The sequence below is a fragment of the Macrotis lagotis genome, chromosome X, assembly GCF_037893015.1.
Source record: "Macrotis lagotis isolate mMagLag1 chromosome X, bilby.v1.9.chrom.fasta, whole genome shotgun sequence".
Lineage (NCBI taxonomy): Eukaryota > Metazoa > Chordata > Mammalia > Peramelemorphia > Peramelidae > Macrotis > Macrotis lagotis.
Window position 1 is genome coordinate 256,130,342 of NC_133666.1, and position 552,950 is coordinate 256,683,291.

The 552,950-nt window shown below is 35.7% G+C and overlaps 3 protein-coding genes, 1 long non-coding RNA gene and 1 pseudogene across 7 annotated transcripts; 3 read left to right on the forward strand and 2 right to left on the reverse strand.

The window, feature by feature from the left end:
* Window positions 1–37,495: 37,495 nt before the first annotated feature.
* CWC27 (CWC27 spliceosome associated cyclophilin) lies at window positions 37,496–348,773 on the reverse strand. 4 transcript variants are annotated; one of them, XM_074206902.1, is made up of 15 exons: window positions 348,622–348,764; window positions 337,964–338,054; window positions 334,533–334,629; window positions 329,216–329,328; window positions 320,918–321,061; window positions 318,959–319,057; window positions 317,141–317,244; window positions 314,845–314,914; window positions 305,766–305,845; window positions 304,164–304,221; window positions 303,422–303,576; window positions 172,297–172,403; window positions 84,950–85,059; window positions 77,843–77,946; window positions 37,496–40,095 (listed from the first exon to the last, which is right to left on the reverse strand). In XM_074206902.1, the coding sequence occupies exons 2-15, from the start codon at window positions 337,973–337,975 to the stop codon at window positions 39,933–39,935; spliced, it is 1,416 nt and encodes a 471-aa protein (XP_074063003.1). In that variant the 5' UTR covers window positions 337,976–338,054; window positions 348,622–348,764; the 3' UTR covers window positions 37,496–39,932. The 4 variants fall into 4 exon arrangements, with proteins under 4 accessions (XP_074063003.1, XP_074063001.1, XP_074063002.1 ...); XM_074206900.1 differs by lacking the exon at window positions 337,964–338,054 and having other exon boundaries at window positions 348,622–348,773; XM_074206901.1 differs by lacking the exon at window positions 337,964–338,054 and having other exon boundaries at window positions 304,182–304,221; window positions 348,622–348,772.
* LOC141502253 (uncharacterized) lies at window positions 115,020–199,531 on the forward strand. Its single transcript, XR_012472474.1, has 3 exons — window positions 115,020–115,533; window positions 119,864–119,937; window positions 199,394–199,531. It is a non-coding gene; the product is annotated as an uncharacterized LOC141502253 (long non-coding RNA).
* SREK1IP1 (SREK1 interacting protein 1) lies at window positions 348,662–394,048 on the forward strand. Its single transcript, XM_074201989.1, has 6 exons — window positions 348,662–349,239; window positions 349,274–349,515; window positions 355,398–355,445; window positions 369,138–369,281; window positions 388,347–388,425; window positions 393,146–394,048. Exons 1-6 carry the CDS (start codon window positions 348,662–348,664, stop codon window positions 393,336–393,338), a joined length of 1,284 nt encoding a protein of 427 aa, XP_074058090.1. The 3' UTR covers window positions 393,339–394,048.
* Window positions 394,049–400,572: 6,524 nt separating this feature from the next.
* SHISAL2B (shisa like 2B) lies at window positions 400,573–436,411 on the reverse strand. Its single transcript, XM_074201672.1, has 3 exons — window positions 436,221–436,411; window positions 426,037–426,191; window positions 400,573–400,744 (listed from the first exon to the last, which is right to left on the reverse strand). Exons 1-3 carry the CDS (start codon window positions 436,409–436,411, stop codon window positions 400,575–400,577), a joined length of 516 nt encoding a protein of 171 aa, XP_074057773.1. The 3' UTR covers window positions 400,573–400,574.
* Window positions 436,412–514,329: 77,918 nt separating this feature from the next.
* On the forward strand, window positions 514,330–514,995 carry LOC141502279 (vacuolar protein-sorting-associated protein 25-like; annotated as a pseudogene).
* Window positions 514,996–552,950: the final 37,955 nt, after the last annotated feature.

Sequence of the window (552,950 nt, forward strand, 5' to 3'; positions counted from 1 at the left end):
ATGGATACTATTTGTACAACTATTCTACAAAGGTTCTTCTTAGGGGAATTTAATGAAACTAACAGTCTATTTGTTCATGGGTTCTAGTGAGTCTTTTGTATCTTCTATATCTTTTGGGGTGGAGGAAATAAGGGTTCTTTGATATCTGAGTCCCATAATATATTTAAAATATATTCTAGCAAGATATTTAGTTACTCACACCTGAGAAGAACTAGATGGAAGCCATATGTAAGCTTTATTTTACAGATTTCTTTGAATTTTTAACTTTGGAGTGGGGCATAAGGAGCAAAAGAAATAAAATGAACCTTCTAGGTCACAGATGATGTGAACCTAGAGATCCTTTAGATACTTAACCAAAGAGTACCTTAAATCTATATTTAGGTTCTAGGGTATTATATTGATGAAAATATGTATGTCACTGAAACAAATCAGAAGAATTTTCCATTGCTAGTCTCCCCATACTAGTAGAAAGAGGTCATAATGCTCCTTTGTGAGGGACATTGAAGTTGGATGAAGGACTGGTAATTAGAACTCCAAGACTAAAGACCCTGGGTCAAGTTTCTAAAGGTCATTATTGGTTACTTCGCTTTTTTCTTTCAATCATCTGAAGAACCTTGGTTTCATCGATGAATCTGCCTTCCAGATTGTTACCATCTCTATTCCTTAGTGGATAGTCTTTAAGCCTTATGGTAGAGGTCATGAGATAATGAGTTCATAGTTAGCTAAACTGGTACTCCAATAACCTTCTAGTACTAGTTCCAATCTTAAAGTCTTTTTTTTTTTAGATTTTTCAAGGCAATGGAGTTAAGTGGCTTGCCCAAGTCCACACGGCTAGGTAATTATTAAGTGTCTGAGGTCGGATTTGAACCCAGGTACTCCTGACTCCAAGGCCGGTGCTCTATTCACTGCGCCACCTAGCTGCCCCCCAATCTTAAAGTCTTGACATTTGTGTTTTCCTAGTAAAGCCTTTGAGAGCCCAGGGTTAGTCACTCCCATGCCATAATGAGGGGCCCAAATAGGGATTTACTAGAGGGACCTTTTCTGGGTTTTTTTTAATGGTAATTAAATCTTTCATTATTGTTCTATCTAGATAGTTCCAAATCATTACAGAATGCTATTAGAGAAACTTCCTCTACATGCAATGATACTAACTCATATTTTTATTGTTTTTAGTATAGTCAGTTACTAAAACAGATAATCTGGGGTCATCCTTGACTCTTTACTCTCTTCCTTCAAATCCAATCATTTGACACTTCCTAGCAGATCTACCTTCACAATAGCTCTTATTTGCATACCTTCTCGCCTCTAAAATTGCTACTACCCTGGTACAGGCCCTTGTCACTTCACATTTGAACTATTGCAATACCCTTTGGCCTTCTGTTGGGCCTTCCTACCTCAAGTCTCTGATCTTCCTAAAAGGATAGGGTTAACCAGGCCACACTCCTATTTAAATAATTTAAGTATCTTCATATTCAATCTTGCAAAGTCCTTTCTTTGTAACTTGCTCCCTGACCCCTTACCTCTTCCAACTCTCTTACCACCCTCTCCCCACCCCCACTCTGTGACCAATGGCCTTGCTGTTCCTCCATCTTCAGACTCTAGGTGTTGCACTGGTTCTGTCATGTCTGCACATGTTCTGTCATCTCCTTTTGGCTTCTAATTATTTTGAGTCTTGGTTAAAAGTTTCATTTTTACATGAATCTTTTCCTGGTCTCCTTAATCTTAGGGTCTTCCCTCCATTGATTACCTCCAATGACAACAATCCAGCTTTTTTCCCTTCTGAGTTGGTGGAAAAGGGGAAAGTTTCAAATTTGGGGTAAAGGAGAAGAAAAGGATGCTATAGCTAGTTCAGAGGAATAATCAAAAGGATTGGTGACTGAAAGTGACTTCAGGGAAAGTTAATCCTTCATGAGAAACATGTCATTAAATCAAAGATTTAGAACTGAATGGGCCCTTGAAAATCAAGTGCAAGGCCACCATTTTACTGATGAGAAACTGAGGCCTAGAAATGTTACAGGACTTGTCTAGGGTCATACAGTTAGTAAGTATCTGAGGCACAATTCAAACTCAGGTCTTCCTGACTCTAGACCTGGTATGCTTTTCACTTTATGAGGATGAATGAACTGCTTTGAGGTGATAAAGAAGACAGAATAACCAAAGCTAGAATAACTGAGGGGGGTTGAAGCCTGGCATTTCTCTAATTAAATGCATGAGACTACCAGCAGGTCAAAGTAGTAAAGCATTTGAAAGAGCAAGTCTATTTGCTCTCTCAAAGAAAATGATCTCACTCCAAAGGAAAAAGTGCTGATTAATTATGGAATCCAGATTAATCCCTGGAAAGACAAATCCCTTGGCTGAAAAGAAGAGCCTTGGTGCACTGGGCTTGATGTGAATCCTGGACTCAGCCAAAGCTGACAGCAGGTTCCAAATGGTTTGAATCTGATGTTCTCTGTGGTGGCTGACAGACTGAACTTGATTACCAGGATGAATGCAGTGGAAAGGTCTAGTCACTGGCAAGACCAGCAGCTCCCCATCAGCCTAGCTAAGAAATAGGTCAGCCCTCCCCTTCCCCTCCTCCTCCTCTTCCTCCTCCTCCTCCTCCTCCTCTGCCTCACCAGAGCAGGTCCATCCTGTTACTGTCTTGTGGTTGAGAACCAGACAAACAAAGCTCTTAAAGATTACTATCACCACAATGGTGAGACAATCATTGGGCTTCAGCCTGTTCCAGTCCTGGAGCCAAGAAGGGTAATTAGATCCTGGACAATAATTGGAAAGTGCTTCAGGAGAGGCAGTCCTCCCCCCCCCTTCTTTTTTTCTTTCTTTTTTTTTTCTTCAAGGGATAGGGTTTCTACGATTGCCTAGGTGTGTGAAAATGCAAGTTATGTCATTGCATTATTAATTATATTGGATTTTAAATACCTTTTTAAGGCATCCTTTTGCCATAAGGCTATAGTCATCTCTGAGACAATTTCAGAATACTTGGCAAGGGCTAAATAGGCAAAGTTCATTAGCACATTGCTGGAGAATGTCAGTGAGGCCGAGATAAGAGAACAATCTGAAGATGGACATTTCTAGACTAATCCTTGACCTTGCTTTGGGAGGCAATATTAAAAAGCCTTGATCTGGGATTTAGAACTTCAGTGTTTAATATGGATGCTAATATCACAAGAGGATCTCTGAGCAGCTAAGGAAATGCTTTAACCTATCAGGAGAATTAATTTGCACAAACCCTGTTCCCCAATCCCCTGACTGAAAGCAATCAAAGCTTTTAATTATCATAATCAAATAAACTGTGGGTGAAATCAGGAATCTTCTCACCTATCTCAAGGGATGACTATGAGGATCAAAGGAGATTTATGTATATATATATATATATATATATATATATATATATATATACATATACATATATATATGTGTGTGTGTGTTTATAAATATATAATGTTTCGTACATTTAATATTCTGTGTAAACATTAGCTACTGCAATTTTTCTCAGACACATCAACCTTAAGAAAAGGATGAGGAGAAAATTTCTGGAATGGAAAAGGGTATAGAGATGGATAAAAAAAAATCCTTTATTGGGTACATATATGCTAAGCACTAAGTATACAAATAGAAAAGTCAGACAGTCCCTTCTTTAAGAGAGTTTCCATTCTAGTTGGAGAGACAACAGAGATAAAGGGACTGCAAATCTGGGTGAAAAGATCCATGATCCTTAGGGTACAACAGCAAAGGGACCTCTTCTTTAATGTCATATCCATAAGTACAACCTTATCAGTTCCTGATTTGACCTAAGGACTTTGGGGTTGAGAATTTTTTGTCCTGAGCGGCTTTGGTGCAGCACCTGTGGACCACAAGGATTGCTTCCTGAGATGCCCCTGTTTGGAGGTAGATCCATTAGGGGAGTGGGGGAGTGGGCTGCAGTTCTTGGTTCTATCTGTCTATTGGAGGTAGGTGGCCGGCAGTTGGTGGTAGTAGTGGTGTCAAGGAAGGAAGATCTCTTCTTCATAATGAGTAGATAATGACTCCATATCTGGGTCTGGTGATCTGTAGGGCACGTGAAATTCTTGGGTTCAGAGTTCTGTGCTTCCTCAATTAGAGTCTGAGGGGTAGAGAGAGAGAGTATAGGATCATAGGATTATAGCTTTACAGGTAGAAGTATAACTTCTTAATTTTACAGGTGAGGAAATTGAATCCTAAGGAACTTAAGTGATTTGCTTAAAAGATCACACAGGTATAAGTGAAAAAAACAAAATTTGAACCCTGGGCCTCTGATTTTAGAGGTTATGCTTTTTCAGTTGAAGTGTCCTTGTTTAGGATAATAGGCTCATCAGATTTCCCAGTGGAAGAGATTTTATAATTTTACTCCAACCCTATTTTTTGCAAGTTAGGAAACTGAGACATTTGAGCTTCCTAGGTCACACAATCTTATATGATGCTTTGTTCCTTTGCTCATATCATTGAATTTTTCCATAACCAAATTAAACAAGTGGTTAGAGTATGACAACAATGCATGATATGTGGAAAATATGTTGAAGTCAAGTACTATCTCTGAGCTATGAGACCTTGGACAGTAACTTAACTTCTGTGAATCTTTATTTCCTTATTTGTGAAATGGAATCTCACATGTGCTTCTTCAAGGCACTCATATATTGATTTTGTGATGTTCAGGGAATGGATCTTCTTTAGGTCAGAAGATCATAAATTGGGAGACTGAAGCAGAAATAGAAAAAGGATAGTAGAGCAAAGGAGAGACTGAATCTGATAGTGGGGCCCAGACAATCCTTTTGCATATTCTACATAAGATTTGGAAATTGTATACCCTGGGTATGTACAATGAATTTGGAAGTAGAAGACCTGAGTCCCAATCCTAGTTTTGCCATATACAACTTGTATGACCTTTAGCACACCACTTCCCCTGTAGGTCTTAGTTTCCTCACCTGTAAAATAAGGACTGGATTATGTGATCTCTGAGGACCCTTTCAGTTCTAGATCTAGTATTATGAGCCTACTCTTTAAATCTAGCCATTGAACCCATTTTGAATGCATTAATTTCATTATTGTCTAATCTAGTGCTCTCCTTCACAAGAATAGTAGAGAACACTTTAAAATTTTATTACATCACATCTCTCTCATATCATTTCCCTATTCTGCCAGTTCAGTAACTTTGACCAAAAAAAAAAAAAAAAGGAAATGAGGTTAGTTTGGGACAGGCTTATGCATGAGGTAGTCACTCTGGCTCACTGTTATCACTACTTCCCTTTTTGGATGTTCACTAGCCATCTCTTTAATGATCCTTTCTAGAATTTTCTTTGGAACTGAAATTAGGCTCATTGGCTCATAATTTTTGGACTCTGTTCTTTTCATTTTTTGAAAACTGGAAACTTTATCTTTTTTAAGTCTTGTAATAACTCTTGTAATAATCACAAAGAAGAGTTATTACATTACCTTTCTAACAACAATAATATCTTATCTGTCTACCCATCTATCATCTATCTAGACACATATAAATATACACATTTAATTACACATATGTACTTGTATGAACTTATTTATTTGCATACTATGCATTAGTTATTATACTAAACTTATGGAGAAGATATAAACACATATCTATATACATACACATACATACATATTATATATGTGTATATATAGAGACAGAGATAGAATATTTTAAGGTTTGCAAAGTACTGTACTTAAAATATATTATCTCATTTTCTGATTTGAGTTTCACAAAATCCATTTCCAGTTCTGTGTGATCCTATGAAATGTTCTCACTAGCTTTTCCCCAAACTACAATTTCCCAAACTTCCAGGGAAAGTGGATGGTCAGTCCTTTTGCATTGATTCAAAGGGCTGGCACTATTTAGCTAAGAGAATGACAAAAACATTTTGCTGCATTCCTAGTGCTACAAACTACAGCAATCTAAGGATGGATAAAGGGTGCGTTAACAAATTGGCCTGTAATTAATTAAGTTCAAGCGGTTCTACTACTTAAAATAGTTTCTCGGGACAAAACACTAGATTTGTAGAAAGAAGTCCTGAATTCAAATCCTATCTAAGTTATTATTTGTATGACATCCAAGTCTCAGTTTCCTCTTCTGTAAAATGGAGTAATGGTGGTGGATTAGACAACTTCTGAGGTTCTATCTGGCTATAAATCTGTGACCCTATGTTAGGAACCAAAGAGGGGAAGACATCTTTCCATGCAGAAAGGGATAAACCTACTGTTAGTAGCAGTAGGTATCTGACTTGGATATGGTGGCATCCATTTTCCTCCCCTTTTTCTGCTCCTCCAATATTCCATCTCACAAGAATTTGCACCTGAGTACTCACCCTGCAAATGGTCCCATCCAGTGAGAGCCTGGGCTGGAGTAACATCATCACCTTCTGTGATCTGCACAAACTTATTGTTCCCAAGAATAATACATCTCTCCTACATCAATAGTAAAAGTGGAGCTGAGATCTGAAGTCAGGTGAATGAGAAGAGCTGAGTTAGGGTAAATACAGGCCTAGAGCTAAGAGTAATTAGGTATATTAAAAAAATGCATTCATATAATTGCCTACTATGTATCATATGATGGAGATAAAAAGATGAATAGTTCAATGACCTTGCCTTCCAAGAACTTTATTCAGTCATCTGTGTCTGACTCTTCATGATCCCATATTTAATCTCAGATACTCACTTGGGCATATCACTTACTCTCTCTTTGCTTCAGTTTCAACTGAAATAATAGTACCTACCTCCTAGGGTCATTATGAGGATCAAATGAGATAATCATGATAAAGTGCTTGGTAGAGTGCCTGGCCATAAACACAAAGAAATGCTCTTTATTATTAAGCCTTAACTTCCTACATAAATGTGAACCACTACAATCTGGATGAACCCTTTTATTTTTAAATTGAGGAAACTGAGACCCAGAGAGGTTGGTTTATTTGCCTAAGGCCCCCTAATAATAAAGACTCAGAAGAGGTTTAGCAGACCAGGGGCTGAGGGGACAGTGAGAAATGAACAAAGGCTCAGAGGCTTAGTGAGAAAGGTCAGCAGAAGAGTGACCAAGGAACCCACAGATGGAAGTCCACAAGGTCCATAAGCAGAAGGCCCATTGCCTTCCACAGAAGGCATCCTGTAGGGACCACGGAGTATGAGGACTTGTCTTGTCAGTTCTACCCCCTTACCCTTTTGTTCCCACTGGCCAGAATTGACATCATAACTGTTGATTTAGTTTCCATGATTAAAACTTTTTATGTCCCTAATACTTTGAGTGAGAGTCTCTGCATTCAAGGGATAATCAATTTCTCTTTATCCTTCTTGAATAAAGTCTGATTTTAATTTAAAATACCATCAGAAAACTCAAACTTAATTTATTTTGGATGGAGCTTGGGATGGAAGGTACCTCACTCCAACAGAAAAGCTTTTTCTTCCAAGGGTTAATTGCTTGGGAGTCTGTTCTTAGGAGGTAGAATGCAAATGCATGTATTATCTACATTCTCACATGGAGCATTTTTTTTTGTATATCAGCTAGGGCATCCCAGCTTAAGCCAAGGGTTTTTCAGTCGGTCTTATTCAGATGTCAGAAGTGCTCTCTTCTGAAGTCATGTCATGTTCAATGTCACTAGCACATTAAGGTCCCTCTCCAGCAGTTATAACATTATCTAAGATTATGACATGCTACATGTCTTTAGGAAGTAAATGTCTCACTTCAAAAAGTATCTGCTATGCTGATAGCAAGATCAGTCTTTTTTCAGGCGGGGCTTAAGGGGATTGAGGGGCTTCTATCTGCTTTACACAATTACCATGTCAGGTTCAATCTCCTCTGTGGGAGATGGACTTTCTATAATAACTGGACAAGCAGGGGATAATGGAACAGGCTCAAGCTTCTTAGGAGTTATAATTTCTTTTATATCAGGGCCTGAATATAAAGATCTTCTTTTCTTCCATTTCTCCCTCCCCCATTCCTTCCTTCTTTCTTTCCTTTTCCTTCCATAATTCCTTCTTCCTCTATTCCTTCCTTCCTTCCTTCCTTCCTTCCTTCCTTCCTTCCTTCCTTCCTTCCTTCCTTCCTTCCTTCTTTCCTCTCTTCTTCTCTCCCTCCCCTCTTTTCCTCCTTCCTTCCTTTTATTTTCATTATATCATATATCAAAACATTTTTAAAACTTGGTAAGAAATTTTATCAATACTCACTGAAGATTATTCTGAGAGCTCCTCCCATAATAGCTATCAGTTACAGAATGTCTCTAAGTACTCTAAAATCCATATGAAAATTGCATTAATTGCAATCTGCACAGGTTTATAAGGACTGCAGTTTCCTCTTATACTCACTAGACATACTCACCTTCATGCAGGTTCATAGTAGGAGGGAACCTGTTCCTTATTGAAACTAAATTACCTTTAAGGGCTCTTCCAACTTGGAATCAATGATTCTAGGAAGGAGTGATAGAGCAGTTCCAAAAAACTCTATTTTCCTGCCCATAAAGGAAAGAGGAGAGGAAGATTAAGTGACTTTAGGCCTGCTTCTTGAAGTCCTTTAAATACTATGTCTATTCTTGACAGGTCACACATGAAGTTGTAAGCCTAATTATCTGTACCCTTACCATAGGCTTGATTATAGCATGTGCTGTGTGCCAAAGTCGACTTTTATGTCTAGAAAATGGATATTTTATGTCTCACTTTTAAAGCTTTTTTTAAAATTTTGAGTTGCCAATTTAAAAATTAGAAAAATTTTAGCTTGATAAATAATAAAATAACATCCTTTATCATTTCTCTACATTAAATAAATCACATGATCAATCTCTAATTCTATCCCTTATTAATAAATATTCATATTTTAAAAAATTACTCAGGGGCATATTGTGATGAAATATGTTACATTTGTAAAAGCCATCTTCATTGTACTTTCTAAGTGAAATTGTAGTTAGACCTGATTTTAATATCAGTGATGTCACTTATCCACCAAATCAGCTTTGAATCAATTGAGTTCCATCATATTCACAACAGAATGCTGCCTCCTGAATCCCCACTATGGGGGATTGGGGGATGGGGAAAAAAGATTGTTTTTCCACCTTTCCTAAAATCATATTCTTAATGAATCAAAGAGGTTGTTTTTTTGTTAGTAACAAAAAAATCTGCCTCCTCAATCCAGATGTCACAAGACTCTTGGAATTTAGTTTCTTGAAACCTATTGGTGAAACTGAATGGAAGAAGGTAGAAGGATTATCATTTCTTCCCCCAATTCCAAACAACTAGAAGGCAACTGGCCATCAAGTGCTAATTATAATATTGCAAAGTTTGACCAACAGCTAGGCTCCTTAAGGATACGAGCTATATCTTGATAGACATCAACCAAAAACCTTAGCCTCTTTTGGCTCATTTTTGATGACGAGAAGGATTCAGTCTTTATATAATCCTGGACCTCCATGATAAAGTAGGAGCAATATCCTAATCCTGTCCACATGCAAGCAAGACTAGCTTTTTTTCCCCTTATAGAGGCATAGTTTTCATCTATGGAGGCATAGACTTGTTCATTTCCCATTCACTTGAGTTAAAAACAGGCAAGAAACACTCCAGGCAAGAGACTTTCACTCAAATTGAATCAATCTGAGGTCTATTCAATATCTTTCTTTTTTGAATATCGTTGTCCTGATCTAAGTAAATATCCTTTTATTAACTGTTGAAAAACCTATGAGTGTTTCAATTTGTTACCACATTGATCTTTAATTACCAGAGACCTGGCCTGAGTCAGACTTAATTCAGAACAAATGGTGATAAATGTCCTGACAATAGGAATGCCAAATTTCTGAGAAGGCAAATATGCTACTCAAGAAGTAAATGTTATTTCTGTCATGCAATTATATGCCTGTTTCTAAGTAGGTGGAAAGGCAATCATAAATGCAACAAGTTTCTAAGTAAACTAAGGACCAAACTGAATTAGGGTAGAGTTTTTCAATTTTTTTTTCTTTAACAACTTCCAAGTCAATACTAAGGTGGGTCAAGTGCAACTAAGAGGGAGTGATTAAATATATTTGCAATTGGTCATCAGTTTCTCATATTCAGAACTAATTACTATCACCATGTGTATCCAAAATCATTATCTCCATGTGGCTCCAATCTGGTCTGCCTAAGCAATGATGCTGAAGTGAGATGACTGAGTTTCTTAAGGAGAGAGGGAACTGCAAAAAACCAGTTAGTGTATATTCTGCCTAGGCCAATAGGGTACCAGAACTGTCTCCACTTTCCACTGATTTTGTAAATTATATTGCTGAGGTGTTCCCCAGGTTAATTTGAGAGCTTAGCTGTCATTTGGAATATGTGAATTCTCAGAGATGCCACAGGATGAGGCCCATTAACATAGAGTCCATGCAGGCATACAGCATTGAATCCTAGATTTCCTATACTCTTTGAAGCAATGTTCCTACAGTCTAACAGAAATTATAGAAGGTTCCTGTGCTGCACTGTTTTCTATCATAATGCTCATATATACACCAGTGTCAAGGACAATAACAAGCCCATCTGGAGAGGAAAAAAAAATCTGAAGATTCTCCTTCCATCCATCCACCTGCCCAAAGAGGGCAGATTCCCAATTTGCATGCACCACAAGCTAACCTGCTGTGACTCTATGAATAAGCAACCTAGTTTGCTGTCCCAGAAGCTGGACTGCAAACTAGGTCCCAGAAGCTAGACAGCAGTCCCGGTCTTGGCTCAGCTAGATAGCAGGTCAGTAGGGAAGGTCTCAACCCAGATAAAGTCTGGGCAAAAACAGGACTGGGTAAGGAACAAACCACTGCATAGGCAAAGCCTGGAAATGAAGGAGGAAACAAACCTCTGAAAAGGCAATGTCTGAACTGCACAGGCAACATCTTGGAAAGCAATAAATCACCTAGCATCAAAAACTTGGGGTGTATATTTCCTATACCCTAGGTGTAGAGTTCAACTATCAAAATGAGCAAAAAACCAAAAAGAATGCTAACCATAGAAAGCTACTTTCAGATAGAGATTGATAAAAATGTCATCTCAGAAGAAGGAGGCAGGGGTGGCTAGGTGGCACAGTGGATAGAGCACCGGCCCTGGAGTCAGGAGTACCTGAGTTCAAATCTGGCCTCAGACACTTAATAATTACCTAGCTGTGTGTCCTTGGGCAAGCCACTTAACTCCATTGCCTTGCAAAAACTAAAAAAAAAAGTCTCAAAGGAGTTTATGAATTGGCCTCAAATCCAAAACTTCATTGAAGAGCTTTAAAAAAAATTTAAAAACCAAACAAGACAGGAAGAAAAATGGAAAAAGAAATGAGAACAATGCAGGAGAATTATGAAAAATTGACTGAAGAAATCAACTCCTTTAAAAGTATAAAAGATCAACTGGAAACAGAATGTAACTCATGAAAAAATAAAATTGTCTAACTGGAAAAGGAGAACAAATCATTTAGAAGTAAAATTAATCAATTGGAAAAGGAAAGACAAAAGCTAACTGAAGTAAATAAAACACTAAAAATTAGAATTGGGTGAATAGAAAGTAATGACTCCATGAGACACCAAGATTCCATCAAACAAAATCAAAAGGCTGAAAAAATTGAAGAAAATATAACGTACCTTTAGAGAAAAACAAAAATACTGGAAAAATCCAGGAAAGATCTAGGAGAGATAATTTACCCATTATTGGTTTACCTGAAAGCCTAGATCAAAAAAAGAGTCTGGAAAATGCCTTTCAGGAAAATACCATAAAAAACTATCCTCAAGAAAACAAAATAGTCCTTGAAAGGATACTCAGAATACCTACAGAAGGAGACACTAGAATAAAAATTCCAAGGACTATCATTGTCAAATTCCAAAATTCTCAACTAAAGGAGAAAATACTGCAAACGGTCAAAAAGAAGCAATTTAAATACAAAGGAAGCATAATCAGAATTACATGGGATTTATGATCTTCAACATTAAAGGACCATAGGGTCTGAAATATGATATTTTGGAGGCAAAAGACATTGAATTATAATCAAATTAACTATGCTGCGAAATTCAGAATATTCTGTTAAGAGGAAAGATGGATTTTCAATGAAATAGAGGACTTCCAAAATTTTCTGATTAAAAAGACCAGAACAGAAAATTTGATATTCAAATGCCAGACTCAAGAGATGCATAAAAAGGTAAACAGAAAGTGTGTGTGTGTGGGGGCATCTCAAAGTCTAGTCAAGAATATTAAAGTGCAAACATCCCTATAAGGGAAAATAACACTTGTAACTATTGAGAATTGTATTACTTTTAGGATAGTTAAAGAGTTGAATGTCTTTGAAGGGACTGTATTTAGAAGATGTGAACACCTGGGTTGTTTACTCTAAATTTACATATCTCATATTTCCTTTGAGGTGCTTCATTTCTGCTTGCTCATAGAGTGCAGTATCCCCTCTGATGAGGGCACATTATGCTGGGTGGTCTTGTGCCAGTGTCTCTGATGCCCTGAATACCATAGAGACTGGTCATGAAAACATCATGAAGCAATTTTGCTTTGCTTGGCTACAATTGGAGAGAGTGTGTTTGGGGATGGGAGGACGTATAAATAATCCATGAAATGATTTGGCTTTGTATGATGCATGGTTCATGGGGATTGTGTTCCCTGTAGGGTACTTGAAAAGAAGTGGTGGTATAAATGAAATAATTAGATGTGATTTATGACTCCTGAGAAGTGTATTTCTAAAGTGACATTAGAGGGGAAGGTACTTACTGACTATGAAGCAATGCTGCTTATCATCAATAAAGCAATCAATCTGGGGGCAGCTAGGTGGCACAATGGATAGAGCACTGGCCCTGGAGTCAGGAGTACCTGAGTTGAAATCCAGCCTCAGACACTTAATAATTACCTAGCTGTGTAGCCTTGGGCAACACTTAACCCCATTGCCTTGCCAAAAAAAAATATAAAGCAATCAATCAATCAAGCTTTGAGAATAGTACTTCTATCAGGACAAATAAGTGGAGTACATTTTGACAAAGGTATTATAGATACAAAACAGGGCTAAACCGATAAAGACATAAAAGGAAGGATTATACTAGGAGAAGGATTGGCATTAGTGAATAAATAATACCAGTTGAAGAGGCACAAAGACCTATTATAATAGAGAGAAAGAAAGTAGGGTGTGAATACTGATTAAATCCCACTCTTGTTAGAAGCAGCCCAGGGAGGGAATAACATACATTCTCAATTGGGTTTAAAAATATTTCCTAACCTATAGGGAAGTGGGGGGGGGGAAGGAAAGAAAGGGGGAAGAAGGGACTTATAAAAAGAAAGGCAAAGGTAAAAGGAAAAGAACAGTTAAAATTTGAAAGGAAAATTAAAGGGGAAAGGGAGCAAAACATTGGTGAGGAGGAAAAAAGAGTAAAGAAAAGTCTAAACAGTGAAAGATGATATGGATGGAAATACAGAATTATTAATCTAAACTGTAAATGAGAATGTGATGAACTCTAACATAAAACAGAAGCAGAAAGCAGAATAGATTAAAATCATAATCATACAATATATTGTTTACAAGAAAGACTTTTGAAGCAGAAAGATACATAGAGCATAAAGGTAAAAGGCTAGAGTAAAATATATTACACTTCAACAGAAGCAATCCTGATCTCAGACAAAGCAAAAACAAAAATAGAACTCATTAAAAGGGATAAGGAAGGGAACTACAATTTTTTAAAAGGCACCAGGCAGGGTTATATCAATAAAGCATATGTGTACCAAATGGTATAGCATCCAAATTCAGAGGAGGAACTGAATGAATTACAAGGAGACATAGACAGCAAAACTATAATAGTAGGGGACTTCAACTTCCTTCTCTCAGAATTAGATAAATCTAACTATAAAATAAACAAGAGGGAAGTTAAGAAGGTAAATAGACCTCTGAAGAAAACTGAATAGTGATAGAAAAGAATATACCTTTTTCTCTGCAGTACAAGGCATCTAAACCAACTGACCATGTACTAGGACTAAAAACTTACAATAAAATGCAAAAAGGCAGACATAATAAATGCATGCTTTTCAGATCATGATGCAATTAAAAATTACATATAATAATGGACCATGGAAAGATGAATCAAAAATTCACTGGAAACTAACCTAATTTTAAAGAATGAGTAGATTAAACAACAAATCATAGAAACAATCAACAATTTCATCCAAGAAAATGACAAGAATGAGACATCATGCCAAAATTTGTGGGATACAGTCAAAGCAATTTTTAGGGGAAATTTTATATCTCTAAATGCTTATATGAATAAAATAAACAGGAGATGAATGAATTGGGCATGCAACTAAAAAAGCTAGAAAAAGAATGAAATAAGATCCCTAATTAAATACCAAACTAGAAATTCTGAAATTCAAAGGAGAGATTAACAAAACTGAAAGTAAGAAAACTATTGATCTAATATATGAAACCAAAGAGTAGGTTTTATGGAAAACCCCCCAACAAAATAGATAGACCTTTGATTAATCTGATTTAAAAAAAAAGAAACAAATAGCCAGTTATCAAAAATGAAAAGGGCAACCTCATCACCAATGATGGGAAAATTAAAGAAATAATTTGGAGCTATTTTGCCCAACTATATGCCAACAAATTTGACAATCTGAAAGAAATAGATGAATATTTTAAAAATATAAACTACCATATTAAAAGAGGAAATAAAATACTAAAATAATCCCATTTCAGAAAAAAGAAACAAAGAAATCATCAATAAACTTCCCAAGAAAATATCTCCAGGTCTAGATGGATTTACAAGTGAATTCTACCAACATTTAAGGACCAATTAATTCTAACTCTATATAAACTATTTAAGAAATAGAAGAAGAAAGAGTTCTGCCAAATTCTTTTTATGACAACAACATGGTGCTGATACCTAAACCAGGAAGAACTAAAGAAAAATTATAAATCAATCTCCCTAAGGAGATTGATCCAAAAATATTAAATAAAATATTAGCTAAGAGATTAAAGCAAGTTATTACTAGGATACTACACCATGATCAGGTAGAATTTATATCAGATAGATAGGGATGGTTCAATATTAGGAAAACACTCAACATGATTGAACATATCATAACAAAACCAACAGAAATTATATGATTATCTCAATAGATGTCGAATAAACCTTTTACAAAATACAACATTCATTCCTTATTAAAAATACTAGAGCATTTAGGAATAAATGGAGTTTTCCTTAAAATAATAAGTATTTATCTAAAATCATCAACAAACATTATTTGTAATGGGAATAAACTAGGAGCATTTCCATTAAGATCAAGGGTAAAATAAGGATGCCCTTAAAATCACCATAGCTATTCAATATAGTATTAGAAATGTTAGTTTTAGCAATAAGAGAAGAAAAAAGAAATTGAACAAATTAGTATAGGTCATGAGGAAGCAAAACTTTCACTTTTTTTTGCAGATGATATGATAGTATCCTTAGAGAACCCAAGAAAATCAACTAAAAACTCCTTGAAACAGTTAACAAATTTAGCAAAGTATCAGGATTTAAAATAAACTCAAATAAATCATCAGCATTTCTATATAAGAACAGCAAAGCTCAAGGGCAAGAGACAGAAAGGAAAAATTCCATTTAAGTAACTGTAAACAACAAAAATACTTGAGAATCTACCTCACAAGATAAACCCAGAAACTGTATAAACACAATTACAAAATAGTTGTCATACAAATAAAGTCAGATCTAAACAACTGCAAAAATGTCAATTGTACATGATTAGGTCAAGCTAATATAATAAAAATGACAATTCTATTTTTTATTCAGTGCCACAGTGATAAGACTACCAAAAGCCTATTTACAGAGCTAAGCTATCAAGGGAACTGGTGAAAAAAAAATGTAAAGAAAGATGGTCTAACTGTATCAGATCTAAAACTATAGTATAAAGTCACAGTCATCAAAAACTGGTTGATACTAGAAATAGAGTAATGGACCAGTGAATTAGAATGGTTATAAAAGATACTGCTATCAATGACCATAGTGATCTATTGTTAAACAAACATAAAGACTAGAGGTTCTGGGATAAGAACTCACCAGCAAACACTGCTGGGAAGACTGGAAAATAGTATGGCAAAAACTAGGAATAGATCCACATCTCACACCCTATACTAAAATAAAGTCAAAATGGATACAAGATTTATATATAAAGGGTGATACCGTAGACCAATCAAGAAATACTCTGTTGGATCCATGGAAAGGGAAGAAATTTATGACCAAGCAAGAAAAATAGTACATTATAAATTGCAAATAGATGATTTTGACTATATTAAATTGAAAAGTTTTGCACTAATAGAACTAATGCAGCCAAGATTAGAAGGAAACCAATTTTCACAGCTAGGGGTTCTGGTAAAGGATTAATTTCTAAAATATATAGAGAATTGCCTCAAATTTATAAGGTTACAAGTCATTCCTCAATTGAAAAATGGTCAATGGCTATAAACAGTTTTCAAATGAAGAAATTAAAGCTATATATATAATCGTATGAAAAATTTTCCAAATCATTAACGATTAGAGGAACTATGAGGTACCACCTCACACTTATCAGATTGGCTAAGGTGTATAAAAGGGAAAATGATCCATGTTAGAGAGGTTGTGGGAAGATTGGGACATTGTTGGTGGAGTAGTGAACTAATCTAACCATTCTGGAGAGCAGTATGGAACTATGCTCAAAGAACAATAAAACTCACCATACCCTTTGACCCAGCACTATCCATCCTTGGCTTTTATCCAGAAGAAATTATAATAAAATGTGAAAAATTCCACTTGATCAAAAATATTTATAGTAGCTCTTTTTTTAGTGGAAAAAATTTGGAAATTGAGGGGATGTCCATTAATTGGGGAATGGCTGAACAAGTTATGGTATATAAATGTTATGGAGTATTATAGTTCTATAAGAAACCATGAATGGTCAGACTTTAGAGAAGCATAGAAAGAATTACACAAACTGATGCTGAGTGGAATCAAGAGAATATTGTACACGTTAACAACACTGTGAGTTGACTAGCTATGATGGAAGCATCTCCTCTCAGAAGTTCAGAGTCCTAGGACAACCCTGGGAGACTTGATATGGACAACACCATTAACGTCCAGAGGAAAACAAAATAAATCCCCCCAAAACCAACAACCCATAGAATTTGAATGGCTATTATGTTCACTTTAAAAATTTCTCATATTTTTCCTTCCTATCCCATGGTTTTCCTTCTTTATCCTTAGTCCTAATTCCTCATACACAAAATGACTAACATGTAAACATGGTAAATACAAATGAATATGTACAACTTTTACTAGACTGCTGCTGAGGGGAGGGTGGTGGGAAGGGAGGGTGGTAGAAAAATGTGTAACATGAATATTCAAGTGAACATATAATTGGAAAAATAAAAATCAATGAAAATCAAAAATAAAATATCAATAAAAAAGAAGAGGATGGTGAAAGATTACAAATAGTGTAATTCCATGAAATGATGAGAAGTGGAGGAAAAAACAAAAAAAAGACCAAAACAACTAAAAAAACACAACATCTGGAGCATGAACCAAAGTATCTCAAGATATTTAAAGATGAACCTAAAAGCAAGGAAGTCAATATACATTTTCAAACAGATGAAAAATGAAAAAAATTATATCTTTTTTGGTTAATTGTTCACAGTTTGCAGACCTATTTGATCATTCTTGTTAATCACATTGTTAGATAGGATATAATATCTCATTACATAACTATGGAGTGCCTGTAGGATGAAGGAGGTCAACCAGTAGGTAAAAATTTGTCAATATTTTTATAATAAACTAATGACAGCAAAGTCACCAAATACAGACTCTAGCATCTAGTCCTCTTATTATCTTCAGAAAGTATAAACTGTATCAAAGAAAAAAAAATGGGAAGAATACCTAGATCAAAGCAATTGAATTCTTTAAAAAAGGTCTGTATTGGAGGCAAACTATGTTTCTGAAGTGGTAGAGGGATCGATTCTCAAAATACTTATATAATACCTAACTGCAATAATTAGTTTATCCTAAAACCTAGGGACAATATGATGTTGCTTATTAACTACATGGGGTTCTCTTCTCTGTTGTTCTAGTAAGTTTGTATTAGATAAAAAGTTAGAAGTATGGTTACAATCACTCTAAGCCCCAGTTAGAAAATTTCTATCATTTAAGCATATATTTAACTTTCTACTTAAATTTATATTTATATCTGTCTTTAGTTAACTATTTGTGGATGATTTGTAAAAAAATCATGTTATTGGAAATTTTGGATAAAGGGGTAGGTGGCATGTTCTCTTGTTTTTCATTCATGTATGACTCTTCATGACCCCATTTGGGGCTTTCTTGACAAAGATCCTGGAAGAATTTGCCAATTCGTTCTCCAACTCATTTTACAGATGAGGAAACTGAGACGAAGAGGGTTAAATGACATGCCCAGCTAATAAATGTCTGAGATCAGATCTGATTCTAGACAAAGGTTCTAAAGGAGAAAAATACAGACTTTTTGCAAATCATATTCAAAAGCATACTACATCCTTATGGTTGTGGAGTTGTTTAAAAAGCACACAGAATGGGGCGGCTAGGTGGCACAGTGGATAAAGCACTGGCCCTGGAGTCAGGAGTACCTGGGTTCAAATCCAGTCTCAGGCACTTAATAATTACCTAGCTGTGTGGCCTTGGGCAAGCCACTTAACCCCATTTGCCTTGCAAAAACCTAAAAAAAAGCACACAGAGTACAAAATCACACTGCTTTGTAGGCTCAAAAAATTCAATAGAGCAAACTGACCTTGTAAAGACTCTACTCCATTGATGTCTATTTCCCTTGCATATGTTAAAATAATTCAAGAGTCATTGAAGGATGCAATGCTTGAGACATCTTTGAAAACCCTCTGGGTATTAATGCTGACAAGGGATTAAAATAGGGAGATGTATGCTTTCCAAAGGTGTTTGTCACTGTCATGGAGGATGTTCAGCACACCATTCCAATGTTCAGTGCAGAGTTCAAATGGAAAACGGATTTCTTATTGATGAAGAACTTCTCCAGATGCTCATGTTTGCAGGACATTGTGCTGATTGTATCGAGTCCCTGAAAATTTCAGCTCATTCTTTCTTATTAACCTTTTGAGATCTGGCTTCTGACCTCATTCAACTAAAACTACTCTCTTCAAAGTTACTATTGGTCTCTTGATTCCCAAATCAAATGGGCTTGTTCTTAATTCTCAGCCTTCTGGGTCTTTCTGTAACCTTTGCCATTGTCAATCCCCTCTTCTGGATGTTCTCACCTCTCAAGGTTTTTTTGACATTGTTCTCTTCTTATTCTCCCAACTACATGAGTGCCAATTCTGTCTCCTTTGCTGAAGCTTTGTTTTAGTCATATCCATTGTCTGTGGAGGTCCTCTACAATTTAGTCCTGGGCTCTTTTCTCTTCATCTTCCAAATTATCTTACTTGGAGATCTCCTAAGTCCCATGGTTGTAATTTTGTCTTTGCAGTTTCCTCAGCCTGGATATTCAGCATTAGTTTCTCTTCTGAGCTTCAGTTTCACATCACCAATTGTCATTAGGTCATCACTGGCACCTAAGGCATTTTTAATCTCAAATAGTCCAAAATAGAATCTATTATCTTTTCTTCCAAACCTCTCATCTCCTTGACTTCCCTGTTTCATTGGAGGTACCATCATTCTCCAAGTCACCCAGGCTTAAAACTTTGGTATCAATCATCCTTAACTCCTTACTCTTAAATCCATCCACATAGTCAATCCATTGCCAGATTTTGTCACCATTTCTCATATGTCTCCTTTTTGCCATTTCCATGGCCACTCTTCTAATTTAGGTCTACAATGCCTGTTGCCTAGACTACTACAGTGGTTTTCTAATTAGCCTTTCTGCCTATGTCTTTTCCCATTGAATTTATTGGAGTTCATCCTCCACCCTATTGCCAATTCAATAAACTCAAGTGTCTCCTAATATTTCTAGGATCAAATATAAAATATTCTGTTTAGTGTTTCAGGGTCTTCACAACCTGATCCCTTCCTACCTTTTCAGGCTTCCTATGCCTGAAATCCTCTCTATGTATTTTATGCTGGCTTATTTGATGCCTCTTGCACATGACGTTCCATCTCTCATCTCTGTGGCTCTGCACTGGCTATCTTCCAGATTTCTGCCTTTTTGTTTCCCTGCATTCCTTCAAACCTCAATTTAAATCCCTCTTTCTGCAGGAGGTCTTTCCTGGTCTCCCCAGATGCTAGTGTCTTATTTTCTGAGATTACTTTCCAGCTACTCTCTCTATACATATCTTATGTGTCCCTGGTTATTTTCATTTTTTTCTCTCCTGTTAGAATGAAAACTATTTGAGAGCTGAGAATGTTTTTGCCTTTTATTGGAACCAAAGCATTTACTCTATTGTTCAGTTCTTCTTTACTAACATCTAAATTAGATCCTTAATAACTCAAAAAAGTTCAGCCTAACAGTTTAAATGTGAAAAACTCAGTGGATGATAGAATATCCATTGTTTATATTGTCATATGCAATCATTTGATCAGTCCATATAATGTGCCCACCAAAACATAGATCTTTAATAAACATTATGTATATTGACAATGAGCTGAATTCAGCATTGAATAGGAGGAACAAAACAATTATACATTGGATTTGGGAAACTGTGATATTCTTCAGACAAACTGAAACTCTGATATAAAGCAAAAAATCATCTTGTTAGCACCACTATTGTTCTGGTATTGCTTAATGGCTACAAGTCCTGGAATATGGCAAGCTCATTAGTGTCAAAATTTGGGTCATGCAACAGAAACACAAGATGGCAAGGAGATGGAATATGACTAATAATGATTTGTACAAAAGAAGTAGTTAAAATATGGAAAAAGGCATTTATTAAACATTTATTATATGTGGCCTTGGGCAAGCCACTTAACCCCATTTGCCTTGCAAAAACCTAAAAAAAAATTTATTATGTGTCAGCATTATGCAAAAGCATTTAACAAATATCTCATTTAATCCTTAGAGCAATACTGTGAGGTAGTTTCTATTATGGCTCCCATTTTAAAGTTGAGGAAACCAAGGCATACAGAGGTTAAGTGACTTGCCCCTGGTCACAAAGCTAGGAAATGTCTGAAATTAGATTCAAACAGAGATTTTCCTAACTCTGGGTCCAGAGCTCTATAAAATGAACCACCTGCCTTAGCTGCCTTAGGACATGATTAGTGAGCTTTTGCAGTGCTCTGGTAACTTATGGAAAATTCTTAGTACTTTTAGTGATGAGCAGCCCACTCCTTTCATGGAATATATTTACCAGAGGCTATGGACAAACCTACCACAGGATGAACAGTAAACTGCACTACTGGAAGACATGCTAACAAGAATGCGATCACCAATCTATTCCAGTTTTGAAGTATATAGCTTACATAGGCCTGACCTGTCTCTCTGCTGAATCTCATGATCTTTCCCCTCAAATCTTCCCCTCTTCCTAACACCATTATTACTGCACCACCCTTCCCTCAGTCACCAGGCTTCCATTCTAGGTGTCATTCTCAACTCTTCTCTATCTTTCACCCCCTCCCCCATCTCCAATCTATAGGTAAAGTTTGTTGATTTTATCCTTGTAATACCTCTCCCATATGACTCCTTCTTTCCTCTGACACTTTCTGTTATAGACTCCCATTATTTCACCCCTAAACTCTTGCAATAGTCTGCTGGAAGTGGGCAGCCATCCTCCTCTCAGCTATTAAAGTGATTTTCCTAAAGTGCAGGTCTGGACACACAATTATCAGCAAATAAGAGTCCACAGGAGCTAAAGGACAGGAAAAGACGGGGGGGGGGGGTAGAAGCTTAAGCATCAGGCACAGACCTAAGGTTTCACCAAAGGGAAACTTTCAGAGGTCAGGTGGGAGGTATCATGGACCAGAATCTGATATTTTAGGAAATCCCCTATGTCAAGATAAAAATCCAATGGCATAACTTCTACTGACTTTTAGCTGAGGGAAGAGAAGTCAGCTTAATTGTTTATTCAGAAGGTAAATTTGACTAGAGAGGAGAATTGGGACAAAGATGGACTCAAAGAACTGTTGCTATTTGTGGCTTGAACCCAACACAGTCTCCTGCCCTCAACTATCTCTCTCTCTCTCTCTCTCTCTCTCTCTCTCTCTCTCTCACAAACACACACACACACACACACACATACACACACACAAACAGACATACACTCACTCACTGACATATACACACTTACATCACACTCATTAGCACTTTCCACTTGTTCCTGATGATGCCCATTCCAGATGGCCCAGGCACTCTTTTCCTCAGTTTCAATCATATTTGACATCTACTAGGACTTGGACATGCCCAAATGATGATATTAAATCAATATTAGGAGTCCCCTACATGGGCTGGGGTTTATCTTCTCTTAGAATCCATTTCTATATATCTAATGCCAAGTCAGATCTCAGGGTTCATGCTTGAACCCCCTTCCTTGCTTAGATTCACTTTCCAGACTTCTCCATTTACTATATACCTTCAACAACTAAGCCACAGTGGATTCTCTCACCTTCTTTTTATTCATTTAAAAAATGCTCCATGTTTCATCACAGACACATCCAAGTTCTACCTTCAAAATCGATATAGGCATAAGGCAGGAGGGGACATTATTGTGAGCTCACATATGAAACTGGAACCTTTTTAATCTGCCATCATTATGTGACCTACATACATGCAACAGTTACCCCTTTTTTCAACACATTCTCCCAGTCTCCTGGGCAGAATCAAGACAGCTCTGAGTAGAGAGAAGGTACTTTACTGGTTTCCCAGATGCCCCTGATCCAAGGTCTAGTCATTGCTTGTCACCCCACACTCAGGATACAGGAGGGAGGAATGGACCCATCATCAAGAATGAATTGCTTTTCCATTTGTGAAACCAACACCCACTAATCACTGTGGCTCAGGAGGGTGGAGGAAGTTTGGGTGGATCAAAGAACAGTTGTCACTACCTTATCCTGGTCCCAGTCTCAGAAACAAACAGGGATGTGGGTTGAAGTTCTCTTCAGTATATGGTTCTTTGTTCTTATGCTAGGTGGCACAGTGGGTAGAGCACCAACCCTGGAGTCAGGAGTACTGGAGTTCAAATCCAGACACTTACTAGTTGTGTGACCTTGGGCAAGTCACTTAACCCTGATTGCCCCACATCCAGGATCATCTCCAGTCATCCTGATCCACCTATGGCCACTGGACCCAGATAGCTATGGAGGAGAATGTGATTTAGCATAGCATCCCCCCACTCAAATACAGTTCACATGCTTGTCATGGCATCACCTCCATGATGTCATGGTCTTCTTCAAGAATGAAAAACAAACATCATCATCATCATCATCATCTTCTTCCTCTTGACCCTAATATAAGACCCTCACAAAGAATGGGATAAAGAGGGACAGATGAGTCCCTTTGATAGCTCTTGAAACACACTAACTAGAACTTTGGCTTTCATCATCATGATTTTCATGACTAAAAAGATCATTGTGCAAATTGACCTCCTAGCTCTCTCTGCCTCACACAAGGCATTTCATCTTCTGTCTCATTGTCTTTGCTCAGGTTGTCTGCTGTGCCATTCATTTTCTCTGTTCACCTCTGTCTCTTAGAATATCTAGTTTCCTTTGTGATGAAAGGATGATCAGTGAAGGCATAGTTCTTAAAACATGTTCTTTTTGATGACTTCTACAGAGCACGCACAATATTCCTTGTCAGTTACCAGTTAAAAACTGGAAGTCAGTTTTGGCAATTATGCTTCAGGATGTGATGATGAAGTCTTCTGGTTGGCTTAGGAGCTAAAAGAAATGACAGTTCAGGACAGGTTAAGACAGAAATGAATTGGCATATAATGGGTCTGTGTAGATAATTTCTCTCTTTGGAAGTTTCCTAGTGAGGAAAGTTGCTGTGAGTGGCTTGGTAGGGGAAAAAGGCAATCTTTTGCCTACTTCCTCTCTCTCAATGAAGACATTGAAGTTTTGAACTCTTTTATGTTTATTTTTCCCAAATTTAGGATTACATATATCTGGAGACTCATTTGACCAAGATATAACCTGTGAGTTTTTATTTCAATTTTAAAAAATATTTTTATTTGTTTATTTGTTATTTTATTTGTTTTTCCAAATAACCATTCATCAACCATTTTTTTTGCCAGATTTTGAGTTTTTCCCTTCCCTCTCCCCTACCACTGACAGAAAGCAATCTGATATAGATTCTACATTTACAACCATGTTAAACATAGATCCATATTGATCATGTTGTGAGAGAAGAATCAGATCCAAATTGAAGAAAGAAAACATTAGAGAGAAAGAAAATGACATTAAAATGACAACTTTTAAAAATTGAAGATAATAAGCTTTTACTTTGAGAATTTTGAAAGGTAAAGAACCATTAGGGTTTCTTTATTTTAAATTTTAATTTATTTTAAACTTATGCAATAAAACAAGCACTTCTATAACACAGTATAATAGCACATGAAACTGCAAATTTGCCAACTTGCTATTCTTTTTAAATATATATAATAAACTTATGTAAATTTCTTTATCTCTCCTTTTTTCTTCTCTCCTGTCTCTCTACCCTAGAGATTGCTACCTTTAGACACAAATTTCTATCCATCCATCTATCTATCATCTATCTATCTATCTGTCTATCCATCTATCTACAAGCACACATATATACATACATATATATATGTGTGTGTGTGTGTGTGCAAAATCATTCTACACACACTTTTATTTTTCAGTTCTTTCTCTGGACTGCAGATAGTGTTTGCCTCCATGTGTTTCTTGTAATCAATTTGTTATAATAATAGTCAAAATGACTTAGTCGCTTAAAGTTATTCTTAAAACAATATTGTTGATCATTTTGCTCATTTTGTTCTTCATTACTTCATGAAAAGCTATTCATGCTTTTCTAAGGTCAATGAGTTCATAATATCTTGTAGCTTAGAAGTATCATAAGCATATCTCACAATTTGTTCAGTCACTCCCTGACAGGCAATCCTGAAAATTCCAGCTCTTTGACACTACAAAGATTACTGTTTTAAATGTTTTAGAAAAGGTATAGGCAGTTAGAAGTAGTGGTATAGGTTGGGTCACACAGGTCACTGGCTTCCGGTGGTCTCTGCTAGTCTCCAGTGTTGAGGGTAAGCCTAATGTTGGGATGGAGGGCACAGGCAATTATTAAACTTAGCCCAGCCGTAGAATGACCCATCAGCTGAGATACTGTATAAGTCGGCAGTGATTCAACAGTTAAGGTAGCTGGAACTCCCAAAAAAGAAAGAAGGCTTTTCAGATCCAAGAGTCTTAGTGTTGAGGTACCTTTCTGCTCCACATGTCTCTTCATATGCTTGATTATCTGTGTAGTTTCAGCTTGAGCCCCCTTTCCCCTAAAACCCTGTCTATGCAAGGGTAGAGTTCATTTCTAGTTTGGGAAATATTTTAGTAATTTCTGTCTTTGCTAAATATACCTGTATAAGTTTTAAAATGACTTTTTAATTTATATTTTTTTATTCATTGGAAATCTACTTTTTTCTTCCCCTCCCACTACCACACAGAAACACACACATACACACACACACACACACACACACAAACACACAAACACACAGACAGTATGTATTGACAAACAAAACAAATGACCATATAGATTGTGTCAAAAAGTCAATCTGTACCTTGATTCCATCACCTCTCTGTCAGGAGCTGGGCAGTATGTTTCATCATGGGTCCTCTGGAATTAGTCATTGGGATCAGAGTTCCTATGTCTATGTGCTATGTCCTATTATTGTTTAAGTATCCATTCTTTTTCTGGTTGTATTTACTCTCTTTGTAATTCTTCCCAGGTTTTTGAAAAACTATGTCCTTTAACATTTCTTATAGCACAATAACATTCCACTACAAGTATATACTATAACTAGTTCAGTGATTCTCCAGTTGATTAAATGTTCCTTTGGAAAGGCTTATTCATGTTTACCAACTGATTGAAATTGTAGGTATAAATCCTATGTAGATAGAAATCCTATATAGATATAAATTCAAGAGTGACATTATTAGAAAAATCCATTTTCTCAGGGTTGCTTCATGATAAAACCCTAAGGGAAGAAGGAGCTGAGTTAGGAGAGTGAATGCAGAAAGTTTATCTCTATGACCTCTCCTTGCAAAGTATTCTCTTTTCCAGGTTAAATGTCCTTAATGCCTAGAGCATGCTCTCCAGCCCTTCTGGTCACCTTTCCCTGGATATGCTCCAGATTGTCAATGCCCATATTAAAATGTAGTACCCATAACTGAACACAATAGGCAAAATCTCTTGAGGGAAATGGGCATGGAGGAACTAGCTTTTAGTACTGTTAGTCTAAAAGGATTGTTTAAAAAAAAATTTATCTTTATTCTTAAGAATGTTTTAAAAGGAAAAGTCTGCTTGGAGTGATCCTTATGTTTTAATAATGTCTCTGTTTAGGGATTGTATATGAGAAGGAATAAGGCTGGCCATTGCATGAATTCTTCTAAGAAACTGGAAACCATGTCAGAGCATCTCTTTAATGTAGCCCTGGGAGCCAAGTATGGGAATAGTGAAGGAAATTACAAAGCCTCCTCTGTAGAATGATGACAGAGTTCCATGTATGAAAAGAATCACACCATGGGGAACACCGAGGGTCCACAGGAGCTTTAATTATTACTCACCAGTTGTAAGATATCCCAGTTTTAATCCATCTTGGCAGCCAGGAGGACATTACCAAATGCCTGCTTTGCGCTCTGGCTTGCTCTGAACCCCTGGCTGGAAAAGCAAGCTAAGTGAATATTCACTATGAACAGAGGAATGGTTTCCTGTGTTGAGTACTCGTCATGGAGGTCCTTTGGGTGAGCAAACTGGAAACTCACATTTTCTTCTTCTCTGGATTCCATTCCCAAAAGTCCAGTGTCTCAGTCTTGAATTGGAGGCAGTTGTCCTGAAGGCTGGAGCAGAAGCCACCAGCATCAGTGCCTGTCTGTCATGACAATAGGGCATTATGCATGCCTCAGACCTTGAGCCTAAGCCTTCTGGAGAGAAAAGGAGGCAACTATTTGATTTTCAGAAGGGCATCAACTCTTCATGGTAAAAATCAGTAATTCCATTGGTGAAGAAGGCTTCATGGGCCTTTAAAGCAATTCATTTCTTCCTTCTTATTGGCAGGATCAGACTCATGAAAAGATTTTCTATGAGCTTAGTAAGAACAATAGCATTTGTGTAGCACTCTAAGATTTACCAAGTACTTTAAAAATATCTCACTTGATCATTACAACAATCCTAGAAAGTAGCTAAGATTAATATTACCCTCATTTTGCAGATGAAGCCACTGTGGTCAACAAAGATGAAGCATCTTGCCCAAGGACCCAGAACTGCTAAGTATCTGAGGACATATTTAAGCTCAGGTCTTCTTGATTCCAGTCCCAACTGTTCTATCTGCTGCACCACCTTAAAAAGAGATGCTTTCAAACTTACAACTTACAAATTAGTGGAAACTGAAAACAAAGCAAAACTGAAGAAAAGTAAAGAGAATAGATTATATCAAAGAGGGTCCCTGCTTTCATGGAGTTTATAGTCTAGTGAGGGATATATTACAAAGATCATCACCACCACCCTCATCCTTCTCCTCATCCTCATTCTCAATCCTCATCTTCTTCATCATCATCATTATCATCAGTATTAGAGAAGAATAAAACAAAATACTTGTAAAGTCTAAGGGGGAAGTCCATCATTCAGTGATCTCACACTCAGAGAAGGCTTAATGAAGCAAGTGACATCTGTATTTGGCTGTAAAGGATGGATTGGGATTCAGCAGAGGAAAGGGGAGGGGGAGGTGAGGATAGACTATTACAAGCACATAAGATCATAGTGAAACAATGAAAGTTATTTTCATATTAATACATTTATTATTTTCATTGTCATTTCATTCTAAACTTGGTATTTCATTAGTGTGAGGAATACAGGTGTGCCATTGATAAAGCTCAAAAATTTGTCTATAATTTACAGTCAAAGAGTTGCCCTTAGCATTGAGAAGGTTAATTCACTTTATTACACAGTTAATGTATATTATTGTGACAGTTATTATGATAAATTCTTATTAAATAATTAATTGCTAAATATTGCATAGTTATCTTAAATATATTAATATATTACTAATAGTCCACATTTCCATGCTGCCATCAAAGTGCTTTACCTAGGATATTCCTGTGTGATAAGGAATTTTAAAAAGGAAGAAACAGAGACCAGACTGATAAAGTGATTTGAAAAAGATCACATGGCTAGTCAGCAAGGGAGCTGAGGCTTTAGCTTGAATTTGAGTCCAAGTTTGGCATTCTTTTTACCACCCCATACTGATTCTCAAAAACTGGGTTGGACAAATCATAATCCATAAAGGTGAAGTCTATAGGACCTGTTTGGGTACTATATTCTAACTTCCTTCTTCACTCATGTCAATATTGTTCTTGATCTAGAAGCACAGAGGTTAAAATTCTAATTTTGACAAGATCCATGCAATGAATCTCTCATTCTCTTTCAGTCTGCCAAAAAACCAGGATATTCAAATGAGGTTCAAATATTTTGGAAAATCAAAAGTTTCTTCTTTCCTTCCTTTCTCTTTTCCTTTGAATACCATCCCTCAGACCAATATAGATGGATTTGTACCATTTCTTGGCATTGTTGTAGTATCTAATGGCATTTTAATAGGAGAGACTCGCCATTTGGGTTTGTAATAATTGAGTTTTAGTTTAACAATATTTTGCTACATTGTTAAAACATGTAAGGTTGACATAAAAGAATGTTTAATAAAATAGTGGATAGTGAGGTGGTACATTGGATAGAGTGCCAAGTCTGAAGTCTGGAAGATTCCTCTTGGGTTCAAATCTGATCTTAGATACTTCCTAGCCATGTGCCCCTGGCCAAGTCACCGTGTTTGTCTCAGTGTCCTATCAGTAAGGAACTGGAGAAGGAAATGGCAGCCACTCCAGTATCTTTGTAAAGAAAAATCCTAATGGGGTCACAAAGAGTTGAATATGACTGAAACAACTGAACAACAACAATAAAATAACTGAACTTATTCATCCTTTTCTGACCCTTAGAGAAAAGGACATTTTAGGGAGAGTTGACTTTAAGGGAATGTTTGTATCATGTTGATTTGGATATGGCTATTCTTCTTTGGATATAGATGCCTAACAATTGGTATATACATACAGATATATATATATATATATATATATATATATATATATATATGGAACTGACAAATTTCTCAGGAATTTTTCATGTATATATTTTCTGAACAACTGGTTACTATCTACATGCTTTAGGAGATATTGTTTCCCAAATGAGAGATATAGGAAGGGGCTATCCAGACACCTGGAGAAATCTACACATTGTTTTGGAGAACTCAACTCTTTTTCTATCTGATAAAAGCATGACTCACTAACCCTTGAGCACTGAAGAGAATTATAAATGATCATTAATAACCTTTCTCTACTAGGTAAACATTGTCTTCAGGATGGACTGAAGCAGCCAAATGGAAATTTATCATAGACAAGCTGCTTTTCTTTTTATCTTTCAACCCATTCTCTTCCCCTACCCCTACCTAGAAGTACAGGTGTGCCTAACTTTGTGCCATATTGAAAAAGCTGTTTGTTGGGTGAATCAGTTTTGTGCAAACCAATGCTATTTTAAGTGCACTTGTGGACCTCATTATTTAAAGGTGCCCACCCTTTTGTAAAGAGAACACAGCTTGCTCAAGGATTAGTTTTGAAAGATCCAATTTTAGTCCTCAGAGGCCCTCAGCAATCACAGATACAGTTTCTCAATTAGAGGGCCAAATTACAGCATGTGAGAGAGAGATTAGCTCCTGGGAGGTGTTCCCTTAATAACACAATCAGAACTGAGAGGACATCTGGAGAGGGAAGTTGTGACCTTGGCTCTGTAAAGTTATATGATCATAAGATCATAGATTTATAGAGCTGGAGGAATCTTAGAGGCTATGGGGTCCAACCCCTACATTTTGCAGATGAGGAAACTGATGAGGACTTTTAATATTTTATCTATCCTCAAAAAAATCCCTGAGAGATTCTAGAGGTATTAGTGTTCACTGAATACTAATGAGGGACTCAGAGGCCTGACCAGGCCTTGACCACACAGTCTACAGGGTTCAAACTTAGGTCTAGGTTGACTTCAAGTCTAGCATTCGTTTTCCCTTCTTCCATGTTACTTGAATAGGAAAAACTATTTGATTATCACTTCAATGAAATTTGTGATTATTCCAAATAGGTATGAAGTTTAAAGGAATGCTTTATTCTGTGAACTATCTAGATCTTATGGGCAAAATAGATCTATTTTAAACCACTGATGTCAAAGTCATTTAGAAAGGGAGGTCATTAAACCATATATTTGGATCTCTATGAACTACATATCAACTTAAAAAAACCACATAATAATATTATCTATGTTTTATTGTATTTTTATTTATTTTGTTAACTGTTTCTCCATTATATTTTCATCTGGTTTCAGGCTACATTCAGGAAATATAGGATACATGTATTTGACATCTCTGCTTTAGATTTCAAAGGAAACATCTCATATCAAAGATTCAATGGATTTCTATAGCTCAGTTCTAGGTTCCAGGATTTAATTCTTGCATACTATTAGGCATTAAACATATGTGTTTATTATTACATTATTGTACACTCTAGGAGTATCATGAATTTTAACTTTGATAAATTCATTTCAATTTATTTACCAGTGCTTTTGAAAGTTCTTCATAAAACATATTTGGAGTTGACAATTAAGATGGTTCACGGAGGTTGTCTGTACATTAGAAAACTAGCTTTAACTTGAAAGAAACCCACAAATGATTAAAAATGGAAATAGCCTGAGACAGGTGATTATTAAAATGATTAAATAATTCACTGAACTCTTTGGGTTTCCGGCTGCTTCCTTGTGTTCTTTCTGATTAACTCTCAGTAGTACTAGAGCTTCTAGGAGTTTCTATGGTTTCACAAGGAAAACTTCTCAGTTTTCTTTCAGGATCCACACAATAGCAAGACAGTGTTGCCTCAGAGACCAATGACTACTTTTTGAAGGTTCTCTACTAGGCTACTGACAAGATCAGTAGAGTGAACAATAACCTTTTCTCTATTCCCATATGTTAACTCTCTATAGCTTCTGATAGTATTGATCATTCTTTTGTCACTTGGTATTTTCATGGTTCTTCTTTTCCTTATTGTTATTTTTTCCTGGGAAATTTTCACTTCATCATCCATTTCTGGACACTAGTGAAGAATAATCCCCCAACTTTCCATTCTGAGTCTTCCCTCTCTTCTCTCCCTTGGTAACCTCATCAGATCCTGTGGATTCAGATATTGTCTCTACACTAATCACTTTTAAATCTACTCAGCTTAAAATCCCCAAATGTCAATTGTCTGGTGGCTATCTACATCTGGAGGTTCCAAATAGAAGTCATATTTTCTTTAAAATCTGCCTCTCCTTTAAAATCCACTATGTTGAGGATACTTCCATTTTCAACTTTGAGTCAACCTTCTCTCTTTTCACTACTTTGCACCTCACCTCCTGCCCATATCCATTTGTTAAGTTACACTAATTTTATATTCACATTATCTGTTGCTTCCCTGCCCTTCTCTCCACTTACATGGTTATCCTCTTAGGATATGAAGTCCCTTTGAGACTTCATTAATAGTACTATTGTAATGGTTTCCTAAATTGACTTGCATGCTTCCATTTTCTTCTCTCCCTAAGACCTTAAAAATTTCTTTCATAGTGCTAATTCTGCTCATGTTATTTCCTGCTCAAAAACTTCAGTTATATTGGTTCCTTATCTTCCTTGGAATTTAAAAAAATACAAACTCCTCAACATGGCATTTAACATCCTCCACAGTCTGACTTCAGTCTATCTTTCTAGTCTTATTTAATATTATTTTCTATTTACATATTGTACATTTTAACCAGATTGGAATACTAGCTACTTTCCAACCTGGGCATTCCATGTCTTCCTTCTGAGTATTTTCCGAGTTCTTCTCCCTATCTGAAATCTGCTCCTTCTTCATTTAAGGTTCCCAGAATCTTTCTTTTCCTTCAAGGCTCAATTCAGGTGCCACTTCCCTGATTAAATTTCCTTTACTCTGTTATTAGCTCTCTCAATTCCTCAAATTACTTTGCATTTAATGATCTGGGAACAAATTATCTTCTTCAATTTAAAGTAAACTCCTTTACAGCAGTGACTGGCTTCTTCTTGTTTTATCCCTGTTGCCCAAATAATGTTTTGCAACCATAAATTTTTAATAAATGTTATGTTGAAAGGGAGTTTCCCTAATCCTCTAAGCCCAGAGTGATGTTAGACTTCAATTTCCTTCACCACCGTATTTCCTGTGATACCTGGTTCTTGCTTTGCTTTAGCATTGCTTGGACCTGCCCTTTCCTAGTTATTTCCAATGATATTATCTCCACACCTGGGCTATTATCATAGTCCTTCTCTTGCTTAGAATTTTGCCTTCCAGTATAATTGATGTGCTATTTTTGACTTGGTATATATATGGATCAAATGCTATATACCTTCCCTGAGTATGTTTCTGTGCCCATCTAAGGAATATACTGCTCTATGTGTCCTTTCCCCCTCCCACAATCTCCCAATCTCCAGTCTCCTTGACTCCTTTGAATAGCTTTCTTGGTCTCCTCTCCATTTAGGGATAAATCCCTATTGTTCATTCATTTTCTAAATTATCTATCATAGGAGAGGTCCTTAGACTTCTGTACTCACTAGATAGCTTCTCATACTTTCGTTGGAGAGATGAGTTTCTAGTTCTCATTCCATTATGTAGGTGAGGGCTCCTGACTATTCCCTTGGGGGTCATATGGTCAACTCAATTCACTTCCTCAGGTACTTATTAAGCTACCAATTGTGCTTGCTGAACAAATGGATGAATTTGTGCCACACACTGAGAGGTGGTGGCGGTGGTGAAGTATGTACCCAAGTAAGTATAGTACAGGAAAAGTGAAGAGGGAGAGAGAAATCTGGGAGGAGAGGGCAGGGAGGGCTTCATGTAGCAGGTTGCACATGAGTTGAACTTTGGACAAATGCTCATAGGAGAAGATGGAAATGGAGTATTGATTAGTCAGAGATTTTTGAGCTCATTTAAATTTGCTTGTTTCCATAAATTCCACTTTTTAACTTCATTATTTCAGGGTCTCTAACCTAAAAATATCATTAATGGAAGTGAGGGAGAAAAGGAAGATCTGCTGCATTGGAAAAAGAGAAGTATGATAAAAGCCACAAAGAAGCTGAGAACTAGGAGAAAGAAAGAAGGGTGGGGGTGAGGAAGAGGAGGAAGGAGAAGATGGAAGAGAGTGGAAAGGGAGAGGGATAAAGAGACACAATTGTACTGAAAATTGAGCATAAACTAAAGAAGAGAAACACAGTTGCTAGTGAAAACAAAGGTAAAAAAGCATTTTCCCCAACTGTCCTTTGGCCTCTGAGGATTCATTACCATCGACTGGGCTCTTGCTTATCATGAGACTCATCCCCAGGATTTTATTCTCACTTCCCTGCCCTGTTATAGTCAGGGGGTGAGAGGAACTCCTCTTTATCCAAATGAGGCTTCACCTAAAACCATCAGGCTCATAGCCACTCCTAGATGCTTTTCGTTGTTCCATAGGCCCCAAAGGAGCCCAGTCTTTCCTCTACTTTGCTATGCGATCCAATGTGAAGTTGCGGGAATAATTTACCTAAGTAAGATCTTGATGATGTCTCTCCCAGAATGGTTTTCATTCCCAACACTCACCCCAATGCCCCCCCCCCCCCCCCCCCCGCCCGCCTATTCCATCTACTTCTCTTCCCAGCTGGATGCTGCTCTAGCCAATCACACCTACTCAAACTATGTCTACATGATGCTGTGGCATCTGGTCAATCCAGTCAAATATTCATCTAGATGTTTTGTCTACATGAGGCCAAACATCTGGATTGGCTGAATATTTTACTACACTGACTAAATTTAAAAAAAAAAAAAGATTGAATCGACCAGATGTTTTGGCATTGTGTAGACACAGCTTTACTATCTTCCGCATATGACTTCATAGCTTTTCTTGAAGAACGGGATTCTCCCCACCTGGAGAAACCTCCCTCTTCATACCATGTCCCTCCCTCTCCTCTCTTGTCAGAACTCCCCAATCCTAGACAAACATTACTGGGTTCTGGTCATCGATTCTTCTTTGGCACTCACTCAATTTTATTCATGTAAATATTTGTAGCTTTTATTATTATTATTTTTACATTTTAAATGAGGTTCCAAGTTTCTATGATTTTTTTTCTCACATGCAGTGTTATTTTAAGTGCCTAGAGGTCAGGGATTTATAATACTATTAATAAATTAACACCTGCAATGCAGGTGTTATTTCACCTGAGTCATGGGAAGCAGGTAGTATACATGTTCAAAGCCCACCTTGACAGATCCCACTTAAGACCTGAGCTGTTAGTGTTGGGTGAGGTGGGAAGAACAGGTATTGGTAATATTGTTGTTTGTCCTTCATTCTCAAAGATGACCATGGCATCAGGGAGATGATACCAAGAAAAGCATGGTACTTTGCAAAGTCAAAAGCCTCACTTTCTTCTCCAGAGTCAGCAGGAACCAGTGACCAGATATGAATCAGTACAACTGAATATTGTCCTGGATGAGAGGCAATCAGGGTTAAGTGACTTACCACACAGCTGCTAAGTGTTAAGTGTCTGAGATTGGATTTGAACTCAGGTCCCCTTGACTCCAGGGTCAGTGCTCTATCTACAGTACCACCTAGCTGTTCTCTATTGGTAATAAGATTGAACTGAGTTATACAAATGATTCGCAATATATTTCCCCATACATTGACTTTCTGATCTTCTGGCTTTGAATATATGCCTAAAAACTTGCTTCTCAAAGTTCAGTCCTAGGATCTCAGGGCTCTGTCAACATCCAGGTGCTAACCCAGCCGGGATTTTCAGTTCTCATCTGAAGCTGACTCTCCTGCTTGAAGCCAGGCAGGGAGTGACAGGTAGGATAGATATGATTATTCCCAATTGGCAGAGAAAATCAAATTGAAGTGAAAAGATAAAGGGAAGAGTGCACATGAGTTCTAGTCCTGTCTTTCACAACCATTCGCTATGTCACTTAGAAGTTGCTTGACTTCTCTAGGCCTCAGTTTCCATGAAGCATCCATTTTATGATTTAACTTCAAAAGTTGCTGGGCCTGAGATATTTATCATTTTACAGCCAAACTAATGATGAACCTTTTCTTAATATGAGCAGACAGGTTTTTGATGACAGGTATAGATGTCCATTACCATAATCATATTCTAAGCCTTTCCAACATGGTAGGATTTATCAGAACTTGGGGTTTGTTGTTGTTCTTCCTTAATTTTTGAAGAGGACTAATGACATTATGAAATAATGTCTTGACTTTCATGTGAACTGACTTTGAGGGAGGTAGAGTTGCATGTACAAAGTTGTCAGTCCCACTCTCTCTTCTAGAGTCCCTTAAGCTCAACGGCAAGACAAAAGTCAAGATGATATCTTGGGGATGCAGTGGATGACTTTGTTTTCTTTCATATTTTACTTTAAGCACTCCACAGTGCAGGCCTGCATCATTTACCTTCATGGCCTTGGAACAGTGTTCTTATCTGCCCATTCCACCAGGGGAGGTCTTTACATGATTGGCATAGACATCCCCATAACTCACTGATGGGTCTGTGATTCATCTTTTTTTTAAATAGTTTTTGCAAGGCAAATGGGGTTAAATGCCTTGTCCAAGGCCACACAGCTAGGTAATTGTTACGTGACTGAGACCGGATTTGAACTCAGGTGCTCTTGACTCCAGGGCCAGTGCCACCTAGCTGCTCCCATCTTTTTTTTTTTCCCCACTAAACAAAGCTAGCTTCGTAATTCAGAAATACATACTACTACAATAAACCTCCTGCTTGGCCTACCTACTTAATCTTTCTCTACTCCAATCCATCCTGCATATGGATTTTGCCATAATACAGGTATTACCATTTCATTCCCTTTTTTGCTCTCCATTACTTCAAGCAGTGGTGTTAACTTTTCAAAATCTAACCCATTTAGCAGTCTGGTGAAGCACATGAACTTTCCAGAATAATATTTTTAAGTATATAAAATAAAATACTTAGAATCACAAAGGAAACCAATTATACTGACATATAGTTATCAAAACATAAAACTATTTTTTTGGCCCCAGAAGTCTTTAAAGATGAAATATAGACTTTTCTGTTTGGCATTTAAAATTCTTCACACAGTCTGTCCCACTAATTTTATTACACAATAGTCTACCTAAGTGTGTTATGGTCATACCAACCTGAACATCTTACTATTCCTCATATGAAACATTCCATCTCCAGTCTCCACACCTTTCCCTTTTAGGCTCCTTAGCTTCTTTCAGGGCTCTCAGCTGCTTGTTCCTTGCTCTACAAATGACCTCTCAATTACTTTGCACCTATATACACTCATATGCATATACATACAGAGGTGTATGCACATATTTCTACTTAGGCATGTATCACATGAATGTGTGTGTGTGTGTGTGTGTGTGTGTGCATGCAGGTTGTCCCCTCTGCTAGATCATCAACTACTTGATGGTTCAGGGTATCTTACTTTTGTCTCTATATTCTTGGTAATAAATGCTTGTTGTTAGGCCAGATATAAATATATGAAATGTTGTCAACACAGGACATAAATATATAAAATGAAAGATTCCAAATGTTACTTTATCCAACTATTTTTCCAACAAGTGTGAGGAACACTAAAAGAGACAGGCATAAAAAACTCAATTGTTAGATTACCTATATGTTTATCTTCATTCTGTTCAATTATTTAGTATTAAAATAATGACTTACCACAGGAGTTTTTCAAATAGACCTTTTATGATTTATATTTTGAGTACTAAACAACAAAATCGGCAACCTTATCAATTGTAAAAAATTACAGTGAGTTTTTGGTAAAGATTTGCGATTCTAAGATTGAACATCAGTAAAAGGTCAGAGGTTATATGGAATATTTGAAAAGACTATTGTTCATCAAACAGTGAAAACAAGCCAATCTGTTTCTACAAAGATCTAGTGAATTATTGTTTGGTTGCTGTCAAGAAGGTGACTTTAAAAAAGATATTTTTGTGGATCAGGTAAAATGAGTTAATATTATGATCTAATCTAAAAGGAAAAAAAAGTTAAAGGAATAATATTGAGCAGATGTGGAAGAGAGAGACCAGACTGCTGTCTGCATTTAATTACCTAGAGAGAAGATTTTCTTCCAGTCTTCTCTCCAGGTAAGACTCTCTCCTCGTCTTTCTTTTCTCTGATATATTCTGTACTTGATTATTTAAAGGCAGTAACCAAAGGAAATGGAATTTACATTTGTAGACCTCTTTTCCCTGTGAGGTCTAGCTGCATCTTGGAATGTAGATCTATGATGAATTATAGAAGAGAGAGAGAGAGAGAGAGAGAGAGAGAGAGAGAGAGAGAGAGAGAGAGAGAGAGAGAGAGAGAGAAAGAAAAAAGCAGAAATAAACAGATGAGCCAAGGAGCTAAGGGAAATGAAATCAACAGAGGATTGGATATGTTGAAATTGCTACAAAAATGCATAGAGATTATTGCTAGGGCTAGTCCAAGTCATTCTTAGAATACGAGAAGACTTAAGGATAATTATATATCACAAATATTTGGCAAGGTGATTTATCTCATTAGGTATGTGATCCTGGCAGAAGGTTAAGTTCTCAAAAATCTTTTCACAAGTTGATGGCATACATCTTTAGTGCTAACAAAAGGCATTCAATAAGCATTCAAAATAGTTACAAAAATGGAACTATGAATGGATCTTACAAGTAAACTGTAAGATTTGCTAATTAAGGGAAAATGTGATTACAAGTACGTGTATTTAAAAAAAATGAAAAATCATGATACACAAATGAAACAGACATCAACCTAATTTTATGACAATTCCAAATACTCTCTGGAATGTTTTCCAGAGTATTAAAGAGTACAGAGGACTGAAATCAAAATGTAAAGAATCTTTGTGGAACTTCCTTATAGCTCATACACAAAAGCTGTCATGGACTTTGTCTCAATACTTTTTTTGGTGTTAAGAAAAAGTATTCCTCGAAAATTTAAATTGTTTCAGTCCTTTGCTTTATTAAAGCAGCTAAAAAAAGGAATCCAGGAGATGTGCTCAGGAGAGGATAAGCATTCCCTGCTTTCTAGTAAGCAGAAATGGCACCAGCAGATAAAGATAGACAGTCATGGAAACAGATTCAAAGAACTGAAATCACAGACTTGCTTTTTTATGAATGATGGTTTGAGAATGTGACCCCCCTGCACTTCTCCACACCCCAACATATGAGCTGTTTCCACCCAGACAAGAACAGCCACCAGTTTCTACAGGAACTCACTTCACACCTCTCTTTCTTTCTCGTTATCTTACGAGATTACAAAGCACATTTCAGCAGTATTTTACATTCATCTAACCTCTGCCACACAGACCACATTATTGTAGAAAGGCAGGTTTATGTAGCTCACACATCAGACCCTATCAGGAAACTTGGTAGTGGCTGTTGGATAAGGACATCATACCTTACTGAACTTGTTCTAAAAACAACAGCAGCCAAACCACCTGTCTTCTGACACTTCTGAATGACCTTGGCCTATGGGAACCTCATTTTTAGATGCAGCAGAATATGTCACTGTAGGTGCAGTTTGCATCACACAGGGATGGGCTGTCGGGCAAATCATACATTTTAATAATGTATGAAATATAGATCTAACTAGATCTGAATGGACTCCCAATGTCTATTGAGGAGAGGAGAAACCAAGGTGCAGTGATTGACTTTAACTGTATAATTGCCTTTTAGCAAGCAGACTAACAGTTTAGCTGCCAGAAAAAAAAAATTAGTAGTCTTCAATGGTGTCTTTCTAGAACACCGAGTATATGAAAGACATTCAAATAATATAATCAGAGGATTTTTAGTCTGGTACTACAGAATAAAAGCTTCTTAATATAAAATTAGTTTTACTTATGAAATTCAAGGAAGAATTTCCTGATGTAATAATTCTCATTTTTTCCCCTTGGAATTACTTTTTAAAAATAAACCACAATGTTCTATTTTTTTTTTTGAGGTCATTGCTTCCATTCAAACTGGAGGATGATAAGGCATACTTAGAAAAAACTCACTGAGGCCCAAACATGCTGTTCCTATCTTACTTTCAAGGTTTTCTACACAATTACAGTTTGTACAGAGCAAGGACTTTAACCTCAACTTAAAATGAGTTTTTAATGTAGTTTTGACAGCATTGGAATCAACTGATCATCCAGTCAGTGCTGACCTTCTCAAAGTGCACCTCTCTTTTCTAGAGTTTAAGACATGGTGCTACTGAATTTCATTAGTACAGAAATGCTCTCACATATATGTGCTGAACTAAAGCTAAATATCATTACATTCAATCATCTTATTAGCTTTTATTAGCTCTCAAAAATCACTAGATGTAACCACAGATTTTCAAGAAGGCTTTCTTTGGATTTTTATTTTCAACTTTTGGGGTTGAAAAGACAAAACTGGGTACATCATGCAAGTGGTTACATGCAGAAGGGGATAAGGACTATTTAAATTCAGAATCAGTCATACAAAATGTCAAGTTAGGAAAAAATCATGGAAAACTTGGACCACTCAATAGCATCCAGATCATTTACTTCATTGCACAATTTATAAAAAGAAAATGGTATCTCAAAACCAGACAGGTTCATAAAATACTTTTTTTTTTTTCAAACCCTTGAGAGATGCTTTCAGGAACAATGACTTTTTATAAGGCCATTTAGACAGTCATCACTTTTACAGGGAGTTTTGGTAAGCAATACTCTTTTTTATCTTCTTTCTTTTTTCTCTCGCATGATCTTTTTGCTTTCTTCTCTTCTTCTCTTATTCACTGGATTCCTGGGATCATAGATTTCAAAAGTATCTTCATCCTGCATGCTTGCATCTTTCACCTTTCTGCTTTTATCCTCAAACTGAAGCATATGGGACATCCTACAGAAAGAGAGAGAGAGAGAGGGAGATGGTTCAATGATTTTGGCGTGACAGAATTGAAGTCTGAAATTCTACACTACACTATCCTTGGCATAACACTCTGCAACTATACTGGCACAGAACACAAAGATGGGCTTATTGTTTACTGGTGCTTCATACCACATGGCAACCAACTTCTCTAAAAACACTTAAATTTAAAAAATATGTCTGGAGCTTGTTCCCCTGGTTTTTATTTCTAGCAGTGACCCCTTTTGCCTCATTTTTCATTTGAGGCACCTTCCCTGCTGGAAAACAAAACAAAACAAAACCTTCCTCTCCTAGAAATGAAACTGTCCACTGTCCTCTTTTTGAGAACTTCCTTTAAAGGCCACATTCAGACGGGCACATGTAGACTGTCCACATCAGAGCCTTCTCTTTCAATTGTTAATTGGGTCAGAGGTAGGGAATGTACTATAAAAATTCAAAACTGATGCCCAAATTTAAGAACTGGGCAACACTGGTTTTATTATGACTTCCTTTTAAGGGGAAATGTATTTTTCTCATGTAAAAGGAGACTAATTTATGTTTTAACAATGCTTTCTGGGATGATTTCCTCTTCTTAGCATCAATTAAAGCAAATTCAACATCCTGATATTTTTCTACTTTATCAAATTCTAACTGATTTAAGGCATCAACACATGCTTGAGTTAGAAGTACTTTATAAGCTGGCTATACTTAGCAGCAAGGAAGTTTGCAAGAATTCAACTTGCCCATTAGGAAGTGATAGTGCTCTGGAAAGTAATAGGGAAGAAGTCAAAAGTCCAAAAGAATATATATTTTTGGAAAGACAATGTCTCCCTATCTCATGTAGACTGGAAGTGCAGTGAGCACTCCATAGGCTGGTCCTTGAGTCTGATTGACTCAGAAGCTTTGGTCATTCTGTTTCTGCCCTGGGAAATCTTGTTCCTCTGTAGATAGCCCGGTGGCTCCAGGAGGAGGCTCATCACCCTGAGACCAGACAGTGCAGACACCTCTCTGATCAGCCCAGAACAGCTGTCAGCTTTAGTCTCTTCCAGAGCAGGAATTACAGGTGTGAGCTACCATGTTCAGTACAAGGGGCCAAATCCGAGAGTAGTAAAACAAGCATTATCAAATGTAGAGTTTTTAAGATATTTTTGATAGTTATCTAAGTGATGATTTTTACCTTTACTTTTACATGACCCAAAAAGCTGGGACAGAGGAAGTGTAACATTATATTTTCAAAACTGCCCGTGAGATTCCAATACTCATGATGCCCTCTGTGACTTGAGATAGAACCTTCCAACTATATTAGATGTATTCCATCCTTCATCATCCCCACCCCCAAGAAGAGAGATCATCAAGACAGTGCTGCTGACAGTATTGCTAACATCATAAAAAATAAATTTATTTGGAAATGGTCATAATGTTTATTGTGTCCTGACTTACTAGCCACCACCTCCAAATGTGGACTCATTACCAATAAGGGATGATAAGCCCAAGAACCCAGGAAGCGTTAACATCATAAAAAATAAATTTATTTGGAAACAGTCATAATATTTATTGTGTCCTGACTTACTAGCCACCACCTCCAAATGTGGACTCATTACCAATAAGGGACGATAAGCCCAAGAACCCAGGAAGCGTGTACCTCCTCCTCCCCTCCTTCCAACCACAAGCCCTGCTTCTTTTACTAGACTTGCTACCAAGGGAGCTCCAAGGGAGCAACCCTTGTGGTAATTCACTAATTCAATTAAATAAACATTTTTTAACAAGGCAATGGGGTTAAGTGACTTTCCCAAGGCCACACAACTAGGTAATTATTAAGTGTCTGAGGCTGGATTTGAACTCAGGTACCTCCTGACTCCAGGGCTGGTGCTCTATCCACTGTGCCCCTAGCCGCCCCTCAATAAACATTTTATTGAGCACCTTTTATGAATCCTGGCAACTACATCTGCTGGTGATGCAGTCCCATCTCCCTAGAAGTCACATTGCTCAAGACTGAAAGAAAGTTCTTAACACCAAGGTTCATGATAATTTCAAATGGCTCAATGTTAGAAACAGATATGATTTTATCAATGGAAATAAATAATATCAAAGAAGATTCATTAGCATCTGTTTTGTTAGTGTGGACCCTAAGTACCATAGGACCTATATACTATTTCCTATACTGGAATAAGAGTTCCATGAGAGTAGTCTTTCTTGCTTTTTAATTTGTGTTTTCAGAGCTTTGTACATGATAAGCAATTCATAGATGGTTTAACACTCATTCGTTAGCTTGTTTTTCAGACTTCCTGTAGTTTCATTGTTCTGAATTTCCCATGCCTGGTATTTGCTTCTCAGTATAGTCAATGGATCAAGGATCTCTTTGATGCTCATGTTTCCTCTAATAATGCAGATCCAAATCCATCCATGCCTGCTTAGAAGTCCTTGATAAATGCCTCTTTTGGTGTGAAATTTTTAGATAGGCATGATCAGTACTTCATCAATGGTTCCCCAGTCCTGACCTCAGATATAGCTATTGGTTACAAAGGTCCTGAAGTTCTGTCTTGGTGCTGATGAATCTTTCAAGCATCACTAAGGACACCATACCAAGGGGATCTGGGCTGAAGCCATGGTTAAGGAGAGGACCAGGTTAAGGGTCAGGATAAACTTTGCATTGATAAGGGCAGGTAAAGTCTGAGACTGTCTTGAAGGACCTGAGATAAAAGAAAGGAGGATAAGGCCCTGCCCAGCTTTCACAGGTCCCTTAGGTTTAAGTCAGATGGCTGTCTCCCAGGGTGTCTACACATATGACTCTGAGACTCCTTAAAATATAAGTCTGGAGGGGCAGCTAGGTGGTGCAGTGGATAGAGCACTGGCCCTGGAAATCCGACCTCAGATACTTAATAACTGCCTGGCTGTGTGATCTTGGGCATGTCGCTTAACCCCATTGCCTTAAATTTAAAAAAAAAAAAAAGAAAAGAAAAATGGAAGTCTGAGGTTAACAAATTTCCTTCTGGCACTTGGGCTCCTGTCTTGATATTGCTAGAGCTTCCTGAATTGTGATAAAAAAGCTCAAGGATGCCTCAGTTTGTCTTTCTTGTCAACAAGCCTCAGTTCCAACCTGTGAGCTTGCCTGCATCCAGTTGATTGCTCCTCCTCTACCTCCTTTCTCCCCACAACTTCCTCCCCAACTGCCCTGGACCTGTTCTGGCCTTGGCCTTGGCTGACTCCAATTCCCTTGGTATCACCTTCCACTATATCTAACTAAACTCCTATTTAAATCCCTCTCAGCCATAATTCCTATATGCTGACCTTCCACTTTGGCCACACTTCCTACATGACACCTTACCTGCTGGACTCAGCTTGCCCTGTGGAGGGCAAGTTCCAAGTCAGCTCCTGGGCCCAGCCTAAGTGAGCTCAGCCCCTCCTGGGCTCTAAATGAATGCTATAATTTTTATAAAAATATCTGCCATAGCTCCTCTGTAATAATCTCACATTTACAACAAGATATTAGTAAGAGATTGTGGCAACTTTAGAGAATATAAGGACATATAACTTCTCATGTGGGGCTTGAAATGGCTGATATAAAATTTAGTCTAACAAATGCAATGAACTATTCTGAGACTCAAAGGTACAATCTTTTATATCTGAAAATATTAAATATTACTTCTAACAGAGAATAGTTATAACAGTGAATCAAATAAAGGAGTTACTTGCTATAATCTACCTCTTTACAAGGTGTCACTGATTGCCCGGATAAAGAAAATCTTACAGTGATTTCTTTTCTCAGTGTCTACAATTTAATATTACTTTTGGGATTAGAGACAAGCAATATCCTAGTTAATTTATTAATTTTTCTCACTTTCTATTTTCCCAGTATGTAAAATCTGGGAAGCACAAAAAAACTTTACTATAATACCAATTTACACCAGGGAATTGTCTTGTTAAAAAAATGATAAGTGTACCAATTAAATGTAAAGCAAGACATTCCTCAAAATATGGTATTGCTTCTCACATTGGTTAGATTTAGCTGGCTCCTGAACAAAACAAGAAATCTAGAAGCACAAATAGCAGCACAAGGTCCACAAGGGGAAAAAGATTTTCTCATACTACCTGTAAAAAAATACAAACCCCTAAATTAAAGTAGCCTTCTTTTTCAACTGTTTCTTTCATACATATCCAACATTTTGATTAATAACAAACCTAAGCCAAGAGGAAAGTTGGGGGGCTATCAGCTTACAGACTACTTCAGGTTTAATATCATAATGCTTAGAATGGATGATTACTTTGCAATAATATTTAATCTTTTCCTTAATAAAAATAAAAACATAATCCAAACGGCTTCATGTGTTCTATCTTTCAACATGTTTGGGTCACTTCATTTTAAAAAGCCAAAACAAAATTGCTATTATTATTTTCAGCATAATAAACTCTTGCTCTGTGAGTCTTTATAAATCACAGACACAGTGAATTGTAAGCACACCCACATTTTACAATCTCCTAGGAGAACACATTTGCAGACTAGCTATTGAGATTTGTTCTTAAACATAAAGATCTAGTAGTTTACTTGTATGTACCAATAACCCAATCCTACTCATAAGGGGTTCTGAAATGGCTGATCTAAATTTAATCCAACAATAGCAATTAACTCTTTTGAGAACCAAAGATACAAATCAATTTTTTTACTTCTAAAAATATATGAACTACTTCTAACAGTGAACAACCTATTTAACAAGTGACCTGTTCTTTTTTTTTAAACCACAGGTAATAAAACCCTCAAAACTTGGATACTTTTTTCAAACCAAGCACAAAAAAAAATGGATATTATGATCTCAAATTCTCAGTGAGGAAGTACAGCAGAAAGTAGAAAGAACTGGACTCAAGCTCAGGAAGACATGGTTCACATAAATGCCTCTGGCACATTCTATCTGACTTTGGGGAAGTCATTTACTAAGTGATACAGGCAGCTCTCTAACTCTAAATTAAAAAGGGGTGGACTGGGACTGGAGAAGGATTTCTTAACCCTGGAGTTCCATCTAGCAATAATATCATAGGTCCAGGTCCTATAATCTTTAAATTCTCAACCTTCTACTTGGAAGTGAGTGTATCATAACAAAGAGTGCTCCAGATTTTGAAAGATTCTCTTTGCTACAGTGAGTGAAAGGGGCTGACTACTTGAAGATTATCTAAAGTCTCAGAAATAGACTCATAAGCAAGACAGTATTTCTCTAAGAAGCAGAGGGTCTTGGATAGCCTCAAAAAGAGTCTTGTCTAATTTTTGAGGTCACCCACAAAGACTATAAAATAGATTGGAATAGGAAGATTAGTATTAATGGAAGAAAATGGAGAGGCATACATGGGTTACCTTTAAAATATTTCAAGGCTCTTATTTCTCTTATTTTACTTCCTTAGCTGAAATTACCTTTATAAGTCACTGTGGCAAAAAAGAAATAAGAGTACATTATAAATTACAAAATGGATGATTTTGACTATATTAAATGAAAAAGTTTTTTCACTAATAAAACCAATGTTGCCAAGATTAGAAGGAAAAAGAAAACTGAGAAATAATTTTCACAGATGAGTTCTGATAAAGGTCTCATTTCTAAAATATATAGAGAATTGCATCACATTTATAAGATGATAAATCATTCCCCAATTGATAAATGGTCAAAGGATATGACCAGGCACTTTTCTAATGATGATATTAAAGCTATATATCATCTTATGAAAAAATGCTCCAAATCTTGTTGATTAGAGCAATGCAAATTAAAACAACTGGGAGGTTTCATCTCACATCTATCAGATTGGCTAAGAAGACAAAAAGGAAAACAATCAATGCATAGAGATTGTGGGAGGACTGGGACATTGATGCATTGCTGGTGGAGTTATGAACTGATCCAACCATTCTGGAGAGCAATATGGAACTATGCTCAAAGATCAATAAAACTGTTCATACCTTTTGAACCAGCAATTCCAATTCTAGGCCTATATCCAGAAGAAATCATAAAAAATGAGTAAAGTTCTATATGTTCCAAAATATTCATAGCAGCTCTTTTTGTAGTAGCAAAGAATTGGAAATTGAAGGGATGCCCATCAGCTGGGGAATGGCTAAACAAGTTATGATATATGAATGTTATGGAATACTATTGTTTTATAAGAAACCGTGAAAGGTCAGACTGTAGAGAAGCATGGAATAACTTACAGGAACCGATGCTGAATGAAGGCAGCAGAACCAAGAGAACATTGTATACATTAACAATAACATTATGAGTTGATCACTCTTGATGTATGCAGCTCCTCTCAGTGGTTCAGAGTTAGGACAACCTAGGAGATTGACTATGGACAATGCTATCCATATTCAGAGAAAGAAAAATAAAACAAAAACGAAGAACCCTACAAAAAATTCACTTTCTAGATTCAGTTTTTTAAAAATTTCTTTTTCTTTTCTCTCCTATCTCATGGTTTTCTTTCTTTTCCCTTAATTCTACTCTTCATATAGAAAATGACTAATCTGTAAACATGTTAAACATAAATGTGTATGTACAATGTTTACAATACTGTTCACCACTGAGGGAAAGGTAGAAGGAAATTATGTAACTTAAAAATATGCATATGCATGTGGATGAATGTGGAAAAACTTTCATAATATGTAATTGGAAATAAAATAAACTATCAATTAGAAAAAAAAGAAAAGGTGGTATTTGAGCTGAGCCTTAAAGACTGGGTAGGACTTTTAAGAGGTAGTGATGTGGAAGAAGGAAATTTAAAGCTCAAGGAAATGGTGTGAACAACTCAGAAATAGGAAAGCGTGAGTTCTGGGAATACTGTTGAATTGTGAGATAAGGGTGGAAAGGGAAACAGAAGCCAGGCGTGGAGAGTCTTGAATTTAAGGTAGGACAAAGCTACTAGGTTACTTACTTGTATTCCCTGATGTATGATGTGTAGGGTACAGAACTCAATGAGAGCAAATGCAAATATGTTTAATTCAGGATATACTTTCTTAGGATAGTTTAGAACTTTGGGATACTTTTAAATTGAAGTGTTTTATAATTTCTTTGGCTTTGACCCCCCCCCCCTCCCCCAGATTCCCAGACCTAATCTGGTACACTGAGGTTTTTATTGGCTCTTTTGCAGGCAGCAACAAAATGAAGGTTGAAATTATATTTAGAAAACATTGGTAATAAGTGTGTAGTATAAAAGTTCTAAGGATAATTAGAAGAGGGTTTCTAATCTTTTATAAATAAAAGTAAAAGATACTACAATTTCCCACATTCAAATCAAATGACTTCATAAAAAATAAAGTCAGATAAAGAATTTAGGTATCAATACAGCACAATTTCACAACTGAGATTTTTTTTGACTTAATAGTTTCTGTCACTCTTAAAAAGTGAAAACAGCTGTGTTTAAAAAATGACCTTTGCTGCAGTAATTTTCAGAGCATGCTTATAAACAACATTCTGATGACTTTACATTTCTAAGTTTTGACTATCAAAATGTAATTTGTTAGGTAAAACCTCATGAACTTTTTCATTTAACCATTATTTATACAGCTTTTCACTACTACTAATTGTGAGAATTTGGTTCTCCCTTAAAATTTCCAAAACTTTTGCAGTATCTAAAGAAAATTTAAAACTAAATGACTTTTTTTTAGATCATATAGTTTAACATGTTAATTTTTTTCTCTTGAGGAAATTGAGGTCTATTAGAGATTTATGTGAGTTGTTCAGAGGTCACAGTAGAAAAGATGGGAAGATATGGGTTGAATCTACAGCATAACATGAAGTACCCACATTTGTCCACTCAATTATAGGAAGAGCCAGTCTAGAGACCAAAGCAAGCCTAGACAATAAAGTGAAGTCTAAGTTTGGAATCCAAAAAAGAAGAGTTCCATATTAAGCAAGGTCAATAAAGGTTGCAGTGTTTTGGTAGTATCTACTTTCATTTAAATTTGTTCTAAATGTGTAATCATTCTTCAATGACCAAGACTACATAAATATGGTCTATAAGAGGAAAAACAGTGTTGAGTCCCTTTTCTGAACTCTTTAACTTTTTCCCCAGGTGAGCATTGAGGGGGCAGGAGACAAGGAAGACAAGTGCTTAAATATCTTCCCCAGTCTCTAACCCATTCTCACTCCCATGGCACTTAGTAAAACAACATGCTCAAGGGCACCAGGTAATGAAGATTTACAGTATTCCCACACACACAACAGTACCTAACAAAACATGAACCATGTTTTTAGGGAAAAAAATATGTGCTACAAAGAAATCAACCTGAGGTTGATAACAGTGGTTATCAGACAACAAATATTGATTAAGTACCTACCCTCAGACTCCAGGCTGGATTCTGGGGACACAAAGAAAAAAATGAAATGTCTGATTTCAGTGGTATAACTAAGACAATAATCTAGGTATCTGGATGGCCAGGTAAGTGCTCCTTCCACTATACCATTTACAACTACAATATTACAACAAGAAAGTCCTACTTAAACAAAACCCCAAATCTTAAGAAATTTAAGGACTGGGAACCCAGTCAGGAAAGGATACTGTATTCTTAATGGGAAACCAAATTGCTTTAGGAATCAATAACAACTATAATTGGTTTCATCCTTTATACACAATGTATACAGTAGGATTGAGGCAACATTTTAATATCATAATCAAAATGTGAAACCTGCACCCTGCTATCATGGTTTACAGCTACATTATCTTCAATTAAAATGGTGCTGGGGCAGCTGAGGACTGGTGAGATGAGCTGGCTAGTCTACTTCCCAGCTCCAGGCTTTTTGCCAGTGCTGTCCCCCCATTCCTAGAAGACATTCTATCTTCAAATCCACCTCTTAGAAATCCTCTGCTTCTTTAAAGCTCAGGTTGAGCACCATATCTTCTGTAAGGTCTTTCTTGATCCCCTCAGCTAAAGGATGTCTCCTCCACTCTTAAATTACTTTAGATAGAGCTAAATATGTTCACATTGCTCCTCTTAAAAGAATGTAGCTTCTGTGAAAGTAGGGACATCTCATTTTTTCTTTGTGTCCCCAGAATCCAGCTTGGAGTCTGAGGGTAGGCACTTAATATTTGTTGTCTGATAACTACTGCTACCTCAGGTTGATTTTTTTGCAGCATATATTTTTTTCCTAAAGATATGGTTCATGTTTTTTCCTCTTATAGACTATATTTATGTAGTCTTGGTCATTGAGGAATGTTTGCACATTTAGAACAACATTTAAATGAAAGTAGATACTACTAAAACACTACAATCTTTACTAACCTTGCTTGATATGCACCTCTTACTTCCTTTTTGGATCCCAAACCTAGACTTCACTTTATTGTCTAGGTTTGGTATAGACTGTTGTCTTTGATCTCTAGACTGGCTTTTCCTATAACACTTGAATAGATAAATGTGGGTACTTCATCTGTTGCTGTAGATTCAACCCATACCTTCTCATCCTTTGTGATTTTTTTATGCCTTTCTATGAATCCTCCACAGAAGACCTATACAATACACTATAGGTTTTTTTTCTGGTTATTTTATTGTTTTGTTTACACTAGTGTAATATTTGAGCTGATTAAATGTTATTACTTCCTCTTGCTAAGTGATTAATCCATCTCCTATTTTGGTAATTCATATCCATTACAATATTTATGATGCCACTCTTGGCAGAGTATTGTTGGTATAATATTATATTATTTTACATATACATTCATTGTCCTTTGAGTCATATGCAATTTTGATTCTTTTGGAATCATGCTGCTCTATGATTGAAAGCTATATAAGTTCAAGAATGTGGCACAGTGGAGAAAAGGCAGAGTCTTTGGGGGTCAGGAAGACATGGGTTCAAGTTCTGCCTCTGACATGCTACTGTGAAATTAGCTGCATATCATTCAACTTTTCAGTTCCCAGGAACTGTATTTGATTCACAGGAGCTTATTTGCATTAGAAGGAGATATATGAGGAATTTACCATACTAATGAAATTATAGCTTTAAACCCAACTTCCAAAAGGTATTACTGGAAGTTTTTAAAAAGTGTTTTAAAAAAAGAAAAAAAAGATGACATTTTGTGAGAAAAGACAGCTTGGGATCAGTTAATTGGAAGTGATAGTCAGTCTCTAAGGTTCAATCTATTCTCTTCTTTCTACTTGATTCTATTCCCAGTTCACTGGACACAGGCAGTGTCAAACAAAAGTACCAATACTAACGGGCAGACTCATTGGCTTGTTTATACAATTTATATCTTACATTATCTTGTTTCTGTGTGCTTTTTGTTCACTATGATGTCACTGATGTCAATTTTTGTAATCTGAGAAAAGGTCTATGATTTTTTTCTATTCTTTCACTTAGATATATTGAAAATTGAGCCTAAATTACTACTTGTGTTAAAACACAGCACATATTTTTTTCAAAAGACTAGTTCATGTTTTTCTTTTTATAGACTATATTTATATAGTCTTGGTCATTGCAGAAAGATTTCACATTTAGAACAACATTTAAATGAAAGTAGATACTACCAAAATACTGCAACCTTTACTAATCTTAGTCCTGTCTTCTTACTAACCTTCTGTGCCCAACACTGCAAAAGTAGAAAAGGGGATAAACAGGACTAAGGACATGGTCAGTCATCACATCTTCCAGTTTAGGAGAACCTGCCAAAGCTTGTGCTCTACTGGCATAGCTGTTTAAAAAAAAATATAGGCTCTGCTCCAAGCCACACTGAGGCATTCTTCTCTGTGTATCCCCAGGTAATCTAGATCTTGCACAGAGCTCTGGCTTTTACTATAAGATTTGAAACTTAACTTAAGCCTCAATACTTCTAGGATCCAGGCTTTCACCATCATTTTGCATTAACTCACTTCACGAAATACATGGCCTTTGTGAATAACTGCAGTTAAAAGGAATGTATCACTTGGTGACCAACTTTCTGATAATGAACCTTTGTGAAGTTAGGGAGGCTCCTCATTGGGAATGGTACCAAGCCCACACTAACTCTCCAATTTAACAGGAATTGTCAGAGCACATGCTTTCTTGTATGGTCTTCTGAAACTTACGTGTGTGTATGGGGGGGGGATATTATCTCCATATCATAATAAGGTATTAGACAGGACTTTGATGAAGGTGACTTATCAATGCTTTTTAAAACTGCGAAAAACAAATTTTTAAAAATTCAATCCACAATCTTCCTGACCTCTATGCAGCATGATATGAATGACCACTTTCTTCCTTGACGTTTTCTTATCTTTGAGTTTCTTGTGCTAAATCATCATCCCTATCTAAACTCCTAACCTTGGTTAAACCCAAGGCTCTTACCTGAATGTTCTTCTCTTTTTTTACTTAAATGACCTTTAGTTTCCATGTGTTCAATTATCTCCATGCAGATGACTTCTAGATCTACATGTTCCCCTAGATCTGTACATACTGAACTCCAATCCTAAATCACTTAAATAAATTATTGATTGAAATAATTATAGTTTATGTGAATAGACAGACAAAACATATGATTGCACTCAAGGTATCAGAGCAAATGCAATTTTTCTTTACAAGGAAAAAAGTGTTCCAGAAAAAGAAATCACACCTAATTGACCTTTCATTCACAGTGAGAATAGGGTGGCACAGGAAAACGTGAATAGAAGAGAAACAGCAAATAAATTGAGGAAGAAAGGTGAGGATGAAAAAGAGATTAAGAATGAGAAACAAAAACATACAATGAAGGAATGATAAAAATGGAGATAAAAGAGAATATCATACAGAACTGGAAAAAATGGAGAATAGCAGAGACATCATTATAAAATTTAAAAATGTTTAAAAAAATTAAACAAAGGCTAGAAAATGTGTAAATGAGATAATGAGTAAAATGAGATTTCCTCCCCTTCCTTGCCTGTCCCCTCTAGCACCTTCTTCTCTAAGGCTATCTGGTATTTGACTTTTAACTGTCTATATATATATATATATATACACACACACACACACATACATAAAGACACACACACACATATACACATATACATCTCCCTTACCAACATAAATTCCTTAAGGGCAGGAATTGTTTTCTTTGCATCCCCAGTGCAAAGCACTTAAATATCTCACCTATGGAACATCAAAATGATGTAAATCAAAAGAGTAAAAGAGATTCTGGCATATTGAGAAAAAAACCCAGGAATAACAAGTGGATTTTGTTTACTGTTCATCAACTAAAATGGCAGAATAATTTTTGTCCTGAACTTTGAAATAAGATTAATATTGTCTCTTCATTTAGGAGTTTTAAATGTCAATTCTCAAAAAAATTTTCTTTTCCTTTTGCTCTCTCTTGCCTATTTTATAGCACATGGTAATATTTAATTAGTCTGTGATAACAAAGAGAAAAATCATATAAGGAGATGGAAACATATAGGATGCACCCTTAAAATGCTTAAGTACATTTACAAAGAAGCAAACAAGTAGATATACAAATCAGCCCAATTTAATCATCATGGATGTCCTTATTAAAATAATGGCACACAATACATCCCTTATTATGGGTCAGTCCTTTGATCTTAAAGACACTCTCCTATCCTGCAAAGGTCCTCTGCCTTTTGATTTACAAGAGGACCCTCATTTTCTGAATCAATATTTGGAGGCTTTGTTCAGTGTACTTGATCCATGATCTGAAAGGAACAGGATTGAGAGCTGGCAGGGATCTCAAAGTTGCCATCTAACCCAATTCCTTTGTTTTATAATTGATAAAACTGAGATCCAAGGGAGATGAAATGCCTTTTCCAAGGGTCACGCAGGCAGAAGAGGAATTTGAACTGATATTCTTTGATTCTAAACAACATAAATTCATGGAGGGACTAACATGAGGAACATTGATTTGAATGTCACATCTTTTCAACCTGATAAACTCTTTTGTTACCTTTAGGATCAAATATAAACATTGAAATTTAAACCTCAACAACCTGGGCCCTTTCCATCTTTTCAGATCTTTTTTATGCCCTTTAATAGTCTAGCTGTTATGACTTTCTTGCTGTTTTGCACATACAACACTGCATTTTCCATGTCCTTGAATACTCTCTCTTGACCTTTGCTGCTCAGAAACCCCAGCTTCCTTCAAGATTCAAGTTAAAAAAATTTTTTTTTTCCAGGAGAAGATTCCTTCCACTTCCTTGCCTGTCCCCTCTAGAAGCTAGAGCCTTCTTCTCCAAAGTTATCTTGTATTTGACTCTTAAGTGTCCTTCCACCCACCCCCCTCCCAATATTCATCTCCCTTACTGACATAAATTCCTTGATGGCAGGAATTGTTTTCACCTTTTCTTTGCATCTCCAGTGCAAAGCACTTAAATATCTCACCCATGGACACATAAAATTCATGTACAATTGAGTTGTGACTTATGGGAGGTTAGACAAAGGGCTTGAATAGTAAAAAATTATTCTTCCTCTAAAACAAGGTATATAAGATGAACTACTGCTAACAAGTTGGTAAAGGACCTTCAGGATTAAGGTCAACTGAGTTAGAGCCCAAAGTGAGATTTGACACCAACTACAGCTCTTTCTTTCTATTCCATCTATTTTTCTTTGCTTTGAATTTGCTGGGAAAAATCACATCAGCTGCTGGGAAACAGCTTCACCTCTTCCATTCTCCTATTCACCTTGGAATCTTATGCTTCTTTGTTGAAATGACAAGTGGAATCCCTCATACTATTTCAATGCTCTCTCTCTCTCTCTCTCTCTCTCAATGAATGTAATGGAATTTGCATTAATCAAAAGACAAATGATAACAATTTACTGTAACCCCTGGTTCTAGAAACAGAATTTTCCATCATACTGCAGTGTGTGTTTTCCTCATTTGAAAATGGGGGTAAGGGGCAGCTAGGTGGCACAGTGGATAGAGCACCAGCCCTGGAGTCAGGAGTACCTGAGTTCAAATCTGACCTCAGACACTTAATGATTACCTAGCTGTGTGGCCTTGGGCAAGCCACTTTAACCCCATTGCCTTGCAAAAAAAAAATATGGGGGTAAGTAGTATCTATTTCACCAAATGCTTTTAGGATCAAAGGAGATTTTATATATACACATACACACACACAAACATAATACATATATATAAAATCTATACATATATGTATACATATGAAACTATAAATCTTAAAATGCTATGTGTTGTCAATTATTATTATGATTATCATTAGCATGGGATTTTTGGTACTATGCTTGGAGTCAGTAGGATCTGAAATCAAATTCAGCCTCAGACACTTTTTAGCTGTATGATCTTAGGCGAGTCACCCCTATTTGCCTCAGCTCCTCATCTATAAAATGGAGATACCCAAGAGAAGCAATCCATTCCTATATTTTTGTTATGAAAATCTCCAAAAGAGATCATAAAAGACATGATTAAAAAATTTAATGGGGGTAGGTGGTGTAGGTTGATAAAGTGCTGGACCTGAAGTAATAAGGAAGACTCATCTTCTGAGTTCAAGTGTGGTCTTTGATACCTGCTAGTTATATAATGATAATGTTTGTCATTAATTTTTTTTTTTAGGTTTTTGCAAGGCAAATGGGGTTAAGTGGCTTGCCCAAGGCCACACAGCTAGGTAATCATTAAGTGTCTGAGACTGGATTTGAACCCAGGTACTCCTGACTCCAAGACCGGTGCTTTATCGACTACGCCACCTAGCCGCCCCTTGTCCTTAATTTTCAAAGTAGAGTATGACATCAGGAAGATGATGCCACGACATGCTCATGAACTGGATTTGAGTGAGAGGTGCTATGCAGTCACCAGCCTCACTTTTTACTCCAGTGTCATCTGGGTCTAGTGGCCAGATATGAATCAGGGCAACTTGGAGAAGGTCCTGGATTTGAGGCAATCAGGGTTAAGTGATTTGTCCAGTTAGTAATAGTCAAGTGTCTGAGGCTGGATTCGAACTCCCATCCTGACTCCAAGTCAGGGCTCTATCCATTGCAACAAGCACTTAACCCTATTTGTCTCAGTTTATTTATTTGCAAAAGGAGCTAAATAAGGAAATGGCAAACCCTTACAGAAAACCAAAAATGGGGGTTATGAAGAGTTGGATAATATTGAAAGGAATGAATATGATGTTTGTTCTTCGTTCTCCAAGAAGCCATAACATCAGGGGAAATGATGTCATGACAAGTACATGAAGTGGATTTGAGTGAGGGGTGCTGTGCTAAGCCACCAGCCTCACTTTCTCCTCTAGAGCCACCTGGGTCCAGTGGTCTGATATGAACCAGAATAACTGGAGATACCTGGATGTGAGGCAATCAGGGTTAAGTGACTTGTTAGGCTTGTCATTCATAGTCAATGTTGATTGCTGATAGTTTTCCTAATATTGGACCAATCCTGCATTCCTGGTATAAATTCTGAATCACAGTATATTATTCTAGCGATAACTTGCTGTAATCACTTTGCTAATACTCTATTTAAAACTTTTGCATCCATATTCATTAGGGAAATTGATATAATTTTCCAGAGGTTTTCTGAGCTCTCTGAACTGCTAAGAGGAACTGCTTCCATCAAGGTTGATCATCTCACAATGTTGTTGTTAATGTGGACACTGTTCTTTTGGTTCTGCTCCCTTTGCTCAGCATGAGATCCTGTAACTCATTCCATGCTTCTCTAGAGTCTGACCATTTATGGTTTCTTATAGAACAAAAATATTCCATAGTATCCATGTACTTGTTTAGCCATTCCCCAATTGAGCACACTCACTTCTTTAAAATTAGGTTATTTAGTTTCCAATTAATTTTAGGTCTCTCTCCATGGCCCTTTATTGCATATGATTTTTATTGCATCATGGTCTGAAAGGGATGAATTCAATATTTCTGCCTTTTTACATTTGATTATGAGGTCTTTATGCCCTAATGCATGATCAATTTTTGTGCAGGTGCCACATACTACAGTAAAAAAAGGTATATTCCTTTCTATCCCCATTTAATTTTCCCAGGTCTATAATATTTAAGTTTTCTAACATTCTATTCACCTCCTTAACTTCCTTCTTATTTATTTTATGACTGGATCTAATTCTGGGAGAGGGAAGTTGAAATCCCTGGTAGTATAGTTCTACTGTCTTTGTCTTCCTATAACTCATTTAGCTTCTCCTCTAAGAATCTGAATGCTATACCACATGGTGCATACACATTTAGTATTGAAAATACTTCATTGTCTGAGGCACCTTTTAGGAGGATGCAGTTTTCTTCCTTTTCTCTTTTAATGAGATCTATTTCTATAAATGCTTTGAGTTAAGTATTGCTCCCTTCCTTTTTTCACTTTAGTTGAAGTATGATATATTCTGTGCTAGTCTTTTACTTTTACTTTGTAGGTATCTCTCTGCTTCAAATGTATTTCTTGTAAGCAGCATATTTGTAGGATTCTGGATTTTATTCCACTCTGCTAGTCACTTCTATTTTAAGGAGAATTCATTCCACTTACATTCATAGTTAAATTACTAACTCTTTCTAATGGGGAATGCCAGGCCCTCCCAAAGGAAAGCTGGGGGCTCCTTTGGAAATGCCAGGGGCTCAAAATTCAGGCAGTTCAGACCAGCAGTCAGGCTGGCCAAATGGGTATCCTGGGCAGCCATGCTAGAGCTCTTGCAGTTCATCTGTTGTGCACACAGCAAAGGCTTCTGCTCCCACCACTAAAATTCTCATGTTAGTCCCTGCACTTCACCCTGCCTCCTGTGTGCTGGGTCTCTGCTCTCTGCCTTGGACATGCCCACATTCCCCCATTACAGATGTTGCTGGAAGATTTCTCAGTCTGTTCTTTTGTAAGTATTGATGCTCCAAAATCTGTTAAGAGGCTTAAGTCATGTTGGTTCTAAAGAAAAGTCAGGAGAATTTAAAACAATGCTTGGCTTCTCTCTACTCTCTTGCTTGGAAATGAGCATTTTCTTTTTCAAATACAAGCCTTTTTCTCTCTGTGTCAATCTGTATCTCTTTCCTTCTTTAGTTCCTTAAGATTACTTTTCATTCTACCAAACTCCACTTTCCCTCCTAACTAAGATCTATCATCCTACATTGGGAAAGTTAAAAAAAAAAAAGACTTGTTATAAACATGTATAGTCAAGCACAGCAAATTCTTGCATTGGCCTTGTCCAAAAAATGTCTCAATCTGCATCTTGAGTTCATCACCTTTCTCAGAATGAGAGTAGCATGTTTCATCATGAAAGTTGGTCACTGTGTTAATCAGAGTTCCAAGTCTTTCAAAGTTGTTATTCTTTATGCTATCACCTTAATATAAAGACAGTGCAACAATATTATCTGATTATCTTGGTTCTGTTCATTTCACTCAGTATTGTTTCATATAGTCTTCTTAAGTTTCTGTTAGCATGATAGTATTCTATAACATTCATAAACTATTACTCAATGAAGGGGCAACCCATAATTCTTTGTCACAGCAACAAATATGGTACATATGAGTTCTTCCCTTCCTTCAAAACACTGCATGATGTTTATCTCTTTCAGAAGGCATTCCTTTATCACCTGTTTTCCTGTATCTGAAATTTTAGAGAACAAAAGGACCTGGGAGATAATCTAGTACAACCCAAAAGAGGAGAAAATTCCTCTACAACATCTTTGAAAGTGCTTAGGCAGCTTCTGCCTAAAGGCCGACAGGGATGAAAAGTTCACTGCCTCCTGAGGTTGCCCTTTATACTTTTTGACCATTATAAAGTATAAATGTTTCTAGTATTCTAAACCAAAATGTTCAAAAATACTACTTTACTGACTACTCCTGAGTCAAACAACAAGGTGAACAGCTTTCGCCCATGGCAGTCCTTCAAATACATTCATACTCATTCTCACATTCACTATTGTTCTTAAGGCTACAAAACCTTAGATCATTTAGTATTGCATGCTTTTATAAATAAGTATCCTCATCCTTGGTAACTCTCCCCAGTGTATATTCTCTGTGTCAGTGTTTTTCTTAAAAGGCCCCCACCATGAGGGATCACAATATTTCTTATGTATTCTGATGAGAGCAGATTATAATACGTTTACATTTTCCCTGTTCTTGCCAGAATATAAATATAGCTCTAAATCACATTTTTCACTGCCCCAACACAATGCTGACTCATATTGAGTTTAAACTCCACAGAACTTCTTGTATATTTTTTAACAAATCATCATAGGTTTAGAGCATGTCAGATGTTTGAGACATTGACAAAAGAAAAATAGCTTAATGGTCAAGACTGCCTATTACTCAAGTCAATTTAAAGGCATCAGGAAATAGGTTTAGGGCAAAAGTTGGTTGTCTTGGGAGGTTGGAAACTGGTCTAGGCATGATGAAAGTAGGGGTAGGGCATCTTGTTCCATGAAGGGAAGCATATATAAAGTGGAGTGAGTTATTCCAGTCATGAGTCCCTTTTTGTTTTACATTATACACACACACACACACACACACACACACACACACAGATCAATAGATATACACACATTTGTATATATATTGGTAAAGATACTGGCTGCTGCCTTTGCTGCCCAAGAACACATAGCTGGTAAGTATCTGAGACAAGATTTGAACTCAGGAAGATGAATTTTCCTTACCTCAGGCCCAGCACTGTACCATCTAGCTGCTCTCAGTGACAGTTACTGAAGTAGAATTTTCTTGATTGTGTTACGGTTTTCTAGTTTATCCTGACTTTGCTCATTTGTATGGACTTTATAGTTAGATCTCTTTTTTGATATTGTCTCTCATAAATTAAGTCTTTACTACTTTCTTTGTTGTACTTAATAGTTCCTTTAATATTCTGCTGGGCAGATATAAGCGGACAACTTTCTTTTTCTTTTTCAATTTAAAATTCTCTTAATCACATTTATAAATCTCTAAACAAATCTCTTATTATTGACTTTATTTAGGTAAGTTCCATATCTAGCCCAGAGATCCCATTATTTTCACATTCTCAACCACAGTGCAGAAAACCAAATCCAATTCTCTGGCACTTTTTCTTACTTAGCTGTTCATTTGCCAAATTTGCCTTTCTCAAGTGTCAGTAGTGGTATCAGTACCATCTTGAATTCCTTTCTCAGTACTTCATAATTACTAGTAATGCTTTTTTGAGATCCTTCTGGCAATATGATTGGTACCCAAATTAATCAGCAAAAACAAGACAACTCTTAGGAAGCTGTCATATACTGGATGTACATTCCATTTCTTTTTCCTGTTTGTGTCAAACTGACAGTCACTAGTCACCATTATTTGTGTCTTCTTTAGATCATTACTAACATGATTCCTCTTAACTGATAGCACCTGATGATCCAGAGTCTCCTTCCCTAGAGAAAAATAAAAACAAAACCTCCCCAAATTCTTCTGAATATTTCCAGCTAACTCCTCTAAAGGAAGACTTCAATTACTCAGCATCAAATGCTCAGCTGTGACACAGGTTAGAATTCTTCTTTGTCTCCCCCTGCTCCCAAACCAGTTATTCATTCTTTCAAAGAAAATTTTATTCTTCTTGTTCTGGAGAGAACAGAGATGCTCTTCTAATCTTCATCTCCTCTAGGCGAGTCAAGTCTTTGCAAAATTCTCCTTATTCACCCGCCTTACTGGATCCTAATCCTCAAGAATCACAGTCTCCTGTCATTGTTTTTGGTATAGATTGTGAATAGATCTTGTATGGAAGTGCCAAGCCAAACTGCCTATTCCTTGAGCTGGGGGCCTCAGATGCTGGGTGTTCCCATCTAAAGTTTAATTTATTTCTTTTAGGTTTCCTGCCTTTTTGAGGATGCACACACACTAAGCGGCCTTTGATTAGCAATTAGTAGATCCTTGCTAAACCCTGATACAAAGATAAACTGTCCTTACATGCCTGTGCCAGGGCTTTTAGCAGGAACCAGATTACCAGTAAGGCTTTATCTAAGTCAATATCATAGCTGCTTCCTCCTTTTCTTTTCTTACTAATATACTTTAATTCCATGTATTTCCCTGGTGGTAACATTTTTCCAAAAGTGTAGGAAGCACAATGACATATAATCTGGCAATTCTTTTCTACAAGTTTATTGGACTTAATTTTTAACCAAGTCTTTCATTGTAAATCAGCATGAAGTATTTTCACATAAGGTTCATTACACTGAGAGGACATTAGTTTTCCAAAGGAAGTCTCCCTTTAAATCAGGGGTGGGATAATCTCCAGTTATATTGGTCTGGCATTGCCATAGCAATGGCAAGCAGGGACTTGAAATTCAATAATTCTGGGAGCTTTTGAGGAGTGAATTAATATTTAATCATATAACCCTCAAATGATGGTATAAATGTTCAAATGACCCTTGACAGAAAAAAAGATTCTCCACTCCGTGCTTTAGAGGAATGTTTTGTTGGAAAGAGAGATTAATTCTAAAATTTTATTCTAATTCTTTCAAAATATATTTTTAGTTTTGTTATATATTTCCCAATTATGTGTAAAAATTTTTTAACAGTAATTTAAAAAAATTGAGTGTCAATTTATTTTTCTCTTCCTTCCCCCTCTCCCTTTCTTGAGAAGATAAGCAGTTTGACATTGATATGTGCGAAGTCATGCAAAACATATATCCATATTATTTATGTTGCAAATGAAAACAAACCAAAAAACCCCCCAGAAAAATAAAGCTTAAAAATACAATTCAATTTGTTTTCAGAGTTCATCAGTTTTCACTTTGGAGGTAGATATCATTTTTCATCATGCGTCCTTTGGAATCATCTTTCGTCATTGTCTTGATCAGAATAGTCTTTCACAGTTGATCTTACAATATTGCTGTTATTGTTTACAATGTTTTTGAGGTTTTGCTTACTTTACTTTGCCAAGAGAAGATGAAGTTCATATAAATATTGCCAAGTTTTTCTGAAATTACCTTGTCATTTCTTAAAGTGCAACAGTATTCCATCAGAATCATCAAACACAACTTGTTCAGTCATTCTTCAATTGATGGGCATCTTCACTTCCAATTCTTTGCCACCACAAAAAGAGCTGCCATAAATATTTCTGCACAAAAACATCCTTTCTCCTTTTCTCTGATCTCCTGGGTGGGAGGGGGTGCAGATCTAATAATGATTTTGCTGGGTCAAACCCCAGTCTTATATAGCTCTTTGGGCATATTTACAAATTATTCTTTATGAATGGTTGGATTTGATAACAATTCACCAACAGTGCATTAGTACCTCAATTTTTCCATATCCTCTCCTACATCTGTCATTTTCTTTTGTTGTCACATTAGCCAACTTGAAAGGCATTTGGTGGTATCTTAAAATTGTTTTAATGTTCATTTCTCTAATCAGTAGCTTTTCTCTTCTTCTGAAAATTGCCCAATTATATCCTTTGACCATTTATCAACTAGGAAATGAATTTTATTTTGATATATTTAAGAAATGAAGGTTTCAGTGAGACTTGCTGTAAAATCCCTCTCTCCTATCCCTCAACCCTGCCAGCTTCCTTTTTCCTTCTAATTTTAATTTATGAGATTAAACTATTGATTTTGCTTCCTGGGATTCTCTCTCTCTCTCTCTCTCTCTCTCTCTCTCTCTTCCCTTATCTATAGATTTGATAGGATTTCCATGCTTCCCTCATTTGCTTATGATGTTACACTTTATATTTGAATCATTCATTCATTTTGATTTTATACTGGAATATAGTGTAAATTGTTGTTCTATAGCTAGTTTTTGTCTAACTGCTTTCCAGTTTTCCCAGCAAAATTTTTTCAAATGGTACATTCTTATCTTCAAAGCTTGGGTCTTTGGGTTTATAAAACAATAGATTACTATAGTCATTTATTACTGTATAATATAGTTTGAATATAGAATTGCTAGGCTGTCTTAAACTTAGCATGTTTTTCAATGATTTCCTTGATATTTTTGATCTTTTGTTCTTCCAGATGAATTTTGTTATGTTTATCCTAATTCTTGAAAAGTATTCAAGTAAAAAATATCTAGTCATACTATTTTTCCTCTACTATCTCAACATTTTTTGAGACATTACCATCTCTTGGATATGATATACTAATAGCCTAGGCAGCTTTCAGGTAATGTACAGACAAAATCATAATCATAACTATCCTTAACTGATTTGTTTTTTGCAATCAATTCTGAATTGATCAACGTATTATAGTTACCACAGAAAGACTGGAATATGGAATTTTGTTTAAGCAGATAACACTGTTTTAGCCCTAGAAAAATTAAAAGGCATATTCTCAAACAGCTTGCTTTTCATGAGAGAAATGTGAATTAAAAACTACCTCAACCTAAGTTCCAAAAAAGCTTTGGCTTTCAGGGAGGCCAATAGGAAGGGGGTGGAAAATGAAATACTCCCTAGTGAGAATCTGTTATGTACAAAAGTTATCTCGCCTCCTCTACTGACTTCTGCATAACTAACACCTGTTGGTCTGGAGAAAGTCCAGCAATACCCTGATGTCATGACTGAGCACTTGGAGTCACGGACAGTTGTGGACTGGAAAAATTCTCTAAATGTTGCTTTCCAGTTCTGATTTGTACATTTTTTTTCTAATTTTGAAGTAGCACTTCTATTCTATCAGAATGGAACAAATTTTAATGACTTCCTTTGTGTAAGGCTGAGTGAAATGAGGGAAAGATTGTGGCATAAAGCTAGGAAAATGCTTAAGACTTGCTTCAATGATTTAATACAATTAGATGTGGTACCCCTTTTCTGGTACAACAAGCAGTTCATGAATATAAATTGGAACTATAAAACTTACTTCTATGGAATTGATGAAAATGGAAGAGTTGATTCATTTTGAGAAACAATGAGTAAACACTTTCTACAGCTGCATTATCACTATTCATTTATTCCCTAAAGAAGACAAAGCAAAGTATGCAGGATGTTAAGCTTATCATTCAGGAAAATGAAGTTGAATCTCCAAAAACCAATAAAGCATCAATTCACTTCCCGTTCTTGGAATGCACATGCCCTACTGTCCACATATATCAATCCTTTCCATCTTGAAAATGTGCTTTATGGGAAATTCCATTTGAAAGTCTCTTAACAAAGTGAGAGAGGGTAAAGTCTGTGGAAAGTTGCTACTTACACCCTGATGTCTATCAGCTGTCACAACCTTAGACAACTACTGTTGGCCCTCTCTTTTTAAAAAGGAAGTAATTGAGGCAGTAAAAATAAAATCAGGTAAACTGTTCAAGGCCATTGTATTTCTCTGGAAGATCAAATTCTCTTGTCCATTCTTTGGCTCAAAGCAGAAATCCCCTTACCTCCTTGAGGAAAAAATATGTAACTTGGTGACCCAATACCATCACTTCTACAGGAGGTAGTGTTATGCTGCAAAACAAACAAACAAAAAAAAAAAAAACACCAAAAAAACCACTTATGGAATTCAGATTCCATTTGAATTTGAAGTTTCCATTCTGCCACCTACTACTTAATACCTATGTGATTCAAATCAACCAACAGACAACCCAACCTGGATGTCCCAGAAGCACCTCTAACCTAAGCATTCCAAAACATCTCATCAGCCTTTCTCCCTGAACCCCCACCCCCCCCCCCCCCCCCTTTTTGGCAAAGTTCCCTATTACTGTTGAGGGCAAAATCATACTTTCAGTTACCCAGGTTTTGCAACTTTGGTATCATCCTTGATTCCTCACTGTCATTAATACCACATTTCTAATCAACTGCCTTATCTTACAGTTTCTCTCAATATATCATTTCCCCAATGCTTTATTTTTTTCAATTCATATGGTCATTGTCCTAGCCTACACCTTCAACACTTTTCACCTGAACACTTCAATAGCCTTCTATCTGTTTTCCCTGTTTCAGTCTCTCCCCACTCCAACTCATTCACCAAAGTGATTTTCCTGAAGCACAGATTTAAACACATCACCCCACCACTCAAAAAAATTTAGGGACTATTACCTTTAAGGTCAAATATAAACTCTAAAACTTTTACAACTTAATTTTTTCTTACCTTTCCAGTCTTCTTACTCATTATTCTCTTCTGAGCACTCTTTTCTATAGGCACACTGGTCTAGATGCTTTTCTTATACAAAATGATCCACTTCCTGTCTACATACCTTTGCCTAGGCTGTGCCCCATTTCTGGAATGCCTTCTTCCATACCGCCTTCAAGAATCTCTAGGCTCATTGAAGATTCAGCTTAAGGGCCACTTTCTACAAAAATGCCTTTCCTACTCCTACCAGCTTCTACTGGTTTTCCCAAGATGGTTTGTGTATGAGTTGTATATATACCTACTTAATGTGCATATTTTCTCTCTCATTAGAATGAAAGCTGCTTGAGGACAGTTAGTATTTTCTATTTCTTCTTTTTGCTATTTTTAGTACTTGGTACAAAGCTTGGTATCAGATTTTAGGCACTTAATGCTTGCTGACTGATCTACAAAATTAGGATGCTGGGCTAAGATGACCTCTATGATCCTTCCCACCCTAAATCTGTGATCCTCCACATGCTAAATTACTATCTTGTATCCTGACTGGAGTCTTCATTTTATGTACTCTCATTGTCACTCCATTAGTCAGATGCTTTCTAACTTAGACTCACACATTTTAGAGGCTTAATAAATATTTGTTCTTAACTAAATTCCTACTTGAGAGAAATTGAGTGGCAGTTAATAGTAGAGATCTATAAACATAAAAGGGTGCAGTTCAAGTGTTAGTGAATGTTTTTAACAAATATAGTGCAATTATAAAGCACAGGAGTGGGAAAAAAGTGTGAATTATGTATAATGTGATTATGTGAACAAGTTCTGTCCTCTTGAGTCTTTCCAAAAATGAGTAGTGTATTTGTTTCCTATGGTTATGAAGCTCTGGGCATTAAGAGTGTTCTGACACAGTCCTGAAGGTATGTGAAATGTGTTTTAGGAAACACTTAGGATGAATAAGGCCATGGAACACGGCATGGAAAAATGTCCATATTGGACTTGAAGATCATGCCCTTTGGGACAGGAAAGACTACTGCGTAGAATGCCACTCATGAGTGGCAATGAGTATTGTCTTAACTACTCCTTGGGATGGCTGCCCCTGTGACAAACATATTAGAAAATACCTGGAACCAGGTGCTAAACTACTCCCCAAGAACCACCTTTGTCTAACCCATTATGGAAATTTATTTAAGCAGGGTCTTCTGAGTGGAACTCTCTTTTTCTTTTCTTTTCTACTTTGTAGGACAGTCACTTCCTCTCTAAGCCAGAGCATGTGCTACCAGCCTAGGCCACTGGAGCAATATGGCCCCAGTTACACATGGTCAGATTATGTTGATCTAAGCTTTTCTTCTCTCCTCTCCTGGGCTTCCCTGTCATTTCCTTCTCTCTTCTTTCCTTTAAGTTCTTTCCTATGTTGTTTCCTAGGCTTGTAACTAAATTCTTTCCTGAGTCTATGTTATTTCTTTGAACTCTGCAGTTTGTAAAATAAAAATCCTGAGCTTTTCCAACGCCAGGGCTAGTTGTGAGTTTTTCACTTTCAAAGAACTCTCTATTTATGGCAGCATCACTCATTTCCCCATCATCAGCCATACCATTTTTATTTTTTCCTGATCTGGAAATAAGGATAAGAAAGAAAGGTGCTGGAGTATTGTGTTTTAGAGGCTTGGAGTCATCAGAACAACTCAGCCAACAAATTTAATCAATGAAGAATAATTGATTGTTGTTCAGCTACTCTGTGGGATACAAATAAGTTTATGACATAGCCTGTGCAGTTTAAAGAGAAAACTATCCACTGAACATGTGTTAAATAACACTAAAATTTAACACTAAAAAAAAATAAGAAAATTGTTAATCAGCAAAGACAATAAAGAGCTATCAGCAGGCAGTACAGGATTAATTTCCAAGTAAGTGGCATAAAGAACTTCAAAGAAGGAAGGGAGATCACTATGGACTGGAGTAGTTTGGGTAATCTTGATAAGGGATTTGAGCTGGATATTGAAAAATGGGTAGGATTTCTGATTAGATAAAGAGCATGGATATTCCGTTCTCATTTGTAGAATTAAGAGGCTGGACTGGCTAGTGTCCGTCTGAGGTCTAAATCTGTATAATCACAAAAAGTTTTTCTAAGCTCAAATGTTTTTGAAGAAGAGGTTAGAAACTGCAGAAGGTCATTGCTGCTTAATGCAAAGCAAAACTTTGTAACAATCAGAATTATCCCAAAGTGGAATGGGCTGCCTCAGAAAGCAATCTAGAGCATTTCCTGTATCTGGAGGTCTTTCAGAAAAGGCTAAATTACTACTGGTTATGTAAATTGTAAAGGATTTCTTGTTCAGGTATGAATAGATGGATGGTATCTGAGTTCCCCAACCAACTCAGACTTATTTGTGAGAAGAGTATGCTAGGCTGAGCAGGAGAATAAATAATTTTTTTTTCCTGGGGTGGGGGATTGGGAAATGTAATAGGCAATTAAATACTTTTCAGAGGAGTAATGAGAGAATAGAAAGGTAGGTTGGAATCTGATTAGGAAAGGTCATTTGGATTTCATCATGCAGGTTAACGGGGATCCAATAAAGGTTTTGTTTTTTATTATTCTTTTTTAAATCAGGAGAGTCACATGATCAAAGCAGTGCTTTGGTAATAATATTTTGAAGGAGAACTTGGAAGAGAAAGGTTCTAAAAGTAATAGGACCAGTTAGGAAACTACTAAAGTACTTCAAATGTAAAATAAGGACTAGGTATTGAGTGGTGGTAGTGGGTATGGAAAGAAAGAGATGAATATCACAGAAGGTATGTCATGTCTTATTAAGAAATAGAAAGTATTAAAAAAAAGTTGAATTCAAAGACTGGATACTATTAGATATGTTGGTCTTGAGAAAAAAGTTCAAGATTTACAATGCCACTAAAGAAAAAAAAAAGGTGTGAAAATGAAATTCTGTTACAGAACTTTAATGGGACAGTGAGGAAGCTGCTCTGGGTCACCATGCACAAGAGATATGATTTTATCTCTAGGATAACCAAGACAATAGAATAACATTTCTATTTAATGGCCGTGAAATCTTGCAAATGATCTCAACATTCCAATTCGTGATGAGAATGGGTACTTCCTCTATCACTACAGACCACAACCAATTTACACCTTTACAACTTGTATGATTCTGGTCTGATTCCATAGGGGATACAGCAATGCACCAGATGGTACTTAATATTTTCTCTGGCTCCTTTAGTATTTTTGTAGCTAACAATGCAATATCTGTGCTATGTATCTGTGAAATCTTACTCACGTCCTCCTGACTCCAGGGCTGGTGCTCTATCCACTATGCCACCTAGTCACCCCTATCTGTGAAATCTTAGATCTCACTCTTATTATGTAATTGGTCTACCTTTTCTAGTTATATATGCCCTTGTTAGAGGCTCTGTATTAGAGATAGAAATAAATTTCAGTTAGTGTTCTTCTGAAGTATGCCAACTGTGTCATGTAGAACTGACCTATCCCTAATCTAATAAGACACTTCTCATGTATAAGCCATCACTAGTAATATGATAAACCCTGATTTTAACCATCCTGCTACTTTTCCACATCTCCCTGTAGACCAAAGATGGTAACTGGGAAGATCTTAATTTTTATCAGCTATGGAATGTGTGCTTTGTAGCCTGAGCTGTCCTGAGTGGTGCATATCTTACCTTGCCTATCTCATACTGGTCTCAGCAATGTTTTACTTCATTGTTGTTCAAGTAATTTTCAGTCTTGTCCAACTCTTCATAATTCCATTTGGGGAATTCTTGGCAAAGATACTGGAATAGTTTGCTATTTCCCTCTCTAACTCATTTTTTACAGACAAGGAAACAGAGGCAAATGGGATAAAAATGACTTGTTCAGTGTCACATAGCTAAATGGCCAGTTTAAATTCATGAAGATGAATCTTCTGATTCCAAGTCTTGTGCCCTATCCACTGTACTACCTCATTACCCTAATACTCCACTTTAACTACAGCCATTTTTGTGCCTGCCATCACATATATTCTACTGGAAAGGGTATCCCAATCTCGTTCTAGACAACATTCCTGTTAGTTTTCCAAATCAAAACACCTCTCTTTGGACACCATTCTCCTTGAGGTGCTACCTCTCCCTGTTAGAAAATGGTGCTTACTCTAAGTACTTAATAACTGTTCATTCACTTATTGATTGATAGATTGATGTTCTATGATTTACAATCACATAGAAATACTGGGAAACTATTAGTGTAAACAAGATGGACATGGAAGCAGATCAAGATTCCCAAATGAAACCTATTCTGCTCTTACCCTCCTATTCAAATCTGGGTCATCTGCACTTTCCATCTGCAATTACTGTCTTAGATATATGTACAGATGGATTAACTCATTGTATTATGTATCCAGCTTCGTGTCATAATGTAGACAATATGTATTCTTCAACCACTTGTCTTTCCTGTGTTATTATGAGGTTGATCTCTTTTGGAGGGTGATGGACTTCACCAAGAAAACTTCTCATGTTATTATAGACTTGAGGTGAAATGCTAATTAGGAAGAGATTAGTAATTGCCACCCTATATGCTGACTTTCATAAAATACTATCCGGAAGGTAACTCAGGTTATATTCTCTGACTTCTTTCTTTTATAGATGAAGAAATTGAGACCAATAGTCACAAAGAGTTTTGCCTCAAGGAGGCAAAGAGCTGAACCAGGTTTCAAACCTGAGTCTCTGGTTACAAATCCAGTTCCATTTCCTCTGCATTATAGGTTCCTCAGCATCTGTTTCCTCTCTTCTAATTTACCATTCCCCATTAGTCTTTCTTAAATAGTTTTGGAATGTCACTGCCCCTAGGTGACACAGGGGGGAGAGAGCCAAAGCCCTGGAGTCAGGAAGACCTGAATCTTACTAGCCTTGGGATCTTGGGCAGGTTATTTAAAATATAAAACAAAAGAAAACAATAACAACACATTAATGTTTTCCTCAGTTTTCCCAATTGTAAAATCAGTAACAGCACCTACCTCTCAAGAGTTGTTGTGAGGATCATATGAGATATTTGATAAATGTTTAGCAGAGAGCATGGAACATAGTATGCATTAATATAAATGCTTATTCTTTTTCCTTGTCTTCTGAAAAACCTTTGACAGCTCTCTACTGCTAATGGGATTAAGTCCAAACTTCTCAGTCTGGGGTTCAAGATCTTCTATAGCCCAGTCCTAACCTTTCTTAGTTCTTCTCATATTACTACTCTATAAGAAGTCCCTACCACACTTACAAAAGCCATGTGCCTTAATATTTATTGCAACTTGACTCTTTACTATTTTTATTACAAAGATTAAATCAACAGCATTTATTAAGCACCCAGGATAACTAGAGAATGAAACAATTTCTACTTTCAAAGAATTTACATTTTTTGAGCTACATAGAGTGGTATATATGAAAAGACCTCCAAAAGTTGTTTTTGTTTTCATTTTTCACAGAGAGGGCAATTCCTCGTCTATTTTACTCCCACTACCTCAATTCTGTACACAAAACTGATTTCAGCAAGAATGGTCAACATTTCAGAGGCAGTGTATTGGTCATCTTGACAAAAAAGGGAGCAATGAAATAGAGGGCTTTAAGGTTCGACAAGTACTCTACTTATGTTCTTTTACTCTGTGAGCTATGTCCCATGAAAGCCCATTTTACAGATGAAGAAAAATGAGGTCAAGGGATGTGAAGTGATTTGCCCAGGATCAAACATCTGGTGAGTGTCTGTGGAATTCAAATTCAGTTCTTCTTGATGATAATACTAAAGTTCTAGGCACTACACTAAATTTGCCTCTTTGTACTGTTGTCTAAATGTTTCACTTTTGTGAAATTTGTGCCCCTTGAGAACCACAAGGTTCTCAAATAAGCCTTTATAAAAATCATACATGTATGTTTTTTTGCAAGGCAATGGGGTTAAGTGGCTTGCCCAAGGCCACACAGCTAGGCAATTATTAAGTGTCTGAGGTTGGATTTGAACTCAGGTACTCCTAACTCCAGGGCCGGTGCTCTATCCACTGTGCCACCTAGCCTCTCCCCATACATGTATTTTTCAAGGAGATAAATGGTGAAAACATGAGTGAGAAAAGTATCCTGTTTGTGTTTTGTATTGTGGCAGTAGTAATTGATGACATTAAAAAAAACCTTCCCCGAAGGGAGGTATTAACTGACACTAGCATTTGGGAGAATGTTAGACAGGAAGTCTTAGAGCACTGCATGACAAGAAAGTACCATTCTGATATATGTCTGGGTTATAAGCCTTCCAAATCCATGACTATTCCAAAACAGCAAATGGAATATTTGAGATGGAAAATGTGGATATTGATGAAGGCTCAGATAAGAATATCAGATCAATACTGATTAATTAAGAAGAACTTGTTTGGAGTTCCTTTGATTGCCCCTGTAGTAAGTATGGAGGGGCTGCTTCCTTTTAAGTTTCTTAGGCTGAACTAGGGCAGGGCCTCTAGGTTCAGTTTTGAAAAGACTCACATCCTTAGAGTTACCCTGGAATCTCTACTAAGTGCCAAGGACAAAAAAGTCTTTTCTTTTAAGAGAATGTCGGACTCTTCGAGCTCAAATAGGCCTTAGAAAGAATTTAGTCTAAGCCCTCCACTTTATAATGAGCAAAGTTAAAGCCTGGAAAAGTCAGATGACAAAGTTGGGCCTGGACCCCAGGACTTCTGACTCCATCTGATGCCGACCTAGTTAATTCATATTGGCCGCTCCGATGCCTCCGCTCTCACGACTAGGGTTTGTGCTGTGTAGCCCATCCTATTACCCCTGCTAGGCAGTGGAATGTTTGACTGAGGTGGAAACTAGAATTCAAATTCAATGTTTTTTTGTCACAGTACGTCATACAATGCAATACTGTACCACACACAAATTATACTGTTACATGCAAAAGATAAATATTTAATGCTCTGCCAGCATTTGCAATGGGACAAGGCAATGTTCTCTAATGATATCTTATACTGTGGTCTGAGCACGTCCAGGACTCAATATTTTTTTCCATCTGCACTATTAAGCCATAGTGCTCTGGGTGATGTGGCACATTCACTTTAACTCCTGGTACTTGCTGCTTCTACAAAATTATGTATAAGTACAAGATTACTATGGTAACTCTAATGAAAGGCTTTAAGATTTCTCAGTGCCAAATCCAAAATATTGGCACCAGTGTTCTAGCCCAGCTAGGCCCTCCAAACCTCTGGCCCAGATAAATTGGATAAATGGTAGATATTGCTGGCTGCTGAAAAAAAATCAATGTATAGTAGCTAAATTTGGAAAACCAGGCCATGAGTATAGAAGTTGTCACAAAGTACAGGAAACTCAAAGTTAAAATGGAAGTGGCATATATACTCTACTAAATTGTTCTAATTTACAGACGAAGACTGAAAAGAGTGGCATACTGAATGGCATAAGGATTATTTAAAAAGAAGGAAAATTACACCCTATTTTTATTTTCCAAGAGTTTACAGTGACAAAACATTTGTTCTATGAGGATCTTTTCTATACTTAATGAGGTTCCTTGATTAATACCTATGATCCTAACAAACTTCACTTAAGACAAGTTTTTAAAATGATATTTACTTTGGACAATTTCTCGAATACAGTTTTTATAATTTTTATGATATTCTATACTATATGTACTATACAAGAGAAAGCTCAACTTGATTTTGAGAAAGAATATAAATGCACAGAACTTTACATACTTTATTATTTAATTTTTATTATTTGGGGCTCAGGATCATTCCTTCTTCAACTTTTGGTTAATCAAAAGTCTATCTTCTGTTAATATTAATCTCACATGACCAAAATCTGTCCTGTGGCATGTGAAAATTTACCTAAGGCCTTAAATATTCTTTAGATAAGAAGTCAGAGGAAGAATCTCAACTGTTCCTGACTCCTTGGTGACATGTAAATCTTATCTCCCAATCAGCTTTGTGAATCATCTAGCTGTGACAGTTTAATCTGTAATATGATTTAGTTTACCTATAATGTATATTTAACCAGGTTTGTTTATGTGTTTTATTTAGTGAAGTGCTCAACTTTTATGATGTTGAAGGAAGCAAGGGATTATGAATCCGTCTTTTCTGTAATTTTTATAGTCTAAGAGGAATGAACACCATTATAATGTAAAAGAATGATTTCTTTATCACTTCAATGTAATTTTATCTTCAAAAGGGCTTGTTAGAATTATTTATATTTATTGTTTTCTCTAAGGATCGAATGTCATCTATGCTTGAGTACAAAAACCTATGTTTTTACCTCTATAATTATTACATTGTGGTATATATTAGGTGAACTCACTGAGGAAATATTTCTCTGATAAGAATTTCAGCATGAACTTAGGCTATAAATGTTGAGATAAAATGTAGATTTAAAAATATAGAAAGAAACCTGTAATGAAACAATAGGGTGAATGAATGGTTAAGAATGTCTAAGATTGAAGACTTTTCTATCATTTTTCAATTATCTTTTTCTCCTATTTTTTTTTATACACTGGCAATTTGGTACTATCAGCAACATGAAGAAGTGAATTCCTCCATTAAACAGGCATTAGGAAATTCTGCAGATATTTAAAATAACATTACATTATCTAGTGACTAAATGTAAGATTTTTCAAAATTTTGCAGCAGTTTGAATGGTCTTTCCTATTTTGTTTCTTCCTGTGTTTGATACTGGATATTTACTAAGTGGGTCTGAAATCTTTGAGTGGTTTTTCAGGAGAGCTTTATGTAAATTGCTATGGGCTTACAATTTAATTATCTCATGTCTCATCATTCACACAATAAACTCTTACTCTATAACCATTCAGATTAGTGGGACATGAGATTAAGAAAAATGAAATGAATGAAGGGAAAGGTGAATGCTTCTCACAAATCTTTAGAATAATAAAACAGTGTGGTTTTAAAAAAAATGAATACTTTCCTTCAAAGTCTTTTTTGGCTGCTAAATTCTGTTTTATTTCTTTGTGTTCCTTTATAAGAAACTTAGTATGTTACGAATTGCTGAATGACATTAGATATTCCCTAATATCCACTCTCCGAAATGCCCATTTTGTTGTGTAAGGAGCAGGTGGTTTTCTTTTTAATAAAGCTCTCCAATTTGCTGTCAGACACAAACCTCAGAGTTTTCTAAAGGCTAACCATGCTTTATCTGACCAAACACAAACTGGCATATGGACTTCATCCATACAGTCATATGAGTCCCTTGGCTGTAGCCTTTTGACATGTGTCTAATCAGTTTTGCAAATTCCAAACTCAGGGAAGGATTCTCTGGCCATTACAATATATGATGCTGTGAGACTCAAGGAACAGAATGGCAATGAGGCCTAAAACAGCTGCTTGATAGTCTGCTGCCAGTCACTGCCATCAAACATTGGCACCATCTCTCCCAAGAAAGAATCTTAAAAATTTTTTACTTAAAATCTTCTATCATGTGCTTCTGCTTAGATATCCTAATAACACTTCCTCAAATGCCTTGTTACACAGTGAAATCTGGTAATAATTATCAAGCACCATACCCACTGTTTACAATAGAATCATATTTCTTTTTCTTCTTCTCTAGACTCTCTCTCCTTTTCTTTTTTTGCATAAAAAAGTAGAATGCTGCTGAATAGTACCCAAATGTCTGTTGTACATCATGCCAATAAAGCAGCTCAGCCAAAAATGTGAAGGGAAAAGTTTGCCAAGTAAAAGAAAACATAACAAATTGGTAATGGTTTCTATCTTGACAGAAAATGAAAATGATCCCTCAATGTGTGGCCACTCATGTGGACACATAAAAATGTCTTAGAAGCAATCATTTTACCTCAGATAACAGGCCCTGACAGTATAGTACAACACACTAGCTGATTTTTCACTTCTCAGAAAAGCAGCAACCATGACCTACCAAATAGTCTAGGAACCATGTAATTTATGCATAACACACACGCACATGCCATGCCCTCATAATATTTGCTACAAATCATTCTAAGCACATGACTTCTTTTTGTTGTACTGACATACACTTCATAAGAGAGGTCCAAGTCAAAAGAAGTTTCTTAAAGCTGAATTAGCTTAACTTGATCAAACTTCCCAAATCAACTGAGGGAACTGAAGGAAGAAGAAAGTGATTCCATACAAATAGTGATAAGCATCATTTCTTTTTATGTATGTAATTTATACTGTAAATGAAAAAGAGCTTGTAAACTCTATTAACAATGCTAACCTCTTATTGCTTCATGGAAAAATTCAATTATCTTCCTTCGGAACAAGTTAAATTATGGACACCATGTAATTCATATGGATCTAAAAAAGACTATACATATCACAGTCACTTACTATGTGTTAAGTAATTCTGAAAGAAGAGTTTGCTAATGCTTCCACATGTTACTATATCCTATGAAGTAGGATACTTAGATCATAATGGAAGTTAGAAGGTATACTTATTCAAGATTTACTAATGACTCCCTTAAATTATTTAATTCTATTTCTGAAGATCAGAGAAAATTACCTAACATCAAGGACCCATTTCTGTTATACTGATAGTTTTATATTTTGTTTAAAACACTAAAGAAGGCACTGAATTGTAAATTTTATTGTGAAAACATCTTACTCTTAAAGAAACAAAACTGATAATCTGAAACTTATGAGGAATAAAAAAAATGGAGATCACAGAATAAAAGAGTTAGGAAGAACCTTGAAAGGGTATATGTTTTGCCAAGTTTCAATGTCAACTTGAATTCTGTGAGTTATAATTTTCAAATGAAGCTTGTGGGGTTTGAATTTGTTGGTGACTCTCCTGTTCAATAAAAAAGGACTTAAATGGCTTATAAAAAAGTCAAAAAACAATTATGGGGCACCAAACAACTTTTACCAAAAAAAAATATTTTGATGACTTAAGTGTAAATGAACTAGAAACACATGGATCATATTTCTCTTAAATAAATATGGATTTAAAAATATGAGGAAAAGCCATGGCATATTTTGTGGTGGGCTGAATCCAAAGCATTTGAAAGATATTTTCAAACATTCAAGAAATTGAGATGAAGTTAAACTTGTCTGGTCATAATACAAACCAACTATATGGGTTGCCTATACAATGTACAATGATTACAATGATCTACTTACACATAGATATTCATATAATCAACATTTACTGAATCCTCACAATGTAGACAGAACCAAGGAGAGAAATGTAGGACATAAGATATAATTCTATTACCCTTGAAAAACTTATAATCTGATGAGACAGATATGATCAACTAAAGTGTATTTATGTACACACAATATACACTCATGACAAATATGTGCATAAGCTACATATGAACAGACATGCACAAATGCTTTCAATTTGAATGGAGTGATTGGTTTGACTTCATGAATGAAGAAGCTTTTATTAAGGGCATATTGTCCATAAAGAACTACCCTAAAGGTAAAAAGCAAAAACCATTTCTCTTCTGAAGAAGCAAACATTATATTTATACACACACACACACACATAGTTTCTGCATATATATATATATATATATATTTATACACACACACATACATACACACACACACACACACACACACAAGTGGTTTCTGCTGCAAATCAGAGGGAAAGGGATTCAATGATCCTTAGAGTTCATGAGCAAAGAAGATGGTAATACATCTATTTTAATGTCATTTCCTCTAGCAAAAATCATATCCTTTTCTGATGTTGAACTTTTTGATGATGACAAAGACTTTGGTGGGGAAATTTTCTTTTTTTGAGTCCTTTGGGACCTATGACTGCTGATCTGTACAAGGACTGCTTCCTTGCATAATTGGTTGTGAGATGGGTTACAGAAAACTGGCTGTAGACTTTGGGCTCTGCTCTTCCCAGGGCTCTTAGGCTCTCTATCAAAGTCTGAAGGTCCTCTGTCAAAGTCTGAAGAGAAGTGGTGGATGAGGTGATAAGTGATTTGACTTGCCTGGCAGATGCTGTCTCTAGTCCCACCCTCAGGGACTTGCTAAATCAAGTAGGATTAATCTTTATCATTTCATTTGAACCAGTATCTCCAAATAAGTATCAAGTTCCAAATATCTGTCAAGTTTGCACTTGTTTGAAGATATTCTTATGGATTTTAAAAATGTAGATTCCTTCCATGTTTCCCCACTGTAAACTCTGTAGACTATAAACTCTTTTTTGAGGTCAATGGACATTTGTCTTTGAATTTTTTAGTATCTTGTCCACTTTCAGGATTCATAATTTGCTGGTGCTCAACAAACCTTTTTATTGACTAATTTTATGAAGAACTTGAGTCAAGAATAGGATGCTGAAAGAGGGAGGATATTCAGTTTGGCAGAGGAGAGGTATTATTTCATTTCAGGCTGTAGTTATGGCATATGGAAGACTCAAAGGCTAAAGAGGTGAATCATGGCTGTGGGAGGTTAATTTGGCTAGTCTGTTGAAAATAAATTGATCTAAGGTGTAGTACAAGAAAAGCCTAGTTAAGTTAGGGAGAGCTTTGTATACTACATATGAAGCAAAGCTAGGGAAAGAGCAGTTTGATAATGAAAAGAAAAATTCTCATTTTTTTTCTTTTGGTCAGCACTGATAATTTGATTTCATGAGTATGTCAGTAATGCCATTTACCCCACTTCTGCCCCCCACCTCCATTTACTATAAGAGGAATAAGTAGTATGATGGAGAGAAAGTAGTACTAGACCAATGATTAAGAAACCTGGGGTCTAGTCATGGATCTGGAGCTCAGTCATTGTACCTTATGAGCCAAGTGACTTCTCTAGGTCTTGTTTCCTTTTCCTGCAAAATACATGTTTCAACTATATTTCATGGGAACTTGGTGTTCTAAGCAAAGTGAATATGGGTTCCATGAAAAAATTGCCTTCTAAAAGATCAAATATATAAAATAGAAACAATATAAAATATATAAAAATGTTTTCTACAGAAGGTGGTAGAAGGATATGAAAATGGTTTTTAGGGGTGGCTAGGTGGTGTAGTGGATAGAGCACCAGCCTTGGAGTCAGGAATACCTGGGTTCAAATCCGACCTCAGACACTTAATAATTACCTAGCTGTGTGGCCTTGGGCAAGCCCTTAACCCCATTGCCTTGAAAAAAAAACAAACCTAAAAATAAACAAACAAAAAAACAAGCAAACAAACAAATAAATAATGAAAAAGAAAATGTTTAATTTTTTTCAGGGGATTGTCCATAAATTCCATCGCCCCAACCACCAGCATTTGAGGATTCATTGATACATTCCAAGCTCAGAAATACTTTGTAGCCAAATTGGTCTAGGAAACATTGGAGTAGATGAACCAACACTGGCTCATCATTTGTTATCTAAAATAGAAGATTTTTCTAGGTGTCAGAAAGAAAGTCAAAAGCAGAATTTAATGTTGCCAATTCAACAAATAAGGCATGAGTAGAAACATCCCCTAAGGGAAAAAATGTTCCAAAAGCTGCTTTAGCTCAGAGGAGTGTCCTCTTCTTTTCCCCTAGTCAAACTCTACACATTCACTTCATGTTGATTTACTGATTTCAAGTCTTTGTTCACACTATTTCTAATGCTTTGAATTCCCTTCTTCCTCTTTATCTGTTGATTTTCTACATATCTTTCAAATCCCTCACCACAAGTACAATTCCCTAAAGAGGTAATGGCTTTTTCCACCTAGGCCCTCACCAATATCTCTCATGCACTTAACAAATATTATTTTGTCCTGCAGTTTATTCACATGTTGTATCACATTTTCTCAGTCTGCAAATTTTATGAAAACAGGGACCATATCTTATCTAACTATATTTTTCCCAACAACTCGGGATAGCATGGTGGTAATGAACATTGTAGGTGACTGATACATGTTTGTCGCATTGGATTAAATTTCCAGTAAGCCTTTTTAAATACTTAATTTCAACAAATCAAAACTCTTACCATCCTTGATCATCTTCCACTTCAGTTTCAGAAGTTTCATCTTCAGGAGTTTCGGCAATGGCCTGAGTGAGTTTAGATTTAAACCGGTTCAATAATGCCAGTGTCTGAAATAATAATAAAGTTTTGTTACTTTTCAAACAATGATATGTGCTGCTTTTAAAAGTATATTATTATTATTATTATTATTATTATTATATGAGAAAATGACATCAGGTACAAATAGAATCCTTATGGTGATTTAACACCTACATACATTTCTATTTGGTACACAGCAGGTGATTAATACATGTTATTTAATGAATTCATTCATTCATGCATAAATTCATTCATTCATTGATAAAGTACTTTGAAATTGAGAACTAGATAGAAGTTATGAGATGTACTATGAAGCTCTTGCCTACATGAATTCTTTCTGAATTTGTACTGAGAATTTTCAGTTCAGACTGATGGCTCTTCTATATAATAAACTTTCCTCTCTTGATCTAATATTTTGAAGCGGGACGGGGAAGGGACAATTCTCAATTTGGGGAGTTTCAATATCTAAAATTTACTCTGCATAAATGGAAAATTTAAAGTTTTCTACATTCCTCATATTCATGTCAATCAACAACTTCAATAACAGACAACTATCTTTACATATATATAAATATATACACACATACATATACATGTATATATATGCAGTTTTACTAAGAGATAAGCTTATCACATATATAGCCAACTCTCAGTGGTCTACCATTAAGGTGATTAGACACATATTCATTAAAATAATGAATTATTTCACTTGACTATGGGATATTTTTAGAAATAGATATAACTAAACATGCACCCATTTATTTCCCCTGCTTTTTGGCTTCTGCCTCCTATCTTCTTCTCTTCTGCCGGAGTCCTAAGACCTGGCTATGGAGTGAGGAAGTCACAGGAAGAAATCTGTACAGATTCTATCTCATCTTTTATCCTTATTTTTTGAAAACATTTTTTTTTCTTGTGTGATTTTATAACAGCTCTGAAAAGTAAGTAGGGGGTCTAATTATCACCAGTTTATTTTTATTAGGGAAGAGGGGGAAGAGATAGGCAGGCACAGTGAGCAAACTAGCTGCCTGTGATAGCAGAACAAATCAGTATCAATGCTGAACTAAGACCCAAGTTTTCTGACTGACAGTTCAGTGTTCTATAGTGCCAGAAACACGAAATGAAAATATAGAATCCCACATCTACAAGTCTTTTTTTTAGGTTTTTTTTTTTTTTTTTTTGCAAGGCAATGGGGTTAAGTGGCTTGTCCAAGGTTACACACAGCTAGGTAATTAAGTGTCTGAGGCTGGATTTGAACACAGGTACTCCTGACTCCAGGGCCAGTGCTCTATCCACTGTGCCACCTAGTCGCCCCTACAAGGTTTAAGTTAATGAAATTTAAAAAATATTATAATGAATCTGATTCTCCAACTCATGCTAGACACTAAGCTTACATAAATCTGGAATGTTCTTAGTGTCTTCTTGTGCACATTGATCCTATATATAATTTCTGGGGTGCTGAAGAAGTTGTGACTAGTCAAAGTGATTTATTTAATTCCTGGCTAGTCATAATGGATGCATGATTTATAATTTAACATTTTTCTACTTTACAGGTATAAAATTCAATTTGAGGAGAAAATCTTTTCAATAAAAGTTAATGGATACTTTGTTGTGCTTCTTTTGCATAATCTGAAACAAAAACTGGAGCAGGGTAGCCACAGACAAGTAATTAGACTAAAGGATACAAACCCAATTTTCAAAAGAGGAAATGCAGACTATCATAACCATAAAGAAGAATGCTCCAAATTTTTAATAGTAAGAGAAGTGAATAGTAAAACAAATAGTAAGTTTTACTTTATACCCATTAAATGGCAAAGACAACAATGGAAAACAGGGCAGATGTTGCAGAAGTTGTGAAGATGATACACTAATATACTGATGGAATAGTTGTGAATTAGGTCAACTGTTCTGGAAACAATTTGAAATTGAGTTTTGAAGAATATGGCCTTTGGTCCAGTGATATCAATACTTGGCCTATATCTCACATACACCTCAAAGAAAGAAAGGTCCAGATATATATCTATCTTAAAAATATTTATACTTGTAATGTTTTGGGAGTAAAGAACTGGAATGAAAGTTGAATGTTCACTGATTTGGGGATGGCTGAACAAATGATATACGAACAAAATGTAATGTTACTTAACAATATTATTGTCAGAAATGACAAATATGAAGAAATGAGAGAAATTTTGGAAGATGAGAATGAACTGGTAAAGAAAAAAGTAAACCAAATCAGAGGAAATAGAAAAGATTTTCAAAAAACACTTCAACCAACTATTATCAAGTATCATGGAATCTTAATTTCCTAAAATTCTATAAGACATAGAAATGACAGTAAAGAGAATGAAGATGGAAAAAAGTAGCCAGCTAGGATTAAATATAAAAGAGATTCATAGATAGGCATTGCAACAATGAGGGCATGGATTCAATATATAAGATAGCTGAAAGAGAGGAAGATAACAAAGTTCAGAAAAATTTCCAAACTTATTGGAGAAATAGCTGATTAAGAGAACATTAGCAATTGATGACCTGTAGGCTTTCTCTTACATTTATAGAAAATCTTAAGGGGAATTATCCATTATTTGAGGACATTCTTAGGACATTCTTTACAGAGGATAAACAGACTTTTGTCTATTTATTCAAAAAGGAACCACTTCTTACCCATCTTACAATTAACTGAAAGATGTCAAAAATATCAGATCCTTATTTATTTACTATTGTCAAATATGAAAAAACTGACTCAGTAGAACAAAATGATGACATTCATTTACACTAAAATGTCTCCCATAGGGGCGGCTAGGTGGCACAGTAGATAGAGCACCGGCCCTGGAGTCAGGAGTACCTGGGTTCCAATGTGGCCTCAGACACTTAATAATTGCCTAGCTGTGTGGCCTTGGGCAAGCCACTTAACCCCATTTGCCTTGCAAAAAAAAAAAAAACCCTAAAAAAATGTCTTCCATTTATAAATATCAAGATCATTCATGATTCCTCAACTACTTACAGAAATAACCCTATTTAATCACTCTCATGATACCAACATTTCTGTAGAACTAAATTTGAATTTCACAGAAAGAACAATGGGAAAGCTAACAGTGGATATGAACAGACTGAAATATATAACCAATGTAGAATTTCAAAGAATAGTAGTTTTGGGTTTTTTTGTGTTTTTAGGTTTTTGCAAGGCAAATGGGGTTAAGTGGCTTGCCCAAGGCCACACAGCTAGGCAATTATTAAGTGTCTGAGGCCACATTGGAACCCAGGTACTCCTGACTCCAGGGCCAGTGCTTTATCCATTACACCACCTAGCCACCCCAAGTAGTAAAGTAAATAAAAGGATTGCATGATAGAAAGATGAGCTGATCATGTGATAAGTGTGAAAATGAAGAGAAGCAACTACTTGTTGATTGATTTCAAACATCCTCTTACTTTTAGTCAAATCTGTTCCTTATCAAAATGGGTATGGATATATTGATAAACAAAATAGAATTTAAATGGAAAGTCAACATTTAGATTGATCTGGGAAACATTTTTTTTATAAAAAATAAAATCATAAAGAATTGTGACATCACCCTAACTTTCCTGAAATACCTCACATCACCCAATCACTGAACAGGACTTTATAAAGTACATACAATGTGCAAGGCAATATTCTAAACAAATAAGGATTGAAAGATAGAAATGAAACAGTCCCTGTCCTCAAGAGGCTTATATTTCATTGAGACAGACAACACATGCATATAAAAGTGCATATAAAATAAATACAAAGTAATTTTCAGTGCCTCTGGGCAACTCTCTAAGATTATAAGTAACAGATGAACTACTGAACTGTATTCTTGGAGTGAAGTTCTACACTGAGACTTTGTTAAACTAATAAAATCCTATGTTTGGATCTAACTCCTCTCTCTCTCTATTTTACACTGTAGTCAAATTAGAATAATCCATTGTTTTAAACTCTATTTTTAAATAGCAACATTCTCATACACCTGAAAGCCTCATATACATGGCGCATGGAGAAAGCTGTGGAGGCTCCTTTTTTGGCAGATGCAAGATTTGAGACTTCCCCGGAAAATGAAATTAAACAAGTTTCTTTTGTCTTATATTGATAGATGTGGATTGTGTGTGTGTGTGTGTGTGTGTGTGTGTGTGTATGGGGAGGGGGGCTCAGAGAGATGGGGCTGTAAGGAATGAAAAGCATCCACCCAGCCTTTGTTAAAGGTCTCCTAAGTTCAAGACTTGCCTCCTTCTGGCAGCCTTAAAAAGGCAAGAGGAGAATGGGTAGAAATGCAAATAGAGTTGGAAAAATAGGGTAGATTGAGGCTGGGTTGGAGGAACTGCATGGAGTCATCTATACTTGGCACCAACAAAGGAATCAATTGCTCCATCTTTTGGCTTTCCCAGAAGGAACGAATGATGAACCACTTGCAGCATGGTTCTTCAGCATGACGAGATCCTTCAATGCTGTTAGAAATATGCCTTAGAAGGCTATAGGCATTGTGTCAACAAAAGTCCCCTCTGAATAAGTAAATTGCAATGGTAGAATCACCATCTTCCTAAAATAAACCATTTAATGGATTTTACTCCCATCATAATGGACAACCATTTATGGTGACAAATGCCATAACATGCAGTGTATACTGGACTGGATCTTCATAATGACTCTGTGAGATTGGTAGTGTGTTATGAGCTTTATTTTACAAAGGAAGGAGCTGATACTTGCATGATTGTCTAAGGTCACATAGTAAGCTAGGGGAATTAAGGAGGAATTGCCAAATGGTATGAAGTGAGTCAGCCTACTTGCTTTTGGATGCTCTGGATGGGTTGGAAAGGATAAACTATGCAAATCAGAGTGGAAATAATCTGGTGGGATTGGATGAGTGTGTACAGGTAAGTGGAAGAAGGTCCACCTTTAACTGATATAGTGGAGTTGAACAGAAACTATTGCTTTTTCCTGCTTTATCCCCAATTGTGTCAATATATTTTGACCTCCTACCTAGCACTCTATCCACTAGACTAGGTGGCCTCTTCACTCTTAATGGGAACAAAGCAATGATGTAGGTTTTGACAATTCCATTTGATGTGCTATTTCTTTTTCACAAATGAGATATAATAGGTTAATTCTCTATAATTATAATTTTGTTTGATTTTTTAATTGAAATTTTTCCTTTGATTGATTTCACACTTAATCAATGAAACATAACATTTTCTCAAATGATAAGCATCATTTATCATGTAGTTTCTGATTAGATTAAATTATTAAAACTGATTAAGTTTACTTCTGTCTGCTTTATCTATGTGATGTAAAAGATGTGCTTCTTCACCTAGAGGAAATTGAGAAGAGAAAAGCTGGATATACACAAACAGTGAAAATAAACAGCTTTTTGAGTGCTGTTGAGTATTTTAGTTAAAGATAATAACCTAACATGATGCATAGCAGGAGAAGTCTATTCCACTAAGCCCTAAATATCTCACTGAATAAAGTGCTATGCTAGCTGTGGAGATGATGGATTCATTTCCTATCTCTCTTTTTTTTTGCCTCTAATATTTCTGGGCTTCATCAAAAGTCACCTGCAATGGGGAACAAAAGTATTTTATACTGATGTTACTGTGACAATTTATGATCCCAAAACCTATTTAGATCAGAAACCTAAAGAGATGTTTACTGGCTATGTGGATAAGGCAAGTTGACAAATGAAGGGTTTTAAAAGTAGAATCTTCATTTAATTACTCTACACATGCCTGTCCACTGGCACTAGACAGAAGTGATTCCATAGGATATGACAATCTATGGTTTTACAAGGCTGTCAAACTGTAAGCCAAAATTGACACACAGATATGTATATTTACATGCACATGGGTATGATCTTTCTTTCTGTTCTTAACATCCTCGGGAATTATGATGTTAAGGGTGGAATCCCCAAACCAAAAGTTATGGACATATTACTAATATTTTAAATGTAATTCTGAATAGTTTTGCAGAATAGTTGGACAATTCACAACTTTATCAACAGTTAATTCAGAGCTTCATCAATGAAGCATTAATTTCCTTGAGTCAAACATTTATTCTTTCCAGTTTTCTGGGTATAAGATATGACTAGACTTAGATTTCCTTTACTCTGGAGCAGTTTTAAATATGGTTGTTAATAGTTGGTGATTATTTGTTAATTGTTTTCATCCTTAGACTACTTATTTTTACATGAAAATTTTGATATCTTTCATTTTGATGTTGTATATTTAGGCTAATTCCCAATTTATCTTTGAGATCAAATTTCATCAAATATTTTTTGAAAAGGTTTCTCCTCAATTATAGTTTCCCTTATTATTGTATATATATACATACACTGATTTTGATGATTAAATAGTTTTTCAATGACAGGTAATCAACATAACTTTTCTTTCTATGCTTGGTATAAATAAATCTTGCTTACAATGAATGATTATTTAGATTTGAAGTTGTAGACTTTTTGTTAGGATTTTTCTTTTTCCTTTTTACATCAATATTCATTAGTGAAACTGGTTTATGAAATTCTTTCCTTGGTTTAAGCATAATAATTGTATTTGTCTAATAGCAAGAGATTGGCAAAATGCTTTGTTTTTAAGCTACTGAGAAAAATTTGCACATTATAGGGACTAGGTGATCTTTAAATGTTTTATAAAAATTCATCTATAAATCCATCTACACCAGAGTTTGGTTTTTCCTTTCATAGTTTCTTTTCAGAGAATTAAAAAAAAAAAAACAATTTGGTTCAGACTTGATTTAATTGTAATGGGAACTAATCCTTTTTGCCAATACAGAGTGTACTGTGAAACTTACTGAGACTTTGAGAAGTTAAGACTTGTCTGAGTCACATAACCAAGATGTATTAAAAGCAGAACCTAAATCAAGGTCTTTCTGACTCCAAGTCTAGCTCATTAGCTACTTTCTATATCATGCTACTTTTCCATAATCAAATTAAGATAAATTTAACATAAAATCAAGATTAAGTCATTAGTTAACACCTTCAGGCACTTCTCTGGGAAGGATCAAGAGTTAGTTACCTGTTCTTCTCGGGATGATCCTTTCTTTGGCTGTTGCTTCTTTAAAGCTTCATATTTTTTCTTTTCTCTTCTATATTCTGCAACAGCATTATCTGAAGCATCATCTTCCTCTGAGGAGTAAATAGATATTTAAAGAAATATTTTAAAGAAACAGTTTAAAGAAAAAAAAAGATTTCCACTTCATAAGATTATTTTAGGATTGCTTAAGCCCACAGAAACAAGAAAGAGGACATGGCCAACAAGATATAAATCTACCTGACAAATACAGAGAAGCTTGAAAAGATTTATATGAACTGTTGAAAAATGAAGTAAGGAGAACAAGGAAAATAACAAAGTCAATGAGTAGAGCAATGTAAATGGAAGGAATGATAAAAACTAGATAACTGAAACTAAATGTAGGGTAGCTTAGGTGCGGCAGTGGATAGAGCACTGGTCCTGGAGTCAGGAAGACCTGACACTTAATAATTACCTAGCTGTGTGACCTTGGGCAAGTCACTTAAGGCCAAAGCCTTAAATAAATAAAATTTAAAAAAAGAAAGTGAATATAAGCAAAATATATATTGATCATACTTGGTTCCAAAGAAATGATAAAGAGGAAGTGGGTTCAGAGGTATAGAACAGTGCTTACTACATCAAACTTTTTCAATAAGTTGATCAGTTTTTCTGATACTCCCCCCTCCACTTTTTTCTATTCTTTGTTAAGGCCTGTCTTTATGCAGGGGGGAAGGTGAGAGATACAGAGAGAAATTTAGATGATGTAAAAAAACCCCAAAGGATGTCAATATAAATCTATAAATCTATTAAATCTACAAACTGCACCAGAGTTCTACTTCTTCAGAAGCCTTTTCTCAACTTGCTTGAAATTTTCTCTTAGTTACTATTGATTTTATGTTCAAGTGGTTGCTGGCTTTGATATTTATAGCCAACATGTCATTAGTGAAAAAAAGATGAGGAGACCCATTCCCTGATAAGTGACTAATATCATCTGGTATTTGTTAAATCATTTGCTACCCAAAAACAACAAAAAGAAAAATGAGGCCATTTCCCTCAGGCCCCTCTTCTCTACTCCAGATTTCAAAAGTCACTGATACCATTTTCCATTCTTTGCTCCAAATCTGATGGAAGTGGGCCTTCTTATTGAGTCCATCATCTCACTCCTGTTGTCTTTTAGCCCCAACAATAATCATCTTCTTTCTAATCTCTACTAGCTCTTTCAGTCACTTAGAAACATGCTTAGCTCTCCAATTTTCTTAAAAACTCTTCACTTGACCTTACATAGTCTAAAGCTATTATCCCTTATCTCTCTCTTACATTATTTCCAAACTCAGAGATGGACCTGCTTCTATTCTTTGCTTACCACTTTCTTTCCTCTCACTCATTTTTAAATCACTTCAGATCTGGTCTCAAACTTCCCTCACTGAAACTGCTCTCTCTAAAGTTACCACTTATCATCTTTCAATTGCCAAATCTGATATACTTTTCTCAAGTCTCATCCATTTTGATCTCTCTGAAGAATGTGACATTGTTGACTACTCTTTCTTCTTGGGCTTCTGTGACTATTCTCCTAACCATATTATCCCATTTGGAGAAAAAAAAAAAACCCAAAAATAAAACCACTTGACCAAGCCACAATAACATGCACATAGTAGGTATAGTATTTGATTCATTAAACTGTAATCTTAAAGTTAATTTTAAGTTCTCCTTTTATCACTTCTGCACTGCAAGAGAATTGCACAAATGTCTGGATTCATTAATTACTCTCTACTTGACTACTTACAATCTAGCTTCTCTTTTCACAATTCAACTAAACTGTTCTCTCCAAGATTTTTAACTTTTTTCTCTTCCTTTCTTTTCATTTCTCTTAGCTTTTGTAACTAACCCTGGTTTTCCTGTTATCTGCTACCCTAACTTCTCAGTGTGCTTTATATCCTTACCATTCTGTCATTCCTTTAGCATGGTATATCCTATCTCTGTTAGTCACTATTGGTGTGAGGTTGGGCTAGATGTATAATTTTATTGGTCCTCAATTCTTTTGTATTTAAGCGAGGTAGCTGGATTAGATGACCTTAGAAATCCCTTATAGAGCCAAACCTATGATCTCTGGGGTTAGGGTTCTGTCCTGGGCCATCTTTTCTTTTTTTATCCTCTTATTGTTGATGATCTTGTCTGCTCTTCAGATTTAAGGATCTCACATCAATTAATCTAATTCTTGTCAAAGGCTTTTGAACATCTATAAAGATAATCATATGATTTCTGTTAGTTTTGTTATTGATATGTTCAATTATGTTAAATGTTTTCTTAACATTGAATCATTCCTGCCTACCTGGTTGTAAATCCTATCTGATCATGGAGTATTATCCAAACAATAACTTGTAATCTTGTTGCTAAAATTTTATTTAAGATTTTTATATAAATGTTCATTAGGGAGATTGGTCTATAATTTTCTTTTTCTGTTTTGACTCTTTCTGGTTTAGGTTTCCGAATCATATTGACGTCATAAAAATAATTTGGTAGAATTCCTTCTCCTATTTTTTAAAAATAGTTTATGTAGAATTGGAATCAATTGTTCCTTAAACGATTGGTAAAATTCACTTGAAAATCCATCTGGACCTGGAGATTTTTTCTTAGGGAGTTTATTGATGGTTTCATCAATTTCTTGTTCTGAAATGGGGTTAAATATTTTATTTCCTCCTCTGTTATCTGGGTAGTTTGTATTTTTGTAAATATTCATACATTTCACTGAGTTTGTCAAATTTATTGGAATATAGTTCAGTAAAACAGCTCTGAATCAACTCTTTAATTTTTTCATTGGTGGTGAGTTCATCCTTTTCATTTTGATTCATTTTTATAATTTGGTATTCTTTTTTAAATCAGATTAACGAAAGGTTTATTTAATTGCTTTTTTCATAAAAAAAACCCAACTCTTAATTTTATTTATTAGATCAATGGTTTTTCTTGCTTTCAATTTTATTAATCTCTCCTTTGATTTTCAGAATTTCTAATTTGATATTATTTAATAAGGGATTTTTAATTTGTTCTTTTTATCCTAGCTTTTTTTTTGTTGCAAACCCAATTCATTGATCTCATCTTTCTCTATTTTATTTAAGATTTAGAGATATAAAAATTTCAACTAAAATTGCTTTGGTTGATTCCATAAATTTTGGTTATTAACATTTTCTTAGATGAAATGGTTATTTCTATGATTTATTATTTGATGTACTCATTCTTTAAAATTAAAGTATTTAGTTTCCAATTAATTTTTGGTTTATCTTTCCATGGCCCTTTTATTACATGTAATTCTGATTGCATCATGATATGAAAAGCATTTTCAAAAATATCTACAGCAGCTCTTTTTGTAGCACAAAGAAATGGAAATTGAGGAGATGCCCTTCAATTAGGGAATGGCTGAACAAGTCAGGGTATTTGAATGTTTTGGAGTATTACTGTTCTATAAAACATCTTCACTCTGGAGATTCATGGAGAACACTACATGAACTGATGCTGAGCGAAGGGAGCAGAACCAAGAGAACATTGTATGCATTAACAACATCATTGTAAGTTGATCAACTGGGATGGATGCAGCTCCTCTTAGCAATTAAGAGAACTAGGAGAATCCTAGACAATGCCATCCACATCCCCCCCTCAAAAAAACCCAAACCAAAACCACAGAATCTGAATGAATATTGACTGTATTCATTCTTTTAAAAAAAAATTCTCTTATTTTTTCTTTCATATCCTGGGGTTTTCTTTCTTTTCCCTTAATCCTAATTCCTCATACACAAAATGACTAATATGTAAACATGTTTAAACAAATGTATATATGAAATGTTCACTAAACTGCCACTGAAAGGAGGAAGGCAGGTGGATAAATGCTGAAAAAGTTTCATAACATGTAACTGGAAAATTAAAATAAAATATAAAAAAGATAATTCTTAACCTACACATCCATCCCTAATACTCTATTTGAACTCCTATCCCACACCATCAACTACTTACTACATTATTTCTTTCTTAGTATGGCATATGTACCTCAACACAATTTGTCTAAAACTAAACTTTTTCTTTCCCTTACTCCCAACTGTTTCTCCTCCAGTCTTCCCTTTTTCTGACATCTCCCAAATTACCCATGCTTAGATTTTTTCTAAACTCTTTCATATCCCTCTCCCTATCAGTTTTTCAAAGTTTTGTTTCTACCAATTAGTGGTCAAATTTTGTTGACTGAACCTCTGCTTACATAGCTACCTCTTAAGTTCAGAAATTTAGAACTTCTCTTTTGGATTACTGTAATAGTCTCCTAAGTGATTTGTCCTGCTTTTAGTTTCAGCCTGGTATCCCCCATCTGACTCAGGCTTTTTTCATATTATTGCCCTTTAAAAACTTCATCTTTTACTATTAGATATTCCTTCAATGAGATACTGTCTCACTTGAGTGTTTTTGTACAAATTTTTCCCTATGGCTAGAATGGTTTCATCATTTGCCTCTATTGTTTGAGATTCTTACTTGCTTTAAGACTCAGCTTAGTGGTGCAGTGTATAGAGTACTGACCCTGGAGTTTAAATCCAGCATGTGTGGCCTTGGGTAAGTCACTTAACCCCACTGCCTTGCAAAAAAGAAAGACTCAGCATAGGGTCCTTTCTTTCATGATGTCTTTCCTGATCCTCTCAGTTATTAATTTTCTCTTTAACCAATTTTTCTTGTACTATATGTATGCTGTAATAAAAGCCCATTGTGGATTGTTTTGTTTATTGTTCTATTCTAAGTCAAGCACAATATCTTACCGAATATATGTTGAATTGAAACTATTTAGTCTTAAAGTTAATTTTACAGTAAAGTGTCCTAAAAGAATGATATAGTCCAGGGGTTGGCAAACTATGACCAAGGGTCAAATCCAGCCTATTACTTACTTGTGTATAGTGAGTGAGCTGAGAATAGTATTTACATTTTAAAATATAATACAATTTTATTTTAAAATGTAAAAACCTGTCTCAGTTAATAGGGTATACAAAATCCAATGGTAGGCAATGCCTAAGGATTTGCTGCTTATCAATACCTGATAAAGTGATATAGGAAACAGTATCAGAAACTTAGATTCCTGGCTTCAAATACTACATCTGACATTTACTAAGGACAAGCAATTTAACCTTCAAGTCTCAGCTAGCTCATTTACCAAAATGAAATAAAGCTTATACTACTTACTCTATAAAAAAAGTGTTGTTGTGAGATTATATACATATTGTATATAAAAATGTTTTGGAAACCTTAGAGTACTCTATAAATATTATTATGAAATATGATTATAGATTCTAGAAGTAGCTTGATAACAAACATTTCTTTTGTGGGTTGGAGATTCTCAAATATAGTGACATTTTTCTTTCAGTTGTTTTTCCCCCTAGTTTTATTTCTCATACTACCTAATCTCTACTAGAAGGGTATATAAAAATGGTTTTTAAAAAAACACATTTCCTCAGGATTTAATAACTAACACTTCTATTCATTTTTGGAATTGTGTTTATGAAAAAGGTATGGGTATACGAGGATGTAAACAATGACATTAATATTTTAATAACAATAATCAAGTTACTATGAAGCATGTAGTTTTGGCATGTTATACAAATGTGAAGTACAAAGTAACTAGTGATTGTGATAGGAGGCACCTTGACAAAATCATAAGTTTCACTTATAAAGTTTTGTAATTATTTACTCTGTGCCATGATTGTTATGGTGACAGCCAGCAAATTCAAACATAGAAGAGAAGTTAGAGAAGATTTCTATTGTTAAACTACAGTAATAATTAGTTTATAAATCCATTTATGAAATAAAAAGGGTTTTTTAAGGGAACAATCTGGGGAGCAGATGGATGTTGCAGTAAGATAAAACATCAACCTTAGAGTCAGGAGGACCTGAGTTCAAATGTGGCTTCAGATCTTGATACTCTTAGTAGCTACGTGAACAAATCACTTAACCCCATTGGCCCACAAAAGCAAGCAAAGAAACAAACCAAAAAACTGAAGGAAAAAAAAATTGGCAAATAATGGGATTTAGAACTATGAAAAAAATTTGTCAAATAGAACAGAAACCCTAGCTAAGGTAACTAATAAAGGTTTTTCCTTTTTCCTTTTTTTCTTGCACCACCACATTCTTTATCATAGGATTTCTTAACTTTTTTTTAAGCTGATTTTTGGCTAGCTAATAAAATCTCTTCTCAGAATATTTTTTTTTGTTTTTTTAAACCCATAATTGAAGGAAATGCTAAATTTCAGTTACAAGTTAGTGAAAATAAAGATGTAATTATTTTCCTCCAAATTCCTGGATTCCTGAAATTTAGTAACAGATATAAATCCCTAGGTTAAGAACACCTGCTCTCAAATTTCTCTCTCCTCAGTTCAATTCACTGAACACTTTCAAGGCCTCTACTACATGAAAGACAGGGAATTTATAATCTAGTGGTCAGAAAAGATTTGCAAAACTATGTTACAAGTTAGGAAAAGATTAAGTGCTCTAATATTGCTCTACACTAGAGCTATATTTATATCAATCTATACACATATATATGTATATAATTAAGTGCTCTAATATTGCTCTACACTAGAGCTATATCTATATCTATCTATACACATATATATGTATATAATCTATCACTAGAATAGGGATTGGAGCTGGCCTTGGGATTTCATTGTTGAAGGAAACTTCTAAAGAAAAACTCCCTCTGCCAAGTCAGGCTGGCACCTTTCTGAAATTTATTAAGAAACTCTAAATCATTGGGGAGCTGAAAGGGGACAAGAAAGTAGCATCATTTTTACATTTGGTTTACCTCAAATGTTTTAGGAAAACTTGGACTTTTGAATTCTAATAATGGATCTGAACACTTTTGCCACAGGTACATTGAGGAAGGTGTGTTTTTTGATAAATGCCAGAGTTCAAAAGAGTTGGTGCTTGAGGAATAAAAGATTACATTCATTTCAAAATGATTTGGCACTTATATAGGAACAGCTATTAAGGTTATTACAGCTCCTTTTATTTCAACTACTTGGATGCTAAGGATTTTCTTTTCAGTGGAGTTATTAAAAATTCCGCTCTAATTTGATTCATAAGATTTCTTCAGCTATGCTGGATAACTGGGTGGGAGAATTCCATTTACTTCAAGCCCGAGATATATAAAGATAGAGGGGTGGGGTGGGGGAAGGAGTAGCAATGCAATGGGAGTCTGGGTGTATTAGTTAGTACACATTAAAAATTTCTTGGAGATAGTCTCACTAATTATTCTATTGCATTAATATACAATCTTATTAGTAAAACATGTAGAAGTTTGGCTTGTGCTGATTTTTATCTTGTGATAATTTTCTCACAAACAGCTATAAAGTAAAAACACATGTTCCCAAGACTGATGAAGAGCAACTTGAAGCTACTTTATGTCTGCATGCCCATATGTATGATTAAATTGATACAACTCCAAATAATTAAAATTCCACACTACTGGACATGCAGTGATACAGCACAGCAAATATTTGATTCTTTTTTTTTACTAGAGTAAAAAGGGTAGGTAAATCTTACAGAAAATGCTTACATTTGAGCATTAAAAAAAGCCGGCATGCAAGAGAAAGAGAGATCAAGATTTTCAGAGATTTAGTCCTCCAGTGGAATTATATCAGTTTGTAAAACTTATGGAGTTGTCCTGTCCAAAGAAATAGTCAATATTATTTTACTATTAACAGAATTCCTTCTTAGCTGTGCCACACTTGCTGATGAATTCAGTCAAATTTTATAAGATAAAATTCCAAGATCTAGAGGACAAAATTCATAGAAATGAGAGGGAGAAAAAAGACCCATTAGATCATTTATCTTACCCACCTGCAAAAGCTAATGAAAAGTTGAAAAGCACAAGCCAGTTTTCCATCCAGAATTAAGATAACAGTATTTACAACAGGAAGACTGACTTGATCCAGAAAAATCTTTTTGAGGTCAGAAAAAAATCTGGCTACTAAAGTGTTTCACAAAGTACATTGATGTAGTCCTTTACCAAAATGGAAAACATCAGGTAAGAACAGAAGCAAAATGAGATTCATGGTATAACTATTCTCTACCTCTTCCTCCCCCCCTCAGAAAAAAAATTGACATAAATTCTCAAGGCAAGGGCCAAATCCCAGGAGTCCTAGACCACCTGCTTACTATGTGGCCTGCTATTTGCATGGCTTTTGGCTTTTCAGAGAGTTTTAGTCACCAGATTTAAAAGGTTCTCCTTTACCCCAAAGTTTTTACTTTCAGCCAAATGAACAAGCAAACAGCTTGAGAACAGCTGTGAGGTCTGCTTAATTTTCATTATGTACATCTATGATACTGGCATTAAGTCCTATCTAATTACTGAAGTGCTTTTACATGGTTCAAACACAGCAAATGCAATGAAATCTGCTCAAATCTAACTGGATGGAAAATCTGGTCAACTGCTGTATTTTACTTGTATTAGAATCAGAAGGTAAGAGACTGCAAGTCTAATAAAGGTAAATGCATAGAATTTGGAAACTCATAAAAAAAAAACCCCAACCATCCGAAGTTGAAAGGAAAGAAAAAATCAATATAAATTAAGGGACATTAGCCAGTTGCAGAAGTAATTAGCACTTAAGAGAAAGAGTGTAAATTGGCTACTGATGAGATTACATTTTTTCCTAATGAGGGTGTTTCCTCAACTATCCTCAGGGACAGACTGATTCCTAGTGTATCTAAATTGTGATCTACTTAATTAGATTGTAACAGGACCAAGATAATGTCATAATCTCTCTCAACTTCAGTTTCCTTATCTATATAATGGGGATAATAACAGCATTTGTCTCACAAGGATGTTGGGAGAGTCAAATGAGATAAATATGTAAAGAGCTTTGCAAAGTTTAAAATGCAATACAGTGGCTATTATAATGAGCTTTTTCTGTTGAAGTACAGATAGAAATCTGGCTCTGGGACAAGTTGCCATTTATCTTTTACATTTAACATTATTCTACAGACTATTGCTTTGTACCACATGGAGGAAAATATTTATTAAGGCAACTTTTATTAACAATGGGTCAAGGTTATTGTCAAGATACTGGGAATAATAATTCAGTAAAGTTTTTTGATTGAATTATTAGATATTTTGAAGTGTTATATGTGTGTGTGTATATATATAGAATACAAATATAAAAGAATCTATAGGTAGATAGTTATAGACTGGATTTGTCATTTGAAAGACAGGGAGTTTTTAATATAATTGTAGCCACAAAATCTTTTTCTTAGTTTTTTTACAAGGCAATGGGGTTAAGTGACTTGCCAAAGGTCACACAGCTAGGTAATTGTTAAGTATCAGATCCTCCTGACTCTAGGCCAGTGCTCTATCCACTGTGCTCAACAAAGTCCTTTCTTGATGGGTAATAAGAGATGTTAAAATTTTATGGCCTTCATTTCATAGTTTTTGGAAAGGTGGATAGAGAGCTGATCTTGGGGGAGGCAGATATGAGTTCAAGACTCACACTCAGACACAAATGGCTGTGTGATCAGTCTCTTAATATTTTAGTATTTTAAATAATTACTAAGACTATAAGAGAGAATGCCTGTATTGGTATGGGGAATTTCTTCATTTGGGAATTCTTTATACTATTGAAATTGAAATTCCCTATCCAACAGGACAATCTTTTGATAGTTTGTGGAGGAAATGACCAAGTCCTAAATTTCCATCAGACAGACAGAATTGCTGGTTTCACAAACAATTAAGCATGGCGTTTATTTGATGTTTCCTTGTGGACATGTCTGAGTTCATGTGGGTATTTTCCATGTAGTCTTATGATTCCATTATTGGATCTGAGCTTTTTTCACAGATTTTTATGCAAAGGCCAAGTTTGTCTCCCATGCAATAGTCTGTGGAATAGTAAATGTTTGGTTACATTCTACAAATCTAATGTTGTTTATTATTAGCCTATTAGTAGTGTTACTGGCCTTTACTATTACATTGTGAAGTGGTATTTTTGTAGGTTTTTGACCTGTTTTTTTTGTATTGTAAGATTTCCATCAATGTCTGAATGTGAGGCCTACAACCAGGTCTATTGACTTTTTAAAAAAAAACTTGAATCAATCAATAAACATTTAAGTGCCACATTTTGTCAAGCACTTAAATAGGAAACGTTTAGTAAGTGCTTTATCTAATCTAGATCTCTAATTTTATCAACTAGATCACTAAAATCTAAGAATAAATCTACCTACAACAATCTCCTTATCTAGGTTAGCAGACAAGTAAAAAAAATGAAGTATGGATTACTTACTAATGATTTCTCTAAAAACTGATCAAATTTTCCCCAGAAATAGAAGTAAAACTCACTTTCTTATACTTTTCAAACTTATCTTTTTCCTTTTTTTGAAAACTGGGACGTTTGCTTTTCTCCAGTCCTGAGGGACCTCTCCCATTTCTTGCAGTTCTTCAGATTTCACCGAGAGTGGATCAGAAAGCACATACACCAGTTCCTTTGGGATCTCAAAATGAAATTCACCTGTACCAGGTAACTTGAATTCACCAAGGGTAGTTAAATATACTCTTATAATACAAATAAATATAAAACAAATCACTAAAATCTTTATCAATTTAAACTGAATTTTGATTCCCTCTTAGTCCTATTTTTGCTTTGTCCTTTTTAATTCAAATGCTATTGTCCTTACAGAGAAAACAAAGCTTCTCTCTGGTGTCAGTTATGTGATTTGTCTCTTCTACAATACTTCTTTTTCTTCTAAAATTGCTATCTTTAATTTTTATGAAATTTAAATAATATTTAAGCTGAAATGAGACAGAATACACTGGAACTATACTTCTTTATTTTATTATCACAATCTATGATTGATGCTGAAATCATTTATGATCGCCTAAGTCTTCTTTAATTTGTACTTCTGTTAAGTTGTCTTTTTTAAAGTCAACTGCAACGTTTATGATTATTCCTCTTAAAGTTTATCTTGGTCAGTGATGTCCATCGTTCTCTCTGTTGAAATCTATTTTTCATTACAGCATGACCACATGACATATAAACTATCTCAGCTTCATATCACTCCCAGATTTCATAAGTATGTTATCTATATCTTTATCCAAAAGTGGCAAAATGTATTGTACTGATTAGGATTGAGGATGAACTCCTAGACACTGTAGACCTCTTTTTGGTCAGGTTCAGTCAAATGACATTGACAAATCAATCAATTAATCAACCAATAATCTTTATTAAGCACCTAATATGAGTCAGGCACTGTGCTAAGCAATGAATAAGGTATGACTAGGATTCTGAGGGTCAAGAACAATTATAAGTTGAATAAAGTAGGAAAATGGGTATGAACTATGAATAATGATGGACAAAGTATGGGACCAGGGTTTAAATCAGAAATGTCAAATGATCACAGATCATAAAAAGGAGAGAGGTTTGAAAGAAAAGGGCCAAAGAAGAAATGGGAACTATAATCTGAAAAATATTTTTATTTTAGGGTATAAAAGAGAGGAACAGGAGCTGAGTTGAGAACAAAGTATCAAGAAAAGTAGGATATTAATAAAAGCCAGAAAAACCTAAATAGATATAACTTGTAGGTACCAACTAAATAAATTTTTTACTCAACACACATCCTCCTCTAGTGTTCTTTTAAGGAAGGATATGCTCATGCTTCATATCCAGGGCCATCTCCAGTTATCCTGATCCATAGCTGGCCACTGGATCCAGATGGCTCTGGAGGAGAAAATGGGGCTGGTGACTTAGCACAGCATCCTTTCCCTTGATGTCATAGTCTTCTTCCAGAACAAAGGACAAAGATCACCCATACCACTGATCCCATTTTCAGTTTATTATTGAAGTCGCTCTACTTTACAGTTTGAATTGATTCAACTAAACACTTTTTTGCACGTACTCATTTAACCACTTATGAATCTACTATCCAGTGATCTGACATTTCTGTTTTTGTTGCCAAGGATATCATGAAAAGCATATCAAGTTATTTGTTGAAATCTATGTATGCTGATGACATTTCATTATCTACCGACTAAGGAGAGAGGCACAGTATTAAAAGCAGATACAGAGTTGATCCTAGAGTCTAAAAGATGTAGATTTAAATTCTGTTTTTCATATGTAATAGCTTTCACAAACAATAGTTTAAGTAACCTTTAGGGAGGTGCTTAACATCTTGGGGCGGCAGGCAATTTTTTAAAACTCTAAGTTACAAGTAAGCTGCATGTCTTCACTAGTTACAGAAAATATTCTACAGTGATGAAACTACAGGTCAGGCTAAATCCCTCGGTTCCATGCTTTCCACCAATCAAAACAAAACCCCCAACATTGTGAAACCTAACCTAAATCCAAAGCAAAAATAAAAATTGGTCTAGAGTTCTTGTCAAAGAAGAAAATGGAGTTAGCATGGCATGAATTGTTCTTAATGATCTTACATTGACAACAAATGATTCATTGTTTTCCTTTCTAAGTGCAATAAATTGTCTGTTTAATAATACATCCTAGAATTTTTCTCTGTGATCTCATGGTTCACTGTTTTTTAAGTTGATCCATTTTCTCTGCCATTTAAAAAATGAGGATGTTATCAACTTTCTTCTAGCATTTTTCTGAGATTTTTTTCAAAGATCACAATCAGTAGGCATACTGATCATATCTATGAGTACTTTCAACAGTGAGGGTGTAATTCATCTTGATCTAGAGACATAAACTCATAAAAAGCAGCTAAGTGCTCTTCTCCATCTTCTTGCTATCTTTGGTCCCAAATGTTTCTTACCCATGTTTATTTTATCATTCTTAGTCTGTTCTTCTCAGTGAAAGATAAGATGGAAACCAAAAAGCAGTTCAGTTTAATTTTCTTTTCCCCCATGAAAATATTCCTTTGCTTTCAATTTTGTATATATCTTTTTATTATATAATCCACGAGCATGTTATTGTCCCCCAGTAAGATCTGAGTTCTTAGAACTCAGGAACTGCCTCACTTTTGCAGCTTTCATGTCTAAATCTGCCTGCCACAGAGGAGATATATGTTTTAGTTGAGACTGATCTCTTCAAACAACAGTTCTTTATTTTCTTGTTTCTCTTGGCCAAAAGATAGCTCATATTCATCTTTTACTGTCTTTAGGATTTTATTGTAAGCCTTGGCTGAGTCTAGACTTTGATTTTCTTGCTGGGGCTATCCCTTGGTTATATGGACTCAACTCAACACAAAAGCCTTTGTGTATCTGTGTCAGTCTCTTCAGTTCTTTTCCCCTTTCACAATACTTAGAACCAGAATAGACCCTAGGAGTCATGTGGTTCAACCCCTTCACTTTTCATTTGAAGAAAACAAAAGATCTAGAGGAGATCAAAATTGGGAAAAGGTGAAGTGGCTTGTGCCAGCTCACATAAGTAATGAAAAATAGACTGAAAATTGGAAACCTAAGTTTTTTAACTCCAAAGCCAAGGCTTTTAAGGGTTTTTTTTTTTTTTAAACTCTCTGCTTCAAATGCTGCCTTTTGGGGTGGGGGTGGGAGATGGAGGAGTAATGAGAAGATGAGAAGTTCTGTGATCTACCTTTTGGTTGGCTGGATTGTGCAGCCAATTTATGCCAACCAATTTATAATTATGCAGCCGGATTTTCTAGATTTCTTTTTAGAATCTTTTTAGAATTCTTAGATTCCCAGATACTATGATAAATAACAAAACTTTGTGTCAGAGATAATTGTTAAACATGGCAAGGGATATAAGTCATCATCGAGCAAAATAGAAACACATCCAAAAAGAATCTTTCCAATAAACAGGTGTTCTCTTTTAAAAATAATCTCCTCAGCTTGATCTAAATCTTTCTCTGTCACAAAAGGTATGATTTTTACCAATGATTTTCTATAATTTATACCATAAAGAGAATCACAACATTATATAATATTGAGGTGAGAAGAGATTTAAGAATTCCCAAGATCCAATCAATACAAATTATCTTTAGGATCCTGAAAAGAAATAATGATCTTTAAAAATATAAATGCTTATGAATAAGAAAACATTTTAAAGATTTTTTGAGTTTTTCCTATATGTACACATTTATAATTAATTCTCAATTATAAGGAATATAGACAATGGAACATATAAATATAGATGTACCTTCATATGTAATGTAGTATTTAAGTTGTACAATTAAATTCTCAAAAACTAAATCTTAGATTAAATGGGGATTTTGGTATGTAATGAGAAGGAAACTTTTGCAAAGAGAAAAGCACACTAATCTGTTTTATATCTTTGTATCTTTTCTAAGTGTCATTTCAATCAGCTTCACAGGCAGACTTGAATTTCCTACCAAATTCCTCTCTCATTTCCTTTCAGAATAGCCAAAGGACACTCAGTAAGACGAGAGGAAAAAATAGCCAAGATCAGTTGAAGTGAGATGACTTAATACCACATCTAGGAAGTACATGAGAGAAGAGGAGCCAGAAGGAGGAAGATATTGCTCTTCAGAATCTGAAGGGTTTGTGGTAGAAAGAGGTCTATTTTTCTCTGGCTCCTTTAAAAATGAACTGTCAGAATTTCATTCTCTAAAAGCTTCTTATACTTCAAGAGATGGTTTCCCTTCTTGAATTTCCAGGGTTATAGGATCACAGGATTGAACTGCAAGGGATATTAGAGTTCATTTAGTACTCCTTTCTTATTTTACAGATGAGAAAACTGAGACCTAGTCATATTGTAATATATATTCACAGATAGTAACTAGAGATGGATCTTAACACAGATTCATTGACTTCAGCAATAATACTTTAAGTGATCATACCTACCTTTTTTCTTGAATCTGTATACACAATAAGATCATTTTGGCAGAGTTTGGATTGCAGTAGGAGACCTGGAGGTTCTTATAGTTAAGAGGCTATTATAATAGAGTTTAGTGATGAAAATGGGAACTAGGGTTGGGGAAAGGATATAGAGAAAGTAGCTAGCAATTGCTTTGATATGGTGAGAGACAAGGAAGTCAATGATGAAATCTAAATGGCTTGTGAAGTATAATATCACTAAAAGGAGAGGAAATTAGAGGAGGGATGGATGTTTTTTAAGAAGATGATGAATTTTACTTTAGACCTGTTAAATTGAAGGTTTTCACAGCACATTCAGGAGGAACAAGAAGGCAGTTGAAAATCTGGTTTTGGAGCTTTCCTACTAAATGATTAGAGCAGGTAGTGAATCTTATTTAAAATTTGGGGGGCTTTCCCAGAGCTTAGCACAGTCCTGTGGACTAAATATATATTTTTTTGAAAGGGTAAAAGATCCAAGAGGTATAAAAATATTTTTAGCAGCTCTTTTTATAGTGGCAAAGAACTGGAAATTGAGGGGATGCCTATCAATTAGGGAATGGCTGAAATTGTGGGATACGAATGTGATGGAACATTGGAAAGACTTGCATGAAATGATGCTGAATTAAGTGAGCAGAATCAGAAGAACATTATAACTTAGCAGTAACATTGAGTGATGATCAACTTTTGATAGACTCGCTCATTTCAGTAGTACAATAAAGACAAGCCTAAAAAACTGGTGATGGAAAATACCATCCACATCCAGAGAAGGAACTGTGTAGTGTAAAAGTAGATGAAAGCTTACTATCTTCTATTTTTTAAAAAAGAATTCTTATTTATTGTATTTTTCCTTCTCTAATGTTCCCCCCCCCATTTTAATTTGATTCTTCTTTCACAACATGATTAATTTGGGTCTATGTTTTGCATGGTTATGCAGCTTATATTAGATTGCTTTTTTGTCAGGGAGAGGAGGGAGGGAGAAAAATGTGAAATTAAAAACCCTGAGAGAAAATGACTGTGGAAAATCATCACTGCATGTAGTTGGAAAAATAAATAAAATAAAAAACACACATCTTTTTCCAGTTATCACTGAACAGAATAGTAACTGACCTGTCTTTGGATGATGATAATAACTGTGCACCATAAGGGAAGATATTAGTAGAAATGTAGATAAAATCTAAGGATTTACCAAAAAAGTAATGTAAATTCAAGGAGAATTTATTAAACATTTATTATATGCCAGATACTGTTCTTAGCACTAAGGATACAAAGAAAGTAAAAATTAAAAAAACTGTCCTGTATCAAGGACTTCACAATTTAATGGAAGGGGACAAAATTCACAACTTTGTTGTAAAAGCAATGGCATGAGTCTTTATTTACAGCTCGTTACATATAAGACACTAAGCTAGGTATTGGGGATATAAGACAAAAATTAAACAACCCCTATCCTCGAGGAGATTTGCAACATTTTACTAGGGCAAAACACAGATAAGCAAAGACAGCATGGCCATGTGGAAAGAATGTTCATCTTGGAGTCAGGTTTAAGTTTTACCTGTATTAGCTATGTGATCATTGATAAGACTAAACATTTTGGATGGAAGAGATTTTATACTAGGTGTTCCTTATAGCAGTGAAATAATGTGTCTGGATTCCCACCCCACTGTACAACCCCCTCCCCCCAATACTACCATGCTGCAATATATTAAGGCACAGAATATGGAAAACAAAGAATAATAAGTGATAGTGCCTGCTTTCCTGAAACTTCTAAACCACAGGACTAAGGACACTCTACTAGATTCTTTGGGACACTTAAAATTATAAATATATAATTTTTTAAACCTGGCAAGCTGGCAAAGTGAATAGAGTGAGTATCCTCCAACAGAGCTCAAATAGCATCTCAGACACAAAGTGATCCTGGGACAAACTATTTATTCTTTTAATGCTCTGGGGAAAAGAAGAGAAGAGCATAAGCATTTCTATAGTGTCTACTATATGGCAGACAGGATTCAAAATGCTTTACAAATATTAACTCATTTGATCTTCACAATAACCCTAAGAGATTTTGGTATCATCATCATTTTACAATTGAAGAAACTGTGGTAAACAGAAATAAATGATTTGCTTAAGGTCACATGGCTATTAAGTGTATGAGACTGGATTTGAATTCCAGTCTTCCTGACTTCAAGCACTCTATTCACTTCATCAATTATCTGCTTTTAGGCAAAATTTGTCAAAATTTTGTTGCCCAGGAAGTTCATCAGTATTGTATGTCAATTTCATGACAACATCTTGCTTGGGTTCTGGACAGTGGATGATGTCCTCAAGATTTCCCAGTCACCAATGGAGTAAATATAAGGATGTGTCCTTGCTTCCATGCTTTTTAGCATGATGTTTTCACTGAGGATGAACATGGCTTTAAGGTCAGCTACTGTACTGATGGCAAATTCTTCAACTTGAAAAGAGAGAGCGTTGGTCCATGATCTTCTGTTTTCAGCCTCTGAAGCTTGGGGTGCAACAAAGTATGGATCGATTCTCTGGTGCTTATGCTAATTTTGTTCTAACAATTAACACCAAGAAAACACAGGTTCAATCACCCAGCACCACACCATCCATATATGGAACCATCAATGACAGTAAATAGAGAGGTTCTGAATTCTGTGGACAAATTCACTTACCTTGGCAGTGTCCTATCCAAGGAGGTACACATTGACAATGAGGCTGACAGGTGCATTGCCAGACCTAGTTCAGTATTTGGGAGACTCCAAAAGAAAGTGGAAGAGAAGAGGTATTAGACTGACTACCAAACTGAAGGACTACAGAGCTGTTGTGCTGACCCCATTGCTATATGCCTAGGAAATCTGGACAGTCTACCAGTGCCACATAAGGAAAATGAGTTACTTCCATTGAACTTGTCTTAGGAAGATTCTGAAGATCTCCTGGCAGAAGATACCAGACACTGAGATCCTTTCTCGAGTTAAACTGCCTAGCATTATAGCATTACTACAACATTAATACAGAGGTGCAACTACAATGGGCTGGACATATTAGAATGCCAGACATATGACTGCCAAAAAACCTATTTTATGGAGAACTCACAGGACAAGTGTTTACAGGTTAGGGGTGGAAGAAGCAATATTGTAACACCTTGAAGGTCTCATTGAAGAACTTTAGAATTGATTTACAGCATGGGAGACACTGGCACAGGCTGAGGGTGCTGCACTTTATGGAGAAGGCAAAATTGAAGAATCTCAAAGCAAACATGATGTCCATAAGTTTGGAGTACCGACCCCCAAGTGTTCACAAGGACTATTTGTGCCCAAACTGTGATAGAGCATTCCAACCTCATATTGGTCTGATCAGCCACAGTTGGACACACTGTAATTTGTCTCAAATATAGTGATGTCATTTTGATCTACTTCAATTATGAAGGACAACCTACAGCCTTTAGACAATTTTCTAAGATTATAAATTTAAAAAAAGATGCTGAAGGACAAAAGAAAGTTTTCTTATACAGAAGTCTTCTCTACCAGTGAAATCATGGGCACTAATCCTGTGCCACTTTTTTTAACCAAATAAGAAGTGGCCTATCAACAGCAAATAAAAAAAAGTCTAAGCTTTCATATCAAATAATTGTTTTCATATTGAAGGAAGGGAGAAAAATGCACTACAAAGAGTGAGAGAACTTGGAGCCAGACATCTTGGGTCAAATCTTGGCTTGTGATCTCTGTAGTGGTAGGCAGGTCAGTTATTACATTTCCCCAGGTTTCTGTTTCCTCTTCTTCAATATGAGGAAGTAGAAATTTTTAGGTCTCGAAAGCATAGGAAAAAGTACTATCATAAGGTCTAATTTGCAAATATTTCTGGCTGTATGATGACCTAAAATGAGGGACTGGTATTCATTCTAACTACTTAATTTTAATCAATTTTCATTTCTGTCATTATGAAAACTGTACAGAACATGATGGGCTCCCTCTGGTGGTTAAAATAAACTTCTATATTTTCACAGATACTTATCTAAGAAAAAAAATTTAGGACATGCCTGTATTTTTTGGCTATTTTAAATAAAAGATAGAAGAACTGGAATTATATAGCATTTGAAGATGTGCTTTACATATTTGATCATCCTAATACCTTGTGAGGGAGGTGTAATTATCAATCCTACTTTACAGGTGAAGAAATTTCAGCTAAGAGAGGCTATGTGATTTAACACATAGGTTAACACTGGTTCTTGTCCTTTGTTATTGAAGAAGACCAAAATGACATCACTATGTTTGAGACAAATTACAGTTTGTCTGACTGTGGCTGATCAGACTGATACGAGCTCAGAATGCTCTACTGCAGGTCAGGTACAAATAGTTCATGTGAACAACTTACTTATGTTATGTTTCCTTTGAGTTGCTTCAATTCTCTCCTTTTCATAGAGTGCAGCACCCTCACTGATGAAAGCACGACATGCTGGATGGTTCTATGCCACTGTCTCCTATGCTGTACAATCAATTCTAAAGTTCTTCAATGAGACCTTCAGGGTGTCCCGGTATCACTTCTGACTCCCTTTTGAGTACTTGCCCTGTGTGAGTTCTCCATAATTTTTTTTTTTGGCCACTGTACATCTGGCATTCTAACAATGTGTCCAGCCTATCATAACTGCATTCTTTGTAGTACGTTGGAATGCTAGGCAGTTTGAGGAAGGTCTTCAGTGTCTGGTGTCTTCTCCTGCCAGATGATCTACAGAATCTTCCTAAGACAATTTAAATGGAAGGGATTCAGTTTCCTGACATGGCGCTGGTACACTGTCCAGGTTTCACGGGCACATAGCAATGAGGGTCAGCACAATGGCTCTGAGGACCTTCAGTTTGGTAGTCAGTCTAATCTTCTCTCCTATACTTTCTTTTGGAGTCTCCCAAATACTGACCTAGCTCTGGCAATGCATCTGTCAACCTCATTGTCAATGTGTGCTTCCTTGCAAAGGACACTGCCAAGGTAAGTGAATTTGTCCATAGTACTCAGAACTTCTCTATTTGCTGTAATCAGTGGTTCCACATATGGATGGTGTGATGCTGGCTGATGGAGCACCGGTGTTTTCTTGGTCAAAACTAGCACAAGCAGCAGAGAAGCAATCTAGACTTTGTTGCATCTCAGCTTCAGAGACTGCAATGAGTATACAATCATCTGCAAACAGAAGATCTTGCACCAACACTCCCTCCACTTTGACCTTGGCTTGTAGCCTTTTTACTTCTTTACAAGAATTTGCCTTCAGTGCACTTTCTGACCTTGAAGCCATGATCATCCTCAGTGAAGGTGTTTTATAATATAGCTGAAAACATTGTGCTAAAAAAGTTGGAAGCAAGAACACATTCTTGTTTCACTCCATTGGTGACTGGAAAATCTCAAGAGCTTCGTCCACTACCCAGAACCCAGGCATGCATGTCATCAGGAAACTGATGTACAATACTGTTGAACTTTTCTGGGCAACCAAATTTTGACAGAATTCTCCATAAACTCTCATGACTGATGTCATCAAAGGCCTCAGTCAGATCTATAAATATTGTATATAGTCCTCTGTTCTGTTCCTGGCATATTTCCTGGAGTTGTTGGGCAGCAAACACCTTACTGAGTGTTCCTCGACGCTTTCTGAAGCCACATTAGCTCTCAGGAAGGTGACCAACTTCCAGGATCAACCTATTGAGGAGGACTCTGGCAAGAATCAGCAATAACTGTGATTGTCATAGGGCAATCTATTCCCTTCACCATTACAGAGATGGACAATGAAGTCATCCTTGAATTCTTGGGACAACCTCTTCATGCTATTTAACCTAGAAAATTTCAGTCAGTTTTTAGAAGAGTAATGGGCCCCTCAACTTGTAGATCTCAGCTGCAATAGAATCAGCACCAGGTGCTTTGCCATTTGAAAATAGCTTAATGGCATTCAAGACTTCTTCTTCAGTTGGAACTTCAGCTAGGGTCTGATTGACTTCAACTTGAGGTAAGTGGTCAATGGCTTCTGCATATCTTTTGAATGAATCCTATAATTAAGTTTTTGAATATCAATTTAGATCAAATTGTATTTTTTGGTATTTCGCAAAGTAATTTTTTTCTAATTTATCATACTCTGTGATGTAAATTGGTTTTTATCAGCAATGTTACTTCAACTGTTAAACCATGACAAATTTATTACATAAAAATTATTAATTATTGATGGAAAGGAAGGCTATTTCGTTCTTTGAGGAGCTCTGCTTTACCTTTCAAGTCATTGGTTATAATGTAGATTTTTTTGTCCCAACACTGTTGTTCCCATCCAGTTAGATTTTAAGATGATCATAGATTGTTTCATGATGTGGTTTCTGGGTAAACAATAGTGAGGTTACAAAAAAAGTAACCTGGAAAGTTTTGCCTTTCCAGTGCTTGTGAAAAACAACTAGGTAGCATTTGTCTGATGGCTGTTTTGACAACATTCCTACTTTGTACTGTCACTATGGATGTGGTAGATACAAATTTTATATTCTTAAGAATAGAGTGATTTCACTCTTGTCAGAAGTTACTTCAGAAATAAGAAAATGCTATCTGAAATTATTCAAGACAAAAGTCAAAGTTGCTTGAACAATGTCTTGTAGAATACTAGGGTTTCCAATAAAGCTTTAAAAAAACACCATTATGCTGTAGCATTTATGTTTATTATATCAATACTGTATTTAAATAGTATTTTTCTCCAAGTAGCTCTTGGTTTAAATATTTGATCTCATGACCCCTTAACATCTTTAAATACCCCCCCACCCTGTGATATATATATAAATCTAAGTTCAGGTAAGGTCTTTCTGTGTCTACCAGAATATTGTGAACTAAGTGTAAAAATATGTTAAACTTTGTGAAAACAACATGGCTGCTTCTCTTTGGCTCTGTTTTACTGTATCAATTAACATTCTTGGTTGTCCTCTTATGCTATTCACATTCTATCTTTATCCCAACCTCCACTCCTCTGCAACCTGATTAAAACCCTGGGGTAGAATAAGTATAGAAATGAGTCAATCATTTTAAAAGAGATTTGTCAAAAACCAATCTCATTCCAAAGAGAGCTTTGAATGGTTACAAATCAGAGCGCCCCCTAGTTATTAATGCTATGATTTGCAGGATAACACTGACTTGGTACCAAATGGATATCAGGCACCTAAAAATGGTAATTTTTAAAACAATAAATGTAGCTTGAGGGTCTTAAAATATTTTTAGATAGTCAAAAACACACAAAGTGATAACTCTAGGAAGGGCAGTATGGTATAAGGGAAAGAGCACTTTTATCTAGCATTAGATAGATCCAGGTCCAGTTCTGATTTTGTCACTCACTAGCTGTGTACCCATGGACAAGAAATTCTCTCAACTATAAAATGGGGTAAAAAATATTTGTAGGTAATGTCTATCTCAAAGGATTGTTGTGAAGATATATTAGAATCACAGATCATGAGTTTGAAGGAACCTCACTGATAATACATATAAAATGTTTTCTAAGTGTTAAACACTATAAACAAGTTAATTAATATTAATCTTCAAAATCAGAGTAATTATAATTTATATGATATTTTTACATCATATTTAAAATGCAAAAGAAACATGTAAAGGTAATTTGTAAAGCAAATAGTGAAATCTCTAGATTTTTATAAATAAGTTTTGCTTAACAGTTTTCATTTATATTCTTCCTTATGCTAAAACTGGAACAAAGATTATATGTATGGATATACAGAAATTAAAATTCAATTAAACATTTATCAAGCATTTATATCATATATGCCATTGGGGATAGAGATATGAAAAAATGATAGAGTTCACATCCTAAAATATCACAGATAGTTTGATCCATTCATTTAGAATGGAAATCATTACAAAGCAAGTTAATGCAAGGATAGGTCAAAGTGACAATGCAAAAAGAAATATTTAGATATTTGGGGAGGAAGGGATCACATCTATTCATTCAGGCAAGAGCAGGCTGGCTTCATGGAAGAGACAGCTAATCAGGTAGGTCTTAAAAAAAGGAAGAGTTCCAATAGATGAAAGAAAACATTCTATTACTGTATCATAGATATTATGTTTATTATCTGTATGTATTATTGGTACACCAAATGGATGCACAAATATAGGTGAATTGAGATGAATTCTGGAAGTGGCTAATGGTGCAATTTGGTTAAGATATAGAGAAGGACAGCAGTACAAAAAAAGGTTGCAAAGATAAGGTTGAGCTCTACTATATCCTAGCCCTGAGCTTCAGAATAATGATGTTTTAAAGAAAAGCCTATGATCCTGGACAGCAGCTGAAGAATCCTGAATGGGGGAAAGACTATATTAGATGGGCATATGAGCAGATTATTGGAAATATAGAAACAAAAGAAATTGTACTTCCTACTCTCAAAATGTATAAAGGGAAAAAAAGCTATAGCTGTAGGCAACAGGTCATTTGGCTTAATATCATAACCAAAGATGAAAGCCTTATATAAATATGGGAGAAACTGTACTTTCTGGAAGAGGGAAAATTATGGAAAATGTACATGATGAGAGAATGTAAACCCAGTCCAGGCGGGCCATAAATTAAGTTATAACTGAAAGAAAAACAATCCAAAGTCAGGTACAGAAATTTATAATGAAAAAAAGTCCAAAAGTAAAGGACATATTCTTCAAAAGGTAAAAGAAAGGGGCAGCTAGGTGGCACAGTGGATAAAGCACTGGCCTCAGAGTCAGGAGTACCTGGGTTCAAATCTGGTCTCAGATGTTTAATAATTACCTAGCTGTGTGGCCTTGGACAAGCCACTCAATCCCATTTGCCTTGCAAAATCCTTAAAAAAAAAGTAAAGGAGAAGCAGAGATAGAAATTAGGAACTACAAGGCATTGTGATATAGAAGTCCAAGCTCCTGACTCCAAGGTCGGTGGTCTCCAAACTTCTTTAATCTGAACTTTTAACATCTATTACAGTAGAGCTTTTCACATGTACTATACATAATTTTAATGACTCTAAGAATATCAGTTATGCTACCTAAAGCCAAAATAATTCATAGGAAAAATATAGAAGATAAAATACATTCAAGAAAACAAAAACATGAGTTAATGTTCAATGTATTTACTAATTGAATGAAAATTACTTGCAATCCATGATACAACTGAAATGCTATTCTCTATAGAAAAAAAGATAATATAATCTTGAATCACTTTTTAAAGTGTACCTATTTTGAAGGAAAATGATAGAAGTTAGTCCTGTGATTTTATTAGTATAGTAAACTTCCAGGGTGAATAAATTCCCTTTATTTTTTATTTTTTTTTTTGGCTTTTTTTGGCAAGGTAATGGGGTTAAGTGACTTGCTCAAGGTCATACAGCTAGGTAAGGTCACTTCTGAACTCAAGTCCTCCTGACTCCAGGGGTGGTGCCACTGTGCCACCTAGCTGCCCCTATAAATTTCCTTTATGAATGAAAGTTCATACCTTCTTCGCCACTTATCTTAAATATCTGCCTAAAGCAGTGATGTCAAACAAACAGAAAACGGGGGTACTAAGTATATATATATATATATATATATATATATATATATATATATACATATACATATACATATATGTATATACACACACACACACACACACACACACACATATGAATTTCTGTTGACCCATAATGATTTCATTTTAAAATATAATCTTACTTATATTTAATTGTATTTTATTTGTTAAATCATTCCTAATTATATTTTAACCTGGCTCAGACAGTGGTAGGCCATGTGTTTCACACCTTTGATCTAGCATATTTTTGAGGTGAAGTAACCTGCCTAGGGTCACACAGACAAAATGTATCAGACAGGCGTCAGTTCAGGTCTTCCTGATTGTGGACCTCTTATTCCTTCATCTATGCTTCCTTTTATACTAACTCGAACACTGCCCATTCTGAAATGACAAATCCTTTAATACATTAAGTTTATCTTAGGTTACTTGACTAGTTCCACAAACTGATTTAGTCACTGAAGTAATCTTACACATCCTCCTTTAGTGAAGTGAAAAATTTCTCACCCTCTTATTTCAGATTAGAACATAATTATGGACACATTCTCACTGATTAATCTTTTTTTATCCTTTGGCTCATTTACAAAATATAGAGACAACACAGCTGAGTTGACTGTATACAGAATTGGGGGTTACTCACTCTAAATTCTATTCCCAATTATACCATTCAATGAAAGCTGGTAGGGACTGAGAATTATGATTGAAAGAGATAGGGAGTAGAAATTGAGTCACATATATTTATATATGTTTTACCCAATTTTGAGATAACAAACTATATTTTAGATATATGATATAGAAAATTAATACAACATGCTCTAGAAAATAATAAGAATAATTATAAGTACTGATAATAGGAATATCCATAATTTCTTGATTTAACATAAAGGGGAAGGTCAGTCATCCACAAAGTTTTCAGGGAGAAGTCATCATCTGTTAAAGTGAACTATTTCTAATTGCTCTCTTTGTCATAATTTGACCTTAGAGAAATCACATTAGCTCTCTAGGTCTTAGTCTCTTCTTTTGTAAACTAAGAGGGTTGGGCCAAAGTCCTTTCTAGCTCTGAAGTTATGATTCTATTGCTTGTGGATAGGGAAAACACCTGTTTTTGCCTTGCCAGAACACAACTCATAGGTGAATGGATTTCATTACCATTAAAAAAATTAAAAAAAAAAATAAAGTAGCAGAATGATCTCATTTAACCCTTATGAATCTACTGTTGGTTTTTTTTTTTAAAAAAAGTACCAGGAAACAGGGAAAAGGTAGTAAGGAAGTTCATTTGCACATAGCAAAATTAAACTTTAATATATATATATATATATATATATATATATATATATATATATAGAGAGAGAGAGAGAGAGAGAGAGAGAGAGCAAAGCAGTGGGGTTAAATGACTTGCCCAAGGTCACACTGCTAGATAATCAAGTGTTTGAGGCCAAATTTGAACTCAGGTCCTCTGACTCCAGGACCTGTGCTCTATCCACTGCACCACCTAGCTGCTCCTAAACTTTAATATTTTTAAGAGCTTCTAAAATATTTATAGATATCACCTCACTATTTCTCAAAACAATACAATAATATAAAGAACATTTAATCAAAGGCATTATTCAGGGTATCAAAGATTTAAAACTGGATAGTGTACCTTGTGTTGTCATTTGGTTAACCTTGTTCTTACAGATGAAGAAACTATGGCATAGGGAATATATTACTTCCCTGAGGTCATTCAGATAAGAACCATAGGCAGGAGTAAGAACTCAGGTACTCTGATTCTACATTCCATCCTTTCCCCACTATCCCTATATTATCTCTGCATGCAGCTATTAGTAGATCATTTACTTTTTCTGAGCCTTAGTTCCCTAAGGAAGTTAGATTATAGGACCTCTAAAATTCTATCACTGTGCATCAGCAGTGACTCACCTATATACCTCCTAAGACAAGTGAGGCCAAGATGAGTTATATATTCCATAATCCATCCAAACTGACTATCTGAAACCACAATCTCTTGTAGGTTTGAGTCTAAACCACAATGTCTTTTATAAAATGTCTCCATAATTCATAAATAAGTTTAGTTTGATGGTACTGTGACATTTTTATGAATAAAAGATACCAGGTGATTACAGAATGCTAGAAGAAGCTATTTCTGAGCACAGGAACTTAAAGAGTCTTTATTGTCATCTTAGATGTTCAAATCCTTTTTACTAAAACAATAACCAGAAACAAATAAACAAAAATACACATAAACGTTCAAGCATGAACACAGATACATAAAAACAAGGAAAAAGATCATGACAAGCAATGTGATAATTAGATAATGTAATGGAAAGACTGCTTGTCTTAGGAGGCTGGTGAATTGGGTCATTTGCTTGTGACTCAAGACAAGCTACTCTGACTCTGGGTCTCAGTGCCCTCATCTATAAAATGACAAGACTAAATGTGCTAAAGGTTCTTTTCAAACTTTGAAATGTTATGATTCCTGACATCCAACTAGTCTCAGCTAATCCTTCTGTGTTCAAGAAGCCTTTCCCAGTGTTCTTTAATCTTAGTGCCTTTCTTCTGAGATTATTTCCAATTAATTATGTATATTGCTTTTCTAGTCATAGTCATTTGCATATTAGACAGTGAGCTCCTTGAAGGCTAGAACAGCCTTTTTTTTTTTTTTGGCCTTTTTTGAATCTTTAGGATTTGGCAATACCTGGCAAATATGAGGAGCTTAATAAATAAATGTTTATTGATGGCCCAAGGCCTGGGATCTCATGACCACAAAAAAACATAAATTTTATTGAAAAAGTTAAGTACATAAATCTAGTGTGATCAGACTTTGCATTGTGAATTTAATTTCCTCCCCAACTCTCTAATTTTTTTTGATGTACTGTCACTTTGATCTATCCTTGCACTAAGTTGCTTTATAATTTTTTCTATTCAGGGATCAGACTATATGTGATATTTTAGGATATGGCATTTGTCATTTTTCATCTATCTCCAATAACTTGCACAGTATACATGTTTAATAAAAGTTTAATTGAATTTAATTTATGTATGTTCATAAATAATTGTTTATTTTAGTTTCGGCAAGAGGGAAAATGTGAATATAAGCTGTTGTAAGCATTATTCTATTCTGGAATGTTTCTTTATGGTTTGAGTAGATTCTGGGTCTTCACAGGTTAGGCAATGGAACACAAACCCTATTAGGTCATAGTTTCAAGCACAATCCCAGATACATGATATTTATGATTCCCAAGGAACAGCCTACCTGAGAGGTTCATCATTATAGTAGCCACAGAATAATGTTTTTGGCCATTGCAAGTCTTGAAGCCTGACTATTAAGTTATAGGGGCAATGTCATCTGCAGTACAGCGAGTTTGCCACACTAACAATGTGTTGAGGTACTGAGACTATCAATTTCTGATTACCTCTCCAGGACACTGAGAGTTCATAGCACATAAAACAGGTGAAAGAAATCTTAAAGTAAAAAAAAGAAAACCATAAAAGCAATATCTTCCCTAATGTAGGTTTTTAAAGACATAAGCTAATTTATAAAGCATTAAAGTAGAACTTCAGAGGAAGAGGACAAAAACCAAAGAGTAATCAAAATTATTCTGGATACCAATAATACATTATTTAGTAGTTCAGGAACATTGTAAACACAATAAAACTTTTTCTAGTATTCAGTGTTTAGTGGTTTAAATTTAGATATAATAATATCTATAGGTTGTGTAGGCCTGAGAATAAAGATTCAGGGAAAGTCAGGCTGGACAGGAGCTACAAGAGAATTATTTTCTGATAATATCCAGAATTAAGAGATTAACTCTTTTCAATTGGATTTTTTTTAAAAAGGTAAAGCAACCTATCCCTCACCAGTGTTTGAGAAATGAACTTCAAGGTTAAGTGTATGTATTTGGAGACACTGCTCCCTCTTCACAAAAATAACACCAGGTATTTGGGCAACAAGTCTTCTCAAAGGAATGATGTTGAAGGTTCCAGGTTCTTTGGTTGATTTTGGAATTTTGAAAGCATTTTCATTTCCCAAATTAAAATAAGTATGAGCAGTATAAAATATAAAATGTTTCTGAAGTGGTAAATTCTAAAAATTTGAGATGTTCTTCAAATAATTAAATGTAACTCCTTTTTCTGAACAATCAAGAAAATAATAGAGTAATTCAAGTTGCTTGGGGGTTCCATAACAACTTCTAAAGAAGAATTTAAAATCTCTTCAAGGGTGTTTGTAGATCTTTATAAGTCATGTTGAAAATTGTGACTTCCAACGTGGAAACTTTTCAAATACTGTTTCAGGGTAATGTTGTTCAGTACTTTGAATTTTCTTTTCTTTTCTTTTCTTTTTTTTTTAAGGTTTTGCAAGGCAATGGGCTTAAGTGGTTTGCCCAAGGTCACACAGGTAATTATTAAGTGTCTGAGGTTGGATTTGAACTCAGGTTCTCCTGACTCCAGGACCGGTGCTCTATCCACTGTGCCACTTAGCCATCCCTGAACTTCACTTTCTATGACAATCATCATTATTACTGTCTTTATAACTTACATTTATACAGCATTTTCTTCACAACTATATGTGGCATATAGTAAAGGTCTAAGAGGTGCTTTTTCATTCATTCATTCCTCAGTCCTGTGAAGTGGGCACCTTAAGTATCACTCCGATTTTTTACAGAAGAGGATACTGAGGTTCAGTATCCCATGATTTGAGTGATCTAGAGAGTATCTAAGGCAAGATTCTAATTCAGGTCCTCCGTCTCCAGTCCAGGGATCCATAAAATATGACAGGCAGTCATTCCAATCTTCCTGCCTTAGCTTGGGGATATTCCTCACACAGAGCACTACTTTTTTCCCCCTAAACATCTAACAAAATTCTTTAAAGCTATTACTTCTATCAAGTTTTCCTTTATTTATTTAGTCTTTATTGTTATTCTCTTCTCTGAACTTACAGATATACAAAACAATTGGGTAAAATCGTGTGCCACTGTCTTACTATTATTTTTAATTTTCTATTTAAGAATAGTTGCTTTTCTGTTTCTCCTCTCCCTTTTCTTCATTTAAATCTGTTGAATGTGTAATTCCAGAGTCCATCCTCTAATAAAGGTGGCCTCCTATCTTTTTATGTCTGATGTTCTATTGCTCTCTGTCCACAAGACTTTGATTAAGTTGGCTCAGGCCAAGGAATCAATGTTACAAAACATTTCCTATGAATTAAGTGTTTCATGACCTAGAATGAACATAATTTTAGTGGCTTTATCCTTTTCATTTCTCTCATATCGAATACAATTAGCGAAAGAGTGGAATGATAACAAATTTTCTTCCTTAATGATGGATTGTAGTTATTTTTGTTCATCCTCTGATTGAAGGGCTTATAGTTCTTAAAAAATGTTTTAACAGTCTTACTACACATAGATTTGATTGAATGCTCATATTGTCTGGTAAGCAGAAATCAAGAAATAAGGATTCTTCCCCTTCTGATTACACTATGAGGAGATTTAAGAACTTTTCCTCTTGATAGTAACAATACTGGCACTTATACTGGCAACAAAGGTAAGGAAATGTCATTGTCAACATTTAGGTGAGCTAAACAAATCTGGTCAAGCAGCAGCAGCATTTGGGCTGCAGTAGCAATTGTGATTATGATGAAGACTGAGGTGCATGTACTGATCACCATCACACACACATACACACAAACACACCCATCATTGTCATTGTCATGTCATCATCATCATCATCATCCTTTACAGTGCTAATGTTATCTGATGTAGCAGTGTTAACAAAGCTTGAACTGGTGCCTATCCTTTTGATGAGGTGGAATGGGTGTTAGCTGGAGGGAATAAATATTTCCTTTTTAGGAGGCAGAGAAGTAAGGCTATATACAAAAACAATGTTGAGTAGCATAGCTTAGGCTGCCAGTGTGGTCAAAGTTTTCAGCTTCAAGATAAGAGAAAAATCAGTAAGATCAATGGTCACTGTGGAAGAGGCCACTCAAGCACTTGAAGTAAAGAATCCATTTCAGAGAAATAACTTGGTGGGCACAGATTGTGGCCACTGAGCCAATTTTAGCTGTAGAAAGACTGTGTTCTGGCTTTTTGTGTTTGGCAGATTAAGTGCAAGAATTACAGAGAGGACAGGAATGAAATTGATCTAAACAGTTCAGAGGCCTGAATGCTGATCATGCCAATCAGAAACCACAGACAGCCACTGATGCCAATATTAAAACCACATTGAAAAGAAAAGCAGGAAATAGAACATGGTACTTGTCTAACCACAGGAGAAAACTGTAACCAGAGACAGGTAACTTTTTTTTTTAAACAATTGGAGGAGGTGATGAAAGAAGCAGTGTGAGTAGAAGTTTCATCCATGAGAGCATTTTCAATACTCTGAGAAGATATATTAGAGCCAAGGGCACAGGCAAATAAATATTCCTTTTTATTATAGCTCACTGCATTATTTGGTGACCTCATGGTCTAATGAGTGGTTATTTACCTCATCTTATTCTTATAGTTAGGCTAGGAACTGGACTTGGTATTTCACTGGTATTTGATGAGGTCAACTTTTCTGCAAATGACAGTCTTAGAGTTGAGAGCACTGAGAGGTCTGGGCATTCTACTAAATCTGTTCATTCTGAGAATGGGAATCTCCATGTAACTACACAACAATACTGATTGATGATCATGATAATAATTACAATAACCCCAAACCCTAAAAGTCTTTTGAATAAAAGATATCTCTCAATTGATTAATCAATCAATAGATAGAAAAATATTTACAGTACAATACAATCAGTACAATTTCAAGGTCAAATATTTTAAATCATATATTAGGAAACAAATAATCCATATGCAACTTGTGTATATGTTTATATAGGTACATGTGCACATAATCACATGTATACAAATATATGTGTTTATATGAATGAATATACATTAAGGAAGAAATAATAATGAAATTTGTGAATGTATAGATGCATATATATAATATAAATGGCAGTGGTGATTATGATGAAGACTGAGATGCGCATATTGCTCACCAACACACACACACACACAAACACACAAATCATCATCATCATCATCATCATCATCATCCTTTACAATGCTAATGCTGTTATCTGATGTAGCAATATTAACAGAGCTTGAACTGGTACCTATTCTTTTGAGGAGGTAGAATGGGTGTTTTAGTTAGAGGGTTAGGGTATGTGAATGTTTTAATGAGTATAGATACATGAAAAAATATATATTATATAAATCTATATATTTCTCTATATAATCATATACATATATACATATATGTAAATATTATATGGCAACTTTATGATGACAAGCGTGCTTGTGTTCTGGAGAGTGGATGATGCTCTCAAGATTTCACACCATTGGAGTGAAACAAGGATGTGTCCTTACTCTCATACTTTTTAGCATAATGTTATCCTACATCTTCACTGAGTATGAACATGGCCTCAAGGTCAGCTACTGCACTGATGGCAAATTCTTCAACTTGAAAAGGCTACAAGCAAAGACCAAAGTGGAAGAAGTGCTGGTGCATGAACTTCTGTTTTCAGATGATTGTGCACTCAATGCAGACTGAAGCTGAGATGCAACAAAGTATGGATTAATTCTCAGTGAGGGTGCTGCACCCTGAGGAAGGCAGAATTGAAGCAGCTCAAAGGAAATGTGACCTATGTTAAATTTAGAGTACCCACCCCAGATGTTCACATGGACTATTTGTGCCTGACCTATGGTAGAGTGTTCTGAGCTCCTATTGGTCAGATCAGATACAATGGGACATACTCTATTTTGTCTCAAACATAGTGATATCATTTTGATCTTCTTTGATAATGAAGAACAGAGCCAACCAACAAGCCATATGTAAACAGATTATTTTCATTCATCTTTACACATACTGGTTCATTTACTTCAACAAAATGGCCTACTCAATATGATTAAATTCAATACACATTTAACTAGAGTTTGCTATCTAAAAGCCAATGTGCTAGGAAGTGGGCAAACAAAACTAAAAAGCAAATAGATATAGGCTTCAAGGTCCTTCCTTCTCCAGAAGATATAACATGCAAATTGAGGAGTAAACACAAGATAGTTTAAAGAGGGAAGAACACATAAACAATTGGGGACAGAAAAGAAGAAAAAATTCATAAGAGGAGGTGGTATCTCAATTGAGTCTTGAAAAAGGAATTTCGGATAGTTAACAGATTTTTCTTTAGCATTATTTAATTTTAATTTTTTTTTGCTTCTCTTCTTCTAGACTATCCTTTGCATTGCATTCTCAATCTATTATTCTCTTTAGTTTTTTTTTTTTTTTTTGGTGAGACTTGCCACCACAGACTCCAGTTTTCCTCTTCTTCTATTATTTTTCCTCTAGGTCATAAATTCTCATTTCTTTTTTGAACTATTTGGGAGGGTGTTATGGATTCATATTCTTCTCATATTGCACAAGGTCCTTAGTCTCATTGCATTAGATCACTTTCCTTTCAGTATTTACTCATAGATACCTAAACTTGTTTACTGGATCTGTTGGTTATATTTTGTTTTATTAACATTTTCCCTTTTGATTAATCTGCTTCTTTCTAAAATCTTTGATAATTTCAGTCTCTTTCCAGTTTCTCCTATTGTTCACTTTCTGACTACTTCCTCCTCTGATGGTGGTTTCCTTGAAGGCTGGATCTCAAAATGTCTCAGCTTTCTCCCATATTGGGCAATTCTTGATTCATCTGCCTAAGTCACTTCTCGAAGCAACTTTTGGGGTTCCAGTTGATGCTGATCTCCTTCCCTCTGCATTACTAGAATGCTGCAGAGCTTGTTCCCCATGGTCTTGCTGCCTTCTCTCTGTTTCTCAGTTTTCTTCACTAGCTTTTTAGAGCACTGGTAATATGGGACTGAATTATGTAGTCTGAATCTCAGAGGCTATAGGAGGAGGTAAAGGGGGCTTGGTGTTCATGTTCAGACACATGTCCTGCTCCTCTCCCTCTGTTCTTCCACTCCATTTTGTAGCACAGATCACTGTTGAGCCCAAACAAACTTCTAAAACCTGGGGTTGGACTCCCCATGGCATTATAAAGAAGCCAGGAGGATAGGAGCTGGGGGAATGGTGAGAGAAGGGTTCGGTTCTGTTTTAAGTATGCATTGCAGGATCTATAATCAGCTAATATTCCCTGACTACTGGTATGGAGACAATAGGGGAGGGATGCTGATTGAGATCAAGATAAGCATCTGTTCATTTTTAAAAAAAATTTCTTTTGAATTCTGGATGTCCTAGACCATAGAGAAAGTTTAAGAATATTTTATTTTTGGCACATAATTTCTGTTTTGAAAAGGTCTGAGAGGTTATGGGAATCAAAGAAAATGTCTAGGTAGCCATCTTAGTTATCTGATCTAGAAGTCTGATGGAAAGAATGCCAAATAACAGAATTTACTGTATACCTTTAATTGTGTATTCCTTGATCCCCAAGTAGAATAATTATATATTCATTCACCTAAGAAGGTTAATTTAAAATAACTACTTAATGTTTAAATTGTACCTTTAAAATTCTGATAACTGATGAATCTGGAAAAGACAACTAAGGTCCAGGGAGATACAAAAGAAAGGAAGGAAAAAGCTAAAAATGGAGAGTGTTAAAAGTATCTGACAGTGTAATACATGTCATTATGCAACATAATCTTTATGATATCTAGATTAGCAGCAAATGGCAGATAAATAACAGAAAGTCAATAAGTAAATAGAGTGAATAATATGATTTGTCAGTAGAGTCAGGATATTCAGCCCAAGCATTGAAAATGAGTCCTTTTCCTCAATATACCTTAGCTTCTTAATTTTGAGAAGATATTAAAAAATTGTGTATTCTTTCAAGAATACTTTAATCTTCTGCTAATGAAGAAATTATACTACTAAAGATTCCCCAAGTTAGTGACTATTATTGTTAAGAAAATGAAATGTGTACTTAAGGGTTAGAAGGCCCCTGTTCTGGTTTTTACCTCACTCTTGATTGGTTTTATGACCTTAGACAAAGTCATTTAACTTCTCAGAGTCTTAGGTACATCATGATTAAAATGGAGATATAAATCTCTGACCTGTATTTTTCTTTGGTGGACCAAGTGAGACAAGCATTACAAAAGTTCTTTAAAAAGATGAAACATATTCTTGTCTTTAGATAAGAAAAATTATTCTTATAATTGCTTTTTGGATTATAATAATCTATTTCTATTTGTTAAACAAACATGTGGCTTCCTATTTTGGTTAAAATGAACTTAGAATATGGATGTTTTCCTTAATAAATTTTAAAAATATAATTTTTATATTAGCTCTTGCCCTCCAAAGTTATTGCTAATTGCACCAGGAGGGTATAGACTACACTGTTTAATAAGGATGCAAATAAGAATACAGAATAACATTTGTTTTATTCATCAGTCTCTTTTTTTCTTGCCTTCATCTTTTTTGACCTAGGATTACAATCACACTGATGAAACACTTTACCACAGCTATCATCAGTTTTTATTGAGAAGCATACAGGATGCCCTGTTTTAAACATTTAAGAATTTGAATGTCTGCTTTTTTCTTTAGAGGGGTTATATTTCTATGTTCCATGCCAGCACTTTTTTTTTCATTTCCACAGATACCATTATCTTCTTTCTTTGAGGCTCACTTTTAGATACCTGAATACAATGAACTCCTTTCACTGAACAAAAGGTAAACTATTAAAAATCTTAATACAGGCACTTATATAGCATCATATGCAGAGGCATAAAATTAAACTTGAAGTTTCAGATGATTAAACTAAAATTTCACTTGTACTGCTGAAAGCAAGAAATATTATTTAGTCTACAGAAACCTGTAAGTAGTAGCAAAACAAATATTTGGTTGACTTTGGAGCATTAATGTTTTTATTACTTGTGACAAGCATGGAAAATAAAAACAGTCTGACCAAGCATATTCCAGTCTGCAAATAACACACCTATTAGTCAATTTTGTGATGCATAGTAAAATATGATTCTAAACTTGAGGATTCTCATAGTGTGGAATATAAGTTTTTCCATATGAGTGATACAGATTCTATAATATATAATAGTTAATAATTTTACTACTTAATTTAACTGGGAAAAAGATGAACTACTTTTGAAGTTTTTCTTTGCTAGTATTAAGAAACAAAAACCTCAATTCCAACCAAGCAAAAATCTGTGGGTGTTGTCATATGATAGGCTCAATTCCATTAAAAAATTTAAAGCCTATATGGTACAATGGATGCAATAACTGTTCATGTACTTATAAATGGAATATGTCTGGGCATTTTAACAATCACTTTGATCATTTGCATTATATTGCTTAAGTATTATATGGAAACTGAATAAGAACTTAAAACTGGGATAAGAATGAGGGAGATAGAAGCAATTCTAAAGGGATAAAGGCCTCAAACAGTGGACTGTTATGTGATACCATGTCTGGATGCTCTAGAATGTTAAGGTTTAGGTTACCACTCAAACTTCTACATTAATAGGAATTAGGTAAGGTAAACTGAAAGATTTATGTAGATATCTAATGGTTCCTCAGGGTGAGACTAAAAGATTAAGCAATACATTACTTTAGATATCCTAAAGCCATTATGGAGCTTGTCCTAAAAGAGAACAGGCATCAATGGTTTTATTGTTTGAGTTCCTTTAAAAAAATAAATATATCTGTTAAAAACAACAACAATAAACAAATAATTGTTATTCTATTAATCTCTACCCTTTTTGATAGGGTAAAGGACTTATAGCTTAAAAAAAACCTGGGTAGGGTAGCTAGGTAGCACAGGTGATAGTGTACCAGCCCTGGAATCAGGAGGACTGAGTTCAGATGTGACCTCACTTAAAAATTGCCTAGCTATGTGATCTTGGGTAAGTCACTTAACCCTATTGCCTCAAATAAAAAAAAAATTAATTTGGGTTAATTATCTTTTGCTCTACTACAAGAACAACTTCACAGTATTGTGAGATATGACTTGATTTGCTAACTCTAGCAGTTATTATAAAATGTGTAAAACACTGAGGTATATGTATACCAAAGGAAGCACCTTTGTCCCTTTTACAGAAGGGGTCTTAGATCAAACTTGGATTTTTCCCTAAGGCTAGTAAACCCAGACACTAATCTCTGTGGATGACATTATGCTGATTGCAGCCCTGAATCTTTGCAGAGGCTAAGGAATAAGATCTGAATCATTCAGAAGAATCTGACTTAATTCTCCACAATGGAAAAATAAAGTGTTATAGACAATGCCTATTGTCTGGAGCACTAGTGTCAAGCTAAAAAAAAAAAAAAAAGGAATCCATGCAGAGCCATTTATTAACTTTGAAAATAAAAAATTTATATTACCTATGTGACACAGAATTCTTATTTATTTTGTTAATTATTTCATAATTAAATTTTAGTCTGGTTTGGGCCACACTGGCCTGTAGCTCATAAGTTTGATCTCTGATGAAGATAATATATACTTGCATGGAAAACCTATAGCGGTAGTCCAACAGTACAGTTATTTTAGACAGACACTGCAAATGAACAATCAGCTAGACTTAGAAGTGAACAGAAAGAAAAATGAACTGGTTTGCCTTTGGGAAGATAAATTTTTCGTTTCATTTTTTTTATACCAATAGTTTTCTGGCGATGATAGATGGCTATTAGTAATGGAATACTATAGTTGCCAAAGAACTGAGGATAAATCACCCAAAGGACAATGATGGGTATGAGCAAGTTGCAACACATTTGACAAATGAGAATTTATAGAGAAGCATGTTAAGGGATATTATCAGAAAAAATGGCTAGTCATATAAGTGAGGGTGAGGAACAATCCAAGGACAGGTTATGTTCCAGAAAGGAAATCTTTACATGACAGCTTTGGTGTGGGGCAGTTAGGTAGCACAGTAGATAGAACACTGGCCCTGGAGTCAGAAGGACCTAAGTTCAGATATGACCTTAGACATTTGATACTTAATAGTTCTGCAAGTTACTTAACCCCACTGATTTGTAAAAACAAACAAACAAAAATGATTGCATCTGTACAATCTGCATTGTTGGAGGGTATACCAACATATATTATCAATCTATAACCTCTAAATCTCTCTTATTGCCTGATGATACATTTATTAGACTACCTTATACTACAAAATTGGCCATAGGAAATTCTTTTTAAGATTCTAATATTTTTCACTTATGTTAATATAACCACTTTCTTTATTCGTACAAATGATGATTCTCACCTTATCTTCATGTTATCTATGAATAGCTAAATAAAGCTTTATTCAAATCCCACTCACCTTTCAAGATTAAGTTCAAGTCCAGCTTTAACTTTCATTATCTTTATAAAACCTTCCCTAGCTATTCCAGTCAAGTTTTTCTTCTACCTCTGAGCTTCCATAGTATTTATTGTTTAAATCACCTAATTTATTTAATAAAATAATGCCTTCTCCACAAAATTGAAATACAATCCAATTTCCCTTACAAAATCATATGCTTTCCACAGGTGAACTGTCATTTTAAAATTCTTTTGTTTGCTCAAAAACCTCCATTGCAAGACTGGGTACAATAATGCTTATTTATTTCTTTATTGCTAATAACTTGGTATAAAAAAATTAAAATCTCTTATCTACTCTATCAACAGTAAACATGTGAAATTTCACATTGCCATTTTGGATATCTTATCTACGGCAGCTAGAATGAGAAACTGGTAAATCTTTCTAATAATATCTGGTGCACACTGTCTAGATCTTACAACTTCATTAGGAAGTGATTTGCATCATGACACATCAGCCATATAACAGAACTATTGCGTTTTGTCAACTGAAATTATTTCTTGTTAAAAGCTGCTACGATCAGAGATGATACTACTAAAATTAAAAGAAATGTTATTCACAATTGTGGTGGCAAGTACTTGAGTATAACATAATATAAAACTATATATATATATATATATACACACACAAAAATTTATGTATGAATGTTTATTTATAAAATTCAAATAGTCTTTTAATAGCATTTATTTTTGGTGCTAACACTAAAAGCAAAAACCAAACTAAGGCAAACAGTTATATCTATTATATCAAAACTTTAAGTATGTATATGGGTATTCTCTCAATCCTCCTTTGATCTCACTGTGGTTAACAAAAAAATGACAAATGGCTAGCGGAGAGACTTTTGCTAGAATTTGCTAAAATTCTATTATCAGCTTTCCCTTAAATTAGTATTTCCTTAAGAGTTTTTTGTCTTTTTTGTCTATCTCCCCCCCTAACCTGCTTCCCTCTCTCCTATAAATGTTTTTGAGTAATTTGCAATGAGTAAAACATTCTGTTAGGAGTTGGGGGGCTGGGAGGTTGAAAGGTAGGGGAGAACAACACATAGTATAGTGAAAAAAGAGTCCTCAATCAGGAAATTTGAGTTTTAGGTAGGGTTCTGATATGAAATAGCTGCTTAACTTTAGGTAACTATGCTTTATCTTGTGGCCTGAATTCCTCTATCAGTAGTAAGATGAATGATTTAGACAAGATCATTTCTAGGGTTCCTTTTGACACTATAATGCTAAGATTTTATGAATAACCTCAAAGTTGCTGACCACAAGGAATCAACATTTGGTATAGATAAGACATGTAAATCCATAAATATTATTAAATACAGGGGGAGTTTAGAGGAGGGATGGATCCCTTAGGGTTGGTGGAGGAGGGAAGAAATAAAGGAAAATTTAAGACAAGCAGCAGTATTTGAACTAACTCTTCTTGAAGAAATAGATAGGATTTGGGGTGGCTAGGTGGCGTAGTGGATAGAGCACCGGCCCTGGAGTCAGGAGTACCTGAGTTCAAATCCGGCCTCAGACCTAGCTGTGTGGCCTTGGGCAAGCCACTTAACCCTAACTGCCTTGTTAAAAAAAAAAAAAAGAACAGGTAGGATTTATTTGAAGGTATAGATAGGAGGCATGAGAGGGTGATTCATATATAGGGAGCATAAGAAAAAACTTCAGAAAAGGTATTTTAGGAAGACAACATCTGCTTTGGCAGACATGAAGGGTTATGTGCCAGGAAGCAGTAAGAGACAAGATTGGAAAGTCAGACTGGGGCCAAAAGCTAAGGAGAATTGATTTGGTTTGGTGGAGTGAGTGCTTGTCAAAGATTTTTAAATAATACTTTGGGAAAGTCAATCAGATGGTATTATGCACAGTGAATTAGATGATATTAAATTGGTTAAGAGACTGCTGTAATTGTTCAAATGAGAAATATGAAGTATGTAAAATATAATGCCTTCAAGGAAAATGGAAAGGTAGTCAGATGGGAAAGACATTAGGAAACAGAAGTTGATAGAACTTAGAAGAATCACTTCGAATTGAGAATTGGAAGGGACCTTAGAAATCCAACTTCATTTTAGGAAGGAAAGTAGTAGTCAGAGATTAGTTAACACTGCTGATTCATAATTTTATAATCTCTTAAAATTTCCAAATCTTTTTTCAGACACACTACCATCAATCATTTCTCCCCTATTTTGTGAAATGATTACTTGAATTCAAATGTAAGAATCTATACTTAAATCATATCAAATTTTGTCTTCTTAGATTCATTCTTCTATGCTGTTGAAATCTTTTTGAATCTTAATCATCAAAACATTAGATGTCATTGGTAAATTTGATAATAAACCATTATCAGCCACATTTTAAAAAGCCAAGATGGCAAAAATAGAGAAGCACTCATTTCAGTTCTCACAAATTTCCCTTAAAAAAAAATTAAAATAGTGCTTCAGGTCAAATTCTGGAGAGACAGAACCAACAAGAGTTTGAATGAAGGAATTTTCAGCCCTCAATAACTTAGGACATCAGCAGGAAAGATCTTTCCTGACCAAACAGTAGTTAAATCTTGAGCTCAGAGCATTCTATGAACCCAGCAGAGGACCTTGGAAGTGGCTGTATTGGTGGGGGGCAGCAGGAGAGTCAGGAGCTTGTAGCCCATAGATGGTAAGTAGGTTGGACAATTAGAAGATTACCTGAGGACCTTTGTTGGTGCTGGGTTCAGTATTCTGTTGCACTGACCACATGCAGTTCTGGGTCTCAGGCCCAAAAAAGAATTGAGAGTGATGTAAAAAAAATTGTGGGAAAAAGTCAACAGCTTGATAAAGGGGGCATAAAAAAATACTGAAGAAAAATAACAACTTAAGAAACAGAATTGGCCAAAAGTTAAGAGGCACAGAAAAAGAAGAAAACTGAAGAGAAAAAAACCTTAAAAAGTATAATTGGCCAAGTGGAAAAAGGTATAAAAGCCCACTGAAGAAAATAATTCCTTAAAAATTAGAATTAGACAATTGAAACTAATAACTCATGAGACATCGAGGAACAAGAAGACAAAGTCAAAAGAATGAAAAATTAGAAGAAAATCTGTGAAATATTACATTAACAAATTGAAAACAGATTGAAGAGAGAGAGTTTGGGAATTGCCAGATTGTCTGAAGGCCATGGTCAACAAAAGAGCCTAAACATATTTTTCAAGAAATTAACAAGAAAATTGTTAATTTCCTGCATCCTAGAATTAGAGGGTAAAATGGCAATGGAAAGAATCTACTGATTGATTACCTCCTATAAGAGATTCTCAAATGAAAACTTCAGGAATGTTCTAGCCAAATTCCAGAGCTCCTACGACAAGTAGAAAAATATTGTAAGCAACCAGAAAGAAACAATTTTCTGGAGCCATAGTCAGGATCACACGAGACTAAGCAGCTTTCACATTAAAGGATTAGAGGTCTTGAAATAGTATACTCAAGAAGGCAAAGTAGCTAAGATTACAATCAAGTATAAGCAATCCAGCAAAACTGAATATAATCCTTTAGAGGAAAAATTGATATTTAATGAAATAGAGGATTTTCAAGTATTCCTGATGAAAAAAGCAGAGATGGATAGAAAATCTGACGTTCAAATACAAAGTTCTAGAGAAGCATAAAAAGAGAAATCATAAGGGAATGAATACAGTTAAAATATTTACATTCCTTTTGGGAAGATAACTATAACTTCTAAAAGCTTTATTATTATTAGGGCTGTTAGAAGGAATAGATATTAGATAGATAGATAAATAGATAGAGGTATGGATGTGAGTTGACTATGATGGGATGATTTCAGAAAAATAAAATTAAAGTGTCAGAAAGAGGGATATACAGAAAGAGACGAAGGAAGAGAGAAGAACAAGGTAAATTATTTCACATAAGAGGTGAGAAAGGAAAAGCTTTTTACACTGGAAAGGAATGATGGGCAATGTTCGAACCTTACTCTTGTCAGAATTGGCTCAAAGAGAGAATAACACATATTCAGTTGGGTATAGAAATCCATGATGGGAGGGGCAGCTAGGTCATGTTGTGGTTGGAACACCCACTCTGGAGTCAGATGGACCTGAATTCAAATATGGTCTCAGATACTTAATAATTACTTAGTTGTGTGACCTTAGGCAAGTTACTTAACCCTTGTAAAAACCAAAATAAAAAAAGAAATCCATGTTGGGATAACTAGATGGTATAGTGGCTAGAACACTGGTGCTGGAGTCAATAGGACTTGAGTTCAAATCCAGCATCAGACAACTGACAATTACTAGCTGTCTGATCCTGGACAAGCCACATACTTCAAAATTGTCAAAACAAGATAACTCAAAATAGTCCAAGTCACCCTACAAGGAAGTAGAAGAGTAAAAGAAGGGGAAGGAGATATTAGTAGGAAGGGTAGATTAAGGGAGAAAATGGTAAGAAACAAAACAGACTTTTGAGAAGGTTCAAGGTAAAAAGAACAGAATAAATGAGGAAAAAAAGTATGATGGAGGAAAATAAGGATTTATATTCATAATTGTGAATTTGAATAGGATGAACTCACCCATAAAACAGAAGTAGAAAGCAGAACAGATTTAAAACCAGAATCCAACAATATTTTGTATACAAGAAACATATTTGAAACAAGAGATACACAAAGAGAAAAAATAAGGGGTCAGAGCTTTAACTGAGGTGTAAAAAGCAGTGGTATAAATCATAATTGAATCAAAACCATAATGAATCATAAAATAAAAGCAAAAATAGATTAAAGTTATTGTCAAGAAAACTACATATTGCTAAAAAGAACCTTAGACAATGAACCAAACAGCATAACAGACAAATTCTTAAGGGAAATGTTAAATTAGATACAGGGTAAAATGGATGGTATACTACTAAGGGACCTCAACTTTATCCTGGTAATTTTTATCAAATAGTGATTTCTTGTCCCCAAATCTTGGATCTTTCAGTTTGTCAAATTCTACATTGCCAGCTAATCTATTCCACTGATCCATCTCTGTTTCTTAGCCAATACCAAAATGTTTTGATAATTACCCCTTTGTAATAGTTTGCTATATGGTACTGCGAAGCCACCTTCCTTCACATTTTTTTCCATTGAGTCCCCTAATATTCTTGACCTCTTCTTCCAGATGAATTTATTAATATTATTTTTAGCTCTATAAAATATTTTTTGGTAATTGGTGTGGCACTGAATAAGTAAATTAATTTAAATAGATTTGTCTTTTATTATATTGGCTCAGTCTACCCATGAGCAATTAATATTTCTCTACTTGTTTAGATCTGACTTTATATCTGAAAACTGTTTTGTAATTATGTTCACTTAGTTCCTAGATTTGTCTGGTTAGGTAGACTCCTGAATATTTTATATTGCTGGCAGTTATTTTAAATTGAATTTCTCTTTTTATCTCTTCTTACTAGACTTTGTTGGTAATATACAAAATGTTGGTGATTTATACGGATTTATTTTATATCCTGCAACTCTGCTGGAATTGTTCATTGTTTCAACTAGCTTTTTATTTGATTCACTCTCCACAGATGCCATGATGATATACTAAAGAGTTTTGTTTCCTCATAGTCTATTTTTATTCCTTTGATTTTTTTTCTTGTCTTATTGCTATAGCTAGCATTTCTAGGATTATGTTGGTGATAATAGGCATCCTTGCTTTATCCCTGATCTTACTGGATAGGCTTCTAGCCTATCCCCATTACAGAAAATCTTGTTAATAGTCTTATAAAGATGCAACTAAAGATTTTAAGGAGAACTCCATTTCTCCCTATACTTTCTAATATTTTTGTAGAAGCAAGTATTACATTTTGTCAAAAGCTATTTCTGCATCATTTGAGATAATCAAGATTTTTGTTGGTTTTGCTATTGATATGGTTGGTTATGCTGATAGTTTTCCTAATATTGAACCTGCTCTACATTTTCTGGTATAAGTTCCCCTTGTTATAATGTTTGCTTTTTTGATACATTACCATAATCACCTTGTTAGTACATTTAAAATTTTTACATCAATATTCCTTAGGGAAATTTGTCTAGTTTTTTCTTTTTGCTTTTTTCTGGTTTAGGTATCAGAAATGTATTTGTGTCATAAAAGGAACTCCTTCTTTGCCTATTTTTCCAGATGTTATATAATTTTGGAATTGTTCTTTAAACATTTGGTAGAATCCATTTGTGAACATATCAGGGGATTTTTATAGAGTGCTATTTGATGATTTGATCCATTTTTCCCCTAAAATAACTTTATTTCCTCTTCGACTAATCAGAGCAATTCATAATTTATTCATTCGTTTCACCTAAATTGTCAGATTTACTGGGATTAGGTGAAACATCTAATCTTTTAATTTCCTCTGCATTGGTGGTAAATTTATCCTTTTCATTGTGATACAGGTATTTTGGTTTTCTTTATTTTTCATGAAATTAAATATTGGCTCATTCTTTTTTATCATACCGAATCCTGGCCTTTTAAAATTTTTTTAATATTTGGGGTTTTAATTATTTATATTGATTATATTTTTATTATTTTTATTACTTAATGAGTTTTTTACTTTCAATTTTATTAATCTCTCTTTTGATTTTTCAAGATATCCAATTTGGTGTTTAATTGGGTTCATTTTCTGGTTTTATTTTCATTACATACTTTGATCTAATCTTTCTTTTTGTTATTGATATGTTTAGAGATATTAATTTTGTTCTAAGAACTGCCTTGGCTTCATCTCATAAATTTTAGCATGTCTTCTCATTGCTATCATTTTCTTTAATAAAAGTATTGTTTTATTTCTATTATTTGTTCTTTGTCCCATTCATTCTTTACGATTACATTGTTTAAGTTTCAGTTAATGTTTAGTCTGTTTCTCTGGTCCTTTATTCAATTTAATTTATAGTGTGTTCTGATATAAAGAGAATGAATTTAATATTTCTCGGTTGATGGTTTTCATGACTTAATAGTCAGTTTTCGTAAAGGTTCTATGTATAACTGAGAAAAAGATTATATTTCTTTCTATTCCCAATCAGTATTCTCCAGAAGTCTTTCACATCTAACTTTTCTAACATCCTACTTGTCTTCTTAACTTCTTTCTTATTTATTTTTGTGGTTAGATTTCTCTTGTTTTGTGAGGAATGCAGATTGCAGTATATTTTTAAAGGCTTTTTATTCTTGGTTTTGTTTTTGTTTGTTCTCTATTTTATTTTGCAAGATGGCTAATATGGAAATGTTTTGCAAGACTGTGCATGTAAAATATATATCAAGTTGCTTTCTAAGGAGAGAGTAGGGAAGAGAGGGAATATGGAACTCACTATTTTTAAAAGTGAATGTTAAAATTTTTTTATTTACATGCCATTAAGAAAAAATTAAATTAAAAAAACAACAACAACAGAGAGACAAGTTCAGATCCTTTGGACACACCACTGGAGACATCTTTCCAAGCTGACAAACAATGAATTATCTTTAGTGAAAGGAAACTCACAACTCCCCAAGGCAGCCCTAGCTTTTAGGAAGGTTTTCTGTCTATCTAGTCTACATTTGCTTCTTGGAAGCCTTCAAACATTGTTTCTAAACATAACAGGACACAGTACATAGGTTTGGAGATTTCAGAGTTTCATAAAAGCTCAGTAAGAGAAAAAGAAGACAAGTTATATAAAATGGGGGGGGGGTAATGGAAACAACAAAGGGTTAGAAGTCAGAAAATGTGAGCTCTAGTTCTGGTTCTAGGATCTTTTGCAAATCACTTACTTTACTGTATTTCTGTTCCTTACTTGTAAATATTGGGATTTTACTAGATGACTTTAAGTTCCTCTAAGGTCTAACATTCTATACTTCTGTAAAGAGGGAACAGGATGCAATCACAGGTTGACAGGTTAGATTTGGAAAGAAATGAGGGCTTTTGCCGCATGATATAGCTGGAAGAAAAGAAGACAGGATGAATAAATATATACAGAAATTTTAAGGAAGAGAGGAGTAAAGTTGAAATAATTCCTGTTTGATGGTCTTCCCTAAGTAAAACCGGTGGTGAGGTCATCTGTTGAGAGGGTGGGGATCAAGGGCTTATGGAGTATAAAAAAAGATCTGGAACAGGCACTGAGGGGAATGGATTCAGCACTACTGGCACAATAAACTTCCAATCTGCAGTTTTCTTCAATCTAGAATTTCCTCAGCTTTTAGAATTTAATAATGTAAAATACATCTACTACCTACATTAAAATAGGTGACATCAATGCAAAATAAACAATTTTGATTTTTTTCTACTTTAACAGCAGAATAGTTGCCAGACTTACTAAATGATGTAACTGTTATGAACCTGTTGCCATTCTACCACTATTGGGCTAAAAGTGAAAAATTATGCTATAAAGACACAAAACAAAAATATACTTGAAACTAAGGCAGAGTTTGGGAAAAATGCATTTAAACATGTCAAATGTGCTCTCTCTCTCTCTCTCTCTCTCTCTCTATATATATATATATAGTATATGATTGTTTTAATGTAAAATTAAAAAATTTAATCTATTTATCTTCCTCATTATCAGCGAATTTAGTTCTACTATTATGAATACTTTAAAAATGGGAAGATTCAAGAATTAAATTAAATCTAAGTATGCTATGATATAGTAATAATTACAATAATAATTTCATTATTTTTAGAAACATTTTTACAAAAAGCTATCAATTACCAAATTCTAAATAAATGGAAGGAACCATATAAATACACACACACACACACACACACACACACACACACACACACACACACACACACGAAATAAAAAGTTAGATTTCCATTATGGCTTTTCATTCTGCCAAAGTGGGGCCTGACTCCTGGAATCAGAGTGATCAATGAATAAGAAAGAGGAAACTGAAAGGGCATTTTCTATATGATATAATATTCAAGGGGATGGAAGGAATGATAGACATAGACATTTCCTTTTCTTTCTTTGATGTATGACCTTGAATGACCCCTTTCCCCAATTTCTACTCTTTCAGCTGCTAGAAATTAACATTCTTTACTGACAAATGAAAACCAATAGAAAAATTTAAGAGTATTGTCAAAGCAGAGCAAAGTAATGGAGAGGAGGCCTAGAAAGGAAAAAATGCCATAGACTGTGGAAGAGGGGAAGCTTGAGTTGGAGAAGATCTTTCTCAGAAGAGTTTGATACGTTTCAACAGTCAGTTCAGTAAAAGTTTGTTAAGTGAATGAAAATGTATTTAGAGCCTACTATGTACAAAGTACTGTGCAAAGTGCCAGGGGAAATGCAAAATTTAGAGAACATGATCTTGTGGGTTCATAGAGATTATGATCTAATAGAATGAAGAAGCCTTCATGTAGTTGAACAGGAATTAACTGTAGAGTATTTGGATTATGTAAGGATTAAGAGATGCTTCTTAGGGAACAATTTTGTAATGAGGAAAAAATAAATTTACATACATATCAAGTATTTGATTTTAATGTGACCTCTTTGAGGTATGTGAACATATCAATGAATCACTATACTATACAGAAATAGGAAGTTACTATACATTTTCCTACAATGAAAAGAAAAATATTTTAGAATAATATTGAGTTTTTGATTTGAGAGTTGAGATCTATCTTGAGTCCTTAAAACAAACCTTTACTAGATTTTACCTTTGCCAGGATTTAAGAAAATGACAAACACCCCAGCACCAAATGGGTTAACACTTGGCTTGAAAATAAAGGCAAGGAAAACCTAACTCTTCAGGCCTATAGAAGCAGAATACCAGAAACACTTATAATTTTAAGTGATATAATAATTAAGTCTCAAACTTTTCAGGAAAATATAAAGGAATATAAAAGCAAAAATAACTTGTATTTATGTACAGCTTTTCTCCATGGGACTTTTTACAGACATCTCATAGTTTTCCAAACTGTTACGAAACAATTGGATACTTATATAACACCATCATTCATTCTTAATGATCCCAAAGTACGTTGCTGACTCTAGTAGAATGACTTTCCTCATGTTTGGTGACGGTTGGGGCAGAGAATGTGGAAGATTATTCTAAGAAAGGCAACAACTGTTTAAGAAAGATCATGTGGATTACCAGATGAAATGAAATTATAGGGGGAAAAAGGCAGTAAAGATATATGTTTAAGTCTTAACTAAATTAGAATTGTTAAAACTCAGGGAAGACTTAATGATTCCAATTGACTTGAAATTCATTTTTCTATCCATTAGAAAAATAATAGTTTATATGTAATAACAATAGTTTCTGCTTTGTTTCATATATCTACATCTATAATTTAGATATATGTATATATGTATATATATATATAACTGTGAATCTATGTATACATACATATATATATATATATATAAATATATGCATATACAAACATTTCTATTATAAGGCACAGCTCACTGGATAGGCACAATGGGAGGAATGATATTAAATGATACTACAAAATCAGCAATAAAAACTTTTATAAAAAGTAGTTTCCAGTAGTAGTAGTCTCCTAATACTACATTTTCTCAATTACTGAAAAGTGAATTTAAAAAAACTGTTTGACACACAACCCCAGTTTTCCCAACACAAGAGTCCAGGGAAGGTTTCTCTTAGCTCTACTGTTGCCTCCCATATGTGTGATTTTGGGCAAATCACATTACCTCTTTAAGATTTGGTTTCTTCACCAGTTAAATGAAGAGTTGGATGGGATGCTCTCTGAAATCATTTGATATAATGGACAATGCCCAGAATATCATAGCAGTCAAGATAAAGGGTTCCTCCCCTCCCAATACCCCTCCTCACCCTATTCCAATTTTTAAAAGATTCAGTCTTTTTTCTTCAAGGGCATTTGAAATTTTGGACAGCGACAAATAGGCTCTCAGCTGGCAAAACAGAAAAAGTAAAACTTAGCCTTTTTCTTCTTTTCACACTAAAACATTGTTTCTGTCCTACCTGATAGGATTGGTTAAAACTGCCCAGAGTTTGCCCAGAACCGTTTTTTAACAATAACTTATTTGCTTGAAAGAAGTTATGACAGCTTTTTTTAATTAGGGAACTATATGCAGGAACTGGGTCATTTATAGGACAAGTGATACTAAGGTAGGGAATACGAATTTTCCAGAATATCCATCCCTATGCCATACAAAGTGAAGGCAGTGGGCAACTCCCAATGCTACAATTATAGCATCAAGTCATTTCATAACTGCTAATGACTCCCCAGTTTTATTTTTTGCATATCATACTTCCTGGAATTATTAAAGTAGAAAAGGAAACTCTTTTACTAGCTGGTATTTCTGAATTCTCTTTAGCAAGTTGATGGCGGAAAGAAAGAAGTATCTTTAGTCTGCTACCCTTGTTGTAATAAGTTTGCTGAGTTTCCATAATTGGAGTGCTCTTATTAATTCTTAACTAATATGGACATTATTTTAGTTACAGTAGCATTCCACAGCTTCCTTTCCTTTCCAATCTTTATTTGACTGAATGAATTCTTAGAAATAACATAAAATTGGATGTATCTTCTCGTCTTTGTCAACACAAATTCTTTCCAGTAAGTATTTTGGATGAGGTCTATCTTGTAGATCTTTTCTGACCCATTCTATCTCTATTCCAAGTTTTTAATTAGCTAAAATGTATTTTCTTTGGTCATCAGCCAATAAATATTTAGAAAGGATAGCATTAATTCCATACACTGTAAGGTCACCTTTGGAAGGAATTTCAAATGGGATCTCTTTTGGATTCATGAAACTTATGAGTTAATTATATTTCTCACTTTATGAATATACTTAAATTGTGCTTGGAATCTTCTATTTACATCCTTATTTGATGCCTCATCCCAATATGGTGATCAAGTCAAGTCATGTCAAATGTGTGCCAGATGGAACCTCAAACACAAAAGAAAGTTAGTCTATCCAGAGGATAGGGAAAGAGATGGAGAAATCTGAAGATTGTTCCAGAAAGGAGAAAGAGTAGAACTGGGTAGGTATAAAGAAGGGGTGATTCTGAGTTCTTGAAGGGCAAAACTGGAAAGTCCTGTCACACTCTGGGACAGCAAGGTGGTGCAGTAGTGCTGGTTCTGCAGTAAGGAATAGTCCTCTTCCTGAGTTGAATTAGTCACTTAACCCTTTTTGCCTCAGTTTCCTAATCCATAAAATGAGCTGGAGAAGATGGTAAACCATTTCAGTGTCTTTGCCAAGAAAACCCCCAAATAACTCAAGAAGAGTCAGACAGTACTGAAAAAGACTGAACAAGAAATAACATATTAAACTATCAAGGACTTGAATATAGTCCTAGCGACAAATGAAATATATATGTATAGTTTTCTGAGGTTCAGTCTCCTTATTTCTGAGAGATTTATAACCAGAAATGTGTACCACTGGATGATAAATTATTTTTTCCCTAGCAATTCACTGAACCACAGATGAAGGGATAAAGAGCCTGGGATAGACTCCGATAGAGCAGTAGTACTACACTGATCAAATCAAGGTGTTTGCCTGTAAAATCTAATTCCATTATATGGAATTTGCTGAAATCAAGAAGCATTCACTCAGGCAAAAACAGGCCCCCTTCATGGAGCACCCAACTTAATGGGTACAGGCAGAGTTCATCTCAGAAGGAGAAGAACCTGAAAGACTTCCTATAGAAGGCAGCATTCTAGCTGAGACCTGAAGGAAGCTAAAAGGCCCAGAAGAGGTGAAGGAATGTTGAGAAGCATAGGGAAGAATTGATGAAAGCACCCAGAGTTGGGAAACTGTGCAAGGAATAGCAGAGAAACCACTGTCATTAGATCAGAAAAGAAGGAAAGGGGAATCAGGTATAAAAAGTCTTTTTTTTTTAGGATTTTGCAAGGCAAATAGGGTTAAGTGGCTTGCTCAAGGCCACACAGCTAGGTAATTATTAAGTGTCTGAGACCGGTTTTAAACCCAGGTCCTCCTGACTCCAGGGCTGATGCTTTATCTACTATGCTACCTAGCTGCCCCAAGAAGTCTTGAAAGATAGGGAAAGGTCAGGTTATGAAGGGTTTCTAAAGTCAAACAAAAGATTTTATATTTGCTATAACATAAAATATAAAGGATGGCAGTAGGAAGGCAGGGAATATGCATTTATGTAATGCCTGCCATATCCTGTGCTAAAGTGCTGTTTTACAAATAGAATCTCATTTGAGCATCACCACAAAGTAAGGGAGGAGCTATTATTTATCCCCATTTTATAAGTATTGAGAGATTAAGTGACCTGCCCAGGCTCATACCATTGAGTACGTGCAGGAGATCAGATTTGAACTTAGGTCTGTCTTCCTGACTCTGGGCTCAGAACTCTGACAACTGAACCATCCATCAGCTGTCTCTACATACTGCATCCTGGAGGCCATTGGAAATTACTGAAAGTTACTGAAAATGATGATTACACCATCAAACCTGCACTTTATACCAGTTTACTTTTGTGGGATTGGAAAGAGCTCTTAGGAAGGTTTAGGTTTTCCAATTCAATAAACATTTATTAAGAATCTACTCATTCTCAGGTCTGGGGTTACAAAAACAAAACTGTCCCTGTCCTCAAGGAGTTTCCATTTTACTATGAGGAAACTGCACATATACACTTAAATAAAAAGAAGATACAGTTTCCTTTCAGGGGTTTCAGGATTACAAAAAGGCTCTTATACAGGGTGGCCACTGCACTGAGTCTTTGATAAGGAGAATGGTCACCTCTTTACTAGAGAATAGCTGGAGGTAAATTATAGGGGGGGTTAGTTTGGAGATTAGAGACAGAAAAGCTAAAATTAAACACCTTTCCCTGGGCATTCACCTCAAAAAGAAAGTAAGATTGGAACTTTAATCCTAATAGCGACCTCAAGGATAATCTAGTTCAAATCTTTCTTTCTGAAAATGAGGAAAATGAGGCAGAGAGAATTAAGTGACTTGTCCAAACTCACAGGCTAATGTAATAGAGTGAGACCTTCAGGTCAGATCTTACGGCTCCAAGTTCAGTATTTTCCTACCATAGATAAGAAGAGAAGGTGACAACTTCTTGCTTTAGCTTTTATTGGCAAATATTAATGTTTTTCTACAATCTCTCTCCCTTTTATTTTGTCCTGCCTGTGCTAGTACTTTTATGTAATTAGATGACCTGAGTTAATAAAAAAAGTTCTCTTCCACATGATACATGTCTAAGGTGATATGTGAGGGATGGTCATTTTAGAGAGAGTACTAGGGTCAAGTGAGTTGACCAAAGGAGAATGAGACAAGAGTGTGAATAAGGGCAGAAAGCCAGGGATCTGTCTGCAATTGGACAGGAAGGCAGAGAGCTGTCCAGAATGGATAGAAGGCCAGGCATCTGTCTGGAGAAGATGTCAGGGATTTGTCCCCTAGTGGAGAGGATCCAGAGAACTGTCCAGAGAATGCATAGAACTGCCAGGGATCTGTCCCCAAATGAATATAAGGCCAAAATGGCTGTAGGGAGGATTAGAGGGCTCACTTGGGAGAGAAGCATTGTGTTCCCATTATATATTAAGGGCATCCGTTATAATGTGAAAGTGAGAAGGAAGTCCAGCAAATCAGTAGTTTTGAACTGAGGGGAACAGAACAGTGTGTTCCCAATGTATGTTCATGGGGCATAGAGCTAGATAACAAGTCCAACAATTTGGCCCGTAAGAAGGGAGTTAGTTGTTTTAAGTATATACAAACTACTAGGTGCAGGTCTATGTGTTACTGATCATGAATATCCTAACTCTACCATCAATGTAAAAAAAAAAATCAAGCATTTTATAGAGCAAATTTTATATTTTCACCTAACCAGATCTGGATGCTGGCAATTATTATAAAAGTTTACTCAAGACCATTTCAAGACAGAAGAGTTTGGCTAAACTAGGAATGACAGCAGTTTATCTGATTCATTTACTATCACTAATAGTATAAAGCAAATTTGCAGAATGTGTCTCATTTTATTCAGTCTTATCATATGCAGCCATGCTTGATGATGTAAAAAATGAGCTAGATGTTGATACCAAGCTACATATTTGATTGGATAGGGAGCTTTTCTGTTTCAAGAAGTCATAAAACTCCATAATAGTCCGTGATGAAAGCATTCATAAAACTATAAAACATAGATTCAAAGAGTTGTAAGGGCCATTCAGAATCATATAGTCCAACCTTCAACCAATTCAGGAATTCCTTCTTTTAACATCTCCAAATTGACAACTTTTGTTAACGTGACAGAAAACTTACTATTCTCTTAAAAAAAAACCAAAACCTCAAAATTTTATTGATATCTTTTATTTTTCAGAATGGTAACATCTGGTTAAGGCATAATTTTCATGCAGTATTGAACTCTACCTTATAATGAAAACCTGTTAAGAAAATAACCCCCAAATTGACCATATCTGACAACATATGCAATGATGCGCCTCTTTGTCTCTGACCTCACTGATGAGGGGAGCAGGGCAAGCTTTATGTTCTCTAGGATAAAAATGGGCCTATATAATTACTCAGAGTTCAGTTTCCTTTTAGTGTTTCTTTGATTCAAATTACCAGTCATTATGTATGGTGTCCTAGTTTTGCTGAATCTGTTTGCATACAAATCTTTTGATATATATATATCTGAATTTCTCCTATTCATCATGTCTTATTTTACAATAATACTCTACCATAATTCTATTAAAAACAATAGCTTGTTTAGAATTACTCAATCAAAAGTTATCCACTCTATTTCCATACAGAACTCATGACTTTTTGAGGTATTTCATTCATTTTGGAGATATCTAATGTTGGAAAACACTTCCTTGTGCTGAACTGAAAAGTGCCTCTATATAACTAGATTGCTGATTGCCATGTCCTAGAAGCACATGCCCCAAAATAGATCATTGCATCTAAGTCACATGATTGGATGTCAAACGGCTTACTGGAATCATTTATCAGTATATACTAGTCAAGTTGAAAGAAAGAATTATCCACAGAAGCAGAAACAGCAAATAAAATTTTACTTCTTACAAAAACTACCATATTTCCCTGAAAATAGGCCCTAGCATGATTTTTCGGATATAATATAGTATAATATGACATGAAACAATATAATATAAGCACTATTCCCAAAATAAATCCCAGTAAGATCATCATCAGCAATACCAGGACATCATACATTATGTCTATGGTCAGACAGACTCATTTAGTACATCCCTTGCAACACACAATGAATGTATTGAATTATAAAATAATAATATTAATATATAGCATTACAATTGCTTATTTGAGTCAGAACACTCAAAAATATTGGTTTCATGAAAATGATGGGGGGAAAACGAGAACTCCACAGGTTTTAGCAGCAAGATAGTTCATCCATTTCTAAGAAGGCAGCATTTAATTCTATCAAAAGTAAAGTGCAAGCAAAGCTTAGAGAGATGCAGGAATTTTGGTTTAGTAAGAAAGGAGATAAAATTCAGTTTTATGCAGATTGTAACAAACCAAAGTGCTTTAATGATGTTCTGAAGGTTATCTATGGACAAAAGATCTATGGTACATCTCAATTATTCAGTGATGATTAATGATAGGGACATGATCCTAGAGATGGACTGAACACTTCCACAATGTTCTTTGTTTTTTTTTAATTTTTAAAATTTAAGGCAATGGGGTTAAGTGACTTGCCCAAGGTCACACAGCTAGGTAATTATTAAATGTCTGAGGCCACATTTGAACTCAAGTCCTCCTGACTCCAGGGTATTGCTCTATCCACTGCGCCACCTAGCTGCCCCAATAGCATTCTTAACAGAATGCCAACAATCAATGCAGAAGACACTGATCATTTACCTTAAGTTGAAATCAATTCAGCCCTAGCTGAAGCTCTTACTGAAGAAGAGGTTTTGAATGCAATAAGGCTCCTTTCATAAGGCAAAATACTTATGATTCTATTCCAGCTGAGATTTACAAGATTGGTCTATTAATCAAAAGCTGACTGAAATTTTCCAGGTTATATGGCATAAAGTGGTTATCCCCCAGGAATTCAAGGATGCCTCCATCATCCATCTCTATAAAGATAAAGGGAATAGATTGTCCTGTCTTTTTTAGTCATTGCTGGTAAGATTCTTGGCGGAGTCCTTCTCATTAGGCTGATCCTTCACCTGGAAGATGCTCACCTCCACTTGGCTTCAGAAAGTGTTGAGGAACAGTCAATACAGTTTTTTTTTTTGGACAACTTCAGGAAAAATGCCAAGAGCAGAATAGAGATCTGTAAACAACATTTGTAGATCTGAAACAAGGTCTTTGATCCTATCCATCTAGAGGGCTTATGGAAAATTGTGTCAAAATTAGGTTTTGTATGTCAGTTCTAAGACAGCATGCTTGCCTAGGTTCTGGATAGTGGACAATGTTCACAAGATTTCCTGGTCACCAGTGGAAAGAAACAGGTCTGTGTCCTTGCTTCCATGTTTTTTTTTTTAGCATGATACTTTCAAATATATTATCAGTTGCCTTCACTGAGGATGAACATGACCTCAAGGTCAACTCTTGTAAATGATGGTAAATTCTTCAACTTGAAAAGGCTACAAGCCAAGATCAAAGTGGAAGGAGTGTTGGTTCATGATCTTCTGTTTGCAGATGGTTGTGTACTCTGTGCAGCCTCTGAAGCTGAGATGCAACAAAGTAGGGATCGATATTCTGCTGCTTTTGCTAATTTTGACCTAATAATAAATACCAAGAAAACAGAGGTACTCCATCAGCCAGCACCAAACCATCCATATGTGGAACCGTGGATTATGGTAAATGGAGTTCTGAATACAGTGGATAAGTATTACCTTGGCAGTGTAGTTTCCAGGGAGGTAGATGTTGACAATGAGGTTGACATAAGCATTGCCAGAGCTAATTCAGCATCTGGGAGTCCCCGAAAGAAAGTGTGGGAGAATAGAGGTGTTAGACCGACTACCAAATTGAAGGTCTACAGAACTTTTGAGCTGGTTGCATTGCTGTAGGCCTATGAAACCTGGATAATCTGCCAGTGCCATGTCAGGAAACTTAGGAAGATTCTGAAGATCACCTGGCAGGAGAAGACACCAGACACTGGAGTCCTTTCTTGAGCTAAACTGCCAAATATCCAAATGTTACTACAGAGAGGACAACTATGATGGGCTGGTTATGTTAAGAATGCCAAATGTATGCTTGCCCAAAAGACTATTTTGTGGAGAACTCATACAGAATATCCACCTAAACATGGACTATTTGTTCCTGACCCAGGATAGAACAATCCAAGCTCCTATTGGTCTGATCATCCACAGTTGGACACATAATTAATCTTGAATATAATGATGTCATTTTGATCTTCAGCAAAGAAAGACAAGAACCAACCAACCAGCAACTTCTAGTTATTCACTAATGATCCTAAGCTACTGATAAAAAGATGTGAAGTCTAATTTATCTATTGGCAGCTACCCAAAATTACAGTGGGAGCTTTACCTCTCAAATAATTTTGTTCATAGTATTGTATGTGATTTGATGTGTGATTTGATGTGATTTGATCAATGTGGATACTGCCTTCATCAGTACAGGCTACAAATCTAAGGGCGTTAATTCTCTGTAACCCTTGTCCATGTATCCATCAAACCCACTATGGTATTTGGTAAACAGTAATAAGACAGAGAAAAGTAAAGTAGTCACATAAGGTAACCCAGAAAGTTACTTTCAGACTCTAAACTATAGTCTGATCTTTCTTCTTTCAAACAGGAACTCAGACTCATGGTAAGCAGTTTAATGCTGCATTATGCCACTAAAATCATTCTATGCAACCATTTTAGATGGACATATAATCAGATTAATAAAATTTTGTGAAGAGAAAGAACTTAGCAAATTTTAAGTAGTGCAAATATATAAGTGATTTAGAGTTTAAAAACAAATCAAGCAATTTGAGTTTGAGACTACTGCTGTAAGACACACTGCCTTTATCATCACTTTGTTCAACTTTGGACAAAAAGACAAGAGATTTTCTTGTTTCACTCCCAATATTATTTCTATTTCTATATCCCCTGTGGGGGAAATTCTAAAGTTCTGTTATATGCCATATTTTCATTTCTCTACCCTCTCTTACTTGGTAACCTTAAAAGTTCCCATGCATGTAACTGTCATCTCTTTGCTGATGAACTATCTAGACCTAGTCCTTCTCCTAAGCTTGTTAGTTAGTCAGACAGTGAATCAACAAGCATTTATTAAGCTCTTTTTATATAATAAATACCATACTAACACAGATATTTCAAACAATATATTTTAACATCTCAAACTTTGTATGTTCAAAACAAAATTTTACCTTTCCTCCCAAATTCAGTTTTCTTCCAGACTTCTCTATTTTTGTGGGGAGTAATCTTTCCAGGTTTCTTCCTGGAATTCAGGTTTACCAGTCTTGGCATTGTCCATGATTTCTTACCTTACATGTCCAATCAGTATCCAAATCTGTCATCTCTATCTCTCCTGTATCCAATCCCACATAAGTCACATTCTTCCATTTCTTGTGACATTCTTTGACTTTTTGGCAAAAAAGCAAATGTCCTTATTTTTTAAGAAAGGAAAAAAGAATATAAACTGCCAATCTATAGGTCAATCCACTTGACCTTTCATTACTGATATGATTCTAAAACTTAAGATCCAGTGTTTAATAGATGCTTATTGACTGGCAGATTTATCAGGAGAAGACTATGTCAGTCTGATGTTATTTTCTTTTTGAAAGGATTAATAAATTAGTAGATGAAAAAATGCCATGGATAAAAGTTACCTAGATTTTAGTAAGATTTATGACAAAGTGTTTTATACTATTCTTGTGGAGATGCAAAAATATGATAACAGAATCATATGAATAGTTGTTAATTGTTCAATATCAAGATTGTTGGAAGTCTTTGGGCAAGTATCCCACAAGGATCCATGCTCAATCCTGTTCTGTTTAACATTACTATCAATGACTTGGCATAAAGACAGATGGGACACTCATCAAATTTTCATATGGGAGATAGTTAATACAGGGAATGGCAGAGTCAATATCTTGATTTTTAGAAAATGCAATTCAACAGGGAGAAATGTTCATGTAATCTTGGGCTGTATTAAGAAGGGCATAGCTTATAGGGAAAGGGAAGTAATATTCATACTGTACTCTGTTCTTACTCATCTGTAAGTATCATGTGCAGTTTAAGGCACCACAATTACAGAATACTGATAAAGTGTTGAGTGTCTTGAGTTCATGTCATATGAGGATTGACTGAAGGAACTTGGCATATTTAGCCTGGAGAAAAGAAAACTTCAGAAAGAAAGATAACCATCTTTAAGAATTTGAAAGGTTGGGGTGGCTAGGTGGTGCAGTGGATACAGCACTGGCCCTGGAGTCAGGAGTACCTGAGTTCAAATCTGGACTCAGAAAAACTAAAACAACAACAACAAAAAAGATTTTGAAAGGTTGTGTCATGGAGGGATTAGATTAGACTTATTCTTCTGATCCCAGAATGCAGAACTCCCAGAGGAGTAAGGGGTAGAAGTTGTAAAGAGTAGAATTTAGACTTGAGGTGAAGGAAAAATGCCCAACAGTTAGAGCTGTTTAAAAGTACAATAGACTGGAGAAGGGATACCATCCTTTCTTGAAAGTCTTAAAGCAGAAGTTGAATGAAAAATGGAAGGTTAGGCTATTTTTTTATAAAATACATTAATTTCATAAGTTTTGAGTTCTAGGGGCACAACCAAGATGGTGACCTGAGGACAGGATTTCCCAGGAACTCTCTTCCAACATATTCCAAAAACCTTAAAATTAGGACTTTTAACTAAATTTTCAAAAGAAAAACCCACAGAAAGACCTAGTGAGGCAATTCTCTAGCCTAAGGTAACATGGAAGATCCTAGGAAGACTGTTCCATGGGGTTGGAGGGGGCAGCAGCACAGCCAGGATAACCTTGCCTGAGCAAAGGAGCTCCAGCCTTCTGGGAATAACCTGTGGGATGTATGGGTCCCTGGGGTTCCTGGCAGCAGAAGCAGTTTCCAGATCTCCCAACCCAGGAAACAAGCAATATAAGCAGAAAGATCAGCAGGGAAACCTCTGCCAGAGTGAACCTTGAGCCAGGTCAGCATGGCCCTCAGTGCAGCCCAGATCCCAGGAAATGGAAGCAGGTCCATGGAGCCATCCAACAGGGAGCCACAGGGCAGCTGCTCACAGACTGTTCAGCCCAGGGAAGGTAAGGGGGGGGGGCTGTCAAGCTCTCTCCTCTGTCCTTGGGACAGAACTCTGGTGCTTTGTCCATATTCAGACCCTGGTCTTAATCTGGGTCCCGCCCCCCCCCCCCATTGCCAAAGAGCAGGGACTCTCCTCACAGCTCTGGGGCAGAGGGGAATGCTTATGGTAATCCACAGAGCACAGCACAGGCAGGAGAGGAGTTAGAGACTCTCCTAAAGGTATTGAAGGAACTGAGGATCTTGTGGAGGGGTGTCCCAAGAACAACTCAAAAACTTGGGAAGCATCTTAAAATCTGCGCAAAGGCTAGGGAAATGAATAAACAGAAAAAAAAAAGGAACCTGATCATAGACAATTACTTTGGTTCCATGGGGGAATCAAAACACACACAAGCTTCTATATCCAAAGCCTCCAAGAAAAATAGGAATTGATCTTAGGCTATGGCAGGGTTCAAAAAAGATTTTGAAAATCAAGTAATGGAGCTAGAGATAACACTGGGAAGAGAAATGAGTGATGCAGAAAAAATATGAAAATCAATAAGCAGCTTAGTCAAAGAGATACAAAAAAAAGCTGAGGAAAACAAGATGTTAAAAACCAGGTCAAATGGAAAAAGTAGTCCAGAAAGTTAATGAGGAGAAAATACTTTAAAAAGCAGAATTGGTCAGATGGAAAAGGAGATAAGAAAGCTCTCTGAAGAAAACAACTACTTCAAATGTAGAATGGAGCTAAGGGAAACTGATGACTTGGCAAGGAATCAAGAAACAATAAAACAAAATCAAAAGAATGAAAAACTGGAAGAATACATGAAATATTTCATTGGAAAAGCAACTGACCTGGAGAACAGATCCAGAAGAGACAACTTTAAAATTATTGGGCTATGTGAAAGTCATGATCGGGAAAAGAGCCTTGACTTCATTTTTAAAGAATTTCTACAGGAAAAATTGCCCTGATATCCTAGAAGCAGAGGATAAAATAGAAATTAAGAGAATCAACCAATCTCCTCTGGAAAGAGACCCAAAAAACCCCCCAAAACCCAAAACCTCAGGAATATCATAGCCAAAATCCAGAACTCTCAAGTCAAAGAGAAAATATTACAAGCAGCTGGAAAGAACAATTCCATTATCATGGAGCTACAGAAAAGATTACACAGGATTTAGCAGCATCCACATTAAGGGTTTATAGGGCTTCGAATATATTATTCCGGAAGGCAAAAGAACTTAGAATGCAACCAAGAATCAACTACCCAGCAAAACTCAACATCCTCTCTCAGGGAAAAAGATGGACATTCATTGAAATAGGGGAATTTCAAATGTTCCTATTGAAATAGCCTGAGCTGAACAGAAAGTCTGATTTCCAAGTAAACGACTCAAGTAAAGCATAGAGAGAGTAGTGGATGGGAAAGGTTAATTATGAAAGATTTAATGATGTGGAACTGAATGTATTCCTGCATGGGAAGATGATACTGATAATACTCATATGAACCTTCTCACTTAATAGAGCAGTTAGAAGAAGCATATATATATATATATATATATATATATATATATATATATATATATATATATATAGAGAGACAGGGCACAGGAGGGAGCTGAATATGAAGGCATAATGCATGTAAAGATGGACTCAATGGGAGAAAAGGGAATGTAATGGGAGAAAGGGAAAGGAGTGGTAGAATGGACTAAGATATTTCACAGAAAAGAATCAAGAAAAAGCTTTTGCAGTAGCGTAGAAGGTGAGGGGAAATGAGTGAGCCTTCATTCTGACTGGAAGTGGCTGAGAAAGGAAACAACATACACACTTAATGGGTATAGAAATCTTTTATCCTAGAGGAAAGGGATGGGAGAAAGGTTACAGGTGGATGGGAGGGAGAGTGTGGGTGATAGAGAAGAGTGTAGATCATGGGAGAGGGTAACCAGATAAAACACATTTTTTTTTTGCAAGGTGGTGGGGTTGGGTAGCCTGCCTGGGACCACACACTGGGTGGTTGCTGGGTGTCTGGAGTGGGATGTAGGTTTGGGGTCGCCTGGCTCCAGGGCAGGTGCTCTGACTGCTGGGCCACTTGCCTGCCCCACAGCACACTTTTGAAGAGGGAGCTGGAAGGAATAGGATGGAGGGAATTACAATCAGTCATAGCAACTGTGGGAAAAAATATGGAAGTAACTTCTCTGATGGACTTATGATAAAGAATGTGATCCACCCCAGAGACAGAGTTGATAATATCTGAACAGACTGAAGAACAATTTTTTTTTCTCTTTCTTTCATTTTATTTCTCATGAGGTTTTCCATTTTGTGTGACGGGGAGGTGGATCATGTTTACTCTTACACAAGACTATTTTAGTAATGTGTAAATGTATAAAAATACATTAATAATAAATAAATTAAATAAATAAAAAATAAAAATGCAATAAACCTAAAAAAACCCTAAAAAAACAAAGTTTTGAGTTCCAAATTCCCTACCATTCCTGTGACCCTAAGGCAAGCAATTTGTTATTGATTATACATGTAATGTCACACAAAACATTTTAATATGGGCCATACTTGCATAAGAAATCACAGAACATAAAAAAATCCAAAGAAAAATAAAGCAAAAACAAAGCATGCATCAATTTGCATTCAAAGACCACCAATTCTTTGAGGGATATACTATAATAAGGATTCTTTTTGTGTAATAGACTAGATGGTTCCTCTCAACTCTCATATGTAATTATTATGTAGCTTCCATCCCTACTGCCTAGCCTCTGGTGCCTCCCAGATTGAATATTTTGAATTTATTTTATTCTTAATTTATATATACTTATACTAATTGTAGTACTGGATATCAATTAATCAATCAAGAAGCATTAATTAAGCAGCTTCTATTGTTACCAGGCTCCATGCAAGGCACTGAGGATAAAAATGCAAAGAATAAATGACTCACAAAGAGCTTACATTCTAATGAGGGGGATAATAAGGACATTTTTTTAAAGCTGTAATGGCATAAATCTAAGACTTGGGACAACTGTGTAAATTAAAAGTTTATTAAAATATATCAAATGATCTTTTCAGTGATAACTCATTTATGCATAGGCTTCTGTTTTCTATGTAGCTGCAATAGGGCACAGAACCTCCAAAGTACTGTTTTTCTGAGATATAATGGGAATGTATAGAGATAATAATATATCTGAGTGTATGTAATATACACACATACATACATATGTATGTATGTATGTATGTATGTATGTATGTAAGGAAAGAGAGAGACAGAGACAAAGAGAGAAAATGTGAGAAGATTCAGTTGCTTTTTATCCCCAGCAATTAATACAATGCTTAGCACACTTGGTATAGATATACTTAATACTTTTTGATTGACTAATTGATTGACAAATATATTGGGAACTTGTATGTATCAAGGAACAACAAAACACAGAACTACAATGTAGGGGATGAAATCCAGGTCTTGCCCTTTTCTTCAAGTAAAGTAGACTATTTGGTTGGAAAGATGGACGTTATAGTAATCCTGAGTGAAAAGGAATCCATTTTTTGTTTTTTGTCATGTTTAGGAAAAATCTCTTACATTTGATATCTTATTTGACAAAAAAATAAAAAATAAAGACCTTTTAGACAGAACAAAATGAAATAATGACATTCTCGGGTTTTTTTTGTGAATGTGGGGGTTTGAACCAGAGATCTTATTTGTTACATACTCTCTTAACTGGAACTAGTCTAGCATTTCAGGGGCCAGAGGCCAACTGACACCAAAATGGAAAAATTAAAGTTTGATTCACAGTAAAACCTTACTTATTCTCCTTTTAAAATTAACTTAGAGGTCTTTATTTGTAAAACATTTTTATGATATTTTATAATTTAAAAAATTTACAACTATTTTTATGTATTATTCAGTATGATGAGCTACAATAATTTCTTAAAAAATTTTATTTATTTAAGGCAATGGGATTAAGTGATTTGCCCAAGGTCACACAGCTAGGCATTTATTAAGTGTTTGAGGTTGGATTTGAACTCAGGTCCTCCTGACTCTAGGGCTGGTGCTCTGTCCACTGTGCCACTTAGCTGCTCAATAATTTTTATATAAAAAGTAATACCAACCTTCATCTATCTTTTTTTAAATATTTAAATTTAAAAATTTAAATTTTTTGGGGGGAGGATTGCTACTCAAGTTTGATATTATCTTCCTCTGTTGAGGAATTTGGTGTTAGTGTTACAGAAGTTAACTATAGGGCAACACACAGATTTAAATATATTCTAGAAAGACAATGTTCCTTTTTAAATTTGTATTTTTTAAAAGGATAAAATACAGATGAGCACAGGACTGAAGAATTTAGACTTGTTTTCCTATATTAGAGCTGGTTTAAATGGAATTCACTTTAATCAAAAAAGAATCAAACTGCTGAAGTGCTTTTATATAGAACCCCTTATGGTCCTACTTCAGATATTTATGATGCAGAAATGAAATGGACCCAGAGATCCTAATGAAGAACAAAAGTAGTTTGAACCAACATGGTATTTTCTAAAAGAAAACTCGGTTAACTAAACTCTTGCCCTTTCTTTCAATAGCTTTTAAAATAATACCTCTTAAGACTTCTCTAACTAATTAGCAAAAAGGTGGTATTTCTTTCCTCAGGTAATCCTGTGTGTAGTCCTTTTCAAGTATTTCCATTGTCCCATTAAACAGGATACCCTTTTTCTTTCTGGCCCATATTAGAAGAATAACTAGGAGCTCTTCAACTCTGGATCTGTCCCCTCTCTTCCCTGGTTCCTCTACTCAGTTCCTAATGCTCTCTAAGTCCAGTCAAAGATAAAACTGTCCCCAAAATAAACTGATCAGTTCAAGCATTGAGAAAAACTTTTTATTCAGGTTGGTCAGGGTAAATTTGTCTATTTGCAGATAAAGGAATCCAGGTTCATTTGTAAAAGGCTATTTATTAGTGAATAAAAAGATATATATATATATATGTATACATGGGTCACAGCACAAATACTTGAGTTACTTATGCCTCTATTCATGAATCCATTCAATAAATGTTAATACTTGATGTCTTTATCTGTTCCAAATGGCTTTAATTATCATTTCTATGCAAATGATTTCCAGGTTTATATTGCTAACCTCAGGTCTCTTAGGAGCTCCTGTTATATATTTACATATGCTTATTGGACAAACTGTAGACAATCTAAACTCAACATATCCTGTCTCCAAAACTTATCTCTTTTTTCCTGCTTTGTTTTGGTTCACCACTTTGGCATAATCCTCAATTTTTCACTCTCCTCCCACCTATTCAATGACATTTTGTCATTTCTCCTTCTACAACATTTCTCCTATCTCCCTTTTTCTTCATTTACAAGGACAAGATACTAGTTCAGACCCTTTTCAACTTTATCCTAGATTAATAGTCATTAATTGGTTTCTCTGCCTAAAGAGTCTATCTACTCAGTCTTCCATTTACCTGTTAAATGACTTTCTTAAAGTATAGGTCCTTACATAACAGTTTTTCCCCCATATAATTTTTATTTTTTTCTTGTTTTTGTTTTTCAAATGTGTCAATTATGTCTGACTTTTCATGATTCTATTTGGGATTTTATTGGCAAAGATTCTAAAGTAATTTTCCACTTCTGTTTAGTTTTAAATGGCAATTTATTTTTATTTTTTTTTTAATTTAAGGCAATGGGGTTAAGTGGTTTGCCCAAGATCACACAGCTAGGTAATTAATAAGTGTCTGAAGATGAATTTGAACTCCAGTCCTCCTGACTCCAGGGCTAATGCTCTATCTACTGCACCACCTAGCTGCCCCTTAAATGGTAATTTCTAAGAATTTCCAAAAATATCAACTCTAAGCTCATTTGCTTAGCTTCCTTTTATGTAGCACTTAGCTTGGTACCAAGCAAAAACATGATACTTTCTGTATCAAAAAGGTAACATTAGCATTTTCCTTGAATGTTGGGGATTAGATGTGGCATGCAAATCTAAGAAATAAATACAAGATAAACTCTCAGTTTGGGGTAAAAAACATTATGATCTCAGGTGATCAAGAAAAGTTCTATGGAGAATGTCACATGTTTCTGGAGTCTTAAAGTAAGGTAAGGTTGTTAGAAGAAGTTGAGGAGGTAGTATTTTTCAGACCTATGTGATGATGATGATGATTTTTTTTGTCCTTTGTTCTTGAAGAAGGGAGGTAATACCATGACATGCACATGAACTGGATTTGAGGAGATGCTATGCTAAGTCACCAGTCTCACTTTCTCCTCCAGAGCCATCTGGATTCAGTGGCCAGATATGAATCAGAATGACTGCAAATGGGTTTGGATGTGAGGCAATCAGGGTTAAGTGACTTGGCCAGGGTCACTTAGCAAGTTATTTTAAAGTAACTCGGGCTCCTGTTTCTCCTGACACTACCTAACTGCCCTGACCCATGAGAATAGGTGTATGAATGCACAGGCAACACTGAGTTTGGGAAATCTTGCATAGCATACCATGGCAAGAACATGAAATGCCAAAAGTGAGGGAAATACCAGAAAGTTAACAAAACACAGACTATGGAAGAACACAAACACAATACTTTCAACTCTATTGCTTGCCTTTCTTTATATGCCTGTCTGGCATCTGTCTACCTATCTATCTATGTGTATTTATTTATCCATTCTATTGGCTGGCATAAGTTTTATTGAAGAAGCCATGGGGATAGAGTAGTACAAAGGATCTGGGTACTATGGCTATTTGCATATTTCTTAAAACATGAAAGGTAATGTTTCTCTGGAAATCCTGTTTTTCTGGAACATGCTTTAATTCTTAGTCCTGTCTGATTTTCATACAAAATATTAAGTTTTTTTCAGTCATTTAATGATTGTATCCTCATTTCCAAAAGGTGCCCCCATTTAAGTAATAATATGATCACTTCAAAATACTAATTTTTGTTTTTAAGATTTGACTATATAGCTTCTTCTGCACTGCATCATGTTTAAAAAAAATTGGTTAAAAGAGTATATAGTCTTTACACATGTTAACTGTTGTTTACAATAAAGGCTTGATGATGCAGCATGAAGGAGACTAGGTTGGGATGCAGGAGGTCTTGTTCTGGCACCTTATACTGGAGGAAATGAATCCTTAGTTTCTGTGCCCCAGTTTTCTCCCTCATCTATTTTTTAAAATGACAGGATTGGGACTAAATGATCTAAAAGGTTCTTTCCATCTGTAGTATTCTGTTACTCCAAGTGTGATTATGGAAGATTTTGAACCTGAACTATCAGGATCAGAATTTCTAATGCCCATTACAATTTTTTGTGTGCATATTTTCACATTTTAACATATTGAAGAATTAGTGTTTAAAAAAGTCATAAACTCTGATGTTGTGATCTTTTTAATAAATTGATGCAAACGAGTTTATGCTTTACCATGATTCTTAATATTTTGACATTTGTTAGTCTGAAGATAGTCCTTTGGGGTATTTCCAACTCCTTTAATGTAGCCTTTAATATAATTTGGGGATTATCAGATTCTTCTGTAAAATGCTAACACCAAAAAGCTGCAATTAGAGCAAATGCAATGAGTTTATATGAATACTTTTAAAAAGATAACTTTTAAACTGTCAGCAAATTACATTAACCATTTTTAAAAGCATATTCAAACCATTGCCCCATTCCCCAATGAAGCAGATTAAACTTGTCCAAAGTAACTTTCATAGCAACATATTCACAGGTTTACACTACAAAGTTGTGAAAAGAATGATATCTTTTTCAAATATTTGATTAAGTGCTGCAAGATGTTGAAGAAATTCAGTGCTCAAATGAATTATGTGTTTGATGTCATTTTTGGCAACACCACAGAAAATGTCACATAAAAGAAAAACATCTTATTTAAAGGAAGGTCTTGACAGCAGTCTGGCATGGCTAACAGTTTCATCCCCAAATGGGAAGACTGGTTATAATCAAACTTGTAATGAACAAATTAGTACCCCCCCCCACTTGAGACAATGTAAACACTTAAAAAATTCTTTTACTTAATGACTTCTAAAGCCTTGGACTTGGAACAAAAAGTAAGTATGCAAATATATAATATGTTCAATTTAAAGATTAAATATCAGATGTGAGTCTAATATTTCTTGGAGAGCTGTCAGAAGCTGTTAACAAAGACAAGTGGTGGTAACAGCACAGCCAACAGGTAGTTCACCTTTTGGATATTATTTTCCTTTTGACTGAAATAAACCAGCCATTCATTGTGTCAATGGAAATGAAATTCTCAGGTGCCAGAGCACAGACATCTTCCAATAAGCACCTAAGTAAGAAGTTATAGGGGTTTTACTTTTTTTTTAAAACAAAAACATTTTTGTTTGTTTGATGGAAGAATAAGAATAGTTTTTCTCCTCCCTTTTAATACATTCATCTTCCTTTTTCTATCTTTTCTGTGACAGAGTGAATGAATGAATGTCACTAAGTCATGGAATGAATGTAAAGTGGAAAGAACTGGCTTTTGAGTCAGAGGATCCAGGCTTGATTCTTGGCTTTGCCATTTAGAACCTGTATGATTTAGATAAGTCACTTCATCTACCTTGTCCTGTTTAATGACAAAGTGGTCCTGAATAATAGTGATATCAGAAACAATAGGAAAATGTTTTAGGTTGTTAAAGTATTCTACTGCTCTGAATATAGGTTGCTCCCCAAAATAGAAAGCATCACTATATTGAGATCTTTTTGGAAGGAAAAGAAAAACCCATGTTATAAAAATAATTACAAAAAATTAGGGATAGAGACTGGACCTCTGATTTCACTATATAGAGAATTAGGAGATGGTGAAACTCCTTTGGCTAATGCAGATTGTCATTTTCTCTTAATTTTCTTCTTAGTGAACTGCTTAGGGCACCAAACTTGAAACTTGCCCACAGTCACAAAATCAGAACTCTGGAATCAATGGTGAGACATGGGAGACACTGGCACAGAACTGCCCAGCATGGGTGCCTTCATTAAAGAAGGTATTTTACACTATGGGCAAAGAAGAATTGTAGTTGCTAACAAAAAGCAAACAAACAAAAAAAATCCCATAAGATATGCAAATTTAGAGCCATCTCCACTCCAAATGTTCATATGGACTATTTGTGCCCAAGCTGTTGTTTCTGGAGTTCATATTAGTCTGATCAGTCACAATCAGACACACTATAGCTTGACCCCAACACAGTACATTTTGATCTTCTTCATGAACAAAGGGAAACTACTATTGTATCAGAACCCAGCTCTTTTCTGGCTCCAAGGCTGATTTTCTGTGAACTATGTTGGGCTGACTCTCTATAAAATATTTCCATATAAAAATAAGTTAGAGAAAAATCTGGCTTACTTTTTGAAAATGCAAGGAAATAAATCAGCTTCTGTTGAATAAAAACATAAGATATAACAGCAAGTTAACGGAAACCTCCCCAAAAAGTGGAGAAATTGAGAATGGGAAAGTACAAATAGAAAATAGGGAAGTAGCATACACAGAAATGAGACACCTTTTACTGTTCTACCTTCATTTTCACTAGACCCTTTTCTTCACTCCCACAAGCTCTTTGCTTACTTGCAAAGTTTGGAAACCTCATCAGTCTGTGGGATCCTGCTCCATTATAGTAAGAGGCCTAAACTCTAAAGTTCCTACTGCTTTAAATCCTATTGCTTTAGAGCTTAAAGGCATTCATTCCACATAATCTTGAGCACAAGGCAGTCAAGGAACTGTTGAATGAAGAGGGGATTTAGGGGAGCCTATGCATTGTTGTGGAGTTTAATGCATTTGACACAATGTTACCCTAAATAGCAGGATCTGGATGACTTTGCCAATTATAGGGATTTCCTCTTCCATTTGACTCGGGGTGGGGGATCCTTTAGGATGGTAGTGAATACCTTTGGCAAATATGCTTCCCTCTTTTATGCCTTGCTTGATATGGATTATCATTAAGAGGGTATTAAATCTATCCTTCCTATTTTATCATTCAAGAAATTTACACAATTTTATCACATAAAAACACCCTTTTTTAATAACAAAGAACTAGATAGAATCAAATGCTTTTCAAAAAGTTAACATATGGGGTAGCTGGATAGTGCAGTGGATTGAGCACTGGCCTGGAGTCAGGAAGACATGAGTTCAAATATACAGTCTCAGACACTTAATACTTATTTGCAGAATGAGAGCTTATGTCATTTAATCACTTGTAAGACAGTCATGATGACTGCAAAAGTCATCTTGCAAAAGAAACACTGCTTGTGAAAAACCTGATTTTTTTTTCCTTCAAAAACCTTTATCAATGTTGGAAGCGATGTGGGAAATTTGGGACACTAATGCATTGTTGGTGGAGCTGTGAACTCGTCCAGCCTTTCTTGAGAGCAATCTGGAATTACACCCAAAGGGCAACAAAAATGTGCATACCCTTCGATCCAGCAATAACACTATTGGGTCTATACCCTGAAGAGATCATGAAAAAGGGTAAAAACATCACTTGTACAAAAATATTCATAGCAGCCTTGTTTGTGATGGCAAAGAATTAGAAATTGAGTGAAAGTCCATCAATTGGGGAATGGCTGAACAAATTGTGGTATATGTTATGGAACACTATTGTTCTATTAGAAACCAGGAGGAATGGGAATTCAGGGAAGCCTGGAAGGACTTGCATGAAATGATTCTGAGCAAGATGAGCAGAACCAGAAAAACATTGTACACCTTAACAGCAAGATGGGGGTGAAGAGAACCTTGATGGATTTGCTCATTCTATCAGTGCAACTATCAGACACAATTTTGGGATATGTGTGATGCAGAATACCATCTGTATCCAGAGAAAGAATTGTGGAGTTTGAACAAAGACTAAAGACTATTACCTCTAATTAAAAAAAAAAAGCAAAGAACAAAAACCGTGATCTTATTATGTAATTTTGCTATCGTTTACACTTTATTTTTTCCTTAAGGATATGATTTCTCTCTCAACACATTCAATTTTGATCAATGTATAGCATGGAAACAATATAAAAACTATCTGACTGCTTTCTGTGGGGGATGGGGAGGATATCAAGATGGGGGAAATTGTAAAATTCCAAAATAAATAAATTAAAAAAAACCCTCTTCATCAAGGATGCTCTTGCGACTATTATAAGTCAAGGATGATAATGAGAAATATATCAGAAGGGATGCAATCTCTAGCTCATGACTATAGCCAGAGAAATTCCTACAATGACAGTATCTGGTTCTTTTTTTGTCTGTTTGTTTGTCTGTTTTTGTATTTTATTCTTCCCCCAAAGTTCCTAAGTTGAAAGGAGATACCCCTAATATATTGGTTTTTCAGAAGCATGTTATTCAATTCACTGGTGATTTCTGAAATACCCTCTGAGGAGTACAGGCTCTGATCTTTAAAAGTCAAGTTACACATCCATAAAATATGTGGGATTTTCACCTCATATTTTCACAGTAGATTTTATTTGTAAAAGCACAAAAAAGCACTCCCAATAAATTGGGCTTGCACTAGTCACTTCCTCAGGAAGTAGTTCTACATTAAGTCTGTGTCTATGATGGCAAGCAAAAAGAATATGGTAAAGGGACCAAGGTAGGCTATAAGGTATATAACTTAACAGTTGAAGGATTATAGTTTTAAATGACAACAAATTAAAGTAAAAAATCACCAATCATAATAGTTTTGCCAGTTTTATTCTGAAAAAAAGTAAAATTAATGTTGTAGGACAAACATTTAAATAGCCTAGGGACTGATTTCTGGTAAAAAGACCTAATAATTTTCAGGTTTGATTAAATTACTTCTCAACATTCTGACCACCAACCAAAATGCTTCAAATATTGGCATCATTGGAAATGAAAGGTCTTACATAAGTCAATTTTCTAGGTTTTCAACACCAAATTAAACTTTTTAAAATATATTTTCTCATGCCTTCCAAAATAGTATATACCAAACACAATTAAACATATTCTTGATGACTGGGAGAGATCACTATGAACAATAATTGTATTTTACTAAAGTATAGCAAGTGAGGCCTCAAGAGCTTCTTGAGACTGTCTGCTTCAAAGCATCTTGGACTTTTTTTTAATGTGTTCCTTCACTATCTGTTTGTCAGCTACCAGTTATTGCTTTTTTTTTGTTTGTTTTTGTTTTGTTTTTGCAAGGCAATGGGGTTAAGTGGCTTGCCCAAGGCCACACAGCTAGGTAATTATTAAGTGTCTGAGGTCACATTTGAACTCAGGTCCTCCTGACTCCAGGGCTGGTTCTCTATCCACTGCGCCACCTAGCCGCCCCCTGCCAGTTATTGTTAATGTGATTATTTCTAGCAGTTCCTTCCCTGAGCCCAGTTTACTGTAAGCATGTTAGAATTATAACTCAAAATGCACTTTGCATGGGGGCTTGAGAGACTTTCCTATTAACAAAGTGACTAAGTTTTAGTTCATGGATTTTGTGTCTTCTGTTTTAACTATTCAAAGGACTTTTTTGCTTCCTTGTTGAGTTGAGTATATTTTCAACAATTTCAACAATTTAAACACTTCTGTGGCACAACTTTCCACTTACAAATGACTATTTCTGCTCACAAACTAGAACCTGGTACTATTTCTTCTGCTGCTGAAATTTCTACTTAGAAATAGGTATCAGACACAGATGAGGCATTTAGTGTACTATTTAGTGACTAAGATAAAAGAGAGGGAAAAGGGAAAAATAAAGAAGAGGTGGGAAAGAGAAATTGAAAAGGCATACTAAAGGGAAAAAGGAGTGAAGGAGAATATAGAATTCAAAACACATTTGAAGAGATTTTGATTATGTTAAAGCACAAGTCTTTACCATAACATTAAATAAAATAAACTGTAACCACATAACTACATTTCCCCTCACTTTCATTATCCAAAGTATATAACAATAAAATTGAGTTTACAGAACCATAATAATTGGTGAAAAAACACAAACACAAAAACAAAACAAAGTTGGTCACTAGCTACCATTTCTTATGCTGGACAAGATAATGCCTAAAGGGTGCCAAGAAAGGGTTAACTGCCTTTGAAAAGAAGAACAATATTAAAAAAACACCAGGGAAATCAATTGATCCTAGCAGTATCAGACTTAAATTCTAAGAGTCTCTGTTTCACTAAGGAAGGAAACCAAGATTAATCTTGTCTAACATTATATATTAGATAGATGGAAAAGTAGTCACAAATTATATACTTCCTCAACCCTACTATGTTAGGAAGGCCCCAATCTGACTTAATCCATTATTCAAAGAGAGTTTGTAGAGATGTTAAATGGCCCACTGGTAACTTGAGAGGTATTATGCACTGCAAAGAGATCTTTCACAACAACTTTTAAAATGCTTTCTTGATTTACTAGCTCAGATTGTCCTTCCTTCTTTGAATTCTGGCACTCTTCACAGAGAAGGTATTGTCCACATAGTACTCTGAGAAGGGAAGATAGGATACCTTATCTACCTAAAATTGACTGAGGAATTTGTTCCAACCTCTATCTCTCTATTTGGCTTACTCCTGGTTTTGACAATCTGATCAAACTTAAAGGAAATTGGGAGGGGGAAGGGTTACAGTTTAATTTAACAATCAAAACTACAAAGTTTATTAAAATGAGACAAAGTCAACTCAGAAAAGTGACTTTGCCCCACTTACTGTCAACTTTAGGCAGAAATGATTATAAACTATAGCAATTCTACATAGTTATAGACAATTGAGTCAGGAGACTAAATAGTTTCTACTGATGCAAATGATTATCCTGAAGTACATCTCTTTTTGGTATCTGGCATTTTAAACCATATTCCTTGTTTACTAGATTTAAAATTGAGGGCTTACTATAGAGTTTGGATTAAGCTAGTTTGATTTTCAATTTTGTATGTTCAAATTTCATATGGACATTTTTTGTTTTGAGTTTCTGCAAGGCAATGGGGTTAAGTGGCTTGCCCAAAGCCACACAGCTAGGTAATTATTAAGTGCCTGAGGCCAGATTTGAACTCAGGGACTCCTGACTCCAGGGTCGGTGCTCTATCCACTGTGCCACCTAGCCTCCCTTCATATAGACACTTCAATCTATATAAATAAGTGTTTTAGAACTATCCCTTAAAGTTAGACTCTTCAGAAAGCACCTAGTTCAACCCTAATCTATATTGCAGTGGTCATCTAGTCTTTACTGGAAAACCTCCAGTAATTATTAACTTACTACCGCCATAGTCACTTTTAGATACATTCTCTAATTGTTAGGAAACTTCATTATATTAAGGTGAAATCTACCCCTTTGTAATTTCCACTTCTTATTCTGCCTTCTGGGCAAATTTGCTCTTACCCAAAACAGTCCAGTGAATATTTGAAAATGGGTATCAGGTTGTCATTCTCCTCAATGATACCCCACCCCTCTCCCCAGTTTTTAAATTTTTATTTTTCCTTAGATTAAGCACTATCAGATTTTTCAATCTGAAATTTCTTTGGTAGTTTTGAGAACCCTTATCATCCTGAATGCCTTCCTCTAAATGAACTCTAACTTACCATGTCTTGTCAAAAAGTAGGCACTTAGGACAGAACACTGTTCCAGGTCAAGGTGCAACAGGGCCATAATTTCCTTTTGGATACTTCTACTTCTACTAATAACTCATTAGCATTTTGGCTATCATATCATAGTACTGACTCTCCATTTTTCTGTCTACTAAAATTCCAGATTTTTTGAAAAATAAAAACATGAACTACTTAGTCATTTTATCCTTACTCTGTACTTAACTAATTTTTGGGAACTCAAATGAATGATTTGAATCTTTCTTTATTTCTGCAAAGGGCATCACCATCCTTCCAGATACCTTTCTAGTATGACTTCCTAAGAACTTTTTCAAGTACTGTCCAAAAGGCCTATATTAGCTTATAACAGTAAGGACTAGAAAGTCATTGAATATCAAGTCTTTATGGTCTTAGAGAGGTTCACACATCTTCCACAGAAATCCCTCTTAAGTATTTTTATTCCAAAAAATGTAATACTAGAATTATAATCGTGAAATATGTAGAGAAACTATAATAGAATTTATTATATTCACATTTTTGGCCTTTGAACCAAATATGTTCATAGGCTACATGTGCTATATCCTTGAAGTACATGTTGCTTGAAATCATATTCTCAGACTGAAAGACTAATAAAACATAAAACTGATGAAAATATCAAAAGAAGTACTTGCAAGTTCAAAAAGAAAGCATGTGCCATCTCTACACTGTTCAATATGCCATTCTTCTCTTCTTCCTCCTTAATTATTTCTGAGATTTTTGTTTGCTTTAGTGAGATTTGGGGATCTTGGAGGAGGGTTAAGGAAGTAGCTCCATTAAAAGCTACTCAACTCCTTGAGGTAAAAGAGGCAGATCACAGTCTCAGAGATCAAGAACTATAAGATAATAATAATAACATTTATATACTGTTTACAATGTGCTAGGCACTGTGCTAAATGTGTTACAATTATCTTATTTGATCTTCATAACAATCTGTGAGGTAGGTGCTACTATCATGCTCATTTTTCAGATGTGGTAAGATAAATAGAGCTTAAGTGACTTGCCCAGGGTCACACAGAAAGTTTCTGAAGCCAGATTCCTAACTCCATTCCCTATATACTGCACCACACAACTCATAAAGTAGAATATCCTTTAGCCTATACTCCAGAATACCCCACTCCTCTACAACCCTACTCTTAACTTCATCTTCCTTTCATGTAGCAGAAATAGCACGTGTCTGTCACTAGAGAGAGAGTGTCTTCAATACAGGAATCAGAGAATGCACTCTTGAAAACCAATTATTCTGTGTTGAGAATAGATTCTAAGTAGGTCAAGGAAGTAGGACTACTCAAAACCAGTGAAAACAGTTTTATCTCCTTTATAATAAAATTTTACTTCTCTACATTTTTCCTTCTCACTCTTTTTATATATTATTTTATATATCCTTTTCATTCTTTTTTATATATCATTCTAGAGTAAGAGAACAGTCATATACTATGTTATGGGAATTTCTGTTACAAGACTTCCTCTTTAAATATTAAATGTAAGGTTATTTGCTTACCTTATTTTTTTCCACTTACCACTTAGTTTGTTACCATAAACATTAATATGAGGTTTTAGGTTTTATTTGTGTATTAATCTATCTAGTGTGACAAAGAAAAGGTGGATTTTCAAACACATATACATGCAACTTGAACTGTGCAATAAATGTAAAATACTTTATTGATTGAAACCATCAAAGTAAAATGCTCATACATAGACTTTAAATCATATGGAATAAAAGTAAATTCTTAATTATGTAATCATCAAATAAAAATTATCTAAAATATTTTCACTGACATAGGGGTTTTGTTCTATATTATGCTCAATGGATATTCCTTTTTATCCTGAAAGATTCATTATTAATTAGTTCATGGTTTAAAGAAGGAAAAAAAGTTATTTAGTGAATTCATTCCATTCTCACAGTTGTTAGGAAAGAAAAAAAGAAAGGAAACAAACCAGAAGAGTCTTCTAATGAGGACAGTCTGGTTTATATCAGTTGTGAATGTTGATTAATTCTTTCTGATCCTTTCTTAAGGTCCATGATTTTATTTATTCATTCAGGGTTTTAGTCTCTGGCATTGAGCTTAACAAATTCGGATGGTTTGAAGGAGAATATATATTACTGAGTTTTATCCTACCATAAACCAAATCTCCATTAGCTTCACTAAGTATTTTTACCTAGCACATTTAACATTAAGAAAGAAAACTAGAGATAACTAGTTTTTCAGTTTTTTTTTGTTAAGATCATAGTCTTTTAAAGATTTGAATTATTAGTTCATCTTTATTAGCTGGTTTTGCACACAAAGAAATGGAAAACCATATGAAAGACAAGTTTATATTACTGCAGCAATTTGCCTTACTAAGTGTGCAAAAGGATCTGGATATTTGAAACATCTGGGTCTTTTTAGGATCCATTTTCAACTCTTATATCCATTTGAAAATTAAAGTGCCAGATATATAGCACATAGTGTTCGAAGGACCAAATCACTCAGAGTTGCCAAAATACTCAAATATTAAAATACATTAAAAATGGTCTCAGACTAAAATAAAATGGTTTATCAAAGCCAGGTATGTAACCACACATCCCAGTTAAGAAATCTTTCCTGAATGGATTCAACAGGGTACTCAGACCAATTGATGCATAAAATTATAGAACCAAGGTCAAATAAAACTTTCCAAATTCTTTTCATGCAATGATCTTACTCAAGAAATACACATATGAACCTCTGGATTTATCCTCAGAGTTCATGAAATCCTAACATTCAAACATTTCTGAGCAAAGGAAATTTTCGAGGTTCTGGCATTCATTCAAGGACACCTCTTGTTCTACTTTGTTTATATAATGGTTCTGCATTGATAGCACATGTTATCATTTTTCATTTAATGAGAAAAGAAACACAATTAGCTTTAAAAGCTACATATTGTAGTCATTAGAAATCTGTAAAATTCTAAGTAAAACACACTGCTGATGCTCACTAATCTGCCATAGTCCAGTATATTTTCCTATCACTGCTTCATTATGATACTTGTCTATTTAGTTATTTTTTTATAAAAAAGAAAGATGAAAGTCTTATTTAGTTAGTCAAGAAATTCCAAGGAAAGAATTGGAACAAAGGATTACAAAATAGCAAACTATGGCAGATTGTAATTTTAAAAATAAAGCATAATCAATAATAAGGTCACTTACTCTGTAAGATGTTCCCCAGAGTCTCTTAAAAAAATGTAAGCATGTGTTCCCAAGAACCCAATTAATGTAGACAGTATGTTAATTCAATTTGATAAACATAAGCACTCACTATTTACAAAGCACATACAAGGAATTATGGTCAACAATCCAAAAGATATTTGCTTAAATATTCACTGTATGCAAGACCCTACATGTAAACTTTAGATCAAAGGTGATTTCTACCCAGGTTCTAAGAGACACAGGCAAAACTGAAGAAGTATCTTAAAAACTGAGCTGGAAGAGCCCTGAGAAATCACATTATATAATCATTACATTTTACAAATGAGAAAACTTAAGTCCAAAGAGGTTAATGACCTAGCAAAGGTAATATGCATCTGTACGTATATGTATATATTTCTGTACATGTATATGTATACATACACAGCAGCTATTAGAATCTCTTGATTCTTAGGCCAGTACACTTTGGGTTTCATTTAAAAACCCAGTTCAAACCCCCTACTTCCTAATTCCTTAATCTCCTTTCCCCTTAAACTTTCTACTCCATAGTTTGAACCAAACATCACTTTGATCTTCTATTGGTGCTACCTGGAATGCTTGTTTCATAGGTATCAAATTCCCTTAACTCTTTTTTCCTTTTCTACTCCTTCCATCTACTATTACTGAAGCCTGGCTCATCTCTGATGTCATGGCCTCCCTAGCCACTCTCCCTTCATTTCTCCTCCTCAGCTCACTGATCAGAGTAGGGGAGGTAGAAAACTAACAGTTATCTGAGACTGGATTGGAATTTAGGAAGATGAGTCTTTCTGACTTTGGCCTGGTACTCTGTGTACTGTGATACCACCTAGCAGCCCCCAAATCACCTAATGCTTAGAGAAGTTATTTCAAAAATGGATGTATGTGAGACATCTGTAATATAACATGGCCCAAACTAAGCCCATTATATTTTTTCTTAATTGAAATTTTATTTTTGAATTTCATGTTATGAAAGTTTTTCATCATTTATCCACATGCTTCTGCATATTTATAAGTGACATAATTTCCTTCCACACTCTTCCCACTTCCCTCCTCTCAACAGTGAACAGTCCTGTGAACATTGTACATATACACTTGTGTTTAACATGCTTACAGATTAGTCATTTTTTATATGAGGAATTAGGGTTAAGGGAAAAGAAAGGAAATCATGAGATAAGAAAGGAAAAAAAGAAATTTTTTTAAAAAGATGAATACAGTGTTCATATAGATTTTGTAGCCTTTTGGGGGATGTTTTGTTTTGTTTTGTCTTTCTTCCTCTGGATATAGATAGCATTTATCCATAACAGGTCTCCAAGGGTTGTCTCTAGCTCTCTGAACTGCTGAGAGAAGTTGCATCCATCAAGGATGATCAATTTACAATGTTGCTACTAATGTGTACAATGTTCTCTTGGTTCTGCTTTCTTTGTTCGGCATCAGATCCTGTAATTCATTCCATACTTCTCTAGAGTTCAACCATTCACGGTTTCTTATAGAACAAAGGCACTCCTCAGAGCAGCTAGGTGGTGCAGTGGTAAAGCATCGGCCCTGGAGTCAGGAGTACCTGAGTTCAAAATCCAGCCTCAAACACTTAATAATTACCTAGCTGTGTGACCTTGGGCAAGCCACTTAACCCCATTGCTTGCAAAAAACAAAAAAAGAACAAAGGCACTCCATAACATTCATAAATCATACCCTGTTTAGTCATTTCATAAGCAATGGGCATCCCCTCTATTTCCAATTCTTTGTCACTACAAAAAGAGCTGCTATGATTATTTTGGAACATGTGGGACATTTTCCATTTTTTGTGATTTCTTCTGGATATAGGTCTAGTATTGGTATTACTGGATCAAAGGGTATGATCAGTTTTATTGATATTTAAGCATAGTTCCATATTGCTCTCTAGAATCGTTGTGGATCAGTTCACAACTCAACCAAACAATGCACTAATGTCCTGATTCTCCCACAATCTTTCCAACATTGGTTGTTATACCTTTTTGTCATCTTAGCCAATCTGATAGGTTTGAGGTGGAACTTTAGAGTTGTTTTAATTTGCAATTCTCTAATCAGTATTGATTTAGAGCATTTTTTTCAAATGATTATATATAACATTAATTGCTTTATTTTCAAACTGCTTATTCATATTCTTTGACCATTTATCAATTGGGGAATAACTTGTAATCTTATACATTTGAAGGAATTCTCTATATATTTTAGAAATGAGACCTTTAGAACCCTGAGCTATGAAAAAATTGTTTACCAGCTCTTTGTTTTCTTTCTAATCTTGGCAGCATTTGTTTTATTAATGCAAAAACTTGATATTTATTATAGTCAAAATCATCCATTTTGCAATTTATAATTTTTTGCTTGTTCACAAATTTCTCCCTTTACCACAAAAGATTATTTCTTGATCTATTAATTGGTCTATGGAATTGCCCTTTATGTCCAAATACTAAATACCATTTTGACCTTATTTTGAAAATACAGTGTGTGAGATATGGGTATATACCTAGATTTTACCACACTATTTTTCAACTTTCTGAACACTTTTTATCAAATAGTGAGTTCTTATCCCAGGAGGAAATGTCTTTGGGTATGTCAAACATTTATTACTATTTCTTTTGAACCTATCCTTATCCACTGATCCATTGCTCTATTTCTTAATTAGTACTAGGCAGATTTGCTGACTGCCACTTTATAGTATGGTTTTAGATCTGGTAGAGAAACCACCTTTCTTTACATTTTTTTCCTTCAGTTTCTTGGTATTCTTGGTCTTATGTTGCTCCATATGAATTTTGTTACTAGTTTTTCTAGCTTGGTAAAATAGCAGTTTATGACTAAGGAAAAGTTGGAGAACATCACCAAGATGATTTCAATTAGATTAAATTAAAAAGCTTTTGCACAGATAAAACTACTATAACCATGATCAAAAGAAATGTAAATTGGGAAACAATCTTTACAACTAATGATTCTCACAAAGGACTGATTTCTAAAATATACAGAGAACTAAGTCATATTTTTAAAACAAAAAGCCATTCCCCGATTGACAAATGGTCAAAGGATATGCAAAGACAATTTACAGATGAGGAGATCAAAGCAATACATAGCCATATGATAAATTGCTCTAAATCATTATTAGAAAAATGCAAATTATGGGGCAGCTAGGTGGCGTAGTGGATAAAGTACTGACCCTGGAGTCAGGAGTACCTGGGTTCAAATCCGGTCTCAGACACTTAATAATTACCTAGCTGTGTGGCCTTGGGCAAGCCACTTAACCCTGTTTGCCTTGCAAAAACCTAAAAAATAGAAAAAAAAAGAAAAGAAAAAAATGCAAATTAAAGCATCTCTGAGGAACCACCTCACACCTCTCAGACTGGCCAATATGACAAGAAAGGATAATGATCATTGTTGGAAAGGTTGTAGGAAATCTGGGACATTATTATACTATTGGTGGAGCTGTGAACTCATCCAACCTTTCTGGAGAGAAATTTGGAACTATACCCAAAGGGCAATAAAAATGAGCATACCCTTTGACCCAGCAATATCTATGTACCCTGAAGAGATGATGAAAAAGGGTAAAAGCATCACTTGTACAAAAATATATATAGCAGGCCTGTTTGTGGCGGCAAAGAATTGGAAATCAAATAAATGTCCTTCAATTGGGGAACGGCTTAGCAAACTGTGGTATATGTATGTCATGGAACACTATTGTTCTATTAGAAACCAGGAGGGATGGGATTTCAGGGAAGCCTGGAGGGATTTGCATTCACTGATGCTGAGTGAGATGAGCAGAACCAGGAAAAACAATGTATACCCAGCAACACGGGGGTGATGTTCAACCTTGAAGGACTTGCTCATTCCATCAGTGTAACAATCAGGAACAATTTTGGGCTGTCTGCAAAGGAGAGTGCCATCTGTATCCAGATAAAGAGCTGTGGATTTTGAACCAAGTTCATGGACTATTCCCTTTAATTTAGAAAAAAAACCCCACAGATATCTTATTGTCTGATCTTGTTATCTATTAAGACTTTTTGTCTCTTCCTTAAGGATATGATTTCTCTCTCATCACACTCAATTTGGATCAATGTACAACATGGAAACAAAGTAAAGACTGGCAGATTGCTTTCTATGTGGGGGGGGTGGAGGGAAGTAAGATTGGGGGGAAAATTGTAAAACTCAAATAATTTCTTTTAAAAAGGAAAAAAATAGTTATTTGGTAGTTTGATTGGTATGGCACTGAATAAGTAAGTTAATTTGGGTAGAACTGCCATTTTTATTATATTAGCTCAACCTAACCATGAGCAATTGACATCTTTCCAGTTGTTTGGATTCATTGTGTGTGTGTGTGTGTGTGTGTGTGTGTGTGTGTGTGTGTGTGTGTGTGTGTGTGAAAGTGCTTTGTAAATGTATTCATACAGCTTTTGGGTCTGTCATGGGAGGTAGATTCCCAAGTAATGCTGTCTGCAGTTACTTTAAATGGAATTTTTCTTTCTATCTCTTCCTCTTGATTTTTGTTGTTCATAGAGAAAAGCTGATGATTTTTGTGGGTTTATTTTATATACTGATACTTTGCTGAAACTGTTGTTTCAAATAGTTTTTTGGATGATTTTCTTGGAGTCTCTGAGCATACCATCATATCTGCAAAGAGTGAAAATTTTGCTTTCTCATTTCCAATTCTAATTCCTTCAATTTCTTTTTCTTCTTTTATTGCTAAAGCTAACATTTCTAATATTATATTGAAGAGTAATGGTGCTAACAGGCATTCTTGTTTCATCTCTGATTTTTTTAGAAATGTTCCTAGTTAATCCTCATTACATATAATATTTGTTGATGGTTTTAGATAGATACAGCTTATTATTTGAAAAATGCTATTTATTTCTATATTCTCTAGTAGGAATGGATGTTGTATTTCTCTTGGTTTTGCTTTGATATGTTCAATTATGTTGAGTGTTTTCCTTTTTTTAGTTGCATGCCCAAATCACTGATCTAATCTTTTCCTATTTTATTCATATAATCATTTAGAGATATAAAATTTCTACTAAAAACTGCTTTGAATTTTGGTAAGATGTCTCATTCTTAGCATTTTCTTGGATGAAATGATTCATTATTTCCATGATTGGGTAATGGATCTACTCATTCTTTAAAGTTGTTATGTTAAATAACAACAGTTAATGCTAGTAATTTTTGGTTTATCTTTCCATGACCCTTTGTTACATGTAATTTTTACTGCATCATGATTTGAAAAGTATACATTTATTATTTCTGCCTTTCTGTATTTCATTGTAAAATTTTTTATGCCCTAGTACATGGTCAATTTTGATATAGGTGCCAAAAGGGACATTCTTTTCTGTCCCCTTTCAATTTCTACATCTTCTATCACGTCTAAGTTTTATTTTATTTAGGTTTTTGTAAGGCAAATGGGGTTAAATGGCTTGCCCAAGGCCACACAGCTAGGTCATTATTAAGTGTCTGAGACCGGATCTGAACTCAGGTACTCCTGAATCCAGGGCCTATCCACTGAACCACCTAGCTGCCCCCATGTCTAAGTTTTTTTTTTTAATTTTATTCATCTTCTTAACTTCCTTCTTATATACAATATGGTTAGATTTATCTAGTTCTAAAAGAGGGAGGTTGAGGCTCTCCCATATTATAGTATTGCTGTTTATATCTCCTTCTAATTCATTCAGCTTCTCCTCTAAAATCTGGAAAATATATCAACTAGGTGCATAGATGTTTAATGATATAACTTCATTGCCTACTGTACCTTTTAAGAAGTTGCAGTTTCTTTCTTCATCCCCTTTTAATGATATCTATTTTTGCTTTTGCTTTGTCTGAGATCAGGATCACTAAATGTTAGGGACTGTTGTGTGTGGGAATACTGTAAATCTTCATCACCTGGTGCCCTTGAGCACCAGAACATTGTTTTACTATGTGCTATGGAAGTAGGAGTGGATCAGGGACTGGGGATATTTAAGCACTTGTATTTTGGTAAATAAATGGAGACCTTGGTGTACAAAGGAAGAACTTGTCTTGTCTCTTGCCCCTTGAATGCTAGCCTGGGGAAGGATAAGCAAGCCCAGAAAGGAATTCAACAGCTAATCCTGATTTTTTTTACTTCTACTGAAGCATAATATATTTTGCTCCAACCTTTTACCTTTACCTTGTGTGTATCCCTCTGCTTCAAATGTTTCTTATAAACAACATATTTTAGGATTTTAGTTTTTAATTCATTCTGCTATCTATTTCCATTTCATGGAAGAGTTCATCCATTCATTTACAGTTATGATGACTAATTTTTTATTTCCCTCTATGGTAGCTTGCCCAGTTTGTACTTTTCTCTTTTCTTTCCTCTTATTCCTCCTCACCAATGTTTTGCTCCCTTTTCCATTTAACTTTTCTTTTAAATTTTAACTTTTGGTTTACTTTTACTTATACCTTGGTCCTCCTTTTTATCAGTCCTTTCCTTCTGTTTTTCTATCCCTCTTCCCTCTTGCCCCTTCCCTGGTTACTTCCCTGTACAATAGGATAGATTTTTGAAGCTAAACTGAGAATGTATTTTATTCCTTCTCTGGGCCAAATCTATTGAATAGAATTTACTCAGTGTTCACACCCTTCCTTCTTTTCCTCTACTGTAATAGATTTTTGTATCTCTTCACCTAGTGTTATTTATCCACTAATGCCTAGCCTTCTCCTTCTTATATATATTTTTGTCTTCCAAGTACTGTCAATCAAAATACAATCAATCCAAAGTTTATTGATTGTTGATTGATAAGCAGTATTGCCTCATAGTCAATAAGTGCTCTCCCCTCTTCTATTTAATTAGTAATATACTTCTCAAGAGTCATATATCACATCAAATTATAATCACTTCATACATTAGCTACTTTTCAAGTACCCTCCATGGACATACAATCCTCATGAGCCAAAGTATCATGCAAAACTAAGTTATTTGATGAACCATTTGTACCCCACCCCCAAGCATACTTTCCCATACTCCTCCCTCCCTTTAGCTTCCTAACCATGGTATTTAAACCCTAGTTAACTAAAGTAAAGATTAAGATAAGATCACTTTCTAATCTCTTTATGTCCAACCCATCCTCTGCCCCAAGGAAATAAAAACCTATTAAGTGTCTAATAAAGTCAAGTCAATCCTGATTTAATTAAGTATAGAGCCTCTAACTACTCTAAGTCTAGGGACACTGAAGGTCTTTCTTAAGAACTTTACAACTGATTGTAAGGTATGGGAGACACTGGAACAGGACCACCTAGCATAGAATGACTCATCAGAGAAAGTGTTGAACTCTATGAGCAAGACAGTATTAAAGTAGTTCAAAGGATACAAGAGACAGCTGAAGTTTAGAGTATTTAGAGTAAACATCCCATCTTTTCACCTGGATTTTTTGTGCAAGGTCTGTAGTCAGGCATTCTAAGCTCATATTGGTCTGATCAGTCACAGTTGGAAGCCCTATAATCTGTCTCAAACATAGTGGTCTTCTACCAACCATTGTATTTCTCTTAGTACAATATTTTTAACTATATTCAATCCTTTAACTATCCTAAGAGAAATACAGTTCTCAAGAGTGACAAGTATTATCTTCCCTTTCAGAGCTGTATATTATTTAATGTTCTTGACTAATTTTTGTTTTCCCCTTTTCATTTACCTTTTGATGCATCTCTTGAGTCTTGTATTTGAAGATTGAATTCTCTGTTCAGTTCTGGTCTTTTTTTCAGGAAATTTTGGAAGTTCTCTATTTCATTGAACATCCATCTTTTCCCTTGACATAATATGCTGCATTTTGCAGGGTAGTAATTTTTTGGTTGTAAATCAAGTCTTTTGCCCCTTGAAATACCATATTCCAGGCCCTCAGATCTTTCAATGATGAAGCTGATAAGTCCTGTGTAAGTCTGATTGTGTTTCCTTTGTATTTAAGTAGTTTCTTTTTGGCTGCCTGCAGTACTTTACCCTTTATTTGAGAATTTTGGAATTTGGCTATGATAATCTTTGGAGTTTTTATCCTGTGGTCTCTTTCTGGAGGAGTTCTGTATATTCTTTCAGTGGCTATTTTGTCTTCTTATCTAGCAGATTTGGATAGTTTCCCCTGATAATTTCAGAAATATATATTTTTTTGTTTTTGTTTTTGTTTTTAGGTTTTTGCTAGGCAATGGGGTTAAGTGGCTTGCCCAAGGCCACACAGCTAGGTAATTATTAAGTGTCTGAGACCAGAATTGAACCCAGGTAATCCTGACTCCAGGGCCAGTGCTTTATCTACTGCGCCACCTAGCCACCCCAGAAATATATTTTTCAGGCTCTTTTTTGATCTGGGTTTTCTGGAAGAATAATAATTCATAAATTATCTCTCCTGGATCTATTTTCTAGGTTGTTTATTTTTTCCTAATAAATATTTTAAATTTTCTTTAATTTTTTCAGCCTTTTTACTTTGTTTGATGGAATCTTGGTGTCTCACAGATTCATAAGTTTCTGTTTGTTCAATTCTAATTTTCAGTGTTTTATTTTTTTTCAGTTACCTTTTGTATTTCTTTCTCTGACTGGTTAATTTTCCTTTTTGCTGAGTTACATTCCCTTTCCAGTAGGTTAATTTGAGTTTTACCTTCCTTTTCCATTTGGTTGATTTCATTTTTTGAAGAGTTACATCCTTTTTCCAGTTGCCTATTTTTACTTTTAAAGGAGTGGATTACTTTAGTCAGTTTTTCATAATTTTCCTGCATGGTTCTCATTTTTTTCCTATTTTTCTTATTCCTCTCTTCTTTGATTTTTAAATTCTTTTTTTTTTAAAGTTCTTATAAGATGTTTTGGATTTGAGTCCAATTCATGGTCTCCTTTGAGACTTCCCATTTAGATAATATTTCACTGCTTTCTTCTCATCTTTCTCTGCATAGTAGCTTTCTATGGTTAGCACTCTTGATCATTTTGATTGTTTGAGTTCTGTTCCTGGGGTGTATGGTGCATAGACCCAAGCTTTTTGTGCTGGGGCTGATCCCTGGATTATCACTGGTCAAGATGTTGCCTATGCAAAGTTTTGTTTCCTCCTTTATATCCAGGCTCTGCCTATGCAGTGGTTTCTTCCCAACCCAGTGTTGTCTTTTGCTTTGGTGTTCCCAATGTTCAGATTTTGTTTGAGGTTTGGACCGTCCCTTGCTGGCTTGTTATCTAGCTGCTGGGACCTATGCTGTTGTCAAGCTGCTGGGATTTGGGACTGTACTGTGGGTCACTGGGCTTTATTTCACCTTCTCCCCGCCCCAAAAAGAGACAGACCTTCACTGAAGATCCTTCATGATGTCTACAATTGAAAACTTGTTTCAAATCTCTTTTTGGGGTAGGATCTGTAACTTTTAATGTCTATGTAGAGGCCTCATTTACTTTAGGGAAAAGCTCTGGGACCATGCTGTCATTTTGGCTCTACCCTAGAAGTTCCCAGCCCATCATCTATGCCCTCTTTCCAAACCTATTTCTTTGAGGGCACCACCATCTTCCAAGTTTGAAATCTCAGCACAGCCCTCAACTTCGTACTGTATCTCCTTCCATATTATTCAATCAGTTGCCATAGCATCTCTCCCATGTGACCCTACCCTTCCTTCACACAGTTGCCTTCTCTGATTTTCTCTAATAAGCCTCCATATGCCATCTCCCTGCCTATGCAACAACCACCCCTCATGTCCAGAGTTCACTCTCACCTTATATCTACGAAGGAGAGTTCTTCTTGTTCTTGTCAGGCTTTGTCTTCTGCATGAATCCTTACCTGAGCCCTCCAACTGTTAGTATCTTCTGTCTCAAAACTAACATATTTAACTACATTGTATATATTTTATCTATTCACTTTATAGTCATACTATTTCATTCATTCATTCATTCACATGTACTCATCTTGCTCATTTTGTTTCATTCTCAGAGTCTAGCAAAGTGTCAGACATCTAGGGACTAGGTGGTACAACAGATAGAAAGCCAGGACTGGAGTCAGGAAGACTCATTTTCCTGAGTTTCAAACTGAACTCACATACTTTATAAGTCATTATTCACAAGTCATTAAGTCATTGCTTGTCTCAGTTTTATCATCTCTAAAAGGAGTTAGAGAATGAAATGGAAAAGTACTCCAATATTTTTCCTAGGAATAACAGAAGGGGGTCACAGAGTCCAACAAGACTGAAAACAACAATAAATAATTGCTGACTGCTTATTGACTTTGTATAAATCACTTAATCTCTTGAGGTCTCAGATTCATTTGTAAAAAAAACATTCTAGTAACTTCTTTTATGGATTATAGATGTGTCTTAATCATGGGTAAGATTTAAAAAATCATCTATTAATAAATAAATACTAATTCATTTAAAAGACATTACTTTCACTGACATTTCATTTAGAATGTATCATGACAACAAGAGGGAAGTGCACTTTAGGTAATATTCCACCTTTGAATTCTACATAGAAAAATATTTTGGTCTGTAATTTGGAGGTCTATATTATATAATATTAATCATTTTACAAGACTTGAGATTAATGAGGTTTTTTCGACTGCTTTTTACACTGTTGACAATTATTCATGATTACTTTGGTTCAAAAATAAATTCTGATGACTTGTCATGTCCTAAATATCAAGACCATGGTTTCTTCACTGATCATATTGTATATTTCCCACTCAGTGAGCTAAACAGCAATAAACATGACTGAACTATGAGTTATGATGGCTCTTTAAAACTTTATCATTTCACTATTTCAAAATTACCAGGAAGGACTCCATTAACAAGGATGATAGTTATTTATAATTACTTTGACTTTCCAGGAAATACTAGATATAGAGATTTCCTTTATAGAAACCTTTTTCTTGCTCATCAACCAAACAAGGTATAAGAATATTTGAACTTTAAGACATCTAAAGTATTAGGCAAAAATTTGTAATTGATACTAGTTCTTACCTTCCATTCTCTTTTCGGCTTGTTTGGCAAAAGTGTCATCTTCTTTCTTTCTTTTTGCAGCTAAGAGTTCTCGCTTTAGGAGTCGGACTTCTTTCTTGAGTTCCTCACTATGAAAAATAAATATGCATGAGTTTAAAGCAATATTGAGGAAGTACAATTTTTGTAGGGAAAAAAACCAGAACTTCCAGTTAATAGTTATCAAATCACTGAAGTAAATGACAAATGAATCAGAGCAATTCACTCATTCAACTATAGGCTGGGGAAAGAGTAAGTAAGCTTAAAAGTAAAAAAAAAGTACAGTTCTTTTATGGAAGCAAGAAAAAGAGACATTACAGAAACAAAGTTTAGGCTCAGGTAGTGTGTGGTCAATCCAAAACTTTCTTAATAAGCATTAACAAGAATGTTTAAGAACCTACAAGATATTAAATATTGTGGATATAGAAAAGATGAAACAATTTCTATGAGTTTACATTCTGCTGGGAGAGACAACAGGTATATATATAAGGTATATATAAAAATATATATAGTACCATAAAGTGAATTAATACCAATATATGTTATATAATTAAATACAAGGAAGGATAGAAGACATGAGCAGTTGAATGGATCAGAGTTTTCATGCAAAAGATATTGTTCAAGCTACTTCTTAAAGAACAAGAGGAATTTTCTGAGGCAGATGTAAAGTGAGAGTGAAACCTGTCCAGGAGGGATGATTAGTGCAAAAACATGAGGATATAAGATGGAATACTATGAAAGAAGATCAAAAAGAAGGTCAATTTGACTGAAACTCAAGAGTGCAAGATGGGGAGTCTTGTCCAATGCTACTGGAAAAGCAGACTGGTACAAGATTGTGTAAGGCTTTAAAAGCTAAAAAGGGGTTAATATTTAATCTAAAAGAAAATCAGGAGCCACTAGAGTCTATTAGTAGCATAATCAGAACTTTACTTTTAGAATATCAATTTGATAGCTGAGTGAGGTGAAAATTGAGGCAGAGAGATCAATAAGCAGGTTATTGCAGTAATCCAGGCTTGAGGTGATAAGGGCCTGCACCATGTTTGTGGAAGTGTGAGAGGAGAGGAGACTTATAAGAGGGATATTATGAAGGCAAAAATGAAAGAACTTAATATCTTTTGATTATGGAACTGTGAGAGAATGAGGAGTTGAGGATGATATATCTTAGGTGATTGGGAGGGTAGAAGAAGCAAAAGCAAAGCTAAAAAGAAGAAAGGCCTTGGAAGGGGAGATAATGAGTTTTGGTCAAGTTGAGTTTAAGATGTCTATGGAAATCCAGTTTGAGCTACCTAACATGAGTTGGAGATACAAGGCTAGAAGTGGAGAGAGAGAGAGAGAGAGAGAGAGAGAGAGAGAGAGAGAGAGAGAGAGAGAGATTAGATCTCAATAAGTAGATCTAAAAGTCAATTGCATCAAGATAACTGAAACTATAGTAGTTGATGAGATCACCAAGTGATCCAGAAGAGAAGGGCAAACAGAAAAGGGTACAGGACAGCCTTGGATGAACATCTAGCAGAAGAGACAGAGAAGAAGTGGTCAGATAAGTAGGAGGAGAACTTGGAGAACAAGGTGTTATGAAAATTTAGAGACAAGAGAATATCAAGAATAAGACTGAAAGACTGCAGAGAGGTCAAGAAGGATAATTGAGAAAGGGTCTTTAGATTTGATAATTATGAAATAATTGGAAACTTTGGAGAGAGTAGTTTTGTTTAAAAGATGATTTCAAATCTGCAGAGTTAAGACAAGGAGAAGAAAGGAAGGAGAGACATGTGTTCCTGAAGCATCCACTATAAACTCAAGGAGCTTAGGCCACAGAAAAGAGGGGAGATTTAGAACAATGACAAATGAGGATGGGCAGATCAAGTGAGTGTTTGAGAGCAGGAGTCCTTGAAGGAGTTACTCTAAATGGTGTTATCCCCAATGTGTAGGAGATTGGGTTGTATAGGTGGTCTCTGTTCCATTGGGACCTCGAAAATCAGGATATGGGGCAGGCATGCAATATTTTTCCAGTCTAGCTTTTTCCTCTCTTTATTAGACTGGTATAATCTTGTCATTCTTCCCCAATCTCCAAGGAATTACTCTTCATTCAGACTTTGAATTGTCCTCTTTTATGGAAGATAATTCTTCAACTCTTCCATGCTTTAATTCTATAGTTGGCTAAGAAAATCTAAATCCTTAATAGGGATCAAAAGGAAACTTTTCCCTCCTTGGTACTAATTTGCAGAGTAGCAGATTGCTTTGTCTGTCTTTTTATATAATTATTTATTTTTTCATTAAAAACATTTTAGCTTCAATTTCTTTCTCTCTTGCCCCTTCCCTACCCATAGAGAAGTCATTCGATATGAAAACAATTATACATGTGAAGTCATGCAAGACATATTTCCATATGTCATGTTGCAAAAATAATTATAATAAAAATCAAAAATATAAACCAATTGAAAAAAGTATGCGTCAAGCTGAACTCAACAGTTTACCAGTTCTCACTCTGAGTGTAAAGAGCATTTTTTTTTATTGTGGATCCTTTGGAATTATCTTGGATCATTTTTTTGGTAAAAGTAGCTAAGTTTTTTACAGTTGATCATTTTAACAAAATTATCGCAATGTACAATGTTCTCCACATTCTGTTTATTCATGTTACATGAGTACCTCTAAGTCTTAAGCTAAAATGCTTATTTGGTTTTTCAGAAACCATTCTATTTGTCATTTCTTTTAGCACAACAGTGTTCCAACACAATCATACATCCCAACTTATTCAGTCATTCCCCAATCAATGGACATCACCTCAATTTCTACTTCTTTGTTATTACAGAAAGAGCTACCATAAATATTCTTGTACATATGGGTTCTTTTTCCATTTTCTTTTATCTCTTTGAGATTCATACCTAGTAGTGGTATTACTCTGTCAACAAGTATGGTCAGGGGTGGCTAGGTGGCACAGTGGATGGAGCACTGGCCCTGGAGTCAGGAGTACCTGAGTTCAAATCTGGCCTCAGACACTTAATAATTACCTAACTGTGTGACCTTAGGCAAACCACTTAACCCCATTGCCCTTCAAAAACCTAAAAATAAAAAATGGTCAGTTTCACAGCCCTCTAGGCATAGCTTCAAATTGTTCTCCAGAACAGTTGGACCAGTTTACAACTCCACCAACAATGTATTAATGTGCCTATTTTTTCACACTACAGCATTTATTATTTTCTTTTTGGGTCATATTAGACAATCTGATAGGTGTGAGGTAGTGCTTCATAGTTGTTTTAATTTATTTCAATCAACTGTGATACAAAGTTTTTTTTTTACTTTATGTGAATTTTGATAGCTTTGATTTATTTTTCTGAAAACTGGTTGTTCATATCCTTTAGCCAATTATCAACTGAGACGTGGCTCTTATTTTTGATAAATTTGGCTCAATTTCATTGATACTTGAGAAATGAAGCCTTCATTCTGGGCTCCTTGTTTCCTTCTAATTTTAGCTTCATTGTTTTAATAATGCAAAAATGTTTTAGTTTATATATATTCAAAATTATTGATTTTACTTCCCATAATTCTATCTCTTGTTTGTTAACAAGTTTTCCCCTTATTCATACATATGACAGGCAAATTTTTCACACTTCTTGTGATATCACCCTTCATGTCTAAATCACTTACTTTTTTAATCTTATTTTGGTAAACAGTGGCAGATTTCTGCCAAACTGCATTACAATTTTCCCAGTCATTTTTTACAAAAGGTTAAGTTTTTGTCCCTTAAATTTAGATATTCGCATGTATCAAACACTAGATTACTATGGTCATTTATGATTGTGTTATTTAACATTATTTCTTAAATCAGTATCAGATTGTTTTGATGAATACTGCTTTATAACACAGTTTGAGATCTGGAACTGCTCAGTCCTGCACTATTTTTTATTGTTTCCTTTCATGTTATTGAGCTTTTCTTTCTAATGCTATAAAATAATTCTTTAATTGGTATGGCAGAAGTAAATTAATTTAGGTGTCATGTCATATAGATGCTGCCTACCCATGAGTAACATTACTCCAATGGTTTGTATGAAAAGTATTTTGTAATCCTGTTCTTGCAGATTTGCAAATATTTTTACGTCTGCAGTTATTTTAAATGGAATTTTTATTTTTAGATTTTCATACCCAATTCAGTGTGATTCTCTCTCTCTCTCTCTCTCTCTCTCTCTCTCTCTCTCTCTCTCTCTCACACACACACACACACACACACACCCATACCTCCACACCTATATCTATACCCATTTGTGATTTGTAGGATCTTTCTTTCATGGTCTTCAGACTCTCCAATAATTCTCAAATTATCTCTCCTTAATCTATTTTTAGATCATTTATTTTTCCATTGAAATATTTCCCATTTTCTTCAATTTTTTCATCATTTTGGCGTAAAATTTGAAACTTCGTGGAGTCATTAACTCCTACTTGTCCAATCCTAACTTACAAGGAATTACTTTTTTTCATTCAACTTTTGTTCTCTTTTTTCATTTGGCCAATTTTGCTTTGTAATATACCTTTTTTTACATTTAGCCAATTCTATTTTTAAGGTGTTATTTTCAGGAATACATTTTTGTGTCTCTTGCAGAGCTGTTGCCTTTTCAAATTTTTTTTGGATCACTCTCATTTCTTTTCCCAATTTTTGCTCTAAAATGCTTAAATTGGGGCAGCTAGGTGGCGCAGTGGATACAGTAGCGGCCCTGGAGTCAGGAGGACCTGAGTTCAGTCTGACTTTGGATACTTAATAATTACTTAGCTGTATGACCTTGGGCAAGCCACTTAACCCCTGATTGCCTTGGAAAAGCTAAAATGCTTAAATTATTTTTAAAACCATTATTTTTAAAGCCCTTCCAAGAATTTTTGTTGGTTTGTATCTAATTCAGAGTTTTTTGAAACTTGGATTGTAGTTGTTTTAATATTGATTTACTTTCATGCCCTACCTCCATTATAGATTTTTATGGTCAAGTTCATAATGTTTGCTAATTTTTTTTTCTCCAGCCTATTTTGGGACAGTAAGGTTGGGTTTTGTTCCCCAAATGTCAGATTTTTCTACACTGCTAGCTTTCATTTATTTTATTTGTTTATTTATTTATCTATCTATCCATCTATTTACTTACTTATTTTAGGTTTTTGCAAGGCAAATGGGGTTAAGTGGATTGCCCAAGGCCAAAGAGCTAGGTAATTATTAAGTATTAAGTGTCTGAGGTGGGAAAAGGAACTCAGGTACTCCTGACTCCAGGGCTGGTGCTCTATCCACTGCAACACCTAGCTGCTCCCAACACTTCTAGTTTTCAGAGCTAGACCTGGGGGTTTGAAGTTTTTAGTGCTTTCTGGTATGATTTAGAGAGGTATAATGACTGCTTTTCTGATCTGTGTTCTGGTTCTTAGCCAAAAAAGGTCCTAGGTCCTTTGAACCTACAAGGGATACTTTTCCTCAGGGTTCCTGAGGAGTTCATTCCTTGTGATTAAAAAATGATACAGCTTCTCATGACTCGTGATCCTTTGCAACTGCAAACACTTTTCTCTGCCCTAAAGCTGTGACTTGAAAATGGGTATAGTTAATGGAGTTGCCAAACATTGTCCAGTCCTCTGTCCAGGTCTAACACAGGGTTCCCCTGGAATCTCTTTTTGATTATTTACTAGATCCCCTTTCCATCTTTGTCTTAAGAGTTCCTGAAGCTGCTGTTACCACTGCCTTCAATGCCCACAGCTGGTGCTTTTGCTTCAGGCCAGTTTTTGCTTCACCCCACTACCATAGAGTTGTTTTTGTTATCTCCAAAGTTGCCTTGGGTTGGAAAAATGTCTCACTGTAATCCTTTGTTGGTTCTGCATCCCCAGAAATCTTTCAGGAATTATTTTAAAGTTGTTTAATGGGAAATGTTGGGAAAGTTCAGCTGCTTCCTCTACTCTGCAGCCTTGGCTCTGTTTTGTCTTTCAATGGTTTGAATGTATTGGGATTCTAAAGATTCACTATCTAGTGTTTTCTCTGGATGTCAAGATTTTGGAGGAAACTATGATTTGACTGGAGTTTCTGATGGTAGATACCATTTTTATTTCTTCCTCATGCTTGTCTGAGCCAACATCAGAACTAGATCATAGACTTCTATCAATTGATCTCTCATCTGAGTGACATACTGGATACAAGTCTTTAAATTTTCCTATTATTAGAGACTCCAAAAAAGTATGTATGGAATAAAATTTATGGTATAATTTTTGTAGCATTATTGTCATTCATTAAAAAAGGCCATGTAATAATTTCAAGCCCTCTTTTTATGCATCAGAAGGGTCTTCATAATGTAATAAAAATGCTCTAATTATGGCTTTCCTTGAGGCTGGTGTGGTATAATTGAAAAGTACTGATCTTTGTTAAATTTCTCCTACAGTAGCCTACTCTCAAAATCTTGACTTTGATCTAAATGAAAATAGATCTAAATGATCTAAATGAAAATTGCCTCTAGAATAGCCTACATTTCTTCTCTAAAACAATGGTGTTTGGACTTGATATCCTTTTAAGGACCTTTCCATCTATAATTCTATGATCCTGAGACTTTGGTGATTAAGGAAGCCTTTTGGTTCTGAGTTATAAAGTTTGGTGTAGACGGGATAAAGAAGCCTGTTACCATTAGGAATTTGCTTTTTTTCCTGCAAGCTACTTCCAGGGACAAGAAGTCAATGCACATGATTTCCAAAAATGTTCAGGTCTGGTTGTTTTCCAAATAAGCAGCTCAAGTTGGTAGCACTTTCCTTTGAAATTAGACCTTGTCATTCTGGTAAAGATCTGTTACTATCCTAAACTAGCAAAACCTGTTCTGTTCCCTATCATATCCAGGTTTCTTATTCCAGGTGTCCAAAGTCATCGTGCAGGGTTCTCACAGCTGTGAAATGCTAGTTCTGAGGCAGCACTGCACCTCTTATCTCATGTAGTGTCAAGTAACATCAAATACAGGATTGTATTGCAGAGCTCCAATTTTGGCCCCTCCCTTAACAGTAGTTCACTCATTTGAGAAAATAAGCTTGATTCCCAAGGATTATACCCTTTTCTCTTGGCTATACCACTTCTCATAAACTTTTAATACTTAATTTGAGCTTGATGTCAATCATCTACAATCAATTAAAATACAGCAGATTAGTTTAAAGCTACATAATTTACTTCTATTAATAACGTGCCCTGAAGAAACCTCAACACTCTTGCATTAGTAGGTTTGTTTCTTATGTAACATGACCAACCTCCACTTGGGGCATAAAATTAACTTTTCATGAAAAGATCCTATGGAGTTAGGAATCAGTATTTCATTTGTCCTCCAAGATCATAAATGTACCCTGAGTATCTGGTTGATCATAGGCATTATCCTGCTCTTGATGGCTGTATCTGTTATAATCAATCAATCAATCAATCAATCAGCAAGCAATTATTAAGTGCCAGCTGTATACCAGGTGTTGGTCACAAAAAGTAAAATTGCCTTAAAGTAGAGAACATAAATTCTGTCAGAAAGACATTTACACAAATGAGAAAGTCCCAACATAAAACCTGATATGTATAAAATCAGAGCTTTAGTATGAGACATGTATTACATACATTTTGTACAAGCTACTCAAAAATGGCAGGATCCCAGAAATCCCTTGGAGTGTGTGTGTGTGTGTGTGTGTGTGTGTGTATACATACATACATACATACATATATATAAAATTAAAGTGTATATATATATAGAGTATATATATATATATATACATATATACTCTAATTAGGCAGATGAAGGTTTTCTTCATATCTTCTTTGCTATGGAATTTTGTTAATACCCTCTGAATAGGACTAATAGAAAAAACCATTGGATACTCCACAGTTAGGCCTGAGGATCATGAACTTTTGTTTTTTTCATGCCATTGATTCACCTTCATTCTTTTATGAATAATCTGATAATCCAGGCACTTATATCTTCCCAATCTTCTTCTCAACCACTGCTAAGGTTAAGACATATAGACTTCAGTATGATAACATTCCCCAGATATTCCTACAGGTGGTCCCTGAAGTCTTCATCTCTAAAAGTGACTGCTCTTTAAAAGATCTGCTATCATTATAGGATTACCATGGTTTAGTACTGGAAGTGAAAATTTCTATACATGAAAATCAAGAATACTAAGCACAGAAAATTTATCTTAGGGGTAAGACAAGAACTTTAAATAGAAACAATAAGTACTTTTCAAAAAACAAGTGTTTCCATCTATACTGGTAGTTTTAAAAAACTAATTATAATTGATAATTATAGGGTGAAAAATGAAATAAATATGTTTAGTTTTTGTATTTTATCACCTTTGAGTTATGGCAGGAAAAAATACTTTTATTCCTAAGGTGATAAACTATTGAGCAAAAAAAAAAAAATTACCTGGAAGAGAAAGTAACTGATTCTTGATTTAGAGTTTCTTTGCGAATTCAACATTCATTCTCTATTTCAATTTTGGCATTCAGAGATGGTTTTAAATGAAGGAGTACTTCCTGTAATATGACAGACCATAAGAATGCACAATGTCAGCTTGCCCTGCTGTCCATGCAACTATAATTCCATTCCCTTCTCTTGCTCTTTTGCTGTTGTTTCTCAAAATTTCACGCTTATATAAAACTTAGTTTAAAAAAAGACTGTAGTAGAATAAGGAAGGAGATTATTGAGATAAATATTCTATATAATATAGGTAATCAATTGAATTGATGTTTCTGAATTATTTGCAGAAATTTCCTCCTTTGTTTATAGGAAAATCTTAGAAAACAGTTGGGGTAAACTGAGCATTAGTACAAATAATATGACACGACAAAGTAGCAGTAAATGATAGGGAAATAATTCCATTCCAGGAATTTGTAAAAAACAAAAACAAAATCAAAGAGCAAACCAATCTTCTTCTCATTGTATATATCATCCTGATGACCTTTTTACTTTACCTGGGAATAAGTTGGGTCTCAGGGTTTTGAGAGCTGCTACTTTTAAGGAAGTCAGGAAGTCACCTGATGTATATTTTAGTCTGAAGAAAATTAAGGCTTAGGGAATCAAGTGTTCTCTACACGTGTTCTCAACTCAATTCAACAATTATTTATTAAGTGCAGACTACTTTTCTAGGTACTGAGGAAGATAAAAGGTTTAGACAGAGGAGAAAAAAGTCTGGTCAACAGATAGTTGGTGATGCATTCCTAGAGCTTAGGAGAGAGATTTAGGCTAACATTTATTAGATACTTATGATATACCAGACACTAAGCTAACTACTTTTTAAATATCTCATTTGATTCTTATTATGATCTTAGGAGGTAGGTATTAACATAACCCTCATTTGATAGTTGGGGAAACTGAGTCAGCAGTCAAGTGATGTGACTTGATCATGATCACACTGCTATTTATGCCTGACTTGAATTTGAACTCTAGACTTTTTGATTCCAGGCTTAGTGCTCTATCCATGGTGCTGCCTGGTTGTCACTAAATATTTTAATCAATTATAATGCAAGTATTATATTCAAATGAGCTAATGTATTTATATCACTTGTAAACATTAAAACACTCCATAAATCCTAGTTATTATTATTATTATTATCATCATTATTACCTCATTATAGCCAATAAGGAGTCACTGGAGCTGATTAAGTGGGAGAAGTAAGGTAGTCAGATGCATATCCATAAGGAAAATTACTTTGGCAGCTATGTTGAGAATGGTTTGGAGTGGGGACAAACAGACTTAAAGCAGAGAGACCAATTAGGAATCTGTTGCAATAGTCTAAGCAAAAGGTGATAAACTCAGACCACTTCTACCTCCATTCAACACAATAAAATATAAATTGTTAAGCAAAAAACTGAGTTTTAAATGGACTTAATTTTAAAAACCTATATTTGGGAAGATGATCAGACATATGAGACTTTTCATTTCCCTTTGGCTAAATTTCCACATCTCTGGCAGAGACATTTTGTAAATGGGGAAATGGCACATCTGTTAACCCAAACGGTTATACCAAGCAAATTAAGATCATTTACAAGTGTTAAATCTTATTGAAATTAAATGGAAATCTTGGCACATATTAACAGTATGGAAAAAGAAACTAGCTGGGTAAATGCCAGAAATAATATGATGGTGAGACTATACTAGTAGGAGTTACTGTTAAATATGTATGTGGATCTGTGTGTTTGTATGTGTATGTTTGTGTATCTGAAATCAACAGAAAAAAATGAGTAAATTACTATGTTAAGATTTTAACCTTTACACTGTGATGATAAAAACAATTCTCATCTTTTCATCTTATTTCAATATATTATTGCTTAATGGCACTTGATAAAAATGTCTACAGAATTTAAATGTATGTTGAAATCAACTGACTTTAAAATAATGAGAAAAGGCTGACTGATGAGCTCTAAGACAAAGTATGAAGTAATACTGCAAGACTATTAGAGTAAGAATGTATCTTAGAGATTATCTCTTTTTTACTTCTTACTCCTCCACATCCGAACCTATACTGAAATCTTTTATTTCTTTCAAGATACAGTTCAACCGTTTTGCCATTTATGAACACTTTTAAAATACTCTTTTCTATAAGCAAGTCTCTCCTCAAAGTACTCATGTATCTTATGACAGGGCCTTTCCAATGTGTTTCAGCTCCTGGAAACAAGAGGAAAAGAAAAACAAGCAAGAACACAGAGGATATGGCTTTCCATAAGACTCAGTTTACATGTGTCTGTGTCTGTGTGTGCAATAAATTCTAGATATGAGTTAACTGTATAAAAATTAATTTACATTTCTCCAATCCTTTGGAAATCTAAAATAGTGTAAAACAGAAAACATATTAACTGTTCAAAAGTTTGATAAACTATAGTAATCAGGAGCCCATGTGACAGTAGAATATTGTATAGCATAAATTTTGAGATTCATTAACTGTTTATATATTAAGGTAACTAAAATTCTGTTACTATTAAAACATTGTATTAAAGGTGATAGCATTTCACTGTGACAGCTGGATTCTTCATCATCTTACTCGAATGAGTTTTATACTTTACAATTTATGGTTCAAAAGGATGAATTTATAAGGCTTGGGGAAGGCAACACATATAATGGAAAGAACACTAGTAAAAACAAGCTCTACATAATTGAAATTTGAAGTTTCATGTAAAATCTTCTGTTTTACAACATATATGGAAACACTCACTTTACTTGATGTTTGTAAAATTCAGAATAAAAACTTTTTTTAAAGAAAGCTAACAAATTATAAAACTAAGCTTATATTTCTATTTATCTTAGTTGAATCCAAGGACATTAAAGTATTAACATCCAAACAGAAGATTGTGTCTTTGATTGAAAAAAAAACTGAAAATAGATTTAGACAAATTGGAAATCATTAATTCTAGTCCTGGCTTTGCTGCTGTGTCACCTTAAGCAAGTCACAGTCTCTCTGGATCTCAGTTTCCTCCTCTGTAAATGAAAATGCTGGTAGTGTGATTTGGGTTACATCTACCCAGGTTTTAAGTGCCAGGAATTATATCTATTTTTCAAGATTATATAAGGGGAGAAGGCTACTCGTTAGAAAACACATCCAAGTAACAGGTATTTTTGGTTGTGTTTTTGTTTTTTGTTTTGCCTTTTTGAGTATATCAACAGAGTAATGAGTTTCATAATAATAACATTGAAATAATAACTACTGAAGTGCAAGTAATAGAGCAAGTAATAGATTTCAAAGTAAACAATTAGAATTGAGGTCAAAACAGATGGTGCAAAATTGCCTACTTTTTTGATATTGCATTTTTCAAATAATAGATTTGTAACCTTGTCAGAATATTAAATTCACTCAAACACCACTTGGAAACTGTCTTGGAATGAAAAACAAGATTTATAAGCTGGCCTTTAGATCAGTCTAATTTTAGGGTTCAAGAATCTCATTTTCTCTGTTCTTTGGCACTGGAAGACATTTAAGGTTGTTAAAATGAGAATGAAAACTATGCATTGCCTTTTGCTGTCAAATTAAGGGTTGGCTTTATAGGTTAGACAAATTTTCTTTCCCCCTAGGTGGTACATAGTTCTACCTGAAAGGACTAAGAAATGGCTTTAGAAATGTCTGATACTGGGACCTTTTCCTATAAACTGTTCCTTACTAGGGTATAAGTAACTGCTTTTTTGTTAAGTCAGTGAATGCTAAATTGGGTTTGATCAAATAAGATTATACATTTTTACAGTTATACACAATTAATCCTATAACTGGACTGCAAGCATTTCATTTATATTCTTTTCCTCTAAATTGGCTATGTCCATGTGGATATAAATATTAATTAGTCTTATGTATTTCAGTAGTCTTCATATACTTATCAGTGTCAAAGGAATTATACAAATTATAACAGTGAGAGCAGAAAAATTCAGTGTTCTAGGAATTATAGTTTCGTTTTGACAAGATTCCTTCTTATCCATGCCCTGTTTTTTTCCCTAGATTAAATTTAACGTTTTAAAAGTTTTTGCCTTTTAATGACCAATTCCTCTAATTGGGAGGAATGGACTAAAGTAAAAATTTCAAGGGGGCAGCTAGATGGTGCAGTGGATAGAGCACTGGCCCTGGAGTCAGGAGTACCTGAATTCAAGTTCTGCCTCAAACAATTAATAATTGCCCAGCTGCGTGGCCTTGGGCAAGCCATAACCCTATTTGCCTTACAAAAAAAATAACTAAAAAAACTGGTTTCCAATATTTTTTAAATATGGGTTAAAAGTTTGCCCACTGTCCAGTTTACTGATAATGTGACTGCACAGACCAAAAATCATTATTACTTCACTCTTGATGATAAAATTAGTTAAAACCATGTTAATGTACTTATTCAAAAGATTCTGTTTTGGTAATAGGGATGCAGTCCTGTTAAACTGCCTGAAATATTTGCTAACAAGCTACTATGAGAGATTAGCTACCTATGGTTAATAAACAACCATGTTATTGTAATGGATGTTCATCTCTCTTGAAGATAGGGTTTTATTGTCTTATATCAGGACACATAAGAAATAGCTAAATAAGTCGGGAAAGGGAGAAGGTGAGAGAGGGAGAGGAAGAAGAGAGAAAGAGTGATATAAATAATGTCAAAGGCTGCAGAGCAGTCACAGAAAAAAAGGAATGAGAAAAGATTGAAAATAAAGGACTACAGAAAAGGAAATCTGTTAGAGAAGACAGGATGTATTAGGATCATTTGAATAAGTAGTAGAGGGGTTAGTTTTGGTAAGGGGTAAGACCACCTCATCATGGGAGACGAGAATGAAGAACAGGATAGTAGCAGAGGTATATGAGTAATATGAGATGGGGAAGAGAGAAGAGGGCAAAATGCCCTCATTTTTTTTTCTATACAATATGAAGCAAGGTCCTCAGCTGAGAGTACAGAGGGAGAACCATGACAGATCTGAGGAGGGACAACAAGGTTTGAGAGAGTTTCTGTGGAAAGTGGGAATGCCTAGCAATAGTGAAGACCCCACTGAGGTTTAAATAATGAAAATTGTGGTGGACCCAACTAAGATGATTCTGTGATTTTCTTCACCTTTATTCAGTAGCACATGTACAATGAGGATAATGAATGGTGGGAATGATTCAAGGCTGAAGCTTCACAGGGTATAATTAGTAATATGATAAAGGGGCTAGAGATTCAAGAAAAGTGTTGAGTTTAACTGGTTCACCAAGGAATAATATGAGGAAAATTTGAGAAAGTGGCTAATGCAGGGAATCTGGGAGAGAAATGAAGAGTGTCAAGGGATTGGAGGTACAAAGGATGGGTTTTTTCTTTTTTATTTTTAAGGCATTTTGTAAGGCAATGGGGTTAAATGGCTTGCCCAAGGCCACACAGCTAGGTAAAAATTAAGTGTTTGAGACTGCATTTGAACTCAGGTACTCCTGACTCCAGGGCTGGTGTTCTATCCACCGAGCCACCCCATGCTCCACCAAGCCACCCCCAAAGGATGGGTTTTGTAAGGGAAGGCAGAAGAAATAGTTTAAAAATACCCAATAGATTATGATCAAATAAGTGAATTTTGGAATTCTTGAACCCAGAGGTACATATGAGTGATGGCGAGACAAATTACATGACCCATTGGAAGAGGGAGTCAGAAAATAAGAAATGTGCTAAGGCTTGGTTCTGGTGGTCTGATGGCTATTTTATATTTTTCCCTGTGCTTTGTTTTTGTGTAGTATCTGGCTGACAACTCTCTGAGAGTGAATTTAGAAGAGACAATCAAGAGACTGTGACATATTTATAAGTAGTTAAGAGATTTTTACTGAAATCAGACTTATAAAGGACTCTAAGCTTATCCACACAACTTCTGGCCCTCAAGGAATAGCTGCTTCTGTCACTGTGGGCATGCAAGCCTTGTATCTATATTAACTACTGATGTGTGGCTCCAATCCTCAAGGTCAATAACTCACAAAAATAATTGTTGGCTTGAGAAGGCAATCATTCATCACTTTTGATTCAACACAGTCATCCTGAGGATCAAATGAATAGCGGGTCAAAAGACAGACGAAAATGGTCATTTCCTGGGGCTTAGGTTGGTCATGTTCAGTTTCTCCTTTCAAAAGATTTTAGGAAGGGAGAGGAGAATGGAGAATGATGTCAAGAGATTTTTAGGTGTAAAGAAGAACCTTATGGTGGAGGGCTTCTATTTCCTCATTAAAACATTAAATGAAATCCTCAGATGAGAGTGGTACTGGTAGTGGTGGTGGTGGTGGAAGTAGTAGTAACAGTAGTAGTAACAATAGTAATAATATTACAAGATGAATACTAAATAACAGCAACAACAAATATATCAGCACTGTGTTAAGACCTTATAATTGGGGGCAGAGCCAAGATGGCAACAAGAAAGGATCAAGTCTTAGGAGCTCTCTGACAAAACTCATAAGCTAAGGACTCTAACTAAACTTTCGAGAGACAGAACCCACAGAGGGACCCAGTGAGGCAGTTCTCTTACTAGAGGTAACCTGGAAAAGAGCAGAAAGTCTCTGCTTTCTGGGGTTGGAGGGGCAGCCCGCCAGAGGGTTGGCCCACCAGAGCAGAAGAACTTCAGCCTCCCAGAGGCAGCACCAGGGCGCTGGGAGTCACAGCTCACAGCAGCAGGGCAGTCTCCTGAGCTGCACCCCGAGGAGCACCAGGCACAAAGTGGGGGAACATTGGGGGACCTCTGCCAGAGCGAGCTCATGGAGCCCAGCCCTCAGGGCACACAGCAAGCAGCTTGGTCTTTCTGCAGCCCAGATACTGAAACAGAAGCAGGCGAAGCCAGTAAGCAGGAGACCCCAGGGCATGAGCCCATTGAGCTGAGGGAGGGGAGTGAAGAAGAGAGAGACTGCAGAGCTCTGTCCTCTGCCCCTGGAACAGGACTCTGGGGCTCTGACCACATTCAGATCCTGATCGCAGTCTAGGCCCCCCCATAGAACAGCAGGACCCCCCCCCACCTCGGGCCCCATGGCAGAGGGGGGCACTTATGGTCATTCACAGACCAGGAGGGAGGACAGAGCCTCACACAATGAGACCCTTGTGGGAGTGTCCCAAAAGCTCAGGAAGCACCCCAAAACCAGCCCCAGGCTGGGAAAATGAGCAAGCAGAGAAACAAAAGGAAGACTATAGAGAAATATTTTGCAAATGAGCCCAAGAAGGACCAAAATACTCAGTCTGAAGATGAGGAAGCACAAGCTCCTGCATCTAAAGACTCCAAGAAAAACAGAAATTGGGCTCAGGCTATGACAGAGCTCAAAAAAGACTTTGAAAATCAAATGAGGGAGTTGGAAGAAAAACTGGGAAAAGAAAGGAGAGAGATGCAGGAAAAACATGAAAATGAAGTCAACAGCTTAGTCAAGGAAATCCGAAAAAATGCTGAAGAAAACAGTATGCTAAAAACCAGCTTAGGTCAAATGGATAAAACAATTCAAAAAGTTATTGAGGAGAAGAATGCTTTAAAAAGCAAAATTGGCCAGACGGAAAAAGAGATAAGAAAACTCTCTGAGGAAAACAAATCCTTCAGACAAAGAATAGAATTCAGGGAGATTGATGAATTTAACAGAAATCAGGAATCAATACTTCAAAACAAAAAAAATGAAAAATTAGAAGAAAATGTGAAATATCTCATTGAAAAAACAACTGATATGGAAAAGAGACTTAGGAAAGATAATTTAAAAATTATTGGAATACCTGAAAGTCATGATCAGGAAAAGAGCCTTGACATCATTTTCAAAAAATTACTACAGGAAAATTGCCCTGATATTCCAGAAGCAGAGGGCAAAATAGAAATGGAGAGAATCCACCGATCCCCTAGAGAAAGAGATCCCAAAAAACCAACCCCTAGGAATATTACTGCCAAGTTCCAGAACTCCCAAGTCAAAGAGAAAATATTACAGGCAGCCAGAAGGACACAGTTCAAATATCGTGGAGCTGCAGTCAGGATCACACAGGACTTAGCAGCAACTACACTGGAAGCTTGTAGGGCTTGGAATACAATATACTGGAAGGCAAAAGAGCTTAGAAATGCAGCCAAGAATGAACTACCCAGCAAGGCTGAATGTCCTCTTCCAGGGAAAAAGATGGACTTTCAATGAACCAGGGGAATTTCAAAGGTTCCTTTTGGAATGGCCAGAGCTGAACAGAAGGTGTGATCTTCAGATACAGGACTCAGGTGAAGCATGGAGATTGGAGGAGAGGGGGGAAATATGAGGGACTTAATGAGGATGAACCTGCATGTATTCCTGCATAGAAAAATGACACTGATAATACTCATATGAACCTTCTCAGTTAATAGAGCAGGTAGAGGGAGCTTTTATAGTTGAAGCACAGGAGAAAGCTTAATTCGAAGATAAAATATGGTGTAAAAATGGAGTCAATAGAAAAAAGGGAAATGGAATGGGAGAAAAAAAAAGGAGAGGGGGAATAGTCCAAGATATTTCACATAATAAGATTGTTTTTATTACAATGAGCTATTGCAATGATATGGAAGGGGGGAGGCAAGGGGAAATGAGGGAACCTTTGCTCTCATCAGAGATGGCTAGGAGAGGAAACAGCATATATACTCAATGGGGTATAGCCATCTGGAGTAAGAAGGAGGGGGAAGGGGTGGGGATGTGAATAAAGGAGGAGAGGATGGACCATGGGGGGACAGTGGTCAGATATAACACATTTTCTTTTTTTACTTCTTGCAAGGGGCTGGGATTGGATGGCTTGCAGAGGACCACAGGGCCAGGTGGATTCTGGGCCTAAGGGGTGGTATGGGGGCTCAGGGCTTCTTGGCCCCAGGACCAGGGATCTGTCTGCTGTGCCACTCAGCAACCCTACAGCAGAGTCAGAGTGAAAGGAGAGAGAAAATATAGTACATGGTAGTGGAGAAATACGAAAGGAGGGAGTTGCGATCAGCAATGGAAACGTTGGAAAAATATGGAACTAACTTTTGTGATGGACTTATCATAAAGAATGTGATCCACTCACAACATAGTTGATGGTGTTGGAACAAAGACTGAAACACATTTTTTGTTATTATTATTTGGGGGAGGGTGCAGGGCAAGTGGGGCTGGGTGGCCTGCCTGGGGTCACATAGCAGGGTGATCTTTGGGTGTCTGGGGCCGGATTTGGACCCAGGTGCTCCTGGCTCAAGGGCCAATGCTCTGTCTGCCACCCAGCCACCCCTACTATTATTACCATTTTATTTTATTTTGGGTCTTTTTTTTTTCTCTTCTTTTTGGTTTTTGCAGGGCAGTGGGGATCAGGTGGCTTGCAGGTCACACGGCTGAGTGATTGCTGAATATGGGCTCGGGTACTCATGGCTCCAGGGCTGGTGCTTCGTCCATTGAGCCACCTACCTGGCCATACCTACAATTATTACTATTATTTTTTTTATTTTAATATTTTTCTCTCCCCTTTACTTTTTTTGCCCCAGCAAGTCTATCTATATTCATGGGGGAGCAGGGGTATTTTGTTTACTTTTACACAAGAATATTTTATTAATGTAAAAAAAAATTGTACAAAATGAGAATTAAAAAAAAAAGACCTTATAATTATATCATTTGATTCTCACAACAACCCTGAAAGGAAGGTGCTATTATTACACTTGTTTTACAGAGGATAAAACTAAGGCAAAAAGAGGTTAAATGACTTGCCCAGGGTCACACAGCTAGTACCTTTGAACTCAAAATTGTCTTTACTCCAGGCCCATCACTCTATTTACTGTGTTACTACCTAGCTGCCCAGGGCCTATCCCAGAATCCATTTGCAAAGGCACAGAATTATTCATTTGGGCTAGAAGAGAAGAGGGTATAGGAAAATTCTTTAAAATCCATGTAGCTATTATAAAAATGATTTATATGCTAAAAAGCTACTTAATCACTATTTCTTGGCCCCTTGGAAATTTGTTCATAATAGTTTTATTGAAATTATCTTTAAGAAATTTTGGTGATGTTTATATATGAATTAGCAACTGGAATGCCCAACCTTAATGGAGATAAACTTGGTTTCCTATCTTTCTCTACTAAACAAAAAATACAGAACATTTGACCTAGTCTTCCCCTGTGCTTCCTTAAATCAGGCCTCTATTATCTCTAGATCCTAGTGCTTGTATAAGGACAGAAAAAGTTCCTCATCTAAGACATTTTTGACTCAGAAAGGTATTAGAGTTGTCTTCATTGTCTGACCAGATGGTAAGGATGTGGGCAAAAGCAAAAGCAGTCACCAGCACATTATCTATCTACTTATGCCCAGAGTGGTGGAGGTCTTCATTGACACTCTCTAGCCAAGGCCAAGGAAGCCCTTAGGGGATATGTGGTGTCTACTGCTGCTTTTAGTGTAGCTGTTTTCCTGACAGAAAAGAGAGCAGCTGCCAGGAACTGTTCACAGCTGGAGGAACAAGAACATATTTTCTATTGATTAATTTTCCCTAAACCTAATCTTTCATATCTTCTCCACTTTTCTAATTCTGGAGTTATCTTTGCTCTTTCCTACAAACCCTCAGTCATGATCATGAGAAATACTACTTTAGAATCAAAATTTTGAATTCAAGTACTGACCTTTTCTTAACCTTTACTTTCCAAAAATAACTTCAGCTCTATAGATTTAAATGTTTTTGGAGAGTATAATAATCATCAAGAGTAGAATTTATTGACTCAGGAGGAATTAGCTACAGATCTTGTTAAACAAGCCAATAGCTATGCATATGACATCACATATCACTGAGTATTCTTTGAATGAGGAAGTAGCACTTGTGATTAGCATATACCCATTGTTTCCCAACATCTCATAATCAATTATAACACATGGAAACCACTCTAAGTTGGAGAGTATGTACTTCATTTCTTTATTCTGCTGTTTTAATCCCAAACATATAAAACTTGCTAATAATGAAACCAGAGCTCTGTTATTGATGAGATCGTGGAATAACTTCAATAAGAGCCTTTTATAGTTATGGTAAAATAGTCACTACATAAGTTTATCATTATCTTTGGACTTACACCTTATAATATTGTACTTACCATTCCATTACTATTATTTAAAAAAAAAATTTCACTTGTGAAAAAAACATGTCTAGACAAAAAAAAAGATAGTAGTTGCAAGGATTAAAAACAAAGTCATTAGGGAAATATGTCCAAATGTGTATAATTACTGCTCTTAATTTAGGGTCAACTACTTGGGGAAAACTCACTTCAGTTAAATAAGAACTCTAAAAGTTGTCAATCTTTTTTAAAAAATTAATTTATTTTAATTTTAATTTTTCCCTCCAGCTCCATGCAAAATTAAGTTTCATCATTTACTTCCAGAATCTGAATTCCAAAGTCTCTCCCTTCCTCTCATCCTACTTCACCCATTGAGAAAGTAAGGTAATTGGTATGGGTTAAAACATCACTTCAGTAGTCATGTTGTAAAAGTAAATATAACCCCCCCACACACACACACACAGGAAAAAACCTCGAGAAAAATAAGGGGGAAAAAATATGCTTCAGTCTGTATTCAGACACCATCAGTCTGTCTTTGTGATGGATAGCATTCTTTATCATAAATCCATCAGAGAAATTGCTTCAACATTATTTTTTCTTCCACAATTGCTACAGCTATTTCCATCAATTCTATTCCTCCCTACTCCTATTTATTCTGTTCTCTCTCTCTCTCTCTCTCTCTCTCTCTCTCTCTCTCTCTCTCTCTCTCTCTCTTTCACACCTCAAAAGTGTGTTGTATTTGACTAAGCTCTCTGACAATCGTCCCTCTCTTCACCCCCTTCCCCTTTCTCCATCCCTTTCTTCTTTTTTCCTCTAGGTTAAGATAGATTTCTGTCCCCAATTAAGTGTGTACGTTATTTCCTCTCTGAGCCACTTCCAATGAGAGTAATTACCCCTCACCTTTCCCTCTTCCATTCCACTGAAAAAGTTTTTTGTTTCTTTTATGTGAAAAAATGTATCTCATTCTACCTCTTCTTTCCCTTTCTCCCAGTACATTCCTGTCTTCCCCATTAATTACATTTTTTAATATCTTATACCTTCAAATTGAACTCCCTCCTGTGTCTTGTCTATATATGCTCCTTCTAACTGCCCTAATAAATGAGAAGATTCATGAGTTGTCAGCATCATCTTCCCATATAGGAACAAACAGTTCAACATCTTTAAGTCCCTCATGATTTGCTCTTCCTGTCTCTCACTATATTTCCCCTAAGTCCTGTACTTGAAGATAAAACTTAATGTTCAGCTGTAGTCAGTTCAACAAGAAAGTTTGAAAGTCCCCTATTTTATTGAAGGTCTCTCTTTTCTCCTGAAAGAGTATGTTCAGTTTTGCTGGGTAGTTGATTCTTGGTTGTAATCTAAGGTCTTTTGCCTTCCAGAAAATCATATCCCAAGCCCTAAAAACCCTTAATGTAGAAGCTGCTAAATCTTGTGTTATCCAAATTTCAGCTCCATGATATTTGAATTGTTTCTTTCTGTTTGCTTGAAATTTTTTCTCCTTGACTTGGAAGTTCTGAAATCTGACTGTAATCTGACTAGCAGTTTTTATTTTGGGATCTCATTCAGGAAGTGATTGGTATATTCTTTCAATTTCAAATTTACTGCTTCTGTGATATCAGGGCAGTTTTCAATGGAGAATATCTTGAAAAGTAATGTCTAGTCTCTTTTTTTTTTGGTCATGACTTTCAGGTAGTTCAATAATTTTTAATATCTTTCCTGGATCTGTTTTCCAGGTCAGTTGCTTTTCCAATGAGAGATTTTATTCTTTTAGTTTTTCATTCTTTTGGTTTTGTTTTATTGTTTCTTGATTTCTCACAAAATTTCTCACAAAATCATCAGCCTCCCTTAGCTACATTCTACAAGTGAAGGAATTATTTTCTTCAGAGAGCTTTTGTATCTCCTTTTCCATTTGGCCATATGTTTGTTTGTTTTTTAGGTTTTTGGTAAGGCAAATGGGGTTAAGTGGCTTGCCCAAGGCCACACAGCTAGGTAATTATTAAGTGTCTGAGATCAGATTTGAACCCAGATACTCCTGACTCCAAGGCCGGTGCTTTATCCACTACGCCACCTAGCCGCCCCCATATTTTTAAGGTCTTCTCCTCAATGCTCTTTTGAACTGGCTTTCTATTTGAACCAAACTTGTTTTTAAGGTTTTTCTTCAGTATTTATTCACCAAGCTGCTGATTTGGTTTTCATGATTTTCCTACATCTCTTTCATTTCTTTTCCCAATTTTTCCTCTACCTCCCTTATTGATTTTCAAAATCTTTCTTGAGTTCTTCCATAGACTGAGACAATTCAAATTTTTCATGAAGGCTTTGGATGTGGAAGATTGACTTTGTTGTGTTTTGAGTGTGTATTTTGATCCTCCATAGAACCAAAGCTATTGTCTATGGTTGGATTTTTTTTCATCTATGGTTTACTTATTTACCCAGACTGTGACTTGATTTTAACTCTTTTTTAATTAAGATGGGCATATGCTTCCATGGTGGAGGATGCAGTGTCCTAAGCTTTTGATTTTTTGTAGCTGTTTTCAGGGATACCCACCAGGAACCTGCAAGTTCTCCTCTAAGGTCTTATAAGGATCTATGGCTGCTCTCCTGGACTGTGCTCTGGTCTGTCGATGACCATAAATAATACTTTCTGCCCTTGGAACCACAAGAAGAGTCCCTGCTCCACCTCAGGTTGGGATCTGAGTATGAATGAAGTCACAGAGTCCTACCTCAGGGATAGCAAAGAGACCTCTACAATCTCTCTTGACCCCCTTATAATCCATGGACTGAGCACTCTGGAAGAAGCTGGGTGGTTGCTCCCTGCCAAGTGACTTCTCAGATCTGCTTCTGGTCTCCTGGGGCTGGATCTCTGCTGGTCTGTACTTCACTCTTCTCTGGTAAGGCATAGTTTTCCTGTGACTTTCCAGGTTGTCCTTGGCAATCCCTGGGCCAGGATGTCTGGAAACTGCCACCTCTGCCACAGATCCAGGTGCCCCAAGGTCTGCTCCTGGATGGCTGGCGCCCAGGTTGTGCTGTGGGCCCTTTCTAACCCTGATGCAGCAGACTCTTCCATTGGATCTTCCAAATTGTCTTGGGTTGGAAAATTATTTCACTTAATCATTTTGTGGGTTCTACCACTTTAGAATTTGGTTAGTCATTATTTAAAGCTATTTGGAGTGGTTTGGGGAGAGCTCACAGGAGTCCTTGCCGTTACTCTTTCATCTTAGCACCTCCCCAAAGATGTCAACTTTAACCTAATTTTTATAAAGTTAAAAGCTTTAAAATTGCCAATAAATGTTAATATTTATGCCTTGACACATTAAATATAACGAGCAACAAAAAGGAAATATTATGATGCTATAATATTTTAGCAGTTAGAAGATACTAAAGGAAATAATGTAAACCTGTACATTGCACAGTCACAAGTTACTTCCTCTTACTATTTCATAGTTCACAAATAATGGGAATTACATAACTTCTTTCCTAGTTCATTAGTCATTACAATTTATTATGTACTGAATAACTCTATACTTTTATAAGAAACTACTAGCATTTTACAAACCAAACGAAAGACCAAGTCCCTGCCCTTGAGTGCAGGTTGTCCTTTGGTCTTACCCTTCCACATAAAGGATTTATTTTTTCTTTTGTTGTTGATGTTGCTGCTATGGTTTTTAGTGTTTCTTCTTTTTTCTTTTCAATAAAGAAAAAATGGTATAAAGTAGTTGAAAGAACACAGAATTCCAAATCATAGAAATAGTTCTCTTTTTTTATGTCCTGCATTAAATTTAGTCATTTTGACTCTCAAGGGTTTAGTTTTCTCAGAATTAAAATTAGGCCTTTTATACCTAAAAAAACTAATTTGTTTATATTTCAAACACAACTGTGAAACTTACATGAAATCATGAAATTTTATCCCTAATAGTGTATGACAGTACCATCTAGGATGTCTTTTGAATGAGGCATATCAAAAGTAGACTGCTATTTCTTAAGAGATATCCAGTTCAGCCACATGCCATAATGTGAAATGTGAATATGGATTTAAGTTTACCAAATATTTATTAAATGCTAAATTCAACATCCTTTTTTAATTCAATAACCTCGAGCAATTTTAAACAAGGTTAATTATTCTTTTCCTCTTAGACACTTTTTTTCCTTCCTTGGCTTCTGTGACTTGAATGATTCTTAGTTATGCTCCTACTCAATCTCCCTTGTTGCACCAACCTTCCTTTTCTACACACTAAGTTCAGACATCTTTGCTGGTTCTGAGATCTCTTTTCTTCTTTCTCTATATTCTCTTCTTTCGTGATCTCATAAGCCTCTACAGATTTAATTAGCATAGCTACAAGAGATGATTCTCATATAAATAAATGTGTGCACATATACATATATGTATATATGTATATACATTTCTAATTTTTCTTCTGCACTCCAATCCTGTTATCAATTGCAAAATATTTTGACATCAATATCCTATAGGCATCTCTAACAAAACATGTATAAACTGGAACTCATTATATATTCCTGCCCAACACATCCCTTCCTCAAATTTCTCCATTTTTATTGATGATATCACTATACTCTTGTCACTCAGATTTTCAATCTCAGAATTATAACTTTTCACTCTACTATCCCCAAATACAACTGGCTGTGATGGAGGAAATAATGGACATAGGGAACATTGTAACTGTAAACAAATTTGTGATCTTTTACACTGTTACATTCTGTTTGAGTGGGGAATATGTTAGAAGGAGGAAGAAATATCTGTCTAGATGGTTGGTTTTTGTCCTTAGTTATCAAAGAAGACCAAAATGACATCACTATATTTGAGAGAAATTACAGTGCATCCTACTATAGCTGAGAATGTGGAGCTCAGAATGCTCCACTGCAGGTTGGGCACAAATGGTCCATGTGAACATTTGGGGTGGCTACTCTAAACTTATGTATGTCACATTTGCTTTGAGCTGCTTCAATTCTATCTTCCTCATAGAGTGCAGCACCCTCACTGATGAGGGCATGCCATGCTGGGCAATCCTTGTCCCAATGTCTCCCATGCTGCACAATCAATTCTAAAGTTCTTCAATGAAGCCTTCAAGGTGTCTCAATATTGCTTCTTCTGACCCTCCCCTGCCCCGTGAGTGCTTGTCCTTTGTAAGTTCATAAAATAACTTTTTTAGCAAGTGTACATCTGACATTCTAATGTATCCAGTCCATCATAGTTGCACTCTCTAGTACTGTTGGAATGCTAGGCAGTTCAGCTCAAAAAAGGACCTCAGTGTCTGGCATCTTCTCCTGCCATGTGATCTTCAAAATTTTCCTAAGAATTTAAATGGAAGTGATTCAGTTTCCTGATGTGACGCTGGGTAGACTGTATAGGTTTCACAGGCATATAACATTGAGGTCAGCACAACGGCTCTGTAGACCTTCAGTTTGGTAGTCAATCTAATATCTCTTCTTTCCTACACTATCTTTTGGAGTCTCCCAAATACTGAGCTAGCTCTGGCAATGTGTATGTGTCAATCTCATTGTCAATGTGAACCTCCCTGGAAAGGACACTGCCAAGTGTCCAAGTGTTCACAAGTGAACTTGTCCACAGAATTCAAAACTTCTCCATCTGCTGTAATCGATGTCCACAAAAGGATGGTGTGGTGCTGGCTGATGAAGCACCCATGTTTTCCAGTTGTTAATTGTTAAATCAAAATTAGCACAAGCAGCAGAGAATGGATCCATACTTTGTCGCATCTCAGCTTCAGAGGCTTCATTGAGTATACAACCATCTGCAAGCAGAAGGCTATGCACCACTGTTCCCTCCACTTTGGTTTTGATTTCAGTCAAGTGGGGGGGGGGGGGTCCAAGACTATAAAGTCTGGAGCCCAGGCAGCTCTCCTGGCTGCTTCTCTTTTCACTCTCTTTCTCAGGCACCTTGCCTAGCCTTTTGTTATTCAACCTATTCTCAAGCAGTTTACTGAGTCTCCAGGAGGAGAAATATTTTAATCTGTAAATTTGGCAGGCTTTTATAATAAATTCTTAGTGGTTTTAAAACTCCAGGGCTGTGTGTGAATTCCTTTCACTTGTGGGAACTCTCAAATCTAAATTATCAACACCAATCTTCAGGCAACAGTTGTATTCCTGTCTCTTCTCACTCTCATCTCTGTCTCTTTTCCATTAACCTAGTCTCTGGTTTTGTTTGTTATACAACTTCTTGAATAGTCTAATGAAATTAATTGGTCTCTAGTTTCTTTTCTCTTCAGGTTATACTTTACTATGCTTAATATCTAAACATTCATTTAAAAAAATCTAATAATTACATATCAGACTTTCAATAATTAGGCATTCAATAGCATAAACCACAAACACTAATTCCTAAAATATTAAAATTTCAAAACATGAAATATTAAATGATGATAAAATCTTACACTTATCTAAAAAACAATTTCCACATGAGTGGAATTAAATTAATTAGATACTCTTTATTTGAGGATACATTAAGGAGGAAGAGATCTTTTAAATTAACATGAGTTCCTATTCAGGTGATACTCAATTATCTCTTCTAATATATGACAACGTAGTATAGTGGCAAGTATACTGAAAATGGAACTGGGAGAAAGCTGAGTTCAAACTCCATTTCTGACACTACCTTATCATCTTCTTCATTTGCAAAATCTAAAAGAGTTGGTAGAGGAACCTGTCTTGATAGCATTAAAGCAGTCTATAAATACAAGTTATTACTAAAGATGGGATAATCCAAAACCAAAGAAATCATTATTAGAGACATTTCCTCAAATAACAATCTAATGCATATAATGTTTCGGTTATAAAATACCAAGGAAAACAATTTATTCTTTGGTTTTGCTTTGCTCTGGTCTGGTACTTTTGGTTTCTTTAAGGCAGAGCTCCAGGGGAAGGAACATTTTTTTCAATCAATGCTGATCAGGAACTTTTCCAAGATTTTTTCCAAGAACTTTTTCCAAGAGTTGCCTGGGGGTTAAGTGACTTTTCCAGGATCACACAATCAGAAGGTGTCAAGAGATGAGATTAGGTAGATGTCACTTTAAATTAACAGAATTTTAGCTGAGGTGGCCTGGGCAGTCTGAGAGATTTCAAGAAGGTGTGCTTCCTACTACAGAAGAGACTGTTATTCTTGAATTTCTTTACTTTTTCAGTCTTTTGGGGGTAGGAACTAAGAGACTGAGAGTGAAGGGAAATAGGATCTAAGAAACACATCAATAAGCACAAAGCATAGAGGGAAAAATTTGGAGACAGAGCCAAAAAAATTTTGACTACAGGAAAATTCCTGAAGCCTTTTATAACCTGATCCCTTCCTACCATTCTAGTCTTCTTACACTTTACCCCTCCATTTCCTCTAACTCTGGGCTCCTTGCTTTGACTTAGACAAACATTTCATTTGTCTCTTCCTATATGTTTTCATGAGTAGCCCCAATGCCTCATCTCTGACTCCTGACTTCCTTTACATCTTGGGTCAAAGTTCACCTTCCATCAGGGGCCTTTATTTCCCTCAGTACTGGTGCCTTCCCTTTGAAATTATTTCCAATTTACCATGTCTATGCCTACAATGTACATGACTATTTGGATGCTGTTTCCCCCCATTAAATTGTGAGATCCTTGAGAGGAAGGGTTATTTTTGCAGTTCTTTTTAATCTTTAGCTAGGAGATGGAGACTGGTCATCTGGAAGAGATTCATAAATGCTAATGGACTTGACCAACTTGACATCACCATGCAGATGAGGTGAGAAACACGCTGGAGGTCTTCAGTTTGGCTAGAGAGTAATATGCAAGGAGAATGAAAAGGTAGGAAAACACCAAACTTTACTGGGCCTTGAACTTTAGAAAAGTTTACCTAAAGTGTACTGGGTGGTTTGAGAGATTCCAGGGAGAAGGTGTGTTTCCCATTATAGAAGAGACAGTTATTATTGAATATTTTTAACTTTTTCAGTCTTGGGAGGGAGGGGCTAAGAGGATGGGAGGGAAGGGAAATAGGATCTAAGAAACATATCAATAAGCACAAAGCCTAGGGGAAAAAAAAGTTGGAGACAGAGAATCAAAAACATTGTGACTAGGGAAAAATTCCTGTTCAATCAACTTTAAAATAACATTTCTAATAGAATTCTGGAGTGGCAGAGTCAATAAAAGATCTGAATGAGACATTCATCCAGACCAAGACAACTTAGGATGCCAGAAAGGAAGATCTGAGAAATGGCAGTAGAGACCGGTCCAGAATTCACATGATGAGCACCAGTGGTAGAACTAACTGATAGTGACAGAAGCATTTTGATTAAGAGAGAGTAGAAGTCCTGAGGAGTATGCTTTGGGTCACAAGAGATAAGGGAAACCTGAGAAAGTATTATTTCTAACCCTATGGGAGGGGTCTGAGAAATAGTACTAACTTATATCCCAAGGGCTCAGGGGCCATGCCTGGGTAAGGACCTGAGTATAAACTAGGAGAGCAATGACTAGACCTCTCCCCAGATCACACCACCCTGGAAGCACCAAAAACTTCCAAACCTCCAGAGCCAGCTTTGAAAATACTGGTTCAAAAAAACTGGTAGTTTAAGACAGTGCCTCTCCTCCCAAAACAAAAGGAACAGAGTCTAACTTTAACATAAAATTCAAAATCAAGAATTAGGGTGGAAATATGAACAAACAACAACAAAAGCATTTGACCTTAAAAAGTTACTATGGCAGTACTTCTGGGGTAGAGTCAAGATGGTGGTGTGATGGTGGTGTTCTCAGAGCTTAACCTCACACAACTTTTAAAGGAAACTATCACCATAATGGTCATAGTTAATGGTGATGTTTGTCTTTCATTCTCAAAGAAGACCATGACATCAGGGAGGTAATGCCATGGCAAGCACATTCGAGTGAAGGGTGCTGTGCTAAGCCTCACTTTCTCCACTGGAGCCATCTGGGTCCAATGACCAGATATGAATCGTGATGACTGGAGATGGCCCTGGATGTGAGGCAGTCAGGGTTAAGTGATTTGTCCAAGGTCACACAACTAATAAGTGTCTGAAGCAAGATTTGAACTCAGGTTCTTCTGTCTTCAGGGTAAGACCCACTGGGCCATCTAACTGCTCTCAAATTAAGTTTCCACACAGACCTTAAAGCTACAGATCCCACCAAAAAAAAGAGCAAAACAAGTTCTCAAGAACAGCAGATGGGACTGAGTGTAAAGAAATCACTGCATAGGCAGAGCCTGGACATAAAGATGGAAACAAACCAGCAACAACCCAGGGACCAGATTTGCCCCCCACACACACACACATACACAAAAAAGCTTGGGTATACCACAGGAGTGAGCTCAACTATCAAAATGAATGAAAAAACAACAAAAAGAACATTAACCATCAAAACCTACTATTCAGATAGGGAAGATAAAAATGCCATCTCAGAAGAAGAAAGCTATAACACATTGCCTACATATGAAGCCCCAAAGGAGTTTATGAATTGGCCTCAAATCCAAATCCTCCTGGCAGTACTCAAAAAGGATTTTAAAAATCAAAGAATGAAAGGAAGTAGAAAAATGGAAAAAAAATGAGAACCATGCAAGAGAATTACAAAAAACTGACTGAAGAAATAAACTCCTTTAAAAGTAAAAATGACCAACTGGAAAAAGAATGTAACTCATCAAAAAATAAAATTAACCACATGGAAAAGAAACATAATTCACTTAAAAACTAAAATTAATCAAATGGGAAAGGAAATATAGAAGCTAACTGAAGAAAATAAAACTCTAAAAGTCAGAATTGGAAAAAAAATAGAACCTAATGACTTTATGAGACACTAAGACTCCATTAAACAAAAACAAATGGTTGAAAAAATATAAGGAAATGTATAGTATCTTTTAGGAAAAACAAATGACTTGGAAAATAGATACAGAAGAGAAAATTTACAAATTATTGGTCTATTCAAAAGCCACCATCAAATAAAGAAAGTAGAAAATATGTCAGGAAATTATCATGAAAATAGCCCTAATATTCTAAAACAATTAAGATAAAAATCATCTTTGAAAGAATCCACAGAACACCAGAAAGAGACCCCAGAATAAAAATTCCAAGAAATATTTTAGCCAAATTCCAGAATTCTCAGCTAAAGAGAATATACTAAAAGAAGCAATTTAAATACCAGAAACCACAATCAGAATTACACAGTACTTACCAGCTTCAACATTAAAGAATCCAGGTGGCCTGGAATATAATATTCAGGAGGACAAAGGACTTTGGATTACAATCAAAAATCATCTACCCCGCAAAATTCAACATATTCTTTCAGGGATGTTCACTGAAACAGATGAACTCTAAAATTTTCTGATTAAAAATATGAGAACTGAACAGAGAATTTAATGTTCAAATACAACACTCAAGAGAGATGCATAAAAAAAGATAAATGAAAAGGGGGAAAAAACTCAAAAAAATGTTGTCAAGAACATTAAACTGTATACAACCCTACAAGGGAAGGTAACACTTGTAACTCTTGAGAATTTTATTTCTCTTAGATAGGTAAAGGGTTAAATATAGTTGAAGAGATTGCATTAAGAGGAAAGGGGGGGGGGCACAGCTAGGTGGCCTGGAGTCAGGAGTACCTGGGTTCAAATCCAGTCTCAGACACTTAATAATTACCTAGCTGTGTGGCCTTGGGCAAGCCACTTAACCCTGTATGCCTTGAAAAAAATTTCTAAAAAAAAAAGAGGAAATGGGTATAGTTGGATCTTGTTACTCTATATAAATATGATCAAAATGATATTACTATGTTTGAGACAAATTACAGGGCTTCCAGCTGTGGCTGATCAGACCAATAGGAGTTCAGAATGCTCTACCACAAGGCTTGCACAAATAGTCCAGGTGAAAAGCTGGGATATTTACTCTAAACTTAGGTGTCTCATGTTTCCTTTGATCTACTTTAATTTTGTCTTGTACACAGAACTCAGCACTTTCTCTGATCAGGGCATCCATTGCTGGGTTTTGTGTCAGTGTCTCCTATACCTCACAATCAATTGTAAAGTTCTTAAGAGAGACCTTCAGAGTGTCTCAGGACTTAGAGGTTCTATATTTAATTAAATCAGGTGTGACCTGACTTTACTAGATACTTAGAGGTTTGTAGAACCACAGGGGCAGAGAGTGGGTTAGACATAAAGAGATTAGGAAGTGATCTTATCTCAATCCATACTTTAGTTAAGAAGGGTTTTAGGGCAGCAAGGTGACCCAGTGGATAGAGCACCGCCCTGGAGTCAGGAGTACCTGAGTTCAAATTCCACCTCAGACACTTAATAATTACCTAGCTTTGTGGCCTTGGGCAAGCCACTTAACCCCATTTGCCTTGCAACCACCCCCCCCCCCCCCGAAGGGTTTTAGTTCTCCATAGTTGGGGAGCTAAAGGGGAAGAGTGTGGGAGAAAGTATGCTGGGGGAAGAGGGTACAAATGATTCTTGAAATGACTTGGCTTTGCATGATGCTTTGACTCATGAGGATTGTGCATCCATGGAGGGTACTTGAAAAGAAGCTAATGTATAAAGTGATTATAATTTGATGTGATACATGACTCTTGAGAAGTGTATTTCTAATGAGCATTTGACAAACAACATCTATTCTTTTAAAGAAACACTAGTGAGGGGGGCAACTAGGTGGCGCAGTGGATAGAGCACTGGCCTTAGAGTCAGAAGGACTTAAATCCAGCCTCAGACACATAATTGCTTGGCTGTGTGACCTTGGGTAAGTCACTTAACCCCATTGCCTTAAATAAAAATGAAAAAAAAACTAGCAAGTATAGTAATAAATGGAGTTTTTCTTAAAATAATAAGCAGTATCTATCTAAAACATCAACAAATATCATATTTAATACAGGTAAACTAAAATCATTTACAATAAGATCAGAGGTGAAACGGGATGCCCATTATCACCATTGCTATTCAGTATAGTATTAGAAGTGTTACCTTTAGCAATAAGGGAAGAAAAAGAAATTGAAGGAATTGGAATAGGCAATGAGGTAGCAAAACTTGCACTATCTGCAGATGATATGATGGTATATTTAGAGAACCCAAGAAAATTGTCTAAAAAAGTACTTGAAACAATTAACAAATTCAGCAAAGTATCAGGATATAAAATAAATCCACATAAATCCTGGGACTGGTTTAGAAATAGAGTAATGGACCAGTGGATTAGGGTAGGTTCAAAAGAAAAAGAGAAATTGACTACAGTAATTTACTCTGACAAACCCAAAGAAATTTGTTTCTGGGATCAGAACTCACTATTTGACAAAAATTGTTGGGGAAACTGGAAAATAGTATAGCAAAAACTAGACATAGACCCACATTTCATACCCTATGCCAAAATAAGTCAAAATGGGTAAAGGATTTAAATATAAAGGGAGATACCACAGACTAACATCAAGAAATACTCTTATCTGTCAGTCCTATGGAAAGAGGAGAAATTTATGTTCAGACAAGTACATTATAAATTGCAAAAGGGATGATTTTGACCATATTAAATTAAAAAAGATTTTCCACTTATAAAAGCAATGCTGCCATGATTACAAGGAAAATGCAAAGCTGGGAAACAATTTTCACAGCTAGGGGTTCTGATAAAGGTCTCATTTCTAAAATACACAGAGAACTGAATCAAATTTATAAGGTTACAAGTCATTCCCCAAATGATATATGGTCAAAGCATATGAATAGGCAGCTTTCAAATAAAGAAATTAAAGCTATATATATATATATATATATATATATAATCATATGAAAAATACTCTAAATCATTACTGGTTAGAAAAATGCAAATTAAAACAACTCTGAGGTGCCATCTCATACTTATCAGATTGACTAAGATGACAAAAATGATCAAAGTTGGGAGAACTGGGGCATTAATGCACTATTAGTGGAGTAATGAAGTGATCCAATCATTCTGAAGAGCAATATGGAACTATGCTCAAAGAACAATAAAACTGATCATACTCTTTGATTCAGCAATACCAATACTGGGCCTATATCCAGAAGAAATTATAAAAAAGGGGAAAAGTCCCATATGTTCCAAAATATTCATAGCAGCTCTTTGTTCCAAAAAATTCATAGCAGTGAAGAATTGGAAACAGAGGATGCTCATCAATTAAGGAATGGCTGAACAAGTTATGGTATATGAATGTTATGCAGTATTATTGTTCTATAAGAAATCATGAATGGTTAGATCCAAGAGAAGCATGGAATGAATTACAGGAATTTATTCTGAGCAAAGGGAGTAGAACCAAGAGAACACTGTACACATTTACCACATTGTAAGCTGATCAACCTTGATGGATGCAGCTCCTCTTAGCAGTTCAGTGAGCTAGGATAACCCTAGGAGCCTTGTTATAGACAAGGCTATCCACATCCAGATGAAGAAAAACAAAACTAAACTAAAAAAACCATAGAATCTGAATGAACACTGTATTCACTTTTTTAAAATTCCTCTTATGTTTTCCCTTCCTATCTCATATTTTTTTCTTTTGCCTTAGTCCTAATTCCTCATACAGAATATGACGAATTTGTAAATGTGAAAGACAAGTGTACATGTACAACGCTTATCAGACTATTTGCTGCTGAGGGGAGGGGGATAGGAAAGAGGGTGGGGTAGAATATATAACTTATAAATATGTATTTGCATGTGGATGAATGCTGAAAAACTTTCATAACATGTAATTGGAACATAAAATCTCTATTGGGAAAAAAGAGGGTGCAGTATAAATTGATTATAATTTGATGTTATTTATGACTCTTGAGAAGTGCATTTCTAATGGAACAAAAGAGGGGAGCATACTTAGTGACTATGAAGCAATGCTGCTTATCAATAAATCCTTGGGAAAGGTACTCTATCAGGACAGATAAAAAAATAAAGACATGAAAAAAAGGATTATACTAAGAGATGATAAATAACACAATATCAGGAGGCTCAAAGATCTATTACAGTATAGAAAAGAAGTAAATCCTACTTTCAACAGATTTGGTCCAAGGAGGGAATGACATACATACCAATTGAATTTAAAAATCTATCCAACCTTACAGAGAAGTGGAGGGAGGGAAAGAAAGGGGAAGAAGGGACTGATAAAAAGGAAGGTAAAAGAAAAGTTAAAGTTAAAATTAAGAAGAAAAATTAAAAGAGAAGAACAAAAGAGAAAAGTATAAATGGGGCAAGATAAAATGGAGGTAAATACAAAGTTAGTAAACTTAACTATAAATATGAATAGGACGAATACTCCCATAAAACAGAAGCAAAGAGTAGAATGGATTAAAAACCAGAATCCAACAATATGATGTTTACAAGAAACACATTTGTAGCACAAATTTACACAGAGTAAAGGTAAAAGACTGGAACAAAATATATTATGCTTCAGCGGAAGGGGGGAAAAAAATCAGGGGCAGAAATCCTGATCTCAGATAAAACTAAAGCAAAAATAGATCTAATTAAAGGAATAAGGAAGGAAACTACATCTTCATAAAAGGAATCATAGGCAATGAAGTAATAGCAATATTAAACATGTATGAACCAAGTAGTATAGGCAGTCAGATTTTTAGAGGAGTAGCTAAATAAGTTATAGCAAAACTATCTTAGTGGAGGACCTCAACCTTCTTCTTGCAGAATTAGATAAATCAAACCACAAAATAAACAAGAAGTTCAGAAGGTGAATAGAGTAAGAAAAATTAGATATGATCAACCTCTGGAGAGAACTGAATGAAGAAGAGAAAGGAATATACCTTCCTTGCAGTTCATGGCACCTATGCAAAAAACAAAACAAAACAAAATGACCATGTATTAGGGCATAAAACCCTCATAATTAAATGCAAGAAAGCAGAAATTTTAAATTCATCATTTTCAGATTATGATGCAATAAAACTATATCTAATAAAGGGTAACAAAAAATATAAACCAAAAATTGGAAATCAAATAACCAAATTTTAAAGAGGAGTGGTTCAAACAACAAATCAAAGAAATAATAATTTCATCTAAGGTAATGACAATGATAAGACAACAGACCAAAACTTGTTGGATGCAACCAAAGGAGTTATTAGAGGAAATTTTATGTCTATAAATGGTAGCAAGAAAGAGGAGATCAATGAATTGGGCATATAACTAAAAAAGCTAGAAAAAAAAACAAATTAAAAATTTCCAATTAAATGCCAAATTAGACATTCTTAAAATCAAAGAAGAAACACAAAATTTGAAAGAAAAATATTGAACTAATAAGTGAAACTAAAAAAACAATAAAATGGACAAATATTTGGTTTATCTCATTTAAAAAAAGAAAAAATCAAATTACCAATATCAAAAATGAAAAATGAATTCACCACCAAGGAGAAGGAAATTAAAGTAATAATTCAGAACTATTTTGACCAACTGTATTCCAAAAAGTTTGACAATCTAAATTAAATGGTTGAATATTTAGAAAAATATAAATTCCCTAGATTAACAGAAGAGTAAATAAAATACTTAAATAACCCCATCTGAGAAAAAGAAATTGAGTTCCCTAAGAAAAATCTCCAGGCCCAGATGGATAAACATTTAAGGAACAATTAATTTCAATTCTATATAAACTATTTGAAAAATAAGTTGACGAAGGAATTCTGCCAAATTCCTTTTATGACATCATCATGGTGCTAATTCCTAAACCAGAAAGAGCCAAAATAGACAAAGAAAATTATAATAAACCAATCTCCCTAATGAATATCAATATAAAAATTTAAAATAAAATTTCAGCAAAATGATTACAGAACATTATCACTAAAATAATATACTCTGATCCAGTAGGATTTATACCTGATAAACTGGGATAGTTCAATATTAGGAAAACGATCAGCACAATTGACCATATCAATAACAAAATAACAAAATCATATGATTATTTCAATAGATGCTGAAAACCCTTTCAAAATACTGCACTAGGTCCTATTAAAAATACTGGAGGATACAGAAATAAATGGAGTTTTTCTTAAAATGATAAGCAGTACCTATCTAAAACCATCAACCAATACTATATGTAAGGAAGATAAACCAGGAGTATGTCCAATAAGATCAGGAAATGTTAGCTTTAGCAATAAGAAAAGAAAAAGAAATTGAAGGAATTAGAATAGGCAAAGAAGAATGAAAACTATCACTCTTTGCAGAAGATATGATGGCATACTTAGAACCCTAGAAAATCAACTAATAACACTACTTTAAACAATTAGAAACTTTAGCAAAGTTGAAGGATATTTAAAAAACTCAAATAAATCATCACCTTTTCTATATATGACCAACAAAACCCAACATTAAGAGATACAAAGAGAAGTTCCATTTAAAATAATTGTAGATAACATAAAATATTCAGGAGTATACTTGCCAAGACAAACCCAGAAGCTATATTAACACAATTACAAAACATGTTTCACAAAATAAAGTCAGATCTAAATAATTAGAAAAATTTCAATTGCTCACAGGTAAGCCAAGATAATATAATAAAAATGACAATGCTATCTAAATTAACTTATTTGTTCAGTGTCATATCAATTAAAGTACCAAAAACCTATTTTACAGAGGTAGAAAAAATATAATAAAATTCATTTGGAGGTAAAAAAAAGTCAAGAATATCAAGAGAATTAATGAAAAAAATGCAAAGCAAGTGATCCAGCCATACCAGATCCAAAACTATTTTATAAATCAGCAGTCATCAAAACTGGTACAAGATAAGAAATAGTGGTGGATCAGTGAAATAGATTAGGCACAAAAGAAACAATATTAAATGACAATCATCAATTGTTTGATAAATCCTAAGGCTCTAGTTTCTGGGATAAGAACTTACTATTTGACAAAACCTTTGTTCAAAAGTACACATGAAAGGAAAAAACTCAACAAATATATTAGTTACCACAGCAAATAAAATTTTTTCCTAATTTAGCTCATCTAATAGTAGTGAAAAACATCAGATTAAAACAAAAATGAAATCTGCTAATAGGAAAGTTGGGGGGGGTATTTATTTCATAAATGAACAGACTGCCAGAAAAGTAGAATCAATGTAAGAGGAAGAATTAAAAGGGCAAATATTTCAAAGGGCAAATATTTCAAAATTATTATCCCTTCATTTCATCCTGTGCTGAAAATATTTTCAAATATACATGTAATAAAGCATATAGTAATACAGTATTTTAAAACTTGATTAACAGACCAGGGTAGTACTTGGTGATGACAGTCACTTTTCTTTTGAATTGTTTTATATTGCCATTTTTAGTTATCATAGAAGGATAAAAACATACTTTTGGCATTTATAAAATGACTTCTTTCTTATATTAGCATATTTCAAATGATTTCCAATTAATATCTTTAAACTTGGCAGGTGTATTAAGCCTAATTCTATTAATCTTGGGTTTTTCTCAGGCTTGAAAACTTAGATGAGAAGTTAATCAAAACAAATTGAAAATACTGTATCATTTAATGCATGCAGTAGCACATAATTTTCTTAACTAATTTTAAAATGTAGCTGTGAAGATTTCCAGAGCCACACAATGATCACAAATTGAATTCCAATGATCTTACACATTCTGATGCAAACACCTTAATTCAAAGGGGAAAAAAATACATCTAGAATCCTGCACCTCTGAATATCACATTGCACTCATTTTCTTTCTTTGAGCATGAATTCTGTCTACAATTCCACTTTCCTGATCCCACTACAGGACTTTTTTTTTTAAATTAATAAAGTATCACATAAAGCCATGCCTTTGCAATGTCACTTAAAATTTTAAACAAATAAATTTTAGTTCTAATTCCCACTGAAATCAATACAAGGGATAAGCAAACTTGCTAGTCTTTTGAATTTGAACAAACTCGTTTTCCACTAAATGCTGAGGATTCAAATTAAATAAACTAAAAAAAAATACTCAATTTTATGTCATCTTTCAAAACTGAACATTTAAAAAATACCAATAGGTTTTTGTTTCATGGTCTTTTTGTCACTAAGTGATTGGTTTAGGAAAGCGGGTAGTTGTAAGGCCATTTTTAACTTCTTTACTAAGAGACAAGGGGGTGTATTTGTCTGTGGGGAAGATGGAAGTAGGAAAGAAAGCTATTTTGCAATTTTTCCAATAAACAGCAAAGCTCCAAACTGAAAACAAGCTGTTTTCCTCTACTTCTATCCAGAACCTGAAAAAATTACAAAAAAATGCTGTAATTTAAGGATGAGATGACACATCACATACTGAAGTGTAAGTGCCTGGAGGATGCATGAGAACATGGAACTATAGCAGGAAAAAAAAGGTTGGTACTGTTTGATTGCACATCCTCTGAATCAAAGAGTTGTAGTAATAATATTTCTATATTGATACCCAGGTACTCTATTTTAGCTGGATTTGCAATCTTGAATGGAATCCAGTAAGCTGAATCTTAGGAGTCACTTGAAATTGAATATAAGAGCTGATTCACTCTCTAGTTAATAATACCCCAAAGGAAAAGGAAAAAAAAAAGTCTTCTATTCCTACTTCCTCTCTGTCACTTTCCCAATTTCCTTATTATTTGGCAGACTAACAACCAAAAAACCTGCTTTAACTGTACTAGACCAACCCATCAAGCAAACACGGATGAGATGAGAGCCAGGAAAAGCACTTTGGAAACCACTTGCACCTAATAAAAGCATATTTTTAATTTAGCTAATATGAAACCCAAAGTAATTCTGCCCATGAAAAAAGATGCTTTATTGATATTTCTTTGCATGGGGGTCTTAATTTAGACTGGATTTATTTCTCATGAACAAAATTGCTATTTTATAGACTAGTATGTACATCTGTACCCCAAAGGCTCCCCATACAATTGTGGTAGAATGTCAAGAATAATTAGCAACAACAATTCATGAAAGCCACACAATTAGGATTTTCTTTGAATAAACAATATGAATACCAAGGTTCAAATCTTTCTTGGATGGTAGTGAGCAGAGTTACTGAACTTGAGAAGATTCAAATTCAAATTCTGCCTCAGAAACTTACTTGCTATTTAACCTCGGACAAGTCACTTAACTTGTCATAGCTCTCAGCTTTAGCATATGTCAAATGAGAGGGTTGGACTATTTGGGCTCTCTTGCCATTTTCATCTCTATTATCTATGATCTACATAGCAGGTATTAAGATTTAATATTAGGAATAACATTGTGAATAATCAGAAATTTCTTTTTTGGAAGCAAATTTCTAGAATCTCACACTCCTAGACTACATCAGAGATGGAACGAAACCTGGAAACCATTCAGTCTAATCCCCTCGTGTTATTGAAGAAGAAACTTGAGGCCTGGGGAAATTAAGACCTAGAATCACTTAGGTAGTTTTAGAGAGGACAGAAGCAAAATTTGAGCACAGATCCCATTACCCAGAGATAGTACTCCTGTATTACTCTGTCTTTACAAATAAAGGAGATAGGGAGTAGTGGAACAAAGGGTTAGTAGATTTAGAAATTTGGTTGCTCACTTTTATTTTTTTTCCCTTGAAAGGTCATAAGGAATCTAAATGGTGACACTAGACTTAACATGAGATTCCTATATGAACTGTTTGTAAAAAAATAAATAAGATCAAAATTTGTTTGTAAACAATTCTATTAGAATGTTACTTTTAAAAGAACCTATTATGAGGTAGACATAGTAGAATTAGAGGAATTGAGTAGAATACTCAGCTCTCTTTTTAACTTGTGTCCTTGGTCAACTTATTAACCTCTGTGCATTTGTAAAATGAGGGAATTGGACTGTTATTGTTTAGTTCTTTCAGTCTTGTTTGATTCTTTATGACCAAATGTGGTGCTTTTTTTGGTAAAGATACTGGAGTGGTTTGCCATTTCCTTCTCCATCTCATTTTAGAAATGAGGAAACTGAGGCAAACAGAGGCTAATTTGCCCAGGGTCACTTCAGTAAGTATGAGGCCAGAACTGAACATAGGCCTTCCTAACTCCAGACCTGGTGAATCTACTGCATCACCTGGTGGATCAACTGCTACAAGAGGAATGAAGGAAATCACCTCAAAGGTTCCTTCCAGACCTAAATCTTTGAGTCTATAAGTAACATAAATACTGAAAATATTTTCTAGTAAAAAAAAAAAAGCAAAGTCAGAAGCTTAGATACTACTCCCAGATTTGCACCTGATGTGATGTCATTTAATCAGTGTGTTTGAGTAATAATTGGACATGACTGAATAACAATCACTTTGGACAGCTGGGAAGAGATTCTTTTGTAGTCACTGGCCAACACTTCCTTGATTTAGAAAGTACTAACAACTTATTGGTCAGAGGTGGGAAGGGAGCACTGTGATCAACTCTAAGACATAAAGTAGGCAATGATTAACTTCTCATGCCTCCTGTATCAGCTATTTGAAAAGGGCAACATTTAAGGTAATAAGATCTCACTTCACCTCAGCTATTTGAAAAGGGCAACATTTAAGGTAGTAAGAGCTCACTTCACCTCATGTGAATAATGAGACAAAATGAGTGAGAGCAAAAGATCTTAGAGGATATTGTGATTAGCTAAAAGGAGTATTTTCCAGCTAAAAAAGTGAAGGTTCTCTGGCAGAAGAGATCTGACAGGAAACATAATGTGGAGGTTGCAGCTTCATTCCCAAGCCTCCAGAGTAGGAAAAAAAATGCAGTTTTTGAGTTTTGCAAACAAATAAGCATCAGAGGCAGGACACAAACGTCTGCCCTTACTCCAGTTCTAGGGCTTTTTCCACTATCTCATGTCAGATGGGAGGAGGAGGTCACAGAGAAAGAGGTGACCATATAACCTTTGAATCATAGTCAGAAGACTAAAATGAGAAGACTTGGCCATTCCAGACTATTTCTTTGCCTCTGAGCAATGCTCAGCTCTCTTTTGGAGTATTACTGAGTGAGCATTGTAGAGTGGCCTCATTTACATATTGATATCTTAGCATTTGGATTTGAGAAGAGATAAGCAATGTGATCAATCCCTAAAGGTATCATGCTTACTATGTACAAGGCATTCTGTTGAGCATTACAGATACAAAGACAAATTTGAAATAATTCCTCTTGATGTCAAGCATTGCAAGCCTTTCATATATTAGAAATTTATCTCCTTCTGGCTGCCTTTTCTCCTTCAAGTTAAATATTCCTAATCCTGTCCTGGTCCTAGTCCAGTCTTCCTCTGCTTGAGTTCTTCAATGTTACTCCTCAAGTGTAGCATCCAAAACTAAACATCCTATGACTGAAAGGATCTGACCAGCACAGGCTACAGAGATACTTCCTTTTTTTCTGGACTGCTATTATGCTGAAGTAGCATAAGATTTCAAGAGCTTTTTTGGTCTATCATTTTATCTTTGACTCAGAATGGAATGAACAGCACTAAAACTTCTAGGTCTTTTTGATGTGACTGGCTGTTTTAGTCTTATCTCCCTACCCTGTGCTTTGTACAACTGTTCTTTTTTTTAAATGAAGTCCAGGGATTTACATTTATGTGTATTAAATTTAATCTTCCTAGTAGTGACCCATCATCAGAGTATGTTGATCTGTCATCCAATGTATTAGTTAACTGACCCCAAAGTTTTGTGGTTTGAAATTAAGAAATGTGGTTCAGCACTATTATTCTATTAGAAACCAGGAGGGATGGGAATTCAGGGAAGCCTGGAAGGATTTGCATGAACTAATGCTGAACGAGATGAGCAGAACAAGAAAAACATTGTACACCCTAACAGCAACATGGGGGTGATGATCAACCTTGAAGGACTTGGTCATCCCTTCAGTGTAACTATCAGGGATAATTTTGGGCTATCTGCAATGGAGAATACCATCTGTAACCAAAGAAAGAATTATGGACTTTGAACAAAAACCAGACTATTACCTTCAAATTAGAAAAAACAAAACCATTATCTTATTATGTAATTTTACTATCTCATACTTTATTTTTCTTCCTTAAGGATATGATTTCTTTGTCATCACATTCAACTGAGATCAATGTATAACATGGAACTAATATAAAGACTAACAGAATACCTTCTGTGGGGGGGTGATAAGAGGAAAGCAAGAATGGGGAAAAATTGTAAAACTCAAAATCTTTCTAAAAAAAAGAAATGTGGTTTAGGATTTAAAAGAAAAGGGTCAAAGGCTTGAAGACAACTCAAAAGCCTCATTTAGTTCAATAATAAGCATCTACATTTCAGGTCCTCTGATAGATGGTGGGGATTCAAGGAAGAAATGAAGTATTTTCTCCCACAAGGAACTTATAGTCTACAGAAGAATATTAAATTGTTCACATATAAGAAAATATGAGGCAATTTGAGGATGGAGAGAAGACAATCAAGGGGAGTAGATAAGGAAAGGCTTTGTTCTGGAAGTACCACCTGTCTTAATATTTTTTGAAAGGGTAACAATGACAGTTGCTGTTGGGAGAGTAGTTCAGAATTAGTAATCTAACAGAAATTTCTATTTGAATCAGCTTGGCCATTTCACAACTTCATCAATGGGTACCCCAAGACATTCAAACAACACCATAATTTTCCTGTGATGCACCACGGAGAAACCACTGTCACATCTAGAGCATCTTTTGATCCATCAGATTTTTCTCAAGTCTAGAAAAATTATTTTCCAGGAATGATTTCCTGAATATAGCTGGTATGCAATTTGTCTCAACAGATAATATGAACTGGCTGTGAAAAAAAAACCCAGATTTCAGATGTCTATAGCCTCAATTAAATTTTCATGTCACCTTCTGTTCTATCCTGAAATGACTACTTTGGGGCATAAGGCTTCAAGTTTGGTTTTCTGCAAAGAGGGATGGTCACTTGCCTGTAATCCCCTGAGCTGAATACTATTCACTGAGCTGCCCACAACTTACCCTCTTTAGCTCTTGGTGACTTCACTCCCACCTGTGGGTGTCTGCCTAATGGTATGGTTATTTTTGAGAAGTTAGAACACATGAAGGAGTTGAAAGGTTATCCTCATCATGAATGCATCAATTATTACAAGGATGCCCCAGCACCCCTAGAGATCTTGAGATGGAAATTTATAGGCTGAATGACTTAATATCTAGATACTGCCATCACTTGTTGGATCCAGGTCTGAGTTTAATTGTTGCCCAGTAGAGCTCCAGTGATTCCTTTCCTAAGAACACTAATCCTAATCACCATAGAAACTCCAAAAAATGCCTAATTTCACCTGGGTGACCCCCCCAAACAAAACACATCCTTCAAGGAGACTCCAAAGCGGCTCCTAGGCCCTATAGAAACCATACTACTATGCCCTCATATATAGCATACCCTATAAAAAGACTTGCTCTCCCCACTACTGCTGCTGGCATTATCCCTTTCTTCAATAAACAGCTTTGCATTCACTTTTCCATTAATAGTGCCATCTTCCATTCTTCCATTTTTACCAAAGGTTCACCTTTTGACCTTTTACTACCATGTGATAGAGTGGGTCCATATCCCTATGTTTTTCCTGAGGTTGGCTGTAAGTGTATTACAATAACATATGCAGCAGTTCTTATTTAGGGAGCATGAATTGTGCCTAATTCTCATTATCACTATAACAGAAAAATCCAGTGGTCAATTCCTTATATATTTTGACTCTCCATCCTCAAATTGCCTCATATTTTCTTATATGTGAATATATTTAATATTCTTCTGTAGACTGTAAGTTCCTTGAGGGAACTTCTAGGGAGCTGCCCTAGAAGAGTTAAGTTTTTTTGGTTTGCTTTCCCCACCCCCCAATCTTTTTTTTTTTTTGTCTTCAAACCCCCATTTGGGGTTTGATGGCAAAGACACTGGAGTGGTTTTCCATTTCTTCCTCCAGCTCATTATACAGATGAAGAAACTGAGGTAAACAAGATTAAGTGACTTGCCCAGGGTCACAGAAGTTAGTATGTTTTTAAGGCCAGATTTGAATTCAAGTCTTTCTGACTTCAGGCCTGGTGCTCTATTATTGTACCATCTAGAGTCCATGGACAGAAGAGGAAAATATTCACATGGAGAGAGAACCCAATCCATGACTATACCTCTGAGAGTAATATGCATGCATTGACCACAAACCGGTCAATTAAGATTAATAAAAGCTTAATGATGGATGGAGAATATTTCACTCTCCCTCCAGCTGCTGACTGACTTTCATCTGGAACACGGAGTACAATGGAGTGGAGATTTTCCCATTCAGTGGGAAATATATTTCCTCCCCAAATGATAAACAGTCAAAGGAAATGAACAGGCCCTTCTCAGATGAAGAAATTAAAGCTATCTATAGCCATATGAAAAAAATGCTCTAAATCTGCCCTGATTAGAAAAAATGCAAATTAAAACAACTCTGAGGTGAGACCTCACACCTATCAGATTGACTAAGATGACAAAAAGAAAAATGATCAAAGTTAAAGGGGTTATAAGAAAATTGGGACACTAATGCATTGTTGGTGGAGTTGTGAACTGTTCCTATGATTCTGGAGAGCAATTGGAACTATGCCTAAAGGACATTGAAACTGTGCATACCCTTTATTCCAGCAATACCCAGGTCTGTAACCCAAAGAGAGCATTAAAAATAAAGGGAGAAAGTACCCATATGTACAAAAGTATTGATAGTAGTTCTTTTGTAGTGACAAAGAATTGGAAATCAAGGTTATATCCATCAATTGAGTAATGACTGAACAAGTTGAATATGAATGAGATGGAGTATTATTGCTCTGTAAGAAATCATGAATGGTCAAACTTTAGAAAAACTTGGAAAGACTTCCATGTATTAATGCTGAGTGAACAAAACCAGAAAATCACTAAACATATTAAGAGCAACATTGTGTGATGATCAACTATGATGGACATAGCTCCTCTCAGCAGTACAATGATCACAAAATTTCTGAAGGGCTTGTGATAGAAAATACCAGCCACATCCTGAGAAGGAACTATGGAGTCTGAACAAAGACTAAAGCATATTATTATTATACTCAATTTAAAAAGTTTGTTTTATACTTTAATTATTTCTCCTCTCATTTTTTTCTCTTTTGTTCTGATTTTTCTTTCACAATATGACTAATATGGAAATATGCTTAGTATAGTCATATATATATAACCTATATCAGATTTCCCACTGTCAAGGGAAAGGGGGAGGGAAGGAGGGGAGAAAGAAAAATTTGGAACTCAAAACTTTAAAGAAAAATGAATGTTGAAAACTATCTTTGCCTATACCTGGAAAAATAATTTAATTAAACAAAAATTAATACTAAAAGAAGGGGGAATAATCAAGACACTGTAACTTTTTCTTATCTTTATAAAGTTTTTATGAGAATTAATAAGTATATATATTATATATATATATATATATATATATATATATATATATATATATATATTTGAAATTCCTTATAAAGAAACAAGGAAAGAGAACAGGCAGGTATATGATTTTCTACAAAAGACAACATCTTTCCATGAAATTGATTAAAAGATAAAGACAGTAGAATAACCTTTTGTCTATAATTTGTTGATTGCACCTCCCCTCAAAAATAATTCCCTCAGTATATCAAAATACAGCCCTAGAGTCTCTTCCCTCTGAATGGTCTCCCATGGATATATTAAGAGCAAAGAAAGTTCATGGACAGATGCAGCCAATGTAATCATTCTGATAAATCTATATCATTACTCCCAAATCCACTGATACAGATTGGGAAATTGCAGAAAAATAAAGTCTTTATGTCCCTGGGAAATGTTTCCAAGATTTAAAACTTAAAGGAATTGACTCAAAGGTCTAAAAGCAAGGGATTAATTTTACCCTACATGGAAACTTTTATCTCCTCTGAACACATTAATTAAAACTTCAAAGACTCAGTGTTTTTAACAATATTGTACACATAGTAGATACAATAAACACACACACATTCCATATATTACAAACTTTATATACAAATATTGCATATTGGATATACATACAAGTATATATGTGATATATCTTCTATGCACAGCTTTAACATATATGCACACAAATATATATATATATAATATATATATATCTCAGGATTAATAAGGCAAGTTTCTGACACAAGGTATTGCTACTTGAATGATATTAATGCTATTATTATATGCTAATATTAATGCTAATTTAATTAAGAGAAACAAGAAAACACTCATTAGTCAATTTATGGGATCATATATAAAACAAAAAATAAGAATCTTATGATTTACTTAATTTACATAAATGAGAAGGCTTCAACTATAGATCAAGGGGGAATAGGAAGGGAGAATCATTGATTAACTCCCTCCTGTGTGACAGGTACTATATTAAGTGCTTAACAAAGATGTTCTCCTTTGATCCTCACAACAACTCTGAAAGGTAAATGCTATTATCAACTACACTCTACAGGGGTGGAAACAGAGTAATGCATAGTTTCGGTGGCTGGGTGTTCAAGGTCTGGAAGGAACTTGGGTCTTCCTGACTCCAGACCCAGTGCTCTATCCTCTGCAATCCCAGCATGTCCCACTGGCTTACCAGTGGTCACTGGTGTATTCTCACATAAGACACCAGCTTGTACAATTTCTTTGTTGAAGGCCCCGTGCAGTTTGGGATATATGATTCAATGAATTCTGTGCATGTCTGCCTTCCATGCTAAAAACTCTAAGCAAACTTAAATCCATATAAATGAGTTACATTTTACTTTCATTTTACTTTCAGTGCTTACACTGTCAAAATCACATATCTTAAGGTAATAAAGTATACAGTATTGAAGAAAGTGCAAAAGTAGAGTGTTACAAAGGGATAATATAAATGAAAGCGAAAATAAAAACTTTGTATTGCACATATTAAGCTAAAAGCAAGAACTTGGATCTTGGGCAGCTAGGTGGCACAGTGGAGAGAGCACAAGCCCTGGAATCAAGAAGACCTGAGTTCAATCTGGTCTCAGATGCTTAATAATTGCCTAGCTGTGTGACCTTGGGCAAATCACTTAATCCTCTTGCTTTAACTAAATAAAGAAAATTTTAAAAAAAACTTAGATCTTGGGAATCTGACACTTAATTACTTCTGCAATCCCCTAATTCTTCTAATTCATGCATTAAATTGAATAAAAGGATCATATGAAAAATAGAAGTGGGTATCTAATACTCCTCTTTAACTTAATGAGTACCCACTATGTCTCCAGGACTCTTAACAGAGGCCAGAAAGTTGTTTTTGCCTTTCTGATAGCTATCAGGATTAACAGTAGTCTTGGTAGTAACAACAGCAATTGACATTTATGGAGATCTTGAATGTTTACAAAGTACTTTATATAACACAATCTTATCTGATTTTCAAAACAAGCCATGACATAGGTAGGAGGACTTGAAAATTATACACACACACACACACACACACACACACACACACACACACACACACACACATTACTCAGGCTCAGTGAGATTAAGTGATTTTGACTATGGTCTTATATCTATGGTATTATCATACAATCCTTACAAATCATATGTGTTAAAATCCATGGAATTATATAGACACTCAGTTTTAATTCTTTGTAATGAAAATTCTACTCAGCCTTTTAACATTCTTCTACAAATTCTTGAGGTTTCATTTAACTATCAAATAATTGTTTTTTAGTTGTAATCAGTTTCGACATTTTCTTATATATTTTTATGTCTGGAGAAAAATCTTAATTTGGTTTTGTATACTTTTAGCTCATATCATATCTTTATATCAGCTGTCACATTTTGAGTGGAATTAGATATTTTTGTCTTAATTTCACTACAAAATTCTAAAATCTATTAATAAAGGGGCTCTATTTTGTTCATCTCTATTTACTACCACTGCACTTAGCATCTAACAGAGTGGTGAATAAGTACTCAGTATTTGTGTAATTCTCCCATCTTGCATTTGGTCTGTTTTCTTTAGTCTCTGAGTTAGTGCAATGCAACTGCTTTTGAAGGGAAGTAGAGATTTCTACAAAAGAGAATGAACAGCCAGGAGATGCAGAAAAGAATAGATCTTTATTTGACAAGTTCCCTCTAAACAAGGGAAGACTTGTAGATTAATTTGAGACACCCAAGGGAAAAGGTAGAGAGGTGGTAAATGAAGAGGGGGCAAAGATACATTCAGATCACTGTCACTGGAGGTATAGAATACCCAACAGAGATTTATCCAATCCTTGGGTAAAATGATTTTCAGGCTACAACTGGAAAGAAATTGAGAGTTATCCTCTGGACTCAGCACTCACTCTTCTCAGTTAAATATGTAAATGGATGGGTTCTAATTCATTCTCAAAAGTGTATTCCCTAAATCAATTGAGAATCAAGTATTTTATGGAGGTGGGGGAGTGGAGTGTGCAATTTCTTACCAGTCTGATTATTTCTCCTTATTAGAACAAAGTGGCACCAATTAAAATCATATTGAAACTTGTTTGCTCTGATTTCTGGACTTGTTTACAGATCAGTAAGCTATATAGCCTACTTTATTATTATCAAATGATCCTTTTGGCTGACCTGACTTTGCTCAGTGAAATTCTCTGCTATTTAGCCTCCTGCTTACTGGGTTGACATCTATCTGTGATTACCAGGGCACCTTTGACAAGTCTGGGATTAAAACCTGTTTTAACATATGCTACTATTTTTTACATGTCTTTTTTAAAAATTTATTTTTTCATTTATATGCACATGTATATTTTTAAATTACAAAATTTACTTCCACCCTTCCTTCCCACCCCATCCCCTCAGCAGGGAACAGTCAGGTCAGCTCTGTACATAAATATTTTTGATAACCATGTTTACATATTAATCAGTTTTAGCATGAAGAATTAGGATTAAGGGAACGAGATACATAAGAGATAATTTTTATAAAAATGTTCATCTGATTCTGAAGGGTTTGTCTGTATTTTTGTTTTGTTTTGTTTTCTTCTTCCTCTGGAGGGGTTAACACTGTCCGTGCCACTTATTCTTAATGGCAAAATTCTGATACATGCCTATACATACAATGCTGACTTTATTTGTTTAGACATGAGCAAAAAAAAAATCATCGAATAAGCAATTAAAGATAGTGAATATAGTATGAATCTTTACTAAGTCATTAACAAACAAAAAAGCAAGATGTAAATCAATATAAATGAGGAGTGACTGTACAACAGTCTTTCAAATTATACTTCTCATTGAGGATCTCATTCAAACTTTAGATCAGGTAACTTTAGTGTTAATTTCATTCTTCTATTCATTTGCAGACATTTACTCAACACTTCAAATTGTTCAGAGAGCATTGGGGCAGTAATTGCTGGAGATACAAGGTTCAGATATAATACAGTCTCTGACCTAATGGAGCTTACAGTTTATTAAGGAGATGAGATGTCCATGTGGCTAGCTATCTTTTTTTCCTTAGGTTTGTGCAAAGCAAATGGGGTTAAGTGACTTGCTCAAGGCCACACAGCTAAGTAATTATTAAGTGTCTGAGGCCACATTTGAACTCAGGTACTCCTGACTCCAGGGCTGGTGCTCTATCCACTGAGCCACCTAGCTGCCCCAATATGGCTAGCTATCATGAGAGAGTTTTGCAGTCTATTCAAATTACTATTAAAATTTTCTAAGGGGTTTAAAGTATTTTAATCCTTACCTAATGCATGTAAGTAAAAGTATTTTGGATTCTTTTCATTTCCCTTTTCAAAGCAAAACAACTTTAACTTTCTGCTCTGGGAAGTTAAGTTTAGTGGCATTTGAAACAAAAACAAAACCAACAGATGCAACAGTTCACTTTTGATTTCAGAAGTGTTAAACATGGAATGCATTATCAATAAATATTGAATAAATTAATATAACATTCATGAAATAAAGATTGTAAAAAGCTTAAGATATAATTTGATCAATTAACTCACTTAGATGGTTAAATACAGTACTTATCTTGCATCAGGGGGAGTGAATGAGATAAACTTGAGTTTCACTTTATTACAAGGATTCTATTATAGGAATTAGCTAAATCAGGAAAAGAAAATGGAAATGTACTTGTTTATTTTGTTTCTTTTCTCATTAGTCTTAGTTTAAAGCAGAAATAATAGGTTAAACCATGACATATATTGATCAGGTTTTATTCACCCAGTATCTAATGATCCAGTCATTAAAAAACTGAGCCTTAATAGATGAATTAACCACCTGTCTGACTGCCTTGAATAAAGTAGCCATAAATAAAAAAGGGAGAGGAGAAAATAGGGACAAAGTGGTGGAAAGTAAAGGAATGTGGGTTCTATCAGCAGCAAATGATCACTAGCGAGCCTGGTTTTGATATTTTGATAGAGATCTCTTTTATTCCTTTAAATATATTGATTTTAACAATACAGTATTAAGACTGTCAATCTATTGATTCTCATTCTTATTCTGTGATTGGATCATCTTATTTTTCAGTCACATATCTCAATGATATATTTAATGCCACTTCTTGTGGACAAACGATCATGGTAATGTTTCAGCACATCACATAACCTTTCCATTAGCTTCTTTGTTATCTAGTTTTACATTTCTGAGATCATGTGGTATTTCATGATTTGTACTCACATAGCACCATGAAGCTAAATACTAGTGTTAAAAAATTGGCATGGGAGATTAAATGGCCTGGTCTACTATTTATAACTTTGGTTAAAAAAAAGCCCTAGATAATCTTAGATTCTTATCTATTCTGCTTGAGAAATGAATGTTCCTACAAGTAAATTTAATGCTAAAATAATTATCATTAACCCAGCATTTTATCAAGTAAGGTTTTAATAACTTAACATTTTGGGATAATCAGATATAAATTATCAGAAATTATTTCTGTCCTGTGAATTTTCAGGATTTTATGAATTTTGGAAATAAAAGGTGTCCCACAAGTTATAGTGCAATTTTATGGTTTTGATGTTTAAAAGAGCAGTAAGACTACCTATTCAAGACTTTTTTCATTAATACTCATTTTTATGGATATGATCTATCATGTTCAAATTATCAAAGGCAATTTTAAAAATAAAAGAATGTACTGCTACAAATGTCCTTTTAAGTTATGTAACATAACTCCTCCCCTTTTACAAGTGAAGAAACTGAGGCTAGTAGAGGTTAAGTTACAGGTGGGAACTTACAAAGGGAGTAAGTGGCAGAACCAAGAATTGAAATGAGGTCCTCTTAATTCAAATCCAGCAATGTTCCATTTTTCCAATGTTACACACACACACACACACATTTGACAAACACTACAGAGGAGTGAACTGAGACCAATACTGAATAAGAAAGAAAGCAGGGTTGGATTTGAGAAACTGCATAATAATTTCAATACTTCCTTCCTCCTTCCACCAACTTCTCTCTGAAGCAAAATCCATCCTTTTAAATATGAGTCTTCCTGTCATGGCTCTTTATGGTTGTAAACTATGGGAAACCTACAATTTCCAAGGAAATAAAATTGTGGTTCACTTGAAGAGCAATGGAGGGATATGTGCTCACAGCATGGATGACAATTAAAAAGAAAGAAAAATTCAGTCACGTAGAATGAAGGATAACAGATGGAAAGACTACATGATCCACTGTATTTGTGGAATGTCAAGACCCAGGGGGAAACTCCCTGTATGTTGAGGGGACTCACCATGAAGGACTAGTGAGAGGCTGTAAATTACAGTTGCATAGAATAAGGCAAGAGTGATAAAATTTCTATTAGAAACTTATTCACCCATATTGACACAAACACACACCGCTCTTTTTTCTTCTTGCTTTTCCCTTCATCTTCAGTAGGAAATTGTGATTTTTTTTTCTGAAAACCCTTCATTATTTTGATTTTGCTAGTTTTATTGGATACATGTTTTTCTTAGGAGTACACTAATTACTAGTTACTTAATATTTTTACTGAAGAAAGTATATAGATAGCTACCACTTTGTTGAACTCTTTCATACAACACTGCCTAATGCACAGCTACACTTAATTTTCAAAGACGTAGATAACTTATATATGTCAGTACTTCCAAAGTCCAATAATAGTCAAGTGAATAGTGTTTTTTACCTAGCAATCTGTCTTTTTGCTGAATGGAGATGATAAGTGGTACTTGAGAATTTATATTTAAACAAAATTGTATGGAAGTCAAAATGATCCTTTTCCTTTTTCATTTTCTAAACATTGTTCATAAAAGTATTGTTTACAAGAATGAAAAGTAGGACTTCCAGCCAAGATGGTAGAGAGAAGACAGGCACAGTTCTAAAGTCTCCTGATCTTTCCCCATCTATCACATGAAACAAACCTCTTAACAGAAATCTGACCCACAAAACCCAGGAAGAAAAGCCAGGAGAAAGAACATCTAGCTCAGGATTTGTCTCCCGCAGCAGCATTGGGCAAATTCGGGTGGGTGAGTCTGGGCACAGAGGGCAGATCAGCCCTGAATCAGCCCTGAATCAGATTAGTGGCTGAATAGGAGCCAGGAGTCTGAGGGCTCAAGAGCCAGACCTGCTGGATCAGCTGTGGAGCTAGACAGCAGGGGCTGGAGTCAACTAGAAAGCAGAGGCACTGGGGTTGGCGCTGACCCTCTGGAGCTTGCCAATAGGGCTGGGGGGAGAGTTCTGCTGCAGGAGAACTGTGGACACCATCCCTGGGCTCCTCTGGTCTGAGGAATTCTGAGTCCACAACACCATTGCTGCTGAGGCCTCTTCCTGGAACAAACAATTGCAGACCACTTCTGCCTCAGGCACAGGAGTGTGAGCAGAAGAACCAGCCCAGCTGACAATAGGAAGAGGAATGACCACACCCCAGGGTAAAGGCCACCACTGATTGAAGGCAAAAGGATTCAATGGCTCCAACCCCTCCCCTCAAGCTAAGGGAGAAGGCCTCTCAACCAAGGTCACAGACACTCCAGAGAAAACAACCAGCACTTCCTACTGGCCAGCCAGAGAAATTGCATTCAGTGAGTAAAGCCTCTAGTGATCCCAACACCAAACCCCTGTGAACCAGCCCCTCCCGAACTCAAGGTCATAGCAAAATGAAGAAGGGTCAGCAGAAAGGTGGATCCATATAAAAATTCAAGGAAAAGATTGTAGCTCATCAGAGAGACCTAGAACCTCTGAGGACAATACGATCTGGTCTCCAGCACAGAAAGACTTCCTTGAAGAAATAAGGAAGGAGTTTAAAAATCAACTGGAACATTTGGGAGAGACAATTAATACTTTGCAACAAAAAAAAAATCCTTAGAAATGCAACTGGACAAATATAAAATGAGAATAAATCTCTCACATCATCGATTGGACAAATACAAAATGAGAATAATTCTCTCAGATCCTTAATTGGGCAAATGCAAAAAGAAAATAATTCTCTCAAAACCACAACTGGTCAAATGGAAAGCTCTTTCAAAAGTAGAATTGACCAACTGGAAAAGGAGCTGCAAAAGGTTAATGAAGAAAACTCCTCCCTAAAAAAAAAAAAAAAAAAAAAAAAAAAAAAAAAAAAAGGTGTCTGCAGAAACTAATGACTCCATGAGAAAGCAAGAGCCAGGTAAACAAAACCAAAAAATATAAAAAAATAGGAGAAAATGTAAAATACTTCACCAGCAAAACCACTGACCTTGAGAATAGGTTGAAGGGGCAACCTGAGAATTATTGGACTTCCCGAAAACATTGAAGAGAAAAAAAAAAGCCTGGACTTAATATTACAGGATCTAGTGATGGAAAACTGCACTAATATCACGGAAACAGAGGTCAAAGTAATTACTGAAAGAATACATCGATCCCCTCCAGAAAAAGATCCTAAAATGAAAACACCAAGGAATGTTGTGACCAAATTCCAGAACTATCAGGTAAGAGAAATCCTACAAGCAGCCAGAAAGAAACAATTTAAATATCAAGGAGCCACAGTAAGGATTAAACAGGACCTGGCTGCATCAACATTAAGGGATCAAAGAGCCTGGAATGAGATATTTCAAAGAGCAAGGGAGCTTGGAATGCAGCCAAGCATCCATTATGCCTCAAAGCTGAGCCTTCTCTTCCAGGGAAAAAGATGGACATTCAACAAAATGGAAGAATTTCAAAATTCCTGATGAAAAGACCAGAGCTAAATAGACAATCTGGACATCACACAAGAGTTTCAAGAGACACATGAAAACATAAAAAAAAGGGGGGGGTAAAAGAAAAAAAAAAAAACTTTTATCCAATAAGTTGAAACTGGCTATATCCCAGCATGGGGGAAAAGATTCTCATAAATCTTGAGAATTTTAACTCTAACAGAGAGAATATATACCTAGCCAGAAGTGATGGACATTCATGACCTATCCATGAGACTGCTATCCAATGGGATGTAACAGACTTTAACCCCACTTAGGAGAAAGACTGTAATAACTCTCAAGAACTGTAACTCTATTAGAATACTTAGCTAGAAGTGACAGATAATCAGAATTTTCTATGATTCAGACAGAATGATCTAAAAAACACTACCTCCTTAAAAAGGGGGACAGGAAGGAAATGGGAGGAGAGAGGGGATTGAATGGGGGTAAACCTCATTACACTAAGAGGTACAAAATACCTATGGTAAGAAGGGGAAGATGGGAGGAGATGAGAAACACCTAAATCTTCTTCTCATCAGACCTGGCTCAAAGTCAAATTACACATACTTAGTTAACTTAAAAAAACATCTAACCTTTCAAGTATTAAAAGGGGAAAGGGGGAAGGGGGACAAAGAAAGGGAGGGGGAGTGGGGAAAAAGGGAGAACAAAAGGAAGGGAAAAGGGAAAAAGGGAAAGGGGAAAGAAAGTGGAGGGGTGATATAAGAGGTCAAACACACTATAGGGGGTGGTATTCAGAAACAAAATATTGGGGAATATGGATAAAGGGGGGAAGGGGGAAAATACAAACAGAGGGAAGATAGCATGGAGGGCAATAAAGAATTAGTAATCATAACTTTGAATATGAATGGGATGAACTTTCCCTTAAAATGTAAGCAAATAGCAGAGTGGATTAAAAATCAGAATCCTACAATATACTGCTTGCAAGAAACTCATTTGAAGCAGAGAGATACATATAGAATAAAGGTAAAAGGTTGGAGCAAAATATATTTTACTTCAGCTGAAGTAAAAAAAAAGCAGGTGTAATAATTCTTATCTCAAACAAAGCAGAAGCAAAAATAGGTAGCATTAAAAGAGATAAGGAAGGAAATTTTATCCTCCTAAAAGGTACCATAGACAATAAAGTTATTTCAATACTGAATAGATATGCACCCAGTAGGATAGCATCCAAATTCTTAGAGGAGAAGCTGAAAGAACAACAGGAAGACATAGACAACAAAATTCTACTAGTGGGAGACCTCAAACTCCGACTCTCAGATCTAGATAAATCAAATCATAAAATAAACAAGAAAGAAGTTAAGGAGGTAAATAGATTGTTAGAAAAACTAGATATGGTAGATTAATGGAGGAAATTGAATGGGGATAGAAAGGAATATACCTTTCTCTCTGCATTACATGGCACTTATACAAAAATTGACCATGTACTAAGACATAAAAACCTAATGATCAATTGCAGAAAGGCAGAAATAGTGAATACATCTTTCAAAGATCACAATGCAATAAAAGTCATATGCAATATTGGGCCAAGGAGATATAGACGCAGAACCAATTGAAACTTAATAACCTAATTTTAAAGAATGGACCAAAAAACAAATTATAGAAAGAATTAACCATTTTATCCTAGATAATGACAATAATGAAACAACATACCAAAACCTATGGTATTCACTCAAAGCAGTTCTCAGGGAATGTATTATAGGTTTAAATGCTTACATGAATAAATTGAAGAAAGAGGAAATCAATGAACTAAACATGCAACTAAAAAAATTAAAGAACAAATTAAAAATCCCCAATTAAATAGGAAATTAGAAATTCTAAAAATAAAAGGAGAAATTAATAAAAGCAAAAGCAAAAAAGGTATTGAATTAATAAATAAAACCAAAAGTTGGTGTTATTAAAAAACCAATAAAATTGATAAACTTCTGGTCAATTTGATTAAAAAAAAGAAAGAAAAAACCAAATTGCTACTATCATAAATGAAAAAAGTGAACTCACCACCAATGAGGAGGAAATTAAAGTAATAATTCAAAACTATTTTGCCCAACTCTATGCCAATAAATTTGATAAGCTAAGTGAAGTGGATGAATATTTACAAAAATATAAGTTACCCAGGTCAAATGAGGAGGAAATTAAATACCTAAACAACCCTATCTCAGAAAAAGAAATTCAAGAAGCTATCATTGAACTCCCTAAGAAAAAATCTCCAGGGCCTGATGGATTCACAAGTGAATTCTACCAAACATTCAAGGAACAACTGGTTCCAATTCTATATGAACAGGGAAAGATGGAACTCTGCCTAACTCTTTCCTATGAAACCAATATGGTGCTGTTACCTAAACCAGGAAGAGTTAAAACAGAGAAAGAAACTATAGACCTATCTCCATGATGAATATAGATGCAAAAATCTTAAATAAAATCTTAGCAAAATGATTACAAGTTATCACTTGGATAATACATTATGATCAAGTAGGATTTATCCCAGGCATGCAGGGTTGGTTCAATATTACAGAAACTCTTAGTATACTCAATTATATCAACAACAAACCTATCAGAAATTATATGATCATATCAATAGATGCTGAAAAAGCTTTTGACAAAATACAGCATCAATTTCTACTAAAAACACGAGAGAATGTAGGAATAAATCGACTGTTCCTTAGAATAATTGGCAGTATCTATCTGAAACCATCAACAAGCATTATTATCAATGGGGATAAGCTAGAGGCATTCCCAATAAGATGAGGGGTGAAACAAGGGTGCCCATTATCACCACTACTATTCATTATCATATTAGAAATGTTAGCTTCAGCAATTAGAGAAGAAAAAGAAATTGAAGGAATTACAATTGGGAAGGAAGAGACAAAACAAAACTCTCACTCTTTGGAGATGACAAGATGGTCTACCTAGAGAATCCTAAGAAATCATCCAAAAAAGTACTGGAAACAATTAACAATTTTAGAAAAGTTGCAGATTATAAAATAAACCCTCATAAATCCTCAACTTTTCTATATATGTCTAGCAAAACATAGCAGGAAGAGCTGGAAAGAGAAATCCCATTCAAATTAACCTCAGACAATATAAAATACCTGGGAGTCTATTTGCCAAGACAGACTCAGAAACTTTTTGAAAACAATTATAAAACACTTCTCACACAAATTAAATCAGATTTAAATAACTGGGCAACTATCAACTGCTCATGGATAGGTAGAGCTAATATAATAAAAATGACAATTCTATCAAAACTAAACTACCTGTTTAGTGCCCTACCAATCAAAATTCCAAAAAATTACTTTAATGAGTTAGAAAAAATTGTAAGTAAATTCATATGGAGAAAGAAAAAGTCAAGAATTTCCAGGAACTTAATGAAAAAAAGTGCAAAAGGAGCTTAGGCTTACCTGATCTAAAATTATATTCTAAAGCATCAGTCATCAAAACTGTTTGGTATTGGCTAAGAAATAGAGTGGTGGACCAGTGGAATAGACTAGGTGCAAAAGCAGGAGATGATTATAGTAATCTGCTGTTTGATAAACCCAAAAAAGGCCAGCTATTGGGATAAAGAGTCCAGCTACTGGGATAAAGACTCCCTCTTTGATAAAAACTGCTGGGAAAATTGGAAGTTAGTATGGAAGAAACTTAGATTAGACAAACACCTCACACCCTTTACCAAGATAAGATCGAAATGGTTATAGGATTTAGACATAAAAAAAACAATGCTATAAGCAAATTAGAAGATCAAGGACTAGTTTACCTGTCAGATCTATGGAAAGGGGAGCTGTTTATGACTAAGGAAAAGTTGTAGAACATCACCAAAAACAAACTAGATGATTTTGATTACATTAAATTAAAAGGCTTTTGCACAGATAAAAACCACTATAACCAAGATCAAAAGAAATGTAGTAAATTGGGAAACAATCTTTACAACTAATGATTCTTTGTTAAAATTTAATATTTATTTATTCTCATTTTGTACAAATCATGTTTTTTATGCATTAATAAAATATTCTTGTTTAAGAGTAAACAAAATACCCTCTCCCCCAGAAAATATAGACTCACTTGAGCAATAGAGGGTAGAGAAAAAAATTAAAATTCAAATTAAAAAATATAATAGTAATAATTGTAGGTATGGACAGGTGGCTCACTGGACGGAGCAATAGCCCTGGAGCCAGGAGCACCCGAGCCCAAATCCGGCCCTGTACACCCAAAAATCACCCAACTGTGTGACATGCAAGCCACCCCAGCCCCACTGCCCTGCAAAAACCAAAAAAAAAAAAAAAAAAGACCCAAAATACAAAGAAATAGTAATAATAATAGTAGGGGCAGCCAGGTGGTGGCCAGAGCATGGGCCCTGGAGCCAGGAGCACTTGGATCCAAATCCAGCCTCAGACACCCAACAATCACTCAGCTGTGTGGCCCCAGGCAGATCAACCAGCCCCCAAACCACACCCCCCCAAAAGTAATAGTAATAAAAAATGTGCTTCAGTCTGTGTTCCAACTCCACCAGCTCTGTAGCGGGTGGATCACATTCTTTATGATAAATCCATCACAAAAGTTACTTCCATATTTTTCCACCTTTGCTACTGCTGATCACAACTTGCTTCATTTGTACTTCTCCACTATCATGTATTATATTTTCTCTCTCCTTTCACTCTGACTCTGCTATAGGGTAGCTGAGTAGAGAAGCAGACAGATCCCTGGCTCTGGGGCCAAGAGGCCCCAAACTCCCATAACACCCCTTAGGCCCAGTATCCACCTGGCCCTATGGTCCTAGACAGGCCATCCAATCCAAGCCCCTTGCAAAAAGTAAAAAAGAAAATGTGTTATATCTGACCACTCTCCCCCCATGGTCCATCCTCTCCTCCATCATTCACATCCCCACCCCTTCCCCCTGTCCACCCCCCTCTCCTTCTTACTCCAGATATCTATACCACATTGAGTACATATGCTGTTTCCTCTCCTAGCCACCTCTGATGAGAGCGAAGATTCCCTCATTCCCCCTTGCCTCCCCCTTCCATATCATTGCAATAGCTCATTGTAATAAAGAAAAATCTTATTATATGAAATATCTTGGCCTATTCCCCCTCTCCTTTTCCTTTCTCCCATTACATTTCCCTTTTTTCTATTTACTCCATTTTTACACCATATTTTATCTTCAAATTCAGCTTTCTCTTGTGCTTCATCTATAAAAGCTCCTTCTACCTGCTCTGTTAATTGAGAAGATTCATATGAGTATTATCAGTGTCATTTTTCTATACAGGAATACATGCAGTTCATCATCATTAAGTCCCTCATATTTTCCCCTTCTCCTCCAATCTCTATGCTTCACCTGAGTCCTGTATTTGAAGATCAAACCTTCTGTTCAGCTCTGGCCATTCCAACAGGAACATCTGAAATTCCCATGGTTCACTGAAAGTCTTTTTCCCTGGAAGAAGACATTCAGTTTTGCTGGGTAGTTGATTCTCAGTTGCATTCTAAGCTCTTTTGCCTTCTGGTATATTGTATTCCAAGCCCTACGAGCTTTTAATGTAGTTGCTACTAAGTCCTGTAAGATCCTGATTGCAGCTCCAAAGTATTTGAATTGTGTCCTGGCTGCTTGTAATATTTTCTCTTTGACTTGGGAGTTCTGGAACTTGGCTATAATATTCCTGGGGGTTGGGTTTTTTGGGTCTCTTTCTCGGGGAGATTGGTGGATTCTCTCCATTTCTATTTTTGCCCTCTGCTTCTAGGGTATCAGGGCAATTTTCCTGTAGTAATTCTTTGAAAATGATGTCAAGGCTCTTTTCTTGATCATGACTTTCAGGTATTCCAATAATTTTTAAATTATCTTTCCTAAATCTGTTTTCCATATCAGTTGTTTTTTCAATGAGATGTTTCACATTTTCTTCTAATTTTTCATTCTTTTGGTTTTGAAACATTGAGTCCTGATTTCTTGTAAATTCAGCAATCTCCCTGAGTTCTATTCTTTGTCTAAGGATTTGTTTTCCTCAGAGAGCTTTCTTATTTCTTTTTCCATCTGGCCAATTCTACTTTTTAAATCATTCTTCTCCTCAATAACTTTTTTTTTAATAGGTTTTTGCTACGCAATGGGGTTAAGTGGCTTGCCCAAGGCCACACAGCTAGGTAATGATTAAGTGTCTGAGACCGGACTTGAACCCAGGTACTCCTGACTCCAGGGCCGATGCTTTATCCACTGCACCACTTAGCTGCCCCTCCTCAATAACTTTTTGAACTGTTTTATCCATTTGGTCTAAGCTGGTTTTTAACATGCTATTTTCTTCAGCATTTTTTTGGATTTCCTTGACTAAGCTGCTAACTTCATTTTCATGTTTTTCCTGCATCTCTCCCATTTCTTTTCCCAGTTTTTCTTCTATCTCCCTCATTTGATTTTCAAAGTCTTTTTTGAGCTCTGTCAATTTCTGTTTTTCTTGCAGTCTTTAGATGCAGGAGCTTATGCTTCCTCATCTTCAGACTGAGTGTTTTGATCCTTCTTGGGCTCATAGGCAAAGTATTTCTCAATGGTGTTTCTCTTTTTACTCTGCTTACTCATTTTCCTGGCCTGAGCCTGGTTTTGGGGTGCTTCCTGAGCTTTTGTAACACTCCCAAACGTATCTCAGTGTGTGAGGCTCTATCCTCCCTCTTGGTCTGTGAATGACCACAAGCACACCCCTCTGCCACAGGGCTGGGGAGGGGGGGGCTGCTCTTCTATGGGGGAGCCTAGACTGCGATCAGGATCTGAATCAGATCAGAATCCCAGCATCCTGTTCCAGGGACTGAGGACAGAGCTCAGCAGTCTCTCTCCACTCCCTCCCTAGTCTCAGTGAGCTCATACCCTAAGGACTCCTGCTTACTGGCTTCTGCTTCCTGTTCCTGGATCTGGCCACAGTGCTCACTGTGTGTCCTGAGGGCTAGGCTTCACGTGCTCGTTCTGGCAGAGGTCCCCCGCTGTTCCCCCAAGTTGTACCTGGTGCTCCCCAGGGCATAGGTTAGGAAATTCCCCTGCTGCTGTGAGCTGCAGCTCCCAGCACCCTGAAGCTGCCTCTGGGAGGCTGAAGTTCTTTCGCTCTGGTGGGCCACCCCTCTGGCAGGCCACCCCTCCAACCCCAGGGAGTAGAGCTTCTCTGCTCTTTTCCAGGTTACCTTGAGTAGGAGAACTGCTTCACTGGGTCCCTTTGTGGGTTCTGTCTCTCAAAAATTTAGTTAGAGTCCTTAGTTTATAAGTTTTATGAGAGAGAGCCTAAGAGATAATGCCATCTTGGCTCCGCCCCACCCTCCCACAACTAATGATTCTGACAAAGGACTGATTTCTAAAATATACAGAGAACTGAGTCATATTGACAAATGGTCAAAGGATATGCAAAGGCAATTTACAGATCAAAGCAATCTATAGCCATATGAAAAATTGCTCTAAATCATTAATTATTAGAGAAATGCAAATTAAAGCTTCTCTGAGGTACCACCTCACAACTCTCAGAATGGCCAATATGACCAGAAAGGATAATGATCGTTGTTGGAAGTGTTGTGGGAAATTTGGGACACTATTACACTGTTGGTGGAGCTGTGAACTCATAGAACCTTTCTGGAGAGAAATTTGGAACTACACACAAAGGGCAACAAAAATGAGCATACCCTTTGACCCAGCAATACCACCACTTGGTCTATACTCTGAAAAGATAAAAAAAGGGTAAAAACATCACTTGTACAAAAATATTCATAGCAGCCCTGTTTGTGGTGGCAAAGAATTGTAAATCAAGTAAATGTCCTTCAATTGGGGAATGGCTTAGCAAACTGTGGTATATGTATATCATGGACACTATTGTTCTATTATAATCAGGAGGGAGAGGATTTCAGGGAGGCCTGGAGAGATTTGCATTAACTGATGCTCAATGAGATGAGCAGAACCAGAAAAACACTGTATACCCTAACAGCAACATGGGGGCGATGTAGACTCGCTCATTCCATCAGGAATAATTTTGGGCTGTCTGCAAAGGAGGGTGCCATCTGTATCCAGATAAGGAGCTGTGGAGTTTGAACAAAGTTCAAGGACTATTCCCTTTAATTTAGAAAAGAGACAGATATCTTATTGTCTGATCTTATTACCTCTTAGACTTTCTGCCTCTTCCTTAAGGATATGATTTCTCTCTCATCACACCCAATTTGGATCAATGTACAACATGGAAACAAAGTAAAGACTGACAGATTGCTTTCTGTGGCGGGGGGGAGTAAGATTGGGAGAAAATTGTAAAACTCAAATAATATCTTTAATAAAAAATGAAAAAAAAAGAATGACAAGTGAATATTTCATACGTGTTGTGTATGTATGAAAAGAGCATAAAAGGTAGTAAATTATCTACTTAAAAGTTTCCTTTTCTTATACAAAGACATCTGGGTTTATCTATAGTTGTTGGATAAATTCAAGTGATGAAACTCTTGTTTTAATATTTTTTAAGTCTTATCATTTAATTATTTTTCAAAAAAGTAGAATGAAAAATGTGTGAATGTACAATTTCTTAAAAAGTGTAACATGGCAGCTTTTCTGATTTACTGAATAAAAACCTGAAGCAATTACTATCTTCCTGAGTTGTATAAAATCTTCTCAACTGTCTCCTCCCTCATCAAGGTTTTCACTTTCAGTAGAATTTAAAATTTGCTCTTTTAGCTTCAGTAAACAATTACTAGTTTAATTGCTCTACAGGTTTCAATTCACTTTTAAATTTCCACTTAAAATTCATTTACAGAATACAAAGGAGTCCACTTTGAAAATATATGTCAATATGCTTTTGTAAATTCAAATTTTTCATCAGAACTCCCCTGAAAACATGGCAATAGATCTTAATTGTCTCTGAATCATGCCTAATGTTTGGTTTTTAAACAGGATTCCTGATATAATCAACATTAAAACTCAAAATGTCTGGAAAGACATTTTGGAATAGAATAATGCTCTGGTCCAAAGGTTGAATCAATTATTTAGAAGACAGGAAGATGGCAAAAATATTACCAACATCAACTTTGGTTTCTGAAGTAGTCTTAACAAGTCTCTAACAAAAGAACAGCTTTACTATGCTAAAAGTCAGCATAAGGATCTGAAATGAGCTTTATTAATGAAAAAGGACAGAAAATAATCCTAGAAACTTTTTCATTGACTTGACATTTCACCACAACGCTCAAAAGTGGGTACTCAACTCAAAAGGATGTACTAGATTATTTCTAGACCTCTATATGGTAGAAAGTCCAAGTTTTACTAAACATAAAGAATCTACTTTAGCACCTAAACCTTTATCAACTTAATTAGAGCCCCATATTGCCAAAAAATTAGAGTTCTTAAAATAAATAAATAAAATAAAAATTTCAGGTCTTAAGAGGCTCACCTCATATATTCTCAGTCAACTTAAGATTTGAAGGCAAAACTGACAGAAATTTCTGGCAACAATTTGTAGTTACCATAGAATCTACTACAGATCACTTAAGTCATGCTATTAAATGGAAAAAAACACATTACCATAAAATATACCCTCCACATTCTCTTTAATAGAGTTATGTCTACAATAACCTGTAGGGGTAATAACAACACCTGGCATTTATATAGTGTTTAAAGTTTACAATGCTTTCTGATCATCACCATCATCCTTTGTGGTAAGTGCTAGCTAGTATTCCTGATTTTACAGATGAGAACACTGCAGCTGAGAAGGTAACTTGCCTAGAAGATTTGAAAGTAATCACACCTATGTCTTCCTCACTCCATATCCAATACTCTACTATGTCCAATACCCTCACATATGGATCTGTCATGGTATACAATGTGTGAATATAAAACACTGATGATACTACATATTGATAATATGATCTATTCTAGTTATACTAAATATGTTTTCATTTCATTGTGATTTTTATTCATACTCATGTACTTCAATTGACAGCTGAATTGCCATTTAAAGATTAGCTGGGGAAAAAAGCATAGGTAATGGCATTTCTGAATAATCAATTCTCCTGTCTTTTGTTAATATTCAGTTATTCATTATACTTACATATTTTAAAAATATGTAAAAAGGATCAATAAATATTCTGTCAGATCTATGGAAAGGTGAGAAATATGTAACCAAGGAAGAAATAGGGTACATTATACATTGTAAAATGGATAGTTTTGACTATATTAAATTAAAAAGTTTTGTACTAATAAAATTAATGCTGCCAAAATTAGAAGGAAAACAGAAAACTGGGAAACAATTTTCACAGCTAAGAGTTTCTGATAAAAGTCTCATTTCTAAAATACATAGAGATAATGCATCAAATTTCTAAGCTTACAAGTCATTCCCCAATTGATAAATGGTCAAAGAATATTAACAATTTTCAAAAGAAGAAATTAAAGTTATATATAATCATATGAAAAAAATACTCCAAATCATTACTGATTGTAGAAATGCAAATTAAAATAACTATAAAGTTCCACCTCAAACCCATAAGATTGGCTAAAGATGACAAAAAAGGGAAAATGATCAGTGTTGGGAGAGGTTGTAGGAGTATTGAGACATTAATACATTGTTGATGGAGTTGTGAACTGATGCAACCATTCTGGAGAGCAATATGGATCTATGCTCAAAGAGCAATAAAACTGGTCATATACTCAGATCTAGCAATACCAATAATAGGCCTATAACCAGGGGAAAAAATCATAAAAAAATGGAAAAAGTCCCCCATGTTCCAAAATATTCATAATAGCTCCATTTGTAGTGGCAAAGAATTGGAAATTGAGGAGATGCCCATCAATTGGGGAATGGCTGAACAAGTTATGATATATGAATGTTATAGAGTACTATTGTTCTATAAGAAACCATGAATGGTAGTACTCTAGAGAAGCACGGAATGAATTATATGAGCCAATGCTGAGCAAAGGGAGAAGAACCAAGATAAATTGTACACATTAACATCAACACTGTCAGTTGATCAACCTTGATGGATGCAGCTCCTCTCAGCAGTTCAGAGAGGTAGCACAACCCTAGGAGACCAGCTATGTACAATGCTATCCCCCCCCGCCCCACCCCATCCAGAGGAAGCAAAACAAAACAAAACAAAAAGCCTACAGAATAGGAATGAACATTACATTCACTTTTTAAAAATTTCTTATGCGTTTCTTTCCTATCTCATGGTTTTACTTCTTTTCCCTTAATCCTAATTCCTCATGTGTATGTACAATAGTCACCAGACTATTGGCCACTGAGGGGAGGGGGGTGGGTGGGAAAGGAGGATGGAATGTGGATAAATACTGAAAAATTTTAATAACATAACGGGAAAACAAAATATCAATTGAAAAAACATAAAAAGGAAAATTTAATATCATTCAGCTCACATCAAAAATCTAAAATTGGACAAAAATCAGCCAATCAAGTTATTAAGAGTTATTAAATAGGGGCAGCTAGGTGGTACAGTTAAGAGCACCAGCCCTGGAATCAGGAGGATCTGAGTTCAAATACGACCTCAGACACTTAAAAATTGCCTAGCTGTGTGACCTTAGGCAAGTCAATCTTAACCCCATTGCCTGAAATAAAATTTAAAATTTTTTTTTAAATTATTAAATGGGAATGTATCCAGAATTGTGCTAGATGAGGAGAATATGGATACAGAGAATGATCAAAACCTGCTTTTGAGGAGCTTACTTTCTTGTGGGAGAAACAAGCATATGTTTCTATAGAAACATGCATACATAAGTATATACAAACTATAAAAAGAATAAACAGGCATATAAAACATATAGACATATAAAATGTATATATTATCAGGCTGTTAGGGACAAGGGGAAATCAGTAAAGAAAAAGAATTTCTGAGGCAGAAATCACGGGAGAGTGCATTTCAACCATCAGGGATGACCAATATAAAAGCAAGGAAATGGAAAATGCAGCATTGTTTGTGAGGAACAAAGAGAAGGCCAGTTTGAATGAACCACTGATTGTAGGGAGGGGAATAAATATCTAACAGGTCTAAAACTGTTGGAGTCTGGATGGAAAGGGACTTAAAAGTTTATTTTGAGGAGTTTATTTTGGTCCTAGAGACTATAGGAAGCCCCCTGAGTTGAATGTGTAAGGGAATTACATTGTCAGAACTGCAATTAAGGAAAATAACTTTAGCAACAGTATGAATGATAAACTAGAATGGTCAGAGATTAGAAGAAGGAAGACCTTTTGAAGATTGTTGCAGAAATCTACATGAGGTGATAAGGACCTGAAATATGGTGGTAGTTATATAAATAGAGACAAGGTTTTGGACATAAAAGGAGGCAGAAATGACATGATTTGGCAAATGATTTGGATTTATGGTGAGAGAAAAAAGAAGGCTTGGGGGTAATGCCAATTTTATGAATCTAGGAGACTGGAAGACAGAAAAAGAGAAGTTTAAAAGAGGGGTAATGATGGGAGAAAGATAATGACCTCAGTTTGGGACACTGAAGGTTTTAAACATCTCTGGGACATCCAGTTTGAAATGTTCAATAAACAACTGGAAATAGGAGACTGAGTTTCAGGTTAGTGGCTGGGAGTGGATATAAAGATTTCTGAGTCATCTGCAGAAAGATGATATCTAAATTCAAGAGATAAGGATATAGCACATAAACTTGGATAACACCCAGAGTTTGGGGGCATGGTATGAATGATGAGCCAGCAAAGGAGAAGAAAAGGAATTGTCAGATATGGAAGAGAACCAGGGGAGTGTAGTGGTATGACAACCTAGAGAGGAGAAAATATACAGAAGGGGAGGGTAATCAGCAGTATCAAATAGAGCAGGTGGATCAAGGAAGATGAGGACTAATTTAAAAAAAAAAGTTCAGTGAAGAGAATGGGAGAAAAAGAAATTCATGTTGAATGGTTCCAATATGAAAGAGATGGGGAAAGGGAAGATGTGAAAGGCTTGAGGAGGGGAAAGAAAGGTTTGAGAAAGAACAGCTTCTGTAATAGTGAGATAAGGATTCAATAGGAATAAAGGACTGCCTTATTAAGGCAAGGCCTAGTTGAATGAATTTTTTAATGTAAGAGTCGGCTTGGTTGTGCAACTTCCTTCGGGTCTGGAGGAGGTGGAGGATGGAAGTAATGCAGGAAGTGCTGATATGAATTCATTGTCACTGGAAACAGGCTGCTATATAGAGAAGAACTCTATATCTCCCTCAGGTATATTCCAACATAAGAGTCTACAGGGAGGAAATCGGAGGAATGATTCATTATGAGGGAATCTTATTTCTGCATAATGGTTCCATATTTCAGCAATTGTTTGATTGCTATAAAACCAATTGTATAAGAACTGGAAAATCTCAATCAAAAAATGCAGTGACTAAAAGTTTTGGCTAACTTGAAAAATGAAGCTAATTGAATTATAATCATTAATATATTGAAATGTAATCAACTTTATGATCATAACTGTGTCTATCATTTATCTACTTAGGAATCATCTTCAATTTTCATAAGTTTTGTACTCTAACATTATTTCTCATGAAAAGTACTAATAGCAATTCTTTCCATAAACATAATTTAGAATGAATTTTAAAAAAATTGTTTATGTATAACTGTTTCAATTCAGCTGATGCTGGTGCTTGTCAACAGAGGATGAAAAATTATTATAGAGCTTGGACAAACTTGTATTGCAATAATTTTCCAGGTAGCTTACTTGTAAATAAAACTTACTTCTTAGGTTAGAAATCAGCTCAAACAAATACCATGTTGACTTGAAAACTGGCTTTTCCAAATACATATGATATTTATTTTAAATGAGATCTTATTCTAGATGTGTATTCTGTTCATGGAATCTATTGTAATATTATATATTAAGACATGTTTAAATTTCTAACTTACTAATAATCACTGAGGGGGAAGCTAGGTGGAATAGTGAAAAGAGTGTTGGGCTTCTAGTAAGGAAGAAATCATCTTCATGAGTTCAATTCTAGCCTCAGACACTTGATAGTTCATAATCCTGGGCACGTTAGTTGACCCTTTTTGTCTCAATTTCTTTATCTGTTAAATGAGTTGAAGAATGAAGAAGGAAATGGAGAATCACTCCACTATCTTTCCTAGGAAAACCCCAAAATGGAATCATAAAGAGTCAAACATAACTGAAATGACCCAATAAAAACACAATAATATGGCACAACTAGTTTAACTTAAAGATAATGTAAGGAAAATTTGCTTAATGGTAAAAACAGGGGTCAAAGAAAGTTGCTTAAATAAAATCTTCAGAGTAAAAAGTATATAAACTTTCTATGATTTATAGGTCATTTAGAGATATAAAAATCTTTTAAGTATTACAGAACAGTTGCTTTACCAATAATGAGGGGTAGGTCAAATTATCTTGGAACAATTGTTATTTATCTTTTATCTACTACTGAGGATATTTCATGGGCATTTTATAAACTCTAGGAGCTGCATGGGAATTTGGTAAATAACTAGTTTAACCCTCTTCCCTTTACAGATGTGAAAACCAAGTCCCAGAGAGGATAAGTAAGGTTTAGTGATCTGCCCAAAGTGTCAAAGTTACTAAATAACAGACATTTAATAACTGCCATACCATAACTCCAAGTCTAATGTCTCATTAACTTGGTTTGAGAAAAATACAGTAACAATGGTAAAAACTGATATGCATTTAGCATTTAAAATTTTATAAACAGCTTACTTATATCATTTGAACAACTCAGTAATCCTATAAAGATAGGTATTATAGATAGTATCTTCACTTGACAGATAAGGAAACTGACTGACAAAGGTTAAGTGACATGCCCACTATCACAGAGCTAAGAGGTTTTGGAGGTGGGATTCAAGTCTAGGTCTTTGGGAATGCAGCTCTTACTTTTTCCACTAATACTGCCTTTTTGTTATACTTGAAACATTTGTCAGAAAGAGGATAACTATCTTTTTAAGGGGTACATCGTGGATTGTTTGTGAATCTCTCATAAAATTTCATTCAATGGACTTTTAGTTTTAGAGAAAAGACATGGTACAGGAACTCTTCATTCCTCTTGGCTCCTCAAGCCCATATTATTCATCACTGTCCCTTACTTACTAGCTCTCTCCTCCTTCACTTATTAGTTTTCTGAGAAAGATGCCTCCATTAGACATTAGGTATTTAACAGAAAATAAAAAGGCATACTCTTTCTATTACTTCCTAAAAACATTTTGCACCATTTATGGATCTAATCAGGTAAAGTATAGAGAATAATTAAAGAACTCTGGCAATTTGTCTCACTATTGAAAAACCACCAGCAATGAAAAAGAACAGACATTAAATAGCAGCAAGATGACTTTTTGAGCTAGATTTTTCCTATTGGCTTTCTGAATAACTTTCTGTTGTTGAAATCAAGGAGACTGAGGGCCTTTTATTGCTGTTGGTTTGGTTTGGCTTTTCAAAGCTCTTGTCCCTGGCAACCCCAGGTTTGTCTCTTGTTATCTCCTTTCAGTTCTATGACCAGTTGACCATGGCAAAGTATGATGCACATCCTTTATTATGTGCTTACTATATGCCAAGTACAGGAGTTACAAAGACTAAAAGCAAAAAAACCATCCATGCTCTCAGAGAATTTACATTCTAATAGGAGACATATAATACATATAGAGTATTGTATATCTCTCATTAAATGGGAGATATTAAGTGACTTACCCCCTAATGGCAGCTAGGTACTAACTAACAGAGTCAGGACTGGAACTTGGAGTTCTCTAATTCAAAAATTAGCATACTTTCTACCAGACCAATCTGCCTCCTCTGTCAAGTTGTGCTATTCAGGTCTATTTCTGAAAAAAATGAATTACACTCAATTTTGTTCATTCATTTTCTTCATTATTTCAATTATATACTAACAATTTTTAGAAACACAGAAATAAAAATTCAATTCAGTATCTGAAAATGTAATTTTTAAACGTCCCCAAAGGCTTAAGAGCACCTGCTTATTATATATGAACTAGCAAATACTGGAATTAAGACAGCATGATATCATCACTTAAAGTATTGCTTATGTTTCCAGGAATAAACTAGTTTCTACAACTAACACACAAAAAAGACTTCCTCACAGGTAGGTAATACATGGATATTGGCTCAAGCTATGGCACCCTCTCATAAGGCAATACTAGTATACTAATGCTGGGATACTGGTGAACTATAAGATCACAATGACAATCAGTATTTGGTTTATGGTTGATTGACTAAGGCTTTTCGAGTAAATATCTTAAACAGTAATGTGGCAGAACGTTAAAAGCATAGGAAATGTCTACAGCAATATGTGCTGGCAGATAGCCTGTGCATGTCCCTGGACAAAGCTAATTAAACTCAAAGTCAGAAGACCTGGGGGCTCGGGGTCCTGGCTCCACACTAGAAATGCAACACAACCTTTCTGTCTTTCTTTTATCCATCAAATGGCATAATTACTACCTGTCCTAGCTATCTGACAATATTTTCACAAAGATCACACAAGAAATAATATATGTGAAAATATTTTTAAGTTGTAGATAGCAAATGGAAGTTCCTTCATCCCAAATTCCTTAGAATAATGACCTCACAGAATTCTATTCTGCCTTCAGAATGAAACTCAAGCATTACCTTCCACAGGAAGTCTTTGATTTCCCTCAATTGACAACCTTCTCTTTCCCAAATGACTACTCTACATTGGTATATTCTGAACATGTTTCTGTATATTTTTTGTAGTTTTCCCCATAAAAAGAGTAAGCTCCTTACTTAGAATATTTTATTTGCTGTAGTAAAATATCTGTATTTAGGTGTTTGGCACATTCAAGAGCTTCATAAAACTGGGTGATTGGTTTGATATTACAGCCAAAAGAGACTGCAATGATTCTATATTACAATGCACTCAATTTATAGGTGAGGAGATGAAAATGAAGAGAGATTAAAGGAAATGCTACATTCAATACAACTCAAGACTAAAATCCATCTCTGCTGAGGTCACTTGGAGAGAAATCTGACAATTGCTCACTTGAATGAAAAATTATTTACCTGTTTCTGAGACAATTTCTTCTAGGGAAGGATTTCACATACCCCACCCACCCTAGAAAAAGAAAAAAAGTCCCCTTAAACAAATTTAGTAATAAATATTTTAGTAAATTATAGCCCTTTCAGTTAATCAATGGCCTCTTTCAATTTGGTTTTATCTTTAACAGAAAATAAATGAAAATCATAAACAACAGCTTAAAATTAATAATTATATTGATTAAAACTTACAATGTTAACAATGTCCAGGGGCAATATTTTGATAGAAATATAATAGAACTGTGAGAGCTTCCAAGGAGGACTTGGCCTTCTGAATAATCCACTCCTTTGAGCAATCTACTCATGGGTTTACTGCCAGAAACTTTGTTTCATCCTCTCTTATGTATTTTTTTTTATTATACATTAAATTTATGAGTCTATTTATCTTACCTCTCCTACTACATTAGGAGCTCATTGTGGGTAAGGGCTAGGCCTTAGTATTTCCCCCAAGCCCTTATAGATGGCACATAATAAATGCTCTATGGAACTAAATTGAAGGAAAGGGCCACAAACATTATCCTTAGTCACCATTCCCTCAGAGTATGACTGGGCTAAAAAAAAATGGAAGAGGGACTAGATTTGATACCTCAAAGTCTCAGAGGCCAAAATAAGGCAAAGGGGCTGATGTGACCAAGTGGCAGATTTCAACTAGACATGAGGTAAAAATTCCCGAACAATGAGATCAATTCAAATAGGGAAAAGTGTGTTTCAGGAAAGTGTTAAGTTTTCCATCTCTGATCTTGGAGCAGAGCTGGGTGGCCTATTATTGGTAGTAAGAATTGTAGATGGGATTTTGGCTTTATGGATAAGTTGGACTAGGTCCCTTGCAACTTGGACATTTCATCACAAAATAGTAATTGATGCCCTATTAATCTGCCAGGTTTTGTGCAAGGCAATTATCTTTTCATCTCTAATTCTTGGTCTGAATTTCATATTTGGACACTTATATTACCTATTTCTTTAAAGATCTGGAAAGGAAAATAAAAAAGAATCAAATCACCAAGTTGTGACTATTTTGACTATTTTATACTTTTCTATCTCAAAATTAGCTTCCTGTTTCTCTCAACTCAGGCTTTTCCTGAAATGACTCAGGTGAAAGATGAATAAATTGATCCCTCTGAGGATTAGTGATTGTTTAGTACATACAGGGACCAAAATTTTCCAGACAAAAAAAATAAAATAATACAAAACTAAAAGTCTTATTGACAAGCAAAAGCAGTCTGAACTGGTAAATTCAGAAATGTTTAGTTTTCTCTCTCCTCTTTTTCCCTCCTCTGCAATGCTCACAAGCTGATATGACATCACTAGCACACACTAAGCCAAGTTTACATTTAATATGATCATGCTTAAACTTTATCTAGAATAAATGGTTAGTAACTGCAACATAACTGATTAACAGTTGTGAATCTGTTTGAAAGTCAGCTGAGTATTAGTTCTAGATGTGAAAAAAAATGAGATTATTTATTTAGAGAATCAATAAGATAACTAAACAACGTCATCAGCAGAGAACTATTTTACCAAAAATCATTGAGAAAATAAAAGCTAAGTATACTTTTTTACCCTTGGATTTTGCAAGGCAATGGGTTTAAGTGACTTGCCTAAGGTCACACAAATAAGTTAATTTTAAGTGTCTGAGACCATATTTGAACTCAGGTCCTCTTGACTCCAGGGCTGGTGTTCTATCCACTGCGCTAACTAGCTGCCCTTAAATACACGTTTATTTAGAAGACATCCATTAAAATTCATCTCTGACATCCCACCATGGCATGGGTAGAACCCTGAGATTTCAAAGGTCATGATCCTAGAATCCATGCTCTGGCTGGTCATACCAAGTTGCAAAGGTTTCAGAATGATCCAGGCAAAAGACAATGCCTATCATCTGAATAAGAGTCAACTTAAAGTATGGAAATCCTCATCCATAAAAAGTTGGCTTCTTTGGACACACTAAAATGAGGAAGGGTTTTGCAGTTCAATGATGGAATTACATATACATATACATATACATGTATATATATGTATATTTGTTTTGAAAAACTGAAGTAATGTTAATTAGCAATATACAGAAACCACAATCACCAAATAGTACATTACTTGAAAAAAGGGAATTATTTCTGAAAATCTGCCACTATAATAGTCAGGTTCCCTGAAGTCATTTTGCCTTAAAAAGAGATTCTATCAGATGGTTTTGATTAGATCTATATTTAGCAGAGTCAAGATTCAGTTAAGTTATTACTCACTGGAGAGGCATCTAAGAAATAGGTAGGGCACATTCAATTGCTTTCAATGAAGAATCAAAACCAAGTAAGGATAGGTTCAGAAATCATTTGGGGCTAGATTTCTTAGAACCTGCATTAACCCTTCTTGAAACAAGATATAAATTATATTTAAATTAATTACCCAAGTAAATGATCACTGCAACTAGTTGAAGAATACTTTTACAAACTTGAACTTAGATAACATCAGAACAATACAAAGAATGATTTTCGATAGAAGCACACTAAATATTTTATTTCTTATCCCAGGGGTTGATGTCTTTGGGTCTGTCAAATAGTAAATTGCTGTAGTCATTTATTGCAGTTTCTTTTTTGTTTGTTTTGTTGTTGTTGTTTTAACAAGGCAATGAACTTAAGTTACTAGTCCAAGGTCACACACCTAAGGTAATTATTAAGTGTCTGAGGCCAGATTTGAATTCAGGTGCTCCTAACTCCAGGGCCGGTGCACTATCCACTATGACACCTAGCTGCCCCTTAATATTTTATTTCTTCTATGATATTTATCTTTTCCCCTTGATTTCTTGGTTTCCAATAGGCCTGATTAGATAGGTAAGGATAAAAGACAGAGGCAAAAAAGGCTATATGGGACTGTGTGAGGTTTTATGAAATTATTTTCAAGATATAATGTAACTATATACTATATATAATACAGATACTCCTACTCAGGCTTCTTTCACAAGAGTTAAACTGGTTGAATGCAATCTTGCTTTATTCAAAGGGAGAGGAGACAGAGAGTGGTGTGATGCTAGCAATCTACAACATGAACAGTTTAAATTCAACCCCATCTCCAAAGTAGGATTGGAAGGAAAAGTACCATTAACAACAACTTCTTCATAAAGCAAAAGGAGAGGCCAGCTAGGTGGTGCAGTGGATAGAGCACTTACTCCGGAGTCAGGAGGACGTGAGTTCAAATCCAACCTCAGATACTTAATAATTAACCTAGCTATGTGACTTTGGGCAAGTCACTTAAACCCATAGCCTTGTAGGAAAAAAAGCAAAACAAAACAAAAAGAGAGCATGGATGGTGTATTACTGACCAAGGTTATGACTTGTTTGGTTGACCCATTAACTTCAAGACTTATTCCTGGTGTTTAGCAAAGATTTCATAGTTTTCTTCATAGACTTGATTCTGTTACTTCATGGCTCAATTCCATCTCTAGCAATTCAATCTAAATTCCCCTTACACTTCTAATAGGAAGAATAAAATACTGATTTCTGACTCCTCCAGTGCTATTTGGCAGCTCTGTATTAAACATCTGCTGCCTTTCACCCCAGAGGGATCTGCATTTCAGTAGCAGATACAGATCTCCCTAACAGAATTTGTTGAGTGTTTCAAGATGAAATGAGCTATAACAGAAAATCATCACAATACATTCAGGATGACATGAAAACAACAATTCTTTACTCAGTGAATATATAAAGAACATAATAAACAATTATATTAAAGTCTTGAAATAACGCTGTTATCTTAGGGATCGAAATATTAAAAACTAAGAATTTATTTATAAAATATTTTCTACCAGCACACTAGCACTGAGAGAATCTTAGATTAGTTTCTATTTTCTATAACCCTTTTAGTAATTATTAATGTTTTAAAATTGTTTTACTTTTTAAAGTAGCAGTATATTTTGTCCCTTTAAGGAACACATTCAAAATTGAAAGTAAATACATTACATTGTTTAAACAGACATTATGATTACACTTATTCACATGCCTTAAAATCCATCTAGAAATACTTTCATGATTCCACCTACACCTTTACAAGTTGGTTTCTTGTACATTTTCAACTGAACATGGTAAAGAAAGGAAAACAAGGCAGCATCATACTGAAAAAAAATGCAGAAAAATGTAAGAAAATAATTTAGGGCTTTGATCTTTCAGTCACATGGTCATTAGAACAGAAAAAATCAAATTAAGTCAATGGAAGCTCTCAAGAAGTTACTGATGGGGCTAAAAAGCAAACCCTTAAGTGATAAACTTGGGAGGGAGTAGTTTTAGTTGAAAGCCTTATCTAGATTCTAGATTCCATTGCTTTGTTGATTACAATGTGTGACAATATATATTTATTTCATATTGTGAGGAGGATCCCCCTAGAGGGGGCACTTTAATAAAGTGCTATTCACTCAGATCTGAGTCACTTTTATTGAAAGTGGGACAATTTTAATCCCAAAATATCAAACTTAAAAAGGAAAAAATCAAATAAAGGGAGAAGTAGAATGGTACTGCAGATAAAGAAGATATAGTTATGTAAGGAATTTAACAAAATGTAGTGAAGAGAAAATTTGGGTAAGAAACAATGGAGAAAAAAATCAAAGTCATATTTTGGCAGAAGTATAATAAAGATCACCTGACCACAGGGAGGAAATGTTTCATGGGTTCTAGAAATAAAAGAAAGCTGGCACTGACATGAAATAGTGGTGAAGATAGACTTCAAATATAGAGAAATCTACTGGAGATTCTCTCTCAGTCTCTCTCTAGCAGAGTCACTGTTGAATTCTGAACATTTAACTTACTTTAATAACAATTTCTTCTCTAAAAGGTTGAAGAAATGAGAACTATTATTTTGAACTAAATTCTGACTAAAGAAAAAAACCCGAATTACTGAAGTAAAATTGATACATAAATGCTGGGACACAACTATTGTAGAGATAAGAAAAGTTCTGCAGGGGATAATCTGGCATGAACTCTACATGCCACTGAAAAAAAACCATCACTTGTACAAAAATATTCATAGCAGCCCTGTTTATGGTAGCAAAGAATTGGAAATTAAGTGAATGTTCTTCAATTGGAGAATGGTTTAACAAACTGTAGTATATGTATGTCATGGAACACTATTGTTCTATTAGAAACCAGGAGGGTTGGGAATTCAGAGAAGCCTGGAAGGATTTGTATGAACTGATGCTGAGCAAGATGAGAAGAACCAGAAAAACATTGTACACCCTAACAGCATCATGAGGGTGGTGATCAACCTCAATGGACTTGCTCATTCCATCAGTGCAATAATCAGGGACAATTCTGGGGTATCTGTGATGGAGAATACCATCTGTATCCAGAGAAAGAATTATGGAGTTTGAACCAAAGACTATTACCTTTAATTTAAAAAAAAAAAAACCACGTTATCTTATTATGTAATCTTGCTATCTCTTATACTTTCTTTTTCTTCCTTAAGGATATGATTTCTCTCTCATTACATTCAACTTATATTAATGTATAGCATGGAAACAATGTAAAGACTAACAGACTGTCTTCTGTGGGAGGGGGAGAAGGGAAGCAAGAGTAGGGGGAAAATTGTAATTGTAAAACTCAAAATAAATAAAATCTTTTATTAAAAAAAAATACCCATAGACTAAGATTCTACAGAAACAATCTGAACAAAGGGGATTCAATAAAAATTCTGATAGTACAAAAACAAATGGTTTCAAAAAAGAAGACAATAAAGCCATATGAAGAGAACAACATGCATGCACAGGGAACTCCACTAACAACTTGTAGTTTGCAAAATTACATACTGAAGATGGGATTAACACAAAGAGGTCAGGAAGGGATTCACCTCAGCTCTCCTAAATTCCAACAAATTAAAATCAGACCTCAAAATGGATTCCTGAGGGGCAGAATAACATCAACAAGGAAAAACTGTCCAGTCCTGTACACCTGAGAAGGTTGACCAGAAAGGTGTGTCTTTCTGAGCTAAGAATGGAGGCAGTTTAGTTCTGGCCCTGTCCTGAAAGCCAGCAGGGACTGTGTTTTGGCTCAGTACTTAGTACAGTGGCTAGAACATAATAAATGCTTAGTGACTTACTGATAATGAAAATAAATACAAAGAATAGCTCATGGGGTAGCTAGGTGGTGCAGTGGTTAGAACACCAGCCCTAGAGTCTGGAGGACATGAGTTCAAATCTAATTTCAGACACTAAATTACCTAGATGTGTGACCTTGGGCAAGTCAATTAATCCCCATTGCCTTGCAAAAAAAAACAGAAAGAAAAAAAAAGAATGGCTCAGCTACAAGAAAAATATGAGGATTGCTAAAATCCAGAAGGAACTCAGGTTTGTGCTGAATATTACAGAAGACAAAAAAGGATGTTTATACTATTGTGGGACAAAAGTAAAATCAAAGAAGGAACAGAACTACTATTTAAGCAAATGTTAATGAAGGACAGAGAGAAAGCAGACTGGACTTGTATTTTGCATTTATTTTCTATCCTAGAAATGAAGTATGAAATAATGGATAGAATGCTATATTAAAGTCAAGAAATTGTGTATTCAAATCTCTATCAAATACAGACTAGCCATGCTACAAGTTACTTCATCTCTTTGAATCTTACAACACATCTCTAAGACGTCAGAGACATGTTAAATAATTTGTTAGTGGAGGGAGTTCCTAAACTAATGAGATTACATATTGATATTTCTCTACTGAGAAAGAATGATTTTTCTGACTGGGAGAATAAATAAAAAAATTAATAAAAAAATAAAATTAACTGTAAATTTAAATATGACAAGTGAAATGGCAGCACCCAAATTTCAATTGAGTACTGAAAGATATCTCATATGAAACATTTGGAGGTCTTCAAAATAGATTCTGGAGTGGCAAAACCAACACCACAGTGGAAAAATTGTAGAAATGTAGAAAAAGAGAAATGTCAGCCCTATATATCTTTGGCTGTACTCAATCTGAAGTATTACGTTTAGTTCTAGGTGGCCATATTTTAAGAAGCATACTGATAAATTGGAGAGCAACCACAGGAAAGCAATCATAATGGTAAAGGTTCTTGAAAAACAACCCCATGAGGAGTAATTAATCAAATTGGAGATAGTCAGCAAGAAGAGATGACAACTTTTTTAAGTTGTCTTCAATACCGTATATGTAGGACTATCATCATGTGGAAGAAGAATGAAACATTTTCTTAGAATGAAGAAGATGAAACATTTTGCCTTAGAAGACAGAAGAGAAACAATGATGGGAAGTTGAGAAGACACAAATGTAGGCTTTTCCATAGGGAAAAACTTCTCAAGGATTAGGGGAATGGCTGAACAAGTTGTGGTATATGTGAATATTATTGTGCTATAAGAAATGACAAGCAGGATGATTTCAGAAAAAAACATGGAAAAGTTTACATGAACTGATACACAGTGAAGTCAACAGAACCAAGAAAATATTGTACACAGTAACAGCAATATTGTATAGTGAACAAATGTCAATGACTTAACTATTCTTGCAATACAATGATCCAGTACAACCCAAAAGGATTCCTAATGAAAAATGCTATCCACTTCCAAAGAAAGAACTGATGTCACCTGAATACAGATTGAAGTATACTATTTTTTCTTTTTTCTTTATGCTTTCTTTCTTTTCTTAGTTTCCTTGCACAAAATGACTAATATAGAAATGTATTACATGACTGTACATGCATAACCTTTATCATATTGCTTACTATCTCAAGGAGGGAAGGAAGAATAGAATCTGGAACTCAAATTTTTTTAAAAATTATTTCTACATGTAATGGAGAAAACATAATTTAAAACAAACAAATAAACAAACAAACTTAAGAGCTAGCCCAAAGTAGAAGAGGCTGCTTCAGAAGATATTAGGTTCCTTTTTGCATTGGTAGCTTACAAATAAAGCATTTTATTTATGTATGAGTTGGATTGGGTGATATGGAAGTTTCTTCCAGTTCTCAGATTTGATGAGATCTGGAGATCTGTAAATATTTTCATCATTTTTTAAAAGATGATACAGTAGGTCATGTTAGTATCTCCATTATAATCTTATATAGAATGCCAGCTTCCTGAACACCAGGATTATTGTATTTTTAATCTTAAATTCCTAGTGCCTAGCACAGAGTAGGCATTTAAAAAATATTTGTTGAATGGCTGAGTGAACCTTTCTTGCACTGAATCATTACTTTCCACTCACAACAGTGACTGGAACATAATAAATGATTAGTGACTTATGATGACCTCATTGCTAGGCACAGTGGATACAGCACTGGCCCTGAAGTCAGGAGTACCACAGTTCAAATCTAACCTCAGCCACTTAATAATTACCTAGCTGTGTGGCCTTGGGCAGGCCACTTAACCTCATTCACCTTGAAAAAACCTAAAAAAAAAAAGCTCTATGCAACTGCTCTAGCCTATAGATCTGGATGCCAGATACAGCAACCATCTGACTATGCCACTGCCCTTGCCCTAAATTTTCAATGATCCCCACTGTCATATGAATATGATTAAAAGTTTTAAGATTCATATCCAAGGTCCTATAAAAGTTGGTCACTTTTCTAGTTTTATATCTTTCTACTCTCCCCTAATTATTTCTTGTATATTCCACCCAAACTGAACTATGTAGTTGCTATTTCATGACCAAACAAACATGATTTTGATCACATAGAACTCTCCACTTGGAGATACCCTCTCTCCCAGTTTCCTCCTCTCAAAATCTTGTAATTCAATGATGTGCTCAAGGATTAACTCCATTGTACAGTCTTATAACTGAAAGTAATCTCTTCTAAAAATCTGATTGTGCTTTAAATCTATTTTATTGAATTAACTATATGCTTTTTTATGTTACTATGTTTTGTTTTTATGTTTAAGTTATTTAGTTAAAAGTTATTTGCTCAATAAATATACAGTGAACACTGTCTATCTGTAAGATACAATTGTAGATACTGTGGAAAATAAAGAATAAGATTATAGATCCTTGCATTCACAGAACATACAGTCCAGGGCATAATAAGTCACAACCAATTGTTTGTAAACATGTTTAAGAAAAAGCTAAGGGGGGGGGCGGCTAGGTGGCACAGTGGATAGATCACCGGCCCTGGAGTCAGGAGTACCTGAGTTCAAATCTGGCCTCAGACACTTAATAATTACCTCGCTGTATGGCAAGCCATTCAACCCCACTGCCTTGCAAAAAATCTTTTTTTAAATTTTTTTTAGGTTTTTTTTTTGGCAAGGCAAACAGGGTTAAGTGGCCTGCCCAAGGCCACACAGCTAGGTAATTATTAAGTGTCTGAGACCGGATTTGAACCCAGGTACTCCTGACTCCAGGGCCGGTGCTTTATCCACTGCACCACCTAGCTGCCCCAAAAAATCTTTAAAAAAAAAAAAGAAAGAAAAGAAAAAGCTAAGACCCAAGAATGTAAACAAAAGTCTGTCCATAAGTGAAGAATATGTCAAAATAGAAACAGAAGGGTTTATGATGGCAGTTCAGGACCAGGTTATTACAACCAGAAATTATAGAAGGGTTATCCTTATGTAGTCCAGACTTAGTGATTACTGAAGATCATGCAAAGAAATGGTAGAAACTGCAACATATCACTGTAGACTATAAAATTTCTGCAGCTATTGAAGCATTAACAAGACTTAGTCTGATGGCTACAATCATAGATCAGAAGGTTTATCATCTCTCATGGATTGAAAAAGAGCAAGTAAATATACTAAAAATAAAGATCTCACATTATTATAAAAAAATCAACCACATATTACATATACAAATATTTATAGTAACTTATAGTAATATTTATAGTAACCTGAAAACTAGAAATTAAAGAAATGTACAACAATTGGATAAGAAAAATTATGGTATATATGAATGAAAAGGAATATAATTGTTCTATAAGAAATGACAAAATAGGCAGTTTCATAGAGGAAGAACCTTTTGAAATGATGTGGAAAGAAGTGAGGAAAATCAAGAGAACAATTTAAAAGGTAACATTATAAAAAAATTTTGAAAAACTTAAGACTTTGATCAGTGCAAGAAGAAACCATGATTCTAGATAGCTTTGAATGACATGTAACTTACTTCATGACAGAGAGATGATGGACTCAAAATGCCAAATGATATATAAACTTCTGGACATAGTCAATGTGGGAATTTGTGTTGATTGCAATTGCATATTTCTGGAGTTTTGGTTTTTCTTTTTGGCTGTTGTTCAATTGACACAGAAAAAGGGGCAGTGAGAAAGAGAGAGAGGAAAGAAGAGATAGAAAATATATTTTTGTTAACTTGAAAAGTTATAAAATTAAATCAAATCTTGTTTTTTTTTAATTGGAATATAAAAAAAGTTATTTTTTCCTCTTATACAATGTTTGTAGAAAATAAAGTACAAAAGATATTAATAGGATAGCAACTTATTTCAGAACCATTTTTACATGAATTACTTGGGAGAAGATAAAAAAGATCATTGTCCTTTTATAAAAAAATCTGAGATTTTCTGTGATACAATGGAAATATAGTGGTAAATTGTCATTTTGTCACTGACTAAAAGAAAGTATGTTGCTCTATAATGCAGATAAAAGCTGTTGCTTAGTATTAAGCTCTATGATTTCAATGAGAATGCATTTGGTTTTTACAAGAGGGGGAAAAGGCTGATTACAATCAATTTTTCACAAATTCCAAAACCAAATACGACACTTCCATGTCAAAGTAAAGATCATGAAAAATCATATGAAATACTTACCAGAAGCAAAATTTTTATGAAGCTTGTTTCTGAATCAACACCCTTGAGCCCAAGAACCAAAAATATAAGGAATGCCATATAAAACTACATATGCTAATTAATGCAGTAATGTGACTTCAACACAATGCTATCATAATTTTTTTTTCCTGAAATAAGAAGAATGTTTGGCAATTTGCTTTTAGTTTAATAAATGCTTGTGGATTGATTGTTGATTGACTTTAAATTTGTGAAGATATATACATATATGTTTAAATTACATTTTAAAATCTGACTTGGCTCCAAAAAAGTTTGGGTAAGACTAATTTTCAAAGGCTCTATGTAGTTGTACCTAAGTAAAGTCTTGACAATGAATTTGTCTATGAATCTCAATGACTGAGTGCCCACAAATGGCCCAGGGCAGATATAATTCTTTATAAAATTTAATGGCAAGTGGAAAAGCCACTCTTTTGCAATTTCTCCAGGAATACGGAAACTCTTAGCTTCTCATTTATGTAAACCAGTCCTGTAACTCAGATAAATACAAGCTTTTTAGAATAGAAACATTACAGCATCCTTGCTTTTACTTAGCTAAACTTAGAGCACTCCATGATGGGCACATTTTCTGAACCCCACCTTCTGCAAACAAATTTAAAAGTTCTGAAAAGCAACCAAGGCTCTACATCAGAGAGCAAAAGATTTAGGGAACTAAGACTGGAGAATATTACAAACAGTACTGTTACTCTGTTAGTTGATTTAAACAGTAAGATTTACTGTCTCCTGCTCCTCTAAATTTTAAAGGATGGATTTTTCTCAAAGGTTCATACTAATTCACTTCAAATTAGAATTAATGTAAATGTGTCAAACCACACCTAACCACATACTGAAAGAAGAAAAAAAATAGGCTTTTTATTTTTTTGGGGGGGGGCATGTTACTCTCCTCCAAGTCTCTTCTTCTTATGACAGAAAAAGAGCACTCAGAAAATAGTTATATAGAGTTCTGAGTATATTCAAAACAACTGAATTGAGTAATAGCTTAATTATCTATTGATAGGAAAATATAGATGAAATAAAATTTAGGAAAAATAATAAAGTTTCATACTGACCAGCAAATTTAATCTCCTGTTCTACTAATGCATTAGTCACTTTTCATAGTAAGAAGTAGAAGTTGTTGCTAATCAGTGAATGTTGTTTGTGACTGATTTGAGATATATATACTTCCTTTTACCTGCCTCCTGTTTTAGATATCATAATGAATATTATACCATATCATAAAAAGATAAAAGTGCAAAAAGCAAAGGAGAAGCAGAGTGACTGAATAGATCTATGTTGAATGATGCTATTCTTTTTAAAAATACATTCAGGAAGTAAAGGAAGTATAAGATTCACAAACACTTTTTTCCTATAACATGAAATATTTTCTCTTTAGCCCAAGAGTATTGGTGATAGATTTTTATTTTTTAACTATCATTTTAGCACCATTAAGATTTAAAAATAATCTCTGTAAAGTACATTTGACCATGTCATTCCCTTAACTAACAATGTCTGGTAACTTCCCATTGTCTTTAGGATAAAATAAAACTTCTTTGGTCTTTAAAGTCTTTCACAAATCCACATTGCCATATTTATTTGATGTTATTCTTCCTTATGAACTGTACATTTTGGCCCAAACTAGTCTATTTATTGTCCTTTGTATGTGATATTCCTTTTTTGTAACTCTTAAGCCTTGGTACAGCTTGTCTTCCAAGCTGAAATGTCCTCTTTCTTCACCTTTGCCCCCTGAATCTCTAGCTCCTTTTAAGAGTTTGGTCAGCTATCACCTCCTAAGCCCCATGCTGCTTCTCTCAGTTTTTATTCATTTTATATATGTAAGAGAATGGGACACTAAAGACAGACCTAATCACAGAAACTAGGTCTAAAAGGAGGAGTTTTACTAACTGTAAATGATGTGGTAACAACAGCAGGTGATCTCTTTATGGAATATGAATTAGTACCATGAATGAACGAAAGGAAATAACCAGATAGGATGAATAATGATAGAATGACTAGTCTGAGTTCTAAAAGCAAGTTCAATAAGCCTAGGACATAGACTCAGAGAAGAACCCAGCTCTTGGACTCAATGAACTGATTTCTGAAAGTCACCATGAAATATGTTTTATCATTCTTCATCCATCATTTTTTTCTAAGTCATTCAAGGGATTAATTTGCACCTCTTAAAAAGATCACTTGGAATGGCCACATCTTTTATAGTTATTTCAATACTACCTTGTGGACTCCTTTTCAAGGACCACTCTTTAAAATGTGAATTTTTTTGTTTATTTCTGAAATTTTTTATCTCCCTGGAACAATATCAAAAGACTCCATGAGAGCAGGAGCTATTTGGTTCTTGTCACTGTCCATATAGCACAATATCCAGAATACAGTAGGCACTTAATCTATGGCTGCTAATTAGAAATGAATTAAAATGAGAGCTGAGATAGAACACGCTCATAAGGGAAAAACAGTCTTAGAAGCAGTAAAGATGATGGAATGATTCCAGAAGTTTCTCCTGAGCCAAGGGAATAATACTTTAGTCTCATTAATAAAAATGCCAATTGTAAAGACAAAATGATCAGGGAATACTGACTGCTCTTTGCCAGAGACATATTTTTGATCTATTAAAGTTAATGGAAGAAGAATAAAATGTCCAAAGTAATTTGTTTACATTATACCTATTTTATAATAAAAAAAACATGAAAATCAGAAATTTTGTTATAATTACCCCCAAAATTGAATTTTAATGAACAGCAAGTTGTTATTTCTAATAAGAATAATCATTCATTTAGAAAGATAATACCACAAAAAAATATACAGCTATTTCCACTGCTAATTTACATAATGGAAAGTGGAAAAGTTTCACATGCTGTTTCCATGCCACAAGCCAAAATATATAATTATGCTTGCCAAACATTTAGGAATCAACAGAGTTTGAATGCATCCAACTTCATAGCCAAGGATACATCTGCTTTAGGGACTTAAATGTAAAGAGATGATCACAGATTTCTGATATACATTTTTTAGTTAACACAGAAACAATTCATACATCTATCCAGTAACATTTTTTATAGTCATCTTTACTGATTATGTGTAGTAATCTTTGGAAGGATTTTATTTATAGGGAAAATTAGAAAGCTCTATCATAATGCTTTCTCAACAGATTTGAATTTTTCCTGTCTATGCTATTATGAAACATCTAAAAGGACAGCTTTTTGATTTATTTGATACTAATACTTCACAGGATTTAAACAAGAAAATACTTAGGGAAAAAAACTTTCTCATTTCCACTGTGTCAAGTGAGACTTAAAAAGCTATTATACTTTTGCATCTATTTAGAAAGAAGGGCTGTATATGAAGCCTTTGCTATTTCCATAAGAGAAGTCAGGTATATCTCTAGAAAAAAAACTCTTTTCTAGTCCTATAACTAAATCCAAGGTCAATTTTCAGAAACAATTCTGGCTTCATCTAATAGGAACCTATACTTTTGGAGATGGCTTAGGGAAAGGATTAAGAGCTTAGATGTACAAAATTTTTAACAAAATAGCACAGAATAAGCATATCAATAGGAAATTTTTGAACACTAGGTATAGAATCCATATGTGTAATGTCTTTGGAGTTTACAATGAAATATATATATATATATATATATATATATACACACACACACATAGCATAGTACAGATAGCAGTATATAAACTGCTGAAAGGAAGTCTTTCCTTTGAATTGTAAATTGCATGGACCTCTATTCCTTGGCCAGGTGTGAAGAGCTATTAGTTCAAATGATGCTAATTTGTAATGGCAGGGCTGGTTCTCACAAAATGCTAAAAATCAAAATAACTTCTTAAATGCCTTAAAGGTCCATAAATTTGAGAGTAATATAGGCCATTCTCTTCACAGTGCTAACTCCAAATCCCCTGTGTCTTATTAGAAAGTTTTTTTGAACTGTTTTGCTTGAAACAAATTATCATCTGGTAGCCAATTCTCAAGTGATGTAGCCCTTTGAAGTTAGACAGGATGGGACTCTGTCAAAAAAAGTGAGGGTCCATGTTCAAAGTCTTTGGAATTTGGTCAGTTTTGTCAGAGCTAATATTGGTGATGGCACTACCTGCAAGCATCCAGAGCTATCACCAACAAATCTTTAATGATGAGAAATTACTGGAAGAAGAGAGAAATTAGCAACATATAAAATTATGTGTGTATATGTATATAAAAACCTCTAATTTCTCTTTGTAGGGTATTACAAAACTTCCAGTTTCTCATTTTTATTTATACCATATAAAATTAAGGAAAAGGTAATTGAACACTTTACATGTCAACTGTATTAACATGCTCAACAGAAACTTAGATAAGAAACAAATAATTTCATAATTATATTTTCTGACCACAAAGAGAAGAATGTGTCCTATTACACCTTTATACAAACTGAGGAAATTAATGTGAAATCCAGGTTTGGCATCTCCAATTTTGTACAATTTCAATAAAATGAAGGAATAAGATTTGCATCAATAGCAGATTATGAGACTGTTTCCACATACACAAAAAATTCCTTATAACACCTTCATGCTCATGATCAAGAACTCTTGTTCTTCACTATTCCAAAAAACTATTTCACCCAGAGTAATTATATCCCATAAGTCCTTATGTTTAAGGATAAATAACATGTCAAGGACAGATAACAGTCATAAATCTATTTAAACCATCATTTATTTTTCAACATGTAAATACAAGAAAATGATTTAAAGATATATACCATCAGCAGTTTGCTTATGTTTGTATATATCAAAGACTTATTCCAAGGAAATGAAACTCTTACTTCTGCCCCAAAAGCAAAAGTAGAAAAAAAATGCCCCAAATTCTCATTCCACATTTTGTGGGAGAAGTAACCTGGTCCAAAGATCTAAAAATCTGTTAAAATGGCAAAATTTATAACAGTTTACTAGGTTGAGAGAATCTGAAACAATAAAACAAGGATGAAAATAATTATTATGGTAATTGTAGGAGGAATAAAGGGAAAAAAGAATCAAACTTAGTCATAAAAAAAGGAAAATTCAGGCTGTTAACCACAGTCCACATTGTTGTGCAGCTATACAGTTGTTGCAGTCACATTTGAGATTCCATTAGAATTTTTCTTGACAAAGATACTGGTGTAGTTTGCTATTTTTTTTTCCTCTACCTTATTTTAAAGATGAGGAAACTGAGGTAAACAGAAATAGGTGATTTGCCCAGGGTCACAAAGCTTGTTAGTATCTGAGTCAGATTTGAACTCAGGAAAATGAGCCTTCCTGACTTAAAGTCTGGCACTCCATCCACTGTACCATCTGGCTATCCTGAATTCCTCCTAGACACTCCCTAATTCTGTTGAAAGTCAGTCAACATCTATTAAGACCTGTAAGGTGCCAGGCACTGTTCTAAGCACTGAAGACACAAAAAAAGTACCAGGTCTCAAAGACCTGGGGGAGCCAACATTAAAACAAATAAAGAAAACAATGTTCTGTAAAAGCAAGAGAGATGCTGGATAAAGTGGGGGAGAGGGGCAGGTTAAGAAAGAAGGTACAAAGATTAAGGAGGATGAACAAGACTTTTTTGCAGAGGGTGGGAATTTAGCAAGAACTTGAAGGAAACCAGGAAAGTTAGAAGTGGAGGGAAAGAAGGAGAATATCCCAAGTACAGAGGACAGCCACTGAAAATGTCCTGAGATGCAGTGTCCTGAGTGAGGTAAGTATGGGTGAGGGAGTAACAGATAAGATTAGACAGGTAGGAAGGGCTCTAGAGTTTCTGCTTCTGAATCCCCAAACTTAGTCAAGGTCCACCTCCTCATTAAACACCCTGGATTTTCAGCTCTCTTTTCTATATTGTCTTCTTCCATTAAAATGGAAGCTCTTCAAAGGAGGGCAGGGACTGAGTTCCTCTTTGTGTCTCTGGAGCTTTAGTATAGAGCTTGGCACAGAGTGAGCATATAATGAAGGCTTGTTAACTTCTAAACATTCTTTCTTGCACAAAGCGGGCACTGAATAAGTAATGGTTAATTTCAATTAATCAATAAGCATTTATTAAATGCCTACTATGGCAGGGAACTGGACTAGACAAAAATAGAATGTTCTCTTCCCTTAGAAAGCCTACCTTTTTAATTCAAAATTTTAAATAAACTTCCCAGAAGTTTTATTTTGGAGAATGCCAAAAGACAGGAACCATCATTTCAGCAATCAACCAACACTAAGCCTACACCTAGCCTAACAGTAAATTTCTGTTTCAATTTTTTTCTGAAGACTACAGTTTGTTACTTTCTAAAATATAAATTGCCAAGTCCCTTGCAAGGAATACTAAAATAGCTTTGAAAGAAAAGCACAAAGAGGTACTTTGTTCAATGAATAACAAAGAAGACAATATAGTTATTAAATCAGTTCAAGAATAGTATTTTCATAATTACACTGAACAAGATTGTCTATAAATTTAAATATTTCTGCAAATGTATCTATATACAAAACATATAAAGTTTTTGACAGTATGTAATACTATAGTATCATACCTGTTCAAAAAATAAACTGTTAGTGTTAATTTTGCTGGAAATATTTTTTGACTAAAGCACCTTGTCCTCTCTTCTAAAATGTAGATAATTTCAGCTCAATGTAACAGAAAAAAAAATCTATCGTTATAATTAGTCAAAATTGTATAGATTAGGATGTAGTCATAATTACTGGAAATCTTTATCCCTGGAAAGGTTTTAGAAGGGAATTCCTATTCAAATACAACTTGTCAAAAATAACCTCCAAAGTTCTTATGTATTTACCAAGTTAGAAAAATCAGTAATTAGACATCACAATTTGACTACATTAATATTAAAATTTTATTAGAAAAAAATAACAAAAAATGCTACCTGAGTACCCTGAATAGATTTCACAGTGTCTGTGAACTTGGAAAAGCAAGAAAAAAAAATTCTTTATTTTCAGTAACTTCTAATTTAAAATTTTCATTACCTCCAATTACAAATTTATTTTATTAATTATAAAGAGATTTATTTATTATTTAATTTATTATTTTTGAGGAGATGTCCACAAATTTCATATATCTACCAAAGGGGCCCAAGGCTGGAAGAGGGATAAATGTATTCAATACAGATTATTTAAAATCTTTCTAGAAATTAATTCAAATAATAAACTTCTTAAAAGCTACTTTTTTTCCTCATCAAAAGAATTCCCTAAAATATATAAACTTCAAGAAATCTCAGTAAAGGGAATTGTATGAATTATTTTAGTATAACTTCAATGTTAAAATGCAGATCAAAGATGCAATCACAAAGATAGGCAAACTTTTTGAGCATTTTTATGTTGATTTCCTCTGAAAAGGATTCAGTAGAGTTTATAGTTAAACAATTTTCATAAATCTTAAAAATATTACTGCAACTCTACTATCTGCTTGTAATAGGAAAAACTATCCATTTTTTAAAATGTAGATCAATTTATACATAAATTATTCATTTAAAAAAAGCTTTAGGGCCTTCTTACTTTGAAGCCAAGGAGGTCTGAAAATAAATATTTTATGTTTTCATTGTGTGAAGATGAAAAGCTGTCATGGTTTTGAACAGATAGTGTAATAACAAACATCACATAGACAAATGCACAAAATATGCTCAAATTAGGCAAATATGGTTGTGAAATATCAGCAAATACTATTTTCTAAACAACAAAAGCAAAGTTATTTTACTATAATAACTCTCTATAAAAAGTGGAAAGAAATCAAACTAAACTGAGGTACTAGAACTTTGCAAGTTAGGATTTTTCTCCATTCCTTGGTCTCCAAATAAACAAACAAACAAACAAAACAAGTATCAGAGTTCTTCATTGGTTTTCATCTTTTAACACTTGATTTTTGAAACTATTATGAAGTTAACAAGTGACAGGTACATCCAATTAATTACTGAAATTACATCATTGACTTGCAAGTCTTGAACAGGAGTACTGAAGGGGGAAAAAAGTGATGCTTTTTTCATCAATGAGCTTAGTATGGCTTATTCATCAACAAGAAACTGCACAAATCTTTCTACTACTATAATTCTCATTTAAAAAGCAATTTTGGTATGAAATTATCTAGCTGTGTATGCAGTATGCTTTGTTGTTCTTAAATTTGGAACGTTGTCAAATTTAGTGTTAACACATTCTCTCCAGGATCACTGAAAATTTTCACTAACAATTCATATTAGTATTGGTTATGACCATGTTAAAATTTCATCCTCTCCTTAAACACCAGAGACTGTTCAATCTTTAACCTGAAGGTATAAACTTTGCTTTGCATGTCACCCATTCCTGGAATATTATTTGCTCATCTTTATCTCTTAGTTTACCTGGCTTTCTTCCAAACTCATCTAAAACTCCACCTTCTGGGGCAGCTAGGTGGTGCAGTGGATAGAACACTGGCCCTGGAGTCAGGAGTACCTGAGTTCAAATCTGACCTCTGACACATAATTAACTAGCTGTGTGGCTTTGGGCAAGCCACTTAACCCCATTGCCTTGCAAAAACTAAAAACAAAACTCCACCTTCTGCAAGAGGCTTAACCTATACTCCACTCTCACTTCTACCAACTCATCCCAAAAGTTACTAATCCCTTTTCCTTTGAGACTACCTTTTATCTACTTTCTATATTATTTTGGATGCATAATATGATCTCCCTGTAGAATGTAAATACCTTGAGGGTAAGAACTGATCCCCAGTGCTTAAGGGAACTGTTTCTGAAACATAGTAGGTCCTTAATAAGTGTTTATTAACTGACTGACTTTAACCTAGTCACCTGTTCATACAAATGATGAAATTACCAGACCAGATACCAAAATGAATTGATCAGATCATTCTGCAGTACTTTAAAATGAAAACAACAGTCTAAATTAAAAAAAAAAAACATTTAAAATACAGACACAAATCTTAAAGCTATGAAATGAAATAGAGTTAAATTATGGTATTAGGGTAATTTACCATTAGATATAACTGATACATGACAGCAAATAGAAAACTTAGTTCTTCCTTTCCTTAAAAGTTTAAAGGAAAACACTAGGGACAAAACAAATAAAATGAAGCTTCCAGATCGCAGGTGACTAGAGTAAATTTGGACTTAACAATTCAACTAAAATAAAATAAAAACAAAACAAAATTCAACTAGATGCATATATTCCATAATTCTTATCTGATATCCACATATAAATGCCACCCCACTAGGGCATTTTGCCACCTAGTTGTCTGCAGTTTCAACAATCTGCTCAGCATGCTTTAGCTGGTCTCAAAAGGGAAAGACTAGACAAGACACAGGGTTTTCCTGAGGCTGCCATGCTGGAGACAAGCCCTAGAATTCCTGCTGGATGTGTGTTGTGCTCAATGACTTGTCCTGCCTGTCAAATAAGAAATAAAGAATAGTAGACTCCCTGAGCGGCAGCCTGGGATGTCAAGCATCTTGCTTACCATAGCAAGCTAAGGACCATAGCCAAAGCAACAGCCTGCATGCCAAAGGGGAGCAGAAGTCTGGTCTACAAAGACAATCTCTTCTTTTGCTCTTTTGGGCAATGTGGAACAAAGAAAGAATGATCACAAACATTTCAAGGCAATGGGATGGACAACCATCTTTCCAAATGGGATTAAAGTTATTTAATGAAAAGGGATAGACTGGACTTCCCAAGACTCCTTAAAAGTTAGCATTTCTTTGTTTTAAAAAATTAGGTGTATGTGTGTGCATATGTACATGTTTGTATACACATATACTATGGGGATGTAGTGAAAAATGAATAAACACAGTAAACTAAACTCAGGAAATTCTCAAGGTCTAATTTTCAAAAATATCAAAAATAGAAAAGATATTTGACACTATGATTAATGATGACACTGATTTTCAGGAATGTTCTACTACTTTGGATCTTGGATAAGCAAAACAAAAAAATATGATCTATCCATACAATGAATACCTCAAAATATTGACTAGCTAATCCAAAGATGATACCCATTATAATTTCTGTTTTTAAAAATTCATCTATTCAGATAAATTCTAGTCTAGTAATTCACTTTTGGTGTTTTAAAATCATTCTTTTAAATGTCTCAAAGCAATGAAAGGGAATCATATATTAATAAGTAAGTATGACACACACATACTACCAGTCAAATAAGGAGGAAATTTTTCATTTAGTCTCAAATGGGATGAGTATCTTAACTACAAACAGAATGGGATAAACCAATGGACTGTCAGATGTAGGAAGGATTTCGTTCTTCTGAATATCAATGAATATTGGATTTAATTGTTCATTTTTAGGCTAGGTTCTTCCCAAAGAGGGTCTGTGAACATTTTATATTAAAAAATTAAGGAGATGTCTTCTTTTGGGAACAAGTTATGAATTGATAAATATAAACTCTTAGTGACTTTGATTTATTTATAGCTCTGAATATTTACCACACAAATAAAACAGCATGACATGGTATATAGAGCATTTTATTTATGAATCAGGAAGACCTGAGTTTAAATCTTACTCTCAACATTTAATAGCTAAGCAACTTGAGGCATATCACTTAATATCTCTCAACCTTATATTTTTTTATCTGCAAAATAGATAGAACAGTACATATTTTACACAAATGAGACAATATGTATATATATTTACATATAATGCTTTGTAAGCCTTTATGCATTGTGTTAAATAATAACTATTATTATCATCACCATGAAAATTATTTGGAGTCCCAGATACTCCTGAAGATTTAATTGGTGCTAGCTGCTTACCCAGCACTGCAATGGGCACTGTGGGACAGGAGGTATATCAAAGTAGCAAAAGAAATTCTTCCTCCTTTTACATTCATATTTGAGCAAATTGAAGAAGAGTAATTAATTGTGGAAAGGGAAAGTGGTGGTACTTTAGAATTTTGATTTAAATATTTTTCTTTATAAGTCAATAAATTTAATTGAAGTTTACAAACATCCTCTTTCAAATCATAAAGGATATTCAGCAGATGGTCAGGATCTTCCAAGTGCTTACACTTAAAGGCAATATAGTATTGATTTTATCAAGCCCTCTAACATGGCAGGACCTTCTAAATGAAATCCATAATTACACCAGAATTTATCCTAACTGGAAAAAAATAAGTGGACGAAGAATACTCATTATTCAGTTAATGATAAGCATTGGAACTGACAATCTATACAGATTATATATCTAAGACATATAACTGTAGATGTAGGGTCAAAACTAAGTGGGAAGAGGAGATTAGGCTCAATTGCTTTTAATATCAAGATTCTCTGAGTGATGCTGCATTAATATAAATCATAGGATACCTCCAGTCTCCACAAAATTGAAGTTGCAATCACTTAAAGGGAAAACTGAGGATACTGACATATATGCATGTTTTGCAATATATATGAGACTGCAATATATCAACAATGGAAAAAATATAGCAGCATAATTGCTACCACAAAAAAAAAAACCAGAGAACCAGTCATAAATCAAGTACAAAGAATAGCAGGAGCTCAAGTAGTATAATAACAACAAATAGTATTTATATATTTTAAATTTTGCAAAGTCATTTTCTGTCTGCACAAAAATTCTGGAAGGTTGGTGCTATTTTTATTCCCATTTTTGAGATGAACAAACTGAGGCCAAGAGAAGTTAAGCAACTTGCTCAGGGTCATAAGGCTAGTGTCTAAGGCTAAATGTGAACTCAGCTTTTCCTGACTTCAAGATTCTTTTCTGCCCACAATAGCAATCAACACAGTGACAGAGATTTAAAATAAGACATCTTAGGAAACTAAGTGGATTCATTTTAGAGAATTCATGGAAGGACATGGACAAGAATCACAGGATGACATAGTGGATGGACTGTGATCCTCATCAGGGTAAAAAAGCATCCTGAAAAAATAGATCAATTACAGCATGGAAATACATCTATATTAATCATAGGATCATAGATAGCTCTAGAAGCTAGAAGAATCCCAGAGATGATCTAGTCCAGTCCCTCATTTTATAAAGAGGACCAGAAAGGTAAAAGACCATTCTTGCTCAAGGTTACATGGGTAGTAAGAGGAGAGAGGAATGAACCAAGACTAGCATTCTCTCCACTATGCTGTTGTCTTTCACAACTCAAATTAATAATAAAGCTTTAACCTTTACAAAATGCTTTGCCACAACTACCTTGAAAAGGAATTAGTGAAGATATTTATTGTCTGCATTTTGTGAATGAGAAAACTAAAGATAAGTGACTTGCTCAAAGTACCTAGCTGAGAAAGTGTTGGAGCTGAGTTACAAACCTAGGTTTATTCTGAATCTTAAGACCAATGCTCTCGACCCTTTAAGCAAAATTTTAGCCAAGAGATTATAAATTATTACTAAGATAACACACCATGATCATGTAGGATTTATACCGGATAATCAAGGACATTTCACTATTAGGAAAACAATAAACATATTGACTATATCAATAACAAAACAAACAGAAATCATATGATTATTTTTAATAGAGGCTGAAAAGCTTTTGACAAAATACAGCACCCATTCCTAGTAAAAACACTAGAGAATATAGGAATAAATGAAGTTTTCCTTAAAAAAGATAAACCATCAGCAAGCATTATATGTAATGGGGATAAACTAGGAGCAATTCCAATAAAATCAGAGTTAAACAAGGATGCCCATTATCACTACTACTGTTCAATATTTTAATAGAAATGTTAGCTTTAGTGATAAGAAAAAGAAATTGAAGGAATTAGAATTGGAAATTAGAAAACAAAAACTTTCACTCTTTGCAATATGATTGTAGACATAAAGAACTCTAGAATATCAACTAAAAAACTATTTGAAACAATTAAAAACTTCAGGAAAGTAACAGGATATAAAATAATACCATATAAATCACTGACATAGCTATATATGTACAATAAAACCCAAGAGAAAAAGAGAAAGAGAAATTACATTTAAAATAACTGGACAACATAAGATACATGGAAATCGACTTCCCAAAACAAACCCAGAAACTATATGAACACAATCACAAAATACTTTTCATACAAGGTTAGATCCAAACACAATGGAAACATGAAAGCTACTCTTGGTTAGGCTGAGCTCATATAATAAAAATCACAACTGTACCAGATCTAAAACCAGATTATAAAGTGGCAGTCATCAAAACTGCTGATACAGGTTAAGAAATAGAGTAATGGGCCAGTGGATTAGAGTAGATACAAAAGAAATAGTAGCAACTGATTATAGGAATCTACTTTTTGATACACCCAGACACTAATTTCTGGGATAAGAACTCACTATTCAACAAAATCTGCTGGTAAGGTAAAACTGGAAAATAGTATGGCAAAAACTAGGCATAGACCCACATCTCACATCCTATACCAAAAATAAAGCAGAAATGGGTACAAGATTTAGACATAAAGGGGGATATTATAGATCAATTAAGAACAAGAAACACTGTCAGATCTATAGAAAAGGCAGAAATTTATGGGAAAAAATAGAGAACATTAGAAATTGCAAAAAGGATTACTTTGAATATTAAATTAAAAAGTTTTTGCACTAATAAAACCAATGCAGCCCAAATTAAAAGGAATGCAGAAAGCTGAGAAACAATTTTCACAGATAGTATGAAAGAACTAATTTCTAAAATATATAGAGAACTGAATCAAATTTATAAGATTACAAGTCATTCCCCAATTGATAAATGGTAAAAGAATAGGAACAGGCAATTTTAAGATGAAGAAATTAAAGCTATTTATAGTCATATGAAAAAATGCTCCAAATCATTACTGATTAGAGAAATTAAATTAAAACAACTATGACATTGTTTTATCAGATTGGCTAAAATGACAAAAAAGAAAAATGATCACTATTGGAGAGGATGTGGGAAAGTTAGGACACTAATGCACTGTTGGTGGAGATGTGAACTCATCCAGCCATTCTGGAGAGCAATCTAGAATGATGCCCAAAGGGCATAGCCTTTAATAACTTTTGATTTGGCAATAACAATACTATAACTATATCCAAAAAAAATCATAAAAAATGGGAAAAGTTTCCCATATTCAAAAATATTTATAGCAGCTCTTTTTTTGTGGTGGAAAATAATTGGAAATGGGGAATGACTGAATGAGTTATGGTATATGAGTATTATTGTATAAATTAACAACATTTTGAATTGATTAAATATGTTGGATGCAGCTCCTCTAAGCAGTTCAAAGATTAAGGACAACACTGGGAGACCAAAGGGAAAAAAAACATACCACTGAACCTGTATGTATACTATCCAGTTTTTCAAAATTTGTTTAATGTTCTCCTTCCTATCTCATGGTTTTCCCTCTTCCTCCTTAGTCTTAATTGCTCTTAAACAAAATGACTAAAATATAAATATGTTAAACACAAATGCACATATACCACTTTTACCAGACTGCTTGTTGTCAAGGGGTGGGGTGGGGGAGGTAGAAAAATGTGTAACTTAAACATCTGCAAATGGATGAATGTCGAAAAACTAAAAAAAAAGAAAAAAGAAATCATGAGCTGTTGGACTTTAGAGAAAAAAAACTAGAGTTTGATTGCAGAGCAAAGCATACTATGATCACTGTTTTAAAACTTCTTTTGTTTTTCCTTTCTTTTCCCCCCCTCGGTCTTTTTCTTTCTACTTATTCTAATTCCCCTTTCACAACATGATTAATAAGATTGTGCATGAACAAATTTTACCATATTTTTCACAGTGGGGTGGAGGGGAGGGTGGTTAAAAAATGTGAAATTCATAAACTTGCAAATGGATGAATGTTGAAGATGACCTTTGCAGATAATTGGAAAAATTAAATAAAATGTTAACAAAAAATGAAAGAGTGAAAAACTTAAGATGGTCTATCAATGTCAACTATTATTGTAATGGATTCTCATTATTTTAGGATACTTTCTAGTAAATCTGTCTATATACAGATAATACAGATAATATGTAAATATTCATATAGTACTATAAAAGCTGCAGAACACATATTTAAAACTGAGACTCATTAAATCTTTTTAAAAAAATTTCCTCTAAATCCAATTTCTGCAGGGCTTGCCACTATATACATATTTGATGATTCCCCTAGTCCGAATAATCCATTCATCTATGATACACAAAGAACTGACTTGGCTATAGTCCATATCTATCCTGCATTGTTGAGTGTTCTTATTCAGTGAACACTTCCTGGGTTTCTTTTTTTGCTTTCCCAGAAGTCATTCATTGTATTTCATTGCATTATCAAACATGGTTTAAGTAACCTGTTCTCATTCAGTCTTGGCACACAACCAGTTTATCAAGGCTGGGATGAAGCCGGTATAGCTTTAAAGCTGAATGACTCATAGAGAACCAAGGTCTCAAAGCTAATTATTGTTTTACTTTAAAGTTTAGCATCCTGTGTAAATGGTACTGAGGAATATAGTCAAGAAACTTAATAGGACACCTTTGGTGGATCTGAACTTATTACTAAACAGAACACAAGCTAGGCCTGGGGCCAGAGATGGGGGAAAAAAAAACAATAGCACTGTCTGCTGGCAAATTTCCCAAAAGGGAGACAAGTCATACACTTTTCTCTTTGTTTTCACTGCTTGCTAAAGTAGCATAATTCCACAATTGTTTTCAGATCTTTTATAGTAGATAACAAAATAGGTTTTTCTGGTTCACATTGTTCTTCCACATGACCTTGGGCTTATCACAATCTCTCTGGGTTTCAATCACTTAAATGTAGAGGTTGAACTAAATAATCTCAAGGCTAAAATTCTTTATTTCTACATTTTTTAGTGCTTTTTAAACAGGCAGAACTGAAAAAATTAATTCTGAGAAACTAAAAATTCTTATGAGAGACCTAGAGTGTTAAAAAAAAAGTTATGACATTTTATATACTGAAATTATAGAAAATATAATTACATAGAAATTTCAACTAGTTTGAAAATTAATATTGTTCAATACTACATGATTTAAATGAAAAAGACATTATCTAGTATTGGAAAAAGACTATTTAGATAAATCAAAAAAGAATAGAGAATTCCAAAATAGAATGTAAAAGTACATAAGGATCTTAATAAATCCACTTTTAAAGATGTAACTGGGAAATGATTTTAATTTGGAGCTATTTATAATTCATACCATGGGACCATAATAAACTCTAATGTGATCTAGGACCTAAATAATAAAAGTATTTAAAAAGTACTTTCAGATTTGAAAAATATTTCACATATATAATGTCCCAAAACTCTTAGTGAAGTTTTAAATAGTAATAATAATACTTTTAGGATAGCACAGTGATTGAAAAAGAAAAAGAAGGTGCTAAGAATTCTGGTTTTTAAATGATCTATAAGCATTAACTTATTACTTGGCACTCTAAATATAACTGTGGACATGAATAATATTAATCTTGACATATCTCCCTATGAGCAAAACCAAGAGAAAGAAAAAATCTACACCAAAATGGAAGGATAATTAAGCTTTTCCTATGAGAGGCATATAAAGGAGTTGGCTTTATCATGCATACAAATGCAGCAAGAAACATTTACTGGGTCTTTAAGTTACTTTGTACTGCAATATTCATATTCAGGACTTGTCAAATGACTATGATAAAAATAACTACAAATTAGTGTGTCAGCATTTGTTGTAGAGGATGAAATGATAGAAAAAATTCCATGAAGATCATACAAAGTAAATCAATGTACCACATGCTTTGGGAATTCAGTGACTTCAGTGCAGTGGTAGGAATAAATAAAGACAAAGCAAATATGTTAAAAAATACAAATGGGGACTTTCACATGAAAGGTCAAAGATTTGCAGACTTCAAAGAAGCCTCATGCCTATAAATTATAAGTTTTCTCTGAGAAAAAGAATGAGTTGAGAATCAAATAATACCAGAAGAAAAGTAAGAGGGCAGTGGAGAGGTCATTCTTGAATTGGCTGTCTGTGTACAGTATGACTACCAACTTTTTCAATCAAAGATAAAATTTAATATAAAGGTAGTGGAATAAAAGCAGGAAAAAAATGGCATGGGTAAGTAAAACAACTCCATTATGATGTATCTAAAAACGTAACCGACATTAAAAAATGAGAAATAGATGGACGAAGAACATTGATATTGATTACAGGACTTTCATACAAAAGTTTAATTGATGTTAAAATCAATTTTAATAATGACCAGATCAAAAACCAACTTTGAAAGCAAATGAAGATGCTAACCTGACTGTTCACTGCTGAGGGGAGGGGTTGAAAAGGAAGGATGGAAGGAAATTTTGTAATTTAAAATATGCATATGCATATGGATGAAAACAAATATTTTTTTTAAAAAAGAAAGTAAATGAAGATGTTATCCAAGAGCAACTTTAAAATATAAAGTTATTTGTAAAATCTTACAGAGGAGAACAGTAAAAGATTTTGAGTAGTGAGAAATAAAGAAGGGGTTGGGGGGAGTTTATAGTTTAAAAAAAAAAAAACTTGGTGAAAAGCCAAATAAGCAAAAGTAAATTGAGGAGAGGACATTTCAAAATGAAACTGAAAGGTAGTACAACGAACAACAAAAAACAGCTAATATATTTAATAATACCTCCTTTTCATCATAAAGGACAACAGAGTAACCACACATGGATTCCATCAACAAAGTTCTTGATGTACTCATAAAGGAAATGAAAATGATACTGAAGAAGCCAAAGATGAGAAAAGCAGCTAAATGAGAATGAGTAAAGGCAGACAAGATCCATGTTGGAGAAGATAATTGTGACAGCACTGAGAAATAAAGTCTCAAGATACCAAAGACAAGGAAAAAAAATTTTGACCTTATAATCTAAGGTAACTAAAAAAATTAACTACTAATCCATATGCCTGTTTTCCCATTAAAAAAAATCAATTTAACAATCTACATGTGTATCATGTGCATCCTTTCTAAGAAAAGGAAGACTTTCTTGAGTAAAATTGAAAGTAGTCCCCATCTTTACCTTTAAAAAGGTAGAAAATGCAATATCCCATTGTTATTATTATTTACTAACTATAAAAATCATGTAATTTTAGTAAAGTAAAATGTCACCTTAAAGGCTACCCTCAACAAGAGTATTTCCTGTATAAATGTCAAAATTATAAAAACTTTCTTGAATATTATAAAGGAATAATCTTATTCAACAATCCTTTGATCATTAATATCAAATAAGGTTTAAAATGAGGACATATCTCTCTAAACACACACACACACACACACACACACACACACACACACAGATGTCAAAGGTATTCACCAATAAGGGTAGAGATCCAATGTAGAATTCAAGTTAAGGAGATTGTCAAGAGATGGGGAGGTTTTTCAGATACTCCTACTTATTAATGACAACATACTGATTACATCCAGTACTGGATCATGATGAGTCTCCTAAATGAAATTCATAATAATAAAAAGTCAGCATGGTATAGTTCATAGAGTTAACAGACTAGAGCCAAAGATTCTTACCTTTGACATGTTCTGGCTGTATGAGCCTAGAAAATTAGTCATTTAACTTTTCAGTGTTAACTCTTAAGAATAATTTCAGAGAAGATAGTGATCTGCATTAATAGAGTAAGTTTCTCAATCAGAGTTCACTATACCAATGTAATAAACATGTCTGGTCTTAAAAATAAAACAAAACAAAACAAAAAAGAAACATTCAAAAAGCTTGGTCTCATTCTCTACAAAGGAAAAAAAGTAAGCTCATAAATAATGTTAATTTTTAGATCATGCTATATAGTTGGACGGACAAAAACTCCCATGATCAATGTATATCATAGTGAGCATGACAAAACAGAGCATGACAAAACAACAAGTTGTTACAAAGAATTATGAACATCTTCAAAGAAATTTATGAAAGAAAAAAAAGGTGGGCTTATCTCATGGTAAATGCTCTTCTGGCAATCATACTATGTCAAGAGAAACTAAGTTCAAGGAAAAGTTACAAAAGTTACATGAATTGGTTATGATCCTCATTGTTTAAGCAAATGCTCATATCAATGAGTACATGGTGCCATTTAAAATTTTTAATACAACCACTTTAAAGTATAGAAAAAAATGTGGAAAATTTATATGAAGTGATGCCCTCCAAAATTATCAGAACCAGAATTACATGGTATCCATAATGAAAGGAAGATAAGAAGAAGGAAACAAAAGATTGAAGGGGTAAAATTTCAGGGAGATTTTGAAGGGGATACATAGAGTAAAACATTTTTGCATGCTCATAATTTGGTTTTATTTATTAAATGTTAACAGTATTACTTAAGATTTTTATACTTTTATATATATTTTTATGATTAAGTTCATTAATATGGTCATGCCTTCTCATAAAATATTTAATAACATCAAATATAATTGATCTGACTGAAATTGGGGGGGGTGTAATAGGGCAAGGAAAAACATTTGTTAAAAGGAAATACCAAATTTACAACTACTCCCTACTTATTAGTCTCCAATTTCATGAGGCTATTAATATCTACTAATTAATTGCTTTACTTAGTGTTCATATCTTTTTTCTTTTCTTCCCCCTTTGGATACTCTAAGAAAAAATTCATACTGGAATTATTTTGGAAGTATTTCAATTCATTTGTGATTCAAAAGAGGCAATCTACAACACATTATACCATGAAATATTCTAGAAAAGCCTGGAATTAAAAACTTTTGAGAGCTGTAAGGGAGGTCATTTAGGACAAATTTATCATTTACAGAACAGGAAACTGAGGTGCAGAGGTGACCTGGCCAAGGTAATAGAAATAGTTATTAGTTATCAAGGCAAGAATGAAAACACGAATTTCACTATTCTGCTTCACCATACCTACTCTTCACTACACTGCTCTCTACATCTTAAAAACTGAAGCAAGGTGGTGGTGGGGTGTAAATTGCCTAAGGTCATTTAATAAAGGAAAAGTCAGGACAAGGAACAAGGTCTCCAGTCTTTCTTCCATTACACCACTCTGCTTTTCAATTTCTACATTTGAATTATTTAATGAGACTTCAGGAGTTCCTATTCGTGTTTCTATTAATAGGAGACATTTGGTGATGGAAGCAAAAAGGAAGGAAAGAGAAAGAAGTAAAAAGGAAGGAAAGAGGGAGGGAAGGGAAAAATTTGTAAAATGGAATGTTTTCTCTGGGCAGTACAAATCATTACTGAATTTTCAACAAAAATGTTCATCTTGCCAAAACCAAGTTATACATTGAACAGTTCAAGTTAGTATTTCCATTTTTTATCCATTTTTTTCTCTAAGAGAACACGTATATCAGTTACACATAATTACATTTGCAGACAAGAACTATTTTTATGTTTCATAAAGTTCCACAAAAATGTCCTGCAGTCTCTCAATGCCTATACTATTCCCCAATATCACTATCCCAAAATGATTTTTTTAAATATAGAAGCCATTCTTTGACATGAACCATTTCTATAGTCTGACATATCTCCTCCTGGTAGAGTCTCATCTCAATTAATGAGGTTACCTGTTTACTGGTCCACACTATCACAGTTGTTATCAATAATGTAAATTTGGGATATATAGTCTCCTTTCTTTGACCAGTGATTACTGGTTTCCATGGTTTCAGGTGTATTATTATAAGAGACATTTTAGTTTTTAGAATTAAACGTAATTTACATTCCATACCATATTCATCTTGCTATGCTCTACTGTTTTCTTAGTTTCTTGGATCATAGATTCACTTGGAATTACTACAGCTAAAACTGAAAGGGGCCTAACAGTCATCATATCTCTATTCAGTGAAATTCAACAGAAACAATAATAGAGTTTTTAAGAATATCAAGGCTTTATAATAGGCAAAACTAAGTTGGCTTTTTTGTCATTGTTATTAACGATAAGCAATGAAAATGCTGAAAAAAAGAGCTACTCATAGAATTTTAACATACAAAGAGGAAGTTGAAAGAAAAACTCACCATGACATAAGCAATTTTTAGATAATTAAGGGTTTGCTAGAATACATACAGTAATCAAACAGGAGAGTCAAGAACAACCCAGGAGAAATCTGACTCATTATGGATCGATCGTTCAATAGGAATCCTAGAGGCAGTATTTCAGTAGAAACTATTCAGTTTCAGAACTTAGTGAAATTCATCCTTTGTCTTAAATCCAGTTAAGTCAGACATACAGATTTCAATTAAATTGGATAATATATAAATCTGTCCAAATAGTCATTCCTATCTGTAAATTCTGGGGAGAATTCAAATTCTTGAGTTAACAAGGCTTACGATAATTTTGAACTAAGGATCCTGTGATTTTGTTTTCCTTCATTTCTAGTAAATTTCTCCAATATAAAAATTAAAAAATCACCTTTTTTGAGGTGAGTTATTCTGAATCCCCTCCCTACATACCATGAAGATCAGATTAATGTGATATAAAGGGTTCATGGAGGATAGGCAATTATGGGAGCTAATAGGGAAAGAATAAATATAGCTAAGTTGAAAGGTGGGAAGGGGGGAAGATGGGAAAGATAGAAGATAAGTAAGAAATGTAAAGGAAAATAATGCAGTTACTCATTTTTTTATTCAATAAAGTAAATGAGCATCTATGTGACAAGTTTAGATGCTAACTGCATAGTGAAAAACATTTTGAAGAATGTAGGTTATTGGGAAATCATTCTATATTGGCTAATCCTATTAAATTTAATGAGTTAAGAACAAATACTTTTGGAAATGAAGGAAGAAAAATCATATTGTGCAGTCAGAAAGCATCTTAGAGAATAACTGATGACATTTCCAGATTTCCCTGAGATCCAGATTTCCTTATCTTCCTGTAAACAGGAAGATCTCTTTCACCATTTAAACTGTTTTATAAATTGACCATACTGTACATGCCATTCTCAAGAGATTCAGCGGAAAAGTTTTCAGAGCATAACTAAATTCACTGTCAACCCAACAATATAAAGTCAATTCTTAACCTACAGTATAAAAGTATAGAAACATAAAATTGTAGAACTAGGAGACATAAAATTCATCAAGTCCAACTTTTTCACTTTACCAACAAGAAAATTAAGGTCTGCTAAGGCTAATGATCTGTGATTAAAAAAAAAAAAATTCCCTACCTAAATTCATTTAATTTTACTTTAAAAAGTTATAACCTCTGCTTTGGCATGTTGAATTCTGTCCAATAAGGTTCTAAACTACAGAAATAAAAAGTTAAAATGACTGCAGAAATAATCTTATTTGATTCTTATTTTATAAATGGAGAAACAGTAATATATTAATATCATTTATAGGCAGATTGACCTTGAATATCAGAAAGGTACTATGTATCAACCACTTGGTAGTTGGCATTTGTTAAGAAGCAGAGACTATTTTTCTTCTTTACAGGAAAGGAAAAAACTAGAGGGAGTGAGAGGTGAGAGGAGGAAGATAAGGGTAAGGCTGCAAATTGTCAAAATGAACTGATTCCTGACATAGTTGGGATCCAAAATATTGTCATCAAGGATTAATCTGTAAAACCTCACAAAGGAAACTGGACTTTCTGACCAGAGTAGTCCATCAAGTATATGCAAAAGTAGATATATAACTGAAGAGGTAAAATACAGACAATTCCCATATAAACCAGACCTCTTAATAGTAGTCCTTCTAGTGGCATGAAGAGTAGAAAACAAAGTAGGTACATACAGAATGAACTAAAAACAAAAAGGTAAATGAATGTAATGGGATATTACTGTGCCATTAGACATGAAAAATACAAAGAATTCTGAGAACCAGAGGAAATACTTGAATGAAGTGATGTGATGTACAATAAGGCAAATCAGGAAAAAAAATACATAAATATTATAATAATTTAAATGAACAAAACAATAAAAACAATGCCAATGATTGAAAAGAGTCAGAAAATGTAAATACCTCACTTCTTTTCAGAGGTGGCTGACTATGGTTATGGAATAGTACATATAATAAAAGCCATAACTGAAGAGTTCCCTACTTTTGCTGACCTTTGTTTTCTTTTAAAAATCTTTATAAAGGAGAAGGATTGTTGGGTAAGAAAGGGGTAGGAAGGCAATGATACAATGACAAAAGAATTTTCAAAAAAATTTTAAAGGCATTGCAATGATAACCTACAAGTATACATGCAAAAAAGATTGAAATGCATTTAATTTTTGTAAAATTATAGCAAAAAGGGAAGGGGAAAACATTTATAAGTGTCTACTATGTTCTGGACACTGTACTAATTGCTCTTACAAATATTATTTCATTTGATCCTCACAAAAATTATGAAAGGCAAGTGCTTTTATTATCCCCATTTTACAGTGGAGGAAACCAAGGAAGAGAAGGCTTAAGTAATTTGCCTGGAGTCAAACAGAGAGGAAGTGTCTGAGACTGGAATTGAACTCAGGTCTTCCTGAGTTTCAGTGCTCTATTCACTGTCACCAGATACCTGTAAAATAATAGGCACCCAAACCAAATTGTAGGGCACCAATTGTTAGGTACCACCTTTTATTGTTTAATTGATAAAACAGTTAAGTACCACCTGTATTATTTAATTAATAAAACTAAATTTAATAAAGCATTACCTCATCTAATTTTCTAACAAAAAATTTGGAAATAATCATGAGTTTCTATACTATTAAGTTGCACCTAGTACTCTTGTCTACAAATAGGAAGATACCTCAGCATCCCAAATACACAAACATCATAATTAGAGATCAAGTCAATCACCTTGTCTGCCTAAGACAGTTAACTTTTTTCATATTTCACTTTGCTTCAATATAGTCCAGTAAAGGCTTTTGTAACTCAGATATACACTACAATGAATCAGAGATATAAAAGGAAAGCAGGTATGTCAGGGTGAGAGATGGGGGTGGGAAGAGAAGAGAAGGAAGGTAAATGGTAAAGGAAAACTGTAAATTCCATCTCTTCCCTAGACATTTATAAAGCTTTAATTTGTTTTCCAAATTTAGAATCATCCAAAAGCTGCTAGTTCTTTAAAGTTGGCAAAGTTCAATTAGATCTTAACTAAACTTACTTTGTCCTAATTTTTCTATACTTTGGCTAGAATTTTCTCAATTCAAAAATAGTTTTGTACTATGTACATACATAGTATTCCACTGAAATAAGAAAAAAATAAACTGGTCAGTAGTTCCTATGTTGTAGATGCATGATAGGAAAAAATACTTCAACTGCTATAGAATTTGGAAGAATTAAAGGAGGGGAAAAACCTCAAGGATGCAATGAATTTCTAAGAAACAATATAATTAGTAGATTTTTTTCACTAAGTTGTAAGTAACCACTTAAAACAATTAGGCTTTGAAAAGCCTACAGTAATTGTTATGCTGATGGGCCATAACTTAGATTTTTGTTGTTGTTACAGAATAATCTATCTTTAAATGAAATTAATATAGTTTTCCTTTTTAAAAACCATAAGTGTGTACAAAATAATTTAATGAAAGCAAATTGGTCTTAACTTCACTGCTGAAAAAAAATGAAGGTAAACTCCCTAGTATTTCTTTTCTCTCCTCAGTGTTGCATGCTGTAAAAACTAATAATCCTAATTTCTATATAATTATACCTACTTGTCACTTACTTTTCACATAAAACCTTTGAAAGAACTGTCTAAATGTGAGAAAACAGTCATTCTATGACAGGGAAATAAAAATAATAATGTTTGTCTTTCATTTTTGAAGAAGACTACAACATCAGGGAGGTGATGCTATGACAAGTAAGTGAATTGGATTTGAGTGTGGGGGTGCTGTGCTAAGTCACCAACCTCACTTTTTCCTCCTGAGTCATCTGGGTGCAATGGCCAGAGATGGATCAGAACAACTGGAGATGGCCCTGGATGTGAGGCAATCAGGGTTAAGTGATTTACCCAAGGTCACACAGCTAGCAAATAATAAGTGTCTGAGGCTAGATTTGAACTCCCATCCTCTTGAATCCAAGGCCAGTGCTCTTATCCAATGCTCCACCTAACTGCCCTAGGGAAATAAAAATAGTTGTCAAATCAAAATAGTAAACTAAAATTATCTGCAGTAATGGCAGATACATGGGATCCTCCAGATGTGATACAGGCAGGTGTCACATTGAGAAGTGGTAGTATTCCATTGTTTTCTGTTGGGAACCTTTGTAAATTATTATTATCATCACCTGGTGTCTTTGAATATCAGAAGGTTGTTTTCCTAAGTACCATGGGAGTGGGAGTGGATTAGAGACTGGAAAGGTATTTAAGCACTTTTATTCTGGTAAATAAAGGGAGCACATAGAGATCTTGATGGAATACTTGTCTCCTTTGTATTCCTTGTCTCCCACCCCTCCAAAGTTCACCTGGGAAAGATAAGGGAGTTCAGAAGTGGCACTCAACATAAGAGTCCAGGGGAAAGGGACTCTACAGATTTCAGTCCTGTCTAATTTGTCATGGATGCCATTTGGGGTTTTCTTGATAAAGGTATTAGATTGGTTTGCTATTTCCCTCTCCAGCTCATTTTTAGATGAGAATTCAGTCTCAGATATTTATTAGCTGTAAGATAATAGCATCTACCTCCCAGGAAAGGGAAAAAATAAGATAATATTTGTAAAGCATTTTGCTTTAAAGTGCCATTATTGTTGTTGTTATTGTTAGGACAGTTCTAAACTAATAGAAAATTTTGGAGACCTAAAGAAACTCTCCAAAAAGCCATTCAAAACAACACTAGTCCTTTATCAGCTAGGTATCTCAGTGGATAGAGCACCAGACCAGGACCCTTGACACTAGCTGTGTGAACCTGAGCAGGTCACTTTAACCCTGATTGCCTAGCATCTAGCACTATCTCCAGTTGTCCTGATTCTTATCTGGCCACTGACACAGGAGGAGAAAGGGAGGCTGGTGACTTAGCACAGCACCCCCCCCACTCAAATTAAATTCATGCGCTTCTTATTATGTCATCTCCCTGATGTCATGGTCTTCTTAGAGAAGGAAGGACAAAAAATAACAGTAACAGCTTCTTGTCAATGGTATTAAGCAATAAAAAAGTAAAGCCAAACAAAGGACTTGCTCCAGTATTTTTAAATCAAAAAGTTTACGTGGGACAAGCCTGCTTGGCACTGAAAGAGGGCTTCTTTTTCTTCTTCCATGCCATGACATTTAGCTCTACTGTTTATTTTTTTACAGTCAATAAAGTAAACTGAAATTCAGCACTACATGAAAATGTGAAAAATTTGGATTGAAAATTATGTATAGTATTTTCAAACCCTGAAAAAAAAGTAGCCTTAAGTCTTTAGTAAAGTTAATTTTTCTACATGTGAAGATGCCTATTCATATTTAAACTTGTTCAAGCATAATTTCCCTGGCATAAGAGAATACTGAGACATTCAATCTACAACACCCCCACCCCACTTCCTTTAAGAAAAAAAAAAACTACTTAAATTCAGACAACCTGAATTCAGAATTCATGGTAATTCAGACAGTCTCTCAAACCTGAAGGAAGGACAGATTTTCACAAGGAGACAATCCTCAGTGGTATGGAGGATGTCGTTTATTTACCTTTATCTTTCATTGCAGCCACTACCAAAGACCTCACCCACCTCTGAAGGCCAGGACTGGTAATGCTATATCCAGACTATGTGTAGAGGCTGTGGTACAGCTTCAGCAACAGATGACAGACAGTCTTCCTCACTCTGAATATGGCTGTCACTTATTACCACAGTCTAGACACAGGGCTTGCCTCCACTGGGAGGTTAGCCAGCCCTCAATCTTGCTGTCAGTGCCACAGCTGGAGCTGCTGCCTCTCTCTACCTTCAAACCTTTCCATCTGGAATGGAAGGCCCTCCATAACTGAGATCCAGTTTTCCTATCTAACCTTACTTCCCACTAGTCCCCATCATGCAAATCAATCTTTCTACTGATTCTCACATTAGTTTTGTTCATGCTTGTCTGAGTAAGTTTTACTAAACTTTCCTTCTTAGAATATAAATCTTTCAAGGCTCAATTTAAGTTTCAGTTCCAGTATGAAAACTTCCTCAACTACTCTGGCCCATCATGATCTTTCTCTAGACTGAATATAGAATACTTATATTTTGTTCCACAGAATTTTCAGTTGTAGTTTTCTATTTGTTTAATTTAAGTTGGTTATTTTTCTCCCCAGGGATATGATATTATGCAATCAATGAGAGGGCAAAGAACTATTCCTTTTGCTTCTTCTTCTTCTTCTTTTTTGGGGGGTGGGGGAGAGGAAATAGTAGGTGCTTTACCTGTTGATTTGATTTCTAGATGGTCCTCCTCTCCTACCAGAGGCACAGACCATGTTCAAGAAGATTTATGGCAGCTCAAGGGAGTAAAAAGCAAGCAGTAGCATCAATATTCAAAGCAGGTGGTGGGGAGGCCTTATTCACTCTCATGCTTCACTAATAGTTTTTTTTGGCCATGTCCAGCTCCCCTCAAAGCATTACAGCTACAGCTTTGGGGGCTGTTGCCAAAGGAGGTCCCTTAGAATGAAGTAACTGTGGTCCCACTAACAAATGACTATTAGCAAGAACCTAAATGCCTTCTCTATAACAACAGGAAATGTAGTTTAAAATTGAGTCATATAATAAATTCAGACAAAGTCTCCTTTGGTTGCGACTTCATACAAATAAGCCAATACTTCCTATACCATATTTAAAAGTCTTAATTAAACTCAACTGTAAATAATCCTGACTGGATACTATGGAGGCTAAAGAGACGGCTAAGACAAAAATCCCTGGTCTCAAGTAGCTTATATCTATCTCTTCAGGGTGACAAAACACAAGAATATAAACATTAAACTGCAAAAGATCCTTCAGGACCCTAATTAAAAATTCAGTTTGGGTAAATATAGGCAAAGGGGATTTAAGGGTTAAATAAAACTGTGCTCACAACTTTTGTTTTAACAATCTAGATTATGTAATGGATATTACACACTCTTTCCTTCCATCCTGGTAAATGTACTTTTACATTAGCAAAGAATTCTTTTCCCAGTTGACTAGATAAGTATAAATAAACTTTATCAAAAACTTTATTGAGTCTTATGATCAAATAAAAATAGATAGAGCTACATGATATAACAATCCAGATTTTGTTCTTAGATAATATTTCTTAGATGCTTTCAAGTTCAGAAAAGGAAAAAAAAACCTTGTAATCCAGTTTTATGCTAAAACTAATGGTACTTATATTTGATATTTTTGGCTACTGCTAGTCAACCATCACAATAATTAGTACATCTGATAAAATTTAATAAATACAAATTGTTAAGATAGTAAAAAAATCTGTTGATAGGAACTGTCAAGAAGAAATCTTTATTATGTAATTGTTATACTTCATGCTTTATGTTTCTTCATTAAGGATATGATTTCTCTCTCATCACATTCAACTTAGATCAATGTATACCATGGAGACACTGTAAAGACTACAGACTGCCTTCTGTGGGGGGTGGGGGAGGGAAGCAAGATTAGGGGAAAATTTGCAAAATTCAAAATAAATAAAATCTTTCTAAAACTTAAAAAAAGGAAGAAATCTTTGTGTAGCCTTTCAAGTTAAGAAAATATTCTTTAAAAACACAAGAAAATAAAATATATGACTAAAAGACAATCTTATTTCATACATTTTAGGTACATACTTTTGCACTATTTAATTTCTTGAATAAATTGAAAATACATATTTAAAAAAAGTGATATTGGCAGCTTCAATTTATATAACACTTTAAAAACTGCTTTTGTTTCAGAAAAAGGTCATCTTAGTGGAAACCAGAAGACTTTACATAATGAATTCAAGAATGTTTAAATTAGTTAAGTTTGAAATAAATGACCAAATGAATTCTACCAATTTCTAAATACAAAGCAGACAAACTTAACAGTCAACTAAATTACATAGTAGTAAACAGATATAACTGGATTCAGGAAAAAAAGGATCTGGTTTTTCCTGAAATTATTTGTATAGCTACAAAAATTAGAATGAAAAGATAAGGTGATTAAAAGTGATACTATTAACCATAAATGTAAATAAGATCATAAATGTTAAATACATAGCAATGTAAAAATTAAAGGGAAAAAACTGAGTCAAAAACTTGAACATTCATCAAAGTACACTAAATAGAAAATATTTTAGTATAAAAATGTTGAATAAGAAACTATTTAATATTTTGAGACATTTAACCAAAAGTTAATAAACATGTACATTTGATGTACTATGATGAAGTTTATAAGTGCCTTATAATAATCTGCTTATTTGCTTTAATAAATATTCAAAAAAGAATTCCCCTAAAGCCCACAAAATATAAAAAAAATATAGCTAGTAATAGTGTTTTATGAATCTCTCATTTTAACTTCACAACAAGCCTGAGAAATAGGTTCTATTAAAATTCCAATTTTACAGATGAAGAAATTGAGGCAGGCAAGGGTTAAGTGATTTGTGCAGGGTCATTCAATTAGAAAGTGTCTAAGATTAGGTCTTCCTGACTCCAGGTACAATACATTATCTACTGCCAATTATTTTATTGTTATTGTTATTCATCTCTTAGATATAACCACATTTGAAAAATTCAAATGACTCAGGTTTAAAATTTAAAGTAATCAGAAATGAGCAAGAATGTGATTGTTCTCCTTCCCCAACACACATTGGTCTCAAAACATCTCAAAGTGTCTTTAAGTATCTGAAATGATACCATGAAATGAATTTTTAAAAATACATACATTTATAGTGAGAGCTTGCTCTCTCAGGATTTCCAAATACTAGTGAAATAATAAGTTTAGTACCTCCCCCCAATCCCTAAATCACAAAGTACTTTGAAGAAATAAAGAGAGCTGGAAAGAAAGGGCACATAACATGCTAAAATTACAAACAAGTTGGAAGTAGTGGACTCCAGGAGACCCTTTTCTAATGTGAAAGATTATGAATATTCCTTGTTTAGAATGTGAGGTTCATCATCCTTTTAAGCACAAGCTCCAAACGGCTTTCAAACATGAACAATCCCTTGCAATCTTCAGAAATTTATATTTGGGGGGGGAAGAAAAGAGGAAAGAGGGAAGAGGATGGTGCTGCTATTGCTATTTAGTCATTCTATTATTTATAACCTTCATAAATATCAGGGAACAATTATTTATTTCCAAATACTAGTTATATGGGAAAATGGTTATTTTCCATTATTTAATACAGTAAAAATAAAAAAAAATATTCCCTGGACAAACCTCTTTTTCAATGGAAGAATATTTATTACATTCAATTGCCCAGCCTCACTCTCACACCTATCCCCCCCCCCCCATCTCTCTTAGAGAATTACTGGCTTTCAGAGAGGCTGAACCCATGACCCATATGTAAAATCTAGATATGAGGCACCCACAGGGATTTGCAGGTCCCAAAGGAGAATTGTTAGGTAAGTAAATGTTTTCTGGAGCTTTGCTTGTGGAATTAGAAAAAGTTTCAAGTGACAAGGGACCAGTTTGGGTTTGCCAAAGTTAGGTAGTCTTTGGCTGTACCATTACTGCCACCAAAGCCACACCTCCATTTAGAGCTTTATCCTTTTCAAAGTATAATACAATTTTTAAAGTCAGAAGCTTCTAATGTAAGGGAAAACAAGGGAGGAACTAGAGTTTAAGAGCTGAGTGGATAACAAAGAGAATGAAACAAAGGGAGACTTGGAATTACTAAATACTGGTCTGTGGACCTATAGAATGGGAAATGCATTTTACAAATGCAAAATAAACAGCAAAAAATAAACTAAATATTTTTGGATCTAAAGAATTAAAGAGGAGCATAAAATAGATTTATTTATTGAAAGAGTGGAGGTGTGTGATTTTAACAGTGTTGGGAATACTCAACTTCTTCCAATGACTATTTTTTTTTTTTTGCAAGGCAAATGGGGTTAAGTGTCTTGCCCAAGGCCACATAGCTAGGTAATTATTAAGTGTCTGAAGCCATGTTTGAACTCAGGTACTCCTGACTCCAGGGCCAGTGCTCTATTCACTATGCCACCTAGCCGCCCCTCCAATGACTATTAGTAACTTTTCTTTAACTTGAGATTTTCAAAGAGTCACCCGGAAGACTGAAATATTAAATATTTGACGGTCACACTGCTTGCACTTGTCTGAGGTAGGACTTACACTTTACAATCCTACCTCTCCAAGATAATGCTTGCTATTAAGCCAGTTACAGTGCTAAACACTAGAGCTACATAAAATAATTTAAACAGTTCTACCCTGCCTTCAAGGAACTTGCATTCTAATGGGGGAAACAAGAGGGTCAATTGGTCAGTTTGGCAGGACTATAAAATACAGGTAGAAGAGTAATGTATACAAAAGCTAGAAAAGTGGGTTTGGATTAGGCTATGATGAGCTTTAAAAGGCTAACAGAAGAGTCTATATTTGATCCTAAAGGCAAGGGGGAAATCACTGGAGTTTACTGATATGGGAATGACAGGGTCATATCTGTGCTTAAAAAAAGTCATTTTGGCACCTGCATGGAGGACAAATTAGAAAGAAGGGAAACTTGAAGCTAGGACACCAATCCTGACATGTTGAAGTCTGAAGGCATGGAATGGAACAGAGCAGATAAGATTTAATATAAAGGTCTGGGGAAATAGAGAGCTCAAGTGTCCACTAATTTTTTTTTCCAATTTAGTTTTCCAGGGATCTTGAAAACACTTAATAAGGTCTTTGCCTTCAGAACTAGACTCATAGAGTAGCACTATGAGCAAGCAGAAGGACTAGACATATTATTTCACATATTGATTACTGTCAGTAATCAAAGCAAAGCACCTAGAAGAGTAAAGGCAAAGATGTGCAGGAGTCCCAGAAAAAATATATAAGATGAAATTCAACTCTTTTTTGTTTTGATAGAAAAAGGGGAATGGGAAGCAAGACAGCCCTGGATATCTAACAAAAAAGGAGGGAAGATTACAGAGAAAGTAAAAGGAAAAAGAGAAACTAAAGACACCAAAAATAAACATACTGGATCTGGCCTCAACCTATCTCAGTTATGAATCAACAAGAAGAAGTTGCACATACTGAATGGCCCAGGGAGGCATAGAGTTTTAATGCAATAACTAAGTTCAGGTGAAATTTACTATTGAATTTGTTCAGTATACCAACAATCTAAAACTAGTACCTCAAACCAAGAATTACCCTAAAGATAAAGCAAAAATGAGTCTTTCCCTTTAAAGAATTAAGTTTCTCAACTATGACTGCTTCTTTCAGGGTAGATTACATTTAAAATGTGGAATGATTTTTTTAAAAAAAACTTTTATATAGTAGTAATGGGGGTGCTACAAAAATATGATTTTACTCTAAATAATTATATAAATTTTAGGTTTGGAAAGCATTTTACATATGATATCTAATTCAGTCCTCACAAGATTAAAATAAACAGAATATTATAAATCTCAAAAATTATATAAATAAGCCTTCAGAGAAGTAGGAATAGGGATATGTAATTTCACTGGTGTACAGAATTTCCAGTGAGGAAACTCTTTTTAAAAACAGAGATGCCTAATTCTTCTATTGTGTAGTCTTAAGAGTATTGGGGGCATAGAGGGATAAAAAGTGACTTGCTTTAGAATTTACAGTCAAAATGTGCCAAAGGTGAGACTTGAGTCAAAGGCTTCTGATTCTAGGGCCCACTCCCTATCACTTGACCACACTGCCTTCTCTAAAATATTATACACAAATTAAGACAATTGCTTCTATATTTTATAGGCAATTTTTTCCTATGTATATTTCTGTGTATTCTAGCTAAAAAACAAAATTTAATGATAAAAATAGTTACTTCTATAAATAATCACTCTTTATATACAGTTAGAAATATGAACAAAGTCTAAAGCTTTTTGTTTCTGAAATGTCAATTCTCCCACCCCAAAACCCTCAGCTTGTGAATAGGTTGAGATTAATAGAGAAGTCACATTACCCAAATTCTCTATACACAAGAAATATGCTGTCAAGACTAAAATAGAATAACATGAAAGCTGACAGGTTACCTACAGTAAATCTAAATTTATAGTATGCTTTCTACTCTTCAAATCAACTATGTCGACTATTCTATTTTGGGAGATTCTGCAGGTCCAATTTTAAAAAAGCAAGTACTTACTAGGAAACAGTACTCAATCTGATACTAGAAATGTATTTCTAAGCATAGCCACTCCACAAAACTGTTTCTTCTAAGAATACACAAGAATTTTTCCATTAGGTTTTTTTTTTATTTATTTTGGAAGAAAAACATTTAGTTATTTAAAAACTGAAGTTAAAATAAATTGGAAATTAAAAATGTAAAGGATAAAATGATACTATAAATTAAAATGAATTCTCAAACAAACAAGTTTCAACAAAAGAGAACTAGGTCAAAGCACTGCACAATATTTATATTTTAAGCTCAAATAATATCTAGAAAACAAATAAAATACCAACAGTTTGAACACCATCACCATACTCAAAAAACAATTATAGTCCAGTTTTCATTATTCAAAGGCAAATAGCCCAGTGTAAAGATTTCACACACACACACACACACACACACACACACACACACAAAAACATTTTCTCTTAGTTTTTATTAACTGCTCAAATCATTTAACTGGCAATTTATTTTCTATTCTCAAAGAATAAAGAGAAATTTAGGCTTTTTTTTTTTATTTGAGTCATTTTCCATTAGTCAATCTCATCCCTCAAATCCAAAGGTAAGCTTAGCATGGTAGTGAATAGAGTGCTGGACATGTAAATGAGGAGTTCCAATCTTTACTCAAAACCTTATTATCTATGTGACTGGCTTCTAATCTTGCCTCAAATACTTTTTAGCCATGTCACTCTGGACCAGTCACTCAATCTCTCTCAATTTAAATATCTGCATATGTAAGGGAATAATGATGGCACTTAGCTCATAGGGTTATGAGGATTCAAAAAAGATAATATATGTAAAATGCTTTGCAAATTTTAAAGTGCTATCAATGTTTATTATATCCAATCAGTTGTCACTTCTATATCTTCACCACACCTAAAGCAACCAACCTCTTCTTTTCAAGCAGGTATAATCCTAGGTCTGTCCCCTCATCACCTCTCAGTTGGACTACCACAATTGCTTCCTAATTAGTCCAAAGCCCTCTTCTCTTCTTTAACTAGGTTCTCTCAGGGTTCTCAATCACCATATCTCTGTACCTCCACAATACCTCATTCATAAGTTCTCTTCTTTCCACACACTCTCCACCTTTATTCAGATCCTTATAAGCATTCACCAGAACTAATGACAATAGACTCTCAATTGGTTTCCCTATCTCAAGTCTCTCCACTCTTCATTTCATCCTCCACACAGTTGCTAAAGTAGTATTTTTAAAACACACATCTGAACCAAATTGCTTATCTTCTCACACTATAGCAGCTTCTTATCACTAAGATAAAATATCAACAATGAAGTTTAGCATTTAAATCCTCACAACCAGGCTCCAAACTACTTTTTCAACCTTATACATTATCCTCATTCACATACTTCACTGTCCCATAAAACTGGTCTTTCCTCCTGATTATCAAACATATTATATTGCTTTATCTTCAAGTCTTTGCAGATCTTTCTCATTTCACTTTTTAAAATCCCTAATTTCTTGCAAAGCTCAGTGCAAGTCCTTCTTCCTTACACAAGTCCTTTTTTTGATATTCCCAGCTTCTCTCCATTACTCTATTACTGTCTCCCTCTCTCTCATACACAAACACACACATATACATACAATATACATATGTGTATACTGTCTCCCCCCAACAGAAGTTTCTTGAGGTCAAAAATTGTCTTCTCTACCTTGAACTTGAGAGTATCTGGAACACAGTAGAAAGACCCTTAATCAATACTGATTGATTAATTAATAATATTCTTTTACTCAAGAAACTTTAGCAGCTCCCTATTGCCTCTAAGATTAATTACAAACTCTTCTGTTTGACATTTACTGCCCTTCATAATCTGGCTCTAACCTATCTTTCCAGACTGATTATACATCACTCCCCTTCACATACTCTATTTTCCAGCCAAATTGGCTTACTTACTGTTCCTCCTACACAACATTCCATCTCCCACTTCCATAATATTGCACAAGCTGTCCTCATGCCTGGAATACTCTTCTTTATCACCTTTGCCTCTTGGAACTCCTAGCTCCTTTATAGATATGGTTTACATTTATTTGCTTGTTTATTTATCTGTTTATTTTTTTGTTTGTTTGTGTGCCATTTCCTCACAGTAGAATATAAACTTCTTGAGGGCAAGGTCTAGCTTGTTTCTGTTCCCTTTGAAGAATAGTGCCTGATATATAGTAGGTACTTTAAAAAAAATACTTTGTGAAGTAAATGGCCAATTCACTTCTTCAGTTCTAATTCTGGTTTCCTAAGTTTTCATTAGGGTTTGGGAGGAACTGGAAGAAAGGAGAGATGATTCTAATGAGTAAAGTTAGTTTAAAAGCTTGTGTATTTCACTCTTCTGCTCTAATTTGCCTAATTTTCACAATCACAGTTTGTAGTTTTAGACACAACTTTAACTTCTTAAGTTTGAAAATGAAGTAAGGACAGCAATAAAAAGAAAGCATCATGTGAGAGTCTATTCCCTTTTCTGAGAAAGCCTAGAAATACAGGGAAGAAAGCATCATAAGTCTTGCAAGAAACCGTGTTCTCATATTTCACATCCAAAGTAGGCAGACTTAAGAGGTTAAAATTAGCAACAACATTTCTGGGTGCTTATCCAAGCCTCTGGAGGTATGAAAGCCATTACTTATGGCTATTTATTATTTCTTGCTTCATAATATTAAGTTCAATCCAATTTCTTAGGAGATCTTAACCTCTACTTCAATGCTCATATTTTATAACAATACTGTCTTCCAGTTTCCTGGAATAACCAGTCCAGTAAGTCATTTTGCACTTGTTGATCAATGTAACATAATTTGTATGTGGTTGAAAATACAAATTCCATTAAACACTGTCAACCAACAAGAAATAAACGGCATCATATCTTATTGAAAATAATAGGAAGAAAATGACCTATGGACAGAATGTAATTATAACCACACTGGAATGTGCCCAAGTCCCCAGGATTCACATCTCTGCCATTAGAAGATTTATACCAAATATTTAAAGAGCAGAGGATAAAGTCTCTTTGATTTAAAGTGGATTTTGGAAGAAATAGAAGTCATAAGTGAGAAAAAAAATCTGCTGAATTCTCACTTGAAATCAAAGGGCTACTTCTTGCTGTACTTCTGTTAAGTATTCTAAACAAACTTCTCCTGGCATTAATGAGATTGAAAAAAAGAACACCTGTAACGTTTTTGTTATCACAATATTTGATATGTTCTTACTATCTATTCTATCAGTACAGCATCTTGATACATCTTGCTGTCCAGCAAATTTCTGTCAAATACCTATATACTCAGAGAAAGATAAAAAAAGCAGGAAAGAAATTGGAACTGATTTACTTTAAAAATAAAGTATAGCAAATGAGCTCCACCTACAGGATGAAAAAGATAAATTTTCTCTAAGAATTTTAAAAGATTTAGCCATCAGAAATGGCTGTGAAAGGTTGCAATTCCCAAACAAATAATGAGCAATCTATTTACATATCTACTACTAAGCTCCTGACATTTTACACTGAAGGAAATCTAATATGATGCAAATTTCCTATTTCCTCCCTTCCCACATATTGTCTAATTCTTACTGCAATGAATAGAAAAGACTACCTGTCTCTTAAGGATATTTAAATATGTAACTAAATTCTTCTTTTACACATAATACATTTTTCAAATCCTATAAAAAAGATTTAGTCAATGAATTAAGAGTGATATGGGAAAAAGTCACAAAATAGAAAAAGCTATCTGTCATTTTTAAGTTTTTACACCCAACTTGCTATGATTAGTTAACCTTCAGTAGGATAAAAACAACAACAAAAATCTATTGAGGATAAGTTATTAGAGGAAAACTTGACTGTCTATAAATTTATTGAAAAAATTACATTATTAAAACCATTCCCCAGATGAATCATGTAAATACTTATTCAATCTACTTGTATATTTAAACATCATCCTGAGTGAACAACTATAATGGATTCCAGATGTTTCTTATAGTTGGAACAGTACCACAGACTATTAGTGAAGATATACTTTGCATGGCCCCAAGCCCAAAGTGATGGAAAGTTAGTATGGTCCCCACCTGTTCTATTCAAAAATAGACAATACTATAGTAACAAGGAAAAAAAAAACCCAAAGAAGAGAGAACACGTCAAATATACCTAAATGAGAAATATATGACACATGTACTCATCTGGAACATATACTCATTTCACACAGCTAATTTATTTGATTGGCATCAATAGCTATTTTAATTCATTTTGAATTGACCAAATGACTAACTCCTTCACATCATTTTCATATATTCATTTTTTCCTCTAATTTTTGAGACCAAAAATGTTTGGAAACTGAGATAGGGAAGGAAAAAGAAAAGAGAGATTTAATTTTACCAAAAGTGGATTCTAAAAACTAAAATTCTCATAAAGCAAGCATACTTGAAAAAAGTAACCACGATTATTGATAATTCTTAAAAAATAAAATAGTGAAAAACATTAGATAATAAATTAATAAGTTGAAGAGACAAGAACATCAGCTTCCTTTTGAAACTTATAGTTTTCCCCATAATCTTCAAACGCTGTTTTGCTTTTTTTGTTTAAATGAGAGAAAAAAGAAAAGGAGGGAAGGAAGGAGAGTAGGAAGGAAGGAAGTTGGAAAAAAGAAGACAGTGAAGAAAAGCCTTGGAATCCTTAAAAGGCAGCAAATGCTAAGTTCTTTCATCATTTATATATGAGTGGGATGAGTGGTTTCTGACAATTTGTCTTAAAAGAATTCAATACTGATGTGCTTACCTCACCCATGGAACAAATTAAGCAAGAAGGAATAGCTGACAAAAGAATTCCCCTTTGAGGACTAGTTAAACACAAAACCAAGTGCTCTTAAATTCTAGGGTCTTTTTAAAGAATGAATTTGCAATACAAAACTCAGTCAAGCTTCCTGCTTATAAAATAAGAAAAGGAAAACTGTTTATGTAAGGAAAAAGTCAAAATATCTGAGCATTTAAAAACATACATATATGTATAGCTAGGATGTATGTATATATGTATATATCTCACATACATACAAAATTATCTTCCAAGAAAATGTTATACAATACATATGTCATATAAATTAAACTGTCCACCCAAGTAAAAAGCACTTCAAAAGGACTATTCTGCAAAGTAGTTTGAATATTATAAGTGATATCATGACAAATCTCCATTGAAAGTTATATAGTGTCACTTTTATTTATTCATACAATTATCAGAGGAATAATCTTCATTGCTGTTCACTTGTTTCAATGATATCTGGCTCTTCATGATCCCATTTGGGGGTTTTCTTGGCAAAGCTATTGGAGTGGTTTATTATTTCTTCCTCCAGTCCATTTTACAATTAAAGAACTAAGGCAAACATGATTAAGTGACTTGCCTAGGGTAACACTGCTAGTTAATGTCTGAGGCAGTTTGAACCCAGAAAGATGAGTTATCCTGGGGTGGCACAGTGGATAGAGCCCTGGCCCTGGAGTCAAATCTGGCCTCAGACACATAATAATTACCTAGCTGTGTAGCTTTGGGCAAGCCACTTAACCCCACTGCCCTTCAAAAAAAAAATGAGTTATCCTGAATTCAGCCCAGCACTCTATTAATTGTACTCCTGATAATCATCTAGGGATGAACTTATGGTTTTACAAGGATGAACTAGTTTTGATAAGTTTCAGTATGATCTGTTTGGTCATATAGTTTTCACTGAATCATTTGAATAAAATGCACTTTGTATTTAAGAAACTGTAGAATCATAGAATGTTAGGGCTAAAAATAATCATTCACTCCAATGACCTCATTTTCTAAATAAGGAAAAGGAAGTAGAATGAGATAAAGAGACTTGCTCCTCCTAGAAGGGAGTGACCCTTTCCTAAAATTATTACATTATAAAGGTCTTTGTAGGTTATCTAGGACAAAGCCTTCATTTTACATAAGAGGAAACTCAAGTAAAATAATTGGCCTAAGGTTTGCAAAACCAGTAAATGGTAGAGCTGGGATCTAAATTTTAACTGTAGACTTCCAATGCAGTCTTCTTTCCACAATCCCAGGTTTAAGATAGTTCTAGATTATAACAATAACACAATTTCCATTGGTGATATGAAAAGGATCACTTTATACAGTGCTCTATATAAACTGAAAATTAAGTCCTGGGGAAGCTCTACCTGAGCATATAATATTTCTCCTGGTGTCTCATAAGGAGGACTGTGCTCTGTGGCCAGACTCTGGACTCCACAACCTCAAATGCTATTTTTTTTTAAAGGAAAGTGAAGTAGAACAACCCTGACAGGTCATTTTGTTCTATTTACATTCACTCAATAAAAATGAACGCATTTGAAAAGCAGAAAACTAATAGCTATTTAAGTCAGGTACATTTATGAGCTGTATGTTCAAAAATAAGTTTAACTAGACCTGAAAGAAAATTTAGTCTAGTTAAAAAGCTCCATGCTAAATTAAATCTATAATTTATGCAAAAATACAAAGTTTAGGAATTTCAAGGATTGTAAAGATTTATTTAAATTAAAATCACATTTTTCAAAGTTTATTCTCAATTTTTATTTTAGATAAATTTTATATCACATGATTAATTTGTTTTCTATTTTTAAAATGGAGTTTAAGCAATAATAAAAAAAAATAACAGAATAAATGAAAGCTTATAGAAAAGTCAGCATTATAGAAGTCTTTTGTTAGCTTGCCTGAAAACACAATTGTCCTTTACAAATAATGACAGGAGTAAATATATCCTTAACATAGTTGACTATATTCAAGATACTGAAAAATTTAAGAATTCTTCTTTTTAGTATAGTGGATATGGCCAAAAATATCAGTTTCATTTTACTGTTATATTGAATTACTTAACACAGTGACATAGGCTAGATTTTAGGCAAACAAGGCAGAGAAATAACATTTTGAGATGAATTTTCTTATATAAGTATACTTATAAAATCAAGGTTTTATTAACATGCTTAAATTATCACTGACAAAAGTAAAGAATTCTATTTACATTTCTCTAGATGGCACTATGCCTTCAATGCTGTGAGTCTTCTCTTAAATAGTAAAAATTCCAACCTGCTCCAGGTCTTTTAATCCTCTGTAATTTTTACTAAAGTCTTCATAAAAGATCCACCCAATAATCTGCAAGGTTTCCTCTGGCTGTTTTGCTCCCTTGGGAGTTCCTATATAGTACTCAGATTATCTAACAGTTGTCTCTCTCATTCTCACATGCTGTTATGGTCATGTGTATTATTGGCATATACATAACAACACATATCTTTGATAAAGTCCTACCTACTACTATGCATAAGCCATTTTCAATGAAGTGTTGTTGCCTCCTTATAGTTACTACGAAACTTTCCAATGTCTTAAGGATCAACTGTAATTTGGATCATTCTAAAATCATGGTGTTCAATGACTGGTAATACTTTTGAACCAATGAGAGAATATTAAAGAGGTGAGAACTGACAGTAGAAGCAGCCAACAAATAATTAAGGTTCATGGAAAGAGCTTCAAAGTTATTCAAATATGATTCAAAACAGGTTCATTATTCTAGTGAGTTTTGGGTCAAGTTCATTATCTTTCATTATCTACCTTTGGTGTTTACTTAAAATATAGTTATTAGTTATTTAGTTATTTTTAAAATACTAACATGTACACTGCAAATCCAGCTGCATGTCTTAGCCTGGAAAATATACTTTTTTAATTTTACACACAAAAGATATGTAAGGGCAAGGTCTATTTTTTCTTTTTTTCTCTGTATCCTTAGTGCTTAGGCTAGAGCCTGGCACATAGTACACACTTTAAAAAATGTTTGCTGAATGATGAATAATTAGATCAATCTTTTGAATTATTATAAATTTTACTGAAAACTTGAAATGATCTTATTTAGCAGGATGTCATGCCAAACCATCTAACAGTTCATTTTCTCAAATGCTTTTCTTATTTTGTGAGGAGATATTACTGTTTGGAATCGTCAATCACCGTTCTCTGTAAGGTATAAAAATGATTAAATATCCTAACTGGTGCTGCCTTTTACGTCCCTCAGTTTCTCAAGGACTTTAAGTACTGAGGGAATTTCAGGGCTCTTTATATTTCCTAAATGACCAGGCTAAACTTCTCTATGAGATGTTCATGCTGAATTAAGATGCCAACAGGAAAAATCATAGAGAAGTCTAATTTTCCCACATAAACCACAAGCAGTTGAATCCTGGAAATCTGTAGGGAAGCAGAAATAAGCTTCTACATCTAGTCTAAGGGTGGTAGGTGAAGGGGCTTTACCAGGGAAGCCAGGTAGAATACAAGTGAGAGAGCAGTTTAGAAATGGAGAGCATGAATGCTTTTCATGAGGTTGGAAATCGTGACAATGAAGGAAAAAGTGAGAAGGTACTTACCATTTTGTGTAAATTAGGAATAAGAGAAGAACATACAAAATGGAGGAAAGAGTCAGGCATCTCATGACCTCACTCTTCCCTGAACAAGATAAAGGAGAAAAGAACACACACACACACACACACACACACACACACCCTCAATGAAGATATAAATGGGAGAAAGAAAGAAGGAGAGTTGGATGATAAGAAGAGTAGAGATAGAGAGGAAAAAAATGTGTAAGAAAATAGTATACAAGGTAGAACATTTTCTACTTCTCTTCAGCTAGGTCCATCTTCCAATCTCTCCGCATCAATACCCTCTCCCTACATCCAAAAAAGCATTAACTATATGGCTAGGATGTGCCAGATCTTGTGCAAATGCAAAAAAAAAAAATATGCAAAATAATTAAAAAGCAAATTCAGAAGGGAGGAATAAGCAGTTGGTTAGGAGTAGGGGAGAGCTGAAGGTGAACAGGAAGTTCTCATGTGAAGTGGCATTCGAATTGAGCTCTGAAGAAAGCAAGGGATTCTAAGAAGCAGGCAGGAGGCATATAACTGGAACAACATAAACTGAAGAGTTCCCAAAATCCAAGTCCATTCCCTGCACCCCCCCCCCCAGTCCTGGTACATTTAAGTATGAGTACAAAACATCCACAAAGAGTTTGCAATGTTGAATTCTGGAGTCAAGAAACAATATAGATCTACTGTTCCAAGGATGTGATAATAAATTCCCTCATGTGCAGACTTCATGCATGCTCACTTTAAGTAAAATAATTTTTGCTTTTATTTGAATTTCTATTTGTTCTAAATCTCCTGCAAAATCAAGAGTCCAATCAGAGCTCTTGTTGTCAAAAGTGGAATTTCATACACACACACCTTCTACACATGAACATGCATGTGCACATATGCACACATACACATACACACATGAAGAAAAGTATGAAAGAGGATTCTGGATTGATCATAGCACTATCTGGTCAATGAATTTTTCCATGTCACTGAGCCTAAGCACAGAAACAAAGGTCAAGGTCCCACAGATTCTGATAGCATCAGTAAGTGGGTTAGTTGAGAACTGGAGATTTAGAAAATGTAAACAACAGGCAATAATCCCTAGTTGTTGTGCTATATAACTGAGAAATTGGTTACACAAATAAAGACAATCAAATGATACTGATGAGACATAACACAAATGGTGGAAATTTGTAAAATTGATTTAAGAAAGCTTTCTGGATTCTTCAGAATTCAAAACTATGACCTGTTTCCTGGAGAAATGCGTATTATAAATGTGGGATGCCTTGATCCCAAAAAAGAAGGCAAGCTCAGTTAATGGTTAGAACTTATAATAAATTGTGAATGAAACATGTAAACATAGGAGTCAAATGGAGTTTGAAGAAAGAGATTTTAGAACAGATGAGAAAAGAAAGATTTGGAAAGGGCATCTAAAACTTAATTATCCAAGGCAGTAAATCTATAAAAAGACAATTTCTCTCCGTAGAGATCAGGAGTTTATTATTTGATTGCTTAGAAGACATAATTTAGAAGCAGACTTAGAAAAAGTAGTTGCAATCACCCTATTAGAATAAATATTGAGACATGGATGTGTGGTTGAAATTCTGAGTGTCATTTTAAACTCAACATGTCCAAAACTGAACTTAGGATTTTCCCCTCCAAACTCATCCACCTTCCATGCTCTGATATAACACACCAGCCTCCTTTCCATTCCTTACACATGATATTCTATCTCCTGGCTGTCATTCATACTTCAATGCATGCCTTCCTTACCACTTGCTTTAGGGTCCCTCTTCCCTTAAGACTCAGCTCAAGCACTATCTTCTCAGTAAAGTTTTTTGATTTCCTCACTACTTAGTGCCACCCTCCAAAACTATCTTGCATGTACTTGTACTTGTTTTCTTTATATCTATTCTGCATATACTTATATATTTTTGGTTGCCCTCTCTCCACCTGCCAAAGGCAAAAGACCTTATAATATCTGATTCTGACTGGGAAGGGATAAGGATTGTGATTAACTACTTCATAAGAAAAGAAGTTGAAGAAAGTCCATACAACTAAAATTCAGGACTCAAAAATTCTCTGAATTCAGCAGTTTATGAAATTTCAGATCATAAATCAAGAGCCGGCTTATCTCCCTTCTAGTCACCATAAGGGGGTAAATTTCATCTTCAGTGTCGAGTGTTGCATAGATTTTTGTGAGTTTCTGCAAAGTGTATAAGTAAGTCTATTTGAGGGCTATGCTTTCAGGAAAAAGAACTGGAGTTATTTCATCACTCTTTGGGATTTACATTTATACAAATGCCTTATAGTGGGTACATGAAATTCCATGCTAAATAAGAAAATGCACACCTACAAGTTTTCAAAAAGTAACTAAATTAGACCAAGACTGAATTGGCTATATGGAATGGAAGAGCAATCTATTAAGCATTTATTATGTTCACAGGTACTATGTTAAGCACTGGAGCTATGAATACCAGTAAACAGGAAAGTCCCTTAACTCAAAGAGATCTAATTCTAATGGAGGGAGAAAATAACATTCTAGACAGTGACAAAGGAGGAAATGTTTAGGAAATGTTGATTTGATGAGTTGTCAGAATTAGTGTAGGGAAATAAGTGGGGAGATAGAAGTGGCAAAAGAGAGGGTTTGCTTGGTCTTTCTGGGTCCAAGCAAAGTAAGGTGAATGCTCATTAGAGTTTTCATAAACTTTATGCTTCCCAATCAATATAAAAATATTATTGTTGTTCCAAGTCAAACCTTTTGCTTGAAAAATTATTTCCAAATATTATAGTATTACTAGTGTTTAAGTCAAGGTGATATTCCATTTAACTTAATGGTATGTAATCAATGGCACTTAGATAAGAGGCATTCATTTCCCCACAAGAGACTACAGTCAGACATAAGAGAATGCCCCTAGGAAACAATATAGATCACAAGAACTAGGGATGGTTTGGAATGTAATAAAAATGCAAAAAGTGGAGAATTTTAATATTCAGAAACAGTTTTTGGCACTAGCATAAAATTAGACTGAATTAGATGATTGTCATCTATGTAGTTTTGCTGTGGGCTAAAATGTGAACTATTTTTAATTTTGCAACTTGTTTTCTAGAAATATGAATGTATATCAGATAATAATAACTAGGCTTTTTTGGAGAGTATACAATGAAGGCTATCGGTGGTGAGTAGATAAATGTCTTTGATTATTCTTATAATTAAATTTTTTTTAAATTATTTCAACCATTCTACTTTGGTGTCTCCTATCAATTTAACTGTTCTACTTATTGATATTATTAATGTGATTACATGATATAGCCTCTATTAATGAGATATGGGGCTGAGAGCTTCTTAATACATAAAAACATGATAACTGTATAAATTTTATGGGTAATTTCACAATGTAATTCATCCAGCCTTTCTGGAGAGAAATTTGGAACTATGCCCAAAGGGCAACAAAAATGTGCATACCCTTTGATCCAGCAATACCACTACTGGGTCTATACCCTGAAAAGATGATGAAAAAGGGTAAAAACATCACTTTTACAAAAATATTCATAGCAGCCCTGTTTGTGGTGGCAAAGAATTGTAAATCAAGTAAATGTCCTTCAATTGGGGAATGGCTTAGCACACTGTGGTACATGTATGCCATGGAACACTATTGTTCTATTAGAAACCAGGAGGGATGGGAATTCAGGGAAGTCTGGAGGGATTTGCATGAACTGATGCTGAGCGAGAGGAGTAGAACCAGAAAGACACTGTACACCCTAACAGCAACCTGGGGGCAATGATCAACCTTGATGAACTCGCTCATTCCATCAGTGCAACAATCAGGGGCAATTTCAGGTTGTCTGCAATGGAGAATACCATCTGTATCCAGAGAAAGAACTGTGGAGTTTGAACAAAGACCAAGGACTATTAACTTTAATTTAGGGAAAAAGCCTGATATCTTATTGTCTGATCTTGCTATCTCATACTTTATGTTTCTTCCTTAAGGATATGATTTCTCTCTCATCGCATTAAATTTGGATCAATGTACAACATGGAAACAATGTAAAGACTGTTAGATTGACTTCTGTGGGGGTGGGGGGAAGGAGAAAGATATAGGGGAAAAATTGTAAAACTCAAAATAAATAAAATCTTTAAAAAAAAGAATTTCGCAATGTAAAAACTATCAAATTGTGGGGAAAATTATAAAATTCAAAAAACAAAAAAATTGTAAATAAAAGATAATTTCTTATTTCTTGCAATAATTGTAACAGTGGAACTTAGTGTATTGGGTAGAACAAAGAACCAATACTCTATGTTCACAATGCTATTTTTGTTGTAGGATACTGTAATAGATCAGCTGCTCAGGGCACATAACCCTAAGTGGTAGAGGTAAACATAGTATACCAGGAGACCCAGAATGAAATCAAACAGGACCTACCATTATATCCAAAAGAGAAGCTGGGAGTGGATTCTGGCTCTAGTACAAAGTGCCAATTTAGGATACAGCTGGCAAGATTATTAAACCAAAGAAAACAACAACCAGTATGTTATTATAAAACTACAGATACCCCCCCAAAAGGAATAAGTAATTGTTAATAGTCTTATTAATGTCTTATTGAGTTATTAATTTCTGGGATTAGTATTTATTTGACTGCAAAGGAAGCAAGGGATAAAAATCAAATAAAATATAAAAAAGAAAGAACTGGAAGGAGGAAAAGAAATAAGCCTTATCCAAAAAATGGACTCCCTGAAAATGAGAACAGACAAATAGAAATTAGTGACTCTATGAGACAGCAAGAAATATTAGAACATAATCAAAAGACTAGGAAAAAAAGAAGTAAATATAAGATATTTTATACCAAAAACAACTGACCTAGAAAACTAGTTAAGAAGAGATAATTTAAGAATTACTAGACTACCTAATATTCAAGAGCAGACATAGGGGAATGGTTAATGGGAGTTAGGAGTTAAGATTTGGTTGGTTGGTTCTTGTCCTTCATTATTGAAGGCAAACAAAATGAAATCACTATATTTGAGATAAATTACAGTATGTCTGACTGTGGTTGATTAGACCAATATAAGCTTTGAATGCCAAAAGTTGGACACAAATAGTACATGTGAACAGCTGGAGTGGGTACTCTAAACTTATTATGTCACATTTCCTTTGAGCTGCTTCAATTCTGCCTTCTCCATAGAATACAGCACCCTCACTGATGAGGGAACACCATTGCTAGACATGGTGCCAGTGTCTCCCATGCTGTATAATCAATTCTAAAGTTCTTCAAAGAGAACTCCAGGGTGTCTCGGTATCACTTCTCCTGACCCTCTTGTGAGCATTTGCTCTGTGTGAGTTCTCTGTAGGATAGTTTTTTGGCAAGTGTACTTCTGGCATTCTAATAACATGTCCAGCCCATCATAGTTGTACTCTCTACAGGAATGTTAGAATACTAGGTAGGGTGCTCAAGAAAGGACCTCAGTGTCTTGTATCTTCTCCTACCAGGTGATCTTCAGAATCTTCCTAAGGCAACTTAAATGGAAGTGATTCAGTTTCCTGACATGGTGCTTTCCAGGTTTCACAGGCATATAGCAATGAGGTCAGTGCAACAACTCTGTAAACCTTCAGTTTGTAGTCAAAACCTCTTCTCTCCCACACTTTCTTGCAGCGTCTCCTAAATACTGAGTTAGCTCTGGCAAATCACCTGTCAACCTCATTGTCAATGTGTATCTCCTTAAAGGACACTGCCAAGGTAAGTGAACTCATCCACAGTACTCAAAACTTATCTCTTTGCTATAATTGATGGTTCCACATATAGATGGTGTGGTGCTGGATGATGGCGCCTGTGCTTCCTTGGTGTTAATTGTCAGACTAAAATTAGTACCAGCAGCAGAGAATCAATCCATACTTTGTAGCAACTCAGTTTCAGAAACTGCAAACAAAAGATCACATATCAATACTCCCTCCACTTTGGTCTTGGCTTGTAGTCTTTTCAAGTTGAAGAATTTGCCTTCAGAGCAGTTGCTGACCTTGAAGCCATGTTTATCCTCAGTGAAGATATTTGATAACATGGCTGAAAATATGCTAAAAGTATGGGAGCATGGACACATTCTCCATTGGTGACTGGAAAATCTTGAGAGCATCGTCCATTATTCAAAACCTGGGCGTGCATGTCGTCATGAAACTGCTGACATACAATACTGATGAACTTCTCTGGGCAACCAAATTTTGACATAATTTTTCATAAGCCCTAAAGACTGACAATATCAGAGGCCTTGGTCAGATCTACAAAATTGAATACAGACCTCTGTTCCATTCCTGGCATTTTTTTTTTGGAGTTGTCAGGCAGTAAACAACATATTGACTGTTCCTCTACCCTTTCTGAAGCCACACTGGTTCTCAGAAAGGTGACCATCTTACAGGTGAAGGATCAGCCTATGGAGAAGGGCTGTAGCAAGAATCTTACCAGCAAGTACTAAAAGAGAAATACTCCTGTTATTGTCACAAGACAATCTATTCCCTTTACCTTCATAGAGATGGACAATGAAAGCATCCTTGAATTCTTGGGGAATAAACTCTTCATGCCATATAATCTGGAAAATTTCAGTCAGTTTTTGGATGAGCAATGGACCCCCCCCCTTTGTAGATCTCAGCAGGAATAGAGTCAGCACCAGGTGCTTTGCAATTTAAAAGGAGCCTAATAGCATTTAAAACCCTCTTCTTCAGGTGGAATTTCAGCTAGGGATTGATTGACTTCAATGTAAGGTAAACGAACAATGGCTTCTGCATTACTTGATGATGGTCTACTAAGAACACTATGGAAATGTTCAGTCCATCTCTCTAGGATCATGTCCCTATCATTAAGCAATGTAGATTCATTAGCACTGGGCATCTGAGATGCACCAGAGGTCACTGGCTCATAAATAGCCTTCAGGGCATCGTAAAAACATTTTGGTTTGTTACTGTCTTCATAAAATTGAATTTCATCTGCCTTCTTACTGAGCCAAGAGTCCTGCATCTCTCTAAGTTTCATTCGTGCTTTACTTTTGATGTAATTAAAAGCTGCCTTCGTAGACATAGATGAATTATTCTGATGGTAAATCCTGTGGAGTTCTCGTTTTTCATTTGTATTTCCCCATCATTTTCATAAAACTAGTCTTGGTGTTTGGGAGTGTTCTGGCCTAGCTGAGCAAATGCAGTGCTATCTACCAGATCTCTGAAAGTTGCCCATTCTTTTTCTGCTACACTACTGCCAACTATGTGTTGGCATCAAACTGTTACCGCTTAGAGAGGTGCTCTAATCTCTTGACATTAATTCTTCCAGTATTCATTTTGTCTTGGGGCTGCCATGTTGGTTGAATATAAATATTTAGCTTAGAAAGGATGAGTCTGTGATCAGACCAGCACTCTGCATCTATATTGGCTTTATGTATGAGGAACAGCTAGAAGGCCAGTATTTACCTGGATTGAACTGTATGTGGGAAGGTATAAGGTGTAAGAAAACTGGAAAGGTAAAGTGTGAAGTTGCAATTGTTCCTTTAGAACCTCAATGTCTTCAAAGGGAATTAGGGAGTTAAATAAGAAAAACAGAGGATATGAGAGTAGATTGGTTCTATTTTGCAGTTTTTCAAAAGAGGGAGAAAAAGGGAAAGTTAAAAAAAGAAATTGCTATTTTTCATAATTATAATAAATATGGAGAAGAGTATACAAACATAAAGGAAGGAGTGGGAGGAATGGGTATTGCATAAGACATCTGAAATGAAAAAAGAGAACACATATATACAAATATTTTAATGAAGAAATATATCAAACTCAACAGGGAAACAAACAAGGCTGGGAAAATAGGGCAATATGGAAGACAATACCAGGAAAAGAAAACCATCAACAAAATGAATTTCTTGATCTTGAAGGGGGGGAGGGGAGCAGTAAAAAGGGATTTAAAAAAAAAGAAAGAAAAAATTGGAATCTAAAGTTATTTTGGAATGGTTGAAGAAATCCAGGTATATGAATTAATTAGAATATTATTCAATGGTAAAATGACAAGAGATGGTTTCAAGTAAATTCTAGATACTATGAATTTATACAGAGTGAAGTGCAGGAAAAAAGAACAATGTATACAAGTTCAATAACCTTGTGAAGAAAATCAATTCTAAAAGATTTCTCTCATTAAAGCAGTATTATCAACTATATCTCCAGAGAATACAGGATAAAATAGGTTACTTACTTCTTGACAGAGGGTACTCAAGGAGCATAAAGACACATATATTTTTAGACAAGGCCCAAATATTGCTTTTTTGTAATAAGGTCTTTTTCGGTGTTTTGTTTTTGTTTTTGTTTTTTTAGGGAGGGGTTCTTGGTTTTTGGTCTTAACTTTGCATTTTGTGGGGTGAAAGGTTTAATAAATATTTACTGACTTGACAGGCATGCAGGGCACCAACACTAAATTAGCAAAACATATAATTTTCAATGAGACCATACACATGTGTAAAAAGGCAATTCAAAGATCCAATCATTAAAATAAGATATTTCTATTGTCTTATAATATATTCAGTTTTATTTGAAAATGTTATCAGAGAAAGAGAGAGAGGTTTTATAAAAATATACTGAAATCATGTTTGACTCACCTGCGGGTAGCTGATTTCTTCTCTGTTTCTTTATCTATTCCTTTAGCAGAATTAACATTTTCACTTCTATCCTTTTTCAACTTTTTGGCAATTCGTTCTTTCATTAGATTTTTTTCATCACTATCATCTTCATCTTCTTCACATTCATCTTCATTCTGGAGAATAAAATTTAACATCTATCTAGGTAACAGTTACCCCAACAATCATTGAGAAAAAAAGATTAATATTTTACAAACTGGTCATTTCCTATATACATTGTATAACATTTCTCCACTATTTTTAATGACTATAGGTTTATGTTGTTTCATTGATGGCTACAAAACACAAGTTCATTCATTTTACAAATAGTCACTAACTAATGACAATGCTAGCAATGCCATAGATTCTGTCTTCCAAGAACATATAATTTATACTTCCTGCTCAGGCACAAAAGAATTTTCTACTTACTAAACAACTGCATATCACTAATTTAATATGCTTTGTCTGCTAATATATTAAAAGAAAAATGACCTTCACAAATTTTTAATCATATAGTCATTATCAATTCCTTTTAAAAACTTAAATCTTAATACACTCCTGCATAACATATTTATAATGCAAAACTATGTGTATGCAAATAAAATGATAGCTTAAAGAAAAAGCAGTGAAGCTATTATTTCTCACATTTATTTTACTAATACTTCAAGTAAAACATCTAACACATGAAATTTAAGCTACTTACAAATTGGGCAAAACTACTTACATAAAAGTTATTACTCACATCATCTGAATCTCCTGTAATTGAATCTGCACCCTTTTCACTAAAAGGAAACAGAAAACCCACATAAATTTCAGATTCTCCCTGAAATTAATAAAAATAACTAAACAAGTAAAAAAAGTATAGTCTACTTTCCAAACACATCAGATTAACTGCATTCATTTTACTTGAGTCTTCTTTTTGAACGCCCAAAGTGAAGCTGATATACAATTTAAAAAGCCATATTAAGTTATTACTGTTCAATGATAATCATTATTTATACAAACGAAACTGGTTGACTCATGAGAAGAAATGCATACTTTCGAACAGATTTATTATGTCACTGAAGCTGATTACAGGTCCAGGACACTTCTAATCTTTAGGAAAAATGATGAAATGAAATGAAAAAATCTTTAGGAGAAAGTTTCTATTGTATCAGTTCTGGCTAAAGAATATTACTTAATGGACGGCTAGGTGGTGTAGTGGATAAAGCACCGGCCTTGGAGACAGGAGTACCTGGGTTCAAATCCGGTCTCAGACACTTAATAATTACCTAGCTGTGTGGCCTTGGGCAAGCCACTTAACCCCATTTGCCTTGCAAAAACCTAAAACAACAACAACAAAAAAGAATATTACTTATATTCATTTGGGGGGGGGGTTGCAAGGCAATGGGGTTAAGTGGCTTGCCCAAGGCTGCCCCCCATATATTCTTAAAATTTTTGGTCCAAGTAGAACTTCTTAAAAATATGCTATTCTTAAGAAATTAGCATTTTCTTTTACTCCCTCTCTCAATTGTAGGCTTCCATCATGTCATGCTATCCTTCATAAAATTCACTGACCATATGTAAATAGATATATTGAACTATTCCTTTGCCTATGTTCCAGAATTTCTTGGACTACAATCCTGTGAATGAACAGAGTAACAGCATAATGCTTATTAAGGAAGAATGTATTTAACAGAATCCCCAAAGCAAGATGTAAAAAGAATAATTCTATTCATAGAAAAGCAGACTGAATGGCCATTCAACTAATGAAGTACCAACTAATCAGAGAGAACCTAATAAAAAGCTACCTTTCATCCCCAAAGAGAAGTAACAGAGATCATAATTGGTTGTATTACAGGGAGCAAAAAAATATTTAATGATTATCAGACCAAAACATGACTGCTTGTTCTTTGAATAAAGATTCAAGTATTATATGTTGATAAAAATTTTAATATAGATATAGCTGGATCTATTTCTATGAAAATATTTAGTCCAAGTACATCCCCACTGTGGTAAACTAGATTTTAATTAAAGATCAAATTGGATGAAAACTCCCAATAATGAAAACATTTTCAATTACAAAGCTTAAAATTAAAATTTAATTTGTTTTTAAGTTCAACAACAATAGGAAAAGCATTTAGGAGGTTTCTCCCCTCTATGCTGAAATTCAAACACAAGCTTAATATTTGCTGACAAGTGAAGAAACTAAATTTAAGATTACATGCAATTGAGGGATCAATGACACTACAAAAAGGGAATTATACTATGAAAAACAACCTTCCACCAACCCCACTCACACCCAAAAAACTCATGAACTTGAGAGTGCACTAATGTAATAACTAACCTTTCAACAACTGGAACTGAACTGAGATGTGGATCATCCTTGAGCAAGTCATGACTACTTTTGCTTTTTCCCTTCATGCTCTGAAAAATAACATTCAATAAATTTTCTGTTATGAATGGGGAAGCAGAACTTTACCACCAAAAGTGTAACATGGTATGGTACCTAGAGTGCTAGACTTGTCATCATAGTTTCAAATCCTAGTTCTGTCACTTATTAGTTGGATAACCCTGAACATCTCTAGGATAACAAACTCTTTGGGCTTTGAAAACTGTTCTCAGCCTGGCTCCAATCTCTTTCCAGTATCATTATGCATTACTCCCCTTCCCACATTTTATTATGTAGCCAAATTGGCTTCTTCTCTATTCCTCAGGCACAGCATGCCACCTTCATTGCTGTGCTTTTGCTTTGGCCATGGCCCATGCTTGGAATGCACTACCTCTTCATCTCTCTGAATCAAAGAATATCTTCTTTCAAGGTGGAATTCAAGTATAATTTTCTAAATGAAACTTCTCCTGATCCCTCTATACTTCTAAAGCAACTATACAGATTATTAAATAAACGCATAAATTCAAATGAATGTCCTTTCTGACTTTGCTGACAAATTGTTTATATTTGGATTCTCATTCCTTTGTAGCAATCATATTCTTCTGCCTCCACATTATCAATTCTTTTTATTTGCTCTGGCCAGAAGATCCAATACTGTACTTAAGTTTCCCATTAGGGAAATACTTTCCTGCTTCTTTGAATTCCTGAAGGTACCAGCAACCCCAAAATATCAATCCAGAGTCAGAGAAATGGATATTAATTCCATAGAGTCCCTTGTGTTATATAATGGGAGCATTCTCAAAAATTGTGCCACAAAAATGATTCTGTCCTCTAACCAGCAGGAACAAAAGTGATGAAGTACAGTTCCTATCTTTATCCTGTTTTTTCCAGAGCAATATGCTGGGGAAATTTCTATCCAGAATTAAACCTCATTCTCCCTCTTCAGAAATTCCTCTCACAATGGCTGGAAGGAAGGAGGAAGACAAAGAAGAGGTGACACAGGCCTTAATACCTTGTTTAAGTTATTTGTATTTCTAAATTATCTGAGATGGTTAATAAATTTTAAAAAGTTATTTTTGTGTAAGAGTATGTTTGTGGTTCTACACTGAGAGAAGAGAAATTATTCCATGGAGGAGAAAAAAGAATTTCCCTGGTTTTACTCAAGGATAGGAATCACACTGGTTACAGAAAGAGTTTTGGCAATTTTGGTAATTAATTGAGAATATTTCATAGCAACCCACTAGATTGCCTCTGAACCCAGAAAGAGATAAATAAATAAGAAGAAAAAGTCAGTAGCAGAAGAGGGTAGCAATTAGTTTGGTTATCAAAGTAAACTGTCCAAGTATAAAGTACTTGATATATTAGATGCTTAATAAATACCTGATGAGTGATATTAATTTTATATATGCAAGTTAAATTTTTTGAGATAATAAATTCTGAACATTTTATTGAGGTAATAAATACTTACATTGCAATAATTTCAAAAGAACTTTCATTTAAACAGTTATTTGAAAATATGGCATTATTCCTTAATACTCAAAAAATTTCATTAGTACATGGAAATCCCACACTAATAAGCTTTATCTATTAACACTTTTTTTTCATTTTTATTACCCCTTTAGTAAGTGATCTTAGAAGAATTAGGATCATTAGAATAAAAATTAAGTCCTGGAAGAAATCTTTGAGATAAAAAAGCCCAACTTACTCATTATAGATGAGGAAATTAAGGTTCATAATAGTTAGTTGATTTGCCCAAAGTCAGAGGTGGCAGAGCCAGAAGTTGAACCAGGTCCTGTGAATCCAAATCTAGTATTACACTATTATAAGGAAAGTAAACCAGAATGCAGAGGCCAGCTTCTTGGTGCCATATCTCTGATTTTATCCAGGCTGTTTTGCAATCAACACACATGGTCTGATTAATGGTAACAAAAAAACAAAACTTGGCTAACATTAGCAGGGAACTTGAAAACTATAATGGATTTAAAGTGAATTTTTTATTTTTTTTAGGTTTTTGCAAGGAATGGGGTTAAGTGGCTTGCCCAAAGCCACACAGCTAGGTCATTATTAAATGTCTGAGGCCAGATTTGAACTCAGATACTCCTGACTCCCAAGGCCAGTGCTCTATACACTGCGCCACCTAGTCAACCCAAATACAATGGATTTAGATATAATTTTGACATCATATCTCAACTTGGCGGTGATGAAAAGAAAAATTATCTTTGAATTATTTTCTTTTTTTCTTAAGGTTTTTTGCAAGGCAAATGGGGTTAAGTGGCTTGCCCAAGGCCACACAGCTAGGTAATTTTTAAGTGTCTTGAGACCGGATTTGAACCCTGGTACTCCTGACTCCAGGGCCTGTGCTTTATCCACTGCGCCACCTAGCCAGCCCAAATTATTTTCTAATTATAAAATATTAATTGTCTAATTATACACCACTAAATAATGGAAAAAAAATGGAAAAATGTTCATTAAATTGTAAAAATAGTTAATGGAAAAGGCAGCTGCTACTCCCAACTCTATTAGTCATCATGTGACTTTTGGAAAAAGGCACTTAATCTTTCAAAGCCTGTTTCTAAGTTTGTTAAAAAAAATGGATCCACCATTATTCCTCTGTAATTTTAGGGGTCACCTTAAAGTCAAATCAGAAGGATAGGAAAGTGCTTTGCAAATTATGAGGTGCTATAAAAATAAAAATTTTTATAGTTGCAAATATGTATGTTGGTGTATATAGGTAAAATATGTAATTTACAACCCATATACAATATTGCCATACCTTAGAGATATTGCAGATTTACTTCAAGCCCTCCACAATAAAGCAAATATCACAATAAAGCAAGTCACACAAATTTTTTGGCTTCCCAGTGAATATAAAAGTTATGTTTACACTATAACATAGTCTAATAAAGTGTGTAACAGTATTATTTCTAAAAATCCCAACATACATACCTTAATTTTAATATACTATATTGCTAAAAACTGTTAACTATCAATAAAGATTCAGTCAATAATGACTTTTTTGCTGGTTGAGGTCCTGCCACAATTTGATGACTGCTGACTGTTCAAGTTGCTAAAGGATGAGATGACTTGTGACAATTTCTTGAAATAGGACAACAATGAAATTTCTTACTTAGACCAACTCTTTCTTTCACTTGAATACTTGAAAATAATTGTAGGGTTGTTATTAACTGGTCTAATTTCAATATTTAATATCAAGGAATAGGGAAACCTGAGGAAAGGGGTTGGGGGGGAAGGTGGGAAATGGCAGGTTTGTGGAGACTCAGAACATATACAACATTTATCAATTAAATTTGCTCTCATATGGACACAGTTTGTGACAATCCTAAAAAATTACAATAGCAATCACAGATCATATAACAGATATGATAATGATGAAAAACTTTGAAATATTATGAGAATTACCAAAATGTGACACAGAGACACAATGTGAAGACATGCTATTGGAAAAAATTACAAACAATAGATCTGCTTGATACAGGATTGCCACAAGTCTTTAATTTGTGAAAGCAAAACGAAATCACAACCTTCCAAAAATCCAATAACTCCATAATATTTGTGAAATGTAATAAAGTTAGGTGTAATAAGACAAGGTATGCTTGTACATTTGCAACTGTTATATGTGTGTATGCACATATGTATGTAAATATATGTATAGTTATATATCCCTATACACACACACATGCATCCATGTAAATCTTCACTAGGATAATGAAAACATAAAATCTTGACATTTTTCTTCATGTCATTTTCCCCACTAAAATTCCATTCTCTCTTATCAACAATGATCATTGTTTACCATTTCTTTTAAGACCTGCCTCAAACTTTCTCTGACTCAGTTCACCCCACTCTGAGCTCTCTTATGAAGAATAGTCACTGACAAAAATGTCAATGAGGGTCTTGCAGAATGTCATTCAAGGTTTTCTGTCAAGATGTCACTGATTCATTAAATCAAAGGACTTCAGTTCAACTACCTCACAGTTTTCTGAGAACATTTTATCTAGCTTTATCCTTTTTCCTTAACATATTAAACATATCTGTATAGGTAGCATAATTTCCCATCTTCTTATTGGTTAGTTGTGTCTGACTCCCTGTGGACCACACTGTCCATGGGGTTTTCTTGACAAAGATACTATAGCAGTTGGTCAAACCCTTTTCTAGTGGATTAAGGCAAACAGAGGTTAAGTGACTTGCACAGGGTCACAGAGTTAGTAAATGTCTTTCAGCACTATGGTGCCATCTACCTGCCTCTAACTTCCCATTTGTTCTCATCTAATAGACTGAGGCTCTAAACTCTGATGGCAGGGACTTGAGTTTTCTTTTCTCTGTCTTCCCAGTACCTAGCACAAAGCCTTATATATGGAAGTTATAGTTTCATCAGCAATAGGGAGTTTTTATATCAGAAAGTTCCTCTTCTGGGAAATCCTTGAACCAAAGCAGATCATAACCCACCTATAGTTTGGTAGTTAAGTCTTGGGGTATTGACTATGAGTTAAGTGACCTATCCAGAGTTGCATAGTTAATAATGTCAGATGAGATTTAAAACTGACTCTAAAGTCTACATTTTTATCGATTATTAAAAAATAATAAAAACAACAACAAAAACCCAACACATTTTTACAGATTGAGTAATAGATAAATGTTTGAATTGGTAGTTCATATTTACAGTTAATATACATTTTAACAAGTCCATTTTACAAATGAGGTACCTAAAGTTTAGAAAATATAAGAGATCAATTCTTAAACACCAATTTAATGATTTTTCTGATCCCAGGTCATCTTACTCCAAGTCTAGTGCTGCTGTTTTATAGGAACCACACCAATCTTTCTCCATGTGCTATTGCCCCCTCTCATTAAAACCAACCTATCATTGAGGCATTTTCTCTTTTGTTCATAAGAATATCATAAAAATATCAAAAACCTTGTGAAGTTAAATATATGTTTATTGCATTCCCCGATATACTCATTTAGTAAGACTATTAAAAAAATAAAAGAAATGAGATCAATTTGACAAGTCACAATGACTTACAACTTTAGTCTCCTCACTTATAAAATGATATAGATGAAATCTCTAAAATCCCTTCAAGATCTAATATACTATATAAAAACCATTCTATACCAAAATATTCTATACAAAAAAAAATATTTGAGGTAGTAGAGAACAGGGTAAAGAATGGGAAAAAAAACAGGGATTCTAAAGATAAAGGAAGGCAAACCATGATATGGGAGCATCAGATGAAGTAGTTCTTCAAACAAAATGTTGAATATTCCTATATCATCTTTCTTATTTTTTAATACAGTAAAGTCTAGTTCAAGTTACACTCATTCTTAATTTGTGAGCATTCAGAGAGGGTCTGTGGGCAAATATTTACCTCAAAAATGAGCTTTCTAAATTAAAAGAATGAAAAAACTTATCTCAAGTTTTTCTGAAATATCTGTTTATGACCAAACAATATAATCTTAATTACAGCAAAGAGCTTTAAATGAGATTAACTAAGAAAACATTTTAACCAACTCCAAAACATTAAGTAATCATTTTTTACAAATCTATTTTATGGGAATTCCTGGAAATACAAAGACAAAAATGATTCATTAAAACTAATATTTAGTTTAGTGTAGATATTTTTTACCATAGCTACCTGAAAAAGAATATAGCTGAATTAAAAAAAAAAACATTCTTAAGACTTTTCATAAATTCAGGCAGAACTTCTCTCCAATTACAGTACACATACACACCTATTCATACACACAAACCCATGTTTCTGTGGTGGTCACACTTTGAAAAAAAATGATTATATTAATTCTTCCTTCCATCCATCCCTTACGAAAACAGTCCACACAAAAATATCTTTCTTCCTCCTACACCACATTCCTTCTACTTACTACCTCTTGGTTTCCATTAAATTTCTATTAGTTGTGACTAGTAACAAAATGATAAAATGATTAATAATGACTTCTCTAGAATAATGCCTTTTCATCAGTATTCACACTAATATTCATGAGAATGAAAAATATGATAATAGGATAAGCTGACATGCCAATCATTTGCTAAATCATTGACTTTTTTTTTTTTTTAGGTTTTTGCAAGGCAAATGGGGTTAAGTGGCTTGCCCAAGGCCACACAGCTAGGTAATTAGTAAATGTCTGAGACCAGATTTGACCCCAGGTACTCCTGACTTCCAGGGCCGGTGCTTTATCCACTGGGCCACCTAGCCGCCCTTAGATCATTGACTTTTAATATCCTTAGTGAAGAAGATTGATTGAATTCAATCTTTCAATAAATTATAGTAGTTTTTCAAATTTTTAAGTAAGAAAATAATGTTCTAGAGTTTGGAATTAAAATGCCATACATGCAAAGCAGCATTCTTATCCCCTTTAAGTTTAGTTAGGATAAATTGCTTTTGTATGCAGTTGTAACTGTATACAATATTCAGAAGACCATAGGTATACTATTATTTTTTTTTCCATTTCATGGAACAGAAACCAAGAGTAGCAGGAAAAGGGAGATAACTTCTATTTCTAAACATATGCTATTATAGCAAAAAAACAGAATATGAAGGTAATTTTCTAGTGAAGTCATTTCTGAAAAATAACTACAAAATTTTTTTATTATAAATATTTTTTAAAAATGAAATTAACTTATATTTGAAGTAATTAAATTTCAAATTCATGATTTAAGTTTACAGAAATCAACTTTTTAAGTGACCAAATAATTGGAAACTTTTTTGGTAAAAATCCCTTTCTACCTCAATATTTCAATAAATCAGAGATCTAATCACAAGTCCAAAGGTAAAGAGCTAATTCATACTTTCTTATTTAGTGGAACTTATTTAATTCTCTTCCACAGAGCATTTGCCCAGGTTGGTCTTTGAAAATTTCATGGGCACTAGTAGAATCATTCAGATTTCAAATCCATTTATCCTATCCAAAACAGATGTACTGATAAGTTAGTTCATGAATCATAAGCTTGGATCAGAAGGTCAGTCTCTTTTGACTGAACTGAACAAATTCTGCATTATTCATTTCATGCAGTGAACACAGAATCATCTAGAAGCAGGTGAGCTCAAGGAAGAAAGAAGAAAAAAAGAAAAGGACGAAACTTAAAAAACATCCACAATTAGAGGATGTCAATGAGAACAATATCATCAAAGATCAGGAGTATTTGGGAGCAGTTGAGATCATTGAGAGAAAAGAAAGAGAGACCAGGATTAAAACTCTTGGGGACACACAACTACAAGACAGAAAGTAGGTGATGACTCAGCAGTATCATAGCTGACAAGAATATATAGAAGATGGTCAGTAGCATCAAAAGCTGCAGGAAAGTCATGGGATGGCTAGATGGCGCAGTGGATAGAGCATCGGTCCTGGAGTCAGGAGTACCTGAGTTCAAATCTGGCCTCAGACACTTAATAATTGCCAAGTTGTGTGGCCTTGGGCAAGCCACTTAACCCCATTGCCTTGCAAAAAAACCCTAAAAAAAAAAAACCTGTAAGAAAGTCAAGGAGAATGAAGACTAAGGAAAGTTAAAGAATTTAGTCATTAAGTTTTAGCAGATGATCTCTAAAAGAGCATTTTCAGAGCTGGAAGCCAAATCTCAAATTACAGAATGCATAGTTAAGAGTGCAGAGGCAACTAGTGAAGATTGCTTTTTATAGGAGTTTAACAGGTATTGAGTACTGAAATTAAGACTGCTGGAATCTGAGTTCAAATCAAAGCTTTGCCACTTACTTCTTCACATGACTCTGAGTAAAATATTTAATACACATCTTAGGCCTCAGGTTCCTCACCTGTAAAATGATGATTATGGAACAGATAACACTTCCAAGTATGTTTCCAGCTTGAAATCTATGCTCTCCAAAGAGAAAGCAAATAGATATATAGGAAAATAGCTTCTGCGTACATTAGGCTCAAGTGAAAATTCTTTTAAGGGCTGGGAGATCTAAGTATAGAAAGAACAAGTAAATAGAGAATGAAAAATGAGAAATATGTGAAAGGAATCATTAATACTGGAATCTGCTCCTCAAGGGAGAGAAACTGGGATCAACTGGATTGAGATGAGGAGAGATTAAGCCTTGACAAGAAGAGCCACTTCATCCACAGCAAAAGCAAAGGGGAAGACAATTAGAGAAGAAGTTTTTTTGTTTCTGCAAGGCAAATGGAGTTAAGTGGCTTGCCCAAGGCCACACAGCTAGGTAATTATTAAGTGTTTGAGAATGGATTTGAACCCAGGTACTCCTGACTCCAGGGCCGGTGCTTTATCCACTGTGCTACCTAGCCGCCCAGAGAAGAAGTTTTGAGGAGAATATAACAGAAAAGAAATGACTGGAATTTCTCCACAAAGTAGGGACAAAATTATCAACTGACAGATGGGGTAAGAGACATACACTGACAAATATGGTTGATATGTTTGATGATAAAAAGGATTACAAATTACAATTACAAATGGCAGTGATCATTTAAGAACTGGCATCAATTGTTATTATTTTAAATAGGAATGGAGTTTTAAATTAGTAAGACTTTCGGAGACAGACAAAATTAAAGTAGACATATTTTTAGAAACTTACCACAAGTTCACCTATTCACTGAGAGAACATCCAAATACACACAACACACACACACACACACACACACACACACACACACACAAACAAGCACAGAAGATCTACCATGGGATAATAGAAAAATCAATTAAGCAAAGGAACAAATCATTCCCATTTTTAATTTACATTAGTTAAGATTCTGAAAGAATCTGAAATATATTCAAAATACTATCTTAAAATTTTCTATCTTCTATTACAATAAAGATACTAGAACAAAATTCCTAAGGGTAATGCAAAATAGAGTACAGAAATCTTATGAAGTACAAATCAGTGCTGTCTACCTAAAAAAAAACTGTTTAAGAAACTCCATTAAATAGAAAGGGAAAAAAAGTGAGAGACTAAATAGATTTTAAATTTTCCAAAAACTACCCCAAAAGAAATATCTAACAAGTCAAAAGAAAAAACAATTGCAATTTCACCTGACTAACTCGGTTTACTTCTTCTTCTTCCTCTTCAGCTTCTTCTCCAAATGAAAGTAAACTAAAATTTCTAGTAAAAGAAAAAGATTCATAAAACAGAATTCAAAAGTATTTTGTTTTTATTTCCAAGAAATATACCTAAATTTTTAAAAGCAAATACCTGCTATTTGATAAAAATAAAAGTTATCCCTTTTTTTTTGATGAAATACACTATTACTGAATTTGTTTTACTAAGCACTTCCTAAATGAAAGCAAAAAACTACGGTTTTTGCCACAGAGTACAGAAGTACTGAGGTTGGTAGTTCAATTTGCAAAAATTAAAACAAAATTCACCATAGGATCTACATATTCAGATTTTTAGACATCACAGTCACTCCAAGAGAGAATTAAAAATCTCTGACCTTGCCAAATGGTTAGCTGCATAACTGAAATTTCTAAAAATATTGTAAATGTCTATTCTGAAAACCCTGAAAGGATAAAACAATGTATTATCTAACTAAATAGTCTGTAGCATTTCATTTTACTTATTAAAATCTGCTATGCAAAAAACAATATACAAAGATGCCATGTGAAAATGGATAATTGGAGGAAACGGCAAATTGTTTGATTCTTCCTTAATTCTTCAACCTAAAATGAGAGGCAATTGAGTTTAATGAAATAAAAAACGGAAAAGTCAGAAGATACAGATTTTAGTCTTAGCCTGGCTTCTTACTAGTTTTCTAACTTGAAAAAACTCACTTCACTCTTTCTAGACCTAAATTCACTAAATTGTAAAATGAAGGGGTTGAATTACTCAGTTGTTCTTAACTGGGGTCCCCAGTCCTTGCAGAGATTTGTAAATAGATTTTGGGAGATCTATGAAATGTGACAGGGGAAAAAAAATTACATGCTTATTCTACTCTAATTGTTTTCCTCCATAATCCTATGGATTTTATGATATGCATTTAAAAATATTAATCTAAGAAGGGACTTATAGGTTTCATCAGACAAAATATGGCTAAGAACACATGGATTATATAATCTCTAAGGTCCTTTCTAATGTTAATAACACTCTATATAATTCATAGGCCAAGTAAAATAAATGGCAATTTATCATTCTTTTATCTCAACTTGTTTTACTGAACTATTGAAGAAAAATAATTTAAAGAAGTGATTTGGAGAAGGTGTGACAGATCATCAGGAGGGAATGCTTTTTTTTTTTAAGATTTTTCAAGGCAATGGGGTTAAGTGGCTTGCCCAAGGCCACACAGCTAGGTAATTATTAAGTGTCTGAGGTCAAATTTGAAATCAGGTACTCCTGACTCCAAGGCCAGTGCTCTATCTACTGCACTACCTAGCCACCCTGGGAGGGAATGCTTTTGCAACATATGGATGCAGTGTAAGTATCTATTCTGTAATTTATAAGTTGACTGATTTAGTCTGGGTCTGTAATTTTTCTGGTATAGGATATGCCCTTTACCAATTACAGCAAGGCAGCCATTAAGCAACATTTAATCAAAGAGAGTTGCCTTTAGCAATGAGAAGTTATATGGCTTGTCCAGAATCTGTCCCCTGAACCAGTTCTTCCCAACTGTGAGACAGTTCTTTGTCTCATAAACCAGAAGACCTCTTGCTGATTATCAGAAAAAAATTAATTACAATTATTGTCATATTGTCCTGAAAAATCAATCTAAATTCAATGATGGAGAGATTTCATACAAAACACTATCCAGAAGAGATAAATTAAATTCCAAATTCCAAACTAGATATGAGTTTATCTTGCAATAATGGTCAATTTTATAATTCGATTCCTATTAATATCTACGGATTATTAACTTGTTTTGCAATATATGCAGAAACATAAAAGCTAATAATTTAGAATACACTTATTCTGAATATGTGATGAATCCTAGAAGGAAGTTTATCTTTTTAATATCAATTAAACAAAGCCAAAAAATTTGCTAAATAAATTAAGGATACAGAATGCACTGTACAAGAAAATTTTAAACTGATTAAAAGCAAAACTGCTTTCAAACAAATTACCTATATCCCTTTACAGAGTTTGTTATAAGCCATAAATTTTTACTATCTAAAAATTAAAAGAGAATTAAAGAGAATTCTTTAAGTATATTAGGCAACTTTATAAGCTTGAATTTAAACTATATATTTGAAAATATTCAATTTCCATTTTAATATATTCTATAATTCAGACTTCTAAGTAATTCAAACTAATCTTCCACCAACCAAAGCAAATTAGGAAAGCTGATGAATTAATGGTACGTTTCACATTTGAGCAAAATGTTTATAATGTAATTACTTTGTGCCTTTAGTTGTCAATTTCTTTACTTCATCTTCTGGTTTGTCCTTTTTTGGCTTCTTACTGTCTCTTGGTATGATGTCATCAAAAGGATTAAACAAAACCTAGGAAAAAGTAATATTTATTATTTAACTATTTAAAAATATTTCTTAGTTTGCTCCCACTGCAATGTTTTTCCATTCTTCAGTCATCTGTCTTATTTCTCTTTAGACCAATTTTGTTTTCAATTTTAAGAAGACTCAAGAAATAAATAAAGCAATAAGCTGAATAGAACTAAATATAGTAAGATGATCTAGTGCTCTCACATATTTCCACCCTTTCTTTAAGTCACAAACAAGCATTTATGTGGATTTATTCTATTAACTACACTTATTTATTATAAGTTTTTTTTTCCTTTTCCCCCCCTCTTTGTCTTAGTTAATACAGCATGTGTCAGTAGGCAAGGGGTTAGACAATGTTACTCAACCTGCCCCCCCAAAAAATGGTAGAGATTGAAAAAAACCATTGAATATTTCTTTAAATGTACAGAAGCAAACAAAAAAGAAGTTCAGAAGGAAGGACAGACTAGGACAGCTTTAAAATGTGTAGAATTTACTATACTTTTTTAAAGCATATTGTACAAGATGGAGATTCAAAGTTTCATACAAAATCCTCATTTTGTATTCTGCTAATGTATATGATGCTGTGTTTACATATATAGATATGTACATATACATATATAAATGCATGTATATGTATGCATGTATAAAACAAAATGTGGTAAATCACTACCTCTAAAGAACTAAAGATGAGTATTAGACCAAGGAGAGTGGTGAGTCATTTGGAAGGTGTGAGAAAGACACAACATATAACCAATGGAGAACTCTAAAGGAGTAAAGAATATATATTAAGGAATATTATGACATGAAGAGAAAATAGTCTGATCACATAGCAAGAGCATAGAATGACAAGTAGTCAATCAGAATGGCTCTACTGGTACCCTTATGATGAGAGGATAAAGGCCCCTCATCACACCAGATGGACTGGATCCCCTGTAGAAAACTTTTGGGGGAACATGGAAAGAGTAACATAGGATAGGCACACATGGACAGGTTGAAATATACAACATTGGAAGGAATTCATTAAATGATAACATCAGAGATCCATTTGAGTATTTAAATATTTTGTAATGAAAACTAAAGAAACCCTCAAAATGTGATGGTTATGTTTCTTTAATAGATCATTACAGAAAAATTGGCAAATCTTTTCCATTTTATATCTGTTATGCCTCTATCAGTTGCATCTAAGAAGTTTCATAAAGAATGATATGGCTCACATAAGTCTCAAGCCAAACTTTATTTTTTGCTTTTGTTTTAAATACAATGGAAATATAAAGTGTGATTCTTAGCCCTCCTTCAGCTTTGTTCTACCAATCTACCACAATCACTGAAGCAGAGAGGTACAGAATTAAGAGGTTTTTTCCCCCTTGGATTTGGACAGACCAAAGAATTCATCACCTGGATGACAAGTTCAATATATGTATATACATATGTATGCACATATATGCATCTATTTATATATATATATATATACACATTATATATACATATATTATATACATATACATTACCTAGATGTCAAACTCAATATATGTATGTACATGAATATGTAGACATATGTATGAATTTATCATATACACATATATATAGCATCTGGAACCATTACAAATATATATGTATGTGTAATAAAGGAAGGCATACCTATCAACCAAAGGTTTCAAAGAATTGATGATAATTAATTCAAGCTAAAAACTTCATCAAGAGCATCCTGAATATTTACCTCACAATTTCTTATTTTATGAGGATTAAGTGGTCTTTCTTCTTCATTAATGTCCACTTCTGTCAATCTCAGCATATTATATACTGTGTCTCCTGTTACCTATCAAATAAAAATGTTTAAGAGTTTAAAATATACTTCATAATGTTTAAAGTTTTTTCAAATATTCAAAATAAAAGGATATGTAATACTAGAATATTGAAGTATATGCATAATTAATAAGGAAAAGAAAACTATTTCCTCAAAAAAACTATATAAAACAGAATAATTTAAAAATCTTAAAGGAAGTTGCCTGAGATTTACTAAATATTAGTTCTCATTTGCAATAGGATTGACCTCTTCAATGACCTTCTCCTAACTAATGCAGGAGTAAAAACATCTTGTACATCTCATTTCCCACAGACAGTACTTGCTTTGCACCTTTCTGGATTCTCCAGAAGTACTCATTTTAATCCTCTCCGACTCTGTCACTACACTCCCACCCTGAGTTTTGTCTTCTCCATTTCTTTGGTTTTATTTTGTGTATGTGTTCCTGTTAGACTATGAGCATTTTGAGAGTACAGCCTGCATTTCTTTTTTTTTTTTATATCCCAATGTTTAGCACAGTGCCTGGCACATAATAAGCGCTTAATAAATGTTTCCTGACTGGCACAGTCTTTTTTTAATGCTTAGGTATCTGAGAAAAACCTGCACACAAGGTAGATTTAGAGCAATTTATAAATTTGCATGTCAGATGTTCAAGTATACAACACTGATCTGCTCACCACTGAAATCCAGTATTCCAACAAGATTAGCAAGTCATAGGCACTTTATAAAAGAAAACAAACAAATAAACTCAAACCTATAATCCCAAGTCCCTCTCCAGTAGTCAGTGCAGAAGATTCTAATTGCTGATTTTCTAGGCCACCTGGCAACATTCACTAGAACTAATAACTTTATTTGAATTTTCCAATTTCCACGTGTTCAAAAACACGTGACATTTATCTGGGATTTCTAATTTAAGTTAATTTTAATAATAGTTTATGTGACTTTCCTCGGCTGTGATCATAAATTGCAGCTTTGATCAAAAGACGGGCAAGTTCATCACAATGAACCAGCAGAGGGAGCTATAGCCCTGAAAAAAATCTAAAAAGACAGTTTTTTTTTTTGTTTTTTTGTGGTAAAAGAGGAGATGGAGTTAGCAGGTGGTTCAGAGACTACATTCAAAGAAAACGTTAAATATAAGCTAATGAATTCCAAATAAGAATTCGTTTTGGTACAGAAACCAAACATGCTGAAAGGAAGATATATCAATCCACTTAAATAAGCCTCTTCCATTTTAAACAACAGTAATACAAGCAGTTACATTAATTATAAACAGTCAAATTCTATTAATCAATAAACATTTCCCAAGTGTCTACTCTGTGGGCCGCAGCATGCTGAATGCTGGGAATACGAAAAAAGGAAAAAAATCCTGTCCTCAAGGAGCTCACAATCTAGTAGGAGAGACAACAAGACAACAAATATGCATAAAGAAGCTACATAAAGGACAAATAGGAAAAAAAAATAACAGTGAAAGCACTAAGAGGGGATGGGAGAAACTTCCTGAAGAAGATGGGATTATAGCTATGACTTTAATTTCATTATTAAAAATTCTCCTAGGAAAAGGGACTAAATTATAACATAAGTAGTATATGATTACTTTTCATTTAAACCCCAAATCCTTTAGAAGCAAAAAATCTTGAAAGTCCTGGCCATTTGTCAATTTCACTTGTGTCAACAAAACTTCTGTACAATTAAATGAACTGAGTTTTAAAATTCATTGTTATAGGATTTTACCATTTGATAAACCCTGGTGGGAAAAAAAGGTGAATAAAAGGAAACAATAACAAATTCACAAATGTAGGAAAACCAAAAATTTTGGAGATGTCAAACTTAATGAGAAACAAAAGTGGATTTTTGAAATGAAAATTGAAAACTGACCTTTCCAAAAATGGTATGTTTATTGTTAAGTTCATCTGCACGACCCAAGGTAAAGAAAAACTGGCTGCCATTATCATGAGATCCAGCATTTGCCATGGCAACCAATCCCCTTCGATTAAAACGCAATCTTGAATGAAATTCATCCTGTACCATGAAAAAAAAAAGATTAAATGGGTAAGTTCTGTTTAGTCAGTGTTCACTTTGACTGGCAGATTCCTACACATATTTTATTTTCTATTCAAGATTTCTTTAAAAAAATAAAAAAAGAAATGACAGGGCATCTAGGTGACGCAGTGGATAAAGCCTTGGAGTCAGGAGTACCTGGGTTCAAATCTGGTCTCAGACACTTAATAATTACCTAGCTGTGTGGCCTTGGGCAAGCCACTTAACCCCATTTACCTTGCAAAAAACTAAAAAAAAAAAAAAAGGAACTGATTTTCAAGTATGACAATGTCTATATTTGCTTATCATTAGTAACAAAATCTCTTGGAAAGCAGGAAGAAACTAAATTGACAATAATTTTAAATACAAGGGATTCTAGATCTGTAGTAATTAGGAATCACTGGAGTTTACTGAATTGGGGGGGGGGAGAAGAAAGAAGAGGTGACATGATCAGACCTACTATATACTTTAGGAAAATCAGTTAATCAGCTGAGTGACAGTAAGATTGGAGTGGGGGAAAAAAACTTGAGGCTGAGAGACCAACCAGAAAGCTATTCTATAGTCCAGACAAGAGATTATAAGGGCCTGAACTAATATCTATATGAGTGGAGAAACAAGGCAATTTTAAGAAACATTAAGAATATAGAAATGACACAATATGTCAACAGATAGGAAATTTAGTGTGAATCAGTATAAGGAATCTAAAATGAATAAGGCTGTAATCCTGAGTGACTGAGAACTTAGTATCCTTGAAAGTAATGGGAAAATTCAGAAAGAAAAAAGTTTTTGGGGGGGAAAATAATGAGTTCTGTTCTGGAAATATTTTGAGATGGTAATATGAAAGTAAAACTCAAGTGAAAGTCACCAGTTGGATGAATAGCTCTGGGAATCATCACCATGGAGATGCTAACTGAAATATGATGGGATGAGATCACCAAATGAGAGAGTACAAGGGGGAAAAGGAGAGGAAACTGAGGAGTGGTTAGGCAAGTAGAAAAGAGAACTAGGAAAGACCAGGGTCATAAAAATCTAGAGTTTGAAAAAAAATCTGAAAAAGAAAAGTGATAAACAGTGTGAAATGTTGCAGAGAGAACAAGAAGGATTAGATCTGAAAATAGGTCATTAGATTTGATGATAAGAAAACACTGACAATTTTGGAGAAGACAATTTCAGTTGACGTCAGAAAAAAAGACTATAGAGCATTTCAACTGAAAGAAGAGAAATTAGAAACACTCTAACTTATACTGGGCTTTCTCAAGGAGTTTAGCAAAGAAATGAAAGAGAGATATAACAAGATACCTACCTGGCACAGAAAGAAGGTCAGATCAAATGAGTTTTTTTTTTAAATCAGGAGAATGCTGGGCATACTTGAAGGAAAAAGGAAAAGAGTAAATAGTGAAGAAGAGATTGAAAACTGTAGGGATGGAGATAAGATAAAGAGAGTAATCTGCTAGACAGGATGAAAGAGGATTGTAGGAATCCATATTGGAAGAGTTTGTCAAGGAAGGAGGATCATGCCTTTTAGAGTCTTCTCACTAACAAATGCAAATACTTTTAGGGAACCTACCCAACATCAGTTTGTTATATATTTAGGATGCTCAAAGTTTTGTGGAGAATACATGGGCACCTGAATACATTTATCAATTCACTCTGTCATCCATGTAAGTGAAGCATTTGCTTCTACCCTATTTCATGCCAACCCCGAAACTTTTTGGGGACCCAAGAAACTGTCTCTTCTTTCCTTTTTCCTCTATTTACAATGGCAAAAGAGAAGTTGATTTTTTTTAATGCAAATATAGCATTTATTTGTTTAAAACTTTCTATTCTCTTGGTATGATCTCACCCATCAGTATTCAGATGGGTCAGTTTGTTTAAAAATGAGACTTTCTAAATGGATTTCATTTATTTCATTAACCTAATAGTAAACAGGGAAGTAATCAAATTCAGTTGAACAAAAGTGTTAAGTAATGTATGCAAAATTTAACTGGGATTACAAAAGTAAAAGTAAAGCAGCTCTTACTTTTAAGGAATTTACACTTTATGGGGGGGGTGTTTAGGAGCAAAGGCTCTGAGGTTCATTAATAGCAAGTGTTCTTCAAAGGGAAGTTCTCTGTGAGAAATTAAATAGTTCTCAATCTACCTCAATAATGTTCAATTCTGCAATTCTGTCTGAAAAAATTACATCATAAACCATAAGATATTACTATTTGTACAGACTGACAAGATAAACAATCACCTGTAAATAGTAACTAAAATTCAAATATGATGTCAAATTTGTCATGTCCATCTCATGTGTTATACTAATTCATGTCAGAAGACATAAAAACTCCCTTCTATACAATAGATTCCAAAAACATCTTACTACCTATAAGTGTTTCAGAGAAGTCTGAAGCCTTGCTACATCTATTCCACACTCTTAAAAAGTAATATTATTAGAAACTCTGGCAAAATTTAAATATTTTTTAAAAGATTTAAAAATGAATGACAGCATAAAAAGGAAACTATTTGAGAAAACTAATAATGTTGTTCACATTTCTACAGCCTTTAAGATGCATTGATAATAGCTAAATTACTATTTTTGCATGTTATCTCTTTTCATCTTCATAACTACCCACTTAGGTGATTAGTAAAAGTATTATTACTCTTATTTTATAGACAGACTGGAAATAAGGATCTTTCCACATTCATTTGACTTGTGAGGGCTGGAGGTCCTCAAGGTCTAAGGGATCTAAGTACAATTATTGTCCCATGGAACTCTCAATACAAGGATCTCATTAAGGATCTCACCAAAAAAAAAAAAATAATGCTGATCCTTCCCCTTAGGAGAACTATGGGAATAATATGAGAATAGAACAAACTTTTAAGTGATTCTACATTCTCATTCCCATAAATATAAAGATCATCAATTCTTTTCTCTTAAATTTATTAGTGGTTTCAAAAAAAATCACCAATCTTTTCCTGATCATCATTTTATTTTTCTTTTCAAATTCAAGTTTGAGGTTTTTAATCCTGTCATAGGCTTTATTTTTCTTATTCCATTTCTTTTTTTAGCACATAATCTGTGTTAAAATTAGTAATGTAGAATAGATGCACTTTAAATTTTAAATAAAGCTGATGAAAATGAAATGTCATATGCAATATCTAAAAACCTTCCATTTTATTTCACTTAAACAAATGAATCCACATTTCACTGCAATTGATACAGTCTTCATTTCTGAACCAGCATCATGTCCTAACATCACCTTGAAGCTAGACTGTACCTAGGTTTAACTCCATCTAACCTCAAAGAATCAAATAATTTGCCTCTAAGAATAGAAAAATTTTGTCAATTTAAACACTACGGTGAAGCAAAGTTACAAAGTTACTACAACAACAATATTACAAAGAGAAGATAGGTTTCCCAGTAGCCTAAGTACCATCACTGATAAATCATTTAACCACTTCAGAGTGTTTTCTCATCTGAAAAACAGAGATAATACTTGAACTGTAACTACTTCATAAAATTATTAGTGAGTTACTGCAACTCTTATATGACTACATATACATTGGAGTTATCATTACTATAATTAATTTTTCCAAATATCTATCAACCTTTCAAAGTATTTCATCTCCAGAAATTCCAGTGAGTCTTAAGAGTAAAGATTGCAACTATACTCATTGGGTAACGTTAGTAATTAATTGATGTTCATATTAGCAGAGTAAGATTATTGCTAGGTAAACAAAAATAATCAATACCACGCACAAATCTAGGAATGGGTATGTGCAAGACTATGCCAATTAAATTTAATGAAAATAAAAAACAAAAAAGGTTGGTTATCCTGCACAATTGTTTGATTAACACTTGGAAAGGGATGATGAAATAGTAATGCATATGAACTTAAATAAGGATGAAAGATTAGTCTTAATGAAAAAAGAAATTTGTACGTTACTGAAAATGTATTCCCTATAGCTACTAGCTCTGATTATATAAAGCACTTAGAAAAGTCCACGTTTCATCTATAGTACTTAGGATCTTAAAGTCAAGAAAGACAAGGGATCATGTTATAGAAGCAGCCATATGGAAAAATTCACCTGATACCATTCTTTCATAAACCGATATGTGTTTATAAGACAGTAGTTAACATCTTCTATAGCTCAGGAAGGAATATCTTTACAAGTCACCACCTCTTTGGCTCTCAATTCCTGCATCTATAAAATGATGGGGTAAAAGGAACTTCTGACTGAGATAATAACCAGAAAGAAGCAGTTGTGCAATTAGTCCCCATACATCTACTCCAACAAAGAACATGAAAATTGCATAAGATCAAATAATGATCAAGAAATCCAACAAGAAAATATAGTGACTTCTTTTGCAACAGAACTTCACATACATAATGAGCCAATAGACCAAAGGTAGTAACAAAAGGGGGTTAAGAATAAGTCCAAGAAGGGCAGCTAGGTGGCGCAGTGGATAAAGCACTGGCCCTGGAGTCAGGAGTACCTGGGTTCAAATCTGATCTCAGACACTTACTAATTACCTAGCTGTGTGGCCTTGGGCAAGCCACTTAACCCCATTTGCCTTGCAAAATCCTAAAAAAAAAAAAAAAAAAAAAAAAAGGAATAAATCCAAGAACTCCCAGGGTGACCAGATACTGGATTAAAATATTAAAATGTAGCCTAAAGGGTTTAAGGGTTTTTAGGTAGGAGGAAACAAGAGCAGAGAACTCACTCAAGAAAGCAGCAACTTGCTCATAAACATACAGTGGGGACAGCGTGGTGTTTAAAGAGGACATTCCAGATCCAGATCCAGAAACTCCCAATTTCTTAGCATTTTGTCCTGAGATGCTACAGAGGATCCTGAAAATCAAGTGCCTAAAAGATTCCAATGTGAACAAACCTTGGGAGCTAGAGATCAGCACTGGAGACCAAGAGACTTAGACTAAGGTCAACCACTCAAAAGAGCAGCTAGAAGTGAGGGCTGAGGGACGACTAGGTGGTGCAATGGATAGAGCACAGGCCCTAGAGTCAGGAGTACCTGAGTTCAAATCCAGCTTCAGACACTTAATAATTACCTAGCTGTGTGGCCTTGGGCAAGCCACTTAACCCCATTTGCCTTGCAAAATCCTAAAAAAAAAAAAAGTGAGGGCTGATCAAAATAAAATCCTAAGCAAGCCAAAATTAGAGAGATGAATAAATCAAATCCAATGTGGACAGATGTTTTTAAAAAACCCAACTATTATACTTCTAGAGATTCATAAAAGGGAGAGAGAAACTCCATAGCAACTGCAAGTAATGACTCAAAGCAAAAAAAATATTTTCCACAAAGACAACATGAATAACTAGGGAGAAAAAAATGAAGCAATAGTTAAAAATGCAATAAACGCTATGAAGGATTTTAAAAGAGAAAATGCAAAGTATTCACAATCTCATATGAAAGAATGCTCCAAATCACTAATAGTAAGATAAATAGAACTCAAAACAATCCTGAGGTTTCAGTTCTCATTTGACAAATTAGCAAAGATGCCAAACAAGGGCAACAGTTTATGTTGGATGAGTTCTGAAAGGGTTACATTGTTAGAGGAACTATAAAAATGGTATAGTCATTTTAGAAAGCAACTTGAAATCATGAAAATAAAACACCAAAATGCCCAACCAGACTCCATTACTGGGCTTATAACCCAAGGAAGTAATGATAATTATAAGAAGTTATGGTACATGAATATTATGGGATATTATTGTTCTATAAGAAACCATAAATGGTCGGACACTAGAGAAGCATGGAATGAATTATAAGATCTGATGCTGAATGAAGGGAGCAGAAAACCAAGAGAACAATGTACATATTACCAACAATACTGTGAGATGAACAACTTTGATGGAAGCAGCTCCTCTCAGCAGTTCAGAGAGCTAGGACAACTGTATTAGACCAGCTATAGACAATGTTAACCCCATCGAGAAAGATAGAAAACAAAACAAAAAGGAAGAAAAAAACAACAAAATAAAAACTCCTTCAGAATCTGATGAACACTTTATAAAAATTCTCTCTTATGTATCTCTTTTCCTTAATCCTAATTCCTCATGCCAAAAATGACTAATCTGTAAACATGTTTATCAAAAACATATATGTGTAATCATTTTTTTTTTTGCAAGGCAATGAGGTTAAGTGGCTTGCCCAAGGCCACACAGCTAGGTAATTATTAAGTGTCTGAGGCTGGATTTGAACTCAGGTACTCCTGACTCCAGAGTTGGTGTTCTATCCACTGCACCACCTAGCCGCCCCACGTATGTGCAATATTAACTTGACCGTTTGCCTCCAAGGGGAGAGGGATAGGAACAGTAGAAGGAAATTTTGTAACTTAAAAAATATACCTATGCATATGAATAAATGTTGAAAAAGTTATCATAACATGTATTTGGAAAAATAAAATATCAATAAAAAAGAAATAACATTTGCAACAATATGGCTCTGCAAGAGGAGGAGAGATCCTGGTAACTATGATGATTTACATATATTTTTTAAAGTCATCAATAAAAATTTATATAAAAAACCATGAAAACATATATATATATACAAACTAATATAAAATGAAGTGGAGTCAAGGAAAAATACAACGATAAGAAAAATGAAAACACAAAGAACCAGACATATGTGCACAAAATAAAAGAATGTTACAAAATTACACAGAGCAAGCACAAATGCTGCATATTAATTGCACATATTTTTAGACTTTTTTGATCAGTTAAGCTTACATTTTCCTTAGAGAAATTATTTATAATATAGTATTGCTCTCTGGGAGAGGTAGGGAAGGGATACTGGGGGAAAATAATCTGATGTTAAAAAAAATGCAGCACAAACACATTTTTACATTAAGGTGGAAAGTTGAAGAAAGAATTAGGAGAAGAGTAATTAAATTATAGAGGTGGCTAAGTGGTGCAATGGATACAGTGCCAGGCCTAAAGTCAGGAAGATTCATCTCTATTTGGGAAAAGATAAGATTTATAACCAAAAAAATAAATAACTTTCTCTACAAACCTAATATAATCCAAGTAATGGGGGGGGGCAGTTGTTAATGGGAGAAAAGGGAGATTGCAGGAGGGGGAACAGTCTTTTAGTAGAAAAAAGAATTTTCAAACATTTCTTTTTTTTAATTTAAATTTATTTTTATTAAAGATATTATTTGAATTTTACATTTTCCCCCAATCTTGCTCCCCCCCCCCACAGAGAGCACTCTGTCAGTCTTTACTTTGTTTCCATAGTGTACCTTAATCCAAATTGGGTATGATGAGAGAGAAATCATTCAAACATTTCTAATGAGAAGACAAGAACCAAGTAGGAACACTGAAATATAAATATGAGAGTCCAGAGAAACCCAGAAAGCCAATTTCATCCAAGGAACTGGAAAGTGATGTAATTAATGATAGTGTTAACATTCTACTAAGAGAAAAGAAATCATTTTAGGACTTTAATATCCTCAAAGGATGATATTGAAGGAGTTAAATACGAAAAAGAGATGACCTCTACATGAATTGGTTCTGTTCTAAAGGTTTGCAGAGGAGTAATAGAAAGGTAAGCTTAAAAAAATGCCCCAGTATAGAAAAAAAGGCAAAAGAGTGGAACTTGCTAATTCTCATAATTGCAAGTGCTTGAGAAGATTATATAATATAAAGGGGAGAAGGGGGAAAAATAGGCAGAGGCATCATTACTCTTATCTGAAGGAAGGTTGAAAACAGAGACATTCATACAGACCCAGTTTGAAGTAGAAATATATCAAACTCACCAGCAAAAGAAGTGCGGATGAGAGAAGGGGCAAAGTACAGGTAATATAATATTGAAAGTAGAATTTCTATAAACAAAACAAACTTCCTGATCCAAATGGGGTGATTAGAAGGAAAAAAGAAAAGGAAAAGAATATAAGGGAATGTCAATCAAATAGGGAATGGTTGAGCAAATGGTGGTATGTATATGTAATGGAATATTGTTATATTGTAAGAAGTAATAAAAGAGACAATTTCAGAGAAATTACATTAAGATAACCTGATGGTGAGTAAAGTAAGAAATAGGAATAATGGCAGAGACCTTTAAATCTCATATTGAGGTAGTAGTAGATAAAGGATGCTCTAGAAAATAATAATCAAAATAAATAAATCAAAGCTCACCTTGAAAGGTGTTCCATAGATAGATTCTCCACCAGTTCCAGTACCAGTGGGATCTCCTCCTTGGACTATAAAACCAGGGACAACCCTATGAAATATTGTGTTGTCATAATAACCTGAAAAGAAATTTAAGATTTTACCAAGATGACCTTTTAAGATTCTTTCTTTCTCTTTTATCAGGTACAGTTGTAGAGGTAATTCTTGTTCATAAAATTATTGGACTAGAAAGCCACTGAGGGGCTGGATGATTTCGCTCCCACTTTTTTTTTTGTAATTTAGGTTTTTGCAAGGCAATGGGGTTAAGTAGCTTGCCCAAGGGCACACGGCTAGGTAATTATTAAGGAGAGTCATTTAAGGTCCCTGAGTCTCATAATCAACTAGTTGTTATGTCACTTATTTTACATTCATCTCCACTGCAAAAACTCTAATTCAGGCCTTTGATCCTTCTTATCGAGCTCATTTCTTAATTACTACAATAATTTATCCCATTTCTAGTCTTTACATCTTTTCAATTATCCATAATACGTCCTACACACTGCTCTCCAATTTTATGCTGACATAAACATATCACAGTTTCTTTTAGGATCTAGTGAAGGTGGTGAATCAATCCCCTGATTACCTTTCAAGCAAGCTGATAATAAAATGAATTTCCTAAAGTTACTAGATAAATGAACAGATATTAGAGCAGAGGTGACCACATCAAAGTATTCCCAGTCAATGAGACTCTAACCAAGCAACCACTCAGTCTGGCTCTGTCAGGGTTTACCCAAATTATAAGTAATCAATTTAAATTCTACAAATTCACAATTAATTTTATTTTTAAACTATTTTTTCAGGAAATCATTTCTTTTCCTCTTTTTTTTTTAAGGTTTTTTGCAAGGCAAATGGGGTTAAGTGGCCACACAGCTAGGTAATTATTAAGTGTCTGAGACCGGTCTTTTCCTCTTTTTCACATCTCCCCATCAAAAAATAAGAAAAAAAATCATTATAACAAATACACAGAGTCAAGCAAAACAAAAGTCCTTCCATTGATGATATTGGTCACTGCATTCATCAGAGTTCTAAAGTCTTTCAAAATGGTTCATTTTCACAATGTTACTATGTACATTTATCTTATTTTTTTTTTTAGGTTTTTGTAAGGCAAATGGAGTTAAGTGGCTTGCCCAAGGCCATACAACTAGGTAATTATTAAGTGTCTGAGACCGGATTTGACCCCAGGTACTCCTGACTCCAAGGCCTGTGAGTTATCCACTACGCCACCTAGCCACCCTACATTTATCTTTAAACATAAAAGGACTCTATGCTGATATTCTGCTAAGTCCTGTTTCAATGATTTATCATTTTTATTTCCATATTTTATTATTTATACTGTCTCCTTTATGCCTCTGCTCTTTTCTTTTTCTCAAGACTTATTTTTGTATGTACCTTATAAATCAAAGGATTTCCTTTTTTTGGGGGGGTTTTGCAAGGCAAATGGGGTGAAGTGGCTTGCCCAAGGCCACACAGCTAGGTAATTATTAAGTGTCTGAGATCAGATTTGAACCCAGGTACTCCTGACTCCAAGGCCTGTGCTTTATCCTCTGTGCCACCTAGACACCCCTGGATTACCCTTTTTCTAAAGGGTAATTTTTCTAAATCTTTTTTTATTTTAAGTAGGAAGAGCTTACAGTACCCACCAAGATAGTGGAGGATCTTTGAATGCAAGGATTGGCTGGTTCATGTCTGGCTATTCTCTAAAAGAGTGTCTTGAATACAGTAGGAACTTAATAAAACTATGCTGAATTAAAAGAGAAGTCAAATAATAACAGAAGCAATCATTATAAACTTCTAGAGTTACATTATTTTACTTAATTTCTCCGTTTTTCATATTAGATTCCATAGAACATCCTCTAATTCTATTATGTGTTGTACGACACAGTGGACAAATAAGTAACCTTGAATCTCTAATCTTTGGCAATTCCTAGCTATATGATCATGGAAAAATCAATTAACATCTTAGTACCCAATGTGATTCTCTAAGTCTATAAATTACAGTTGAATATTCATAAAATATTCATCAGTGCAAGGAATTTTCATTGTGGGAATTCCCTTCACTGATGAAACTGCAAGTCTGAACAGAAAAAAAAAATTGTCAACTGCTACATACTTTCCCAAAGTTATTGAAAATGTATGTGAAGGTGCCCCTTCTAGGGGTGGTGCAGTGGATAGAGTACTGGCCCTGGAGTCAAGAGTATCTGAGTTCAAATCCAGCCTCAGTCACTTAATAATTACCTAGCTGTGTGGCCTTGAGCCACTTCACCCCATTTGCCTTGCAAAAAAAAAAAAAACCCTAAAAAAATAAAAATAAAATGTATGTGAAACCAAGCAATTATGGCTGATGCAAATTTTATTGTAAACATTCTAAGAATAAGGTCATAGGATCAGAGATTTAGAACCATAAGGGGGCAGCTAGGTGGCGCAGTGGATACAGCAATGGTCATGAAGTCAGGAGTACCTGAATTCAAATCTGACCTCAGACACTTAATAATTACCTAATTGTGTGGTCTCAGGAAGCCACTTAACCTCGTTTCCCTTGCAAACCCCCCCCCCAAAAAAAAATGAATGCTAGAACTATATGGAACTGATACAATCTCTTCACTTTACATGTAAGGAAACTGAGGTCACTTTAGAGGAGGATTTGAATTCAGGTCCTCTTAATCAAAAACCAGGCCCATTTCTATCACATCATGCTACCTGAGGTTAGTATTCAGACAGACCTACTGCTGCTTCCTTGTTTGCTTCTCCTTTTTTGCATAATTTCAAAGAATGAGAGAAAGAGATTATTTTTCCAGCATTTATCACTTTCCTTTTCTATCAAGGTAGGCAATCTGATAGGTGTGAGATCATTCTTCAGAGGTGTTTTAATTTACATTTTTTAAATTACTGGTTATTTAAAGCATTTTTTCAGATGAATATTGATAGTCTTGATTTTTTTTCTGAAAAGTGCTGTTCAGATCATTTGCCCATTTATCAATTAAGGAATGGTTCCAATTTTGTAAATTTGTTTTTACAAAAGTTTTCTAAGTAGTTCAGAAATGAGACCTTATTTAAAGAACCTTGCTAAAAAAAAATTTCCCTAATTTTCTGTTTTCCTTCTAATTTTGGCTGCATTGGTTTTGTTTGTGGGTTTTGATGCCTTCATTTAATTTTGTTAATATTCCTTTGTACAATGTTTTTCAGTTTTCACATGTGCATTGATTTTGAAATAAAATTTACATTAAGAAACTTTCTAGTATTATTATGCTTGTGTATACATGTATGTATATACATATATATATATATATCTTTATATGTATATATTCATGAAATTTTACAACCCCCTCATTTAAAGATGAAGAAACTAGATCTATTTGATGTGAAGTCTAAATGGGAAGGTCAGGGAAACAATGTCTTTATGAAGGAAAATTACTGAGTAAGTCTAAAAAAATAGGTAGAAAATGTGTAAGTCTGTAGAGGTGAGATAGAAGATATTTTGGATATCCATTCAACAAATACTCAGTAGTTATATATGTCCAATATCATTCCAGAGACTGAGAGTAAAAAGACAAAACAGAAAAAAGTTCCTGCCCTCAGGAAGGAAATATTCTGCTGGGGGATAGAATGGCAAGATATTGGGGTAGAAGAGGCCGCCAACTAGGGGTATCACAAAAATCACAGTTTTATAAGTTGGAAGAAACCTCAGCAACTATCATATTCAATCCATGCACAATGGAAACATCATTATGAAGATCTTCAAGGAAGAATCCATCACCTTTAAAAGCAATACATTTCACTTTTGAATTGTTCCAATAATTAGGGAAATTTTCCTGACATTAAGAAAGTCTTCCTACAGGATATGGCTTCTAAACTAATCAGAGGATTTCCAGGAGAAAAACATGAGATAAGATTGAATTACACATGTATAGAAAAGCATGTCAAAGGTACAAAGATGGGAGAAAGAAGACAGAGTATAAGAAGCAACAAGGAAACCAGTTCACCTGGAAACTAGAACATATGAGAGAGAGAGAGAGAGAGAGAGAGAGAGAGACAGAGACAGAGACAGAGACAGAGACAGAGACAGAGAGAGACAGGGAGAATAAGGTGAAATAAAACTGGGAAGATAGATTGGGAAGAACTTTCAATGTCAAGCAGGGAGTTACTTCATATTTTATCTTACAGGTAATAGAAAGCCACTGACAATTCTTTTTTTGTTGTTGTTGTTTTGTTTTTTTAGGTTTTTGCAAGGCAAACGGGGTTAAGTGGCTTGCCCAAGGCCACACAGCTAGGTAATTAAGTGTCTGAGATCGGATTTGAACCCAGGTACTCCTGACTCCAAGGCCGGTGCTTTATCCACTACGCCACCTAGCTGCCCCCTCTGACAATTCTTAACAAGGAAAGAGACATATTAGCTTTTTCAGACTATCACATTAGAATCTCTACTCCCTCTCATAAGCTTCAGTCCTACACCATGTAGACAATACTTTTATGTATTAAATGCAGTTTTGAAACTCAGTCTTTAAAAATCAAACTAGTTAACTTTCTCTGCATTCCTGTGCTATTCTTCCATGCTTGCCTTTTTCTATTGAGAACACTATCATCCTTCTAGATATCTAAACTCATGCCTCAAAGTTATCCCTAACTCTTCTTCTCACAACATATAGCCAATTAACTGCTAAATCTTGTCAATTCTCCTTCTACAACATCCTTCCCAACTATCCCATTCTCTCCACCCTAGAGCTACTACCCTAATTCAGGCTTTTACCACCTTTTGCCTGGATTATTAAAATAGCTTCCTAATTGGTCTTTTTGTCTCCCATTTCTTTCCTCTCCAATTTATCTCACTGAAACAATAAAGCTAAGTACTATTAGTATAATACTATAGACTATATATATAGTTCAAATAATCTTTGTGGGTGTGCTTGGAAATATAATAATTGATCTATAATGTTTCTACAAAAAATGTCTTCTGAATGTCTAGCAATGACTTTTATATAAATAAACTTGGGGAAATGAATTTAGTCTAAAACTAGAGACTTCCTTAAACTAGAGTTTTTGCAAAATCTTCATTTCTATAAAAGGATAAAAACTGAAATTCAACAAACATTAATTAATATTCTACTTATATACAAAATATTGAGCTGGCCTCTGGAGCATATGGTTAAGTTTAGCTAATATATAATCCCTGCTATCAAAGATCTTACAGTTTAGCAAGGGAGTAAGACACAGAAAAGATAACTGATTTTCTATATTAACAATTATTAATTTTTCCCATAGGAAAAAACTTTAGAGTAATAACTATTACCTTCCATACAGAGTTGAATGAAATTTCGACATGCTCTGGGAGCCTCTTTTGACCATAGTTCTATGTCTATATCACCAGCTGTTGTTTTCAATAAAACCTAGAAAAAAATTAGATTAAATTTTGACTAAATAAAGTATAAAGTATAACAATTATTCTGGTCACAGTATTACAATGACATTCATTTATTCATTCAATCATTCACTTAACAAACACCTATCAAATACCTACCATGTATAAGATACTGACAGGCATTGGGGGATACAAATATATATATATATATATATATATATATATATATATATATATATATATATATATATATAATCCCAATAAACTTATATGTCTTTGCCCATTTTAAAAAAATAAAAATCAGAAAGTTTGGCCTTTTCTGTTGCAGTCAATGAAACTTTAAATGATTAATTACTACTTATATGGCAAATTAATGTATCTAAGATTGTTCTAAGAAATAACTTTTGGATTGATTGAAAAGTTAATAAGTTCATTTATGTTATAGGAAAAACTAGTTAATTTGAATTCTACTGATTTAGAATTTATGCTAGAACAAAGATATAATTTGTTATTTAAATGGATGAGTATTTGTACTCTCTTACATTAAGCACTTTATTTTAGTTTAAGTATTTTTCTACAACAGGCCTCTAAGATATTATCTAATATATTTTGCAAATAATAGTAATAGCTAACGTTTTTTATAATGCTTTAAGGTTTGCACAGAACTTTACATGCTGATTTAGTCTTCTCAACAACCCTAGAAAGTACATGCTATTTTTATCCATATTTTACATATTAGGGAACTGAAGCTGAAAGAGATCACAAGGTCATACAGCTAGTGTCAGAGACAAGATTTTAGTTCAAATCATCCTGACTCCAAGTCTAGCATACTATCTATACTGCTACACCCAGTTTAAGAAAATTTAGGCATGGAGAGATTGACTTGACTAGAATCATATTACTAGGAATTGGGACTCAGTTCTTTGATTCCTCATTCAATGGCATCTTGTTTTCTCTGCAAGTTTATAGAAAAGTGTGTGGGAAACAACCTTTTTAAAAGAATAAATTGTTTCCCAATATCTTACAATTACTCTTGTAATATAAATAATTGCTGCATAAATTCCAAATAATTTCATACATTAAAATTAGTCCTCTAAGGGCTTTGAAGTATAAAATTTAAAATGAAGTTCTCTTAAAATGTTCTATAATTCAAATTGTTTCATTATTTCAAGTTACCCTTCTCTGTCCAAGACTAGGAAATTTTACTATGTACTAAACTTCATACTGTAAAATTTACTTTTACTATTTTACTATTTTTTGAATAGAATTTGAAACATGACAAAAAAAGGGGATGGGGTGCTTTGATAATTTTCAAGTGATTAATCTCAGCAAAGTAGAAAAGTTAATTTAAAGAAAATTTAAAATAAATATGTTAGGAGATAGGGAAGTAGGAGTGAATACAAGAACCATGTTTTATTAACTGAAACTTAGACAGGCAATTTAACAAATTGTGCTCTTTCTAAAAACACTTCCTTAAAAATATACTTTCAAAAAAGAAAAGAAGAAATTTAACACTGTAATTATCATCCTACCATGCCCTCCAAAAAAGAGATGAAAAATGTACTTCGCTCCCTTCTTTGAAGAGGTGGGAAACCATAGGTGATCACACAGATACTAAGTGGCAAGGCTAGCATTTGAACCAAGATCCTTTCAATGATGATAATAACTAGCATTTATATAGTACCTTAAGGTATACAAAGTCCTTTTCAAATTTTTATCCTTACCACAAACCCTGCAAGGTAGGTTCTATTATTATTATTACCATTTGCACATAAAGAAACTGAGGTACAGAGAAGTTAAATGACTTGCCTAAAGTCATTTAAGCTAGTCTGTAAAATGGGGATGATAATAATTAGGACTTACTTCACTAGGTTGTTGTTAATATATGAAAAACCCTTTGAAATCCTTAAAGTATTATATAAATGTCAGCTGCTATTATTTTTTTTTGTTTTTTTGCAAGGCAATGGAGTTAAGAGTTAAGTGACTTGCCCAAGGTCACACAGCTAGGCAATTAAGTGTCTGAGGCCGGATTTGAACTCAGGCACTCCTAACTCCAGGGCTGGTGCTCTATCCACTGCACCACCTAGCTACCTACCTAGCCACCCCCTACTACTATTTTTAGTAGAACCAGATTCAGACAATATACAAAGTTAATTTTTTAAGTATGATAGTAATAACAGTAACAAATACAAAATTATTAACATAAAAATTCATGAAAAATTCAGAAATTTTACTGACTTCTATGTAGGAAGTAGAGTTAAGTGAGTTTTTTTTTTACATAAAAAGAACATATTTGAACTGATCCAACACAATCTGGAGAGCATGTGGAACTATGCCCAAAGAACAATAAAGTTATGCATATCCTTTGATCCAGCAATACCACTATTAGATCTTTATCCCAAAGAGATCATAAAAAAAACAGGGTAAGTCTCATATGTTTAAAAATATTGATAATAGCTCTTTTTATAGTAGCAAAGAATTGGACGTTGAGGGAATGCCCATCAATTGGGGAATGGTTGATCAAATTGTGATATATGAATATGAGAAAAATACTATTGTTCTGTAAGAAATCATGAATGGGGGGGGGCAGCTAGGTGACCCAGTGAATAGAGCACCGGCCCTTGAGTCAGGAGGATCTGAGTTCAAATCCAACCTCAGACACTTAATGATTGCCTACATGTGTGACCTTGGGCAAGTCACTTAACCCCATTGTCTTAAATAAATTAAAAAAATTTAAAAATCACGAATGTTCAAACTTTAGAAAAACCTGAAAAAAACTGCATGAACTGATGCTGAATGAGGTGAGTAAAACCATGAGAACATTGTACATCTTAAGAATAGTACTGTGAGATGATCAACTATGAAGGATGCAGCTTCTCTCAAGGTTCAGTGATCAAGGACAATCCTGAGAGACCTATTATGAAAAATATCATCCATATCCATAGAAAAAAACTATAGAGTCTGAATGCAGAACAAAGAATGCTATCTTCACTTTTTAAGACTTCTTTTATATTTCTTTCTTATGGTTTTCCCCCTCTTGGTTCTAATTCCTCTTTCACAATATGATTAATCTGGAAATATGTTAAACATACGGTCGAACTTTAGAAAAGCTTGGAAAGACCTGCATGAACTGATGCTGAATGAAATGAGTAGAACAAGGAGAACACTGAACACCTTAACAACACTATTATGAGAAGTTTTAAAAAGTGAGGTTTTAAAAGTGGTTTTAAAAAGTGAAGATAGGTGGTACAGCACTAGCCCTGGAGTCAGGAGGACCTGAATTCAAATCTAGTCTCAGATACTAAACAAATGAAAGAATGAATCAATAAATAAATATTTTTTTAAAAGTGAAGATAGCATACTTTGCTCTTCATTCAGACACCATAGTTTTTCCTCCAGATGTGGATGGTATTTTCCATAATAGGTCTCTCAGGATTGTCCTTGATCGCTGAACTGTTGAGAGAAGTTGTATCCATCCATCATTATGTACTTGCATAACTTTGACCAGATTGTTCACCACCATGGAGAGGAGGAGAGAGGGGGGGAAGGTAGTACAAAAATGTTGAACTCATAAACTTGCAAATGGATGAATGTCGAAAATTATCTTTTCATGGAATTGGAAAAATAAAATGAAACTTTTTAAAATGTATATATTTAATAATATCCTTATTATAAGTAAATATGCAGTTCTCACTTCTAAGTTGACATTTTTGTTCCTTCATGAAAAAAATATCTGAAATACCTTTATAGAAGGGGCTAATGTAACTACTTCACTTGAATCAAAAATGAAAAGATAAGATAGATTCCATTAAAAATATATTAATCTCAAAATGTAAATGCAAAACAGAGGATATATTTGTACTCTAAATTATCTGAAGAATGATATGTATGTACAAAATAAATTGTCTGGGACAGCTAGGTGTCACAGTTGATAGAGTAAGTCACTTAACCCCATTTGCTTTGCAAAAAATAAAAAAAAAATGAATTGTCTTTTACTTGGTTATTGAAATTATAAAGATTTAAAAGAAAAATATTTCACTAAATCACATCCTGTTACATGAAAAGCGACAATTTGACCTTTTCCTTTACATCTACTGCAAAAAAAGGATGTTTCTCAGTAAGTTGTCAGTGCTAGCTTAGACTAAAAAGAATCCTGTCATACATACATACATACTTTTAAAAGTCTTGATAAGACCATTTAAAATTTTAATAATCTATTATATTATTTATAAAGTAAATGAAGATAGATTTGAACAATGACAGTCTTTTTAAAAGGTAGTTATTTATTTCATCAATATGAACATGTATATTTTTAAGCTACAAAATTTCCTTCCAACTTCCCTTCCCATCTCCCTCCCTTAGGGGCAGTCATGTTAACATAGTATACATATTTTAATAAACATGTTTACAGAATAGTAATTTTCGGTATGAGAAGTTAGGAGTAAGGGAAAGAGCTACATTAAGAGATAATTGTAGGGGCGGAGCCAAGATGGCAACAAGAAGGGATTCAGTCTTAGGAGCTCTCTGATAAAATTCACCAGCTAAGGACTCTAACTAAACTTTCGAGAGACAGAACCCACAAAGGGACCCAGTGAGGCAGTTCTCCTACTCAAGGTAACCTGGAAAAGAGCAGAAAGGCTCTGCTCCCCGGGATCCGAGAGGCGGCCTGCCAGAGGGGTGGCCCGCCAGAGCCAAAGAACTCCAGCCTCCTGGAGGCAGCCCCAGGGCACTGGGAGGCTCACAGCAGCGGGGGAGTCTCCAGAGCTGCACCCCGAGGAGCACTGGGCACAAAGTGGGGGAAGGGGGGGGCAAGATGACCCTCTGCCAGAGCAAGCACATGGAGCCCAGCCCTCAGGGCATGCAGGGAGCAGCTTGGTCTTTCTTCGGCCCAGATGCAGGAAACAGAAGCAGGCAGAGCTGGTAAGCAGGAGCCCCCTAGGCATGAGCCCATTGAGCTGAGGGAGGGGAGTGAAGAGAGAGAGACTGCAGAGCTCTGTCCTCTGCCCCTGGAACAGGACTCTGGGACTCTGACCACATTCAGATCCTGATCCCAGTCTAGGGCCCCCCCCCCCCCATAGAACAGCAGCCCCACCCCACCTCAGCCCCGTGGCAGAGGGAGGTGCTTATGGTCATTCACAGACCAGGAGGGAGGACAGAGTCTCACACACTGAGACCCTTGTGGGAGTGTCCCAAAAGCTCAGGAAGCACCCCAAACCAAGCCCAGGCTGGGAAAATGAGCAAGCAGAGAAACAAAAGGAAGACTATTGAGAAATATTTTGCAAATGAGCCCAAGAAGGATCAAAATGGTCTGAAGATGAGGAAGCACAAGCTCCTGCATCTAAAGACTCCAAGAAAAACAGAAATTGGGCTCAGGCTATGACAGAGCTCAAAAAAGACTTTGAACATCAAATGAGGGAGTTGGAAGAAAAACTGGGAAAAGAAAGGAGAGAGATGCAGGAAAAACATGAAAATGAAGTCAGCATCTTAGTCAAGGAAATCCAAAAAAATGCTGAAGGAAATAGCATGCTAAAAACCAGCTTAGGTCAAATGGATAGAACAGTTCAAAAAGTTATTGAGAAGAATGCTTTAAAAAGCAAAATTGGCCAGATGGAAAAAGAGATAAGAAAACTCTCTGAGGAGAACAAATCCTTCAGACAAAGAATAGAATTCAGGGAGATTGATGAATTTAACAGAAATCAGGAATCAATACTCCAAAACAAAAAAAAATGAAAAATTAGAAGAAAATGTGAAATATCTCATTGAAAAATCAACTGATATGGGAAACAGACTTAGGAAAGACAATTTAAAAATTATTGGAATACCTGAAAGTCACAATCAGGAAAAGAGCCTTGACATCATTTTCAAAAAATTACTACAGGAAAATTGACCTGATATTCTAGAAGCAGAGGGCAAAATAGAAATGGAGAGAATCCACGGATCCCCTAAAGAGATCCCAAAAAACCAACCCCTAGGAATATTATAGCCAAGTTCCAGAACTCCCAAGTCAAAGAGAAAATATTACAGGCAGCCATTGTAAAATATTACAATATACCGGAAGGCAAAAGAGCTTAGAATGCAGCCAAGAATGAACTACCCAGCAAGGCTGAATGTCCTCTTCCAGGGAAAAAGATGGACTTTCAATGAACCAGGGGAATTTCAAAGGTTCCTTTTGGAATGGCCAGAGCTGAACAGAAGGTTTGATCTTCAGATACAGGACTCAGGTGAAGCATGGAGATTGGAGGAGAGGGGGCAAATATGAGGGACTTAATGAGGATGAACTGCATGCATTCCTGCATAGAAAAATGATACTGATAATATTCATATGAACCTTCTCAGTTAATAGAGCAGGTAGAGAGAGCTTTTATAGTTGAAGCACAGGAGAAAGCTGAATTCGAAGATAAAATATGATGTAAAAATGAAGTCAATAGAAAAAAGGGAAATGGAATGGGAGAAAGAAAAAGGAGAGAGGGAATACTCCAAGATATTTCACATAAGATTTTTTTTTATTACAATGAGCTATTGCAATGATATGGAAGGGGGGAGGCAAGGGGGAACGAGGGAACCTTTGCTCTCATCAGAGATGGCTAGGAGAGGAAACAGCATATATACTCAATGGGGTATAGACATCTGGAGTAAGAAGGAGGGGGGGAGCAGGGGGAAGGGGTGGGGACGTGAATAAAGGAGGAGAGGATGGACCATGGGGGAAGAGTGGTCAGATATAACACATTTTCTTTCTTACTTCTTGCAAGGGGCTGGGATTGGAAGGCCTGCCCATGACCATAGGGCCAGGTGGATTGTGGGCCTAAGGGGTGGTATGGGGGCTCAGGGGTTCTTGGCCCCAGGACCAGGGATCTGTCTGCTGCGCCACTCAGAGACCCTACAGCAGAGTCAGAGTGAAAGGAGAGAGAAAATAGAGTACATGGTAGTGGAGAAATAAGAAAGGAGGGAGTTGCGATCAGCAATGGCAACAGTGGAAAAATATGGAAGTAACTTTTGTGATGGACTTATCATAAAGAATGAGATCCACCCATGACAGAGTTAATGATGTTGGAACAAAGACTGAAGCACATTTTTTGTTATTATTATTTTTGGGGGGGGGTACAGGGCAAGTGGGGCTGGATAGCTGGCCTGGGGCCACATAGCAGGGTGATCTTTGGGTGTCTGGGGCCAGATTTGGACCCAGGTGCTCCTGGCTCAAGGGCCAATGCTCTGTCTGCCACTCAGCCACCCCTACTATTATTACTATTTTATTTTATTTTGGGTCTTTTTTTTCCTTTGTTTTGGTTTTTGCAGGGCAGTGGGGATCGGGTGGCTTGCATGTCACACGGCTGGGTGATTGTTGGGTTTACCAGGCTGGATATGGACTCGGGTGCTCGTGTCTCCAGGGCTGGTGCTTCGTCCATCACGCCACCTGGCCATACCTACAATTATTACTATTATTTTTTTAATTTTAATTTTTTTCTCTCCCCTTTACTTTTTTCGCCCAAGCAAGTCTATCTGTATTCATGGGGGAGGAGGGGTATTTTGTTTACTTGTAAACAAGAATATTTTATTAATGTAAAAAAACATTTGTACAAAATGAGAATAAAAAATAAATTAAAAAAAGAGATAATTGTTATCAAGTGTTCATCAGATTCTGAAGGGGGTTTGTTTGTGTGTGTGTGTGTGTGTGTGTGTGTGTGTGTGTGTGAATTTGGGTTTGGTTTGTTTTTCTTCCTCTGCATGGGGATAATACAGTCCATAGCCAGTCTAATATGGTTGTTCTAGCACAATGGACTGCTGAGAGGAGCTGCTTCAATCAAGGATGTTCAACTCACAATACTGTTGTTAATATGTACATTGTTCTCTTGGCTCTACTCCCTTCACTCAGCATCAGATCCCGTGAGTCATTTCATGCTTCTCTAGAGTCTGACCATTTATGGTTTCTTATAGAACAATAGTATTCCATAGTATTCATGTACCATAACTTCTTTAGCCATTCCCCAACTGATGGGCATCCCTTCAATTTCCACTCCTTTGCCACTACAAAAAAGAGCTATGAATATTTTGGAACATGTGAGACTTCTCCTTTTTTCTATAATTCCTTCTGGACATAGACCTAGAATTGGAATTGCTGGGTCAAAGGTTATGAACAGTTTTATTGCTCTTTGGGCATAGTTCCATATTGTATTGCTTTCCAGAAAGGTTGGATCTGTTCACAACTTCACAAGCAATGCATCAATGTACCAATCCTCCTACAACCTCTCCAACATTGATCATTTTCCCTTTTTCTCATCTTGGCCAATCTGTTAGGTGTGAGGTGATACCTCACTGTTGTTTTAATTTGCATCTCTTTAATCAATAACGATTTTGAGTATTTTTCATATGATTATATATGTATATATATATATATGTAGCTTTAATTTCTTCATTTGAAAACTGTCTATTCAAATCCTTTGAATTTATCAGTTGAGAAAAGACTTGTGACCTTATAAATTTGATGTAATTCTCTGTATAGTTTAGAAATGAGCCTTTTTTCAGAACTCCTAGTTGTGAAGATTGTTTCCCCAGATTTCTGCCTTCCTTCTAATTTTGGCAGCATTGATTTTATTAGTGAAAAAACTTTTTTAATAATCAAAATCATTCATTTTGCAGTTTATAATATACAATAATTCTTGTTTGGTCATAAATGTATCCCCTTTCCATAGATCTGATAGATAAAGTATTTCTTGGTCTATTAATTTACCTATGTTATCACTCTTTATGTCTAAATTCTGTACCCATTTTGACCTTATTTTGTATAGGGTGTAAGATGTGAGTCTATGCCTAGTTTTTGCCATACTATTTTCCAGTTTTCCCAACAATTTTTGTCAAATAGCAAGTTCTTATTCCAGAAGCTGATGTCTTTGGGTTTGTAAAATAGTAGATTGCTGTAGTCATTTACCGCAACTTCTTTAGAACCTATCCTAATCCACTAGTCCATTACTCTATTTCTTAACCAATACCAGGCAGTTTTGATGACTGTCACTTTTTAGAACAGTTCTAGATCTTGTAGAGCTAAGCCAGCTTCCTTTACATTTTCTTTTTCATCAATTCCCTTACTATTCTTGACCTTTTGTTTCTTCAGATGAATTTTCTTACTACTTTTTCTAGCTCAATAAAGTAGTTATTTGGTAATTTGATTGGTAAGGCACTGAATAAGTAATTTAATTTGGGTAGAATTGTCATTTTTATTATATTAGCTTGGCCAAACCATGAACATTTGACATTTTTCCAATTATTTAAATCTGACTTTATTTGGGTGAGAAGTACTTTGTGTTTATATGGTTTGTGTCTTGGAAGGTAGATTCCCAAGTATTTAATATTGTCTATAGTTATTTTAAATGGAATTTCTCTTTCTATCTCTTGCTCTTGGGCTTTGGAGTTTCTTATATAGAAATGCTGGTGAATTATGTGGGTTTATTTTATATCCTGCTACTTTGCTAAATTTGTTCATTGTTTCAAGGAGTGTTTTAGATGATTTTCTTGCATTCTCTAGGTATACTATCATATCATCTCCAAAGAGTGAAAGTTGTGCTTGCTTGTTGCCAATTCTGATTCCTTCAATTTCTTTTTCTTCTCTTATTGTTACTGCTAGCATTTCTGTTACTATATTGAATAGTAACGGTGATACTGGACATACTTGTTTCACCCCTGATTTTATTGGAAATGCTCTGAGATGGCGCAGCTAGGTGGAGCAGTGGATAGAGCACTGGCCCTGGAGTCAGGAGTGTCTGAGTTCAAATCTGGCCTCAGATACTTAATAATTACCTAGCTGTGTGGCCTTGGGCAAGCCACTTAACCCCATTGCCTTGCAAAAACTAAAAAAAAAAAAGGAAATGCTCTGAGATTATTCCCATTATATATAATATTTGATTTTTTTAGATAAATACTATTTATTATTTTAAGGAATAGTCCATTTATTCCTAAACTTTCTAGTTTGTTTTTTTTTTAAATAGGAATGAATATTGTATTTTATCAAAGGCTTTTTCAGTACCTATTGAGATAATCCTATGATTTTTCTTTGGTTTTGCTATTGATATGCTTAATTATGTTGAGTGTTTTTCTAATGTTGAACTATCCCTGTCTACCTGATATAAATCTTACCGGATCATGGTGTATTATGCTAGTAATAACTTGCTGCAGTCTCACTGCTAAAATTTTATTTAAAATTTTTGCATCAATATTCATTAGGGAAATAGGTCTATAAATTATTTTTCTCTGTTTTGGTTCTTCCTGGTTTAGGTATCAGCACCATGTTGATATCATAAAAGGTGTTTGGCAGAACTCCTTCCTCTCCTATTTTTTAAAATAATTTACATATATATCTGACCATAATCTATTAGTTTTCCACCATTCTCTCTGTCTTCACTTACCAAAACCTACTCTTTGGCCAAATCATGAACCTTAATCCCTTTACCCTACAATTCCTTCCCAGGTCATCTTCCCTGCGTTAGACACTATACTTTTTGCCCCCATCTTGACCCTTTGGTGAGGCAATTCACTCTACATCATCTTCTTCACTCAACTCTCTACCACCTTCAGCCTATCTTTGATTGTGCCCTGCCAAGCCTCAGTCTCAGTTCACTTCTACCATCCACCTCCTTCACAACTACACATACCTACACATGTGCTACTGAATGATGGTGGAGAAAATCTCATGCAACCATTCTGACTAGATTCATTAAAAATTTATGTAGCACAAGCTCAACTGGATTCTCACCTAGAAACCTTAACCTTTAACTGTTGCAAGGCAATCCTTCTTTACCTGCCTTACTAATCCTAATTCTCCACATCAGTCCTTCCTGACCTTTTCATTCCTCCTCAAACCTCCCATTGTTCCCATCCCCACCCCAGCTAAGAACCATGTTTAATACTTCAGAGTAAAAATTGAGTTCATCATGTGCTCCTTCTTCTCCCCTCTTCCTCATATCACTCATATGTTTTCTGCTACAAGGTATTACCTTTTACCTACTTAAATAATTACATTTTTATCTCAGTTCTTCCAACTAAGGGCATTCTTCTCATCTTAACTCTTTCACTTAGTTTCAGTCTCTATAGAATAATTCCTTCCCTACTGGATGGAATAATATTTACGTCTTCCCCAACTTCAAAAACACCTCACTTGATCCTTCCATCCCTCTTTCGTCTGATATCTCTTTAGTCCTTTGTGGCTAAATTCCTCAAAAAGTCCATGTATGTTAAGAGTCTCTACTTTTTCCTCCTCTCATTCTCATTTTAACTTAATTTATAATCTGACTTCTGACCTTATCATTTTATCAAAACTGCTCTCTCCAAAGTTACCAATAAGTTCTTAGTTCTCAAATTCAATGGCAAAATTTTCTCAAATTTCATTCACCATGAGGTCTTGGTAGCCTCTGTCTGTAGATCACCTTCTTCCTGACACCCTCTTCTATAAGGTTGAGACATTACTTTCTCCTTTTTCTCATTCTACCTATTGGATCACTCTTTCTCTGTCTCTTTTACTACCTCTAGATAACACTTCACTAGGTGATCTCATCAGATCCCATGGATTTAATTATTATCTCTTTGTGCTGATGATTCTCAAATTTGCCCATTTTATTCAATCTCTCTTCTAACCTTATACCTCCAGCTTTTAGACATTTTAAACATAATATTTCCAACCTGGAATTTGTTATCTTTTGTCCTAAACCTTTCCCTCCTCCTACCTTCCTTACCCTTTGGGCAAAGTCATGCTCTCACTTCTCAGGTTTACAACCCAGGTGTTATGCTGGACTTCTCACTTTCCCTCCCTCTAGCCCTCCCATTTCCAATCGTTTTGCCAATGGCCTGTTGATTTCACCTGTACAACATGTCTCAGATATACTTCCTTCTCTCTTCTGACACTATCATTACTCTAGTGTAATTCCCTTACCACTTCATGCCTGGACTACTATAAGAGCCTGCTGGTAGGTTGGCCTAACTCAAGTCTCTCCCAAATCTGATCCATTCTTCATTCACCCACTAAAGTGATTTTCCTAAAGTACAGGTTCACCCATGTCACCCATTCAAGAATCGCTTGTCTTTCAATTATTTCTTATTTATCTTGTAATACAGCTTGTTATGCATTTATTTGCATGTTTTCTCCTCCATAGTTTTAAGTTCCTTGAAATATGAAATGGTTTCTCTTTTTTGTTATCACCCAGTACTTAGCAAAGTACCTGGAATATTAGTAGCTTAATAATTGTTTACTGATTGATTTTTTGATAAAACTCCCAGGGTTCCCTCTCCCTTCCAGAACCAAATACAAAACCCTCTATTGGTCCCTAGTACCTGGAATATTAGTACTTTAATAAATGTTTAGTGACTGAGTTTTTGATAAAACTCCCAGGGTTCCCTTTCCCTTCCAGAGCCAAATACAAAACTCTGTGCTTGGCCCTTCATAATCTAGACTCCAGCCACCTTTACAGTTGTCTTGCATCTTATGCCCAGAAATGTACTCATCCTCTCCTATTCACTGGTACTGGCCTCCTTGCTGTTTCAGGAACAAGACTAATCTCTCAGCTCAAGATATTTTCTCTAATGGTCTCTGATACCTGGAATTCTCTCCCTCTTCAACTCTGCTTAATGATTTCTCTGTTTTCCTTTAAGTCCCAACTAAAATCCTAAAATCTCATCTTTCCTTGACAGTCTTTTTCAACCCCTCTGAGGTCTAGTGCCCAAACACTCTCTCTCTCTCTCTCTCTCTCTCTCTCTCTCTCTCTCTCTCTAATTTTTTCAGGTTTTTGCAAGGCAATGGGGTTAAGTGGCTTGCCCAAGGTCACACAGCTAGGTAATTGTTAAGTGTCTGAGGCCAGATTTGAACTCAGGGACTCCTGACTCCAGGGCTGGTGCTCTATGCACTGTGCCACCTAGCTGCCCCCCAAACTCTCTCTTAATTATTTGCTATTTATTTTGTATATAGCTAGTTTGTGCATTTATTGTCTCCGCCCCCCCCACCCCCCCAGACTGAATTCCTACAGGGCAGGCCCAATTTTCAGGACTTCCTGAATCCCCAAGGTTTACCACAAGTGCTTGTCAAAGAGGTTGTAGCAGGTGTTTAATAAATGTTTGACTATTGCCCAATTTCTAACTAACTTTTTCTAACTTTCTAACCTTTTCCAACTTCCTCTCTTTTTCCACATCTATCATAGGAGGGGGCCGGTCCTCCTTGTATCTCCAGTCTCTGGATCCTAAGTGACACTTAATGCCAACTTGATTGCGTGCCTTCTGTCAGGCATTTCCTTACCTTTCATACCTTCTTTACCTGGGGGGCTTGTACAGAGCTTTGGGGGGGAGGGCAGAGTGAAGAGGTTTCCGTAAATTTGGATGAAGGGGGCGGGGAATTACATCCTTATTTCAATAACCAATTACTCAAAACCCTTCTTCTGAGAGAAGACGCAGAGGGGCCGATGGGCTCCAGGGCCCACCAAGAAGGGGTTTACAAGTGTGAGACGGGCGGGTGGAGCCCCGGCCCCGGAGTCGGGTTCCAATCCGGCCTCGGACACTTCGTAACGACCTGGGACAAGCCGCTTGACCCCACTGGCCTTGCAAAAAAACCTCAAAAACAAAGTTTCGAGCTCCAGAGAGGTTGGGGGGGGGGGGGTGAGGGCGGCCCCGGCGGCTCGTGTGCACAATCCGCGGCTGCGCCGGCCCGGCGGCCCGTTCCCCGGGCGGCGCGGGGCGGCCCCGGCTCCCCCGGGCGGCGCGGGGCGGCCCCGGCTCCCCCGGGCGGCGCGGGGCGGCCCCGGCTCCCCCGGGCGGCGCGGGGCGGCCCCGGCTCCCCCGGGCGGCGCGGGGCGGCCCCGGCTCCCCCGGGCGGCGCGGGGCGGCCCCGGCTCCCCCGGGCGGCGCGGGGCGGCCCCGGCTCCCCCGGGCGGCGCGGGGCGGCCCCGGCTCCCCCGGGCGGCGCGGGGCGGCCCCGGCTCCCCCGGGCGGCGCGGGGCGGCCCCGGCTCCCCCGGGCGGCGCGGGGCGGCCCCGGCTCCCCCGCGCGCGCTCACCTTGCCGTTGGTGGGCGGCTCCTGGATGTAGATGTTGCTCATGGCGGCGGCGGGGGGCGCGGGGGGGGCGCCCGGCCGGCTCCTCCCGGGGTCAGGGTTAGCCGCGGTCTGGGGGCGGCGCGGCGCGGCGGCGGCGGAAGGGGGCCGGGCCGCCGCAGCCGCCGGAGAGGTTGGGCTCGGCGCCCCGGGGCCGCCGCCGCGCGCCCGGCCCGAGCACGGCCCGCCCGCCGCGGGGAGGCGGCTTCGGCCTCCTTGTCCCGACGCGTTCCCCGGCCGGCGAAGGCGGCCTCCGAGGCGCCGGGCAGGCGGCGCGGCCGCACGCCCGGAGCTTGGCGCAGCCCGCCTGCGCGGGCAGGCGCCCCCCGGCTCGGGGCTGGCGAGCCCGACCCGCTCACCCCCCCCCCCACGACACCGCCGGAATGGTTTGGCCCGCCGGCGCTCACTCCGCCGCCTCCGCCCGGGCGCCGCGCTGAAGCCGCCGCGTTCCGCAGTCCGCCGCGGGACGCCGGGGCCTCCAGGACGCCTGCGCCCCCCAGGCGAGCCGGGGACCCCTCCGACCGCGCCATGGCCCTGCCAGGTGACTCCCCCGGGGCGGCGTGGGGGACGGGCGCGGGAGATGTGCGTGTGCCCGCGGGCCGGTGTGCTCGGAGAGCGGGGCCGCCCCGGGGCGGGTGTGCGTGTGCGTGTATGTCCGGCCGCGGGAGGCGGGCGCCGCCGCCGGACAGAGGTGCGGGCGGCCCAGACACGTGGCTGCCACCTCCCCCTCCTCTGTGAGACCGGGTTCTAACTCATCGCCGGGCCCCCTCCGCAGCATCTCACAAGAACAAACTTCTGCTCCGACTCACTTTCAGCAGCTCGGTCCATTTAGCAAGCAAATCACACACATACACGCACGTATGTGAATGTTAGGTTTCTATGTGATCTTATATGAGTGTGAGCATGGATACGAGGTGTCAGTGTCTTGTGTGGGGTGTTCACAAATGTGGCACACACGTGTGACTGCACATGCGTATTGTAAGTATGGGCTATATGCGTGTACGTGGTTCATGTGCTTGAAATGTATGTTGGGTACATTTTACATGGGTGTATTTTGCCATATAGGCTATGTACATGAGTGTGTGGGTGTGGCTGTGTTTGCATATGGTATACATGCATGTTTTGTGTGGTGTGGTTGTGGTTGTGTGTGTCACATGAGTGTAAGAATATTTGTGCCATTTGTATTTCGTATCCAGGGATGTGTTTATGTGGTATACATACAGATGTCCAAGAATGGACACATGTGGGGTGTCGCATGTGTTTGTATGACCTATGCATTTGCCATGTGTATACGTTTGATGTGTGTTGTGTGCATTGATCTATGCATTTGGTTAGTTATATCAAAATGAATCACTCTGCTAGTCAAGTTACAGTCCAACTATGACTGATTAGACCAATACACACTCAAGATTCTCTACCACAAGTCACTCACAATAGTCCATGTGAATATTTGGGGTAGATTCTGTAAATCTTTGCATTTGACATTTTGCATTGCTTTTTTTCCTCTTCCTTCCTTCCTTCCTTCCTTCCTGCACCCTCTCTGATACCGGACAGATGCCAGCGTACCACACTAGGTTTCCCATGTCACCCAATCAATTCCAAAGCCTTGAAAGACCTTGAGAGTATCCTTTACACATTTTTCTAACTACAGCATGAGCACTTACTCTGTGTGAGTTCTCCATAAATAGGGGTTTTTTTTTTCAGCAAGAATATGAATTTGACATTTGAACAACATGGTCAGCCTGTCAAAGTTGTGCTCTCTGTAGTAGATTTGAATGCTTGGCAATTTAGTGCAAGAAGGGACCTCAATGTCTAGTGCCTTAAAATCTTGTCAGGTAAGCTTCAGAATCTTCCTAAGACAAAATCAAATGGAATTGATTCAATTTCCTGCTATGGCCCTAGTACTGTCTAGCTTTCACAGACAATGAGATCAGAATTATAGCTCTATAAATTTTCAGTTCGGTAGTCAGTCTAATAATAATTTCTTTCTCCCATACTTTTCCTTCAGAGCCTCCCAAACAAAGAAGTTATAAGATGTGATGTGTGACCTAAGCTTTGCATGAATCTGAGGGTTCTGAGAGAAAAAGCTGAAAAGAAAGTATATTTCAGACATGATAGTGGGGAGGGGCAGGGATTGGAGGCGAGCTATTCAGAGGGATAAAATAGAAGATGAAATGTTTGTATGAGGAGCAAAAAGGCCACTTTGACTGCACTGAAAAATGTGTAAAAGAATCATGTATAATAAGGCTAGAAAAGACTAGAAATAGATTGTGAAGCATTTTAAGTATGTATCAGAAAATTTTGAATTTGACCCTATAGTTAAAAGGTAACCACTGGATCTGTCCATCTATCTCTGCTTTATCAACTATCAGTTTTTGAGCAGGAGATTAATATGCTCTAACTTGTGTTTTAAAAATTTTAATTTGGCAACTAATCATAAATCTGAAAGTTCATTCCAGCAATTGTAACCCATCTCTGTCTTCCCGTTCTATCAACTCTTATTTATGTCCTACCCTACATCCTCACTTTCTCCTGACATTTCACTGGAATACTTTGAATTTCTAATTATTCCTCATCCTAGTAACATTACTACAACTTTATTCTTCATATCATATAATAGCTTGATAATATATTTTTTCCTTTTCTTCTTTAAAGTTCATCATTGATTATGTATTATAGCCTCTTCAGGCTCTGCTTAAACTGTATTACATTACTTTTCATGTTATATTCAATTTTAATTCATTAGACTCTTAAAGTGATTTTCTCACTGCCATACCAGTAAAATGCTGATATTGCTAACATTTATCTTACTCAGCTCCTCTCTGCTTTCATCATCCTCTACAAAATTTTACAAGTATGAACTTATATTCTAACTCAGTTTTAGCCTTGGCCAGCCAGCTTATTCCATTTGGCAAGTAAATCACTTTCTGAGCCCTTTTGGCCTCTTTTTGTGGTAATTTTCTGTTTTCTATTTTTAATTGTCATTTTCTTATTTAAATTGTTCAGGGTTAAATTGTTTCAGTTATGCACCATGTCTTTTCTACTGATATGTTTTTTAATGAATTCTGATTTTAACTCTGAATCAGTGATTGATGTGGCTATACACAAAATCCAACTCAAGGATAACTCATCACTATTAAAACTTTTTTTGTCTATTAATATATAATGTCTTTTGTTTTGGATATTGTTATTTAGTGTTTAATGATGAAGAGTAACTAATCTTTCTTGGATAATATATATATATATATATATATATACATATATATGTATATATATATATGTATATATTTTTGTTTTGTTTTGTTTTAGGTAGTTTTTTTGTTTTTTTTTTGTTTTTTTGCCAGGCAAAAAGGGTTAAGTGGCTTGCCCAAGGCCACACAGCTAGGTAATTATTAAGTGTCTGAGACCAGATTTGAACCCAGGTACTCCTGACTCCAGGGCCGGTGCTTTATCCACTACGCCACCTAGCCATCCCCTTGGATATTGTATATTATAAATATCAGGAGACTTTGGTATAAACTAAAAATCTTGGATGCCTCTCATGCCTTATTTATGAACCACACTAATGTTATTTATTTCTCATCCTTATTGCCTTTCACATCTTTGCACTGATGTCACCAAGTATCATTGATTTAAGTGGGAAGGTCTTAATTTCTTTGCAGAATTTCTCTACTTCTTAATCCTAAGTACTAATGGTATATAAAGTGCAGTTATTCTTGTGATGATATTTTTACAAATCCTTATCATTAATACTAACACAACCTAGTGATCAAAAATTCCATGAAATAAAGTTTCTGGTACATGGTAAAATCCACTCCACCAATTCTTTCTTGGTATCTCCTAGAAATACCAATGAGTCATCTTTTTATTTAATTTCAGCTTCCTTCCTCTGATTTCACTTATAGCAAGAATGTCAAGATGAAAACATTAAACAAACACTGTCCTCTAAGAGCTTAAAGCAGTGTGCTAATATAATACCAAGTACAAAATACTTCCATTGTTACAAATAATATTAGCATTTACGCCTTTCTTTACAATTTACATTGTACTTATCTAAAATATCTATTTCCAAATTGGAGTTTTAGGGAGGAATTGAACAGATGAGAAGTTTGAGGGGCAAAGTAGACTTTCCAAACTTTCCTTGCTTTCATATTTTTAGAACAACTTCATTATTTTCTTTGACATGAATCCCCAAAATATCAAACAGCCCCATTTAAAAAATGTTAGGTGCAAAGATATATCCCTGTACTACCTGAAACAGACAAGTGTGTGTGTGTGTGTGTGTGTGTGTGTGTGTGTGTGTGTGTGTGTGTGTGTGTTTCAGACATGAGACTTATTTTTTTGGAACTAAAACTATAAGTATTAATAATTGAAAATTCCAGCTCAAGACCATAAGCAATGAAACTGAAATTCAGTTAAAATATTTTGTGTGGTAGACAGTATCCCCCTTTGATTTAAAAGTTGACTGTTCTTTTTTAGTCACCTGTACAGCATATACAGTTATATTTGGTGCTTACTAAAAGTAACAGAAAAGTAAGATGAGTAATTCAGTGTCCTTAGTCATAAGTTTTTCTAGTAATTATTCTAGTAATAGAATAATGTATGGCAATGTAATACTATTTTGTGTCCTTTATATTTTTTACATTATATTATGAGTAGCAGTAATTGTGCATTAGGGCACCTTTTCCCCAGTTTTATTCAGCATCAATAATTTACATAGAGACAGATTACATTGACCCTTATTTATACTGAACCTTTAAAAAATTTTGTGTAATACACAAATTTTCAAATTGCAAAGAGTCTATACATCAGTTCAAGTGTGGTCATATTTTGTTGTAGACAAAAGACATTATTTATATTGTATGACTATGGTTAAGGAATATATATTAAAGAGTATTAGAAATTCTAATCTCATGCAAATCATAATGGGTATCAAGTTAGAGTAATCATTATTGTCAAATATGTCAACAAATATCCTAAGTGGGTAAATTTTGTGTTTCCCAAACAATATAAGAATTAGCTTGTATTAATAAGTGTATTGTTGTTCAGTCATCTCTGACTGTGATCCAGATTTGAGATTTTTTTTCGGCAAAGATACTGCAGTGATTTGCATTTCCTTCTCCAATTCATTTTGCAGATGAGGAAACTGAAGCAAAGTGACTTGCCAAAGATCATGTAACTAGGAAGTATTTGAGGCTAGATTTGAACTCAGATCTTTCTGACTAACCACTATGCCTTGCCACCTAGTTTATATGTTAGAAGGTTTCTTCTCTCTCTCTCTCTCTCTCTCTCTCTCTCTCTCTCTCTCTCTCTCTCTTCTTTTTTGTCTGTGGAATAAAGGGGTCATAGTAATTGGTAGATGTCAGAATATCAAAAATCACATTGCACACAACTTAGCTTTAATGTTACAGTACATTTTTTGTGCATTACTCAAGGTTTAGAAAGAATAAGTGACTTGCTTTCTGCGCTGCCCAGAAGAGGGGTCCATACGGCATTGTTCACAGTCCATTGTAACTTTAAAGGGAATCTTTCACAAGGTCTGGAGCCCTAGATGTCTTGCAGATGAAGGAGGAAGATGTCCTCAAATTCCGCACTGCAGGGACCCATTTGGGTGGCACCAATTTGGACTTCCAGATGGAATAGTATATCTACAAAAGGAAGGGTGATGGCATCTATATCATTAATTTGAAGAGAACTTGGGAAAAGCTTCTGCTGGCAGCTTATGCCATTGTTACCACTGAAAATCCAGCTGATGTTAGTGTCATCTCATCCAGGAACACTGGCCAGAGAGCTGTTCTGAAATTTGCTGCTGCCACTGGCGCCACACCTATTGTTGGACGCTTCACCCTGGGCACCTTCACTAACCAGATCCAGGCAGCTTTCAGAGAGCCTCGCCTCTTGGTGGTCACTGATCCTCATGCAGATCATCAGCCTTTGACTGAAGCATCATATGTTAACCTTCCAACCATTGCACTGTGCAACATAGACTCCCCACTTCGTCATGTGGACATTGTCATTCCATGTAACAACAAGGGAGTTCACTCAGTGGGTCTGATGTGGTGGATGCTGCCCTGAGAAGTTTTGCGAATGCATGGTACCATCTCCTGTGAACACCCGTGGGAGGTCATGCCTGATCTTTACTTCTACAGAGATCCATAGGAGATTGAAAAGGAAGAGCAGGCTGCAGCTGAGAAGACAGTGACAAAGGAGGAATTTCAGGGTGAATGGACCAAACCTGCCCCAGAATTCACTGCTGTTCAGCCAGAGGTGGCTGATTGGTCTGAGGGCATCCAGGTGCCATCTGTGCCCATTCAGTAGTTCCCTACTAAGAGTGGAGTGTTCCGCCAGCTACTGAGGACTGGTCTGCAGCTCCTACTGCTCGGGTGACTGAATGGGTAGGAACTACCACAGAGTGGTCCTAAGTTTTACCCACATGCTCTAATAGTGTTGGAAAAATGCTGATGGAAAATAAACATTGGTTTCTTAAAAAGAATAAGTGACTTGTCCATGATATCCAACCATTCAGTGTTTGAAACAAGACTTGACCTTAGCTCTCCCTGATTCTCTCCACTATGCCACATTGCTTGTCTATAGATATAGATATAGATATGTATAATATATAGATATATATGATTACTTTTGATATAAAGGCATTTTTTTTTACTTTTTTTCATTTTAAGACATTCTTGGGTTCGTTACATGTTTGTATGTCTCCTGAACTCTGTCTGATTTCATTTCAGGTGGTAACAAGGACAATATCAGAGCTGGATGTAAAAAATGTGGCTATCGTAAGTACTACTGTATTATTTCATGGTGCAATTTTTGGAACTGTGATCATATAGCTCTGTTTTATTTAGTATACTGGAATCTGACAAAAAGGGAATCTGATAGCATTTATTAATCTTATTTCAGCTTTGCCTTTTCATAGGTCTAGTGATTGGAACAAAGAGAATTTTACCATATCAATGAGAAATCTTATGACTAGCCAAGAACTGAATAAGCAGGATTCTAGTATTTAGTTATAAAATATAATTTCGGGGTGGCTAGGTGGTGCAGTGGATAGAGCACCGGCCCTGGAGTCTGGAGGACCTGAGTTCAAATCCAGCCTCATTCTTCCATGGCCATGCCTAAAAGATTTTTGACTCTATCTGTACCCTGAGCTCATTACCTCCATTAGGAGGTAGGTAGCATGCTTTCATACAACTTTCAGTTTGTTTTTCCTGTGTTGATATTGTATAAATTGCTCTCCTGGTTCTGTTTACTTAGGTTTTATTCAGTTCATTCAAATTTTCCCAGATTTCTTGGGAAAACCATCCTTTTTTATGAAGCATAGTATTCCATTATATTCTTATATCATAATTTGTTCAGACATTACCCAATGTCTGGGTATCTCTCCCTTAGGTCCTAGCTCTTTATTACTGTAAAAGAACTACTATAAATATTTCAGCACATATGGGGTGGCTAGGTGGCCTAGTGGATAAAGCACTGGCCTTGGAGTCAGGAGTACCTGGGTTCAAATCCGGTCTCAGACACTTAATAATTACCTAGCTGTGTGGCCTTGGGCAAGCCACTTAACCCCCATTTGCCTTGCAAAAAAAAAAACTAAAAAATATTTCAGCACACATATGATTCCTTTTCTTTTTTCTTTGATCTCTTTGGAGTGTAGTCCTAATAGTGATGTCACTAGGTCAAAAGGTCAAAAACCTTTTAGTAAATTTGGGGGGCATAGTTGGAAATTGCTTTCCATAATGAATGGACCAATTCACAACCCTAGCAGTAGCACATTGTTGTGCCTATATTCCTGGAGCTGCTCCAGTTTATTTTCTTTTTTTTTTTTGTCACCTTGTCCAAGTCTGAAAAGTGTGAGGTAGAAGATTATACTTTAATTAAAATTTCTCTGGTCCTTTTCAATGTAAAGTTGTTTGTTTTTTTATATATGACTATAGATAATTTTGGTTTCTTCCTTAAAAATCTGGAGTGGTGACAAGATGGCAGAGTAAAAGGCATAAACTCATCTGACCACTCTCAAATTCCCCTCCAAACACATTTGAAATAATGCTTCAAATCAAATTATAGAATGACAGAGACAACAAAAGGTTGGGTGATGCATTTTTCCAGACCAAGACAACTTAAGAGGTTGGTAGGAAAAGTCTGTCTCACTGGGGTGATGGTCAGACCTGGAGAGCCATTCAGTGCAAGCTATGCCCACCAGGCAGTAATAGGTCTTAAGCAGCTGCAGCAACAACTTGGGGAATCCTCAGTCCACACACAGGAAGTGAGTCAGACAGCTGATTAGAAAGCAATTACATGGGACCTTTGGTACAGCAATTTCATTGCTTATTCACGATTTCCAGGTCACAATTCCAAACAGGGGGTATCTTCAGAGAACAGAGACGTGATCATAGGTCCAGGGCAGAGAAAGTGCTTACAACCACTCATGAGGGAATGAGGATCCTGGTTTCTGATCCAGGCTTGTGCACAGGACAACGGGGCCCAAATTGAATTTCCAGTGTCACAAAGAGTGAGAGCACTTGCTACTGCAAGATAGGAGGAACCGTGGTCACAGTTCCAGGGCAGAGAAGAGTGCTTATGATTGCATACAAGCCAGAAGAGCAATGACCACACTTTACTTAAAAATCATACCACCTTGAAAGACAGAAAAACTTATAGACCACCCCATCCACCCCCGAACTAGCTCTGAAAACAGCAGCATGAAACCCTGAAGCTTGAAAAAGTGTCCCCTCCACGGTAGGAGCAGAGTTCCACTCTAAAGGTTAAAAAAAAGTCAAGAAAAATACTGGGAAAATGATAAAACAATTTAAAAAAAAAAACCTGACCATAGAAAGTGATTATAGTGATGGAATACTAAGACACAGACTAAGAAGAAGGCAACTAAATCAAAACAACTACATGCAAAGCCTCAAAAAAAAAATATGAGGCCCAAATTGATCACAGTCCCCCCCAAAAAATACTTTGAAAAGCTTAAAAAGAATTTGAAAATTCAAATAAGTATATAGAAGAGTGTGTGGATCAGTGGGGCTGGGGATATAGAACGGTATATAAGGGAGAGATTCTTGGAAGAGCAGTAGATTAAGGAACAGGAGAGCAAGGTATCAAATAGAGAAGTGAAGAAGGGTCGTTTTCAGGAAATGTTCTATGAATATTTACGTATCTATGTTTATATAAGCGATTAAATGCTTATATATGGAAATATAAATGTGTGTATATATAGATGGTATATGTGTGTATGTGAGTATGTATGTTTAGGGGTATATACACATATATATATACATATATATATATATATATATGTATATATATATATATTTAGATGTATGTATATAGCCATGCTTAATTGTAGCCTTCTCAGGTTGGGGGAGAGGAAAAAAGTAAACCATGTATAGCAGAGAGCAGAAGAAAACATAAGGAAGGAAAATAAAGTGGGACAGTTTTGGACACATTGTGTAGTGTTTACTGTATAGGCTTTCTTGAAGTGGAAATTTTTGCCTTATAAATCCTCTTTCATGTCTTGCTACACACATGACAGTGTTTCCCCCCCTATTTTGTATTTTTAAAAGAAAGTAAACAAAAAATAATAGTGCACATTTATCAAAAAAATTAAAATAAAGCAAGTAATGAGAGGTGAAGGAAAATTGGGGGGAAAAAAAGAATGATGCAAGAAAATTATCAATTGGTAAAAGAGATACCAAAAATACTTAAGAAAATAAATCTTAAAAATCAAATTGGCCAAATGGAAAAGGGTACAAATATATACCAATTAATTGGACGTGCTACTAAAAAAAAAAAACCTAAAAACTAAAAAAGATACAAATTAAAAACTCCCAAACATCAAATAGGAAATCCTGAAAATCAAAAGAAGATTCATTGAAAGTAAGAAAGTCATTGAACTCATAAAAGTACTGACTAAGAAATAGATTAGTGGTTCAATGGAAAAGATAGACACTACAGTACACTGTAGGAAATGATCATAGTAATCTAGTGTTTGACAAATCCAAAGATCCATGTTTGGGGGACAAGAACTCACAATTTGACAAAAACAAAAAATTACTATTGGGGAAACTGGAAAACAATTTGACACAAACTAGATGTAGACCCAATACTTATCACTATATGCCAAGATAAGGTCAAAATAGGTTCATAATTTAGATTTAAAGGGTGATATATAAGCAAATTAGGGGAACATGGAAAATTTTACTCATCCAACTATGGAAAAGGGAATAATTTATGACCAAATAAGAGATAGAGAACATTACAGGAAGTAAAATGGATAATTTTGATTATATTAAACTTAAAAGGTTTTGTACAGACAAAAGCAGTGCAGCCAGCGTTAGAAGAAATACATGAAACTGAGGGGAAGAAATTTACATTTTATATTTACTCTGATGAAAATCTCATCTGTCTAATAGCTAGAGAACTTGTCCAAATTTATAATATTGCAAATCATTCCTAAGTTGATGAAAGGTCAAAGGATATGAACAGACAATTCAAAAAAATGAAAGTAGCTTTAATCATGAAAAATGCTTTAAATTACTATTAAATTACTATTGATTGAAGTGTGAATTAAAACAACTCTGAGGTACCACCTCACACCAATTAAAACAGAAAAAGGAAATGAGAAAATGTTGGGGGAAGTGTGGAAAAATCGGGACATTGATACATTATTAGTGGAGTTGTGAACTGATCCAGCCATTCAGGAGAGCATTATAAGACTGCACATACTCAGCACTATCACTACTAGGTCCCCAAAGAAATCAAAGAAAAAGACAAAAAGACCTATATGTACTCCTCTTGTGGTGGCAAAAATTTGGAAATTGAAGGGATGTCTATCAATTGGCAAATAGCTGAACAAATTGTAGTATATAATTGTGATGAAGGATTATAGTGCTATTAGAAATAATAAACAGAATGTTCTCAGGAAAACCTGGGAAAACTCATGAACTGATGCAAAGAGTGAACAGAATTAGGAGAACATTGTACATAGTAACAGCAATGTTGTATGATGATCAATTATGAATGACTTAGCCATTCTCAGCAATATAATGATCCAAGACAATTCCAAAGAACTTTTAATGAAAAATACTAGCTGTGTGGCCTTGGGCAAGCCACTTAACCCCATTTGCCTTGCAAAACCCCCCCAAAAAAAAATACTATCTACCTCCAGTAATAGAACTGATGGAGTCTGAATGTAGATTGAAGCTTACTTTTTTTGTTTTATTTTTCTTGGGTTTTTTAATCTGTTTTCTTTTGTAACATGGCTAATAGAGAAATAAGTTTTGGATTGTGTGTGTGTGTGTGTGTGTGTGTGTATTCTATGTCAAATTAATTTTTTCTTCTCAAGGCAAAAGAAACAGGGAAAGAATTTGGAACTCAAAATTAAAAATTAATGTTAAAATTGTTTTTACATGAAATTGAGGGGGAAGGGGGTGGAGCCAAGAAAGCAGCATAAGGACAGGCTTTCCCAGGAACTCTCTTCCAAAATATTCCAAAAACTTTAAAATTATGGCTCTAACTAAATTTTTGAGAGACAGAATCCACAGAAAGACCCAGTGAAGCAATTCTCCAGCCCAAGGTAACCTGGAACATTGTGGGAAGGCACTGTTCCATGGTGTTGGAGGGGGCAGCATTGTAGCCAGGATCACTGGGCTGGAGTAAAGGAGCTCCAGTCTTCTGGGAACAGCCTCCAGGGTGCCTAAGAGCGTCACTCATGGCAGCAGAAGCAGTTTCCCGACCTGACAACCCAGGGAACAGCAAACACAACTTGGAAGATCAGCGGAGGAAACCTCTGCCAGAACAAGTGGAGCCCAGGCTAGAGTTGCTGTCAGTGCAGCCACAACCCTTGCTGCAGCCTGGGGCCCACACAGAAGCAGGCCCACAGAGCCACACAGCAGCTGCTCCCAGAGTGCTCAGCCCACAGTAGGTAGGGAGACTGTCATGGTCTCTCCTCTGTCTCTGGGACAGGACACTGGTCCATGTTCAGATCCAGGTCTCATTCTGGGCCCCATACTACCAAAGAGGAGCAGAGACTTTCCTCACAACTCCAGGGCTGAGGGAAATGCTTGTGATCATCCACAGATCAGAGCATAGGCAGGAGAGCAGTCAGTCTTTCATAAGACCTTGAAGGAACTTGAGGAGCTTACAGGGGTACCCAATAACAACTCAAAAGCTACAGAAGCATCTCAATACCAGGGCACAGGCTGGGGAAATGAATAATCAGAAAAAAAAGGAATCTGACCATAGACAATTACTTTGATTTCCATGGAGGATTAAAACACACACTCAGAAGATAACAAAGTCTAAGCTTCTGTATCCAAAGCCTCCCAGAAAGATAGGAATTGTGCTCAAGTTATGGCAAAGCTCAAAAAAGATTTTGAAAATCAAGTAAGGGAGGTAGAGGAAAAATTGAGAAGAGAAATGAGAGTGATACAGGAAAAACAAAGTCAGTAGCTTAGTCAAAGAGATACCAAAAATGCTGAAGAAACCAACACGTTAAAAACTAGTTTAGGCAAAATGGAAAAAGCAGTCCAAAAGTTAATGAGAAGAATATCTTAAAAAGCAGAATAGGCTTTTGCAGAAAACAACTCCTTCAAAGGTAGAATGGAGCTAAAGGAAACTGATGACTTTGCAAGGAATCAAGAAACAGTAAAACAATACCAAAAGAATGAAAAACTAGAAGAATATGTGAAATATTAGAAAAACAACTGACCTGGAGAACAGATTGAGAGAGACAATTTAAAAATGATTGGGCTATCTGAAAGTCATTCATGATCAGGAAAAGAACCTTGACTTCATTTTTAAAGAATTTCTACAGGAAAATTGCCCTAATATCCCTAAAAGCAGAGGACAAAATAGAAATTGAGAGAATCCATCAATCTCCTGAAAGAGATGCCCCCCCCCAAAAAAAAAGCCCAGGAATATTGTAGCCAAATTCTAGAACTCTGAAGTCAAAGAGAAAATATTACAAGCAGCCAGAAGGAAACAATTTAAATGTCATGGAGCTACAATTAGGAATATACAGGACTTAGCAGCCTCCACATTAAGGGCTCATAAGGCTTGGAATATAATATTCCAGAAGGCAAAAGAGCTTGGAATGCAACCTAAGATCAACTACTCAGCAAAACTGAACATTCTTTTCCATGGGAAAAGATGGACATTCAATGAAAAGGGGGAATTTCAAACGTTCCTGTTGAAATGGCCAGAGGTGAACAAAAGCTTGATCTCTAAGTATAGGCCTCAGGTGAAACATAGAGAGGTGGGACGGGAAGGGCAAATTATGAGGGGTTTAATGATTTGAACTGTATATATATTTCTGCATGGGAAGATAATACTGATAATTCTCTTGTGAGCTTTCTCATTTAATAAAGCAGAAGCATATTTAGAAAAGGCACAGGAGAGCTGAATATGAAGGCATAATATTTTGTAAAAATGGAGTCATTGGGTGAAAAGGGAATGTACTGGGAGGAAAGGGAAAGAAGAGGCAGAATGGGCTAATATATTTCAATGAAAACAGTCAAGAAAAAGCTTTTTCAATGAGCAGAATGGGGGGAGGTGAGGGGAAATGAGTGAGCCTTCATTCTCAGCAGAAATGGCTCAGAGAAGAAGCAACATACACACTTAATAGGGTATAGAAATCTATCTTAGCCCAGAAGAAAAAAGGGGGATAAGGGGAGTGGGTAGATAGTGGGAGAGGGTAGTCAGATACAACCCTTTTTTTTTTTTTTGGTTTTTTGCAAGATGGTAGGGTGGGATGTGGGCTCGGGACCTCCTGACTTTGCCACTTGGCTGCCTCAGCACAGAGGAACAGAGTAAGAGGAGAGAGAAAATAGAATAAATGAAAGTGGAGAGAAATGGATGGAGGGAATTACAATCAGCAATAGCAACTTAGGGGAAAAGTATGGAAGTAACTTCTCTGATGAACTTCTTTGTTTTTATTTTTTATTTATTTTTGTCAAATGGTTTTTTATACATTATTAAAATATTCATTTAAGAGTAAACATAATACACCTCCCCCCCAAAAATATAGACCCTCATGAGCAATAAAAGAAAGAAGAAAACATTAAAATAATAATAATAATAATAATAATAATAATAATAATAATAATAGGGGCAGCTAAGTAGCACATTGGATGGAGCACTGGCCCCGGAGTCAGGAGCACCCAAATCCAAATCTGGCCTCAGACATCCAACAATCACCCAGCTCTTCGACCCTGGGCAAGCCACCCAACCCTATCTGCCCCACAAGCCCCCCTCCCAAAAAAAATAGCAATAATATAAAATGTACTTCAGTCTGGGTTCCAACACCACCAGCTCTGTTGCGGGTAGATCACATTCTTTAGGATTAGTCCATCACAAAAGCTACTGCTATAATTTTCCACTGTTACCATTGCTGGTTGTAACACCCTCTATTCATACTTCCCTACTACCATACACTATATTTTCTCTCTCCTTTTATTCTGTCCCTCTTCTGTAATGTGCTGTAGGGTAACTGAGTGGCACAGCAGACTAATCACTGGCCCTGGGGCCAAGAGGCTCCGAGCCCACCTACTACTCCTAAGGCCCAGCAACCACCTGGCCCTGTGGTCCCAGATAGGCCATCCAATCCCAGCCACTTGCAAGAAGTAAAAAAGAAAATGTGTTGTATCTGACCACTCTCCCCTGTGGTCCACCCTCTCCTCCATCACTCACATTCCCCCCATCCCCCTGTCCCTCTTCTCTCCTTCTTATTCTAGATGTCTATACCCCATTGAGTATATATGCTGTTTCCTCTCTGAGCCACCTCTTGCCTTCCCCCCTTCCACGTCATTGGAATAGCTCATTGTAATAAAAGAAATCCTATTGTATGAAGTATCTTAGCCTATTCTACCTCTCCTTTCCCTTAATCCCATTACATTTCCCTTTTAGCCATTGACTCCATTTTTACAATATATTATATCTTCAAACTCGGCTCTCTCCTGTGCTTTATCCATAAAAGCTCTTTCTACTTGCTCTATCAAATGAGAAGTTTCTTATGAGTATTATCAGTATCATTTTTCTATGCAGGAATACATGTAGTTCATCATCATTAAGTCCCTCATATTTTACCCTTCTTCTCCACTCTCTGTGCTTCACCTGAGTCCTATAGCTGAAGATCAGACTTTTTTTTTAGGTTTTTTTTTTTGCAAGGCAAATGGGGTTAAGTGGCTTGCCCAAGGCCACACAGCTAGGTAATTATTAAGTGTCTGAGACCGGATTTGAACCCAGGTACTCCTGACTCCAGGGCCGGTGCTTTATCCATTTCACCACCTAGCCGCCCCAAGATCAGACTTTCTTTTCAGCTCTGGCCATTCTAACAGGAACATTTGAAATTCCCCTGGTTCATTGAAAGTCCATCTTTTTCCTTAGAGGAGGACATTCAGTTTTTCTGGGTAGTTGATTCTCAGTTGCATTCCAAGCTTTTTTGTCTTCTAGAATATTCTATTCCAAGCCCTATGAGCCCTTAATGTAGTTGCTGCTAAATCCTGTGTGATCCTGACTACAGCTCCACGATATTTGAATTGTATCCTTCTGGCTGCTTATAATATTTTCTCTTTGACTTGGGAGTTCTGGGACTTGGCTATAATATTCCTGGGGGTTATTTTTGGGGGGGAATCTCTTTCCAAGGGAGATTGGTGGATTCTCTCAATTTCTATTTTGCCCTCTGCTTCTAAGAGATCTGGGCAATTTTCCTGTAGGAATTCTTTAAAAATGATGTCAAAGCTCTTTTCCTGATCATGACTTTCAGGTATCCCAATAATTTTTAAATTATCTTTCCTGAATCTGTTTTCCTGATCAGTTGTTTTTTCAATGAGATGTTAAGCATTTTCTTCTAATTTTTCATTCCTTTGGTTTTGAAGTATTGTGTCTTGACTTCTCGTAAAGTCAGCAGCTTCCTTCTGCTCCATTCAACATCTGAAGGATTTGTTTTCTTCACATAGCTTTCTTATCTCTTTTTTTCCATCTGGCCAATTCTGCTTTTTAAAGCATTCTTCTCCTCAATAACTTTTTGAACTGTTTTATCCATTTGGCCTAAGCTGTTTTTTAACATGCTATTTTCTTCAGCATTTTTTTTTTTGGATTTCCTTGACTAAGCTGCTGATTTCATTTTCATGTTTTTCCTACATCTCTCTCATTTCTTTTCCCAATTTTCCTTCTATCTCCCTCACTTGATTTTCAAAATCTTTTTTGAGCTCTATCATATCCTGAGCCCAATTTCCATTTTTCTTGGAATCTTTAGATGCAAGAGCTTGGACTTCCTCATTTTCTGATTGAATATTTTGATCCTTCTTGGGACCATAGACAAAGTATTTCTCAAAGTATTTCTTTTTTTTCTCTGTTTACTCATTTCCCCAGCCTGTGCCTGGTCTTGGGGTGCCTCCTGAGCTTTTGAATATTTTTCGTACACTCCCCACCATACACAAGGATCTCAGTGTATGAAGCTCTGTCCTCCCTCCTGGTCTGTAAATGACCATAAGTGCACCCCTCTGCCACGGGGCTGAGGTGGGGGGGGGGGGGGGCTGCTGTTCTATGGGGGGCCTAGACTATGATCAGGATCTGAATGTGGTCAGAGCCCCAGAGTCCTGTTCCAGAGACAGAGGACAGACCTCAGAAGTCTCTCTCTACTCCCCTACCGAGGCTGAGTACTCAAGGCTCAGTTGCTGGGCTCCTGCTTACCAGCTCCACCTGCTTCCCCTTCCAGGATCTGGGCTACCACAGCCATGCTGCTTGCTGAGTGCCCTGAGGGCTGGGCTTCACAAGATCACTCTGGCAGAGGCCTCTGCTGATCTTCCAAGTTCTGCCTGATGATCCTGAGTGTAAGTCAGGAAACTGCCCCCACTGCTGTGAGCTGGGGCTCCCAGTGAGCTGGAGCTGCCTCCGGGAGGCACTCTGGCAGCAGCCTTTCTGCTATTTTCTAGGTTACTTTGGGCTGGAGAACTGCCTCACTGGGTCCCTCTGTGGGTTCTGTCTCTTGAAAATTTAGAGCCCTTATTTTATGAGTTTTGAGATTGAGCACCTAAGAGAGACTCTTCTCTTGTTGCCATCTTGCTCCACACTCCTCTGATGGACTTTTGATAAACAGTGTGATCCACCCCAGAGACAGCTGATGGTATCTGAACACAGACTGAAGGACATTTTTCTTCTCTTTCTTTAATTTTTTTTTTCTCATAAGGCTTTTTTTTATGGGCTGGGATTATATTTATTCTTACAAGACTATTTTAGTAATAAATAAATTAAAATATAAATTTTTAAAAACTGAGGAGAAAAAACAAATTTTAAAAAAATCTGCCTGTTCATACTCTTTGATCACTTATCAGTTGGAGAATGATTCTTACAGATTTAAATTAGTTCCTTATATTGGAACTTGGAAAATGTGAAAAGTGAAGCTTCTTCCAAAGATTTTTTTCCCAGTTACCAGTTTCTGTGAAGTATTTTCTTTGCAAGAATTTTGTAAGGTTTGTAGTACAGGTATTATTAGTATTTTTGTTATTATCATTCTACATGTAAGAAAACAGTCTCTGAGAAGTTAATGGCATATCACATACCACAGTAATTGTAGTAGCTAGGATTCAAACCCAAGGTCCTGACTCAAAATTCATTGTTTTTTCAATTGTAGCATGCTGTTTTAGCTTTAATATTAAATGTACTTATGTCAAAAAATGACAAAGAATAAATTTGCTCTCTACATACTAAAATTCTATTGAGCTTAAGAGGTCAGATATGTAACTCCACATTACTTTTTATTCCATTTTTTATTGCTTTTCATACAATTCTGTTGCTTGAGGGTTTAGTGGAGACCAAGTAGTATTGCTGTAGCCATTTGAGAGTTTAATAATCTAACTGAAATGATATTATGATATTATCAAAGAATAATTCCCTGATACTATAAATTGTTTTTAGAATTTCAAAACATAACTTGTATGAGGGTAGAGAGAAGCAATTAAAAAAAGTATACACTATTTATACTATTTGATACAAATATCTAGTAATATACAAAGTAGCATAATTGCATACACTCCCCAACTATTTAGATAATCGTGCATATATTTAAATCAGTTGCCCTCTTTTACTTTTCTATGAACCTCTGAAATAAATTTACTGACATTTAAAGGAAATAATCCTTTTAAAAATTCTGTGTTGATTTCCTTCCTCTTATAAAATGTATTTTTTTTAAAACACCGGCATTCATTTTATGTCTTTCATCAAAGTACCACTTTGAACAGATTAGAAAGTAAAATAACTAAATGAAAGAACTCTTTTTCCAGCTGCTCCTCACACCATTACAATTCTCTCATTCATTTTCTCCTTATATACGCTAATTGTTTTGCCAGGTGCAAAGTGTTCTCAGTGGGGTAAGCTGTTATGTTCCAATGCAATTGTGTTAAATTATATATTATGTTTGAGTTTTCTGCAGATGATATTTTTAAAATTTATAATAACGTATGATGGGTGCCAGATGATGACAAAAGGCCAAATTCTCTCAACCTTCAAAAAGAAAGTATTAGAATTACAATAAATTTGCCTTTCAAAATTAAAACTATTTTTAAAAGATTTTTATCTTATAAAGTAGCATATTAATAGAGATGCTTTATAATAAAATGGATGAAATATTTTTATTTCAACGATTAAAAAATTTAAGCTTTAAGAAAAATGCCTTAATAATAATAATATATATCATTATTTGTTCAATCAGTCAATAAATATGTGTCTTTCATATGTCAGGCATTATGAGTACCAGAAATACAAAGAAAGTTAAAAGAAAATCAGAAAATCATTACTTAACAGTTGTTAAAATGAGGAAATTTCTTGGATATTAAAAATATTAGCTGGTGTTAATACTTCCAGCAATAAATAACCTATTTCTAACTCCTGAAAGAAAATCTTACTGAATTTTGAAGAATTCATTTTGTATATATAAGCAGTTTGATTTTTCTGACTCACCATAATTTAAGGTTCAAATAAGTTATTTTTATTATTTGGCCATTTTAATTACTTTAATTTTATTTTTAGCTAGTTGTTATATTTTCATTTAATTATTATATTTCAGCCTGAAGTATGTTTAGCCAGTTTCTTTTCATATAGGAATCATCTGTTTTTTTAAACTCATTGTCTTAGCTGAAAAAGATGAGTTATCATAATTCTATTTCTAGTTCCTACTTGTTTCTGGCTTCTCTATTTCCCCTCATTTATAAAACATTCCATTTTCATGAGTTTCTTCCTATTGATAGGCAACTTCTTGTTTCCCTTTCCTTTCACTTTCATAGAAAGGTGGGTACAAGGCTCCTTCTTATTTATCCTGTTCACTGCTGAGGTATTTTTGCAAATTTGTCCTATAGTCTCAGTTGTTCCTTGCCTATGCAAGTTTAACTTGGATAAAAAGAATCATTTGTCCCATAAATAAAGTAGGTAACTATTACAGGTCAAACAAAGCACAAGGTATTGTTCTTTTATTTCACTTAAAAGATTATTTGCTATAGATGGAGATCAAGGTGATACTTACAAGTGGTCTTCAAGGTAGCCTAAAGAAGACCTCATTAAATATTGTTAATGACATAGTGAGCCAAGGGCATCTAAGTGGCACAGCAGATAGAGCATTGGCCTTGGAGTCAGGAGGATGGGAGTTTGAATCTGGCCTCAGACACTTAACTAACTAGCTGTATGAACTTAGACAAGTCACTTAATGTTGATTGCCTCGTATGCAGGGCCATCTCCAGGCCATATTTATTCATATCTGGTCACTAGATCCAGATGGCTCTGGAGGAGAAAGTGTTTCTGGTGACTTAGCACAGCACCCCCCCCCCACTCAAATCCAAGTCACATGTTTGTTATGGTTTCATCTCCCTGATATCATGGTCATCTTCAAAAATGAAGGATAAACTTTATTATTAGTATAATCACAATTTAGAAGCTGCTGAGTAAAAGTTTTTTTCATGATTTTAACAGCTTAATGAATATGAATATAGAATATAGAAAAGTTTGACATGCAGAAATCAAAGAAGAGCCTACTTGTATATGTACAAGAAGAAAGCACAGCACAGAAGAAAAATTTTTTTAAAAAAGAAATGTTATGGAAATTAAGATTTTCATTAAAAGAAAAAGATGCCTCTTCTCTCCCAGGATATCCTGGTAAATATAGAAGTAGCACTGCAGCAAAAGTCAGATTCTAAGTTCATTTACCTCTAGCTAGTTCAACTTGAACAAATAATTCTCTAGTCTAGGAGCTTCATAGGCTCAAATAAGATATTTTGTTAATATTTTGTTAAACACTAGAACTTTAATGTAATACAGCCTCCAGTCTTGTAAAAGTTAAGACATTCTCATTCTATATTATTAAAATTATGGTTTGCCCTAATTACATTGAATATTTATGTTTTTCAAACAAAAAATAATCTGATGTTTCTATTTCTACATTCTTGTCATTTAATTGTTTTTGTTGTTGTTTTATTCAGCTGGTCATCTGACTTTTGAATGCCGTAATTTTCTTCGAGTAGATCCCAAAAGAGACATAGTTTTAGATGTCAGCAGCACAAGTAGTGAAGACAGCGAAGAAGATGCTGAGGAGCTCAGTAAATTGCAGACTTTACCTGAGAAAAGTAAGCAAAACATCTTAGGGGTCATACTAAGAAACTTTTGTAATACTTTCAGGCATTTTGTTTTTCATTTTGTGCATAATTTGTCATAATATTAAAGTCACTTTACTGATTTTTTTAAAAAGTACATTCAAGGGAATATCTATAACTATTAACCTAAAAACCTACTTTCCCAACTTTATAAAGTCTTTTTTAGAATGTCCTTGACAAAGGTATGAATGGGATCATCATACTTTGCATTTTATAGCAAAACACATATTTATAGTAATAGTTGATTGAAAGGTAAAGAGAATGATTTTACTATGCTTATTTGGTTACTGTAAAAAAATTTTTAATTCAAAAAAGCAGGATGGTACCTTAAAAGTATGCCTCAGGGGCAGCTAGGTGGTGCAATGGATAAAGCACCAGCCCTGGAGTCAGGAGTGCCTGAGTTCAAATTTGGGCTCAAACACTTGATAATTACCGAGCTATGTGGCCTTGGCAAGCCACTTAACCCCATTGCCTTGAAAAAACCTAAAAAAAAGTATGCCACAACAAAGTATCTGTCTTACAGATGTTAAAATCATACAAGATTCCTAAAAAGATAATACAGCAAAAATTGTAACATAGATCAAATCATAAAACAAGAAGATATATGCTATTGAGTGCAGAGTCTTAGGTTGATACTTTATTGATAACCATGGGTTGAATACATTAAGTCCTAGAACACTTAGGAAACTCTTAAATGAACTCTGTAATATCTCAAAAGAGTTTGACCTACCATGAATTGGAAGTCTAATGACTACAAGGTGGGCTGCAGTGCCTTTAGAAAATTGCACCATGTTTTCATGGCTCCAGTCTTCTCCGTAAAGTACATGCCATCTTTATTATATTAATACTCTTCTTTTTTTTAATTTAAATTTATTTTTATTAAAGATATTATTTGAGTTTTACATTTTCCCCCAATCTTGCTTCCCCCCCCCCCACAGAGAGCACTCTGTCAGTCTTTACTTTGTTTCCTTGTTGTACCTTGATCCAAATTGGGTGTGATGAGAGAGAAATCATATCCTTAAAGAGAAGAGAAGTCTAAGAGGTAACAACATCAGACAATAAGCTATCTGTTGTTGTTTTTTTCCTAAATTAAAGGGAATAGTCCTTGAACTGTGTTCAAACTCCACAGCTCCTTATCTGGATACAGATGGTACTCTCCTTTGCAGACAGCCCAAAATTGTTCCCAATTGTTGTCCTGATGGAATGAGCAAGTCCTTCAAGGTTGAACATCACTCCCATGCTGTTAGGGTGTACTGTGTTTTTCTGGTTCTGCTCATCTCACTCAGCATCAGTTCATGCAAATCCCTCCAGGTTTCCCTGAAATCCCATCCCTCCTGGTTTCTAATAGAACAATATTGTTCCATGAAGTACATATACCACAGTTTGCTAAGCCATTCCCCAATTGAAGGACATTTACTGGATTTCCAATTCTTTGCCACCACATACAGGGCTGCTATAAATATTTTTGTACAAGTAATGTGTTTACCATTTTTCCTCATCTCTTCAGGGTATAGACCCAGTATGGTATTGCTGGGTCAAAGGGTATGCACATTTTTGTTGCCCTTTGGGCATAGTTCCAAATAGCTCTCCAGAAGGGTTGGATGAGTTCACAGCTCCACCAACAGTGTAATAGTGTCCCAGATTTCCCACATCGCTTCCAACAATGATCATTATCCTTCCTGGTCATACTGGCCAATCTGAGAGGTGTGAGGTGGTACCTCAGAGAAGCTTTAATTTGCATTTCTCTAATAATTAATGATTTAGAGCATTTTTTCATATGGCTATAGATTACTTCCATCTCCTCATCTGTAAATTGCCTTTGCATATCCTTTGACCATTTGTCAATTGGGGAGTGGCTTTTTGTTTTAAAAATATGACTCAGTTCTCTGTATATTTTAGAAATGAGTCCTTTGTCAGAATCATTAGTTGTAAAGATTGTTTCTCAATTTACTACATTTCTTTTGATCTTGGTTACATTGGTTTTATCTGTGCAAAAACTTTTTAATTTAATGTAATCGAAATCATCTAATTGGATTTTGGTGATGTTCTCCAACTCTTCCTTAGTCATAAACTGTTCCCCTTTCCATAGATCTGACAGGTAGACTAGTCCTTGATCTTCTAATTTGCTTATAGTATTGTTTTTTTATGTCTATGTCCTGCAATCATTTGGATCTTACCTTGGTAAAGGGTGTGAGGTGTTGGTCTAATCTAAGTTTCTTCCATACTAACTTCCAATTTTCCCAGCAATTTTTATCAAAGAGGGAGTTTTTATCCCAATGGCCAGATTCTTTGGGTTTATCAAACAGCAGCTTACTGTAATCATCTCCTGCTTTTACACCTAGTCTATTCCACTGGTCCACCACTCTATTTCTTAGCTAATACCGAACAGTTTTGATGACTGATGCTTTATAATATAATTTTATATCGGGTAGGGCTAAGCCATCTTATTTTGCACTTTTTTTCATTAAGCTCCTGGCAATTCTTGATTTTTTATTTCTCCATATGAATTTACTTACAATTTTTTCTAACTCATTAAAGTAATTTTTTGGAATTTTGATTGGTAGGGCACTAAACAGATAGTTTAGTTTTGGTAGAATTGTCATTTTTATTATATTAGCTCTACCTATCCATGAGCAGTTGATATTTGCCCAGTTATTTAAATCTAATTTAATTTGTGTGAGTAGTGTTTTATAATTGTTTTCAAAAAGATTGTGAGTCTGTCTTGGCAAATAGACTCCCAAATGTTTTATATTGTCTGAGGTTACTTTGAATGGGATTTCTCTTTCTAGCTCTTTCTGCTGTTTCTTGCTAGACATATATAGAAAAATTGAGGATTTATGAGGGTTTATTTTATAACCTGCAATATTGCTAATTGTTTCCAGTGGTTTTTAGTTGATTTCTTGGGATTCTCTAGGTAGACCATCATGTCATCTGCAAAGAGTGAGAGTTTTGTCTGTTCCTTCCCAATTCTAATTCCTTTAATTTCTTTTTCTTCTCTAATTGCTGCTGCTAATATTTCTAATACAATATTAAATAGTAGTGGTGATAATGGGAATCCTTGCTTCACCCCTGATCTTATTGGAAATGGCTCTAGCCTCTCCCCATTGAATATAATTCTTGTTGATGGTTTCAGATAGATACTGCTAATTATTTTAAGGAACAGTCCATTTATTCCTACACTCTCCAGTGTTTTTAATAGGAATGGATGATGTATTTTGTCAAAAGCTTTTTCAGCATCTATTGATATGATCATATGATTCCTGATAGGTTTGTTGTTGATATAATTGAATATACTAACAGTTTTCCTAATATTGAACCAACCCTGCATTCCTGGAATAAATCTTACCTGATCATAATGTATTATCCTAGTGATGACTTGTTGTAATCGTTTTGCTAAGATTTTATTTAGGATTTTTGCATCTATATTTATCAGGGAGATAGGTCTATAATTTTCTTTCTCTGTTTTAACTCTTCCTGGTTTAGGTAACAGTACCATATTGGTTTCATAGAAAGAGTTAGGAAGAGTTCCATCTTTCCCTATTTTTCCAAAGAGTTTATATAGGATTGGAACCAATTGTTCCTTAAATGTTTGGTAGAATTCATTTGTGAATCCATCAGGCCCTGGGGATTTTTTTTTAGGGAGTTCAGTAATGGCTTGCTGAATTTCTTTTTCTGAGATAGGGTTGTTTAGATATTTAATCTCTTTTTCATTTAACCTGGGCAACTTATATTTTTGTAAACATTCATCCATTTCACTTAGATTATCAAGTTTATTGGCATAGAGTTGGGCAAAATAATTTCAAATTATTACTTTAATTTCCTCCTCATTGGTGGTGAGTTCACCCTTTTCATTGATGATAGTAGCAATTTGGTTTTCTTCTTTTTTTTAATCAAATTGACCAGAGATTTATCAATTTTATTGGTTTTTTCATAATACTAACTTTTGGTTTTATTTCTAAATTCAATAGGTTTTTTTGCTTTCAATTTTATCAATTTCTCCTTTAATTTTTGAATTTCTAATTTGGTACTTAATTGGGGATTTTTGATTTGTTCTTTCTCTAATTTTTTTAGTTGCATGTTTAGTTCATTGATTTCTTCTTTCTCCAATTCATTCACATAAGCATTTAGAGCTATAATATATCCCCTGAGAGTTGCTTTGAATGAATCTCATAGGTTTTGGTATGTTGTTTCATTATTATCATTATCTAGGATAAAATGGTTAATTCTTTCTATAATTTGTTTTTTGGTCCACACATTTTTTAAAATGAGGTTATTCAGTTTCCAGTTTGTTCTAGGTCTGTATCTCCTTGGCCCTGTATTGCATATAACTTTTATTGCATTGTGATCTGAGAAAGATGTATTCACTATTTCTGCCTTTCTGCAGTTGATCATTAGGTTTTTATGTCCTAGTACATGGTCAATTTTTGTATAAGTTCCATGTACTGCAGAGAAAAAAGTATATTCCTTCCTATCCCCATTCAGTTTCCTCCATAAGTCTACCATATCTAATTTTTCTAACAATTTATTTACCTCCCTAATTTCTTTCTTGTTTGTTTTATGATTTGATTTATCTACATCTGATAGCGGGAGGTTGAGGTCTCCCACTAGTAGAGTTTTGCTGTCTATGTCTTCCTGTAATTCTTTCAGTTTCTCCTCTAAGAATTTGGGTGCTGTCCCACTGGGTGCATATATAGTCAATATTGAAATGACTTTATTGTCTATGGTACCTTTTAGGAGGATAAAGTTTCCTTCCTTATCTCTTTTAAGGCTATCTATTTTTGCTGCTGCTTTGTCTGAGATAAGGATTGCTACTCCTGCTTTTTTTACTTCAGCTGAAGCAAAATATATTTTGCTCCAACCTTTTACCTTTACTCTATATGTAGCTCTGCTTCAAATGAGTTTCTTGTAAGCAGCATATTGTAGGATTCTGGTTTTTAATCCACTCTGCTATTTGCTTACGTGTTAAGGGAGAGTTCATCCCATTGACATTCAAGGTTATGATTATTAATTCTTTATTGCCCTCTGTGCTATCTTCTCTCTGTTTGTATTTTCCCCCTTTCCCCCCTTTTATCCATATTCCCCAGTCTTTTGTTTCTGAAAACCACCCCCTTCAGTGTTTTTGCCCTCCTATATCACACCCTCCCCTTTCTTTCCTTTTTCCCTTTTTCCCTTCCCTTCCTTTTGTTATTTCCCCTTATTTCCCCCACTGCCCTTCCCTTTCTCCATCCCCCCTCCCCTTTTCCCCTTTTAATACTTGAAAGGTTAGATGTTTTATAAGTTAACTGAGTATGTGTAGGTTGACTTTAAACCAAATCTGATGAGAAGAAGATTCAGGTGTTTCTCCTCTGCTCCCTTCTTCCCCACTATTACCATAGGTTTTTTTAGTACCTCTTAATGTAATGAGATTTACCCCCATTCAATCCCCTCCCTCCTCCCGTCTCTTTCCTATCCCCCTTTTAGGGCGGTAGTGTTTTTTTTTAGATCCTTCTGTCTAAGTCATAGAAAATTCTGAGTGTCTGTCCCTTCTAATTCTGTACATTCTGTCAAATATAATCAAAATTCCTGAGAGTTATTAGAGTCTTTCTCCCAGGTGGGGTTAAAGCCAGTTACATCCCATTGGATAGTAGTCTCATGGATAGGTCATGAATGTCCATCATTTCTGGTTAGGTGTATTCTCTTTTTTAGAGTTACTTTTCTCAAGGTTTATGAGAATCTTTTTTTTTTTTTTTTTTTTTTTACCCCCATGCTGGGGTTTCGCCAATTTCAACTTACTGGATTGCATTTTTTTTTCTTTTACCGCCAGCGCCCCCACCTTTTTTTTTTTTACCTTTTCATGTGTCTCTTGAACCTCCTGTTTGATATCCAAATTTTCTGTTTAGCTCTGGTCTTTTCATCAGAAATTTTTGGAATTCTTCCATTTCGTTAAATGTCCATCTTTTTCCCTGGAAGAGAAGGCTCAGCTTTGCAGGAAAGTAGATTCTTGGCTGCATTCCAAGCTCCCGTGCTCTTCGAAATATCTCGTTCCAGGCCCTTCGATCCCTTAAAGTTGATGCAGCCAGGTCCTGCGTGATCCTTACTGTGGCTCCTTGATATTTAAATTGTTTCTTTCTGGCTCCTTGCAGCATTTTCTCTTTTATCTGATAGTTCTGCAGTTTGGCCACAACATTCCTTGGTGTTTTCATTTTAGGATCTTTTTCTGGTGGGGATCGATGTACTCTTTCAATAACTACTTTGCCCTCCCATTCCATGATATCAGGGCAGTTTTCCATCACTAGATCCTGTAATATTAAGTCCAGGCTTTTTTTCCCCTCAGTGTTTTCAGGAAGTCCTATAATTTTCAGGTTACCCCTCCTCGTTCTATTCTTGAGGTCAGTGGTTTTGTTTATGAGGTATTTTACATTTGCTTCTATTTTTTCTATTTTTTGATTTTGTTTAACTGACTCTTGCTGTCTCATGGAGTCATTAGTTTCTGTAGACTCCATTATTTTTGGGAGGGAGGAGTTTTCTTCATTAACCTTTTGCAACTCCTTTTCCAATTGGTCAGTTCTACTTTTGAAAGAGCTTTCCATTTGACCAATTGTGGTTTTGAGAATTAATTTCTTTTTGCATTTGACCAATTGAGGTTTTGAGAGAATTAATTTCTTTTTGCATTTGCTCGTTTGAGGATCTGAGAGAATTATTCTCATTTTGTAATTGTCCAATTGATGATCTGAGAGATTTATTCTCCTTTTGTGTTTGTCCAATTGTACTTTTTTTTTTTAGATTTTTGCAAGTCAATGGGGTTAAGTGGCTTGCCCAAGGCCACACAGCTAGGTAATTATTAAGTGTCTGAGACCAGATTTGAACCCAGGTACTCCTGACTCCAAGGCCAGTTCTTTATCCACTACACCACCTAGCCACCCCCCCCAATTGTACTTTCTAAGGTATTAATTGTCTCCCCCAAATTTTTAAGCTCCTTCCTTATTTCTTCAAGGAAGTCTTTCTGTGCTGGAGACCAGATTGTATTCTCCTCATAGGTTCCAGGTCTCTCTGGGTTGGGGTCTTTCCCTTCCAGGAATTTTTCTATGGATCCACCTTTCCGCTGACCCTTCTTCATTATGCTAAGACCTTGAGTTGGGGGGGTGCTGTTTCACCTGGCCTTGGGATCGCTAAAGGCTTTACTGAGTGCAGTTTCTCTGGCTGGCCAGTAGGAAGTGCTGGTTGCCCTCTCTGGAGTGTCTGTGACCTGGGTTGGGAGGCCTTCTCCCTTTGCTTGAAGGCAGGAGTTGGAACTATTGAATTCTTTTGCCTTCAATCAATGATGGGCTTTACCCTGGCCTGAGGTCATTCCTCAGCTGGGCTGGTTCTTCTGCTCACACACCTGGGCCTGAGGCAGAAGTAATTTGCCTTTGTTTGAGGAGAAGCCTCTGTGCAATGGAGATGTGCCCTCAGAGTTTCTCAGACCCTAGAAGCCTAGGGATGGTGTCTGCAGCTCTCCTGCACCAGAATACTTCACCTGGCCTGGTCCCTGAGCTCCAGGGGGACAGCACCAACACCAGCGCCTCTGCTTCCCCGTGGACCCAAGCCCCTTTCATCCAGCCCCACCACTGATCCAGCAGGTCGGCTCTCGGGCCCTCAGACTCTCAGTTCCAATTCAGCTGTTAATCTGGCTGATGGGGCAGATCCTCCCTTGTAGCCCAGACTCACCAAGGCTGCTGCGGGAGACAAATCCTGAAGTAGCTGTTCTTCTGGCTTTTCTTTCTGGGTTTTCTGGATCAGATTTCTTTTAAGAGGTTTGTTTCATGTGATAGATGGGGAAGAGATCAGGAGATTTTAGAACTTTGCCTGTCTTTTCTCCGCCATCTTGGCCGTCAATATTCTTCTAATAATGCAAAATGTATCAGCTAAAAGGTAATGGAGAGGTATGTGGTAATAACTGTACCAAAGAAGCAAAAAAAGGATAGCAGAAAAGAAGGGAGGGGTTTGTTGTAGAGTACCATGAAGGGATGTGATGTGGAGAGCACACTCCCTCATACCATGGCCAACTTCTTCCCCTCATCCAGAGAGGATTACTAAGAGCACGTGGATGGGAAAGTCAGTGGTGGGCTGAGCAGGTCACACAGCACAGCAGGAAGAGCCTGGGTACAAGAGTTAAAGGCCCAGGGTTTATGGCAAGTCTAACTGAGGAAGTGAGAAAACAAGAGGGAGGAAAGGCAGCAGTGTAGCCTGGAGAAGAATGAAGTAATGCCCAGACTGGAGATCTTGAGAATGACTAGCAACTAGAAAAGATCTTCAAGGGCAGAGACCAGTGCTGGAGAAGATAAAGGGCCATCTGGGCCTCCAAGGGAAGGAGCAATGAAGAAATGGCTTGTCTGCATGTTTCCATTAAGTGTAGCTACCAGAAGGAGCCAGCCACAACATAGCTCCAGTCTGATAGGTGAGTAGGCATCGCCAGCAGGCGTGGAGCCACAGAGGATTGACAGCTCTCCTGCACTTATGTGACCCTGAGCAGTCACGTGATCTCCACAGGCTTCCATTTTTTTCCTCCATGAAGTGAAGTTGAACTTTATGATCCAGTTAACCACCACTGAATGAAGTGCCCATATCAAGGAAATAGCACTTTCATTGGAGAAACTCAGTTCAGTGGGTGGATGTCTTCATGCTTTTATATGGACTAGGTGCTAAACTCTTTCTACATTTACATGGGGTTGGGTCAATGCGCGTGCGCGCACACACACACGAGCACAGGCAATTTTCCATTGTTTAGCACAGGTCCTGGCACAAAGTAGATGCTTGATAAATACTGACCAAGCTTGCAGACATGCTGAAAACCGAGTACATTTGACAAATTATCACAGAAAACAGAATCTGTGTCCCAAAAGAAATAATCCCTTAAGAAGAACTTTGCTTATCCCAAGATCTTCTAATCTGAATATATCCGCAGATATGTGCTGCAGCAAGCATATTTCAGCAGTTCTACTACTGTCTTCCAATTTACTTTTCTTCCATTGGTCTTTTTTTTTTTTTTTTTTTTTTTGCAAGGAAAGGGGGTTAAGTGGCTTGCCCAAGGCCACACGGCTAGGTAATTATTAAGTGTCTGAGGTGGAATTTGAACTCAGGTACTCCTGACTCCTGGGCGGTGCTCTATCCACTGCACTACTTAACTTCCCCACCATTGTTCTCTTGATCTCATCTAGTGAGGATATTTAGAGTAAGAGAGGATATGTACTTGATTGGTTTTGGCCAAATAATAGCCAGTCATTTTTGGTAGGTAGATGGATAGATGGATAGGTGGATCTTGTTAATATAGTAAAACACACAAAACTGCAGTTTGACAGAAAAAAACTTGATTAAACCTTATCCATCCAACAATAGTTGATCAAGGGTAGGAAATCAGGGGAAATGTGATTTAGTGGCAAGAGCCCTGAAATAGGAATAAGAAAAAATAAATCTTATTTGAAAGAACTCTGGTATCATTTATCTGATTAGATTTGAGTCCTGATTATGAAATTTAACATAGATTGTTATTGTTATAGCTTTAACCTCCTTAGTTTCTTCAATTATAAAATGAAAGCACTAATACTTGCTTTTTACTGTGATGGACAAATGAATAATGTATATGCAGATACTGTGCTGTTCTCTGTAGAGGGCCAGCCCCAGGGAGTGATATTCATATATCCTTGGTGATCTTCTTCATCAAAGGTATGTGTGGATTATTGCTCCTTGTATGGATCCGTTGGCTCACCAGTGAACCTTGACCTAGGATAATCTGGGGCTCCAGGATGGTTGTAAAAGGTTTCTTTGATAGAAAAACATACATTTTCTAAGAACAAATATTGTAAATTTACCCAAGAACTTGTAAAACTGGGCCTCCTTTAGCCCATCATTCCTGAGATAAGTTTTTGCTATAAAAAATCTGAGTTTCCAAAAATAAAGTTGGTAGATTTTCACTTCCCAACCTTTTGTGTTTGGATATGTTTGTCTACCCAACCTGACTCTCGGAAATTCATGTCCAGACCCACACCAGATCTATTGCAGGCGATATTTCTCCATGGAAAGTAGGGTGTATTTGAGGAAGACTAGTACATCTAGTGTGAGGGCTGCCCATCTATCTTTGGTATCCCCGTGATCCTAACTCTCCCTTGTGACACAGTGACCAGAACCTGATTAACCATTTTGGCAGACAAGCTAAACTAGATGAGGGTGACCAAGGGGGTTGTAAACCCATCAATGAGCTGAGAAGGATGTCTACTCCAAGCATATGAAGACTTCCCCTACTGGAGGGGAACAATTTGTTCCAAGGGCCACAAAGGCAGCTGAAGCTGGACTGTGGAGCTCTTAGAGCTTGGTTAGACATCCAAGACACAAAGGTCATCTATTGCATGAGCCATCATCATTTGCTTTGATTGTCTTTCCACTGAACTGTGATGACTCAACGTGGGGGTTGATAACTTCTTGCCTCACTGAAATTCAATTTATGCACAAATTAAACCATTTTGCCATAGAAATGCAAGATGCTAAAACTTAGAGAATCCACTCCAGGTGTTCACATAACTTATTTGTGCCTGACCTCCAGTGGAATATTGTAAGCTCATATTGATAGATCAACCACAGTTGGACACACTGTAACTTGATTCTAGAATGGTAGTGTCATTTTGCCCCCTTCAAGAACAAAAGAAACAACCAACTCATTATATTCATAACAATGTACCTTAGACAATTCAATGAGTACAGCTTCCAGTGGAGCAGATGACAACTTTTCTGAGCCTTTTTATCTGCAGCTTGGCCTGCATCCTCTTGTAAAGTTACCATGGGGAAGTCTCCACAACCTGTTAGAGGTCTTCCTTTAAGGTTCTTATCATTAGGCAATGACAAGAAAGCTATTCATTGGTTATCACTAATTATTTGTACATCACCAGTCAGCCTCCTTTTCAGGATCTGCTTAGTGGACTCTTTGGGGGGGGGGGGTAGGAAGGAGAAGGTGGAAGAGTATAGTAATCACCCTTTGTTTATATTTTACTCATTCTCATTATGCTTCTTTCAACTGCCCTTTGGAAGATCTGCCACTAAGTATTTTGAGACTGTGACAATCACAGCATTAAAGCATCACTGCAAGAAGATTGTCATTGAAGTGCCATTAAACCACTCTGTAGTTTAATAATCTCTACAGTATTTATAGTTTGATGAAATAAGCACCATTTCTTTGTTATTCTCTGCCAGGAACTATAGGATATCCCCTTTCAGTTTGGACTTGGGGCTGTACATAGAGACAGATATTTTTTGTAAGCTCATGTGTTTTAGTTTCATACTAGAATGGATAATAATAATAATAAATAGAAATTCAAAATTATTTCATTAAATTTTTGAAGGGATTTTATAAGAATTAACATATTCGTGAGATACTTTTTTTAGCAGTGCCTATATGGCAATATCTTATTCTTGTTGAGGCAGGGTTTTTTTAATAGTCAATAAACTAGTTTATGGAACTTTGAATTATCTTTACCTTTTACTACTATAAAGAGGTGAATTGCTAAAGAACAGAATTGACCAAAACCAGTCTTGGATCATCTATTGTGTCATTCCTTCTTCATCAAGCACACCTTTGATATATGTGTAGACTAAAGATTTTTCAGAGTTAAGAAAATTCTGTTAAATGTGTAGGTCATTAGTTAATGATGTTTTATTAATCTTCATGTTTGAAGAGGATAAATATCTATGATTATTTTTCAGATCCTTTACTGTCCTTCCATTTTTCATTTATCATGAAAACTAATCCTTTAACTCAAAAGTCTTGTTTCCTCTAACATTGACCTCCTCTGTATATAGACTTGGTGTGGTCTAGATGCTTTGCCCATACTTCTTCCTATAGTTTATCAAGGATTATGATATTAGCCTATGTGGGTAGCTCCATTATTATTGATGCAGGGAAAGGTCTAACTATGGTGTCAGATGTCTGTCCAGTTTTATCCATAAAAGTTTGCCAGATAAACCAGTTTCACTGGGTCTCTTGCCAAAATTTTCAAAATCTTATTTTCTCCATCATTACTGTTTGCTGTTTAATGAATAATGCTGTTTGCAACTTTCCACCATCCTCCTCTAAGATTTTTATAAATAAGTCTATATTCTGAACTGAATGTTGTCCTTGACTGCCTAGTATTTCTATTTTCTAAGGAGATGAGGTATGCTAGCCAAGGCAGTTTCTCAATTCTTGTTTTTGAGGTTTTGGGGGGGTTTTTTTGGTAATAGTTGATTTACTAAAACTTCCTTGGGAAATAGTGATTGTAAGTGATTATAAATGTTGATAATCTATGTCTTTATTTCCTATTTTTCAGCATGAGCCAATTGACAGACACTTGTTAAATTCCATCTAGGTACCAGGCATTTGTGAAGTGCTTGAGATAAAAATACAAGAATATCAACCTATTGATCAATTGAAGATGTTTAAATTATCATATCACATCTCATTTTTACTTTTCTAATCTGATTTTAATTTTGATCTTTCCTCTAACAAGTAATGGTCTAACTCTAAACAAATATGATTTGAAAACAATTCCTAAGACATAATTCAGTTCATTTCCTGTGGATTTATTTTGTGCTTGCCATGTCTAGCACCTCCCACATTTCTTCTGAAAGTATTCCTTTTTCATAGATAGAAGACTTCTGGTTTTTTTTTAACTAAAATCTATGTCTTTGACTTCTTTTGTTTCTTAATCCTAAGTCATGTTTTCCAACATATTTTTCACAGTTCTCTTTTATGCTCAGCTTGTATTGAAGTCAACAAGTATTAAAATATACATTAAATCAGTTTAGAAAATTCATGGTAGTACTTGAAATCCCTATTTTCTTTAACATAAACTCATTTATTAGCTACATTGCCATTTATATTTCTTCCCTTCATAACTCTCCAGTTAAATTGATCTACTATTTGCTGTATACATCATTCCTTTACCCATCCCCATGCCTTTGCCATAGGTTGCTTCCCATGTCTGAAATGTACTGTTTGTTCATCTTCATCACTTTTTTAAATTTTTTTTGTCTTTTTTCTCATAGGTTTTTCCCTTTATTCTTCTTTCACTGCATGAATAATAATGGAAATATGTTTTAACATGTATGTATAACCTATATCAGATTGTTTGCTGTCTTGATGAGGGGAGAGGAGGGAGAAAAATTGAAACTCAAAAATCGTTAGAAAGAATGAATGCTGTAAACTGTCTTTACTTGTAAATAAAAATAAAATACAAAATCCTGTCCCAAGTCCAACCTATTCTTTCTTAATTTTTTTAATTTTGGATTTTTTTTTTTTTTTGCAAGACAATGGGGTTAAATGGCTTGCCCAAGGCCACACAGCTAGGTAATTATTAAGTGTCTGAGGCTGGATTTGAACTCAGGTCCTCCTGACTCCAGGGCAGTGCTCTATCCACTTGCGCCACCTAGCCACCCCCCAACCTATTCTTTCTTAAATTTATTTGTATTATATATACACTCTTCATACTTATCTTTATATTTTATGTGACCCCTCCTCCTCTGCTCTCTTCCAGAATATAAATTCCTTGCAATCAAGTACTAATTTTGGGGGGGGGGGAGGTTTGTGTCCATGGCAATTCTTAAAATGCCATGCATGATAAATATCTGTCAAATTTAATTTAATGAAATAATCTTCATGGAGGTCTTTTTATGTATGCCCATCTTAAGCACCTCAAGGCAGAATAGTTAAGGTTTCCCATTAAATGATGTTTCTTGGGCGGCTAGGTGGTGCAATGGATAGAGCACTGGCCCTAGAGTCAGGAGTATTTGAGTTCAAATCCGGCCTCAGACACTTAATAATTACCTAGCTGTGTGGCCTTGGGCAAGCCATTTAACCCTCCTTGCCTTACAAAAACCTAAAAAAAATTTTTTTTAAATTTTTAAAAAATGATGTTTCTTGTTGCCATTGTACTTTGAATAAAACCATTTCTTCTAACTCTTTATTTGCTTCTCTGGGACTGGATGACTGTGAGCAAATCACTTGATCTGGAACCTCAGTTTCCTCTTTTCTGAATCAGGAGTTGAACTGAATAGAATCTGAGGTTCCTTCCAGCTCTAAATTTATAATCCTATTACCTATGAGTCATTCTTCCATTTAGCTGCTTTCTGGTTTGTTTTCTGGTTTGATTTATAACAATGCCAACATTGTTATCATTCAATTCCTCTTGTTGTATGTCCAGTTGCTTAAACTGATCCTACTTAGTTCAGGTGTTCCTCAGAAAGTAGACCTAGTGTGTTGCCAGGATGATCTTCCATGTGATACCACATGATAAATACTGTAGTAGTTAGTAGTTAGACTGCACAATAAGCATCTTTGTTCAACAAATATTATAATACCTCCTCTGTGCAGGGTATTGCCAAAGATGCAAAGATAGGTTCAGTACTGGAACAAAATGAGGTACTTGTCATCCACTGAGAGTTAACTTTTAACAGGAGGCTTGGGAGGGGACTGGTATTCAACAAAGATAGTCATTGAAGATAAGGCATTGATTCAGGTGAATGAATCTCCCTGTTAATCATACTATTCTTTCAGCATCTGAAATCAAAGGAAACTGGAATTACTCATAGCCATTTGTACTTGGGCACATCAGTTAGCTAAGCTACTCCCCTTAGCCCGTCAAGGAGAATTTCAGTACCTCTTAAGGAAAAGAACTGCCCTAACCTGCACTGGTTAAGAGTCTTGTGAAAGCTAGTCCAGCCTACATGGCAGAGTTCTAGGAAATATTACTTCTATTACAGATGTTAACTCGATTCTCTACTCAATAGAAAAGGAATCCTAAAATGGGATTTAAAATTTTGATTCTGAGCAAAAAAATTAGAAAAACCCATTATAGACACTTGAGAAAGCCAAGACTTATTAAGACCAGGCGAGGTTTGTGTCTTAGGAAGTTGTGTCAGAAAAAATTATAAGCTAGGAAAAAATAATGAGGATAAAGCAGTACAGTATGATAGGAATTTTAAAGTGAAATCTGTGGCTTTGGGGTTTATTTATATTTCTTTCTCCAAGAGAAAAAAACTGGTTGTAATGGAATATATTACATTGGGTAAAAATAATCTCCATTGTGCTGCTTAGAAAAAAATTTTCCATCTTTTTCAATTTGTTGAGTTATTGAAAATGAGAGGACTGAAAGGGAGGGTCAGCTGAGGATAAGCAACTGAAAGTTTGCATTCTTAAGGTATCTTAAACTATTTGTTAAAGCCTAAGATAGTTCACCTAATAGTATTGGAGAAGAATATATAACCAAAATCACAAGTTATCATTTGCCAACCAGAACACCTCAAGACTCTCAGATCTGAAAGGGCAGTATTTACCCCTTCTCTGACTGTGATTTTATTTTAAAACTATTAAATTTGTGGTATAAGGGTGGGATGACTGATTTACTCCACCTCTCTCAATTTAAAATAAGTGATAAAATGTCCAGTAAATTCTATTACCAAAACATTTCAAATAAACTTATTTTTTCTTCAATGCCCAAAAAGCCAAGTGTTAATTAAAGATAAATATACATGAAAGGGAAGACAGAGTCTAGCCACTGTCTAAATGTTAGGAATTTTCCTAATCAGGTACTCAGAATGATTATGATTAACTCTTAACCTTTCATCTAAATGAAAATTTCCGAAGTTGAAGAGGGAATCACATGGACCTTAGGGGCCATGATATTGCCCCCTAAACCTAGGTTAATTATTTGTAATAGGATATTGTTAGACTGTTAGTTCTAAAAGGGACTTGAAAGATCATCTAGCTCACCCCTTTATTTTACATATAAAATTGTTGGGACCAAGAGATTGACTTTCAGAGTCACACAGTTTGTGGCAGAACTAACAATAGAACCCAAATCTTATATCTTGTAGTTTATTGACTTTTTATTACCTATTACCATCTCTCATTGTCAAAATAACAAAACAGTAAGGCCAGGTAAATCATTTATTAATCACTTCTTATACACAAGTTTCTATGCTAGATGCTCAGATATAAAGCCAAAAATGAAACTATCAGCAAGCTTACATTATACTGGAAGAGAAGGGACACAGTTTACATGGGGATAAGTATATTCCAACTGGAAAGAGTCTGGAGATTTAACAGAGGAAGTATGCTTAAGCTAAGCCTTGGAGGAAAATGAGGATACTAAAAAGCAGCTATAAAGAGGAAGTACATTCCAGGCTTTGAGGACAGCTTGTATAAATGCAGTTTGACATTTGATGAAATGTCAAGTTCAGGAAATTGTTCCAGTTTGGCTGGATAGCATCTGTGAAGGGAAATAAAATGAAATAAATGGAAAGAGAGAGATTGGAACCAGACAGCAGAGGGTCTTGAATACCATGCTGGAGAAATTGTATGTAATTCTAATGTCAACAAGGATCCATAAATGTACTAGACTATAAATTCCATATGGACAGGGACCATATTTTCTCTAAAACTTCATATGGCCCCAGCTCACCTTAGCATTCTGTACATAGTATTTGTTGAATGAATGAGTATAGCCCCTAACCTTAACAAATTCATAATCGTTATTAAGTATTTATCCTGAGAAACAGAAGTTGACATTTATTATGCACCAACTCTGTACCAGCTACTTTTATGTACAAAGATCAGCAAGCTTGCATTCTTTTGAAAAATAATATATAAGAAGATTAAAAGTGTACATCCACAAAAGTAAACACATTGTAGTTGATGGGAGCTACTAGCAATAGAGAAATCATTAAAAGCTTCATAAAAATTAGTACTTGTGCCAAACCTTGAAAGAATCTAGGGGTTCTCTGAGGTTAGGGTTATAAGGGACTGCATTTTAGACATTAAGGGACAGTCTGTAGAAATTCTTCGCAATGGGAGGAGGACTGTAGGGGTCGGGGCATGATTGCTGGGGCATTGAATGTTTGAAATGGAGTAATGTGTAAAAAATCCTGGAGCCAGGTTATGAAGGTCTTTAAATGCTAAAAGAGAAGATTCTAGTTGATCCTTGGGGCAGTGGAGAAACCTGGGCTGTAAGAATATCATTTTGGCATCCATAGGAAAGATGGTGGCACAGGGGAAACTGGGGCAAGGAGACCAGTAGAAATGGTCCTCAGAAAAGGTGGTAAGAGCTTAAGCTCAGATAGTAGAGGGAAAAGGATAGGTGGGCGTGAGAGAGATGGTGTATACAAGATGCTGTTAAAAAAGACTTGGTGTTCAAAGATGACCCTGATGGTGTTGGTCTGGGTGACACCAAGGAGAGTGGCCTCAACAGAAACAGAAGTTTGGAAGAAGGAAACTGCTTTGAGGGTAACCATTTACAAAAGTTCAGTTTAGGTTTTCTCCAGGCCAGTCTGTTTGAAATGCCCAGTAGAGCACAGAAATGAAGATGAAAGTTCAAGCAAGAGAATAGGACCAGATAGAGGAGAGATCTAAGTGGTCTGAATGGAGATGAGAGCTAGACCCAATGAGGTCATCAAGAAAGGAGAAACAGAGCCAATCATGAGTTGTTAAGGGAAGGACATGGATAATAAGTTCTCCCTTAGCAGTTTCTGTCCCTACATCCCCAGATTCAGAGCTATGGTTAATTCTTCATTCTCACTCATGCCCCACAGATCCAATCAGGTGTCAAGTCCTTTCATTTCTGTCTTAAAATCTCACATATCCATTCCCCTTTCTCTACTAGTATCACCTTAGTCTAGACCCTCATCACCTCTTGCCTGGACTAGTAGATTCCTTATTGGTATTTTCACATTCTGACTTCTCTCCAATCCATTCTTTATACAGCTGCCAAATTGATAATCCTAGAGCACTTCTCTGATTCTCTCTCTCTCTCTCTCTCTCTCTCTCTCTCTCTCTCTCTCTCTCTCTCTCTCTCACACACACACACACACACACATACACACACACACACGTTTCATCAACTCCTCATAGACTTTAGTATGACATATAGCATGATATTAGGCAGTTCTAAAATCCTTTACAGTGTGGTTCTAGCCTGTCTTTCCAGGCTGACTGTAAATTATTTCTTCCCCCCCCCCCCACATTCAATAAGTCAGCCACTACTTGCTTTTCCTGTGATCAAGACAGTCTTCCTTATTCCATGGCAATTTTTAGATTTTTACACTTACCTGGAAAGGTCTCTGCTTTCACTTCCATTCTTTAGAATCTCAAATACCTTCTTTTTCAGGATATCAGGAAAGGACTATTTCCTGATTCCCCTTACTTGTTAGGCATCCTACTCTAATTATTGTCTGTTTATTATTTATACTCTTCATTTATTGCTCTGTAAATTTATTTCCCATCACTACCAGAAGATTGTAAACTCCTTAGGAGCAAGAACTGTCCTTATGTCTATATTTTTATTCACAATCCTAGCCCAGCTGGGTGAACTTACAGAAGCATCTAAGATGCTAAGTATGGCTGATTCTACCTCTCCACCATCTTGTATCTGTCCCCTCTTACTCAGATGTAGTCCCTCCTTACCTCTCCTGTAGCCTCCTAGATTCATCAGCTCTCTTCTCTCCATGCCATTCTCCATATCCATTGCCAAAATCATATTATAAGAATAGGTCCAAGTATGTTTCTCAACCCTGCCCAAACTCTGGGGGCTTCCCAATTTTCTCTGAAATCAGATGCAAATTCCTTTCACTGCCCATCTCTTGGCTGAATGTACACAGCTCCCCATCAGATGGCCTGTCTGGGTGCTTTTGCCCATGCTGTTTCCCCTCACCTCCCATCCCTGTCTACCTTTTAGCCTTCCTCCCCACAATTGTCTTTGCATTTACTTATTTATGCGCATGTTGTTTCCGCTGATAAATGATGTAAACTCTCTGAGGATAGGGACTGTTTCATTTTTATTTTTGTATCCTATGTCTAGTCCAATTCCTAGAACATGGTGGAAATGATTGTTGTTGAAGCTCTGAATATTTTTCAGTGTATTTCTCTTTCTTTGATAGGTCTTATATTTTTTCTTCCACCATACTAATTCTCTACCAGATCTGAAAAAAAATTTCCTCATTGAAAATATTAATATGACTTAAATTAATGTGTGGTATGATGACAAGACCTTTTTATTTCCACAGATACAAATGAGGAAGAAGAAAAGAAAAAACAAAAAAGAAAAAGCAAAGAGAAAATTAAATTGAAAAAGAGAAGGAAAAGGTATCCTTTAATCTTATAAATAAAACAGAAGAGTAAGATTTTCTGGAATGTATTTGAAAATTTTAAATTTATTTATTTAAATGGATTTGCCAGCTGTTAGAATTAGGGTCCAGGAAAAAAAGTCATACTCTCTTGAATTATTATACATTTGTGAACAAAACCAGAAGGGTAGATTGCTAGAGAGAGAGAGTTCTAGAATTAAAAATGATATAAAGCATCTCATTTACTGAAATTTGTGACTGAAAACTGACACAATTGACAGAATTTTGGATCGTAGCCACCTCTTAAATGTTCTAAATTAGTCTCTTTTCAATTAGATCATTAATGAAACAACACGATGATGTAATGTCAAATCTTTCTGAGCATATTTTTCTCATATTTGTGTGCCTTTTCTCAAAATATATGTCAAATATATGTCTGCATCTTCAGAATGGCACTGAATTGAAAGAGGTCATGGATTTTTCTAAAACTTTCTTAAAACTTACTCTAGAAGATGGGATTTTTACTTGTGACTTGAAAATAGTGAAAATCCTAGAGCCTATAGATGGGAATGTATTGTGTAAGGAAGAGCAAGGAAGCCATTATCACTGAATGACAACATATTGATAGATGGGGGGTGGGAGACGACTCTGTAGGAATGAAGAAGACTTGAAGAGTTCCTAAATGGCCAGGTTGTGAAGGGTTTTGAATGCCAAGCAAGATTTTATATATGGTTTGGGAATTTGTTGAAAGGGGAGGGGGGAGGATTACATGATTATAGATCTGTGCTTTAGGAAGATTAATTTGACAGCTAAGTGGAGAATCTACTGAAGATGGAAAGAAACTTGAGGCAAAGAGACCAACCAGCAAACTATTGGAATAATCAGGATCTGAGATCATGAGGGCCTGCACCAAAGTAGTAGTAGTATTAGAGGAAAGAAGGGGGCATTATATAGTAGATATTACAAAGATAGAATTTGCAGGACTTGATTGGATATTGGCAGAAGGCAGGGCTACTGAAGAATTAAGGTAGACATCTAGGTTGCAAGCCTTGATTACTGGGAGAGTGATAATATACTCAATAATAAAAAGGAAGTTTGGGAGAAAAGGAGGTTTTGAGTGAGGAAGTGAGTTTTATTTTGGACTTGTTGAGTTTTAAGATATCTTCAGAACATTCACATAGAGATGACAGACAGTTGGAGAGTAGTAGAGATCAGTTTAGAGGGTTGGATGAGTAGATTTTAGAATCATCAGCATAGAGATGATCTCTGGCACTATGGAAGCCAATGAGGTCACTAAGTGAAATAGTATAGTGGGAAAAGAGAAGAAGGACAAGGGCAGAGTGACCTCGACCAAGATTCAACAAAGGAAACTGAAAAGGAGCAGTCAGATAGACAGGAAGAGAACAACAGAGTAGTGTCAACAGATACCCAGAGAGAAGACAGAATCTAGAATACAGAAGAGGGTGGACAAGTGTCAATAACTGGAGGAAAATTGAAAAGCATGAGAATTGAGAAAAGCCCATCCTTTTGTAATTGATTTTATTATAATGTTATATTGAGCAGTAAGAAAAGAACCTTTCCTGCTTAATTAACATAGTCCCATTCATAGAGTAAAAGTAATATTGTGTTTAAAAATAGTTTTTAATGTGTTTCATACATTTAATCCTTTATTTCAACTGTAGATTGAAACATACAGAAAGCATCATGAATTTTTAAGAATTTTGCTTATATTTCTCTAAATCCACAAATCTTGACATCACAAATTTTATGTAAAAAAGTGTCAAAACAAAACTAATGTAAAATTGGAACTCAGAACTTTGAATTAGTATATCTTTAGACTTTAGTTAAGTCATTTAATCATTCTCTAAGGTCTTTACCAGCTCTAGAGCTATGAATCTGCTTCTGTACTAACATAAAGAAACGTATTTGCAGAATATCTAACTGAAATTTTTTGCTCCTTGGTAGGGAAGAGTGAAAGAATGAATAATATTTAGTGACTAGTTAGGTTTTAAGCATAATGGAGAGGCAGTAACCAAAAGTGAATAAATTAGCATATGATGGAAGAGCTGAGGATAAAGAACAGAATCTGGGAGCAGGGAAGGGAATAGAAGTTGGAGAAGGCAATAAAAAGGAATCAGTAGAACTGAAGATGTTGTATGATGATGATGATATTTGTCCTTCATTCTTGAAGACCATGACCTTAGAGTGATGATGGTATGGCAAGCTCATGAACTGGATTTGAGAGAGGGGGTACTATGCTAAGTTACCAGCCTCCCTTTCTCCTTCAGAGCCATCTGAATCCAGTGGCCAGATATGAATCAGAACAACTTGAGATAGCTCTGGATTCAAGGCAATTGGGGTTAAATGACTTGTACAAGGTCACACAGCTAGTAAGTGGCAAGTGTCTGAGGCTGAATTCAAACTCCTGACTCCAAATCCAGTGTTCTATCCACTGTACCACCCAGCTGCTGTGTAGAAAAGGGGAAAATGAGGGAATAAGGTCACAGAGGAGACATATAAAGGGATGAGATTGTGGTCACCTGTGGTCCAAAATTGATTTTTTTTCACTGTCCTTTGCTGTTTATACCCATACTGCTAATAGCAGCAATCCCAAAATTCACCTAACAGAGATGTTAAAGGCCAACAAAATTCCCAGTGAAGCAAGAACCAAATTAAATGTAATTGGGAAATGTTTAACAAAATAAATAAAAATACAACATAGATTATGTTAATATGTGGTTTTATAAGTAAAAATTCAATCTTCAGGAACCTATTCTATTTGAGTTTCATACCAATGATCTAGGATACAAAGTTCCAATATAATTATCTCAAAGTAAAGACCCATCATTCCCCTAAGTGAACTCATGTGAGCATGGGCACAAGCATGCACATGCTCTCGCTCTCTCTCTCTCACTCTCTCTCGCTCTCTCTCTCTCTCTCTCTCTCTCTCTCTCTCTCTCTCTCACACACACACACACACACACACACACACACACACACACACACACACGCTCAATAATATTTAGATCTAAGCAAAGTTCTAAGATATCAAACACTGTGCAAGTAAAATATCTAGGTAGTTACAAATGTATATACAGAAAAAATTGCTGTCATTCTTATGTAGGTTCCAATTTTTAGGTATCTCTCAAATCTGACACCTAAAGCTTTGTCCGTCTCTATTCAGCCTAAACAATTAAAACAGAGAGGACCTAGATCTTGTTCATTAAAAGACAGCGTTTTCTTTATGTGTCTAGGTTTTGTCTTTGGGATTTGGGGTTCTTTTTTCTTTTTTGCCTATTTCAAGTTTTCTCTTTTTGTTCCATATTTCACTGTAGTTCATTAACTTATTGGGGAGGATGTGTGTTGTGTCTGTGTCTGTGTGTGTCTGTGTGTGTCTGTGTGTGTGCATGCACACATGGGCATATAGGTGTTATCTTGCAGTCTTTTCTCATATCATTTGAGAGCCAACATGTTGTACATATTGTACAACTTTATTATTTTGAAGACTTGGTTTTGATGTGTGAGTTTAGAAAACCTGCTCTCATTTATGTATTGATAAGCAGAAAAAATAAAGCAAGGGGTAAATGATCTTGTTTCATAAATACAGTTTCTCAATATACATAAGTGGGTTATTCTGCAGATTTCTGCTTAAAGTGATTTTTATTTAACGTTAATTTGCCCACAGATGTGAGAAAGAGGTAGGTAGGAACCCACATGTCCACAGAGGGAAGCATCTAGTACAGGGTTCACAGTGTATGGGAGCCAGGGATAGAGAAGCGAAAGCAGGAAGAGGAACATACAAGATTGGTGCCAGCCACATGGTCCCCTGCCTGAAACCTAGAGGAAGAACACATTGGGGCCAGAGAGGTGGAACCAGCAAAGGACATAGACAGGAGAGATTGGGTGACACATGGGAGCTGAGGACAGGCATGTGGTTCCTGAGAGTAGATGGAGGACAAGACATACAGGGACTAGACACTCAGACTAGAGGGCAGAGCAGCACTGGAGGTCTAAAACCAATGTGACAAAGGCAGTAATGGTCTTCCTACTTATCTGTTACTCTGCTTTCACATGGAGGGATTTCATTTCTATTGTTTATTTTCATCTTTGAGTCACCCTTACTCATGCAAAATTATAACTATCCAAATCCAATAAGACCTGGATTCAAGTTTTACCTGCCTCTCACACATATTAGTTATTTGATCCTAGACAACTCTCTGACATCTTAAGTTGAAGAGAAAGTGCTTAGTCAGAAGTTCCATAAATAGAAGGTAATCAAATAATGCTCCCAAGTGCTGCAGCTTGTACCAGAATGAAATGTAATTGGGAAATATTTAACAAAATAAATTTTAAAATGCAATTAAAGCAAAAGAAAAATGCCCAGTTTACAATTTAGAATCTTCTGTTTCTCTTTGAGTTTGACACCACTGCCTTGGACCAGTAGAATCAAGTCTAATTCCTGTGGTTGTCCCCCTGGCTCTTGGGGGAATATGCTAATTTTGTAGTGAGTTTGTTTTTGTGGTAATGAATTAGATTTTCTATTTTAAAATTTTATGTTTTTATATAATAAAGTTAGTTATAGAATAAAAAATAAAAATTTTAACTTTTTACTTCACTAGGTTTAAAATATGTTGATAGATTGGAACTGAGAAGTTTATATTTTGTCACTGTCTCTAAAGTAAACAAATATAAATTCTTGTTCAAGTTGATTTGATAACCTATATTCATATTACCCGTAGGTCTTATTCATCTAGTTCTACTGAAGAAGATACTTCAAAACAAAAGAAACAGAAATCCCAAAAGAAGGGGAAAAAAAGGGAGAAAAAAAGTAAAACAAAAAAAGGAAAACATCACAAAAAGGAGAAAAAGAAACGAAAAAAGGAAAGACATTCTTCAACTTCTGATAGTTCAGACTCCTCTAGTAGTAACTGAGACATCCACCCATTCTTCTGACATTAAGAATTTTGAACTTGCTTCAGCAATCAAGCTTTATATTAAACTCATACCTTTCAGGCCAGCATTCCTCCATGTACAAGGCAACACTGCTACCTATCCAGACTGTGACTATGAAGTAGTCCTAAGATTTAAAAGTCAGTCTTGTTAAAAACAAATCTTACTCATTCTCCTTAATGGTTTTCTTTTTTGCTATTAGCATTGCTTTAGAAATTTATTGTAAGGCGGCTATGTGGTGTAGTGGATTAAGCACCGGCCCTGGAGTCACAGGAGTACCTGGGTTCAAATCAGGTCTCAGACACTTAATAATTACCTAGTTGTGTGGCCTTGGGCAAGCCACTTAACCCCGTTTGCCTTACAAAAACCTTAAAAAAAAAAAAAGAAAAATTTATTGTAAAGAGTCATCACAATCGACAGAAAAAGAATTCTCAATACATGTAGCCTGTCTGACTGTTACCAGGTGCTGTTACCAGTTGTCTGTCCACCTTCCCAGGAAAGAGATCCCTGTAGACATTCAGTATCTTCCCATAGACACTGGAAAATCAAAGAACCTTATAATCTGTTTTGTAAGTTGTAATGTATGTTTTTATAGGACAAGACTTTTTGAATGTTAGGAATAACATTGCCTTATGGAGTTTTTTTTTTCCTTTAAATAAATGAAATGTACAGAAAAGTACTAAATACAAGAACCTTGTTTTCTAAGTTTTACTCTTATTTGAAACTACCTAATGCAGGTTTTTTTTCTTCCCAGTTGTTGCAACATTTTCTTCTCTCATTAAAAACCAGTCCAATTTATGCCTAACATTGCTGCTCTATAAAAGACTTAAATATTCCATTGATCAGTTTTTATAAAAGTAACAGCTATGTGAATGTGCCACATTGGCATATGTAAAAGTGATATCTCAGATATCAACATTTGTATTCTTAGGGAAGATGGAATTGGGATTGGGGGTTTTTATCAGGTGAAATATCAAATTTTTATGAAGTTTGTTTCTATTAGAGAAGAACAGGAATTTTTTATAAATTTGAAATTATATTTGCATTTTTTTAAATACTTTTGAAACATTTGGCATTAATTCTTATGCTTTCCTAAGTGGTCAGTTGGGACAGAAGGGATTTGATTTTTACTTTGTCCATTAACTTTAGTAATCCATAAAATAGTTTTAATTAAGTTGTCAATGAAGAAAGACTGAAGATCTTTACTCTGCCATATATTTGGGGAAAAAATGCTATGGTTTTTAAAAATAATTTGTCCTTGTTGGACTTACATTTTTTCAAATATAAATTATAAATTATATAAACTAGCAGACTTGGATCACCTGTCCTAGATTTTTCTTTTCTTTAATAATTACCAACATTCTTTGTAGTTATGTCAATAAATTAAATATTTACCTTCTTGTATCAACATTTGAAATGTGAGCTTATTGGCAGCTAGGTTTATATCCTGAGCACCCAACCAATGATTCCTGGAGCTGCTTCAGTTGAGAGTTCTGACTTCAGATAAGTCAAGTCAATGATACTGGAGATGAAGGGATCTTTGTTAGAAAGGTACCTGATGGAGCTCTTTTCATTCACATTACTTGAGATGGAAGTAACTTTTCATATTTTATATTCAAAGACTTTTTTTACCTTATATCATGCCCTGAATTTCCACAGTGCCACACTCTCGTGTGTTTCTTCCAGTTTAGTGGCCATGGAGACTTAAGGACTTTTAGCTTCTTTCAGATTACCTTGACCATGATGATTCAGCTGCTGTCAGTCCCAAGTCAATTTGTTGTGCAAATTTCATTCCTAATTAGTCTGTCCTGGCTCCACTCAGAAAGAAATTCAGAAACACTAGCCAAGGTGACAAAGAAATTGGAATCATTAAGAGTAATTTCTTTCCACAAAGACCTAGAAAATACAGACTTAAAGGCTGATTAGGAAATAAAGGAAACAACACAGGGTCAATTTTTTCCTATTTTAGGATCATGTTGAAGGGCAGAGGATTATGGCATTAGGGTCTAATTGGGAAACACGAAGAAGTATGAAGAATGAAATGGGGCTATTCCCAAGGACAAGAAGAGGTCCTGGATCCAGCATGCAGGACCAATGCCAACTGGAAGGTCTAGGGATCCAATGCTGTTTTGCATGGCCAATGATGGCAAAGAGGAGTCCTGGGCATGCATGATACCTGAACAGAAGTGACTTGCAGCCATGGGACTCTGACTTGGGGAGTGGAACAAGATCTCAGACCCAGTCTCCTGCCCAGGCTGTAGGCTGTATAGTAGGATAACCAGTCTAGGGTGCTCAGATTCCCACTGAACTTTAGTGACTTAGAGCTAGCTGATAGTGATTGTGTTTAGGAGCAGTCTGTGGAAGCTCCAACTGGGGCAAACCCACTACTGTTTTTCATGTTTCAGGCCCTTGTAAAGCTCAATTTAGGAGGACATAAGTCAGGTCTCTTATCATTTTGGGAACACTGAAACCTGATAGGTTCCCAGCCTGAGCTACCCAAGGAGCCCTTGAAGAATGCAATATTCATTGCCTAGCAAAATCAGCAAGATCCAAGAGAATACAAAACAAACAAGTTCCCAGACATTTCTTACAAAAGGGTACAGAGCCTGAACCTGATGTCAAGTTCATTTTGGTAAGACTGGAACAAAGTGTAAACAAAAATCCTATCATAAAAAGTTAACCAGAATACCCTAGACATAGAGTCCCAAAGAAAAAACAGTTCATGCATAAAATCAACAGAATTCCCAAAAGAAATTTTCATCTAAAAGTTTAAAATGATTTTATAAGTGAAGTGGAAGTGCTAAATGAAAGACATGGGAAGGAGAATTAACATCTTAACACAAAAATTACAAAAATAATACCTAAGCAAAAGATTTTTAAAACGAAGTTAATGCCTCCATAAAACAAATATTAAAACAAGGTCAAAAAACAAAAAATGTAAGATACCACATTTTAAAAACAATGACCTGAAAAACATCAAGGAGAGATAATTTAAAAAACATTTGGACTACCTCAAAGCCATGAGTGTGTTTGAAGAAATCATGAGAGAAAAAAGCTCAAGATTTCTTAGGAGTGGGGAAAAAAAAGTGATTGACACAAGCACCAGAAAGAATCCAAGGCAACACAGGTTGATCATAGTTTAATGGCCATCATTATATAAAGAAGCAAAATGAGGATATGGTATATGGGCTTACAAAGAATTACCTACCCAGCAAAACTAATTATAATCCTATAGGGGAATGGGACCTTAATAAAGAAATAAATCACTTCCAATAATTCCCAATAAAAATACCAGGGGTTGAAATACAAACATGGGAATGAAGAAACAAAATAAATACAAATGCTCAATCATAATGAACTGAATGAAGATGAAAACATTCTAATGATTATAAAAGAGGAAGAGGGAAAGGAAAGGCAGAAAAGGGATGAGGAAAAGGTGAATATAAATTGCTTCAGTGTGCACACACACAAAATATATATATATATATATATATATATATATATATATATATATATAAAATTTGTTCAGGATGGAAAGAGTGGGTGACACCTGAAAATCACTTTGAAAAACTGGTCAAAGGAGGACAGAACACACACACACAGTTCAGTGCAAAATACAGTTCACTAAGACTGAAGAGGGAATAGATAAGAGTAGATTCTGGAAAGCATTAGTCATAACCAAAAACAATCTCTTAATAAGAGGTTAGACCATATAAGTTTTAAAGTATCCAACTCTCAAAGATGCTTGATTTTTTATTTTACTGTTGCCCAAAATTTCAAAAATTATAAATTGAATATATATGAAAATATTCTTTGAATTTCTGGCATGGTTGACATAATGATGAACTTGGAGCAAAGGGAAAATGTACCTAATTATTGACATGATTACCTTAAACCACCTCATTACAAATGTTTCTTTATCTCTTATATTGTTACATTGAATAAATTAACGAATTAGACTGATTTTCTAATAGATGACCACATTTTGATGAAAATTTAGATATAAAACAATACAGGTTTTTAGTCTGATCAACCAAAAGTATATCTAATACCACTACTTGCCAGCCACATGTTGTTCAGTCATTTTATTTGTGTCTAATTATTTGTAACCTCATTTGGAGTTTTCTTGGCAAAGATAATGCAGTGATTTGCTGTTTCCTTCTGCAGCTCATTTTACAGATGAGGAAATTCAAATAAGTAACAGTCCTAGAATCACACAGATGGTAAGTGTCTGAGGCTAGATATGAATTCATGAAGATGAGTCTTCCTGATTCCAAGCCTGGTATTCACTGCACCACTTACCTGCCCCAACTTTTTTTTTCCTGCTCCATGTAGCTTTAGTTAATTATTCCTAAGTTTTTCAGGTACAAATTCCAATTAAAATATTTTTTTCTGTAGTGAGCCTATGAGATGCTTTAAGGAAATGAATATTTATTTAAAGTTGTCATTATTTCTGTTTTTTAGCAGTATATTATACCACACAGTAATCAAGTGTTATTCTTTTGCATTGTGTTGTGGCAGAAAATGTATTGGAATGAGAGACCTGAGTTCTGCTTTTAAGTAACTTTATGACAAGGCAAATCATTTCATGTCACTGGTCTTCAGTTTATCAGTAAAGTTTAGAGGGTTGGAGTTTGCAGTTATCCCTAACTATAAACTATTCATTCATTTAATATAATATAAAAATTATATGCTATTTCAAATAAATTACTGCCATTCAGTAATAGTAAAGAAAATCCTGAAGATTTTGATGGTGATGTTTGTCCTTCATTCTCCAAGAAGACAATGACATCAGGGAGGTGATGCCATGACAAGCAAGTGAATTGGATTTGAGGGAGGGAATGCTGTGCTAAGTCTGAAGCCAACTGAGTTAAGTGGCCAGATATGGATCAGGATCACTGGAGATAGCTCCTGATGCAAGGCAATTGGGGTTAAGTGACTCAAATCCAGCCTCAGACATTTAATACTTACTTAGCTATGTGACCTTGGGCAACCAAAAAAAGCTTGCTTCTATATAGGCAGACCTGCTATCTATGCAACTGCTTCCTTTTCTCCCATTCCAACTGTTGGCTAAGAAATCTCACTAGTTCTTCTTATCCCATTACACATTTTCATCACAAAAATTCCATGGTCTTTTTGTGAATCTAAAACTTTAAGTAACTGGAAATAAACAAAAGAAGTCCATGTGCATACTTAATACAATAAATATTGCCCATAAATCTTTGTAAAAAAAATTAAAGATTCATGTAGGAAATTTATCCCAAAAAATTAAGCTTGTTTTTTTTAACATAATCACAATATATTGTTTCCAATTTAATAAGAAAAATTGCCTCAACCAAATAACATACAGGATTTGTATAATATGTTATTTGCTTATTTTTGTTTTCTCATTTTTACGTTTTTTTGTTCATTCTAAATCTTAATTCCAAGTAAAGAAAATAGTAAGGAACCTAATTGAAAAACCACATAATGACTAAAGCATATAAAAATAATAAAACAGAGTATTTACCAAGGCTGTGTGAAAAAATAATTACACAGCTGTGCTTTATTTGACATTCAAAATTACTCTTATTGACTCAAGCTGCCAGATCCTGATGCTTTGTCTCAATAATCTATGTAACATAGTGACTACGTACAAAATAAAACCATACCAGTGTCTTAACTAACCTGTCCCTCAACCCAAATATTCATCAGAAGTAATATCAGACTATAACTGTTAAAAACCTATTTTCTGAATTTTTATCCTAAAAGCTTAAAAATCAATTCAAAATGTACTCTCAGCAGTATTATAAATAACTGCCATAAAATTTCTCCCTTCACAAATATGAACAAGTACTTAGTACTCTATGTTCATGCAAAGTATCATTCTTATGGAAATTTGTCAACTTTCAGGCTTTCAGGTACTATTAAAAGGCAATTTTGAAGTTTAAACTGAAACAAATTTAAACTATTTGAACTTGAAAAGTAGTTCAGTGCATTTATTTTATCCATAACTTTAATTCATGAGCCATTACATTGAGGCCTGTAAGATTGCTCAGGTTTTTTTTACTAGGAATTTTGGCAAAGCCTAATAAATGATGCCTCCCTAAATCTGTGTTTACCTAAGCAGAGGAGTGAATCTTTTTTTATAAGCAAAAAGGTCAAAACAATATCCTCACTAAAGAAAATAAACATGCCCCAAGTAAAATTGTCTACAAATTGAATCCTATTACCAAATTTATAAGTTCATAATTAGAAATACTGAGATAACAATTGAGAAACAAATGTTTGAAATCATATAATTAAGGAAAAATAGATAACTTTATGATAATACTTTACTAACAATATTCCAAATATTAGCTAACATACTGTACTAAAATCACAAAGTAGATTTACTATATGGTTTATGCCTTATTAGAAGTCCTACTATGTCCTTTTGCCTGTAGTGTAGGATTTAGAGAATCATTTGATAAGAAGTAGTGGAAATAATTTGTGGTACCAAATTAAGGTCAGAGACCCAAACCAGGAAAGTATTTCAGAGGCCAATTAGTCTGTTATTCCTTATTTTACAGGTGAAGAAACTGAGATGGAGGGAGGTTAGTAAGTAACTTGGCCAAGGACTCATCAATAATAAGTACAAAGATGGGGAACCTAGTTCTTCTGATTGCAAAGCTAGTCTTCCACTAAATAACATGAAAACTCCTAGTACTTACCATCGAGACCCTTGTAATCAGATCAAGGAAACAGGAGTTTTGGAACATAAACCAGCATTTGTATACAGACATCTTTATTGTAAATGGGTTAAGAAGCAAAACTTAATAAACTTAAGTTGGTCTAAGAAACCTCAGGAAACAATAAATTTAGTTTTTCTTATTTCATGCAAAATGTCATTCCATGTTAAAAGAGGCTCCAAGACTTCTAAACTGAATTATCAAACACTTGAAATACAGCATAAACTTTATGCCTTCATCATATACCATAGTAGATTAATAGGTATTTTCTCCCATGTGTAACAATTTAACTATTGCTACCAAAGTACTTCGGGAACCTGATTTCCTGTTACACAATAAACATGACTTTCTTAGGGAAGGCATTCAAGTCACAAAAATTTCAGTTACTCAAAAAACAACTAAATTATTTGGGAAATGTGATGCAGGGGGTGTGTGTCTATGTGAATTTATGTCAGTTGACTTGTGGAAAAATTGCATCTGAAATTGCAAAGATATCTAAAATACGTTTTCACTCTCGTTCTTCCACAAAATTTCTAAAATGCAGTATTTTGGGCAAATGTTGATTTGTCATATCCATCAGTTTTTCTTGAATGATCTCTTCCATGTCACATGATGTTTCATTTGTTGAATTTGAAACTGCATTTTGATTAGTAGCTTTGGCTTTTCTACTTGAGTTACCTGTAAGCAAATACACAAAATACAATTAAGTAACCATAAGAAATAAAAGTCAGGCTTTTGAAATTTTGCTAAATTTTAATGGTATAATCATTTTGTCTAGAGAAAAAAGATTTTATAAAATAAAAGCATGATGCTAGAAATCACTTCCTATGCTGTGAATGAGATATAATTTATTTTTTTGAGTTAAAAAAATGTTATGAAGGTAAAAAGAGACAATGGAATACTACATCAGGAGTCAGGAAGTTTAGAGTTCAATTCTGGTTTTTTTTGCTGTTCATTTTTAATTTTAACATGATTAAAGAGATGAAAATGTTTAAGTTGTAAAGGGTGTTATTAGTTGTGTCTTCTACCTAATACTATGTAAATGAGTTTATACACTAAACCATTGTTATCCTGGACTGCCATATTTTCATACTTGGCAAGGAGATCAAGTGCTTTAGGGAAGACGTGGTTTCTGTGGGGGGGGGGGGTTAAAAATTATTAAAAGTTGGGGCAGCTAGATGGCTAAATGGATAGAGCACCGGCCCTGGAGTCAGGAGGACCTGAGTTCAAATTCAGCCTCAGACACTTAATAATTACCTACCTGTGTGATCTTGGGGCACTTAACCCCATTGTCTTGCAGAAACAAACAAAAAAAAGGATTAAAAGTCATCTTTGAGGCTTAATTGATGTAGGAGTATAAGACTAAGACTCAGGCCATTGATTATTCCTACCCCCTTAAGCTTTAGTAGTGCTTTATTAGGGTCAAAAACAAAAGTAATTCAACTGAATCAATGCAGTATCCCTGTTGAGTATACTTTCCCCACCAAGGCTAAGTGATACTCCTAAGTGATGCTCCTTGTGTGAACTGTTAGGTGATATGTAGATATCTCATTTTGTTTCAATTCCAAAGTTGAAGCACACAATCATTCCAGACCTGTACTATTGAACACAGTCTCTTTATTGGGTGTATTATATATTGACTAAACTTCTGTGGAACACAATTGAGAAAGTTTATGTTGCATATAGTTGTTCTGTTTCCTCTGTTTACTTTTCTTTTTAATAAGGGAGATAATTCTAAATTATAAAGGACAATGGAACAAAATACAATTGAGTGCTGTTTTAGACCTAGTAAAGTTTTCTTAAATCTTAATAAACATCTGAAGCACTCTTTTTAAAAGAAAATAAATATCTGTACTTTGTTTGCTTTAAATAATGTTCCCTATAAGTCAGTGATTGGTTAGGTCTCCTCCTATTTTGCTTATCCTGACATGCTTACAACATTTTGCCCAATCATATTCATAATAGAGGTGATGATGTTTGTCCTTTATTCTTGAAGAAGACCATGACATAAGGAAAGTGATACCATGACAAGCACATAGTTTGGATTTTTTTTTTTGGGGGGGGGGTACTGTGTTAAGTCACCAGTCTCACTTTCTCCTCTGGAGGCCAGATATGAATTAGGACAACTGGAGATGGTCCTGGATGTGAGGCAGTCAGAGTCAAGTGACTTGCCCAAGGTCACACAGGTAGTAACAAATTTGAACTCAGGTCTTCCTGAAGTCCTCTTGACTTCAAGGCTAGTGCTCTATCCACTGTACCACCCACCTGCCTCAAAAATGTGTTATTCATGATTAATCATTTGTTTATTTTCTTTTTCTTTCCATTCTGGGGATTGTCCAGAACCAATAATTCAATTTTTTTTCATTATGTTCTTTTATATTTGGTGTTAATATGTAAATATCAGCCTTATCTTTTGCTGTGTGTGTGTTTTTTTTAATTGTGCATATTTAAATTCAGTTAAGTAAGTAAACTGGAAACATTTTTTCACCTATCATCATCTGAAATATGGCCAACACACCCCTTCTTAAAATTGCTATAATTTCTTTCACCTTTTTTTTCTAATTACTTTCACTTTTAAAATCAATCTTCAAGGATAGCTATAATCCTAAAATCCCTCCTACTCAATATCTTTTCACCAGAATGTTCATGGATCTTTGGAACTAAAGGCATTTAGTCCCCTGTTATCAGGCAAAACTAGAGCTAAAATTTTCTTGCATTATCTGCTCACTAAAGTGCTCCTCTGAGGAGATGTGAGTCCCTCCCCACATCTCAGTATTCATGGTATGTCACAGAACCATGCCTAGAAGGAGCTGCTCCATTCAGCTGTCCAAGCCACAAAGAGACCCCTGCTGGAAATGGGTTTAGTGGCGAGGAGTAAAAGGGAATTTCTCTATTCCTATACCACCAACATCAGCTGTCCTTTGGAAGTTTGGACATCTTTGTCAGCTTGAATAGGAATCACTAAACCAATAGGAAACCCTGCAGCCAGCGAAGAGTACATAATCTACTAGATGCAGCTATAGAATGAGACCTAAGGAAGAAAGCATCTTCCAAGAGAATGACTCCTAGCAGAAGAAAAGTCATACTATAGTGGGAAGTAAACTTTGTGAGACCAGCTGCTCAGCAAAGTCACCCCCCAGGAATGTTGCATGAGAATCTCACAAAGAGAATAAAGATCTTAGGCCATGCAATACTAGGACTTCTGAATATAGTCTTTGCTACATGTGTATCCTACATGGACGCCTCACTAACGTTATGATTATGTTTGAACCCACTCTTATAATTAATTGTGTGTGTGTTTCTAGGAGGGTACCCCAGTTTTAAAATAGGAATCTTTCTGTAGCTACTGCTCTTTATTCCATATGAGTAAAAACTTTGGCTAAAAGGTAACTGTTTCTACTGGATCGTTGCTAAATGAAAATATAGCAGTCAGAGTATATGAGGTAGTAGTGTTGACTAGACTATAATACCTCAAGACAGTAACTGGTCTTCTGAGGACCTGACTTCCAAGTACAAATTGGAAATAATTACCTAGAGGGATTAACTAAAATTTATTATGGGATCAGGGTGACCTTGGACTCTTGAAAAATAGACCAATGTAATTCAAGTTCTAACTAGTACTATCAATCTGGGAAAGACTTCAAGTACTACCCAACAATATTATCTTAGGACCAGCCTAGCTCATCCAACTAGATGTAAAACCAGAAGGTTAGCCATCAGTTGATATATTTGAGAGTGGTGTGAGAGAAGGGAGATGCCTGATTGTTACAACACACAAAAATATCCTCTAAGTCAGGGAAAGGTTATGACCTGCATTGGCAGAGGGAGTACTCACAACTATGAAATCACAGATTTACAGTCTCCTCACAACATCCTATCTTCTTTCACACTGAATCGCTATTTTGCTTCCAGTTAGCAACTTAATTATCTGCATTATATGGAAAATCTCTAAGTCCTATTAGTACTAAATTTGTTTCCGAGATAACTATTTATATCATGATTTTTTTTCTGTCATTCAAAATCTATATCTTGGACAACCACTACAGGTAAACAGTAAGTCAGGTCGGAGCAGAGCCAAGAAGGCAGTATGAGAACAGGCTTCCTCAGGAACTCTCTCCAATGATAACTTTAAAATTAAGACTAACTAAATTTTTGAAAGACAGAACCCACATAAAGATCCAGTGAGGCAATTCTCCATCCCAAAATAACATGGAAGATTGTGGGAAGGAACTGTTCCATGGGTTGGAGGGGGCACCATTGCAGCCAGGATCACCATGCCAGAGCAAAGGAGCTCCAGCCTTCCCAGAACAGACTGCAGGGCATTTGGGTCCCTGGGAGTACGGGCATCTGGCAGCAGAAGCAGTTTCCTGACCTTCCAACCCAGGGAACACCAAGCACAACTTGGAAGATCAGTGGGAAAACCTCTGCCAGAGCAAGCACAAAGCCCAGGCCAACTTGACCCTCAATTTAGCCGTGGCCCTCAGTGTAACCACAGCCCTCATCACAGGCCAGATCCCAGGAAAAGGAAGCAGGCCCACAGAGCTGCCCAGCAGAGAGCTGCCTGGCAGCTGTTCCCAGAGTACTCAGTCCATGGAAGGTAAGGGGATTGGGGAGACTGTCAAGGTTTCTCCTCTGTCCCTAGGACAGCACTCCAGTGCTTTATCCATATTCAGACCCTGGTCACAGTCTAGGGCCCCCCATTACCATAGAGCAAGGACCTCCTCACAACCTCAGAGCAGAGGGGTGTGCATGTGGTCATCCACAGACCAAAACACAACCCAGGAGAGCAGTCAAAACCTCTCATAAGACCTTGAAGGAACTGAGGTCTTTGTGGAGGGTGTCCCAATAATACTCAAAAGCTCAGGAAGCATCCCAAATCCAGGGAACAAGCTAGGGAAATGAGTAATTAGAAAAAAAAGAACCTGACCATAGACATTTACTTTGGTCTCATGGAGGAACACACACTCAGAATATGAGAGAGTCCAAATTTCTGTATCCAAAGCCTCCAAGAAAAATAGGAGTTGGGCTCAGGTATATAATAGAGCTCAAAAAAATTTTTGAAAATTAAGTAAGGGAGGTAGAGGGAAAATTGGGGAGAGAAATGAAAGAGATGCAGGAAAAACATGAAAACCAAGTTAGCAGCTTGATGGAAGAGAGCCAGAAAAATCTGAAGAAAACAACATGTTAAAAATCAGTCTAGCTTAAATGGAAAAAGCAGTCCAAAAAGTTAATAAGAAGAATGCCTTAAAAAGCAGAATTGGTCAGATGGAAAAGGAGATAAAAAAGCTCTCTGAAGAAAACAGCTCCTTCAAATGTAGAATGGAGCTAAAGGAAGCTGATGACTTTGTGTGGAATCAAGACACAATAAAGCAATACCAAAAGCATGAAAAACTAGAAGAAAATGTGAGATATCTCATTGGAAAAATAACTGATTTTGAAAACAGATTCAGGAGAGATAATTTGAAAATGATTGGGCTACCTGAAAGTCATGACAAGGAAAAGAGTCTACACTTCATTTTTCAAGTCAGGATTACACAGGACTTAAAAACATCCACATTAAGGGCTCATAGGGCTTGGAATATAATATTCTGGAAGGTAAAAGAGCTTGTAATGCAACCAAGAATCAACTCCCTTACAAAACTGAGAACATTCTCTTCCAGGGGAAAAGATGGACTTTCAATGAAATGGGAATTTCAAATGTCCCTGTTGAAACAACCATAGCTGAACAGAAAGTTTCATCTTTAAGTACAGGACTCAGGTGAAGCATAGAGAGGGTAGACAAGAAGCGTAAATTATGAGGGATTTAAAAATTATGAACTTCGTCTATTCCTGCATGGGAAGAAGATATGATAATATTCATTTGAATAGAGCAGTTAGAAAGAGCATATATACGCCAGGCACAGGAGAGAGCTGAATTTGAAGGTATAATATATTGTAAAAATGAAGTCAATGGGTGAAAAGGAAACATACTGGGAGAAAAGGAAAAGAGGTAGAATAGGTTAAGATATTTCATGTAAAAGAGTCAAGAAATAGCTTTGCAATGGTATGGAGGAGGGGAAGGTGACGGGGAGTGAATGAGCCTTAATTCTCATCAGAAATGGCTGAGAGAGGAAACAACATACATGCTTTATATAGAGTATAGAAATCTAGAAGAAAAAGAGAAAGAGCATGGGAGAAAGGGGACAAGGGGAAGGGATGTAGCTCATTAAGGAGAGGGTAGATCTTTGTGAGGATAGTCAGATGCAAAATGTTTTCTTTTTTACTTTTTGCAAGGTGGTATAGCCTGTCCAGGTCCATGCAGCTGGGTGGTTGCTGGGGTCTTTGGAGCAGATGTAGGCTTGGGGCCTCCTGGCCCCAGAGCCAGTGCTCTGGCCACTGCACCACTCAGCTGCCCCACAGCACACTTTTGAAGAGGGATAGAGTGAAAGGAGAGAGAAAAAAATGTCATAAATGGTAGTGCGGAGCAATGGATGGAAGGAATTACAATCAGCAACAGCAGTTGGAAGTAACTTCTCTGATGGACTTATGATGAAAAATACAATCCACTCCAGAGACAGAGCTAATGGTATCTGAACACAGACTGAAGAACATTCTTTTCCTCTTTCACTTTATTTCTAATGAAATTTTTTATTTTTGTTGGCGGAAGGGGGATTATGTTTACTCTTAGAACAAGACTATTTTAATAATGTGTAAATAAATAAAAATGTAAATTGTTAAAAAAACAATAAACCATGTTTCACAATTGAATTGGAAGAAGATAGATTGAATTGCATGTGGAAAATTTCATAAAACTCTCAAAGATAGAAGATGCTTCACAATTTTTTTAGGTTTTTTTTTTTTTGCAAGGCAAGTGGGGTTAATTGGCTTGCCCAAGGCCACACAGCTAGGTAATTATTAAGTGTCTGAGGCTGGATTTGAACTCAGGTATTCCTGATTCCAGGGCCAGTGCTCTATCCACTGTGCCACCTAGCTGCCCCCACACATCAATCTTTTTAACTTTAATGTTTGCTAAGGTCATTTTCAATTGCTTATTGTTAAACAATTCAGGGTTCAGTCATTTTAATTGCACTCCATATTTTTTCTTCTTTCTTGTTTTATTTTTACTTTGGTTATTTTAAGCTCAGCTGACAAAGAAAATTCTCATAATAATAATTAGTCTCATGTACAGCGGGGCGGAGCCAAGATAGTGACAAGAAGTGATCCAGTCTTAGGCGCTCTGTGCTAAAATTTGAAACTAAGGACTCTAACTAAACTTTCGAGAGACAGAATCCACAAAGGGACCCATTGAGGCAGTTCTCCCACTCAAGGTAACCTGGAAAAGAGCAGAAAGGCTCTGCTCCCCAGGGTCGAAGGGGCAGCCCGCCAGAGGGGTGGCCCGCCAGAGAGAAAGAACTTCAGCCTCCTGGAGGCAGCCCCAGGGCACTGGGAGGCGCAGCTCACAGCAGTGGGGGAGTCTCCTGAGCTGCACCCTGGAGAGCACCAGGCACAAAGGGGAACAGCGGGGGACCTCAGCCAGAGTGAGCATGTGGAGCCCAACCCTCAGGGCACACAGCAAGCAGCCAAGCCAGCACAGCCCAGAGCCAGAAACAGAAACAGAAACAGGCGGAGCAGGTAAGCAGGAGCCTCCAGGGCATGAGTCCATTGAGCTGAGGGAGGGGAGTGAAGAGAGACTGCCAAGCTCTGTCCTCTGCCTCTGGAACAGGACTCTGGGGTTCTGACCACATTCAGATCCTGATAGCAGTCTAGGCTCCCCCATAGAACAGCAGCCCCCCCCCCCACCTCAGCCCTGTGGCAGAGGGAGGTGCATATGGTCATTCACAGACCAGGAGGGAGGACAGAGCCTCACACTCTGAGACCCTTGTGGGAGTGGCCTAATAGCTCAGGAAGCACCCCAAAATCAGGCCCAGGCTGGGAAAATAAGCAAGCAAAGAAACAACAGGAAGACCATTGAGAAATATTTTGCAAATGAGCCCAAGAAGGATCAAAATGCTCAGTCTGAAGATGAGGAAGCACAAGCTCCTGCATCTAAAGACTCCAGGAAAAACAGAAATTGGGCTCAGGCTATGACAGAGCTCAAAAAAGACTTTGAAAATCAAATGAGGGAGCTGGAAGAAAAACTGGGAAAAGAAAGGAGAGAGATGCAGGAAAAACATGAAAATGAAGTCAGCAGCTTAGTCAAGGAAATCCAAAAAAATGCTAAAGAAAATAGCATGTTAAAAACCAGCTTAGGTCAAATGGATAAAACAATACAAAAAGTTATTGAGGAGAAGAATGCCTTAAAAAGCAAAATTGGACAGATGGAAAAAGAGATAAGAAAACTCTCTGAGGAGAACAAATCCCTCAGACAAAGAATAGAACTCAGGGAGATTGATGAATTTATGAGAAATCAGGACTCATTACTTCAAAACCAAAAATTAGAAGAAAATGTGAAATATCTCATTGAAAAAACAACTGATATGGAAAACAGACTTAGGAAAGATAATTTAATAATTATTGGAATACCTGAAAGTCATGATCAGGAAAAGAGCCTTGACAACATTTTCAAAGAATTACTACAGGAAAATTGCCCTGATATTCTAGAAGCAGAGGGCAAAATAGAAATGGAGAGAATCCACTAATCCCCCCAAGAAAGAGATCCCAAAAAACCAACCCTTAGGAATATTATAGCCAAGTTCCAGAACTCCCAAGTCAAAGAGAAAATATTACAAGCAGCCAGAAGGACACAGTTCAAATATAATGGAGCTGCAGTCAGGATCACACAGGACTTAGCAGCAACTACTTTGGAAGCTTGTAGGTCCTGGAATATAATATACCAGAAGGCAAAAGAGCTTCGAATGCAGCCAAGAATGAACTACCCAGCAAGGCTGAATGTCCTCTTCCAGGGAAAAAGATGGACTTTCAATGAACCAGGGGAATTTCAAAGGTTCCTTTTGGAATGGCCAGAGCTGAACAGAAGGTTTGATCTTCAGATACAGGACTCAGGTGAAGCATGGAGATTGGAGGAGAGGGGGCAAATATGAGGGACTTAATGAGGATGAACTGCATGTAATTCCTGCATAGAAAAATGACACTGATAATACTCATATGAACCTTCTCAGTTAATAGAGCAGGTAGAGGGAGCTTTTATAGTTGAAGCACAGGAGAAAGCTGAATTCAAAGATAAAATATGGTGTAAAAATGAAGTCAATAGGAAAAAAAGGGAAATGGAATGGGAGAAAGAAAAAGGAGAGGGGGAATAGTCCAAGATATTTCACATAAGATTTTTTTTTTTATTACAATGAGCTATTACAATGATATGGAATGGGGGAGGCAAGGGGGAACAAAGGAACCTTTGCTCTCATTAGAGATGGCTAGGAGAGGAAACAGCATATATACTCAATGGGGTATAGACATCTGGAGTAAGAAGGAGGGGGGAGCAGGGGGAAGGGTTGTGATTTGAATAAAGGAGGAGAGGATGCACCATGGGGGGAGAGTAGCCAGATATAACACATTTTCTTTCTTACTTCTTGCAAGGGGCTGGGAATGGAAGGCCTGCCCAGGACCATAGGGCCAGGTGGATTGTGGGCCTAAGGGGTGGTATGGGGGCTCAGGGCTTCTTGGCCCCAGGACCAGGGATCTGTATGCTGAGCCAGTCAATGACCCTACAGCAGAGTCAGAGTGAAAGGAGAGAGAAAATAGGGTACATGGTAGTGGAGAAATAAGAAAGGAGGGAGTTGCAATCAGCAATGGCAATGGTGAAAAAATATGGAAGGAACTTTTGCGATGGACTTATCATAAAGAATGTGATCAACCCATGACAGAGTTGTTGGTGTTGGAACAAAGACTGAAGCATATTTTTTACTATTATTATTTGGGGGAGGGTGCAGGGCAAATGGGGCTGGGTGGCCTGCCTGGGGCCACATAGCAGGGTGATCTTTGGGTGTCTGAGGCCGGATTTGGACCCAGGTGCTCCTGGCTCAGGGGCCAATGCTCTGTCTGCCACCCAGTCACCCTTACTATGATTACTATTTTATTTTATTTTGGGTCTTTTTTCCCTTCTTTTTCATTTTTGCAGGGCAGTGGTGATCAGATGGCTTGCATATCACACGGCTGGTTGATTGTTGGGTCTATGGGGCTGGATGTGGGCTCAGGTGCTCATGGCTCCAGGGCTGGTGCTTCATCCATTGAGCCACCTGGCCATACCTACAATTATTACTATTGTTTTTAATTTTAATTTTTTTCTCTCCCCTTTATTTTATCCTCCAAGCAAGTCTATATTCATGGGGGAGGAGTATTTTGTTTACTCTTAAACAAGAATATTTTATTAATGTAAAAAACATTTGTACAAAATGAGAATTAAAGAAATAAAATATATAAAAAAAGAAATATGCATGTACAAATGGATGAAAATATAAAATGGAGAAAAAAACTAAAAAAAAATAATAATTAGTCTTTAGTGGACAACAGAAATGACATCAACCCAACTATAATGATTTTATTTAGATGGTTAAACAATATGTATATAACCTGTGGCTCAAAAACAATTTGTATAAGATTCTTCTCATTGGTGGACATCCAGACTCAGTGCTTTGTACTTGCCTGAAGAGCAGAGTTTGTGAAAGCATAGTACAAATTCTATTGTTCTGACTTCCAACTTTGAGAGAAAAAACATTCATACTCTCTTCATAATTATTTGCCACAAAAATGAATTCAAAATCCAAAAAAAAAAATCTCATACAGAAACATCTGACTTAATTTCCAGTGGAGAAAGACCAGTGTCAAAGACAGTACCAGATTTTGCCATAAATACATCTGTAAAATTTTATAAAAAGGGAAGTAGATAAAGTAGAACAAGTGGAAGGTAACTATTTCAAAGAAAAGTGTGAATGAACAAAAGGCAAAGTCAAGATAACAGAATAGAAAAATAGTCAAGCTCTCAAATTCCCATCCAAACAATCCTAAAATTATTCAAATTCTGTAGTGACAGAGCCAGCAAAAGTTTGAAAGAAGCAATTTTTCCAGTCCAAGACAACTTAGGAAGTTAGCAGGAACAGTGCAGACAGTAAAGGTCTCACCTTAGGGATAAGCTTCATTGATGGTAGCAGCAGCATTCAAAGCTCACAACCCACAGATGATAGTGGGAGAATAGAAGTAAATCAGATAAGTGATCTGAAAAAAAGATTGCAGTGGAACCATTGCTGGTTTCCTGCTGCATTGACCACACACAGTTCAGGATTGCATTCCCAGAGCCAAGAGGAGCAATAGCATTTATAGGGCAGAGGAGCTGGGGTCCAGGTCAGTTATAGAGATAAGAGTGCTTGTAGGCACTCACAGAGCAGTAGGAAACAAAGTGGTCTGAGTCCCAGGACTAGTAGTACAGCTAGTATTGGTGGCCAAGGAAATAAGGTCCCTTCCTGGGTAAAGACCTAATAGGAGAGCAATAACCACAACTCTCTTTAGATCATGCCTCCTTGAAGACACCAAAAACCTACAGAGCAAACCCAGGAAAACAATCCTAGAATTTGAAACAATGACTCCACCTCTGAAGCAGAACCTAACTTTAACTTAAAGTTCAAAATCAAAGGATAAGCTTGAAAAATGAGCAGACAACAAAAGAGAAGTTGATCATAGCAAGTTACTTTAGTGATAGAGAAGATTAAAATACAAACTTAAAAAAGATATCAGAATAGCTACAAGCAAATCCTCAAAAAAAATATACAAAACTGATAAGAATTCCTGAACCAGCTCAAAAATGATTCTAAAAGAGACAGAAAAAGAAATTGATAAAAAAAAAAAAGCAACCAAGATTAGAAGGGAAGTAGATAAGTGAAAAAAAGATTTACAACATTTCTGACAAAAGGCCTCATTTCTCAAATATATAGAGTCATTCTCCACTTGATAAATGGTCAAAGGATATGAACCAAGTAATAAAAGAAAATTGTGGGAAAAGAACTAACAGCCTGTTAGAGGCACAAAAATCCACCTTAAAAAAGCAGTATTGGCCAAATAGACACAAAAGTTTACTGGAGAAAATGACACAAAAACTCTTTTGTTATGGTAACATGCTGAAAAAAATACATGCTTTCTGCAAGTTTTGTTATTTAATTGTTTTAGGTTCATTTTTAGGGTAGTTAGGAAGAAACTAATGTAAACTATACTTATTGATCCCTTGTGAAATTCATATTTTGACCCAAATTTGACACAAAATAGTCAGCACTGGGACAAAAGGGGAAAAAAGTTTTCATCATAGAGTTAAGCAAGTGGAAGTTAATGAATCTATGAGATACCAAGAAGCAATAAAACAAAAAGAATGGGAAAATAGAAAAAAATAGGAAATATCTCATTAGAAAATATTATTATAATATTATTATAATTATATTAGAATTATTATATATTATTATATTATATTAATATTATATCATATATTATATTTAATATATAATTATATTGATTATAATATAATTAATTATATTGATTATATTAATTATATTGATATTATATAATATTATATATTATTATAATAATATTAGAAAATTAGTGTTTGACAAACCTGAAGATGAAAGGTTTTGGAAAAAGAAATCACTATTTGACAGAAATTTCTGGGAAAACCAGAAAGCAATTTGGCTGCCACTGAGCATAGACCAACATCTCACACTGTATACCAAGATAACATCAAAATGGGTGCATAATTCAGACATAGGTGAAATAAGCAAATTAAAGGATCATTTTATAAAGAGAAGAATTTATGACCAAACAGTGTAATTTAAAAGTATCTACCCAAACAAAACCAATGTAACCGAGATTAGAAGGGAATCAGAAAAAAAATTTACAGCATTCCTGACAAAGGCCTCATTTCTCAAATATATGGAGTCCTCCAATTGATAAATGCTCAAAGGATAGGAATAGACAGTTTGAAGAAGAACAATTAAAGCTACTTATAGTCTTATAAAATGTTCTAAATTACTATTGATTAAAGAAATGTAAATTACAACAGCTCTCATGTGCCACCTCACATCTATCAGATTGACTATTATAGGAAAGAAAAATGACAAATGTTGGAGGGGATGTGAAGAAATTTGGACACATACTTGGTGGAGTTGTAAACTGATACAACAATTTTGAAGAGCAATTGGGAAATGTGTTCAAGAGCTATAAAATTGTACATACACTTCAACCTAGTACAGATCCACTTGAAGGTCTATATCCTAAAGAGATTTTTTTAAAAGGTAAAAGGATCTATAAGAACAAACATATTGATGGCAGCTCTTTTGTGGTAACAAAGAAGTGGAAATTGAGGGGATATCCTTTGATTGGGGAATGACTGAACAAGTTGTGGTAAATGGTTGTATGGAATTCTCTTGTCCTATAATCAATAACAACAGGATATTTTCAGAAAACCTGGAAAGACTACGTGAACTAATGCAAAGTGGACTGAGAAGAACCAGGAGAACATTGCACACTGTAAGAACATTATCAAACAATGATCAACTATGAATAACGTAGCTATTTTCAGTATTATAGTAATCCAACATTTCTGAAGGAATTATGATTTAATATAATGCTATTCCAGCTCCATAGAAAGAACTGGTGATGCATGAATGCAATTTGAAACATACTTTTAAAAAACTTTATTCTTGTTTTTAGGTTCTTCATTTTCTTTTATAAGGTGACTAATATGCAAATATTTTGCGTGACTACACTTGTAGGATCCTTGTCAAATTGCATGCCTTCACAAGAATGAGGGAGGAAGAATAGAATTTGAAACTCAAAAAATGTTAAACATTTTATTTATATGTAATTGAGAAAAATTAAAAATTAAATTAGAGATAAAAAGAAAGTGGCAAAATATGTAGCCTAGCAAAACCATCTCAAAAGCATTCAATGAGAAATATAGAAGGACTACAAATAGAAGAAAAGTAGAGGATTTTTAAAAGCCACTTTAATAAACCTTTTTCTATCAAGGAGAGTAGAACCACCATACCTGAACCCTGACATTGCAGTAGTTAGAAAGATAAAAATGGCACAAAAGAGAATACAAGCAGGAAAAACAGCTAGAAGCGATCCATGCTGGAAATGATAAACAACTGGTTGGTCTTTGAGGACAAGGAAGGACAAAGCCAAGGAGGTAAAGATACCAAAAAAGGGTAGAAGCTAAAAGGAGACCAAAACAGTTAACAGCATATGGTCAAGTTTATTATTTTTACCATGGTCTCAGTTTGTTCTCCAATCCTATAAACTGATGCTTAACATGGAGTTTTTCCCTCTATTTTGAGAAAGAGGGGAAATTGAGAAGAGTTAGTTACACTAACCCACAGGCAGGGTGATTATACCACCTCTTGAGATTCCCTCCAAACTCTGGATCCTTGGTGCAGTGCATTTTTTATTCTAGATGTCTTGGGCATGATGCTTTATTGCTGTAATTCCCCACCTATCTTCAATGTAAGTGAATACTATTTGTTATTACTAAAGTGGCCAGTAGACTAAAATCCACAGTGTCTCACTACTACTCGGTAGTTATGTCTTCTTTTTTACATCTAGAACAAAGCATTCTCTCTTTTAGCAGTCTCTTTCACACATAGAGATTTAACTACAATCCCTATATAAATGACTCCTCAGTCTTAAACTCCAGCTTTTATCTCTCTTTGAAGCTCCAAACCTGCATCTCTAGCTCCTTTAGGACATCTTTCCCACAATGTCCCAGCTGCATCTTAGGAATAAAGTATACCAAATAAAAGTTCTTCTATAAAAATGTATCTCCTTTTCACTACTTTTTCAGTGGCACCATCATTCACTTTATCTTTTAAGTTTGTGACCTTGAAGTTGTCTTATTTCTTCCCTCTCCTTTACCTCAGTTTCATATTTTGTTCATTCTATTCCCAGAAAAACTTCTTGAACCTGCTCCCCTCCTACTGATATTGCTACCACCCTCACACAAATTTCCATTATCAGCCACTTGGACTATATTACATTCATTTCCTAACAGATCTTCTCAACTCTATATTTTCTTTCTCTAATCCAACCTTTATATCACCAGCAGAGATTTTCCATTATGCCTCAATCTTGTCACATCATGTTGCTTTGAAAATCTTTAGTAGATCCCCTTTGCCTAGGAGGTAAAGTTTCTATGCTTGAAATTCAAAGCTCTAACAACTTATTTTTTTTGTCATTGTGTCAAATTACTGCTCTTTAGATAGGACTTTACTTGCTCTTTTCTGTTGCAGTTATGGGATTAAAGGTAACTATGTATGCATCTCTTCCACCCAGGCAGAAATGTAGCAGTAAGAACAAAGAATTTTCTTTAAATTCTTTCTCTCAGTGCCTTTCATAGTGCCAGGTTAGTAGCAGGCACTTTATGAATGTTCATTGGATTTAAATATGAATTTGAAAGCCTCTCTACTACACCCAGCAATTTTACACCAAGTTGATTTTAGTAAGATCTAGGTTCCTTTATCAACTTTTTTTTCCTTCTACATACTATGACATTAAAATTCAGTATTTATTAAAAGTTCAGTAGAACAATGAAGAGATTCTTAGGAAGATGATTGTGTTCTTACATCCTCTTTTTGGATATATTCACTTGTGAAATTAATAATTTAACAAACAATTATTGGGTATCTAATAAGGAACTGTAAATCTTTATATAATTTATAAGATTATAGGATGTTAGGTCTTAAAAGGGCCTTGGGGGCCAGCTAGCCCAAGCTTACATTTAACAAATGAATTAAATGAAGTTAACAGGTCATGCAGGTAGAAAATAAGAGATCTGGGATTTCAACCTAGACCCTCTGACTTCAAATCCAGTGCTCTTTCTTCACGGAGTGCTAACCACCTTGCTCACTTTTAACAAACTATGGAATTTTTACAGTGAAAGTTTTTAGACACAATGATTTACAATTATTATAGCATGTTCCTTTCTAACAAAAGTTAAAATGGAAGAAAATTACTAGAGACAAGACTGAAAGATCAATCAATTGCTCAGCAATAGCTCTTTAGGTATGGAGAAAGAAAAACTTCCCAAGAGGCAGCTCTAAATCCTAGGATCATATAAAAGGCCCATTCTTTCAAAGCCATTGTTAGAAGACTTAAATTATATGCTACAAGAAGAATGAATATATATATATATATATATATATATATATATGTATAATGAACTGAAGAAAAATCATTGTCAAAAAGATCCTTAATAGACTTAATAGTTCCAGGAAAATTTTGCCACCAAAGATCATAGAGGAAGGAAATGTCCAAGGTCCTGAAATTCATTCCTATCTCTAAATAAATATTAGTTTCCCTAAAGTTCTTTAAAATTTTTATAATGAATTAGAATTTCAAAATTAGCAATCCTAAGTATGGTAAATTACCTTTCTTTTAAGAAGAGATTATGGGGGTGATATCAGTTGCTAAAACTTGTTTTATTTGTTTTTTGGAGTGATTGAAGTATTAATTTATATGTTTTTACTATGATTTTGATTCTGAACTGGAAATCATGCTTTTCGCCTTGTGCTCTCAAAAGACACAACTTCATGTTTCTATTTCTTGATAAACATATTAGACACATTTTGAATATGTATCTGACATATATTAAATGTTTAATAAATGCTCATTGCTTGATATTTGGCTACTGGCATATCAGCCTCCAGTTACTGATTCAACTGAAACTTCTCAAGGAAAACAAATTATATCTTAATAATGAGGATTTATTCCAATGATGTTGTTTAGCAAAAAAAAGAATATTAAGCATTTACTATATGTCATTCACTTTGTTAAGTGCTAGGGATACAAAGTAAAAAGAAAAAATAGTTCCTTCCCTCAGGCAACTTATATTTTAATGGGGAATACTACACATACATAAATACTGTATGTCACTCTTTCATTTGTTAATATCAACAATAGAGTCAAAATTCAGTTGATATTTGGCTCTTTGAAAGCAGAGACTTTGTATCATACATAGTTTCTAGAAGAATAGAATATAATATATATTAAAAATATTTGCTTAATTAATAAATTTTTCAAATGGGAAGGTTGGAGCAGCTAGATAGCACAGTGGATGGAATACTGACCCTTGAGTCAGGAGAACCTGAGTTCAAATGTGACCTCAGACACATTATTACTGGCTGTGTAACCCTGAGTTAACTTAACCCTGATTGCCTCAAAAAAAAAAGGTGGAAGGTGTTAGTTATCTAGATAAGCACTATGTGCCTAGTAGTATAAGTAATAATATGGTAGCAAAGTCACAAACAATGAATCACCAAGTCATACAAGTCTGTTGTTAGGTCTTCAGAGCAAAAATGAAGTAGAACTTTGGGACAATTACTTATACAGTTAATTGAATTGCACATAATGACATGAGGAAACAAATTACAAGTCTGGCATGGAATTATCAAGTTGGAAAAGAGTATTTCAACTATCTAAACATCTGCTCTAGATCTTTCTCTGCCAAAAGTAAAACTAACAGTCTTTTCTTACTGATAACTTCACTCTCCAAAAGGTGGAGGAAGTGATAAATGAACTGTTACTCTGAACTCTATTTCTGAAGTAAAAATGAGAATATTAATGACCTCTCATCTTAGAGAAGGGACATAGTCTGATGCATGCCCTAAACTTAGAGAAGGGACATAGTCTGATGCATGCCCTGAGTTTAGAGAAGGGACATAGTCTGATGCATTCCCTAGGCTTAAGAAAACTAGATTTAAAAGAACTCACAGAAAGGGCATTTCTGCATGGTATAATTTTTTTAATAGATAGCTCAAAAATATAGCTCTTAATAAGGAAACTCTAATGGCAAACATTAAAGATTCAGATGAAGATGAATACAACAAGATTAAAGTATTTGAGAATTAGATGATGCTGTAGATATTATCTAACCTTCTCATTTTATGGATGAGGAAACTTAAGTACCCAGAGAATCAAGTGATCTACCTTGTGTCAGACATATAATAAGTAATAAAGACAGAAATATAATATTTGGATTTGACTCATACATTCAGGAATATACTGGTAAATATTTAACAACTAGTTCTCCAAAAATAAAAAAGTACACAAGACACATTTTTATTTATTTATTTTTTAGGTTTTTGCAAGGCAAATGGGGTTAAGTGGCTTGCCCAAGGCCACACAGCTAGGTAATTATTAAGTGTCTGAAGCCAGATTTGAACCCAGGTATTACTCCAGGGCCAGTGCTCTATCCACTGCACCACCTAGCCACCCCCCAACTAATTTTTTTAAAAGAAGAAATTTAGTACAGATAAATGTAGACTCTTACACTTAGATTCACATTTATTTAAACACATTTAAGGAGGGAATTGTGGTGTGGTAGGGTAAAAGAATATTTTTCAGAATAAGAGATTGGGTTTTTAGCATACAGTAGGTACAAAATAAGACAATTTCACTTTTGGATCACTCTCATTGTTAAAACATTTCTTCTTTTGAAATTTGCCTCTACAATTTTCCCCTCTCCATTCTACTTTGGGCTTCTGGGGATAAAAACAAGTTTAATCTCTCTTTAAACTAATAACCCTTCAGATATTTTAGTTTTCTCTTTTCCAGACCAAACATCCCCACATCTTTCAACTGAGTCCCTGTAGAACGGTTTCCATGCCTCCCTCTATTCCGATCATTTTCCTTTTATATACTTCAAATCATCTGTGTTTTTCCTAAAATGCCCAGAATTGAGGGAAAGAAATAGATATTTATTAAGTGCTCAGCATTGTCTTCTGAAATCCCTTCCAAGTCTGATATTCTGACCCTATGGATCATTTTTAGACCACAAAGAAAAGACAAAATATGACTTAAAGATAATTCAATTTAGGAAATGTCGAGAGTGCCTAGTACTTCCTTTTTTGTTTTGTTTTTTGTTTTTAGGTTTTTGCAAGGCAAATGGGGTTAAGTGGCTTGCCCAAGACCACACAGCTAGGTAATTATTAAGTGTCTGAGACCAGATTTGAACCCAGGTACTCCTGATTCCAGGGCCGGTGCTTTATCCACTGCACCACCTAGTTGCCCCCAATGCCTAGTACTTCTAACTGAGTTTGTCTGCTACTCTGGATGAATTATGCCCCTGAGAAGTCATATAACCTTTTTAATAAATAAAGACCACATCACAGTTGAAAGAGTAGTGGATCAATGACAGGGTTTAAGCAGAAATAGGTGACCACTTGTTGGAGATGTTATAGAAAGATTGCAGGTAAGCTTGGCATCATTGCATGCACACCTATTTCCTACTACTGGATAGCTGAGGGAGAAACCAAAGGAATTACTTGAGTTCAGGAGTTATGAAGTACAATAGAGATAAAGTCAATCAGGTATTGCCAATATGGTGTGTCCTTGGAAGTAACAGTCCACCAGTCTCTGCGATGTGGGAAAAAAAAGTCAAAAGCTTCTGTTTCAGTCAATCACAGTGAGATCAGACCAGGAGTGGCAAATTCCCCAAAGCCTCTTCCTACTCTCAGATTCTAGGTAATTGAGATAAAATTATGTTTATATTCTGATTGACTGCTGTCTTAACCAACTGCTTTGCTTTATCATGTAGAGCAACTGTGTCTACACACTCATAAAGATCCAATTTGATGATTCAAACCAAAGTTTGTCTCAATTTTGTGATCTGTAAGCCCTGAATTCCAAAAAAGGACTTTGAGGAGTTCTGAGACTAAGGAACCTTCTGGCACAATTCCCATAAATTCTACCCTAGCCTTTTATTCAGCTGCTGCTGTTGCTGTGATAATCTAAATATTAAACATGCAAATTTTCCTCTTCTGCCCTAGAATCCCAGAGTATCCACTGAGATACTTGCCACTGTGGTATAGAGGTGGGAATCAAAGTTTGTATATTTGTATGAATTAATAATTTTTAGAACTAATTTATTGATGATCATTGTAAAGGAATTTGAGGACGAAATGGGGAAATGGGTTTTTTTTGATACAAGAAAATCTCAATAAAGGAAATCCATTTTCATCTCCATGTGTTTGCACTGGTTTCTCGGATGCTTGGAATTTATTCTCTCCTTACCACTAACTGAAAGGTTTTTTTTCTCTTTAACAGGCAATTCAAGCAACATATTTTATATGATACTCCCAAATACTAGTGTCCTCATACCACAATACATTGTATTTAACTGTTTTGATTTTATTCACTATAAGATTATAATATTTATACATATACATACTACATATGCGTATGCATATATAAAGTGTATGTATATGTTATATATATGAGTGTTTTTATATGTAGAAATAATTTAAATATACTATATAGGCATATGTATTCTGTATATGCATGTATATATATATACACTATTTTGTATATATCTACATGCACAGATATATATGTGTTTATATATATGTACATTTTCTCCCCCATTAGAATGCTGTCTTCTTGTGACTAGGGATTGTTTAATTCTTTGTACTTGTATCCGTTGACTTACCACAGTCTAGCACAGATCAGGTACTTTATAAACACTCAGTTAATCATTGCCCAAATCAACACCTGCTCTGATACTGAAAGCCTTAGAAAATTAGAAGTGGGAAGGACGCACGAGATGCAAAATTTGCCAATGGATTTAGGAAGTAGGATATGAAGCCAGTTCCTTAAGGCCCCAACTCTACCATGGTATTCTATCTACCTCTTTTAATTTTAGCATTCGGTCAAGGTTCAGTAAATAGCTGGATCCCAAACAGTGTGAAAAATGAATCCTATGAAGTGATCATATTATTTCAATTCATACTACATATTTCCTTTGGGCTGAAACCAATAATTGGACCATACTTTACATAATTATTACTTCAAAGAGTGTGAATTCAAATACATGCAACCACTTCAGAGGATTAATTATTTGCATTGATTCTTAGTATAGACAAGGTTTTCTTGCAAAAAACATAATAAGGAAAAATTAAGGACCTACCACATTTTATGTGGGCTTCATTTTTATTGTATGTTCCTCTCCCAAAACATTACTCATACCTAGAATAGAAAGCAAATATAGTGGGAGTCAGGAGACCTGAGCTATGATTTTAGCTTCTGCCCCTAATGCATTATATTACTGTGAGCAAGGCACTAACCTTTCCTGGTTTTCTTATCTGTAAAATAACATCATAGTATTTGGAACTAGAGGATTTTATTTTATTTTTTTAATTTATTTTTTTATTCTCATTTTGTACAAATTTTTTTTTACATTAATAAAATATTCTTCTTTACAAGTAAACAAAATACCCCTCCTCCTCCCCCATGAATATAGATAGACTTGTTTGGGCGAAAAAAAGTAAAGGGGAGAGGAAAAAAATTAAAATAAAAAAATAATAATAGTAATAATTGTAGGTATGGCCAGGTGGCGCAATGGACGAAGCAACAGCCCTGGAGCCACGAGCACCTGAGTCCACATCCGGCCTCATAAACCTAACCCTAACCCAGCCATGTGACATGCAAGCCACCCGATCCCCACTGCCCTGCAAAAACCAAAAAAAAAAAAAAAAAAAGAGAGAGAGACCCAAAATAAAATAAAATAGTAATAATAGTAGGGGTGGCTGGGTGGCAGACAGAGCATTGACCCTTGAGCCAGGAGCACCTGGGTCCAAATCCGGCCCCAGACACCCAAAGATCACCCTGCTATGTGGCCCCAGGCAGCCCATCCAGCCCCACTTGCTCTGCACCCTCCCCCAAATAATCATAACAAAAAATGTGCTTGAGTCTTTGTTCCAACACCAACAACTCTGTCATGGGTGGAACTCATTCTTTATGATAAGTCCATCACAAAAGTTATTTCCATATTTTTCCACCATTGCCACTGCTGATTGCAACTCCATCCTTTCTTATTTCTCCACTACCATGTACTCTATTTTCTCTCTCCTTTCACTATGACTCTGCTGTAGGGTAGCTGAGTGGCACAGCAGACAGATCCCTGGCCCTGGGGCCAAGAAGCCCTGAGCCCCCATACCACCCCTTAGGCCCACAATCCACCTGGCCCTGTGGTCCTGGGCAGGCCTTCCATTCCCAGGCCCTTGCAAGAAGTAAGAAAGAAAATGTGTTATATCTGGCCACTCTCCCCCCATGGTCCATCCTCTCCTCCTTTATTCATATCCCCACCCCTTCCCCCTGCTCCCCCCCTCCTTCTTACTCCAGATGTCTATACCCCATTGAGTATATTTGCTGTTTCCTCTCCTAGCCACCTCTGATGAGAGCAAAGGTTCCCTCATTCCCCCTTGCCTCCCCCCTTCCATATCATTGCAATAGCTCATTGTAATAAAAAAAAAATCTTGGACTATTCCCCCTCTCCTTTTTCTTTCTCCCATTCCATTTCCCTTTTTTTTCCTATTGACTCCATTTTTACACCATATTTTATCTTCGAATTCAGCTTTCTCCTGTGCTTCAACTATAAAAGAAGCTCCCTCTACCTGCTCTACTAACTGAGATGGTTCATATGAATATTATCAGTATCATTTTTCTATACATGCAGTTCATCCTCATTAAGTCCCTCATATTTCCCCCCTCTCCTCCAATCTCCATGCTTCACCTGAGTCCTGTATCTGAAGATCAAAACTTCTGTTCAGCTCTGGCCATTCCAAAAGGAACCTTTGAAATTCCCCTGGTTCATTGAAAATCCATCCTTTTCCCTGGAAGAGGACATTCAGCCTTGCTGGGTAGTTCATTCTTAGCTGCATTCTAAGCTCTCTTGCCTTCCGGTATATTGTATTCCAAGCCCTAGGAGCTTCCAATGTAGCTGCTCCTAAGACCTGTGTGATCCTGACTGCAGCTCCATTATATTTGAACTGTGTCCTTCTGGCTGCTTGTAATATTTTCTCTTTGACTTGGGAGTTCTGGAACTTGGCTATAATATTCCTAGGGGTTGGTTTTTTGGGATCTCTTTCTCTGGGGGATCGGTGGATTCTCTCCATTTCTATTTTGCCCTCTGCTTCTAGAATATCAGGGCAATTTTCCTGTAGTAATTCTTTGAAAATGATGTCAAGGCTCTTTTCCTGATCATGACTTTCAGGTATTCCAATAATTTTTAAATTATCTTTCCTAAGTCTGTTTTCCATATCAGTTGTTTTTTCAATGAGCTATTTCACATTTTCTTCTAATTTTTCGTTTTTTGGGGTTTTGAAGTATTGATTCCCAATTTCTGTTAAATTCATCAATCTCCCTGAATTCTATTCTTTGTCTGAAGGATTTGTTCTCCTCAGAGAGTTTTATTATTTCTTTTTCCATCTGGCCAATTTTGCTTTTTAAAGCATTCTTCTCCTCAATAACTTTTTGAACTGTTCTATCCATTTGACCTAAGCTGGTTTTTAGCATGCTATTTTCTTCAGCATTTTTTTTGGATTTCCTTGATTAAGCTGCTGACTTCATTTTCATGTTTTTTCTGCATCTCTCTCCTTTCTTTTCCCAGTTTTTCTTCCAGCTCCCTCATTTGATTTTCAAAGTCTTTTTTGAGCTCTATCATAGCCTGAGCCCAATTTCTGTTTTTTCTTGGAGTCTTTAGATGCAGGAGCTTGTGCTTCCTCATCTTCAGACTGAGTATTTTGGTCCTTCTTGGGCTCATTTGCAAAATATTTCTCAATAGTCTTCTTTTTGTTTCTCTGCTTGCTCATTTTCCCAGCCTGGGCCTGGTTTGGGGTGCTTCCTGAGCTTTTGGGACACTCCCACAAGGGTCTCAGTGTGTGAGGTTCTGTCCTCCCTCCTGGTCTGTGAATGACCATAAGCGCCCCCCTCTGCCAAGGGGCTGATGTGTGTGTGTGGGGGGCTGCTGTTCTATGGGGGGGGGGGCCTAGACTGTGGTCAGGTTCTGAATGTGGTCAGAGCCCCAGAGTCCTGTTTCAGGGGCAGAGGACAGAGCTAGGCAGTCTGTCTTCACTCCCCTCCCTCAGCTCAATGGGCTCATGCCTTGGGGGCTCCTGCTTACCAGCTCTGCCTACTTCTGTTTCCTGGATCAGGGCTGGGGAAAGAAGATGCTGCTTGCTGTGTGCCCTGAGGGCTGGGCTCCACGTGCTCGCTCTGGCAGAGGTCCCCCGCTGTTCCCCCACTTTGTGCCCGGTTCTCCTCAGGGTGCAGCTCAGGAGACTCCCCCGCTGCTGTGAGCTGAGACCCCCAGTGCCCTGGGGCTGCCTCCGGGAGGCTGAGGTTCTTTGGCTCTGGTGGGCCAGCCCTCTGGCAGGCCACCTCTCGGACCCCGGGGAGCAGAGCCTTTCTGCTCTTTTCCAGGTTACCTTGAGTAGGAGAACTGCCTCAATGGGTCCCTTTGTGGGTTCTGTCTCTCGAAAGTTTAGTTAGAGTCCTTAGCTGATGAATTTTATCAGAGAGCTCCTAAGACTGGATCCCTTCTTGTCGCCATCTTGGCTCCGCCCCCCAAACTAGAAGATTTTAGATCAAAGATTCATCATCTTCAATCAATAATCATCTTTATAAACCTCATAGCATTATGTAAATAATTTACAAGCTAGAAAGACCTAAAAAAATTATGTGATTTGCTCAAGCTCACACAAGTAGCCATGTTAGAGACTGAATTTGAACCTAGGGCTTCTGATTCTAGTTGTTGTTTAGTCATTTTTGATTATGTTTGATTCTTCATGATTCCTTTTGAGACTTTCTTGGCAAACAGTCTGCCATTTCCTTCTCCAGCTCATTTTACAGATATGAAATGACTTGCAGAGTCACACAGCTAGCAAGTGCCTGAGGTCTGATTTGAACTCAGGTCCCCCTGACTCTAGACCAGCATTCTGTCCACTGTGCCACATAGCTGCCCCTCTGATTCTAATTCCTGTGCTTTTTCCAATGTAATAGATTGTTATTATTTTAAAGATGAGGAAACTGAGCCCCAGTGATATTGTTACAGATAAGAGAATAGCAAAAGGATTTGGACTCAATTAGATTCTCATAGAGTTTCAACATTATACAGTCTTTAACTTCGTAATGTCAGTTTGCCATGCTCTGACCTTTAATTCTCTTTTATTTATTTAGTTATTATCTCCAAAGTTATATCTTTGAAGATAATATATTCTTTGTGTTCTTGACTTCTTTATACTTTGGGGGAAATAAATGGGAGTTTAATGAAAAGTCATTGTTCCTTAAAAGATAAATATATAAAACATACATATTGTATTTAGGCACTGTAAAGAATTAAGATTGATTTTTTACCCATGGCTTACTATTGTCAAACTATTTCCTAGTCACATCACAACATGAATTTTCCCACAGGCATATATGCCTGTCTGTACCTTTAGTTACACCTCCACACAGGTGCAGAGATCACATTTTTCATGTTTTTTTGTTTCTCCTCCCAGCATCTGGTAGCATCCTCATGCCCTCCACACAACAAGCACTCAGAGAATGCTTATTCACTCAGCATTGCCTTCCTAAACTATAGTGATGATGTTTGTCCTTCATTCTCAAAGAAGACCAAGACATCAAGGAGGTGATGAATTGGATTTGAGTGAGAGGGTGCTGTGCTAAGTCACAAGCTTCAATTTCTCCTCCAGAGCCATCTGGGTCCACTGGCCAGATATGAAATCAGGACCATTGAATTGGAGGAAATCAGGGTTAAGAGACTTGTCCAAGGTCCCACACCGGTAGTGTCAAGTATCTGAGGCAAATTTGAACTCAGGTCCTCCTGACTCCAGGGTTTGTGCTGTATCCACTGTACCACCTAGCTGTAAACATGACAGTCATAGTCCTGAAAATTAGATATCATGCCTCTGGTTGCTCTGTTTATTTGATTCTATGACTTGGTCCAGAAAAAGTGATCTTAAAAAATCAGAAGTGATAAACCATCTCATAGATTCATTCCTTCTCCTGGGAACTCTCCTTGATTCAGCTTCATTTCTTTAAGATAATTTCTCAAAACTGTTCCTTCATTAAAGTCTTGCTTAATATGGATTTGAAAGGAAAGATAATGATTTGGAATTTAAAAACTAGTGTCTTTAAGCTAACAGTCTGACTTGATACTGTTCATTAATTTTCTTATTCAGAGATAGCATAAACACATTGTCACAATAATGACTGCTGATTACCTTCTCCTGAAGACACCTCCAGGTGCTGGAGTTTGAGTCCAGTATCTAATCTCTGAGGTTTTGAATAAAGAAACAAGTAGCATAGGACACAGACGCTGATGACAAAGGCAAGTAAAACAAGGGCAGCAATTCCCAGTCCAATCAGGGCACCGATGCTAGGGGGAGGGGAGAAAACAAACATATTACATGTACTTGATTGGTACAGACAAAAACATCTGGTCTGAAATCCAGGAGGGCTAATGTGCCACCATACCATACCAGACCAGACCATATCATATCATATCACATTATATAACATTATTAAATATATCTTCTTTTATATTGACTTATTTAAGGAACAGGCTTTTCCCCCGGAGATTAACCAAGGAGATTGCAAGGTCCCAGAAGGCAGGACCTATTTCACCTGGGAATACTAATCCAGTACCTGGCATAGAGTATGTGCTTAACTGATCTCCATAATCCCCTTCCTTAAGCCTGGTACCCCCCAAATTTCTCCAAGTAAAATTTTATCCCAGATTGATATTCCCTGCCTAGTCTACTGAGCTCCATTAATACTGCAGTGAAGTCCCTGGGAATATATTGATGACCCAGTCATTTATTTCAGAAGTCAGAAGAGGATAGTTAGGGAAGAAGTACAAAGTTCAGCAAAACAATTCACCCTCTTCTCCCCCAACCCAGACCAGTCATTTCATTGGTGTGGAAGATGCCCAGAATATCCTCTACCATTGGCACAGCTGAAAAAGTCCAGACTCTGGAATCAGAGATTCTGGATTCAAATTCTAGCTTTACCAAACTTGAAATATACTTTATATTTAAGCATAAAAGGATCATGACTGAACACAACCTCTAGGTAACAGCAACATAAATTTCATTCAGTAGTTCAGTTAGATCTGCACACTACTTATGACAAAAGTACCTATTAAGATCCCCTTATAAACAATAAAGACTCATCCAAGTTTGAGTTTCTGTGCTTTAATCTAAAATAAGTGATTTTGTCATGTTGACTCTTCATTTACAGAAAATAACTTTTTTTATAAACTTCTTTAGGTTTTCTATAAACTTGTACCTTTCATGTTTATAAATCTTATTGAAGATATGTTACTATTTCAATGTTTAAATCATGTTAGAGGGTTTAAGTTGCTTTACTTTCAAAGTACTAGGTTTTTTTGCTTTTATTTTTTAAGTGTTTGAAAATATTAATTAAATCTATATTTTGTAAAAAAAAAATTCTAGCTTCAATGTTTGCCTGTTGTGTAACTGACTCAGCAAGTCCCTCGCTAAGCCTTAGTTTCCTCACCTATAAAGTGAGGGAAGAGGGTTTGGCTGAGTCTTTTCTGTGGTCTCTTGCAATTCTAGATTTATGCTTTTATATTCTTTAAGAGTAGCCAGTCCTGAGGCAAGTTAAGAAACTTGCTCAGGTTCACACAGTTAGTTTGTGTCAGAGATAGGATTTGAATGCAGGTCTTTCTGACTTTGAGACAACCCTCCCTAGTGATTGTGCCAAATTGCCACAGTAAAATAAATTGAATAGAAAATACTTGTCTTATATGATTTTATATGATTGTTTTATATTAAATGAGGTGCTTGCTGAATACCTAGAAGTAAATATCAACATAAAGATGTCCTCTTGGAGATAAAATAAACAAGATAATTCCAAGCATGCTACAATGGAAAGAGGACCTTATTTGGAATCAAAGGATATCAGTTTGAAGTCCACTTCTTCTGCCCCATTACCTGTGTGACTCTGGAAAATCATTTAACCTCTATGGTACTCAATTTGCTCATCTAGATAAAGAGGTTGAACTGAGCATAGTAGGGTCATTTATGACTTCTGTGATCCATTTCAGTTCTAAATTTAGGGTCTTGTGGTTTTAAAAAAAGGAAGATACCTACTCTACAAAGATAATTTCTTACTTTAGCTTCACCAGACACCAAACATGCTATTATTATGAAGGAAGAAGACAAAAAGAAAAGATAGAGGTAAAAGGTAATTTAAAGATAAAGGAAAGAGGGAATTTAAAAATTTAAGCTCAAGAATCATATTTTACCTAATCTCCCATTTATGATTTGGAAAGATATAACTGTCCCTTGGAACCAGGCACAGAAGAATTTGCTCTCAAATCACTCATGTGTAGAGTTTGCTGTATATTGCTGTTGTTCAGTCATTTCAGTTATGTCTGAATCTTCAAGATCACACAGAATATCAGAGTCAAGCTTTAAACCCAAGTCTTTTGATCTGCATCCAGCTCTCCTATTATTTCACCACCTTTTAGGGGCAGCTATCCTTTTCTTATGGCAGTAGTAGAGTCTAAGGTGACTCTTGGTATAATTTTCCGTCAGACCTAACTTCATAATGACATGAAAACTCCAGATTTACTTACTGAAACATAGGCATGATGGATCAATTTTTCACTTTCCTAAAGAAACAAAAATAATAGAAATATTTTGCTAGACACTGAATATTTATCATTACTGGAAGATATGAGGGAGCTGTTCTTTGGCTTCCACATGTCCTAATAAACCTTTTCTGAGTGACACTTGGGAGCTTTTTGGAGACCTTAGAGGCCAAAATAAAATTTTCTGTGTTATCCAATATAGAACTTTCTATTTGAAACTTTGCCATCATTACTCAGAGTCCTTTTTATACCAGAATAGCCTACTATATGCCAAGTAATATGGTGCATACTGTACCAGCCAAAGCATAACCATTCTGAAGAAATCCATTATATTATGCCTAAATCACCACACTGTCTGACATGTTGTCATAATGTTGTCAAGTTATCAAGATATTAGGAGACCCTGTTTTTCAGAGCTAAGGCTGAGCAAGCAAACTAAGCCCTAAATTTGACATAATAACCATTCTTTGTGTTCACGTTCCATTTGATCTCAGACACACAAAAAACCCAGAATTGTTTCATATAGTCACTATTTGGCTTTGAACAGCACCAGGTAGTCTCTGTTGCTGTCACCCCTCCTTGTCAGGACTACTCCTGAATGTACTACCATTGGTATAAGTATTTAGATTTGGTCACACTAAAGTGGGTCCCCTCCACCAGGGGTGGAACCTCAGCATATGTGTCCTTGCTTGCAAGCCATTTCTATTACTTTGAAATTAAATTTGTTTGATTCCTGACTTTCCTATCTCTAGCTTGTCCTTTTTAGCTCTGGCTATCCACAGGTTAGAGATAGGTTTGATCCAGTGACATTGATTGGTGTCAGAAGTGGGACTGCATACGGAACCAGGCTGTTGAACTTTTTGGTACCAAGGAAAATAGATTAGGTGCCATTAAAGATTAATTTCTCTAGAGTCTAACTCCACTCTCATCTGATGAGTTCTCTGCCCTTGTCCCAACTCCAACTCTCCAAGGTCCTGCCTTGGTTGAACTTATTTTTGTAAGGAAAACTCCAGAATATTTCTGGTGACCCAGTTCATTTTCGATCATTCTGGGAAGGATATCCTTTCTTAAACTGTACAACTCTTAAACTAAGACAACTTCATTGTCTTCTCTGCATTATTCTGCTGGTGTTTTTTTTTTCCTTCATGCCTTGATAAGAATTATAACTGCATGTCTCCTATCCCTCTGTGTGCCTCTTTTGTTTTTAAACTGCATTCCCCTGTAAAGTTGAAACTTCATGAGTTGGTAACCATGTACCTCTGTATGAATTATAATTGCATGCTTTGTTAAAACTATCTGTGTCTGTATCTGTATTGTCATTTTTGTCTGTGTGTGAATCTTTGTAAAATGTAAAATATCTGTGTTGTGGTTGTCTAGCTATATTCTGTCACTGTGAAAGATTTAAAACGCAACCAGTTAGAAAAACCTCTAAGGAGTGTAGCCAGATTGCTTAGACAATGGGAAACATTAATGAGCTTTCATAGTTTAAGGAATTGTCCCAGGAAGCAGAACTAATTCCTGCTTTAAGCATTCTGGGAGGAGATTAAGTTATAAGACAAAATAAACCTGCAGAACACTTTTTTTTTCTGTAATTTCAACTATAATACAATTACATTAGAATGGTAAATTCTGGATCTGAAATAAAGTCAGATAATCAAAGTTTGTTGAATAATCAAAAACATCTTAAGGAGTTTGAAAATTAATCATTTCAAAATTGCAGGGGAGAACTCCTGGGACCTTGGCGAGGTAATTCTAGGAACTTACTCTCTTCAGAAATATCTTAGTAAGTTTGTAGAGTTCTATTCTGTTGATTTTTTTGAGGAAAAATAGAGATTAGATTATATAAATGTTTTAAAAATAAATGGCAGTTAATAGTTTCATTGTTCTAGGGCAGTAAAAGAAGGCAGTTAGTTTAGAAGTAATCTCAGAGTGAAGAAAAAGAAGAATAGAGGTCTGAAACTATTGTTAACAATTCCTTAACATTTCTGACAATGAAAAGAGAAAAGATTGTTTAAACCAAAGAACTCTTTTAACTCTCCCAGATCAGAAACACTTTCTCTCTTTCTGTATACTCTAATCATCTCAGATCAGATTCCCAAATAAAGGTGTTTAAAATGTTGAGAAAATGTCGGGAACCTTGAATTATGTCCTGGTTGCTTATCTCTGTTTGCTTGAGTTTCCAGATCTAGAAAGAGAAAAATAAAAATGATATCTACCTCTTAGGGTTGTTGTCAAGATCAAAATAATATAATGATTATAAATACTTAACACAATGATTGACACGTAAGCATTAAATTATTACTATTATTTCTACAATTGAATATAATTGTTCTATACCTGTTGACTCTAACTGTGGTTTTAAAATGACAAAGGAAATAAGATTAATAATTTTTACATGTATAATTTGTTATATGTTATAATTTGGAAATCCAATTGAGGTCATCTGAGACCTGGCTTAATGTTTTAAATACATGGTATTGTTTGTATTATCATTGTATTTCTAAATTCTCTTATATTATAAAATTTAAGAGATCATTGTGATAGAAGTGCTGTTATATAAAACAACTTTTTAATTTGGATATTATTACACATAAATTGTACTTTTAAAAGGATGTGATGAAAAGATATTTGAAAGCTTATTTTAATAAGGTATATTTTATTATGAAGCAGATGATAATAATAACATATAACACATTTTTATTTAAAATCCTTGGCTGTTACAAAAGTATATGGGGTAGTTCAATGGTATAGCTTCAACATATCAATAATGAGTCAACATTAAGGTATTTGCTGTACATCTGAAGCCCCAGAATATGATTAGTTTTAATTTATAAGTAAAGGATTAATGAAGCTGTTAGGGAATGATCAGGACAGGAGGTATGGATAGTAAAATTTGAAGGTAAAAATTCTTCAGATTGTAATGTAGTATTGTTTTGAACTTTGATTATATGGATAATTGGATGACTTAGCATGAAGAGAATAGTAGAAAATGGCATATGCTGCAGTCTGAGAAATGCTAAAGGTGATGTTTTTGCATGCAGAAAGTTTTGGGGATGACTATGGCATGGCCTGGATATTATTCTCCTGACTCTGTTTCCCAATTGTGCTATTTCCTTTCTGGAAATGAAAATTTCCAGCTAGTCAATCACAAGTCTAGCTTTTAATATCCTGTGATTATGTGATTGGCTATCAGAGGTGACTCATGCCTAGAATCAAACAGAGCTAAGAAAGTTTTCCCCTTTGTTATGATATATGACACTGTAATAACTATGTCCCTCTTTTTCCTTTTATAGCAAATTTCTATAATCTAGAAGTTATATAAGTACAATACTAAATCTATTAAATAATAGATTGATAAGGGTAGCCAGGTTGTGCTGTGGATAGAGCACTGGCCCTGGAGTCAGGAGGACCTGACAGTTCAAATTCAGCCTTAGACACTAAATAATTTCCTAACTCTGTAAACTTGGGCAAGTTTTTTAACCTCATTGCCTTGCAAAAACCAAAATGTGTATATATATATATATATATACATATATATACATATATATACATATATATGTGTGTATGTGTGTATCTATATCTATATCATCTATATCTATACCCATACCCATACCCATATCATATATCTATATCTATATCTATATCTATATCTATATCTATATCTATATCTATATCTATATCTATATCTATATCTATCTACATCTACATCTATATCTATACCTATATCTATATCTATATCTAATCATCTATATCTATCATCTATATCTATCTCTCTCTCTCTCTATATATATATATATAGAGAGAGAGAGAGAGAGAAAGAGAGAGAGCTTGATACTAGAATCTCAGTTACTATGATAGGCTGCAAGTATAAACATCTTTCAATTTGAATTAATATTTGTGGTCAAATTATAATACAGTGATGATATCATCTTAAGGGAGAAATGATTAGACAAGAATAAAACAAAGATGTAGAAGTTTTCTAATAGAATAGTAAGTTTTGAGAAAGTAGCAGGATTAAAAAAAAGAAAGTATCAAGATTAGACTTTTTTTCTTAGAACTATATATAAATGTATATCATTGACTTCCAAATTTATTTATCATGGAAATTCAGGCTTTGAGTAGTCTTAATAATAAGCCCTCAACATTGATTAAGGATTAAGGATTTATTGATTAAGGATTAAGGAAGTTACATATAAATCATGTTGATAATGGTAAAGAAAGTGAAATTATTTTAAAGTGTCTGATAATTTTAAAGAAGAAAAAAGTTCATTTTACAATTAGACTCAGAATTTTTAAAAGATTCTTGTATCAGGTACAGGATTTAAATAAGGATAGAAACTATAAATAGCATATAAATTGAAATTCTTTAAGTTTAAAAATTGAAGAATCAAATTTATTAAATTATATTAAGTCAGAATTATCTAGATTTGCAACTAGAGAAGCAAAGTCCCTTTTAGAATTGTCCTGAGAATAAAGTCTATTGTCCAAGAACAAATACATGAGACATCTGGAACTCAAAATGTGCTAATTAAATGGAATTTGAGAATGGGTTACTAGGAGACAAGGAGATAATGTTAATATTGGAGATAACTATGTATTGCTTGGGTTTTTTGTTTTAAGATCTTTATGCTTAAATTTTCTTGGTCAATTGGGTGACATGTAAATCTCCCTTCTCAAAACAAGTCTTTTGTGAACCCTCTAAGTCGTTTGATCTGTAACATGACATTAATGTGACATGACTTCATGTAATTGTGATTATAAGTTTATGAAAAACCTTATTGCATTACTGAACATAGCCTTGCATGACTGAAAAACTAGACCATCTCTATATGCTGAGATTGACACAAGGATTTTTCTCAGAATTATACATCTAAAGCAACCCGTATGTCTTATCCGAAAACTAACAATCAATCATTCATTTTTTCTGAGGACCCCTACCAGGTCAAACTTGTGGATATAAACTCCTGTAATAGCTGAAGAAAGCATCTGCTCCTGAATTCATTCAGTATGAACCCAAAAGCAGCTAACACCCAGATGAAACAGTTGCTCCAAGATTCTGGACAAGAGTTGAGTATATTGTCCTAGGATTTTATTCTATTTCCCCTTTTGTTATATGCTCAACCAAGACCATCAGTCAAGAGTGAATTGACTTCTTCTCTGGATACATTTTTGGCCCCTCTCTTTTCTGCTTGCGAGCAAACAATGATTAGCAATGGATATCTGAGTCACACTTCCTCAATAGGTCCACTCAAGGAATTGACCTCCTAGAATAAAAATACGGCCTCTCGTGGCACCTTGGCTTATATCTGCCTCTTCTTTATTTGGCCAGAAGAGTAGGGATTCTTACAGAACCCCTCCCTTAGGCCAAAAGGGGGAAATGTCAAGATATTGGGAGTCACCCTAATTTCTAGCACAAAAGCCTAGGGGGAAAAAATCTGTGTCCTGAGTTTGAAAAGCAACAATCTTTTGCACTTACACTCTGGATGATCTTAACCTCAGCAAAAGCCCAGAATTGTTTCATAGAGTTATTGTATTGTTTTGACCAGCACCTGGGACCGGAGTATGAGCTGAGAAAAGCACCTGTTGTATCCATATTCTGGTCTTGAAAGGCTGCTGCGAATTAAACTTCTCACATTGTTACTGTTATCCCTTATCATCAGGACTTCAGCTGACTGTATAACCATTGGGATAAGTATTGAGACTTAGACACACTGAAGTAGGTTCTCCCCTGCCCCCCCCCCCGAGGTGGGGTCCCAGACATGTGTCCTTGCTTTTAAGACACTTCGCTCACTTTGAAATTAAACTTCTCTGATTCTTGACTCTACTGGCTCTAGCTTGCTCTGTTCAGCTCCAGCCATTTACATGATTAGAGCTTGATTTGGTCCAGTTTACACAGCCTTGTGAACATGCACTTCATCAGAGAGAATACTCCCTTTCTGAAATGAACAAAAACATTACATATAAAAATGAAGTTTTATTATTTAAAGAAGTAGCATTTTTCCATTTAACTGTGGATTCTGTTGGTGCTGCCTCTCAAATCATGTAAGGTAACTGAGTGCTGAGGATTCAGCCAAGTTAAGGCAGACAATCTAAGAATACAAAGGGTGCTTTTCTTTGCCAGAAAACCCTGAGGAATTTGCATTTTCCCAAATGAATAAATTGACATACACCACTAAATGCAAAAGCTTTTTAAAGAAGAAAAAAGCTTTTTATAAGTAAAAGCGATGATCATATTTCTGTTGTACTGCTTTTAATGGGAAAAGCAAAATACTGCCTGAGGTCATATCATTTGTCCAGAATAGGGAAGGCACATTACGTAAAATCTAAAGCAAAACTGGAAAATAGGTTGAAGTGGCATACAAACTTTCTACATAATAATGATGACATCTTAAGGATTGAACAAAACCATAGGCCATTCTGTTGAACTGAACTAAGGGAAGGTATCAGAACATCTTTAAAAAAGGCAGAAAGGGAGGGAAGGAGAAAGAGAAGAATAGGGATGGAAGGAAGGAAAGAGGGAAAGGGATATAGTAGGAAAGAAGGAAGGGAGGGAGGAAAGGAAGAGAAGGAAGGAAAGAAAAGGGAAGGGGGAAAGGATAGAAGAAGGAAGGAAGGGAGGGAAAGAGGAAATAAAAGAGGGAGGGATAGAAAATAATGAGATTTAAAGAAGTAGCTCTTGATTTAAAGGAGGAAAATAAAACAGCAAAGCAATTTTGTAGCATTGATCAACAAATAACTTATTAGTGCATCATCACCTTTTCCAATTTAATATATCAATTGTTTCTGCATTAACAATGAACATTTTTCTGAAAATGGAGAATAATTTCTCTTCCCTTAACTTAAAGAATTTAAATTCAGGAGACTTTCTCTGACTCTTAAATGGACCTGTTCTTTTTATCCCTACTTTCCAGTGATTAGAAGCAAACTTGGAAAGGGTTTGCATAGCCTGTATGTGGGGAAATGTGCCTATACTTTTTTCCTTTTTGTTTTTTGGGGGGATTTTAGGGTTTTTCCAAGGCAAATGGGGTTAAGTGACTTGCCAGAGACCACACAGCTAGGTAATTATTAAGTATCTGAGGTCGGATTTGAACTCAGGTACTCCTGACTCCAGGGCCATGGTCTATCTGCTAGCTGCCCCAAGTGTGCCTATTCTTGTGCCCTCAATGTTCTCAACTTAAAAAATAGATACAATGGCTCGTTATCAGGTCAAATATTTATCTCCTTCCTTCTCTAACAAGACTTGCTTCTGAAGAACTGAACTCTTCACTTTGCAAAGGTCCAGGATAATGAAGAAAGAAAATAGTTTTTCCCTAGCTCAGTAAGGGGATACTGAGGAGGGAACCAGTCTCCAAGCCATATTAGGCAATGAAAGGATACAGACAGATAGATAAGGGATGGAGAAGGTGGAGAGTATGAGGAAAGGGGGAAAATGAGTATGGAAATGGGATGGAAAGGGATAAGTATGGAGGGCAAGGGGAACAATAGAATGGAAATAGGGGTAATGGTGAGCTGGAAATGACTATGGAATTGGGGACAGGACCTTTCACTCTGAGACCAATGACTGCTATTTCCAAGGTTGGAGAATTCTCTAAGTGCACAAAGCAAACAGCCTGCTTCTTTCCCGTTAGTTTCTACAGGTGGCCATGTCTCCCTGACTTTGGGACTAGGGCAAAGGATCCGAGGCGTGGATGCCGGGGTCCCTGGTGGAGGATGCTGCAGATCGCGCCCCAGTCTGGTGTCCCAGTCCCTTCCAGCCCCATCCTCCCCTCTCGGTTCCCTCGCCCTCACCTTAGGCTCCACATGTAGCTGTACTTGTAGGGGAAGTAGCTACCCGGCTCGCTGCAGCAGTACTTGAGGTCGGCGAAGCCACAGCAGTAGGTGAGGGTGGCCCCCTCTCCTTGTCGGGGACACTGGAAGGTCTCCACGAAGGTGCGGTTCAGGCTGTAGTATCCCGAGCAAACCTGACTGGCCTCAATCATCTCTACCGCACACCGAGACACCGAAAGATCCCCGATTCTGGACGGTGGGCTTCCAAAGCCTGCTCCCGGCCCCGCCTCAGCCCTGACCCTTGCTCTCTTTTCCTCCCGATCCCGGCGCCCCAAGTCCCGGTGTAGCCTCTGCTGATGAGGGCTTTGGCAGCTTACGCTTCCAGTCCCCGTCCTGCCCTTCCTGGTCCTTCTGCTGCCTCTCTCCACCTGGAGCTCAAGCCTGGCATCTCTCTTGAGCTCCTTGACGGTCTTTTTTTTTTTTTTAATCTGCCTGCCTCTGTCCCTGTCACCATGACCCTTATCTGGAAAGTCTCTCTGTCTCTGCTTGTGCTTCTCTCCTCCCTGCTCTTTCCTTCTCTTACTCATTTTATTCTCCAAAGAGATCTTTCTTTCCCTGATTAAAAAAGACACAGGATAAAGGAAGAAACCAAGAGAAATTGGGGTGCTTGAAAAGACTTTGCAATCTAAACATATAGAACAAAGTTACTATGAGCTCTGAAATAATGGAAATTCTGGGAATAGTAAAAAGGGTTGGCTTTCCTCTGTCTCTTTCTATCTCTCTTTTCCATCTCAAGGATCATTAAAATGTGTGGGGGTTCCTTGGGGAAGGGGGAGAAAGAGAGAGAAGTCAAAGGTGATAGAGAGGTAAAAGGGAGCTTAATTTAACAAGATTTCCTTTTCATTTTAGACACATTCATAAATTTTAAACGAAAGTCAAACAGCCTAATAAAAATTAAGTATATATTATTAAATATAAAAAAATGCTTTAAACTATACTTCACTTCTATGTTATGGAGAGAAAATGAAAGGAAGAGGAAGTAAGGAAAATAGGGAATGAGAATCAGAAATAATTGATACTTATATCATATATTTGTATATAAAATACTATCCTTATTATCACATAGCTTAATCTACAATTCTATAACTAGAGACATCTTTATTTTCATATAAAAATTTTTGAGATATCTTGTAGAGTACTGAAAATTTTATGAAGCTCTTTACTTACATACATACATATCTCATTTGAGCCTCACAGTAATCCTATTAGACTGACATTACTCTTCCTTTCCTCCTATAGACAAGGGAAGGAGAGAGAGGGAGAAATAGAGATGATATAGAGATAGAGATAGAGATAGAGATAGAGATAGAGATAGAGATAGAGATAGAGATAGAGATAGAGATAGAGATAGAGATAGAGATAGAGATAGAGATAGAGATAGAGATAGAGATAGAATCAGAAAGAGATATTGAAACTTGTCAGTGGTAGCAAGGTAGGAAGTTCCCAAGGTGGGATTTGAATTCTCTGGTGTTTAAAGAGTAGAATAACAGGAAGAGAGATTTAAACTATTGGGGGGGGGGGGGAGAAAAAGAAAAAGGACAGAAAGTGAATGAAAGACACAAAAAGGAGTCCCAGTAGATTATAGCAAGTGTTAGGTTGTCATTCTTCAAGTTTTTCCTTGGGCTCATCTCTCCCTACTACTGAAGGAAATGACTACTGATTATTTCTTGAAAGAAATGTGAGTCTCCTACAACAGTTCTAGTCACAGACAGATTTGAAATCTTCCTTCACCAATTTTATTTCAGAGGATCACATATTTAAAGATGGAATAGGCCATTTAATCCATCTTTTTCATTTTATAGATGAAGAAATGAGAAACTAGGTGACTTGCTCAAGTTAACTATGACAAAAGCTAGAATTCAAACTCAGGGTCTATGACTTCTATTCCAGTTTTCATTTCACTGCAACATGCTACCCTTCCATATACCCCTTTGCTGCTACCCCTACTCTAACAAAAAATTTGAACTCAGTTAATTATTTCCTCTTAATATTTATCTTGCTTATAGCTTACTTTGTATATATTTGTTTGCACATTGTCTCTACTATTAGACTGTAAGCTTCTGGAAGGCAGAGATGAACTTTTGCCTTTTTTGCATACTGAGTGCTTACTACAATACCTAATAGTAATGTAAACATTAATAAATGTTTAATGTTTGATTAATTGACTGTAGGAATTCTAATCTCTCTGCTCATCACCAGGAGTAGATATGATGACTATAAATCTTAGATATTCTTTCTCCCTCAGACACCAGGGAAGGGTATCCCTATCTCCTAAGTCTCAAGAAATCTTTTAGAGACAACTTTACAATTTTTTTTAAAAATCACTGAGCTTATAGCAGACCTAAAGTGGAATGATTGAGAAAAGCAATAACTCCTAAAGACAAGCTATGATCTCTTGTCATATCCTGTTATTGACTTAGGCTGCAGATATCTACTTTATTCTTTCCCTCCTCAAGAGCCTTCAGGGATTTCATATTACTTCCTACTGCCAGATCTAAACTGATATAGTACAAATTATAGCAACATTCAGTTTGCCTTCTAAGGTAGAAGGTAATGCTGTGAGTTTAACTGGCAGGTCCTTCCAAGTTAAAGATTATCTGTTTGTCTTCCATTTATCTATTATCCTGTTTAGATTTTCATCTTCATCTTCCACAACTAGGTCCAAAATAATATAGCCAACACAAACAGCTACCTCAGGTTTCAATTGTTTTACTGAAATGATGAAAGGTGTTAGGGCTAGAAATGTTCATAGTCTAAAGAAAACTAATCATTATTAAATTCAAGAAATAGATTTGTGCCTATTTATTTCTCTGTTTCTCTAACCAAAGTCACATCTTAGACTTCCTAAATAGTTGGAATATTCCTACATAGTCAAGTCCCTCATCTCTTGAAGTCCACTTTTGGAATTCAGAGAATCTCACAGCTTACAAGTATCATTAGGAAATAGAATATAATTTCTATCATAGACTATCAGTATCTATTTTCTGAGCCTTAGTTATATTTTAACACACTCCTACAAATATTTCATGGATTATATCAACCTGACACATCTTCTTGATTAACTACAATAGGACAGGAAAACATGTTTTTAATCAAAATCTGAGATAAAACAACAAAATGTGTTGCATCAAGTTAAAAAAATTTGTGAAAAAAAAAATTGAAGAAAACAAAGATTAGATAACACCTGGGTCTCTCTGCCTTCAACGAGGTTTCAAGTCTCAGAGAGAAATACATATACACATGTGACCAACAGATGGAGCTGCTGTGGCAAGCTTTGGAGGTTTAGATGAAAATAGTGAAAGGAAGAATCCTTTGTTCTCTTTTCTAACTCCAGCCTTCAGAGTTGTAGAGTGTGCCTGCTCTGCAAAGATAACATATCTTTCTTTTCCCACCGTGTGACCTAAGGAGAATGACCTTACCTGGGTTCACACTTCCCATTGAAATTGAAAGCCTCACTGGGGAAATTTTGACTTGATTTGGGCTTCAAAGTAAGATTAGGAATTATCAATTTGGGAGATGTAATGGATACTTTTTCAGGCAAAGAAACCAAGATTAAAAAAAAAAAACCCGCAAGCCATATACCTGGGACATCTCTAATGCTATGTGTTGAGTTCTTATGCCTATGTGTCTCCTTCATTTACCACCAATAACTAGGTCCCTTGTTCCATTTAACAAATTAGCACCATTTTTTCCCTTTTTCAAAGGGATATTTAATTTGAAGATATAGCAAAATATAACTAAAACAATTTTCCCTCTTTTCAAAATACATTGGGGAATACTGTCCTCAACCTCTGAGGATACTCGGCTCAAAACAAACAGTTTCTATGTGGTATTGGCCCCATTAAGCCACATCCAAATGAAGAGAAACCATCAGATAAGTTTTTGTTTTAGCTACTGTTAGAAAGTCACTCCTCTAGGCATCCTTGGCATCTCTGCTGTAAAATCTTATATGTACTCAACTCCCAGATTTCTGGACTTCTGGACCTGCAGATGTTTCAGCTTCCAATTTCCTTTGCCTAAGATAAAAGATCAAATTCCAAAGCAGTAAATGAATCAAGGCCCATAATCCTAGGTCACCTGTTGGTGTTGAATAAGAAGGCACAAGATCTCTCCCCTTACATCACTATCTCTCACTGAACACTATCATCTAGATAGAATAAGTCAAATGAAAGGGAACAAACCAATAAAAGAAAGAAAATCTTAAGCAAAGTCTTTTGAATATACCTCCAATTCTATTTCTATAACTATAACCATTAAAAGAGGTTGATATAAATACCATGTTATTAGCAGACAAAAACAATTACAGAATGTTTGTTGCTGCTACACCTCTCCCAGCTTCATACTAATTTCTCTAGGTTCCTAGAGGAGACCTCCATCTAATAGCTCCATTGCTATCTTAATTCATATTATTATTATCTTATCTATTTTCATTGTTATTAGATCATTTCAGTCCTATCCAACTGTTTGTGATCCCATTTGGGGTTTTCTTGTCAAAGATACTGGAGTGGTTCCCATTTCCTTTTCCATTTTATTAAGGAACTGAGGCAAACAGGATTAAGTATCTAAGTAAGTGTCTGAGGCCATATTTGAACTCATGAAGAGGAGTCTTCCTTATTCCAAACCCAGTGCACTTTCCACATGCCACCTAATTGCCATAGGATCTTTTAAAGAATGACCCTCCAAGGCACTTTCATTTTAAGTCACTATAACTATATTGGAAGAGGACTCCTTAGTCTTAATGGTCCTATACATAATCATAGAGACTGGGCTTTTTGGCTAGTCTAACGTTGTATTTTAAAGTTTTGAGGGTACTTTCCTCCTAACATTCCTATAAAGTTTGGATTTTATAAATAGTTATTTTCATTCTTAAGTGAGGATATTGTGATTCAGAAAGATAAAGGGGATTTCCAGGTTTACACAGCTAGTAAGGGTTGGAGCTGAGATATAAACTTGGGCCTTCCTGACTACTGCAATATTTGTTCCATTACATTATGATGCATCCCAAGGAATAAGACAGAAAAGGTAAGCTAATGACAGATGAAGGAAATAATACTTATAACATCAGACTGATTTTAAAGCTTACTTAATAATCTAAATGGAGCCTTGTAAAGGTTTTCTTCAAAGGAACAAAGGATCTCTTTACCAGGAAGAGGTCTAAAAGTGGTATAAAGAATGGATTGGAGGAAAAGAGAGTAGAGGAATGAAGATCTATCTATCAAATGGCTTATTATAATAGTTCACATGAGATGAGAACAATACTGGAGAGTTTAAAAGTGAGAGGCATTGCTGAGGTAGAATTTATAGGTCATTAGAACAGATTGGATAAGAGAGGAAAGGAAAAGGAAAGAATAATGATCCACTAAAGTTCTGAATGGACAAGATGGCAAATAATAGTAATAATAAAATGAAGTCAAAATGAGGGGAAGGACTGGTAGTTTGGTAAGCATTAGTAGCACTTCGTTGGAAGTCAGAAGCACTAGATTTGAAGACCTACTTTGCTTAAATTTGGGGGACTAATTTCTTCATTTGTAAAATAAGTGGGATTTGGATTACTAGATAGTTTCTAAGACTTCTTCTATTTCTAGATCCTATGTTAAGCTCAGTTTGAAAAATCCTAAAATGAATTAAGATGGCAGTGAAACAGTCAGATGGAGTAGCAGGTATGGAGTTTGAAAGAGACATAACATGAAATCTAGGCAGAGATAATAGGTTTTGGATTTTTTTTAAGGTTTTTGCAAGTCAATGGGGTTAAGTGGCTTGCCCAAGGCCACACGGTTAGGTAATTATTAAGTGTCTGAGACCGGATTTGAACCCAGGTACTCCTGACTCCAGGGCTGGTGCTTTATCCACTGCACCAACTAGCCACCCCCGCCACCTAACCGCCCCAATAGTTTTTTTTAATTCAACTTTGTTTTTATTTTTAATTCCAAATTCACTCTCTCCCTCTACTCCTCTCCTGCCTATTGAGAAGCCAAGAATTGCCATACCCATGAAACATATGAAGTCATGCAAAAACATTTCTGTATCAGTTGTGTTCTAAAAAAAAAGAGGAAAAAATTTGCTGCACTGTGCACTCTGAATCCATTAGTTCTCTATCTGAAAGGAGACAGCATTTTCTGTCATTAGTTCCTTGAAAATTGTGGTGGATTATCATACAGTATTATATATGATTCTCCTGGTTCTTCTCACTTTATTATGCATCAATTAATGTAAGTCTTCCCAGATTTTTCTGAAACTATTTTCATCATCATTTCTCACAGCTCATAAAACTTCCAACACATTTATGTACCCATATTGTTCACCCATCCCCCAGTTGATGCGCATTCCATCATTTTCAAATTTTTTGAATTTGATACAAAATTGAATTTGAATACAAAAAGAGATACCATAAATATTTTTGTATATATAGATCCTTTTCCTTTTTCTTTGATTTCTTTATGATATTGAAAACAATAGTTTTCAGCAATGAGAATGAATAAGATGAGAGATGGTTTAAGTAGAAAAGAGATCCAAGGATAGAAACTTGGAGAACATGCAATTTAAGGATTTGTGTATTATGTTTACATAGTAAATTCATTGTTTGCTGTTAAGTTATCTTGTAGTTTTTCATCTTAAAAATCATTCCTCTATTTAGTCTAGCAAGAGTAGTCAGAAGAGTAGCAAAAGCTCGCATTTCTAAAAAATTTAATGTTTACAGTTCAATAATTAATCAATGAATCAATAAGAATTTATTTGGCAATTACTATATCACCCAACATGGTATGCCCTCATCAGTGAGGGTCCTACACTCTATGAGGATGGCAGAATTGAAGCAGTTCAAAGGAAATGTGACACACATAAGTTTAGAGTATCCATCCCATGTGAACTATTTTTGCCCAACCTGTGGCAGAGCATTCTGATCTAATTCTGGTCTGATCAGCCACAGTCCGGGTAGTGATGTCATTTTGGTCTTCTTCAATAATGAAGGACAAGAACCAACCAACCAGCCATTTGGCATTTACTATATCCCAAAGACTATGCTAGGTTTTAGGAGTACATGGGTAGATAAACTCTACCCATCAGGATATTACATTCTATCAGGAGTCACAAGAAATACATATGTAATTATATATGGAAAATAAGGTATGTCCAAGGTAGCTAAATACAAGGTAGTTTGGGAGGGATGTCACTAGCAAGTAGGGAGATCTGGAAAAGTTTTGTAGATGATGATACTTGACCTTTTTCTTGAAGGAAAGAGTGAGATTCTCTGAGGTAGAAGTTAGGAAGGATGGAAGTACAGATTTTGGGAATGGTCATGGAGGCATGGAAACTAGAAATGGAATGTCATTTATAAGAAATAAAAAAGATGAATTTGACTGAATTACAGTGTTTATTGTAAAATGACATTCTAATCTAGGTTGTGATCAGGTTATGAAGGATTTTAAGAGCTAAGCAGATGAGTTATCTGTTATCCTAGTGGCAATAGTGATCCACTGAAGTTTTTGAGTAGAAGAATGATGTGGTCGGTTCTGAGATTAAGGAAAAAAGACTTTGACATATGTAGATAGGGAGGGCTGATATGGGAAGAATCTTGAGACAGAAAAACTAATGAGAAGTTTATTTTTCAATATTCTAGGTTTATTTTTCAATAATCTAGACAAGAAATCCAAAGACCCAAGACAATCCCAAAGGACTAATGATGAAGCACAATATCCATCTTGAGAGAAAGAATTGATATTGTTTGACTACAGACTGAGATAAGCTATTTTCACTTTCTTCTTTCTTTCATTCTTATTCTTTTATTCAATTCTTCTTGTACAAAATGAATAATATAGAAATGTTTTACATGATTGCCTATGTATAACCTATATCTGATTGCTTATTGTCTCAAGGACAGGAGAGGAGAGGGAGAGAGGTAGAAATAGAATTTGGAATTTAAAACTTTTTAAAGATCTTAAAAAGTTATTTTAACATGTAATTGAAAAAATATAAAATATGTTAAATTAAAAATAATCTAGGCAAAAGGGTCTGAACTCAGTGGTTAGGTGAATAAAGAGAAGTTTTAAGCAATGCTGTGGATAAGCAATGTTGGTAGCTAGTTGGATGTGGGGGATGAGAAAAAATAAGGAGTTAAGATAAACAGTAAAATAAGAAAACTGGAAGAATGGGGGGGATGGTGTTGCCTTTGATAAAAACAGGGAAATTTGAAAGGGGGTGGATAAATAATAGCAATCTTTAAAAGTATCTTAATCTTGGACAACCCTGAGAAACCTGCAATGGACAATGCCATCCATTCCAGAGGGGAAAAAACTGGAATCTGAATGTATATTATGTTCATTTAAAAAAAACTTTTCTTATGTTTTTCCTTCCTAACTCTTGGTTTTCTTTCCCCTTAGTTCTAATTCCTCATACACAAAATGACTAATATGTAAATATGTAAAATACATATGTGCATATACAACTTTTATCAGACTATTCACCCTCATAAGGGAGGGAAGGGAAGGGAAGGTGGTAAAAAATGCATAACTCATAACTTTACAAATGAACGAATGTTGAAAAACTACCATAGCATGTAATTGGAAAAATAAAATAAAATTTCCATTAAAAAATATATATATTGATCTTGAGATAGGTGTTCTCAACAAAGAGATGATCAGACAATGTTTAGTCATCTCATAAAAGTACAAATAGTACCAGCTCACAATAAAATAAAATTTAAAGTACCAATAAAGGAAAAGAAAGTCTATTTTTATTATTTTCTTTTTTATTTCTGAAACAATCATTTGCTTTCATGGTTTACAGTTCATAGTTCATGGTTTATGACAGGAATAGCTATTGAATTTAATCCTACATGTTGCTGACTATAATTTTACTCTTATTGCAGCCATGATAATGACTGCAATCGTTCAACAAGTCAATTAAGTCATTATATGCCAAGAACTGTTAAAACAATTAGGAGTACAAATGTAAACGTGAGTCAGTCCCTGCCCTCAAAGGGCTTACACTCTTAGCATATGGTGGCTGTGACGTAAAAGACATAATATAGTCCAGAGCTTTAATGCATTATATTTATGTAATGAATAATTAACAAAATTTAATTTTCTATTCTCTTGGTAGATATGGAAAGAACTGGAAAAATTTACATTCCTGAAAAATAATGGTAAATGTCTAGACTTTTGAAAGATTTCTTGTAGTGTTGTTTCACTGTCGTAGAACAATTCCCTTTGAAATACCAATGAACATTTTTTTGAGCTATACATTAGGATATATTCACATCAAGCACCCATGGTAAGTACAAGATATAGGACAATGGTTTAACAATATAGTTGAGATGATAAAAATAAAATAGCATATACATTTATATAATGCCGCTTAATAAATGCTACTAAGTACCAAGGACTTGGGCTACTAGCATTACCCAAAATATCACACACTGTACCTTCAAGGAGTTTATATCCTATGATCTTATATTAAAAAATACAAATATCAGGCATTAAATGATAAGTGACAGGTTTACTTAAGTGCTGTAGCATTTCAGAAACAGGAAGATTCAGTTAAAGCTAGGCTTTCCAGAGGAAGGTTTCACAGAGAGATAGAGATTGATCTAAGCCTTAAAAGATTAAGAAGAACATTCTAGAAAGGGAAAGTGGTGTGTGCCAATTCATAGAGCTGGGAAAAAAAGAGAAAGCATGTCTGAGAGATGGTGAGGATAGTAATTTGGCAGGAAATAAGGTTTGGGTGGGGAATTTACAAGGAAATACTTCACAAAAGTCTGACTTCAAGGTTTCATTGTGGTATGGAGGTGAATCTACAGTCACAAAAGTTATGCCTGCATTGGACAAGCTCTATTAGTTTCCACAGGCTAAAAAGGCTTCAGATGTGGTCCTAGAGACTGTTTTGTTGGGTAAGGATCAGTTTAACAAAGTTTGAAGAGGTTCATTAGAGTTTATCGGATAGGATCAGTATTTACTCAGGTTTCCCCTTCTGCTCACCTTCCCTAGGAAGGGATAGGTGGTATAGGGGCTAGAAAACCAGCCCAGGAGTCAGGAAGAGCTGTGTTCAAATTTGACCATAGGCACTTGACGTTTACTAGCTGTGTGACCTTGGGCAAGTCACTTAACCTTTGTTTCCTCACATCCTAGGTCTTCTCCAGTTGTCCTGATATCTGTCCACTGAACCCAGATGACTGGTAGGGAAAAAAAGGCAAACAAACAACAATAACAGTATAGTTAGGCTAGATTTTCCCTAAAAGTTTACAAATCCAGGATTTGATTGTATGGGAGTAAGGCAAGGCTCTAGCTTTCTTTCCCTTGCTTCAACTTTCTAATGACCTCTTGCTTTATTGATGTGATTTCTTGGTTATCGAGAGTCAAAAAAGTTCTCATCTACATGAATTCAACCCTAAAAAAGAGAAAGCATGTCTGAGAGATGGTGAGGAAAATAATTTGGCAGGAAATAAGGTTTGGGTGGGGAATTTACAATTTACAATATGTTAGGGTTAAATATATCATCATTTGCTCACTAACCATTGACCTATGAATATTTCATTTAATCTAAGCATTGAACCTGAACTATTTAGCATCAGACCCTCCCTTATAGCAAACCTAGAAACATATAAAATGCAAATTTGGTTCTGAGAAGGGCAGTATTATAGAAGAGAGCAGGCAGAAGGTACTAAGAATCATAAACTTTAGACTATCTCAAGGCATTTAATTGTTGGAAAATGAATTCATCAATGTTACTCACAGTAGACAAAAGAGGAAAGAAATTGGAGATGAAAAGATCATTTAGGAGATATTGCAATAGCAATTGTCTAAATGTGAATAAATAAGCAACTAAATTTTTATGGCATCCTTTGCTATAGGAAGGAGGATATGATTTCAAGAGACATTTTGAAGGAAAATTGACAAACCTGGGCATCAGAATATTATGATTAGAAAGGGCCTGGGCATTAAATTTTAATAGGAAATAGTAGGCATTAGGAAATACTAGTCTAATAATCACTTAAAATTTTGAATTAAGTGTTAAAAATAGTATCATCAGTCAGTGGAATAGACTAAGTACATTAGCAGGAAATGATTATAATAATCTGCTGTATGATAAACCCAAAGAGTCCAGTTATTGGGATAAAAATACTCTCTTGGATAAAAACTGTTAGAAAAATCGGAAGTTAGTATGGCAGAAACTTGAATTAGACCACCACCTCATACCCTATACCAAGATAAGATCAAAATGGATATAGGATTTAGACACAAAAAACAATATTATAAGCAAACTAGGAGTTCAAGGAATAGTTTACCTGTCAGATCTATGTAAAGGAAAGCAGTTTATGACCAAGGGAGAGATGAAGAACATCATTAAAAACAAACTAGATAATTTCGATTGCATTAAATTAAAAAGCTTTTGCACAGACAAAACCACTGTAACCAAGATCAAAAGAAATATAGTAATTTGGGAAACAAGTTTTACAACTAATATTTCTGACAAAGGACTCATTTCTAAAATATGAAGAGAAATGAGTCAATTTTTTGAATTATATTTTATATATCTTAAGTTTTACAATTTTTCCCCTAATCTTACTTCCCTCCCCCCACACCCCCCCAGAAGGCAGTTTGCCAGTCTTTACATTGTTTCCATGGTATACATTGGTCCAAACTGAATGTGTTGAGAGAGAAATCACGTCCTTAAGGAAGAAGCATAAAATATAAGAGATAGCAAGATCAGACAATAAGATATCAGTTTTTTTTCTAAATTTAAGATAATAGTCCTTGCTCTTTGTTTAAACTCCACAGTTCTTTCTCTGGATACAGATGGTATTCTCCATTGCAGACAACGCCAAATTGTCCCTGATTGTTGCACTGATGGAATGAGTGAGTCCATCAAGGTTGAACATCACCCCCATGTTACTGATAAGGTGTACAGTGTTTTTCTGCTTCTGCTCATCTCACTCAGCATCAGTTCAGGCAAATCCCTCCAGGCTTCCCTGAATTCCCATCCCTCCTGGTTTCTAATAGAACAATAGTGTTTCATAACATACATAACCACTGTTTGCTAAGCCATTCTCCAATTGAAGGACATTTACTCCATTTCCAATTCTTTGCCACCACAAACAGGGCTGTTATGAATATTTTTGTACAAGTGATGTTTTTACCTTTTTTCATCATCTCTTTTCAGGGTATAGACCCAGTAGTGGTATTGCTGGATCAAAGGGTATGCACATTTTTGTTGCCCTTTGGGTGTAGTTCAAAATAGCTCTACAGAAAGGTTGGACAAGAGAACTGAGTCAATTTAAAAAAAAAAACCAAGCCATTCCCCAATTGACAAATGGTCAAAGGACATGCAAAGGCAATTTACAGATGAGGAAATAAAAGTGATCTATAGTCATATGAAAAATTGCTCTAAATCACTACTTATTAGAGAAATGAAAATTAAAGCATCTCTGAGGTACCACCTGACACCTCTTAGACTGGCCAATATGATCAGAAAGGACAATGATCAATGTTGGAAGGGATGTGGGAAATCTGGTACACTAATAAATTGATGGTGGAGCTGCAAACTCATCTAACCTTTCTGGAGAGCAGTTTGGGATTATGTCCAAAGGTCAACAAAAATGTGCATACCCTTTGATCCAGCAATACCAGTACTGGATCTATACCCTGAAGAGATGATGAAAAAAAGTTTAAAAACATCATTTGTACAAAAATATTCATGGCAGCCCTGTTTGTGGTGGTAAAGAATTGGAAATCGAGTGAATGTCCATCAATAGGGGAATGGCTTAGCAAACTGTGGTATATGTATGTTATGGAACACTATTGTTCTATTAGAAACCAGGAGGGATGGGAATTCAGGGAAGCCTGGAGGGATTTGCCTGAACTGATGCTGAGTGAGATGAACAGAACCAGAAAAACACTGCACACCTTAAGGGCAACATGGGGGTGATGATCAAACTTAATGGATTTGTTCATTCCATCAGTGCAACAATCAGGCACAATTTTGGAATATCTGTGATGGAGAATAGCATCTGTATCCAGAGAAAGAAGTGTGGAGTTTGAACAAAGATTATTACTTTTAGTTTTTAAAAAAAACCGTTATCTTATTATGTAATTTTACTATCTGTTATACTTTTTTTTCCTTAAGGATATGATTTCTCTCTCATCACATTCAACTTAGATCAGTGTCTACCATGGAAACAAAGTAAAGACTAACAGACTGCCCAGGGAGGGAAGCAAGGTTAGGGGGATTAGGAGGAAAATTGTAAAATTCAAAATAAATACATTTTTAAAAAATAATATTATCAGGCAAAGTCATAAGAATGTTAGAAAAATGAACATTTTAAAAGGCATCTTCAAAATAAAAAGTAACTTATCAATTACTTAGTTGCTTACTAATGTGTTTTAAAATATGAAAGTCATTTACCTCAAAGTAAGAAAAAATCTGTTACCATTTCCAAAAGCCCTGACCCTTCCAAGATCAAAATGGACAAAGATGTTTCTTCAGATTCAAAGAAATTTAAAAATTAGTATTTTAAGCTAGCTATTGAAAAATTCTCCAGTCAGTGGAGTAAACAAAGATAAGGCCATGAATCATATAAAAATAACCCAGAAGATGATAATCTTCGAGAGTAAAGGGTAAAAATCTGAAAGACTTAGTCCATTGCAAAAAGTACTTTGATCAGTTAGATTTAGGGAGCAAGCCAACAGCATTCTAGATAAGCCATCTAAACAACACCAAACCAGCTCTGTCTCTGTCTGTTTTTCTGTCTCCTCTCCTTTTCTCTCCTCTCCTCTTCTTTTTCTGTCTTTTGGTGTCTCACAGTGTCTCTTTTCTTTCTCTATCTCTGTCTCTGTTTATCTCTTCCTCTTTCCATCATTCCCTAAAAACTGTAAATATTGTAAGCAAACTGATCAGAGGACTTGCAGAAGAGACTGACCAGGACTCTCCTTCCCCTCTGCCTCTTATTTTTTTTTTCCTTACTAGTAACTATGTATTAAGCCTGTATTCTTTATCAAAGTAGTGAATGACATGTCTTTTAGTCCCATTTCACTGAGTATTCCCTCAGGTCAAAATCAGATCTACAACTTACAGTCCTATAGCTTGCCTACAGACTCTCTAAGGAAAAGTACCCTATCTGAACCTGAGGGTTCAGGTAAACAATGACTTTTCTTAATAAGGGTGCAAATAAGAGCATCTCCCCAGGGGGTTTTGATGGCAAAGCTAACTTGAGTTGCATCCCATCTTCATCATGGGTTCTGGTCTATAACACTGACCCACAGGGAAAATAAAAAGTGATCCAAGTCCACAAATAAATATAATAAAACTTTTTAAGTAACATCAAAAAAATAATTTTAGGTGACTACCTAGCTATTATGAATCAGAGGCAGGATTGGAACCCCAGGTCTTCCTCATTCAGAAACTCTTTCTCTATCTCCTGTGCTATACTGTAGAAGACAAAATGATAACTATGACTTGCTTTTTCATGATATTTGTCACTTAGCAGGGGTAAGGACTGACTCATACTACATTATATGTGTCATAATGTCATTGTCGTTTGGCCTTTGTTCTCAAAGAAGACCAGGGCCTCAGGGAGGTGATGCTATGACATGCACATGAATTGGATTTGAGTGAGGGGGTGCTGTGCTAAGTCACCAACTCACTTTCTCCTCCAGAACCATCTGGGTAGAGTGACCAGATATGAATCAGGACATGTCACATCATACAATAGTTATAGAACTGTAGGGTATAAAAATCATAATAATAGCATTCTTACTCTGAGAAAAACATCTCATGTAATGTCAGAAGAATGATGTGCCATTTCTAATTGAGGTAGTCAAGAACCTGTAGGAAGCATTTGACTTGGGCCTTTAAAAATCAGAATTACCTAAGGTGAGAGAACATTTATCATAATCTCCCCTAGGTTTATTGTAGACTTTTTTAAATTGAGGGTCCTTGACTGTATCAGAGGGGTTCCTGATCTGAACCTGAGGATTCAGGTAAACAAGGATTGAATAAGCCAAGGTACAAGTGATTGTATCTTCCCCAGGTGGTCCACACCTGATTTTCAGGAAAATACACCAGGAGGCAGAGCTAATTCAACCTACATACCAAGTTCAGCATAGCCTCTGGCCTAATACAACATTGACATAAAGCAGTCTGGAATACAAATATAATAAAACTAGTCCAGTTAACTTTGATTTCTTTGGCTTTTTAAAAACCTTTTTATGTATTTTAAACTGCATATTCCAGTAAGCTTTTAAAATTGAGAACAGAGAACATAAAATACCATTCAGTAACTGCAATAATAAAAACTAAAGTTCTAAAATAATAGCTAGTATGGTGAGAGAGATGGGAACTGAGAGTACAGGAAAAGAAAAACAGACAGGAGAGGATCAGAAGATACACAGAAGAGAACAGAAGAGGAGAAGAAAAGAAAAGAATTGCCATAACCCTGAAATTATTGTGTCATTAATTCAGCTGAGATATGGGTATCATAGTAAATTGAAATTTCAAGTCCTGTTTCATAAGCTTTCCACATAAAGAAATGACTTGTTGGTTTTTCTTTCAAGATTCAAAGTTAATTTGAATAAAGTTTTGTTTTCCCTAGAAATGCTAGAGGTTTATATAGTGGATTGACTTAGCTTACAGAAATTTCCTTTGGAACTTTAGAAATGATAATCAATTCACTGAGTTATCCAGGGGAAATCTATTTGATACTGAAAAAGTTGTCTGATTAACAAGCAACTTCCATGAATATTTCAAGTAGTAATTAAACACACAAATTAGAAGTCTTACATAAAAAAATTGGGAAAAGAAATAAAACTATAATAATGATAACAATAACTCATATTTCTATAGTACTTTAAGATTTTATAACATGTTCTATTCACACACACATTCATATATATGTGTATATATATAATATATGTATATTATATATATATATATATATGGGAAATCTCATTTGATCTTGATGCAAAAAATCTGTGAGACAGATGCCATTACTACCCCTATTTTGCAGGTAAGGAAACTCAGAATCAGAAGTGAAATGACTTTCACTTGGTTACAGAGCTCATATATGTAAAGGACAGAATTTGAACTCAGATTTTCCAGAGTTTGACCTTTTAAACCAAGTCAAAGTATATATGTGTATATATGTATATATATATATATATATATATATATGTATATATACTTATGTATGTATGGGTGTGCATATTCATATATGTGTATATATGTATATATGTGTGCATACAGATGCATAATAATTTAAAAGTCCCTATAATTGCAGGAAATTCAAATAAAATCAGTCAAAACAAAGTATCACTATGTTCCCCAAGTTGAAACAATAAAAAATAATACTAAACAATATTGGAAACAATTCCAAATAGCAATACCATTTCATAATTTGTGGACATATAATAGGAGCAAGCTGGTGGAAAAAAATTGGACTCGTAAAATAAAAGTTTTAGTGGAGGATGGCAGAGGAAGAATTAGACTTAGCCTGCTAGGAGCTCTGGATTTGAATCCTATGATATTAACTAGCCACATGAACTTTAGGCAAGTCATTTAACTGAGACTTGCTTGCTTTACTTGTAAAAGCAATGAAGTTATATTTACACTTCCTCCTTCAAAGAATTGTTGAGAAGCCAACACTATGTAAATCTTAAAGGGTCATCAACAGTTGTATCACTATCTACCACCACCAACTTTTATACAGGGCTTTAAGCTTTCCAATGTATTTTATACACATTATTACATTGGAGACATAGAGATAATAACCCTGTGATAAGTTGCTGCTAGCATTTTCCCCATTTTGCAGATGAGAAAAAAGCCTCAGAGAGAGAGATTAAATGATTTGACTGTCACACAAAGTATCATTGGCAGGATTTGAACAAATGGCTCTTGATCCCATTTCCAATGGACTGCAGATGATAATGATGCAAATAGTTATTTTTCTCTAAAAATAGCTTCCTTGGGGGATTATGACCAAAATAAATTTAAGTCCAAAAAAGTAAAGGTAAGAAAATGTGTTTTGGGTGCGACTAGGTGGTGCAGTAGATAGAGCACTGGCCCTGGAGTCAGGAGTACCTGAGTTCAAATCTGCCCTCAAACACCTAATAATTACCTAGCTGTGTGGTCTTAGGCAAGCCACTTAACCCCATTTGCCTTGCAAAAATCTAAAGAAAAAAAGAAAATGTGTTTTCTATAAAACTGCAGAGAAGAGATAGCTGCATTGTTTAATAAACTGTAGTTTTTAATAACCATAGAAAAATGCACTGATACTAGAAACAATAAAAAATGAAAAGAAAATTGCTTAGATATGGAATCCCACAATCAACATAATGAAAAAGGACAGTTTAGAAAAATTACATGAAAAAATGCAGTTTTCATAAGTACTGGATATGAAATATAAGTAACTTAAACAATTGTCTCTTCCTTCATAATGCAAATAGTATAAGAAAAACAATAAAATAATATTTTTGAAAGCTAACAAAAACCTCTTTCACCTCATTTGAGTTGGAACAGGGCATGCTTAACTTAAGGCAATATTCTTACTGCATAGAAAAAGGATGAAGGGTGATTAATCATTTAAAGTTACTTGCAGGTTATAATCTCGATAGGGATTTTTTTAGCATTTTAATAGAAAGAAAGAAAGAAAGAAAGAAAGAAAGAAAGAAAGAAAGAAAGAAAGAAAGAAAGAAAGAAGGAAGGAAGGAAGGAAGGAAGGAAGGAAGGAAGGAAGGAAGGAAGGAAGGAAGGAAGGAAAGAAGGAAGGAAGGAAGGAAGGAAGGAAGGAAGAAGGAAGGAAGAAAGAAGGAAATAAAGAAAGAAGGGAGGGAGGGAAGGAGGGAAGGAAGGAAAGAAGGAAGGAAGGAAGGAAGGAAGGAAGGAAGGAAGGAAGGAAGAAAAAAGAAAGAAAGAAGGAAGGAAGTAAAGGAGGGAAAAGGAAGAAAAGCATTAAGGAAGAAAGGAAAGAAAGGAAGTAAAGGAGGGACAGAAGATGAGGGAAGGAAGAAAAAAGTAGAAAAAAGAGTGAGAAAGGAAGAAAGGAAGGAAGAAAAGAAGGAGAGGAAGGAAGGAAGGAAGAAAAAAGGAGGAAGAAAGGAAGTAATGAACAAAGAAATAAAAAAAGGAAGGAAAACACATAATGTGTTAGTTTTTTGTTCTTAGGGAGAACAAATGCCTATTCTCAATTCCTGAAATTTATAACTGAAAGTAAATTCTTCCTAAGTTTGTTAAAAGTCAGAACTAGCCCATAGGTGGAGCTACTCTTAATTAAAATGCTGTTTAAATTGATGTTCTGAGGGAATTGATGGCTAGCTTCAAGAGAGGACAAGTCATCTTCTACCTTGCAATTTTTAAGAAAAGCATAGATTCAAAAATGAAAGAGAACATATAGTTGAACCATCTCATTATCCAGATGAGGAAATTGAGACTTGGAAAGATTTCCTCAAGGTTTTATATATAGGCAATAAGTGGTAGAAATGAAATTTGATTTCAGATACCTTAATTACAATTCCAGTCTGAGTCAGGGAGCAGGCAAGAGTTCATTTTTCTTCAAAGAAAAAGGGCACATCTCCATTGCAAAGCCAGTAAGTGTGTCAAGAATAATAATTTGCAGGTCATTTTTATAGTAATTAATAATCCTACCTCTAAATTCTGTCTTATCCTACCATTGGTGGGTAAGACAAGCTCATAATTTTCTTGCTAATATTACCCAACCAGCACAGAGCAAAATCAATCCTCCTTATCCTAATTATTCATAACTCATCTCTATCTTATTTAAAAGTCATAGTTTTCAATCACTTATTATCATAATTATTCAAAGCTAATCTATACCCTATAAAAAGTGAAGTTCCACAAAACTTTATCATGCATTTCCTTTGATCAAATTAGAAGTTACTCAATCAGAAAAAGGAGTCACTTCGATTTTCTTAAAATTACATCATTTTCCAAGAAGTGAAGGTGCTAGGGAAATCAGATAGTGTTTTTCTTTGTACTTTCTCAGTAACCCCCAATGATAAGAGAAAATTTAAATTGAAGGTCATGCTAACCACCTGCATAAGAATGTTTTCTTTCTATATATATGATCAACAAAACCAAGGGCAAGAGATAAGAAGAGAAATTCCATTTAAAGTAACTGTAAACAACATTAAATCCTTGTAAATCTACCTTCCTAGGCAAAAACCAGAAACTGTATGAAAAAGGTTTTTATGAAGAAATTTCACAGGAGACCATCTCTCACAATGCTGCTTCTCTGAAGAACAGACCTCAGTGATGATCAGGCTGCAAACATTATCATTAATTGCAATTATAGCATCAAGTTATTGGGAATTAGGTTGGGTTGAGCAAGAAATAATGTTAGAGAGTGAGTTCAATTTAGCAATTATTAAGAATCTTTAGGACAGGCTGGTTACAACAAGACTGTAAACCATTTTTTAAAAAAATCAACTTTTTGATAGTTATCAGAATAATGACATCCAGCTGGACTATTTTCCTGTTTTATCCTTAGAAAACAAAAAATTCTAAGCTAACTGTAAGTCAATCAAGACTGGATTGGAGAATAAATTATAGGTATTTTTTCTACCCACAATATGGTAATCAAATTATCCTGATGCCAAAGTTTTATCACCACAGCAACTGGAGAGGACATTGGTGGGTCTTTGTAACAACAAAATTGCAAATAAGAATATCTATAACCAAAATGATGACTTACTCTTGTTCATTGAATCACAGAATAAGAAGGAGGAAACTCAGAAACAATGAAAGTAATTTTCCTTTGCAATTTGATCAAGAGCTCTCTCTACTACACCATTAACAGGTAGTTATCTATCCTTTTTTTTATCTAAGACCTTTAGGGAAGGGGAAACTATTACCTCCTGAGACAGCTTATTGAAATTTAAGAACTAAGTGTTTAGAAAACTTTTCCATTTATCATTTATCTTTCTATCAAGCTTATATTTCTCTCTAACTTCTATACATTACTCCTAATTTTGAATTCTAATCTGTCTTTCATTTGACAGACCTTCAAATAGGAGCTAGCTAATAAAGCTGAAGCAGGTACTCTGGAGTGCTTAGAGTTTGGTCAGATATCAAAGATATCAAGTTCTTTCACTCCATCCTGGGCAACCAATTGTCCTTACTTTTGTCATGTCACTGAAGTTCAATGACTCTGGAAGAGAGAATGAGGCTGACGACTTTGCTCACTCAAATCTTATTCACATGGAAGTCACATCATGGTGTTGATGTCAATGGTTCTTTTTGCAAAGGAAGGATAAACAACAACAGTAACAACTATTATTACCTTTCCCTCACTTTTCCAAGATCTTTCCTTCTCCAAGTTAAGTATACACAGTACCTTCACAAATCCTTATTTATTCTGGTCTCCAGTAGTCAGTCACCTAGTATTTCTGAGAATTTACCATGTTTCCTCAGGCAGTGGGGCTAAGTGATGGGGGTACAATGAAAGAGGGGGAAAAAACCTGAATCAGTCTCCTCTCAAGAAGTCCACAGTCTAATGGAGGAGACAACATGCAGATGATTATGTGCTAACCAGGTATACATACATATACCTGGTTAGCACATAATGGAAATGGTCTCAAAGAAAAGGTACTAAGATTAAAAAAGATGTACAAGGACATTTTGTTGAAAGTGAGACTTTAACTGAGATTTGAAGAAAAGGAGGTGGGGAAGCAGAGATGAAGAAGGAGAAAATTCCAGGCATATGAGTGACCAAGGAAAGTGCTAGGAGTTAGAAGCTGGAGGAACAACAAGAAGGTTAGTGCCACTGGATAAAAAAATATGTGTAAGAGGCAACAAGGCAGTACAGTACATAGAGGACCAGCCCTGGAGTCAGGAGGAACTGGGTTCAGATCTTATTCTTATTAACTGTGTGATCTTGGTTAAGTCACTTAACCCCATTGCCTTGCAAGAGCAAAACACTAATAAAAAGTATGTGAAGAGGGGTAAGGTATAAGATTGAAGGGCTTTGAGAACCAAACAGAGGATTTTATATTTGATCCTGGAGGTAATAGGGAATCACTGAAGTTTACTGAATACAGAAATAACTAGAGTTCTGGATTTGGAGTCAGAGGACCTGGTTTTATATTCTGAATTAGCTGCTTGGGCAAGTCACTTAATCCCCATGTGCCCAGTTTCCTCAGTTATAAAATGATAAGGTTCAAATCCTACCTCTCATAAGTGAACATCTACATATTAGATACTATGTGCTAACACTGTGCTAATTGCTGGGGATAAAAAAATACAAGCTAAAGGAAAAATAATCTTGTCATTGGTGGGATTCAGTTGGTTTGCACCTAGTTGGGCAGAACCAATACCTAATTCCATGTTGAGTTTGGCCAACTGGTTGTTTAAATGACACTTGTAATCAAAGTTCTCTCTAAAGTGATGCCTGGGCAGTCAACCAATGTGGAAATCACAAGTTTACATTCCTTCTTTCTAACATTCATCTACACTATGATGTTTTCTAAGCACCCATGGTAATGTTCATTCCAACCAAAGGTGAAAAAAATAGATGGAACTATGCCTGTAATATTTATTTATTCATTTCTTAAAACTAATTATACCTTTGATGAAACACTACATTTAAATTCCCTCATTTTTGTTACTTCAGTAAACAAACATATAATGTCAAGAGAAAAAAGTTCCAATCAGGGGATGACAAGCTGTCACTTGTTTTCTCTTTGTGTTACATCCCAAATTCCCCTGAAATATTATGAATGCTCTGTTTTTCCCTGAATGATGAAACCAATAGGAAGCTGGGACACAATGAATCAATGGAAAAATAGATTTTGAGGGTTATTTTATTGTCCATTTTGGAAACCATGGAAATAGAAGACAAAAAGAGTTGGAATAGGGAGAATGAGTTTTGGTTCTGCTCCATAAAGATCCATTTGCTTACTGTGTGTAATATAATATTATCTAGTATGTGCTTATTTTATTTTTCTTATTTGTATATTAAATGTCTGAAATATTAGACTACCTTTCAGTATTTCTTTTTGTATACTTAAAATGATCATTAGGGCAGAACACAAGTTGTTAATTTATTTGGATCCTACTACTGATCCCTGCATTCAAGAAGCTTACATTCTTTTAAAAAAGATTAATAGTCTTCTGTTCTTGCATCATCATGGTTATTCTAAGTATTCCTTCCCCTTTTAGAGATACATCTCATATTTCATATGGTACTTTTAAAAGTACTAAAAACCAACACAATTGAACATTACATTGAAAAAGTCTGAAAAAGTACAATTAAAATAACTATGGACCTCCCTCCTCCACAAAGGAGTAGACTGGCAGTGTCTTATATCTCCATTGAATTCTGCTTGATCTTTATAATTTTATGATATTCATTGCCAAATTTTGGTGTGTAGTTGTTCTTTCCACATACTTTTTTTTTACTGTGTATATTATTTTCTTGGCTTTGCTTACTGTACTCTGCATCCGTTCATATAAATGTTTTCTATACTTATATGTATTTATTTTTTCCTGTCATCTTTTAGCAGTACTCCATTACATTTTTCCTGTCATCTTTTATTTTTTAATATTTAGTATTTATTCTCATTTTGTACAAATTTTTTTTATAAATTAATAAAATATTCTTGTTTAAGAGTAAACAAAATACCCCCTCCCCCCCAAAAAATATAGACTCACTTGAGTGATAAAGTAAAGGGGAGAGAAAAAAATTAAAATTAAAAAAATAATAGTAATAATTGTAGGTATGGCCAGGTGGTGCAATGGACGGAGCACCAGCCCTGGAGCCAGGAGCACCTGAGCCCATTATTGGGCCCCATACACCCAACAATTACCCAGCCATGTGACATGCAAGCCACCCCAACCCCACTGCCCTGCAAAAAGAAAAAAAAAGAAAAAACCCAAAATAAAATAAAATTGTAATAATAGTAGGGGTGGCTGGGTGGCAGACAGAGCATTGGCCCTTGAACCAGGAGCACCCAGTCCAAATCTGGCCTCAGACACCCAACGATCACCCTGCTATGCGGCCCCAGGCTAGCCACCCAGCCCCATTTGCCCTACACTCCCCCAAAATAATAATAATAAAAAATGTGCTTGAGTCTGTATTCCAACACCACCAGCTCTGTCATGGGTGGATCACATTCTTTATGATAAGTCCATCACAAAAGTTACTTCCATATTTTTCTACCATTGCTATTGTTGATCGCAACTCCCTCCTTTCATATTTCTCCACTACAATGTACTAAATTTTCTCTCTTCTTTCACTCTGACTCTGCTGTAGGGTAGCTGAGTGAGTGGTGCAGCAGACAGATCCCTGGTCCTGGGGCCAAGAGTCCCCAAACCCCCCATACTACCCCTTAGGCCCAGCATCCACCTGGCCCTGTGGTCCCAGACAGGCCATCCAATCCCAGAAAATATGTTATATCTGACCACTCTCCCCCCATGGTGCATCCTCTCTTCCATCACTCACATCCTCCCCTTCCCCCTGTCCCCCTCTTCTTCTTACTCCAGATACCTATATCCCATTGAGCATATATGCTGTTTCCTCTCCTACCCACCTCTGATGAGAGCAAAGATTCCCTCATTCCCCCTTGCCTTCTTCCCTTCCATATCATTGCAATAGCTCATTGTAATAAAGAAAAATCTTATTATATGAAATATCTTGGCCTATTCCTCCTCTCCTTTTTCTTTCTCCCATTACATTTCCCTTTTTTCTATTGACTCCATTTTTACACCATATTTTATCTTCAAATTCTGCTTTCTCCTGTGCTTCAACTATAAAAGCTCTCTCTACCTGCTCTATTAACTGAGAAGGTTCATATGAGTATTATCAGTGTCATTTTTCTATGCAGGAATACATGCAGTTCATCATCATTAAGTCCCTCATATTTTCCCCCTCTCCTCCAATCTCCATGCTTCATCTGAGTCCTGTATTTGAAGATCAAACCTTCTGTTCAGCTCTGGCCATTCCAACAGGAACATTTGAAATTCCCCTGGTTCATTGAAAGTCCATCTTTTTCCCTGGAAGAGGACATTCAGCCTTGTGGGGTAGTTGATTCTCGGTTGCATTCCAAGCTTTTTTGCCTTCCGGTATATTATATTCCAAGCCCAACGAGTTTTTAATGTAGTTGCTGCTAAGTCCTGTGTGATCCTGACTGCAGCTCCACGATATTTGAACTGTGTCCTTCTGGCTGCTTGTAATATTTTCTCTTTGACTTGGGAGTTCTGGAACTTGGCCATAATATTCCTAGGGGTTGTTTTTTTGGGATCTCTTTCTTGGGGAATCGGTGGATTCTCTCCATTTCTATTTTGCCCTCTGCTTCTAGGATATCAGGTCAATTTTCCTGTAGTAATTCTTTGAAAATGATGTCAAGGCTCTTTTCCTGATCATGACTTTCAGGTATTCCAATAATTTTTAAATTATCTTTCCTAAATCTGTTTTCCATATCAGTTGTTTCTTCAATGAGATGTTTCACATTTTCTTCTAATTTTTCATTTTTTTGGTTTTGAAGTAATGAGTCCTGATTTCTCATAAATCCATCAATCTCCCTGAGTTCTATTCTTTGTCTGAAAGATTTGTTTTCCTCAGAGAGCTTTCTTATCTCTTTTTCCATCTGGTCAATTTTGCTTTTTAAATCATTCTTCTCCTCAATAACTTTTTGCACTGTTTTATCCATTTGGCCTAAGCTGGTTATTAGCATGCTATTTTCTTCAGCATTTTTCTGGATTTCCTTGACTAAGCTGCTGATTTCATTTTCATGTTTTTCCTGCATCTCTCTCCTTTCTTTTCCCAGTTTGTCTTCTAACTCCCTCATTTGATTTTCAAAGTCTTTTTTGAACTCTGTCATAGCCTGCTCCCAATTTCTGTTTTTCTTGGAGTCTTTAGATGCAGGAACTTGTGTTTCCTTGTCTTCAGACTGAGTATATTGATTCTTCTTGGGATCATAGATAATGTACTTCTCAATGGTGTTCCTCTTTTTTTCTCTGCTTGCTCATTTTCCCAGTTTAAGCCTGTTTTGGGAGTGCTTCCTGAGCTTTTTGGACACTCCCACAAGGATCTCAGTGTTTGAAGCTCTGTCCTCCCTCCTGGTCTGTGAATGACCATATGCGCCCCCCTCTGCTATGGGGCTGAGGTGGAGGGGACCCCTGCTGTTCTATGGGGGGGCCTAGACTGTGATCAGCATCTGAATATGTTCAGAGACCCAGAGTCCTGTTCCGGGGCAGAGCTCGGCAGTCTCTCTCTTCACTCCCCTCCCTAGGCTCAATGGGCTCATGCCCTGGGGGCTCCTGCTTACAGGCTCAGCCTGCTTATTTTTCCTGCATCTGGAATGCAGTGGCCACACTGCTCACTGTGTGCCCTGAGGGCTGGGCTTCACATGCTCACTCTGGCAGAGGTCCCCCTGCTGTTCCCCCAATTTGTGCCTGGTGCTCCCTGGGGCATAGCTCAGGAGACTCCTCCACTGCTGTGAGCCGCAGCTCCCAGCACCCTGGGGCTGCCTCCAGGAGGCTGAAGTTCTTTCGCTCTGGGGGGTCACCCCTCTGGCTGCTGCCCCTCCAACCCCAGGAAGCAGAGCCTTTCTGCTCTTTTCCAGGTTACTTTGAGTAGGAGAACTACCTCACTGGTTCCCTCTGTGGGTTCTGTCTCTCGAAAATTTAGTTAAAGTCCTTGGTTTCGAAGATTTATGAGAGAGTGCCTAAGATACAATCCACTTTTGTCTCCATCTTCCTTCTGTCATCTTTTTAGCAGTATTCCATTATATTCGTGCATCAAAAATGTGTTTAACCATTCCCCAAATAATGGCCACCTGCTTTGTGTTCAATTCTTTGCTACAGCAAAATATTTTAACATATATGGAGAATTTCTTCTTACCAACCATTTCTATTAGATATTAACCCCAATAAAGGAGTCTTTCTAGTTCAAATAGAATGACGTTTTAGTTGCTTTATTTGCATCATTCCAAATTACTTTCCGAAATGTTTGGAACATTTAAAGTAGCAGTGGGTCTATCAATCTGTGACTCCTCCTATATTGACTTGTGATTTGGGGAGGGGGTTAATCTTTACCTATTTAAAGAACATGAGGTGAAACTCAAGGTTTTTATTTTCATTTATCTTATTATTACTGATCTGGAGAATTCTTTCATATGGTTGTGAATACTTTGCAATTCTTCTCTTGAGAATTGCTTGTTCAGATCCTTTGACCACTTATCTATTGGAGAATGACTTCTATTGAGGAATGAATTTTTTCAAATGTTATTTCATTTTTTATATCCAGAAGTTTTGATCAGTACTCTTCTATTATTTCCTGCATTAGGGTGTAAAGGTTTGTTGTCCTGTTGTATTCTTCTGGAAGATCTATGATCCCTAGATTGTCTCTTCACATCTTCTTTCATCATGTTTTGCTTGCAAAGGGGCATATTTTCTTTAATTGTTATTTTTCCTTCTCTTCTTCTAGATTGTATTTCTTTTTTATTTGAATATATTTTTAATTTTTTTAGTTGCACATTACTAAAATATTCTTAAGAGTAAACATATTGCCTCCTCCCCCACAAAAATATAAAATCTCATGTGAAATAAAGTAAAAGAAAGAGAAAAAGTAATGTGTTTCAGTCTGTTCTGATATCATCAACTCTATCTTGGGTGGATCACTTTCTTTATCATAAGTCCATCACGAAAGTTACTTCCATATTTTTCCACAGTTGCTGTTGCTGATTGTAATTCCTTCCATCCATTCCTCCCCACTACCATCTATTATATTTTCTTTCTCCTTTCACTCTGTCCCTCTTCTAAAATATGCTGTAAGGTAGCTGACTGGTGCAGCAGACAGAGCACCGACCCTGGGGCTAAGAGGCCCCAAGCCCACATACCACCCCAAGTGACCCAACAACCACCCAACCCCATGGTCCCAGATAGGTCACCCAATTCCAGCACCTTGCCAAAAGTAAAAAAGAAAATGTGTTATATCTGACTATTCTCTCCTATGATCTACCCTCTCCTCTATCATCCACATTCCCCCCTTCCCCTATCCCCCTTCTCTCCTGTTTTCTCTAGATGTCTATACCCTATTGAGTGTGTATGGTGTTTCTTCTCTGAGCCATTTCTGATGAGAGTGAAAGCTCCTTCATTCCCCCTTGCCTTCCCCTCTCCCATAACATTGCAAAAGCTCATTGCAAAATAAAAATATCTTTTATATGAAATATCTTAGCCTATTCTACCTCTCCTTTCTCTTACTCCCAGTACATTCCCTTTCACCCATTGACTCCATTTTTACTATATATTATATCCTCAAATTCAGCTCTCTCCTGTACTTCATCTATAAAAGTTCCTTCTATCTCCTCTATTAAATGAGAAGGTTCATATGAGTATTATCAGTATCATTTTTCCATGCAGGAAATTTACCCTTCTCCTCCACTCTCCATGCTTCACCTGAGTCCTGTACCTTAAAATCAAACTTTCTGTTCAGCTCTGGTAATTTCAACAGGAACATTTGAAATTCCCCTGGTTCATTGAAAGTCCATCTTTTCCCCTGGAAGTGGATGTTCAGTTTTGCTGGGTAGTTGATTCTCAGTTGCATTCCAAGCTCTTTTGTCTTCTAGCATATTCTATTCCAATCCCTATGAGCCCTTAATATAGTTGCTGCTAAGTCCTATGTGATCCTGACTACAGATCCATGATATTTTAATTGTGTCCTTCTGGCTGCTTGCAATATTTTCTCTTTGACTTCAGAGTTCTGGAACTTGACTATGCTATTCCTGGGGGGGATTTTTTTGGATCTCTTTATGGGGAAATCATTGGAGTCTCTCAATTTCTATTTTACCCTCTGCTTCTAGGCTATCAGGGCAATTTTCCTGTAGCAATTCTTTAAAAATGAGGTCAAGGATCTTTTCCTGATCACGACTTTCAGGTATCCCAATAATTTTTAAATTATCTTTCCTGAATCTGTTTTCCAGATCAATTGTTTTTTCAATGAGATATTTCACATTTTCTTCTAATTTTTCATTCTTTTGGTATTGTGTCTTGTGTGTGATCTATTGTGTCTTGATTTCTCACAAAGTCATCAGCTTCCTTTAGCTCCATTCTACATCTGAAGGATTTGTTTTCCTCAGAGAGCTTTCTTATCTCCTTTTCCATCTGGCCAATTCTGACTTTTAAAGCATTCTTCTCTTCAATACCTTTTTGAACTGTTTTATTCATTTGACCTAAAATGGTTTTTAACATGTTATTTTCTTCAGCATTTTTTGGATCTCCTTGACTAAGCTGCTGATTTCATTTTCATGTTTTTCCTGCATCTCTCTCATTTCTCTTCCCAATTTTTCTTCTATCTCCCTTACTTGATTTTCAAAATCTTTTTTGAGCTCTGTCATAGCCTGCTCCCAATTTCTCTATTTCTTGGATTCTTTAGAGGGAAAAACTTGGACTTTCTCATCTTCAGATTGAGTATTTTGATCTTCCATGGGATCATAGACAAAATAATTGTCTAGGGTCAGGTTCGCTTTTTTTTACTGAGATTTTGAGTTTTATTGAGACACCCACAAAAGGACATCAGTGTGTGAGGCTCTGACTACACTCCTAGTCTGTGAATGACCACAGGCACACCCCCTCTGCCATGGGAATGAAGGGGAGAGGAGTCTCTGCTCTATGGGGGCCTAGACTGGGGGGATCTGAATATAGTCACAGCCCCAGAGTCCTGTTCCAGAGACAGAGGACAGACATAGGAAGTCTCCCTCCACTCCCTTACCTTTGTGGAGCTGAGCATTCAGGATGCAGCTGCCTGGAGGTTCCTGTTGAGGGGCTATGCAGACCTGCATCTGTTTCCTGGATCTGGGTTGCTATGACCATGCTGAAGGCCTGGGCTTCACATTCGCTCCGGCAGAGGTCTCCCTGCTGATCTTCCAAGTTATGCTTGGTGCTCCCTGGAGTGCAGGTTAGGAAACTGCTTCTGTTGCTGGGAACCACAGCTCCCAGGTGCTCTGGGGCTGGACCTAGGAGTCTGAAGTTTCTTCACTCTGGCCATGCTGCCCCTCTAACCCCATGGAACAGTTTTTCCACTATTTTCCAGGTTACCTTGGGCTGGAGAATTGCCTCACTGGATCTTTCTGTGTGTTCTGCCTCTCAAAAATATAGTTAGGGTCATAATTTTAAGATATTTGAAATATTTTGGAGAGAGAACCTAGGAGAGGTTCTTCTCCTGCCACCATCTTGGCTCTGCCCTCTGTATATTATTCTTATTTCTTTTATTTCTTTAGTGAGAATTATCATTGCAAATTCTATTTTTTCCTATTCTGTCCATTACATTTGCAGACCATAAATTTTCTTTTCATAATTCTCATTTCCCTTTTGAACCATTCAGGGACAGTATGTTGTGGTTCTCTTTCTAATATTTCAAACTGATGGATCATTTTCCTTAGTTTTAAAATATTCATTCATAAATTCAACTCATTTACTAGATCTGGAGGCCATATTTCCTGCTGTTGTTAATAGTTTTCCTGTTGACTTATCTGTTGACATACAAGGTCTTTGAGTTTTCTGTTTTCTAAGATTTTTGGTCATTTCAGTTCACCAACCCCTCCCCTCCCCCCTTTTACTTATTCCTCACTGACTCTGTCCTTTCTAATGATGGTTTCCTTAGAGGACAGGGTATCTCATTTTTCTCTTCTTATGGATATTTTAAGTTTCACTAGCCTAGGTCATTGTCACCAAGTGACTTTTGGATAGACAGAACTGGTTTCAGCTAGATGCTGAATTACGTCTCTTAGGTTTAGTGGAGTAGTGTTCTGTCTATCTCTTTCTCTTCCTCAGTTTTATACCTAGGCAACAGCAGTTCAGAAAACACTAGGGGATTGTCTATCAAGGCACTGACTATCTGTCAAGGCACTCAGAAGACTTGTTTCCGTAGGGCTACTATTGCTCTGACTGACTGTCACTAAGAAAACATCTGTAGCCTGGAATCAGGGTTTCCATGGCCCAGGAAAGAGTGAGGAGCACATGGGTATGAATTGTTTTTGCAAGATCATCTGTTGGGTCCTTAGATCTGTTAGAGCAGTAACACTGACAGGGGCATGGGAGGTGGGTAAGAGGTGTTGAATGAGCTCAGGGACAATGAGCATCATCTTACATGGTTTTTATTTTTTTAATCTTCTTTTAGATTCTGGATGTCCTAGACCATGGAGAGATTTGAATTTGCTTTTTCTTTGGCAAGTTTCTGTTTTGGAGACATTTGAAACATCATGGGGAATCAGAGAAAATGACTAGTCTGCCATTTTGTTGCTCATGTGACCCTGAAGTGAGTAGAAGCTTACACATTAATGGGAGAAGACAACATATAAAGAAGAGCTAAAAATGAGAGTAGAAAAAGAGGCAACCAGGTTAGGGAACATGTAATAGAGGATAAGGGATGGTTAATGAAAAATGGAAGAATCACCAGTGGGAAAGGGGGACCATAGGAGTGGAATCTGTAAGCAGCTATGAAGATTGAATAATGATTGGTTTAGAGTTTTCTTCCCCAAAGGGAGGTTCTGGGAAACACTCACTAGTAGGAGAAGGGATCCACAAAAGCCTTGTTGAGACTCAATTTCCTGCCCTGCAAAATGAAGGAATTAGATTGAAAGCTTCTAAGGTCATTTCTAGCTTTAGGTCTATGACATTTGGAGTTTCTGAACACATTTATATATCAATGCTATTTTCATCTTCTATGTAGTTGGATCTAGCTAGCATAGGCCCAAAGAAAAATGTTAAATAAATAGATACTCCTAAAAATATTTCTTTTTTTTTTTTTGCAAAGCAATGGGGTTAAGTGGCTTGCCCAAGGCCACACAACTAGGTAATTATTAAGTGTCTGAGGTCGGATTTGAACTCAGGTACTCCTGACGCCAGGGCCGGTGCTCTATCCACTGCACCACCTAGCCGCCCCTAAAAATATTTCTAATGATGATATCTCACTGGCTGGCTAGCAAAGATAGGGGAGGGGGTGGAGTTGGAGAGAAGTTTGTCAAGGATAGGAATCATGTCTTATTTATCTTTTTTTTTAAATTTCCTGAGTCTTGTGCAGTATTCTGGACATCATGGCTCAATCAACATTTGCTAAAAATAACCACAGGTAAATGAATCAAAGGACTATGGGAAGATTTAGTCCAAGGAAACTAGTAGTAGCCAGGTAGCCAGGAGAGACCTATTCTGGAAATGAAGATCTGATTGCCTTGGTGACTGGTTGAATTCCAAGAGTTCTATGACCAGTTTTGATAGTTTCCTGATCAGTATTTTAATCATGGTTCAGAGAAAAAAATGTTCATTGTAATTTAAACTATTTTTTCCATTTTGAAAATTTAATATTCTGTAAGTCTACCAAATACAACTGTATCTTGTTTTTACTGAAATAGTAAAATGTGAAATTTTTTTTGTTTTCTTTTTTCAAAAATGGCTTGGAAAAATGTGATTTTAATCTTATACTACCAGAGACTAAAAGGGCTTCCTCATTTCTGCTGTGACAGATAGTTATCTATTTTAAATTCCTAGTTTCACTGTAAATATCTGAAATAGTGACTTTTCCAAGATACATATTTTAAAATGCCTTACAATGTCCTATTCTGAGATGTATTACATAGTGGCCCTGTGAATTTTTAGCACCTAAGTCATTTTTTAAATATATTACAGCATACCTATTTTGGGACCTTGTTTGTAGAGAAGCATCTTGGTGATTGACCTTCTGACTATTAAAAGCCAACAATTAGGCAAGGAAAGGGTAACGCAAGGCAAGGCACAGTCAGGCAAGGCAAGGCTAAGGCACGACAATGCAAGGCTAGGCAATGCACGGCAAGGCAAGGAAAGAGCAATGGAAGGCAAGGAAGGCAAGGCAAAGCAAGGCAAGGGAAGGGTAACGGAAGGCACGGCACGGTATGCTGTAATATTATAAAAACTTATTTTTCTTTAAAAAGCTTATTTAGTCAATGTTGGCTGTTAATGTGATTAGCAGTTCCTTATGAGTCAAATCCACCTAATTTACTTTTTCTGTATTATATAGACTAGTCAAGTACATTATTCACTTGCTATGTTGTTCAACCACAATATTCACACAACAAAAAAACTCAGATTAAAGACACCTGAACAGTTGCCAAGGTGTTTTTCCTTTACTCTTTCTCTTTCCTTCTCAAGCCACTGGCAACAGTTCCTTCCCCCCCCCCATTAATTATTTTTAATAATACTTTCCCTAAGTACATATTAAACCAATTTTTAATGTTTTTTTTTAAAAAAAGGTTTTAGTCCCAAATCTATCTCTCTTTCCTTCACTTTCCATCCTGCTCCCTAAGATAATTTATACATGGATAGAGCCCCTTAGAGATCAACAGTACCTTATGAGAAATTTCACCTCTCTCCAACTCCATGGAAGGGCAATAGCTATCATTGAAATTCTTGATCAATGAATTCAAATTTCTCTTCAACAGAAAGGAATTACTCTCCTGAAGTCTTCTATCATCAGACTACATCTAACTAACATAGCTCCAACAGGGTTTCCTTTTATTCCCTCCCTTCCCTGTTTTCAGCTTTTCTCCTCAGGTTCTTTTAACTTCAACTTCCTAACTATCTGTCTCACCTTTCCCTTAAAAAAACCACTAATCTCTAAATATTCCCTGTCAAACTGAAAGACTTTTTAAAATTATAGTGGTCTTCAAATGTTTATATAATTTGTCATGTTTTGTCCTTTTCTCCTTGGTTTTATCCCCTTTAGTAAAAAAAATACATTTACATTTTTTAACATATCATAATGCTTTGCACCTTTAAAGTTTCAAATCTTGATGATCTTGAAACTGCATTCCTTATTTTCTCTATTTTTTAGTAAATATAAGATCTTTTTCTGCCCTGTTTAAATACTAAATGATTCCACAAAATCAATGAATCATTTTATATCATTTACATTGCTCAGAAGAAAATTTCAATCTTCATATTTACAGAACAGATCATTTTCTTTTCAAAACTTCAAATTCTGTCTTAAATTTATGTGGTTGGGACAAGATGGCAGCATGAAGCAAAGTAGTTCTAGGAGTTTTCCCAAAACAACTTTAAATGAAACCTCTATACACCTTACAGCTACAGATTCCAACAAAAGAGAGTCTCAACCCAAGATCTCATAGAGGAAATCAGTAAAGATCTGTGTCTTTTGGGGAAAGGGCAAGTATAGCCCAGCATAGGCTAGAGAGCAAGAAAGTCAGCAGGAGATTATTAGCAACAGTACAGCTCAGGTTCCAGTCCAGCAAGTCAGTATGGCAGCAGACCATCAGTGAGGGTCCCAACACCAGCTTGGAAGACAAAGCTGGAGCCCTGGGAATGCTGGGAATGAGTTGGGGAAAAAATCAACACATAGGCAACACCTTGGCAAGCAACAGGCCAAGGACCAAATCCTAGGCCCAGAACAAAAAACTTGGGATTATACTCCCTGTACCCCAGGGGCAGAGCTCAACTGTCACAATGGACCAAAAACCAAAAAGAACTCTTAATGACAGAATTCTACTATTCAGATAGTAAAGATAAAAATGCCATCTCAGAAGAGGAAAGCAGTGACAAATTGCCTACAAGTGAAGCCTCAAAAGAATGAATTGGCCTCAAATCCAAAATCTATTGGAAGAACTCAAAAGAATTTTTAAAAAACCTAAGAAGAGAGGAAGAAAAAATGGAGAAAAGAAATGAGAGAGCCATGTAGGAAAATTACAAAAAAAAAATTAACTGAAGGAATCAGCTTCTCTAAAAGTAAAAATGACCAACTGAAAAAGGAATATAATATAACTCATCAAAAAGCAAAATTAACTAACTGGAAAAGAAAACAACTTTTTTGAATATAAAACTAATATATCATAGAAATAATCAAGAATTTCATCAAGACAATGACAATGATGAGACATCATGCCAAAACTTGTGGGATGCAGTCAAAAGCAACTTTTAGTGGAAATTTTACATTTCTAAATGCTTATATGAATAAAATAGAGAAAGAGGAAAGTAAAGAATTGGACATGCAACTAAAAAAAACTAGGAAAAGTACAAATTAAAATTTCCCAATTAAATACCAAATTAGAAATTCTGAAAAATGAAAAGATTATTAAAATCGAAAGTAATAGAAATATTGAATTAATGAATAATGCTGAGTTGGCTTTATGAACAAACCAATAATATGCATAAGCCTTTAGTGAATCTGATTAAAAAGAAATACCAAGACTGGCCCTGGGGTCAGAAGTACCTGGGTTCAAATCCGGTCTCAGACACTTAATAATTACCTAGCTGTGTGGCCTTGGGCAAGTCACTTAACCCCATTTGCCTTGCAAAAAAAACCTAAAAAAAAAGAATACCAAATTGCCAGTATCAAAAATGAAAAAGGAGAACTCACCACCAATGAGGAAGAAATTAAAATAATAATTCAGAACTATTTTGCCCAACTGCTTGCCAACAAATTTGACAATCTAAGTGAAATGTATGTATATTTACAAAACTATAACCTACTCAGATTAATAGAAGAGGAAATAAAATAATTTAAAAACCCCATTTCAGAAAAAGAAATTGAAGAAGTCATCAATAAACTCCCTAAGGAAAAAATCTCCAGATCCAGATGGATTTACAAATGAATTCTACCAGTAAAGCTAAAGAACAAGAAATAGGAAGAGAAATTCCATTTAAAGTAACTGTAGGCAACATAAAGTACTTGGGAATCTATCTCCCAAGACAAACACAGAAACTATGTGAACATAATTAAAAAACAGTTCTCACACAAATAAAGTTAGAGCTAACCAATTGGAAAATGTCAGTTGCTTATAGGTAGGCCAAGCTAATATAATAAAAATGGCAATTCTACACAAATTAAATTAGTTATGCAGTGCCATGCCAAAGAAATTAACCAAAAAGTTATTTTATAAAAACTAGAAAAAATAGTATTAAAATTCATTTAGAGATGAAAGGTTAAGAATATCAAAGGAACAGATTTTTGAAAATGCAAAGGAAGGTGGTCTAGCTGTACCAGATATAAAGCTATATAATCAAAACTGTAATGAACCAGTATATTAGATTAGGTACCAAGAAACAGTAAATGACTACCATTATGTACTGTTGGATAAACCCAAAGACACTAGTTTCTGGGATAAGAACTCACTAACAAAAATTCTGAAAATACTGGAAAAAATTTTAGCAAAAATTAGGCATAGACCATATCCTATACCAAAATAAAATTGAAATGGGTACAAGGTTTAAAAATAAAGGGTGATACCATAGACCAATAAAGAAGACAAGAATTATTCTATCTGCCAGATCTATGAAGAGGGGAGAAGTTTATGACCAAACAAGAAAGATACATTATAAGTTGCAAAATACATGATTTTAACTATACTAAATTAAAAAGGTTTTGTACAAATAAAACCAATGCAGCCAAGATTAGAAGGAATGCAGAAATCAGGGAAACAATTTTCACAGCTAGTGTTTCTGATAAAGAATTTACTTCTAAAATATATAGAAAACTGAATCAAATTTATAAGATTATGAGTCATTCCCCAATTGATAAATAGTCAAAGGATATGATCAGGCAGTTTTCAGATGAAAACATAGTTATATAAAAATGCTCTAAATCACTATTAGTAAGATAAATGCAGATTAAATCAACTCTGATTTACTACTTCATACCTTTCAGATTGACTAATTTGACAAAAAAAGGAAAATGATCAATGTTATAAAGGATGTGGGAAAATCAGGGCACTAATGCATTGTTGGTAGAGTTGGGAACTGATCCAACTATTCTGGAGAGCAATTTGGAACTATGACCCAAACCAAAAACTTCTATTATATTTTTCCTTTCTTTCTCATGGTTTTTCCCCTTTAATTCTAATTCCTCTTTCACAACATGACTAATGTGGAATTATGTTAAACATCTTTGTACATATACAACTTTTACCAGTTTGTTCACCACCATGGAGATGGGGGGGGGTAGAGAAGGTAGTTTAAAACTACCTTTTAATGCAACTGGAAAAATTAAATAAATTTCAATAAAGAAAAAAGTCATGGTTTCTTATACATATATTAATAGGTTTTCTAAATTAAAACAAACTTCTTTTTCTATTATGAGATATCAATGTTCATCTCACATTCTTTGACAATTAATATGTTTTTTTCTTTACACAAATGTGCTCTTCTAACACTTTTCCATCACTTCACAGAACAAAATTAGATTAAATTAGGAAAATTAGGAACTTAAGGAAAGTGATCTTTAGGGAAGTCAATAATGTTATTTGGGAAAGATCCTATTTTCTCCGCTTCAATCTTATTTATCCCAAAGTCATTATGGATATTGGTCAAGTTACTGGATTCTCTCAGTCAACATACTCAGGATAGGTGCTTGTCACTCACCCATTGGCTCCACTTAATGAGCTAGAATAAGTTCAGTTCTGAGGTCAGTTTAGAGGTGAGAATGTAGTCACTTATCAAATCTATCAATCTATCTCCCACCTACTAGCTACTTCCTGCCTTCCTCTTGAGTTGGCAATCAATACTTTCTATCTAATAGATCATTATTTTAACGTGCTGTTAAATTAGGTAAGAAAAGGGTATTAAAAAGTTAAGCAACTGGATGGCTAGGTGGCACAGTGGATAAAGCACTGGCCCTGGAGTCAGGAGTACCTGGGTTCAAATCCGGTCTCAGACACATAATAATTACCTAGCTGTGTGGTCTTGGGCAAGCCACTTAACCCCATTTGCCCTGAAAAAACCTAAAAAAAAAAAGTTAAGCGACATGTAGATCTTAGAAGCTGTTGTTTATCTGTCGTTTTCAAAGGAGACCAGTTACAACACAGGATGATGTGACTTGTTGGTGAATTGGATTTAAGTGAGTTGGAGTTGCATAAAGTTGTAGAGGCCACTCAAATGAGTTTGGGGTCAAGAGGCCAATTCTGGCCAAAATTACCTGAGCACTTTCAGCCCTTGAGCTGAAAGCTTCCACAGAACTCTGATTTGATAACACAACTGTGTCATTCTTGGCCTCACTATTAGATAAACCCTATTTCTGATAAACCCTGTTTCCAAACTTCTTGACCTAGGTCACATCCTGCTGGGTTAATTTGTTTCTATTTTGTATGCTAATTTTTGGTTTTCTTCCATAAGAACTGTTTAATGTTTTCATTAAATGGGCTCTGTCAGATGTCCTGATGACACCCCAACCTGAGTATAATGGATTTTCTTTACTCTCCTGAGCAGAATCCATCCCCTGCTGGACAGGGGATTGCTACATTTGGTGTCCCACATCCCACGTGGCTTGAGACTTGAAGTCCTCTGGAGACTGAGGAGGTCCTTCAGGAGAGGAAAACCCCCTGGCTAAGCTGTGAGGAGTCCCAGGATCAGGTAAAGAGGGGAAGGCTTTGGGGTGGAGCTATGAGCAGTGCAGCTCTTCACTATTTTTTTTTCCAAACAGGAATATCAGGTGTAATGGGGAAGGAAATCTCCAAAGAATAAAAAAGCCAGGATAGGACGTAAAAATCTTAAAGAGAGTGGCTTAAGAGAAGAACTTAGAAATTATCAAAAAACAAATAAGATAAGTCTTTACAGACTGTTTATGATGTTCTCCATGTCTCCTAGGATAGGAGAATTGAGCTTAGAAGATTCTTTGAATCGAACAGATAAATAAATATTAATATAATAAAATACTCTTGAATTTTTCTCTTTCCTGCTTCTTCACTGTAATTCTACCAGAATGTTTTCCCCCTTGTTCTCCTCCTCTGTGGCTTCTCCATTTTGGAATCTGGCTCTTATCTTTTGGTCTTGGAGTTGCTAGCCAGAGAGAGAGAGAGAGAGAGAGAGAGAGAGAGAGAGAGAGAGAGAGAGAAAATTACTTCATGAAGATTTAGATGAACAAGTGTTAAAAAAGAAAATTTAGATATGTGGGGCGGAGCCAAGATGGCGACATGAAAGGATTGAGTCTTAGGAGCTCTCTGATAAAAACTCATAAACTAAGGACTCTAACTAAACTTTCGAGAGACAGAACCCACAAAGGGACCCAGTGAGGCAGTTCTCCTACTCAAGGTAATCTGGAAAAGAGCAGAAAGGCTCTGCTCCCTGGGGTCGGAGGGGTGGCCTGCCGGAGGGGTGGCCTGCCAGAGCAAAAAATCTTCAGCCTCCCGGAGGCAGCCCCAGGGCGCTGGGAGCCCCAGCTCACAGCAGCTGAGGAGTCTCCGGGGAGCACCAGGCACAAAGTGGGGGAACAGTGGGGGACCTCTGCCAGAGCGAGCACGTGGAGCCCAGCCCTCAGGGCATACAGCCAGCAGCTTGGTCTTTCAGCAGCCCAGACCGGGAAAAACAAGCAGGCAGAGCAGGTAAGCAGGAGCCCCCAGGGCATGAGCCCATTGAGCTGAGGGAAGGGAGTGAAGAGAGAGAGACTGCTGAGCTCTGTCCTCTGCCCCTGGAACAGAACTCTGGGGCTCTGACCACATTCAGATCCTGATCCCAGTCTAGGCCCCCCCACAGAACAACAGGGCCCCCCCACCTCTGCCCCGTGGCAGAGGGGGGCGCTTATGGTCATTCACAGACCAGGAGGGAGAACAGAGCCTCACACACTGAGACCCTTGTGGGAGTGTCCCAAAAGCTCAGGAAGCACCCCAAAAAAACCAGACTTAGGCTGGGAAAATGAGCAAGCAAAGAAACAAGAGGAAGACCATTGAGAAATATTTTGCAAATGAGCCCAAGAAGGATCAAAATACTCAGTCTGAAGATGAGGAAGCACAAGCTCCTGCATCTAAAGACTCCAAGAAAAACAGAAATTGGGCTCAGGCTATGACAAAGCTCAAAAAAGACTTTGAAAGTCAAATGAGGGAGTTAGAAGAAAAACTTGGAAAAGAAAGGAGAGAGATGCAGGAAAAACATGAAAATGAAGTCAGCAGCTTAGTCAAAGAAATCCAAAAAAATGCTGAAGAAAATAGCGTGCTAAAAAACAGCTTAGGTCAAATGGATAAAACAGTTCAAAAAGTTATTGAGGAGAAGAATGCTTTAAAAAGCAAAATTGGCCAGATGGAAAAAGAGATAAGAAAACTCTCTGAGGAGAACAAATCCTTCAGACAAAGAATAGAATTCAGGGAGATTGATGAATTTACCAGAAATCAGGAATCAATACTTCAAAACAAAAAAAAAATGAAAAATTAGAAGAAAATGTGAAATATCTCATTGAAAAAACAACTGATATGGAAAACAGACTTAGGAAAGATAATTTGAAAATTATTGGAATACCTGAAAGTCATGATCAGGAAAAGAGCCTTGACACCATTTTCAAAGAATTACTACAGGAAAATTGCCCTGATATTCTAGAAAGAGATCCCAAAATACCAACCCCCAGGAATATTGTAGCCAAGTTCCAGAACTCTCAAGTCAAAGAAAAAATATTACAAGCAGCCAGAAGGACACAGTTCAAATATTGTGGAGCTGCAGTCAGGATCACACAGGACTTAGCAGCAGCTACATTGGAAGCTCGTAGGGCTTGGAATACAATATACTGGAAGGCAAAAGAGCTTAGAATGCAGCCAAGAATGAACTACCCAGCAAGGCTGACTGTCCTCTTCCAGGGAAAAAGATGGACTTTCAATGAACCAGGGGAATTTCAAAGGTTCCTTTTGGAATGGCCAGAGCTGAGCAGAAGGTTTGATCTTCAGATACAGGACTCAGGTGAAGCATGGAGATTGGAGGAGAGGGGGGAAATATGAGGGACTTAATGAGGATGAACTGCATGTATTCCTGCATAGAAAAATGACACTGATAATACTCATATGAACCTTCTCAGTTAATAGAGCAGCTAGAGGGAGCTTTTATAGTTGAAGCACAGGAGAAAGCTGAATTCAAAGATAAAATATGGTGTAAAAATGGAGTCAATAGAAAAAAAAGGGAAATGTAGTGGGAGAAAGAAAAAAGGAGAGGGGGAATAGTCCAAGATATTTCACATAATAAGATTTTTTTTTATTACAATGAGCTATTGCAATGATATGGAAGGGGGGAGGCAAGGGGGAATGAGGGAACCTTTGCTCTTATCAGAGATGGCTAGGAGAGGAAAAAGCAAATATACTCAATGGGGTATAGACTTCTGGAGTAAGAAGGAGGGGAGGAGCAGGGGGAAAGGGTGGGGATGTGAATAAAGGAAGAGAGGATGGTCCATGGGGGGAGAGTGGCCAGATATAACACATTTTCTTTCTTACTTCATGCAAGGGGCTGGGATTGGAAGGCCTGTCCAGGACCATAGGGCCAGGTGGATTCTGGGCCTAAGGGGTGGTATGGGGGTTCAGGGCTTCTTGGCCCCAGGACCAGGGATCTGTCTGCTGCGCCACTCAGAGACCCTACAGCAGAGTCAGAGTGAAAGGAGGGAGAAAATATAGTACATGGTCGTGGAGAAATAAGAAAGGAGGGAGTTGCAATCAGCAATGGCAACGTTGGGAAAATATGGAAGTAACTTTTGTGATGGACTTATCATAAAGAATGCGATCCACCCATGACAGAGTTGTTGGTGTTGGAACAAAGACTGAAGCACATTTTTTGTTATTATTATTGGGGGGAGGGTGCAGGGCAAGTGGGGCTGGGTGGCCTGCCTGGGGCCACATAGCAGGGTGATCTTTGGGTGTCTGGGGCCAGATTCGGACCCAGGTGCTACTGGCTCAAGGGCCAATGCTCTGTCTGCCACCTGCCATCCCTACTATTATTACTATTTTATTTTATTTTGCGTCTTTCTTTTCCTTCTTTTTGGTTTTTGCAGGGCAGTGGGGATCGGGTGGCTTGCATGTCACATGGCTGGGTGATTATTGGGTTTACGAGGCTGGATATGGACTCGTGTGCTCGTGGCTCCAGGGCTGGTGCTTCTTCCATTGCGCCACCTGGCCATACCTACAATTATTACTATTATTCTTTTTTTAATTTTAATTTTTTTTCTCTCCCCTTTACTTTTTTGCCCAAGCAAGTCTATCTATATTCATGGGGGGAGGGGTATTTTATTTACTTGTAACAAGAATATTTTCTTAATGTAAAAAAAAATTTGTACAAAATGAGAATAAAAATAAATTAAAAAAAGAAAATTTATTTTGAGTTAAAAGAATCAGGAAAGACAGTGTCTATTACCAAATATGTTAAATAGAAATCATAAAAAAGAAATACTATTTTTAATTTGATAAAGTTTGGGGGAAAGAAATATTCCAAAAATACAAGAGAGGTTAATTCTAAAGTATATAATTTGGGTACTAAGTAGTGCCAAAAATAAACTAATAAAAGAAATAAGGGGAAACTAAATAGTTTATCTTTTATCAAGATGATATCATCACATTATAGCTTCAGGAGTTTATCAGTCTAGATTCTGATAATGTTAGTTATTTCAGAAAATTTTGGGTCAAATGAGGATTTAAGAACAGAAGAGTCCACCCCCACCAAGAAAAGACTTAAGACATCCCCTTAGAAAGAAGTTATTTGGTTTACTCTAAAATAAGAAGGGGAACAGGGGATATTCCAATTAGGCTGAGAAATTTTTAAATGACTGTATTGCCCTCTTTTTTTTTTCTTTCTTTCTTTTTTTTAGTTTTTGCAAGGCAACGGGGTTAAGTGGCTTGCCGAAGGCCACACAGCTAGGTAATTATTAAGTGTCTGAAGCTGGATTTGAATTCAGGTCCTCCTGACTCCAGGGCCGGTACTCTATCCACTGTGCCATCTAGCTCCCCGTGTTTTGCCCTCTCAAAAGTTATACTAGTTATAATCCAGAAGTATTAAAATATTAATACCCTTTTTAAAAAAATATAGTGAAATATTAAATGTTCTATCTTTTTTCTACTGTGAGAACTAGGTGGGGTTTTCCCCAGAGTTCAGGGGTCTCTCTGATTCAATGTGCCTTGATTCTGTTTATGTGTTCTCTATGTGTTTGTTTTAAAATCCAGACAGAGGAACACTCTCTCTGCATGGTCAGACTTGCTGTCATATCTTTGTATTCTGACTGACCAATCCTCTTTCCTTTCTCTTTTTTTCAATTTTTGGATCTTTTTCTTTTTCCAAAAACCCATGATTCAGACCCACAAGAGATTTTCCTGGAAATCATGTTGTTTTTTTGGGAAAGAAGGGGTTCTATTATTTTGTCTTATCTTCTATTTTTTGTTTTTTTTCTGTCTGATTGTCTAACAGAGTTTTACTTACTGAATTGGCAAATTATACTTATAAGAGACCTAGTAAAAATTGAAATTATTCCTGAAATTATTTTGCTTGGCTGGTTTTATTTGAAGAGTTTATGGAAAAGGATAATGGAACAGTATATTAAGGAATGAGTAAGTAGTTCAGTCTGAGTAATGGGTTCTGAAAAGGTTTGGATAGAGAAAATAGAGTTGCAAGGAAATATGAAAAGGCATTATAGAGACTGTTAGGGTTTTTTAACCATTTGTGAAGTCGAGAAGTTGGTTCAAGCATGTGGAAAGAAAGTCTGAGCAGTTTTGACATTGTATTAAGAGATGGATTTTGGGAACTTTGAAAAGTAATCTACAAATCAATGTAGTAAGAGAAGAAAGTATAGAGAGATATGTGTTCAAATGAAGATTGGGATAATCTGAAAATTGCATTAAACCACCACTTTTACAATATCTGGTAGTGAATTGATTGGAAAAGTAATAATCCCCATCAAATGAAAAGTTTTGATTTGAATGCAATTGCCAAATAATTGTTAATTGTTTCTTCAAATTGTTTAAATCTAAAATGTGTAATCCTGTGAACAAAGTTATCTGAAAATACATGTAACTGAATTAAGGAATCTGTATTCATAATAATAATAACAATTCTTTAGTTATAATATTTTTTGGCTCCTTCAGAGTCATAAGGAGGAAAAAGAACTATAGGAAAACTAGACTCCTGAGTTACATGTTTTTACCCAAGCTTTATAATTGATAAAAGAATTTGCAAACTTTTATATTTTGAAAAAGAGAATATATGAGTTTTGGAATTTATAAGATTATTAAGAGAACTACAAAGAAAATCTTGTAATCATAAAAATTTTTAGAAACATACGGTCTTAAGAATTTTACATTTCAAAGTTTCAGAGTGTAAAGGGAATATACTTTAAATTGAAAATGTGATTATGTACAGTTAATAAATTATATAAGAACAGATTCAAACAATTTTTTTGAAAATTTAAAATTGTGTTAAAATAACAAAATATGAATGAAAGTGTCATCCATCACATTTGTAAAGATTTGTTATAAGAAAATTAGAGAAATCCTAGCTAACAGATTATATTTTTCAAGGTCTTTTTGACCCAGAGAGTTTGTGAAAAGCTTTGTTTTTCCATATCATGCTTATGATATTATATCTATTAAAATTATATATGTATAACAGTGGCTTTGATAAAAAAATTTACATTGAGTTTTTTGAAATTAATATTTCCAATAATATTGGATATATATGACTCTGGGAGAGAGTAAGACTGATGACTTTATGAAGCCTTATTCTCTCTTCCAGAGTCATAGAAGTCAAGTGGCAAAAGTTAAAAAGACTTAGGTTAACCTGGGATGCTGTTGATGACCTTAGTGTCTTTGATGTGTCTGACCAAGCTCTAAGTTCCACAGTGCCTGCTTCAGCCGCTTTCGTGGCCATTAAAATAAATTTTTCTCATCCTCCCTTTCAGGTGAATTAGATCTTCACATTCTTGGGGGAAATCTTCATATGCTTGGTAGACATCACCCTAACCCACCAATGGATTTGATGCCTATTAGTCATCCTTAAGTGATTTAGTCCATTTTGTTTGTTTTTTGTTTGTTTTTTAACCAGGTATGGCTGCTAATTCTTAGAACAAGTGAGAGTTGAATGTAAAGTAGATACAAAGATGGATAAGCAGCCCTAAAGGCTCAGCAGACCCTTACACAAGAGTTTCTAGTCCTCCCTAGACATGTAATATACCCCATCATTTCCACAAAAGTAGAACCTTACTTTCCAGAATTCTTGTTTCAGAGAAAAATAAACAGAAAGTATAAGAGCTTAACAGAAGCTGCTGACTATGAAAATGCATTGGAATGTGTGGGATTTAGTCTCTCCCACTTTCTGCATCAGATGGAATTTAATTTCTCATTCAGCACCTTAACCTCTGCAGGATCCTGAGCCTGCCAACTCAGTATGTGACTTTTCTCCACTTAACTGGACAGGTTCTTACTAGACCACAGCATAGACCAAAGTCTGGATCACCTAGCCACATTCACATGCTGGGGTAGAGGCAGACCTAGGCACAGATAAAGAACCTTCCCATTGCACCTTCAAAAGTCCTACATACCAGCTACTTTCATGCATTTCCAATATGGGTCCCTGGGAGAAGGCTTTAGGACTTATCTTTTCCATTTGACTTCAACACAAGCACTTTCAGGGAGATGTAAATACAGGGAGAAATTAAGAAAATCTCAGAAACCCAAAGGACTGTAATACCTACATTATGAAAAAAATACAGCAAGATCAATTTCTTTTTAAAAAAATAGATGAGCTTAATCTATCAGTGTTTAAATTTTTCTTGACCTATAACTCAAGATGGGAAAGTTAAGAAGAAAGGAAAGAAAACAGAGAATAGGAGTGGGATTTGACTCTATATAGAGACTGAATTTGAAAAGAAATATTCACTCTGTCCAGTGGTCAATTAGTGGTTTCTGCCCTTTGGCTTTCCTTAACACTTATGATTACATTTTTTTAGAACTGTGGTATCATGCTGAAATTTTTTAAAATGTTAATGGAAAGAGATAGTTTTGATATTTTAATTTTTTATGTCTTTTATTTATAGTTTAAAGTTGAAATATTTTAATGTTCTTTATATTTAGAATACAATGAAGACATGAAATTATGAAATAAAAATCGAATTCAGAAAATGTAAAATTATATTTATTGTGAATTGAATGAAGTTGCAAAAGTTGACACTATTAAATAAAATTAAATATTTTGACAGAACAATCTTTTTCATCTTTACCTTAGTAACACTAGAATAATATCATATTCAATAAGAAAGAGAGAAGCAGGAAAGAAAATGAAAAGAAAAGTCTATGAAACGCAAGTGTGGAATTGAAACCACCCCATTTTAGCTTTGATACCTTAACAAGGTAGGAGTATTTTTATATGAATCAAACAATTAGAATGTGAACAGTGACTGTGTCTGTGCTGAATCAAAGTCATTGTTGAGAGACTGGGTCAGATGTGAAATAATTTATAAGTCAGAAGCTATTTCACAACCCTGGGGGAATATTCTTCAGGTCAGAATTCCAGAAGCTGAAACAATCATTTTCATTGCATCTTTGAGAAGAAAAGGAAGAAAAACTAAGCTATGGCAAATATGGGAAATATGAAGGATAATTGGCTCCAATTATGTAGAGGGGAGGATCCTTGCTGAAGAAAATACCAAGGAAAGTTCATATCTTTTTCTGTTTCTCCTCTGGATGTTTTTCTATACAAAGACTATTAATATTATCTGATGTTTCATTACTCAAATTTTTACATGAATTTTACCTCAACCACAGAGAGACCAAGAGTGCATCAAGGGAGAATCCCTCTTGTTGGTTCTTACCTCCCCTCAACAAATATACAATCCACATGGATTAGGTCTAAGTTACTACTTGATATACATGCTTCCCTATTATGCCAATCTTTCTAGCATTACTATCACAGAATCTTAGAGTTGGAGGGATGGCTACAGAGGTCAGTACAATGCAAACCTAAATAACAATTCCTTCTATGACATACTCAGTGAATATTTGCTTGAAGATTTTAAGTGAATAGGCACCATTACCTTCTAAGGGAAGTCATTCCATTTTGTATAGCTTTACATTCTAAGAATGTGGGCTTGCATATCTCTGGCATGGGTCTGTCACCATTGCAGGGTCTTTATCTGATCCTAGATCTTTTGTGCAGGTGGCTCCCTACATACCCTCTTTGTATGCATAATTCTTTCTTTAGGTTCCACATATAAGAGATTTGACCACAATCACATAATTAGTAAGTGTCCCAGGCCAGCTTTGAACTTGGCAAGATGAGTCTATCTAACTCAGGTTTGGCACTCTAGCTACTGTGTCACCCAGCTGCCCTGTTTCCTCTGTTATCATTAAGCAGATAGTTTCTTATGCATTTCAAGAGTCTTCCCTGAATGGGACATATCTAAGATCAGTTAATGGTATAAGAAATTTCTGTTTTGCCATAGTCTGTGGAGAGAGTTTGCTCAATTAAAGCTGGGGAGTTGGGCCCATGCAAGCAGCCCTACACAGGTCTAGCATACTCATGAAAAATTAATATTTGTCCTTCATTTTCAAAGAAGACCATGACATCAGAGAGGTGTTGCTATGACAAGCACATGAATTAGATTTAAGTGATGGGGGTACTGTACTAAGTCTCCAGTTTCACTGTCTATTCCAGAGCCATCTGGATCCAGTGGCCTGATATGAATCAGGACAACTGGAGATGGCCCTAGATGTGAGGGGAATCAGGGTTAAGTGACTTTCCTAAGGTATGGGGCAGCTAGGTGACACAATAGATAGAGCACTGGTCTTGGGGTTAAGACAGGAGTTCAAATTGGACCTCAGACACTTGATGTGAAAAATTATTTGCACAGCAACTATACAAACTGATTTCATTAACAAATTGAATGAAGATTTTTTTTTATTATGAAAGAGATACTTTTTTGTGTTTGTGAAATTGCAAATTGACACTCTACTTTACTTTTTTTATTATTTTCAACTTATATGTTAATGTTCAGTCAACTCTGTATTATTAATTGGTCCCTTCATTATGTTGACTTTGAACTTCCTTTAGTCTATAACTTAAGTTGCTTCTGGTGAAATTTGAAAATTGATATTCCATGATTAATCATTAATTGAGAATTGTATCTAATGGGAGTATCTAATCAGAATGAATATTTGTGAATCAAATTCAAACTTGATTATATATGCTTGCCTTAAACATTATTTTATAGAGAACTCTTCATAGAGTTAGCACTCGCAGGATGGTCAGGAAAAGAGGTACAAGAACATTCTCATGAACTTTGAAATTGACTGTATGGGGGCTGCTAGGTGGTGCAGTGGATAGAGTACTGGCCCCAGAGTCAGGAGGACCTGAATTCAAATCCAGCCTCAGAAACTTAATAATTGCCTGGCAATGTGACCTTGGGCAAGTCACTTAACCCTATTACCTTGCAAAACCAAAAAAAAGTGTAACCATGTAAAACATTCCTACAGTATTCATGTTATAAAAGTAAACATAACCCCCATACAAAGAACTAAAACCTCAAGAAAAATAAAGTAAGAAAAAAAAGTATACTTCAGTCTATATTTTGACACCATCAGTTCTATCTTTGGGAAGGATAGCATTCTTATCATAAGTCCATCAGAAAAATTGCTTCAACATTTTTTCCCATAGTATATTTCCCACAGTGTAGCATATTTCCCTCAAACCTATTCCCCCCATTTCCATTTGTTCAAATCTCTATCTCCTTTCATCTTGTCTCTCCTCAAAAGTGTGTTGCATCTGAATACCCTCTCCTACTATCTTCTTTGTCTTCTATAACCTATACACCCCCCTCCCCCTCCTTTCTCCCATCCCTTTCCTCTCCTATTTTTCTCTAGGGTAAGATAGATTTCTAAACCCAATTGAGTATGTATGTTATTCCCTCTCTGAGCCACTTCTGATGAGAGTAAGGTTCACTTACTCTCACTCACCTTCCCCTTCTTCCACTCCATTGCAAAAACTTTTTCTTGCCTTTTTTATGTGAAATAACTTTCCCCATTATTGCCTTTCCCTTTCTACCAATACACTCCTTTCTCTCCCATTAACTCCATCTTTTTAATATCTTATACCTTCAAATTCAACTCACACCTGTGCCTTGTCTTTATATGCTTCTTCTAACTGCCTTATAAATGAGAAGGTTCATATGAGTTATCAATATCATCTTCTAAACAGGAATACAAACAGTCCAACATCATTAATTACCTCATGATTTGCTCCTCGTGACTAACTTCACTATACCTCACCTGAGTCCTGTACTTGGAGATCAAACTTTCTGTTCAGCATTGGTCATTTCATCAGGAAAGTTTGAAAGTTCCCTATTTCATTGTACATACATTTTTGCTGGATAGTTGATTCTTGGTTATAGTCTAAGGTCTTTTGCCATCCGGAATATCATATTCCAAGCTCTACAATGTAGTAGTTGCTAAATTTTGTATTATCCTGACTGTTGCTCCATGATATTTGAATTAGTTCTTTCTGGTTGCTTGTAATTTCTTCTCCTTATCTCAGAAATTCTGAAATTTGACTATCATATTCCTGGCAGTTTTCATTTTAAGATCTTTCAGGAAGTGACTGGTGGATTCTTTCGATTTCCATTTACAGCTTCTGAGATATCAGGGTAGTTTTCTTGGAGAATTTTTTTTCTTAGTTATTTTTTCTTTTTTTTAATTTTTATTAAAGATATTATTTGAGTTTTACAATTTCCCGCCTATCTTGCTTCCCTCTTCCCACCCCCACCCCCACAGAAAGCACTCTGTCAGTCTTTATTTTGTTTCCATGTTGTACCTTGATCCAAACTGGGTGTGATGAGAGAGGAATCATATCCTTAAAGAAGAGAAGTCTAAGAGGTGACAAGATCAGACAATAGGATATCTGTTTTTCTCTAAATTAAAGGGAATAGTCCTTGAACTTTGTTCAAACTCCACAGCTCCTTATCTGGATACAGCTGGCACTCTCCTTTGCAGACAGCCCAAAATTGTTCCTGATTGTTGCACTGATAGAATGAGCGAGTCCTTCAAGGTTGAACATCACTCCCATGTTGCTGTTAGGATGTACAGTGTTTTTCTGGTTCTACTCATCGCACTGGAGAATTTTTTTTGAAAAGTAATGTCTAGTGCCATTTTTTGGTCATGACTTTCAGGTAGTCTGATAATTTTAAAACTATCTCTCCTGGATCTCTTTTTCCAAGTCAGTTGTTTTTCCCAATGAAATATTTCATATTTTCTTCTAGCTTTTCATTCCTTTGGTTTCATTTTATTGTTTCTTGATTTCTCACAAAGTCAGCAGCTTCCTTTAGCTCCAGTCTACATTTGATGAAATTATTTTCTTTAGGAAACTTTTATATCTTCTTTTTCCATCTGAACAATTCTGCTTTATAAGGCATTCTCCTCACTGGTCTTTTGAATTGCTTTTTCCATTTGACACAAATTGGTTTTTAAGATGTTATTTTCATAAGTATTTTTTTGTATTTCATTCAACAAGTTGCTGACTTAGTTTCATGATTTTCCCACATCACTCTCATTTCTCTTACCAATTTCTCCTCTATCTCCCTTATTTGATTTTCAAAATTGTTTTTGAGCTTTTCCATAGTCTGAGATAAATTCATATTTTTCTTGGAGGCTTTGGATTCAGAAGCTTTGACTTTGTCATCTTCTTCTGAGTATGTATTTTGATCTTCCATATTACCAGTAACTGTCTATGGTTGGATTTTTCCCCCTTCTGTTGTTTGCTCATTTCCCCAACCTATGATTTGATTTCATCTTTTTGTTAAGGTAGGACTCTGCTTCCAGGGTGGAGGATGCACTGTTCCAAACTTCTGAGGATTTTTGCAGCTGTTTTTAGAGATATTTTTAGGGACCTACAAATATTCAATTCTTCCAAGATTTTTTTTTAGTTTTTTTTTTTTTGCAAGGCAAATGGGGTTAAGTGGCTTGCCCAAGGCCACACAGCTAGGTAATTATTAAGTATCTGAGACCGGATTTGAACCCAGGTACTCCTGACTCCAGGGCCGGTGCTTTATCCACTGCGCCACCTAGCCACCCCTCTTAAAAGGTCTTATGAGAGATCATGACTACTTTCCGGGACTGTGCTCTGATCTGTGGGTGTCCATAAGAACTCCTTTCTTTCCTGGAACTGTGAGGAAAGTCCCTGCTCTGCTACAGTAATAAGCTCTGTTGTGCTTCTGCTCCTCTTCCTGGGACTTTTGCCCCGGACTATGACCCATATTGTGGCCAAATCAACCTTTCTCAGTGATAGCCAAGAGATCCCTGCAATCTCCTTATGATCCCTCCAGAAACAGCTGCTTGATGATGATTCAATGGCTCCCTAAGCCTGCACCTGGTTTGCTGGGGTTGGGTCTGTACTGTTGAGACCTGTGCTAGATAGTACTCTAAGCTCACCCTAGTATGGCAGAATTTTTCTGCTGAACTTCCAAATTGTCTTTAGCAATCCCTGGGCTGACAAGTCTGGAAACCACTTCTGCTGCCACTAATCCAGTCACTCTGCTGCAAGCTCATCCCACTAATCCTCCAAGTTGACTTGGACTGAAAATTGTTTTTACTTTTTGAGGTTCTATCACTTTAGAATTTGGTTAGAGACATTATTTAAAGGTGTGGTATAGTTTGGGGAAGAGACTCAGGAGAGTCTCTGCCTTTATTCTGCCATCTTGATTCTGCCTCCATAATTTCAGGTCTTCTTGATCACAATACACTATTCTTGGATTTCTCCAAAAGTGAACTATCTAATTACTCTAATCCTGCCAATAGAAGAAAATTAAATGATTTCTCTTAAATTCTTGTGTGTACTGACCACCTCTAATCCCATTGTATCAAAGGTCATTGGTTGTGCCACATGTTGGAGGGGGGAGATTCACATTGGGAGTGGGGTGGGAATTCTGTCTTAACTGATAAGGTACAAAGATACTGAGTTTGGAAGGAGCCATCCCTGGACATACCTTCCAGTAGGTGTCTAATTTTCAGCTCCATCCTAAATTGGAGGCCACTCCTTTCCTGTGATGGCTAAGCCAGAAGTAGCTTTTCAGATCCTGCCTTCTGATAGCTATATCTTTGGGGATTTGACTCTCCAGCCAATCTTCCCATACCTGCCCGTGTAATAAGAGAATTTATAGAAAAGTTAATAAATGTATATGCTAACCTAATTCTGTTTGGCTCTTTCTTGAGGCCAAACTCTGGAGGTTTACTTAGTCTCTTATTATGATAAACTCTGAAGATTAACACAAATATAATCTAATTATTATTTTTAACTTCAAACTCACAGAGGACCTCTCAGGGCTTTTTAATTGTGGTCTTCTAGAGATAATGCTGTCTAATCTGTTACTGATGAGTTTTGTGCTGAGAACCTTAGGCAGACCAGAGGAAGACAACCATCAGGAAATAGATTTAGGATTTATGGAGACTTTGGTATTCCCAAAGTTGTATCCTAAAACTGTTCACCACCCCTACTCACCAGCTGCATGTATTTCTGGTTATATAAATCCCCCAAATTGTTGATTAGTAGTCTCTAGAGGGTAATTGAAACGTACAGGTAATTGTATGTCAGGATGTAATGAGTTCTAAGAAATGATTCTCTTAATAATTCTGTACTATTCTTGTCTTTTTTTTTTTGATTGATTGTTGTATTCAGAATACTCTATAAAAGACTCTACAAAGCCAAGAGAATATTGCACACTGTAACAGCAACATTTTGTGTGATCAACTAAGGCAGCAATTCAATGATCCTAGACAATTTCAAAAGACCCATGATTGGAAATGCCATCCACAGCCAGAGTAAGAACTATGGAATCTGAAAACAGATCAAAGCATATTATTTTTACTTGTTTTTGTTTTTTCCTTCTTTTCTTTCTTTTTTGGTTTTCCCTTTTATTTTGATTATTCTTTCACAGCACAATGAATGTGGAAATAAGATTACTATGATTGTACATGTATATAATCTATATCAGATTGCTTGCTGTGTTGGAAGGAGAGGGGAGGCAGTAAGAAAAATTTGGAACTCAAAACATTAAAATAGTGAATGTTGAAAACTGTTTTAACATGTAATTGGGAAAAATAAAATGCTATTAAATGTGAAAAAAGAGACTCTAAGTACAAATGGAGACATTTTCCTTACTTCCTATTTCAAAGTTAGTGAGTTCAAGTAAACAAGAATTTATTATATGTGCCGGGCACTGAGCAATGTCCTGAGAGAAAATAATTTTTTTTAATACATAGCTACTTTTCTTGTAGATGTGTTATTCAATTTCTTAAGTAATTTAGAAAAGAAAAAAAAAAGGTTGACACAACCAAAACAACTAAAAGGAACTTCCCCCACCCCAACACAGTTCGGGGCTTTTTGAGAAGTCCTATAGTATTGTGACCAGTGTATTCTGAGGCACAGAAAGGAATTATAGAAAGCACAAGAATGTCTTTAAATACCATCTGACATATGGATGGTAATAAAGCATTATTTAATTACCATATGAGAAAAGGTTCATTGTAAAAACTTGTTTATTTCATCTTTTCTCTCTCTGCTTCCATTTTCAAAGCAAAATAGGGAGCTGTGAAATGATCAATTCAAGAGCTATAATTATCTTGCAGTTTGAATTTGGATAATGCTACTTAGTAAACCTAATGACACAAAATGTGACAGTTTGAAAATGTAAAACTATTTAAGAGACATGCTTCTTTGAATGCATGCCTCAGCAGGATGAAAAGGAAAGAATATTTCTGAACCTTAAACAAGATTTGAAAATGTGCTTTCCTCCCCCCCCCAGCTCCACCCTGTGCAGTACTATTCACCTGAGATTTTGAGTCTTCAATACAACCCATGCAGTTTGACTAAATAAATACCTGTGTACCACAGAAAGTGACATTTTCAATATGCAGTTGTATAAAGTAATATTCAAAAGCATTTCACATACTTTATACATGACTAGTCCTAGCTCAGAGTGTTAACCTAGAAGTAACCAAAACTAAGTTCCTGTGTTTCCCATTTGATTTACAAGAAAAACATTTAATCAGAGATTATTTTCTCCCCCAGAGTGGTTGATTAGATAATCCCTTTACAATTAACACCCAAAGTTCTATATAATAATTTTCCTCCCATTTTAAATACAAATAGTTGTAAGCAAATATTATAATCCTAACTTGCAGTTGATCCAAATTGGTCCTTTGAGGTATTTTAGTCCTTAATTATATAGCAACCTTACAATCAAGATCAGAAGAAATGCAGAAAGCTGGGAAACAATTTTTACAGCTAATATTTCTGATAAAGGGCTCATTTCTAAAAAAAAAATATATATATATATATATGTATATATATATATATATATACAGAGACAGAGAGAATTGAGTCAAATTGATAAAAACACAAGTCATTCTCTAATTGCTAAATAGTCAAAAGATATGAACAGGCAATTTTCAGATGAAGATATTAAAACTATCTATAGTCATATGAAAAAACTATCCACAGTCATATGAAAAATCATTATTAATGATTTAAAACAACTTTGAGTTGCCACCTCACATCAATCAAATTGACAAAAAAAAGGGAAATGATCAATGTTGGAAAGGATCAGGGAAAACTGGGACAACAATGTAGAGTTGTGAACTGATCCAACCATTCTGGAGAGCAATTTGGAACAATGTCCAAAGGGCAATAAAATTATGTATACCCTTTGATCCAGCAATTCCACTACTAAGTCTATATCCTAAAGAAATCATTTAAAATATTTACAGATGCTCTTTTTGGAGAAGCAAAGAACTGGAATTTGAAGGGGAATGACTGAACAAGTTATAGCATATGACTGTTATAGAGTAGTATTGTTTTATAAGAATTCATGAGTGGCAGGACTTTAGAAAAGCCTGAAAAGACTCCCATGAACTGATGCTGAGTGAAGTGAGTAAAACCAGGAAAACATTGTTCAAATTAACAGCAACATTGTGAGATGATCAACTATGATGGACCAAGCTCCTCACTACAATTCAGTGATCAAGGACAATTCTGAGAGACCTACTATAGAAAATGCCCTCCGTGTTCCCAGGAAAAAACTATGCAATCTGAATGCAAAGCAAAGCATATTTACTTTTTTATTTACATATTTACAATATTTACTATATTTAAATAAATACATATTTACATATTTATAATAAATACTATATTTATTTTTTGTTTGTTTATTTTTTTACTGTTTACTTTTTTAAAGAGGGATTTTATTTATTTTGAGTTTTACTATTTTTCCCCTATTCTTGCTTTCCTCCCCCTACCCCCACAGAAGGCAGTTGGTTAGTCTTTACATGGTTACCATGGTATACATTGATCTAAGTTGAATGTGATGATAGAGAAGTCATATCCTTAAAGAAGAAAAATAAAGTTTAAGAGATGGAAAAATTATGGGTTTTTTCCCCTAAATTGAAGGGAATAGTCTTTGGTCTTTGTTCAAACTCCACATATGGTATTCTTCATCCCAGATAATCCAAACTTGTCCCTGATTGTTGCACTAATGGAATGAGCAAGTCCATCAAGGCTAATTGCTATATTTACTTTTACAATTTTCTTTTATGTTTTTCTTTCATTCTCATGGTTCCCCCCTTATTTCTAATTCCTTTCACAACATGACTAATATGGAAATATGTTAAACATGATTGTACATATACAACCTATATCAGATTGTTCAAAACTATGGGGAGAGTAGAGGGGGAAGGAGGGAGGTTGAAAAAATGTGGAATTCAAGAGTTCACAAAAGGATGAATGTTGAAATTACCCTTGCTTGTAATTGGAATTTTTAAAAAATTATATATGAACTTCTAGAAGCTCTAAGATCTATAACTTTGATGCTTCTTTACACAATTTGCATCCTTTATACCTTTTAGAACAATGCCTGGGACATCATAAATATGTACTGAAGAAATGTTTGAGTGAATGAATGCAATAATCAAGGCTAGTTCTAGGAAAATTGTTAAGTAGACCAAATGTATTTCCAACCTCTTTATTCATTTTTGGTGTTTCCTACTAATGCTTTCATTATTTCCACTTATATAAAATATATCTTTTTAGCACTAGAATTAAATATAAGAATTGAACTAATTCAATGATCATATTTTATAAATGAGGAAAATGAGACCAAGAGAAATTACAGAGTATAAGTTCTCAGAGAGACAAAAGTTAATGTGAACTACTGAAAATTGGTACAATTGGCATAACCACAATCCTAGGTGTCCTAAACTAACTAGAGACTGACCCTGCTCCCATTTCTATCCATTAGCTTACTATGGCACAGTTAGGTTTCCTTCTTCATTGCCCCTTATTCCTCAATTCCTGGTTAGGCAATTCAAAGAATACTGATTCAGTGGTCTACACTACCCCTTTTTTACACTACCCCTCTTGCTTCATGGGTAATAAGACATTCTCCTTTTAGTTCTATATCATCTCTGCCTAAAACACTTTATAAAGTAGAGCCTTGAGTGATTGTGGTGGGGATTGAGTCAAAGGTTACATAGGCTGTATCAGCTTGCCCATGGAGTTGGAGACAATGGTAGCTAACCTCCTGCCCAGGCTCTTTCCCACTGGCATGTTTTTCTCCCTTCACTGTCATCCCTTTGTGGCAGTGATGCTCTTCCAGAAGAGCTTCTTCCCCTTTTACCTGGCAATTAGTCAGCACCCAGGGAAATAGAAGCAAATATCTAGAGATTAGTAAAGTGAAATGAAATGGACCTAATTAGCTTCTTGGCTTCTATTATAGCATTAGGTTGCTTACCATGCCAAATAGCAACAACAATAATTAACCTTGAGAGCTAACAAAACACATAAAGGACTGTATATTTTGCTTAAAGGAAATATGAAAGAAAAGGGCCGTTTTGCTTTATACTTCTGGTGGTGTGTTTTAAAGGCTTCGTGTTTGGAATTAGTAAATAACAACTAGGCAAATATAAATTGCAAATGGGTTCCTGTCTAGAAGAGTCAGCATAAGGATTAGAGGAGAACATGCCCACTCTTGGTTATTAGGAAGAATCATGTAGTCCTTGAAAAAATAGGAGTGCTCTGAAGATGAGTCAAAGAAAAATGACGTAAAGAAACAAAGGGAGTATCAGGAATATGGAATGTGGATGCGACAGAGTTGAAACTCACTCAGAAATGAATTGACTTGCCCAAGGCCACCCAGCTAGTGTTAAAGACAGGTCTACCTGAATCCAAATCTAGTGGTTTTGTGAATTTTTTTTATTGATGTAATTTGGTTTTATATTACAAACACTTACTGATTACTCTCACTCTTATGAGTAATCAAAAACAAGCAATATAGTGACCTCAACTGAAGGCACAGACAGCATTTTCCATCTCTAGTACTTCCCTACCTCTCTACATTTTTAATAAACAGAAATCTATTTTCTTTCTCTCTTCTTCACCCCCATCCCTGTGGGGGGAAAAGGGAAGGAAAAATAAATTCTTGTAACTAATATTCAGAGCCAAATAAAACAAATTCCCTTAATGGTTATATATAAAATGGAAAACGTTTCATCTGTCCTCCAGAATCAAGAATGGTCATTGTATTGATCATAGTTCTCACAAATTTCTGTCATTTGGTTTTACAGAGTTGTTATTGTATAAATAATTTTTCTGGTTCTGCTCATTTCATCTTTTATTAGTTTATGTGAATCTTCAGAATCATTCATTTATTATACTATTGGTGAGTTAGTATCAATTGTTCTGGTTCTGATCACTTCATTTGAATCAGTTCATCTAAACCAGTGGCATCAACAAAGAGAAATGGGACCCCTAATCTACACATAAGAATATCTGCTGGTTGAATATTGATTTAGCTTTGACGTGCAATGTTATTTATTCTAATGTATTTTATTTATTTACATCTTTCAAATTTACATTTTAACATGGATCAAATCCCATTTGAGAGTGACCTTAACACCTCTGATATAAATCTCTTGATTTTTTTTAAATCTGTTTCTTAATTTCTTATAGTCAAATAGTAATTCATCATATTCACAGCCTACACTTTGTTCATCTATTCCTCAGCTGTTGAACAGTTTCCTTAGTTTTTAGTTGCTGTCATAAAGAGAGCTGCTATAAATAATTTTGAACATAAAGACTCTTTTCCTCTTCCTTTGATCTCTTTTGGGGATCCACCTAGCATTGGTATAGCTGAGTCAAAGGACAATTCAGCCGGAGCTTTTTCTATTATACCTCACTGTCTCCATGAAATAAGGCTCTTGTGGGCGTAGGAAACCTGGGTAAAGGCAAAGGAAGCAACTTCTCATTCTCTAGGAGACGGTGATGTGAATCTATCAGATGAGAGGTCCTTCAATAATGATTAGAGAAAGAAAAGATCAGTAGAAGTGATGCCAAGGATTACCAAAATCAATCTAACCCACACAAAGAGATCAGCTGTCTTCCCAAGGAAAGACAGAGAATCTTTTCAAATCTGACACCCACTATCCACTTCTGGGTATTCATTGTGTGTGTATATGAATGGGGAGGTAAGGGGGAAAATGCCAGAGAGGAGAGCAAGTGATTCGACAAGAAGAAAGTTACAAAACAAAACCCCAAAACCCTAAAAACCTTGGGGACTAGAGATAGTCTTTTCCTCTGATTGAAGGAGAGAATTCAGAGAAAGGTACAGCTGGATAAGAAGTTAGATCTGAGAAGAGGATTGGCTATAGCCTAAAATATTAGGATGGCAGTTTTTGGTCAGGGATTGTTGTTCAGTTGTATTCAACACTTCATGACTCCAGGGACCATAACTTGCCAACACTATCTATGGGGTTTTCTTGGCAGAAACTCTGGAGTGGTTTGCCATCTATTTCTTTAGTGGTTTATGAGAAATAGAGGTTAAGCAACTTACCCAAGGTCACACTGCTAGTAAGTGTCTGAGGTTAGATTTGAACTCAGGTTTCCTAAATCCATCTCCAGCTGAACCATCTAGCTGCCTTTTGGTCAGGGATAGAGTACACTTAAAAAGGACCAATATGAACATATTTGTCAGTTGTCTTATGAATCAATTCAAAAATATTTTATGCAGAAAAGGAGAAGGTGGGAAAAATTGTTCAAATTAATTCACTAATAGTAATAATAATAATAGTAATAATAATAATTAGTAGTCATATAGTTCTTTATGATTTGAAAAATATATATTTTCCAATTTGATTCTTGAAACTACCCTGTGAAGTTGGTGCTATTATTATCTTTATGTAAAAGATAAGAAAACCAAGGTTGAAAGATATTAAATGATTTGTCTAGGATCACAAAACCCCTGAGAATTTGAGTCAGGATTTGAACTTAGATCTTTTGGACTTCAGGCCCTGTCCTACTCAGCTGATTCTAGTTTGCCCTGTAGAAAGTAGCATATCCAACATGGCAAGATGAATGAAAATCCATAGAGGTAAAATTTCTGGGAAATTTTAATAATCAATTTATTAATTAGTCTAGCAAATAATCAATATATTGATGGTTATTGGTTTTAGTATTCAAGGATTCATAATGGAGAGGCTTTAATATATTGTACAGTGAGCAATTAATGAGAGGGTAGACATATTACTAAGAAGGTCAGCTAAAAGTCTAGCTCCTCCAGCTGAGAACGTAGTCTGACCATGAAATTTGGCAACCTCTAGCAATGTGAACAAAGGATTCCATACCCAGATGATTCTGATTAGTTTTCTCCTTCACTGATTGGGTTATTCTAAACTCCAATGGGGGGGTGGTACAAGGTCATGGGTTTAAAGTTTGGGGGCTAGTATTCATCTAGATTTGGTTCTGTTTATACTCTAAATAGAAATAAGGTCTCCTAGTTGAGTGGGGTCTCCCTCCAAGATTGAAAAGTTTGTTTCCAGAGTAGTAGGGCTCATCTCATCCAGCAGCAAATATCTTCAGAGACTGACTGACCGACCTACAAGTATATTAATGAGGAAATAGAAACACTTTCATCCTAACTTAATAACTGGTTATTAAAATAATAGAAAATGATCATTTTTTCAATATATGAATAGAAAAAGAAAGGATAAGAGATAAGAGATGATATCCATTGATATTAATAATAATAATAGTATTTATGCAGCTTTATGTGGACAGAGTTTTAAGTTTTAAAGAATGCTTTACATATTTTTATCTCATTTGATCCCATCTCGCAATAACCCTCTAAGGAGATTACTCTTATTATTTCCTTTTTACAGATGAAACTGAAGCAAACATAGGCTAAGTGACTTGCCCAAGGTCATCCAGGTAATAACTATCTGAGGGTGGATTCTTGTCTTTCTGACTACAGCTATAGAGTTTAGCAAAGAGTCATCAACAAAAAAAAATTATGGCTTCACATATCTATCCAAATTCAAAAAGTAAAGGTAATCATTTTTTTATTCATTTGTTTCATCTGTGATTATTTGGGATTTTCTTAACAATGTGTAGTTTTTCATTTTCTTTTTCAGCTCATTTTATAGGTAAGAAAACTGAGGTAAATAGGGTTAAGTGATTTATCCAGGATCATACAAGTAATAAGTAATAAGAGTCAGATACCACATTTGAACTTAGTTCTTTCTGATTCTAGGCCCTACACTCTATTCACTGGACCATCTAGCTGCCCCATGAATCTCTACACATTCAATAAATATTGGACTTACTAGATAAACTGATGAAAAGAGAAAATTTGATATCACAGGTATTCATGAGACGTAGATGGATGTGATTCAGGCATAAAAGGGTGTGGTTCATTTAAAAGGGCATAGCATTGCCCATTAAACATAGGTGCTTACATGAGGAAACTCAGGAAGGTAAAGGGGAAACATTGGGGAAGAAGATTAGGATAAGGATTGATTCAGGGGACTTGAAAAACATTGTGAATTTATGGAATTATTAGAAGAGGATTTTAGGAAATAGATGAAAACCTTGGCATAGAAATATGATGAGGCACTTCAACTGTCTGGACAGCTGTTGAAACTCTCTGCCAAAAGCAATTCATGATTTGGCTTTATGATGATTTTATTGTTTAAAACAGAGTGAGAAAGGATCTGCTCTTAGGCTTCCAATTATGACTAACAAAGAGAAACTCTGGTGAAACTGAAATAGCAGGAACTTTTGAGGCAAGTGCCCACTCCATCATAGAGTTTGTGGTAGAAAAGAGACTAGACATGGTCCAACATGTTTCAAAAGTTCTGAGAAACTTGTTTTCAAGTGTTATAGGAAAGGACACATATGGACATCTAAGATTCAACATTTTACAGGAGAAGTTAGAGCTCGACTAGTAATATTTAATCTTTTTTTGTCAACATGGATCCATTTGGTAATCTGGTCAGTCACTCTGTTAAAGTGATGAGGGAAAAAAGAAATGCAAAATACAATGCTTACTCTCAGGGAGCTCGTAGTCAAATGGGGGAGATATCTACAACTACCTATGTACCAATAATATAGACAGGATGAATTACAGATAGTTTTGTAGGGGAGGCAATACATTAAAAGTTTCTCATAGAAGGGGATTTAGCTGGGACTTTAAGGAAACCAAAATGCAAAAATGAGAAGAGAAAGAATTCCAAGGATGGTGGGGGGGGGGGTCGGGGGTCGGGGGGGAGCACGCAGACAGTGAAAATGTCTGGAATTGGTAGATGGGGGATTTTGTAGGAGAAACAAGAAGGTCAGTGTCACTGAATTGCAAAGAGTTTTAGGGCTATAAGGTTTTTTATTGAATAGGAAAGTGACAAGATCAGATCTTCATTTTAGGAAGATTAATTTGACATTGAGGACAGAATGAATTGGAGTGAGGAAAGAATTGAGGTAGGGTAACCAACCAGAAGTACTACAACAGTCTGGACAGGAAGGCCTGCTACAGGCTTGTGGCAATGTCAGAGGAGAGAAGGGGGCATATATATGAGAGATGCCATGAAGGGAAAATCAACAGGGCTTGGTAACAATTTGCATATGGGGGAGAGTGAAGAGTTAAAGATGAACATTTAGATGGCAGTGCTGTCTGCCAGGGATGATAGTTGCATTTCCAAATATTAGAGGAAGTTTGAAAGGGAAGAGATTTTTGGGAGGAAAAATAATGAATTCCGTTTTGGACATGTTGAATTTAAGATGCTTATCAGATATCCAATTCCTATGTCCAATAGACAGTTGGAAATGGAGCCTGTAGAATAAGAGATAAGGTAAGACTGAATGATTAGATCTGGTAATTATTAATATAGAGATATGATAATTGATTGTATAGCAGTCATTGAGATGACCAAATTGAAATGTATAGGGGGAGAATGGGAGAGGACCAAGGACAGAGACAAAGAGAGTGCCCACTTATAGCATGGAAGAAGATCCAGTGAAGGATTGTGGGAAGGAAGAGTCATACAGGTAGTGTAAGGAAAATCTTGAGAGAGGATAGGGGAAGATGATGATTGGCAGCAGCAGCAGCTAGAGGGAGGTCAAGAAAGATGGAGATTGAGAAAAGGTAGATCTGATCATTTAAAAATCCATGGTAACTTTGGAGAGAGCAATTTTGGTTGAATGATGTTAGAAGTCAAACTATAAAGAATGAAGAGAGCATGAGAAATCAAAATGGAGGTACCTATTGAGGAGTTTAGCAATGAAAGGAAGGAGATATTTGGGAATATAACCAGTTGGGATGGACAGATCAAGTGAAGCCTATGGAACAATTCTCAGAATGATATTTTAAAACATATACACTAGGGGAAAGTAAGTAGTGTGGTAGATAGAGCACTGGCCCTGGAATCAGGAGAACTTAAATGCAAATCCAGTCAAAGACATTTACTTGTTTGTCTTCTTTTAAATTTATTTTTAATCTCATTTTGTACAAATGTTTTTTTACATTAATAAAATATTCTTGTTTACAAGTAAACAAAATACCCCTCCTCCCCCATGAATATAGATAGACTTGCTGGGGCGAAAAAGGAAAGGGGAGAGAAAAAAAATTAAAATTAAAAAAAAATAATAGTAATAATTGTAGTTATAGCCAGGTGGCACAATGGACAAAGCACTAGCCCTGGAGCCACGAGCACCTGAGTCCATATCCAGCCTCGTAAACCCAACAATCACCCAGCCGTGTGACATGCAAGCCACACGACCCCACTGCCCTGCAAAATCCAAAAAAAAAAAGAAAGAAAAAAAAAGGACCCAAAATAAAATAAAATAGTAATAATAGTAGGGGTTGCTGGGTGGCAGACAGAGCCATTGGCCCTTCAGCCAGTAGCACCTGGGTCCAAATCCAGCCCCAGACACCCAAAGATCACCCTGCTATGTGGCCCCAGGCAGGCCATCCAGCCCCACTTGCCCTGCACCCTCCCCCAAATAATAATAACAAAAAATGTGCTTGAGTCTTTGTTCCAACACTAACAACTCTGTCATGGGTGGATCTCATTCTTTATGGTAAGTCCATCACAAAAGTTATTTCCATATTTTTCCACTGTTGCCATTGCTGATCGCAACTCCCTCCTTTCTTATTCCTCCACTACCATGTACTCTATTTTCTCTCTCCTTTCACTCTGACTCTGCTGTAGGGTCGCTGAGCGGCGCAGCAGACAGATCCCTGGTCCTGGGGCCAAGAAGCCCTGAGCCCCCATACCACCCCTTAGGCCTAGAATCCACCTGGCCCTGTGGTCCTGGGCAGGCCTTCCAATCCCAGGCCCTTCCAAGAAGTAAGAAAGAAAATGTGTTATATCTGGCCACTCTCCCGGCATGGTCCATCCTCTCCTACTTTATTCAAATCCCAACCCTTCCCCCTGCTCCCCCCCTCCTTCTTACTCCAGATGGCTATACCCCATTGAGTATATATGCTGTTTCCTCTCCTAGCCATCTCTGATGAGAGCAAAGGTTCCCTCATTCCCCCTTGCCTCCCCCCTTCCATATCATTGCAATAGCTCATTGCAATAAAAAAAAGTCTTATGTGAAATATCTTGGATTATTCCCCTTCTCCTTTTTCTTTCTCTCATTCCATTTCCCTTTTTTTCTATTGACTCCATTTTTACACCATATTTTATCTTCGAATTCAGCTTTCTCCTGTGGTTCAGCTATAAAAGCTCCCTCTACCTGCTCTATTAACTGAGAAGGTTCATATGAGTATTATCAGTGTCATTTTTCTATGCAGGAATACATGCAGTTCATCCTCATTAAGTCCCTCATATTTCCCCCCTCTCCTCCAATCTCCATGCTTCACCTGAGTCCTGTATCTGAAGATCAAACCTTCTGTTCAGCTCTGGCCATTCCAAAAGGAACCTTTGAAATTCCCCTGGTTCATTGAAAGTCCATCTTTTTCCCTGGAAGAGGACATTCAGCCTTGCTGGGTAGTTCATTCTTGGCTGCATTCTAAACTCTTTTGCCTTCTGGTATATTGTATTCCAAGCTCTCCGAGCTTCCAATGTAGCTGCTGCTAAGTCCTGTGTGATCCTGACTGCAGCTCCACGATATTTGAACTGTATCCTTCTGGCTGCTTGTAATATTTTCTCTTTAACTTCTGGAACTTGGCTATAATATTCCTAGGGGTTGGTTTTTTGGGATCTCTTTCTCTAGGGGATCGGTGGATTCTCTCCATTTCTATTTTGCCCTCTGCTTCTAGAATATCAGGGCAATTTTCCTGTAGTAATTCTTTGAAAAATGATGTCAAGGCTCTTTTCCTGATCATGACTTTCAGGTATTCCAATAATTTTTAAATTATCTTTCCTAAGTCTGTTTTCCATATCAGTTGTTTTTTTCAATGAGATATTTCACATTTTCTTCTAATTTTTCATTTTTTTTTTTGTTTTGAAGTATTGATTCCTGATTTCTGGTAAATTCATCAATCTCCCTGAATTCTATTCTTTGTCTGAAGGATTTGTTCTCCTCAGAGAGTTTTCTTATCTCTTTTTCCATCTGGCCAATTTTGCTTTTTAAAGCATTCTTCTCCTCAATAACTTTTTGAACTGTTTTATCCATTTGACCTAAGCTGGTTTTTAGCATGCTATTTTCTTCAGCATTTTTTTGGATTTCCTTGACTAAGCTGCTGACTTCATTTTCATGTTTTTCCTGCATCTCTCTCCTTTCTTTTCCAAGTTTTTCTTCCAACTCCCTCATTTGATTTTCAAAGTCTTTTTTGAGCTCTGTCATAGACTGAGCCCAATTTCTATTTTCTTGGAGTCTTTAGATGCAGGAGCTTGTGCTTCTTCATCTTCAGACTGAGTATTTTGATCCTTCTTGGGCTCATTTGCAAAATATTTCTCAATAGTCTTCCTTTTGTTTCTCTGCTTGCTCATTTTCCTGGCCTGGGGCTGGTTTTGGGGTGCTTCCTGAGCTTTTGGGACACTCCCACAGGGGTCTCAGTGTGTGAGGCTCTGTTCTCCCTCCTGGTCTGTGAATGACCATAAGCTCCCCGCTCTGCCACGGGGCAGAGGTGGGGGGGCCCTGTTGTTTTATGAGGGGGCCTAGACTGGGATCAGGATCTGAATGTGGTGAGAGCCCCAGAGTCCTGTTCCAGGGGCAGAGGACAGAGCTCAGCAGTCTCACTCTCTTCACTCCCCTCCCTCAGCTCAATGGGCTCATGCCCTGGGGGCTCCTGCTTACCAGCTCTGCCTGCTTCTGTTTCCTGGATCAGGGCTGGGGAAAGACCATGCTGCTTGCTGTTTGCCCTGAGGGCTGGGCTCCATGTGCTCGCTCTGGCAGAGGTCCCCCACTGTTACCCCACTTTGTGCCCGGTGCTCCTTGGGGTGCAGCTCAAGAGACTCCCCTGCTGCTGTGAGCTGAGACTCCCCGCGCCCTGGGGCTGCCTCCGGGAGGCTGAACTTCTTTGGCTCTGGAGGGCCACCCCTCTGGCAAGCCGCCTCTCTGATCCCGGGGAGCAGAGCCTTTCTGCTCTTTTCCAGGTTACCTTGAGTAGGAGAACTGCCTCAATGGGTCCCTTTGTGGGTTCTGTCTCTCGAAAGTTTAGTTAGAGTCCTTAGCTGATGAATTTTATCAGAGAGCTCCTAAGACTGGATCCCTTCTTGTTGCCATCTTGGCTCCGCCCCCTACTTGTTTGTCTTTAAAAAAGATACATAAAATATAGAATGACAAAAAAATCAATTAAAATATAATTTTGGAAATTTTTTAAAAAACAAATGAATGGATTCCAGAGTAAGAACTCTTGTGAAGAGATTAGAAATTTTCAAAAATATATTTCTTCTTTTAAAACCAGCCCTTGTAACCTCATCAATATAGGAAGTACTCAGTGAGGAATGTGTACAAATGCAAGTAGACACACATTGGATTTACAAGTTGCCCAAGTACACTGCTCAAAAATGAAATTCTAAAGAAACAAGTAGAAATTATTCCAAGAAGGAGAAAAAGAGGTAGATACTGAAAGATTAATATGTCTGAAGGAGGAATTTATAAAGTAATTGAAATTTTTAAGACATTGTGTAGCAGATAGAAGCAAAGGGGAAATAATTAAGGATAAACACAAAAGAATAACATGTCCAGCAAAAATAGTGTCAGGACCAGCAAAGTACAGCCTCCTTCAGGTCATCCCAGATTGAATTCTGACCCATGTCACTAGAAGTATCTTAAATCTAGGTTCACATTCTCTGAGTCTTCCCAACCAGAAGCATAAATGCAACAGCAGTTAGAAACTGCACTCTGTTTAGTTTTCTTTTGCCTGTTCTCAGGAGTAACTGTAGGGAACAAACTAAGTCCAAACTGTTTTTCCTAAAATTCCTCTGTGGGCTCTTCCAAGATCTAGGGATAGGACATTGTGAGTAGCTTCAGGGCAAGTGAATACTTTTATTTTGTTTTATTGATTTTGTTGTTGTTGCTGTGTGTGTTTCTTTGTTTTTTGTTTGTTTTTGCTAGGCAATGGGGTTAAGTGACTTGCTCAAAGTCACACAACTAGGTAATTATTAGTTGTCTTAGGCTAGATTTGAATTCAGGTCCTCCTGACTCCAGGACCGGTGCTCTATCCACTGCACCATCTAGCTGCCCCGGGTCCTTCATTCTTGAAGGAGACTATGACATCAGGAAAGTGATGCCATGACATGTGAATGAATTGGAGGGGGAGGAGAGGCTGTGAAAAGTCACCAGTTTCATTTTCTCTTCTGGAGCTATCTGGGTCTATGTAGACCAAAATATCTTGTATAGCTTTTGTTTGTCTTTTTAAAGGAATGTCAGGAATGCTAAAATGTAGAATGAATCAAGATTGACAATGGTAAGAGCATCAAAGCATTTCTGTTATGTTTTGTATTTATGTTGGGGGAAAGAAAAAGGATCAGTGAAAAGATGGGGCTAATGTTTGCAGAGGTATGGGTTGATAATGGACAATGGCAAGGAAATTGAACTATTCAGTTATTCTTTTGCTTTTACTTTCTTTTCCCAAGAAACATGATAATTGGATGAAGAAAGATGAAAATGAAAATGCTTAAGAAAAAATGGAAACTCAAGACAGTGAAATAATAGTAAATGCTAGATGCTTTTGGTAAGTTCATATTGCTAGTCCCAAGAGGACCATAATACCCTTAATTACTAAAAAAAACTAACTGGAAGATGTGACTTCTGAATCATTCCTGATCTCTAAAAGAGAATTCTAAAACATGTTATTAAGTCTGAGGGTTTGTTTGATGTTTATGTTGTTAAAGGAAGTCTGTTCAAGGGATCACCAAATACCAGTTTGACTTCATAAAGAATAGAATAGAAGATGCCTGACTAAATCAATTTCCTTTTTCTACTTTAATTTCTGCAAATCATTTCACAAGATGGCAGTGAGATTTTGGCTACATGACAGTATAACTAGGTGAATCTAGAGCTGGTTTAATCAATAGGACATAAGAAATAGTAATTAAAGTGATTGCTATATTTATCAATTTAGAGAAGTCTCTATGAATTGCTCTACTAGTCTCTCTTTTGTAATTTGTTATGCACTTTTTTAAAAATCATGACTTGAATATAAGCATAGATTAAAATGCTTGTGGGTTGACATGAATTTCAGAAAGACAGCAAGTCAAATCAATAAACATTTATTTCATTGTTGTTTAGTCTTTGTGACCTTACAAGATACTGGAGGGGTTTGCCATTTCCTTCTCCAGATCATTTAGATGAGGAAACTGAGGCAAATAGGATCAAATGACTTGTCTAGGGTCACTCAAATAGTAAGCATCTGAACTCAGATCTGAACTCTGGAAGAAGTGGTTCTGATTCTCAACCCTTCACTCTATCCACTATGGTGCCACCAAGCAACTCCAAGCATTTATTAAGCACCCACTATTTATCAGGCACTGTATTTGGTTACTTGGCTGCGAAGATGCAAAAAATGGCAAAACAAACAAACAAACAAAAATATAGCACCTTCATGGTCTCTCTGAAGCCTTTGACACTGGTAATCACTCTCATCTCCTGAAAATTCTCTCTTCTCTAAGTTTCTTTGATACTGCTCTCATGATTTTTCTCCCACCTGTTTGACTGCTTCTTCTCTGTCATTTTTATTGGATCCCAAGGGTCTCTCCTGGGCTATCTTCTTCCTCTATACAATCACCCTTGGTGATATCATTGGCTCCCATGACTCAATAGTCATCTCTATACAGATGATTTTCATATTTATACATCTTAGCCTTTCTCCTTGCTCTAGTCTCACATCACCAACTGGTTTTTGACATTTCAAGTAGGATATCCTATAGGATCTTAAATTCAATATGTTCAAAATAGCTCATTATCCTTTCCTTCCAAATACTCCCTTCTTCCTATTTTTGTCAAGGGCTCCACAATCTTCCTAGTCAGCCAAACCCACAATTTCATCTTGATGTCATCTTTGACTCCTCTTGACTCTCTGTACAGTCTGTCATTTTGTCAAGTTGTGCCTGACTCTTCATGATCCTATTTGAGGTTTTCTTGGCAAAATACTAGAGTTGTTTATTATTTCCTTCTCAAGCTCATTTTACAGATGAAGAGATTGAACTAATCAGAGTTAAGTGACTTGACCAGGATCACACACTAGTAAATATCTGAGATCAGATTTGAACTCAGCTATATAGTCAAACTGTTGTCAAATCTTATCATTTCTATGTTTACAAAATCTCTTCTCTATGCCCCCTCCTTTCCCACTCATAGCCACAATCCTATTTCATATTCTCACAAATTCATACTTGGACTATTCTAGTAGACTTCTGGTTGGACTCTCCCTACTTTTACACTTTCTCCATTCAGCTGCCATTCTAGAATCAAATAAACAATCCTCTTTTTAACTTTTAAAGTCTTTCACAATTTGACCCTTTGCTACCTTTTTAGTCTTATACTTCACTTATTTCTATGATCCAGAGTCACTGGCTTTTCTTTTGCTGGTTGTATATGTGTGCTCTACTCTGTGTGTTTTTACTAGTTGTCCCCACTAAGGACTTGGCTTTCCCATCACCCACCTTTCCTTTTCCACTGCTAGTGCTTTCCTTCTGAGATTATTTCCAATTTTGGGGCAGCTAGGTGGCACAGTGGATAGGGCAATGGTCTTGAAGTCAGGAGGACAGGAATTTGAATCTGCCTCAGATACCTGACACTTACTAGCTGTGTGATCTTGGGCAAGTCACTTAACCCTGATTTCCTCACATCCAGAGCTATTTCCAGTTGTCCTGATTCATATCTGACCATTGGGCTCTGGAAGAGAAAGTAAGGCTGGTGATTTGGCACAGTACCCTCCTCACTGAAATCCAATTCATGGGTTTGTCATGGCATCACCTTCCTAACATCATGGTCCTCTTCAAAAATGAGGGACAAACATCATTTCCAATTTTATACTGTACATTTTTTGTATGTTCATAGTTGTTTGCATGTTATCTCCAACATTGGTATATGAACTCCTTAAGGGCAGAAACTTTTGAAAAAAACCTTTCTTTTTATCTCTATCCCTGAGAACAGACCCTGACTCAAATTAAGAGCTTAATAACTAATTATTATTTGATTAATGGAATGTTGTTGAACCACAAGAAATGGTAAGAGAGGTGGCTAGGTGGCGCAGTGGATAAAGCACCGGCCCTAGAGTCAGGAATACCTGGGTTCAAATCTGGTCTCAGACACTTAATAATTACCTAGCTGTGTGGCCTTGGGCAAGTCACTTAACCCCATTTGCCCTGCAAAAACCTAAAAAAAAGGGTAAGAGAATTTCAGAGAAACCTAGATAGTATGAACTGAATACTGAACAATTATGACAAAAAAAAATGTAAAGAAAAATAGCTTTGATAAACTTAAGCGCTTTGATCAATGACTAACTGTCTCCAGAGAACCTGTCACAAGACATTTTCTTTCCTCTTATGTCCATCTCTTAAATAATCCAACTTGCATTTTCATTTTTATTGAACTTCTTGAAACCATATAAATGATCAGGAATTGAATGCTTCCTCTTCTTTAGTCTCCATCATGGTCCCAGTTTCTTTGATTCTCAAGGTTCATTTCTGATTATTGTTGAATTATTTATTTTATTTTTGACCTTTGAGTTTCCTACTATGTGGATCAGATAGTAGATATTAATGTACTCTTTCAATGCTCTCCTACAGTTCTTCTTAAGTCACTTCTTTTAAAGTTGTGACTGATACCTATTTTTAGGCATTCTTTGACAATTCCATCCTTCTGCCTACAGTTCTTACTATGGCATATATGTATATATATATATATATATATATATATATATATATATATATATATATATATACTACTGAATACAGGTATTGAAATCTCTTTTTAACTACTATCAAATATTGGTGAAATGTACTTATTTGTGGAAATTGCAACAAATATTAGTTTTTTTTGAAATATTCTTTTTTAAGAGAGTCTATTAATTGGATTCATGCCATCAGAATAAGAAATCATTTATTGGCATTTCAATCTAAATATGCCCATGTGCTTTTCAAAATAATTCATGACTTCAGTTCTATTTTTCTAATGCTATTTTGTCATGTTTCATTATTAAGTATGATTTTAAGATTTCATTTCTCTTGAGATCTTCAATTTTTCCCCATTTGAATATTAATAGTGCCTCAATTTTATCTCTTATTTCATATAATCTTTGGGGTGAAGCTTTGTTTTATGATTACCAAGTTCTGGTCAGCAATATGTGGTTTGCATATCTTGGAGTTGATGGTCCTTTTGACAAAAATTAGCCTGAAGTCTTTTACCTAGAACCTTTTCCAACTTTGTAATGACTTAATATTAGTTAATGATGAGACTATTTATGTCTTTAATCCATTTAATTCATATTCATAGTTTCCCTGTTTTTATCACCAGCACCACTAGCAATATGTGTGCTGAAGTATTTAATACAAGTGAGGGATGGGTATTTCTAATCTATTCTGATATATCTAGACAGTGGAGTTCCAGCACATTAAAAAGTGTCACTTACTCAGCTGTCCTCTGTGTCAAGATGATGATCACAATGGATTTGAGTGGGATCCATCTTCACTTGCCAGTCCTGTCTATTTCTGAGACTAATGTCTCATAACTCTGAATATTATAGGATCATTGGGATAGTGGAGAACAAAGATGGAATAGAAGGAAGAAGTTCAGTGAGCTCCCACCAAAACTCCTCTAAATAGATATAGAAAATGCACTAGACCAAAACTTAGTCAGCATAAGGTGATATAGAGAAGTCTTTTGATACTGGGACCATGGTATGACCAGAAGAGGGCTTCAAGAAGCATACCAGCATGGGAGAAGCTTTGTATGAGGGTAAGAGGTTCCCCCCACCCACACCAGGGAACCTCAGCTTCATGCAGGGTATATCATCAGGTTTATTACTCTCTACCCACTTTGTGGGTGATAGAGCCAGAAAAGGGAAGTGTTTGTGTCTAAGGGTGGGAAGACAGAGTAAAGAAGGGTACTGGGCTATGTACTAGGGGGAGAAGCAAGTTCAAAAGCAAGTGGTAGTGATATGGTTTAGAAACCCAGAAGAGTTCTAAGTGACGACTGAAGAAGAATAACCAAGTTAGGACACTTAAACCAAAGGGGAGAGTACAGCTCCATCAGTCTGAACTGGCAGTGCTTCCCAGCTGGCTACCAGTAACCGAGTCCTGCAATATTCTCCTGTTAATCAGATCCAATTCCAGGTCAGGAATTTATAAAACTAGGATAAGAGGTCATTGATAAAAGTTTACTTTCAATCAACACTTTAGCTTACAGGCCATTCAACTGCTATCCCCAAGAGCCTTGAATAGCACAATACCCCATACCCTAAGAAAGCAAGAATAGGACCATCTCACCTTTAGAAATGTGCAACAAATTAACATCAAATTCCAAGGCAGAAAATAGATTGGAATAATGAACAAACAAAAAAAATTCCACTGTAAAAAGTATTATGAAAACATTACCAAAGAAACATAACTAAAAGAAGAGCATGACTCCAAAATATCTATAAGTAAAACCTCAAAGAAAAACACGTCCTTGGCACAGATTCAACTAAAATTCCTAGAAAAGATAAGCACAAAAATGTTTAAAAGGAGTTAAAAATATTCTAATAAGTGAAATGAGAGCACCAAAGGAAAAATGCGGAGAAATGGGAACTATTAAAGAAAGAATTAGAAAGGAAATTAATAGTCTGGCATAAAAGGTACAAAATTTTGCCCAAGTACCAAACTCCCTAAACATTAAACATTAGACTGGACCAAAAAAAATTCAAGACTAAAAAAATGGAAAACAAGTGACCAGAAAAACAGAGGAGGTGAAAAAAAATGTAAGAATCATTGTATTACCTGAAAGTTATGGACTAAAAACAAAAAAAAATCTAGACAACATATTTCAAGAAATCTGAAACCATACAAACAACAACAACATATCTCTTAAAACCAGAGAGTAGGGGCAGCTAGGTGGCATAGTGGATAAAGCACCGGCCTTGGAGTCAGGAGTACCTGGGTTCAAATCCGATCTCAGACCCTTAATAATTACCTAGCTGTGTGGCCTTGGGCAAGCCACTTAACCCCATTTGCCTTGCAAAAAAAAAGAACAGAGAATAAAGTGAAGTAGAAAGAATATATTGGTCACCTCCTAAAAGAAAATTCCAAAGAACATTAAACCTAAAATTCAAGCTTCTAAGTCAAAGAAAAAAATACTGAAAGCATCAAGAAAAAAGTATTCAAATATAAAGGAGCCATAATTAGGATCATACAAGATTTTTGTAGACATGTCATTATAGGAATGGAGAACCTGTAATATGATTTTTCAAATATAATGTCCAAGAATAACTTACCCAGCAAATTTTTTCCTCATCTGGAGGTGGGGGTGGGGAATAGAATTTTAATTCAATAGAGGACTTCTGAGCATTCCTGATGAAAAGATCATATCTGTATAGAAACTTTGAAGTTCTTTCACAGGAGTTAAGGGAAATGTAAAAGATAAATACAAAGAGTGATGCAGGATTGAACAAGGATAAATTTCTTACATTCATTGTGAGGAAATGATATATTTGTCTCATTTAAAGATGATGATCATCAGGGCTCATGAGGAACATAGACAAAGCTTAGAAACTGGGAATGGTTCTGCTAAATCTCAATGATCTTAAGAATGGAAAAAGGAAAAGAGGAAGATACTGTATGGGAAGGAGGGAAGGGAATTAAAGATTAGGAAAAATTATCACATAATCAGGGTGAGCAAGAAGAAGTCTTTATAAACAAGGAGGAAACATCAACCTGCATGCATACATAGACACATGCATATGGAAATGGTTATGTACAATCGTAATACATGTATATGCATTTATACATACAGTTCTTTTGGATATAGCTACCGTGAGAATTTATTTTGCTTGAATATAAATTTTTGTTATATATTTTATATATATTTATAAATATATTTTCTAAAAACTCTCAAATGAGGGGAGCAAGAGAAGAAAATGTAGATTTTTGCTTGTTAAAAAAATTAAATTTATTTTTAAAAGACCATAAATGGAGTGCTAGTCCAATTAATGGTATAATTAGTCAGTATTCCAGGATTCCTTCCAGGTCTTTACAACTCCTGAAGGATCTTAGAGCACACAAACTCCCTGACTGATATATTCTTGCTTATTGATCTGTCTTTTATAATACAGATTATATATTTATTGAGTTTTGAGGAAGTCTTAATAAAAATAATTATGAGGAAGCAGCTATGTGGCACAGTGGGTGGAGCTTTGCATTTAGCATCAAGAAGACGACTTGAATTTAAATCCAGCCTTGAACATTTACAAACTGTTTGACCCTGGGCAAGTCTCTTAACCTGTGTTTCCCTCAGTAAAATGGGGATCAGTAAATAGCACCTTCCTCCCAGTGTTGTTGTGAGGATCAAATGAGAATATTTGTAGTGTTTTGCAAACTCTAAAGCACAATATTAATGTCAACTTTTATTATTAATTGTACTTAAATGGATATTATATATACATATATATATATATGTACACACACGTTTTTAAGTGAAAAGGGTCTTATCTTTAACTGTTAAAAATCAATTTTATTGATATCTTTTGTTTTTTAATCACCTTATCATTATCATTAAACCTTATTAAACTGACCAGACTAATCCTGGCTATACACTCTCCATAACTGAAGCATATATATAGCAAATTTGTCCTTGGTATGTTTGTCCTTCATTCTAGAAGAAGACCACATGAATTGTATTTGATTGGATTTGAGTGAGGGGCTGCTGTGCTAAATCATCAGCTTCACTTTCTCCTCTAGAATCATCTGAATCCAGTGTCCAGATATGAATCAGGATGACTGGAGATGGTTCTGGATACGAGGCAGATTAAGTGACTTGTCCAAGGTCACAGAGCTAGCAAGTATCAAGTGTCCAAGGTTGGATTCAAACTCCTGTCCTCCTGACTCCAAGGCCAATTCTCTATCCACTGTACCACCTAACTGCTCCTTGTCCCTGAAATGACAAGAAATAATGTGACAAATTGGGTGAAAACTTTAAATCTTGGGTTGAATAATTATTATCCTTCAAAGAAGTAAAGTTAAATCTAGAGTAGTTAAGACTGTGATATAATTATCATTCATTTTCTTTATTTCATTAAAAATATAATTTATTAGTAGAACATGGTAAAGAAATTAATCACAAGTATTGTAAATGTTCAGACTTTTGATAAATGAATGCACTGAGTCACGACATAGTGATGTTGAATGAGCATGGTTATACAACAGACACGAAACAACCCATGGGAATCTGCCTCTGTTGCCAATAACTCTGGCTCTTAGAGGTTTCTAGTGTATGATTCAGGTAATTTTGCAGTAGCCTAAAGAATTAAAATAATCCTGCTTTTCATATCCCTTCCTGTCTCTCTCCCCACCCACACTCCCAGTATTGGAACAGCAAGATATAACCCAAAGGGTCCATCAGCAGGAACATTTACCAAACCTGCTTTGTGCCATTATTCTATTCTAACAGCAGTTTTCCCCTTTCTGGAAAATAGAATATTTATCTTCTTTTTCAGTGCCTGAATTCATCCATAAAATTATTATAGTAATTTACAAGATTTAGTGAAAGTGCATTTTGTAAAAGTGAATCTATGATGTTTGCATTTTAAAGAATTTATTCTTACTTATTTGGAAAGTAATGCAGATAATCATATATTTGATATCAGAAGGGGAGAAAAGGAAAATCTATGAAGGAAGAGAACATTTTGAGTTGTTTGTTGCTTATTTTTTTGTTCTGCATGAGATTGAATCGTAGCTGAAATTTTACCTTGACTCATCCTAGGTCTGATGTTCAGAATTCTCTGTCCTGAGTCTGAAGCATTTAGGACTCTCAGTTTATGAACTTTTTATTCATGAAGTTATCTTATTGATAACCTCTTTCTCTGTTTGGTTCAAGAAATAACAAATAAACATAATTAAGTACCTTCTAACCATGTGTTAGATAATGTGGATAGAAATATTCTCAAGGAACTAAATAATACTCTCAAAGAGTTTTCATTTAAACATGGGAAGAGCAAGAACACATCTAAGTGTAGTGCTCTTTCTAGGACTACATTCTCAACCCCCACTAATTTTGGCACATTGGGATCCCAGAAGGCCACTTATTAGAAAATAGAAGACTTTCTAGTACTGTAATGTTGCTCACGAGTCCCCACCAGTGTTATCTTTAGTGACTTTCACTCAGCTTTAATTAGCTTTTAGAAATGGTATTTACTAAGTAGGAATAGCAAGTACAGTAGCTACAGAACACGTCATTTAACCAAAATATATTCTTTTCCTTGCACATACCTCTTCCTGAGGAGAATAGCTTAAACCTGGAGAGCACTCATGAGCAAAAAGTAAATTTATCCCCTTGTTTTCTGGGAATCTTTTTCTCCCTTTGTGGAATCTCCATAAAATTCCTCTTGTATATAATTCTCCACTGGTCTCTGAGAGTTGGTATATTTGAAGAGTCCTGGAGTTCTATTTTCTTAATGTTCTAGTTTGCCTGTTACGTATTTCTAGGCTTGAAATATACATTCAGGGGCGGCTAGGTGGCATAGTGGATAGAGCATTAGCCCTGGAGTCAGGAGTACCTAGGTTCAAATCCAGTCTCAGACACTTAATAATTACCTAGCCGTGTGGCCTTGGGCAAGCCACTTAACCCTGTTTTCCTTACAAAAACCTAATATATATATATATATATATATATATATATATATATATATATATATATATATATATATACACATACATATATATATATACATACATTCAATCAGCAGCTATTAATGCTATTAATGCCTATGAGAACTAAAAACAGTCTAATCTTTTGAAATACAGAAGGTCAGGGGGGATGGGCACAAAATCATTTGGTCTGGAGCTGCCACAGCAGCTACAGGTTTGATTCAAAATTTAATAAATTTAGGAATTTTTGGATGATTTAAATAAATGTTTGACCAAATATATAGCAGGCCAATGATGTTATACATATCTAAATGGTCTTTAGGAGTAAAAAGATTTCCCACTCCTAACCTAGGTAGTGAAAAATTGGTAGGGAATAGGAAACAAAGAAAATATCTCCTTCCCTCCCCAAATCACAGTTACATTTCAGGAGGACTTGAGGACTGAATTTAACCACTATTCAACCAAATTGCTTTTTTAAAGCAATTTTCAAGGGGAATGATTTGACCTTCTTTAACCATTCAAAAGATATTTCTCAAATTGCATTATCTGCTTTTATCCATTCCTATCAATGTCTCTATGATACTTTCAGATTTTATAAAAACTTTTTCCATATGTCTTTTATAATTATTTGATTCAACCTAAACATTAGAACCTTGTAAAATTAATTGAGGTGAAGATGAGCCTCTACTCTTACTTAAGTATATATAAATATATATTAAATAAATATAAATAAAAATATTTATGTATAATAAATATAAAGCAATAAATACAAGAATCATTAGTGTAGGGAGAAGACTAGCACTTTGAGGGATCAGAAATGGCTTCATATATAAGGTAATGCTAGTTTTCTTCTTAAAGGAAGAGAGACGTTTTTGGAAGTAGTAATGAGGAGGGAATACGTTCTAGTCAAGGAGGATGACAAGTTGGTGGGGAGAAATATATACTAAAGTTGTAAATCTAGATTGGGACAAGAATGTGAAGGACTTAAGAAACTGAACAGAGTAGACTATATCTTAGAGGCAATAGAGAATCACTGGAGTTTATTAAATAGAAGATTGATAAGGTCAGATCTAAGGTTGAGGAAAATCATTTTGGTAGCAGTATTTATGATCAGGGGAGTATGGAAATACTTGAGGCAGGGAGATCAATTGTTTCACAGTAATATAGGTGAAAATGCATAATGTCTGAACCAATGTAGTGGATGAATGAGAGCAGAAGGGATCAGGTTTGAGAGATGTTGGGGAGGTAGGGATAGCAAGAATTGGCAACCAATTGGATATGTGAGGTGAGAAGGAATATAGAATTGAAGATAGCAAAAACTTTAAAATCTAGGTGTTTAAATATATCAGCAGCTAATAGCTGTGAGGTGAGGGGTGGAAAAGTCAGACATTTTGGAAGCATCCAGAGCAAGAAATTATTGAATTTGTCCTCTGCTATTTTTTTCTGTAAGACTAATCTTATTAAGAAAAGGGGATATTCTACCATCATTTTCTTTTAAAGCTTTGGTGAATTTTCTCAGTTTGGCAGGTTTTTTTACTTGTATTATTTGGTTTTTGTGGGGTTGAGTTGTCCCTAGGAAACCTCAGACTCTACCATATTTCTGGGATAATTGTTTTATTTTTCACAGGAAGTGGGTGTAATTAGGTTGCATCAAATTACCAGTAGTGAACTGGAGAAATGGTACAAAAAGGCATCAATAGGAACATATATGGCCAGAAAAGGAGGTAAGCTAGTCAACTATTGAGAGAAAAGGATAACAGATTCACAGGATATTTATTATGTTGATGTATTGTATTGGTGATGGTGAAATAGTAAAAGACCAGAGAAAAAGACCATGTGAATACTGGGTAGATCTTCTATTTAGTTCATATTTAAATAGCACTCTTAGTTACATAAATTCATTTCAGCATAGTTAACATGTAATACATTCAGTAAAAAGTAAGCTCTTTGAGGGCAGGAGCTCTTTTGGTTTTGTCTTCTTATTCCCAGTATCTGCATGATAGGTTATTCACAGATTTTTGTTGAATTGAACTGTGCAAAGGATTTTTCCATTTTTCTATTTGATCCTTAAAACAAACTAATGAAAATAGGTATATTGTATAGATAGGGAAACTGAGATTGACAGGTGTTAAGTGACTTGCCTACAGTCATACAGTTAATTATTTTTGGAAAGAGATCTAATTTCAAGTATTTCCTTATTCTAAAATCAATATTCTTTGCACTCTAAAAACTTGCCTCTCATATGAAGAATTTCTCTGAAGATGTAGATAATATTTGTAAATGATGAGAAGGCTTAACCAAACTGTGTTCACACTGATGAAAAGTGTTGCCAGATCAACAAGGTATGTTGAAGTATTGATATAAATATATCAAAGTGGGCAGTCCAATGGATAATATCTAACCCAGATTTCAAATAATTAAATTTAAATGTCTCCTCTCCAGGACTTATGATTAAAAATGCTACCTTAAGAGAAAGAACTGATGGAGTTTGGATGCAAATTGAAGCATACTTTTAAAAAAACTTTCTTTTTCTCTTATTTGCTTTTTTTATTTGCTAGTCATATCATAACTAATATGGAAATATGTTTTGCATGATTGTGTATATATGATCTATATCAAATTGCTCGCCTTCTCAATGGAGAGGGATAGAGGAAGGAATGTTAAAAACTTTTTATATGAACTTGAGAAAAATAAAATTAGTTTTTAAAATGCCTTCTTTCCATTCCTGTCTCTGAGAGCATCCTAGAGTCTGTATCTTTCTCTCCAGTAGGATTTCCACATTACCCTCTTGACCTAGAGGACCTTTAAGAGAAGATGGATAGCGATTTCATCCCTGGGTGACGATGGTGACTAGTTTCCAGTGGCCTTGGCAATACCATTTTCCTCCCCTCTTCATGTTACAGCCAAATGTGGACACCTGGAAGAAGCAACTGGTGGCCTAGAGCTCTCTGGTCTTGTCTTTCTGGTGCCTGCAACAACAGTCCAGTGTGACAGTGATAGAGGCACAAGAAAGTCCACTTTTCAACAACAACAAGCTTCAGAGGAAGCTCCCCATGGAATCTATCCAGATTATGTTGAAGGAGCTGATGAAGAAAGGGAACCTGGAGTGGTTGGATAAGAATAAGTCAAGCTTTTTGATCATGTGGCAGAGACCAGAAGAATGGGGGAAGCTTATCTACTAGTGAGTGAGGCACCCCATCAGGACAGGAAAAAGTACCTCACTTTGGAGACAGAAAGGAAATTGGGGTTCAACTCTTTGTACACATATTATACTGTGCAGATCTCCATACCAAGCACATTGTGGATGGGTTATAGAAGAAAGCTTCATCTCAGGTTTCAAAGAATGACCAGAAAAACTCTGTATTTACCTTTTATGGATCAATACTGAAGATGAGGAGTTCCACAGGCTGGATGAGGCCACACTTCTTTGAGCTCTGCAGGCCTTACAACTGGAACACAAGGCTGAGATCATCACAGTCAGAAATGGCCAAGGGGTTAAGTTCTTTTAGTGGACCTCTTCCCTTCCCCCCACCCCAATTCGCTGAAAGAGATAGGCTCTATCCCCACAGATTGGAGCTTTATACCCAAATGTAACTTAAAGGAACTTTTCAATTTTCTTCCATTTAAGGGCCTGGGAGAGTCGTGGGAGAATTTGGAAAACAGAATTCCTCTGTTGCCCCACTGTTCTGCACCATGAGTGGTCTCATATAATAGCCCCAGAGAGAAAAGATGTGTCTAGTTTCTCCTTACTTTCTCTACTCCCTCATTCCAGACTTCAGCTGATCCTGGTTCAGTAAACCCATAAAACATAGTCACACATAGCTATAAGTACACAACCCCTACTAGCTCCTCCCTTCAGGTTTATCCTGAATCCTCTAAAGAGGGGTAGGGGTTACCTGGAGGACCTGGCTGCAGGCAGCCCAAGGGGAAACATAGGAATCGGAGATCAGAGAGGGAGAGCTGGTAGCAAAATGCCAGGCATGACTCTGATCTATGTTATTAAAGCTGGATTGTTAAAAAAGAGAGAGAGAGAGAGAAGATGGATAGCCCCACACTTAAAGACATAGTCATCAGGAATCCATTCTCTTAAGGGAACCCATTGTGACATTTAAAAAGTTTGAATGTTGTTCCTGGGTAATTTATCATTATATTAGCATATTATTAAAAGTAGCACTCTTGAATGCTAAAGATCCCTTCATGGAACCCATAAATGCTTTTATGCCCATAAAAGGGTGAGTATTCCTGAGGGTGGCAATCAACTATAATTGATTAACAATTAATGAGAAAATGAAAATTATAATGAGATATAGACTCATTCTAATGAAGGTCTTGGTGTACATGGTTTGGATCACCCAAGTTTGGACAAAGAGACTAACCAATTTCTATATCACTTGTCTGACAAAAGGGAGAATCCACATTTTCCCAGACCTGCCTGAGTAAATACAATGAACAGAAATCCAACCATTTGCCTAAACGTAGAATTCCTTTTACAATCTTTGATTGGATCTTAGTCATTCTGACTAGGTAAATCTTTGAGAATGATTTATTACATTATTTGATTTCTAGATGAGGAAGTAGAAAAAAGACAAAACCTTGGTCATGATTCAATAATTAGCTATCAATCCAAAAGAAAAGTAATCATTTTTCTTACTATCACACACACACACACACACACACACACACACACACACACACACACCCCTTATGAAAGTTGCTACTAGGACAGTGCTGATTCTTCCCAAGGATATCTTGAACTTTTATGTAAAAAAGTTAAAATTAAATAATCCAATTTAGTGCACTGGTACATTTTCTAAAGTAAAAGACAAGTGTAAATCTGAAGCTAAAAGAAGCAGTTCTCTTTCTTTCAGGAGATTGGTGGATTCTCTCAATTTCTATTTTGCCTTCTGCTTCAAGGATATCAGGACAATTTTCCTGTAGAAAGTCTTTAAAAATAAAGTTAAGGTTCTTTTCCTGATCATGACTTTCAAGTAGCCCATTAATTTTTAAATTATCTCTACTGATCTGTTTTCCAGATCAGTTGTTTTTTCAATGAGATATTTCACATTTTCTTCTAGGTTCTTCATGCTTTTGGGTGTTGAATTATTGTGTCTTGATTTCTTGCAAAGTCATCAACTTCATTTAGCTCCATTCTACATTTGAAGGATTTGTTTTCTTCAGAGAGCTTTCTTATCTCCTTTTCCATCTGGCCAATTCTGAGGGTGTCATTCTTTTCCTCATTGACTTTTTGGATTGTTTTATCTGTTTGACCTAAACTGGTTTTTAAAATGTTGTTTTCTTCATCATTTTCTTGGATCTTCACCAAGCTGCTTGGTTTTCATGTTTTTTCTGCATGTCTTTCATTTCTCTTCCCAATTTTTCCTCTACCTCCCTTACTTGATTTTCAAAATCTTTTTTTTGAGCTCTGTCATAGCCTAAGCCCAACTTCTATATTTCTTGGAGTCTTCAGATGCAGAAGCTTGGATTTTTTCAACTTCTGAATGTGTGTTTTGATCCTCCATGGGAACAAAGTAATTGTCTATGGTCAAGTTCCTTTTTTTCTGTTTACTCATTTCCCCAGCCTGTGCCCTGAGCTTTTGAGTATTATTGGGACACCCCCTCAAGGACGTCAGTTCCTTCAAGGTCTTATGAGAGGCTCTGACTGCACTCCTGGCCTATGCTTTGATCTGTGGATGACCACAAGCACACCCCTATGCCCCGGGGCTGTGAGCAGGGTCCCTGCTCAGCTATGGCAGTATGAGGGCCCATACTGTGACCAGAGTCTGAATATGGGCAAAGCCCCAGAGTCCTGTTCCAAGGACAGAGGAGAGACTTCACCAATCTCATTCCACTCCCTTACCTTCTGTGGGCTGAGCACTCTTGGAACAGCTATCAGGTGGCTCCCTGCTGGGTGACTCTCTGGAACTGCTTCCATTTCCTGGGATCTGTGCTGAGATCCATGCTGGGGGCTCCATGTTCTACGTTCACTCTGGCTGCCAGGTTTCCCCGTTGATCTTCCAAGTTGTGTTTGCCTGGGTTGGCAGGTCAGGAAACTGCTTCTGTTGCCAGGAGTTGGTACTCCAGGGACCCAGGTGCCTCTGTTCCTGGGAGACTGGAGCTCCTTGGCTCCAGCACTGCTGCCCCCTCCAACTCCATGGAACAAAGCCTTCCGACAATCTTTCGGTTACCTTGGGCTGGAGAATTGCCTCACTGGGTCTTTCTGTGAGTTCTGTCTCTTGAAAATTTACTCTGAATCACAATTTTAAGGTTTTTGAAATATTTTGGGGAGAGGTCCTAGAAAAGGCTGTTCTCCTGCTGCCATCTTGGCTCTGCCCCAAGAAGCAGTTCTAAAAATATGTCTGCCTGTTTGTCTATAAAACATATGAAAAAATATATCTTCATTTTAGTTAATCCAGTATATGAAAATCCATATTTACAAAACAAATATGAGATGTAGAGTTTGAAAGAATCAACTAGGAAGTGAATTGGCTTGCCAAGAGTGAAAAGTGAAAATGTGTTAGATAGTTAGATACTTCTGAATGCTCATTTAGTTAATGTTTATTTAAGTTTTTTTAATTTATTTTTTATTCTCATTTTGTACAAATTTTTTTTACATTAATAAAATATACTTGTTTACAAGTAAACAAGATACCCCTCCCCCCTTGAATATAGATAGACTGGCTTGGGCGAAAAAGTAAAGGAGAGAGAAAAAAAATTAAAATTAAAAAAAAATAATAGTAACAATTGTAGGTATGACCAGGTGGTGCAATGGACGAAGCACCAGCCCTGGAGCCACGAGCACCTGAGTCCACATCCAGCCTCGTAAACCCAATAATCACCCAGCCATGTGACATGCAAGCCACCCGATCCCCACTGCCCTGAAAAAACCAAAAAGAAGAAAAAAAAAGACCCAAAATAAAATAAAATAGTAATAATAGTAGGGGTGGCTGGGTGGCAGACAGAGCATTGGCCCTTGAGCCAGGAGCACCTGGGTCCGAATCCGTCCCCAGACACCCAAAGATCACCCTGCTATGTGGCCCCAGGCAGGCCACCCAGCCCCGCTTGTCCTGCACCCTCCCCCAAATAATAATAACAAAAAATGTGCTTCAGTCTTTGTTCCAACACTATCAACTATATCCTGAGTGGATCACATTCTTTATGATAAGTCCATCACAAAAGTTACTTCCATATTTTCCCAAAGTTGCCATTGCTGATTGCAACTCCCTCCTTTCTTATTTCTCCACTACCATGTACTATATTTTCTCTCTCCTTTCACTCTGACTCTGCTGTAGGGTCGCTGAGTGGCACAGCAGACAGATCCCTGGTCCTGGGGCCAAGAAGCCCTGAGGCCCAGAATCCACCTGGCCCTATGGTCCTGGCCAGGCCATCCAATCCCAGCCCCTCACAAGAAGTAAAAAAGAAAATGTTATATCTGACCACTGTCCTCCCATGGTCCATCCTTTCTTCCTTTATTCACATCTCCACCCCTTCCCCCTGCTCCCACCTCCTTCTTACTCCAGTTGTCTATGCTCCATTGAGTATATTTGCTGTTTCCTCTCCTAGCCATCTCTGATGAGAGCAAAGGTTCCCTCATTCCCCCTTGCCTCCCCCCTTCCATATCATTGCAATAGCTCATTGTAATAAAAAAAATCTTATTATGTGAAATATCTTGGACTATTCCCCCTCTCCTTTTTTTTCTCCCATTCCATTTCCCTTTTTTTCCTATTGAGTCCATTTTTACACCATATTTTATTTTCGAATTCAGCTTTCTCCTGTGCTTCAACTATAAAAGCTCCCTTTACCTGCTCTATTAACTGAGATGGTTCATATGAATATTATCAGTATCATTTTTCTATACATGCAGTTCATCCTCATTAAGTCCCTCATATTTCCCCCTCTCTTCCAATCTCCATGCTTCACCTGAGTCCTGTATCTGAAGATCAAACCTTCTGTTCAGCTCTGGCCATTCCAAAAGGAACCTTTGAAATTCCCCTGGTTCATTGAAAGTCCATCTTTTTCCCTGGAAGAGGACATTCAGCCTTGCTGGGTAGTTCATTCTTGGCTGCATTCTAAGCTCTTTTGCCTTCTGATATATTGTATTCCAACCCCTCGAGCTTCCAATGTAGTTGCTGCTAAATCCTGTGTGATCCTGACTGCAGCTCCACGATATTTGAACTGTGTCCTTCTGGCTGCTTGTAATATTTTCTCTTTGACTTGGGAGTTCTGGAACTTGGCTATAATATTCCTGGGGGTTGGTTTTTTGGGATCTCTTTCTCGGGGGGGATAGATGGATTCTCTCCATTTCAATTTTGCCCTCTGCTTCTACAATATCAGAGCAATTTTCCTGTAGTAATTCTTTGAAAAATGATGTCAAGGCTCTTTTCCTGATCATGACTTTCAGATATTCCAATAATTTTCAAATTATCTTTCCTAAGTCTGTTTTCCATATCAGTTGTTTTTTTCAATGAGATATTTCACATTTTCTTCTAATTTTTCATTTTTTTGGTTTTGAAGTATTGATTCCTGATTTCTGGTAAATTCATCAGTCTCCCTGAATTCTATTCTTTGTCTGAAGGATTTGTTCTCCTCAGAGAGTTTTCTTATCTCTTTTTCCATCTGGCCAATTTTGCTTTTTAAAGCATTCTTCTCAATAACTTTTTGAACTGTTTTATCCATTTGACCTAAGCTGTTTTTTAGCATGCTATTTCCTTCGGCATTTTTTTGGATTTCCTTGACTAAGCTGCTGACTTCATTTTCATGTTTTTCCTGCATCTCTCTCCTTTCTTTTCCCAGTTTTTCTTCCAACTCCCTCATTTGATTTTCAAAGTCTTTTTTGAGCTCTATCATAGCCTGAGCCCAATTTCTGTTTTTCTTGGAGTCTTTAGATGCAGGAGCTTGTGCTTCCTCATCTTCAGACTGAGTATTTTGATCCTTCTTGGGCTCATTTGCAAAATATTTCTCAATAGCCTTCCTCTTGTTTCTGTGCTTGTTCATTTTCCCAGCCTAAGCCTGTTTTTGGGGTGCTTCCTGAGCTTTTGGGACACTCCCACAAGGGTCTCAGTGTGTGAGGTTCTGTCCTCCCTCCTGGTCTGTGAATGACCATAAGCTCCCCCCTCTGCCACGGGTCGAGGTGGGGGGGCCCTGTTGTTCTATGGGGGGGGGCCTAGACTGGGATCAGGATCTGAATGTGGTCAAAGCTCCAGAGTCCTGTTCCAGGGGCAGAGGACAGAGCTCAGCAGTCTCTCTTTCTTCACTCCCCTCCCTCAGCTCAATGGGCTCATGCCCTGGGGGCTCCTGCTTACGGGCTCTGCCTGCTTCTGTTTCAGGGTCTAGGCTGCAGAAAGACCAAGCTGCTCCCTGTGTGCCCCGAGGGCTGGGCTCTATGTGCTCGCTCTGGCAGAGGTCCCCCGCTGTTCCCCCACTTTGTGCCGGTGCTCCCCGGGGTGCAGCTCAGGAGACTCCCCCGCTGCTGTGAGCCGCAGCTCCCAGTGCCCTGGGGCTGCCTCCCAGAGGCTGAAGTTCTTTTGCTCTGGGGGGCCACCCCTCTGGTGGGCCGCCCCTCTGACCCCGGGGAGCAGAGCCTGTTTTCTCTTTTCCAAGTTACCTTGAGTAGGAGAACTGCCTCACTGAATCCCTTTGTGGGTTGTCTCTCAAAAGTTTAGTTGGAGTCCTTAGTTTATGAGTTTTTATCAGAGAGCTCCTAAGACTGGATCCCTTCATGTCGCCATCTTGGCTCCTCCCCCCTTGTTTAAGTTTTATATAATTTTGTTTTTATTTTACCTCCCCATCCTGACCCAGTGAACTATTCCCTGTAACCAAAAAAATCAATATTTGAAAAAAAGAAAAAAATCTCTGTAAAACTCAGCAACATTATCCATTTAACAGAGATTAAATGACTTTTCCAGGGTCACATAGCTGGTACATGACTTAGATCAAATTTGAACACAGAGCTTACTGATTCTATCCTTCCTCTATCCCAGTGTCTAGCCCAGGAATTTAGAATAAGCAGTATTCCATTTCCATAATGTCTTCTCTGAAAAGGAGGGAAGAATAAACAATTTCTTATTTTTTTCTTTGGAGCTAAGATTGGGAAGTCAAACTTCAAGATGTTTAGGGATTTTTTGCTTGTTCCATTTCTTTCCATTACATTTATTGCTTGCTTGGTTCTGCTTACCTCTCTGAATCACTTCAAAGGATCATAGGTTCAAAGCTACAAGGAATTTTAGAGGTTGTCTACTATAATGACATCATTATACAGATGAGGGAAATGAGGCCCAGAGAGCCTAAATGACTTGACCTAGGTCAGGAAGGTAGCAAGGGGAGATGGAGGATCTGAACTTAAGTTCAAAGATCTCAGTGATCTTTACACTGTTCCATATTATTCCTCCATTTGTACTAATCTTCCCATGTTTCCTTGATTTCAATCAACAGGCATTTACTAAGTATTCATGCAATGCCAGACCTTGTGAATACAAAGACAAAAATGAAACAGTCCCTGTTCTCAAGGAGCTTACATTCTATCAGAGAGACAATATGAACATAAATAATGCTTTTCAAAATACATAAAGGATAAAGACAAGGAATACCAAAAGTTATTTTACAAACTAGAAAAAATAGTAGCAAAAGTCAAGGAGGAACTAAAGGTCAAGAATATAAAGGGAATTAATTTTAAAAATGCAAAAAGAAGGTGACCTAGCCATACTGGATCTGAAACTATATTAATAAACCATCAATTAACAAAACTGTCTGACACTGGCTAAGAAATAGAGTGGAAATCAGTAGAATAGATTAGATACAAAAGAAACAGTAGTAAATGTCTATCGCAATCTACTGTTTCATAAACCTCAAGACTCCAGCTTCTGGGATTACAACTCATTATTTGACAAAACCTTCTGGGAATACTGGAGAATATTATGGGAAAAATCTAGACATAGACCAACATCTCACATGCTATATCAAGATAAGGTCAAAATGTGTTCGGAATTTAGACATAAAGAATGATACCATAGACCAATTAGGAGAACAACAGCAAATATATTGATAACCTTTTTGTAGTGGCAAAGAATTGGAAATTGAGGGAATGTACGACAATTGGGGAATGCCTGGACAAGTCATGGTGTATGAATGCTATGGAATACTATTTTTCTATAAGAAATCATAAGCAGCTAGATTTTAGAAAAGCCTGGAAAGACTTCCAGGAACTGATGTTGAGTAAAGTGAGCAGTACCAGGAGAAGATTGTACACATTAACAGCAATATTGTGAGATGAATAACTATGATGGCTGCAGCTCCACTCATCAATAATCCTGAGACTTGTCATAGAATAATCCTGAGACTTGTTATAGAAAAATGTCATCCACATGCAGAGATAAAACTATGGAGTCTGAATGCAGAGCAAAGCATACTATGCTCACTTTTTAAAACTTCTTTTAGGTGTTTTTCTATTTCATGGCTATTTTCTATTTCAAGCCTATTTCATGGCTTTTTTCTCCCCTTAGTTCTAATTCTTCTTTCACAACATGACCATTGACCATGATTGTACAAGTGAAATTTTTAATCATACTGTTCACTGCCATGGAGAAGGAGGAGGAAAGAGATAATATTGAAAACTATCTCTGCATGTAATTGGAGAAAAATGAAAAGAAATAAAATTTTTAAAAAAAAGAATAAATTCAAGGTAAATTTGATGGTGGTAGGGGATGGCATTAACAGCTAAGGAATTATCAGAAAATCAAGGTAGCCAAAGGTTAAATGACTTTCCCAGGATCATATAGCTGGTAAGTGACAGGCCAGATTTGAACACAATCTTCCTAATTCCATTCTTCCTCTATCTCAGTGTCTAGCCAAGGGCTGAATTCTTAGTTGTTGTTCTATAAATTGTTATTGGATCAAGCTTTTATTTTTTCCCCTTCATTTATTTATTTAATTATTTTCATTCACAAGCAAATGTATATTTTGAAGTTACAAAATTTCCTTCCAACTCCCTTCCCACCCCTCAGTGGCAAACAGGTTAGCATTGTACATACATATTTTTGATAAATATATTTACAAATTAGACATTTTCGGTATGAGGAATTAAGATTAAGGGGAAGAGATACATAAGAGATAATTTTTATAAACCGTTAATCTGAAGGGTTTTTTGTTTTATTTTGTTTTTCTTCCTCTGGATGGTGATAAAATTGTCCAAAGCTGGTCTGATACTGTGGTTCTAGCTCTCTGAACTGCTGAAAAGAGCTGCTTCTATTAAGGTTGTCCATCTCACAATGTTGTTGTTAATGTGTACATTGTTCTCTTGGTTCTACTCCCTTAACTCTAGAGAAGTCATTCCATGCTTCTCTAGAGTCTGATGATTTGTGGTTTCTTATAGAACAGTAATATTCCATAGTATTCATGTACCATAACTTGTTTAGCCATTCCCCAATTGATGGGCATCCTCTCAGTTTCCAATTCTTTGCCACTACACAAAGAACTGCTATGAATATTTTGGAACATGTGGGACTTTTTCCCATTTTTTAAAACAATTTCTTCTGGATAAAGACCTAGAATTGGAATTGCTAGGTCAAAGGGAATGAACATTTTTATTGCTCTTTGGACATGGATCAAGCTTTTATATTCATTTCATCTCTTTTATATCACTCTATAATTGGATTTATTTGTTCCTCTATTCAAAACAGACATCATACAAGATTTATTCAAGAGAAAAATGCTTTCAAAAAACTCTCCTTAATGACTAAGAGGCCAGACAGCATTCACAAATGAATAAGTTCTTTTGTAAAAAAAAAAAAACAACTGTTTTGGAATATAATATTCTTCTTAAAATTTTGTTGAAAAGGCACCCAGACCTAGACTATGCTATTTTTTTTAGTTTTTGCAAGGCAAATGAGGTTAAGTGGCTTGCCCAAGGACACACAGCTAGGCAATTATTAAGTGTCTGAGTCAAGATTTGAACTCAGATACTCCTGACTTCAGGGCGATGTCTCTAGCCACTGGGCCACCTAGCCACCCCTATGCTATTATTTTTATAAAAGATGGATATAGTTTTACACTAAAGAATTATGCCATGATCTAATTGAGATAATAAAGACAAAGACAGAACCATTACTAGAGATAGAAAAGGAAGCCCACACATATAAGATGGAGTACATCTGGCTTATATCTAGAGAAATTTCAGCTATTCTTCAAGACTCAGCTTTCTCCATGATTTCTTCCTTGATTTTCCAACCATATGAATTCTTTGTCTCCTTTGAATTCCTACAGCACTTTAGTGCCTCTTTTCTGTGTCATAGTTTATGGATAGAGATTTTTTTGTTGAAGTCCTGAACTGGGGGTAACAAGGCATCCAGACTTCCCTATGAACAGGACAGAAGTGTTAGAACACCAGCCTGAAGTCATGGAAATTGTTGTCCAGAGGGACAACTCTCCAAACCAGTAGGTAAGAGACTAGGAATAGCTTTACTTGAGTCTAGGGAGCAGTGTTTCTGGATCTAGGATTCTGAATTCTTCTGCAAAAGAGCAGAGGGAGAACAGATTGAAAGATTTAGAAGATGCAGTAACAGAAAGAGTTCCCTGCCTCTCAGCCCCCTCAGAGATGAGCAGTGATCATTAAAGAGAGAAGTGGACTTTAATCATAACAGACTCACTTCTTGAGCCTTCAGTCATAAAGAGAACTGTGGTTAAGGCTGCAGGAATGATAAAGTGTAACCTTCCAGTCAGAAGCAGGTGGCACCATAGCGTACAGAGCTCATCTTCCTGAGTTCAAATCTGGCCTCAGACATTTACTAACTGTGCCACTCTGAATTACTTGGAAAAGTTTGGTAAAGACATTCCATGTAGGGTAAGAGAAGCAATGAAAGCAAATATTATATGGTGTGTTGGGGGAGGAGAGAGATACAAAGTTTAACTGGAGCGGGAAGTTTATAAGGAGCGTATGAAGTTTATGTGATGGAACCTTAAAGCTACCCAAGGCAAACCAAGAGGGAAATTTGGTTAAGGACAGAGGTGGCCCAAAAGCTAAGAGTTCCTCACTCAAAAGCCAGAATATGTTGCAGAGAGTGACGAAATATGGAACTATATAGGGGGAAGTTCTAAGGAAGAAACTGGTGATACAACAGATCAGAAAAATAAGATTCCATTGTAGGAAATCACTAAATACCAGAAAGAATAATGATCCCTATTGTGTCACAGCTGGGGGTAACCTTTACCAGGAATAGAAGAATAAGATTAGTTTGTAGAGTCTGATTCTTTAGCTGAATGTGTGACCCAAATCATTTTCACTCAGGTCCCCTTTTTTAATATATATTTATATGCCCAGGCTTAGCACAGTTACATGATCACTAACCCACAGAGATACCTAGAAAATGAATGTGTAAATTAATGAGCATTAATAAAGGCTTCTCTAAGTGACAACCACTGTGCTAAACTCTAGATATGAAAATACAAAAATACGATCCTTGTTTTCTGGCAGTTTCTGTATGTTCTAATAGGGAAGATAGCATATTTAGAGGAGCAATGGCCAGAGAAGGGTACTTTGGTTTGGTTAGTCACAAGGATAGTGAATAGAGTGATAAAGAATCTGATTGACATTCTTTCCAGGGGAATGTTAGTATTGATTTGATTACTGTTCCAAAGCTGGAAAGGACAGAGGCCAAAGGGATATAAAGAAAGTTATTATTTAGGAAGGTTGCCAAAAGGATGATTGGCATGACTGTTCTTTGCTTTGGGATGTTTTCTTATTTTTGTCGAATACAACAGATTTTGGCAACTAGCCAATACTCAATTATAGTCGTTTGGGTAATGCAGCCACGGTAACAAATAGACAGCAATTACCTGACAACTGCATTTGTTTTGTTTTGTTTCTTTTCCAATAGATTTTTCTAGAGAAGGTTCAGGTTTAGCTAAAAAAAATAAACAATTAAACTAGTAATTTTTGGTGTTTTTTAAAAACTATTTTTCAACTCAAAGAAATTGTGTCCTGGATTAGTGATTATTTCCATTGGTTTCTAATGACATTGGGGGGCCAATATGTGAATAATTATATTCTTAATGAATTGAAAGAATATCATAGGACAGCTAGCTGGCATAGTGTATAGAACACTGGCCCTGGAGTCAGGAGGACCTGAGTTCAAATTTGGCCTCAGACACTTATTAATTACCTAGCTGTGTGACCTTGGGCAAGTCACTTAACCCCATTGCCTTGCAAAAGAAAAGAAAAGAAAAGAAACCCCCCCCCAAAAAAAGAAAGACTCTCATGCAATCACAACATAAAAGGTAGCATGGTGCAATGAATTTGGTTTCAGAGACTGTTGTTCAGATGTTTCAGTCACGTCTGACTCTTCTGAGGCCAGGTTTGAACTCAGTAAGATGAGTCCATACAACTCCACCCTCAGCGTTGTATCCATTGTGCCACCTGACTGCCTTTGATGTCAGAGGACCAGAGTTCAAATTCTAATTTTCTACTTATGCAATCTTGAACATAGTCACTGTATGTCTCTGGGCCTCAGATAATTCTTGATCTAGAAAAGGAGAGGCTGACCACAGTTCTCTTGCTGGATGCTCTTCTGGTTCCAAGTTTACTCCATCATCTTCCCAGAATCTTCTCTCTGGTTCTGAGAATTCAAACAGTCATGGCTTCCCGCCCCGCCCCACCACCACCACATATACAGAAAGACAATTTCATTACTGTTTTTAACCTTCTATACTACTTAAAAAACATCTTTTATTTAATCTGCTCACTTGATGGTTTCTACATTTGAATTCAGTTGTACTTTAACCTGAGTCACCTTTCAGATATGATGTCTAGAAATAACACAATTACTATTTTATTCTATGAATTATATAAGCAAAAAAGGCTAATCATAAAACTTTATTGAACCTTTTGTCTCTAGCAATGGCTAGGGCTATGAGACAGGACCTAGACCTCTGATTTTATTGTCAAAAAAACTCCCAGGTGAGAAAATTCCATCTGTCAATGCAGATTGGCACCTTCTTTGCAATTCATAGTCTTGGAGAGTTGCACAGAACTTTAAAGTTTGGATGACTTACTCAGGGTGATAGTAATGTCAGGATTTAAGCCTAGGTCTTTCTGGTTTTCAGGCACACTCTCTATCCCCTGTGCCACTGTAAAAAAATACAATTTGTAAAGAACTCAAAATGTTCAGTACTCAAATGAATCCATGAGCTCACCAATATGAATGTTCCTTCCAATGATACAGATTGCAGTCTATCCACACTTATCATTTCTGGGAGATTCTTGGCCATACCTTGCCATAAATTGTTCTCATCAGGATCTACCCAAAATGCTATAAGTTTACTTCCTTTCTTCTGACATCATGAGGATGCTAGTGGGAGGCACTCAGGGTATCCATCTGTTAGTAATCAATCAATAAGAATTTATTAAGTATTTACAATATTTCCCAAATGACAGTAAGCACAGGTGATATAAAGACAAGAGTGAAATAGTTCCTACCCTCCTACCCTCCAGGAACTTACATTCTAAGTGAGGAGACAATCCATGTATATATAAGTATACACACAATATATACAAAATAAATGCAGATATATTGGGAAGGGTCACTGGCCAATAAGAACCCAAACTTAAATGTATGTAGAATATGCTTCTGAGGACAGCTAGGTGGCACAGTAGACACAATGGACCTGGCATAAGGAAGACTGAGCTCAGATCCAGATGCAGATATGACATTGGGCAAATCATCTAACCATGTTTGCCTCAATTTCCTCATCTGTAAAATGATTAAGAGGAGAAAATGGCAAACCACTCCAATACATTTACCAAGAAAACCTCAATTGGGGTCATGAACAATCAAATATGACTGAAACAACAATAACAACAACAATAATGTAATATAGTATATTTTCCCTGATATCCAACTTATGTAGGGGCTGAATAAATCTTTTTCCAAAAGTAAGAATGAATGAACCCCTGGTCCCAGTTTTGTGTATTTTTTTTCTAAGGCTCTAACTAGCATTTGTGTAGCACTCATTAGGTTTACAAGATGTTATCTTAAGTGGCCTCAAAATAGCTCTGTTAACACAGATTTTTTTATTATATCCATTTTCTGGATGAGACAACTGACACCCAAAAAGCTTAGGTGACTTGACTTGGCCATACTACTACTACTACTACTTGTCGAGTAGCCTTGTTGCCTCCAACTCCAGCTCTCTTTTCACTAAACTACCTGGCCACCTATATCATAGTATTGTCCTTGGGAACAGACAAGATTATCATATTGTGGTCATCTGAAACCAGAAGAGTCACCAGAGGTCTAATAAGGCATAAATAACAATAATATTGTTTGCTACTAGCCTGGTAAGGAATCAGTCCAGGGAATGAACTCTGAATGAATGACTTATTCCAGCAGCTAACCAATCCAGAAGCTGAGACATCATATCTTGCAAGCTAAAGGGACATGATGAGCAGGGTCAGAAGGGAGCTTGGTAGGAGAAACATTTTATCAAAATTCCTTTAAGTTGGAGTCCACCCTCCCAGGTACTGACTGGAGAGGAGAAAGTATGCCCTGATTTGGAGCAAAAGGGGGAAAATGTTTTTTGTAGCTCAGTAAACATACTTTTGTTGAAATATTAATTGGTTAATTGATATTGAAGAGATAACCACATGCTAACTGGCAATGGGGAATTGATGGGGTGGAGAGGGAATACACTAAATGTGGGCTCATGAACTATAGTATTAGGATCACTCATAAATCTGTTGGATCATCTTTACAACCCAGAAAGGAGAATCAGTGACAATACTCTGAAAATCTAGGTCTGCTGATGAAAGATGGGGTTGGAAGAATAATGAACTAGGAGACTGCATATACTTCACAAAGCAGCTTTGGGAAGAAGTCCACTAGCAGCTAAAGGAATCAGGAAAACATTTGTCAGGTGGTGGACCCCTTTTTGTCTATCTTACATGTGTATATATATATATATATATATATATATATATATATATATATATATATACATATATATATATAATGAAATACTTTCTTTTTTTTTCTTTTTTGAAATTCCTTGTTTGATATACATTCCAATCTGATAACACCCACTGTGAGCATCTCTATGTTCTGTTAGGTAGTGTGTTCAGTTATTTCAGTCTTGTTTGATTCTTCATGATCCCATTTGATGCTTTCTGGGCAGAGATATTGGAATGATTTGCCATTTCCTTCTCCAGTTCATTTTACAGTTGAGGAAACTCAGGCAAAACAGGATTAAGTGGCTTAATAGGGTCATCCAGTCAAGTGTCTGAGGCCTGATTTGAACTTTTGAAGAAGTGTTTTCCAGATTCCAGGCCTGACACCTTATTCACTGCACCACCTGTATGTTCCTAGTCCTCTGTTATATTCAGCTTCAATTACTTGTAATCTAATGTGTTCAATGTCTCACAGTGACATGACAACACTGCTAAAATATTGCTAAAATGATTAGGCTTAGGGGCGGCTAGGTGGCACAGTGGATAGAGTACCTGCCCTAGAGTCAGGAGTACCTGAGTTCAAATCTGGCCTCAGACACTTAATAATTACCTAACTGCTTGTCCTTGGGCAATACTTAACCCCATTGCCTTGCAAAAAAAACCTAAAAAAAGAAAAAGATATCTTAACAAAGTGGCACACCTCTCTCAAGGTGGGAGAGAGGGGCTGAGTTACTAATTTTAATTGAATGTGAATGGAATGATCACTCCCATGAAATGGAAGCAGTTAGCAGAGTAGATTAAAAACAGAATTCTACAATACATTGTTTACAAGAAACACATTTGAAGCAGATGCATATAGAGGAAAAGTAAAAGACTTGAGCAGAACATATTATGCTTTACCTGAAGTAAAAAAAAAGCAGGGATAGTAAACCTGATCTCAGACAAAGCAAAAACAAAAATCAATCTCATTAAAAGGAATGAGGAAGGAAACTTCCTAAAAGGTACCATTGACAATGAAGTAATAGAAATACTAAACATGATTAATGTTGGAGAGGATCTAGGAAAACTGGGACACTAATGCACTGTTAGTGGAGTTGTGAACTTATCCAACCATTCTGGAGAACAATCTGAAATACACCCAAAGGACAATAAAACAGCAATATCTCTACTAGGTCTACACCCCCAAAAAGATCATAAATAAGGGGAAAAGATCTTCATGCACAAAAATAGAAGCTCTTTTTTGTAGCACCAGAGAATTGTAAATTGAGGGGATGCCCATCAATTAGGGAATGACTGAACAAGTTATGATATATGAGTGTGGTGGAGTTTTATTGTTCTGTAAGAAATCATAATCAGATGGACTTTAGAAATGGCTGGAAAGACTTGCATTAACTGATGTTAAGTGAAGTGAGAAGAACCAGCAACACAGAATGATGAACTATGATGAACAACTTTTCTCAGCAGTACAATGATCCAAGACAATTCTAAAGGACCTGTGATGGAAAATAGTATCCATATCAAATGAATGGGGTCTGGATGCAGACCAAAGCATACTATTTTCAAATTTAAAAATTTATTTTATGGTTCATTTCTTTTTCTGTGTCATGGTTTCTTCCCCTTTTGTTCTAATTTTTCTTTCACATCATGACTAATATGGAAATAAGTTTTATAGATCAATATATGTTTATAACCTCTAACAGATTACTTGCTGTCAAGAGGAGGAAGGAGGGAGGGAAAAAAATTCAGAATTCATAATCTTACAAAAAATGAATGTTGATTATGGTATTTATTATGTTAATTATATATTATATTATATTAATTATATCATATTATATTACATTATATTGTATTACATTACATTATATCATATCATATCATATCATGTTATAATTATGTTATATGATGTTATACTATGTTATATGTTATGTTATATTATTTATGTTATATCATATATTATATATTATATCATATTAATTATAATTATATCATGTCATATTATATCTTATTATATCACATCATATCATATCATTTTATATAATATTATATCATAGTATATCATATTGTATTATGCTATATTATATTAATTATATTATACTATACTGTACTATATTATACCATACTATACCATACCATGCCATGCCATGCCATACCATATCATATTATATCATATCATATCATAAGCAAACTAGGAGATCAGGGAATAGTTTACCTGTCAGATCTATGGAAAGAGAAGCAGTTTATAACTGAGGAAGAGATGAAGAACATCATTAAAAAACAAACTAGATAATTTTGATTACATTAAATTAAAAAGTTTTTACACAGATAAAACCACTGGAACCAAGATCAAAAGAAATGTAGTAAATTGGCAAACAATTTTTACAACGAGTATTTCTGACAAAGGACTCATTTCTAAATTATATAGAGAACTGAGTCAAATTTATAAAAAAAAACCAAAGAAACAAACCATTTCCCAATTGACAAATGGTCAAAGGATATGTGAAGGTAATTTACAGAAGAGGAAATCAAAGCAATCCATAGTCATGTGAAAAATTGCTCTAAATCATTACTGGTTGGAGAAATGCACATTAAAGCATCTCTGAGGTACGCCTTCACACCTCTCAGACTGGCTAATATGACCAGAAAGGACAATGATCAATGTTGGAATGGAGGTAAGAAATCTGCGACACCAATGTATTGTTATTGGAGCTGTGAATTCATCCAGCCTTTCTGGAGAGCAATCTGGAATTATGGCCAAAGGGCAATAAAAATGTGCATACCTGTAATATCACTACTGGGTCTATAACTGGAAGAGATCATGAAAAAGGGTAAAAGCATTACTCATACAAAAATATTCATAGCAGCCCTGCTTGTGGTGGCAAAGAATTGGAAATTGAGCAAATGTCCATCAACTGGTGAATGGCTAAACAAATTGTGTTATATGTATGTTATGTAACACTATTTTTCCATTAGAAACTGGGAGGCATGGAAATTCAGAGAAGCAGGGAAGTATATGCATGAACTGATGCTGAGCGAGACAAGCAGAACCAGAACATTGTACACCCTAACAGCAACATGGGGGTGATAATCAACTTTAATAGACTTGCTCATTCCATCAGTGCAACAATCAGGGACAATTTTAGGGTATCTGCGATGGAGAATGCCATCTATATCCAAAGAAAGAATTGAGTTTAAACAAAGACCAAAGACTATTATTACCTTTAGTTTAATTTTTTAAAAAAAGGTATCTTATGTAATTTTGCTATCTCTTAAATATTTTTTCCCCTAAGGATATGAGTTCTCTCTCTCATCACATTCAGTTTTGTTCAATGTATAATAGCATATAAACAATCTAAAGACTATCAGACTGCCTTTGGTGGGGGGTGGGGGTGGGAAAAGGGAAGCAAGATTGGGGGGGAAATTGTAAAATTCAAAAACAAAAAAATTTTAAAAATGAATGTTGAAAACTATCTTTGCATTTAATTAGAAAAATAAATAAAATTTTAAAATGGGTTTGTGTTTCTGGGATTATTTCTAGGATTATTAAAGGAACTATTCAATTTTCTAAAAGGAATACAACCACTTTTCTTTCTGTTAAATTATGGGTATAATTCATTGTCTATTTGTACCATCTATTCCACATATACATACTTTTTCTTTTTTAGTTTTTGCCATGCAATGGGGTTAAGTGGCTTGCCCAAGGCCACACGGCTGGATAATTATTAAGTATCTGAGGCCAGTTTTGAACTCAAGTATTCCTGACTCCAGGGCCAGTGCTCTATCCACTGAGCCACCTGGCTGCCCCTACATATGCATACTTTTAACAAGCTCTGTCATCTTTCTAATATACCACAATTTATTGCATAGACTTTGTTCATCCACTTGATCTTTTCTTGTGGATAATCAAGACAAATTTTTCTGAGTGGTTACAGATCTGTATAATTTCCCATGGCTTAATTCAGTCAGCACAATTCCATGCATAACATGGAAGCACCTGGAGGATGTCATGCACTTGAACTCCTCCTTGCCCTTGAACTCTGCACTGGATCTCTATCCCAGTGATAGACCCTTTGGCAAGAACATTTCACCCTATTTTATGCTTCACTTTATGTTTATGATCTGAGGGAACGGGGAATAGAATTAGCTCAATTGTATGTTTCAAGAACTCTGCCGTGATTTTGAAATATACATGGAAAAACCTTTTGCTAGAACAGGTTTTAGTGCTTTTACTGTATCAAATGCTTTTTTGGAGAAGCACTTATATTCTACACATCTTTTAGGCAGTAGTGATAGCTAAGATGTAGTCTGCTGTGAAAAATCACTTGCAAAGTTCTTTTTGTTTGTACCTGACACTCTCTTTTTTTTAGGGTTTTTTTTTTGCAAGGCAAATGGGGTTAAGTGACTTGCCCAAGGCCACACAGCTAGGTAATTATTAAGTGTCTGAGGCCCAATTTTAACTCAGGTACTCCTGACTCCAGGGCTGGTGCTCTATCCACTGTGACATCTAGCTGCCCCCTGACACTCTCTTTAAGGAAGAATTTGATGCGTATTTATATCATATGAGAAAGCAAACATATGAATAATTAGCAGTTATTTATCTCTTGATTTCCTTTTAAGGGATATTAGCAAATGATGAGCTTTTTTCCCCCCATGCTTTTGGTATCTTCCCTTATTTCAGATACCTTGTGAAGCTATCCCTCAATGTTCTATAAATTGTTCTACCTTTAACATATCTAATCTAGTTATATTTGATCTAATTTTCCCATTGTTCCATCTTTGTTCTTGATGGTGTTTTTTCTATTTCCTCAATACACACACACACACACACACACACACACACACACACACACACACACACACACAAACAGGACTGTGATGTTAGAGAACCAATGAGGTGACTGTTTTCTTTGATGGAATCTTATAACTAATCAACCAATAACGATTTGAGAACCTGGTACTATGTACCAGACTCTGTTAAACATTGGGGATATAAGAAGAGGCAAAAAACAGTATATACTTATGAAGAAGACAATATGCAAACAAATCTATACAAAGCAAATTATATGCAAGTATGATAGAAATTAGTTTTTAAAGAGAAGACATGAGAATTGAGCAGTGGAAAAGTCCTCCAGAAAAAGAAAGGAGTTTAGCAGGAACTTAAAGGAAGCTAGAGAGATGAGTGGGTAGAGCAGAAGAGGTAGAATGTTCCAAATATGGGGTCATTCAAAGAAAATGCCCAGGGCTGAAAGATGGAATATCTTGTTTGTGCAGCAGTCAGCATACCAGTGTCACTGAATCAAAGAATATATGTCAGAGAATAAGGTGTAAGAAGACTGAAAAGATAGGCAAGAGCTAGGTTATAAAGGGTTTTTAAAAATCTTTTCTGATTTTTTCCCTTTTATTTTTTGCCCCCACACCAAAGCCCTTGGAATGACTTTGTCCCTCATAAGATTTTATACTGGTCTTTATATTCTATTTTAACCTAGTGCTACCTTTGGCTCTTAACTCTCTTTACTTTGTAAGTAAATCAAGAGTCTGTTCACTAAAATACTTTTAAGACTTTTTTGGTCCCCTGTTATCATAATTGATTTATATTAATTAGTTTTCTATATAAGAGTGTTACTTTTGATATCAGTGTCATTTCTACTGTTATTTATCAATTTTTTATCAATAACTTGTTTAAATAAATCCACATTGAGTTATTTCAATTGTATGCTGTACTTTTTTGCATAATTAATCTTCTATATTAATTCTAATAGTTAATTGAAAATGTTGATAGTCTGACTACACATAGTCAACTGATTCGGGCATGACTTTCATATAAATAAGAAGCCTTTGCCTGTCAAAACATAAGTTTAATGATTTAAATGGTAATAAATATTTCATATAACTTATGTATGATATATATAATTTTATATATATATATATATATATATATATATATATATATATATATGTATATGAAATACATCTGTATACATTCACTGCTCTCTGTGTCCAGCACATTTTTTTGGTCTGACAAAAGTATTCATGATATAAAGCCATGAGGTTTCTGTGTAGCCTACAAGCTTTTTGGTTACTTTTTTTTTTAGGTTTTTGCAAGGCAAATGGGGTTAAATGTCTTGCCCAAGGCCACACAGCTAGGTAATTATTAAGTGTCTGAGGCCAGATTTGAATTCAGGTACTCCTGACTTCAAGGCTGGTGCTCTACCCGCTGCACCACCTAGCTGCCCCTTTGGCTATTTATTTCTGATCCATGTTTCCTTCCAATATATTTCTTGTCATTATTACTTATTTTTATCTTTGCATTAAGGTTGTTTAGTATCAGAGTGTATGAGTTAATACGGAAGATATTACTGAATTATTTGTAGAATTTCTCCGACTGTTCATCCTCTAAAACAGATGGCGTAAAGATGCTGCAACTATTTTCATAATGAAAAGAGAAGGAAGGAAGGAAAAAATTTGGTTAAATGCCTTATTTATATTTTAAGTTAGTACTTAAGGCTGCACAAAGAACTTTCTTTACAACAGCCATATGGAGCAAATAGTCCTTTTTTCAGAAAACTTCAAGGATTGGAACGTGTTTCCTCAGTCAGAAAGTGTAGAAACCAGAAGACAAACTCCAGGGAGACAGTGGCTCAATGGTATTGCTGGATCAAAGGGTATGCCCATTTTTATTGCCCTTTGGGCATAATTCCAAATTGCTCTCCAGCAAGGTTGGATCAGTTCACAGCTCCACCAACAATGTATTAGTGTCCCAGATATTTTTCCAGTTATTTGCATCTGATTTTATTTGTGTGAAAAGTATTTTATAGTTGTTTTCATAGTTTCTGAGACTGTCTTGGCAGGTAGATTCCCAAATATTTTATCTTGTCTGAAATTATTTTAAATGGGATTTCTCTTTCTAACTCTTGTTGCCGTATCTTGCTAGTAATATATAGAAATACTGAGAATTTATGTGGGTTTATTTTATATCCTGCAATTTTACTAAAGTTACTAATTGTTTCCAGTAGTTTTTAGATGATCTTTTAGAGTTCTCTAGGTAGACCATCATATCATCTACAAAGAATGAAAGCTTTATTTCTTCCTTCCCAATTCTAATTCCTTCAATTTCTTTTTCTTCTCTTATTGCTGAAGCTCACATTTCTAAAAAAATTTTGAATAGTAGTGGTGATAACAAGCATCCTTGTTTCATTACTGATATTATTGGGAATGCCGCTAGTTATTCCATTGCATACAATTGTTGATAGCTTCAGATAGATACTGCTTATCATTCTAAGGGAAAATCCATTTATTTTTATGTGTGCTAATGTTTTTAGTAGGAATGGGTCTTTATTCTGTCAAAGGCTTTTTCAGCATCTATTGAGGTAATCATGATTTCTGTTAGGTTTGTTATTGATATAGTCAATTATAATGACAGTTTCCCTAATATTGAACCAATCCTGCATTCCTGGAATAGATCTTACTTGGTCATAGTGTATTATCCTAGTGATTGCTTTGCTAAGATTTTATTTAAGATTTTTGCATCCAACTGAGTGAGATGAGCAGAACCAGAAAAACACTGTAGACCCTAACAGCAACATGGGAGTGATGTTCAACCTTGAAGGACTTGCTCATTCCATCAGTGCAACAATCAGGAAAAATTTTAGGCTGTCTGCAAAGGAGAGTGCCAGCTGTATCCAGATAAGGAGCTGTGGAGTTTGAACAAAGTGCAAGGACTATTCCCTTTAATTTAGGAAAAAACCAGATAGCTTATTGTCTGATCTTGTTACCTCTTAGACTTCTCTTCTCTTTAAGGATATGATTTCTCTCTCATCACACCCAATTTAGATCAAGGTACAACATGGAAACAAAGTAAAGACTGACAGAGTGCTTTCTATGGGCGGGGAGGGGAGAGGGAAGCAAGATTGGGGGGAAATTGTAAAACTCAAATAATATCTTTAATAAAAATAAATTTTTAAAAAGATTTTTGCATCCATATTAATTAGGGAAATTGGTCTATATTTTTTTCTTTGTCTTGATTCTTCCTGGTTTAGGTATCAGCACCATATTGGTGTCATAGAAAGAGTAAGGTAGAGTTCCATCTTCAACTATTTTTCCAAACAGTTTATATAGAATTTGAACCAATTATTCCTTAAATGTTTAATAGAATTCACTTGTGAATCCATTTGGCCCTGGAGATTTTTTTTCTTAGGGAGTTCATTGATGGATTGTTGAATTTCTTTTTCTGAGATAGGGTCTTTTAGGTATTTAATTTCTTCTTCATTTAACCTGAGCAACTTATAGTTTTGTAAATATTCATCCATTTCACCTAGATATAGTTGGGCAAAATAGTTCTGAATTATTACTTTAATTTGCTCATTGGTGATGAGTTTACCTTTTTCATTTTTTATACTAGTAATTTGGTTTTCTTCTTTCTTTTTTAAATCAAATGAACCAAAGATTTATCTATTTTATTGTTTTTTCCCATAAAACCAACTCTTGGTTTTATTTATTAGTTCAATAGTTTTCTTGCTTTTGATTTTATTAATTTCTCCTTTAATTTTTGAATTTCTAATTTGGTATTTAATTGGGGGTTTTTAATTTGTTCTTTTTCTAATTTTTAGTTGCATACTTAATTAATTGATGTCCTCTTTTTCTATTTTATTCATCTAAGCATTTAGAGATATAATATATCCCCTAATAATTGCTTTGGCTGTATCCCATAAGTTTTAGTATGTTGTCTCATTATTGTCATTGTCTAGGATGAAATCATTAATTCTATCTATAATTTGTTGTTTTATCCACTCATTCTTTATAATGAGTTTCCAATTAGTTTTAGATCTATGTCTCCATGGCCCAGTATTGCATGTGATTTTTATTGCATTATGGTCTGAGAAGGAAGTATTCACTATTTCTGCCTTTCTGCATTTCATTATGCAGTTTTTATGCCCTAGTACATGGGTCAATTTTTATGTAAGTGCCATATACTGCTGAAAAAAATGTCATATTCCTTTCTATGCCCATTCAATTTTCTCCAAAGGTCTAAGTCTATCATGTCTAGATTTTCTAACATTCTATTTACCTCTTTAATTTCCTTCTTGTTTATTTTATAATTAGATTTATCTGATTCTGGGGGGGGTGAGATCCCCCACCTGTAGACTTTTGCTGTCTATGTCTTCTGGTAACTGATTCAGTTTCCCTCCAAGAATTCGGATGCTATACTGCTCAGTGCATGCATATTTAGATTTGGAATTGCTTCATGGTCTATGGTACCTTTTAGGAAGATATAGTTTCCTTCCTTATTTCTTTTAATGAGATCTATTTTTGCAACTGCTTTTCTGAGATAAGGATGCTACTCCTGCCTTTTTCAGTTCAGTTGAAGCAAGATATAGTCTGCTCCAACCTTTTACCTTTACTCTATATGTTTCTATCTGCTTCAAAAGAGTTTCTTGTAAGCAACATATTGCAGGATTCTACTTTTTAATCCACTCTGCTAACTGCTTATGTTTTATGGGATAGTTCATCCCATTCACATTCAAAGTTACTATTTCTAACTCTTTATTGCCCCCTATGCTATCTTCCCTTTGTTTGTATTTTTCCCCTTTTTCATATTTCCCAGTATTTTACTTCTGAATACCACTTCCTTCAGTGTGTTTGCCCTTTATATCCTACCCCCTCCCCTTTCTTTCCCCCTACCCTTTGCCCCTTCTTCTTTCCCTTCCTTCTATCAGATCTTCTTTTCCTCTCCCCTCCCCCTCTTAATATTTGAAAGGTAAGATAAGTTTCTAAACTTAACTGAGTTTTTGTGTGTTATTCCTCCTTTGAGTCAAAGCTGATGAGAGTAAGATTCAGCTGGTTCTCACCTCCTCCCTTCTTTCCTCCTATTGCAATAGGTCCTTCACACCTCTTCATGTGATGTAATTTACCCCATTCAATCTCCTCCATTCTCCCATCTCTTTACTGTCCTCCCTTTTTTCTTTTTTTTAATTTATTTTTTTATTCTCATTTTGTACAAATGTTTTGTACATTAATAAAATATTCTTGTTTACAAGTAAACAAAATACCCTTCCTCCCCCATGAATATAGATAGACTTGCTTGGGCAAAAAAAGTAAAGGGGAGAGAAAAAAAATAATTAAAATTAAAAAAAAATAATAGTAGTAATTGTAGGTATGGTCAGGTGGCGCAATGGACAAAGCACCAGCCCTGGAGCCACGAGCACCCAAGCCCATATCCAGCATTGTAAACCCAACCATCACCCAGCTGTGTGACATGCAAGCCACCCGATCCTCACTGCCCTGCAAAAACCAAAAAGAAGAAAAAAAAAAGACCCAAAATAAAATAAAATATTAATGATAGTAGGGGTGGCTGGGTGGCAGACAGAGCATTGGCCCTTGAGCCAGGAGCACCTGGGTCCAAATCCGGCCCTAGACACCCAAAGATCACCCTGCTATGTGGCCCCAGGCAGGCCATCCAACCCCACTTGCCCTGCACCCTCCCCCAAATAATAATAACAAAAAATGTGCTTGAGTCTTTGTTCCAACACCAACAACTCTGTCATGGGTGGATCTCATTCTTTATGATAAGTCCATCACAGAAGTTACTTCCATATTTTTCCACCGTTGCCATTGCTGATCACAACTCCGTCCTTTCTTATTTCTCCACTACCATGTACTCTATTTTCTCTCTCCTTTCACTCTGACTCTGCTGTAGGGTCTCTGAGTGGCACAGCAGACAGATCCCTGGTCCTGGGGCCAAGAAGCCCTGAACCCCCATACCACCCCTTAGGCCCAGAATCCACCTGGCCCTATGGTCCTGGGCAGGCCTTCCAATCCCAGCCCCTTGCATGAAGTAAGAAAGAAAATGTGTTATATCTGGCCACTCTCCCCCCATGGTCCATCCTCTCCTCCTTTATTCACATCCCCACCCCTTCCCCCTCCTCCCCCCCCCTCCTTCTTACTCCAGAAGTCTATACCCCATTGAGTATATTTGCTGTTTCCTCTCCTAGCCATCTCGGATGAGAGCAAAGGTTCCCTCATTCCCCCTTGCCTCCCCGCTTCCATATCATTGCAATAGCCCATTATAATAAAAAAAATCTTATGTTAAATATCTTGGACTATTCCCCTTCTCCTTTTTCTTTCTCTCATTCCATTTCCCTTTTTTTCTGTTGACTCCATTTTTACACCATATTTTATCTTCAAATTCAGCTTTCTCCTGTGCTTCAACTATAAAAGCTCCCTCTACCTGCTCTATTAACTGAGAAGGTTCATATGAGTATTATCAGTGTCATTTTTCTATGCAGGAATACATGCAGTTCATCCTCATTAAGTCCCTCATATTTCCCCCCCTCTCCTCCAATCTCTATGCTTCACCTGAGTCCTGTATCTGAAGATCAGACCTTCTGTTCAGCTCTGGCCATTCCAAAAGGAACCTTTGAAATTCCCCTGGTTCATTGAAAGTCCATCTTTTTCCCTGGAAGAGGACAGTCAGCCTTGCTGGGTAGTTCATTCTTGGCTGCATTCTAAGCTCTTTTGCCTTCCAGTATATTATATTCCAAGCCCTACGAGCTTCCAATGTAGTTACTGCTAAGTGCTGTGTGATCCTGACTGCAGCTTCACGATATTTGAACTGTGTCCTTCTGGCTGCTTGTAATATTTTCTCTTTGACTTGGGAGTTCTGGAACTTGGTATAATATTCCTAGGGTTTGGTTTTTTGGGATCTCTTTCTCTGGGGGATCAGTGGATTCTGTCCATTTCTATTTTGTCCTCTACTTCTAGAATATCAGGGCAATTTTCTTGTAGTAATTCTTTGAAAATGATGTCAAGGCTCTTTTCCCGATCATGATTTTCAGGTATTCCAATAATTTTTAAATTATCTTTCCTAAGTCTGTTTTCCATATCAGTTGTTTTTTTTCAATGAGATATTTCACATTTTCTTCTAATTTTTCATTTTTTTGGTTTTGAAGTATTGATTCCTGATTTCTGGTAAATTCATCAATCTCCCTGAATTCTATTCTTTGTCTGAAGGATTTGTTCTCCTCAGAGAGTTTTCTTATCTCTTTTTCTATCTGGCCAATTTTGCTTTTTAAAGCATTCTTCTCCTCAATAACTTTTTGAACTGTTTTATCCATTTGACCTAAGCTGGTTTTTAGCACTCTATTTTCTTCAGCATTTTTTTGGATTTCCTTGACTAAGCTGCTGACTTCATTTTCATGTTTTTCCTGCATCTCTCTCCTTTCTTTTCCAAGTTTTTCTTCTAACTCCCTCATTTGACTTTCAAAGTCTTTTTTGAGCTCTGTCATAGCCTGATCCCAATTTCTGTTTTTCTTGGAGTCTTTAGATGCAGGAGCTTGTGCTTCCTCATCTTCAGACTGAGTATTTTAATCCTTCTTGGGCTCATTTGCAAAATATTTCTCAATAGTCTTCCTTTTGTTTCTCTGCTTGCTCATTTTCCCAGCCTGGGCCTGTTTTGGGGGTGCTTCCTGAGCTTTTGGGACACTCCCACAAGGGTCTCAGTGTGTGAGGCTCTGTCCTCCCTCCTGGTCTGTGAATGACCATAAGCACCCTCCTCTGCCATGGGGCTGAGGTGGGGGGACCCTGGGGCGGGGCCTAGACTGCGATCAGGATCTGAATGTGGTCAGAGCCCCAGAGTTCTGTTCCAGGGGCAGAGGACAGAGCTCTGCAGTCTCTCTTCACTCCCCTCCCTCAGCTCAATGGGCTCATACCCTGGGGGCTCCTGCTTACCAGCTCCACCTGCTTCTGTTTCCGGGTCAGGGCTGCAGAAAGACCAAGCTGCTCCCTGTGTGCCCCGAGGGCTGGGCTCCATGTGCTCGCTCTGGCAAAGGTCCCCCACTGTTCCCCCACTTTGTGCCCAGTGCTCCCTGGGGTGCAGCTCAGGAGACTCCCCCGTTGCTGTGAGCCCGGGCTCCCAGCGCCCTGGGGCTGCCTCCGGGAGGCTGAAGTTCTTTGGCTCTGGGGGGCCTCCCCCTCTGACCCCAGGGAGCAGAGCCTTTCTGCTCTTTTCCAGGTTATCCTGAGTAGGAGAACTGCCTCAATGGGTCCCTTTGTGGGTTCTGTCTCACGAAAGTTTAGTTAGAGTCCTTAGCTGATGAGTTTTATCAGAGAGCTCTTAAGACTGGATGCCTTGTTGCCATCTTGGCTCCGCCCCCAGAATTTCCTGTCCTCCCCTTTTAAAGATATATTATTTTTAAATCATTCTATCAGAGTCACAGACAAGCCATTACTTCTGGCAAATTATATTGTCTCTAATAGAGTTACAATTCTCAAGAGTTATGAGAATCTTTCCCCCAGGTGGGGATATAGTCAGTTTCATCTTATTGGATAACAGGTTTTTTTTTTCTTTTCCCTTTTTCCCCTTTTCATATATCTTTTGAGTCTAAATTTTCTATTTAGCTCTGGTCTTTTCATCAGGAAAAATTGGAATTCTCCTATTTCATTAAATGTCCATATTTTCCCCTGGAAGAGAAGTCTCAGTTTTGCCAGATAGTGACTTCTTTGCAGCCTTCCAAGCTCCCCTGCTCTTTGGAATATCATATTCTAGAGCCTTGGATCCCTTAATGTTGATGCAGCCAAGTCCTGTGTAATCCTTATGTAGTTCCTTGATATCTAAATTGTTTCTTTCTGGATGCTTGCAGGATTTTCTTTTTTATCTGATAGCTCTAGAGTTTGGGAATGAATTGATTTCTAAGTTTCTTTAAAATCTAAATTATTATGATTGTCTGGTGGACAATGTCTGTGGTGCAGAAATCAGGGTTATTGGCACAAAGATCAGGATAAAGTTTTTTAATTTCTTTAAAAAATTAACAAACATGAGAAATACAATAGTTTCTAGACTTTTAAAAATAGATTTTATGAAGATATGAAATTATGATTCAACTTCAAAAAATCCAGATACTTAAAAAAATAAAAACATAGATTTGTTAGTTTTGTTTTTATATCACTTAAATTTCATAATGTATTCTTCTTTCCTGAACTTCTTCCTAAAGAGTTAATCTTTATATGAAAGAATAAAAAAAGAGGGGAAGAACAGTATGGCAAATGAACCAAGAGAGAGTAAGAATTTGGCTTGACAGGAAGTGTTCCATAACAATAGCCTGTGACCTCTGAAAAGAAAGGGAGTGAGATATCATCTGTTGCTTCTTCTTTGAAGCAAAACTTATTGTTTATAATTCTTGAAAATTTGCCTTTGATTATTTTATTGTTGCTCATTTCATTTACATGATTGTATTTACATCAATGAGTATATATGGTTTTTCTTGTCTGCTTACTTCATTTTTCATTAGTTCATAGACATTTTCTCATGTATTTCCATTTCAGTCACATTCATTATTTTTAACAATACAGTCGTGTTTTATTATACACATTGCTCTAATATGTTTAGCCGTTTTCCAGTTGATGGACATGTACTTTATTTATAATTCTATGATGCCACAAAAATGCTAATATGAATATTATAATATATGGGAACTTTCTTGCTATCTTTGATCTTCTATATCTTTGATCTTCCTAACAATGGGTGTGGTTATTTTAGTCACTTTTATTGCACATTCCAAATTACTTTCCAGAAGAGTTGGGTCAATTTAAAGTTCTACCAAAATTTGTAAAGTTTTCTGCCTGCCTTTCTTCAACCCTTCCAAAATTGACAGTTGCCATCTGTAACTAATGTACAGTAAGACAGAGAAATGGGTCTGGAGTCAGAAAGACTGGTTCATATCTGGTCTGAGACATTTATTAATTGTTACTCTGAGCAAGGTTACTCTCTGTTTGCCTCAGTTTTCTTATCTGTAAAATAGCAATAATACTCATAGCATCTACCTCTCAGGGTTATAAAGATCAAATAAAATAATATTTATAACATACTTATGCCTGACATGTAATAGTTACTTAATAAATATTTCCATTGTTGTCTTAATCATGATCTGAGTATGAAGTGAAACTTCTGAGGTGCTTAAATTTGCATCTTTCATTTGTAATTTGGATTATTCTTTCATGTGATTGTTTAAACTTTTATGGTTTTTATAACTATTCATATCTTTTGACTATCTATCTCCTGGGGAATGGTTTTTGTTCTTATATATTTTGTTAGTTGTCTATGTACCTTAGCTATCAGATACTTGAGATATTTGATATAAAGCATTTTTTCCTAGTCAATTGCTTTCATTCCTGTTCTGAATGCTTTAATTTTGTTCATACAAAAGCTTTTAAATTTCACAAAACCAAAATGATCCAATTTTATATTTTAAAATTGCATCTATACTTTGTTTTGTTAAGAATTAAAGTCTTAAAACTATTGTTCTGCAAGAAATCATAAATAAATGAATTTCAGAAAAAAAAACTTGGAAAGACATATGTGATCTGATGCTGAGTGAAGTAAGCAGAACCAGGAGAGCATTGTATACATTAATGGCAACAGTGTATGATAATCAACTATGATAGACTTAGTTTTTCTTAGCAGTACAATGATCAAAGAAAATTCTAAAAGATTTGTGATGGAAAATGCCATCCACATCCAGAGAAGAAATATGAAAGAAATATGAAAGAAATATGACTTTTTTCCTTTTCATCATTTTTTCCTTTTTTTGTTCTGGTCTTCATTCACAAAATGACTAATATGGAAATATGTTTGACAGAGTTGTATATGTATAAGCTTTATCAAATTACTCCCAAAAGAAGAGGGAAGAGGAAGAAGGGAGAAAAATGTGAAATTCAAATCTTACAAAAAATGAATCTTGAAAACTATTTTATGTGTGATTAAAGAAAACAAAAAAGAAACTAAACTAAAATATTGTTTACAAAAAGAATTTAAGTCCAATCAATAGCTGTGGAAGATAACTGCTTTGTTTCTATTCTGCCTTTTTGGGTATGATCTTTATGATTTAAGGCACATCCATTTTGAGCTTATTATTTCGTAAGATATGATAGTTAGATACAGCTTCTATTAAGCACTGATCAAGAACTTAGTAAGGCATTGGACTCTTTTGACCAGCAACTCATCTCAAGACTCAGCTGAGAAGGGAAGAAGGCTCTTGGGTACTTTTTTTTTTTTTAGGTTTTTGCAAGGCAAATGGAGTTAAGTGGCTTGCCCAAGGCCACACAGCTAGGTAATTATTAAGTGTCTGAGGTCAGATTTGAACTCAGGTACTCCTGACTCCAGGGCCGGTGCTTTATCCACTGTGCCACCTAGCCGCCCCTCTTCTGTACTTTCAAGTGCCTCCAGCAACAATCTGATTAAAGGATCATAGATTAAAAGTTTGAAAGGACTTCAGAGGTCATATAGTTCAACTGTCTCCTATTACATATGAGGGAAAGAAAGTTAAGAAGTTAAGAAACTTTTTCAAGATCACATAAATAAATTGAAAAACCTGGTATTTTAACTAATTCTCTGATTCTGGATATAGTATAAGAAGGGCTAAATATGGAATTCTTCATTATTAGTTTCTTAGGATAACTCATCAGGAAGTAACCTATCACATTCAAGAAAATGTTTCTTACATGTGGAAATCTAGCCATACCTGGAAATCAAGCAATCTGGGTTTTATTCCTGGCCTTTTCATTCACTTTCCTTTGAATAAATGTAGTTAGCCTCTCAGTACCTGAGTTTCCCACATTAACTTTCCTCACTAAATTAATTTAAGATGACTTTGAGAAACTGTTTCTACTTTGATATATATTATGAGGGCATATTACAACATATTAAGGGGTTATGAGTTTTTCAGCAAGATCTGTACTATTCAAATCAATAAATGCAATATGACAAAGATCTACAAAGAAGTTTCTACGTGAAAGGCACAGTCATTTTTTTCATTCCTTTACATGATGAAATTTTATTATTGATGTCAGGTTCATGGCCATTCATAATCCTCATGATGGCAAGAAGGATAGGTAAGAAGCAGGTAAGTATTATGGTATGAATGGGAAAAGTTGGTTATTTCAAAAGAATTATAAACTCTTGACTACTGTGTGAAAAATTTATCTAAATTACTAATAATAAAAAAATGAAAATCCAAATAACTCTGAATTCTGACTTCATACCCAACAAATTGGCAAAGAGGATCCAAGATGAAAATAGTTCATTTGAGGAGGGTTAGATTTGAAAAGACAGACACAGTCTTTGCTAGTGAAAGTATGGAATAATCTAATTCTGGTGTGTGTGTGTGTGGGGGGGGATTTTTGAATTATATTTGGTGACTCTTTTTTTAGGTTTTTGCAAAGCAAATGGGGTTAAGTGGCTTGCCCAAGGCCACACAGCTAGGTAATTATTAAGTGTCTGAGACCGGATTTGAACCCAGGTACTCCTGACTCCAGGGCCGGTGCTTTATCCACTGCACCACCTAGCTGCCCCCTATATTTGGTGACTTTAAAAAACTCATTAAAATGTCCATATAGTTTGACCCAGAAATTCTACTGTTAGGTATGTGCCCCAGGAGGTCAAAAAAATTTCCACATATATCAAAGTATTTTTTAAAAGTATATCAAAAAGTCACTTTTTGTGGTAACAAAGATCTAGAGACAAAGTAAATAACCATTAACCTGGGGAACCAAAAAATTATGGTGTATATAAATGTAACAAAATGTTATTTTATCACAACAAATCATGAATATTAATAATTCAGTGAGACAAGGAACCTAGAGAAAAACCTAGAAAAAATATGCATAATTATTACAACAATGTAATCAGAAAAGAAAGAACAATAATATGCATTTAGATGCTTTCAAATGATAATGATCAGTTGGTCCTGAAGAAGAGTTGAGAAAATGTACCTCCCTTCATCGAAGATATGAGGAAGTATGAATGTACTGCTAGACATAGTCAATGTTTTTGTTAATTTGTATAAACTACTGTTTCCTCCTTTCTTTTTTAAAGAAATGGTTCCATGGATAAAATAGTGGAAAAGATAAGCATTCAGAAATTAATGTAATATAACAACAAAAAAATCAATATTTATAAAGGGAGGAAAAAGTGGAAAAATAGATAATTTGATAATTGTGGTTTTTCTTAATTATTTCAAGACCATTTTCTTTGTCTTCAACATCTTATGTAATAAAGAATTCTAATCATTTAGGAACACGTGCTACCACAAAATATTACTGTACTGCCATCTTGGGGACATACTTTAAATTACAGTACTCTGAATTTCTCCATACCCCACACCAAAATCAGTTTTTAGGGATGAAAAGAAATGTATAACTTTATTATGAGGAGTATGTTGGACTAGTTCAATGGGCAGTCCATTCATATACATGCCATTCTTCATCTACCTGTTTTTTGTTCCATGTGAAGTATTTTTAAATTTTATTTTTTATTTATGGAATAAAAAAAGCATTTCCATTATAAAGTACAATAAAAAAAGATTATTGCACATGAAACTATACATCTACTCTGTATAACTTACTATTAATTTCAAATATACAATTAAATTATTATGTTTTTTCTTTCCTCCCTCTCAATCATCTAGAGAAGACCACCATCAGACATAAATAGGTGTCTGTGTGTGTGTGTGTGTGTGTGTGTGTGTGTGTGTGTGTGTAAGAATATTCTATACAGACTTCTATTTATTGTTTTTTTCTTTGAATGTAGATGGCATTTTCCTTCATATGTTCTTGATAGTTAATTTGGGTATTTATAATAGTCAAATAATTTATTCACTCAAATTCATTCTTCAAACAGTTACTGTATACAAAGTTCCCCTGGTTCTGCTCATTTCACTCTTCATTTTTTCATGCAAGCCTTTCCATGTTTTTCTAAAATTGTTTCTAAAATTGTTGAACTCTTCATTTCTTCTTGCACAGTAGTATTCCATCATAATCATCTACCACAACTTGCTCTGCCATTCCCCAGTTAATGGGCATCCCAGCAATTGCCAGTTTCTTGCCACTACAAAGAGAGCTACTATAAACATTTTAGAGCATATGGGTTCTTTTACTCACTGACATGTATAACTGGAAAAGGGAGCATACTGGCAAATGTATACTTTTAAGTTTGATTTGCATCAGTAACGTTTTCTCTAGCACTTTCTTAAATCTAGCTGATGTTTGTCCTTCATTCTCAACAAAGACCATGACATTAGGGGAGGTGATGCCATAAGATGCTCCTGAATTGGATTTGAGTGAGGGAGAGTTTTGCTAAGTCACTGGTCTTACTTTTTCCCTCAGAGCCATCTGGGTCCAGTGGCCAGATATGAATCAGGATGACTGAAGATAGTCTTGGCTGCGATGATCAACAAAACAATCATTGAAAACCTGAAAATTTAATAGTGATTCTGGCAAGCCAGTATGAGCTGGCTCTAGCTCATCTCTAGTGTTAGTGAGATTAAGATATAGCAGACCTATAGTTCAAAGGCTAAGTGATGATGGTTTTGTTTTTCTTTTTGTTTTTCCTTTTGGGTAGGGAAAGCGGGTGGTGCACCTAAACCTATTTTTTCAATAGTGTAAAGAACTAGAAGTAAGGAAGTTCCCCCAGTGTTGCTCTCTTCAAGATTTGGCTGCCTGGGACATTGAGAAGTTACAAGATAGCCTACTATCACAAGGCAGGTATATGTCCTAAGAACATTCACCCGTTTCTTCTGTACTCCAAGATTGGTCCCTCTTCACTAGGGGAATCATGTGTCTCATGCTGCCCTAGTATCCCTGAAATCTGAAAAGACCAAGACATGCAGAAGGTGAGGAGTAGATTTACTGAATTAAAATCAATAAACATTTGTTAATCACTTACTATGAGCCAAGTGTTAGATTGACCTTGGCTATTTATGACAGGAAATCAAAAATGACACAGAAAGAAAAGATGGATGGCTTGTGATTCACATGAGATAAAATTGGAGTAGTCTTAACCAATTATAGTTCTCTTGCCATATGGGCTGGTTATTTGAACAGATGAATAGACCTTCTTGGTATCTGACTGATGAAATTAAAAGTAAAACAAAATTTAGAGCAATATGATGTAGGGGAAGGAGTGATGAATTTGGAGTAAGAGAACCTGAGTTTGAACCTCAGGTTCCACCACTCACTGCATGTATGTCCTTTGTTCAAGTCATTTAATCACCATATTTCCTCCTAATGGCTTAGTTTGGACTGGAAATGGTTGGACTTAAAGAAAGGAATGATTTTATTGTAGCATGGGACAGACATTCAGCATTCATTCATTCATTCATTCATTCATTCATTCATTCATTCGTTCAAATGTTTATCAAGTACCTACTATGTACCAAGCATTGTACTAACTAATGGGGAAGTCAAAAAATGAAATATTTCTCTGCACTTCAGGGAGTTTATTGTAAACACATGTGAACAAAATATCAAAACATAAAACTGCACTTAGACTTTTGGGACACCATAAATACACACACACACACACACACACACACACACACACACACACACACACACTGTTTATACAAAATGAGTGCAAAGTAAAGTGATGGCACAGTGGATAGAATGCAGGGCCTGGAGTCAAGAAGGCTCATCTTTCTGACTTCAAATCTAGTCTCAGACACCTACTTAATAGTGACCCTGGACAAGTCACTTAATCCTATTTTGCCTGAATTTTCTCATTTATAAAATGGCAAACTACTCCAGTATACTTGCCAAGAAACCCATGCCCCTAAAAAAAGACATCATGAAGAGTCATGCACATACCCTTTAATCCAGCTATATACCACTACTGGGTCTATACCCTGAAGAAATCATGAAAAGGGGTAAAAATATCACTTGTACAAAAATATTCATAGCAGCTCTGTTTGTGGTGGCAAAGAATTGGAAATTGAGGGGATGTCCATCAATTGGAGAATGGCTTAATAAACTGGTATATGTATGTGTATATGTATGTGATGGAACACTATTGTTGTATTAGAAACTGGGAGGCATGGGAATTTCAGAGAAGTCTGGAAGGATTTGCATGAACTGATGCTGAGTGAGATGAGCCAAACCAGAATAATACTGTACACCCTAATAGCAACATAGGGGGAGATGGTCAAACTTAATGGACTTGCTCATTCCATCAGTGCAACAATCAGGCACAATTTGGGGCTGTCTGCAACGGAGAATAACATCTGTATCCTGAAAAAGAATTGTGGAGTTTGAACAGACCTTTAATTTTTTTAAAAAAATCCATGATCTTATTATATAATTTTACTATCTCTTATATTTTATTTTTCTTCCTTAAGGATATGATTTCTCTCTTATCACATTCAACTTAGATCAATGTATACCATGGAAACAGTGTAAAGATTAACAGACTGCCTTCTGTGGGGGAGGGAAGTGAGATTAGGGGAAAAATTGTAAAATTCAAAATAAATAAATACATAACTTTTTTAAACAGAATCATGCACAACTAAAATGACTAAACAACAAAGTGAGGATGAAACCTTAACAGCTAAAAGAACATCAGGAAATGCCTCAGGGAAGAGACAGAGCAGTTGAGGGTGGACCATTTCAAAACAGACTTTACCAACTTTCCCATTATGTTTAGTACTCATGGGAGTAGTAACACCCTGCCCGCTACTGGAAAGTATCTGATAAGTTGAATTTGGCAGAGTTAGGCTGCCAACAATTTACTATAAATCATTAGAGAAAAACAAGTATTTTGCAGGTTGATAGAAACCTTTAAAATCCAGCAAGTTTTTTAGTTCCTTTTGATGCAGACTGCCCCTGGTTTAGTCATGGTGGGTTTGTGTGAAATAGAAGCATGAATGAGGTAGGCTTGATGCTGAGTACAGAGGGTGGCAAGCCTGAGTTTATGTTTCTGATGGGTATGGTTCCAACTCCTGTAGAATGCAAGTTCCTTTTGGGGAGAAGCAGTTTTATTTTTATCTTTGGATTCCCAGGGCCTGAAACAGTAGCTAGAAAGTCAAGTTTGCATTTCTGCCCTGCTTTTGACATCTACTTGCTGCATGACCATGGATAAATCTCAGCACTCGCAGGCAAATTTCTGAGATTATAAGGTGCCATACTATTATAGATTTATATTGGTAGAGGGAGTTTTCCCATACTGAGTTCTGTACACCAATAAAATCATAGGTCCTGAGTTGCCAGTTCTTGCCCTCAAATCCCAATGCTTTGAACATAGTCAGTCCTCTATAAATATTTGATTTGACTCAATTCTTCCACTCACATACTTTTCTCTTGCTTCCCTGTATCATGAAAATGACCTTAGATTCTCAAAGGTTCTTATGAATTCTGGCAGGTCCTGTCAGAGAGAAGAACCTAGTCTAATGAGGTATCATTTAAGGATAATCTTGGTAAGGTTTGGAGAAGTTCACTACCAGACCTGGAGTTATGAATTTTTATGGCCAAGACAACTTAAAAAGACCATCTAGTAAGATACAAAGGGCTTGTGAGGTGCATGGGTAGAAACCCTCAGTGAGAAAAGTACTTGTCATGAAAGTACTAAAGTTTGTTTCTTTTTTTCCAACTATAGTATGTGATTTATTCACTATTTTTGGTTTACCTTTGCCTTTTCCCTGATTATGAATATTTGAAAGCTAAATTTTGATAGTTCTTATATTTTAAAGTTGAATTGCTAAGACAATCAATCAGAAAGCATTTATTAAGTGACAACTAGGTAGGAGGCACTGTGCTAAGTGTGGGGTACTACAGAAAAAGACAAAAGACAGTTCTTTGCTCTCAAGGATTTCAGTTTAATGTAATAAACAACACGAAAACAACTGTCTACAAATAAGAGATATTCAGGATAAATTGGTAGTCTCAGGAATAAAGGAAGACTGAGAAAGACTTCTTAAAGTTGATAATAAATCAACTTAAATAAATAAATTAAATAAAGAAAGCCAGGGAAGCAGGAGGCTGAGGTGAGGAGGGAAAGAGTTTTGACCGGTGAAAATGTCCAGAGTCCAGAAGTAACATACTGTAGGGAGGAACATCAAGATCTTAGTTAGACATTGTTACTGAATCACAGAGTCCTTGGGAAGGAGATGATGGTGATGTTGATGTTGATGATATTTGTCCTTCACTCTCCCAGAAGGCCATGACATCAGGGAGATGATTCCAAGACAAGCACATGAATTGGGTTTGAATGTTGAAGGTGCTGAGCTAAGCCACCAACCTTACTCTCTCATCCAAGGACCAGGACAGCAGGAGAAGGCCCTGGAAGCAAGGCAATCAGGGTTAAGTGACTTGTCCATCACACAGCAGCAGTTAAGTGTTTGAGGCCAGATTCAAACTGCCATTCTTCTGACTCCAGGGTCAGTGCTCTATTCACTATCCATTTTGGGGAGAGAAGTAAGGACTAAGATGTAAGAAGACAGAAAGATAGAGAGGGGGCAGTTATTAGTAGTCTCAGGAGAAAATAATTACATATTTCTGACATTTGAATAAGGCTTCATAAAGCGAAGAAATGAATGGATATTCCAGTCCTCAGGGTGGTGTCATTAATGTTTCCCAAAAGTTGTTAGGCATCAAAAACAAGCTAGACAGAACCCTGGTCTTTTCCTCTGTTTTTTGATGCTGAATCCTCAGTAGATGGCAGCATTGTCAAACAGTGAATCTGCTCTTGGTATATAGAGGCATTGGAGGCCCAAATGGCTGGTT

Excerpts from the sequence above, each read along its gene's own strand:
- SHISAL2B (XM_074201672.1), bottom strand. The coding sequence starts at position 436,411 with ATGATTGAGGCCAGTCAGGTTTGCTCGGGATACTACAGCCTGAACCGC. Across the intron at positions 426,192-436,220 it reads AGCTACATGTGGAGCCTAAG|CATCGGTGCCCTGATTGGAC; the intron begins GTGAGGGCGAGG and ends CCCTCCCCCTAG. Across the intron at positions 400,745-426,036 it reads GGAGGTGTCTTCAGGAGAAG|GTAACTCAAGTAGAAAAGCC; the intron begins GTAATCAGCAGT and ends ATTTGCTTACAG.
- SREK1IP1 (XM_074201989.1), top strand. The coding sequence starts at position 348,662 with ATGGCGGCGGCGGGGGGCGCGGGGGGGGCGCCCGGCCGGCTCCTCCCG. Across the intron at positions 349,240-349,273 it reads GGGGGACGGGCGCGGGAGAT|CGGGGCCGCCCCGGGGCGGG; the intron begins GTGCGTGTGCCC and ends GTGCTCGGAGAG. Across the intron at positions 388,426-393,145 it reads TTGAAAAAGAGAAGGAAAAG|GTCTTATTCATCTAGTTCTA; the intron begins GTATCCTTTAAT and ends TATTACCCGTAG.
- CWC27 (XM_074206900.1), bottom strand. The coding sequence starts at position 348,663 with ATGAGCAACATCTACATCCAGGAGCCGCCCACCAACGGCAAG. Across the intron at positions 334,630-348,621 it reads AGCCGCCCACCAACGGCAAG|GTTTTATTGAAAACAACAGC; the intron begins GTGAGCGCGCGC and ends ATTTTTTTCTAG. Across the intron at positions 329,329-334,532 it reads CATTCAACTCTGTATGGAAG|GTTATTATGACAACACAATA; the intron begins GTAATAGTTATT and ends ATTTCTTTTCAG.